Source organism: Taudactylus pleione, unplaced genomic scaffold, assembly GCF_031769625.1.
Source record: "Taudactylus pleione unplaced genomic scaffold, aTauple2 ptg000032l, whole genome shotgun sequence".
Classification (NCBI taxonomy): domain Eukaryota; kingdom Metazoa; phylum Chordata; class Amphibia; order Anura; family Myobatrachidae; genus Taudactylus; species Taudactylus pleione.
In genome coordinates this window covers 9390827-9918722 of record NW_028284434.1, presented here as the reverse complement: position 1 = coordinate 9918722, position 527896 = coordinate 9390827, and the positions used below count along the sequence as shown (strand labels likewise).

At 44.9% G+C, this 527896-nt stretch overlaps 6 protein-coding genes, 1 non-coding gene and 1 pseudogene across 13 annotated transcripts; 6 read left to right on the top strand and 2 right to left on the bottom strand.

Annotated features, from left to right (window-relative positions):
* Positions 1 to 50434: 50434 nt before the first annotated feature.
* RSPH10B (radial spoke head 10 homolog B) lies at positions 50435 to 112287 on the bottom strand. Of its 4 annotated transcripts, none has more exons than XM_088451958.1 (19): positions 93588 to 93674; positions 92989 to 93234; positions 84243 to 84318; positions 84098 to 84166; positions 81465 to 81638; positions 81262 to 81347; positions 79981 to 80101; positions 78075 to 78251; positions 76787 to 76928; positions 68026 to 68150; positions 66398 to 66587; positions 65382 to 65493; positions 64004 to 64083; positions 63765 to 63913; positions 63208 to 63315; positions 61297 to 61464; positions 60386 to 60479; positions 52818 to 53001; positions 50435 to 52679 (listed from the first exon to the last, which is right to left on the bottom strand). In XM_088451958.1, the coding sequence occupies exons 2-19, from the start codon at positions 93222 to 93224 to the stop codon at positions 52466 to 52468; spliced, it is 2505 nt and encodes an 834-aa protein (XP_088308084.1). In that variant the 5' UTR covers positions 93225 to 93234; positions 93588 to 93674; the 3' UTR covers positions 50435 to 52465. The 4 variants fall into 4 exon arrangements, with proteins under 4 accessions (XP_088308084.1, XP_088308085.1, XP_088308087.1 ...); XM_088451959.1 differs by having other exon boundaries at positions 65382 to 65490; XM_088451960.1 differs by lacking the exons at positions 92989 to 93234; positions 93588 to 93674 and adding an exon at positions 111542 to 112287 and having other exon boundaries at positions 50437 to 52679.
* On the top strand, positions 93942 to 316220 carry LOC148538954 (eukaryotic translation initiation factor 2-alpha kinase 1-like). Its single transcript, XM_088451962.1, has 17 exons — positions 93942 to 94119; positions 119622 to 119678; positions 120755 to 120811; positions 167224 to 167379; positions 168711 to 168847; positions 169149 to 169186; positions 169288 to 169387; positions 188157 to 188237; positions 198819 to 198918; positions 199941 to 199998; positions 200178 to 200442; positions 229972 to 230080; positions 294476 to 294582; positions 300374 to 300491; positions 301639 to 301718; positions 301919 to 302152; positions 316022 to 316220. The coding sequence occupies exons 1-17, from the start codon at positions 94014 to 94016 to the stop codon at positions 316145 to 316147; spliced, it is 1929 nt and encodes a 642-aa protein (XP_088308088.1). The 5' UTR covers positions 93942 to 94013; the 3' UTR covers positions 316148 to 316220.
* Positions 316221 to 330135: 13915 nt separating this feature from the next.
* On the top strand, positions 330136 to 361511 carry EIF2AK1 (eukaryotic translation initiation factor 2 alpha kinase 1). 2 transcript variants are annotated; one of them, XM_088451957.1, is made up of 15 exons: positions 330136 to 330522; positions 336903 to 337058; positions 339736 to 339872; positions 340156 to 340193; positions 340296 to 340395; positions 342442 to 342522; positions 344166 to 344265; positions 345640 to 345697; positions 346007 to 346352; positions 354765 to 354873; positions 357247 to 357353; positions 358003 to 358120; positions 359172 to 359251; positions 359456 to 359689; positions 361307 to 361511. In XM_088451957.1, exons 1-15 carry the CDS (start codon positions 330417 to 330419, stop codon positions 361418 to 361420), a joined length of 1884 nt encoding a protein of 627 aa, XP_088308083.1. In that variant the 5' UTR covers positions 330136 to 330416; the 3' UTR covers positions 361421 to 361511. The 2 variants fall into 2 exon arrangements, with proteins under 2 accessions (XP_088308083.1, XP_088308082.1); XM_088451956.1 differs by having other exon boundaries at positions 361304 to 361511.
* Positions 331432 to 331558, top strand: LOC148538953 (U2 spliceosomal RNA; annotated as a pseudogene).
* A 1275-nt stretch (positions 361512 to 362786) lies between the features above and the next one.
* Positions 362787 to 374135, bottom strand: AIMP2 (aminoacyl tRNA synthetase complex interacting multifunctional protein 2). Its single transcript, XM_088451859.1, has 4 exons — positions 373919 to 374135; positions 366474 to 366680; positions 365660 to 365891; positions 362787 to 363383 (listed from the first exon to the last, which is right to left on the bottom strand). Exons 1-4 carry the CDS (start codon positions 374030 to 374032, stop codon positions 362998 to 363000), a joined length of 939 nt encoding a protein of 312 aa, XP_088307985.1. The 5' UTR covers positions 374033 to 374135; the 3' UTR covers positions 362787 to 362997.
* A 371-nt stretch (positions 374136 to 374506) lies between these two features.
* On the top strand, positions 374507 to 420008 carry PMS2 (PMS1 homolog 2, mismatch repair system component). Its single transcript, XM_088451858.1, has 15 exons — positions 374507 to 374726; positions 376192 to 376331; positions 392155 to 392241; positions 393734 to 393836; positions 394075 to 394258; positions 395357 to 395527; positions 399312 to 399409; positions 401652 to 401751; positions 402430 to 402514; positions 404040 to 404192; positions 408677 to 409487; positions 410956 to 411123; positions 411920 to 412020; positions 413419 to 413588; positions 419560 to 420008. Exons 1-15 carry the CDS (start codon positions 374713 to 374715, stop codon positions 419701 to 419703), a joined length of 2529 nt encoding a protein of 842 aa, XP_088307984.1. The 5' UTR covers positions 374507 to 374712; the 3' UTR covers positions 419704 to 420008.
* A 14845-nt stretch (positions 420009 to 434853) lies between these two features.
* USP42 (ubiquitin specific peptidase 42) lies at positions 434854 to 518971 on the top strand. Of its 3 annotated transcripts, none has more exons than XM_088451855.1 (16): positions 434854 to 434993; positions 435847 to 435949; positions 439537 to 439746; positions 442218 to 442328; positions 444444 to 444546; positions 464366 to 464433; positions 471682 to 471752; positions 483165 to 483247; positions 500709 to 500820; positions 501501 to 501641; positions 501849 to 501949; positions 502038 to 502170; positions 510815 to 511285; positions 511764 to 511846; positions 511959 to 512957; positions 518086 to 518971. In XM_088451855.1, exons 2-16 carry the CDS (start codon positions 435856 to 435858, stop codon positions 518099 to 518101), a joined length of 2796 nt encoding a protein of 931 aa, XP_088307981.1. In that variant the 5' UTR covers positions 434854 to 434993; positions 435847 to 435855; the 3' UTR covers positions 518102 to 518971. The 3 variants fall into 3 exon arrangements, with proteins under 3 accessions (XP_088307981.1, XP_088307982.1, XP_088307983.1); XM_088451856.1 differs by lacking the exon at positions 518086 to 518971 and adding an exon at positions 513056 to 513575; XM_088451857.1 differs by lacking the exons at positions 434854 to 434993; positions 435847 to 435949 and adding an exon at positions 440218 to 440494 and having other exon boundaries at positions 439668 to 439746.
* LOC148538949 (U6 spliceosomal RNA) lies at positions 508702 to 508809 on the top strand. Its single transcript, XR_015871372.1, has one exon. It is a non-coding gene; the product is annotated as a U6 spliceosomal RNA (small nuclear RNA).
* Positions 518972 to 527896: the final 8925 nt, after the last annotated feature.

The window sequence follows — 527896 nt, the reverse complement described above, 5'->3', positions numbered from 1 at the left end:
TTTCATCTGTTTTCTGACATTTGGGATCATCATTTACTCCCATACGTTACCAGATTTTCATTCCAACCAATCAACTAGGTGGATGGTTGGACAGAAAATCTTTACGTGTGTACCCAGCTTAAGTGTAAACAGTGCCTCCTCCAGGCTCCTGCACCTGGAACCACTTGCTTCTGGGTGGTGCACTTAGAGTGTTGACTTGAGATGCTGGGTACAATAAAGTACATTCGGGAGATGGGTATGAGAGTAAAGATACGTACACACGCAGCAATTTTTTTGGACGATGGAACGATATCGTTATTGTTAAGTTTCAGCCCCAGAACGATGACGAAAAATGCGCGCTCCCGTTTGTAGTTGGTAGTTACCGTTCATCGTCCGAACCTCCCGTCCAACCTGACGATATTGTCATGTTGAACATGTTCGGGAATGAGGGAGGGAGCCCGGCACTGTACGATATCATTCATGATATCGTTCAGTGTTTGTGCTCAGTGTCGTTAACGACACTGAGCACACCCCTGCCGGGGACACACAGGACTATGTCGCTCATGGAGCGAATCGTCCTGTGTGTATGCAACTTAATTGTGCATACTCACGGTCAGATTTGTCAGTTCATCGACGACGATGAACGATTTTTACAACGATTTGAACGATTTCATCAACGATGAACGATTTCTGACAGTGTTAAAATGAAAAAAAAACACAGAAAAAAAGTATTAAAATGAATTAAATCGTCCAAATCTATCTGCAAACATAGTCTATGTCGGATATCATTATATGGCATGTGGGCATGCGCATCGTTGGTCGATGCATGCCCTACATGTCAAAGATAACTATTTTTACAATCGTTATCGTTCATATCTGATGAGAAATCTGACCATGTGTATGCACCATAAGAATTGTGGCTTAATGCTCAACGATAGCACATAAAAGCAGATTACATTGGTCATTACTGCCTGTATGTACAGTTTAACCAGCACAAGTTGGCAGGGAGTGATCAAGTCCCCTTGCCATTTAATTGTGTCATTTGATTGACTTATTGTGAATCAACCAAGGCCATGCTGTTAAATATATATATATATATCAATAGTTTTCATTGACATTTCTTATCAAGAGAATAACAGGAAATAAACAAATAGGGCTGGGGAGAAGGTTGGGAACAGAAATATAAAGGTGGAAAAATGAGGGAGGCGGAAAGGTATATAGTCCACATATGAAAATAAAGTACAATAACATTGCCTGACCTATAAAAGAACAATCTCCACATGCATCATAGGAAGCAGCACAAATCCTGTTACATTAGCCTGAGACGTATGAGAAAATAAGTCACGTGGAGGAGTCATTTCTCAGCAATAAATCAGCCTCTCTACTAGCGGTAGTAAATTTGTACCATTTCATCAATGACAAGGAAGTGGAGGTAGAATAAGGTACATTAAGGGTCTCCATCCAAAAGGCAAATTGAATCTTGTAATATAGCAAAATGTGTCCGAATATGTAACTGTCAGATCAAACCATGCAGGTTGGTGCGATATGACTGTAACATACTGGGCCAACAAAATTTGGATTGGTAGGCCAAATAGTATGTAATTTGGCTGGGTATTGTGCAATCTAGGGATGATATATGAGGTCTAGCTCACAGGTGGACGCTAAGCAACAGCTACGACTTCTCATGCAGCAACCACTGCAAAATGATGCTAATGCTGCAGCCGATGGTCTGTCTACTGAGACGCCCACTGACTGCAGCTCTAATCCGCTGTGATACACACAAAGGGGCACAATCTAGCAGACATCTGAACAGCCCTATGGTTGTCCAGAATGTCCAACGGTATTTGGTTGCCTGTGTCAGTAGATCTGCATCTTCCAACACAGTCCCTGACACCAACACGCCTGCCGACTCAAGCCGCCCCCATTACCACCAAGGAACGCCTATCTGAACTGCATGGATCTCCATGCAGGTCCGATCTGCGCACAACAGCGGTAACCATTGAGATGCATGTGCATAAGTAAAACATGGGGCGCTTGTGTCTGATGTTTTACATTCATCCACCTCTGAATCGGGCCCTTGGTCTGGTCAATATGACAATATGATTCCTCTGGAATTACCTAGAGCATGGGTTCCCAAATGAATCATGGTTGATCACAGGAGGTTAAATCAAATTGACTGAGGTACTACTTATGTCACCTGTGGTCAAGCATGGATATCCTTAAAACCTGGAATGTCAGGATGCCTTAAGGACCGCATTTGGGAACCTCTGACCTAGCGTGATCTTGGCTAAAAATTTTAGGGGTGGGCCACACAGCCTGACCGTGCTGGTCATCTAGACGGAGATGTTTCAAGCCTTGGAGAGAGAGAAACTACCAACCAATCAGCTCCTGCACTTTACGGGCTGTGTTTGAAAAATAATAGACAGGAGCTGATTGGCTGGTACATTATCTCTTATTAGATAAATGCTAGATAGAAGCTGATTGATTGCTACCGCAACTTCTCCAGACTTTAGAAGACTTGCTACATTTCCTCCATAATCTTTAATTCTCCTGCCAAACATACTTCCAGGTTTTGTGCCTGCTCCAGGGGAATAGAATATAGACTGTTTGCAGCCGGAGTGGGATTGCTGCACAGAAAAGTGCTTGGAGCTCAGCTATGGTGTATTACGGGCCCCCAGTCCTGCTGGCTCTGCTGTCGTGCTGCTCTCTGGTGCCCCCTATGGGATTATTTAGCAGCAATGATGTTATCAGCCAGGTACATGCCAAATTTACAGGACTTCCGTAACTATTAATTCACATCTAGCTGGTCACATCTAGTACATGGTCACATTTTCTCAAATAGTGAAATTTTTACGACATGACCTGTTGTAGGTACTTGAACAGGTTATTCCAGTACAAACTGGTTTTGTGTAATTTCGAAATGTATTAATAAAGTAAATATAAGTAAATGTTTTATTGATAGGAAATGACTGTGCACCAGGCTCCTGCTCACAATGGGGAGTTGTTATGCTACATTCTCATGACTGATGGTTCAGCCCACAAAATGTCTGACTGCACTGTGTGTATGTAACAGGTACAGTATCACATGTCTGACTGCACTGTGTGTGTATGTGACAGGTACAGTATCACATGTCTGACTGCACTGTGTGTGTATGTGACAGGTACAGTATCACATGTCTGACTGCACTGTGTGTGTATGTGACAGGTACAGTATCACATGTCTGACTGCACTGTGTGTGTATGTGACAGGTACAGTATCACATGTCTGACTGCACTGTGTGTGTATATGTGACAGGTACCATTTCATGTGTCTGACTGCACTGTGTGTGTATATATATGTGACAGGTACAGTATCACATGTCTGACTGCACTGTGTGTATGTGATAGGTACAGTATAACATGGCTTACTGCATGTCTAACTGCACTGTGTGTATGTGACAGGTACAGTCTCTCATGTCTGACTGCACTGTGTGTGTATATGTGATAGGTACCATTTCATGTGTCTGACTGCACTGTGTGTATGTGACAGGTACAGTATCACATGTCTGACTGCACTGTGTGTATGTGACAGGTACAGTATCACATGTCTGACTGCACTGTGTGTATGTGACAGGTACAGTATCACATGTCTGACTGCACTGTGTGTATGTGACAGGTACAGTATCACATGTTTGACTGCACTGTGTGTATGTGACAGGTACAGTCTCTCATGTCTGACTGCACTGTGTGTGTATATGTGACAGGTACCATTTCATGTGTCTGACTGCACTGTGTGTATGTAACAGGTACAGTATCACATGTCTGACTGCACTGTGTGTGTATGTGACAGGTACAGTATCACATGTCTGACTGCACTGTGTGTGTATGTGACAGGTACAGTATCACATGTCTAACTGCACTGTGTGTATGTGACAGGTACAGTATCACATGTCTGACTGCACTGTGTGTGTATGTGACAGGTACAGTATCACATGTCTGACTGCACTGTGTGTGTATATGTGACAGGTACCATTTCATGTGTCTGACTGCACTGTGTGTGTATATATATGTGACAGGTACAGTATCACATGTCTGACTGCACTGTGTGTATGTGATAGGTACAGTATAACATGGCTTACTGCATGTCTAACTGCACTGTGTGTATGTGACAGGTACAGTCTCTCATGTCTGACTGCACTGTGTGTGTATATGTGATAGGTACCATTTCATGTGTCTGACTGCACTGTGTGTATGTAACAGGTACAGTATCACATGTCTGACTGCACTGTGTGTGTATGTGACAGGTACAGTATCACATGTCTGACTGCACTGTGTGTGTATGTGACAGGTACAGTATCACATGTCTAACTGCACTGTGTGTATGTGACAGGTACAGTATCACATGTCTGACTGCACTGTGTGTGTATGTGACAGGTACAGTATCACATGTCTGACTGCACTGTGTGTGTATGTGACAGGTACAGTATCACATGTCTGACTGCACTGTGTGTATGTGACAGGTACAGTCTCTCATGTCTGACTGCACTGTGTGTGTATATGTGACAGGTACCATTTCATGTGTCTGACTGCACTGTGTGTGTATATATATGTGACAGGTACAGTATCACATGTCTGACTGCACTGTGTGTATGTGATAGGTACAGTATAACATGGCTTACTGCATGTCTAACTGCACTGTGTGTATGTGACAGGTACAGTCTCTCATGTCTGACTGCACTGTGTGTGTATATGTGATAGGTACCATTTCATGTGTCTGACTGCACTGTGTGTATGTGACAGGTACAGTATCACATGTCTGACTGCACTGTGTGTGTATGTGACAGGTACAGTATCACATGTATGACTGCACTGTGTGTGTATGGGACAGGTACAGGCTCACATGTCTGACCGCACTGTGGGCCAAATTCAGACCCGCTCGCAAGTTGGTCGATGTTGGCTAAGTGTGCACGCGCACGACGGCGGCTCTGTCGTGCGCATACGCGAGACCGAATAACGACGGCCAAGCAGTCGCTATGGGTCTCGCACCAAAGGGGGCATGCTGTCAATGGTGAGTGACAGCACGCCCCCTTTGGTGGGCGTGCCGGGGGCGTGGCTGCCCAGATGGAGGCGTTCCCATGGGAACGCCTACCATCTGGGGCCGGCCCCACTGACATCACAAGTGATGTCAGTGGGAGTGCTTTTGGCTCTGATAGAGCCAAAAGCACTCCAGGGCTTGCGGCAACGAGACCCTACCGCAAGGGTCTCGTCGCAAGCCCGATGGTCGCGATGGTCTTGACCATCGCGACCATCTTCCTGGCCGCTCACTATAGCTGTGGGTGGTTACCCACAGCTATACGAGCGGCCAGGAGGCCGCTCCAAAAAGCAAGAGGGACAGCCCTGATTCAGAGCGAGCGGCTCTGAATCAGGGCCTGTGTGTGTATGGGACAGGTACAGTCTCACACGTCTGACTGCACTGTGTGTATGTGACAGGTACAGTCTCACATGTCTGACTGCACTATGTGTGTATGGGACAGGTATAGTCTCACATGTCTAACTGCACTGTGTGTGTATGGGACAGGTACAGTCTCGCGTGTCTGACTGCACTGTGTATATGTGACAGGTACAGTCTCGCGTGTCTGACTGCACTGTGTATATGTGACAGGTACAGTATCACATGTCTGACTGCACAGTGTGTATGTGACAGGTACAGTATCACATGTCTGATTGCACTGTGTGTATGTGACAGGTACATTATCACATGTCTGACTGCACTGTGTGTGTATCATACTTGCCTACCCTCCCGATTTGGTCGGGAGCCTCCCGAAAATCGGGTGCCGCTCCCGGCCTCCGGCGATCTATCTGACCCCCCCCCCCCCCCCCCCCCTGCGAATACAGTATAATCCCCGGCAGCGGGGGGGGCGGTGACGCGATTCGCGCTGAATCGCGTCATCGTGGCCCCGCCCTCTGCTTCACTATGCCATTTATCTCGGCATTGTGAAGAGGGGGCGGGGCCGCGATGACGTGTTCGCGCTGCCACGCCCATGCCCCGCCCCCATTGCCGAGTCATTTTCTGGGCCACGCCCCCTTTTGATGTGGCAAGCCCCCCGCTGAGGACGCCCAACAGCTAACTCCCGGAAGGAGGGAGCTAGAAGTCGGCAAGTGTGGTGTGTATCTGATAGGTACAGTCTCACGTGTCTGACTGCACTGTGTGTATATGTGACAGGTACCGTCTCACGTGTCTGACTGCACTGTGTGTGTATATGATAGGTACAGTCTCACGTGTCTGACTGCACTGTGTGTGTATATATGTGACAGGTACAGTATCACACGTCTGACTGCACTGTGTGTGTATGGGACAGGTACAGGCTCACGTGTCTGACTTCACTGTGTGTGTATGTGACAGGTACAGGCTCACGTGTCTGATTGCACTGTGTGTATATGACAGGTAAAGTCTCACGTGTTTGGCTATGAGGCTCGTGCAGAATCCGTACATTATATACAGTATCCTGCATTTTAGGTAAATAGTCCCATTGATCATCAAGCACAACAGTTTATATAACATCTATAATACTATTATAAGAATGTTGTGTCTGTCTTTGTTCCTAATTGGCACAAAAAGTACTTTTTTTTTCATGAAAACTGCATCATTGTGTAGTGCAGGCATGTCAAACATGCTGCCTGAATAAACATTTTCTGCGGCCCCAGAGTGAGGGCTCACATCTATATAATATGCGGCCCACACCCCTGCCACGATCGGTCAGTGTTTACTTCAAAGGTTGGCAACAGTGGTCTCTGAAGCGATCAGAAGCCTCTGATCGCTTCAAAGGCCAGCGTTCCCAGTGATGCAGTGCCCGCGATGAGCGGAGCCTGCGCCTGCCGCTCTGGATAGAAATAGATCCAGTCAGCGGCAGCGCCTACGCTAGACGGCGTGGACTGGAGAGGTGCCCAGCGGCCGTCGTGAAGAAAGGTAAGTACTGCACAGACAGGTGAGTGGGGCCTGTTCTATACTGGGAGGGGGCTCTGCATAAGGGACATTACTGGAGGCTCTGCATAATGGGCCGTACTAAGGACATTACTGTGGGCACAACATAAGGAGCACTTCTAGGGGCATTACTGGGGCACTGCATAAGGGGCATTGCATAATGGGCACAAATCCAGGGAGCATTGCAAAAGGGGCTCTAATAAAGGGTGGAATTGCATAAGGGGCACTACTACAGGGGGCGCTGCATTGGCTCAATGGTTTTTTATTAATAATAAACCTTTCAAAATTGCATATGACTTTTTTTTTTTTTGCGGCCCACACACTCGTAGACCTTGAATATTCGGCCCGGTTGGTATTATGAGTTTGACATTCCTGGTGTAGTGGAAACTCCTAGAAATAATCTGCACTTTGTTTCATCTCGATCCATCAAGTAATAGCTTAGTAAAAACAAAAACAAAATGTACTGACCTCATCAATGCAGGAGGTGGGTGTAGCACCATGCACGCGGCCAGAAGGGGTGGTGGGTGGGAGGAGAGGTGCTTTGGTCCCACGTTCACTTGAATAGGATAGTCTACATAGCAGTCTGTGCACAGGGCACACAGTGACATTGGTATGAGTGGCGGGTGAATAGGATAGGTTACATAGCAGTCTGGGCACAGGGCACACAGTGACATTGGTGTGAGTGGTGGGTGAATAGGAGAGGTTACATAGCAGTCTGTGCACAGGACACACAGTGATATTGGTGTGTGAGGTGGGTGAATAGGATAGGCTACATAGCAGTCTGTGCACAGGGCACACAGTGACATTGGTGTGAGTGGTGGGTGAATAGGATAGGCTACACAGCAGTCTGGGCACAGGTCACATAGTGACATTGGTGTGAGTGGTGGGTGAATAGGACAGGTTACATAGCAGTCTGGGCACAGGGCACACAGTGACATTGGTGTGAGTGGTGGGTGAATAGAAGAGGCTACATAGCAGTCTGTGCACAGGGCATACAGTGACATTGGTGTGAGTGGTGGGTGAATAGGATAGGTTACATAGCAGTCTGGGCACAGGGCACACAGTGACATTGGTGTGAGTGGTGGGTGAATAGGATAGGTTACATAGCAGTCTGTGCACAGGACACACAGTGACATTGGTGTGAGTGGTGAGTGAATAGGATAGGTTACATAGCAGTCTGGGCACAGGGCACACAGTGACATTGGTGTGAGTGGTGGGTGAATAGGATAGGCTACATAGCAGTCTGTGCACAGGGCACACAGTGACATTGGTATGAGTGGCGGGTGAATAGGATAGGTTACATAGCAGTCTGGGCACAGGGCACACAGTGACATTGGTGTGAGTGGTGGGTGAATAGGATAGGTTACATAGCAGTCTGGGCACAGGGCACACAGTGACATTGGTGTGAGTGGTGGGTGAATAGGATAGGCTACATAGCAGTCTGTGCACAGGGCACACAGTGACATTGGTATGAGTGGCGGCTGAATAGTATAGGCTACATAGCAGTCTGTGCACAGGGCATACAGTGACATTGGTGTGAGTGGTGGGTGAATAGGAGGCTACATAGCAGTATGTGCACAGGGAACACAGTGACATTGGTGTGAGAGGTGGGTGAATAAGTGGCTACATAGCAGTCTGGGCACAGGGCACACAGTGACATTGGTGTGAGTGGTGGGTGAATAGGAGAGGTTACATAGCAGCCTGGGCACAGGGCACACAGTGACATTGGTGTGAGTGGTGGGTGAATAGGATAGGCTACACAGCAGTCTGTGCACAGGTCACATAGTGACATTGGTGTGAGTGGTGGGTGAATAGGACAGGTTACATAGCAGTCTGGGCACAGGGCACACAGTGACATTGGTGTGAGTGGTGGGTGAATAGGACAGGTTACATAGCAGTCTGGGCACAGGGCACACAGTGACATTGGTGTGAGTGGTGGGTGAATAGGAGAGGCTACATAGCAGTCTGTGCACAGGGCACACAGTGACATTGGTATGAGTGGCGGCTGAATAGTATAGGCTACATAGCAGTCTGTGCACAGGGCACACAGTGACATTGGTGTGAGTGGTGGGTGAATAGGAGGCTACATAGCAGTATGTGCACAGGGAACACAGTGACATTGGTGTGAGTGGTGGGTGAATAGGAGAGGTTACATAGCAGTCTGGGCACAGGGCACACAGTGACATTGGTATGAGTGGTGGGTGAATAGGATAGGCTGCATAGCAGTCTGGGCACAGGGCACACAGTGATATTAGTGTGAGTGGTGGGTGAATAGGATAGGCTACATAGCAGTCTGCACAGGGCACAAAGTGACATTGGTGTGAGTGGTGGGTGAATAGGATAGGTTACATAGCAGTCTATGCACAGGGCACACAGTGACATTGGTGTGAGTGGTGGGTGAATAGGATAGGCTACATAGCAGTATGTGCACAGGGCATAAAGTGACATTTTTGTGAGTGGTGGGTGAATAGGATAAGGCTACATAGCAGTCTGGGCACAGGGCACACAGTGACATTGGTGTGAGTGAATAAGATAGGCGCACAGTGACAATGGTGTGAGAGGTGGGTGAATAGAAGAGGTTACATAGCTGTCTGTGCACAGGGTACACAGTGATATTGGTGTGAGTGGTGGGTGAATAGGATAAGGCTACATAGCAGTCTGGGCACAGGGCACACAGTGACAATGGTGTGAGAGGTGGGTGAATAGAAGAGGTTACATAGCAGTCTGTGCACAGGGCACACAGTGACATTGGTGTGAGTGGTGGGTGAATAGGAGAACTTACATAGCAGTCTGTGCACAGGGCACACAGTGACATTGGTGTGAGTGTTGGGTGAATAGGATAGGCTACACAGCAGTCTGTGCACAGGTCACATCAGGGCCGGACTGGCCATCGGGCACTTCTGGCAAATGCCAGAAGGGCCGATGGCCAAATGGGCCGCTTTGGCTGAGCACAGGCTCACCCGGCAGCACAACCTCCTGGGCGGCGCCTTGCTCAGTAAACAGATTGCACGAATACGCGGCCGCGTGATGACGCAGTGACATCATCATGCTGCGTAATGACGCGGCTGTGCGTCCCTGAAATCTTCTTACTGAGCAAGGCGAGTACCTTGCCTTGCCGCGACCAGCGCAGCCGCGCTGAAGAGTCCGGACGCCGGCTGAGACTGGCCTCCGCATCCTGCTGCTGGCTACACTTGTCAGTCTGTCCTCTCTCTGGACGGTGGTACATAATGGACAACAGGAAAAAGGATACACTGGAAGCGACTCAAACCTGCATGGTGAAGCATAGGCGCAACATATATACAAGCACATTTGTGAGGTGACCAAATTGCAGCTGTGGCAGTGCACTGTCACATCTAACCTGCATGGCCCGCACCCCAGCTCCCACTGTGTGCACATTAGTTGTGACATGCACATGTGAGAGGAGGACCAGGAATAGGGGTGATAAGTGTAACGGGGTTGGGAGGAAGCAGGTACAGGAGTACAATAGTGTAAGGGCCTCCTTAGACTATTTGAGGGGGCGGCTGAGGTGTAGCATTTATATGCTAATAGTGCATAAGACCCAATAAGGGGCGACATGGACCAAGCAGAAGGTAATGGACGAAGATGTACAGATGGACAGGATGGAGTGGTGGTCAGGAAAGCCAGAGGATGGAAGGCTCTGCTTGTGAGCACTTACAATCTAAAGGCCAGGTGCTCTCTCTTTCCCAGTTCCCCTCTTTCTCCTATGTATGTCCCTCTCCTCCTCCCTCTCCCCCTCTCCTATCTCTGACTCCCTCTCCCCCTCTCCTATCTCTGTACCCCTCTCCTATCTGTCTCCCTCTTCCCCTCACTCTCCCCCTCTAGTATCTCTGTCTCCCTCTCCCCCTCCCTTCTCTGTCTCCCTCTCTCTTTTCCCTCTCCGCCTCTCCCCCCTTCAGTCTCTGTCTCCTCCTCTCCCCCTTCCTCTCCCCCCCTCTCCCATCTCTATCTCCCCCTTTCCCTCTCTCCCTCTTTCCCTCTTCCCCTCTCCCGTCTGTCTCCCTCTCCATCTCCCTCTCCCGTCCCCCTCTCCCCCTCCATCTCTCCCGTCTCCCCCTCTCCTATGTCTCCCCCCTATTCCTCTTCTCTCTCCCAGCTTCCCCTTTCTTCTATGTCTCTCTCATCTCCCCCTATTCCTCTTCTCTCTCTCGTCTTTCCCTATTCCTTCCTACTCTCACCCAGCTCCCTTCTCCTATGTCTTTCCCGACCTCCCCAATTCCTTCTCTCTCTGTGCTTCCCCAATTCCTTCTCTCTCTCCCAGCTTCCCCTATTCCTTCTCTCTCCCAGCTCACCCTATTTCTCCTATGTCTCTCTAGTTTCCCCAGTTCCTCCTCCCTTTCTCTCTACTCAGCCTGTTCCTTCACTCTCTCGCGGCTCTCCCTATTTCTTCTCTCTCTTCCTACTCCCCATATTTCTCCTATGTCTCTCCTGGCTCCCCATATTCTCTCTCTCTACCCCAGTTCCTCCTATTCCTCCTCTCTCTCTCCTGGCTTTCCCTAATTCTCCTATGTTGGGTCCCCTCTTTCCTTCTCTCTCCCCAGCTGCCCAAATTCCTCCTCTCTTTTTCTCCTGGCTCCCCCCTTTCCTCCTCTCTTTTTCCCCTGGCTCCCCCCTTTCCTCCTCTCTTTTTCTCCTGGCTCCCCCCTTTCCTCCTCTCTTTTTCCTGTCTCTCTATTCCTTTTAGTATGTTGCTATTTCAAACCTGCAGATTCATGTAGTATTAATATTGTATACAATATATTGTTTATTATATTTCTATTTTATAATATGTGCAAATATTCATATATGTGTATGGAATAAGGGACACTATTGTGTGACATAACGTGAAAAAGGGACACTACTGTGTGACGTAACGTGACTATGGGGCACTACCGTGTGGTGTAATGTGAAAAAGGGACACTACTGTGTGACGTAAAGTGAAATATTAGGTGGCTACGCCCCTTCCCAGCAAAACTACCCTTGAAATTTTTTTGCGCGTGTCTTCGGCACGCGCTCTCCCTGCTTCCCCTATAGTTAGCGGCACAAACGCTCTTTTGTTAAAATGTGTAGTTGTGGCTCTGCTTTGGTGTGCACAGAGGTATCCTCTGCATTCAGCACCCCTGCCCTAAAAAAGTCCTACAGTGAACACTATCTAATCTTCTACAACTGCTAAACTATCGCTTGGGAAAATGCTTTCCCCTTTCCTTGTGTATGACCTACACCAGTGAAGTGCCAGCTTTACCTATAGATATCTGTCCAATCTGTCTGGTGGGAAAGAAAATCTGGTCCATTTTCCAGCATCTGGGAGCAAATTTCTATTGTTATTTGCTCCCACACATTCCCAGATTTTCTGTCCCACCACACGAATTGGACAGATATATCTATAGGTGTCTGCACAACTTAACAGAACCAACACAATACCAAATGTTTGACTCCCATACAGGATGTGCTCTGTTGTATGTATTTTAATAGATAATAATGTGTACTTGTCTGTTGTTCTAATATTAATTACATTTGTAAGAGCATAAACTAAAGTGGGAGGGGTCAGGAATAGTTAGGGGAGGAGTCTATGCCAGGAGACAGATGCTGACGCGAGGTGGGCCTGTGTGCTCTTTAAATGCCAGGGCCTATTTTTAGTCCCAGTCCGGCCCTGGGTCACATAGTGACATTGGTGTGAGTGGTGGTTGAATAGGACAGGTTACATAGCAGTCTGGGCACAGGGCACACAGTGACATTGGTGTGAGTGGTGGGTGAATAGGAGAGGCTACATAGCAGTCTGGGCACAGGGCACACAGTGACATTGGTGTGAGTGGTGTGTGAATAGGATAGACTACATAGCAGTCTGTGCCCAGGGCACACAGTGACATTGGTATGAGTGGTGGGTGAATAGGATAGGCTACATAGCAGTCTGTGCACAGGGCACACAGTGACATTGGTGTGAGTGGTGGATGAATAGTATAGGCAACATAGCAGTCTGTGCACAGGGCACACAGTGACATTGCTGTGAGTGGTGGGTAAATAGGATAGGCTACAAAGCAGTCTGTGCAGAGGACACACAGTGACATTGGTGTGAGTGGTGTGTGAATAGGATAGGCTACACAGCAGTCTGTGCACAGGGCACACAGTGACATTGGTGTGAGTGGAGGGTGAATAGGAGAGGCTACATAGTCTGTGCACAGGGCACACAGTGACATTGGTGTGGGTGAATAGGATAGGCTACATAGCAGTCTGGGCACAGGACACACAGTGACATTGGTGTGAGTGGTGTGTGAATAGGATAGATTATATAGTCTGTGCAAAGGGCACACAGTGACATTAGTGGGAGTGGTGGGTGAATAGGATAGGCTACATAGCAGTCTGGGCACAGGGCACACAGTGACATTGGTGTGAGTGGTGGATGAATAGTATAGGCAACATAGCAGTCTGTGCACAGGGCACACAGTGACATTGCTGTGAGTGGTGGGTAAATAGGATAGGCTACAAAGCAGTCTGTGCAGAGGACACACAGTGACATTGGTGTGAGTGGTGTGTGAATAGGATAGGCTACACAACAGTCTGTGCACAGGGTACACAGTGACATTGGTGTGAGTGGAGGGTGAATAGGAGAGGCTACATAGTCTGTGCACAGGGCACACAGTGACATTGGTGTGGGTGAATAGTATAGGCTACATAGCAGTCTGGGCACAGGGCACACAGTGACATTGGTGTGAGTGGTGTGTGAATAGGATAGATTATATAGTCTGTGCACAGGGCACACAGTGACATTGGTGTGAGTGGTGGGTGAATAGGATAGGCTACATAGCAGTCTGGGCACAGGGCACACAGTGACATTGGTGTGAGTGGTGGGTGAATAGGATAAGCTACATAGCAGTCTGCACAGGGCACACAATGACATTGGTGTGAGTGGTGGGTGAATAGGATAGGTTACATAGCAGTCTATGCACAGGGTACACAGTGACATTGGTGTGAGTGGTGGGTGAATAGGATAGGCTACATAGCAATATGTGCACAGGGCATAAAGTGACATTTTTGTGAGAGGAGGGTGAATAGGAGAGGTTACATAGCAGTCTGTGCACAGGGCACACAGTGACATTGGTGTGAGTGGAGGGTGAATAGGATAAGGCTACATAGCAGTCTGTGCACAGGGCACACAGTGACATTGGTGTGAGTGGTGGGTGAATAGGATAGGCTACATAGCAGTCTGTGCACAGGGCACACAGTGACATTGGTGTGAGTGGTGGGTGAATAGGATAGGTTACATAGCAGTCTGTGCACAGGGCACACAGTGACATTGGTGTGAGTGGTGGGTGAATAGTAGAGGTTACATAGCAGTCTGTGCACAGGACACACAGTGACATTGGTGTGAGAGGTGGGTGAATATGAGAGATTACATAGCAGTCTGTGCACAGGGCACACAGTGACATTGGTGTGAGTGGTGGGTGAATAGGAGAACTTACATAGCAGTCTGTGCACAGGGCACACAGTGACATTGGTGTGAGTGGTGGGTGAATAGTGTAAGACTACATAGCGGTCTGTACACAGGGCACACAGTGACATTGGTGTGAGTGGTGGGTGAATAGGAGAGGTTACATAGCAGTCTGTGCACAGGGCACACAGTGACATTGGTGTGAGTGGAGGGTGAATAGGATAAGCCTACATAGCAGTCTGTGCACATAGCACACAGTGACATTGGTGTGAGTGGTGAGTGAATAGGATAGAGTACATAGCAGTCTGTGCACAGGGCACACAGTGACATTGGTGGGAGTGGTGAGTGAATAGGATAGGCACACAGTGACATTGGTGTGAGAGGTGGGTGAATAGAAGAGGTTACATAGCAATCTGTGCACAGGGCACACAGTGACATTGGTGTGAGTGGTGGGTGAATAGTAGAGTTTACATAGCAGTCTGTGCACAGGACACACAGTGACATTGGTGTGAGAGGTGGGTGAATATGAGAGATTACATAGCAGTCTGTGCACAGGGCACACAGTGACATTGGTGTGAGTGGTGGGTGAATAGGAGAACTTACATAGCAGTCTGTGCACAGGGCACACAGTGACATTGGTGTGAGTGGTGGGTGAATAGTGTAAGACTACATAGCGGTCTGTACACAGGGCACACAGTGACATTGGATGTGAGAGGTGGGTGAATAGGAGAGGTTACATAGCAGTCTGTGCACAGGGCACATAGTGACATTGGTGTGAGTGGAGGGTGAATAGGATAAGCCTACATAGCAGTCTGTGCACAGGGCACGCAGTGACATTGGTGTGAGTGGTGAGTGAATAGGATAGATTACATAGCAGTCTGTCTTCAGGGCACACAGTGACATTGGTGTGAGTGGTGTGTGAATAGGACAGGCTACATAGCAGTCTGTGCACAGGGCACACAGTGACATTGGATGTGAGTGGTGGATGAATAGGATAGACTACATAGCAGTCTGTGCACAGGGCACACAGTGACATTGTATGTGAGTGGTGGGTGAATAGGATAGGCTACATAGCAGTCTGTGCACAGGGCACACAGTGACATTGGTGTGAGTGGTGGGTGAATAGGATAGGCTACATAGCAGTCTGTGCACAGGGCACACAGTGACATTGGTGTGAGTGGTGGGTGAATAGGATAGGCTACATAGCAGTCTGTGCACAGGGCACACAGTGACATTGGTTTGAGTGGTGAGTGAATATGAGAGATTACATAGCAGTCTGTGCACAGGGCACACAGTGACATTGGTGTGAGTGGTGGGTGAATAGGAGAACTTACATAGCAGTCTGTGCACAGGGCACACAGTGACATTGGTGTGAGTGGTGGGTGAATAGTGTAAGACTACATAGCGGTCTGTACACAGGGCACACAGTGACATTGGTGTGAGAGGTGGGTGAATAGAAGAGGTTACATAGCAGTCTGTGCACAGGGCACACAGTGACATTGGTGTGAGTGGAGGGTGAATAGGATAAGCCTACATAGCAGTCTGTGCACAGGGCACACAGTGACATTGGTGTGAGTGGTGAGTGAATAGGATAGATTACATAGCAGTCTGTGCACAGGGCACACAGTGACATTGTATGTGAGTGGTGGGTGAATAGGATAGGCTACATAGCAGTCTGTACACAGGGCACACAGTGACATTGGTGTGAGTGGTGGGTGAATAGGATAGGCTACATAGCAGTCTGTGCACAAGGCACACAGTGACATTGGTTTGAGTGGTGAGTGAATATGAGAGATTACATAGCAGTCTGTGCACAGGGCACACAGTGACATTGGTGTAAGTGGTGGGTGAATAGGAGAACTTACATAGCAGTCTGTGCACAGGGCACACAGTGACATTGGTGTGAGTGGTGGGTGAGTAGTGTAAGACTACATAGCGGTCTGTACACAGGGCACACAGTGACATTGGTGTGAGAGGTGGGTGAATATGAGAGATTACATAGCAGTCTGTGCACAGGGCACACAGTGACATTGGTGTGAGTAGTGGGTGAATAGTGTAAGACTACATAGCGGTCTGTACACAGGGCACACAGTGACATTGGTGTGAGAGGTGGGTGAATAGAAGAGGTTACATAGCAGTCTGTGCACAGGGCACATAGTGACATTGGTGTGAGTGGAGGGTGAATAGGATAAGCCTACATAGCAGTCTGTTTACAGGGCACGCAGTGACATTGGTGTGAGTGGTGAGTGAATAGGATAGATTACATAGCAGTCTGTGCACAGGGCACACAGTGACATTGGTGTGAGTGGTGTGTGAATAGGACAGGCTACATAGCAGTCTGTGCACAGGGCACACAGTGACATTGGATGTGAGTGGTGGATGAATAGGATAGACTACATAGCAGTCTGTGCACAGGGCACACAGTGACATTGTATGTGAGTGGTGGGTGAATAGGATAGGCTACATAGCAGTCTGTGCACAGGGCACACAGTGACATTGGTGTGAGTGGTGGGTGAATAGGACAGGCTACATAGCAGTCTGTGCACAGGGCACACAGTGACATTGGATGTGAGTGGTGGATGAATAGGATAGACTACATAGCAGTCTGTGCACAGGGCACACAGTGACATTGGTGTGAGTGGTGGGTGAATAGGATAGGCTACATAGCAGTCTGTGCACAGGGCACACAGTGACATTGGTTTGAGTGGTGAGTGAATATGATAGGCTACATAGCAGTCTGTGCACAAGACGCTGCTACCACCAGTCTGTATAGCGCTGCTTGTCATGTGGGCCTCTCCTGCGACAGGGCCCCTATGCAAAGCAATACAACTAAAACACCTCAAATAACAAAATTTCGGCAGAAGTGGGTGAGGCTGTGGGCAACTGCTAGTTATCAATAAAACGCGAAAGGACCAAGGCTTGACAAGCTTGGAGAATGGTCTGTGTCCTTTAGCAGAGAAATGCTTAAAAAAAAAACACCACATACAGAATATACCTAGCAATAATCAACATCTGTAGAATACTATTACCCTGTTCATGCAAATAATCTCAATAGGCTTCTCCCCCACTAACTGAAAGCTCATAAGCGATTATTCCCTATCCCTACCCCATCACTCATAGTATTCAGGATTCCCCATCTTTATACTAGAGCTTTTATTTTGGACACCTAGGTGATGACCAATGACCCATCAACCACTACGCGAAACATAAAAAAATCTCTTCTGTTTATACACAGATCAGCATTAACATTAAAACCACCTGCCTAGTATAGTGTAGGTCCCCCTCATGCTGCCAAAACAGCTCTGACCATGTTACCAAGATTAATGTATCTTTATCAGATGGACTGGGTGGAAAGCTCGCTTGACATTGAAAGTAGTGCAAAAAATTTTTTTGAGATATGGCTTCCATACACCAGTATTCTATCTCCATCTGTTATAGAAAATATACGTAAAGTAGTAATTATGACCACATGGTATAATACAGAGATACGTGAGAAAGGCCATCCACCATTCTGAGGGTAATTCATATTGAAACTCATTTTGTAGTGCAGGAGGGGTTTTTGTACAACATAGCCACTTTATGGTTCATGTTGAGTTCTATATATTATTTTTCTGAGATGCTGACTAATAAGTGGAGAATCTATATTTTATTGTATGACATACGTTTTAGTTTTTCTATATTACTATGTCATGGATTTGTTATAATTGCAAATTATATTGAGAAATGTATTCTCTGTTTAAATTGTGTAATAATTAATAAAAATATTATTTAAAACAGCTCTGACCCATCAAGGCCTCTGAAGGTGTCCTGTGGTATTTGGTACCAAGACATTAGCAGCGGATCCTTTAAGTCCTGTAAGTTCCGGGGTGGGGCCTCCATGGCTCGAACTTGTTTTTATAGCACACGCCACAAATGCTCGATCAAATACAGATCAGTGTACTTTGTCTGAAGCAATGTTTAGGTAGGTGGTATGGTAGGTCAAAGTATCATCCACATGAATGGGCAGGACTCAAGGTTCCCCAGAGCATCACACTGCTCCGACAGCTTGCCTTTTACCCATAGTGCAACCTGGTGCCATCTCTTCTCCAGGCAAATGACGCACACGCAACCGGCCGTCCACATGATGTAAAAGAAAACGTGATCAGGCCACCGCCTTTTATTGCTCCAAGGACCAGTTCTGAAACACATGCCCATTGTAGGCGCTTTTAGCAGTGGACAGGGGTCAGCATGGGCACTCTGACCGGTCTGCAGTTACGCAGCCTCATATGTAGCAAGCCCCAATGCACTGTGCATTCTGACACCTTTCTATCATAGGCTGCATTAACTTTTTCAGCAGGTTGTGCTACAATAGCTCTGTGGGATCTGACAAGACGGGCTAGCCTCTGCTCCTCCCACACATGAATGAGCCTTGGGCTTCCAGGACCTTGACACCGGTTCACCCAACTTGGACAACAATTGGTAGGTACTAACCACTGCATGCCGGGAACATCCCACAAGACTTGCAGTTTTGGAGATGCTCTGACCCAGGAGCCTAGAACTCCAAAAATGTAAAGTTTTTGGAGTTTGCTTCCGAGAATAAGCGCCATCTTCAGACGGTGCTTCTTCTTGGATCCCTGCTGCTTCCTATGGGAAGGAGTTCTGGGGATGCAAAGAGGGACCCGAGCGGATCACTCCGCCGCCTCCTCACTGCCTCCCTGGCAGCTGTGTGCATGCGTGATACTTACCGTGGGGGCAGATGGTTTTTGGAGCAGCTGTCCCCGCACCAGTGCAATGATGAATTGCTCCTGTGTAATCTATCCCTCCTGCAAGTTGGATACTTAAGTATCCCTCACAGCGAGTTCAATACTTCCATACGGCCTCTGATGGTTAATAGGCCTCCCAGTCATCTAGCCATCAAAATTTGGCTCTTGTCAAAGTCGCTCAGATCCTTACACTTCCCCATTTTTCCTGCTTCCAATACCCTTTTACACAGAGCTAAAAATCCCGGGTTGATGCGCATCAACCTGGGATTTTAGTCTATGTAAATGGTTCCACCCGGGACCCGGAGAGCCAAATCGGGTATTTTGCAGGGTTGGCCATGGGTTGTTCCAGTGCCACCCTGCAGTGTAAATGGCATGATCCAGGTCACGACGACCCGGATTGCGCCGCAATCTGGCCGATCATCTCCAAGCGTCCACTTCAACGCCGGAAGAGCCGTGTCACTGCAGACCCCGCTCCGGTGTAAACGGCGCCGACTCGGTAATGTCCTGGGTCGGCACTGGGGAAGTGTGTCTGATCCAGATTGGAACCCTCTGTTCCAACCTCCGAGTCAGACCCGGAACTTTAGTATAAAAGCAGTATAACACATTAACTTCAACAACTGACTGGTCACTTGCTGTCTAATATATCCAGCCCCTTGACAGGTGCCATTGTAACGAGATAATCAATGTTATTCACTTCAGCTGTCAGTGTTTTTTATGTTGTGACTGATGTATATGCCCCTTTTTAATGCATTTTTATTAAAATGTTTTAAATAAAAATGAAGTTAATAAAATGCAACCCGCCTCAAATATCAAGTGTATAAAGACATGTGAAACTCTGTTCAAAGGAAATTGGAGTGGTGTGATATGGTGTAGAAGATTATCCATGTTGGTGACAGCTGTAAAGATAATTATGTTGTAGAGCCTTTGATTATACAAAACAGCATTGGCAACTTAAGCATTTGACGGAATTGTGCTACAGTGTTACTGTACATTCAAGTAAAGGAGAAAATGATAGTTAGTGTAGCTTTACTGCCATCTAGTGGAGAGGATAATCATATCTTCTGGAAAATAGGAATGGTTTGATAGCATAACAAATACTCCGGGAGATGTAAGAAAAGAAGATAAGTGTTCAATGCGATATATAACCAGCTCTATTTGACGCTTACAACAAACATCTGTGTGTATTAAAACAGATAACGTAGAGAAAATCACACGGGTTTGTCTTTAATAACATTGCCATTATAAATACATCTGGCAAAAATTCAACAAATCTGCAATTTCGAAAACAGACAGCTCAATACATTACTCCTTTGTCTGCGTATTGAGGGGGGTTTGTGTGGATTCCTTTGCTCAGCCAAAGAAGCCACAGTTCGGTTTAAATGGTTAATTTTGCTGAGTAGTGAGAGTGATGCAGAACACTTTTGCAGCTGAAGATGATTTATATTCTATACAGGTGCAAAGCATCCTAAATCATGGATGAATAGGAATCTACCTGTGCTTCCTTTGGTTCTTCTATTGATCCTGAATGTTCATCTAACAGTGAGTCAGGGGCTTTAAGCATAATGTTGTGGATGTCCTCCCTAGGGGTATATTTACTAAAGTGCCCATAGCAACCGATCAGATTCTACTTGTACCCCTTTTACACCAGAGCTGAAACCCAGGTAGCTCCTTGGTGTAAAAGGGGACAGGGATGAATTCCTGGGTCAAGTGACTCGGCAATCCAACCCAGGTAACGTGCAGGGTTTAACACAGGAATGACCCGTGAAACCCTTCAGTGTAAACGGCGTGATGCGGGTTACGATGACCTGGAGTGCGCCGCATGCTGGCCGATTGGGCGGCTTCAGTGGTGCTTGGGGATGATGTCATCTCCAAACGTCCACTTCCACGCCGGAATAGCCGGGTCACTGCAGTCCCGGCTCTGGTGTAAACTGCGCCGACTCTGGTATTTCCTGGGTCGGCGCCGGCTAATTTCCGGGTCTGATCCAGTTTGGAATCCTGTTCCAACCCCTGGGCCAGACCCGGAATTTAGGTATAAAAGCTGTATAATTTATCTAGCACCTTCTAGAAGATATTAGCTAGAATCTGATTGGTTACTATAGGGAACAACTTCACTTTTATAAACCCGCACTTTAGTAAATATACCCCTTAGTATCAACAAGGCCATAGGGATAGATAGTTCTCTAATCCTGCTAGGGATCGCCAAGGTGAAATTATTTTATTAATGGGAATATTGTCTGTCACCCTGACAAATAAATACAGTCACAGTTACAATGTCAGTATCATCTTGAAGGTGTCCATGTAACAAGTGGGATGCTGAGGGAAGTCAGAATTTGCTACTCTCCTGCCTAAACAGATGAAATGGAGGAAATGCTAAAAGTCACTGCTGCACAGCAAGCACAAGTGCTGCAAGTAGATAAGACCCAGGAGAAGACTACTAGGCTGCTGCAGGTCCAACTGGGCTCCCAAAAGTGGGAGATTTTGTCTCGTATTGGAGTCGCAGCCACTTGGAAAGCACAATCATTTTGTGGCTAGTACTGTGGAAGAGAGAAACCTGTAAGTTCATAGCTCTCTGACTTGTCTAAACCTATTAAGAGATGGCTTCAATCAGAAACAAATTCAGCAAAGTGTATCATTGAGATAGATCACTTCACCCGAGGTCTCAGCAGAGGCCTTCAGAGGACGTTATGGCAAAGTGATCCACAAATGATTTGAGGAACTCGGCAAATCCGTGGAGAGACTTGAGGCTATGCAGAAGGTGTTAAGTCACAACCATTTCTGCCCAAGGCTGTGCCACAAGAAAAACAGTGTTTGTTTTACACGTATGTAGTTACACGTGAGAGCTCAATGATGGAAAAGGTGCCAGCAAGTGAAATAAGCAAGCTTACATTGTTTGAGTGTGGAGGTATGTGTCATTTGTGGACTCAGGCCCTGATTCACTCGCTCTGAATCAGTGTGGCTTTTTTTTTGTGCCGGCCTCCTGGCCACTTGCTAAGCCGTGGGTGACCACCCACAGCTTTTGCGAGCAGCCAGGCGATGGTCGCGACCATTGGGCTTGCGACAAGACCCTTGTGGTAGGGTCTTGTCGTTCGCAAACCCCAGTGGACTTGCTGTTCTAATAGAGCAGGAAGTCCACCTACTAACATCACTAGTGATGTCAGTAGTGCCGCCCACAAATGGAAGGTGTTCCCTCGGGAACGCCTCCTTTTGTCCAGCCACCCCCCTTGCCCGCCTCCAAAACGAGGCGAGCTGTCAATCACAATCGACAGCCGCCTTGTTTTGGTGCGAGACTCATAGTGACGGAGCGCCCGTCGCTGGATGGGTCTCGCGCATGCGCACGCTGGAGGCGGCGCATGCACAGGGGGTAAACATCGACCCGCTTGTCTGAATCAGCCCCTCAATGTCCCTACCACAGGAGCCCATGTACTGAAGTCTGCCTCGTGTTAGTCAGGTTTACCCTGCCAATGTGCTAGGAAAAGTAACATGAAAAAAATGTGCAGGAAGGTGTTAGAAAGCAAAATGTGCAGTGTTGTCTTGCTGGAAGAGACAATGGGGGTGATTTTTGTGATCCTAAGTCAGATGCATCTGTGAAAATGGAGGCATTTCCTGATTTGAATCGGACTGCGCATGTGTCAATCACAAAATATGGTGTTGAGCATGCGTCACATGATGCATCTGAAGTCACAAGTGCAAATGAGGACTAACGTGAAGTAGGTATTTCTGGAGGGTGATTATCAACATGCACAGAGCTGCTGATTATGATGGGAGTGTCATGGGCTTATATCTACGGTTCTGAGCAATTCTGAGTTTGTGAGTACAGGGAAGGGATTCTGATGGATCTCTTGCACCCGGAATGAGCCTGGTACAAGCAGGGTCAGACTGGTCCACAGGGGTATAGGGAAATACCCTGGTGGTCCCCCCTCCTCTAGGGGTCAGTAACTTGGATCATGGTTGAACTTGAAGGCCTAGTTAATTTCTATGGAAACTAAACCAAGATTAGCCCTCCTGCCAATCAAAGTGGGTGGTCTTGACACAACCTGTCCCCTCCTTTATAAAGTGGCCACGTTCTTTGCAAGCTATTTCCTCTTTAATGGCTGGCCAAGTCCACATGTGGTTGCCACACCCCTAAGGATGGTCCCCTACCACTGCATTCCCCGGTGGGCTCTTGGTGCCCCAGTCTGACACTGGGTGCAAGTGCCTATATTATTATTAATTATGACAGTTGTGAATGCAAATGCTAGACCAGCGGGTGGCATAGACTGGCAATATCAGATGCATGGATTTGCTTCTTACCTTGGTGAATTATTGCATAAGCATAAGAAAGTTAGTACAATGTTGCGGCTGCAGAATGACCAACTCAGAACCAGGTCCCCTGGATGGAACACTGTCAGTCAGAGCCTGCTAGGGATGCGGTTTATTTTATAGCTAAATATGACATATTGTATGGAATTAGGACCTTCCAATGGGAGAGGATAGAACAGCAAGAGGTTCCACAAGTACATGTCCTGTTAGTACTGTGATTGGCACACTCACATATATGGGGGAGGAGGGGAATTCTTGTGGAGGACAAAACATGTAAGCAGGTATTGCATACTGTGTAGATTCTATGGAACTGGAGCGCATCAAGAGATATTGCCGGTCTTTTCTGGTCTGCAGGAAAACCTGGCCCAGACCTACATACAGGAACCCATTGATACTCAGTCATCTGGTGTGCATTTGATGTTTGAGTGTGTTGGTGGGGACCTTGTAGAAGCGCAAGGATCAAAGCATTAAAGATATAATGGAACAAGTAGTGCGATCTTTTCCATTATATCTAACTTTTGCGGTTAGTTCCCACAATAAAAGTGCTAGCCTTTTTGCTCAATGCAAAGGGCCTTATGAGGTAATAGAACTTGCACTCTAGGTTAAGTGATAAACTCCGTCATCCAGGGAAAAAGGAAAAGGATCAATTGTGTCATGTTAATCTCCGGGAGGCCTTATATAAAAGAAAGTCCAGTAGCTGTAATGATTGGAGGAGTGAGAGAAACTGAAATTCCCAATGGGGTTGGCGTGCCTCCAAGTCAAAGAGACCAAGTGGGAAGAATGGTACACTAGAGTGGAAGTGTGTTTTCTGTTTCTGGGTGCACCAATGTAGTGATACTGGTTTATTATATAAAAAGTCACCACTGGTAAACTCATCACTTGCCACAAGAGAGGATAGAAAGGTTTTTACCTTCCTCGTCTTCTCGTCAGAACTTCAAGAACATTGGCTAGGGAAGCAGCACTTTTGGCACTTTGGTGGTAGTGCTACCAAGCCAGTGGTGTAACTATAATGGGTGCAGGATGTGCAGTGTGCAGGCCCCTGTGCACACCTGCACCCATGTTCTTCAATACTTACCTCTCCGGAGTCCCACGTCGGTGGCGGCAGTGCTGTACAAATCACAGCCGATTTGCAATCTGCGCAACAGACATCAGATATGTCTTAAAAATCTGTTTGATCTTCTTTGATTTTTTTGTGCACCATATGCCTGTACCCCCTATGTCTTTTCCATTTCTTTTTTTCTGTATCCCCTTATTGTTTGAAAAAAATCTAATTAAAAAAAAAAATTGTTTAAAAAAAAAAGAAATCTGTTTTTATAATTGAAAAAATCATATTGAAGAGTCTATTCATATATATATAGAAACCGTTGTCACACCTAGAATCAACTCGAGACCTTTTACCTGCTTAATTGATAATGAAATAACGAGGGAATAGCCCACACCTGTCCATGAAATAGCTTTTGAGTTGATAGTCCCATTACTTTTGGCCCCTTAAAAAGTGGGAGGCACATATAGAAACCGTTATAACTCCTACACCGTTCACCTGATTTGGATGTACTTACCCTCAAATTAAATCTGAAAGTCTGCAGTTAAAGCACATCTTGTTTGTTTCATTTCAAAGCCATTGTGGTGGTGAATAGAGGCCAAAATATGAAAATTCTGTCAATGTCCCAATATTTATGCACCTGACTGTATATAGCGGTTTGGCCTAATTATTTTTATGTACAGTATGAATCATGCAAATTGCATATTGCACTAAAACACTGTAATGCACATGATTAAGTACATTTTATAGACATGATGATGAAGTCTACACCAATATAATGAGTTTTTGGCAGGCAAACCTGAGTCTCAGGAGCTAGTCCATTATTTGGGCATGTTTGAGGGGTGATTTTCATCGGTTTGCAAAGGCAACGCTTAGTAACTACAAGGTTTATATACATGTACTGTTAAAGACATCGATGTTCAACTGATGTTCTATTCCAGTGGTTCTCAAACTCGGTCCTCAGGACCCCACACAGGTCACGTTTTCCAGGTCACCCAGCAGGTGCACAGGTGTATTCATCACTCACTGACACATTTTAAAAGATCCACAGGTGGAGCTAATTATTTCACTGATTCTGTGAGGAGACCTGGAAAACATGCACTGTTTGGGGTCCTGAGGACCGAGTTTGAGAACCTGTGTTCTATTCTATTGTAAAGTGTGGGTTTCTGTCGGGTTCCCATCGGTTTTACCTTTAGTAAATCAGTGGATTGTAAAACCAACGTTTAGTAAATATACCCCAAAGTGGTCTTGTGAACTAATCCTACTTTCCTAACTGCAGCAGTTTCCTCTCTTCATATCAATCAGGAATTCATCAGATTGTTTGTCTCTATGCCAGCAACCAATAAACGATAAGGATAAATGATTACATACCGAGGACCTTATCAGGACAATTGCAGTTTACCCCTTCAGAACTAAAGTATTCTGAAGAATAGATCAACTTTTTGCTGGATGTCTTAAGGGCACATTCTACAAGGGCTGAGACAACCTCCTGGGCATGCAGGGCTCATGCCTCAGCATATTGTCTATACAAAGCAGCAGGCCGGACATCTTTTCATTCCTTTATCAGACATTATCTCCCGGATGTGATGCCATCTGCTGATGCCAAGTTTGGAAAGAAAATCCTTCAAGCAGTTATTCAATAAAAAAATATATATATTTTGTTGTGTTTTCTTCCTGTATAGCTTGGTTACATCCCATTTGTGATGACTGACAGAGCTACATGGCTACATACAGTATGTTTAACCTACAAACTTTGACTGTGGAAATGCTTTGAGTGCTATGCAGTAAACACTAATCTAGGGCTCCCAGAAGGGCTGGACTGGCTATCTGGCAAATGCCAAAAGGGCCAATGGCCTGGACCCCCCCTCCCCTCCTAGCACGGTCCCTCCGTGATCCTGCCAAAACATGGGTCATTATCAGGAACCCCCTGTAATCATCTTAACCTCAACAAACAGGAGACAGGTACATCTTATCAATAATAACTTTCAGTTAAATCCACGTTTTTAAAACACACACTACTCTGCATGCCATAAACAGGACTTAAACTCATAACCTCATGTACCGCAGTCAGTCACTTTACACATGAGCTATTTCTCCTGTATAAGCAGCTTAGTAATTGTATTGTAAATCTAACTATATGTAATTCTTACCTTAAAATACTGCAGCTAAGTGGATGTAGGTAGTGTGCAGCTGCAGGCTAGTGGGAGGAGCAGCAGGGATGACTCAGTACCTTCTACTAGCCTACAGCTACACACTACATAATTTGTTTAGCTGCAGCAGTCTAAGCTAAGAATTGCAGCAACTGGACAGCTGCTCAGGGCCCCATAGGGGGCAACTCTCTTTAACCGTTTAAATAAACTTTCTCCAGAGGGTACCTATTTTTGTCAACAACATTAAGCACGACACAGCATGGGGCATATTCAATTAGACGCGATAAGTTGGAAAGGTTTCACCTGCCGTACTTTTCGCAGACTTCGCGTGTTTTGGAGGCGAAAACCTTTTGTGCGCGGCCCCGCTATTCGCCCTATTCAATTCCAGAGGACTTGAAAACGGAACCCAGCGAAACTCAAACAGGTTAAAAGTGCTGTCAGATTTGGGGAAATCAGCCTGACACCCTCCTAAAGACACGCTAACATTTGGGATCACTATAGATGCCCCCGAATAGCCCTGCTGAAGCTATTTGGGGTACTTAAATGCTCTCAATATCTGCTAATTAGCGTCTTTGCACAAGTGGTGAAGAATAGACTTTAGCAGGTTTTTTAGGAGTAAATAAGTAGTCCCAGCAAATTTGGGATACATGAAAATGGGTGCCAGCATGGTTAACGCAAAACTGAAGTTTAAAAAAATAAATAAAAATGCACCTTCAGCAAGAACACGCAATCCAAAAAACACCTCCCCCATACTTGCAGACCCCCCAAAAGCTCATTTCGCTAGTTTTTAAGTTTGTACCCCAACATTGTTTTTTTTTTCGCCCTCTTTTTCAATGTCAGTTTTTGGGGTGTTCTTCAAAAATTTTTAGGATTTTTGTTACACAGGTAACCTTTGGGGACCTGTCCCAGGGATGCAGGGTGGTTTCCCCACAATTGCACCCCAAAACCCCAATTCTGCACTTTTTTCCGCCTGGTTTCATAGGCGAATCTTTTTCGCCTATGCCAGTGCATTGAGTTTCCACGTAGGCGAAAAGTCTTTGGAATTGAATATGGGGATGTTTTCGCCTGGCGAAATTGCTTCATCGGCGAAACTTTTTCGCCAAAACGGCTTATCGAATTGGCTCAGCTAATTGAATATGCCCCTATGTAGTGAAACTAATTAAAAGGACCTGGTGACAGGTTGTATTTAAGCGTAATGTACAGTATGTATTATACATAGATTTATCATTGTGGTGCTATTCACGTGGTAACTTCATGTTCACACTGTAGTACTTACAGATGGTCACAAATAAAGCTGACATGTCTCTTACACTAGAGTACAACAGTAATGCCTTGTGACACTTGAGCCTCCTGCCCTGGTAAATGGTGATAATGTGTAAAATAGCTCAGCAGTGCATTTTGTGTCAATTCTTGCTTGTCCGAATGGTTCCAGGACAGCTGAAGCTCTTCATTTGGCAGCTGTTCCGAGTGATGTTCCAAGTACTATGGTGAGAGTGTTTCTATGGTCAGAGCCCTCTGCCCTGTCTAATTTTCACAGGTTGTTTGTCTCAATTATTATCTGGTCTCCCACTGCTTTTATGCCCTTACGTTTGTTTCCAGGATATCAAAAAATTAAACACAAACTTAGACACGTGGCACACAGGGCCTTTGAGATCTTCAGCATTCCTGCCCCCTGGATCCTGCCAGAAGCATTCATATAGCATGTCAATGCTCTTGTACCAGGTACTGTGTATTTACCCTGCATATGTGCTGGCAAATACAGAGCTCCAGATTCCCAGAAGCGGGGATACTAACTTAACCCCTAACAGGATGTAGTTAATTTTCCAGCGGTCGGAATCCCAACACCAGTCAGAACCCTGGCGGTAAGTATTAGGGTTAGGGGGAGGGTAAGGTTTAGAGTTAGAGTTAGCCACTAGGGGGAGAGTTAGGGGTAAGGTTACTGTTTGGATACTTGTCGTTTTTTGTACCAAGATAGGTGTTAATTAGGCGCTGGGATGTTTTGTTGTTCCAAGCAGCTACAAGCAAAAGGGTAGTCCAGACCCTTACATGCACATGAAACAAGAAATAAAAATATATATAGTAGCACTATAATGGATGATATAGCACAACAATCAGTATTGAGTATCAAATGAATTTAATATAAAAACAAAATATATTATATAACAAGCAATTGTATAAAAACAATTAACGTATGAGCATATGCCTCACCCTCGTGATTGTTCAAACAAATTATGCCTGTTCCTATAAACACTTCCGGATGCAATGCCGAATGAGCAATGGTCAAGATGCAATAAACAACACTCTCATATTGGGAAAGAAAAAAGGGACTGTCCAATGGGTGTATAATGACCAAGGCCCTCATTCAGAGCCGTACACTCTGAGCAGAGCGCACGCTCTGAATGAGGGCCGGCCTCCATGAAAATGGAGCGTCCTCCTGGACGCTCGTATAGCTGTGGGTCACCACCCATAGGCTATACGAGCGTGCAGTTTGATGGCCGCGATGGTCTTGACCATCGCGACCATCGAAATTGCGAGCCGGAGCCTGCGGTTGAGGTTTTCAACCGCAAGCTCCGGAGTGATTTTGGCTCAATCAGAGCCAAAATCACTCCCACTGACATCACTAGTGATGTCAGTGGGCCGGCTTCTGACGGGAGGCGTTCCCGTGGGAACGCCCCCGTCAGGGAGGCACGCCCCCGGCACGCCTACCAAAGGGGGCGTGCTGTCAATCAACATCGACAGCACGCCCCCTTTGATCAGACACAACGAGCGAAGGACTTTCCTTCGCTCGTCGCGTCTGGCGCATGCGCACAATGGAGCTCCCTCCGTCGTGCGCATGCTCAGTCCAGAACATCGACCCACTTGCGAGCGGACAGCCGCTCGCGAGTGGGTCTGAATCAGGCCCCAAGTCCTTTCACCGATAGAGGAGTCTTCCCATGGGCATGAGTTCCATATGTAGCACTTGGAGTCCTAAAAGTATATGGTGTACACATCCAGTGTAGAAGCAAAAGTATATGGTGTACACATCCAGTGTAGAAGCAAAAGTATATGGTGTACACATCCAGTGTAGGAGCAAAAGTACACGGTGCACCACTGGCGGGCTGGGCCGGGGGGCAGGGTGCCATGTGCCTCCCGGGCCGCAGCGTCATGCGGGCTGAGGGCAGTCTGTGTCTCTGTGACACAGCTGCACCGCGTGTGTAGTGCTGACCGGACGGAGTTCGGTCAGCGCTACACAAGTGACAAACACACAGCCGCCGGCTCCGGCAGCTGTGTGTTTGTTTTGATCATCAGCCAATGAGAGTCTGTCAGACTCTCATTAGCTGCTGCTGCGCCCACTGCAGGAGCCGCTCCATCTTCAGGCTTCCGCAGTGGGCAATGGGAGAGGCGTCATGATGTCATGACTTCTCTCCCATAATGCAGAGCGGCCCAGCCGGGAAGGACAGACGGAGGAGCGGATGGCGACGGCGGGAGTTGGGGATTCAGGTAAGTGGGTTTTTTTGTTGTTTTTTTTTTAATTACGTGTGTCTACTGGGGGAGGGGCGGGCACAACAGGGTGGAGACCACTACTGGGGGCACTACAAGGGGGGGACTACTACTACTGGGGGCACTACAAGGGGGGAACCACTACTGGAGGCACTGCAAGGGGGGGACTACTACTACTGGGGGCAATACAAGGGGGGACTACTACTACTGGGGGCACTACAAGGGGGGGACTACTACTACTGGGGGCACTACAAGGGGGGAACCACTACTGGAGGCACTGCAAAGGGGGGACTACTACTACTGGGGGCAATACAAGGGGGGACTACTACTACTGGGGGTACTACAAAGGGGGGGACTACTACTACTGGGGGCACTACAAAGGGGGAACCACTACTGGGGGCACTACAAGAGGGAGGGACTACTACTGGGTGTACTACAAGAGGGAGACCACTACTGGGGACACTACAAGGGGGGGGGGGCACTACAAGGGGGGACCACTACTGGCGGCACTGGAAGGTGGAGACCACTACTGGGGATTGTTACTGGGGGCACTTCAAGGGGGGGACTACAACTGGGGGGACTACTACAGGGGTCACTACAAGGGGGGGACTACTACTACAAGGGGGGACTACTACTACTAGGGCTAGTACAAGGGGAGGGGACAACTACTAGGGGCACTGCATAGGGGGGAGGGGACTACCACTGGGGGCACTGCATTGAGGGACCACTGCTGGGGGCTCTATAAAAAGGGCAATACTGGGGGTACAGCATAGGGGGGAGACTACAACTGGGGCAACTATTTAAGGGGCACTGCATAAGGGTTATCACTATTGGGGGCACTGCATGGGGGGTGGACTGCTACTGGGGGAACTATATAAGGGGCACTGCATAGGGGGTACCACTACTGGGGGCACTATATAAGGGGCTTACTACTGGGGGCACAAGGGGCACTGCACAGAGGGGACCACTACTGGGGGCACTATATTAGGGGCTTACTACTGGGGGCACAAGGGGCACTGCATAGGGGAGACCACTACTGGGGGCACTGCATAAGGGGGATCACTACTGGGGCACTACTGGAGGCCTGCATAAGGGGGTCCTCTCCTGGGTCACAGGGGGGCACTGCATATGGGCACCACGACGGGGCTGCCCCTAATAGCCGCAGCTATTTAAAAACCCAACTTCCCTCCTGCATGCAAAACAGGGATACCCATAATGATCCCACATGTCTGGACATCTTTAGGGGGGTCCCAGGATGATTTCCCAAAATTTCCCTTTTTTTTTGCTGATCCAAGTTTCGCCGGGTCCCGTTTTCGCGTCCTTTTAAGTTGAATACGGGGAATAGCGGGCACTCGCGCGATACTTTTCCGTCTGGAAAACAGGCGAAGGAGGTGAAAAGTCCAGCAGGCGAAAAGTCTGGATTTTTCGCCTCAAATTGAATATGGGCCTTAGGTCCTGATTCAGAGCCGGACGCTATTTGCGCTCGCTCGTTCAGAAAAAAGGGGTGGCTATTCAAATGAACCGTTCGCTCTTTGTGGTCTGTTCACACCTCTAGGTCTGAACGAGCGAACCAAACATGCGGTCGTTTTTTGGAAAACTACGCCCCCTGGCCGCTCACATCCTACGTCATGTCCGCTATTTATTAGATTAATCGAGTACATCGACCAGCGTATGAACTGCTCGCTATTCTTGTGGTTGGTTTTTCCTACCGCAATCTTGCGAGCAGTTCTGACTATAAAATAACCCAGTGACGTGGTCAATGACGCTGCTGTTTTAATTATGCACACCCATAAAATGCCCGTTTTGACCTTTAAGCACGCCTGCGTTCTGATCTCCACTCCTGTCACTCAAAATAGCAGGCATTCGCTATTTAGCGAACAAACGATTTTCGGCCGCACTGACTGGTTCGCGCATGCCTATTACGATCCGTACGCATGTGCAGTTGTGCAAACATCGCTCGGAACGAACGAGCGGCCGCTTACGAGTGGCTCTGAATCAGGCCCTTAGTGTTTAGTGTTTGGATACTTACCTGTAGGTGTCGGCATTCTCACCTAGTCTGGAGTCCGGCGCTGGGATCCTGTACCCAACCCCTTTCAACAATTATAAAACTCTACAGCTGATGGCAGTCATTATTCTTCTCTTATCATCATCTACACCCTACAAAAAGGGCATTTTCTCAAAGGCCAAAAAAGTCCTTTTGTTGGTAAAAATTGGTGTTTTGTGATTGATAGATCTTTTATTAACTTACATTATACATTAGTGGAATCATTGCATGCGACAACCTCATCGGCACATTCATTGCCAGCTCTCTTCGTTGAAGGATTCCCTATTATTTTACATGAGAAAGCTTATTTATCAAGTACCACCAAAAATATATTTATTGATTTATTGATTCAGTAGGGATTTGTTTAAATTTAACAGGCCAATAACCAGGAGCCCCCAGAGAGGATTATTTTCCTGTAGCTTACTTTGGACTTTAACCGTGGCAGCTGAGTACTATTCATCTGCCATGGCCACAAAATAATGTCAGATTACTATAAAGTAGTAATTACACTTATCATCATGATAAGAGTAAATGTAATAAATAGGTCCTGCAAGGGCATATTAAGAGTGGAGGGGGCCAGTGTTCATTCCCCGGCCGAGGCCCCCTCCTTTCTCCCCGGCAGCAGACTGATGTGTCTGAACGCTGACCGCAGCATCAGTAGACTTTGGGCACTAGAGTGTGCCCAGAGTCTATTGTGCATGCGCAGGTCACCGGGGAAATGGGCGGCTGCCATTTTACCTCCGATTTCCTCACTGCGCATGCGCAAAACGCCATAAAAATGGCAGCGCCGGCCATTTTACAGCATTATGTTCAGGGCTGAAACACTGGACACGGAGCCTCGGAGAGGTAAGTATTAGATAATACGGGTGCAGAGTGTCCGTTGCGGTCCCCCCTGGACCTAGGGGCCCGTGTGTACCACACACCCTGCATCTATTATATATACGCCCCTGAGGTCCTGGTAATACAAAAAGTGTTCACCAAGTAAAGCCCTGAGATTGATATTTACCTTGATCCCTATTCTAATTTTGGTGTCTAAAAAATGCCTATTAACGTGAATGTCACCAATGTACTACACAAAAAAGTAAAATGACAGTCACAATTAAGTGATGAAACGCATCACATGGTGAAATCTGCAAGGGGAATCATCATATGACACACTTCTGAAACTCTGATTGGACTAGCTGACCAAGAGTTGCTTGATTTGGCAGGATCACATAGAACTCACAAATTTATGGTGAGAAAATAGGGTGGCAATTTAATATTGAAACCATTTAGGACATTAGAGCGCTATTTCATTGTGAACAGTGGGCCTGATTCAGACCCGCTCGCGAGCGCTGAGCGCTCGCAAGCGGGTCGATGGTGCCCTAGTGTGCATGCGCATGACGGAGGGAGCTCCGTCGTGTGCATGCGCGAGACCTGCAGGGGCGTATCTGCCCATTGGCCAGGATGGCACTCGCCAGGGGTGCCGTCCGAGGTAGAGGCGCCGCCCAGCGGTGCCACACATGGCCAAGGGGTAGAATCGCATAGTAGTTCGCCGATCCGCCATGTTTTTTAATGTAATCATTGCCCACCCAGTCAGGAATGTGTTACCTCTGCCTGACCGGGAGGACCTGCATCTTGTCCCCCAGCTCCGCCTCCCCTGCTATTCTACCAATAGGATCAGAGCGCAGCAGTGACGTCATGATCTCGGGCCGTGTATGATCATACAGTGTGGAGAGGAGCAGCTCCCCTGCCAGTGTGCCATCTAAATAGACGGTGCACGGCGCCCGCCATCTGAGACCACCGCGGCGGCGGAGTCATGATGGCCACTCACTCTCCCACCCACTGCCTCCCGAGCCCCAGAATGCTGGTGCGGCACTCTCCGCGACGTCGACACTGCCGCGCAATGCGCTGGGGGAAGAGAAGACCCGGGACATAGGGGAGCGGCCTGCACCTGGAGATACAGCAGCAGGTGAGTCACTGGAGGGGGCGAGAGGAAGGAGAAGGGAGTCACTGGAGGGGAGAGGCATTATAAATTGTGGCTATGTGTAAAGGAATTTCAATACTTGGCATTATGTGTAAAGGCATTACAATATGGGGCATTATGTGTAAAGGGCATTACTGCATGGCATAATGTGTAAGGGGAATTACTGCATGGCATAATGTGTTATAAGAGGCACTACTTGAATGGACTCTGTGTGGCATAACGTACATACTCTGGCAGCGCCATATTCATAAACTGCTGCAGTGTAATGCGTGTAGTGGGCAGTAATGTGTGGTGCAATTTTAATTGGAGGAGTTAATGCGTGACCACGTCCCTTCCACACAAGACCACACCCGTTTTGCAGAGCGCGCTGTCCATAATTACAATATGGGGGGCGCCAGTCCCTTACTTTGCCATGGGCGCTCGGACATCTAGATACACCCCTGGAGACCTGCATAGCGGGTCGTTATGGGTCTCGCACCAAAGGGGGCGTGCTGTCGATGGTGAGTGACAGCATGCTCCCTTTGGTGGGCGTGCCGGGGGCGTTGCTGCCCAGACGGAGGCGTTCCCATGGGAACGCCTACCGTCTGGGGCCGGCCCCACTGACATCACTAGTGATGTCAGTGGGAGTGCTTTTGGCTCTGATAGAGCCAAAAGCACTCCTGGGCTTGTGGCAGCAAGACCCTACCGCAGGGTCTCGTCGCAAGCCCGTTGGTCGCGATGGTCTTGACCATCGCGACCATCTTTTTGGCCGCTCGCATAAGCTGTGGGTGGTCACCCACAGCTATGCGAGTGGGCAGAAGGCCGCTCCAATTTTAGGTAGGAGGGCCCTGATTCAGAGCGAGCGCTCTGGTCAGAGCGTCCGGCTCTGAATCATGCCCTGTATCTCTTATTTCTCTATTTGCAATTTTGTGATTTGAGGAAAGTTAGGGCATTGCCGGATGTATCATCCAAAAGTATCTACTCATCATGCACCAGCTTCAGGCAAAGGGAAAGGTATATTCACAGCCGTAACTAGACTTTTTGGTGCCCTGCGCCAGAGAGAGCATTGGTGCCCAACCCTCCCCATTTTTTAAATAGGGACATAACATAGTGCACCTGAAACAGAGCCATGGCCTCATGGGGAAGGGCGAGGGAAGAGATAGGGGAGGCCAGGAGATGCTGCGGATAAAAGAAGAGGTAGCTACAAGTGAGGATGATAATAAACAGGAAAAGTGACAGGCCCGAACATTGCCCCCTGCCCTGCAGTGCCCTGTGCCATGGCATGTGTCGCACAACCCTAGTTACGGCCCTGGATATATTTCCTCTTCAGTTTCTGTACCTGGAAGTGACGTGGAGTGAGGGCGGAAGTGCGTTTCCATGCCCATACAGTCCACCAAAAAAACAAAGCTTGGCCCCTCGCGGGCTTGTTTGGATCGCCAGGCTTCGGGCTCAGTGGATCACTTCGCTCGCCACAAGATTATATTCCCCCTCTATACCCACGTGGATGGTAGGGAATGACGCTGGACAGTAGCTGATGACGTCAGGGTACAAAAACTGAAGGATATCTATCCACTTTCTCAGGCAAAGGGGGTAGGTGAAAGGATAGCAAGACCCACTACTTCATCAAGTCCTTCCAGCTCTCATCCTAACCCACTTCCAGCTCTTTCCTCCCTATCTACCATATCTATGTCACGCCTGTTTGTCTGCCCCTCCACTTTAGAATGTAAGCTCTCACGTGCAGGGCCCACTTCCCTCATGTGCTTCTCCTTATACTTTCTTCCGACTCTTTGAAAAAGCCCCCGTTGAAAGGGGTGAAACGCATCAGAGGATTCCCCCTTACTACACAGTATTTCCTACTTGTGGACGATCTCCAGTGGAACCGCCAGCTGGTTTGTTTGCAGCCGCTATTTGTTCTCCGCGGCGTCACTGCAGAGAGGCATCGGCATTGTTATTTTAGCTGGGCGGTACTGTCAAGTGAGCAGAGATGAGGGGAGATTGAGGGACTACTGATTCCAAATACCCCTGCTCCAACACCCGCTCACTTTAACTGGAGAAACCAGCTCCCATTAAATACAGCGGCGCTGCACCGCTTGATCTGTATTAAGGACAGCTGAGGATAACAAATCAGCGCAGCAGGAGCCAAGGGAGACGGTATGATTGTTTGTGCCTAGCCATACTTGCTATAGCATTAACCTATTTCACTGGAGAAATTGGCATCTTATTTTGCTCACCGCAACGCTATATTACCTGACCTGTACAATGGATAGGTATTACGTCAACACAGCGTTTTTTCAGTATTCGGCTGGCAAGTCAGTATATGACATTCAACTGTTGTATGGTGGACACATGATCAATATTCTAATTGGAATGCTCTGGGCATTTCACCTTCTGTATTGATTTCAAATATTCATGCCATATCATGCACAAGTAGCAAAGTGGTTTTTAGTGTAGATATATATGCTCAATAGAGGTTTATTGTTTTGTGTATTGTATATATCGACTAATGTGAGTTGTATTTCTCTGTAGATTATGTGTATTTTTAATTGTGAACAAATATCAGATTAAAAATTAATATATTAACAAATTAGTACAAATTCCCTATTTTGGAGCCATGACTGATTTATGAATGCATGTGAAGTCTGCTGTCTTGCAGTAGATTCCTTTATATTAGCGCAGTCTGATACAAATTGCATTCTTGGTTTTTTATGGGTGTTCACATATCCCATCATTTTAGACTTGCTGCTTTTAAGTAACTGGTTGTTGCACATCTATTTGGTAAAATGTGGACTTCCAGATTAGCGCCGGGATCATTGGTTTGGTGTATGCCTTCAGTTTCTGTACCTGGAAGTGACGACGTGGAGTGAGGGCGGAAGTGCGTTTCCATGCCCATACAGTCCACCAAAAAAACAAAGCTTGGCCCGTCGCGGGCTTGCTTCGATCGCTGGACAGTAGCTGATGACGTCAGGGTACAAAAACTGAAGGATATCTATCCACTTTTTCAGGCAAAGGGGGTAGGTGAAAGCATAGCAAGACCCACTACTTCATCAAGTCCTTCCAGCTCTCATCCTAACCCACTTCCAGCTCTTTCCTTCCTATCTACCATATCTATGTCATGCCTGTTTGTCTGCCCCTCCCCTTTAGAATGTAAGCTCTCACGTGCAGGGCCCTCTTCCCTCATGCGCTTCTCCTTATACTTTCTTCTACTCTTTTCTCCCCACAAGGGCACCTAACACTTGACTGCTAACCCCCTGCTGCTTATTTTGAGTGTTTTAATCGCAATGCAGCAATGTATATAAACCATGTCTGTGTCCTGCACAGTAATGTACTGTAAGTTACTTGTTTCTTGTTCACTTATTTGTTTATGTACTTTGCAAGGCGCTGCGGAACACTTGTGGCGCCAAATAAATAAAGTATAATAATAATAAGTAGTGTGTACTGCAAAACGGCCTATAGATAGTAGAGATGAGCGGGTCCATTTCTCCGAGAACCGGACCCACACGAACTTCGTGTTCCGAGGCGAGATCAGAGTCCGGCTCAAGTTTTCCCGTCTGACTCGGATCCGAAAACGAGGCAAATGCGTCATCCTCCCGCTGTCGGATTCTTGCGGGTTTTGGATTATATAAAGGTCCCCACGATCGGCGCCATTTTCCCTCCGGTTGTGGAGAGAGAAGCTACAGTAGCAGACATAGGCCCTCATTCAGAGCCGTACGCTCTGAGCAGAGCGCACGCTCTGAATGAGGGCCGGGCTCCATTTTCATGGAGCGTCCTCCTGGACGCTCGTATAGCTGTGGGTCACCACCCACAGGCTATACGAGCGTGCTTTTTGATGGCCGCGATGGTCGAGACCATCGCGACCATCGAAATTGCGAGCCGGAGCCTGCGGTTGAGGTTTTCAACCGCAAGCTCCGGAGTGATTTTGGCTCTATCAGAGCCAAAATCACTCCCACTGACATCACTAGTGATGTCAGTGGGCCGGCTTCTGACGGGAGGCGTTCCCGTGGGAACGCCCCCGTCAGGGAGGCACGCCCCCGGCACGCCCACCAAAGGGGGCATGCTGTCAATCAACATTGACAGCACGCCCCCTTTGATCGGACACAACGAGCGAAGGACTTTCCTTTGCTCGTCGCGTCTGGCGCATGCGCACGACGGAGCTCCCTCCGTCGTGCGCATGCTCAGTGCATAACATCGACCCACTTGCGAGCGGACAGCCGCTCGCGAGTGGGTCTGAATCAGGGCCATAGTCAGTAACTGTCAATCACTCAGTGTGTCTGTCTAGTCGGGGTCTTGGCCTGAAGGCTGCTGATGTGTTGTCCATAAAGGGGCTTAGGCTGCAGTATATAAAGGGGGGCTTCCTTCAGTGGGTGCTGCAGATGCTGTGTCACTTGTCCTGCCAATTAACTGTGGCTGCTGCTCTGTTGTTGTCCTGTCCATCAGACTAGGGTTGTAGTCCATAAAGGGGTGCCGTGTTGTCTGGGGGGGGTTCTCTGTCAATTAGGGATGCTCTTCCCCAGTTTAAAAGTACTTTTTGTGTGTGCATTAGCAACTTAGCTGCGCTATTATTGTTCGGTGACACTGAAGCAGTTTATCGTTCACGTATTTGTGACTCTGCAGGTGGCTGCCCGCACTCGACAAGGGTGCTTTGTTGTCCATAAAAAAGGGGTGCTGTCTGTGTTGTTCATCAAAGGGCTGCTGCCTCATTCAGGGGTGCTCTTCCCCAGTGTAAAAAAAATATTTTTTGGTGACACTGATGATCAGACTGCAGTGTAAGTTTGTTGATATGGAAGACGATCAAATGAGAGGAGAGCAGGAACCACATACCAGTCTTGCAGCTGCTACCAGCAGTCATGATGACAATGCAAGGCCATCAACGTCATCTACGAAAGCTGATGCCCAAGGGCTTAAGTAAAAATCAAACAAGCAATGTTTTACAGTGTTAAAGAAAACAAATTAAAAGCTAAGTTTGCTGCAGAGAAACAAAAAATGTCAAAATACCATTCACTACACAAAGTGGCAAGGTAAGGATAAGGCCTTGGCCTTTATTTATGACTGGTGGTTCTGCATCTTATGATGATGTAAGCCCTTTTGCCTGTAGAAGTGTCAAAAAAAATTAAATTGCTAAGGGACATGAACCAACTGTGTGCTCAGCAAAGTCACAGATCCCCGAGGAGAGTCAATGTGTGTCCACGGTTGCCATGTGTGAGCCTGACCTTTCTAATACTATACTTGAAGAGGATCCTCCTTCCACCATTTGTGTGCCCTCTGCAAATGTGGAGTCAACATGCTGATGTAGAAATCAAGGATGCTTCTGTGGAATTGCACCAGGAGGAGGATATGTCTGTAGTTGACTCTAACAAGGAAGTTGATGATGAGGATGTTGATGCCGAGGATGTTGTTTGTGTAAATCAGGCAACAGTTGTTGCCCATGGAATGAAAAAGCCCACTGTTGTCATGCTGGGGCAAAAGACAAAAAGATCCACTTCTCATGTGTGGGATTATTTCCACCCAAATCCGGACAACAGTTGTCAAGCCATCTGTAACGTTTGCCAAGCAAGAGTGAGTAGAGGTAAGGACCTTAACCATCTCTTCCCTGTTACGTCACTTGCAGTGCATTCATCAAATTCGAAAGTGTTTTACTAATTCAGAAACTTTGGCTAAAAATGTAACAATCAGTCCAGTGTCATCTAGCTGCTCCCTTCTGTTAGATCCAAGCACCTGCAATCTCCACCACCAACACCTGCATCATCATCAACATCCTCAATCGTGATCGGAAGTAGTCATGCATCCAACTTCATAAGAATGACTGACTCCTCTCCTATCTGTGATTCCTCAGAAGGATCCTTCAGTGTTACGCCTGTTGCTGCTGCTACTGCTGTGAGTGGATCTTCAGCCCAGAAGGGTACCAGGAAGAAGACTACTTTTAGTAGTTTAACAAAACAATTGACTGTCAAACAATCCTTTGCAATGGGAAACAAGTATGACAGCAGTCACCCAGTTGCACAGCGGATTACTGATGCCATAACAGCTATGCTGCTATTAGATGTGTGTCCCGTATCCGCTATTAATGCACTCGGATTTGGACAGTTAATTGAGGTCCAGTGTCCCCGCTACCATGTCCCTTCTAGATTCCACTTTCCCAATCTGTACAAAGACATTAAAAAAAACTTTATTAGTGTCCTCTGAAATGTCATTGTGCTCACTGTCCACTTAACCACAGATATGTGGACAAGTGGAACAGGGGAAACTAAAGATTACATGACTGTTACAGACCACTGGGTAGGTGTATTGCACCAACAGCAGCATCTAACAAATGCCAGCTCATTGAGAGGCAGGCTACTCACTGAAACCGGTGAAACACAAAGAGGCATATCACTGAGAACCTCTTAGAAAAACTCAGGGAAATCATTGCAAAATGGCTTACCCCGCTTGGACTCTCCTCAAGATTTGTGATTTCTGACAACGCCACAAATATTGTGCGACCATTACATCTGGGCAAATTTGAACACGTCCCATGTTTTGCTCACACAATTAATTTGGTGGTGTAACATCTTTAAAAAAATGACAGGGGCGTGCGGGAGATGCTCTCGGTGGCCCGAAAGATTTCTGGACAATTTCGACATTCAGCAACTGCATGTCGGAGATTGCAGAACCAGTAAGAACTGTTGAATTTGCCCTGCCATCAGCTGAAGCAAGAGGTAGTAACTAGGTGGAATTCTACCCTCTATATGCTTCAGCGGATGGAGGAGCAGAAAAAGGCCGTCCAAGGCTACACTACGGCCTATGACATAGGGAGAGGAGCGGGAATGCACCTTAGTCAAGCGCAGTGGAGAATAATTTCCATGTTGTGCAAGGTTCTCAAACCCTTTGAATTTGCCACATGTGAAGTTAAATCAGACACTGCCAACTTGAGTCAGGTAATTCCCCTAATCAGACTTTTGCAAAAGCAGCTGGCAAAACTGAAGGAGTTGAAGCGGAGTGATTCCACTAAGTATGTCGGACCCGTAGATCAAGCCCTTAATTCGCTTTGCCAGGATCCAAGGGTCGTCAATCTCTTGAAGTCAGATCACTATATTTTGGCAACCATACTTGATCCTAGGTTTAAGTCATACCTTGTGTCTTTATTTCCAACTGACATAAATCTGAAAAGAGGCAAAGAGCTGTTGGTGAAAAAATTGTCAGCTCAAACGGCATGTGACACGGCAGCATCTCCTCCTTCAGTTTCTGCGGCTGCCAGGAAAAAACTAAATTTTCCTAAGAGACCCACTGCTGGTGGTGATGCAGATCAGTCAGCAAAACCTAATGACATCTGGTTGGGTCTGAAAGATCTTCCTACAATTAGTGACATGTCTACCGTGACTTTGTCTGATACGGTTACCATTCAGAGAATGGTGGATGACTATTTTAAGGATAGCATCCAAATAGACAGTCAGTCAGTCCGTTTCACTACTGGCAGGAAAAAGAGGCAATTTGGAGTCCCTTACAAATTGCCCACTTAAGTGGGCAACCCTCCAGTGTGTACTGGAGGATTTGCTTTACTTAAGTTGCCCACCCTCCAGTGTGTACTCTGAAAGAGTTTTCAGCACAGTCGGGAACCTTGTCAGTGATCGGCGTAGGAGGGTACTTCCCCAAAATGTGGAAAAGATGATGTTCATCAAAATGAATTACAAATTCCACGAGGAAGACCTTTACCAGCAATTAAGTAAAAAAAAAATACTGTGGATTCCAGCGGGGACGAATTAATAATGTGTGAAGTAGAGGATGTACACACTGATGGGGATGATGATGACGACATCTGATATTACTTATGTTGTAAAGCCAGTTTGTGTATGGGATCAATGTCACCAATGTCCACTGCACATTGGCATCTTGTTTTGTGGGGGTCCAAACAAACCAATCATTTCAGCCACAAGTGGCAGTTCCTGTCCCTGAAGTGACTGGTTTGTTAAACTGTGAATGTCCTGTTTCATAAATACAACATAAGGGTGGATGGGAGGGCCCAAGGACAATTCCATCTTGCACCTCTTTTCTTTGCATTATGTGCTATTTGGAGCATTGCTGCCTGACATTTTTAATTTTATGGTTTATGAATGTCCAGAAATTGTAATGGCCACAGACAGCATCTCCTGTATGCCCCTTTCATTTTTTTTTTTAAATTCGGAACCACCAAGTTGATGGGGTGGGCAAATAAGAGCAGCAGCAGCAGCAGCACAGAGCATTTTCCTGCCACGATGTGTGCAATAAAGTGCAAATATGTTTAATACAAAAATGAGTTGTGTATATTGGTCACATACATACATATTTACATGGTACATACAGTACATAAAGCAGGCTGAGGTAACCTGAAGCACGCCACCTGTTGTTGACAAATAACTTCCAGTAGGCCCAGCAAACATCACAGATGCTGGGAGTTCTAGTTCAGACGGAGAACTACAGACTGCTTTCCTCTGATGTAGACAGCAAGTCTTGGTACCAGTATCCCTAACAGGGCCGGATTAAGGCTTGTGGGGGCCCCAGGGCAACTAGGTTGTGGGGGCCCCCTTCAAGCCACATAGAGCCGGGCCATGCACAGCCATGCCCCCAGTAGCAGTCCCCCCTCAACAGTAGTACCCCCTAGTAGTAATCCCCCTCTATCTTAGTAGTAGTCCGTTTCCCCCCCCAGCAGTGCCCCTAGTAGTAGTCCGTTCCCCCCCAGCAGTGCCCTTAGTAGTAGTCCGTCCCCCCCAGCAGTGCCCCTAGTAGTAGTCCGTTCCCCTTCCCCAGCAGTGCCCTTAGTAGTAGTCCATCCCCCCCCAGCAGTGCCCTTAGTGGTAGTCCATTCCCCCACCAGCAGTCCCCTTAGGAGTAGTCGTCACCCCCCCTCCCCCCGGCCAGACACACACACACAGGAAAAAATAAATCTCCACTTACCTTAATCCCCGCTCCGGCATCTGCTCCTCCATCTGGCGTCCTCCTGGGCCGGCCCGCTCTGCATGATGGTAGAGACTTCATCGTCTCTCCCATCAGGCACTGCGGGAGCCAGAAGACGGAGGCTCCGGCAGTGGGCCGCAGCCGATGAGAGTCTATGTGATTCTCATCGGCGGCTAAAACAAACACACAGTTGCCGGTGCCGGCGGCTGTGTTTGTGCTGTGTAGTGCAGACGGTACTTATGTGCCATCCACACTACCGCCCTGCCCCGAGCTGATGCAGCAGCACTGACTGTGCTGCTGCATGCAGTAGTGTGGGGGCCCTCAGTGTGTGGGGGCCCAGGGATGACCGCCCCTGTTGCCCCCCCCTTAATCTGGCCCTGATCTCTAACAAGTACAAAGTAAATCTCTGTTTACAGTATGTTCTATCTAGCAGCACCTCCACAAGCAAGGGCACCTCATTTTTTCTATTAGATGTATAAAAAATTAAAAAACCTCCTCCAGGTCAAAGATGTCTTTTAGGAACTGAAGAACTTGATCCTAGATTGATCTTCCCTCATAATTTTGTTTAAGAATCAAAACATTAAAACAAATAAATTAAAATCTAATCAATCCTTCCGTCCTTTCCCTGTCTTCAGTCCATACACATATTCCAACTCTGTCAGACATCTGACCTAGTTAGGGAAAAACATTCTTGGTTTTTAGAATTCCTAGGGGTCGTAGAGTTTATTAAACTGCCATCCTGTTTACCACTGCTATGCCACTCTATGCCATGTTGGAAGCTGAACTGCCACATGTTAGTGCCGCCCACTGCTGTCGCTTAGCTTAGTCAGCCAGCTAGCTGGATGCAACCTTTTGGCCCTAAACTAGATGAAAAAAAATCAATATTTTGAGCTGTGAGATGGTAATAAATGTTATTGAGGTCAATAATACTGTAGGAACATAAACAGGCCCAAATTCTGTGATTTTAGCTGTTTTTATGATTTTTTTAAGAAACAATACCAAAACACGCAAAGGGGCGGTTTTTGCAAAACGAAATCCAGAGCTACAGATCCAAAACCAAAACACGAGGGTAGGTGCACATCCCTAATAGATAGGCATTTTAGTATAACTCAATCCGTGGGCCCCACTAGTACACTCAGTAAATGACTACAGACTAGCAGCCAAAAATCATCAGTTACATTTATTTTTTTGACCTCTTGACCCATCTTAGATGCTGATTGGTATTGGGCACACTCGTGCAGCCTGTGCAGGCAACTTACATTTGCAATTAGAGGCTCAAATTACTTTTAGATTTTATGTGAGCTAAACTAGGGCTGTGTGTGACTTCTCAGCCCTGCATGACAGGTATATTTAAAGCTCTGTCCCCTCTTGTATTTGCCATCTGCTTATTTAACTCCTGTTAGGACAAAGCTTCCCCTGAACTGAAGGCCTGACATTTCAGAACTTGTATGATGTTTTACATGTTTGCTGTCTAGTTTATATTTCTTTTTTGTTGAAGCTTGTTGTTTTTGACAATATTGTTTATCCTGCCGTTAACAGGCCTGGCAAGAGCTTAGGGCAATGTGTGGGTGCCCTTTAAGTCAGCTACGTGTATATATGGGGGTGTACATAATTTAGAATGTACACACATTACCTCAATTTGTTTTGTATAAAAAAATTTGTATACTGCACTTAACAGGCCAGTCGTCTCCCATGTGTGGCCGCTGTATTACCAAATGTATACTGTATATGTGTCGTTTCTAAGGCTGGCCCTGACACACAGTTCTAATAGTTGGGGTGCCTCCCCTATTATATTTTTCAGTTCCATGACAGCACAACCTATTTTTCTATTGTCTTTATATATATTTATATATATTTAAATTGTTGAATGCATTAAGGCCATGTTGTTAATGGCTAATGCATATTTGTTGAAAAATAAAAGAAGCACTTTTAAAAATTTAATATAGAAGGTGTTACATGTGACATAACATGTACATAATATGATGCTTTCAAATAAAAAAATTTGATTGCAAAATAACACTTGTGTCCTCTATACTATGTCATTGTATGTAAGTTTCCAGTGCAATGCAGTGAGCAGTCACCACCCACTTTTCATGACCTCATCTCTGTGTGCCATAAAAGCAGTCCATTTATTATGACACACTATATTGCAGGGATAATCTGGGTTCTGTGTGAAAGGGGTCGACCCAGGAATTTCCCGGGAATTATATACTGTGTGAAAGGGGGTTAGTAGCAAATTCCTGGGTCCTTCCCGGGTTGAACGATACAGAAAAATCCCAGGTTTTTGGGATTTTTCTGTCTGAAAGTGGTATTATACCCCTTTCAGACAGAGAAAAGAACCCGGTAATTTTCCGGCTCTTGCCGGGTCGACCCAGGTTTTTTTCTGTCTGAAAGGGTCAACACAGGACGTAATTCCCGGTACTTCGACCCAGGTATTTACCAGGGTTTTTCCCGGGTCTTACACGGGTTGGCGGCTGTCTGAAAGGCGCCGACCCGGGTTTTTCAACTCTGGGCATAGTAAACAGCGCTTATTGGCTGAGATGGCGGTGCACAGGCTGACTGGCTGAGCGGCTCCGTCTCCCTGATTGGCTGAGCGGGTGGGGCAGTGGCGCTGGCGTCTGAGGTCATAATTTTGCTGCAGAAAAGGAGAGAGAGAGAGAAGCATGGCGCACTGGAAGGATGAGGGGAGGAGGAGATCCGCAAACAGATCAGTGGCACAGTGAAGGATGCGATAGTCTACATAAACATAGCTAAGGTCCTCACCTCAAGGGGCATTGTGCGGACCCAGCAGCAGGTAGTGAACAAACTGAAAGCTCTACGCAAATACTACAACAAAGTTCACGACCATAACAGGTGGAAAAGTGGTGCTGCCAGAATGGAATGGGTTTACTGCGATCAGTGTAATGAAGTCTTTGGCAATTCTGCGCTGGTTAATCCCATTGCCATATCATCGTCTAGTTGTGCATCTTCATGAAGTGTTACCCCGGAGAACAGCCAATCCTGCCCAATGACACCACCAATACTCTTTGATGACATCACAGAGATAAGTGACACAGATCCGATGGCTGCCACGGGGGTCCCAGACACCAATACACTTGAGGGTGTGGTTGAGGCGAGTGGAAGCAGTACAAGTGGGACGCCAACTCCTGCACAGACTGAGACTCCGACACTGCGCAGGAACAGTAAGTTACTATACACCCACTATTTTTGGGATGTTAACATTGTCCTGTATTGACTTGTCATTATAGTATGACTATGCAGATTTTACTATGCTGAAATCTAAACTGAATGTATCTGTTGCAATGTGAAGCTAGTGTGCAGTAGGCCGCAAGCACATATATGTTTACATTACGGATTTGAATTCATTTGTAAATGTATTTTTTCTTTTCTTCTATTCCTAGTCTTTGAAGTACCAGCGCGGAAGAAAAAAACTTCCAAGATGGAGCTAGCAACGCGCACAATGACCAGAATCCTGGTAAATCAGCTGCGAGACTCTGATGCTGAATTCCAGACACAGGAGGATGCCCGACTCCAGCGCTTCTCTGACAATGAGAGAGAGTTACAAAATTCATTTGTCAGTCAGCTTGTTGGTCTACACGAACAAATTTCACGTGAAAACAGAGGCACAGATGTCCTTCCTTAATGGTCTAGTGTCTAAGTTACACACTCCACAACCTTATGTAATGTATCCTCCTCAGTACTCTGACTCCACAACCTTATGTAATGTATCCTCCTCAGTACTCTGAGGGTCCTGTTAGAAATTACCAACAGCATAGCAGAGGGCTACCATTTCTGCAAAGTAACCCCTCCATTCCACCTCATGCTACTCCACATGGCACAGTGCATAGTTATCCAGATGGCACAGGGAATAGTAATCCACATGTCACTGTACAGACACAGTCCACATGCCAATACCAGTCCAGAGGGCACAGTGCCTAGCACTCCACATGTCACTGTGCATAATAGTCCTGACGGCACAGGAAATACTAATCAATATGGCACTGTGCATACTTATGCAGATGGCACGGGGATTAATACACAGGATGGCAGAGTGCATAGTTATTCAGATGGCACTCATCATAACACTCCACTTAGCACTATTGTCAGCACTGCCTACAGACAGTTGTAGACTTGTATGATGTTTTACATGTTTGCTGTCTACTTTATATTTCTTTTTTGTTGAAGCTTGTTGTTTTTGACAATATTGTTTATCCTGCCATTAACAAGCCTGGCAAGAGCTTAGGGCAATGTATGGGTGCCCTTTAAGTCAGCTACGTGTATATATGGGGGTGTACATAATTTAGAATGTACACACATGACCTCCATTTCTTTTGTATTTAAAAATTTGTATACTGCACTTAACAGGCCAGTCGTGAGCTTTCTCCCATGTGTGGCCGCTGTATTACCAAATGTATACTGTATATGTGTCATTTCTAAGGCTGGCCCTGACACACAGTTCTAATAGTTGGGGTGCCTCCCCTATTATATTTTTCAGTTCCATGACAGCACAACCTATTTATATTGTCTTTATATATATATTTATTAGGGATGTGCAGGCTCGGTTCTACTCGGTTCCGTTCGTTTTTTTTTACCGAATCTTATTGGCTATCCAAAACTCGTGACAGCTGAAACCCAATAAGATTCGGGAAAAAAAAACGAACGGAACCGAGTAGAACCGAGCCTGCACATCCCTAATATTTATATATATTTAAATTGTTGAATGCATTAAGGCCATGTTATTAATGGCTAATGCATATTTGTTGAAAAATAAAAGAACCACTTTTAAAAATTTAATACAGAAGGTATTACATGTGACATAACATGTACATAATATGAGGCTTTCAAATAAATTTTTTTTGATTGCAAAACAATACTTGTGTCGTCTATACTATGTCATTGTATGTATGCAGTAAGCAGACACCACCCACTTTTCATGACCTCATCTCTGTGTGTATTAAAAGCAGTCCATTTATTATGACACACAGTATATTGCAGGGATAATCTAGGTTCTGTGTGAAAGGGGTCTACCCAGGAATTTCCCGGGAATTATGTGCTGTGTGAAAGGGGGTTAGAAGCAAATTCCTGGGTCCTTCCCGGGTTGAACGATACGGGAAAAACCCAGGTTTTTGGGATTTTTCTGTCTGAAAGTGGTATTAGTTATATTATGGTGATTTTCCTCATGAATTCTCTTAACGTTACAAAGTATCCCTAGCGTCATGTTCTGTGCTCCTCAATTCCGGGAAAGCAAATTATTGTCATATTAAGTGTGTCACAGAGACAATGAAAAAAAACCCTACAGCATTGTGGCAGCTTCACAAGGGAAAGACCAGCTTTTTCTCATGGAGTGTCAGCTAAACATGAGATGTATTTTATTAGGACTGGTGTCTGAGGGGGTCATTCAGACCCGCTCGCGAGCGCAGGACGCTCGCAAGTGGGTCGATGTTACCCCACTGCGCATGCGCACAACGGAGGGAGCTCCGTCGTGCGCATGCGCAAGACCCGGCTAGCGACGGGGTATCCGTCGCTCCGGGTCTCGCACCAAAGGGGGCGTGCTGTCGATGTTGATTAACAGCACGCCCCCTTTGGTGGGCGTGCCGGGGGCGTGGCTGCCAGACGGAGGCGTTCCCATGGGAACGCCTACCGTCTGAAGCCGGCCCCACTGACATCAGTAGTGATGTCAGTGGGAGTGATTTTGGCTCTGATAGAGCCAAAATCACTCCAGGGCTTGCGGCAGCGAGACCCTACCGCAGGGTCTCCGTTGCAAGCCCGATGGTCGCGATGGTCTTGACCATCGCGACCATCATCACCCACAGCTATGCGAGCGTCCAGGAGGCAGCTCCATTTTCATGTAGGAGGACCCTGATTCAGAGCGAGCGCTCTGGTCAGAGGGTCCGGCTCTGAATCAGGCCCTGATTCAGAGATGCATGCAATGCCCGTCGTGAAAATATGCTAATGACTCGGCTGCCATCTTGTGTACAGAGACGCCCTCTGCTGGTGTCTCACATCCACCACTTACAGCGCCATGCAAAAGTATTCACCCCCTTTGCATATTTCATGTTTTGTTGCTTCACAACCTGGAATTAAAATGGATTGTTTGAAGGTGTGCATCATTTCATTCACAGAACATGCCTACAACTGTTAAGTTGTGTTTTTTTTCATATTGTGAATCAAACAACATTTAGGGCAACATAACAGAAAACTTCAGCGTGCATAGCTATTCACCCCCTTAAAGTCAGTACTTTGTCGAGCCACCTTTTGCGGTAATTACAGCTGGAAGTCGCTTTGGATAAGTCTCTATAAGCTTGCCACATCTTGCCCCTGGCATTTTTGCCCATTCCTCAAGGCAAAACTGCTCCTCCAGCTCCTACATGTTGGATGGTTTCCGCTTGTAAACAGAAATCTTCAAGTCTGACCACAGATTCTCAATTGGATTGAGATCTGAGCTTTGACTAGGCCATTCCAACACATTTAAATGTTTACCCTTAAACCACTCGAGTGTTGCTTTAGCAGTATGCTTCGGGTCATTGCCCTGCTGGAAGGTGAACCTCCATCCCTGTCTCAAATCACAGCCAGACTGAAACAGGTTTTGCTCAAGAATATCCCTGTATTTAGCACCATCCATCTTTCCCTCGACTCAAATTAGTTTCCCAGTCCATGCTGCTGAAAAACATCCCCACAGCATGATGCTGCCACCACCATGTTTCACTGTGGGGATGGTGTTCTTGGGGTGATGGGATGTGTTGGGTTTGCGCCAGACATAGCGTTTTCCTTGGTGACCAAAAAGTTAAATTTTAGTCTCATCTGTCCAGAGCACCTTCCTCCATACATTTGGGGAGTCGCCCACATGCCTTTTGGCAAACTCAAATCGTGTTTTCTTATTTTTATCATTAAGTAATGGCTTTTTTCTGGCCACTCTTCCATAAAGCCCAGCTCTATGGAGTGCATGGCTTATTGTGGTCACATGCACAGATACACCAGTCTCTGCTGTGGAACTCTGCAGCTCCTTCAGGGTTACATTTGGTCTTGTCACGGCTGCCGACCATTGAGACTCCTGGAGGGAGACAGGCCTACTAGGCACAATAAACTGGGGTGGTCTTAGGAATCACCTTTCCATGATACTCAGTAGCACAGGATAAAAGTAAAACAAAATTTATTCACAAAAGAAATATAATCAGCAAGGTCTCATATAAAGTCTCAAACAGCACATATGCAATAATATGTATAGGAGAGAATCCCCAAATATATATAAGCAGTCTTTAGCAAATAAGAACTAACGTGGTAGGGAACCCTGAGTCCAGAAAGAGGCAAACACCTCAGGATGACATTAAGGACCCTTGCCGGGATAGAAGCCTGTAGTAATGGAAATCCAGAGCAGATCGGACCCTGCAGAATATTATGGTTCCGGGACAGGGCCGTGCTTTGCGTGCAGTGAGAGATGAAGAAAAACTTGAGCCTTGTGGAGTAGTGAAGTCAGTACAGGGTTAAGCCCTGTAAGACGATGAGATTCCAGAACAGGGTTGAGCACTACGGCGTGGCTAGAGTTCGGAGCGGGGTTGAGCCCCGTGATGCAGAGAGGATTGTAAAGGGGTTGAGCCCCATGATGCGGAGAAGATTGTAGTGGAGTTGAGCCCCGTGACGCGGAGAAGATTGTAGCGGGGTTGAGCCCCAGGATGTGGAGAATATTGTAGCAGCGTTGAGCCCTGTGGTGTAGCTAGAGTACGGAGCGGGGTTGAGCCCTGTGATGCAGAGAAGATTGTAGCAGGGTTGAGCCCCGTGGTGTGGCTAGGGTTCGGAGCAGTTTGAGCCCTGTGATGCGGAGAAGATTGTAGCAGGGTTGAGCCCTGTGGTGTGGCTAGAGTACGGAGCGGGGTTGAGCCCCGTAATGCAGAGATGACACTGTAACGGTGCAGTTGACAACTGTAACAAGGATGAGATCAATATCCACAGGAACGAAAAGACAACAGGTAAAGTGCAGCAAAATGATGAAAGCACAATGATGGAGCAAAAAGCAATACTTAGACAATAGGAATGCTGGGCTCTGTAGTACAGCGGATAGCTGGCAACAGAAGTTCATCTGGAATATAACAAAGTCCACAGCAATCCACAGGCACAGCGGTGATCTGGCAGGAGTCCAAGAAAAGACCTGAAAGCAACGTTGCACAGACACTGAGACACAGTTAGTAACAGGCTTTATACTAGAGGTCTGTGATCCATAGGAAGTTTCAGAACATGTGACCCAAATGGAATCAGGTTTGAAATAATGAGCAATCTAGGAATCCCACAACCCTTACGACACCAGGGAAACAGATGATCACTTTAACACTGTATCCCCTGAATGAGAAGCATGCCAGCAAGCAGGATAGCTCCTCCAACAACCACAATGGAACTTTGGCAAAAGTAGTCTATCTTTATGTACTGAAATAGTCGCAGTCCTGCAGGTCTCTGTGCTGCCTCTCTGATTAATCCCCTCCTTGCCCGGTCTGTGAGTTTTGGTGGGTGGCCCTCTCTTGGTAGGTTTGTTGTGGTACCATGTTCTTTCCATTTGATGATGATGGATTTGATGGTGCTCCGGGGGATCATCAAAGATTTGGATATTTTTTTATAACCCAACCCAGAATTGTACTTCTCAACAACTTTGTCTCTGACTTGTTTGGAAGGCTCCTTGGTCTTCATGGTGTGATGCCTCTTGCTTAGTGGTGTTGCAGCCTCTGGGGCCTATCAGAAAAGGTGTGTTTATACTGACAGATCATGTGACACTTAGATTTCACACAGGTGGACTTAGTTTCACTAATTATGTGACTTCTGAAGGTAATTGGTTGCACCAGAACTTTTGAGAGGCTTCATAGCAAAGGGGGTGATTACATATGCACATGCCAATTTTCAGAATTGTATTTATAAGATTTTTTGTATATATATTTTACTCATTTAACTTCACCAAATTAGACTATTTTGTGCAGATCCATCACTTTAAATTCAGATAAAAAAAAAATAAAAAAAATTACAGGTTGTAATGTAACAAAAAAGGTAAAAAGCCAAGGGGGTGAATACTTTTGCAAGGCACTGTACATACAAAAGCAGAAACAGTGGCTGCCCATCAGTCTTCTGAGTAACCCTATGCTGTCTCAGAATGAGCGTCTTACCTAAAACGCCTGGGCCTCTCCAGCTGCGTACAAATTAGCAGAGGCTCACTAGGGTACGCCAGAAAATGATCCCCACACACCTGCATTTTTCTAGTCACCTCCCCCAAACACTGACTGCCTGTCACTCATTTTGCGAATAAATCCTCTCTGCGAGCGCTGTCGCTATATATCACTGCGTGTGGGCAGTTACACAAAATCGCTCCACTGCGTCCGACATCGACATTGTGTGCCTTGCTGAATCAGGCCATAAATCACAGGCTTAAATATACAGGGCTCATTTGTAGAATTACATTGTGCTTTATATTTATTACCAGAAAAATCTTGCACTACATTTCTATTATTTGTATTTCACAGTCTTATCTTTTCTTCTTCTTGCTGGTTGCTGGAGGTGTTTTCGTGCTTGCTGTTGATGGAGGCATAGAAGGCTCATATTTGGGAGATGCGGGTTGCTGCTCACTTTTGGTGTCATCAGCTGGGTCTACAGAGATGGACGCAGCCTCCATTATGGCTTTTTCTAACTCCATTTGTGCAATCTTTCTGGCTTCCTCTTCTGCTTTGAGTGCTTTTATTCTACATACATAAAGGAGTGACAAATAAATATAATAATTTAGTTTGTTACTAAGGGAACCTAAGATATTAAAGCAGCCATTTTGAAATCTACATCAGCCATTTTGATATCTACAGCAGCCATTTTGAGTTAGGTGTTACCTTGCTTCCTCCTCCTCCCTGATCTGCTGTAACCGAGCCTGCTCAGCCTGTTGCAATCTGTTTTGTGGTATTTCAGCCTTCAGCTGTTCTGCTTTCTCATAGGCCGGGAAAAATATTTTGAGAAAAAATATATTGATCTGATTGAACCATTTGTCTGTTGTTGTGACTTCCTTCTGTACTTTCTCTGCAACCAATACAGCAGTTATGGTGACAGTATTACAGCAAATTAAAGGTTTCTATTCATAGAAATAATCAATGAAATTACTTGCTATATATGAAAAGAAATATCAAAGAATGAATTCCATTAACTGTTAATAAATATCTAATATGTGTGATCTGGATGTATTATACAGACCCTGCAACATGACCCGTTCCATTAGGTACACAATGCTCTGCTCCTGGACCCCACTTCATTTATTATTGCAGACACCTGTGGTGAGACACCTTTCTCATCAATGAACTAGTTCAACACAGGTGACTGCAATCATACATTAGGATGGAAGTCCAGGACCAGAGCATTGTGTACCTGTAGAAGGGGTCATGTTGAAGGGTCTGTATTATATTATTTTCACTTTCTACAAAAAAAAAAAAAAAACATTTCCCAGTGATCCTTTCATAAGCCAGACCGATGCTATATGTAGAATTCCCTATGAAAAGCAATAACCGTTTTAAAATAAATAATGTACAATGTGTTTCTACTAAGTATTCAACTCCAATAAAATAAAAATGTAATTAAAATTAAAGGGCATTTAACCAATTAACTGGCATGGTTGCATGTGATGTGAACGGAGACAGAGGTGCTTTATCTGGCAAGGTCGCATCACATGCGACCATGACAGCCACTCTGTCCCCTGGCTTCTACCGAGGAAATCCGTTCTGCTCAAGTGCACAACGGATCTCCTCCTGCTCAGGCCCCCATGTAGTGATGCGGCGGTCTGCCAACATTACTGCCGGAATCGTGCCCCAGAATGCCGTGCGAATGACACTCTTGGGCGCACTCATGTGCAGAGATCAGCTGCAGCAAGGGGGACTGATGATCATGGCTAATTATGGGGTAGGGGGGTAACCACTTTTGACACTGGAGGGGGTTATGATAACTATTAAAATATTTTTTTTTGTAACAGGTACAGGGTTGGGTGTTGATATTGCTGGGGATTTTTTGACACTGGGAGGGGGGGGTCTATCTTTTGATGGGGAGTGGGAAGTGAAATTTCAATGGGGACCTATGAACACGTGGGATGGGGGGTGCAAAACACCCCCTTGGTATATATACTTTTTGAAAACTTAAATACATTTTTATTAAGTATATGCAAAAAATGATAGGGATACAGATAAAAGAAAAGGGGAATAACATGGGGGGTAGGATAAGGAGGCAAATAAGGGTAAGGTAACAGGACATCTATAGACATGCATCCGTGCATTATATATATTTTAAGCCTTATAAAACATTCTCCATCTGCGTATTTTGACTGATAAAATGTTTTAATGAATTATGTGCAATAAATTGTAATATTTCTCAAACCAGGAGCCGTGCACAAATGCTCCTATTTTTTATATTTGTTAAATATATTACATCTGTAAGTACATAAGAAATTAGTAAATTAAACATCCAAATCTCCCGAAGGAGGTTCAAAAACTTAATTAAATAAAAAATAAAAAGACAATTTCTGTGTGGTTTTGATGAAAAAAAATATAATTGGCAGTTAAGTGGTTAAATAAATATATTATAAATTCACATACCACATGCACCCCAGATCTTGGAGTGGCGAGTGCAGTGGAGTAATGCCTTTAGTTTATTTAATTAATTTTTTAATTAATCTAACTTGTGTCAGGTGCTTTTCTAGGTGCTTTATATCTGATACGCTTGGTGGACATCTTACCATTAAAGGCATATGTGCAGTTGAGCTTCAAACCAGGCAGCATGTCTTATACAGTATTTAACACTAATGTGATAGCATTTGCCAGGTTTACAGTTCTAAATGACAGAGTAGGACTGACCAGATGGGAAAGACATTGGCGCAGTTGGTCTGCTCAACAAATGTTGCAACACTATACAATGTGGGTACTCAGCGTCGGTGCGATGCAATGTAACAATACATTGTGCGCGCCATATGCACTGCGCGATCAAGCGATGTCTATATTACTGTATGAATTTGGCTGTGATTGGTTACAGCACCTTTCTGCACCATAACCTGTGTACCAGTTTTCATAGACAAAATAGTTTTACACAAAATATCTAGAATTACAATGTACTGTACTTATTATTTATTTCCACTTTCTGTTATAGAAATGCATTATCCAGAATAGTTTTCACCATAGATGCAGGACAAGAAATCTCTGAAAGAAATTATATTTTTAGGACTGAGGGCCTGATTTTGCTTTGGGAATAGAGTAAAGGCCCCCATACATTAGCAATTGATTGCAGCAGTCGTTCAATTTGCAATCGATTGTGTATAAAAATCTTTCCCTTTTTCAAATCGATTGCAGAATTGCCACAATCGATTGAAAAAAGGAAAGATCCATGCTGCACTGCAGGTGGGGCAGATTTACAATGTGCATAGAGATTTAGATTTGGGAGGGAGGTGTCCAAACTGACATCTAAATTGCAGTGTAACAATAAAGCTGTGCAGTATTTGTGGGCTACATGCAAAAGCAGCCAGTATTTACACTACATGCAAAAAAAATTATGTATTTGCACCCTTGCATTGCAACATGGTTTGTCCAGGTACACAGTTACTTGCTCCATCTTACTCTATTCCCAAAGCTGAATCAGGCCCTGAAAGCGCAAAACGTAATTTTTGTGTCTCACTGGTAAATCAGGCTTTTTCTTTTATGTCACTTTATACATCAAAAGCTTACTGCAAGCAACAACACTGCTATCACCCAGCCATCAGGAAGGTTAGCATCTTCTGCAAAAATTGCAGGGGTACTTGTACCACCTCAGTAACAGCTCTGTAATCGCCATCTCAGGAATAGTGATAACAGATTCAAATAATTCATAGTGCAGCTCCCCTTTTCTGCTACATTTTTTAGTTAACTATACTTGCTGACATTCTAGCTGCCCCCTCCAGGAGTGGGCAGCCAAATCGGCATAGCAGGGGGGAGTGCCGGGGACGTAGTGCTGAAGTGGGAGCGGATTAACTATAACGACAATATATATATATATATATATATATATATATATAATTATATATATCTGCATAAATATGATTTGCACTACATTATATTTAAAGTATGTAATTCATTATCAGCATCCACAGAGCTTGTCAAACTTATGTGTCAGAAACTTGGCATTTACACTGCCTGCTATGTGCATGCAAACATGGTGTGTAACCATCAAGCTAAACCACGCGTCCCCAGCATTACTGCAGCTAATAGGATTAGAGCAGATGAAGCAATGTTCTATTTTGAAATCTTTCACCATGAAGGAAAATAATGGTGAGGTTATAATGCCATCTAGTGATTACACTGGATACTTTTAGACAGCTGCGCAGTTCTTTTTCAGTAATACATAGATTGTGCCTTATTATTATTACCGTATATACTCGAGTATAAGCCGAGTTTTTCAGCACATTTTTTGTGCTGAAAAAGCACCCCCTCGGCTTATACTCGAGTCATGCCCGCATGGTACGCAGCTGAGCAGCGTACCATGCGGGCCGCGGTGCAGACTGTGTCTCTGTGACACAGCTGCACCGCATGTGTAGCGCTGACCAGACTCTCATCGGCTGCTGCTGCTCCCACTGCGGGAGCCATCTTCCGGCTCCCGCAGTGGGTAATGGGAGAGACGTCGTCATGACGACGTCTCTCCCATAATGCAAAGCGGCCGGAGGAGCCAGTAGCAGCGTCGGGACTAGGAGCGGGGGTTTCAGGTAAGTGTTTTTTTTTATTTTTATTAGGACTACTGGGGGCACTACCAGGGGGAATTGCTACTGGGGGAACTACCAGGGGGGATTACTACTGGGGGCACTACCAGGGGGGATTACTACTGGGGGCACTACCAGCTGCTGCATTTCCCACCCTAAGCTTATGCTTGAGTCAATAAGTTTTCCCAGTTTTTTGGGGTAAAATTAGGTACCTCGGCTTATATTCGGGTTGACTTATACTTGAGTATATACGGTAATATTGGGGCAAACCTATAGTAATGTTTATACTGAGCTGGTTGGCTAACTTCCCATTCAGCCTGTCCGGATTTGTAATAGTCTGGAAAATAATAAGTCCTGATGTTTTTCCTGGTGCCCAGCAATATTTTGTTCTGTAACATAGGGCCTGATTATGACCCGCTCGCAAGCGCTGAGTGCTCGCAAGCGGGTCGATTGTGCCCAAGTGCGCATGCGCACGAGGGAGCCGGCTCCGTCGTGCGCATGCGCGAGACCCGGATAACGACGGCCAAGACATCACTCCGGGTCTCGCTACAAAGGGGGCGTGTTGTCGATGGTGATTGACAGCACGCCCCCTTTGGTGGGCGTGCCGGGGGCATGGCTGCCCAGACGGAGGCATTCCCATGGGAACGACTACGTCTGGGTCCGGCCACACTGACATCACTAGTGATGTCAGTGGGAGTGCTTTTGGCTCTGATAGAGCCAAAAGCACTCCTGGGCTTGCGGCAGCGAGACCCTACCGCAGGGTCTCGTCGCAAGACCATCGCGACCATCATTTTGGCCGCTCGCTATAGCTGTGGGTGGTTACCCACAGCTATGCGAGCGGCCAGGAGGCCGCTCCAAAAAGGAGCAGGGACGGCCCTGATTCAGAGCGAGCGCTCTGTCAGAGCGTCCAGCTCTGAATCAGGGCCATATTCTGGCTAGTTAACAGGAGATGTTGTCAGGATCCCAACAGTCACAATATTGTCAGCGGCATTCTGACAGTCACAATCCCAACAGATTCTGATGGTGAGTATTAGGGTTAGGCACTAGGAGGAGGGTTAGGGATAGACTGCGGGAGAGGACGGTTAGGGATAGACTGCGGGAGGGTTAGGGTTGGGGTTAGAATACTTACTAAAATCAGTCAGGATTTTGACCTTTGGGATGCTGCTGTCAGTATTCTTACCATCGGGTTCCTGTGCCCAACTAGTAAACAGGCTTCACTGGTATTTGTAATACATAGTGCAGAGAGATAGCGCTATCGCAGGGGGAGAAGTGTGATCACAGGCGACCCTAGGTATTGTGGGGTGTAAAAAATTAAAACTCGCCCCATAAACATTGGGATCAAAAGTGTTCAAGTGCTTCTCCAACCACCTCACCAGGGGCGGCGCAACAGACTCAGAAAAGTATGCAAAGCAAGGAGGTGCCGGGCAGGAGAGGCGCTAACCCCATTCCGTTAGCCTCCCGAGTCCACTGTTGCTACCGGCTGCCACTGCGCTTGTCAAATTGTATGGCAGGCAGCGGCGCCGGCAGCAGGCCCCCTGAAGTGTGGCTCTTCAGTCTCAGTCCACCGCCGCTGTTGCTGATTCCCTGGGCCGGACTGAAGCAATGCACTACTGAGAAATAGTTCCCATCGAATGTGCTAAGGGATATGAAGAGCATGTGCTGAGCTCTGATTGGAGGAGCCCATCACATGCGCCTCTGACCCATGGAGATCAGCAACAGTAGCAGCAGTAGCCTCATGAGAGACATTCATTCTCTGCTCTGTAGGGTGTTTGATGTTGCTTCCTGTGAGTACACTGTGACATAATGTGAGTGCACTATAATTAGGTGTATATGGGGCACTACTATTGTGGGCATTATGTGTATAAGGGGCACTACTGTGGGCATTATGTATATAAGGGGCAGTACTACTGAGGCCATTATGTATATAAGGGGCACTACTGTGGTATTATGTGTATAAGGGGTACTACTATGTAGCGTAACGTGAATAAGGGACACTACTATGTGGTGTAATGTGAATCAGAGGTATGTGAATAAGATTGCACTACTGTGTGGCGTAATTTGAATTTAGGGTACTAATGTGGTGTCATACCCCTTCCTTGTGAGACTACACCCCTTTTTTTGCAGCACACGCCGAATTATCCTTTATAGAATATGGGAGGGAGGGTGCAAATGTATAGTTTGCAGTGTAGCACCATACACCTTAGCAGCAGTGGGGATTGTGGTGACAAGGATGAGATGCAGGGGGCAGGAGTGAGAAGCAGGGGGTTGTGGTGAGATGCAGGGGGCAGGAGTGAGAAGTAGGGGGCTGTGGTGAGATGCAGGGGGCAGGAGTGGGAAGCAGGGGGTTGTGGTGAGATGCAGGGGCAGGAGTGAGAATCAGGGGGTTGTGGTGAGATTCAGGGGGCAGGAGTGAGAAGCAGGGGGTTGTGGTGAGATGCAGGGGGCAGGAGTGAGAAGCAGGGGGTTGTGGTGAGATGCAGGGGGCAGGAGTGAGAAGTAGGGGGCTGTGGTGAGATGCAGGGGGCAGGAGTGGGAAGCAGGGGGTTGTGGTGAGATGCAGGGGCAGGAGTGAGAATCAGGGGGTTGTGGTGAGATTCAGGGGGCAGGAGTGAGAATCAGGGGGTTGTGGTGAGATGCAGGGGGCAGGAGTGAGAAGTAGGGGGTTGTGGTGAGATGCAGAAGGCAGGAGTGAGAAGCAGGGGGTTGTGGTGAGATGCAGGGGGCAGGAGTGAGAAGTAGGGGGTTGTGGTGAGATGCAGGGGGCAGGAGTGAGAAGCAGAGGGTTGTGGTGAGATGCAGGGGGCAGGAGTGAGAAGTAGGGGGTTGTGGTGAGATGCAGGGGGCAGGAGTGAGAAGTAGGGGGTTGTGGTGAGATGCAGGGTGCAGGAGTGAGAAGTAGGGGGTTGTGGTGAGATGCAGGAGGCAGGAGTGAGAAGTAGGGGGTTGTGGTGAGATGCAGGAGGCAGGAGTGAGAAGTAGGGGATTGTGGTGAGATGCAGGGGGTAGGAGTGAGAAGCAGGGGGTTGTGGTGAGATGCAGGAGGCAGGAGTGAGAAGTAGGGGGTTGTGGTGAGATGCAGGGGGCAGGAGTGAGAAGCAGAGGGTTGTGGTGAGATGCAGGGGGCAGGAGTGAGAAGTAGGGGGTTGTGGTGAGATGCAGGGGGCAGGAGTGAGAAGTAGGGGGTTGTGGTGAGATGCAGGGGGCAGGAGTGAGAAGTAGGTGGTTGTGGTGAGATGCAGGGCACCAGGAGTGAGAAGTAGGGGGTTGTGGTGAGATGCAGGGCACCAGGAGTGAGAAGTAGGGGGTTGTGGTGAGATGCAGGAGGCAGGAGTGAGAAGTAGGGGGTTGTGGTGAGATGCAGGAGGCAGGAGTGAGAAGTAGGGGATTGTGGTGAGATGCAGGGGGTAGGAGTGAGAAGCAGGGGGTTGTGGTGAGATGCAGGAGGCAGGAGTGAGAAGTAGGGGGTTGTGGTGAAATGCAGGGGGCAGGAGTGAGAAGCAGAGGGTTGTGGTGAGATGCAGGGCGCAGGAGTGAGAAGCAGAGGGTTGTGGTGAGATGCAGGGGGCAGGAGTGGGAAGCAGGGGGTTGTGGTGAGATGCAGGGGGCAGGAGTGAGAAGCAGGGGGTTGTGGTGATATGCAGGGGGCATTGGTGAGACAACATTGCTCCCGTGCGAATGCGGGTGAATTGATAAAACACTACTTACTTGGGGAATGTAATGGGACAGATGGGCTGCATTTTCCATTTGCCTTCAAGGTTCTTATTAGATCCTGTTCTTCTGTCTCACAATTAGACTTGTTCTACAATAAAAAAAAAAAAAATATATATATATATATATAAAAAAGTCTGTGTAGCTTACTTTCAATTATGTGAGCAAGAATCAATAAGTAACCCATATAATATATTATTCATTTTCTTAAATATTTAACCTGTAAACAAAGACATTAGGGCCTGATTCAGAGCCGCTCGTTCGCTCCGAGCGATGTTCGCACAACTGCGCATGCGTATGGGTTGTAATACGCATGCGCGAACCAGTAATTGCGGTCGGAAATTGTGTGCTCGCAAAATAGCGAATGCCTGCTAATTTGAGTGACAGAATGAGGCGTTTGTGGGTGGTAACAGGGGAAGGTGCTTGAAAACGGGGAGTGGAGATCCGAACCCAGGCGTGCCAAAAGGTCAAAACAGGCTTTTTAAGGGTGTGCATAATTAATAAAGCAGCGTCATCGACCACGTCACTTGGTTGTTTCTTAGCCTGAACTGTTCGCATGATTGCGGTAGGAAAATCCTACCACAAGCACTGCGAGCAGTTCAGACGCCTTTCGATCTACTCGATTAATCTAATAAATAGCGGAGATGACGTATGATGCGAGCGGCCAGGGGGCGTCTTTACAAAATAGCGAGCGCATGTTTTGTTCGCTCGCTCAGACATAGAGGCGTCAACAGACCGCAAAGAGCGAGCGCTCAATTTAAATAGCCGGCCCCTTTTTCTAAACGAGCGAGCACAAATAGCGTCCGGCTCTGAATCAGGCCCTTAATGCGCTATCAAGAATAGTAAAAAAAAATACAACAGCACTAAGTGGCCTGCAATGCACAGAATGCATAATGAATTGGTCTAACCAGTTGAGAAGAAGTTGGGCGTTGTTCAGCGGGATCTGCTGGGGAATCCATGACTAGCCTTTCGCTCTGCTCTCTTTGAATCCCATTGGCTGTCTCCTTTAATAGATCATCTGTGACATATACGGCGGCACAGCCAAAGAGAGCTTCAAGGAACTCCAGAAATGTGAGCTGGGGAAAAACAAGAAAATCAGGTTGGGAAAATGAAACGGAACAATTTGTTGTTTGAATTGCTACAGCAAAACAGTAATGGTGCGTACACACGGGACGATCTGTTAAGCGAACGATATCGCTGAACGATCTCCCTTGAATTTCCCGATGAATGACTTATGATCACAAACCCCTATGGAAAATGAACGATATTGCCCAAGTTTTTCTGCATGCATGGCCGACCAACGATATCATTGGTCGTTGGCTGCACTAAAATGAACGATAGGAACGATTTAACAATATCGTTATAGTTCATATCGTTCATTGAAATCGTACCGTGTGTACACAGCATAAGCGTCATAAGAATTCACAAATATGTTCTGTACAATTAGTAAGGTAGCACTTTGACATTTTTCTCATATAAAATATATATTTGAATTGTTTTTCATATAAAATAAATGCATAGTTTTGATGTTTTATATGGTTTATGACCTTACCCATACTTTTCAGGTAGGTTCTACCACTACCTAGAGGATATTTTGACACTACATACAAATGTAGACAGCACCATGTACAGATTATCAAGAGAAACAGCGCCTTTCTAGTGACTGCCACCAATGCAGTTGAGTTAATTAAAAAGCACCCGGTGCCAGCACACACTGTGGACAGCACAACTCACAATGCATCAGATAAACACTGAATTATCTAGTTCATCAAAGGTGACGGCAATCATAAATTAAAAGGGAAGACCAGGAACAGAGCATATTGTCCCTCCTGGAATGGGTCATGTTGGGAGGTTGCCTTAGGAGCGTACATGAAAAGGGGTGTGGGCACACATTGCACCCACATTTCATGTCAATGCAGCTGTAATTAAAGGTAGGTGGGGCACCTGTGACAGGGGGGCCTGGGGCACGTGCCCCCTCCTTAATCCATCTCTGGAGGCTGCTATGTAGTGGTCTGATATCATCATTAAAATGTAGTCTATCAAATCAATGGGAACCAATCACTTTCTGCCATGTTCACTCTTGTATCTGAGTAAGCTGGGCGTCTCTGCAATCTATTACTATGTGTGCACCCATGGTGTCCATATGTCCCTATCTGACCTTTGTGTGTCTGCTGGGTGTCTCATATGTCTGTTCCTATGTGCAAGCGATAGAATAGAGCACAGGTTCTCAAACTCGGTCCTCGGGACCCCAAACGGTGCATGTTTTGCAGGTCTCCTGACAGAATCACAAGTGAAATTAGCTTCACCTGTGGATCTTTTAAAATGTGTCAGTGAGTAATGAACACACCTGTGCACCTGCTGGGTGACCTGGAAAATGTGACCTGTGTGGGGTCCTGAAGACCGAGTTTGAGAACCACTGGAATAGAGAGACAGACCAGACATGTATCAGTGTGCGTGGGGTATCTCTTCTGACTGTTTGTCCCTTTCTGTGTATGCTTGCACAAATGCTCTTCCATTTGTGGAAGATGACCACAGGACCATGCATGCTATGATCTTGGGCTAATTGCTCTGTATCATTGTCGGTATTGCAATGTCTCTCAGACCAACACTAGAGAGTCCTTTTTTATATGGTTTTTATTTTTAACGGTGGATCTGTATGGGGGCTGGAGGATGATGTGAGGGTCTCTGTCTTGTCAATCACCCGGGACACATGAATGATCGTAATCCTTCTCATTGAATGGAACTGACCATAAGTTTTATATTGGGGCGTAGAAAAATGGCTTCATTCCATGCAAAACCCATGTAATAGAGTGACTCACCTCTAGCTCTAGATTGATTTCATTGCCATCGCGTACACATGGGTCGTCATCCGCTAAAATGTCCACCATCTTCGTGACATTGAGCTCATTACTTATGATTTTTAAATCCTATGCATGAAACACACACACACACATTGTTAACAGCAATGATAATTATCTTATCACACCACTTGGAATCTACTATGGAAATACTGTACAATTTATTGAACAAAGTTAACCTTATCACAAAGATAGATTGAGAGATATTAATGAATATTGTGGTACAGATAACAATGACACGTAATTATAACTATAAAACCTTTGTTTACTACTAATAGCACACAAAGGGACAAATCTGCATTAAAACCATAGCAACCAATCAGGCATCAACTTTCACGGCTTAATCTGCCCTAAATAGATAAAAGCTCATTTTTGATTGGTTGGTATTCTTTAAGTGTAGATTTGTACATGTGAGTAATGTTAGTAAATAACAACCTGTATACAGTTTAAAAATAACTCTAGGACACCCCCCTCTATTCCATACTGCCCTGATCACAGATAAATTTATTTCTAATCACTTTCATCATCCAGATAAAATGCCTCATTGTCATGGTAGGCTCATAAGGAGGGGAAGAGTTTGTGCGGCAGTAGATTTTGTAGATATCCCAGGACTTATCAATGTAGGACATTGCGTGTTCAGTCTTCTGTGCATCACAGAATAAAAACCCTATAAAAATAAGCAGAATAGAACCAGCTTGAATAATTTATAATAATATAATTAACAAATATAGAACAAGGACAGGGAGCACAGACAGACCTTTGATGTGACTTGCATGGGGAGATATATTCTGTGCCATGATGTTGGAAAAGCAGTCAACAATGGAAAACTTTTTCTCTCTGTAAAATATTGTATTCAGTAAAATGTAAAGTGTATATAAAAAAGAGGAATAATATCATTAGTGTGGTCATTTACTGTACTGTACTGATAACATTAATGTCATTGTCTACAAGGGTTGGGTATGGGATCTGACCGGTCAGGATGCCGATAGTTAGAATACAGACAGCTGCATCCCGACAGAGGCCCGTATTCAATTAAAAGCAAAAAGCAGAGATCCGTGAAAAAGTATCACCGATTGCGACTTCTCACCAGGCGGAAACTTATGCCCGTATTCAATTCCATCCACTTTTCACGTAAGCGGAAAGTCAATGCAATGTAATAGGTGGAAAAGATTTGTCTATGAATAGCAGGAGAACAGTGCAAAATTTTTATTTAGGGGTGTAAAGGGGAGGAAACCTCTCAGCACCCTTGGGACAGCCCCCCAAAGGATAACTACATCAAACTCCCCAAATAAGTACTTTGAATTTGGGGGCGAAAAAGCACAAAGTGGGGGAACAAGTTCGCAAACTAGTGAAATAAGGTTCTAGGTGTGGTCTAAGAAGGGGTCAAGTGTTTTTGCATTTGCAGGTGCTTTTCTGATGGTGAAATACGCAATTTTTAAAACTGTAATTTACAAACATTAAAATATGCTAGCACCCAGTTTCATGTACCCCAAATTTCACTGGACTACTTATTTTTTCCAAAAAATAATGCTTTATGCTATTCTTCACTACTTATGCAAAGATGCTAAATAGAGGCAATTGTACCAACTTACCCAACAGTTTCATTAGGGCTAATTGGGCTCTACTACTACATTGATCCCCAAAGTTTCTGCATTTTTTTGGGGGGTTCAACCTGATTTCCCCGATACTGACACCACTTTTCGCCTGTTCTGACTTTGCACGTCTTTTGGAATTGAATAGGACGAATCGCGCGTACGTACTAGATAAGTTTCCGCGGCTAAAATACGCGATGTAAGCGAAAAGTCCGGCATGCAAAACTTTATCGCGTACGCAAAACTAATTGAATACGGGCCAGAAATTTGTGTCAAAAGTGTCATAACCCTAAGCCCCCCTCCCCGGCAGCCTAGCCCTAATCTTCCCCTCCCGCACCCTAACCACCTGCCTAGTGCCTAATCCTAACCCTAATGTACATTTTCATATATCCGGTGGATCTATTCATATATCCTCGATGCCTGCAAGTCATGTTTTACATACATTCTTCTGTCTCAGTCTATGTAACATCTAAAGTGATCCAGGACTGGGTGTCCCAGAACAGGATGTGTTATATTTTTATGGGACAAAAAGAATGAACTTACGGATTCTCTGTGTGAGTGATATGATAAGCCAAATAGATGATATGTGTCAAAAATGTTCGAATCAACATTGTAGCAAATGGAGAGTGTACCTCCTCCGGATCGGCATTATCTGCTGAAAACATTATATACATGGAAACAACATTTATGTGATCAGTATACAGACAAAACCGTTCACTTTGAATGTGCATAAAAGGCTAATAGTGTAATAAGCGGGTTAAATCAAACGCATGGGGCTATAACTGAACCACAAATCTTTCTACACTACCACCTACTAAATGTATTACCAACGTACTCCTCTACCTAGTTGGTGCCCCAGAACTCCCCATATTCTTCTCTCAGTTGCAGCCAAAAACCAGAGGGTAAGAGAGGACTGAGCTTGTGGATCAAGAGTTCGTGAACTGTGATTGGTCACGCTGGTACCCCCCTTCCCCCCCCCCCCCCTTTTTCCACTGCCATATTACATGTGGGAGTGCTGACAAGTGCCAGCCAGGTAGAGTAAAACTAAAGCTTTCCAGGGATAGATGACACTCCCTCTCATTCTAAACCCGCTAATTATAGTGTGATTGTGATAACACATTTGGCATAATGCTCAAACTTCAGTGACGTCTGCAGGATGTTATCAGTGGCAACAAGTCCAACATCTTTTTTGTGATGTCCACAGATAGCCAACATTGGATAAGTTTAGAAGTCACCCCAACTAAACTTTTCAGTGATATCATTATCTCTCTGCGATCTCATCTGTAGGACCTGGGTAAATCTGTATTTTGTTCAGAAAGAAGCATTGTACAATACAGTAATTTGGGTACATGTGTAATATAGTGGTGAAAAGCAAGAGAGTGCTGTTGTCCATAGTAACCACTCGAAATCTAGTTTTTGTGAACTAAACATGGCCAATAATAAATCAATATCCCTCTTATTTTAAATATTAATATACTCTCTACTATACAGAGCGGAAGAAAGTGATGACTTATTAGGCTACAGAGAAAGCCGACAGACAAAACGGCTTCCGTACTGACCAATCAGGAAACGGTCCATTTCTGAAAGTGTAAGCTTGTAGTGATGGAACTTGCAGTCTTTTAGAAATCTCCAGAATTGTAGCTTTGTCATCAGGAAGGCATTATCAAAGCAATTTTCGTTCCCCAAGCTGCTGTAGAACTTGTACGTCCTCCGTAGCATTGTGAGATTCCGCAGGATGCCGTATTCCACCTAGATATCAGGAAGAACGGAATAATCCTTCTTTACCTCTTGTCTTGTATGCTGGTGTTATAGTGCGCACTGGGCCCGATTCAGTGATAGACTGAATTGCAGAGCCGCATGCAATTCCGTCCATCTAAAATGCAAATGCAGAAGGAGGTGTCAGACACTTCCATGCTGCATGTGCGTGATCCCTGCTGAAGCTTACCACAGCCTGATCGGGTCGTGGCAGCTTGCAAAGCCAGGAAGTCTGCATCCATGGACGCCGACTCTAGCCTTGTCCCACCCGGAAAATGGGGACAACACGACCCCGATTCCGGGAACGCTGCCTAGGAACTCCCCCGCTCTGCCTTCCAAATGCCGCAGCCTGCGGCTGGGAGACTCTGGGAGCGATCTCGCAGATGGAGGGCTGCACATGCGTAGTATACCTCCTGCACATGTGCAGTCCTACCACCATCGGATATGTGCGCTAACCATCGGGTAAGCGCACATCTCTGAATCAGACCCCATGTTCACAATTTCCCAATTGACAAAGGCACAAGGTTACTGTAATCTTGATTTAAGATTAATTTAAAATAGATCTGTTGCCTGTACTGTCCAACAGAGCAGTCAGTGAAAAAAAATTCAAATACAATTACAAGAGCCTTGTCCATGTGCTATGTCTGCTGGAATATGACTTAGGAACCAGAATGCACTAAATAAAATAAAAATGTCAGACATTTACTTTCAGTAGAGCAGAGATCAAGAAAGGTTTCAACCTTTTCACCGGAAATCTGCTACTACTGAGAAGGTACACCAACCAAAGCCATAGTTCAGTATCTCCCAACTCCAGGATAAACAGTGCATGTTTTACAGATCTCCTCAGTATCACCATTGGAATAATAAGCACCACCTGTGAATCTTTTAGAATGAGACAGCCAGCAATAAATACACCTATGCACCAGCTAGGACATCTGTAAAACATGCACTGTTATGGTTCTCTGCGGACTGGCATTGTAAACTCTGCTATAGATTACGATAAGCAGGAAATGATCTTGTGGACCAGAGTTTCACAAACTCCACCATTACAGTCCAGGTTTGATGGATATCCATGCTTGAGTACAGGTGACTTAATTAGTAACTCAGTCATTTTGATTTAACCAACTGGACCCAAGCATGGATATCCTTAAAACCTGGACTGTAATGGCGGAGTTTTGAAACCGTACTGTTAATGGACTTAATTGCCCAGTATGGTATAACATTTTAATTTTTTCCACAGGGAAAAGTCCCTTTAACATATCTACCAAATGAGAACTAATATATAAAAAACAAAACAAATGTAATAGGTCCTGATTTTATAACAATTTTGTTGCATGGTTTAAAGCAATCGCTTTACCACTGAACAATTGCAGAAAAATCAGCACATTTGCCAAACCATTACATTAGTCCATTATGTTTAGGATAAAGTTACCTGTTTCAGTTCTTCCAGTCGTTCATCCTCTGGAAATGTGTTCAGTAATGAAGTTAGATCAAGCTCGATATAAGACCCTGATAAACTTGGAATACCTGAATTAAATGTGGAGGCATTGAGGTTTTCTGCCAAATAAACAAATATAACATGATTATAAATCCAACAGTACCTAGATAGCAGTACATTGAGCCCTATACATTCATATTTATAAGTCTCTCCCTGATAAATAATTTAAGTAACTAAAATGTTCACAGAGTGTGATTGTGTCACTTTAAAGTCTTGTGTTTCCCAGCTTCAGTGTCATGTGTCTGCTTAGGACCGTAATGGGCCTATTTATCAATAGCACAGAAAAGCCCATATTAACCATTGGACCAGTTCATTGTGATCTGCGACTAGACTTTGCACACAGCTTAGCCCAACACCCTATTTTGATTGCCCCGCAGCCCTAGGTGGACAGCACATTGATGGCCATCCCTAGTCCATCCCAAGAAGCCTTCTTATTAATGAAGCATATCATATAACATTCAGGTCAGGGAGATTAAAAAATAAATAAATTATATATATATATATATATATATATATATACATACATACATACATACACACACACACACATACATACATACATACAACATGGGGTGACGGACGGCACTCTGGGGCTCAGCATCCAAAGGAAGTTTATATATATATATATATATATATAAAAGAAAAAGTGGTAACGGCGCTTAGTCTGTATTCAGTTAGATTAATGTCTTATTAATAGTTGACAGATGCACTCCCCAAATCTCAAGGGTGGCTGCTTCTTCTCCCAAAGACTGTTGTTCCGACAGCATACAATCCTATAAAATAAAGAGTGGAGAAGAGAGCGCCTCCTAGTGCAGTATTGTATAATGAATTTTAACCACCACCAGGTGCAATCATCTCTATGAGCCTAGTTTATGGTAGGTATCCTACCATAAACTAGGCTCCACTGACCAACATCCCCCACCCAGTTATGATATCGGGTTGTTCATAGGATCCTGAGATTGCGGACTAATAAGGTCATTCGTGTTGTTAAAAAGTGGTGTTTCCACTTTTCAAGGTAGGCCATAGCGGAAAACAGACAGGCCATAAAAGAGGTGGTACAACAGCTTGTAGTCCGGTCTGGAGATGCTTTCCCTGCTCTTCTAACTAACACTCACACCATACGGGCCAGTCACTTTCTGCAAAAGATGACCCAGAGTGATTATGTGGAGGCATACCTTACAGCCTTTGAAAGAACCGCCGAAAGAGAGAAGTGGCCTAAAGAGCAGTGGGCAAGTCTTATGGCACCCTTCCTGTCTGGAGAGCCACAAGAGGCCTACTATGATTTATACATGGATGATGCCAAGGACTATGTAAAGTTAAAACGGGAGATCCTAACCCGCATGGGAGACACCTCATTTGATCGGGCCCAATGAGTCCACCGCTGGGAGTTCCAAATGGAAAAACCTCCACGCTCACAGATGCATGACCTTGTCCATCTAACCACAAAATGGCTGCAGCCCGAGACGTTGACAGGACCACAGATTGTGGAAAGAGTCGTGATGGACCGGTATCTGCGATTGCTACCTGCGTCTCTGCGCAAGCGGGTGAGCCATGCAGACCCTAAGTCCGCAGACCAGCTAGTCGAGCTGGTGGAGAGGTACGTGGCGGCTGAGGAGCTGATGAGTGTGCCCCTTCGAGCCCCGATGGCGCATCGGTGAACTCCCATCGGCACTGGTAAGACTGTTCCAGGGGAGAAGGGTGCTGGGCGATGGAATGTACCTAAGACTGAGGGTGAGGAACCTGGAGATAGGCCAGGAAGGTTCCTTCCCCGTAAAAGACTAGATTATAATATGATTCAGTGTTTCTGATGTGGTGGCTTTGGCCAAATTGCAGCTAATTGTTCTCTTACCTCTGAACCTATGCAATGTGATACTGCTCATGTATACCGCAGGGGGTCTTTCTTTGCACAGCGAGTCTGTACTGCTGACTGGCGAGCTGAGATGGATAAGCACGTGTGTACTCCGTGTAGAGGCTCTGTTAGATTCTGGTAGCCTGGTGACACTTATGGAAGCTGAGCTGGTGAACCCCTTGAAGCGTAAGGGGAAAACTGTTGGTGTGATCTGCATACATGGGGACACTCGCTATTATATTACTGCAGAAGTAAACATCGAGACACCATGTGGTTCCGCAATAGTCTCTGTGGGTTTGGTAGGTGGCTTAATGTATGATGCAATATTGGGGAGAGACTTTGCTCACTTCTGGAAGTTGTGGGAAAGCCGATTTTGCGCAGAGGTAAATCACCCTGACTCATTTGAGAAGGTTACTGGCGTATTAGCAGAGGAAATTTCTTCAGAATGAGAGGTGTTCACTTTTTCTAATTTGATTGGCGAACTAGAGAATGCGGAGCGTGATGGTGGCTCGCCAAGTGATGTGCCAGTTAATCGTCTGCCTGATTTAGAGGTCAGAAGAGAGGTCTTTGCCATGGAGCAGTTAAATGACCCTACTCTGGTAAAAGCCAGGGAGAATGTCAAGGTGATCAATGGTAAACCCATAGACCCCGATAGTCCTTTGTCATATCCGCACATGGCGGTATGTCAGGATTTGTTGTATCAGGTGACTAAGAAGGGGGAAGATATTGTGGAACAATTAATAGTTCCCAAAGCTTAAAGAAGAACAGTGTTGGATCTAGCCCATGGTCATATATAATGGCAGGCCACCTAGGGGCAGAGAAAACCACTGAGCGAATTATGCAGAGGTTTTTTTGGCCCGGGGTCCATAAAGAGGTATCTGACTATTGTGCATCCTACCCTGAATGTCAGTATCATACTCCAAGGCCACATTTCAAAAGTCCCCTGGTTCTGTTACCCATTATTGAGGTTCCATTTGAAAGAATAGCTATGGATTTGGTTGGGCCATTAATGAAATCTGCCCGGGGCCATCAATATATTCTGGTGATAATGGATTATGCTACCAGGTACCCGGAAGCGATACCATTACGCAATAAGTCAACCAAGACCACTGCTAGAGAATTAGTCCATGTCTTTAGCAGGTTGGGAATACCTAAGGAGATCCTGACTGACCAAGGTACCCCATTTATGTCAAAAATCAAGAAGGAGTTATGCCGCCTGTTTAAAATTGACCAGTTAAGAACCTCTGTGTACCATCCCCAGACCGATGGGTTAGTGGAGAGGTTTAATACAACTTTAAAACACATGCTAAGGAAAGTAGTGGACAAAGATGGTAGAGATTGGGATTACTTGTTATCTTATTTGCTGTTGGCCATAAGAGAGGTTCCCCAATCCTCCACAGGGTTTTCCCCTTTTGATTTATTGTATGGGAGACATCCAAGGGGATTACTTGACATTGCCAAAGAGACATGGGAGGGGCAGTCCAGTCCGTATAAAACAGTTATTGAGCATGTTTCTCAAATGCAAGAAAGAATTGCTGCTGTGGTGCAGATAGTAAGAGAGCACTTGAAACAGGCACAGCAGAGGGTATACAACCACCATGCTTGCTTACGCAACTTTGCTCCTGGGGACAGAGTGTTGGTGTTAGTTCCCACAGTAGAAAGTAAACTTTTGGCTAAATGGCAAGGACCCTTTGAAATCTTAGAATAAGTGGGGCAGGACAATTATAAAGTTTACCAGCCGGGGAAAAGAAAGCCAGAACAGATATACCATGTAAATCTTATAAAACCCTGGAAGGATAGAGCAGCACTGTCAGCCGTCCGAGCCCCTCCAGTAAGCCCAGGGCCCATGGTACCTGAAGTGACAGTGGCAAAACCCTCTCAGCCAGTTTCTCCTCCTGTCCTCAGCTCTGGCTCATCTGGAGTTTTTTTTGTTGCTCTGGCTCCGAGCCCTGCCCCTTGACTATTCATATAGTTTTTACCATCAAATTCTTTTGATGCAATGGTTAGTTACCATTGCATCGAAAGATTCTATGGTGGAAGCACTGCCATCATTTGATGGTGGGCTTCCGATGTCCATCCCTAGGGGGGAGGTTTAGGCACTAAGGGGGGAGGGTTAGGTTTAGACACTTACCGGGAGGGTTAGGGTGCGGGGTGGGGAGGGTTAGTATCTGGTTGCAGTAAAGGAGGGTTAGGGGGTAAATAGGGCTGGGGAACAGTACTTACCATTCCCCTGTTGGGACTGTAAGCATTGGGATGCCACTGTCAGTATACTGACAGCCGGCATCCCAAGTGTCGGGGTATCATACCCAACCCATGTAAACCTTATTTTAGAGTGTCCGACATGAACACAGTAGCAGGACCACAGTTTTAGAAAGAAATTAAAAAAATATTTTGCGCCTCAGCATTGCAACACTCGGGGCCAAATAAACAATGGGACTACAGCCCCAAGCCTTCACATAAAAATAGGCCCAACATCATAACAGCATGATGATTACCAGGCCGGCACACCCAGGAAAGGATACATGACAGTGCCATTTCTGCACTCAGCTTTGGTAAAAAAGTTGCTGCTTGATATAAAACAGTCACTTATCAGTTGTATCTGCTGATATGACACCTCACAGTGTAAAGTAAGGTTATTCTACCCTAAATACTATATATAAGTAATGGTAGGTACAGTAAATAGATAAACAGTTGTTAAAGAGATATCAGAGGTGAAATGCAGTTAGGTTGTGGTTTTTCACTTCAGCAGACTGATCATGTGACTAACTAACATATACAACTTTTGTGATGTTAGTCAGCTTTGATATAAAAACCATGATTTGGTAAAAAAAAAAAAATCCCAGTTATCAGCTATATTTGCTGATGTGACTTTGCACTTGTAAAATAATCTTATTTTAGCCTAAATGTTATATAAAGCTAATGTTAGATAGATAGATAGATAGATAGCAGTGGTGAAATGCAGGCACGCTGTATCTGTTGACATGACATCACACTGTAAGAGTAAGCTTTATTTTAGCCTTAATATCTAAAAATAATGATACATAGATAGACAGACAGACAGATAGATGTCACACTCCAGACTATTAAAACCACTTTCTTACTGCTCCGATGCCTGACCAGGATAGCACAGAGGTCCGCTCATGCTGCACATCACTCCTGGCTGGTTCTGAAGTCTGACTGTGTTGCTCCTGCCCCGTCCACTCAGTGTCCTGTTACTAAGCATGGAGATGGCTCTCCGCAGCCTCTTGCTCACAGCGTGGCTTCCCAGCATGATGGTACACAGGCTGCATGCCAGAGTTCCCTCATAAACAACAGTATGGCGCAGCCATGTTGGACTCTGTCACTAGACGTTCTTCCTCCACTCAGAGTGCTGCTCCCAGACCAGCTGATCGCAGCATCCAATCCCTGGGGATCCTCCCCTATAAATTCCATTTCCAGACTGGCCTTTGTTGCCAGTACAACGTCGCTTCTTGCTAAAGTTATAGCTCAGTGCTGAACTCCCAGGTACTCTGTATCTGAACGGTCCCAGTCTGTTATATCCATTTCCTATATCTGGTAAACAAGTCTCCTATACCATCTTACACACCAGTCTGGTTTCTACCACTGAGACTGTTCTAGCCAATACCTCCAACCATCGGTCTTATCCGATGCTTCCAACATTGAACTCATATCAGTTAAGTTCCTCAATTCATCAACATCAGTATCAACTGATCAAGGTCATCAATTCTTCGACATTGGATTCAAATCCATCAAGTTCTTCAAATCACCAACATCGGTCTCTGGGCCTGATTCAGAGCCGGAGGCTATTTGCGCTCGCTCGTTTAGAAAAAGGGGATGGCTATTTAAATTGACCGTTCGCTCTTTGCGGTCTGTTGACGCCTCTATGTCTGAACGAGCGAACAAAACATGCGGACGTTATGTTGAAAAAAACGCCCCCTGGCCGCTCGCATCATACGTCATCTCCGCTATTTATTTGATTAATCGAGTACATCGAAAGGCGTATGAACTGCTCGCTATTCTTGTGGTTGCATTTTCCTACCGCAATCATGCGAGCAGTTCTGTCTAAAAGACACCCAACTGACGTGGTCGATGACACTACTTTGTTAATTATGCACTCCCATAAAACGCCCGTTTTGACCGTTTGGCACGCCTGTGTTCAGATCTCCACTCCCCGTTTTCAAGCACCTTCCCCTGTTACCACCCACAAACGCCTCATCCTGTCACTCAAATTAGCAGGCATTCGCTATTTTGCAAGCACACGATTTTCGACCGCACTGACTGGTTCGCGCATGCATACTAAAACCCGTACGCATGCGCAGTTGTGCGAACATCGCTCGGAGCGAACGAGCAGCCGCTTACGAGCGGCTCTGAATCAGGCCCTCAAACCGATCCAGTTTTCAATCCAGCATCATCTGTCCCAATTCCATTCTGCTCATTCAGTATTATCATCTCCAGTTCTCATTCCAACCTGCTGTTTAATAAAGACATTCCATTCTTGTTCTCGCTTTCGGGCCCATCACCCTCTGCAGCTCCTCTACCTCCTCACAGCATTACATGAGGAAGTCCTGGCTCAAGTCACACAGGTTTATTCACACCTCCTAAGTCTCCTCTTCAGCCTCCCATGCCTGTTCCAGCCCAAACCAACCCTCAGACGTGACAATAGAAAGATAAGTAGATAGGTATGTTGAGATTGATCATCTCAGTAGGCTGATCATTTTACTATCTAACATCATAAATAGCCTTTGTGAAGTCATTCAATTTTATTGCTTGGTATAAAACAGTTATCAGCTGTATTCGATTATCTGACTTGCAGGTTGAGATTTATCACCTAAGTAAAGCTGGCCACACATCTAAAGATTATCTGTCCAACCAGCCAACTAGTTGATTGGTTGGAATGAAAATCTGATAACGCATGGGAGTAAATGATGATCAGCAATTTGCTCCTAATTGCCAGGAAACAGATGAAAATGGTCGTTCAGACAAGTTTGTTAAATGTTTGATCTAAACAATTTGTTCAAACAACAGTATTTGTCCATTTTCCGGCGTTTGGGAGCAAATTGCTGATTGTCATTTGCTTTCATACCTTACCATATTTTCATTCCAACCAATTCAACTAGTTGGCTGGTTGGAGAGATAGTCTTTAGATGTGTGGCCATCTTTAGCTTATCAAGTGACTGCTTAACATCATAGAAAGCTTTTGTGATGTCACTCAGCTTTGCATATAACATTCACTGCTTATTAAAGAACTATTATTTATCAGCTCTATCTGGTTAAGCTGATTTTAACCTAAATTTTATATGAACATAATGTTAGATAGATAGCTGCAGTGAAATGGAGGCATGTTTACATTTATCACCTCAGTAGGCTGAACATGTGACTTGCTAACATCATAAACAGCCTTTGTGAAGTCACTTAGTTTTAGTATCAAAGTCACTGCTTGGTATAGATATGTTTGTTATCAGCTGTGTCTGCTGATATGTCTTACTAAAACTGAATTAAAAAATAGTCTTACATGAAAGAAATGGACTTGTACATATCTCAATTCAAATAAACATTTGAAACTCTGGTCTTTTGTTTCTGGTTATTTGATCCAATGGGTGGTTATTCATGCTGATAGAAAGTGATAAGTACAATGTAGTCATAAACTGATATTTCATCTCCATATTATTGTCTGTAAAACATCATTAATCTCATCCTAACCCGCTGCTACTTGCTCTGTGTCATGCCTGTTTGTCTGCCCCGCCCCTTTAGAATGTAAGCTCTCATGAGCCCTCTACTCTCTTGTGCTACTCCTTATACTGTCATCTACTCCTCACTCGGGAGCCTAACACTTGGTTGCTTGCAGCAATGTATATAAACCTTGTCCTTGTCCTGCATTATATTGTACTGTAAGTCACTTGTTGCTTGTTCACTTATCTGTGAAACACTTGTGGAGCCATATAAATAAATAATAATAATAATAGATCAACTCTTGTTTTTGATATTAGACAGAAAATGGAACGTCAGTAATTGCATGTCCTTCATGCCTATCCGCTGAAACCTGAATTCTCCACTTCAGATAATTTCTTACATACACAGCAAAACTTACACTCCATGTGCACTAGAATATCGTTGGTACGGCCAACGAACGATATTTTGTGAACTGCGTCGGCTCATGTGTACACACAATATATCTGTGAATGACGTTGTTCACAGATCTATCGTGTCGGCTGTGCAGCATGGCAGATGCAATATATCTTACAGATATATCGTGTACATCTTCCAGTGTGTACGGGTGACCCACTGCCTGATCCGCAACACTGGACGCACGAACCTACGATACTGATGCCACAAATGGGCGGGCAAATTTAAATGTCCGTCCAGTTGTAATGTCTGGTCAGCCATATCGAGCAGCCAATTGGTAAGTGCAGTGGCGTCACGGGCCACACAGGATGCCACTCGCCGAGGGGTGACACCAAAGTGCAGACTCCAACTCAGTGACAGGAGCCGGGTGCTGCACTGTAGCATTAAGTGCAGCACTCGGCTCCTGACACGGTAAGGAAGCCGTCCCTCACGGACTGCACACAATCCGCACCTCCTGCTCCCCCCCCCCCCTCTCGGTAAGAAACACAGGACCACGGGGGTTCGGGGCGTGTGGCCACGCCTCCTACCAGTGAGGCCATGCCCCCTTTCTCGTGCCCCTCACAGCATCCCTCCCCGCATCGGGTGACACCGCGGGGAGGGACGCCACTGGGTAAGTGTGTTTGCTTACCAGACCGGTTGATTGGTCTGCATGATGGCCGACCACTGGGTCGCACAGGTGTGTACCCTATAAAAGACTGCTGGAATTCCATTCCAGATACTCACCTCCACAAGCTGGACTCTGGGTCCGAATTCCACTCAGATCTGGGGTATTTACTCTGTCATATGTAAATTTTGGATATTCGGATATCTGATCTTCCACAAATTCACCAACATAGACCTTTCCATTTTTAAAAATAAACTTGCCCTGAAAATCACAAAAAATAAAATAAAAAATTGCATATATTTAGTTAACATTTTGCCCAGAGCCTCTCACTGATCTATTATGGTCAGGTAGGAAGGGGAGAAGTCTAATGAAGAACACAAACATGGGCCCATCGGTCGTGATGGTTGCTCCTTTAGCCAAGCTGCTATAGCTGAAGCTTACAGCAGCCTGACCGGGTCCTGGTCACTTGTGCGGTCAGGAAATCTGTGTCCGCCGATGCAGACCCTGCCATCGTCCCTCCTGGGAAATGGTGGCATCATGCCCCTGTTTTCTGGAACTGTGGCCAGCCACGCTCCTGCTCCACCTCCAAATGCCGCAGCATGTCAAGCCTGCTGTGTCTTGTGGTGGTCTGCAAGTGAGATCGCAGGACCCGTTATGCACATGCACAGAACGAGTCCTGTGCATGCGCAGACCCCAAAATATCGTAGATGTGCACTAACCATTGGGTTGGCCAAGCCTCTGTGGTGGCTGTCCATACCCCTTAAAGATGGGCCCCTAAAACTATATTTCCCCTGTCCGACACTGTATATTGTGTATTTCTCTAGTCTGGAATAGTTAGCGCCAGGCTTAACCATAATAACCACCAGCTACACCTCTTTAGGAATCAAGTAAGATCCAGTAACACGGATGAATAACCAATGAAAACAACTTTGTGTTATATGCTATAGCAACACAAATACACAACTCTGGCTGATGATAACAATACATGGCTAAAGAGCAGAGGAAATGATTACTTAGTAAAGCTTGCAGGAGGACATGTACAAGTAAATGAATTAAATAAAATGAGAAATCTGGCAAAAATCACTTCATCACCAGTTTCCAGCATGACTTATAGAGATCCCAGGGGCAAATGTAATAACCTCTTGGGAGAGAGATAAAGTACCAACCAATCAGCTCCTAACTGTCATTTCTAAAACAGAGCCTGTAACATGACAGTTAGGAGCTGATTGGTTGGTACTTTATCTCTCTCCACTTTCTCTCTTTCCAAGGCTTTGTACATTTCCCCCCCCCAGTACCTTGCTGACACAGCTGGTCAGGTGACTGAGGCTGTGGCTCCTTCTTCTTCTTATATTCGTAAGTTGGCAGTTACATGAACCATTCTAAACATGCTATGATGACATCACTCACCATGCCATGTTTTTTATTGTTTTTCCACTCTCCATCATACATTGCTCCATTAGCATAATAATACCGGCCTTGTCCGTGACGTACGCCATCTACAAAGTTCCCAACATATTCATTTCTTAGGGAGTATTGTGAGCCAGGCACTCTCTTTAGGAACCAAGTGTGAGTCCCAAGACCATTCTGTTTAAAATAGACCATTTTAGAATGCAATACACATTACATCCACTAACCAATTCTTCAAAGCATATTAGCTCTCCCAGTGAAACCCCATTTCCCTAGTCTGTAAGCCCTCACAGTTTAGTTCTCTTTCTGTCCCCCAGTGCTCTACAACTTATGGTCTGTGGGCCTGATTCAGAGGTGCTCGCTATTTGCGAGCGCTCGCTCTGAATCAGGGCGGATTTTTTTTTTTAAATCCACCTCCAGGCTGGTCACCCACAGCTTTTGTGAGCGGCCTGGCAAGCTTGCGACAAGACCCTTGTGGTAGGGTCTCGGTTCCCACAAGCCCGAGTGAACATCCTGCTAGAGCTAGAGCAGGAAGTTCACTACTGACATCACGAACGATGTCAGTAGTTCCTTCGGGAACGCCTCCGTTTGTCCAGCCACCCCCCGTCCCCGCCTACAAAACAGGACGAGCTGTCGATCAACATCGACAGCCGCCCCGTTTTGTAGCGAGCCCCGAAGCGAGTGAAGTTCTCACTCGCTCCGGGGCTCGCACATGCGAACTGGCCGACCATCGACCCGCTTGCAAGCGCTGTGCGCTCGCGAGCGGGTTTGAATCAGGCCCTGTGTCTGTGATCCATTCTGTCCGCTCTCCCCAGGGATTGGGGCATTGAGTGATTTTGTTTTCATGTCACTCACTTTGTCATCTCATTATTTCAGTTTAATTTATCAATTGTATGGTCTATTTGTACTTTTTTTATATAGAATTGATGGTGTTTCAATGTAATCGCTTCCTTGTATGTACACTTGGTGGCAATATTTAAATTAATATATAATAATTATAACCAGCTTTATTATTATCTGTCAATGTCCACTGGAAATGAATGACATTATTACTGTGCTCCGATCATCATGATGGCTCATACTGGCAGCTGTTAATAATATAGCTGTATGACAGGGGCTTATATGCCCAATGGACAAGCCTTCTGGTCTTATAAATCCATGAATCTACCCATCTGAAGTCCTGCCATTTGGGCGTCCAAACCACAGACTTTTTGCACATTTCTGCTCGCCTCCTCAGATGTTGGCGACTGTTCACGCCGAACGGAGCAATGATTGAATTGCTCTGTTGGGCACCCAGTACTGACAGCCACCGGCACGAACAACTGAATCGCCACCATGGCGTCACATAGCAGTATTTTGGGTAGTGACACAGGACTGGGCAATATCCTGGAGAGATGCACACTGGCAACAAGATAGATCATCAAACATTCAAGATAGATGGGCATGGCAATAGTAGACTTATCTGCGCATATGTAAGTAATACACTAAAGCTGGGTACACACTGAGCGATGTGTACCCAGCCAACATGTTGGCCCGACATATCGCATCCTGGGTACACATCAGAACGAGGTAATGAACGACAGAACGATACCTTGTTCCATCCTTCATAACCTGTAATGGGGCAGCACGGACGACCATCTGATGTCGCAAGTGGCCGCAGGAGCGCGCATATTGGCCATACACACTGAGCAATGCGGCTGATATGTCGTTCCAATTCGTCCGGAAACGACATATGGTGCCGACATCGTCTCAGTGTGTACCCAGCTTTAGTCCCAGAAATTCCGTCAGTACAGCTTAATCAAACAACATTCAGAAGCTGGTATTATCCCCAGTCAAACATGGTCTGGGTATTACTGAGATAGGGAGGATAGTACATAATACACTAATTGCACATGTGTCTAGTTACCTGTATGCCATGCACCCACTGACCCTTGTATTCTTCATTGGAAGACAGCCACTTCATCCTCCCCATGCCATGGAATTTATTATTTTTCCATTGGCCTTCATACATGTTGCCAGACTTAAAACTACCAAAAAAAACAATAATAAACAAAAAGAAAGCTAATAGTACACATATCAATGATAATTGTGAGAAATTAGTTATGTTCACACACTTATAGACTTTCAGATGTCAGTCATACTAAATGGCCAGCTGGATGGTTTTGCTTATTTTATGAGAGGCTGTACATTTCCCAAGAGTTTGCCCAATAGCAGTGATTATGGTGAGTGATAGCCATGGAGATCACCTGGAAACTAAGCAAATCAGTAACTGACTGATGGTGAGGAGGAAACACAGATATGGTTAGGGAGCAGCTGATATTTTTCCCTGTAAATATTCAGTGCAGATTCATGTCACCAATGCAAGTAGGGGTGCAGGGTTTCAAATGCAAGATATAGCCTTATAGAGAGTGAGGGAGGAGGAATCCATACTGGAGCAGCCATCATACCACAGGACACGGTGAGTGAATACCACCAACAGGCCTACTTACTAAGACACAGGGCTAGTTTTCTATTACACCTATCAAACCAAATACTGATTTATTAATAAAATGTCACCAGAGAAATACTGGCTGGGTCGACTTCACATACCACCTCTCTGGGTCAGTCACAGGCCCAAACTTAGACCTTCAGTTTTATTAAATGAAAAGTTTAAATTAGAGTTTTATATATATATATATATATATATATATATATATATATATATATTTCTTCTGAGTGCAGCACTGGATACAGATATATGTTGATAGTGTGAGTAGGGCTTGTGAGGGCACCGGGTTCAGGTAAAGTTGTCTGTTTAGTGGCTGTGCTGGATTTCCTACAAAAGTATATATATACTGTATATATCTATATCACACAAGAGTTTGATATAAACGAGATAATAATTGTTCTGTAGAATGGCTGTTTGTTCTCACATGCATTGCACTGGCCAAAGTAACCAAACACTCATGAGTTCTGCATTAGCAAATGGAGAGCATTTCCCCTTACAGCTCAACTACCCAGAAATACAAGCACATAATCAGTTACAGTAATTAAGGACATATTTCCAGTCTGAAAGAAGCATTTTAAATGTAATTTTTTAAAAATGTGATAAAAAACTAAAATGCTTAGAAAAGCAAGTCATGTGTACAACAGTCCCAGGAATATGTTATCAGAAAGAGGACATGACCGTACCACATGGAGTACTTACCACTGCACTCCCCATCCCTCCTTGGTCTTAAGTTTCCACTCCCCCTCATACCATGATGTTCCTTCCGCATTGTAGAAAATGGTACCCTGCAATGATACGTCAAGTGTTATATCCAAGAGTATCCACGTTGTGCCTGCCAACCTAACTAAGCCTTTTACTATTAGTAATATGATTATTTATTTATACATATATTTACAGTGTACCTTCCCATGTCTTATGCCCTTGTGCCATTCTCCTACATATGAAATAATCTGATCACTAGCCATGTAGATGCCAGTTCCGTGTCTGAGCCCCTTGTACACCTGTCCTTCATAGCGACTGCCATTTGGCCATGTATATACACCATATCCCATTGGACAGTTCATGGAAAATTCTCCCTGTAGCAAAAAGACGAGAATAAAATAGAAAGGTATATATCAGTATTGTCATTTAAGTTTACCAGGTATTTCTCAGTCACATGGGTAATCCTTATCCAAATAAGAGGTCAACATCATTTAAATCAACACATCTTAGCCAATGAAATTAATAACTAAATATTCAGTAGACAACAAGTCAACAGTGGAAAACAAATATTTTATAGAATAGACCTAGAAGTACTCCCAAACACCCTTCTGTTATACACCAGACCTCTACCAGGAGACCATTATTGTTAAAGCTGTTATTCCACCACCTCTTCTCAACAGCATCCTATGGCTCCTAATATAAGCCACTGATGGAGAGCTAGATTAGAGAATGAAAGTGAACATAGGGCCTGGTTCAGAGATGTATGCTATTGCCACCGTACATGCAAATCTGTACACCGCGCCTGTATGAATATATGCAAATGTCGCAGACGCCTAGATATTTATGGAGACTCCCACCGGAGTTATCACCTAGAAGTCAGGTCAGGCTTATGGAAAGGAAGCGCTCTCTGCTAATCGCAGTATGGGGTAGCAGTCCCAGTGAGAGAAAGCACCTGCCCTTGGACTGCCTGTCTGGTGGTTGATTAGTATACTGCACTTCCAATGGGAAGCCACTGCCACTGCCTGGGAAGACATCCAGAGCACCGGTTAACTTCACTGGGTGAGGCAGATTAAGTAAATCTGCTACTGCTAGGTACTATTTTTATAGCAAAGGAATAGGTATAAAGTCACAGATTAAGCATAACGATGCATGGCGCCGGTCATTCATATCAAACCTGTCTTTGCCTTTATTACTGTAGAACACAGCTTCCCAAACTCTGCCATTACAGTCCAGGTTTTAAGGTTCAGATGGTTAAATCAAATTGACTGAGGTACTAATTAAGTCACCTGCGCTCAAGCATGGATATCCTTAAAACGTAGACTGTAAATGGCAGAATTTGGGAACCTCTGCTGTAGAAGGTGTACTTTTTCCTCCATTTTGCTACTTTTTCCTCAATTTTGTGTCTTAGTTCACTTATAGTGTACTAGGGGCCTGATTCATTACGGATCACTATTGCAGCTGCGATTTCGCACGAAAATATGCTAATGAATGCTAGCGCAAAGACGTTGCACAGCCAGCATAGAGACGCCCATTACCGCTATCTCACATGCGTAATAACCTGCAGTCCTGCGTATACATCGGGAATATCAAGTAACATCGGCCCCTCACGCACAATTACAACAGGTCTGACCTTACTCAGAAATTGCTAGCCTCGTCGCACGCAGTGAGTACACAAGCTGCGTATGCTGTCGCAGTGGCTAATGTATGCACGCCCATGCAACGGCATTCAAACGGACAGGCACGACTACCCCGTCACCACCCCCAAACGCTCCCAGCCTGTCACTCACTCTGCGATGGATTTCTATCTGCGTACTGTAGGTGACAGTGCTATCGCAATGCTAACTCACGCGTGCGCAGTGAGGTGCATGTGCTGTACGCACCATCGTCCGATCTGCGTACGCTGTTGCAGTTGTGATCCATAATGAGTCAGGCCCGAGCTAGTTAGGATTAATGTTTTGGCATGGCTAAGTTGCAAGTCTGTGGTGATTTGAGGATAGGTGTATGTGGACACATCTGTATTCTTTTCTTCCTGTAATTTATGCTCTACGCTTATGCTATACTAGCCATATATAATGCAGGCTTGCCTACCCTCCCGATTTGGCTGGGAGCCTCCCGATTTTCGGGTGCCGCTCCCGGCCCCCCGGAAAGGCAGACTAGCCTCCCGGAAGTCTCTGACCCTCCCTACCTCCCCCCTGAAACATCTAGAAACCTCCGCAGCGGGGGGGGGGGGTGGTGACGCGATTCGCGCTGAATCGCGTCATCGTGGCCCCACCGCCTGCTTCACAACACCGAAAATAACGGCATTGTGAAGAGGGGGCGGAGCCATGATGACGCAATCGTGCGGCCCCGCCCCCGGCTCCACCCTCAATGAGAAACAACCTGCCCGGCCCCCGCCCCAGGCTCCGCCCCCAATGGCCGGCCGCGCCCCCCGCTGTTGGCCAACAATCAGCTCCCTCCCGGAAGGCTGGAGCTGATTGTCGGCAAGTATGATATAATGACTAAAACTGTTCATAATAATATTTTTCATTTTTTTGCAATAAAGTTGATTTCTTAAACAGTTGCATGCCTACAAATATCCAAATGGTCAAAAAATATTACACTTAAAATATACAGTGAACAGAATAATATAGGACAAAGCATGCATAAGAAAGCCACCGCTAGAACAAAGTATTCAAACTTTAAATAAAGGTACAATATATTTATTCTAAATTCAGGTAATTCTGTAGCTGAAGTGCTAAACCGATAGAGATCTCAATTACATACTTAAAAGTAATACAGTTGGAAAACATACAGATATATACACAATAGTTAAACAAAAAAAGCGCTATATTACCTCATACTTCAGCCCATCTGTCCAAGTGTATGTTCCTTTGCCATGCATAAAACCTTCAGAAAACATGCCCTGCAAATTAAGAATTGAATATGTAGGTTTTCTAGGCAAATACATGAAATAAATGATAATATGTAAATAAACTCACACTATAAATATTTCCATCTTTGTAATAAGCAACACCTTCCCCTTCATATAAGCCATTCACCAATTCCCCTTCATACCTACAAAATAAGACAGAAAACTATAACCATGGAAACATAATGCACATTACACACACAGAAATACAGACCATACCGCTGCTACCTGCACAAAGAGAAGGAATGGGGGAAGCGGATTCAGAGTTGCACGCTAATGCAGCTGCCGCTGCTGTGTATACTTGTACGCAGCTGTAATGTGAAAATATGCAAATGTCGCAACTGCTGGGAGATGTATTGAGACGCCCACCTGCGGCATTGCAAATCTAAGCATCTGCGTAATATGTTGCAGCATCTGCGTACAAAGACGCAGCATCGGTTGCAGATCATTAGATTGTTGCAGTCCTGAGTGAGCCTATGGTCCTGCAGGATGGCCGTGGGAATTGAGACGCAGAATAGTGGTGTTCCTACCTCGTTAGACATCTGGTGCGGAGAGTAGTGATGGCTGGGTATCATAGTTCGCGCTCCGTGGAGACGGGGCTTGGCCTCACGGAGGGGGTGTGGCCTAGCAGGAGGGGCGTGGCCTCGTGGTTAGAGTCCCATTTTTTTTATCACACCGGAGGTGCGGGTTACCCCCGGGCACCAGCCTGTCTGAAGTGCCGGCTCCCTCACTGTGTAAGGAGCCGAGTGCTGCACGTAATTCTACAGTGCAGTACCCAGCTCCTGTCACTGAGGGGGAGTCTGCACCTTGGTGTCACCCCTCAGCGAGTGACACCCGGGTGCAGCCTACACCCCCCCTTGTGACTCCACTGCGCCAGAGCCATAGTCCTTGCGTGCAGTGTGAGCCGCCTTCAAAATGGTTGCAACACGCCTGCATTCCTTGCTGCCACTCCCCTTTTACATCCCTCAAACGCTTCCTGACTGCCAATCACACTGCAAATAAATAGTCGCTGTGAGCAACTAAGATAATGGTCCTTGACGAATGCGCAGTGTGACGTAGACGCACACATGGTTTAATGATAATTGCTCAACTCCGTAAACATCGGAATAGTGTACAACTCTCAATCAGGCTCGGGGTGCGTTAGCCACTCTGCAGAAGCTGAGATGCAGGTCCGTTCCTGGACAAGTAGCCATAAGCATTTGAATATAAGTTGTGTACACTTTAAAGACAAATGTTCTAACTTTAAGTTGATTGGATCAGTCAATATGTTCAAAACTACTTTCTCAGGTAAAAAGATAAATAATAAAATTAAAAAATAAATAAAAAAAAACTAGATTCAGTAGCTTTAGACACCTGCCTTTAGTTGTCAAATTGCAGCCACAGCCCTTGGGACAGTTACAGTTTTGGACCTAATGCTGGGTACACACTACTACAGTTTGTTCGAACAACGAACGGTATTGGTAGCGGATCGGCGCGTGTATACACCCAGTATTTCTGTGAACGACATTGCACAGCTGATGGCAATATATCATGCAGATAATATATATCGGTGCATCTGGCTGTGTGTACAGGCGACACTCCGACCACTGTATACTGGCTGCAGGGACCACCAATAGTGACATTACAACTGGACAGGCAAATTTAAATGTCTGCCTAGTTGTTATGTCAGCCAAGACGCCCCACCGATGGCGTGATGGCTGGTCAGCCGCTATGTCTTTAAGTGTGTACCCAGTTTATCTCTCCCGTACCTCTATCCTTTAAATGTCAAAAATGTCTCTATACTTATGTTTAAAACAGGTCTGTATTGATTATTGACTTTTAATTATCTCTTATAATTGCATCCACTAGGTAAATATTTTGTAAATAACCAGTAAATTGTAATATTTACAGTTGTGTCTTATAAAGATGCATTGGGCCTAAAGGGGCACACACACCAGGTGACAGATTGTCCGATCCTCTGATCGGAAACGGCGATCCGCCATTTGGAAATGCAGACCGGCAGCCAATGTTCTTCGGTCAGTCGGTAGATTGGTGAAATTCTACATGTTAAATTTCACCGTTCTGCAAATGACGATCATAATTTGATTGTGATAGGCAAATCAGTGAAATTTCACCGATCCTCCAACCCCGGCATCTGGGGATCGCAGTATTGCGACGATCAGTCACTGGTGTATGGGGGACTTCATTCAGATTTGGGAATAGAGTATAGGCCCCCATACACCAGCAATCAGAAAACTACAATTGAATGATTTGACGCCCGGTTTCATTTCCCAATCTAGCAATCTTCACCCATGCATTACAGATCTTTTTTAGTGATTTGCAGATCATTTTCAGGAAAGGCAGATCTGTCATTCTTGAAAGGTTCATCATTTTACTAGCAACGGTTGGCAAATCAGCTGATCATTACAATACACTAGCAATCTACAGCCCTGATTGCTTGGTGAAATCCAACATGTTGGACAACATGATTTGGCGATTGCCATTAAAAAGTGATCCGGAAAGCACATACATCGCCAAATTGCCCCAATCCATTGCAGGTGTATGGGGGCCTTAAAGCTGGCCATACACGGGACGATTTTTAACACGATTTTGGCAGTTTCTACAGGTTGGACAGACCAATCGTTTGCAAATAGTTGTATTTTGAGTCTTCTGCGACCCTGATGCACGTCCCCGCCGTCGTCTAGTTGGATCGTAGATCAGATGGTTTTGCAGACAGATCTCAACTGATCGTGTATGATGTGATACACTTCTATGCATATTATCTTATGATCTTAATGATCAATCGTACACCATTTGACCACATCTTATGAAGAATTTCAAGGGAAATCGTACAACTGATCTTACCAACTTTGAATCTCACCGTGTATGGGGGCCCTAAGATAGAGCAAGTAATTTTGCACATGGACAAACCATGTTGAATTGCAAGGGGTGCAAATACATAAACTTTTTTTTTGCATGGTGGGTAAATACTGGATGCTTTTACATGTATCCCACAAATGCTAAACATCTTTATTTTTACACTGCAATTAAGATTTCAGTTTGGACAAACCTCCCAAATCTAAATCTATCTGCTGTTTCTTAAGGCCCTTATACATCAGCAATCAGAAAACCACAATTGAATGATTTGACGATTTGTGCCCCGATTTAACAATTTCCCAATCTAGCAATCTGCACCCATACATTACAGATAATTTTCAGTGACTTGCAGATCATTTTCAGGAAAAGACAGATCTCCCAATCTTGGAAGGCTCTTCATTTTACTAGGAACGGTCGGCAAATCGGTTGATTCTTGCCATACACTAGCAGTCTACAGTCCCGATTGGTCGGTGAAATCCAACATGTTGGACAACCTGATTTGGCGATTGTGATCACTTTTTGATCGCAATTGTCAATTGGGGGAGCACATACAGTCAGGTGCATAAATATTGGGACATTGACAGAATTTTCATATCTTGGCCTCTATTCACCACCACAATGGCTTTGAAATGAAACAAACAAGATGTGCTTTAACTGCAGACTTTCAGATTTAATTTGAGGGTAATTACATCCAAATCAGGTGAACGGTGTAGGAATTACAACGGTTTCTATATGTGCCTCCCACTTTTTAAGGGGCCAAAAGTAATGGGACTATCAACTCAAAAGCTATTTCATGGGCAGGTGTGGGCTATTCCCTCATTATTTCATTATCAATTAAGCAGGTAAAAGGTCTGGAGTTGATTCTAGGTGTGACATTTGCATTTGGAAGCAGTTGCTGTTGACTCTCAATATGAGATCCAAAGAGCTGTCACTATCGTGAAACAAGCCATCATTAGGCTGAAAAATCAAAACAAACCCATCAGAGAGAGAGCAAAAACATTAGGTGTGGCCAAATCAACTGTTTGGAACATTCTTAAAAAGAAAGAACGCACCGGAGAGCTCAGCAACACCAAAAGACCCAGAAGAACACGGAAAACAACTGTGGTAGATGACAGAAGAATTATTTCCCTGGTGAAGAAAAACCCCTTCACAACAGTTGGCCAAATCAAGAACACTCTCCTGGAGGTAGGTGTATATGTGTCAAAGTCAACAATCAAGAGAAGACTTCACAAGAGTGAAAATAGAGGGTTCACCACAAGATGTAAACCATTGGTGAGCCTCAAAAACAGGAAGACCAGATTAGAGTTTGCCAAACAACATCTAAAAAAGCCATTACAGTTCTGGAACAACATCCTATGAACAGATGAGACAAAGATCAACTTGTACCAGAGTGATGGGAAGAGAAGAGTATGGAAAAAGAAAGGAACTGCTCATGATCCAAAACATACCACCTCATCAGTGAAGCATGGTGGTGGTAGTGTCATGGCATGGGCATGTATGGCTGCCAATGGAACTGGTTCCCTTGTATTCATTGATGATGTGACTGCTGACAAAAGCAGCAGAATGAATTCTTAAGTGTTTCGGGCAATATTATATGCTCATATTCAGTCAAATGCTTCAGAACTCATTGGACGGCGCTTCACAGTGCAGATGGACAATGACCCGAAGCATACTGTAAAAGCAACCAAAGAGTTTTTTAAGGCTAAAAAGTGGAATGTTATGTAATGGCCAAGTCAATCCCCTGACCTGAATCCGACTGAGCATGCCCCAAGAACAAGCAGGGAAAATGCCCCAAGAACAAGCAGGAACTGAAGACCTTTGCAGTAGAGGCCTGGCAGAGCATCACCAGGGATGAAACCCAGCGTCTGGTGATGTCTATGCGTTCCAGACTTCAGGCTGTAATTGCCTGCAAAGGATTTGCAACAAAGTAATAAAAAGTGAAAGTCAGATATAGGATTGTTTAGTTTGTCCCATTACTTTTGGCCCCTTAAAAAGTGGGAGGCACATATAGAAACCGTTGTAATTCCTACACCGTTCACCTGATTTGGATGTAATTACCCTCAAATTAAATCTGAAAGTCTGCAGTTAAAGCACATCTTGTTTGTTTCATTTCAAAGCCATTGTGGTGGTGAATAGAGGCCAAAATATGAAAATTCTGTCAATGTCCCAATATTTATGCACCTGACTGTACATTTGCGATTTATCAGGACAATCATTGCCAAATTGTCCCATTTGTACGGGGGCCTTAACTCTATTCCCAAATCTGAATCAAACACATTATATGATAACTCCTGTCCAATTTACCAAGTTGCATGGGTGTGCTTATAAAAGCATGAAAAAAAGGGTCTCCTATGTAGGACGAATCTTAAGTATCCAGTTTCGGCCATTTGAAATGTTGAAAGTCATGCAAAGTGGCTGTATTTAGAAAACAATGGATGAATCTTCCACCATGAGTTTGAGGATGAAACATAAATGCAGAAAAATATAGATGCACTTTATCACACCTACCAAGATTAAATAAATATTTCATGTGCATATCTTCTGTTCATTTATCCATGCGATGTACAGCACATATAGCTGGACATGTGGATATTACAACCCTCAAGAGATAATGCAGATGCCTCTGGTACATGGACCAATGGAAATTGTACTGAATATATACTTCTCGTTCAACAAAGGGGCATTTAAAAAAAACAGACAGTACCTGAAAATCTGTATAAATTATAATGCTGTGATATATTTAGGTCTATACTGTAGGGCACAGGTTCTCAAACTCGGTCATGTGCATGTTTTCCAGGTCTCCTCACAGATCACATGTGAAATAATTATCTCCACCTGTGGATATTTTAAAATGTGTCAGTGAGTAATGAATACACCTGTGCACCTGCTGGGTGACCTGCAAAATGTGACCTGTGTGGGGTCCTGAGAACCGAGTTTGAGAACCACTGCTGTAGGGCATTACAGAATAAAACACCATTACCAGTTGTTATTCAATATGTCATTTATCCAAAAACAATATAAAACTAGGGGTGTGCACCGGCCACTTTTCGTGTTTTGTGTTTTGGTTTTGGATCTGGATCTTTCTTCGTGTTTTGGATCTGGATTGCTTTTGCCAAAACCACCCTTCCGTGTTTTGGGTTCTGGGTTTTGTGTTTTGGATCTGTATTTTTTTGAAAAAAAGCATAAAAACAGCTAAAATCACAGAATGTGTTGGTTTTTCTGCTCCTATGCTATTATTAACCTCAATAACCTTAATTTCCACTAATTTCCAGTCTATTCTGAACACCTCACACCTCACAATAGTGTTTTTATGTCCAAAAGGTTGCACCGAGGTAGCTGGATGACTATGCTAAGCAACACGAGTGGGCGGCACAAACACGTGGTCCATCTAGGAGTGACACTGCAGTGGCAGACAGGATGGCAGTTTGAAAAACTAGGCCCCAAACAGTACATAATACAAAGAAAAAAAAGAGGTGCAAGATGGAATTGTCCTTGGAACCTCCCACCCACCCTTATGTTGTATAAACAGGACATGCACACTTTAACAAACCAATCATTTCAGCACCAGGGTCTGCCACACGACTGTCGCTGAAATGATTGGTTAGTTTGGGCCCCCACAAAACAAGCTGGCAATTAATCTGGTCCTGCACAAACTGGCTCTACGGAGGCAAGGTGTCGTCCTCAATCTCCTCCTCATTCACCGATTCCTCACCCTCTTCAGTGTTGTGTACACCCTCATCCTCACAGAGTATTAATTCGTCCCCGCTGGAATCCACCACCACAGGTCCCTCTGTACGTTCTGGAGGCTGGTCTCCCTGGATGAGTTGATAATTCATTTTTATGAACATCATCTTCTCCACATTTTGTGGAAGCAATCTCCTAAGCCTTTCGCTGACAAGGTTCTCGGCTGCACTAAACACTCTTTCGGAGTACACACTGGAGGGGGGGCAACTCAGGTAAAATAGAGCCAGTTTGTACAGGGGCCTCCAAATTGCCTCTTTTTCCTGCCAGTACAGGTACGGACTGCCTGACATGCCTACTTGGATGCTGTCACCGATGTAATCCTTTAACAGACAGACGCACGCTTGTCGCTGCTGCTTTGAGGATGCAGGTGCGGCTACAGCCACACAATTCATAAAGACAAAAAAAAAAGAATTTTTTATTTTTTGTGGAGAGCACTTTGAGGGTTACACCACCCTTTAACAGACAGACGCACACAATTCACAAACACAGAAAAAAAAAATATTATTTGGAGTGCACTTTGGGGGTTACAGCACCCTTTAACGGACGAGCCAGCCGGCCCTTTACTTATGACACAGGCGCACGCTTGACGCTACTTTGTTGATGCACGTGCGGCTACTGCGCACACAATTCACAAACACAGAAAAAAAAATATTATTTGGAGTGCACTTTGGGGGTTACAGCACCCTTTAACGGATGAGCCAGCCGGCCCTTTACTTATGACACAGGCGCACGCTTGGCGCTAATTTGTTGATGCACGTGCGGCTACTGCGCACACAATTCACAAACACAAAAAAATATATATATTATTTGGAGTGCACTTTGGGGATTACAGCACCCTTTAACGGACGAGCCAGCCGGCCCTTTACTTATGACACAGGCACACGCTTGGCGCTACTTTGTTGATGCACGTGCAGCTACTGCGCACACAATTCACAAACACAAAAAAATATATATATTATTTGGAGTGCACTTTGGGGGTTACAGCACCCTTTAACGGACGAGCCAGCCGGCCCTTTACTTATGACACAGGCGCACGCTTGGCGCTACTTTGTTGATGCACGTGCGGCTACTGTGCACACAATTCACAAACACAAAAAAAGATATATATTATTTGGAGTGCACTTTGGGGGTTACAGCACCCTTTAACGGACGAGCCAGCCGGCCCTTTACTTATGACACAGGCGCACGCTTGGCGCTACTTTGTTGATGCACGTGCGGCTACTGCGCACACAATTCACAAACACAGAAAAAATATATATTATTTGGAGTGCACTTTGGGGGTTACAGCACCCTTAAACGGACGAGCCAGCCGGCCCTTTACTTATGACACAGGTGCACGCTTGGCACTACTTTGTTGATGCACGTGCAGCTACTGCGCACACAATTCACAAACACAGAAAAAAAAAATATTATTTGGAGTGCACTTTGGGGGTTACAGCACCCTTTAACGGACGAGCCAGCTGGCCCTTTACTTATGACACAGGCGCATGCTTGGTGCTACTTTGTTGATGCACGTGCGGCTACTGCGCACACAATTCACAAACACAAAAAAATATATATATTATTTGGAGTGCACTTTGGGGGTTACAGCACCCTTTAACGGACGAGCCAGCCGGCCCTTTACTTATGACACAGGCGCACGCTTGGCGCTACTTTGTTGATGCACGTGCGGCTACTGCGCACACAATTCACAAACACTAAAAAAAATATATATTTTTTTTTAACTTGGGGGGAGCACCCCTGATGGACAGAGCACCCCCTGGACAACACTACAGCACCCCTTTAGGACTGGGACACTGCACAGGACTTTGGAGTGGACACAGCCCCTATGGACAACTGACTGCACAACACAGCCCAGCCAGCCCCTATGGACTTTGGAGGAGTGTACAGAGCCGCTATGGACAACAGCAGCACAGCACAGCACAACACTGCACTACACTACACAGCCCAGCCAGCCCTAACTCCCACCCTCCCTCTTCACTGTTCACAGCCGAGTGAAAAAATGGCGCCGACGCGGGTACCTTATATAGAATCCAAAACCCGCGAGACCCGGAAGGCGGGATGATGACGTTTTGCCTCGATTTCAGATCCGAGTCAGGCGGGAAAAGTCGAGCATGACTCGGATCGGCCTCGGATCGAGGGGGCTCGGGGGGGTTCGGATTTCAGAAATCCGAACCCGCTCACCCCTATATAAAACTAATAAAAACTGCACTTACTTCTCAACAATAAGCTGATTTAATACTGGTTCCTCAAAGCACTCTGCAGCAGCAACTGTGACAAGAGGCTCTTCCTGCTTCACAGGCTCAATATTAGGAGTAGTGGTAATGGGTGGGGAAGCAGGTTCTTCAGTTGAGGTCACAGACACAGATGACAATTTGGAGCTGGTATCCTCAGAGGCTTCCACTGTCAACTTCTCTGGCTTTTTCACATCTTTTTTCTTAAGTTTCCCCATATCCAGAACGCTTATGTAACATAAATGTCATAAAAATTATTTAAGTCACTTAAATCACATTAATATTAACATAAATGGCAGATGTAATAGCAGCAATACAAAGGGGCACCACTACATGATGTCATTAGTCTCTACACAATTATATAATATAGAGATGTATCAAACCTTCTAAAAAGGACAGGTGGAAAAGGTGCCTGTAGCAACCAAATCAGATAGTAGCTATCATTTATCTAGTACAGTATATAAAAAATGACAGCTTGTAACTGATTGGCTGCTATGGGTATCTTCTCCGCTAGTTCTGTTTAGAAGGTTTGATACATCTCCCCCCATAGAGTGGGAATAAACAGAACTAACTTTGATTACCAATAATTCTAGTAGTAACCGTAGAAGTGTCCTGCTCAGCGTCCCGGAAATGCCGCCGTTTCCTAGGCAACGAAAGCCCACGTGATCCTTCTCAGCCTATAAGCGCTTGTTTTGCCATATTGTGGTTGGCAGATTGGTACACTTTAAAGGAGTTTGTGTCTTCTTTTGTTTTCCGGCTGGCGACCGTCATTTTCCTGTGGTGGTGGCTGCTCTGGGTAGCGCAGTGCGTTGTCTATGGTGCACTTTGGAAGTAGCTGTATGACCGTAGTTGGGTCGGGTTCCCGCTCTAGGCTAGTACTAGCATGTAGTAAATCCACTCCCACGTCATGCACTGGGTCTGGGCGCTGAGGGTGCGGAGAGGAGTCTAATGATGTGCGACAAGTAGTAGGAACTAGACTGAAACCGGCGCCATTAGGTGCACCATCCATGTATGCGAGCCAGGGACCCCCACCTCCTAGTAATGCGATCATGAAGAAGGGCGAGGGGATCCCTGTTTTTGACAACCCAGATGTGTCCGGGATGGAGTTAGATGGTGAGTCCTAGGAGGACCATAAGTCCTAGCCATGTGCCTTATTGTCGGTGTGCCTTATTGTCGGTGTAGAAGACTTGTGACTGCAGGACCCTCTCAGCCACCACAGGCAGGTGTATGGGTCATAGGACGGACCTGACTGGCAGCTGTTAGGGCAGTGGTACAGTCATATAATATTCCAATGTTGTTCATATGTTGGATATAAATCATTTATTCATATGTACTGTATGAATACTGTACATTCAGCACTGGTTTATAGGCCTTATGGTGTATAGGGACTATTACTCCCCCTGTATGCAGGGGGCGTTTTTATAATGGGTGTACACCCTGCACCCATAAAACTTACCTCGTTGGAGTCCCACATTGGCTGCAGTGTCTGCGCCTATAAAAAACACATCTGGTGGCTGCTGCTGCCATTTTCCCGTCGTATGCGCAGTACAGGGAAAACGGCTGCGGCCGTTTTCCCGGTGACCTGCGCATACGCTATAGACTGGGCACACTCTAGTCCTCAGAGTCTATAAGTGCGACACTGGCCGCATAGCGAGGAGGGGACCCATGACAGAATGCACACGGGCCCCTTCTCTAGAAACGATTTTGCCTGGAATAGGAATGCTTAAGTCACCCAAACTGTAATACCTGTATGCATGCGCTGAGCCTGTGCCTGGTATCTGTATATGGTCACAAAGAGTTTGCTGCTGAACTCCTTTATAATGGGTGGTGCTGCATACAGCCGCTATAGGTCCTTGTCAATAAAATCAGTATAAGTTGTGAATAATACTCTCAGTGGTTAAAGTCGGGGGTATGAAGATATACTGTGTGCATGCGCTGAAGGCGTGTACAAAAAAAATGGCCACACATTATGATGCTGTCTCATGAGGGTTGTGACCACTCAAAATGTGGGCGTCATGCACCCATCTCTCATTCAATCAGTAAATCCCAGCTGTGCCAGTGTCTTTCAAACCAACAGTGTCTCCCACTAGTGTCCGTAATCCCAAACCTGACTGTAAGCCTCCCTACTATGTGCTCCCCTACTACCACACAGACTACTGCTACAGCGTCTCTCCTGGAGCAAACTCAGCCCCGCCACCCTGTAAGCAAGGGCAGCATGCTGTACCCTGTAAAGGTGCACTCCTAGGCATATCATGGCATAAAGACCGACCCTATGTGAACCTGGCAGATATACACGGCCTCAAGTGACCTAAACTGTACTTGCCCAGGGGAATCGGTATGATTTACCCCGGACCCATGCCCGGCGGTTGGAATCCCGACAGTGGCATCCCGGCAGAGGAGGAAATCCAGATCGTCAAAGGTAAGTATATACTAACCTATTTCTAGCCCTTAACCCTCCCTTAGGGGTGCCTAACCTTCCCCCCCCCCCCAGTGCCTAATCCCCCCCCCTCTAAATGCCCAAACCTAAATCCCCCGTGGGGGTGCATAACCCCAAGTCGTCGTGACCCCCCCGGGGGGTGCCTAACTCTGACCCTCCCTTCCCCTAGCCTAAACCTAACCTCCCGGAGGGGTGCCTAACCCTATGTCCCCTCCCAGGAACCCTAAACCTAACTCCACCTGTGGCTATCGGCGCCCGGCGTCCCTTCGATCGGGATACCGGGCGTCGAGCACCCGGCGTATGTCTAACGTCAGGCGTCGGCATATCAACGCCTATCATTAGATCCTTGCCGGGATATGACAGTCGGGAAGCCGGCTGTCGGGGTTAGGTCCGCCGGCTTCCCGACTGCATACCGGCCCAGGAGGTAGATGCCAGCCGGCCCCTGCTGCCAGACTCTACAGCCAGGGCTAGTGCTAGGATATTCTGCTCCCCTCTGCAAACAATGAATTTGGACCCTCCTCCAAATACCAAATATGTCCTATAGACATATCTTTTCACTTTTTTTAAAAGTGCAAAGGTGACAATTAGGTGATGGCTGGGGAGACATGTTCAGGCTTTTATCCAGGAGCGTTTTAAGACAAGGTAGTCTGTGTGCAGCCTCGGTTTGAGCCCCTTCCTCTATGTCAGCACAGTAGACTCTGGTTTCATGCCAGAATCTACTGCGCATGCGTGGGTCTCCGGGAAAATGGTGCCCGTGCCCTTTTCCGAGGTACATCTTTTCTGCGCAAGTCACCGGGAATATGTCTGCTGCCATTTTCACGGTGATTTTTTTTGCTGCTCTGCAGCGCCGGTAAGTAGAACTAATATGGGTACAGGGTGTGCCGTGTGTGCCCAGCACACCCTGCAAGCATTATAAATATGCCCTCAAAACTTCTTTTAAGAAGATGGTTTACAATTGATGGGCGAAAACCAGATGGTTTCCCTACATTGATGGCACAGCATAACCAAATGTTTTTTTGTTTTTTTTTGTTTTACAAGGTGCAGGGACACGGAGCATAGCCCTGCCCCCGACACCCGTAAAGCCCTACCCCCAGGTTGTAATTGGTCCACGGACCAGTCGGTCAAAGAACAGGGATGACCATCTGGTTGGTGAAATCATTGACTGCTATCCATTGCATAGTTGATAACCATAGATGGCCATCCTTAGTTTCTTTAGCTCTCCACAAAAGAAGAAAGCCTCAGGAGACTTTGGGGAGGGGAGAACCCATAAAGGTCTAACCATAAGCCCCACTAAGGGGTAATCAAACAAAAATAAATTACTTCGGGCGTAGTTTAAATCGCACACCAGAAGCATTAGGGAGAGTAATATTTATTTTTCTTTCCAATATATATTTTTTTCTTTATAATACCTACTATATGCAAATTACTGTTTATTGTTTACTATATGTAAACTACACATAAAGTGAATTCTTATTTTGGATCAATTAAGAACGTGTATTGAGGGAAAAATAATTACAGATGTGCCCTGCTACATCTTTGCTTCCTATGCCATGTAGTGCGCCATGCTAGTCGTGCCCTGCCATGGAGATGTATCTCGCAGCATGCTGCAGGAAGGCGCAACGTAACGTACTGAAGCACTGGAAAATCCGGAGTGTGTAATACAACTTTCTGTCCACCAGATGTCACTTTTCCTAAACGGCACATGCGTGAAATAGCTAACGAAGATTTTGTAGCACTGTCTGCTGATTGGCTGACTGTACCTGTCTTCTTTACACTATACATTAGTACTGGACTGTTTTTCTTTTAAATCTTCACTACAGGATTAAAAATAAATCATTTGGTGTGTGAGTTCTGTCATTTATAAAAATACATATGTGTTGGCCAGATGACGCACAACCAGCATTAAATAAAGACAGCAATTCAAGTTTAATATTCTTAAGGAACACTACTGAGCTCAATAAATTGCTCTTAAGTTCCCATCACATGGCATTTCTATGTTACTGTATACCACCCAGCTGCATTTTACGCTGAACCGCTATTGACATTGCACACTTAGTGTGCTGTAAAGTGCCACACGTACCATCACATACATGACCGGTGTGAGTCTCGATACAGCTGGTATGTGTGGTTAAGGTGAGCACCTTACAGAGTGGGCGCCCTGGGTTAGAGACCTGGAAAGGGATAATGGAATTTTGGACATCAGTATTTTCTTTTTCTTCAGGGTCCATAGGGGATCCACAGGGATACCATGGGGTGTGTGTGGTTGGTGTGATTCGGGCACCAAACAGTTAAAGCTTTAGCTCCAAGGATGCCCTGGGCCTCTTCCACATATACCTCGCCCCCAGCCATAGGCAGACAGTTTTTTGTTCGGTACTGGACAGGAACGGTCACATCTTTAGAACAAGAAGTAGGCAGCCCCAAGCTTTATTTGTATGAGGATTTTTTTTATCTGAGCAAGCAGCAAGGCGTCCTAATGGGCACCTGTACGGCTTCTCCAGCTACCAGCGCCGCAACAATGTTGAGTGGGCCGGCGATTACGGTGGGCGCCAGCGGGGCTCTGCTAGCTGGGCAGACGGAGAGAAACAGGTAAGGTGATTCTCTGCTTGCTGGGAATCGCGTATTGTGCAGTCCTTACCTTCGGTGGTGGAGACCTGCTGGAGGATGCTGCAGTGGGGTGACTGGTTCATCCTCACCCTCACTAGACCACTGGGGCAATTAAATGCTGGTGTCGGGGACCATCTTAGAGGCCAGCGGCACCCGGCGGTTCATGCAGCAGCGAGGAGGTAAGCTCTCTACCCCGGAAGCCCAGAGTGCAATCCCTCACAAGAGGTTTCACGCCTCTGAGCTGCTCATCCTCCCTATATGAGACGCTCAGCAGCCATTAATCGGGTTTCCTGAAGCTATAGGTCTTAGGAGTTTCGAGTCCAGTCTCCCTGTAAACCTCTCCCTGTGGCCAGGTTATACAGCGCTCAAATCCTACCAGCCCTTTGAGGCTTGAGTAGTTGATTTAGTGCCCGTTATAAGTATATTTATATGCATTGTATGTGACTTGTGCAAGCTCTGCTCTTGTGATATACAGCCATGGCCAAAAGTTTTGAGATTTACACAAGCATTGGTTTTCACAAAGTCTGCTGCTTCAGTTTTTATGATGGCAATTTACATATACTCCAGAATGTCATGAAGAGTGATCAGATTAATTCTTTGCCATGACAATGAACTTTATCCGAAAAATTGCATTTCAGCTCTGCCACAAAAGGACCAGCTGACATCATGTCAGTGATTCTCTCATTAACACGGGTGAGAGTGTTGATGAGGACAAGGCTGTATATCACTCTTTCATGCTGATTGAGTTAGAATAACAGACTGGAAGCTCTAAAAGGAGGGTGGAGCTTTAAATTGTTCTTCCTCTGTTAACCATGGCTACCTGCAAGTAAACACTAGCAGTCATCATTGCTTTGCACAAAAAGGGCTTCACAGGCAAGTATATTGCTGCTAATAAGATTGCACCTAAATCAACCATTTATCGGATCATCAAGAACTTCAAGGAGAGAGGATCAATAGTTGTGAAGAAGGCTTCAGGGCGCCCGAAAACGTTCAGCAAGTGCCAGCACCATCTAATGTTGATTCAGCTGCGGGATTGGGGCACCACCAGTGCAGAGCTTGCTCAGGAATGGCAGCAGGCAGGTGTAAGTGCATTTTCACGCACAGTGAGGCGCAGACTTTTGGAGGATGGCCTGGGGTCATGAAGGGCAGCAAAGAAGCCACTTCTCTCCAGAAAAAACATCAGTGATAGACTGATATTCTGCAAAAGGTACATGGACTGCTGAGGACTGGGGTAAAGTTATTTTCTCTGATGAATCCCCTTTCAGATTGTTTGGGGCATTTGGAAAAACGCTTGTCTGGAGAAGGAAAGGTGAGCACTACCATCAGTCCTGTGTCATGCCAACAGTAAAGCATCCTGAGACCATTCATGTGTAGGGATGCTTCTCAGCCAAGGACTCACTCACAATTTTGCTTAATTACACGGCCGTGAATAAAGAATGGTACCAAAACATTCTCCAAGAACAACTTTTCCCAACCATCCAAGAACAGTTTGGTGACGAACAATGCCTTTTCCAGCATGATGGAGCACCTTGCCATAAGGCAAAAGTGATAATTAAGTGACTCTGGGAACAAAAGTTCCAAATTTTGGGTCCATGGCCTGGAAACTCCCCCGACCTTAATCCCATTGAGAACTTGTGGTCAATCCTCAAGAGGTGGGTGGACAAAGAAAAATCCTCAAATTCTGACAAACTCCAAGCATTGATTAGGCAAAAATGGGTGACCATCAGTCAGTATGTGGCTCAGAATTTGATTGATAGCATGCCAGGGCGAAATGCAGAGGTCTTGAAAAAGAAGGGTCAACACTGCAAATATTGGAGCTCATTCAGACCCGCTCGCTAAGATGCAAACACTCGCTGCTGCTGATAGTATGCATTGTGCGCATGCCTATGCATCGCATTGCGTGTGCGCATACCTTAGCGAAAGTTCACAATGCGTTCGCTTTCTGCGCATAGACAGCCCAGCAGAGTGAATGACAGGGGAAGCTGTTGGTAGGTGGTAACGGGCGGGCCATTAAAAATGGGGAAGTGGAGGTGCAAACACAGGCGTGCCTGAGCATCTCAACGGCGTTTTAGAGGTGTGCATAACTAAAAACATCATAGAACACGTCACCTGGCTTGTTTTTACACTGAAGTGTTTGCAGCAGGGTATGGTCAACCTCAAGCGCTGCAATCGCATCCGGTGTACTGATGGTTGCACACACTTCCAGGACATGACGAGCACAAGTGGGCGTATGTATACTTTGTGATCGCTTTTTAAGAAATCCTGGGCGTGCTAATGCATTGCTGTGTGATTGAAAGCCTTTGACACTTATAAAATGCTCGTAATTTTACTTCAGTATACCTATAGTAACATCTGACAAAAAGGTCTAAAAAGCAGCAAACTTTGTAAAAACCAATACTTGTGTCATTCTCAATTTTTGGCCATGGCTGTACTACCTGATTAAAATGAGCGATTGAGTGATAACGATATCATTATTGTTCACAAATCAGCCATAAAAATTTTGAAAACTACCAGTGATGTGTGCTACCGCTGGTCGTGTTTGACATCTATCATCGCCTGAACATGCTGGTCAAACTGCCAGGGATGAGGGAGGGTGCCTACACTGAACGACTGATCGTTCAGTATAGGCACAGCATAGACTGAAACGACTGCACGATTACAATGTTGTAATCGTGCAGTCTTTTTACAGTTTGCTAGTGGATGTGCCCCATTAAACTTTGACTGTCAGTTATATCTACCCCTGCTGCTCTTTCTAAAACCCTTAACTACCAGGGGGTATATTTACAAAGGTTTGATTTCTGTTCGATTTTGGTTAAAAAAAAATTTTCATGAAAGGATTTACTGAAGTCAAAATCGAATGTTAAATCGAACAGAAAAATTAATTTCAAATGAAATCGAATTTCTGAAAAACATTGATGTTTTCCCATAAAGGACTATAGGATCCCTTCATTGACTAACATTCGATTTGCAAATCGAATGAAAAAGTAACTCAAAATCGAATTGCAAATCTCCAAATAAATAGAAGAGCTTCATGCTTTCGTTTTCAGAATGAGCAGTTCTATTTGACACAGATACATGCATACATCAGTGAGATGCATGCATGTATTTTACTGTAAAAAGCTTGTTAAGTGTTAATGTTTAAAAAAAAATAAAAAAATGATGTGGGGTCCCCCCCTAAAAACACAACCAGCCCCGGACTTTACTTATCCAGTCCTGGTTGTGTAAGTACAGGGGAAAAATTGCGTAGGGTTACCTTGTACTTAGCGCAACCAGCACCAAGCTCTGATCCAGTCCTGGTCCTGGAATTACAGGTGGAAAAAAGCGTAGGGTTCCCCTGTAATTTCCACAACCAGCACAGGACCCTTTCTAGCGGGGGAGTAATGTCACGGCCAGGGAAACCCTATCACCGGGTTCCCCAGCCAAAACATTACTCCTGACTGCTAGTCAGCCCAGGCCTGGGGAGTTGGGGTTCCCTAGGCTGATAGCTCGGGGCAATCCCCTGCACCCCTGGAGTGGTGGGTGCCGGGTTGATAGTGTAAAAGTGTGTCAAAAGAGAAGTGTAAACATTGTCTTTACGAGTAGAACTGCAGGTCCCAGCAAGCCCCCCTGCATGCTGGTACTTGGAGATCCACAAGTACCAGCATGCGGGGCATTAAGGGTACCTGTAGTTCACCTGTAAAGAAATGTTTAAATAAAGACAATACACACACACCGTGATAGTATAGGTTTAATACATACACTCACACATACCTACATTACCTGGACCAGTCCTCTTCTCCCTGTAGGTAGCCTTGGTCTTCGTAAAATAAAAAAATTACCCACAAACTACGTATCATCCGTAATGGATGATACCTCAATGAATGGCTCAGACGCAGCTCTTCCCTTTTTAGTGCCGTGTCTGAGCATTCGTTGGCTGAGAGAGGTCAGCCCCTTCCTCTCTGAGCCATTGTAGTCAATGGTGAGAACCGCAGGATTACCTTTAGTAACCCTGTGGCTCTCACCATTGACTTCAAAGGTGTGAGCCGTTCATTGGCTTGGTCTTTGTAAAATAAAAAGACCCACATACTAGGTATCATCCGCGTTGTATGATACCTCCTGAATGAAAGGCTCTTACACGGCTTTTCCCTTTGTAGTGCCGTGTCTGAGAGTTCATTCGGGAGGTGTCATCCATCGCGGATGATACCTAGTTCGTTCGCGAACTGGTCCATGCGATTGGGAAATGTTTGCACCCTGTACATAGATGTCTCGCTAGAATGAGTGACAGGACGAGCCGTTTGTGGGTGGTAACGGGTTGGGTGATGGAAACGGGTGTGGTGTGAACGCAGGCGTGTCTGTGGGTCTTAACACCGTTTCAGAGGTGTGCATAATTAAGACGCAGCATCATGATACACGTGACATGGCTGAATTACACACTGAAGCACTTGCAGTGCTTGCGGTAGGGTATGGTCAGCCACAAGTGTGTATGGGTACAATGTTACTCAATGTTACCAATTGTTAAATACACTTCCTGATGATGACATGTATTACTAAGGGAAAGTGGGTGTTTTATGACAGGCTGGTGGTCTAAATACACAACGTGATCACATGCCAAGACATTGTGGGCATGCTAATGTCTTGCCGTGTGATCGCCGGATTTGCATACTTTGGCAGCTGATGGCTGCATATGAACGCATCTATCGAGTGGGTCTGAATCAGGCCCTCAATTTGATCTCAGGAGATTTCAGAGAGTCATAAAAATGAATCTATAATAGTGAATTTACCCCCAGGTGTGTAGGGGTTCATTATTACTTCACATTTACTTGTATTTGTGAAGGGTGTCACATTGCATTATTAGCTATACACTTATTGTGTGCTACTTGCTGGCTATTTCTATGTCTGCTAAAGGCAAGGATAAACAGGAGGCTAAGGCCACTGTGCTGGTTACATGCAAATCCTATTTTGCGGGCTTGTCCTCACAGGATTTCATACAGGATGGTCTGTGTGCTAATTGTTATAAATCTACACACCAGTCCACCTTACCAGCCGGTGTCCAGGAGCCAGCTTGGGTGTCCTCATTATCCTAAGTTATGACACAGCTAGTGGACCACTTATCAGCCCCCATGCTGCCTCCCAGTATGGGGTATCCACAGCTATTACAGTCTGCTATGTCGGTACCCCCTATGCATCCTCGGATGGATGTTTATGCCCACATTCAGAATATGGCTCAAACGTCTGCAGCCTATCAGCAAAGGTTACAGACGGACAGACCATTACAAAACCAAAGCACATAGATGGACTGTATCATCCTCTCAGTCTACCCAGCTTTCAGATTTTGATGCATCATCTGAGGAGGTAGATGATGCACAGGGTTCTCTCTGAGTCACACTGACGAGGAGCACTGTCATTCAACAGTCGATGTTCCTTTAGTGAGGGGGGTTAAATCGATCCTGAATATAGAGGATGATGATCCAGCCCCTAAGTCTAAAACCCCAATGTTTGGATGTCAAAAGGTGGTTAAGGCTGAATTAACTGAGTCAGAACAGCTCACTGAGCTCATGAGAGATAGGCAGAGGCACTGGAAGAGAGCCTGCCATAAGACGCTACCAGGGAACAACTGGCCTACATCTCCCATATTCAGGAAGCGGCCTCTTATTTGGGAGAAGCTGCGTTGTATACTGCCTCTAAGGCATGTAAGACCTCTGTAGTCACCCACCGGGTTCTTTGGCTATGGTCCTAGAAGGCGAACACAGGATCCAAGAATGCACTCAAATCCTTCTTCTCTGGAGACAGGCTTTTCGGCTCAGAGTTGGACAAGATTGTGGCTACAGTGGCAGCCTCAAAATCTGCTCTTCTGCCATTAGCAGTTGCCCCTAGTCCTTTCCCAGGTAGTCTAGTTTGCACAAGGCCGCCAAGTAGTCTTGGTCAGCCAGACGTCCGGCTTCCAAGTCGGGCGACAAACCCTCTGCCTGATGGAGCGGGCCTCCTGAGGTATCCCAGGGTGGGAAGCAGACTTTTTTTTGTACAGGTCCCCCAGCAGACCCTAAGGAAGGCCTTGGCCCTCCAGGAGGCCATTCACTCCCTGCTGAGTTCAGGTGTGATAATACCGGTTCCTTCGGCTCAGAGAGGAATTGGATTTTATTCCACTCTTTTTGCCGAATGGGTCTCTTTGGCCTAATCTGAATCCCAAACCCCTCAACAAATTTATCCGAGTGCCCAAGTTCCGCATGGAAACTCTACAATCAATTGTCCTGACATTAGAGCCTGGGGATTTCATGGTTTCCCTGGACATTCAGGATGCATACCTGCATATACCTATTACTCCAACCCTGCAAGGGTTCCTACGGTTACTGTTTTGCAGCAACATTACCAGTTTCGGGTGATACCCTTTGGTATATCAACAACTCCTCGGGTCTTTATCAAAATAATGGCAGTTATGGTGGCCCAACTCAGGTGCCAGGGAGTCAGAATCCTGCCATACCTAGATGACCTCTTAATCTTGGTACACCTACCGGTTGTGTTAAAACGCCGTCTCCAGCTGACCGTGGTCATCCTGCAAACACACGGCTGGATCATCAATTGGAAAAAGTCCTCCCTATCTCCGACACAGCGGATGGTACATCTGGGGGCACTCCTAGATTCTCAAATACTTTCAACACAAGCGGAAGATATCCATTCACTCAGCAAAGCAGGTCCTGGGGTCCATGGTTCCACTCCAGGCCCCTGCAACAACTGATTCTCCCGGTGGAACAGGCAGTATCATCTGATCCGGTCCCAGGCGATCCTCCTCTCCCTGGAGGTTCGGCTTTCCCTCTCATGGTGGCTACAGACGTCCCATCTGGACAAGGATCGCTCTTTCTGGATTCCAAATTGGGAGCTTCTCACTACTTCTGGAGCTTCGAGCAGTGTACAGAGCACTCTCAGGTGCAGGAACTCCTCCAGGGCAGGCCGGTCCAAAATCCAGTCCGACAACGCAACTGCAATAGCCTACCTCAACCATAAGGGAGGCATGTGAAGTCGATGCGGGAAGTGGCAAACATCCTGGTCTGGGCCGAATATCATTTCCTGGCAATCTCGGCAGTGTTTATCCCCGGAGTCCTCAACTGGGAAGCGGACTTTCTAAGCCGTCAGGGCATATACGCCGGAGAGTGGGCTCTCCGCTCGGATGTCTTTTAACTCCTGGTGGACAAATGGGGCCTGCCAGACATAGACCTCGTGGCCTCACGGCACACACAAGGTCCCCAGGAACAGGTCCAGGACCAAAGACCCCTCAGCCACCTTCGTGGATGCTCTGGCAGTGTGGTGGGACTTCAATCTTGCATATCTCTTTCCTCCGATCTCCCTGCTCCCGAGGGTTCTCCGAAAGTTCAAGCAGGAAGGCAGCACAGTCATACTAAGCCCCAGCCTGGCCCAGGCAACATTAGTTTACCGACCTATGGAGTCTCTCTATAGACACTCCTTTTCCACTTCCTCTATGGCAGGATCTACTAGCACAGGGTCCTTGCCTGCACCCGGACCTTGTCTGTCTTTGTGTTACTAGTCCAGTCCAGGACTTGCACATGGCTCAAGATTCTCCTGCTCTCCCCACTGGATCTGCTCCCAGGAGATCAGGACGGCTGAGACCTGGGCTGGGTTCCTCCCAGGTCATCAGATGAGTCCTCCCTCTATTTTTACACACTGGAGTCTAGCTTCCTTTCCGGCTATAGCGTTTATTTCACAGCGCTCGGCTCAGCTGCATGGTCAGCTATTTTCTTCCAGCTATTTCACCATGGACTGTTACCCGGCTCCTTAGCCACTCCAGCAGCCGTTCTCCCACAGCCTGCATACCCGGCTTCTTAGCTACTCTAGCAGCCATTCTCCCACAGCCTGCATACCCAGCTTCTTAGCCACCCCAGCAGCCGTTCTCCCACAACCCGCACTTCGGCCTCAAGCCATAACATCGGACTCAAGCTGCAACATCGGCCTCAGGCCACAACATCGGGCATTTGCCGCAACATTGGCCTCAGGCCATAACATCGGGCTCTAGTCACAACATCGGCCTCAAGCCGCAACATCGGCATCAGGCCATAACATCGGCCTCAAGCCGCAGCATCGGACTTGGTCACAACACCGGCCTCAAGCCGCTCCATCAGCCTCAAGCTGCAACATTGGCCTCAAACCGCAACATCGGCTTCAAGCCGCAATATTGGCACGAGCAGCAACACCGGCCTCAAGCCGCTCCATCAGCCTCAAGCCGCAACATCAGCCTAATCTGTTCCGTCTAGCCACTCAGCCAAATCCTCGGCACCAGCTTCATCTTCACCGGTTGGCCAACTGCTATAGCTATCTGGCGCAAATGCCTCCATTAGTGTCCGCTTACCATCGATAAGACTTTTCCTTCCACCTTGTCTGCACCGCTCTTCCACAAGGATTCTTGGGTATTGGATCCCTGACATCCGTAACACTTTGACGGCGTGGCTCTTGAATCATCCCTCTTAAGAGCCAAGGGTTTCTCTCGCTCTGTGGTCCAGATGATGCTCAAGGTGCATAAGCCTGCCTCAACCCACATCTATTACAGAGTTTGGCACTCTTACTTTCAGTGGTGCTCCCGCCGCCTGGCCTCCCTTCGAGTTCAGGTTTCTTCTCTGTTAGTCTGGTTCCAGCGAAGGATCGCTCCCCTGCCTAATGTTAGAACATTCTTGCAGGGTGTTCTCCGCATTCAACCTATTTTTGTTCCTTCGGTAGCATATTCTACTAGGTCTGTGGGACCTTCGTGGGCAGTTCAACGTGGCGCTTCTGCTGAACAGTTGTGCAAAGCGTCCGTGTGGTCTTCCGTCCACACCTTTCTTCGGTTTTACGCCTTTGATACCTTTGCCTCTCAGGATGCTTCCTTTGGGCATTGGATTCTTCTTTCTGCTCAGGAGCGTCCCCTCCCCTTAGGGGAAACTGCTATGGGACATCCCCATGTTATCCCTGTGGTTCCCCTATGGACCCTGAAGAAGAAATTAAGAATTATGGTAGACTTACCTTTGTTAACTCTATTTCCTTGAAGTTTATAGGATCCACAGGGCGCCCACCCTGACACACCTAGCCTCAACAGGTATTTTTCTTTTGGTCACGGATTCCCTCATCTTTTGTGCGAGTTTCTTGTGTACATTGGGCCTGATTCAGACCTGGACGCTATTTGTGGCCGCTCGCTGGCTAAAAGGGACCGGCTATTTAAATAATGTGCTCGCACTGCGTCACGTAAAGCCGCCCACTAAGAAATAGCGAGCGGCCGCGCTATGCGCTCGCACCTGTATAAAGACGCCCCTTTGCCACTCGCAACACACGTCATCTCCGGCAGTAGTAGGATTAATCAGGAACATCGAGAGCCATCGGAGCTGCTCGCAGCGCTTGTGGTAGCCTTTCCCCACCACAACATTGCGAGCAGTTCAGGCTAAAATACAACCCAGTCACGTGTGTAATGATGCTACTTTGCTAATTATGCACACCCATTAAACGCCGTTCTGATGGTCTGTACTGTAGCCGCGCTCATAGGTGTTGCTTTCACAATCCCCCTGAAATGCCTTTTCAAAAGTGTGTTGTACAATACTGTATTGTACAGTATACTGTATATGATTTGATTGTTTTGACTATAAAAATTATTACAATAGCACAAACATGAATAATGCAAATATGATATTTATACTTTAACTTACAAATACTGTACAGTGCTGTATCTTCTTTGTATTATTCTAATAATTTTTATACTTAGAACTCTGGACTATGACAGGCAAAGCTCTGCTTCCCCTGCCTACCCTGACCGCACTTCACTAGTAAATGAGCTCTGTGTCTGTGACATACTGTACTGTGTCACGTAACATAAATAAAGGGCAGTACTGTGACGTACACTGTGAGGTGAATAAGATGCACTACTGTGACATAACGTTCTGTAAGCTGCAGTACTGTGACATACTGTAATGTGAATAAATGGCCGTACTGTGTTGGAACGTGAATAAGCTGCACTACTGTGACACAGTAACGTGACATACTGTAACATGAATAAGCTGCACTACTGTGACACAGTAACGTGACATACTGTAACATGAATAAGCTGCACTACTGTGATGTAACGTGCAATACAAAAATGTCCCTTTGCTTGCCAGCTGCATCCAGGTAAGTGCTGCATCATCTGTCATAAAATCACACCTTAAGGTTCAGTATTGTTCATTCTGACACCCTTGGCCTAATCAGTTAGGTTGACATATTGTTTTTTTTTTAAAGGCAAAATTGTAGACGTGATGTATCGCTACAGTTACTGTATTTTTTTTAAATATCTTTTTACTGAAGCATGACATATTGCTACAAATATAAAATCATGTACATATCAAAAATTGGACAGAAATACAAAGAATGACGAGATAAAAAAAAAATAAAAAAATAATAATCTGTCCAGTAACCAAAGTGAGAAAAATGTAATACATATGTGAGTGATAGAAAAAACAACAACTATTATTTGTTTTACATATGTGTTTCACAATTATCAGACATAGTATTACCTAAAATGCAGCAAAATGCCTATGCCTCAACCACTTTTCTTATTTTCCTAATCCAAATAAACATAACTGTCTCTGGTTGAAGGACCAGAGAGAGTCAGGCACATCTTGAACAAACATTACAAATAAAATACAAAATTAACTGCATCCAACTTTAGTATCTGCTAATGAGATAGAGGGTAAAATAAAACAATTATGGAATCTCAATACGGGGAGAAAAATAAAAATAAATAAACTTACAGTGAATTTTTTTTTTTTTTTTTTTAAATATGTATAATGAAAATCTCTCAACATAAAAATTCTGTATTCCAATAGGCCATATAGGGACGATAGGCTATAACTGAAAATAATTAAGGGAAGAAAACAAACAGATGTGTATCAAAGCCAATAATATAATGGTAGTAGTCAATTGCCTTAGTCGTAAATTTAGGTCCAGTATGAAATAGGCAATGTAGCGTATGAAATATCAATCTATTTGTGACCGCACAAAGGGGAAAAGTTAAATGCTGTCCGTGTGTGAGAGAAATCAAAGAATATCAAGGTTTTATAAGAGTATACAATGAGGAACTGGTTTCCACGGGGGGCCTCTATATATCTGCAGTCAGCTAAACTCTCCAAGTAGCACACGATTAGAGGCCTAGGGCCCTCATTCAGAGCCGTATGCTCTGAGCAGAGCGCACGCTCTGAATGAGGGCCGGCCTCCATGAAAATGGAGCGTCCTCCTGGACGCTCGTATAGCTGTGGGTCACCACCCACAGGCTATACGAGCGTGCAGTTTGATGGCCGCGATGGTCTTGACCATCGCGACCATCGAAACTGCGAGCCGGAGTCTGCGGTTGAGGTTTTCAACCGCAAGCTCTGGAGTGATTTTGGCTCTATCAGAGCCAAAATCACTCCCACTGACATCACTAGTGATGTCAGTGGGCCGGCTTCTGACGGGAGGCGTTCCCGTGGGAATGCCCCCGTCAGGGAGGCATGCCCCCGGCACGCCTACCAAAGGGGGCGTGCTGTCAATCAACATCGACAGCACGCCCCCTTTGATCAGACACAACGAGCGAAGGACTTTCCTTCGCTCGTCGCGTCTGGTGCATGCGCACGACGGAGCTCCCTCCGTCGTGCGCATGCTCAGTCCAGAACATCGACCCACTTGCGAGCGGACAGCCGCTCGCGAGTGGGTCTGAATCAGGCCCTAGGTCCGCTGTGATTGCCTAAGCTGTCAAAGCTTAAATGATAAATGCTCTCCATTTGAGGAATATGCAGATCCTTTGCGTAAAAATAGCAGTACCAAAACAAATAAATAAATAATAATAAAAAATAAAAATTGGGGGGTGGTGGAGGGGAAAAGAGCAATTCACATAACAAAATATTAAGCGCCCGACAGGACCATCCTGCTTAAATGACAAATACAAATCGAAATAAGCTATGGAGCACAGAGCAATGTATTAGGATCATAGGATCGTTGGAGAAATGGTGCCGAGGTCGTTCACTGGTAGACCGATAAACAATTTGTTTACACAATTATTCATGTCACAAAGCCAACGGTGTTCAGAAACAATAATGAAATATACAGTGGGAGGCTTAGGAAGTCAAAAAGACTGAGCATCAAAACAGTGTGTTCTGCAATAATTAGGTACCATTGTTTGTGCAGAAGTATATTCGCGCTGTTAGCTGGTAATTTCAAGAATTGGGCTTGGACAAGGCCAATACTACCATATCCCCTCACATCCCCATTGAGCAACAAACGGGCTTTGTTCTCCTGCAATGTTTTAGACTCCCAATCAAGTGCTGAGATTTGGGTTAATGCTGAGAAGAGTGGGTTATACAAAATTTGCCCCAGCTCACAAGTGGATGCCTCCACAAGCACTGTAGTAACAAGGTGAGCAGTAAGCGATGACTGTAGATTATTGGGTTCAGTGCCTTTGTCAGTATCTTCATCTACAAAATTAGCAAATGCCAGTTCTGGGTCATGTTGATGAACAAACAAAATCTTGGAATCATCAACCTCCTGTTCCTGTATATCATAGCAGGTTAGATGGTCAGATGACGGGGTCAGAACCCGGTCAAAAGTGGACGTTAATCGATCAAATCGTTTATCTAGTTCAGGCAGTAATATCTTAAGCAATTCTGTCGCCAGTGCCTTAGCCATTAATGTAGTATCAAACAGTGACATATTGGTAAACAACAAATCAAGCTGGGCAGGTGAAGACTTATAAAAAAACACTATTAGGTGTAATACTTAGATATAGAATTCTCAGAGTAAATGCAAAATCTCCTGAAACAATGAGTAGAGTAAATGTATTCAGAAAAAGTACATATTAGAGCTCCATTACATTCTGTCTATATGCATAAAACAGTACAATGGATGTAATGAAAATAACCTGACAGTAACCCAGTTCCAACAAGAAAAGGCTACTGTATAGCAAGTGTCTGAATAATTGAATTTTCCTTTTTTCGCCACTAGATGGCAGCAGAATTACACTCAAAAAAAAAAAAAAAAGTCACTACATTACAATTCATGGATAGATTTACTATGGCCATACGGCTGCAAATAATAGGTGAAGTGACCACTAAATAGCACACTCTTTTACAGTAATCACACAAATCAGTGGTTATAGTCACATTGAGCAATACAAACAGTGCAGAACTGACAACAGGTTTTCTGAATCGAGGGTTAAAGAAAAACTTATTCTGAATAACACCTCAATAAGGGATGATGTGTCAATGGGCAATTAGGAAACCCCAAATATCAGTGAGCAGTCAATTAGAGTCTATGTTCACACCCCAAACATGCTGAATTCCTTTTTCACGGAGATCCAAGGGGGGCTTCCAGAAGAGCAAAAATCAGGTAAGGAGATAGATAAAAGAGAGAGACTATGACTAGGGACGGGAAGGTGGTCTGGGAGGGTAAAGATAACACATCGGGAGGGAAAGGAGCAGAGTAGAAATGTAAATCACAAAAGAGATTTTAGTAGAAGCAGGGTATGACAAACAAAGTTAATACCGGGGAAGAGATGGTCGGCAACTGCTGTAATGATCCTCGTGGAGTGGATCAATGCTATCAGCCACAACAGGTCAATCAATGTATGCAGGGATCTCAGCGGAGCCGGCTCCCCAGCCACAGCAGCCCCTCAGGGAATGTCAAGTAGACTATATCCAAGGGTCCAGTATGTGTAGCAGGAGGGTTGAATAATCTCCCCAGACGCGATCTTCAGAACAGATAGAGCTCAGGGCCACAGTCAAAGCCAAGGACCGGTGGCAGCCGCTGAGATGGAGTGTAGGGAAGAGGATAACCACCAAGCTCCCCTGCTGGATCAAGCTCTGGAAGGTCTGAAGCTGACTGTAGGAGCTATCCACCGGAGACTCCACAAATGTCACAGTAAAGGGAATTGCCGGACACAGACTTGTCACCGACGGGGAACACAACTCAGGATATGACTTCAGGGAGCTTCACAGCCGTCTGACAGCAGACCACAGCTCTGATTGCTGCACACAGGTGATGGTCCCAGCAGGTTTCCTGGGGAACTCCACGAAAGGTAAGTCCTCTCCACAGCCAAGTTAGTGACTCAGATGCAGGCACGGTCCATCACCTCGACTGGTGTAGGGAGGATAGGCGCAGACACCCTCGCCAGTTTTCGCGCCAAAAGTTAGGCGTTCATGTAGGCCACCAAAATTGATGACCGGACTCCGGTGATTAAGTTGATTCACCAATATAAGTAATATAACAAAAGACTCCTCGTCTCCAGAGCTATGCACCAATATGAAAAGTGTGCAGAAAAAAGCACACTTAAAGAACAATTGGGGATAGATATCGGGAGTCTCTTACAGGAGCTTGTCTAAAATGCGGCCATACTAGATGCCCCGCCCACCAGAAGTCAGTTACTGTATTTTTAATATAATGACATTTTTTATTACGGTACACTATGCCCTCAATGATTAGGTGCAGGATACTACAGTAGAATGAACACTACAGTATAAGGGCTCTACTCGTGCGTCTTGTGTCTAAGGACATTACAGTCATTTGTGGAATACTATACTGTAATGTGTATAAATGCACTGCTAATGCGTGGCATAATGTCTATAAGGGCACTAGTAAAGTGTGGGAAACGGAGGGAATCGCCGCCCCCTCCCCGCCCTCAAATGGAAACAGACTGTCAATCACTGACAGTCTGCGAACTAATTAGCAGGACCCATTCTGCACAATCGCAGAATGGGTCCTGCGCAGATTCCCAAACGTACCACTGCTGAATTAGGCCCTGAGTCTTTGGAGTTTTCACTCTTCTCCCTCCTGTACAGTGCCTTCTTAAAACCCTTTATACAGTATTTCTTCAGGGTCCATAGGGCTCCACAGGGTAGACAATGTGGTGTATGGGAGGGCCGGACACCAATAGCAAAGTTTTTCAATCACAGGATGCTCCGAGCCTTCAACCTATACCCCGCCCACAACCTGAGGGCAACTCAGTTTCGTTGGTGTCCGGCAGGAGCTGGATCACCATTTTAACAGTGGGGCTGCTAATAAGCAGCCCAAGCTTATTTTTATGATTTGCCTTTATTTTCATTTATTTTACAACTGAGCAGCAGCGGAAAACAGTCATTTGGACATCTGCACTGCTGCTCCATTACCCCTCTGCGGCGCCGTGACACCAGCCCTCAGCTAGGTACTGCCGGCGGGGCTCCAAGGGGGACCTAGCTACCAGGGCTCCCCGTACCCCAGACTGCAGCCGGGACTCAAGGGGACAGGTAAGGCGGATCCCAGCTTGCGGGGACCCGCGTCTATGCGCAGTCTTGCCTCCGGTCTCAGGAGACAGACCGGAGTCGCTGATGTGGACACCGGTTCATCCGGGACTCCACTAGACTACCAGGGCATTACAAACACTGGCGCAGGGCAATATTAAAGCCAGGGGACATGGTGGTTAAAGTCAGCATAGGGGAGAAGGCTCTCTCCCTCCGGTCCCTCCCCCAGCTCAGGGAGCCATTCCACTGCGGTCTTGTCGCTCCTCCCTCACCCTCCGCACCCTCTGAGACTCACAGCAGCCATTTTCTGCATTCAGGTCCCCGGGAACGCTGGGTCCAGTCTCCTTGTATACCTCTCCCTAGGGCCAGGTTTATATAGTGCTATGTCCTACCAGCCCCTCTGGTCTGTGTAGTTGATTTTAGTGCCCACTGCAGTTATATTGTGTATTCCGCTTTGTCTGTGACTTGTGCTAGCGCTGTTGTTCGTTACCTTTTTTCCTATTACTGTCAGTTTATATCATTCCCTTTATTCTACTATAACCCTGGCATACTATGGTATAGGGGCTTCATTGTACCTCACATCTCCCTATATTTGTGAGGGCTATCACATACTATATATCGCTGTTGCGCACTACACTGCAATATTACACATACATCTGGGTTGCTCACTACACTGTGTCAGATTGTGTGTTACAATATTCTTGCAGCTATGTCTGGCAGAGGCAAGAATAACAAGCAGCCTGCTGCTTGGCACTGCCAAGTGCACCGCGTCCCCTGTAGCCCGGTCACCCTTAATGTGTCCTTGTTGACACGGATGCCGGATGTGACGCCGAGCCCCGACATCACATGTTCTTCACATCGGAGGCTCCGTGTCCGCCGGCAATAAGGACACATTAGTGAAGGTTCCAGGACGCGGTGCATTAGGGCGGGGGAAGGTGCTGGGCAGGGGACGCGACATTGGGACGGGGGAAGGTGCCAGGCAGGGGATACGGCATTTGGGTGAGTGAGAGTTCCGGGCAATGGATGCTGCAATGGGGCGGAGGGACGTTGTCCATCACTTTGAAGGAGCGGTGGCAGACTGGAGGGCAAAGATCCCTCCCCCAGTGTAAAAGCACAGGTGCACTGTTAAGGTGGAAACAGTCGCCTGAGCTGATTAAAGAGAGTAGACCTGCATCCACTCTGTGTTGGAGCTGAAAAAAAAAAATCTGTGGGGACAGTATTTGGGAGCCTGCAAGTGGGGACATTATTTGGGAGTCTGAAAGTGGGTCCTGTATCTGTGGTGCTGTATAAAAAATATATTCTATGTAGCCTGCAAGTGGGGACAGTATCTGTGGAGCTGCTCTATAAAAAATATATTCTGTGTATCTTTCAATAGGGGCCAGCATCTGAGGGCTGTTCAAAAAATGGATTTAAAACATTTTATTATTGCGAAGGCCCCCACCCGGCTACTTCTTGATGCCACCCGGCTGGAAACATTTTCTGGGGAGAACACTGCTGGCAAAAATTGTGGACTATCCACCATGGGATGGATGGCCACAGCAGGTGCTCCCCCATGGGGTAGACACATTTACTACCTCAGTGCAAAGTCTGGTTAATACCTCCACAGCTTTTCCATAGTAGCCTGCAGTATTGTTTAGCTCCACTCTTGGAAGGCAGATTCAGACTCTAAACAGGCATTGGAGTCTCTGCCTTATTCTGGGGATATCCTGTTTGGCCCAGAATTGGTCAAAATTGTGACTACCTTGGCAGCTTCTAAGACGGCGTTCTTGCCCTCTGTATATAATGCGAAGCCTCGGATGTCATCCTTTCGGTCCTTTCGTCCTCAAAGAAAAGCTAAGGGTCAAGATGCATCAGGCATCAACTAAGGCTTCCAAGCCTAGGACCAAACAGACCTGGGCTACTAGACGTACATCTACCAAACCTGAGGACAAGCCTTCAGTCTGACTGGGTGGGCCTCTCCCTGGGGGCTCCCAGGGGTGGGAGGCAAACTTCTTCAATTCGCCCAGTTCTGGCATCAGACCACATCAGACCTGGGTAAAAGAAGTGGTCACCCACGGATATGACCTTCGATGGAGGTCCTGTGCAAAAGAACCCCCCCCCCCAGCAGTTCTTTTGCACAGGACCTCCATCAGACCCAAGCAAGGCCCTGCTGCTCCAACGTGCCATTCAGTTTTTACTGCTCTCAGAAGTAATAATTCTGGTCCCCTCCTCACAGCGAGGGAAGGACTATTCTGCCCTTTTCTTAGTTCAGAAGCCCAAAGGGTCTCATCTGCCTATCCTCAATCTCAATTGTCTGAACAGGTTTATCATGGTACCCAAGTTTCGTATGGAAACCCTCCGCTCTATTGTCCTGGTTATGGAGCCTGGGGACTTTATGGTGTCTCTGGACATTCAGGACGCTTACCTACCTGTACTTATAGCGCCTTCTTATCAACAATATCTCTGGTTTGCTATACGACAGCAACATTACCAATTTCAAGCTCTGCCTTTTGGCCTTTCAACGGCTCCTCGGGTCTTTACAAAGATCATGCCAGTTATGGCAGCCTATCTTCGTCGTCAAGGGAAGTATGGGATGCTCCCATACTTAGACGACCTCTTGCTGTTGGCCAGCTCCCCAGAAATTCTTCACCGCCATCTACAGGTAACCATTGCCTTTCTACAAACACACGGTTGGCTGATCAACTGGAAAAAAGTCTTCCTTGACACCTTTCTTAAAGAATGGTACATCTGGAAACCCTCCTGAACTCTCAGGTACAGAGAATCTTCCTAATAGTGGACAAAATCTCGGAATTACAGCACTGGGTGCGCAGACTACTAGACAGTCACCGAGTGTCAATTCACTTTGCAATGCAGACCCTGGGATCCATGGTGTCCACCTTCGACATGGTGGAGTTAGCTCAGTTCCACTCCAGGCCCCTACAACAGCTGATCCTCTCCAGGTGGAACGTGCTGCCCATTCTGCTCATATCCCAGACGATGGGCCTCTCCGGAGGTTCACCTGTCCCTAGCCTGGAGGCTACAGACGTCCCACTTAAACAAGGGTTGCCCCTTTTGGATCCCTGACTGGGCACTCATGTGGGGCGCAGTGACCGGCCAGCACTCCTTCCAAGGAGCATGGACTCCATCCAAGGTGGTCTTACTAATTGACGTCCTGGAAATCCAAGCCATCTACAGAGCTCTCACTCTAGCTCTGAATATTCTTCAGGGCAGGCCAGTACTAGTACAGTCCGACAATGCCACCGTAGTGGTCTACCTCAATCACCAAGGAGGTACTCAAAGTCGGACAGCAATGGCAGAAGTGTCCCGCATTCTCACATGTACTGAATGCCATCTCCCAGCCATCTCTGCAGTGTTCATCCCAGGAATTCTCAATTGGAAAGTGGATTTACTCAGCTGTCACGACATGCATGCAGAGGAGTGGTCTCTACATCCAGAAGTCTTTCAGCTCCTGATGGATTAATGGGGTCTACCGGATGTGTACCTCATGGCCTCACGACACAACCACAAATTTCCAGTGTATGGAGCCAGGATAAGGGACCCCAACGCTTCCTTCATGGACACATTATCCGTGAGGTGGACCTTCCATTTGGCATACCTCTTCCCTCCAATCTCCCTTCTTCCTCGGGTTCTTCGGAAGTTCAAACAGGTAGGGGGCACAGTCATGTTGGTAGTTCCGGCTTTGCCCAGAAGCCACTGGTACTCCGATCTTCAAAGTCTCTCCATAGACGTTCCTCTTCAACTTCCTCTACGACCAGACCTGTTGTCTCAGGGTCCTTGTCTACATCCGGACCTGGCCCACCTGTCTTTAACGGCTTGGCTCTTGAGACATTCTTCCTAAGGACTAAGGGATTTTCTAACTCTGTGGTCCAGACCATGCTCAGAGCACGTAAACCGGCCTCGGACATAATTTATCACCGGGTATAGCATACATATTTCCAGTGATGTGCTCCTAGAAACTATGACCCTCAAGTTTTTAAGGTTTCTAGAATACTTGCCTTTCTTTAGGCTGGATTGGATCTTGGACTCCAGCCTAGAATCTGCAAGTGCACGTCTCTGCTCTGTCCATCGGGTTCCAATGCAGAATTGCTCCACTACCGGATGTTCACACCTTCCTACAAGGTGTTCTACGTATACAACTTCCCTTTGCTCCTCCTGTGGCTCCATGGCATTTGTCAGTGGTTCTCCACGCACTTCATGAACCTCCATTCGAACCCATGGAATCAGTGGATGTCAAGTGGCTCACGGCAAAGACTCTTTCTTCTGGCTATAGCATCTGCCTGTAGGGTATCTGATTTAGGGGCGCTTTCATATCACTCCCCCTATTTAATCTTTCATCAGGACAGGGCTGTTCTTAGAACGCACAGGCTTCCTTCCCAAGGTAGTTTCTCGTTTCCACCTAAATGAGGAAATTGTGGTTCCGGCCTTTCAATCACCAGACCTCTCGGCTGGTGAGGCTTCTTTGGATGTAGTCCGTAATCTGAAGATCTATGTAGACCGTACTAGTTCCATCACGAAATCGGATTCCCTCTTCATCTTATATGGATTCCATAAGAAAGAATGGCCAGCTAAGAAACAGACTATGGCCAGATGACTTTGCATGACTATCTCACAGGCTTATACTCAGACGGGCCTTCCTGTGCCGGTTACAGTATCTGCTCATTCTACTCGCTCTGTTGGTCCCTCGTGGGCAGCCCGGCGTGGTGCCTCTGCTGAACACCTATGCAAGGCGGCCACGTGTTCTTCTGTCCACACCTTTCTTAGGTAATATGCCTTCGATACATTTGCCTCTCAGGATGCTTCCTTTGGGCGCCGGGTTCTCCTCTCAGCTCAGGAGGATCCCCGCCCTTGATCAACTGCTTTGGGACATACCCATTGTCTCCCCTGTGGACCCTATGGACTACGAAGAAAAAGAGTTAACAAGGGTAAGTTTTACCATAACTCTCATTTAAATTTTTCTATCATGTCCCCCATTACCATTCTCTGCTTTAAACTACAGTATACTGTACATGTAAAGATCTTCTCATCTTTCACTTGTAACAGTAAGTTTTGCGATGTATTATACAGTAGGGTACACACCATTTTAGTTCCTCTTCTTTGTACAGCACATTCTGTAATTTAATGCATAGTATTTATATCCTTCAAGAGACATGGTCTCCGGAACTGGACACAGTATTCCAGATGTGGCCGTACCAATGACCTGTACTGTACAGTACATACTGTACAGCATACAGGGGCATTATTACTGTTCTTTTGTTTTCCTGCTACTAATTCCTCTCCCTATGCAACCAAGCATCTTACAGTACTTGTCTTTCTCATTGCTTTGTTGCATTGCTTCCCTGCCTTTTAACTAATTTAAAGTTATTGTATTGTACTGTAGAAATGTGGCCACATCCCCCAGGTAGTAAGTACTCTCCAATGACTCCCTTGCTCACCTTGCTTCCCATCTTTATTGTGTACTGAGTGTTTTTTGGGGGGTTTTAAACAGTTCTTTTTTTTTCCCTAACAAGATAAGGATGACGCGCTTTCAAGAGAGCTGCTGGTAAATGGGGTAGTCAACCCCCAAAAAATAAGAAAAAACACATATAAATAGAACCAGCACTGCTAAATAAGTGATTAAACCATATGATGATGGACAAGTATCTCTGAGTTGAATCAATACATTTATTCAGACTAAAACACATATATATGCAAATATTAGAGATCTCTAATTAGAAGACATCAATAATACATAAAAAAATTGACACAGAAATAAAAACAATAAAAAAATCCACCAGAGAAAATGTTGGAAATGGGGCTCTCTCCTCAATGTTCCAAGACATTTTGATAATAAAGCAATGTACTGTTACCAATGGGCTATGCAAGCTAGGCATGGAATCCTCTAACATTTTGCAGTAGATGATAAGATTGAAGTATAATGACAAGGATATATCCCAAATACATGCAATAGTTACAGACTGATAAGTAATCCTCTGGCATCCAGCAACAAATCAAGTGGGCCGAAGCACAATCCTCAAGGATCCTCTCATATTAAAGAGATAATGATGTAATGATAAAGCAATTTGATAATAGGCAGTATAACGTTATTTTTTTTTCCCTAGCCTGGTAATAATAATTTGAATTGTACAGTCAGGGTTTATTTATTCATATTTTCTAAATTATTTTTAGACAATCTTACATTATTTATTATTTGTTTTCACACAACCAAAACCATGCCACCTTATACAGGAGGAGAAGGAGGATGATGACAAAATTTATAGCGATAATGATTACAACTGTTGTGGACACACTAGTGTACTGTTACTGCCTTTTTTATTTTTCTGTACAGTATAATATTTTTTTTTTATACACAGATACCCTGGTCGTTTACACTGAGGAGAAGGAGGAGCCTGTCAGCCCTGAAGCAGACAGTTAGTATTCTTGTACAGTACAGTACTGCTCTTGATTATAAGAATGCCCCATATCGGCATACTATAAACTAGAAAGCCCATTGTGTTCGTTTTTTTCCATGCGGGCCCAATGTGTTATTTTTTATCATAAATGCGGGAAATAGAAATATAGAATTTCACTGTATACTGTACTGTACAGTGAGAACAGTGCTGTTTGTAGGGACGGTTTCTAGGACCAGACGAACCATGCAATCACACGGGGCTCATGAGACCATGGCCACTGTCTGCGGCAAACAGTATTCAATGAGAGTGAGCCGTCCAATTACATGTGTGCCTGCAATCATGGCCATTGTCTTCTGCAGACACTATTCAATGTGGTCTGAGTGTCCGCGTTGAGAACTGTTAAAAAATGCCCCTCCCAAAATGTACACCGCCATAGAGGAGACAGTTGCCATTTTGGGAGGGACATATCCTAGAAGCTAGACATGAACAGCGGTTTCTGGAAAAGCCAGAACTGGTGACCCCCATGCGGAGATTACCGCACAGTGGGTACACAGTTATGTACAACACTATACATTGCATTCTCTTATGTACAGTATTTATATCCCTTAGGAGATATGGTCTCCAGAACTGGTCACAGTATTCCAGATTTAGCCGTACCAATGACCTCTACTGTACAGTACATACTGTACAGCATACAGGGGCATTATTACTGTTCTTCTGATTTCCTGCTACTGATTCCTCTCCCTATGCAACCAAGCATCTTACAGTACTTGTCTTTCTCATTGCTTTGTTGCATTGCTTCCCTGCCTTATAACTCACTTAAAGTCATCGTGTTGTACTGTAGAAATGTGGCCACATTGCTTACAAGTACTGCCCAGTAGCTACAGTACTGTTGTAGTTGCACAAGCCAAGATTTTTTTCTTGTACTGTATTGCTAATCAATTCTCCTGCAGTATGTTTCACTCTTTCAGTATACTGTGTTTGTTTGTGGTGTTATGAAGGGTTCTGGTAAAGAATTGTACTGTACAGTAGCGGTTTATTTGTTTCCTATCCACTTTAAGGGAAACTGACGGTTCAGTGTTATTTTTCCACAGTCCAGACACCACCTCCGCAGGACCAGCAGTTCAGCTCAAGTGGACCTTCACCAGTTAGTAAGTACTCTCTTGCTCACCTTGTTTCCCAGCTTTATCGTGTACTGATAGCCTGATTCAGAGCCGCTCGCAAGTGGCTCAATGTTTCTCCCCTGCGCATGTGCCTCGTCCAGCATGCGCGAGCCCAGCTGAGAGACTGAACTTCAGTCGCTGCGGGGCTCGCTACAAGATTGGTGGCTGTTGATGGTGAGTGACAGCTCGTCCTGTTTTGTAGGCGGGGAAGGGGGGTGGCTGCACAAACGCAGGCGTTCCCTTAGGAAAGCCTGGCGTTTGTGGGAGGCCCTACTGACATCATTAGGCCGGAGTCGGGTCACTGTTTGCGCAGGTGGGGCTGATTAGCAGCCCCTAAGCTGTTTATTTTTTGAGTTCATAGTTTTTATTTACTTTTCACTCTTCAGAGCGTGCAGCGGTGGACTGTCCATAGGACGTCCGCGCTACCGCTCCGTCACCCCGCCGGCGCTGCGACGCCAGTACAGATCTGGGGATCTCGGCGTGACCCCAGAGTCTGTGCTAGCCAGGCTCTGCCGGTATCCCGAGGGTTAATTGCCGGCCAGGGGAGCCAGCCTTACCTGTATAACGGCTCCTCCCCTCAGCTCAGTGCGCCTTTACGGTTAGGTCTGGCATAGCTGAGCTGCTCTCCTCCTACGGCCACACCCCCTCTGAGGTCACCAACGGCCATTTTCTTGGTGCATCGCAGATCTCTCTGGCAGCGTGCGGACCGGTCCCCCTGTATACCTCTCCCCTGGGGTCAGTGTATACAGCACTATAGCCTTCCCAGACACTGAATCTGATCGATTGATTGTAGTGCCAAGGTGCAGTAAGTAATCCTTCTGCATTGTATCTGACTTATGCTAGCGCTGGCTGTCTGTGTCTTGTTTCCGATTCTGTCAGTCTATACCTATCCCTTTCCTTTTCCTACAGCCCTGGTATGTGTGTGTAGGGAGGTTTCTTTGATCTCACATTTATAAACTCAAGTATTTGTGATGCCTGTCACATACGGTTGTGTGCTGCTCGGTGCCATATTGTTGGACCAGTGATTTGCATACTTGTGGTTACCCAGTTTTGCGCTTCCTGATTTCCCTATATATATAAAATATAGGGCCTCAAGCTGTTACACCCTACTCAGGGGGTTACCACTCTATATGCAATTCCCTCCGGTACCACAACAGTCTGTCACTCCCTTTAGGGACTTCCGCATGCTGTACAACCACTCTGGGTGGATGTTCTTTCTAGTTCAGTTCAGAGTTTTCAAACCATGTTGCGGAGTGAAAAACCTCAGAAGGCATCTAAACGCCCTGTAATGTCATCCCAGTCTACACAATTATCCTACACGGACGTGACATCGGGTGATGGGGAAATGCCTGAGGAGTCTGATTCAGATTCCCCTGTCCGGGAGGTGGAGCCTAAATCAGCTATTAATGTTCCAGCATTGGTTAGGGTGGTTCGCTCCATACTTGATATAGAATATGACGTTCCTGCCCCTAAATCCAAATATCCTCAATTTAAACAGGCAAAGGTGGCCTTGGCAGTTTTTCATCTCGCTGACCAACTGACAGACCACATGACGAAGGCCTGGCAAAAGGTATCAACCGCAAAAGCATTTGGCCTCAAGTTATCCGTTCCCTGTGGGTCATTTCAAAAAGTGGGTATTACCGCTTGCGGTAGATTCTCATGTTACTCGCCTAATTAATAGTGCTACACTGCCTATGCCTTCCATTTATTCACTGAAGGATTCTACGGACAGGAAGGTGGAGACGTGCCTGAAATCAATTTATTCTCTCTCAGGAGATGTGGCCCGTCCGTCCATGGCAATCTCGTGGGTGGCCAAGGCCATTGAGAGCTGGGCAAATGTACTGGAGGACGCCTGAGGTTTAAAGGTCTTTAGTGGGCCACATGAGAGATGCAGCCGTGGCTTTGGATGCCAGTCTACTGACCTCCAGGGTCTCGACCGCAGCCGTGTCTGCTCGCTGCTCTTTGTGGTTACGCTCCTGGAGGGCGGATGCTGATTTCAAAAAGGGTTTGGAGGACTTGCCCTTCAATGGGGAGATTTTGTTTGGCCCTGACTAGGACAAAATTGTGGACAGTCTGGCGAAATCTAAGTCCACTTTTCTGCCTTCCGCATCTGCACCTGCAAAGGCTAGAACCTCTTTCAGGCCTTTTATTCTAAAGGAAAGCCCAAAGGACAGTCTTTCCCTAGACAATCTGCGGCCAAGTCAACCTCTAAGCCTAAGAAACAGGCCTGGAGCGCCAGACGTCCTACTTCCAAGCCGGAGGATAAACCCTCAGCCTGATGGGATGGGCCACCCTCTTGGGGATCCCAGGGTGGGAGGTCGACTTTTTCAGTTAGCCCAGTACTGGTGTCACACCACCAAGGATGCTTGGTTAAAAGAAGTGGACTCTTGGGGGTACACCCTATCCTTTCGTCACAGACCTCCCCCACCAGTTCTTCTGCATGAGCCCTCCTCTGGACGAGACCAAGGCCTTGCAGATTCAGGAAGCCATAGAGTCCTTGCTGAAAGCAGGGGTAATTGTTCGATAGCTTAACAATTCTCAATACACAAAGGGTCAGACTGGCCCAAAGGGGTTGGTGTGCTCCACTGCCTGAGGGCCCACCCTCCCCTCTAGTGATCAGTTTTTAGATTGTGCACTTGAATTATACATTATACATATACATACAGTATGTTACACTATTACATCATTTGGATGTAGAGAAGTACAAAAGGAAGAAAAGTACAGTCACAATGCCTGCTATGGTGCTGGCACGTTTGGGATTGTGTCGTGTGTACAAAATAAATGCCAAAAATGTTTGATTAAAAAAGCCCTACTGTAGTACAGTCCTGTACATTACAAGCCTTTCTACAAACCTACAGTATATATGGTCATAGGCAAACAAAGGGGGGGGGGGGGGGTTCCGGTTGCCGAGAAACCCACCTCCACAGCCCTCACCGTCACCCCAATAGAAATAGTAATATAATGGAATGTTACTAGTGCTGCATGTTCTTCTCACTATCAAAAAATGAGAAATCCGCACCATCTTTTATTTTTTTTTAATTTAAGTTTATTTATAAGATTTTTTTTCTCTTTAACAAGTGAGAAAAACAATAAAACACAAGAAATAAAACAGACATAAAAATATATTACAGCCAATGCCAAATAAGAAAAGTAGTATCAAAAATATTTCCATAATAAAAATATATTCAACCATCTAGCACCTTAAAAAATTTCAAAATAAAACTAAGAATATCTCAATATATTGGGTGCATGCCTGTCAACATCCAAGGTCTCACCCTCTCCAGTAGCATAATAAGAAGAAGCAGTCCATGGGCCCCAAATACAGTCATATTTAAGAATACAGTTGCGCTTAGTGTATAAAAATCATTCATGTCCCACCACTTCATTCATCAGCCCACACCACTCAACAAAAGTAGGACCCCTAGACGCCATCCAAGTACGGGCAAAACAAACCTTGGCCAGAGTCAGTGCTATAACTATATATTGATCCATAATGCGATTCACCCTATCTGAGACCCCCAGGCCAAAAATACAAAAGGGGAATACCACCTCCCGTTCTGGTGATACAATTGGTGAGTGAACCAAAACGCTTGGACAAAAATGAGCACTGTGGGGTACAACATTTAGGACATCTGTCAGAAGCTCCAGTTCCACATCTACTCAGAAGTGAAGGGGCAAAATAAACCCTATGTAATATGAAGAACTGAATCTGTTCATATTGCACTGTGGAGATGGCAGACAGAGGACTGCTCAACATCAAACACCACTACTTGTCCTCCAGGGGGCCCAAATCCTCCATCCACTTAAGTCTAAGTGGTGTAAGGGCATCATCTGATTAAATAGTAAGGAGATAGGAATAATTTTTAGAGAGCAGTCTAGTTCCACCAGACGCTTGCAACATAGTTTTAATAGGATCAGGATCAATTTGTGGAGGACCAGAAGAAAACTGGGTGGAAAGGGCACGGCGAAGCAGTAAATAATGGAAAAACAGAGTTCGGGACCCCAAATTCAGATTTAACAGTGTCAAAGGATTTAAGAACCCCATCGCTATACAAATGTTCAAGGGAGAAACCCCCTCTCCTGGACCATAAGGAGTTACCATCAAATAGGGCCAATTTTCCAAGAGCTGAAGAATGCCACAAGGATAGATCAGGGTCAAAACAATCACACCCCATTAAAGCACGAGCCTGCTTCCACACTGTATGAGCCTGTGTGACCAGCAGAGCTCCCCCTCTAGGGCAACTATCGTCAAGTAGGAGTTGTAAAGGGAACGCCCTCTAGAAACAGTATGCACCAGTAATTTGGATAGATCCTTGCTCTCCTCACCCAAAACCCACCCCAGCAGATGAGCTAGCTGAGAGGCCAAATAATAAAAGCGGAAATTCGGGAGTGCCAGACCCACTAACATTCTCGCCCCAAATAGAGATTGAAGCTTAATCCGAGGTCGTCTATCTGCCCAAACTAAGGAAGAAAGGAAACTATCTATCAGACGAAAAAGACGAGGAGAGATATAAATAGGGGCTTGCAGAAAAACATACAAAACTTTTGGAAGAAGTATCATTTTAACCAGATTAACCCTATCTGAAACGGTCAAGGGAAGTTTGTTCAGTGCCCATCCGTGGAGGGGGAGTACACACCACGGGGGTGCAGCAGGAGAATAGATGCTGGGTACATCCGGATCGGTGGGGAACATACTTTTGTTTTGTTTTTTTGTATGTGTGTTTTTCTTTTCTTTTTTATTATTATTATTATTATTATTATTATTATTATCCTTTATTTATATGGTGCCACAAGTGTTCCGCAGCGCCTTACAAAGTACATAAACAAATAATTTGACAACTGACTTACAGTACAAAATAGGACAAGGACATGGATAATATACATTAATACATAAGTGACCATAACACCTAGATATGCAACAGAGCGTAAGCCACCAAGTGTTAGGTGTCCTGGTGGGGGGTAAGAAGTAGGTGAAAGTAAAGTAAGGAGAAGCACAAGAGGATAGAGGCCCTGCTCGTAAGAGCTTACATTCTAAAGGGGAGGGGCAGACAAAAAGGTGTGACACAGATGGGGTAAACGGAGGAAGGAGCATGATGCAGCAAGTTAGGATGGGAGCTGGAAGGCTTTGATGAAGTAGTGGGTCTTGAGAGCCCGTTTGAAGGATTGTAAAGAGAAGGAGAGTCTGATAGGGAGAGGGAGAGAGCTCCAAAGGTCGGGAGCAGCACGGGCAAAATCTTGGAGGCGGGAGTGGGAGGAAGTAATCAGTTGGCATGAGAGGCGGCGTGCATTAGTTGAGCGAAGGGGGCGGCCAGGAGAGTGAAGGGAGATGAGGTCAGAGATGTAAATGGGAGAGGAGTGGGTGAGGGCTTTGCAAGCAAGTGTGAGAACCTTGAATTGGGTTCTAAAAGGGAAGGGGAGCCAGTGGAGGGCTTGTAGGAGAGGGGAGGCAGATGTTGAGCGTTTGGAGAGGAAGATGAGTCGAGCAGCAGCATTGAGGACAGACTGGATAGGAGAGAGATGGGAGTTAGGGAGGCCAGATAGGAGAAGGTTACAGTAGTCCAATCTGGATATGACCAGTGAGTGTATGAGGGTTTTGGTGGCATCCTGGGTGAGAAAGGGTCTAATCTTGGAAATATTTTTGAGATGGAAACGACAGGACTGTGAGATTAGCTTCTCCCCTGATCCTTCCTTTCTCCTCCGTTCGTGGTGATAGGATGAACTAGACGCCTGTCACGTAGCACAGCACTTCCGATTGGGTGTAGGAACGCACATAGACCCTGGATACTGGGAACTAGACTGAGCTGCATCCCACGCGATCAAGCCCACGAGGCAAAATGCGCGTCGGCACAGATCAGGGTGGTCCCGGTACTGCGCAGGACGGGACACCCCAACACCAGGTCATGTATTCATGTACAATGTTCTTCGGAGGTCACCTCCTCATTTGGTTTGCATGGCATGTTAATAGCACACCGCGGCTATTTAGGATTTACCCTTTCATTGCCAATATGCCAATCTGATTAATTTATTTATTTGGCAGGATAATACCTATGGTGGCTATTTAGGATTCACCCTTTCATTGCCTAGCATTTTCCTGTTCATTCAATAAGAACAGGGTTTTTTACATCATATATACAGAGACTATTTTATATTGATACATAAGCTGAATTACACTGATTTTCAGCCAATTCGTATTGCTTTTTGATAGGAATGATGTATATTATTTTGGACCATCTATCACTGGTTATTATTTGATGTATAATATGTTCTTTTATGTATAGCAACTTTTGCTGATATTAATAGATATCCTAGATTAGAACATTATTTTACTTATGTTGATTACCTGTGCATTGGATTGATAATGACACATGTTGATTCAATAGCCATCAGCGACATATTACTGATGCCTGAATATATTGGGTTTTAGATACAACCTGACTGGATAATATTGCCGCATTCAATTGAGATATACCCTTGTGATGTATCCTTGCGACCAAAAATATCAATTTTGAGATCGCATTAACATGACCTTTTGTGTATACCAGTGATAATTATTATATTAACAGTTTGAGTGTGACATTACTGTCTTAGGCCCTCATTCAGAGCCGTACGCTCTGAGCAGAGCGCACGCTCTGAATGAGGGCCGGGCTCCATTTTCATGGAGCGTCCTCCTGGACGCTCGTATAGCTGTGGGTCACCACCCACAGGCTATACGAGCGTGCATTGTGATGGTCGCGATGGTCGAGACCATCGCGACCATCGAATTTGCGAGCCGGAGCCTGCGGTTGAGGTTTTCAACCGCAAGCTCCGGAGTGATTTTGGCTCTATCAGAGCCAAAATCACTCCCACTGACATCACTAGTGATGTCAGTGGGCCGGCTTCTGACGGGAGGCGTTCCCGTGGGAACGCCCCCGTCAGGGAGGCACGCCCCCAGCACGCCCACCAAAGGGGGCGTGCTGTCAATCAACATTGACAGCACGCCCCCTTTGATCGGACACAACGAGCGAAGGACTTTCCTTCGCTCGTCGCGTCTGGCGCATGCGCACGACGGAGCTCCCTCCATCGTGCGCATGCTCAGTCCATAACATCGACCCACTTGCGAGCGGACAGCCGCTCGCGAGTGAGTCTGAATCAGGCCCTTAATTCCAAGAGGCTCCCATACCAATCTGATAATTCACTCATTTGTTGTCCAATGCCGGCAGGTATGACAAACCAACAGCAGAAATTGGGGTTGATGAAGGGAACCTCTTCTTGACTTTTTTCTCTCGGGACTACTACACCAGCAGATCTCTCACGCCTACTCCTCTGCAATTTTGCATGAGACCGAGCAGCAGAGCCTGGTTGTGGAATCATTAGCCCCTACTTTTCTATCACACTGTTAACTGAGATTTAATATGCTTCAACATTATTTTTCACTTTAAAGTCTCTAAACCTATGATACTAGGTTGTGAAATAATCTACACGATTATTTATATCTAAGAAGCATAGTGGTTACCTGTCATATTGGAAACATTTTCACTATATCTTATACTTCCCAGTGGTCCCCATCTCTTATTATCTATTCACTCATTTGCTGTCCAATGTCATAGATATGACAGCAGATAGTAGTAATTGGGTTTGTTGACTAAGACCACTGTTGACTAATTATCCTTAGGGGTTACGATGCTGGCAGATCTCTCAGTCCTTTTCCTCTACTTACTGTAAGTGTGAAAGGAGCAGCAGAGCCCGGTATTGAAGTTGATGCCCCTAACTTTCTATTTTTCCTTATTGTTCTCTGTAATACACCTTTTGCTGGCAAGAAGAGATTAACACTGCTACTTTATTGGATCTTCTAACTAACATCCACTGACCTGGTGTTTTTTATATTTTATTACATGTTTCATGTTGTATTGTCCAATATATGTTTCTACTTCAGGGTCCATAGGGGGGTCCACAGGGTTGACCTTGGGGTATAGGTTGGGATCCAAATCCGGGCACCACGCAGTTAAAGCTTTTAGCTCCCAGGATGCACTGGGTCCACTCTCCCTATAACCCCACCCCCAAGCGAGAGGCACCTCAGTTTAAGTTGGTGCCCGGCCGGAGTCGGGTCACCGTTAGCGCAGGGGGAGCTGATTAGCAGCCCCTAAGCTTTATTTTATTTTTTTAGGGACAAAGTTTTTTTCTATGGACTTTGGACTCTTCAGAGCGGCAGCGTCGGACTGTCCATATGACGTCTAAGCTGCCGCTCCGTCACCCCGCTGGCGCTGAGACGCCAGTACAGATCTGGGGATCTCAGCAGGACCCCAGAGTCTGTACTAGCCGGACTCTGTGGGCGCCCAGGACTGCTGCTGGATCCACGGGGAGCAGGCAAGGTCGCAGATCACCGCTTGCAGTGATCCGCGCATTTCAAATGCAGTCCTGTGCCTCCGGTCTCTGGGGACAGACCGGAGGCGCCGGCAGTGGCGGCGGGCCCCCCATACCACGTGTGTCCATTAGACCACCAGGGACTTAACGATCGGCGCAGGGAGCCGGCGTCCCGGGGGTTAATAGCCAGCTAGGGAAGCAAGCCTTCACTGTTACAGCGGCTCCTCCCTTCAGCTCAGGGCGCCTTTCAGTACTATAGTCTGGCGTCGCTGAGCTGCTTCCTCCGCGGGCCACGCTTCTTCTGAGGTCTCCAGGCGGCCATTTTCTATGTGCAGCAGCAGAGCTCCGGAGATGGCAGTGAATCCAGTCCCCCTGCGTACCTTACCATCAGGTCAGTGTACACAGCGCTGTAGCCTTCCCAGGCACTGAATCTGGGCAGTTGAATGCAGTGACATAGTGCAGTATATTATATGAAATGTTTATGTATATATGTATATATCTGCATTGTATGTGACTTATGCTAGTGCTGACTGTCTGTACTTTATTCTCTCACCTGTCAGTGTATATCTATCCCTTTTCTTTATCTGCCTAATACAGCTGTGCTTAGGGTGGTTCTGAGACCTCACATTTATATAATTGTTAATATTTGTGAGGTTTGTCACATACTGTTGCTTGCTGCACGTTGCCATATTTTAGATGGAACTGTGTGTTGCATACGCTGAAAATGGGTCCCTGCAGCTAATTTTTGGCATCAGTCAGGATCCGTATAGCGCTGCTTGATATTTCCGCCAAGAGGGTTGGTCAGATATGTCTGACCAGGAGACAGAGCGTTATACTGCACCCATTTTTACTATCCTGCAAGTCATGTGCTGCAGGTGTTAGTGCGGAGGATTTGACTCATAAAGGGTTCTGTATGTGGCGTCATCTGGTGCCGGCCCTCTTTCACTACCCCCTTGGGCGGTTTGTTTTCTCGGGATCCTCTCAATTGCGGGCCTCATTGTTGTACCTCATTTGGGGTTACTTCACCATACTGCCCATTTTCATCTCAGGGTATCTCACAGTTTCTTGCACTCTTCCCCTGTGACACAGACTACCGCTCCCTGCAGGGGTTTTTCGCAGTATATGAAATCCCCCTGGTGCCACAATAGTCTGTCGTTCCCCTTGCAGGGATTACCACAACAGCCACCCTGGGTGGATGTCGTTTTCTACGAAATGCAAATTGGCGTGGTTGACGCCCTGTGGTTACTTCCCAGTTGGCTCTGCCGTGAACTGGATACTGTTTTGGGCTCTTTCCCTCATACACGGGGGGAAGCCTATTTCAGGTATTATTATCCCTGCTTTAGGGCTGGTAGCAGGTCCATTCTGGTTAGAGTGAATGTTGACCTGCACCTGTATCATACACCCTCAGTCTAACATGCCTTCGGGTTTCCTGTTGCTGACTAGCGGGTGGATCGCATAGCGGGACTCTGGCTGTTGCCAGATACGAGGTATTACAGCAGCGTTTGGCCTCCTGTCCCAAATTCCCTGAGGGTCATCACGAGCCCCTCTGGGGTGGATGGGCGTGTTACTCGTCTGATTACAGACGTTACTACGCCTCCCATTCCTGCGTGGTCGGATTCTTCGGATCCGTAGGTGGTAACTCTGCCTGAAATCAGTATACTCGCTTTCAGGGGTTGTTACCCATCCTACCATGGCTATAGCATGGTTGGTTAATACTATTGAATACTGGGCTGATGCATTTGTAACGTTTTTTCCCCTCCAACACGTCTGGGGTTCAAATGTATTTGGTCGCTCACATAATATATGCAGTTGTCATAGGTGGAAATGCCTGTATTGGATACCAGTCTCCTAACTTTCAGAGTTCCGGCTGCGACTGTATCCTCCGTAATATCCTATGGCTGCGCTCTGGGAATGCAGAGGTGCAGATACCATCTATAGGGTAGATCTTGTTTGGTCCTGACCTTGACAAGATTGTAGTAACATTGGCAGTATTACTAACGACAAGTTTACCACCTTCAGCTATGCCCACTACAAGGCCTCAGACTAAGTCTGTTAAGTCTTTTTATCCTCAGGGACAGCCTAAAGGTCTGTTTCTTCGTAGACTGTCGGCCTCTACAAGGGCCGACATATCCAGTACCGAGCAGGCCTGGACTGCCAGCCGATCCTACTTCTGAACCTACGGATATATCTTCAGCCTGACAGGACAGGCCTACAACTGGGAGATACAGATTTTCTCAGTTCGCCCGGTACTAGTGTCAAGTTGCCTCGGCTACGTGGGTAGGAGGGTACGCCCTCTCTTTGCTCAGGCGGCCTCTTTACATGTGATGGTACGTGTGCCCTTATTCAGACCCGAACAGGGCCTTACAAAGCCAGAAAGCTATACAGTTGTTGCGGTAAGCAGAGCTAATTAGGCCATCCCCACTATCTCAGCGAGGGACTAGTTCTGCTTTCTTTCTGGTGCGGTGGCTGAATGGTCCTCTGTGGCCTATTCTCTGTCTCAATTCCCTGAACCAGTCCCTAAAGCTACCTGGGCTACGGAGGAAATCCCTATGCTCCATCATACGATGTTTGGAACCTGGGGACTTTATGGTATCACTGGATATACTGGACGCGTGCCTACGGGTACTTACAGAGACCTTTCATCAGAATGGGCAGAGGTTTGCTGTATCACAGCAACACTTACAATTTTTCGGGCTCTGCCTGTTGGGACTGTCCTCAGCCCCACAGGAGTTTACCAGCGTTTTGGATTTTCTGACAGTTCTCCTGTTCAGTATATCCCAGTGCTCCTGTACCTGGACGGCCTCCTGCCCTTAGCGGGATCACCAGGGTACTTTACAGCCAGGTCAGGATGACCGTGGCTTCTTCAGAGTGCAGACGTTTAATCAACGGGGAAAAGGTCCTCCCTTCATCCCTCTCTGGGTATTCTTCAACTAGGAGCCCTGCTGGATTCTCAGAATCTGAGAATTCTTCTGGTGTAAGACAAAATCTCCACTCTTCCATTAGGAGTACATGGTTGTCTACGCAGTCGACATATGTCTTTACACTCTGGGATGCATGGTCAACTATTCAGTGTCTGCCTTTGGAAGGGTGGAATGGGCTCAGTTCCATTCCAGGCCTTTCTGTAATTGGCTCATCTCCAGATGGAACTAGTTTTTTCTGTCGGATCACTGTTCAAACGATGATGCTTTCTCCGGAGCAAGTCTGTCCCTGTCCGGGTGGCTATGGCCATCTCGTCCAGGGTATTCTTTGCTATGAACAGTGTCTGGTTCGCATCCATTTCAGTGCAGTTGGACGTCTGTCGATTCCACCCTGTCAATTAACTTGTTGGAACTTTAGCCTGTCTTGGGCCTTCACTCTGGCATAACTCTTGTTTCCCGGTGAACCTGAAAAGGTTCAGTCCGACAGGGTCAGGACAGTGGCTTTCTTTTTAGCAACACTGTTCGTTGGGTGGCAATGACAGGTATGTCACACATTCGGACATAGTCCGAGGGTCTCCTCCCGACCATCTCGGCAGCGTTCATTTCAGGAGCTCTCCATTGGGAAGCGGGAGTCCTCAGCTGTCACGACGTGCATCCCGGGGACTAGTCTCTTCCCCAAGAGAGGTTTCATCTCCTGGTGAGCAGGGGGGGCCCCCTGAGGTGACCCTCATGGCCTTCTGACTTTATCACACTATGGTGTTACAGTCCAGCTCTGGGGATTCTGAAGCAACCTTCAGTGACTCTTTGTCGGTGAAGTGGGCCTTCCACTTTGTGTACCTGTGTTCTCTGGTCTCCCTTCTTCCTCGAGGTCTTTGGAAGTGTTTCAATTGAGACGGAGATGCTTTCCTGCTGGTGACTCCTGTTTGCCCCAGATGTCAGGGGTACTTGGATTTTCGGAGTCTCTCCATCGATACTCCATTTTTGATGCTTCACTGCCCGGACCTGTTGTTTCAGGGTCCTTGGTTTTGCCTTGGACCTGGGTCGTTTGTCTTTGACTGCGTCCCTATAGTGGTCTTACGGCTTCCCTGGCTTTGTCATCGTTGGAATTTATTTATTTATTAACAGTTCCTTATATAGCGCAGCATATTTTGTTGCGCTGTACAATTGGAAACATTTATAGAACAAAACTGGGTAATAACAGACAGACATAGAGGTAAGAGGGCCCTGCTTGCAAGCTTACAATCTATAGGAATGATTGGAATGATTAGAGCACATAGATCAGCTTTTGCTGGGGCCTACCACAAACTGTGGCAGCCATAATTCTTATGGTATTGTACCTGTCGATACGATCCTCCGGTGTCCAGGATTTCCAGATATTCTGGCATTCCTTCCGGCTGGCTTGGGTTTCACCCTCGGCCTGGCCTTCCTGACAGTGCGGATCTCTACACTGTCAGTTTGGTTAAGATATGGAATTGCTTCCCTCTGGTATCCAGTTCATCCTTTGGAGTGTTTTTCTGGATTATACCTCCATTTGGCCTCCCTAGGGACTCCTTGGGAGTTAGTAGTGGTTCTTCGTTCCCTCCGGGCACAGTCAGTGGAACCGCTGATTGTGATAGCCATTACATGGTCTATTGCTTAGGCTCTCTCTTTCTCTCAGGGTGTTTATATCAACCAGGAGAGTGTCTGAATTGGGAGCATTCTCATGTGGCTCCCTCTTCTGGAGGACATCATGTCAGGGTGTGAGTTGCTCTCGTCCTGTGTTTCTTCTTAAAGTGGTTTTTAGGTTCCATATTATTCTGGAACTTATGGTACGGCCATTCAGTCCCCAGTCCTCTCGGCTGGTGTGGCCTCATTGACGGTGGTCCGGCCTCTTTGGATTTATGTGATCCATTCAAGTTCCTTTCGGAAATCGGACTCCTTATTGGTGGTCTGAGATTTCTGTTTTTCACAGGAAAGGATGGCCGGCCTATAACCAAATGTTGGCTGGATGGCCTCGTATGTCTTCCACAGGGGCCTACCCATGGGTAGGCCTTTCTGTTGTTGATGCTTGTTTTTTCTCGGGCCATGTAACCCTCGTGGGCGGCTCGCTGTGGCGCCTCGGCTGTTTTGCCTTACTAGGTGGCCACGTGGTCTTCTGTCCACACCTTTTTAAGGTTCTAGGCATTGGTTTCCTTTGCCTCTCAGGATGCTTCCTTTTTTGCGACGGATTCTCCTCTCAGCACAGGAGCGTCCCCACCCTTGGTTGAACTGCTTTGGGACATCCCCAAGGTCAACCCTGTGGACCCCCTATGGACCCTGAAGTAGAAAACAAGAGATATGGTAAGAACTTACCTTTGTTATCTCTGTTTCTACGAAGTCTGCCCTGACGCACCTGGCTTCATATGGGCTGTGTGGCTGGTCACCGGTTTTCCGTCTCCCATTTCTGTGAGTATGGTTATTAAGTGTTCCAGTTTTCTCTCTCTTTTTCTCTCCTCCTCCGGCCTTTGGCTACTTACAAACTGAGGTGCCTCTGGCTTGGGGGTGGGGTTATAGGGAGAATGGACCCAGTGCATCCTGGGAGCTAAAAGCTTTAACTGCATGGTGCCCGGATTTGGTTCCCAACCTATACCCCAAGGTCAACCCTGTGGACCTTATGGACTTCGTAGAAACAGAGATAACAAAGGTAAGTTCTTACCATATCTCTTGTTTTTTCCATATTTCGCCTATCTTCATACAGGTTTTAAAACCTAGATTCACTCTTTTCACAACTCTTTTTCAGAGTTCTTGATATCTGTGTAAGTCCTTTTATTCAATTGTTATATATATTAAAAGTTATGTTTTAAGTAACGCAATTTGAGCTTTGAACCAACACCTATTGCTTTTCATTATCCTATCATTAGGTAGCACCACCACCCCACCTTATTTGAGGCATTATTTATTTATTTATTTTATTTATTTTCATTACAATCAGGATATACCTTAACTTTGTTTACAAAGATCCATCTTGGATCAGTGCAGTGACATTTATCCCCCTCCCCTTTCCCCACATTTTCAGGACTATGAGAGGCTCTGGATATGTGGTTTGTAGTAGAGGGAGGAGTCCAGGATAACTCCAAGACAGCATACTTTGGGGCTAGAAGAGATAGTTGTGCTATCAATTGTTAAAGAAATAGTGGGAAGTGAGGTTATGTTGAAGGGTGGGAAAATGATGTGATGTGTTAGACATATTAAGTTTAAGAAATCACTCTGACATCCAGGAAGAAATAGCAGAGAGACAGTTGGAGATACGAGTGAGGGGAGAGGTCAGGGGAGGAAAGGTAGATCTGAGTATCATCAGCATAGAGATGATAATGGAGGTCGAAAGAGCTGATGAGTTCACCTAGAGAGGACGTATAGAGGGAGAATAGTATAGGTCCAAGAACGGAACCTTGGGCAACACCTACTGTAAGAGGCTGTGGTGGGGAAGAGGAGTCATGAGAAGAGACAGAGAAGGACCAGTCTGAGAGGTAGGACGACAGCCAGGAGAGAGCAGTGTCACGTAAACCAAGGGAGTGAAGGATTTGCAGCAGGAGAGGGTGGTCAACAGTGTTGAAGGCAACAGAGAGGTCAAGGAGAATAAGAAGAGAGTAGTGGCCCTTGGATTTGGCTGCAAGGAGGTCATTGCTGACTTTTGTGAGGGCAGTTTCAGTGGAGTGGAGAGAACGGAAGCCAGACTGAAAAGGATCAAGGAGGGAGTGGGAGGAAAGAAAGGTGGTAAGGCATTTGTAAACAACACACTCAAGGAGCTTGGAGGCAAAAGGGAGGAGAGAGATGGGACGGTAGTTGGAGAGAGTGTTGGGATCAAGGGTAGGTTTTTTAAGAATGGGGGAGACTATCGCATGTTTGAATGCAGAAGGGACAGTGCCAGATGAGAGGGAGAGATTGAGGAGGTGGGCAAGATGGGAACAGGCACAAGGAGAGAGGTAGCGAAGGAGACGTGAAGGGATATGGTCAAGTCGGGAGGTAGAAAGGGGGGAGGACCGAATGAGAGCCATGACTTCCTCTCCAGATACAGGGGAGAAGGATGTCAGAGTCGGTGAAATGGATGGAGATGGGTGATCAGGGAAAGAAGGAGGTTTAGAGCAGGGGGACTGGTAGGATGTGATGTCCTGACGTATGGAATCGATTTTGGATGTAAAGTAGGTAGCAAAGTGAATGGCAGTGAGTGAGGCGGGGAGGGGGTGGACAGAGGAGGGAGTTGAAGGTGGTGAAGAGACGCTGGGGATTTGAGGACTGGGAGGAAATTAGGTTCTTGAAATAGGACTGTTTAGAGAGGGAAATGGCAACACTGTAGAATGAGAGCATAAATTTGAATTGGGGAAAATCAGCCTTAGAGCGTGATCTTCTCCACTGTCGCTCGGCGGTTCTTGAACACTTTTGTAGATATCTGGTGCATTTGGAATGCCAGGGTTGTAGTGTGGATCTGTGAGGGTGAGTAGTGATTGCCGGCGCAACAGGGTCCAGAGCAGAAGTAAGGGAGGCATTGTATAGGGAAGCAGCTTGTTCAGGGCAGGAGAGATAGAGGATAGGGAAGAGAAGCGAGTCAAGCAGGGAAGATAAATAAATGGCTTTGATAGCCTCAATGTTACGCTTAGTGATGGAGGCCTTTGGAGGTAGAGGAGAGGAGGGAGAGAGAGAGAGGTTAAAAGAGAGAAGGTGATGATCAGAGAGGGGGATTGGGGAGTTGAATAATTAGAAATATTACGGCGGTGAGTGAAGAATAGATCAAGTGAGTGCCCACTCACATGTGAGGGTGAGGAGGTCCATTGGGAGAGACCAAATGAAGATGTGAGGGTAAGGAGTTTGGAGGCAGAGGATTCTGTGGGGATATCAATTGGAATATTGAAGTCACCAAGGATAATGGAGGGGAGCTCAGAGGAGAGAAAGTGAGGGAGCCAGGAAGCAAAGTTGTCTAGGAACATAGAGGGAGGGCCAGGGGGACAGTAAATGACAGCTACTCGCAGATGTACTGGTTGGAAGAGGCATATAGCATGAACCTCAAATGTAGAGAATGTAAGGGATGGTTCAGAGGGTAGGAATTGGTAGGAGTAACCTGGGGATAGAAGGACCCCCACACCACCACCATGGCGACCCCCAGGCAGAGGGGTGTTAGAGAAGGTGAGGCCCCCAGAAGAGAGAGCTGCAGGGGAAGTGGTGTCAGGGTGAAATCCAGGTTTCAGTAATGGCTAGGAGATGCAAGTTTTTGGAAATGAAAAGGTCATGGGTGGGAACCAGTTTATTACAGACTGATCTGGCATTCCAGAGGGCACAAGATAGAGGGACAGTGTTTATGGGAGAGAGGTGAATGAGATTATCAGGGTTGCTGTGACGAGAAGGTGAGATTAATTTGAGTGACCGAGATGAATGTAATGGAGAGATTGTGCGGGCACCAGTGTTTGGGAAGGGAACCTGAAGGTGGTGGGCAGGGAGGGAGTTTAATGAGATGTGGGTGGAGGTGGGGTGGCATGGCATGGAGAGGAGGCTTGGAGGAAGGATTAGCGGTGGGGTAGTAGGACCCAGGTGGGGAAGAAGAGAACAAATGTGGAGTAATGGGAGAGGAGGTGGAGGAGATAAGGGGGAAATGATAAAGGTTGAAGAAGGGGGCAAAGCAGTGGATCAGGTATACACTGAGTGGAGGAGGAATTGGATGACAACATGGATAGAGTTTGGGGAGGAAATCTAGATGTAGGAATAGAGCCGGACGCTATTTGCGCTCGCTCTTCCAGAAAAAGGGGCTGGCTATTTATATTGACCGTTCGCTCTTTGCGGTCTGTTGACACCTCTAGGTCTGAACGAGCGAACAAAACATGCCGACTTTTTTTGTAAAAAACGCCCCCTGGCTGCTCGCATCATACGTCATCTCCGCTATTTATTAGATTAATCGAGTACGTCGAAAGGCGAATGAACTGCTCGCTATTCTTGTGGTTGCATTTTCCTACTGCAATCATGCGAGCAGTTCTGTCTAAAAGACACCCAACTGACGTGGTCGATGACACTACTTTGTTAATTATGCAATCCCATAAAACGCCCGTTTTGACCGTTTGGCACGCCTGCGTTCAGATCTCCACTCCCCGTTTTCAAGCACCTTCCCCTGTTACCACCCACAAACGCCTCATCCTGTCACTCAAATTAGCAGGCATTCGCTATATTGCGAGCACACGATTTCTGACCGCACTGACTGGTTCGCACATGCGTACTAAAACCCATACGCATGCGCAGATGTGCGAACATTGCTCGGAACGAACGAGCGGCCGCTTACGAGCGGCTCTGAATCAGGCCCAGAGTATGAATGTAAGAGAGAGTGCAGGAGATTTGCAGAGAAGCAAGTAAAAGTACAGTGGAAGAAGGTGTATCTGTGTACAGTGGATAAGTGGTACTCCTCCACAGCTAAGAAGTTAAGGGCCTGATTCAGACCCACTCGCGAGCGGCTGTCCGCTCGCAAGTGGGTCGATGTTCTGGACTGAGCATGCGCACAACGAAGGAGGGAGCTCCGTCGTGCGCATGCGCCAGACGCGACGAGCGAAGGAAAGTCCTTCGCTCGTTGTGTCTGATCAAAGGGGGCATGCTGTCCGTCAGAAGCCGGCCCACTGACATCACTAGTGATGTCAGTGGGAGTGATTTTGGCTCTGATAGAGCCAAAATCACTCCGGAGCTTGCGGTTGAAAACCTCAACCGCAGGCTCCGGCTCGCAGTTTCGATGGTCGCGATGGTCACGACCATCGCGGCCATCAAACTGCACGCTCGTATAGCCTGTGGGTGGTCACCCACAGCTATACGAGCGTCCAGGAGGACGCTCCATTTTCATGGAGGCCGGCCCTCATTCAGAGCGTGCGCTCTGCTCAGAGCGTACGGCTCTGAATGAGGGCCAATATGGGTTATTCACTGCGCACACATGGGAGCTGCAACACTACTATGTTCACTGTATGTCACCTACCATACAATACAATCATTGAATGAAAAAAACAAGTTAAAACACAGTCACTAATTGCAATCACCATCTATAAAATATAAAATGGTATTAAAAATAAAGTCAACGGCTGCAGGAGATTCGTCTAGTGCTTAACCGTACTTATATATCTCCTGCTCAAAGGAAGCATTTTGTACCATTAGAGACCGGAAGATGTGTAAAGTGTAAATGCTCAAATGCCTCTCTCTCTTATAATCTGTGGTATTGCAGGAAGATTACCAAATTTTGGAATAAAGTTTTATATTATCCTAACTCCACATTGAAACTTAAACTATCTAAGAATGCTGCCGCCCTTCTCTTTGCTGATTTCTCGGTGTGGGAAACAGAATCTTCCCTAGATCTGTGGAAGCCCTCTCTGAGGGTTATGGTCACAATAGCCAAGCATTTAATTCTTAAATATTTTGGGAGATGTACGAAGCCCAGAAACGGTATCAGCGCACGTTATGTGCGCTGATACCGCTTCTCCCCGATGTATGATCTGGGGTCTGGGCAGTAAATGACAGGGGCTCTGTGCGCCCCTGTCATTATCGACGCTGCTATCTACAAGATAGCAGCGCCGACGGCAGGGCCATGTACGAACGGTCATAACGCATGACCGTTCGGCCGGCTGTAGCTGTCATTACCGACAGCTACAGCCTGGCGCTAGCCTATACCCACAGCAGGGACAGTGCTGTCCCTGCTGCGGCGGCTGCCGGCTCCAGGGCTCCACGCGGGGATCTCACGATGCTTGCAAGATCCCGCGCATGCTCAGTGGAGCCGGCTGGGACAGAGGCACAGCGCATCAGCACTAGGCTGATGCGCTGCTGCCTCTAACGGGTAGCGCCGGAGGGGGGAGTTAACGCTCCCCCTCTCCGGTAAAGAGGCGAAGCGGGAAGCGTTATAGCGGCACGTTAAGTGCCGCTATAATACATCTACCCCATTGGATCTTAAAATCAGCTCCCACGCTGAATGAATGGAAAACTGCCCTATTGGAGGTCCTTTATTGTGAACGTCGCATGGCTATTATTAATGTTGAAAAGGGGATTATAGCTTTCTCAAATAAATGGGAACCCTATATACAGTGTTTAAATATTCAAACTCAAACAATATTTGGAAAGTTTTCGAACATACAGAATGGTTCCTATTACGACAGATCACTTAGGATCATATTCTATATATCTCCATGTGCCCCTTTTTGATGTACTCTTCTCTATCTTGTATTACTCTCTTTTCTTAATAATCCCCCGTAGCGACTCAGGTTATATGATAATTATTGTGTAATGTGAACTGTTTGAGGTAATACCTTGCACACTGCGGATTTCATGTTTAGACATATTGCATTGATAATTCTGTGTAGTATATGTAATTTTTTGATATATTTAGTACATTTTCCGGCACTTATTCTTTGTATTGTTTGTGCATTTTGAATTATTTACAGTTTCTATTTGTTCTAATTTGAAAAAATGAAAAAACTTGAAACAGTGATTTTATATTTGTTAACTTCAAGAAATAACAGTTTCTTATTTGAATGTTTTAATGTATTCAATTCTTGAATTATACAAGGTACAATGTATAACAATTTTTTTTTTACTGTTCAATAAACAGATTTAAAAAAAAAAAATAAAGGGCCTGATTCAGACCCACTCGCGAGCGGCTGTCCGCTCGCAAGTGGGTCGATGTTATGGACTGAGCATGCGCATGCGCCAGACGCGACGAGCGAAGGAAAGTCCTTCGCTCGTTGTGTCCGATCAAAGGGGGCGTGCTGTCAATGTTGATTGACAGCACGCCCCCTTTGGTGGGCGTGCCGGGGGCGTGCCTCCCTGACGGGGGCGTTCCCACGGGAACGCCTCCCGTCAGAAGCCGGCCCACTGACATCACTAGTGATGTCAGTGGGAGTGATTTTGGCTCTGATAGAGCCAAAATCACTCCGGAGCTTGCGGTTGAAAACCTCAACCGCAAGCTCCGGCTCGCAAATTCGATGGTCGCGATGGTCTCGACCATCGCGACCATCACAATGCACGCTCGTATAGCCTGTGGGTGGTGACCCACAGCTATACGAGCGTCCAGGAGGACGCTCCATGAAAATGGAGCCCGGCCCTCATTCAGAGCGTGCGCTCTGCTCAGAGCGTACGGCTCTGAATGAGGGCCAAAGTCCACAAAATCTTATCATTAAATATACAGTTTGAAAAAAAAAAAACAATCTCATAGGTCACATACATAGATTTAGTCCATAAGTGGAGGTTCCTCTATTGTAAAGTTTCCGGATAGAGGTGTTTTTGATGTACATAAAACAAGAGGAAAAAAATAGCAAATAGTGTAGTACATTCAAACAGATCTCTTCTACACCTCAGATATGCATCTACTTGCGTAGGTCGTTAACCACTTGTGACTACAATTTTTTTATGGATAATAATGGTTTAGTCCTCAAGTAGACACATAACGAGGAGGATAACACCAGTGTATGTGTAGAGGTGCCTGAGTCAGGGTACAACACCAATGTGTTTCAATAATATTATGGCCACCTTGAATAAGCTGCCAGCAGGCAGTGAAACCTCTTTGCACCTTACACCTACTTGGAAGGATCCATCCATTTGGAACATTGGTTTTTACTGGAGTTGCTTATTATTCCCTATACGACTACAGCAAGTACGAGGAGATTCTTTTTGCGGTTAGGTTACTGACTATCAAGTCCATCGCTAATTAAGGATACATTGGACATCCTTTCAGCTGATCAAGTTGTTACTTTATGGGAGCATCTCCTTGGACATAGTGTGGTGCATATGAACAGTGACGGAGCCTGACAAGGGTATATGCATATTTATGTGAGCTTTTCCAATTTGACATGCATGTCAATTATTGATTGATTATTGTGCGTTATATATTTGTATATTTCAACTTCTGAAATTTTAAACAATATGTCATGACACTTTTTTTTTTTAATGTGAATTATGTAATTTAGTGTTTATTAAATTGTTTCCTTGATATAGCGCTGCTTTATTTTTATTTTACTGTTATATTGAAGAGAGTGACTATCTATTGTGCAGCAGCTGCTTGGAGAACCAACTTGTGTCAGCGCACGGTTTTTTAACTATAGTTATGCTCCAGACACTTAAAACCACCTTTTTACCTCTCCGGTGCCCGTCCAAGCTAGCGCTGAGGTCCGCTCGTGCTGTGCATCGCTCCTGGATAGCACAGAGGTCCGCTCACGCTGCACATCGCTCCCGGCTAGTGCTGAGGTCTGCTTGTGCTGCTCAGTGTCCTGTTACTGAGCTTGGAGATGGCTCTCCGCTGTCTCTTGCTCACAGCGTACCTCCCAAGCAAGATGGTATACAAACTGCACGCCAGAGTTCCCTTCAGAACAACAGTATGGGTGCAGCCATGTTGGACTCTGTCACCTTACTCTCCTCCACCACTCAGAGTGCTGCTCCCAGACCAGCTGATCGCAGCATCCAATCCCTGGGCATCCACCCCTATAAATTCCAGTCCCTGACAGGCACTCATTGCCAGTACAACGTTGCTTCTTGCTACAGTTACAGCGCAGTGCTGAGCTCTCAGGTACTCTGTATCTGAACTGTCCCAGTACGTTATATCCAGTTCCTGAATCTGTTAATCAAGTCTCCTATACCATCTTGCACAGCAGTCTGGTTTTAACACTGAGACTTGTTCTTACAGCCACCATCGGTTCCAGCCGATACCTCCCAACCGATCAAGTTAATCAAATCATCAACATCGGACTCTTATCAATTAAGATCTTCAATTCATCAACATCGGTCCCAACCAATTAAGTGAATCTATTCATCAACATGGGATTCAAATACATCAAGCTTTTTAATTCATCAACATCGGTCTCAAACCGATCCAGCTCTCAATTCAGCATCATCGTCCCCAATCCGATTCTGCCAATAACTTCAGTATTATATATCCAGTCCTATTCCAACCTGCTGTTGGAAGCAGCTAGAACTCGGGCTACGAGGTCTTCCGCCACTAACAACCGCCCATTGTTCCCTTAGAGTTGAATTGCTCACTGGTAATTAGGCGGCCACCTGGACTTACAGCTCGGAGTAGTAGCAGCTTACAGGAGTGTCGACTGGAATCCTGAGATGAAGGAAAGAGTCTAGTACAGAAAGAACAAATTATTCAATTGGAGAGATGCGGTTTGGGAGCCGATAGTGTGGCAAATGTGCCGATGGTGCGGCAATAGCCGGTGATTGTTTATAGTAATGCTGTAGCTTTGGAGGCCGATGGTGCGGCAATTGTGCTGATGGTGCGGCTTGAGTGCCGATGGTGCGGCAATAGCCGGTGATAGATTAATAGTAATGCTGTGGCTTTGGAAGCAGATGGTGCGATAAATGTGCGGATGTTGCGGCAAATGTGCCGATGGTGCTGCAATAGCCGGTGACAGACAATTGATAATAATGCTGTGGCTTTGGGAGCCGATGATGTGGCTTGTGTGCCAATGATGTGGCAATAGCCGTTGATAGTTGAAAGTAATGTTGTGGCTTTGGGAGCCGATGGTGTGGAAAATGTGCCGATGGAGGTCTTAGAAGAAGCTGGAGAGCCTGGGACAGCACGACAGCGGTTGGTGCGGCAAAAGTGCCGAAGGTGCGGCAAGATGGTAGAGGAGTAGGTAGTTGATGCTGCGGCTTGGAGAGCCGATGGCAACACAGTGGTATTGGTGCTACTTGGAAGCCGTAGAAGAAGCTGGAGAGCCGGGGACAGCACGGAAGCTACTTTGGGAAAGCCAAAATCTGCACCACGAGGAGAATGTTGAACATGCAGCAAAGCTGAGGGAACTCACAGATACGCTATAGTTGGCGAGGCGGCAAAAGTCCAGTGTGTACAAATAGGAGGAATCACCGATCACGCTGCACTGTGGATGACAAGTCACTTCCTGAGGCGAGCCGATCGCCTAGCAACAGGAGAAACTGGAGTAACCCCATCCTGACTGGGTAAACTGCTCGAGAGAAACAAGTCATGACCGCGACTTGTAACAACATTCTATTGCTGTCCTCGCCTTCGGTCCCATCATCTACTGCCATATCTCTTTCTCCTCACATCATTACATGAGGAAGTCCTGGCTCAAGCCACCCAAGTTCCTTCACTTATCTCTGATCTCCCCTTTAGCCTCCCACGCCTGTTCCTACCTAAATCCACCCTCAGGCGTGACACCCTGTTTTCACCCCAGCCATGCGGTTTTGTTATGACCCATAGCTTCTGTTTTTTGTTTTTTTTCCTTCTCACTTGGGGCCTCCAAGACGATCAAAAAGCAGATTCTTATATCTGTCACTTCTGTAGTCTGACCGACTCTGCATGAGGAGGCTGATTAAGAGTTAAGCAGATTTCTTGCTGGATCTACATGACATGTTGATGTCTGACGTAATGTTACTTAACCTGGTAACTATTAGGTCGTTGAAGGATTCTTTTAACCCACTTTCTTGGTTTCATACTCGGACAGGTGTAATGGAAATTTTTATTAGCTAAAATATGAGGGTTAGACTTCTGGAATTTACACCTAATGTTGTCTCCTTGTCACCTCTATTTCCTCATATCTTAAGTGGTTGCCTCTGGAGGTGGTGACCTGGCGTGCCAGCCATGTCCGGTCCTAGGTTTTTGTCTTGGGCAAGAATAGCTTTTCTAACCTTTTTTGTTGATGATCCTAGTTAGTGTATTCCAAATAGTCCAAAGCACACTTATATGTCCCATGGGCCTCTTTCTATTCTGACCTGTATGAATTGTCATCCTTTCCCTATCTATAGTGAGGAGTTGCATTGTTTTTCCCAGTCCTGCAGAAAATTATAAGATTTAACCAATATTACTAAACAGGCGCTTGTATGGGTTTAATTTTCCTGGCAGCTATATGAATGAGAATAGTCAATTCTCAAAAGGTATAACACAGAAAGCTTAAACAATATACAGCGCTTGATTGAGGGTAGATGACACAATGGGATGAAGTGAACTTTTATAAAAAATAGCATTTATTAATTGATAAAATGCATCAATTATAAAAAGTTTGCATATATATACACTATATATATATCGCCCCCCAAAAAATGCATATAATTAAAAACTTAGTACAGGCAACCAATGTCTTAATCTCATTAGTTTAATAACCCACCCAGCTCTGGATGCTTCATTTATATGTCTAATGAGAATTCTTACTACAATAGTGTTCCCGCTAGTCTGTTTTAGCGGGGCGCCGCGCCCTGCCCGATTTCTGAAGTGCAGAACGCGCCCTGCCCTCCAACGCGGCGGCCCCCTGAGACAGCCTACGGGTTCTGCCTCCACCTGTGGGTCACTTTGTCCCGCGGGTCATCAAAACGGCGGCGCAGCGGTCACAGCCGGTGAATGGATGCCGGGCGCATGCGCCCGGCATCCATTCACAGTGACCGCAGCACTTGGGGGCTGCCCGGCATGTCCGTTCGTGCCAGGCATGCCCCCAGGAGTAACGAACAGGGGACGCATCATACAGACACGCCCCCTTTTCTTTGGTCACGCCCCCTTTTTCAGGCGCGCAAAAGTGCCATAACTCTGGGTCCGGCGCCCTGCCTCCCGCCGAACCTAGAGTGAACACTACTACAATTGTTTAAAACACAATGATAATTAAAATAATAACTAAAATAAACAGATATAGCATTTAAATTTAGTATGTTTCATCAATATTTTAAAATTTTATACATGTTATACATTTATATATTATAACATGAAAAGAATCTCCTTTTAAATAAACTAATCACTTTCCCCCATTTTCACATAGATTGAGTGGATGACACCATTTGTGAAAAATTTATAACATTCACCCATAGTACCTTATACTATTTATAATCTATAAAGATACATTTCAGCCTGATGGCTGCAATCTATATGCATTTGTAAGACCACATATATATGCACATGTACATACATACACCCATATGTGCATTCATATACACGTACGTGTAGATGGGACAATCCCAGGATTAGATGGAAGGGAGAAGCCTTTATGGTATTCACTATAGTGTTTGGACACACTATGTGTTTGATTTTTATTAAGGATATTCCTGCGGTGTTCCATAAATCTGGTTTTTAATCTTGTGGGTGGTTCTACCTACATAGTGGAAATTACCCCGGCAGACGAGATATATTGAAAATTCAGAATTGCAATTAATAAAACTTTTATTGCTAATATGTTGTTCATCCCTCAGTACTGGAACCATTGTTGATCTTATAACGTGTCTGTCACAAATGGTGTCTGTGTGTTACCTGTCTCAGGTGATGAGTGGGATTCAACGGAGACCGGCATGACTGGAACCACAGATGACGTAGATAGCTCTATTGCAAGATTTATGTAGCAGTCAGAACTGCCTTTGATGATGAATGACAGGAACTTGGAGGAACCGGACTGGGACCGGCAGGAAGACTTGTTGAGTTGAACTGGTGAACTTGGAACTTGACTCTGGACTGGAATAACGTAGATTGAACTGATGAACTTGGAACTTGACTCTGGACTGGAATAACGTGGAGTGAACTGAAGAACTTGGAACTTGACTCTGGGCTGGAATAACGTGGATTGAACTGATGAACTTGGAACTTGACTCTGGACTGGAATAACGTGAATTGAACTGATGAACTTGGAACTTGACTCTGGACTGGAAAAAAGTGACAATGGCTGAAGAGAAATCAGGTAATACTGAGACAAGGGCTAAACAGGGTAATCCGGAAATGCTGTGACAAATGCTGGAACTCAGGTGCAGGCTGGATTGGGCAATTAGGAATAACAGTTCAGGAAGGAATGGGTAGGTTAGGGATTTTAGGTTCAGGGAGGGAGTTGGTAGGTAGAAGGAGCAGGAGTTGATCCACAGCAGGAAGCACGATGCAGGGTGCCAGGGACCAACCAGGAGTAGGGCTAGCAGAGCACAGGACTGAGGTCAGGAGCACAGGAACTCACTATTAGCTGATGCTAGCCGGACGTCTGGATTGACAGGTATTGCGCTAGCAGGTTTTCTGGATTGCACAAGTGGTTGCTGTAGCAGGTTTTCTGGATTGCACCAGGGGTTGCTGTAGCAGGTTTTCTGGATTGCACCAGGGGTTGCTGTTAGCAGGAGTCAGGGATACAGTAGTACACAGAACAGCACGAGCCATACACCACAGAAGTAACGAGATGTTCAAGCCCAGAATGCTATCAGGGGAGGATATATATACCCTGGGTCTGGCTGCAATTGATATGGACAGGTGGTCTGGCAGTAGCATTCTGAGTGGTGGAAGGCACAACATGCAGAGGGAGTAGTCATCTCAGCAGCACTGAGAATCAGAACCACACCTACGATTCCAATCAAGACTAGCAATGCTCACAGACAGGAGAGCCCACTAATCACTGTGGAAGGAATGCAGGGATAAGTGCTGCAGCCAGCATGATCAGAACAGGTCCTCCAGGCAAATTACACATACAGATTCATGGAGACAGCTGGCAGTGGTAAGTCAACAGGCAAAAGGTGAAAACTAGACAGGTTCATGACAGTGTTGGCACATAGTACATCTAGTGCCCCCACATTTACAGAAACCACACGTGGGTTTTTAATAGTGGTGTGCACCGGCCACTTTTCGTGTTTTGTGTTTTGGTTTTGGATCTGGATCTTTCTTCGTGTTTTGGATCTGGATTGGTTTTGCCAAAACCACCCTTCCGTGTTTTGGGTTCTGGGTTTTGTGTTTTGGATCTGTATTTTTTTTTAAAAAAGCATAAAAACAGCTAAAATCACAGAATTTGTAGGTTTTTCTGCTCCTATGCTATTATTAACCTCAATAACCTTAATTTCCACTCATTTCCAGTCTATTCTGAACACCTCACACCTCACAATAGTGTTTTTATGTCCAAAACGTTGCACCGAGGTAGCTGGATGACTATGCTAAGCGACACGAGTGGGCGGCACAAACACGTGACCCATCTAGGCGTGAAACTGCAGTGGCAGACAGGATGGCAGTTTGAAAAACTAGGCCCCAAACTGTACATAATGCAAAGAAAAAAAAGAGGTGCAAGATGGAATTGTCCTTGGGCCCTCCCACCCACCCTTATGTTGTATAAACAGGACATGCACACTTTAACAAACCAATCATTTCAGCGCCAGGGTCTGCCACACAACTGTGGCTGAAATGATTGGTTCGTTTGGGCCCCCACAAAACAAGCTGGCAATTAATGTGTCCCTGCACAAACTGGCTCTATGGAGGCAAGATGTCATCCTCATCCTCCTCATCCACCGATTCCTCACCCTCTTCAGTGTGTACATCCTCATCCTCACAAAGTATTAACTCGTCCCCACTTGAATCCACCACCACAGGTCCCTCTGTACCTTCTGGAGGCTGGTCTCCCTGGAAGAGCTGATAATTCATTTTGATGAACATCATCTTCTCCACATTCTGTGGAAGCAACCTCCTACGCCTTTCGCTGACAAGGTTCCCGGCTGCACTAAACACTCTTTCGGAGTACACACTGGAGGGGGGGCAACTCAGGTAAAATAGAGCCAGTTTGTACAGGGGCCTCCAAATTGCCTCTTTTTCCTGCCAGTACAGGTATGGACTGTCTGCCATGCCTACTTGGATGCTGTCACCGATGTAATCCTCCACCATTCTGTCAATGGTGACAGTATCATATGCAGTGACAGTAGACATGTCAGAAATTGTTGCCAGGTCCTTCAGTCCGGACCAGATGTCCAAACTTGGTCCTGCCTGCCCTGCATCACCGCCAGCGGGTTGCTTAGGATACCTAAGTTTTTTCCTGGCAGCCCCAGTTGCAGGAGAAAATGAAGAAGGAGCCGTTGACGTGTCACGTTCCGCTTCAGCTGACAGTGTGTTCACCAGCAGGTCTTTGCACCTCTGCAGGCTTGTGTCGGCCGGAAAGAGAGACACCACATAGGCTTTAAACCTAGGATCGAGCACGGTGGCCAAAACGTAGTGGTCTGATTTCAACAGATTGACCACCCTGGAATCCTGGCAAAGCGAATGAAGGGCTTCATCCACAAGTCCCACATGCCGAGCGGAATCGCTCCGTCTTAGCTCCTCCTTCACTTTCTCCAGCTGCTTCTGCAAAAGCCTGATGAGGGGAATGACCTGACTCAAGCTGGCAGTGTCTGAACTGACTTCACGTGTGGCAAGTTCGAAGGGCTGGAGAACCTTGCACAACACGGAAATCATTCTCCACTGCGCTTGAGTCAGGTGCATACCCCCTCCTTTGCCTATGTCATAGGTGGATGTATAGGCTTGTATGGCCTTTTGCTGCTCCTCCATCCTCTGAAGCATATAGAGGGTTGAGTTCCACCGCGTCACAACCTCTTGCTTCAGGTGATGGCGGGGCAGGTTCAAGAGTGTTTGCTGGCGCTCCAGTCTTCGGCACGCAGTCGCTGAATGGCGAAAGTGGCCAGAAATTTTTCGGGCCACCCAAAGCGTCTCCTGCACGCCCCTGTCGCTTTTCAGAAATTTCTGCACCACCAAGTTTATTGTGTGAGCAAAACATGGGACGTGCTGGAATTTGCCCAGATGTAATGCCCGCACAATATTGGTGGCGTTGTCAGATATCACAAATCCCCAGGAGAGCCTAAGTGGGGTAAGCCACTGGGCGATGATTTCCCTCAGTTTCTCTAAGAGGTTGTCGGCGGTGTGCCTCTTACTGAAACCGGTGATACACAGCGTAGCCTGCCTTGTAACGAGCTGGCATTTCTGAGATGCTGCTACTGGTGACGCTGCTGCTGTTGCTGCGTAAGGTGATACATCTACCCAGTGGGCTGTCACAGTCATATAGTCCTTAGTCTGCCCTGTTCCACTTGTCCACATGTCCGTGGTTAAGTGGACATTGTGTACAACGGCATTTTTCAGGACACTGAGGACACTTTTTCTGACGTTTCTGTACAGTCTCGGTATCGCCTGCCTAGTGAAGTGGAATCTAGACGGGATTTGGAACCGGGGACACACTACCTCCATCAATTGTCTAAATCCCACTGCACTAATGGCGGATACCGGACGCACGTCTAACACCAACATAGCAGTCAAGGCCTCAGTTATACGTTTTGCTTCAGGATGACTGCTGTCGTACTTCATCCTCCTCGCTAAGGACTGTTGGAGGGTCAATTGTTTAGTAAAAGTAGTGGTGTTCCTACTTCCTCTCTGGGATGATGAACGACTCCCAGCAGCAGCAACAGCAGCAGCGGCAGCAGTAGGCGTAGCAATGCAGGATCCTCCAGAGGAATCCCGGATAGGAGAGTCAGTCATGCCAGTGACATGGCCTGCAGGACTACTTCCGATCCTGACTAAGGAGGAAATTGACGAGGAGGGAGTTGACGGTGTGGTTTGCAGGCGCTTGGATACAACAGGACAACGGGATTTAGGTGTCCCTGGACTGCTTACGGTCTTAGCCAAAGTTTCTGAACTTGACAGTAACTTTTTATGAACGCGCTGCAGGTGCCGTATAAGGGAGGATGTTCCTAGGTGGTTGACGTCCCTACCCCTACTTATTTCACCTTTACATATGGTACATATGGCAAGACAGTTGTTGTCCGGATTTGGATAGAAATATTGCCAGACCAAAGAGGTGGAATGTTTGGTCTTCTGCCCAGGCATGACCGTGATGGGCTTTTTCATCCCACGGACAACAACTGTCTCCCCCGGAGCCTGATTTAAACAAACCACATCACCATCAGAATCCTCCTCGCCAACTTCCTCCTCAGTGCCAGCTACACCAGTATCCTCATCCTGTTGTACTTCAACAGTGACATCTTCAATTTGCATATCAGCAAGTGGACTGTGGGTGCTCCTTTCAGCACTTGCAGGGGGCGTGCAAATGGTGGAAAGAGCCACCTCTTCCCGTCCAGTGCTGGGAAGGTCAGGCATCGCAACCACCACCACACTTGGACTCTCCTTGGGGATTTGTGATATCTTCTTAGAAAGCACAGTTCTTCGCTGTGCTTTTGCCAGCTTAACTCTTTTAATTTTTTTAGTGGGAGGAGGGCTTCCATCGTCATGTGAAGCTGAACCACTAGTCATGAACATACTAGGGATCGACCTTAGCCGTTCCTTGCCACTCCGTGTCGTAAATGGCATATTGGCAAGTTTACGTTTCTCTTCAGCTGATTTAAATGTCTTTTTCAAGGTCATTTTCCTGAACTTTGCCATTTGGGATTGTATGTGCCCTCTACTATGACATTGGGCATCGGCCTTGGCAGACGACGTTGATGGCATGTTATCGTCTATGTCATGACTAGTGGCAGCAGCTTCAGCACTAGGAGGAAGTGGTTCTTGATCTTTCTCTATTTTATTTTTATCGGAGAAAGTTTGGTCCTCCATTTATGTTATATCGATTTGATATATACGTGCGGCTAAACACAGAAAATAATTTTTTTTTTGGTTTGGACTGGAGTGTACTTTGTGGGTTACAGCACCCTTTAACGGTCAAGCCAGCCGGCCCTTTACTTATGACACAGGCGCACGCTTGGCACTACTTTGTTGATGCACGTGCGGCTACTGCGCACACAATTCACAAACACAGAAAATAATTTTTTTTTGGTTTGGACTGGAGTGTACTTTCGGGGGTTACAGCACCCTTTAACGGTCAAGCCAGCCGGCCCTTTACTTATGACACAGGCGCACGCTTGGCACTACTTTGTTGATGCACGTGCGGCTACTGCGCACACAATTCACAAACACAGAAAATAATTTTTTTTTGGTTTGGACTGGAGTGTACTTTCGGGGGTTACAGCACCCTTTAACGGTCAAGCCAGCCGGCCCTTTACTTATGACACAGGCGCACGCTTGGCACTACTTTGTTGATGCACGTGCGGCTACTGCGCACACAATTCACAAACACAGAAAATAATTTTTTTTTGGTTTGGACTGGAGTGTACTTTCGGGGGTTACAGCACCCTTAACGGTCAAGCCAGCCGGCCCTTTACTTATGACACAGGCGCACGCTTGGCACTACTTTGTTGATGCACGTGCGGCTACTGCGCACACAATTCACAAACACAGAAAATAATTTTTTTTTGGTTTGGACTGGAGTGTACTTTCGGGGGTTACAGCACCCTTTAACGGTCAAGCCAGCCGGCCCTTTACTTATGACACAGGCGCACGCTTGGCACTACTTTGTTGATGCACGTGCGGCTACTGCGCACACAATTCACAAACACAGAAAATAATTTTTTTTTGGTTTGGACTGGAGTGTACTTTCGGGGGTTACAGCACCCTTTAACGGTCAAGCCAGCCGGCCCTTTACTTATGACACAGGCGCACGCTTGGCACTACTTTGTTGATGCAAGTGCGGCTACTGCGCACACAATTCACAAACACAGAAAATAATTTTTTTTTGGTTTGGACTGGAGTGTACTTTCGGGGGTTACAGCACCCTTTAACGGTCAAGCCAGCCGGGCCTTTACTTATGACACAGGCGCACGCTTGGCACTACTTTGTTGATGCACGTGCGGCTACTGCGCACACAATTCACAAACACAGAAAATAATTTTTTTTTGGTTTGGACTGGAGTGTACTTTCGGGGGTTACAGCACCCTTTAACGGTCAAGCCAGCCGGCCCTTTACTTATGACACAGGCGCACGCTTGGCACTACTTTGTTGATGCACGTGCGGCTACTGCGCACACAATTCACAAACACAGAAAATAATTTTTTTTTTGGTTTGGACTGGAGTGTACTTTGGGGGTTACAGCACCCTTTAACGGTCAAGCCAGCCGGCCCTTTACTTATGACACAGGCGCACGCTTGGCACTACTTTGTTGATGCACGTGCGGCTACTGCGCACACAATTCACAAACACAGAAAATATATTATTTTTTTAGCACTTGGGGGGAGCACCCCTGATGGACAGAGCACCCCCTGGACAACACTACAGCACTCCTTTAGGACTGGGACACTGCACAGGACTTTGGAGTGGACACAGCCCCTATGGAGAACTGACTGCACAACACAGTCCAGCCAGCCCCTATGGACTTTGAAGTAGTGGACACAGCCCCTATTAACAACAGCAGCACAGCACAACACAGCCAGCCCCTATGGACTTTGAAGTAGTGGACAACAGCAGCACTACACTACACTACACTACACAGCCCTAACTCCCACCCTCCCTCTTCACTGTCCACAGCCGAGTGAGAAAATGGCGCCGACGCGGGTACCTTATATAGGATCCAAAACCCGCGAGACTCGGAAGGCGGGATGATGACGTTTTGCCTCGATTTCAGATCCGAGTCAGGCGGGAAAAGTCGAGCCTGACTCGGATCGGACTCGGATCGGGGGGCTCGGGGGGGTTCGGATTTCAGAAATCCGAACCCGCTCACCCCTAGTTTTTAACTAGGATAGTTCTTGTTTAAAATTTTTTGAGGGAATCCACGGTTTTAGTTAGCTAGGTGCTAAAATATTTTTCAGGGACCTATTCTTTCTGAAAATAAATGTTGGTCTGATTGGAATATTTTCCCCTAAAACATTGTCTTGTTTCAGGATGTTATAATTTTTAAGTATTATTTGTTTGATCTTTGAATGTTGATTATTGAATGTTGTTACAAATGCTAGATGGTTTTCATATTTTGTATTTCTATAAGTTTTTTTCATTTTACTGTAGAAGGCTATCTCTGGAAATAGATCTAGTTTCTTCCAGGGCTTTCTGAACTAAAGTATAAGGATATCCTCTGAATAGAAAAGATCGTGCCATATCCACTGCCTGTCTTTCAAAAGTTTTACTATCCGTACAGTTGCTCCTTAGACGGAGCAGTTGGCCCTTTGGTATATTCTTTTTCCATGTAGAATGATGTTCAATGTTGAAGTGTAAATAGGCATTTGATCCAACCTCTTTGACATAATTTGATGTCCAGATGTGTCCACCTTTTGCTTCTACGGTTATATCCAGGAAGTTCATCTGAGTAGGGTGGTATGAGTGAATGAAGGATACATTATATGTGTTAGAATTAAGATTGGAAACAAAGGACAGTGCTGATTCTAAATCCCCATCCCAAATAAAGAATAAATCGTCAATGTATACATAGACATGGTGTTCCTCGAAGTGTCCCATGTATAGGTTTGCGTAGCTTAGCGCAAATCTGGTCCCCATGGCTGTTCCCATCACCTGTAAATAGTGTGTGTCCAAAAACAAAAAGTGATTGTGATGTAATATAAAGGAATTAGAATCCAATATGAAAGTGATGTGTCTCTCTGTTAAGCCACCATCCGACTTCAATCTAGTTTTGATGGTCATAAGGCCATTTTCATGTGGTATATTAGAATACAAATTTTGGACATCTAGAGTGAGAAAAGCGTATGATTCTTTCCACTTTATATCATGGATCAATTGCTAAAAGTGTGTTGTGTCTTTAATATGTGACAGATTGGATGAAAGGGACCCTATACCAGAAATAATTGGACGACCCGGGGGTGATGTGAAGAATTTGTGTATCTTGGGGAGGTGATAATAAATGGGAATAGTGGGGTGCTCCATGAATAGAAATTAAAATTTTTCCCTGGATATAACCCATGAAGGAGGTTCTTTAGATCAAGAAGGAAGAGTCGGGTGGGATCTGAGGTAATTTAGAATAATTATTTTTATTTTCCAGCTGTCTGTTTCTTGGGTTTTGGCTAGCAGGGAACCCGGAAGATCCCTAGACTACGGCTGGACACTACGGGGCAGCAGATAAGCGACACTCACCTCGGTGGTGTGCGCCGAATCGCAGTCTTTTTCCTCCAGGGCTGGGGACTCCCTGGGATTGACAGCGTGTGAATGAGCTTCCACAAAGCCACCTGGGACAGTGGGCTGGTGTTTTGCGGGAACGCTCCAGCGTCCTAGGGGTTAATCGCTGGCCAGGGGAGGCAGCCTTCCCTGTTTACAGCCGACTCCTCCCCGCTGCACAGTGCGCCTTTCCACTGCGGTCTGGCTCGGCTGTGACAGCTTCCTTCTTCCGGCTCTACCCCCCCTGAGTTCTTCAGCAGCCATTTCTCCTGGCTGCATGTCGCAGATCTCGGCGTGCGGTGTGGAGATCGGGTCCCCCTACATGCCTCTCCTCCTGGTGGTGGTCAGTGTATGTAGCACTTTTGTCCTACTAAACCAGCGTTTTTCAACCGCTGTGCTGCGGCACACTAGTGTGCCGTGGGCAGTTGTGAGGTGTGCCGCAGCGCCATCAGGAATGGTGGTCAGGGTCACCGCTCACATTGCAGATCTGTGAACTGGGTAGCGCTGCCGCTGAGCTCCTCTCGGAGACTCAGGCGCGCCCGGGTTGTGACCTGCATGGATGCGGTGGCGTGACATCACAGGTCACGCACGCCACATTTTCAGCCCGCCCGCCATACTTGATCCGCAAGCCAGCCCAGCCACTGACTCACCTGCCCACCATGCCCGCTCCGCAGGACAGACAGTCTGCTCTCCTGCCCGCCTGCATGCTTGCACACTCTCACGCTGCTGACCTCTCTGCACTAACAGGTATGTTGATTATATTTTCTGCGAGGTCAGACAATGTTTTCATTTATTTGTTCGAATGTGTTTTAGATTTATTCTGTGGGGCCTATCGATGTGATTGTTTTTTCCTGAGAGGAGCAATGTGTTTTTTTTTTTTTTTGTTTCTGTTGGAGCCAATGTATGCATTTTATTCCTGACGGGGCCAATGTTATTTTTTTCTGTGGGGGCCAATGTTATTTTTTCTTTGGGGGCCAAGGTATGTGCCTTTTATTCCTGTGGGTGCCAATGTTGTGTGTTTTATTCCTGTGGAGATCAATGTAGTGTGTTTCTTCATGGGTCACGCACACCGCATCGCCGGATGGTGTGCCTTGGCAATTTTGAAATCTTGCGTAGTGTGCCTCGCGTTGAAAAAGGTTGAAAATCACTGTACTAGAAGCTAAGTTTGTGTAGTTGACTAGTAAGTGCCACTAATTGCAGGTATTGTTATTATTCTGCATTGTCTGTGACTGTATGCTGTCTGTCTGAGTTTCTCTCTGTACTGTCAGATATTTTTTGCTATCCCTGTACTTATTCTTCTATTGTAAGCCATAGCACTGGTGTTTTGCGGGTGCAACTAAAGTCGCAGTCTGTGACCTTTCACCACAGGGTGTGCTACGCAGTCACATCTATAGAGTGGTATCCTCCTCACTATGTCTGGCAGTGAGAGCGACATGCCTAACAGTGTTCTCCCCAGGCTGTTTTTTGCGGGCGCATCGCCCGGCAGAAACAGCCTACTGCAGGCACTTTCTCCCGCCGACCCCTGCTATGGAACGCTAAAGAAGCCTCCGATCACTACAGAGGCAAGCGTTCCCAGTGATGTAGTGAGCGGGTGATGTCATGACGTCACCTGCGACGTGAGGAGCCTGCCCCGTGTGCCTGCTGGATCTAGTTAGATCCAGTCAGAGCGAGGGAGTGGGAGTGTGAGCGGCGAGCAAGTTAAAGTAAGTTCTGGGCTGGGACCGGGACCAGTCTGGGGGCACTGCCTAAGGGGCACTATTTAAGCCTGGGGGCACTGCATAAGGAACCAGCCTGGGGGCACTGCATAAGGGACACTATTTAAGCCTGGGGGCACTGCATAAGGAACACTATTTAAGCCTGGGGGAACTGCATAAGGGCCCAGCCTGGGGGCACTGCATAAGTGACACTATTTAAGCCTGGGGGGTACTGCATAAGAGGCCAGTCTGGGGGCACTATTTAAGCCTGGGGCACTACATAAGGGACCAGTCTGGGGGCACTAGATAGGGTCACTACTTCAGCCTGGGGGCACTGAATAAGGGCAAAGCAACACTACACGGGGCAATGCATAAAGGGGAAAACTACAGGGGGCATTGTATAAAGGGGAAAACTACAGGGGGTACTGTATAAAGGGTACAAATACAGGAAGGCACTGCTTATCGGGATAACTACAGGGGGCACTGCATAATGGGCACTTTTGACTGAAAGTCAGTGGGGGGAGCAGCCTGAGACCTGTCGGGCTGGAATGGTAAGGGAGATACCCCTTTTCCCAGCGCGCGCATAATTGCGAAGGCCCCCACCCGGCTACTTCTTGATGCCACCCGGCTGGAAAAATTTCTGGGGAGAACACTGCCTAATGTGGCTCCTACTAAGCTGTTCTGTAAAAAATGTACAGTGGTGTTAGGGGCAGGGGACATAGCCTCTGAGGAGTTATGTTTACGTTGTTTCACCCCTCCAGGTCCCTCTGCGGCTTCTGCCGCTCAGCAGGAGCTGCCATGGGCATTTGGCATGCCCTCCTGTCTTTCCGCAGTTTAGTTTTCAACAGCAGCACCTTTTGCCAGCACAGAACCTGCTTGTCGCAACTCTCGGATGGCAAATGGACGCAACCCATATTTGGGGATTGGCGTGACCTATTTCTGAGGCGTGGAGTCTAATGTGCCGGCTGTGTTCACCAGGGACCCTCGCAAGAGGGTATGGGCTTGGCTACGTCCAACACACAGGTTGCGTCCCTCAGAATAGGTTCCCCTGTACAGGTGCTGGGTAACTCTGGATGAAGCGGAGAAGACTTTCAGCGTAGTGAACAGGCCGGGTCAGAACCAAACGGACAACAAGGTACCAGGGAGCAGACGTGTGCAGGTCGCAGAGGATAGCCAAGGTCAGAACCAGATTACCAAACGCAGTACCAGGGATTAGACTGAAGCAGGTCACTCACCATCGACAGCAAGCCCCCTTTGGTGCGAGACCCATAACGACGGCTTGGCCGTCGTTATTCGGGTCTCGCGCATGCGCACGATGGAGCCGCCTCCATCGTGCGCATGCGCACTTGGCCAACATCGACCCGCTTGCGAGCGCTCAGCGCTCGCAAGCGGGTTATGAATTAGGCCCTGAGCTGGATAATAGACTGCAACTGAAGTTTGCTGAGTAAATTCACTGGAACAGCTTGTGATTCCTAAACTGGAATACAGCAGCACACAGATCAGGACACAGGAACTGTAGATAATGAGCCAGATAGCAGTGATGGTTTTCTGCGCAAAGGAGCCACAGGTTAGAACTGAACTCTAGGAAGCAACTCTTTGCTCTGACACCAGTGGGAAGTCTCACAGGGGATATGAATCTGCTGCCAGTCCCTGATAGGCTGCTGAGGTCAGCTGAGGCAGGAGCACTCCCACTGGTAGAATGCCAGCAGCTGACATAGTGCATGATGGTGATGTCAGTGCATGGTTCTCGAACAAGGTCAGGCAGAAATCCTGACCTGCAGCAAATGGCAAGGCAAGTCACACAATTTGAGCAGAGTGTGACATTACCCCCCTCCTAACGGGTGGCCTCCGGACACCCCTATGACTTGAGAAAAAAAAAAAAATAGAAAAAAGATCTCTGAAGATCAACAATACTCTTCATTGGAGAAGCAGAAACCATGGTAGCAATTAATGCTTTTGACTAATCTTCTTGCCCTTTCGGGAACGTCTTGATCCACTTGGAAGAGACGAAATCTCTGGTTCATGGAAAACTTCCTTTCTAAACATAGGACCTCCAGGGAAAGGTGCTTCGTCCGCTATAGGATCAGAATCCAAGTCTAGAGTCAAATTTTTTCCTTTGAAATAGCACCAGAAGTGGATGATGGATCCAAAGGACCAGGATACCCAGAGGAGCCTTCATGGAGAGGGACCAAGGAAGTGATGACCCCATGTCTCAATACCACAGGCTGTGGACCTTTTGCTGATCTTGAGGCTTTTGGAGTAAACTTTTGCAGTACCGCAGGCTGTGAACCTTGTGCTGATCTCGATGCTTTTAGAGCAAACCCTTGCAGTACGGCTTCAGTGAAAGCTGAGAGATCTTCTAAAAATGGGATCCTTGGTCTCTATGAGTGGATTAGCGCAAATCCAAAGCTTTGCCCCTAAAGGATAAAAGGAAATATTTGACCACATTGGCAGGAGTAAGTGAAGGCAGCAATCCCGAATCCATAGCGGTAAGATATTGATGTGCCAAAGCGTAAAACTGATCTAATTCTCCATCGAAATAAACAGATGGTCGATCATCCACTGAACTTCTTAGCAGAGAATCAGGTGAAGGGCTCACTGCAGTAGGTATTAAATTGGTCTGTGAGAACTCAGTCTTTTTTGGAACCAGGAGAAGGAGGGCTCTCACTTGGCTGAATAGATAGAACCAGATTGGGATTGGAGACACTTAAACTGGCAGGAATTGTAGAGGTCAAAACCGGATTAACACCGGACACACTGGAACTGGATGGAACAGGAAGTTTAGATGACCCTTTCCGAGTCTGGACCGTACTAGTAGTCCACATGGTGACGCTCTCAGGAAGTGGCAAACCGGAATCCATGTCTGTATCCATGGCTATGTGAATCCCTGCTGGGATCTTGGCACTGGAAATCTCCCCTGGGGCTGAGGCACTGGAGACCCCTCCTGGGGCTGATGCACTGGAGACCCCTCCTGGGGCTGAGGCACTGGAGACCCCTCCTGGGGCTGAGGTACTGGAGACCCCTCCTGGGGCTGAGGCACTGGAGACCCCTCCTGGGGCTGAGGCACTGGAGACCCCTCCTGGGGCTGAGGCACTGGAGACCCCTCCTGGGGCAGAGGCACTGGAGACCCCTCCTGGGGCAGAGGCACTGGAGACCCCTCCTGGGGCAGAGGCACTGGAGACCCCTCCTGGGGCAGAGGCACTGGAGACCCCTCCTGGGGCAGAGGCACTGGAGACCCCTCCTGTGGCAGAGGCACTGGAGACCCCTCCTGTGGCAGAGGCACTGGAGACCCCTCCTGGGGCAGGCAACTCAGGCACCTTCTCTGGGGTTGACAACTCAGACACCTTCTCTGGGGTTGCAAAGTCAGATGCCCTTCCTAGGGCTACAGAATCAGATGCCCTTTCTGGGGCTATGAAGTCAGATGCCCTGACTAGGGCTACAGAAATCAGGTACCCCCTCTGGGGCTACGAAGTCAGATACCCCCTCTGGGGCTACGAAGTCAGATACCCTTACTAGGGCTGCAGAATCAGATGCCCCCTCTAGGGCTACAAAGTCAGATGCCCCCTCTAGGGCTAGAGAATTGGATGCCCCCTCTGGGGCTGGAAAGTCTGATGTCCCCACTGGGGCTAGGAAGTCAGATCCCCTTCCGAGGCTGGCACATTGATCACTGCTTTTGAGGCTGAAACATCGGCTGCCCCTACTGGGGTTAGAACATCGGATACCCTTCCTGGGGTTGAACAGTCGAACACATCTCTTGAGAGTGAAACATCGGATCTATCTCTTGAGGCTGAAACAAAGGATTCCCTTGCTGGAACCGAACCATTGGATACCCCTGCTTGTACTGGAACATCGGATACCCTTGTTGGAGGAGAAACATCTGATACCCCTGCTGGGGCTTGAACATCGAATCCCTCTCTTGCAGCTGGAACATTGGATACCCCCATTGGGGTTGGAATATTGGACACCCTGCTTACAGGTAGAACATCGGATACCCTTGCTGAGTTCTGGACATCGGATATTCCTGCTGGAGTTTGAATATCGGATACTCCTCCTGAGACTGCAGGCACAGACTTCTCACTCACTTTGGGAGATTTTAACACTCTCTTTTGATTTCCAGAGCTGGAATTGGGTGCTCTTGTCACAGGACCCCAATCTTGAACTGAACTTCCTTTTTGGGCAACTTCCTCAGCACTCCTATTTGGAGTAGTGGAAACTGGAACTGAAGGTGACCATCTAGATAGTTCGTTGGCATTAACGCTGTGACACTAAGACTTGTCACCGTTCCTTGATTTACAGAAAGAACAGTCTTTTCTAAAATGATCAGGACCCCCACAGTAAAGACACAGTTGAAATTCCTTGCGCCGCTGACGTTCAGCTTCTGATAGCTTGGGCCGAGGGAAACTCTGATATTTCTCCCTTTTAGGAACAGAGGGGGAGGCCGCAGTCTTTAAGGCTCTCAAATGAACAAACTCCTTGGCTTTATTATGCTGATTGGGGTTTTGTCAGAATCAGAAGAAATTAATTCTGGTAGAATCAGCATAATGTTGGTTAAAAGCTTTTGCAGCTGCTCTAGCATTTGCTGAAATATTCCAAGTTGTGCAGGATTCAATTTACTTGATGACTGGGAGGTCTGTGAGCAATTGTGATAAGTTGTCCCTTTAACTGAATTATGTAGTTGCAAGTTACCAGCAAAATCTTCAGCAGTGAGTGGAGGTATGCAGGGGTTAACTGTGTCTGAAAAAAAACTGTGTCTGTGCCTTAAATCTGTTTATTCCCTTTCAGGGGCTGCGTGCAAACCAGCTATGGCCATTTGCTAGGTGGCTATGGAATGTTGGGCTAACAACCTGGAAACATCCTTAGCCTCAAATGCTACTAGAGAGCAGCTGAATCTTGTGGGAAACCTCCAAGATTCTGCTACCTATATAAATGAGGCAGCATTGGATATGGGCTTACTAAATGCCAGATTTCTTTGGCGGCCATTGCGGCTCACCACTCTCTGTGGCTCCGTTCTTGGAGGGCTGATGCAGAATCCAAGAAGGGGTTGGAATTTTTGCCTTTTTGACGGTAAAGTCTTGTTTGGCCCTGATTTTGGACAAGATTGTGAATACCTTAGCAGCAGCTAAGTCGGCTTGTCTGCCTTCGGGTCCATCCTCTTCGGGGGTTCGGACTCTTCGGGGGCTCGGACTCTGTCCTTTTGGACCTATCGGGCCCCAGGTAAGGCTAGAACACAGGGGGTCATTCAGACCCGGTCGTTAGCGCCAATGCGCTCGGACCGGGTCGATAGCCCCCCACAGAGCATGCGCACGACGGCGCCGTCGTGCGCATGGGTGAGACCCGCTACGACCAACAGCGCCGGTCGTAGCGGGTCTCAATCCAAAGGGGGCGAGCTGTCGATGTTGATTGACAGCTCACCCCATTTGGAAGGCGGGCCGGGGGGGTGGCAGCCCAAACGGAGGCGTTCCTATGGGAACGCCTGCCGTTTGGGGGAGGCCCCACTGACATCACTAGTGATGTCAGTGGAGAGCTTCCGGCTCAGACAGAGCCAGAAGCTCTTCGGGGCTTACGACAAGTGAGACCCTACCCTAGGGTCTCATCGTAAGCCCCGTTGATCTCTGACCATCGCGACCATCACCTGAGCGGTCATTAGAGCTGTGGGTGTAAACCCACAGCCTAACGACCGCAACAGAGGCGGGCGGTCAGGATGCAAGTGGCCGCCCAGTTTCTGAGCGACCGCTTGCATCCTCCGTCCGCCTCTGAATGAGGTCCACAGTCGTTTCCCATGCCATCCACCACCATGAAAAATCAGCCTTGGAGTACCAGACGTCCGGCTGCCAATCCTGATGACAAGCACTCCGCTTGACGGGACGGGCCTCCTCCTGGTGGACCCCAGGGTTGGAGGCCATCTTCTTCAGTTCGCCCAGTACTGGTATCAGACTGCCACGGATTCTTGGGTGAGGAAAGTGGCCTCTCTATGGTACGCCCTCTCCTTCCGCAGAAGGCCTCACCATCCATTATTTTGCACAGGACTGCCGAAAAACAAGGCGGTACAATCCATGCTGCAGGCAGGAGTCATTGTACCGGTCCCGATGTCCCAAAGGGGAACGGGGTATTATTCCAGCCTTTTTCTAGTCAAGAAACCAAGCAGTTCTTACCGTCCTATTCTCAATCTCAGGTCCCTGAACAAATTCCTCAGGGTACCCAGGTTCAGGATGGAAACCCTACGCTCAGTTATACTGGTCATGGAACCTGGGGATTTTATGGTGTCTCTGGATATCCAGGATGCGTACCTGCATATTCCGATTACTTCAACTCACCAATGCTTTCTCAGATTTCCTGTGTCACAACAACATTTCCAGTTTCAGGTTCTATCGTTTGGCCTTGCAACTGCACCTCGGGTGTTTACAAAGGTCATGGCGGTAATGGCAGCCCATCTGCGGGTGCAGGGGATCCGCCTGTTATCATACCTGGACAACCTCTTACTGTTAGCAGGGTCCCCAGAGGTCCTTCACCACCACCTGCAGCTAACGATATTTGTGCTCCAGGTACACGGGTGGTTGGTCAATTGGCAGAAGTCCTCATTGATTCCATCTCAAAGGATGCTACATCTGGGAGCTCTGTTGGATTCACAACAGCAAAGGATTTTTCTGACAGCAGAAAAGATCTCCACTTTGCAGACGCGGGTACGCAGATGCCTCCACAGTTGCCGAGTGTCAGTCTACTCAGCGATGCAGTTACTGGAATCTATGGTGTCGATGTTCGACATGGTGGAGTATGCCCAGTTTCATTCCAGGCCTCTCCAAATGGGACGGATTACCCCATTATATACCGACTCAAATGATGGTGCTCTCTCCGGAGGTGCGCCTGTTTCTAGCTTGGTGGCAACAGACCTCACCTGGATCTCGGACTGGGTCCTTCTGACGACGGATGCCAGTCTTCGGGGTTGGGGCGCAGTGACTGGTCCATACTCCTTTCGGGGAATGTGGACCGCAGAGGAATCTGCGCTACCAATAAACATATTGGAACTGCGGGCAATTTTCAGGGCCCTGCAACAAGCAAGGTAGAGGTGTCACGCATTCTGACATGGGCCATCGACCAGCCATATCGGCGGTGTTCATTCCAGCAGTGCTGAATTGGAAAGCAGACTTCCTCAGCCGTCACGACATGCATCCCGGGGATGGTCTCTTCACCGGAATTTGATGAATAGCCCTGACACTTATTTTTTACAAAAGTATGTGAAATATTCCCCTAGGTGAGCACAAAATCACGTGATTTGTTGTTTACGTCACATGATCGGCCAAACGGATGAGCATCCATCGATAAGAATAAGATATAAATGAAATTGCACTATTTTTTTATATATTTATACATAAAGGGCCTGATTCAGAGGCACTCGCTATTTGCGAGCGCACGCTCTGAATCAGGGCGGGGAGGAATTTTCTTTCCTGTCCGCTTGCAAAGCTATGGGTGCCCACCCACAGATAGTGCGAGCGGGCAGGAGATGGTAGCGATTATCGCGACCATCGGGCTTGTGAGGAGACCCTGTGGTAGGGTCTCAAGTCTCGCAAGCCCAAGTGGGCTTCCTGCTCTAATAGAGCAGGAAGTCCACTACTGACATCACTCGTGATGTCGGTAGGGCCGCCCACAAACGACAAGGAACGCCTCCGTTTGGTCAGCCACCCCGCCTACAAAACAGGGCGAGCTGTCGATCAACATCGACAGCCGCCCCGTTTTGTTGAGAGCCCCGGAGCGAGTGATTTCTCATTCGCTACGGAGCTTGCGCACTGGCCCACCATCAACCCGCTTGCGAGCGCTATGCGCTCGTGAACGGGTCTGAATCAGGCACAAAGTCTGCCTCCATAATATATGTTTGATGTTATTTATTATATGTCTTTTTATTGAAAATATTGAATATATACATAGATGAAGTGATATGATTCAGGTGAACTAATTGGCAGCCATATTGCTTAGAGTATAAATTTCCAGTCCTGATAAAGCTAGGAGTTACCCAGCGAAACATGTCAGGTGTTGGCACCCCAATTCTCTGGATCACTCTGTACTGTGCAGCGAACTTCATTTGTGACCTGAACCAGACTTTCTATTTTTTACTGTACTCAAGTGGACGGAGAAAAAGAATGTAAGCCTTCGATGATTTGCTTACCACTCCAAGGGACCCAAATATCAGAGCATGAGTGCTAGCTCCGCCAATTAGAGGACCCCAAACATCGTGAGTTGGTACCTCATATTAAAAGGACCATACCACTAAAATTGACATTAGTTTGTTAAGAAAGCCAAATAGGAACAGGACGCTATGGACCTCATTCAGAGGCGGTCGTTAGATGCAAGTGGTCGCTCTGAATGAGGGCGGCCGCTCGCATCTTGTAGTGCCGCCTCTTGGTCGATTGCTAAGCTGTGGGTTACCACCCACAGCTCTAGCGACCGACCAGGGTGATGGTCGCGATGGTCAAGACCATCGCGACTATCGGGGCTTGCGACGAGACCCTAAGGTTGTGTCTGGGCACTCGCAAGCCCCAGGGAGCTTCCTGCTCTGATCGAGCAGGAAGCTCCCCACTGACATCACTGATGATGTCAGTGCGGCCACCCACAAAATGGTAGGCGTTCCTTAAGAAACGCCTCCGTTTTGGAAACCACCCCCCAGCCCGCCTACAAAACGGAGCGAGCTGTCGATCAACATCGACAGCCGCCCCTTTTGTAGCGAGCTCTGGAGCGAGACAGTTTCTCTCTTGCTCCGGGGCTTGCTCACGCGCAGTGTGGCCGCTGCACGTTCGCAGGGCTACCCATCGACCCGGTTGCGAGCACATCGGTGCTTGTGACCGGATCTGAATGACCCCCTATATGCTTTGCACTTATCCTAATGGACTAATGATTATCCAGAAAAAGGTGATTACATTATGCATTTTTAATTATATGCATTCTTTTTTGTTGTTGTTGTTGCAATATGTAAGGTACTTTTAGAATTGATGCATTTTAGCAATTAATAAATGTTGCTATTTTTATAAAATTTCACTTCATCCCATTAATTATGTCATCTACCCTCAATCGAGCGCTGTATATTAAAAAAAAATGGGTATATTTCCAGGCGCCAATAATGATATCACAAGCAGCACTCCTATCCTCAAATGAAGTTATACCCTAAAATAACTCAAGCAATATAGACATAAACAAAGAATGTACTTGTGACTAGAGTGCGCTGATATCAGCTTCAAAGAAGGAAGAAAAAGAAGATGCACATATAATAAAAGACCAATACTTTCCTCCTATATGCAATCTGGATGGTTCCCATTTCTCTGGGTTCTGCTTTTTCCCTTATGTGTCCAATGTCATAAAAAACACAATAAATGGCAAAGGAACCATAGTGTAATCAAATCTTAACAGAGTAGTTTATTTACACATAAAGAAAATGAAGATGAAATAAAAAAATTCATATAAATAGCGTTCTTATGGATAAAATAAGGTATAATCCATACACATCATATGGAGTGTTATGGTCTACAAGATGTGTAATTACCAGACATCCCCTTGCATAAAAGCTTGTAGAAAACCACAATGTGGAAGCCTCCGGATGCTCCACCTAGATTCCTTTGTGCCAGGGGATAGTGCCAGGAACGTCCACACCAGGAACCTTCAGTCTGCACCACGGGTGCTGTATATTGTTTATGCTTTCTGTGTTCTTCCCAGTCCTGTTCCATGATCATTTTCTCGCTTTTTCTTGTATATAGATGTGTCGCCCAGACCTAGACAGAGTAGGGTCTACTGATCACAAGTTGATACAGTTATGTCCCTGGACTTGAGAACCTCCTGTTCCTTCTTCCATGTATGGTAATGGTTCGATTCCAACTCTCTCTTTATTGCCTCTAACGGCCTCTGCTATTGACTGGGTGTAAACATGGGTCTTCCGGGTGGCAGCCTTAGGGCAAGGAAGATTGGTTGTGTTCTGCAGTATGGTTTTGTCTTGTGTGGTGACTTCCAGAACAACCAATTGTTTTCCCGGGTCCCATGTGTATCTGGTTGGACTGATTTCCATGTCTGAATGATTCTAAAGATGTTCCCTGTTGTTTCATCTTTTTTATGTTACTTGTTTTCTCAAAAGACTCTAGTGGTCCTAGGTTTTCTGGAGAGAGTGGTTGCAAGTCTGGCCGTCAAGTATGCCAGGTTCCTACTTATTATTCTTATGGAGAGGCAGGTTGTTGGCTTATGACAAGATTTTTGTTCTCCTGTTGCCGCTACTTTTTGGTCCTATGGCTTTAGTCCTTCTAATTAAGGAATCGTGGTGTGCGGCCCTCCCTTTTGTTCCTCTGGGGTTTTTCTAGGCCAGTGGTTCTTAAACTTGTTCTTCAGGACTCCACGCAGATCATGGTTTCCAGGTCACCTAGTAGGTGCAAAGGTGTAGCCATTCGATTTAGGTAAGAATACACACTTACCGAATAGACACTGTACATATCGTTCTGATGTCGCAGCTGAGCAGGCATTTCAATTTGCCTGCCCAGCTGTGACGCCAATGACTGCATGTGTACGGGTGGTCGGCGGACTGCCCGTACACAGATATATCTGCAGATATCTCGGCCATTTGCTGTGCTGCACAACCAACGCGTTCTGTATGTCTGTGAACGACTTCATTCACAGATATATTGGGGGTACACACCCGCCGACGCGCTCACGATATATTGGCTGTTCGATTGAACGGCCGGTATATCGCCAAGTGTGTATCCAGCTTTAGGCACCCATGGTTGAATTTTTTGCTATGAGACAGTTTTTTAATATGTTCACATTATTACTTTTCCCCTGCAGAATCTGATTCCCCATCTGATCTTCAAGTGATAAGTGGCATACGGCGGTTTCCAAATGTGACCACAGTCCCCATGCAGCTCCTGCTTGTGTCTCTGGTAGAACATCTCTGTTATGTTCATGAAGAAAACCCTCACCGCTCCAAGCATCTGTTTAGATGTAAGTGTCTATAATATGATTATACATTGCCAATGGTTATTATATAATTACTTATCCATGTACATGGTAGTAATGTGTAGTGTGCTACTGTTCATAGCATTGCAGCACTGAGCAATATTGCAACACATAGACAACTTCATTGTCTCATTACCCAACCTGGAAAACCCCACAGTGGCCACCTAGAAAAACAAAATAACAATAAGAATGTAGCTGTTGTCTGCTATAGTAAAAATATTGTTCCATTTTGAAAAGGCCCATTTTATAGTCCCACATTACACTCCGCTCTCCCTTCAGGTTTAAAATCAGCTGAGTGGTATTCCTTCTCCTCACCTGCAAATTTCCCATTCACCTGAAATACTTAACTAAAGTGTAATCATTATCTAAAATGTCCTTAGTAATTGGTCAGTGATCATATTTTTTATTTACTGTACATATCGCTACATATATAAGTATCTTAGTATAACATAATGCTATGTACGTTTCAAGAATTGGTCTTTGAAATGGCACGAGAGGGAGCTCTTCTTATGTCAGGGAAACTGAGCTCTGCTTCTTGTGTCAGGGTTACTGATCTCTGCTTCTTGTGTCAGGGTTACTGAGCTCTGCTTCTTGTGTCAGGGTTACTGATCTCTGCTTCTTGTGTTGGGGTTACTGAGCTCTGCTTCTTGTGTCAGGGTTACTGATCTCTGCTTCTTGTGTTGGGGTTACTGAGCTCTGCTTCTTGTGTCAGGGTTACTGAGCTCTGCTTCTTGTGTCAGGGTTACTGAGCTCTGCTTCTTGTGTCAGGGTTACTGAGCTCTGCTTCTTGTGTTGGGGTTACTGAGCTCTGCTTCTTGTGTCAGGGTTACTGATCTCTGCTTCTTGTGTTGGGGTTACTGAGCTATGCTTTTTGTGTCAGGGTTACTGATCTCTGCTTCTTGAGTCTGAGTTACCAAACTTTGCGTCTTGTGTTGGGTTTACTGAGCTCTGCTTCTTGTGTTAGGGTTACCGATCTCTGCCTCTTGTGTCGAGGTTACCGAGCTCTGTGTCTTGTGTTTTGGTTACCGAGCTATGCTTCTTGTGTCGGTTTTGCCGAGCTCTGCGTCTTGTGTCTGGGTTACCGAGCTCTGCTTCTTGTGTTGGGGTTCCTGGGCTCTGCATCTTGCGTTAGGGTTACCGAGCTCTGCTTCTTGTGTCAGGGTTACTGAGCTCTTCTTCATGTGTTGGGTTATTGATCTCTGCCTCTTGTGTTGGGGTTACCGAGCTCTGCTGCTCAGCGCTCCAATGGCCTATGATGAAAAAACTCTTCTGAAAGCTCTGCCATTGATCCATCCATGTGCATTGTCTCTTCCCAGTGCTCTGCCAGACTTTTACTAAAATGGGCCTCCTGTCTTCATTTGCCTTCAATGTTGAGTTCAGCTCAGTGAGACACCAGCACAGAACGGTTATCATAGAACTTATGAAAGTTGCCCGGCAGCACATGTACAAAAAGGTATGTGACCACCTAGTTCTATACCGTTGAGAAAAGGGGACATTTATCCTCCATGCGCTATGATCCCTTATTGTTACTGAATATGAGCATCTGATTCCTTTTGTATGATGGGTGCTAGTAATATACAGTATGTAATAACTGGACTCCCTTTGGCATAGTTTAAACCTTTGTGTTTACTTTAATATACTGTAGGATAACTGGTAAGCCAAATATATTCTTAACGAGAATTGTCCAGGATTTTTTTTTTGTGTGGAATTTCATTTAGGGGTGTTTAACGCCTGTGTTTTGGACATTTCTGCAGGAAATAACCAGTGGTGATTTAAACTTACATTTGAACAGGTAAGTGCTGTTGGTAGGAAATATCTGTCTGTAAATTATATTATGAAAATGCAGCATTGCAGAATTCTTCAACGCCCTTAAAGCAGATCTCTATCCCTTAGGGCAAAGGATATGCTTGCTGAGGCCCAGACTTCCCGATACCTAAATGAATTTGAAGAAATTGCCCAGCTTGGAAAAGGAGGATATGGGAAAGTCTACAAGGTAAAGTTCACTGTTGTATAATAGCACAGCAGCATTTGGCTTTATAGACCTGGTAAGATGGAGAAAAATAATCAGTTAAATTGGTGACTGTTATGGAATTATTCTTTCTTAACTTGGTCTTTCCTCTTAACTTGCATAGAACGCACACAGGTCATTTTTAATGTTAGCCAGCCTTGCTGTTCTGACAGAGGGCCTGATTCAGACCCGCTCGCGAGCGCTATGCGCTCGCAAGCGGGTCGATGTTGGCCCAGTGTGCATGTGCACGACGGAGCCGGCTCCGTCGTGCGCATGCGCGAGACCCGGATAGCGACGGGCAAGCCATCGCTCCAGGTCTCGCTACAAAGGGGGCGTGCTGTCGATGTTGAGTGACAGCACGCCCCCTTTGGTGGGCGGGCCGGGGGCGTGGCTGCCCAGACGGAGGCGTTCCCATGGGAACGCCTACCGTCTAGGGCCGGCCCCACTGACATCACAAGTGATATCAGTGGGAGTGCTTTCGGCTCTGTTAGAGCCGAAAGCACTCTTGGGCTTGCGGCAACGACACCCTACCACAAGGGTCTCATCGCAAGCCCGATGGCCGCTCTAAAAAAAGAGAAGGACGGCCCTGATTCAGAGCGAGCGCTCTGTCAGAGCGTCCGGCTCTGAATCAGGGCCAGAATTCCATGCAATATAACACTTCTTTTGGACTAATCCAATAGTTCCTCTTTCAGTCATAGGGGACACTGGAGAATACTGGGGTATAGCTGGTGCTGGAGGAGTCTGGGCACTAAGAAGTTAATTTCTGAGAGCACAAGCTCCTCCTCTCCTATACACAGCCCCTGGTTTTTTGTGTGTGTTTATTTAGTGTCCAGAGGTGCTGATCACGTTTTTCTCAACCCATCAGTGTACTACTATAGGACCCATTAGGTTCGTATTTTTTCTGTCACTCTATACTGGGATCAGTATGAAGTATTAACATGTTACACATACAGATGATTGTCATACATCTAGCTTCAATGCGCCACGCAGTGCGACTTGCCTGACCCGAGTGAGCCGCCAGGTCCCGTGCTACTCTGCTAGCGCCGGGCGTCTTTTTTTTTTTGCCGAAAATGTGTCTAAATCCAATCCATGGTGAAACTGGTTCTAAAAATGAGGTTGATATCCATCCACTTCTGTATGCTCATCTTGGGCAAGATGTCACCCCTCCGATGAGGCAATTCAGTTTGGCAGATTCCATGCCAGGGAGAATCAGTTGAATCCTCTATCTAAATGGAACATGTCTCCTTTTCACCTGTCCAAGGTCATCCAACTCTCTCCTTGTCCCTCCCTCCTTTGGTGGCTTCAAATATCTCAGCACTAGTCACCCGTTTGTGATCTGGGATTTGATTGGTGACCACGAACGCCAGCCCTGGAGACTGGTGTGCAGTGGTTCTACAAAATCAATTCCATGGCCTGTGGTCCCCACAAGAGTCTCAGTTACCGGTCAGTGTCTTAGATTTTCAATGCTATGATAGTGGCTTGGCCACTTCTTCAGGGGAATCTGGTAAAGGAACAGTCGGAAAATGCCACGGCGGTGGCATACATTAATCGCCAAAAAGGAAGCCATTTAGCGTTGATGGAGACGGCCTGAATTTTCAAGTGTCAGAAAAGCATGTACCAGCCATATTGGTCGTATTCATTCGAAGGGTCAACAATTAGGAGTCATATTATTTCAGTCATCAAGCCCTATACCCTGGCAATTGGGCCCTTCACCCGGAAGTCCTTCAGGACAGTAACATGTCGGGGAGACCAGACATCGACCTCGTGGCATCTCTGCTGAACCACAAGGCTCCCTTTTGTTACTCCAGGACAAGAGACCCAGGTGCGTTGGGTGCAGACGCTCCCTCAGTCCCGTGGAAGTTTTGTGAAGTCTACATCTTCTGATCTTCCTTTTTTTCCCAGAGTCTTGAAATGCATCAAACGGGAATGACCAACGGTGATCCTAGTGGCTTCAAATTGGCCAAGTCGGTCCTGGTACTACAGCTTCTGAAGGAAGACACTTCACCTCTTCCTTTTGGCAAGATCTACTACAACAAGGTTCCTTCGTACACCCAGCCTTGACTATGCTTTGTTTAACGGCGTAGCTGTTGAAGCCTCCATCTTAAAGAGAAAAGGTATCCTGGAAGAGGTAATCCTAACTATGGGCCGTATTCAATTTGAAGCGAAAAGCCGTTTTTGTGTGTTTTTGGCGAAAACTTTTCACCGATGACGTCATTTTCGCCTGTTTTGATTCCACTCCGTATTCAATTTATAAGACTTTCCGCCTAGGCGGAAAGTCAATGCAATGTAAAAGGTGAAAAAGTTTCGCCTATGAATAGCAGGCGGAAAAAAGTGCAGAATTGGGGTTTTGGGGTGCAATGTTACGGGAACTCCCGTACAGCCTTCAGACAGTCCCCCAAAGGTAAACTGTGTCAAAATAAAAAAAAACAAACACTTAAGGACACCCCAAAAAATCACTTTAAATTTGGGGGTGAAAAAAAATGTTGGGTGACAAAGTTAAAAACTAGCGAACTTGACTCTGGGGGGTCCCCAAGTATGCCCCAAGTGTTTTTTTGATTACAGGGGCTTGCAGCAGGTGGATTTTTCATGATTTTTTCAACTTAACTTTAGCAACTTTTAAATATGCTGGCCCCCATTTACAAGTACCCCAAATTTGCTGGGATAATTTATTTTCTGGAAAATATACTCCTGAATACTATTCTGCACCACGTATAGAAAAACGCTATTTAGCAGCTATAGAGCCCGTTTAAAAACACCAAATACCTTCAGCAAGCCAAATCGGGGGGTAACATAGCTAACCCCCATGTCAGAGCAACTTTTGGGGGGTGTCAGGCTGATTTACCCAAAACTGACAGTACTATCCGCCTGTTCAAGTTTCACCGTGTCCGGTTTTCGCGTACTTCCATATTGAATACGGGGTAAAACGGGGACGGCCGCGATACTTTTCCACCTACAGAAGACGCAATGTAGGTGAAAAGTCCGGGAGGCGAAAAAGTATCGCGGATCCGCTCTAATTGAATGCGGCTCTATGTTGAGGGTTAGAAAACCAGTGTAAGCTGCACATTATTATCGCATTTGGCGAGCTTATGTGGCTTGGTGTGAGCAGAATGAATTCCTATCTTTAGATACAGGTTTGCATCTGGGCTCTTTTGAAGGTGCTGGTTTCAGTCTTATCAGTCTTTTTTCAGCATCAGGTAACCATGATTCCTTAGCTTCAGACATTCCTGCAAGGAGTTCTACATCTCCAGTGTCTGTTTATCCCTGCCATAGCTCAGTGAGACCTAAACCTGTGTCAGGATCCGGCCTGGGATCGGCCTTTACTCACTGCTGAACTGGTGTCTTTAGGCTCTAAGGCGTTCAGACACCAGTAATAGTGGTGGGTTATGCCTGAGGACTTTCCCCAGGGTCCGTTTGGACTTCCATGCGGGCGTCCTGACTCCTGTATTAGCAGGCATGGGTGCAGCCATGTTGGTTCATCTCACCTGATCAGTCTCCTCCAATGGCAGCCCTGCTAGTCTACCAGCTGATCTCATGATCCAATGACCAGCTGCCTAGGGGTTTTTAGGTCCGACATTGCTGTATGACTGCACGTAGTCTTTCCCTGTGACAACCGTCTCATGTTCCAGAGGTCGTATTACTTTCCTCAGTTCCCTGGTTTCCTTTGTGTCTTCAATCACAACTCTGTGTATTCCGTTTCCTGTGTTCCGTGCAAGTTCCTGGCTTCCTGTGTGTCTCCAGTCACAACTCTGTATTCAGTCCCCGTGTTCCATACAAGTTCCTGGCTTCCTGTGTGTCTCCAGTCACAACTCTGTGTATTCAGTCCCCGTGTTCAGTACAAGTTCCTGGCTTCCTGTGTGTCTCCAGTCACAACTCTGTGTATTCAGTCCCCGTGTTCTGTACAAGTTCCTGGCTTCCTGTGTGTCTCCAGTTGCACCTCTGTATATTCAGTCCCCGCGTTCTGTACAAGTTATCCTGTGTGTCTCAAGTCGCACCACTGTGTACACTTTCAAGTCATCTGTTGGTGCGTCCGGAGTCGCACCTTTGTGTACAAAATACACACCATAGTGTACAAAGGGCCTGATTCAGAGCCGGACGCTCTTGAAGAGTGCTCGTTCTGAATCAGGGCGTTTTTTTATGTTGTTGCGGCGGCCTCCTGGCCGCTCGCTACGCTGTGGGTGACCACCCACAGCTTTTGCGAGAGGCCAGGTGATGGTCGCGACCATAGGGGCTTGCGACGAGACCCTTGTGGTAGGATCTCGTCCGTCGCAAGCCCCAGAGAGCTTCCTGCTCTAACAGAGCAGGAAGCTCTCCACTGACATCACTGGTGATGTCAGTGGTGCCTCCCACAAACGGTAGGCGTTCCTTCGGGAACGCCTCCGATTGTGTAGCCACCCCCCCTCCCCGCCTACAAAACGGGGCGAGCTGTCGATCAACATCGACAGCCGCCCCTTTTGTAGTGAGCCCTGGAGCGAGAGAAATTCTCTCTCGCTCCGGGGCTTGTGCGTGCGCAGTACCCCACCATCCACCCACTTGCGAGCACTATGCCAAGTGGCATCCTTGTGTACTTTGTCCCTGTGTTCGGTACAAGTTCCGTCTACACCTCCAGTACGCCCCCAAGTGGCATCCTTGTGTACTTTGTCCCTGTATTCAGTACAAGTTCCGTCTACACCTCCAGTGCGCCCCCATGTGGCATTTTTGTGTACCTTGTTTCTGTCTCAGTATAATTTCATCCCTGCACATTCGGTACGTCTCCGGAATATCTTAGAGTATTCAGTCCCAGTGTGCCAGTACTACCTATTCCTCTGTGTTACTGTATTCTTAGTGTTCCCTGTGTTATATATATATATATATATATATATATAACTATGTGTGTATACATATATATATATATATATATATTTCAGTCTTCTGTCACTCCCAGGTACCTGTCCAGAGGGCCGCGACCTGCTCACTTGGTGCAGCGTAAAACCAAATCCCAATTGGAGGGGTCACTGGGGAAAACACACCAAGTGAGTTAGACTCCGCGCCTCTGGGCAGGAGGTCTAGTCAAACCTGAGTTTGGCCGCAATTAGGAGACTTAGTCTGTCACTCCAGTCTTTCCCACAACTTTCCTAAACCCCCCCGGTTCTTAACCTCATCAGAGGTTTTCCTAGAGCCCTGGTCTTATCCTTTTTATAGTCAGATCTTTTTGAACTGTTTTCTGAATAGCCTCTGCTTGGAGGGTCTCAGAACTTCAAGCATTATCTTGCCACTCTCCCTATCTTGTGTTTCACAATAACAGAGCGGAGCTCCGGACAAAGGCCCTCATTCAGAGCCACTCGCTATTTGCGGTCGTTCGTTCTAAAACAAGGGGTGGCTATTCAAATGAACCGTTCGCTGTTTGCGGGCTGTTCACGCCTCTAGGTCTGAACGAGCGAACAAAACTTGCGTTCGTTTTTTGGAAAAATACGCCCCCTGGCCGCTCGCATCCTACGTCATGTCCGCTATTTATTAGATTAATCGAGTACATCGAACAGGGTATGAGCTGCTCGCTATTCTTGTGGTTGGTTTTTGCTACCACAATTTTGCGAGCAGTTCTGGCTTTAAATTAACCCAGTGACGTGGTCAATGACGCTGCTGTGTTAAATATGCACACCCATAAAACGCCCATTTTGACCTTTAAGCACGCCTGCGATCGGATCTCCACTCCCCGTTTTCAAGCACCTTCCCCTGTTACCACCCACATACGCCTCATTCTGTCACTCAAAATAGCAGGCATTCGCTATTTTGCGAGCACACGATTTTCGGCCGCACTGAGTGGTTCGCGCATGCGTATTTCGATCCGTACGCATGCGCAGTTGGGCAAACATCGCTCGGAGCGAACGAGCAGCCACTTGCGTCCGGCTCTGAATCATGGCCAAAGTCCTCCTTTTTGCCTGAAGGCTGTTTCCAAGTTTCACATCAACCTACCTATTGTGGTTCTGTGCTTCTTAATGGAGACTCCTCGAACCACTGATTGGATGGGGTGCAAGCTCTTAGAGTATATGTTACTCGTACCTCCTCTTTGTGGAAAACGGACGATTAGTTAATCATTTACGACTGTCATAAAATGGGGTGGCCGCTTCTAAGCCACCTATTTCCTGGTTGCTTTGCATGGTCATCCGTAAGGCCTATTTTATCCGGAGGGCTGGTCTGTGCCGGCCTTGATTTCTGTTCATTCCACTAGGTCAGTGGGGCACCCTCTTGGGCTACACGGCGAGGGGCCTCTGCTAATCAAATGTGTCGCGCTGCCACCTGTTCCTCCATGCACACCTTTGTAAAATGTTATAGATTTGATACGTTTGTGTCCAGGGAGGCCAGTTTTGGTGCAGGGTGCTGCAGGTTCCCACAACGCCTTACTGCCTATGAGGACCGCTTTTGGATTTCACCAATGTAACTCCAGTTTCTCCAGTGGATGAAGGAAAAAACAGGATTTTGGTACTTACCTATAAATCCCTTTATCCGATTCCATGGGGGACACTGGAGTTACAATTTCTAAGTAAGGTCAGGGTTACTGTAATTCTGCGTGAGGGACAGATGGTACTCGATGTTACCGATGTTTATGAAGGTTTGCAAAGTATTACGATGTGAGATAGCGGTAGTAGGAGGCAGTGGGCGTCTCTATGCTGGCAGTGCGACGGCATTGCGAACGCAATCATTAGCATATTTTCGCAGCAGACCTGCATGCGATTACAGAGCTGTGGTCACAATAGCGATCCATGATGAATCAGGCCCTTAGTGTGCATTAATGCACCAGATTGCAGTTAAGAGGTTCTTTGCTGCCACCTAGAGGACCAGTTAATTTACTACAACCAACACAACTGTCTAAGCTTACCTGTGGTCACATCAATCATTGACTGTAGTGCAAACCACTTATTAATTAAGAAAGGTTGTGACTCTACAACATTCTTTGTAACTAACTCTCCTCTATTCACTCGGAGTCTTCACTGCGTTACCTGTTCAGCTATTCCCCCTTTATACAATCGCATCATGCAAAGGAACATAACGGGAAGAAAAATACCCGGCAGGGAATCTTGCAACACCTCTCGCTGAATTAAACAGAACTCTCACAGCCAATTTTCAGTAATTACCTGCCGATCTTTGCAAGGAAATTGCATCCCTTGCGCCAGCCGTACTGCCGCTGAGGTAGACTCTAATTCAAGGGGACTCCAAGAGGTATCTCAGGACATTGGCTTCATATATTGAGTGCTTGAATTCCTCAATGAGAAAAATTAATACTTCGAAAACAGGGAGAATAACGTGAACGTTCCAGAATCCGTAAGCCCACAAAGTTTGGAACCCTATCTGAAACGTTTGTTCCAAATGTTAGTTCCCACTCTTTCTGAGCAATCCCTGCTCATTGAATGTGCTCACAGGGTTCTTCATCTGAAAACTAAAGATGGGGATCCTCCACGGGACGTTGTCTTGAAATTCTTTTAATTTAAAACTATGGATCAAACATCCACTGCGAGTAGAAATACACGTTGCATCCTCTTTGAAGGTACCCAATCACAGCTCTTTCAGGACTTGGCTCTATCAGGAACCTTTGAAAAACAACCAAGATTTCTGTGTGACCACGGCTACAAATACAAATGGAGTTTCCGCATTTGTCTGATCTCCAGGTGTCTGTGAGAGATCCAAAAGAAGGCATGGAACTGATCCACAGGCTTAATCTAGCCAGTGTTCCAGTCAGGTCCCCTACTTGAGCATCTGCCCTGTGCCTTTTTGGTTATAGAAAATAGTTTTTCTCAAGTTTGATTGATTACCCAACTTGGCACACGTTACCCTTGGCTTTCTCGCTGCTGCTCTGACTTCGAGCACTGTCTTGGTTTCCAAAGAAAGTTCATCTGGAACCTATGTTTACAGTTACATTGGTTGTGACGTGCCGGCCGAGCAGAGTGGTTGTGATGCTCGGGTCTTCATATTTGTCTATTACATAGATTTTGTTTTTCTCTAGGTAGCCATATACTGTGCTTGTTTGAACAGGTGGTTTGTTACTTTTCCTCATGCAGGTACAGCACCATTTTTTCTTAGTAATTTCAAGGTGCTAAATTGTTTTCTGGGAGCGCGCATCGTCAGCGGGTACACACTGCTCGATGTGGGGCCTCAGTCTTATTTCAGCTTCTCGTTACTAAATGCGACTATGAGGGGAGATGAACTAATACTTAGCTGCTAACACTGAACTATGGTTCCTTGTTGATTGATTAATATTAGTTCTGTCTAGATGTGTGGTTGATATCGCTGTTTTTCTTGAGTCTGTTTTTATTATTAGTCTCCCATCTGTGTAGTGAATTTTTTAAATTTTTTTTATTTATGTTCCTAGGGGACATATAACTTGTTTTGTTCTGTTGTCTTATTGAGTGGTGCGGTACGTGCAGATATCGTTAGGTTGGTTGGGTGGTTCAGGGGACAGGTAGTTATTGGCTGTTGATCTAATGACATATAATTGATTTGATGGCATTGTCTATGGTCAAGCCTTGTGGGTGTAAAGTTTCCATGGTGATCATGTGTTTTAGTTCTTCCCTGTTTATTTGAAGGATATAGGCCCTCATTCAGAGGCGCTCGCACAATGCGAGCGGTCGCTCTGAATGTGTGTGGCCGCTTGTCTTTTGAAGTGCGGCCTCCTGGTCACTAGCTAAGCTGTGGGTTACCACCCACAGCTTTAGCGACCGACCAGGTTGATTGTCGCGATGGTCAAGACCATCACGACCATCGGGGCTTGTTACAAGACCCTTGAGGTTGGGTCTCGGCAACCGCAAGCCCCAGGGAGCTTCCTGCTCTGATCGAGCAGGAAGCTCCCACACTGACATCACTGCTGATGTCAGTGCGGCCGCCAACAAAACGGCATGCGTTCCTTAAGGAATGCCTCCGTTTGTGAAACCACCACCCCTCCCCGCCTACTAAACGGGGCGAGCTGTCGATCAACATCGACAGCCGCCCTGTTGGTAGCGAGTCCCGGAGCGAGAGAATTTCTCTCTCGCTCCGGGGCTTGCGCGTGCGCAGGGTCTAAACATCGACCCGCTTGCAAGCGCTCAGCACTTGCGAGCGGGTCTGAATGAGGTCCATAGTCCCCCCCCTTGCCTCCAGTTTTTGGGTATTTCTTTTAAGCCTGCAAACATCAATGCTCTTGGATCACAGTTATGTTTGTCCTTATAGTGTTTTGAGAGTGGATGTTCCTCGCAGCCTTTGGTGATGTTTCTTATGTGCTCGCTTAATCTCTGTTTAAGGTGTCGTATTGTTCTTCCAATGTATTGTTTGGGGCATTGGCATTGTAGGATGTACACTATACCTTTTGTGTGGCATGACAGTGATTCCTGTATTTTAAGTTATTTTCCATTGCTGGTGGATGTTATTGTGTGTATGGGTGTTGTGCTTCTTTGTTTAGTTGTTTTGCATGCTGTGCATGTCCCACAGTAATAGAAACCCCCTGTATTTGGTTTCGGTCTTAGTGTTGTTTGGATTGTTTTGGTCGGGGGAATATGATTTTTGATTAATTTACTTCTCACGTCTGGTGCTTTACGAAACACTATCTTTGGTATAGGTGGTAGGATGTCTTCCAAGGTCTCGTCCCTGAGTAATATGTGCCAGTGCTTGTTCAGTGCGTATTTAATTTGTCTCGCTTGCCTATTGTACTGTGTGATGAATAGGACTTCATTTTGTTTATTAGGTTCTGTCTTGGGTTTGTATTCTATAAGTGGTTCTCTGTTTACTCTCACTTCTTTGTATGCTTTTTGTACAAGGTCTTTGTTGTAGTTCTTTTCCAGAAATTGTGTTTTTAGTGTTGTGCTCTGTTTGTCATAGTCTGTTAGTTTTGAACAGTTACGTCTTAGCCTCTTGAACTGCCCAACTGGTATGTTGTTTAGCCTGTTGGGGTGGTGTTCACTTGAGGCTAAGATCATACTGTTCACATCAACTGTTTTGCCGAATGTGTTTGTCTGGATTTCGTTGTTCTCTATAAAGATGTTCAAGTCTAGGAACTCTATTATGGATTTGCTATATTTGGTGGTGAATATCAGGTTGTTTTCGTTGTCGTTAATGTATTCTATGCAGTGTGTGAGTGAAGTGGTATTCCCTTTAAAAATAAAGAACACGTCGTCTATGAATCTCGTCCATGTAACGAGGTTCACGTCGAGCTGGATGGGACCAGATGTTTTTGTCCTCCCAGTAACTCATAAAGAGATTCGAGAAGCTCAGTGTGAACCTCATTCCCATAGCGGTTACCTTGGTCTGTATGTAGAATTCGTCACTGAACCAAAGGTAGTTGTGTGTAAGGATGAATCGTATGCTTTCGATGATGAAGTCTATTTGTTTTTCTTCCATTTCTGGGTCCAAAGTGAGGTAGTGTCTGGTGCTCTCTAAACCCTGTTCATGATCTACGATGGAATACAGAGAAGTCACGTCGCAAGTGACTAACCAGTAGTCTTCTTTCCATTCTATATGTTTTAGTCTGTTGAGTATATCTGTTGTGTCTCTGAGGTATGCTCTTTGCGTCTATACATATGGTTGCAAGTACGTGTCAATATATTTTGAGAGGTTGGAGGTGAGTGAGTTAATGCCGGATATGATTGGACTGCCTGGTGGTTTTGTCTGGTCTTTATGAATTTTGGGTAAGTGGTAAAATACAGGGATTACCGGATTTTTGATCTTGATGAATTCATGTTCTTGTTTCGTGAGTATTCCTTCATGTAGTCCCTTTTTAAGTAGTCTCTGTAATTCTAACTGAAAATTTGTGGTGGGGTCCTGTTTTAGTTTACTATATGTGTTTTCATTGCTAAGTATTCTTGTCGCTTCTTAACGTAGTCAGCTTTGTCTAGTAGGACTATTCCGCCCCCTTTGTCCGCCGGTTTTATGATAACATTTTTGTAGGTCTTTTAGTGCTATTCTTTCTATTGTGCGAGGTTCATTGTCGTTTTTTTTTTTACATTTTGTTTGTCATAGATCTTGGTGATCTCTTTCTCGAGAATGTTGGTGAACGTGTGTATATGGTTCCCCATGATGTAACTGGGGTAGAATTGAGAGGTGGGTTTGTGGTTAGTGTATCTGTATATGTCGCTACTTGTTGGTTTGTGTTGGGGCATGGGTGTCTTGGAAAATAATTTTTTGAGGGTTAATTTCCACGTGAATTTGTGTAGGTCCATGTAAGTGTCAAATTTGGCCATCTTGGCTGTTGGTGCGAATTTTAGTCCTTTGTCGAGTGATGTGGTTGTGCTATAATGTTTTGCTACTTAAGTTGAATATTCCTTGTCATCTTTTGGTGTTGGTGACTGGTTTTGTCTTTTGCATTTCGTGCCTCCTCTACAACCTCTTCTTGTTTTTCTAGTTTCCTTTTCAGTGTTCTGTTTGGGGTGGAGACAGATCTCTGGCATGATTCGAGACTTGTCTTCAATTCAAAAAAATTGATTCCCCAGGTGTCTTGTTCGTTTGTGTTGTTTGGTTGTTCGTGTGTTGTTGCTATGGTCGCCTGTATATTGTTACAAATCCCAGTTTCTGTGGTTTGTTCTGATTTGTTGTGGTTATCTGTATTGCTTGTCCCTTTCCTTACAGTGATGTTTTGCCAGCCTAACTCCAATGATAATCTTGTTAAGTTGTCTTGTGTGGGGTTGTCCTCTATCTCGTATATCGAGAATGATGAATCATAGTCAGTATCTGACGTGGATGTGTAGCTGTCGGTTGTTATGTTTCACGGTGTGTTGTTTGTCGTGTGTTGTTTGTTCGTTTTGTGTATTTTCGATATGTTAACTGAAGTCTTGTATATTGGGGTTCTATTGTGTGTTAGAGTGTTATTGGAATACTTTTTTCCTTGTGTCTTTCTTATGGGGGTGAGGGTGGAGTGTGGTCTCCCTTTCACCTTTCTTAGTAGTCCCTTTGGGTCTCTGTCTTGTGCTGTGTTCTTACTTGCATGCAGGAAGAGACATTGACACCTCACTGACCATTTGCTTTACACTGTATAAGAATTAAGCTCATTGCATAGGACCCACTGGTGTTCTATAAATACTACATTTATGTTGTTGATGTAAATCGATATTACATTAAAGTCTTTCCAGCTAATAATAAGTCTAATATCAATGTCTGATTAACGCTGGTATAAAGACATCCAGCATCTCACACATTAGTTTCCTGAATTTGTATTTGGTTCAACTGATTGACGTTGACCAGTCCAGATCCGTCCCCACGAGACAGGCCCTAAATTACACTAGGCGTACAGTGAATCTCATCTCATACATCAACAAACTTAAATTGCCGGCATCGTTGTTATCGCTAAACACAGAGAAGGCCTTCGACCGCCTGGCTTTTTATGTTCAAGACCCTGCAGTCTTTTGGCTTCCCAGGTGGCACATTGTTTGCAATGTGTGTTTTGTATTATGGCCCTACGACTTCTATTTCCACTAATGGGCTCGCATCACCAGTGTTCGGACTAGGCATGGGACCCAGCAGGCGTGCCCATTCTCACCCTTGCATTACAGCCAAAATTAGGAGTAATCCAGGAATTAAAGATGTCTCGGTCCAGGAAAAACGGTATAAAACATCCCTATTTGCTGATGATGTGCTATTAACACCATCGTCCCAACTGACCTTGCTGCCTAACTTGCAGGCAGAATTGTCTGCCTATGGTGGACTCTCATAAGGTCATAAGATTAATCATTCTAAATCGGAAGCTTTGGCATTTCACCCCCCCACGCTGAAACTCCTAGCATTTAACTTATATTCGGTGCAATCCATTAAACACTTAGGGATCCAAATCACAAAAATGGAATGTAGTTATTAGACCGGCGGCCGGGATGCCGCCGGTCTAAATCCCTACGGCTAAAGCCCGACACTGGACTTAAGATAGGCGTCAAAATACTGACGCGTAACTTAATCCCAACGCCAGAATGCAGAAGGATACCGTCCCGAACGTCTTAAATCCAGGGCGTCTTTGCAGTTAGCTGCGGCGGGGGGAGGTTAGATTTAGGCACCCCCGGGAGGACTTAGGGTTAGGCACCCCCCAGGGAGGGTTAGGGCTAAGCTAGGGGAAGGGAGGGTTATTGTTAGGCGCCACTAGGGAGAGGTTAGGGTTAGGCACCTGCCCAGGAGGGTTAGGTTTAGGGTGTGGGATGGGGGGGTTAGGTTTATGCACTTAGGGTTAGGCACCACCCCGGTAGTTTTAGGGTTAGGCACCACCAAGGGAGGATTAGGGGGGGAGAGTAGAGGGTTAGTATACTTACCAGCCCAAGTTGGGATCTCCTCCTGTCCCGTATTTTGATCCCATTCCACAAAAACATATGACCAATTATAAATGGCTAATTACATTCCCCATTAACAATGCATTATGGGAGATCTGGCATGTTGGGCTCCAATCTGATATCTTGGACTGCCACAATTAAATCAGTTAAAATTAATATATTTCCCAGGTAGCTCTACCTGTTCCAAACTGTCCCTAAAGTTGTCCCGGCTTCTTTTCTTTTGAATGGTATAATCCCTATGTGACAGGTTTATTTGGTCAGATAAAAAGCCTAGGCAAGGTAGAGAGTGTTTGGCTAAATCATTTATCAATGGAGGTCTAGGCCTTCCCATCTTTGAATGCTACTTTAATGTCACCCAGCTAAGCCACATTATGTCCTGGCACACAGAGGAGGGAAGCAAGAAATTGGTGTCCATTGAGAACGACTTGGTTGGTATGCAGTCAGTGGGTTTTCTCCCCTTGCTCTCCCTGCGTCTAAGACCGGCCTCGGTACACGAGGTCCTATGTGTTAGGTTAGGTTTGGGATAGAGTAAATAGAAGATTAGATCTAGCGCCTACCCCTCTTTTCTAACTCCTATTTGGAGACATCCGCACTTCTCATTGGGTTGTATGTCGTCCTACATGTGCCCCTGGGCCTCGGTCGGGACAACTAGGTTTCTACACATTACAGGAGACTTTGCTCCTCCCTACTTTGAGGGAGTGTGTAAAAAGTACGGTCTGCAAATTACGCACAATTTTGCGTACTTACAAGTCACCGACTTCATTCAGACTGGGAGTAAGTCAAGCAATCTCAGGAAACACAACCCGTTTGAACATTTATGCATATCAGACCAGAGCTCTAGGGGTGCTATTTCAATTTTATATTCTCTTATGGCTACCCCATCCACCACTTTTAAGGAACCTTTCGAACATGCATGGGAACAGGATTTGGGGTTGACCTTGGAAGACTCAGATTGGTCAGATATTAGGCAATGGGTTTCCAAAACTTCCAGTACTTCTAACACAAGTAAAATTCTCACAAAATGTACTCACATTGGTAGTTGATTCCTGAAAAATTGCATCACCTATACTCGACATCTTCAGCTCTATGTTGGAGACAGTGCGAGCATACAGGGACGTATAAACATATTTAGTGGGATTGTCCACTGATATTGGTAATCTGGAAGGATGTTTTCTCCCTGATTAGCAGGAATCTGTGTTTTGTTTGCGAGCACAGGAACTGGGACCTACTGAGCTGTATGGATGAGACTGATGTGATTAATGAATGTATAAGTGGTGCTTAACTGTAAACAGTATTGAAGTTCTTTATTAGCATTACTGCTACTGAGACCGAACTGGAACAGGGAGATGATTGGACTAGAATTGGTATACTGGATGCCGGGCTTGGCTAGGAAAAAGACTGGAACTGGTAGGCTCAATTGATGCTGGACTAGGATCGGCTAACGCACACTATAGCCCTCTGCAGGTGTAGGTGGGAACTGGAGCCTGTGTGCAGTGTTGGGGACACTACTGAAGCCAGGTAATAGCGTAGGACCACACTGTAGATGGATCTTGCAATTTGCACTCTTAGCAGGCGATGATAGTTTGCAGGAATATGAAATGTAAAGAGCGCACAGGAACTAAAGACCGCAGATAGATTGGTGCAGAAAGTTCCGGACTGATGAATGGGATACATGCAGACAAAGTAACTGGCTATCTCTAAATAGTATACTGATGAGGCACAATGGTATATGAGTAACAATAATCATGGGGTGAATGCAGATTACAGTGTCAGACAGATGAAGATAAAGCTGGAAGGATGAGCCAAGTATTGCTGGAAGCTGTAGTGCTGTAGAGCAGGTCCGAGCTGGAATACGGTTTACCTGGTATCCTGGGGTCTGTAATGCTGCAAAGTAGTTCAGAACTGAAGCAGGATTAACCAGTTTTAACTGGTATCCTGGGATCTGTAGTGCTGTGGAGTAGGTTAGAACTGAAGCAGGATTAACCAGGTTGAAGGCCCCCATACATCAGCAATTTATTGCAGCAATTGTGCAATTTGCAATTGATTGTGTATAAAAATCTTTCCCTTTTTCAATCGATTGTGGCAATTCTGCAATCTGCAATAGATTGAAAAAGGGAAAGATTTTTGAACACAATCGATTGCAAAGTGCACGATTGCTTCAATCAATTGCTGATGTATGGGGGCCTTTAACTGCTATGGAATCTGTAGTGCTGCAAAGTAGTTTAGAACTGAAGCAGGATTAACCAGGTTTAAATGGTATGCTGGAATCTGTAGTGCTGCAAAGTAGTTTAGAACTGAAAGCAGGATTACTGCAGCGCAGGTAAATGCTATGAGTACTCTGAAGATCTAGAAGGCAACTGGGTGAATGATTAGCTGGAGCTTCGCAGGTGGACAACATAATAAGCAGATTCACTGAAGTTCTATAATTCAGAGACCAGCGCAGATCTGTGGAATTAAATCCTAACTAAATAGGAACACAAGAGCAACTAGGAAGAATAGCAACTTGGAGAGCTAAAGGTAACATCAGAGCTGACACATAGGAACTAAATAGCTGTAGCTTGCAAACTCGTCTTACATGGACAAACATCATAATTCCTGGACAGAAGTCCAGGAATGATGATGTTTATCCATGCAAGATGGCGTTTTGCCTCTTTCTGAGTCCCGTTTTTTTGGAGGGAAAAATCCGAACTTGGCGTGCAAACTCGAACCTATCCGAGCCTGCACATCCCTAGTTTGGAGACTCCCTTTATTGGTTTACAAAGTAGGATGTGTAAAGGTTCTTTGGGAGGAGACTATCCAACTTACTTACTTAAAAATCCGAACTCGGCGTGCAAACTCGAACCTATCCGAGCCTGCACATCCCTACTCCAAACCTACGAACAAATTTAGGACCTGATTTAGACCCGCTCGCTCGATGCGTATGCAAATTCGGAAAGGCAGGCGATTGCACGGCAACTATGTCTTGGCGTGCGATTGCTTTGTGAATGCAGATACCCACCAGCCTGTCTTAAGATGCCCACTTGCGCACGTCATCTCCAGGTAGTGTATGCAACCATCGGGTACCATCGAACCCATACGTGGCTGACCATACCCTACCGCAAGCACTGCGAGCACTTCAGTGTAATATTCAACCAAGTGATGTGTACTATGACGCTGGCTCTTAATTATGCACGCCTTTGAAACGGCGTTGAGACGCTCAGGTACGCCTGCGTTCGCACCTCCACTCCCCCGTTTTTAATGGCCACCCACAAACGGCTTCTCCTGTCACTCATTCAGCCGGGCTGTCTATGTGCGGTGAGCGAACGATTCCCGATCGCTAGGACTGGTTTGCGCACGCGCACTGCGAAGCATACGCATGTGCAGAATACAAAAATCTGGCTGCGTGTGAACGCTTCCTAACGAGTGGGTCTAAATCAGGTCCTTAGTTACCAAATATTTAACACGGCTAAACTTCTAGTTGCTGTGAATTGGAAACTCTCTCTATAAAGGCCTTAGGGCCTGATTCAGAGCCGCTCGTAAGCGGCAGTACGCTTGTTCCGAGCGATGTTCGCCCATCTGCGCATGCGTACGGTTTTTAATACGCATGCGCGAACCAGTCAGTGCGGCCGAAAATCGTTTGTTTGCTATATAGCGAATGCCTGCTATTTTGAGTGACAGAATGAGGCGTATGTGGGTGGTAACAAGGGAAGGTGCTTGAAAACGGAGAGTGGAGATCAGAACGCAGGCGTGCTTAAAGGTCAAAGCGGGCGTTTTATGGGTCTGCATAATTAATACAGCAGCGTCATTGACCACGTCAGTTGGGTGTCTTTTAGCCAAAACTGCTCGCAAGATTGTGGTAGGAAAAACCAACCACAAGAATAGCGAGCAGTTCATACGCTGTTCGATGTACTTGATTAATCTAATAAATAGCGGACATGTCGTATGATGCGAACGGCCAGGGGGCGTTTTTATCAAATAAACGTCCGCATGTTTTGTTCGCACCTTCAGACATGGAGGTGGCAACAGACCGCAAAGAGCGAACGGTTCATTTGAATAGCCATCCCCTTTTTCTGAATGAGCGAGCGCTAATTGCGATCAGCTCTGAATCAGGCCCTTAATTCATAAAATCTGTTATACTGCCTTTATGGAATGTCACCGCCCTTCTCCATGCTAAAGTAGACAAGTTTCACGATATCTGTGGTCCCTGCTACTCTCACTTTCACAGACAGATCCCTGGAAACGTTTAGGTAGAGGTATGGTAGTAAAAGCGGGCATTAGGTTCCTTGTGTTTTGGCCATCTTTTCTGGAATTAATGGTTATAGGGCCTGATTCAGAGCCGTTCGCTATTTGCGGTCGTTCGTTCAAAAACAAGGGGTGGCTATTCAAATGATCCGTTCGCAAATTGCAGTCTGTTCACACCTCTAAGTCTGAACGAGCGAGCAAAACATACGCTCGTTTATTTGTTAAAAACGCCCCCTGGCCGCTCGCACCATACGTCTTGTCCGCTATTTATTAGATTAATCGAGTACATCGACCAGCGTATGAACTGCTCGCTATTCTTGTGGTTGGTTTTTGCTACCACAATCTTGCAAGCAGTTCTGGCTATAAAATAACCCAGTGACGTGGTCAATGACGCTGCTGTATTAATTATGCACACCCATAAAACGCCCGTTTTGACCTTTAAGCACGCCTGCGTTCGGATCTCCACTCCCCGTTTTCAAGCACCTTCCCCTGTTACCACCCACATACGCCTCATTCTGTCACTCAAAATAGCAGGCATTCGCTATATTGCGAGCACATGAATTTCGGCCGCACTGACTGGTTCGCGCATGCGTATAACGATCCGTACGCATGCGCAGATGTGCGAACATCGCTCGGAACGAGCGTACTGCCGCTAGCGAGTGGCTCTGAATGAGGGCCATAGTCCTTTTATAGTGACTGTCTATATCCCTGGTTCCTCTTCCCTTACCCTATTGTTGTTACTTGTGATGTTTTTATCCACTATTTAACAAGACTTTAAACCAGAGGTCCCGAAACGTGGTCCTCAAGGCTCCCCAACAGCTCAGGTTTTAGAAATATCCATGGTTGAGCACAGGGGGTTAAATCAAATTGACTGAGGTACTAATTAAGTCACCTGTGGTCAAGCATGGGTATCCTTAAAACCTGGAGTGTTAAGGTGCCTTGGGGACCAAGTTTGGGAACCTCTGCTTTATACAAAAAGGTGATTTGGCATTCTTTTTTTAATCATACAATATACTGTACAGTATTGTGTACCTTTCTGCTTTTTTTTATTCTACTTATTGCGAATATTTCTGATACTGTTCTATGTGTGTCAACCACAACTATAAATATAAAGATTTTTTAAAAAATGTGTTACTTGATTTACTGCACATCTATGCTCTTTTGTTAAAGTGTGCTGTATGATAAGATTTGGAGTGTGTTGTCGAGCGGCCTGCATACTTTTTCTGGTGTTACTTTTACTAGCTTAAACTAGTGGTATTCCATGATTACAGTATTTTATACTTCTTTTGTAGGTCAGAAACAAACTTGATGGGCAATACTACGCTGTTAAAAAAATCGTTATTAAAAAAGTTTCCAGGAAAGATTGCAAGAAGGTATGTTTCTACACGATGCTGCCGATAGTGCGTGTAGATCTTCAGGACAACTGTACAGCGCTCTGTCTGTACTAAGCTAGTTAAGCTGGCCATACATCAGACCAACTTTTCTCCAACCATCCAACTTGTCTTTCCAACATAGGGCCATATTCAATTTGGGAGCGAAAAAAAGTCCTTGCTGGACTTTTCGCTCCACATCGGAGCTTTTCTGGGGATAAAGTATCTGGCGCGCGCCCGCTTTATCCCCGTATTCAAATTAAAAGGAGCGAAAACGGGACCCGGCGAATTTGGATCTACGAAAAAAAACGGGAATTTTCGGGAAATGTGCCTGGGACCCCCCTAAAGATGTCCAGACATGGGGGATCACTATGGGTACCCCCATTTTTGCCTGCTGAAGGAAGTCGGAGTTTGTAATAGCCGCAGCAGGTGCATATTTGCGGCTATGAAGAAGAGGTGAAGAATAGCACTTAGATTTTTTGGGGGGGAAAAATAACTATTCCTATCAAATTTGGGGTACATGAAAATGGGGGTAAGCATTTTTCTACTGGAGACCTTCGGGTATAGGTTGATGACGACAGTCGTCGAGCAACTCAATAGTTAGATTTGTGCTCCCAGGATGCACCGGGCTCCTTTCCTATACCCCGCCCCCAGGCCAAGGCACCTCAGTTTCGTAGGGGCTCAGCACGGAATCGGGTCACTTCAAGAGTGGCTGTGTTGACAGCCCAGAAAATAGTTGTTTTTTACTGCAGAGTGGTCAGCATGGGCTATCCAGCGGACGCCCATGCTGCCACTCCGACACCCCACCGGCGCCGAGATGCTGGCACTGCGTTAGGGATTGCGGCGGGTGTCTGGGGGTTTTGGCTAGCAAAAGCCCCCAGACGCCCAGGACTGTGGCTGCATGTCACGGGGGACATTCAGGTAAGCAGCGGGCGTCTGATAACACAGTTCATATACTTCCCAGGGCTGGGGGTTCCCTGAGAAGAGGCTGCGTGTGGCACCAGGCATGGTGCCTGCGCTGTCACTAGACCACCGGGGATAGGGGGCCACAACGTGCGGACATCATGGCATCCCAGGGGTTAATAGCACGCCAGGGGAGCGGGCCTTCCCTGTATGGCACAGCCGGCCCTTCCCTGCACTGTGCGCTCTATAGCAGTTTGGCGGTTGCAGGCAGCTCTCCTCCCTCAGGCACGCCCCCTGTGAGTCCTCCGGCGGCAATTTTAATGTGCATAAAACGCTAGTCTCACAGGGAGCTGCGGAGCCTGGATCCCTCTACATACCCCTCCTCCAAGCAGGTCGGTACATGTAGCACTATTCCTACTAGACACAAGGTCTAGTTAGTTAATAATAGTGCAGGTTTTCCTGGCATTGTATGTGTCTGTTGCTAGCGCTGTCTGACTGCAAAACTTTTTCTCTGTCAGCCATTTTAGCTATCCCTGTACTTTCTCTTTCACTAGCCCTTGCAGTGACAGTGCTGCTGATGGATCAAATTACTTCACAGTTCAGTGGTGAAGGCGGAGCCTAAGCTGAGCTGAGGAGTTTGACACATACATTCATTATGTCTGGCAGTGATTCTGCTCAGGCTGATATCCCCCTTACACAGTCCTGCAACAGGTGTTTTGCTGGAAAAAAGGAGGGAGAGATTATTGTGGGAGGATTGTGGCCCTCATTCAGAGGCGCTCGCAAGAAGTGAGCGCTCGTTCTGAATGAGGGCGGCCGCTTCTATTTTTTAGTGCGGCCTCCTGGTCGCTAGCTTAGCTGTGGGTTACTACCCACAGCTTTAGCGACCGACCAGGTTGATGGTCGCGATGGTCAAGACCATCGCGACCATCGGGGCTTGCGACAAGACCCTAAGGTTGGGTCTCGGCAACCGCAAGCCCCAGGGAGCTTCCTGCTCTGATCGAGCAGGAAACTCCCCACTGACATCACTGCTGATGTCAGTGCGGCCGCTCACAAAACGGCAGGCGTTCGCTCGGGAACACCTCTGTTTGTGTAGCCACCCCCCTGCCCTGCCTACAAAACGGGCCGAGCTGTCGATCAACATCGACAGCCGGCCTTTTTGTAGCGAACTCCGGAACTCCGAAACTCTCTCGCTTAGGGGCTTGCGCATGCGCAGTGCGGCCGCTGCGCGTGCGCAGGACCAAAACATCGACCCGGTTGCGAGCGCGCAGCGCTTGCGACCGGGTCTGAATGAGTCCTGTGTACCCTGTGTACCAGAAATGCAGGATTACCTGTTGGGCCCAGCTCTTCTCAAGAGCCGCCCTGGGCTTGTTTTGCACAAGCACTAACTACCCTGATGGGTCGGCTTGCTGCACCTCCAGTGACCCCACAATTGGGATACGCTCCGCAGGTTGCTATGCCATCTACGTCACAGGGGATTCCCCGACAGTTGGTTGTGGCTCATAATATGCCCTTACAGCCTTCTCCCTACCAGACTGAACCTGTTTGGGTTAATACTCTCTCCAATACGGTGCAAAACCTGACGGAGGTTTTACAGGGGGAGTCTTTCCAGCGCTCTGCTAGGAAGGAGGCACTATCTTCCCAGTCCACGTACTATCAAGAAGATGTGTCGACTGATGTTGGGGAAATTCAGGACTTATCTGATACAGAGCTCCCTCAAAAGGAGGCGGAGCCTAAGTCCAAAATTTATGTACACTGCCTCATTCGTGCAGTCCATGTGGCTATGGATATTGGGGATGAGGCTACCCCAGCAGCCAAATCCAAACATGCTTTCTTTAAGGAAGTGAAAAGTTCAGCGATGGCTTTTCCCCTGTCGGATCAGCTAGTTGAGCATCTGGAAGAAGCCTGGAAAACTCCAGGCAGGAGGTTTCAACCGCAGAAATGGTTGGAAGCCACTTATCCATTCGAGGAGAAGTATTTCTCTAAATGGGAAACTCCTCCTCAGGTGGATTCTCATATTATACGCCTTGTCAAAAGTGCAACACTTCCTATGCCATCCATGTCATCATTAAAGGATGTTACGGACAGAAAAGTGTAGGTGCGCCTAAAGTCCATTTATTCCTTCTCGGGGTAGGGGGTCGCTAGGCCAGCTATGGCTATATGCTGGGTTGCCAGGGCCATGGAATGTTGGGCAAGTGCCTTGGAAGAGCCTTGCCTGTAGAGTCTACCAGTGAACAAATTGAACTGGTAGTTTACCTCAGAGACTCGGGTACATATGTGAAAGAGGCTGCTTTGGATGTTAGTCTCCTAACATCTCGCATTTCATCAGCTGCAGTGTCAGCTAGACACTCTCTTTGGTTGCGATTTTGGAGAGCGGATGCTGATTCCAAGAAAGGGTTAGATGGTTTACCCTTTAATGGCCAGGTCTAATTTGGGCCAGATTTGGACAAAATCGTGGACACTTTGGCTGCTGCCAAGTCTGCCTGTTTACCTTCGGCCCCAATGCCATCAGGATCTGGAACTCAGGACCTCATTCAGACCCGCTCACAAGCGCTGAGCGCTCAAAAGCGAGCTGATGTTTAGGCCCTGTGCACGCACAGCGGCCGCACTGCGCGTGCGCAAGCCCCGGAGCGAGAGAGAAAATCTTTAGCTCCGGGGCTCACTACAAAAGGGTCGGCTGAATTAGGCCTCAGGGCCTAATTCAGACCTGCTCGCGAGCGCTGAGCGCTCGCAAGCGGTTCGATGTTGGGCAAGTGCGTCGTGCAAGTGCGTCGTGTGCATGAGCGAGGCCCGAATAACGACGGCCAAGCCGTCGTTATGGGTCTCGCACCAAAGGGAGCGTGCTGTCGATGGTGAGTGACAGCACGCCCCCTTTGGTGGGCGTGCCGGGGGCGTGGCTGCCCAGACGGAGGCGTTCCTATGTTAGTGGGAGTGCTTTTGGCTCTGATAGAGCCAAAACCACTCCAGGGCTTGCAGCAACGAGACATTACCGAAAGGGTCTCGTCACAAGCCCGATGGTCGTGATGGTCTTGACCATCGCTACCATCATCATGGACGCTCGCATAAGCTGTGGGTGGTAACTCACAGCTATGCGAGCGTCCAAGAGGCCGCTACCAAAAAAAAACGCCCTGATTCAGAGCGGGCGCTCGTTCAGAGCGTCCGGCTCTGAATCAGGCCCTCAGTCCTTTCGGACTTTCATGCCTCAGGGTAAGGCCAAGGTTCAGTCCTTTCCCAGACCGTCAGGAGCTAAGAAGGTCACAAAGCCCAAGAAGCAGGCTTGGAGTACCAAACATCCAGTTGCCAAGCCCGACACTAAACCCTCAGCCTGACGGGGCAGGCCTCTCCTTGCGGGACCCCAAGGTGGGAGGCCGACTTCTTCAGTTCGCCCAGTGTTGGTGGCATACGACAACAGACACTTGGGTAAGGGAAGTGGTCTCCCTTTCCTTCCAATACATACCTCCTCATCAATTCTTCCCTACAGGACTTCAGATGGATCAGGAAAAGGCATTGGAACTGCAGAAAGTTATACGATCTAGTACCTACTCCCCAGAGGGGAACGGGCTATTATTCCACTCTCTTTTTGGTTCCAAAACCGAATGGTGCACTCTACAGACATTGATCCTTTCCAGATGGGACATATCTCCACGCCGGATACGAACCCAGACTGTCTCCGGAGGTACGTCTGTCTCTGACATACTTCACGGAAAACCCGTGCAAGTCCAGTCAGACAACGCCACCACAGTGGCCTACAAGGAGGCACTCGAATTCAGGCGGCAGTAATGGAAGTGTCCCGCATCCTGACTTGGGTGGAGGAAAATGTCCCAGCCATATCGGCAGTGTTTATCCCGGGAGTCCTGAACTGGGAAGCGGACTTCCTAAGCCGTCACAATGTACACCCAGGGGAATGGTCACTTCACCAGGAAGTATTTCAGCTTCTGGTGAACAAGTGGGGACTTCCCGAAGTAGATCTAATGGCATCTCGGCACAACCACAAGTTGCCAAGGTACGGCTCAAGAACAAGTGTCGTGGGGGCTCTGCTGGTAGACTCAAATGGACCTTCCAGTTCGCGTACCTGTTTCCTCCATTCTCCCTTCTGCCTCGGGTGATATGGAAGTTCAAGCAAGAAGGAGGTATGCTACTGCTGGTAGCTCCAGCATGGCCCAGATGTCACTGGTACGCAGATCTTCGGAGTCTATCCATAGACACGCCGATGCTGTTGCCTCAACGTCCGTACCTGTTGTCCCAAAGTACATGCCTCTACCCGTACCTGAGTCGTCTGTCTTTGATGGCGTGGCTCTTGAGACTGTCCTCTTGAGACTGCTTTGGGTTTTTCCAACTCGGTGGTGAACTCCATGCTCAGAGCTCGCAAGCCTGCTTCTGCGAGAATTTATCACAGAGTGTGGCACACCTTCTTTGAATGGTGTCACCCCAAAGGTTATAATCCTCAAACATTTGGATTATCCAGGATTTTGGCATACCTACAGGCGGGCTTAGATCACGGTCTTCGCCTTGCTTCTCTGAAGGTGCAGATTTCTGCCCTGTCAGTACTGTTTCACCGTAGGATTGCTACTCTTCCGGATGTACACACCTTTATGCAAGGTGTGCTTCGCATCCAACCTCCCTTTATCCCACCGGTGGCTCCTTGGGATTTGACTGTGGTCCATAGGGCTCTACAAGGACCGCCATTTGAACCACTGGGCTCAGTGGATTTAAAATGTCTCACAATTAAAACTGTATCTTCTAGCCATTGCTTCGGCCAGAAGGTTGTCAGATTTGGGGGCTCTTTCATGTCGCCCTCCCTTTCTGATTTTTCATAGGGATAGGGCGGGTCTTCGTACTCGCCCTGGTTTCCTACCTAAGGTGGTATCCAGCTTCCACATTAATGAGGAAATTGTAGTACCAGCTTTTAACTCCCCAGACCTTTCAGCTGGTGAGGCCTCTTTGAATGTGGTACGTGCGCTACAAACTTATGTGGACCGTACCAACTCTTTTCGGAAGTCTGACTCATTGTTTGTCCTTTTTGGTTTCCGAAAGAAAGGATGGCTGCCACTAAGCAGACTTTGGCAGGCTGGATTCGCCTGGCAATTTCAGAGGCTTACCTTCATGAGGGCCTTCCTGTACCGTCCTCTGTTAAGGCTTATTCTACTCGGTCTGTGGGTCCTTCGTGGGCAGCTCGTTGTGGCGCCTCTGCTGTTCAGCTGTGCAAGGCGGCCACGTGGTCTATTGTCCATACATTCTTAAGGTATTATGCATTTGATACCTTTGCCTCTCAGGATGCTTCCTTTGGGCGGTGGATTCTCCTTTCTGCACAGGAGCGTCCCCACCCTTAAGGAGACTTCTTTGGAACATCCCCAAGGTCTCCTGTGGAGCCCTATGGACCCTGCAGTAGAAAATAAGAGATATGGTAAGACCTTACCTTTGTTATCCCTATTTCTTCGAAGTCCATAGGGATCCACAGGACTCCCGCCCTGTCGCACCTGTGCTGCAGATGGGCTGTGTTCTGGTCACCGGTTTTCCGTCTCCTTCTGTATGTGAGAATTTGAGACTTGAATGTTCCAGAATTTCTTCCTTCTCTCTTCTCCTCCTCCGGCCATTGGCTTGTTACGAAACTGAGGTGCCTTGGCTTGGGGGCGGGGTATAGGAGAGGAGCCCGGTACATCCTGGGAGCACAAATTTAACTATTGAGGTGCTCGACGACTGACGTCATCAACCTATACCTCAATGTCTCCTGTGGATCCCTATGGACTTCGTAGAAATAGAGATAACAAAGGTAAGGTCTTACCATATCTCTTATTTTTTAAGTCCCAAAAGTGTTATTCTAAAATTCAACAAAAATGCACCTGACGCTACTCCCGCAATGTAGAAAACACCTGCCGCATACTTGGGAACCCCTCTGAATTTAATTTGGCTATTTTAGAAGTGTGTTCCCTATTTTTAATTTTTTTTTTTTTTACTTTTTTTGCCTGCACCCCTAAACCCCAATTCCGCACTTTTTTTCGCCACCTATTTCAGTGGTGAAAAGTTATCCCCATTTTTTTTCAAAGACTTTTTGAACCTGCTAAAAGCCTTTGATAATTGAATTAGGTGAAAATGACATCATCGGCGATAAAGTATCGCCGATTCCGACATTTCGCTCCAAATTGAATATGGCCCTAAAGCTGCATACACACGTAAAGATTTTCTGTCCAACCATCCAACTAGTTGATTGGTTGGAATGAAAATCTGGTAAAGTATGAAAGCAAATGACAATCAGCAATTTGGTCCCAAATGCCGGAAAATGGACAAAAACTGTTGTTTGAACAAATTGTTTAGATCAAACATTTAACAAACTTGTCTAACGACCATTTTCATCTGTTTTCTGGCATTTAGGAGCAAATTGCTGATCATCCTTTACTCCCATACGTTACCAGATTTTCAGTCTTCCCTGACACCTTCTCAAAGAATGGTACATCTGGGAGCCCTACTGGACCCTCAAGTGCAGAGAATATTCCTAACAGCAGACAAAATCTTGGTATTACAGCACCGGGTGCACAGACTACTCCACAGTCACCGAGTGTCAATTCACTCTGCAATGCAGACCCTGGGATCCATGGTGTCCACCTTTGACATGGTGGAGTTCGCTCAGTTCACTCCAGGCCCCTACAACACCTGATCCTCACCAGATGGAATGGGCTACCCCATCTGCTCAAATCCCAGAAGATGGGCCTCTCCCCGGACATTCGCCTGTCCCTAGCCTGTTTCCTACAGATGTCCCACTTGAACAAGGGCGCCCCTTTTGGATTCCGGTCTGGGCACTCCTCACCAAGGACGCAAGCCTCCACGGGTGGGACGCAGTGGCCGTGCAGCACTCCTTCCAAGGACGCTGGACTCCAGACGAGGCCATCTTACCAATCAATGTAATGGAACTCTGTGCCATCTACAGAGCCCTCACTCTGGCTCAGGGTATTCTTAAGGGCAGACCAGTACAAGTACAGTCTGATAACGCCACGGCAGTGGCCTACCTCAATCACCAAGGTGGAACTCGAAATCGGGCAGCAATGGCAGAAGTGGTCCCGCATTCTCTCATGGGCCGAACACCATCTCCGCAGTGTTCATCTCCAGGGATTCTCAATTGGGAAGCGGATTTCCTCAGCCATCACGACGTGCATGCAGGGGAGTGGTCTCTACATTCAGAAGTCTTTCAGCTCCTGGTGGACAAATGGGGTCTACCAGATGTGGACCTCATGGCCTCACGACACAACCACAAACTTCCAGTATATGGAACCATGACAAGGGACTGCAACGCGGCCTTTGTGGACACATTATCTGTGAGGTGGACCTTCCATTTGGCGTACCTCTTCCCTCCAGTCTCCCTTCTTCTTCTGGTTTCTCGGAAGTTCAAACAGGAAGGGGGCACAGTCCTGTTGGTAGCTCCAGCTTGGCCCAGACGCCACTGGTACTCTGATCTTGAAAGTCTCTCCATAGACGTTCCTCTTCCACTGCCTTTACCAGACCTGTTGTCTCAGGGTCCCTGTCTACATTTGGACCTGGCCCGTCTAACGACTTGGCTCTTGACATCCATCCTAAGGTCTAAAGGGTTTTCTAGCTCTGTGGTCCAGACCATTCTCAAAGCGCAGAGACCGGCCTCTTCCAGGATATATCACCGGATATGGCATACATATTTCCAATGGTGTGCCCCTAGAAACTATGACCCTCAGGTTTTTAGTTTCTAGAATCCTTGCCTTTCTTTAAGCTGGATTGGATCTTGGACTCCGCCTAGCCTCTCTGAAAGTGCACATCTCTGCTCTGTCCATCTGGTTCCAATGTAGAATTGCTCCTCTACCGAATGTTCACACCTTCCTGCAATGTGTTCTACATATACAACCTCCCTTTGTTCCTCCTGTGGCTCTGTGGGATTTGTCAGTGGTTCTCCACGCTCTTCAGGAACCTCCATTCGACCCCTGGATTCAGTAGATGTCAAATGGCTCCCTGCGAAGATCTGTTTCGTCTAGCTATAGCATCTGCCCGTAGGGTATTGGATTTAGGGGCGCTTTCATGTCGCTCTCCCTTTCTAAACTTTCATACCGACAGGGCTGTTCTTAGAACGTGCCCTGGCTTCCTTCCCAAAGTGGTCTCTTGTTTCCACCTTAATGAGGAAATTGTGGTTCCAGCCTTCCAATCACCAGACCTCTTGGCAGATGAGGCTCATTTGGATGTGTTCCGTGCTGTGAAGATCTATGTGGACCGTACTTATTCCATCAGGAAATCGGACTCACTCTTCATCCTATATGGATTCCATACGAAGGGATGGCCAGCTAACAAACATACTCTGGCCAGATGGCTTCGTATGACTATCTCACAGGCTTACACGCAGACTAGACTTCCTGTGCAGGCTACTGTATCTGCTCATTCTACTCGCTCTGTGGGTCCCTCGTTGGCAGCCCGCCATGGTGCCTCTGCTGAACAACTATGCATCCACACCTTTCTTAGGTTCTATGCCTTTGATACATTTGCCTCTCAGGATGCTTCCTTCGGGCGCAGGGTTCTCTTCTCAGCTCAGGAGTGAACAACTGCTTTGCGACATCCCCATTGTCTCCCTGTGGAGCCCTATGGACCCTGAAGAAGAAAAGGAGATTTATGGTAAAACTTACCCTTGTTAACTCTTTCTTCGAAGTCCATAGGGTCCACAGGGCACCCGCCCTGACACAAATGGCTTCAATGGGTTTCTTATCTTGGTCACTTGTTTCCTTCTCTATATGTGTGAGTGTGATTCTTCTGTGTACCAGTCTTCCTTCTCTCCTATCCTGCTCCTGCTTGGGCTTGTTAACAAAACTGAGTTGCCCTCAGGCTGTGGGCGGGATATAGGGGGGAAGGACCTGAACATCCTGGGATAAAAAAAAGCTTTGCTGTTGGTGTCCGGTCCCCCAAGTCCCACCTACACCCCATTGTTTCCCTGTGGACCCTATGGACTTCAAAGAAAGAGAGTTAACAAGGGGAAATTTTAACTCTCCTTTTTGTTTGGTTATCTTTTCCTTTCAAAAAACAAAATAAAGAGAAGGTTTTCATGGTGATTTTAAACAATCCTTTATATTACATTTTAAACAATCCATTGCATTACAGCCATGATAAGCTTATATAAGACACACTCTCTGTTGCTATTCAAACATCTGGTAGAGTAGTTTAAAACCGCTTTCAACATTCAAATGGTTTGTACATAATAATGTTCTTAAACACGTGCTAGGTGCATTTCTTTATCTTTCCGACTGCTATTTCCAGCAGGACAGTGATTAGATGAAGCTGTACCAGTGAGGACAGGGAGAGGGAACAGTGGTCTTCTCGTATGGGTCAGGAACCAAAAAGGACCATTATCATGATTGAGCTTTGGGTGCAGCCTACAAGCTTCTGTCCTCATCATTTGTTAGCTAAATCTGCAGCAAAGAATACATGATTTCTTACATTAATTGCCCTGATATAAACACTGCAATACTGAGACTTGGGGCGTATCCAATTAGCAGCGCTAAAGTAGCACTGCTCATTGATCCTATGGGAATTGTTCCTATATTAGTTTTAAATTGTTTGATAGAAGTAAGAATAGTGACAAACAATATCAGACTGTTCGGGATTACAGCATATTGGGGCTATTGGCAATGTGTAGCTTTAATATGGATAATGCTGTCATCGCTCTTATCACAACTCTTTTAACAGGTACTTCGTGAAGTTAAGGTTTTGGCCGGGTTACATCACTCTAATATTGTTGGGTACAATACAGCTTGGATGGAACATGTTCAGCCTCCTAATTCTACATGTATGTAATATTATCACACTCACAGTCACACAGTAATACCTTGCAATTGAGCACAGAAAAGTTGATTTTGTTTCTTTTTTCAGCCACAAGTTTACACCATACATGTCGTTGTCCTGCAGTGTGGCTTATTCAGTCACAAACACAAATGTTTCAATATTTTCTAGATTATGAATAGGGTTTCCTTCTGTCTGCTTTTACATGGCCTGGTAAAATGAATGTTCTAGTTCTGATACTTGCTCTTAGTTCACAATTGGTTTATGACCTGATTCTGAGCTGTAGCTGCCTTTAGCTTATTTTAGCCAGATGCACATGCACTGTAGTGAACTTGTGTGTCGTTGTGCATCTCCCATAGATTCTGGGGTATATTTGCTAAAGTGGGGGTTGTTAGAAGTGGAGATGTTGTCTATAGCAACCAATCAGATTCTACTTATCATTTATATAGCACCGTGTAGAGAATAATGGCTAGAATCAGATTGGTTGCTATGGGCAACATCTCCACTTCTAAAGACCTGCACTTTAGTAAATATACCCCTCTAAGTCGAATGGGTTTCATCTGTTTACGCTTGTGAAATGGGTCTTTCTGGGCAGCCAGAAGAGAACTGTCTTGTGGGATTGTAGTGGGCAAGGAGCCAGGACTGCGCCTGTTCTGAGTTGTGCTTATGGCTACAAGACACCTTTTTCAGACTGGTTTCTTGCACCCAGCATGGGGTAGGTGTAAGTGCTGATACTAGTGATGACAGCTGCAAATAGGAAACAGCAGGGCGATGCTTACGCATTAGAATTCTGATAGCAAAATGTCCATGTTCCAAATGCAGCTGCATACAGATCTGCGTGTGACTGAAACAGGCCCTTAATCTATAATAGGTAGAGTAAATTATCTCTTGTTCTATTTTATTGATTTTCCAGGTTTTTGTTTATGGATAAATGTCTATTTGGCATTTGCGAATTACAAACCATCCTTACCATTATCTGTACACCACTCAGTGCACTTCCATAACATGCCTCGTTTCTGATTTTGCTAGGTAAGCCTATTCTCTCATTACAAGCTAGTGAATCTTCTTCCAGCAACAAGACTGAGGAGTAAGTATTGCGCCACAATGTTTTTCTGATTATTTTTGTATCTTCCCTGGTTCATTACAGTTTTCCATCTATTACACTTTTTCTTCATAAACCCTTTTGTATCAAACGTCTTCTATGTTTTTTTGCCTGGTACGCTATTGTTTTTCATACGTTTTTGAACATTTTTTTTTCTTTTTTAGAAATATTAAGGATATAAAAGGTGTGGAGAGCAGCGGTGGCTCCATTGTGTTTGCTGACTCTGCAGAGGGCAATCATCAGAGTATTGATCTTTCTTCCATTGGAAAAGAACATGAACGCAAAATGAATATCTCTAGTGCACGCAGTAGACAGGACGCAGAGACAGAATTCTGTCTGAGGGACAGATGTCCGTTAAGTTCTGAAGACGACAATGGCAGTGATGAGGAGTGCTCTGAGACGGAACTCTGTTTACATCCACATTTTGAGGTGAGGTGTGAGGAAACATTTGTCCAATTAGTAACTGTTATAACAGATTACATCACTACTTTCAAAGTACAACAATACGTTTCTTTAACAATCACTGATGTCTTTTAAGCACACAGAATATGTTCTGTACTTGATAGTCACCCAGTTCATATTGCCTGCTTGTTGCTCAGCGGAGTAACCACATAATTAATGGTCTAGTTATGTAATGTCCCTATTAGCTTCCATAAAGTTTTGATAGTCTCTTTAAACCTCATCCACACACAAGCCCGATGGTTTGCGTACTATTGGCGCATCCGTAGGATCTGTACTGCGCATATGCCGATCAGTGTCTGTGAGATCTCTTGCAGTGCCCCTAAGCCATTTGGGGGTGAGAAAGCGGCGGCGATGACCAGCATCCCAGAAAATGGGGGCGTGTCGGCCCCGTTTTCTGAGCCTGCCTAGACCAGTGTCTGCGTCTTCCATCGTAACTTCACTGGCCCCGGCTGCGTGAAAACACCGGCAGTCCTGCGCAATCTGAGGGTACTGAGATGGCCGATGTTCAAGTGATCAGATAACTGCATCCTCCGACTCAGCAGCGGATCACAGAAGCTGGCAGGAGGCGTCTATTTACACAAGACACCTCCTGCATCATTAGCATATTTTAGAATTGCTGCTGTGTTCCAAGGGCCTGGTTCAGCAAATAACACAGTTGCTAATACGCACACCATAGGCTGATTGTTGCATATGCATCGCAGTGTGCATGCGCGACCCAGCCACTGCGATCAGGACTGCGATCGCAGTGACTACGCAGACCCATCGCAGAGTGATTGACAGGAAGTGCCGTTTGTGGGTGGTAACGGGGGGTGGTCGGGGAAACGCAGGCATGCCAATGTGTTTGAACGCCGTTGCATTGGCGTGCATAAATTATCCACTGCAATGCTCTACGCCTGATAGATGTGCAAGAGTGCATGAGACAGCAATGGTATTCGACTGTACCGATGTTTTAGCAGTCTTGCTAAACATTACAGATGTGTGTAAAGTGGGCGTCCTTATGTAGTGCAGCGGCGGCTTTGTGATTGCAATGAATTAGCATACTGTCGCAGTTGACCTGCGTTCGTAATTGCTATTGTATTCGCAGCTGCGTACCGTAGTGAATCAGGCCCAAAGTCGCAGCTGCAATGCTAAAAGCGTACAACTCTGAATCAGGCCCTTAGTAGGCTCCTGGTACTTGGTGTAATTGGTGGCCTCTGCTGGGCAGCTTTTGTAATGGCGTGTCAGGGCTGCAGGAGGGATGAATTTGTTGCTTGGTTCATAATAACAGCAGAAATCTTATTTCCCTAGGTGGAAAATTCCTTACTAAGCTGGCAGAGCTTGAGCCTCAGTGCTTTTCTAGCTGGAAAAACCCAGCATTTGCAAGAGTTAGATTTCTGCCATAGTGACATTAAAGAAAAGGGGACGATGCTTGATACCTGTATTATGGGAGGCAGTTCAGATCTGAAGACCGTTCACGCACAGTTTTTGGAGTTGAAAATAATTTGCTTGAGAGCAGTGTTTCCCCCTTACTCTAATATTGACATTATGGGGCTGATTCAGAGGTGGATGCAGAAGTGCCCTTAGTTGCGTCTATTGGCAGTCACCCGTCTGCGACTTTATGCAAATGCTGCTTTCTTTCCTTGTGTGCTTCAGAATTTATAGGAAAGATTCCTGGACTGCACACCCTGAATATATATAATGGGAGGTGCTACCTGTTGAGACTTATTGCAGGCACAGAAACAGACAAATCACAAGTGCACAACTCCAAATTACTGATTATATATAAATACATTATGCAATAAAATTTTGCAATCAATAGAGGAGCATAATCATGGCCAAGGTTATGGGCCTACCCACCATATCCAGGTAACCTCTGTAGGGTAGGTCCCTAACATACTAGAGTTCAAAACCAGAGAGCAGGACACCCCTAAATCGGCGCAGCCGAGCCACCCCAGGGCATCGTTATAATGAGAAAAGTGAAGTGTGAAGTAAGAAAGGCAAGAGCAGCTATGGCTGCATAGAAAGGTGAAAATACAAATATAATAAAAACAAACAGTAAAGTGTTAAAAATTTGCAAAAAAGAAAGTGTCACGGTATGGCGTGGGCTTGGACCCGGAGTGGAGTCGGATGCGGAATGGAGGCTTGTTTGTTGATACTGGAAGGCAGCTGGTCTTAACGGAGTGAAGGTGAATGGGTGCACGGAGGGCGAGGTGCCGCTGAAGGAATGCGGGCTATACTCATTGACCGGGGTTGGTTGGTCCGCAGCGGGTAGCGGGTACAGGTGGCTAGCTGGTACGCAGAACAGGCAAGGTAGAGAGCTGAGAGGTGGTAACACTGAGACACTCTGGAACTGCAGCAAGTACGGAGCAAGGGAGCACAGGAACTAGCTCACAGCTATGCTGTGATAAACGTTGCACTGGCAACTAAAGGACTTCTTGACAGCCCTTTAGTACCCTCAGGTAGTGCAGGATTGGCTGCAAAACACTCCCAGGACAGCTGTGCCCTGATTGGCTCCCACCAGACACCTGACCAAAATCCAACATGGCCGCGCCCAGTAGTCTCCAGCGCGATAGCGCTGTCAGTTTCACCTGCTCACACTTCCCTCCACATGAGCCCCCTTTGTCTGTGCCCAGGGACTCCCTTTGCCCAGCGCTGCTCCCCAGGACCCCGCTCCACCGCCGGAGGGACCGCGCCAGAGCGCCCGGTGAGGTAAGAGTCGCGATCCTGGCAGCCTGACAGCCCGAATCGTGACAGTACCCCCCCTTTATGAGTGGCCTCTGGACACTTCTTGGGTTTTTCAGGATTCCTCGTATGGAACTGACATACTAATCAAGGAGCATGGACATCTTCTGCTTTTACCCAGCATCGTTCTTCTGGCCCATAACCTCTCCAATCCAACAGGTACTGAAGTTGACCATAGCGAAAACTAGAGTCCAAGATCTGCTTGGCTTCAAACTCTACGCCTCGCTCAGTGCAGACTTTAGGGGAGCGTGGAAGACTTTTCCGGAAGCGGTTTAGGACAAGAGGTTTCAACAAGGAAATGTGGAAGGAATTTGGTACTCTGAGGTAGGGTGGAAGCTATAGTTTGTAGGCCACTGGGTTAATCACTTCAGTGATAGGGAACGGACCAATGAAACTAGGGGCAAACTTCATGGACGGAACCTTGAGGCGAAGAATACGGGTAGAAATCCAGACAAGTTCGCCCTCCTTTAAGCTGGGCACCGCTCTTCTCTTCCTATCGGCTCCAACTTTGTAACGGTCTGAGGTTTTTCGTAGAGCGGAATGCACTTGAGACCATATTTGCGAAAAATTCTGTAGTGTAGAGGTCACTGCTGGCACATCAAACACTGGCAGTTCTTTAAATTCTGGTACTCTTGGATGCAGGCCAAAAACTGAAGAATGGAGTACGACCTGTGGTGTCCGCCCAGTTATCCTGAGATGAGGACATATGGATTCGTACAAAAGTCTCCAGATCCTGATTGACCCTCTCCGTGGAACCATTGGACTGGGGGTGATAGGCCGCGGAAAATTTTAATTTAACTTGAAAGATGGAACAGAGGGCCCTCCAGAATTTTGCTACGAACTGTACCCCGCGATCAGAGACAATCTCGGTCGGAAGACCATGTAGACGGAAGATGTTGATGACAAATAATTGAGCTAGCTCTGGAGCGGAAGGCAGTTTCTTCAGAGGAGTATAGTGTACCATTTTCGAGAACCGATCCACTACTACGCAGATGGTGGTGAACCAGTTGGATATAGGTAAGTCGGTTACAAAGTCCATGGATAGGTGTGTCCAGGGGCGAAGCGGTACAGAGAGAGGCAGTAGGGTACTGGCTGGAGCCTGCATGGATATTTTATGTTGAGCACACTGTGGGCATGAGGAAACATACTCTGTTTCTTCGGATTCATGGCGGGCCACCAATATGACCGTTGTAGGAATTCCAGGGTTTTACAGATACCTGTGTGCCCGGAAAAGCGAGAGGCATGAGCCCAATTCAATAGTTGTTTGCGTAGGTCCGGGGTCACAAAGGTTCTCCCAGGAGGGGATTGGATGCAGGTAGTGGCAAATACTTTGGATTCCAGAACTAGAGTTTCTTTAATATGCTCAGTAGATGTTTCAGAGGAGAAGGAACGGGAGAGAGCATCCGCCTTTTGGTTGAGTGAACCAGGACGATAAGTCAAAGTAGAATTGAAACGGGAAAAGAAAATTGCCCAACGAGCCAGACGAGGACTAAGGCACTGGATATTTTTTATATACAGTAGGTTTCGATGATCCGTATAAAAGGTGATGGGGAACGTGGCCCCTTCGAGGAGATGCCACCATTCTTCAAAGGCCAATTTAATTGCCAACAATTCCTGCTCCCCAATGGGGTAATTTCTTTCGGCTAGAGAAAATTTCTTTGAAAAAAATCCACAAGGATAGAATTTGTTATCCTCGAATTTCTGAGAGAGTACTGCACCCTCGGGTTCGGAGGACATGTCTAATTATAGAAAGAACGGGCTGTTAACGTCCAGTTGTCTCAGCACCGGAGCCGAAATAAAGGCTTGCTTCAGGATTTGAAAGGCGGTTTCAGCCTCCGGAGGCCATCGTGATGGGGTCGCCCCTTTTCGAATTAATGAGGAAATGGGTGCCGTAAGGGTGGAAAATCCCTTGATGAATTTCCGGTAGTAATTCGCGAACCCCAGGAATCTTTGTACCGCCTTCAGCGAATTGGGGCGAGACCAGTCCAGAATAGCCTGTACTTTTGTAGGATCCATTTCAAGGCCAGAACCCGAGAGAATGTAGCCAAGGAATGGAACGGTCGGTACCTCAAACAAGCATTTCTTTGCCTTACAGTACAGATGATTCTTACGTAGACGAGTCAGGACCTCCTTGACTTGAGCCCGGTGTTTATCAATACTAGAGGAGAATATTAGGATGTCATCTAAATATACTACCACGGAGACATAAAGTAAGTCCCGAAAAATCTCATTCACGAAGTTTTGGAAAACAGCAGGGGCGTTGCAGACACCGAAGGGCATCACCAAATATTCTAAATGACCGTCTCGGGTATTAAATGCGGTTTTCCATTCGTCTCCGGCCCGGATCCTGATGAAGTTATAGGCCCCTCGTAGATCTAATTTGGTGAATATCGTGGCACCCTTTACACGATCTAACAATTCCGAGATGAGGGGTATTGGATAACGATTTTTGATGGTTATATTGTTTAGGCCCCGGTAATCGATGCAGGGACGCAGACCTCCATCTTTTTTGGCCACGAAGAAGAACCCTGCACCGGCTGGCGAGGAGGATGGTCGAATGAATCCTTTCTGAAGATTTTCCTGAATGTAGGCCGACATGGCCTCAGACTCAGGTAAGGACAGCGGATATGTACGACCACGAGGAGGATCCTTGCCGGGAACCAGATCGATAGGACAGTCCCACTCCCGATGCGGAGGCAGAGTATCGGCACCTGTTTTAGAAAAGACGTCACTGAAAGAGAGGTACTGGGTGGGTATCTGCGTAGTTGCCGCCATACAGAGCTTATTGACTGGTTTAATCTGAGGGAGGCAGGATACATGACACACTTCTCCCCAGGAGAGGATTTGCATGGTATCCCAGTCTATGTTGGGAGAATGCTTGCTCAGCCAGGGATATCCGAGAATGACTCCGTGAGAGGCTTTAGGTATAACTAAAAACTGGATTGCTTCCGTGTGGAGCGCACCCACACGGACCTGCACAGGTTGAGTATGAAGGGATACAGTCCCATTGGTAATCCACGGCAGATAGGGTAAGTGCATGTTCGAGGGTAGAAGACTGGAATTTGGAGAACAATTTTAGGAGCGTGCATTAACTCCAAGGTAATGGACAAGGCAGACTCAGCTTTAAGTGGAGACGAAGACATAACGCCCAACCTGGTGTCTCCGGAGCCGGTTAAGAGCGGAAGTTTCCCGGACGGGTAGGACAGGTAGCGCCCAGATGACCGGTCTCTCCGCAGTACATACACAAATTTTCTCGTCGTCGCCGCTGTCGCTCCTCAACAGAGAGACGAGCTCAATTAATCTGCATCGGTTCATCGCTAGTTGGTTCAGGCGGAAGGGCGACGGGAGTAGTAGTGGGCCGGAACTTGAAACGATCTCCCATATTTCTTCGCTCTGACGCTCCCGATAGCGTAAGTCCACCTTATTGCAGAGAGAACTGAGGTCATTTAAGGTAGTAGGAAGGTCCCGAGTGGCAAGGTCATCCTTAATGCGATCCGACAGCCCGCTCCAGAAGGCGGAAATTAGGGCCTCCTCGTTCCATTTTAGCTCAGATGCCAACGTCTGGAACTGGATGATGTACTGGCTAACTGGGCGATTCCCTTGACGAAGGCGCAGGATCTCGGCTGCGGCTGACTTAGTTCTTCCTGGCTCGTCAAAAATCCTTTGAAAAGCTGAAAGGAATTCGGAATAATTATCCAACAGAGGATCGGACCTTTCCCAAATGGGTGAAACCCAGTCTAGAGCCGAGCCGGACAATAGGGACACAATATAGGCCACCTTGGATTTTGGAGACGGGAAGTTCATAGGCTGTAGCGTGATATGCACATCGCATTGGTTCAGGAACCCACGGCAAAATTTAGGAGTCCCATCGAGTTTATAAGGCGTCGGGAGGTGCAGATGGGGTGGTGCGGGAATGGCAGGGACCACCGGCTGGTTTGTGGCGACAGGCATATTCACTGTGACCAGAGAAGCCTGCAAGGTATCCTGACTAGCAGACATCTCCTGTAGAAATTGGGCCATTTGCCGCTGTGAAGCCTCTAGACCCTCCAAGCGGCTGGCGATGCTTTGGAGCAGGTCAGCCCTCGGATCCTGTCCACTAGCCGAATCCATTGGGCCAGTGCAAACTGTCATGGTATGACGTGGGCTTGGACCCGCAGTGGAGTCGGATGTGGAATGGAGGCTTGTTTGTTGATACTGGAAGGCAGCTGGCAGGAGGAGTATGGACCTCATTCAGAGTCGGTTGTTGCGGCCGCTCGGTCGTAAGGTAAAAGGGGCCGGATATGCAAATGAAGCGCTCGCAAGTTGCGTCGTTAAGATGGGATCGTTAGCTGGACGAGCGAGGTGAGGATGCGGCCGTAAGACTAAAAATACGCCCCCTTCTCATTTGCATTACACGTCATCTCCGGGCATATAAGGATTAATCGAGGCCATCGGGAACCATCGGAGCTGTTCGTAGAGCTTAAGGTTGACCATACCATCTCTTAAGCACTACGATCAAGTCAGTGTAAAAACCTCCGATGTCACATGTGCCATGACACTACTTAGTTAATTATGCACTCCCATAAAACGCCGTTTGCATAGTCAGGCATGCCTGCGTTCGGATCTCCACTCCCCCGTTCACAAGCACCTTCCCCTGTTACCACCCACAAACGCCTCATCCTGTCACTCAAACTAACGACCTGGCTGTGTTCAAGGAGAGAGCAATTTCTGATTGTAATAGTTAGTTTGCGCATGCGCATTGCGAATTTTACGCATGCGCAGTTTAGCGAACATCGGTGGCGTACGACCGTGCGGCCGCAATGACTGACTCATGAGGTGAATGGGTGCACGGAGGCCGAGGTGCTGCTGAAGGAATGCGGGCTATGCTCAGTGACCGGGGTCGGTTGGTCCGCAGCAGGTAGTGGGTACAGGTGGCTAGCTGGTACGCAGAACAGGCGAGGTACAGAGCTGAGAGGTGGTAACACTGAGACACTCTGGAACTGCAGCAAGTACGGAGCAAGGGAGCACAGGAACTAGCTCACAGCTATGCTGTGATAAACGTTGCACTGGCAACTAAAGGACTTCTTGACAGCCCTTTAGTACCCTCAGGTAGGGCAGGATTGGCTGCAAAACACTCAAAGGACAGCTGTCCCCTGATTGGCTCCCACCAGACACCTGACCAAAATCCAACATGGCCGCGCCCAGTAGTCTCCAGCGCGATAGCGCTGTCAGTTTCACCTGCTCACACTTTCCTCCAGATGAGCCCCCTTTGTCTGTGGGGACCCCCTGTGCCCAGCGCTGCTGTCCAGGACCCCGCTCCACCGCCGTAGGGACCGCGCCAGAGCACCCGGTGAGGTAAAATTCGCGATCCTGGCAGCCTGACAGCCCGAAATGTGACAGAAGAATGTGTTATAATGCGTATGAGACCCTGGATGATACGGAGAGCAGCGCCAGGATCTAGGTGAGTATAGATTCTTTTCTGCAGGGCCAGGCACACGGATTCTACTTGAAAAGGGGACAGACACATCTGGAAGCAGGTAAGTATGTGTGAATGGGTAGGTGTATGAAATAAAGTTTTACTAGGCACAGTGTGTGTGTTTTGTCTTTATTTAACTATTTATTTTACAGTGGGGGTACGGGTACCGGCCGCCTGCTGGCACTTGTAGTTCCACAAGTGCCAAAGGGCAGGCATGCTGGCACCTGTAGTCCCACGGTAACGATACTGAAATGAACCTCTATATACCCCCTGCCTGTACCTTCCAAGATCCTACCTATAAACCTCTAAGGATGACGCTAATTTGCGTACGCAGTCATACAGTAAATAGAGACTCCAGACTCAGAACATGTGGTTCCGAAGCACAAAGTATTATTCAAGCAAAAGTACAGTCAGTTACACGCTATTGATCCAGACACAATTAGACGCAAAGGAATTATACAGACCCCAAGTACAGTATACATATGCAGCGCTTCCGGACCGGATGATAGGCATCAGCAAGAAACCCCGTCGTCATTCAGCATTCAGCACGAAGACTAAAGACTCAGTGTTTGAGCACACATATTTATACCCCCCCAGAATAGACAGGACAATAGAGAAGTTTCTTGCTTATGCCAATGGTTCCCAGGGGGGAAGCATCTGTTACAGAGCGTTTAACAGGCTGGTTCAAATAGACTCATCCCAGCCTCTAACAACTGGGGGTCTCTGCCCTCCCGCCCCCATGCAACATCCTAACAGTTGTTCATAATATTCATTTTGTTGCTTGAAGTCTCTGCGGTCCATAAGTTGAGAATGCATGACGCCATCTCCACACCGATAGTACCGGAATTCTGTTGAAAGAGTACGCATCAATACGAAACCAAACACGGCTTTCTTAGCATGTATAAAACCTTAGTTATCAAATATCTTTATTTCACAGCATTTATACTAACTGAACCAACTTAAATCTTATACCTTAAAGCTTATTAAACCTTTTATGTGGATATGTAATGTGTGAGTATGCAGGGTTTGATATAAAGATACTAGTTAATTTGGGGCAGATGCGTGCGCATGAAGCTAATAAAACAGTGTTTTCATACAAGGTCTTATGCATTCGCTAATATGCAACTAGTTAACAGCACAATTGTGCGTATTAATGTGTGTATGAGGAATTGTGCACTTAAATCTCACTTACTAAGTGAACACCTAGCAGTGTGGAATGCTGAGCCTGATAGTTCCACATGCCCCCTCAGCAGCCCCCACCTTTCCAAAGCTCAAAAGAAAAGCCCTTTATTCTCCCAGACTCTTGTGTGAATGCAGATTAGCCCAGCTACAAGACCCAAACCTAAGCTTTGAAGTTATTTCATTGCAGGAAGCCTGCTAATGTAAGGTGTGTATTCTAGCCGGGCCACCTGGAGTGAGAGCAGACGTTATCCAGGAAGCTTATCTACACAAGCTAGTTGTCACGTGGCCATTTGCTCTGTTCAGCTAATGCAATCCAATTTTGACATACTGTAAAGCCATTTCTGAAATATATCCTTTATAATACATAAAGTCATGAAATGGGCTTTTGGTGAATCGCCGTAGCTTATGTCGATGGTCACAGATGCATTCGCATGATGCTAATAGTATTATCGCCACATGTACTAAAGTGTGAGTTTATCTAAAATGGCGCTTAGGCGGCCATTTCGCACAATGGCGTCTTGCGGCCAGTCGCAAGATGGTGTCGCTGCGATTCAATTTTAAACTGATCTTGTCTCAGCCAATAATCCAGTTTCGACAGTCCACCCTTTGATAGCGAACAACATGCTATCACAATCTGCTATTAGAATTTAATTTAGGCTTACAGTTACATATTATTTAGTGTTATTATGGGATGGCACAAGGTGGTTCTTAATCCATCAATAATGTGTCTCTGAGTGGGGACATAAAACTACTATTATACGCACACTGCGGATCTTGGAAGATCATGTGAAAGGTGTGGGAATGCAGTCTTATAAAAGCAGTCTTGAAGGGGAATTGAGATTTTACATTATCTGAGGTGTTTTAAAAATAACATTTCAATAATACATTTTTATGCATGGCTAAATATAATACATTAAATGATGGTATTTCCTAGCTCAGGGTTGTAATGCAGTTCTGTATTTACCTCGGTATTCATACTGGCCACCATCATAATTTCGTCCTTTCGTTTTACTCTATTTTTCCATTTTCCACACTTCAACACAATAGGAACACACCGGACACATATGCCAATTATTATGGTGACAATCAGTATAAGGATTAAGAATTTGCCTATGCTGGCGATCACTTCCTGGACCCATTCCCCTAGACCTGAGAACCATTTCACTGGGTTCAGCCATGAAACCCATCCTTCTATCTTTTCCCCTACTTCAGCCACTGAAGCATTATGGTTCTTATGAAACTCCCATTTTAGCTGCAGAATTTCATCCATCTTCTGGTCTATCATCTCCTTAGGGTCGCTGGTATCATTGGTGACATAGGTGCAACATTTTACTCCAAATTGGGTGGCTAACATTACGCAATACCCTCCAGTAACAGCAGTTAAATAATTTAGCACTAGTCTGTGTTGCACCAGTTCTTTCTTGTACGCTTGCAATTCTCTCCCTGTATACCTGAATGTGTTATCGTACATCTCGGTGATATTATCTATCATTTTAGCAAGTTCCTGAATATATCTAAAATTTAGTGTTCCCCGAGCGATCCTGGTGGGATCCAGTGCCACTAAAACTTGAAAGCCAGTTGTCTCACTAATTAACTGAGTGGCTTTATGCACATCACCAGGTATCATGTTTCTTTTGCCTCTGTGTTCATATTGCGTGTGAAGATATGGTGATGGTGTGTTTATATGTATACCAAGTATTTCAACATGTGTGAGGGTCATAACTTCTGGAAGTATTCTTCCCAAATAACATAACAATTACAATACTAAGATTGGTCAGACACTCCCCTGATTGGCATTGCACTCCTCCTGACTCCACTCCATCAGCACTGCCATCAGCTCCCATTTCCTCAATCGGTCCTCCATCACAGACACTGAGTATCCCCAAAGAGATCATCACGACAAAAACTCTGGGAAAAAAAAAAACTAGGATGACCACAGCAGACCACTCCATTGCTGGAAGCACTGATCTACACATTTCTTTAGCTCAGATATTTCACCGTCACCTTTTTAATCCTTCCGGCACAAGCTCGCAATCGACAGGTCCACGTTATCGGCCTTGTCTCCGCCTTGTATCTCCACCGGTTGGTTAACCTCCCTATAGTGAGTGGAATGGACCCACATATCTTCCTCGGCCACCCTTTGAGGATGTTGTATCGTCAGATACGGACCTTTCCACCGATCAGTCAAACAACCTGAGCTAAAAAAAATTTGGATCATAACAAATTCTCCAGATTTGACATCATGACAGTTTGCATTAGACATGTTAGTTAATAACACTTTCAATTTCGGTTATTCTCATTCATCTTCGTGAGACCCTGCACAGTAATCTCATTATCATATTTTCACATGACGCTGCCTGTTTGAACAGTATCTCAAAGGGGGGCAAATAAAGGAAAAGACAGTCTGGGATAATCTTAGTGTTGTAACCGATCACCTTACACATGTTCTTGGAAACGTCACCTGTAAAATAAGTCCCCCCATCATTTTTAATAATTCTAGGGATATAGTATCTGCATACAGGTTCCTGCAATTAAATCTTGTTATTAATAGCTACTGCTCTAAATAATGCCTGGGCCACTGGGTTGGATAGTATTCCGAGTAGTCGACCTTAGCCTGGCATGGCTGCCGTTTATCCTTAGCAACCTTGTGTCCTATGAGTGGGAGATAAAGCGCAACAGTTTATTATCATTTAAACATAACCTAAAATACAACAATAAATCGTCCACATTTTACATTAGAACAGATCCATTGATAGGTTGAAAAGATTGTAAGTCATATAAGGCCTGGGAGAAGATACTGGGGTTACCTATGAACCCATGGGAAACTCGTGTTCCTATGTGGTGTTCTCCACTTTGCAGTTCTTACTTATGTGTCCCACTTGGTGACAGTTAAAACATATTTTTGAACGGGTTGGATGAAAGGATTGTTGTGGGAGTTGAGCAAGAGGAAAAGACGGTGGGTATGGGTAAGGATGTGAAGGATAAGGGTATAGTGGGAGGTATGAAGTTTGTGGGTAGTATGAGGCTTGTGGTTGTGTATGATATGTGGGGTAAGGATGTGTTTGCTGTGGTGTGGGATTGGTGAGGACGTGTAATTGTTCAGGTGCAGGTGTGTGTGTGGGTGCAGGTGTGTCGGTTGGCTGTGATGTTATTGTCATTCCTTCCAGAGCTTGGATACTGACAGCCATTAGTTTTTCGCTCTGGGTCTCTCTCTTCTTTGTGATATTTTTATCATGTTCTATGGCAGATTCTATGAGTGTATCTATTGTGACTCCCCTCCAGCCAGGTTGTGAGGTCTGAACCCGAGTCTTTAAGTCGTCTTTCAGACCGTCCATGAGTACCGTGACTATCATTCCCCTGTGGTGAGTGCTATCTTTAATATCTTCTAACCCAGTGTACTGGGTGATAGCCTGCAGAGCCCGGTCACAATAACCTTCTGCAGATTCACTCTCCTTTTGCTTAATGGTGAAAATTTTGTTCCAGTTAACTACTACTGGAAAATATATACCCAATTGAGTTACAATGCGGGAAATGTTACCTTGGTTTACTTGGTCTGTTAAGGGAACGTCACCATCCAATACACAATCCGTGATAAATTTTGTCACGTCGGTATTGCGTGGCAGACAGGCCATTAACACCACTCGCCAATCTTTATTAGTTGGTTCATGAGAACTACCCAAATTTCTCAAAAATCTTTGACATTTGGCTAGTTCCTTTTTGGGATCGGGGAAATTATTTACGATGGAATTTAGTTCTGCTCTTGTCCAGGGAAAATGCATTACTACTTCCCTCGTGGGCACTACACTGTTTGCATCTGCATTTCCATTCGGAACAGTTATCGTGCGAATGGGATGCAGACCGGTAGCGCTGCTACCTTTGACCTGGTTACCTGGCTGGGGGTTCAATCTGCTGCTGCTACGTATGGTATGAACAACTTCCTCTACGGGTGCAGAGGGTGTTAACACTTCCCTTGCTGTTACCGATGGAGATGGCGGCACCACCCGTGATTGTGGTGATGCAGCATCTATCATTTGCACAGCATGGGAAATGGCAGATATTACAGTAGGCTCATCATCCACATCATAAACATTTTCTTTATGGTTGCTTAAGAGAGGGTACAAATTGCTTGTTACATTTTTATGGGTAATTTTGGTAACTGTACTTGCACCTCCATCCACATAAGGTGGGGGAGGTGAGCGTGAACTGCTGACAATACTCTCCACAACGCAACCTCGCCGCACATGCGCGCCATTTTGCGGCTCGCCCGTATTGCAATTTAGCGTCGCGGATGTATTTTCTGGCAATGCGCTCGCGACGCTAGTTTGCGTCGCTTGCACGTTTTTAAGCCACGCATCCCCTTCATGCTGCCACAATTTTAAACATTCACAATATTTGACCTTTTCCTCTCGGGAGCGCATCAGACTGATGTGATCCCGGACATTATCTAATACATCCTTATCAAAACTACCAATTCTGGGAAACGGTCTAACACTCTTCATCGTCATTTTAAACCATACATCACAATACCTTATTGCATAAGTACCGTACTTAGTATGCATAATACGACGGGCCGATCCGATCGGCACCTCCATTAGCAGCACATCATTGTCTAACATCTCTACTGTTTGCATGGCTCCCATTCTGAGACAAAATCCTACGCTTTTCAATAAAGATTTAATCTGGTGAAAGACAATCAAGATACATTCACTTACCTGTGGACGATTTAAGTCGGCGGCGCCCACACACCTGGATAAGATTTGAAAAAGGCAACTTCCACACCCGGATAAGATTTAGTAAGGCAACTTCCACACCTATGGAAGTTTATATGTCGGCCACTTCCACGCACCTCTCTACAACAAAGACAACATGTACACCTGCTACTGTGTATAGAACGGTAAAGCTACTTACCGAGCGGCTAGACTAACCCTTGCACCTAGCCCTTAAGGATCATACGATACCCTTAACTGTCCAACAAATACTCACTGTTACACACTTTTTCCTGCTCAGAAAAATAAACGTTAACCCAGATATTGATAACAATTGAAAAATGTAAACCTCAACGGCTTTGTTTAAACACCGTGGCAGCACAACCGGAAGTACGTATACGCTATTGTGCGACCAGTCACTTACAAAATAATGCGACTACCACACAACTGTATGACAACTTTTTAGCTGCGTACGCAAAAGTGCGTCTTTACTGTGCGCAAAACTGCGACTCAGCCACGTACTCAATACTGCGGCACCCTTTTAAACGTTAGGTTCTATCAACAAAGGAAAACAAACTTTTTCCTCTCTTGTCCCTGGATTCTAGTCAGCTTCCTTTGCTCACAACGAAAACGGATAGCGATTTTTCAGCACAAAGCGGTTGCAGGAAAACCCTACATGTGGCCACTCCACCCTTTGCTGAGATATCGATAGCCGTATGTGCCGTGTGAGTAGGTAAGTGACTTTACTCGATGAGCCCCCATCTAACGATACTGAAATGAACCTCTATATACCCCTGCCTGTACCTTCTAAAATCCTACCTATAAACCTCTAAGGATGACGCTAATTTGCGTATGCAGTCATACAGTAAATAGAGACTCCAGACTCAGAACATGTAGTTCCGAAGCACAAAGTATTATTCAAGTAAAAGTACAGTCAGTTACACGCTATTGATCCAGACACACTTTGACGCAAAGGAATTATACAGACCACAAGTACAGAATACTTACGCAGCGCTTCCGGACCTGATGATAGGCATCAGCAAGAAACCCCGTCGTCATTCAGCATTCAGCACGAAGACTAAAGGCCCAGTGTTTGAGCACACATATTTATAACCCCCCAGAATAGACAGGACAATAGAAAAGTTTCTTGCTTATGCCATTGGTTCCCAGGGGGGAAGCATCTGTTACAGAGCGTTTAACATGCTGGTTCAAATAGACTCATCCCAGCCTCTAACAACTGGGGGTCTCTGCCCTCCCGCCCCCATGCAACATCCTAACAGTTGTTCATAATATTCATTTTGTTGCTTGAAGTCTCTGCGGTCCATAAGTTGAGAATGCATGACGCGATCTCCACACCGATAGTACCGGAATTCTGTTGAAAGAGTACACATCAATACGAAACCAAACACGGCTTTCTTAGCATGTATAAAACCTTAGTTATCAAATATCTTTATTTCACAGCATTTATACTAACTGAACCAACTTAAATCTTATACCTTAAAGCTTATTAAACCTTTTATGTGGATATGTAATGTGTGAGTATGCAGGGTTTGATATAAAGATACTAGTTCACTTGGGGCAGATGCGTGCGCATGAAGCTAATAAAACAGTGTTTTCATACAAGGTCTTATGCATTCGCTAATATGCGACTAGTTAACAGCGCAATTGTGCGTATTAATGTGTTTATGAGGAATGGTGCACTTAAATCTCACTTACTAAGTGAACACCTAGCAGTGTGGAATGCTGAACCTGATAGTTCCACATGCCCCCTCAGCAGCCCCCACCTTTCCCAAGCTCAAAAGAAAAGCCCTTTATTCTCCCAGACTCTTGTGTGAATGCAAATTAGCCCAGCTACAAGACCCAAACCTAAGCTTTGAAGTTATTTCATTGCAGGAAGCCTGCTAATGTAAGTCGTGTATTCTAGCCGGGCCACCTGGAGTGAGAGCAGACGCTATCCAGGAAGCTTATCTACACAAGCTAGTTGTCACGTGGCCATTTGCTCTGTTCAGCTAATGCAATCCAATTTTCACATACTGTAAAGCCATTTCTGAAATATATCCTTTATAATACATAAAGTCATGAAATGGGCTTTTGGTGAATCGCCGTAGCTTATGGCGATGGTCACAGATGCATTCGCATGATGCTAATAGTATTATCGCCACATGTACTAAAGTGTGAGCTTATCTAAAATGGCCCTTAGGGGGGGTGGGGGGGCCCTACATAATTTTTTTTAAATAAAAACACTATACAATAAGTACACATGCAGAAACATACACAAATCATAATGATCTGTGTATGTTTCTGGCAAACTCGCAGCTCAGGAGGGTGAGTGTTTGAAACTTTAATTTCTCTGCGAGTTTGCTGTAATCTCACCCGAGATTGAAATCTTGAATCTTAGTAAATTTGCAAACTGCATCTTTTTCATGAAAAGTACTTCCGAGTTTGGCCGATGGTGAGAAGATTAGAGTTTGCGATCTCACCCGAGTTTTAAGAGTGAGAATAATGAACTCTCTCCCAAACTCACCCGATTTTGCCTTTAATAAATTTGCGAGATGACAAGATTGTCATCTCGACCAAACTCGAATATTAGTAAATTTACCCCTAAGACTCTATTTTATTTGTGGTGACTGGTTCACTCTGGACAGATATATGCTACCCATATTAGCGCTATCGTGATACACTTTCTTTATATGCATATTTACTGGAATAACGGTGAAGGTTCCCTGTATTCACAAGCAGCTTTGTAAGGGTGACTTGTCAATTATATAGATCAATTTTTATTTTTTTGTAACATTCTGTCATTATCAACATTGTGAATGACGACATTCTGGAGTCAACATTCTGAATGTTGACATGATGAAAGCATACCACTAGGACCGTATTAAAATTTACATTTATGATGCAAAGTTTACAAAAGAAACCATGTAATGCATTGTGTGGGGCATAGATATGTACCAATGTAAATTCAATATTGTTTTGCCTATAAGAATTATCCCTTATAGCAGTGGTTCCCAAACTTTCTCAGTTCGAGGTACTGTTAGGGTCCATCATTTTTTCTAATTAACCCTAAGCTTACAGAGCAGTCACGTTTTTTAAGTAGTCAAAGTAACGTAATAAATGTTTAACAAAGACAGAGAAAAACTTTGCTATTCTTACCCATTGTCCCCTATGTCTCTGTCCTATTACCTCCTCTGTCTATCTCTTTGCCCCCTCCATGTCTCTCCCATTGTCCCCCCACCATGTCTCTCCCTTTGCCCCCCTCCATGTCTCTCCCTTTGCCCCCACCATGTCTCTCCCTTTGCCCCTCTCCATGTCTCTCCCTTTGCCCCTCTTCATGTCTCTCCCTTTGCTCCCCTCCATGTCTCTCCTTTTGCCCCTTCCATGTCTCTCCATTTGACCCTCTCCAATGGAGTCTCCATGGCCCTCACCCTATTCACCTTTAGTTGTGATCACCAGTGCCATTCTGCAACATCGCTCATCAGATCAGGCTCTTCCTGTCTGATCTCCCACTATGCACTATGTTGTAGGACTCCATTTAGCAACAGACAGCCCCAGGATTCACTCCCTGTTGCTTTACTGTGCCAGCTCTCCCCCTGCTCATCGCAACTCCCCGCCTGCTGCTCTTCTCTGTGCCGCCAACCCCTCTTCCACCCATGCAAAAAAATACACTTTCCGGCCTCTTTAGGCCACTGGCTGCAGCGGCACCCCAATGAAAGCGCCACGACACCCCAGGGAGCCGCTGCACACAGTTTACGAACCACTGCCTTATAGTCACTTATGAGGACCACACTCCCCCATTCGAAATCATCTTCTGACTTTGAGATCAAACTGATTAGGTCCTAGTCGCCCCTATAGGGACAGCATGATTTCTCGCAAACAGCTTTAAAATTGTTCTCGGTGGAACGAGATAAGATTCTTTGGATACAAAGACGTTAATCAAGCCACACAAACAAATATCAGTTAAAAAGACATTTATTACAAAGTGAAAGGAAGAGAGTAAAGTGTAATAAACACTTAACTTGCTTGTCAGATCATCTACTCAGAACATAAATGGTTTCATTCCCAGGATCCCCTCCAACACCTTGGATCTGGATCTCATCCATCGAGCAATAGGCTGATTATATACTGACAAATGACAGCTTATATAGGGAAAAAACTCATACATAAGCATGTTAACAAGTATAAAGGTCATGTTTGGAAATATACATAAATATTGACAGTAGGGGGCACTGTTGCCTCAATTATGAATGTTGGCAATCTCAGCAACAACTATGGGCCTGATTCAGACCCACTCGCGAGCGGCTGTCCGCTCGCAAGTGGGTCGATGTTATGCACTGAGCATGCGCACGACGGAGGGAGCTCCGTCGTGCGCATGCGCCAGACGCGACGAGCGAAGGAAAGTCCTTCGCTCGTTGTGTCCGATCAAAGGGGGCGTGCTGTCAATGTTGATTGACAGCACGCCCCCTTTGGTGGGCGTGCCGGGGGCGTGCCTCCCTGACGGGGGCGTTCCCACGGGAACGCCTCCCGTCAGAAGCCGGCCCACTGACATCACTAGTGATGTCAGTGGGAGTGATTTTGGCTCTGATCACTCCGGAGCTTGCGGTTGAAAACCTCAACCGCAGGCTTCGGCTCGCAATTTCGATGGTCGCGATGGTCTCGACCATCGCGGCCATCAAAAAGCACGCTCGTATAGCCTGTGGGTGGTGACCCACAGCTATACGAGCGTCCAGGAGGACGCTCCATGAAAATGGAGCCCGGCCCTCATTCAGAGCGTGCGCTCTGCTCAGAGCGTACGGCTCTGAATGAGGGCCTATGTTTATAGTGTATGTACTCAGATAAGATGAAGGTAAGACTATGTTTACTCAGGTTTAAGTATGTCTGGCCACAGAGAACTTTGGAGCTTATTCAGACCCGCTCGCTAGGATGTGATTGCTCGTAGCTGGCCGACATTTGCAATCTGCACCTGCATATACGTCGCAATGCGTGTGCGCGAACTACTGCGAAAGATCGGGAAGTGCTCGCTCGCTGCACATAGACAGCCCAGTTGAATGAGTGACAGGAGAGGCCGTTTGTGGGTGTAACGTGCATAATTAACAGGCAGCGTCATAGTACACATCCACTGTTTGTATTTCACACTGAAGTGATCGTAGTGCTTGCGACAAGGTATAGTCAACCTCAAGCGCTGCGAGCACATCTGATGGTGCTCGATGTACCAATGTTTTCATGCACTTCCTGGAGATAAAGGCCCTCATTCAGAGCCGCTCGTTAGCGGCAGTACGCTCGTTCCGAGCGATGTTTGCACATCTGCGCATGCGTACGGTTTTTAGTACGCATGCGCGAACCAGTCAGTGCGGCCGAAAATCGTTGGTACGCAATATAGCGAGTGCCTGCTATTTTGAGTGACAGAATGAGGCGTATGTGGGTGGTAACAGGGGAAGGTGCTTGAAAATGGGGAGTGGAGATCCGAACGCAGGCGTGCTTAAAGGTCAAAACGGGCGTTTTATGGGTGTGCATATTTAAAACAGCAGCGTCAGTGACCACGTCACTGGGTTATTTTGTAGCCAGAACTGCTCGCAAATTTGTGGTAGCAAACACCAACCACAAGAATAGCGAGCAGTTCATACGCTGGTCGATGTACTCGATTAATCTAATAAATAGCGGACATGACGTAGGATGCGAGCGGCCAGGGGGCGTTTTTAACAAATAAACGAGCGTATGTTTTGCTCGCTCGTTCAGACTTAGAGGTGTGAACAGACTGCAATGTGCGTACGGATCATTTGAATAGCCACCCCTTGTTTTTAAACGAGCGACCACAAATAGCGAACGGCTCTGAATGAGGGCCAAAATGCGCAAGGGGGCGTCTTATGAATGGCTGGTGGGCGTTTGCATACACAAAGTGATCATACACAAAGACATAGTGGGTGTGCTAATGTCTTGCCGTATGATCGCTTGCCTTGCTGGGCTTACGCTAGATTTGAATACTCTGGGAGCGAGCGAAAGCATCTAGTGAGCGGGTCTGAATGAGCTCCTTTGTCCTTTTCTTAGGTTCTTTCTGTCAAAAACACCTTATGCAATGTCTGACCATTATCTATTGCCTGATACATTTATAAAATCACTACACACAATATAGCTTTCAGCAACCATTTTCTGACCTTCCATTACAAAAATAGATCTACACAAGCTGGTTTAAGAAAGGTGCATAGGAGACCTTGGACTTGGACCTGGGGGAGTGGGCTGATCCACACAAGCTGGTTTAAGAAAGGTACATAGAAGGAGACCTTGGACTTGAACCTGGGGAGTGGGCTGATCCACACAAGCTGGTTTAAGAAAGGTACATAGAAGGAGACTTTGGACTTGGACCTGGGGGAGTGGGCTTTGTCTGAATTAAGGAAAATACCTATAGATAATTATTCAGATGGTACTTGTGCCCACTCCTCTCCAAACTATCTTTCTCTTCGTATGTGATCGCTGATAGAAAGCTGCGGGTGGGAAGACACCCTTGCTGATATACGGAAGTCTTATCTGAAAATCAGACCTTATTATTTGTGCACACTTCTAAATAAATACTTCACATATTTTCCCTGAAAAGATGGAGGTTTTTTTGTGATACTTTTAGTTGACATTAAATGCATGTATAGCGTGAATGCATAATGAGTGTTTTACTTTGATAGATAAATAAGAAAAATCAAAGTTTTCATATGCTATGTAAAATATATTGAGCGGAACACTGATTATGATGGAATGGTGTTTGTTGCACTGTCCTGGGACATGAGACTGTGGGTTATGATGACAATACCTTTTTTGGGAATTTGCAAGAGCAATGAAGAAAATTCCTTTTTTGGGGCACTCTTATTATTGAAATTGTAAAGATAATGATAATTACAACTTAACTTTTATTACCTACTATTATTATAAAATATTGTTAGATAAAAGGCGAAAATGTGTACTATATATTCCTGTATAATCTATATATCTAGGAATTCACCTCCATTCGTGATAGTTCAGAAATTACTATTAATTACGTTAATAAATACATATATCCCTTATCATCACATCAAACGGGTGATGAATAAGTGTGCAAATTAATCTATTACCTGTTATTGTATAATCTCCTATGAATAACTATATGATTGAAAATGCCAGAAATGACACAAAACCATCAAGACATTGCCATTAGTTCAGCAATTCATTCAGTATAACGATTTCTTATGGGTTCACTAAATATTGGTATACTATACTTGACCCTTGGAAAAAGCAGTTTAGTATAATTATTGCAGCAGTGAACAATATAGAGGACTGTCTGCGTATTGATATCAGCATAAGATCTGATCTTTGCTAGATCACTCTGGTATCAAAAATGACTCAGAAGAAAATAATATCAATAATTGCACATATTCCTGTAGGTTATCAAGATGTTATAACCATTACAATATTGTACATAATTAATGAAATAACAGATTGCACATATTCTTTAGTATTGTCATATGTCCCAGTTGTAATCAGACATTACAATATTGCACATTTCCCTATAGGTTATAATGTTGACACAATTGTCACACGATTTGCATTTAAAGAATTGCACATGCCCTCAATATTGCCATATGTCCTAAATGTAACTAATCAACATCTTAATTATTGCACATGTCTCTGTGAATCATGATAGCATCCACTTATAATGCACATATATTTCTTGCAACGGTGAGCATCACCGTATTGCACAATTCCCCAGAAGTTAGGACGATATAGTAAGCGTCACACAATTAGCACTTACCGTATATACTCGAGTATAAGTCGACCCGAATATAAGCCGAGGTACCTAATTTTACCACAAAAAACTGGGAAAACTTATTGACTCGAGTATAAACCTAGGGTGGGAAATGCAGCAGCTACTGGTAGTAATCCCTCCCCTGGTACTTTCCCCCAGTAGTAATATTCCCCCTCTGGTAGTGCCCCCAGTAGTAATACCCCCCCTGGTAGTGCCCCCAGTAGCAATATCCCCCCCTGGTAGTGCCCCCAGTATTAATCCCCCCCGTACTGCCCCAGCAGTAATCCCCCCCCCTGGTACTGCCCCCAGTAGTAATATTCCCCCTCTGGTAGTGCCCCCAGTAGTAATACCCCCCCTGGTAGTGCACCCAGTAGTAATACCCCCCTGGTAGTGCCCCCCAGTAGTAATCCCCCCCTAGTACTGGCCCAGTAGTGCCCCCAGTAGAGAGAGATGTAATAAAAAAATAAAAAAAACACTTGCCTGAAACCCCGCTTCTGGTCCCGACGCTGCTACTGGCTCATCCAGCCGTTTTGCATTATGGGAGAGACGTCGTCATGACGACGTCTCTCCCATTACCCACTGCGGGAGCCGGAAGATGGCTCCTGCAGTGGGAGCAGCAGCAGCAGATGAGAGTCTGACAGACTCTCATCGGCTGCTGATTACAACAAACACACAGCTGCCGGCTCCGGCGGCTGTGTGTTTGGCAGTGTGTAGTGCTGACCGAACTCTGTCCGGTCAGCGCTACACACGCGGTGCAGCTGTGTCACAGAGACACAGTCTGCACCGCGGCCCGCATGGTACGCTACTCAGCTGCGTACCCTGCGGGCATGACTCGAGTATAAGCCGAGGGGGTGCTTTTTCAGCACGAAAAATGTGCTGAAAAACTCGGCTTATACTCGAGTATATACGGTAATTGCACTTATCCTAAGTATTGCCATATACCCTAAATGTAAACAGTTATTTAACTCAAATATTGCACATATCCCTGTGGAAAAAGTGTAATGCATCCAATTATATTGTACATATATTTCTTTCAATAGATTTGTATCTTTAGGTTAAAAAACACAATTTATAGGGTTTTCAATCTAGTATTTAATAACAATTAGCAGCAATGGACTCAATGGTAATATCAATCATGTTGTTATTGACATGATCCGATGATTAGGTTTCAGAACGCAAAAATGTAAATAAATTGCACAATTATTAATTATAACAACAGTCTAAATAAATGATGAGGGGGACCACGGTAATTAAAGACAAGACAGTCCGCATAGATCTAGCTATCCTAATAATATTATCGTGTGGTTTTAATGAAACATCATCCCCTTAGATAGACAAATTGAAGACAGGTTACTTATAATAGATATACAACAGTAAGACACTTCAAGTGTTCCTCACTTCTGCTTTCACCGGTTATTCGATTCTTACGTATTTAACTGGCAATGAGAGAGTGAGGAATCTAGTGTCTATAGAAAGTATAGTATAGTGGTATTCTGTTAAGGGTCTTTATAATGGGTGTTAGGTAATCCCTGGTGCCAATTTGGTATTGCAAGGGTTAAATTCGCCCAGACCAGTCAGAAATGCCACCAGAAATGACAGAGTAATACTTAATGTAACCTGTAGACAGTGTTGTTATAAAAAAACACAATTACTGAATTCTCATATTAATTTCTTTCTATAAACATTCACATCCCCCATATGTGCAATGAAATTAAATGATACAGAGCACTGCTCCTGTTTACCACATCTATGTAAGACACTCGTATGTGACCATCAGCATCGGGATAGACGTCAGCGTGCACCAGAGGGATCCGTCAGCCTGTCTGCCTATTAGCCCATATGTGTAAGGCTAAATGGCCGCGCACTACTGAGCACCGACCCGGGAACACTAGTCCGCATGCAGGAGGGAGTCTGACAGCGTGCTGCCGGTATAAGGTTGTAAAGCCGCACACAGCTGAGCACCGGCCCCGGAACACACGTCCACTGCAGGAAGGAGTCTGTCAGCGTGCTGCCGATCAGGCCGACGTCAGGAGGAGAAGAATAGTATGAAATGGAGTTGACGCGCGTTTCACCATCTAGGCTTGTTCACAACAAGTCACCTAACCCCCTGCTTCCATCATTTGGAATAAAAACTATTAGTGGCCAATCAAATTTGTCCATAGTTTGATTGACATAGATATGGACCACTTAGCATCCCTTTAGGTTTCAACTAACGGAGGACATTATTCATTGGTCAACATGTAATACAGCAGTTCTCAAACTGTGGGTCGTGACCCCAAAGTGGGTCGCGGCCATCTCAGCTTGGGGGTCGTGACTCACATGGGGTGGGATTGATGACCCTTCTGAGGAGAGTGAAACCAGTTGAACTGTCTGTTATTTCAGACTCCTCAGATCACTGGCTGAGAGATCTGAGGAGTCATCAGGCAGCCCCATCCCACCCCAGTACTCAGCTTCTCTTGTCCTCCTGCCCAGCAGCAGAAACTGATACACAGGCAGCAAGCCTCAGTAGCAGACAGATTCAGAGGAGCCAGTTGCCAGACTCTCTCTGCAGTCTGTGCAGATGTTAAGTAAGTGCAGCCTGGGGGACTGCTGCTGCCAGGGTGGGAGGACACAGAATGTGTGTTGATTGCTGTGTAGGGAGAAGAAACTTCACCAAGAGGAGGAATGAGGGGAGTGCCGAGCACAGACCCTATGGGGGAACAGGGGAGCACGCAGTATGGGAACTGGAGGGGGGGGGGGAACAGAAAAAAACTAATTTATTAAAAACCCATTGCCTCCCCCCTGTCATCCACTGCCTCCCCCTTGAAACGCACTGCACCCTCTGTCTTTCTCATCTACTACATCCCCCTGTCACCCACTGGTTCTCCCTGTTACCCACTATGTCACCCTTAGCCTCCCACTACCTCCCCAGTCATTCACTGATTCCATGCCACCCTTTGCTGCTCCTTGCCACCCACTGCCATCCTCTGCTTCTCCCTGCCTCTCTGTCACCCACCGACACCCTCTGCCTCCCCCTGTCAACCAATGCTTCTCCCTATTACTCACTGCCTCCTATGTCACCTATTACCTCCCCAGTCACTCTCTGCCTTTCCATGCCATGATCTGCCTACCCCCATCAACATCTGTCTCTCCCTGTCATCCAGTCACCCCTGCCACCCTCTGTCTCTCTCTGTCATCCTCTGCCTCCCCATGTGAGCCACTCGTTCTCCATTACCCACTGCCTCCTATGTCACCCTTTGCCTCCCCAGTCACCCACTGTCTTCCCTGACACCCTTTGCTGCTCCTTGCCACCCACTGCCTCTCTATTTCACCCACTTCCTCCCCCTGTCACCGACTGATTCTCACTGCCACCCACTGCCTCCCCCTCACCCACTGCCATCCTTTGCTTCTCCCTGCCACCCACTGCCTCTCCGTCACTCGACACCCTCTGCCTCCCCGTCACCCAGTGCTTCTTAAGTGGGGTGACTATATTGTGGGCAATAGAGGAGGCACCTCCATTGTCTCCCATAGTTCTGCCCCTGCATTAGCAGATACCTCACTTCAGTTTTGCATCTCCATAGTGCTACTGTGCATGAGCGGTCTGCTGACCACGCATGTGTGGCAGTCATTCTGCAGTAACTTGCTGGGGTCCTGTAATCATTTTTATTGTTAGACGGGGGTCCCAGAGCAAAAAGGTTTGAGAACCCCTGATGTAATAGATACTTAGTAAATGTACAGGTGAGAACTCAAATTATATAATAAATTAAAATAAAATTTAATTAAATTAAATTAAACAAAACTTACATTCCATCCATTATGCAATTTATGTTTACTCTGATTATTGAATATACTAAAATAACCAAAATTGTATTCATTCTTACAAATGGCTAATAATAACAAAAATGAATAATTATAACATCATAAATTGTTATATGGAGAATCGTTCCAATAAATACTAAAAAAAAATCTAAAAAAATAGTAACTTTATATATTTATTCAAGGGACTATTATATAAGAAAAAGAGAGAGGAGGACCTTATATCTAGGCCTCTCTAACTGGAATTCTAATTATATTTACGCTATAAAATTAAATTGTAATGATTAGATTCAGATCAACCAATTATTGATTATGAGAATTATATCATTTATATTGGTGATAATGAATAAATAATTGAATAAATAGTGAATTAATTGTGTGTAGATGTGATGCATTAAAATTAGTATGAATATAAAACCATTATATTAAATTAAAACCACTAAAGTGATAATAGAAGAAAGGACAAGAGGAAATAGGTGATCTTAAGTGTATATTGTGAAAATTATACATATAATTAATTAAATAGTGACAGTGAAATAATTATATGAGCCTAATAAAAAGTGTTTGGGTGATAGAATCAATCAAAATGTTAATAAAAGTGTAAAAATAAAGGATGATCTAAAGAATCAATGTATAAATTATATCCGACTTGTAAAAAGCTTCAAGTCCTGTTGGACCTACAGAAATACACTAAAATTAATGTTTTCATTCATTCCATTTGGAGCAATGTCCAAGTCTGAAGGTCCAATAGCTTTCCATCCTCAAGAGTTCTTTCATAGTATCACCTCTTCTGATTCCAAGATTAACTGTCTCCACATATTTTTAGATCTTTGATGGATCCTCCATGTTTAAAATGAAAGTCGGGCTACAGTCATTAATTGTTTAATTTTAATTAAATCTGATCCAGCATTCCTGATAGTGCCCATGTGTTCAAGTGCCCTCTGTTTAAGCATGCGAGTTGTCATGCCAATGTACTTTAAACCACAGGGACACATTATGCAATAGATGACATTTTGGCTTCTGCAGTTAATACAAACTTCATTTGTTTGATGTTAATAATATGGTCACAGATTTTGCAGGAGCCACATGGATAGGTCCCTAGAACTATGGGATTTTTTGGAAGATATTTAGTATAATGACTTCTCGTGAGATGATCTTTTACATTTTTTGACCTTATCCAACTCATGGCAACCGTTTTATAAAGTTTAGATGCCAAATCAGTGTTAGAGAGAAGGATAGGCCAATGTTTTTGTATTGCATTCTACACTTATCTCCAATTTCCACAGAAGTTTCCAACGAATCTAATATTGTCTGACTTTATCTTCTCCTTTGATTTGCTTCCGCCATAGATCAATTCGTCTCTCTTAGTTTGAGAGGCAAAATGGCGGGCTTTCTTGATAATTTTACCGCTATATCCCCTTTCCTTTAGACGGTTACTCAAATCAATACTTTTACTTTGAAATGTTACCTCTTCAGAGAAATTTCTCCGGAGTCTTAGGAATTCTCCTTTTGGTATGTCATCCAAGATAGGAGGAAAATGCGAACTAGAGTGATGAAGTAGACTATTTGTTGCTGTATGTTTCCTGTAAAGCTCCGTATATATCATGTTGTCTTGGTTTTTGTATATCTTTAGATCCAAAAAAGATATACTAATGGGACTTACTTCATAAGTGAATTTAAGATTGATGTTATTACTATTCAGTATATTGATAATTGAACCAGTTGTTCTGAACTTCCTTCCCAAAAAACAGTATGTCATCTATGTAACGGAGCCATGTGATCGCATATTTAGTGAGATGGTCATTGTCTTCTTTGAAAACAACCTCCCGCTCCCACCACCCCAGAAATATATTGGCATATGTGGGGGCACATGCTTCCCCCATTGCCGTGCCTCTGGTCTGTAAAAAGAATTGGTAATTAAAGGTAAAGTAGTTTTTATATAGTATAAAATTAAGGAGCTTTAGAAGAAATTGTGAAAGTTATCCAGACCCTCTATCATCAGAAAATACTTCACCGCTGCTATACCATCATCATGTCCTATACTGGTGTATAGTGATTCATCATCTATACTTACCAGTAGGTAATTTTCATGCAGGTGTATGTCGTTGATCTTTTTAAGTACATCTCTGGTGTCTTGGACATATGAAGGTAGCCCTGTAGCATGTTGTCTTAAATGGGTATCGATGAAAATACTAGCCTTCTCTGTTATACTCCCTATGCCAGATACTATTGGCCGACCTGGAGGTTCTGTTAGATTCTTATGAACCTTTGGAAGCATGTAAAATGTCGGAATGTTTGGAGTATCAATTGACAGAAATTCTTTCTCCTGTTTCGTAATAATACCTTCATGAGCAGCCTTATTGATGATGTTCATTTAAAGGTCTTTGAAATTATCTGTTGGATTCAGCATCAGTTTTGTATAACAGTTGGTATTTTCCAATTGTTTTTTTGCCTTTTTCATATACATGTTGGTTGGCCATAACACGATATTGCCACCCTTGTCAGATTGCTTAATGACAATATCAGGAATGGATTTAATATCTTCTATAGCCTTTCTTTCTTCTTTATTAAGGTTATAATGTTGTTTTTGATATTTATGTTTTCTATGAATATTGTCAAACTCTTTAGATACTAGATTCATAAAAACCCTCACTTCTGGGCACACATAGTCTTGTGGCCAGAATGTGGATTTTTTCTTACACTGAGGTCTAGTTGTACTCGTATTAGAGGATTGAGTATTAGGATTTTCTTCCCTTAGATCTTCTAAGATCTGAAGAATATCTTGTTCCTGTGGTGACCAATTTATAATACTATCATTTACCTCTGTTTCCTGTTTGTTTGCATAGAATTTAGTCAAAAGAAGTTTGCGACAGAAAATCCTGAGACTGGTCTCCCATTGGAATCTGACAAATTGGCTCGTGGGTGAAAAGGACATGCTTTTTTCTAACACTGATATTTGTATATCTGTAAGAATAAGTTGTAATTAATAGTAATTTCTGAACTATCACGAATGGAGATGAATTCCTAGATATATAGATTATACATGAATATATAGTACACATTTTCGCCTTTTATCTAACAATATTTTATAATAATAGTAGGTAATTAAAGTTAAGTTGTAATTATCATTATCTTTACAATTTCAATAATAAGAGTGCCCCAAAAAAGGAATTTTCTTCTTTGCTCTCGCAAATTCCCAAAATTGATACTTACCTATTTATTCCAGGGAGCACCACCAACACACATTGTTATTTATACGAATATTTATTTGGAACAATAACGCGTTACAGTGGGTTTTTTTGTTAATACATACTCATATAATTATCCTACCTGTGCAGGGCCCCATTCCCTTTCCCCCCTTCCCCCTATTATTTAACTGATGACAATACCTTGTCATTATGGAGAAATGAGGCACAGTGGTTAGCATTGCTGCCTCACAGCACTGGGATCATGGGTTCCATTCTTACAAATGTGTGTGACATTTGTACGTTCTACCAGTGTTTGGGTATATTTCCTCATGGTACTTCGTTTTCCTCCCACAATCCAAAGACATACTGGTAGGTCAAATGGCTTCTGACAGAAAGTTAACCCTAGTGTATGCCATGTGTGTCAGTGTGATAGGGAATATAGATTATACATGGCACTGGGACAGGGGCTGATGTATGAAGAAATACTCTCTGTAAAGTGCTGTGTAATATGTAAGCACAATATAAAAATAAATAAATTGTGTCTCCTAAATATACTGTCCTTACCTCGCAAACATTTTCTGTTTTCAGACAGTTGACAAAACTTTATCTAAAAATACATAATTGCTGGAAATACTATGCAGTTAGAGATAGGTTACAATGACGTGTAATTTTGTTTTCCCACAGATTCAGTATCATCTAATGCTGTACATACAGATGAAACTTTGTGAAAAGTCTTTATGGGACTGGATTGAAGAGCGAAATGAACGTTACAGAAAAGGGACAGATTCTTCAAGTATGTAACTGACATTCTGTATTAAATTGTACTCTTTGGGAAAGCTCCTTATATTTAAGTACAGGCAGCACCTGCACCTGTTTCAGGAATCCGACTTTATACTATCTATTAATTCGGACTCTACTGTTCGATTGGAGGATCCTCCTGTTATTTCTCCATCTTGTCCTAAGGGATTAGTACCTGCATTAAGGGTAGTGGAGGGGGATGTGGAAAAGCTGTTCAGAAGCCTGAGGTGTAGGAAAGCTCCTGGCCCGGATGGTGTATCGCCATCAAGTTTGAAGATCTGTGCAGAGCAGTTGGCACCTGTTTTTACTGGGATTTTTAATTGATCACTGGAATCGTGTAGTTTCATCCTGTTCGAAGTCTTCCATGATTATTCCAGTACCTAAGAAATCCTTTGTTAAGGGGTTAAATGATTACAGACCAGTGGCACTGACATCTGTGATCATGAAAACATTTGAGCGTTTAGTGTTGACCCACCTGAAGGACACCATTGGGCCCTTTTGGGCACTTTGAAGTTTGCCTATAGGGCAAGTAGGTTTGTAGACGATGCAGTTAATATTGGGTTGCATTATGTTCTTTAGCACTTGGACTTGCCAGGAACATATGCAAGCGTCCTGTTTGTGGACTTCAGCTCTGTGTTCAACACTGTCGTTCCACGCTTATTGTATCCCAAACTTTGGGGGTCCCAGTGGCTACTTGCTGCTGGATTGTTAATTTTTGGAGGATAGGAAGCAGCAGGTTAGGTTGGGTAGGTTTCCATCGAGTATTCGGGCGATCAGTACGGGGGCTCCCCAAGGATGTGTTCTATCTCCCTTGCTTTTCTCCTTATACAAGAACGACTTCACCTCGAGTGACCCATCCGTGAAGCACTTAAAATTTGCAGATTATACTACGGTTATTGGTTTCATCAAAGACGTTGAGGAGTCCGCTTATAGAAGAGAGATTGAGCGGTTGGTTCATTAGTGTAGTCGTAATAATATAGAGCTAAATCCACTTAAGACGATGGAAATGGTAGTGTATTTTAGGAGGCATTCTCCTGTGGTGTCCCTGATCACTATTGTGGACAGTGTGGTGTCTGTGGAGGAAAACTTTAGGTTTCTGTGATATCCAGGGACAGACGCCATGGTAAAGAAACCACAACAAAAAATGTATTTCTTGAGGCAGCTCATGAATTATAACTTGCTGAAGCAATTGTTAGTTCTTTTCTATACTGCAATAATCCAGTCTGTCCTTTGTACAACGATCACTGTGTGGTTTGGAGCGATAACAGAACAGGAGAAGAACAGACAGAGAGAGTAATTAGGGCCACAGAAAGGATTATTGGTGTTGATCTTCCACCTATTAAAGAATTATGTTTAATTAGGACTTGTAGGCTAGCAAAAAATTCTGTGGAGGATAAAATGTACCCTGGTAATGACTTATTTGATCGCCTTCCGTCAGGTAGGCGTTATAGATCGCGCCGGGCTAAAACTGCTAGGCACTTAAATAACTTTTTTCCACAGGCAGTTATCCTGTTGAGTAATCAAGGGCTAGTTTAGGGAATAGGAGGTCCTAGGAGTCTGTGATGTATTTAATTATTAGGACTATATGACTGCTGTTTTGTGTGTGTATGTCATGGTTGTTTTTATTTGTTTTTTTATGAAAAGTAGTGGGCTGTGAGGGAATCTAGCTAGCAGGGCTCCTCAGACCCCAGAGTGCCGCCGGGACTCAAGGGGACAGGTGAGGCGGGTCCCCGCTTGCGTCTATGCGCAGTCTTACCTCCGGTCTCGGGAGATAGACCAGAGGAACTGATGTGGACACCGGTTTGTCTGGGATTCCAGTAGACCACCTGGGAATAACCTATACTGGCGCAGGGGACAGCTAAGGCCAGGGACCTGGTGGTTGATGTCAGCATAGGGGAGAAGGTCCTCTCCCTGTTGCCCCTTCCCCAGCTCAGGGCGCCATACCAATGCAGTCTTGCCGCCACTGAGCTGCTCCTCCCTCACTCTCCGCCCCTTCAGAGACTCACGGCAGCCATTTTCTGCAGTAGCCTCAGGTCTCCGGGAACGCTGGGACCTGTCTCCCTGTATACCTCTCCCAGGAGCAAGGTTATACCGCACTATTTCCTACCAGCCACTGCGAGCTGTGTAGCTGAATTTAGTGCCCACTGCAGTTAACTTGTTTGCTCTGCATTGACTTGTGCTAGCGCTGCTGTCTGTTTACTTTTCTCAACTGTCAGCTTAAACCTTTCCCTCTTTCAATATAACCCTGGAATACTAAGGTATAAGGGGCAGTGTTCTCCCCAGAAAATGTTTCCAGCCGTGTGGCAATTAGAAGTAACCGGGTGCACCCGCGCACGCAGGGAGGGTACCTAGAAACCCCCCTTGCCCGCCACTCCATCGCAGCCCAGCTTAACAATAATTTTTTTTTTTGTTTAAAACATGTGAGCCCTGCAACTGTCCCTGGCTGAGCTGCCTCTAGGGGGAGCTGCAGCGCTTGCGCATAGCTCTTCCCGGGCAGTTCAAATAGGGCACAGCACACCAGCATTGTTGGAGGCTGAGACATCGGAGCTTGCTGCGTGACAGTGACCAGCGCTCTCTCCCAGAGCCGCACCACAGGTGGGTGTAATGTTTTACATGTGGGGGGAGGGTGATCTTTGTCAGTGTGCCAGTCTGTGTGTGTATAGGCTTTGTCAGTGTGTGTGTGTCAGTCTCTGTGTGTGTGTACATGCTTTGTCAGTGTGTGTGTGTGTCAGTCTCTGTGTGTGTGTGTGTGTGTGTATAGACTTTGTCAGTGTGTGTGTGTGTGTATAGGCTTTGTCAGTATGTGTCAGTCTCTGTGTGTGTATAGGCTTTGTCAGTGTGTGTGTGTATAGGCTTTGTCAGTCTCTGTGTGTGTGTGTGTGTGTGTGTGTGTGTGTGTGTGTGTGTGTGTGTGTGTGTATAGGCTTTGTCAATTCAATTTAAGGCAAAATCATTATTCATTTCTGCAGATCACTGTTGCTTGTTTCTTTGTAGTGTGTGTATAGGCTTTGTTAGTGCAGTGTCTGTCAGTGTGTGTATAGGCTTTGTCAGTGCAGTGTCTGTCATTGTGTCAGTCTCTGTGTGTGTGTATAGGCTTTGTTAGTGCAGTGTCTGTCAGTGTGTGTGTATAGGCTTTGTCAGTGCAGTGTCTGTCAGTGTGTCAGTCTCTGTGTGTGTGTATAGGCTTTGTTAGTGCAGTGTCTGTCTGTGTGTGTGTCAGTCTCTGTGTGTGTGTATAGGCTTTGTCAGTGCAGTGTCTGTCAGTGTGTGTGTCAGTCTCTGTGTGTGTGTGTATAGGCTTTGTCAGTGCAGTGTCTGTCAGTGTGTGTGTATAGGCTCTGTGTATATGTGTGTGTGTATATGCTTTGTCAGTGCAGTGTGTGTATAGGCTTTGTCAGTGCAGTGTGTGTGTTAGTGTGTCTGTGTCAGTGCAGTCTGTGTCAGTGTGTGCGTCTGTGTGCGTGTATATGTCACTGTGTATGTTTGCGGTGCCGCCTTTTTATTTCTTCAAGGAGCTGAAAAGCTCCATATAAATATAGTCAAGTAGACTCCAAATAAAAAAGTTCAACACCCGGGGTGCAGATCCTAAGAACTAAGCAGACCGCTCAGTCTTGAACATACAATCACATACAGGCAGCGCTCCTCAGGTACTCAATAATCCAAGCTTGTTAATTCATTACTGTGCAACGTTTCAGATGCAATTATTAAGTATTTCGTCAAGGCATTGATGAAATATGTAATAAATTCATCTGAAACGTTGCACAGTAATGGATTAACAACTTGGATTATTGAGTATTGATTATTGAGTACCCGAGGAGTGCTGCCTGTATGTGGTTAGATTTTTTGCCATTGGTTTTGTAACCAAGTATTGGAAACCCCCCTTTCAAAATCCTGTGTTTGCCACTGGGGTGGGGGCTGTCGCAATATGTTTTAAACCCTGACCTTATAATGATTTAAACTTAAAATAACATTTCATATATTAATTCTCCTCTTATTATTAGAGGCCCAGTTGTCTGATTATGAAAAAGCTGCAAAGTTTGTAGGATCTGGTCTTTTTTTATACAGCTCCCAGATACTGTCCTCACTTGCAGGCTCCAAAGTGCCGGGTGGTAGGCTGTTTCTTGCCGGGTGGTGCGCCCGCAAAAAACAGCCTGGGAAGAACACTGAGGGGGTTCACTGTATCTCACATCTACCTATATTTGTGAGGTCTTTCACATACTGTATATCTGTGTTGCGCACTACACTGTGCCACATTGTACATATTTCTGGGTTGCTCACAGCACTGTGGCAGATTGTGTTTTATATTATCCTTGCAGCTATGTCTAGCAAAGGCAAGAATAACATGCAGCCTGCTGCTCCCACTCTGGTGTCTTGCAAATCCTGTTTAGCAGGCTTAGCTTTAGATGATCTCATTCAAGATGGTCTATGCGCATCTTGTTATATGGCTCCTAGCCCATCAGCCCCTGCATCCTCTCCTCAGGACCCCCCCATGGCTTCTTTTTCACCGGTGTTGGCAAAAATTGCGGACCACCTAGTGGTCCGTGTGGTAGCACCCCCTATGGGATGGCCACAGCAGGTACTCCCTGCAAATCCTTTGCCTCCCCCATGGGTAGATGTACTTTCCACCTCAGTGTAGAGTCTGGCAGCTACCTCTGCAGCCTTTCACAAATGCTGCACAAGGAGAGACCCTTACCTAGTAAACCTACTAAGCGTGCTGTGTTATCTTCCCAGTCCACCCAGCTATCAGATTCTGAATTATCATCTGGGGAGGCAGAAGATGCAGACCTCTCTCACTCTGAGTCCCCCTCGGGAGAGGAGGAGCCCCCCTCTAAATTCAATGTACCTGCACTTGTGAGAGCTGTCAAATAGAAGAGGTAGAACCCACTCCTAAAGCAAAAGAGCTGCTATTTAAGAAATGAAAGGTAGTTTTGCCAGCGTTTCCTCACTCTGATCAGCTATCTAATCTTATGAGTTAAGCATGGAATATACAAAGTAAAAGGTTTCAGCTGCCTAAACGCTTTTCTTTTTACCCTCTTCCAGCTACTGATTGCGCTAAATGGGAAGTTCCCCCAATAGTGGATTTCCACGTGACACGCCTAGTTAAGAACACTACCTTACCTATCCATACTGCAACATCCTTAAAGGAGATTACAGGTAGAAGGATTGAAGCTTGCCTGAATTCTATATACTCTCTTACAGGAGCTATTACTCGTTCTGCCAGGGCTATGGCCTGGGATGCAAAAGCCATTGAGAGTCGGGCAGAGGCCCTAGAAGATACATTTCTTTCTGATGCTTCGAGGGAACAGCTGTCCTACACCTCACATTAGAGATGCAGCCTCCTTTTTAGGAGAAGCGGCTTTGGATACTGGTCTCCTAGCTTCCACGGCATCTGCTACTTCCGTGGTAGCCCGCTGTATTGTTTGGCTTCACTCATGGAATGCAGATTCGGACTCTAAAAAGGTTTTGGAGTCTCTGCCTTATTCTGGGGAGATCCTGTTTGGCCCAGAATTGGACAAGATTGTGACTACCTTGGCATCTTCCAAGATGGCGTTCTTGCCCTCTGTATAAACAGCAAAGCCTCAGATGTTATCCTTTTGGTCCTTTTGTCCCCAAGGAAAAGCTAAAGTTCAGTCCTTTCCATGGCAGTCGACATCCACTAAGGCCTCCAAGCCTAGGACTGAAGAGGCCTGGGCTACTAGACGTCCTCCTACCAAATATGAGGACAAGCCTTTAGCCTGACATGGGTAAAAGAAGTGGTCTCCCACGGATATGCCCTCTCATTTCTGAGGCGGCCCCCCCAGCAGTTCTTTTGCATATGACCTCCATCGAACCCAAGCAAAGCCCTGCTCTTCCAGAAGGCCATTCAGTCCTTGCTGCTCTCGGGGATAATAATTCTGGTTCCCTCGTCACAGCGAGGGAAGGGCTATTATTCTACCCTTTTCTTGGTTCAGAAACCCAACGGCTCTCAATGTCCTATCCTCAACCTCAAGTCTCTGAACAAGTTTATCAGGGTACCCAGGTTTCATATGGAAACCCTACGCTCTATTGTCCTTGTTTGGAGCCTGGGGACTTTACAGTGTCTCTGGACATTCAGGTTGCTTTCCTACATGTACCTATAGCACCCTCTCAGCAGCAGCATCTCTGGTTTGCTGTCCTACAGCAACATTACCAATTTCAAGCACTGCATTTTGGGCTTTCTACAGCTCCTCGGGTCTTTACCAAGATCAAGGCAGTTATGGCGGCCTATCTTCATCGTTAGGGGATCAGACTACTCCCATACTTGGATGATCTCTTGCTTTTAGCAAGCTCCCCAGAGATTCTTCACCGCCATCTACAAGTAACCATTGCCTTTCTACAAATGCACGGTTGGCTGATCAACTGGAAAAAGTCTTCCCTGACCCCTTCTCAAGAATGGTACATCTGGGAGCCTTCCTGAACTCACAGGCTCAGAGAATCTTCCTGACAGCAGACTCTTGTCTGCACTACAGCACCGAGTGCACAGGTTACTCCACAGTCGCCGAGTGTCAATTCACTCTGCAATGCAGACCTTGAGATCCATGGTATCCACCTTTGACATGGTGGAGTTCGCTCAGTTTCACTCCAGGCCCCTACAACACCTGATCCTCTCCAGGTGGAATAGGCTGCCCCATCTGCTCAGATTCCAGAAGATGGGCCTCTCTCCGGAGGTTCGCCTGTCCCTATCCTGGTGGCTAAAGATGTCCCACTTAAAAAAGGGTTGCACCTTTTGGCTTCCAGACTGGGCACTCCTCACCACGGACGCACGCCTCTGCGGGTGGGGCGCAGTGACCGGCCAGCACTCCTTCCAAGGATAATGGACTCCAGCCGAGGTGATCTTACCAATCAACGTCCTGGAACTCCAAGCCATCTACTAGCCCTCATTCTGGCTCAGGATATTCTTCAGGGCAGGCCAGAACAAGTACAGTCTGACAACACCATGGCAGTGGCCTACCTCAATCACCAAGGAGTCACTCGAAGTCGGTCAGCAATCGCAGAAGTGTCCCCCATTCTCGCATGGACCAAACACCATCTCCCAGTCATCTCCACAGTGTTCATTCCCGGGGATTCTCAATTGGGAAGCGGATTTCCTCAGCCGTCACGACGTGCATGCAGGGGATCTCTACATCCAGAAGTCTTATAGCTCCTGGTGGACAAATGGGGTCTACCGGACGTGGACCTCATAGCCTCACAACACAAACACAAGCTTCCAGTGTATGGGGCCAGGACAAGAGACCCCGACACTGACTTCGTGGATGCATTATCTGTGAGGTGGACCTTCCATTAGGCGTACCTCTTTCCTCCAGTCTCCCTTCTTCCTTGGGGTCTTTGGAAGTTCAAGCAAGAAGGGGGCACGGTTGGTAGCTCCATCTTGGACCAGATGCCATTGGTACTCTGATCTTCACAGTCCATCCATAGACGCTCCTCTCCAACTTCCTCTACGACCAGACCTGTTGTCTCAGGGTCCCTGTCTGCATCCGGACCTGGCCAATCTGTCTTTAATGGCTTGGCTCTTGAGACATCCCTCCTAAGGTCTAAAGAGTTTTCTAGCTCTGTGGTCCAGACCATGCTCAGAGCACGTAAACCGGCCTTAATGAAGAAATTGTGGTTCCAGCCTTTCAATCACCAGACCTTTCGGCAGGTGAAGCCTCTTTGGATGTGGTCCGTGCTCTGAAGATCTACGTGGACCGTACTAGTTCCATTAGGAAATCGGACTTCCTATATGGATTCCACAAGAAGGGATGGCCAGCTAACAAAAAGACTCTGGCCAGATGGCTTTGCATAACTATCTCACAGGATTACACGCAGACTGGCCTTCCTGTGCCGGCTACAGTATCTGCTGATTCTACTTGCTCTGTTGGTCTCTCGTGGGCAGCCCGCCGTGGCACCTCTGCCAAACAACTATGCAAGGCAACCACGTGATCTTCTGTCCACACCTTTCTTAGGTTCTATGCCTTTTATACATTTGCCTCTCAGGATGCTTCCTTCAGGCGCTGGGTTCTCTTCTCAGTTCAGGAGCATCCCCGCCCTTGAACAACTGCTTTGGTACATCCCCATTGTCTCCCTGTGGAACCCTATGGACCCTGAAGAAGAAAAGGAGAGTTATGATAAAACTTACCCTTGTTAACTCTTTCTTCGAAGTGTGATTCTTGAGTGTACCAGTCTTCCTTCTCTCCTATCCTGTTCCTGCCTTGGGCTTGTTAACAAAACTGAGTTGCCTTCAGGCTGTGGGCGGTGTATAGTGGGAAGGACCAGAGCATCCCTGGATAGAAAAAAAGCTTTGCTGTTGGTGTCCGGTCCTCTAAGTCCCACCTACACTCTATTGTCTCCCTGTGGGCCCTATGGACTTAGAAGAAAGAGAGTTAACAAGGGTAAGTTTTACCGTAACTATCCTTATTCAAATGCTTACATAGGGGCCGATTTAATTCAATGCGCTGTTGATGGCGCTGGGAGGGAGCTCCCAGAGCTATTCAATTCAGCGCCCTGTTAGGGTGACTGAATGTGATTTCTTATCTCACCTTCCTGAGGATGTAAGGAGAAATCTGACTAATATACCGGCATCTATTTTACATTGTTTTTTTTTTTTCTGTCGGCAACGCTTACGTTTTCTGTATTTTCAGTATATTTTCTTTCCAATTATGCTTTTATTTTGTTACAAAACAAAAATCTGAATAAACATTTACATGATTTAGAAAAAAAAAATGCGGAACCTCTAGGCAGTGTTTGGACTTAGCACGGGCTAACAGCCTCGCTGCCGGCACTTTAGTCGATGAATGCCGGGTATCGCGACTAAACACCCAGCTTAAGTCGCAAGAACCTACATAACTTGTAAGAGTAAGACTAAACAGCGTGCTGAATTGAATAGTTCCGTTACCAACTTCCCGGAGCTATTCAACTCCCGCTGAATTGATTCGCCCCCATAAGAGTCATGGGGAAATCAAATGACTTCCAGTTCACATGTTAAGTTGGATAATCACAGTCACCAATAGGGGATGATTCCATCTCCTATAAGTGACTATGGGTCTGATAAGCGCTCGCGAGCGGGTCAATGGCCAGGCAGTGCGCACGCGCGGCGTGCGCAAGCCCCGTAGCAAGTGAATTTTCACTCGCTGTGGGACTCACTACAAGACGGAGCGGCTGTCGATTGTGATTGACAGCTCGCCCCGTTTTGTAGGCGTGCAGGGGGGGTGGCTGGACAAACGGATTATCCAACTTACCATGTCAGCTGGCAGTTATTTGATTCCCCCTTGACTTTTTATGTTTACAATAAATATGTGCTTCTGATATAGTGCACATCAAGTTTTATTTCCACCTATGGTCCTGTTATATATATATACGGAAAGAGGGACGTTTAAGATGTGGAATTCTAAAGATACCTTTATGTGCATTTACATGTACATTACAGGCTTACATGTAAGAATTATGTAAGCATTTGAATCATAGGAGTAAATTTACTAATAATCGTGTCTGATCGAGTTTTGTTTTTTCCAAACTCGATTTGCATCGCTGAAACTGGTGATTTGTGGCTTCTGAAACTCTCAAATTTACCAAGAATCGTGTTTAGCTGATATCGAGTTTTCTGATGGTTTATCAGATCGAGATTTCTCACACGAGTTGCAAGTGTCTGACCGCAGCCAAACACTCCCGATAAAAGCAGCCTGCACATATCTGTGAGATATGTGAATTCTTCTTGTGTGTTTTTACTGTAAAAAATGGGTTAAATGTTTAAAAACTATAACGTAGGGTTCCCCCCCCCCCAAAAGCAGAACCAGCCCCGGGCTGCTCAGCCAGTCCTGGTTCCTAAACATACAAGGGAGAAAAAGAGTAGGGTTGCCCCGTTTTTTAGGAACCAGCACCAGGCTGTTGAGCCTGTCCTGGTTTTAAAAATAGGGGGAAGGGGTCATTGCGTAAGGGTCCACCTATTTTTAAAACCAGCACTGGGCTCAAATCCGGCTGGGGTGTAATGACACAGCCAGGGGACCCTTTCACCGGGTCACCCCGGGCAAAGCATTATCAACCCAAGCCGGGGATATCAGGGGAGGCGGGGACCCCCCTCTGCCGAGCACCCAAGGCTTATGCTGAAGCTCGGGGCTCTTCCCCGCACCCCTGGGCTGTGGGTACGGAGGTAATAGTGGTTAAAATAGATATAAAATATTGTTTGTTACCGAGGAACAACAGGTGCCAGCATACCTGCCCTTTGGCATTTGTGGAACTACAAGTGCCAGCAGGTGGCCGGCACCCGTTCCACCGCTGTAAAAAAAAAAACATAAGAAACACTGTCGAATGTACAATTTTATTGCACATACCTACCACACTCATACATACTTACCTACTGCCAGCTGTTCGGTCCCCTTGTAAAAGTAGTATTCCAATGGGTTACCTGTAAAAAAAATCCAATACTCACCTCTGTCCTGGCGCAGGTTGGTCCCTTTCTCCATGTAGCATCCAATGGGTCTTGGCAAATCAAAAAAACGTCTGTCGCGTTCCAACTCGGACAAGTGTAGGTATATGTGTTATCACATATACCTATACTACGCGGAATGACAGAAGACGCTACTCTTCTGAAATTCTCACGACCTGCCAGCCATTTAGAGGCTGCCCTACATGTAGCGGCCGCGGATTGGCTGTGACCCACCTGCCTGTCACTCCACAGCACATGGGTCACAATGTGTGGACGATTTAAGGGCAATGTAGGGTGCTGTTACTGGCATGCAAATGCCGACACATCACTGTCACCAACAGTGCTTCGCTCGTAATTAATCAAATACATGGTATTTTGTTATGATATTTCCTCCTCTTTGACACATGATGTCCGGTCAGCGTTTGATCACAGGTTAAATAGCTGTAACTATAGTAGCATCTGCAGGTTTGTACTTGTATGTGTTTATCTGGTGTTGATTCATTTTTATTTTTGTTACTTGTGCATGGTGAAAAGGTTTTATATTTTGTGTAAGTCACAATGATGGCAGAAAGTGGAGCAGCAGCTGTCTGGGCACCATATGCCAATACAAAAATTGCTCGATAAAAAAAACAGGAAGTAAATATACTAAAGATCATTTTTGTTTTTTGGTCATCTTTCTACCGGTTTTGCAAACTGACCACTTACTAAAGTAAAGATTGACGGCAAAATTACCAAAAACTTTACTTTAGAATAGGGATGGGCAATAAGCGGCCCCCCAGATGTTGTAAAACTACACATCCCAGCATGCCCTGCCACAGTTTTGCTATTTGGTCATGCTAAAAATGTTGCAATGCATGCTGGGATTTGTATTTCAACAACAGCTGGAGGGCTGCTTATTGCCCACCCCTGCTTTAGAACATCGGACCAAAAATCTAATTTTCGACATAGAGAAGAATAGGATCTGGAGACTTACTAATGGTCAGTTTTACAACCGACCAAAATCCGACTACAAAACAACGGGAAAGCCGCCCAAACAATATACGTGCCTGAGGCAGGCTAGTTTGGCAGAAGCACTGCACAGATCACTATGACCTGCGCAGGCTTCATTAGCTTAAGAAAGAGTTGCAATATAAAAAAAAAATGTATGGCCTCTCCCAAATCCATACTCAGCCCTGGATCTCTCTGCCTGGGTGGGTACTGAAAAATAGAGGGCGGGGTGTAGGGTTCCCCCTATTTTGCAATAACCAGCACCAGTCTGAACCATCTGATGAAATAATGCCATAGCAGGGGGAGACACATTATGGGGCCTCCCTGCCATCACATTAGCCAGCCCCAAACTGGTCAGCCCAGAGCTGGAATTCCTCAAAAAGTGGGAACCCCAAAAATAAAATAGGGACCCCCCTCCCATGGAACTACGAGAGGGCTATTCCCCGCACCCCTGGTGGCGGTGGGTGTGGGGTTAATGGGTAAAAAAAATAGTAAATAATATTTTTTGTTAGAGGTGGACCACAAGTCTCAGGAGGCAGCCCCGGCATGCCCGCACTTCTGGAGCAAGAAGTGACAGCATGCCCGAATACCGAGGGCCTGCTGGCACCTGTAGTCCAGCTGTAAAAAAATTATTTCTACTTCAGGGTCCATAGGGTTCCACAGGATACCTTGGGGTATAGGTGTGACGTCAGTCGCAGGGCACCAAAGAGTTAAGCTTTCAGCCTCCCAGGATGCACTAGGTCCCCCTCCTATACCCCGCCCCCGGGCCAAGGCACCTCAGTTTAGTTTGGTGCCCGGCCGGAGTCGGGTGCACCTGTTGGAGTGGGGGCTAGAAGAGCCCCTGAAGCTTATTCTTCATGCAGCTGTGGCTGCACATCTGGATGAACAGCATGGACAGTCAGTCCTGACGTCCATGCTGTCTTCCCTACACCCCGCCGGTACCAGAACGCCGGTACTGATCCGGGGATGCTGGTGGGCGTCTGGGGTCACAGCTAGCGGTGACCCCAGATGCTCCGGACCATGGCCGGATTCAAGGGGGACAGAGGTAAGCAGCGGGGTCCCGCGGTGGGTCCCCGCTGATCACATGGTCCTAAGTCCCCAGGCAGGGGGCTCCCTGGGGACTGGCTGCAGCGTGGAGCCAGGCGACCAACCTGCGCTTCCACTACCCCCTGGGACAGCGGACCGCAGCAGAGCGGTAGCGCTGCGGCGTCCCAGGGGTTAAATGCATGCCAGGGGAGCGCGCCTTCCCTGTCTCACAGCCGGCGCCTCCCCCGCTGCACACAGCCCTCTCTGCATGCTGCCGACTGGTCCTGTGGCAGCGCTCCTCCCCCAGGCCAGCCTCCTCTCTGCTCCTCGGCGGCCATCTTCTCCAGAACGCATGGTGAACGCTGCTGGAAGCGCTGGACGGAAGCATCGTGGTCTGGGTCCCCCCGCATACCTCTCCTCCGCTGTGGTCAGGTCTGTGTATGCAGCGCTGTGTCCTACCAGGCCCTGTGTCTGTGTAGTTGAGTGATCAGCGCTGTTAGTGCAGGAATTGTTATTTTTCTGCATTGTATGTGACTGTGCTAGCGCTGCTGCCTGTAATCTTTTCTTCTCTAAACTGTCAGCTTTATTACTGTCCCTGTTCTTTCTGCTAAAGCCCTTGCGGTGCGGTGCTGCAGGGTGGTCTCTCGCCTATTTAATACTTAATTGGTGAGAGAGGTCACATACGTGGTGCCATCATGTCTGAAAGTGATTTTCCCCTCCGGCTACAGTGTACCACGTGCAAAGTACCGTTAGCGGAGGGGGAGGGTAGCGCGGAGGGCCTTTGCCGGCAGTGTTTGTCCATGGCGCGGCCTATTACGGTTACAGCACCGGTACAGGAGCCGCCCTGGGCTTGTTTCGCTCAGGCGTTAACAGCTTTAGTGGGCCAGTTAGCTCCGCAGCCCGCGTTTACTCCGATGGGTTTGTCCCAGCAGTCTGTGGTGTCGTCACCCATGCAGGGGTTCCCACGACAATTGGTGGTACCCCACAGTCTCCCTATTTCCCCGCTCCCGGGTTCTCAGGAGCCAGCGTGGGTTAACTCCCTGACAAGTTCTGTACAGCACTTGTCGGATGTGTTGCAAGGGGAGTCTGTGATGCGGTCTCATAAAAGGCCGGTGGCGTCTCTGTCCGCTCCTTATGAGGATGACGAAGGGACGTCTGATGATGGGGAGATTCTAGATCCTTACGATCAGGAACCTCTCCATACTAAGGACGCTGATGCTAAGTCCAAAGTATATATTCCTGGACTTATTCGGGCGGTCCGCACAGCCTTGGTGATTGAGGACGAAGTTCCCCCAGCGGCTAAATCTAAGTATGCCTTTTTCAAAGATGTGAAGGGCGATGCCACAGTCTTTCCTCTTTCGGGTCAGTTGGTGGACCATTTAGAGGAGGCGTGGAAACAACCTGGCAAAAGATACCAGCCGCAGAGACGCCTGGCGGTGGCTTATCCGTTCGCGGATAATTATTTTGCTAAGTGGGAATCCCCTCCACAGGTGGATTCTCACGTGACCCGTCTTGTCCGTAGTGCCACATTGCCGATGCCATCCATGTCCTCCCTTAAGGATGCTACGGACCGCAAGGTAGAAATCTGCCTGAAGTCCGCTTATTCCCTTGCAGGGGGGGCAGCACGGCCGGCTATGGCCATTTGCTGGGTTGCCAGAGCGATGGAGCGCTGGGCGGATTCATTAGAGGCTTCTTTTGAATCCGACTGTCCGGCCGATCAGGCGGAGTTGATTGGCAATCTCCGTGATTCGGCCACCTACATCAACGAGGCGGCTCTAGACATTAGTACTCTGGTGTCTAGAATTTCTTCAGCAGCGGTAGCTGCTCGTCGCACCTTGTGGCTGCGATCCTGGAAGGCGGACGCAGATTCCAAGAAAGGTCTGGAAGCGTTGCCGTTTACCGGAGAAGTTCTCTTCGGTCCGGATCTGGATAAGATTGTGGCCACGCTGGCGGCAGCCAAATCTGCCTGTCTCCCGTCGGCCGCTGCTCCTTCTGGTTCGGGACCATCGTCCTTTCGGTCATCTAGGGCCCAGGGCAGGCCCAAACCACAGTCGTTTCCTCGACAGGCTGGCCCTAAGAAATCGGTCAAGCCCCGGAAGCAGGCATGGAGTACCAGACGTCCGGCCCCCAAGCCAGATGACAAGCCTGCGGCCTGACGGTCCGGGCCTCCCTTTGGGGGATCCCAGGGTGGGAGGCCGCCTGCTACAGTTCGCCCAGTGTTGGTCGACCACTACGACAGACACTTGGGTTCTGGAGGTGGTTTCCCACGGATACGCCCTCTCCTTCCGGCACAGACCCCCGGCTCGCTTCTTCACCACGGGTCTCCCATCAGACCGGAACAAGGCTACGGAGCTGCGGAAGGTATTGCACACTATGCTCCAGGCTGGAGTTATAGTGGAGGTTCCATTCTCCCAGAGGGGCCAGGGTTTCTATTCAAATCTATTTTTGGTACAGAAACCCAATGGGTCATATCGTCCGATACTCAACCTCAAAGCACTCAACAAGTCTTTGCGGGTCCCGAAGTTTCGGATGGAGACCCTACGGTCCATCATTCTGGCGCTGGAACCTGGGGACTACTTGGTGTCATTGGACATACAGGACGCTTACCTGCATGTCCCTATTCTTTGGCGCCATCAACAGTTCCTCAGGTTTGCAATCAGCAGCGACCACTTCCAGTTTCGGGCGTTACCTTTTGGCCTGGCAACAGCACCACGTGTTTTCACCAAGGTGATGGCGGTCATGGCGGCTTCTCTGCGGCTGCAGGGAGTCCGCATGTTGCCGTATTTGGACGACCTGTTATTGGTGGCAGGATCTCCAGAGCTCCTGTTACGCCACTTGGACCTGACCATTGCACTGCTGCAACGGCACGGCTGGCTAATCAACTGGCAGAAGTCCACTCTAATCCCGTCTCGGAGGATTCTGCATCTTGGAGCCTTATTGGACTCGGGACAGCAAAGGATCTTCGTGACGGAGGACAAGATCTCTGCTTTACAGTCAAGGGTGCGCAGTTGTCTGCACAGCCGCCGGGTGTCCTTACACTCGGCGATGAGGTTACTGGGCTCCATGGTGTCGGTGTTCGACATGGTGGAATACGCCCAGTTTCACTCCAGACCTCTGCAGCACCTGATCCTGTCCAAGTGGAAGGGGCTGACTCAGTCTCTGAAGTCCCAGACGATTGTGCTCACCCAGGAGGTTCGCCTGTCCCTTACGTGGTGGTTACAGACGACCCACCTCAACAAGGGACGTCCGTTCTGGGTTCCAAATTGGGTCCTGTTGACAACGGACGCCAGTCTTCGGGGCTGGGGAGCAGTTTCGGGTCCACACTTGTTCCAGGGCAGGTGGACGCCGACAGAAGCGGAGCTTCCAATAAATATCTTGGAACTCCGTGCGGTCTTCAATGCTCTCCAGCAGGCACAGCGGTTTCTCCAGGGTCGCCCGGTGCAGGTCCAGTCGGACAACGCTACCACCGTGGCCTACATAAACAGGCAAGGAGGAACTCGCAGTCGGGCGGCTCTCGTAGAGGTCTCTCGGATCCTGGTTTGGGCGGAGCGCAATCTTCCGGCCATATCAGCGGTCTTCATCCCGGGAGTGCTCAATTGGGAGGCGGACTTTCTAAGTCGCCAGGACGTTCATCCGGGGGAATGGTCCCTGCACCCGGACGTTTTTCAACTACTGGTGGACAGGTGGGGTCTTCCAGAAATCGACCTCATGGCGTCCCGGCACAACAACAAGTTGCCGGTGTACGGGTCTCGCACAAGAGACGAAGGGGCGTCTCTGGTGGATGCTCTGTCCGTCCGGTGGACGTTCCGGTTCGCATACCTGTTCCCTCCGGTCTCCCTTCTTCCACGGGTAATCCGGAAATTCAAACAGGAAGGAGGGACGCTCCTGTTGATAGCTCCCGCGTGGCCCAGACGGCACTGGTTCTCAGACCTTCAGGGTCTGTCCGTGGACATTCCTCTGCGGTTGCCGCTACGACCGGACCTTCTGTCTCAGGGTCCTTGCCTTCACCCGGACCTGACTCGGCTGTCTTTGACGGCGTGGCTGTTGAGACGGCCATGCTGAGGTCCCGGGGGTTTTCCAGCTCTGTGGTGCGTACCATGTTACGAGCTCGGAAACCGTCTTCCGCGAGGATATACCTTCGCGTGTGGCATACGTTCTTCCAGTGGTGTCGACCGAGAGGTTATGCACCGCGGGAGTTTCGTCTGTCTCGGATTCTCGCCTTCCTGCAAGCGGGACTAGATCATGGGCTTCGCCTTGCTTCTTTGAAGGTACAGGTTTCGGCCCTATCTGTCTGGTTTCACCGTAGGATTGCTACAATCCCGGATGTGCGCACCTTTATGCAGGGTGTTCTCCGCATTCAGCCGCCCTTTGTTCCACCTGTGGCGCCTTGGGATTTGGCTGTGGTCCTGAGGGCTCTCCAAGGACCGCCGTTTGAACCACTGGGCTCAGTGGATCTTAAATGGCTAACAGCTAAGACTGTTTTCCTTCTGGCCATTGCTTCGGCCAGACGTGTTTCTGAGTTAGGGGCTCTTTCTTGTAGACCCCCTTTCTTGGTTTTTTATGGGAACAGGGCAGTGCTCCGCACTCGGCCCGAGTTTCTTCCCAAAGTTATTTCCCAGTTTCATATTAACGAGGAAATAGTTGTTCCGGCCTTTAACTCACCGGGTCTTTCCGTGGGTGAGGCCTCTTTGGATGTTGTGCGGGCCTTAAGGACTTATGTTGACCGCACTTTTTCGTTTAGGAAGTCGGACGCTTTGTTTGTCCTCTTTGGCTTCCGTAAAAAGGGTTGGCCTGCTTCAAAGCAAACTTTGGCAGCCTGGATCCGTATGGCTATTTCTGAAGCTTATCTTCATGAAGGCCTACCGGTCCCTCCTTCTCTGAAGGCTCATTCCACTAGGTCTGTGGGTCCTTCGTGGGCAGCTCGACGTGGTGCCTCGGCAGTTCAGATCTGCAAGGCTGCTACGTGGTCTTCTGTCCATACCTTCATGAGGTATTACAGGTTTGACACCTTCGCCTCTCAGGATGCTTCCTTCGGGCGGCGGATTCTCCTTTCTGCACAGGAGCGTCCCCACCCTTAAAGGATACTGCTTTGGGACATCCCCAAGGTATCCTGTGGATACCCTATGGACCCTGAAGTAGAAAATATGAGATATGGTAAGAACTTACCCTTGTTATCTCTATTTCTACGAAGTCCATAGGGTTCCACAGGACTCCCACCCTGTCGCACCTGTGCTGCAGATGGGCTTTGCTCTGGTCACCGGTTTTCCGTCTCCCTCTGGTGAGAATGTGATTCTTGTATGTGTCCAGATCTTTGTTCTCTCTCTTCCTTCTCCTCCTCCGGCCTATGGCTTGGTAACTAACTGAGGTGCCTTGGCCCGGGGGCGGGGTATAGGAGGGGGACCTAGTGCATCCTGGGAGGCTGAAAGCTTAACTCTTTGGTGCCCTGCGACTGACGTCACACCTATACCCCAAGGTATCCTGTGGAACCCTATGGACTTCGTAGAAATAGAGATAACAAGGGTAAGTTCTTACCATATCTCATATTTTAAATAACCACAGTGCACACACACCGACTGTGGTATTCCTTTATAGAAATAAATAAAATAAAACTAATTTCACTACTGCCAAATCCTGGGATGGGTCCTCTTCAGTCCATGTAGGAATCCATAGGTTTTCCAAAATTAAAAAATAATCAACGATCCCCATTTTCACACACTGTGCACATTGTTTACAGTGCTACCGAGCAATGACAGGTCATTCGAGGACACTGTTATAAGATTGAATGGGGATGCACTGATTGGCTGAGAGCGGATGGTTGCTGTGGCAGTGCCAATCAGCTCATCCCCTTATATTCCTATGATAGTGATCTGCCATTAGTCGGTAACACTGTAAACAATGGGCCTAATTCACAGTTGCACGCTAATAGCATCACTGCTGCATCTTTGGATGCAGCAGTGATGCTCAATATGCTAATGCCGCAAGAGGCGTCTGAAGAAAAAAGGCTCCTTCTGTCTGCATCGCAGCTCAGAGTGCCACAGTTATTGTCCATCTGAGGGCTCGATTCAATTCAGCGTGATGCTGAATAGCCCCGGGAGAGGTCCCAGAGCTATTCAATTCAGCACGCTGTTTGGTCCGACTAAAGGATTTCTTCTTGCACCCCCCTGAGGGTGCGAGGAAAAATCTGACAAAAGTGCCAGACGTGAGGCTGTTTTCCATAGCGCAGCGAAAACAGCTCTTGGCTGGCACGTTAGAAGGAGAATGCCAGTTATCACAACTAAATTCCCAGGTTAAGTCGCAAGAACCAGCATTCTCCGACGTAACTGGCAACTGTCAGACCAAACAGCGCGCGAATTGAACATCTCCGAGAGCTCCCTCCCGGGGCTTTACAGCATCGCGCGGAATTGAATCGAGCCCTGAGTAAGTCTAAGCTTACTCAGAATGGGCGACGGACCTCGTCTGCCAGGGCGGGTAAATCTGTCGCAGTGGCATCTTAGCAGCGCAGTCCACCCGCCATCAGACTAGTATGCAAACCATATGGTAAGTATGAAATTGGTTTTATATTTTCTTTTTTTTTTTTAGAAATTCAATAAAGGAATACCATAGTCAGGTGTGTGTGTGCTTTGGTTATTCCTCTTACATCCAATCTGGGGGACACTCAGTCTTGACTATGGGTAGAGGCTGTTACAGGAGTATAGGCACTAATAGAGTAAAGCCAGAGGCAGAACTATGGGAGACAATGGAGGCGCCTGCCGCCGGGCTCCAGTCCTGAAGGGGAGCACCTCCTCCATTGCCCACAATATATTCACCCCACTTAGGGCTGTAACTATGTACCCTGAGTGTACCGTCATGGCTGCCCAATACATAGCACCCCTTCCAAGCACCTGAGAAGCCGCCATACACTAGTGGAGAGCTCCATGTCAGACCATCAGCTGCTGCCTTCATCTAGCTATAGCCTGCCTTCATGCGAATGGCTACATTACAGTATCAGCCTCTGTGACGAGGGGGGCACCAAATTATAACTTACCTCCGGGTGTCTGGAATGAACTTACGCCACTGTGTAAAGCTCCATCCCTCTAACCCCTCCCACACCCATCAGACCTCAGTTTGTTTTTTTTAGGAGTAAGGCACATTTTTAGTAGCTAGATAGGTTTCTTTATTTTATTTAGTATTTTCCTGTCCCTCAGTCCCTTTTTACAGGACTCAGATCGCCAGCTAGAACAGGGTTTAGTTAGAGAGTGAGCGGGGTGTGAGGGTCATCGTTTCACTGGCTCAGTGTCCAGGGCTCTACCTAAGAGGGATTTCCACACACCTGTCTGGAGGAGCTTCTGATTCTGGTAAGCCAGCCACTGCATACCGCTGTGGTAGCGCTGTGCTGCGACTCTCATGCACACACTCCCTTGTACACTGCACCACATCAAGGTGATTCTGTGAGTGGGTGATGCTGCCGCTCTGAAGGTAAAGCTTATTTGTTAAATAGCCACTACAGGAGAGGGTTTTTCTTCGTTTGGGCACCATAACCCTCTCCCAGTGATGAATTGCAGTTTGCTCCTCCCCCACCCTTCTGTGCGGGCTTCAACTGAATGGAATGCTCCAGCACCATTTTCCTCTGAGGAGCATGCAAGCAGGCTGCAAGAATCCGTAGCAGCTGGAGGACCTATTTAGGAATTTTTGGCTTCTTAGACTTGGTGTGTTGTGATTGTGTATTATATGTGGGAATGAAAACCTGGGCTTCTTAGTTAATCCTTCTGCTATTAATATATATTAACATACTGTATATGCTTGTTTAGTTGTACTGCACTATGAGTGGCCTGTTTCTATATTTTTGAGGTACACCATCTAGAAGGACTCAATGGAACTGTCATACCTGTAATACTGTACAAAAGGTTATCCAAGCTGGACAATCTTGGATTTAGTAGCGCCTTCTGGACTCATTGGTGATATTCTTATTTAGGCATATATAAACATATTATGTTCAGACCACCAGCATATCTAATATTTAGTATTGATACACACTGGAAGTATCGAAACGTGTTGGAAAGGCGGTATTTTTCTGCTTGCGGTACACAGTGAAGATCTACCTGGAGGATGGATGGTGATTTCCAGGGACGCCTGGGTAACATCTTTATCAAATGTGATATTTGTCCAGTTTTATACCTAGTAGACCATTACACTGGGTGAGAGTCCATTGCTACCTTTGTTTATTTGTTCTGAAATAGGTTTACACTATTGGAGGCTTTTTGCTCTTTCCATTTTATATGTATTCTGTAGAAAACCCATAAGGCTAAGACAACGATCCTTGATTAGGAGTATCAATTGCTGATTGGGCTTTTATCTTTCATCATCGAATGTGCATTTGTCTACTTAGAATTTGTTGACCACCTTATGCGGTAATAAAGCCTGGATTTACCTATTAACATATATGCTTGTTTTAGTTGTAATGCACTATGTGAGGTCTGTTTCTATATTTTTGAGGTACACCATCTACAAGGACTAAATGGAACTGTCATACCTGTAATACTGTACAAAAGGTTATCCAGGCTGGAACGATCTTGGATATTGTAGTGCCTTCTGGACTCATTGGCGATATTCTTAATTAGGCATATTCACATATTATGTTCAGACCACCAACATATCTAATATTGAGTAGTAACAATTAGTTCATATATTGCAGTGATTTTCAAAAGAAACTTTTTATATGGTTGATAGGAATAAGCAAAAGTGAGACACATAAGTTCTACTCAGCTTCTGCTTTCATCCATAGTACCTGGTTTTGGATGCGTGATGAGAGGGCAGGGAAGGCGGTGTCCATAGAAATACAATAAAGTGGTTGTCTGTTAAAGGTCTTTTAGGGGGGAGTTAGGTGATCCCTGGTGCCTAGCGGTATTGCAGGGATCAGATGCACCCAGACCAGTCACGCAATCCCCAGAAAGAAGAAAATCTTATACCTGCTGAGAGACCTGTCAGTGTGCTCAATGCTGTGCATTTTTAGCCATCTGCTGTGCGTGGGGGTAATCCTGCTGACAGCGGTAATCGGTATCAGGCCAGAGTCAGGTGACCTGTTGTGAACCACCCTCACTGCAAAATACACGTAATGTCTGGTTCCTGTCAGCTGACCGTGGGAGACACGGTCCCGGCACCACGCTGAATGACTCTTTTTACAATCCCGTATCTCCGCCTTGGCAGTGTCCACCAGATGATCTTTTTGGCTCAGATCATGGGATGCTGACCCAGAGTCAAAGCTTACTTAAGAGGCGATACTCTTAAAAAGGGGATTTCTTTTTGGTCCTAAGTTTACTAAGATAATAACTCTACTACAGGCTACTACAGTGTGGAGCCCTTATCTTCCGGTCTCAGCTCCTATGGTGAAAACTTTTCAATTTAATTACTTTCACATCCCTAGCAGGGGCAGATCTCTGTCTTCAGAGGCATGTCCAGTTACTCTCGCAGGGGAACTGTCACAAATCGGCACAAGAGAACCCGTTTATGCACTAAGAGCTGCCTTTTTGTGGTGGTTCATCACTCACCAGTCACTGCAGGACAGTTTTCTAGACATCTTTAATATTGGATATGGCCACCACCATCTTGTGTCAGGTGATAGTCAAGCTAATCTGGGTCCAGTCTGGCTGCATATTGCTTCTGCAGCCAATCCACATCCAGGGCACCCTATATAAATACCTCCAGATGTGTCAAGCCAGTGCAACTACTGTGATTCCTGTATGTCTATCTGGACTGCACCTCTCAGAATATTGGCTAGAATGTATCCTCTACTGCTACTGTGATAACTCCATTCTTCAAGTCCAATTGATTGTGGATCGGAGGGGGATGCCTAACTTCGATATCATAACCCTCTGGTTGAACAAAAAGCTTCCTGTGTACAGAACTCACTCAAGGGATCCAAAGGCAGTCTTTGTGGACGGCATGACTGTGCCTTTGTTCTTCCAGTTGGGGTATCTGTTTCCACCACTATCCATGCCTGCCAGGGTACTTCAGAGGGTTTAATGGGATGGGCTGCCAGTAAATCTTGTAGCTCCATACAGGCCTTGTCAGCAGTGGTACGTTCTCCTTCAGGGCATGCTGCCTAAGGTTCCTTACCGGTTTCCTCTCTGATAGGACCTGCTGTGTCAGGGCCCCTGTCTACACCCAGATTTTTTTTATTTTTTTTTTCAACAATAAATTTTTATTGAATTTAAAGAAAATTTTAAATAAAGTAGGATACAGAAAATAAAGAGGAAGGGATACAAAAGAAAAAACACAGGCATACGGTACTCATTATCGGGGCATATATAGAATGTATTATTACAAAATGTGCACATAGCAAGGCATATAATACATTGTACAATACAGTATCTAGCATATACATAACATTGCATCAAAGGATCACAAGATTACAGGGGAACACAGTAATTAAACCCTAGATTTTGCTTTCCAAAATTCGGACCATCTAAGCCATCTAATAGGAGGACTGGAAACAGAGGTTGGAGTGAAATACTCCCGCTGTCTCAAACTCGCAATGTGATTGCACATCTTTCTCAATAGCATCCAAACTGGGAATATAAGGTGAACGCCAGTGTCGTGCCAACATTAGTTTAGTGGCTAGAAGAACATGACCCATAATATAACGGTCATCTTTGGTCAAGCCACCATGATATAGATGGAATAATACTATTAATGGATGAGGTAGGATAGAAACATTCAGTATTTTAGAGATTAGGTCAAACACTGATGACCATAAGACCTTGATACGAGGGCACAACCAAAATATATGGACCAAAGAGCCCACATTTCCACAGTTACGCCAACACAGGTTGGATTGGGAGGGCCAAAGAGTATGCATTAGTACCGGTGTGAAATATAAACGATGAAGCAGTTTATAAAACTGTTCGGAGTGGGAAATGCACTTAGAGAGATTAAAACAAGTTAGAAATATGATATGCCAATCTTCCTCAGATATTATACATGAGAGGTCTGTTACCCTTTTCAATAGAGATTTAAATTGGATAACTCGTGAGGGTTAGTTAAATATAAATACCACCAAGTAATATCTCCTCTACCTCCAATCCTACACAATCGATCAATGAGAAATTTGGGTAATCTCTGCACTTTATGTGGAGAGGGAATAATCCTACCAAGCCAATGTCTTAATTGTAGGTACTTATAAAAGTCTCTGGAAGGGAGAGAAAATAGTGATTGAAGCTGAGTATATGATAACAAAGAGTCAGGAGCCGTTACATCATCAAGGTAACGATTCCTCGGGCCCACAACAAGTGTCAAAAGATAGATTCGGGATCAAGGTAGCTAGTCCCTCAAGGGAAAAGTTAGCAGAGGGAAGGATAATGTCCAATGTTATCGAGGCTAGTTCAAGCCATGCTTTACGGTAGTTGGAAACAGACACTGACCTTCTCAAAGCCCTCACCGATACCGAAGATGGAAGCCAAGGGCAGTCTGTAAGAGGGAATGGGAAAACCATACTGTGCTCCAAAAGAACCCACGATTTTGGATTCACCTGAGTAAACCATGCGTTATGTTGGGAAATCATTGTAGCTAGGTGATAACATCGTAAATCTGGGTAAAATAATCCCCCCTCCGATTTCGGATAAGACAAAGTCTTCCTAGCTAATCTAGGTTTCTTGCCCTTCCATATATACTTAATAAATACTGTGTGAAACCTATTAAGAATTGTTTTGGGAACTAATATAGGGACTGTCCGAAATAAATATAGAATTTTCAGTAGAATCACCATTTTAATGGCCGATATGCGGCCTAACCAGGAAATATTTTGCATCATCCAGTCAGTCGTCAATGAAGTAACACCTCGCAACAGGGGTAAATAATTAGCCGATATTAAATTATTAGTAGTGGGAGTTAGATGAATTCCAAGGTACTTGATACTATTCTCTTGCCAGGAATATGAATATTCAGATTTTAGGGATTGTAGTATTGCTGGAGAGAAATTATAGGCAGAGCTTCTGTACTGAATGTAAGTATGGTAGAGATATAGCAGAGTACGTATGGGTCAGAAGGACATCATCTGCAAACAAACTGATTTTATATGTCTGATTACATAAAACTGGACCTTGAATAGATTGCTGACATCGAATAGTCTCCGCTAAAGGTTCAATTGCTAAAGCGAACATCAGTGGGGATAAAGGACATCCCTGCCGCGTACCGTTAGTGATTGGAAATACTGATGACAAGATACCGTTTACAAAAATTCTGGCTGAAGGGTTGGAGTATAATGCTGCAATCGATGAAAGTGCTAGACCCTTGAAATCAAATTTGTGAAGAACAGCATGAAGATACCCCCAGTGTAACCTGTCAAATGCCTTCTCGGAGTCTAATGCTAACAACAAAAGGGGCTGGTCTATTTCGGAGAAGGCATCCACTATATCAATCACTCGTCTCGTGTTGTCAGGAGACTGACGGCCCTGAACAAATCCAACCTGGTCCTGATGGATAAGTGTAGGAAGTAAAGGATTAGTCCGATTTGCAATTAATTTAGCATAGATTTTGACATCTGTATTGAGGTGCGCAATTGGACGATAATTAGGTTGTAAAGCCGGATTTTTCCCCGGTTTAGGAAATGCAACGATTCTTGCCTCTAGCATTTCCTTTGGGAAAGACCCCACCCTGGAAGCCTCATTAAACAGCTGAACTGGAAGTGGAGATAAAGTATCTGTGAAATTTTTGTAAAATGAATTAGTGTATCCATCAGGACCAGAAACTTTCTCCAATGGGATGGATTTAATAACAAATTCAATTTCCTCTCTGGACCATGGTCGCTCAAGTGAGCGAAGCGTGTCGGGATCTAGCGAAGGTAGGTTAATTTTTTTCCAAGAAGTTTGCTATGTCAACCTTTGTTGGTTGGTGGACCTCAGAATCTGCATGTAAATTGTACAGGGTGATCTAGTACTCAGCAAAAGCATCAGCTATAGAGAAAGGATCCGATATTTTTCTGCCTTCTAAAGTAGATATCAAGCTAATATGGTCCCTCGGTCGTTTACCTCTTAATTTCCTTGCAAGCATACACCCTGCCCTGTCCCCCTGAACATAACTTTTTTGCTTTAATCTGAATAGGGATTTGTTAACCTCTTTCAGTGCTAATGCATTCCAATCCTCCCGGACTTTAAGGAGTTCACGATAAATTTTAACATTGGAAGGGTCTGTCTTATGTTTAGATTCTAAGTCAGTAAGTCAAGATTCTATATCAGCCTGATGAGACGCTGCAATCTTGCGTATACGCGCTGTGGCTTGAATGGCCAATCCCCTTACCACTGCTTTTAAAGCGCACCAGAATGTAAATATGGACGTATCTTCTGGTGCATTAGTCTCCAAAAATAACAAAAGGGAGCTGGCTATAGTTTGTTAAGCGTCTAAATTTAGAAGAAGATGTTTACTCAACTGCCAGGGACCGGGAGGGGTTTTGGAACGAGTAATGTGACTGCCAATATAGAGGTTCGAGTGATATATTGAAGTGTCCATTTATCCGAGTGGGCCAAGTCAATACGCGAATAAGATTTATGGACGTGGGAATAGAAGGTGTAATCTTTTTCACCCGGGTGTTTGGCCCTCCATACATCGTACAAATCGTATTCATATAAGACACGTTTAAATAGGTGGGAGTGATCCTGAGTGGGACAGGAGTGGGCTTTAATTTTAACAGACTATTTATCAAGAAAGGGATCGAGAACCATATTCAAATCTCCCAGGATCAAAATTGACCTTTTAGTACCAGATTGGAGAGACATACAGAATTTCATAATAAAATTGGGTTGTTTGGTATTTGGGGAATATATTGAAGCAATTGTCACTTGTTTATCATCTAAAAGACCTATGAGTATTAAATATCTGCCTTCCTGGTCTGTTATTTGGTCCTGCATAATAAAGTTACTAGAATTGGAGAAAAGTATTGCGAGCCCTGCTTTCTTAGAGGGTCCATTAGACATATAGCATTTAGGAAATTTGGAATCAGAGAATTGGGGAGGGGAAGAGTGGAGGAAATGAGTCTCCTGTAATGCAACGATATGAGCCTTAGCTTTGGCAAAATATTTGAGGGTCACTCTCCTCTTATTAGGGGAATTAAGACGCTTAGTATTCAGTGAAAGAACCTTAATCATTGGGCAAAAATATGAACATGCTGAGGACCATTGCACATGTAAACATAAAAAAAGATATTGATCAGTGTACCGGGAAAAAAAAGAATAAGAAAAACAAAAAAAGGGGGATTAATGAAAATAATAGATAATGAATACATACATAATAAAGGGAAAAATAGTACCTAAAAGGAACTACAAAAGACCGTCACCAGTGGCAGCACATTGGGGGTATGTGGCAGAGGATATGAACCTCCATCATTCAATATTAACTATACCTAAGAAAAAGGAAGTAGTACAAATTACAACATAAGATAGTAAACAAACGCTGTTCCTATATTTCCTGGTCCCAGGAAAACTAAAGAGCTGTTGCAAATCTGCATATTAACATTAATAGGGGGTTTTACACCACAAAGGAACTAACCTGAAGATAGTGGTATGCTAGATAATACATTAAACCAGTATAGGAAACCGTAAAATAATTAACTATCTTCTGTAGTATAAATTAACTAATAACAATTTTATACCACGTAGAATCAAGATTAGGGCACAAAGCAATTCACATTTCCACAACTGCTGCTGAAGAAAAACAATTAAATTCTTATAACAGTGGTTGAAGACAGTGGAAACAGTACGTTAGAGGTTAGTATCAATAACAATGATCGCAACTTACTACAGTGCATGCACACTCAAGTGGATAGTAACAGTGGCGGAACTCCCGGAGACAATGGAGTCAGTTGCCGCCGGGCGCCAGCCCTAAAGGGGGCACCTGGCTCCATTGTCACCCGAGTCCCAGCCATTCCACCTACCAGCTTCAGTCAGTTCTAACTAGCGGAGCCGCTGAGCTGAGCGCCAATCAGCATCAGCGGCGCTCCTCCTCTGGCTCCATCATGTCTGCACTCTCTGTGGTCTCTCTGGTACCAGCAGGCACAGCTCCCGAGCAATACTGTGGGGGCTGTCTTCTTCTGCCTGAGCTGCCCTGCGACCATCTTCTCGGCCAGGTTTTCTTGTCCCGGCAGCAATCTCCTCAGCAGCAGCACAGTCTTCTCCTAGTGCGCCACATGTCCCGGTGGCGACTTTCCCGGACTGTCACCACTGCCGTTCTCCGTGGTCACCAGGCATTCATTCCCAGGGGTCCTGTGGCACTACACTGGTCTGTGGGACGTCCGTCCCTGCTAGCGCAGCAGGTGGGAGCCATCTTGTTGGGGCAGCTCACTGTGAGGTCCTTCTGGGGTTTTCCTCACCCTGATCGCAGGTACAGCTCCAACAGCTGCTGGTTCACTGGTCATCGGCAGGGGTTCAGTGAAGGCCGTGTTCAGCTCTGGCTCACCAGCACTCCACTTTCCCCGCCGGGTCACAGGTACTCCTGACGCTACATAACAAAACTGGTCCACAGGCCTGCTTCCATCTGTGTATTCCCCTCACTCCCTGGCTGCTCATTTTCTCCACAGGCTCTGCTGTAGGCCCGCCTCACTCTCCTGATAGTCAAGTGCAAGCCCTATGAGGGTGGGGTAGGGTCGTCGCTGGGCGTAGGACTCGGGGGGGGCTGAGGGGGATTATATATTTAAAAAGCACATATTTTGTCAGTCACGTGGGGGGGGTATATTTAAAGATCATGTATTTTACCACTTTGCCAGCGCCATGTTAAATTATTTAACATGACAGAATGATAAAACATATGCTCTTTAAATACATCACCCCCCCTTACATGACAGAGTATTAATATATATATATATTTATATATAAATGTAACACCCTCTAAGGGTTGGTATTTGTAAATACACCCCTCTCAGTGTTAGAGCTTGCTTCCTGTTGTAGATACTACATGCCTGAGACCCGGATCAGTTTTCAGGTAAAGGAGGGGCTGGAGAGATAGACACGCAGGGGTGGGAAGACTGGGTGTGTAGCTGGCAGAGCAGAGGGAGGAGGGGGAGAGAACAAAGGGAGTTGAGAAGAAGAATTTGGGAGAGAGCAGACATCTTTGGGAAGCTTCAGGGCTGGAAGCAGAAATGTAGCCCTTGTGCTCCCCTGGCAGGGGGAGATTGGCGGGGCCGTGGTGACTGCCACGATGCCCATCTAACGCCAAAGGAGAAATAGGTCTAGAGTGAGACCACTGAGATAAAGTCTGTGAGAGACCACAGAGAAAGAGCTGGAAGGTTGCAGTGTGAGCAGCCCAGTGAAGTGTTCAGCACCCATGAGAGGGGTAAGAGACGCAAGTATATGTGTTGAAGAGATGGGGAAGAGGAATTTCCCAGGAGCTTTTACTGTTAAGGTACCAGAGGAGTCCCTTATGCATAAAAGCCACCCAGCAGCCATTAAAGGGGGGGTCACTGTGGTAGCAGTGTGGCTATAGGAGCCATTCCTGTAGGATAGGGATGGACGGCAGCTGAGAGTCTGATAGCTGCAATAGCAAAGTCTGTATATTGCTGTCCCATGTGATAGAGAAGGGGAGCAGAGAGAGGCAGACTGTGTATGAGACACTCTGTATATTGTCTTAGAAGAGACAAAGGAGAGGCAGAGTGCAAAAGAAGTTATGTGAGATGTGTGTGAAGCTGTGGAACTACAGGCACCAGCCAGCATAGGGCCAGGTGGACCTGCATGTATGAAGTGGAGAACTACAGGCACCAGCCAGCAAAGGGCTAGGTGGACCTGCACGTATGAAGTGGAGAACTACAGGCACCAGCCAGCAAAGGGCTAGGTGGACCTGCACGTATGAAGTGGAGAACTACAGGCACCAGCCAGCGAAGGGCTAGGTGGACCTGCACATATGAAGTGGAGAACTACAGGCACCAGCCAGCAAAGGGCTAGGTGGACCTGCACATATGAAGTGGAGAACTACAGGCACCAGCCAGCAAAGGGCTAGGTGGACCTGCACGTATGAAGTGGAGAACTACAGGCACCAGCCAGCGAAGGGCTAGGTGGACCTGCACATATGAAGTGGAGAACTACAGGCACCAGCCAGCAAAGGGCCAGGTGGACCTGTGTGGGTAAAATGCAAAGCATTCATTGTGACTATGCTTAAAGACTGTGCTGGTGAAGAAGAGGGTGATGTAATGTAACCATATCCATAAGATTGTCATATACCATCTGACATGCCAAGTATATGAACTGGAGGGAGAGGAGAAGCTGCTGTAACCATATTCTTGTCCTGTAAAGTAATGTGCAGGAGGAGAGAAATAAATTGGTTTATTTTTATAAGAGAAGGTCTGGCGCCCAAGTTATTCAATAGAACTGTTGCTGCATGTGTCTATCTATACCTGTATCTATATGTGTGACTGTTATAAAGCCTGCATGGGCAGGGACCCCCTTCTCAGGTATTGCCCACACCCTGGAGAGCTAGCCTGAGGCAATAGGAGGTATATCACTCCAAATGCACCTATGTACCACACCGCACACTGAAGGGGGGTTACATATATATTAATACTCTTTAAATATGTCACCCCCCCAGCACCTACCCCACTCCCATAGCTCACCCCCCCAAATTCATGTGCTGAGGCGAGACGGGAATGATATATTTAAAAAGCACATATTTTATCACTCAGTCATGTTAGGGGGGTATATTTAAAGATATTTTTCGCTCTGCCATTTTAAATTATTTAACATGACAGAATAATAAAACATATGCTCTTTAAATACATCACCCAACCCCCCCCCCTTACAATACAGGGTGCAGGGACAGAACTATGGGAGACAATGGAGGTGCCTAACGCCGGGCGCCAGCACTACAGGGGCATCTCCTCCATTGCCCACAATATATTCACCCCACTTAAGGCTATGTCATATAAGTGTTTTTGTGCATATGTGATAGACAGACAGACATATAGGTAGATAGATATGCACCTTATATATTTTCCCTTTCTTTTTAGGGGGGGCAGCAAATTATAACTTGCCTCTGGGCATTTGGGATGAATTTACGCCACTGGATAGTAAGTTACATAGAAATCCCTCCCCTTGAAAATATAATATGAATCTGGGACAACAGAATTGTAATAAAGGTGAACAGAGGTGAAAATGAAAGGATATCATGGAGATGAGGGTGCCTGGAATCTTCAACGAAATGTCCTATAAAATTCCAGGATACTAACAGCTGTTTACCATCTTCCGGGGAAGAAATAACGTTAATGGAGCCATTTCTTCTTATCAGCAACTTGATGGGAAATTCCCATCGATAAGGAATATCCGCTTTCTGGAGGGCTCTAGTGACCGGTAGAAAGGATCTTCGGGGAGCCAAAGTAGCCGCAGAAAGGTCCCCGAATATTTGGAGGTCACCAAGAATTTGGAGTGGAGAATTCCGATGGTCTAGCTGCACGGAGTATTGATTCTTTGACATGGAAATAATGGAGACGCATTAAGGTGTCTCTAGAGGCTCCAGTTGGTGCAGTTCACGCCTTGGGTAAGCGATGTATGTGATCCAGGAGGAAATCATTAATCGAGGTGGTCGGAAGCAGCTTCATAAATAACACTGTTGCATACTCCTTCAGATCCGCATTGGAGACTGATTCCGGGATACCACGGATTTTGATATTATTGCGTCTGGACCTGTCTTTGAGGTCCCCCACTTTGCTCTTGAGTGAGATTACTTCTGCCTGAAGTTCCGCATGTTGGGTGATCAATTCGTTGTTGGATTTAACCACTTACTCTAATTTATTTTCGAGGTGATCAGTGCGAGTTCCCAAATCAACAACCGATCGTTGGCAAGTTTGGAGAGCAGCTTTAAAGTCGGCAGAGATTTCTGCTTTAAAAGATGCTAACAGCAGCTTCATAGATCCCATTGTAAGGGGGGCATCATCCACCATATTGCTCTGTTGTGTCGATAGAGGGGGAGAGAAGTCAAAAGGTGCACTGTGAGCAGATAGCTGTTTAGAACTCCTATCTTGTGCTGGACCTGCTTTAGACGGTGGAGACGGCTTAAAAAAGGCTGGGGGAGATTTCTGACGGTAGTAATCCGATGGAAGAATAAAGAGAGCCAGTAATAATCAGCAATATATATATCAGAATCAATGCAGGTTGCGATGCAATTTGTACTTCAATAAAGCATCATATAATGGGAACGATGGAGGTCATCAGTGTGTTTAACGCAGAAACATTTTCCAGATAGCTAGATCCGGAGAGGTATTAATATTGGTAACAAAATGGAGGGCTTGTAGGCTGCTAATAAATAAGACTTCAAATTGCACAGCACTTTATGTTTGGTCAGAGTAGCCACTGTAGTTATACCAGCAGAGTATTCCTGTAATAGCCCCTGTAACACAATAAAGGAAGTCCAGTTCCTACAAGAGCATATGAGATGGGAAGCTGCCCCTAATAGGGTAGACAATATAGTGGGAGAGAACCTGTGATGGCAGGAGACTGGATTCTTCAGTATGTGCCCTACGTGCAGTGAGGGCAGAAGGAAGATGGCCGCCCCCCTCTGAGAGGACCGAGTAATGGGCCCAGCTGGGGGTAGCATAATAGGCAGTGGGAGATCCGGGCAGGTGACGCCGGGCAACTCGTCGGACAGCAAGGGTCCGGTACCCAGACCGCAGCAGCCACTGACTCCTATTGGGTGCACCGCACTGAGCCGCCGGTCACATGCGGCGCTGCTGACTAGGGATGAATATGCTCCAGCGGCCCCCAGACACTCTCAGGTCGCGTTGTGTGCAGGAAGACCAGCCACCTCACTCGTCCAAGTATGCAACCCGGCAGCAGTGCTGAAATCCCGCCGGCAGTACAGCAGTGGAGGAGGTCCCGGGCAGGCGGTGAGTAATGGCCAGGAAAGGCCTCAGGGTCCAGCCGTCCTCTCGCTGGGTCAGTCTCGCACTGGAAGTTCCCCTGACTCAGTCAGGATAGTAGTCGGGCACTTCAAATAAGGTGGATGTGGATATAGATCGCTTTTCTAGCGATTGCTGTGGAGCTCGGAATAAAGCGTCCACCATCTTAGGCTACCAAGCCACACCCCCACCCAGATTTTTTTAATCTGGCTTTGACGGCATGGTTCTTGAGACCCAGATTTTGAGAGCTCGCGTTTTTCCAGGCATGTTTTTCAGACCATGATTCTGCTCGCAAGCCGATCACTTCCAGAATTTACCATCAAATCTGGAAGCTTTACATCTCCTTTTCAAGCGTCAGGGTCTCTCAGCGGCTGTTTTTAGACTACCTTGTCTTTTAGCCTTCCTTCAGGATACATTGACTCTGGGCCTTCACCTTTCTTTCCTCAAGGATCAGGTTTCGGCTCTGTCAGTTGCAAATGTACAGCCATGGCCAAAATTTTTGAGAATGACACAAGTATTGGTTTTCACAAAGTTTGCTGCTTCAGTGTTTTTAGACCTTTTTGTCAGATGTTACTATGGTATACTGAAGTAAAATTACAAGCATTTCATAAGTGTCAAAGGCTTTTATTGACAGTAACATTAAGTTTATGCAAAGAGTCAATATTTGCAGTGTTGACCCTTCTTATTCAAGACCTTTGCAATTCGCCCTGGCATGCTGTCAATCAACTTCTGGACCACATACTGACTGATGGCCGCCCATTCTTGCCTAATCAATGCTTGGAATTTGTCAGAATTTGTGGGTTTTTGTTTGTCCACCCACCTCTTGAGGGCTGACCACAAGTTCTCAATGGGATTAAGGTCTGGGGAGTTTCCTGGCCATGGACTCAAATATTCAATGTTTTGTTCCCCGAGCCACTTAGTTATCACTTTTGCCTTATGGCAAAGTGCTCCATCATGCTGGAAAAGGCATTGTTAGTCACCAAACTGTTCTTTGATGGTTGGGAGAAGTTGCTCTTGGGGGATGTTTAGGTACCATTCTTTATCCATTGCTGCGTTCTTAGGCAAAATTGTGAGTGAGCCCACTCCCTTGGCTGAGAAGCAACCCCACATATGAATGGTCTCAGGTTGCTTTACTGTTGGCTGGTCATCATCGCTAGTCAGCGTTTTACATCAAGTGCTGATTACCATTGCTACTCAGCTCCTCACACTGGTTATCATCGGTACTCATTATTCTTATCAAGTGTAGCCTACCATCACTATTCAGCATCTCATATCAAGTACTGGCTATCATTGTAATTCAGTGTTTCATATCAAGTGCAGCTTATCATCTTTACTCAGTGTTTCATATCAAGTGCAGCTTGCCATCGCTATTCAGCATCCCATATCAAGTACAGCTTATCATCGCTATTCAGTGTCTCATATAAAGTGCAGGTTATTCTCACAACTAGCATATCAAATTCCAAAGTACCTTTCTCCGCTCATCAGTTTCTGGATATACTATACTCCAACCTCGTCAATGCTTATGTGGTTATGGATTGAAAGAGCTACAGTAAAAAGATAGACAATGTCTAGATAGAGTGATGGTTGGGTAGGACTGCGCTCTGCTGTGTGGGCAGATGTGATATGTTAGTGGGCTGAAAGGTGTGCTATATGAGTGAGTGGGGTGCTGCACTTCCTGATAGCAGGCGTACCGGGTCCTGCGTAAAATTGGATAGAGACGGAGAAAATTAGAAGAACGAGACGAGGATGCAGAGGCGGACATTCTACCAGTTCCAAAACACCAACCAACCCCACCACACACGAAAACAAAGGCATCTTCAACCTCAGCTCCCGCACCCTCACACCCAACGACACCTCCCTCCTCAACAAAGGCCTCAAGTTCGCACCCAACAACAAACTAAACAAATTTGAAACCTACCTTGACATCAACAGATTCATCCGGAAACTCACCCTTAAAAAATACTTTCTGTCCAACAAATCCAACACAGAGCCACCCCCTGACAAGTACAAACACACGTCACTCAAACCACCTTCCCCAGCCATCTAAAAGGACATCTCATACACATCTTTGAACACTTAGTAACAGAGGACATGAACAAACTCGACACCCGGACCAAACAGCACCCCAATTTAACAAATGGTGAACGCAACGCACTCCAAGAACTCAGATACGACAATAACTTAATCATCAAACCGGCAGACAAGGGAGGAGGGATAGTACTCCTTGACAAGACAGACTACATTGCGGAATCTGCACGTATACTACAAGACAAAAACACATACGCAATCCTCAACACAGACCCCACACAGAAATTCAATAAGGAACTCAAACGCATACTACTGAACGGACTAGACATAGGTATCCTGAACAAACGCGAATACAGTTTCATATACAACACAAACCCCATCACCCCAGTCTTCTACTACCTCCCAAAAATACACAAAGACATTACCAACCCACCAGGCAGACCAATCATCGGCGTACATAAATATATATAGGATCTCAGTCCAGCGCTGTCAAAGATGGTATAAAGGAAAGACTCTTACATCAAAAGCTCTGATGGGGTGTTCAAAATGAAGTAATCCCAAATATAGTTCAATCTTTTTTTTCCTCGCATCACTTGAAAATATCCTTAAACCAGATTCTCAAAGAAAAAGAGAACAAAAAATAGTGCAATATGTTCCACATATAAAACACAATTTTAATTCCAAAATAATGCACTCACATTTAAAAAATATAATAAAATCATATAGCATCACCAATAGGATGCAATCTGAAGGTAGGCTGTATGGGGAATACTGGTGGATCCTGGATGGAATAGAACGCAGTGTTGAAGGTTCCGGATACTAAGCACCGCTGTACAGGATACACCACTCTCACTATGCCAAAGTCCCTGTAATCACTGTCCCACTTGCTTATTCGCCTGCTCACGAGCTTTATTTGAATATATATATATATATATATATATATATACAGGTTGAGTCTCCCATATCCAAAATGCTTGGGACCAGGGGTATTTTGGATAATGGAATATTCCGTATTTTGGAATATTTGCATAAAATAATGAAATATTTTGGGAATGGGACCCACATCTAAACACAGAATGCATTTATGTGTTATATACATCTTATACACATAGCCTGAAGGTCATTTTATACTATATTTTTTATAATTTTGTGCATCAAAAAAAGTGTGCATAAATACATGAAATTCATTTATGTTTCATATACACCTTATAAACACAGCCTGAAAGTTATGCTATACACTATTTTTAATAATTTGTGCTTTAAACAAAGTTTGTCTACATTAAACCATCAGAAAACAAAGGTTTCACTTTCTCAGTCATGCTAAAAATATTCCGTATTTCGGAATATTTGGATATGGGAGACTCAACCTGTATATATATATATATATATATATATATATAAAAGATGGCACTATACAAACTAAAACACATAGAAAACAGACAGACTCAAACAGTTTTATTATGAGAGACAGCCAACATCATGTAAACTGGTTGGATAGTGTCCCTTTTAGTCAGTTTTTAAGATTAAAACAGAATTGTTCAGAGAAAGAAGTATGTGAGACACAGATGGAAGAAATGTCTGATCGTTTCATTAATAAAGGTTATTGTGAAGATAACATTAAAAAAGCTCGTGAGCAAGCGAATGACAGGGATCGTTCCGAACTTTTAAGAAGTAAACAACCCTTGAAGGACTCCGTTAAACAGAACAAATTTGAATGGTCATTTTTAAGTAATTTTAATTCTCAACATAAAGAAATTGAAGCCGTTATTAAAAAGAATTGGAGAATTCTAAAACAAGACCCAATTATTGAGGACAAGATTCCCAATATTCCATCTTTCATCTATAGGAAAGCCCCCTCATTAAAGGATAAACTTGTTAGAAGTTCTATTGAAGTTAATAAGAGGACAAGTATAAGAAGTGTGGGTTTCCATAGGTGTGGTCTGTGTGTTATGTGTAAAACCGTTAATCTAGAAAATCCAGAATTTTGTGGTTAAGGGTGTTACTTACCCAACAAGAGAATTCCTGACGTGTAACTCCAAAAATGTTATTTATGCATTAGAATGCCAATGTGGTTTGCACTACATTGGCAAAACAACTCGAAATCTTAAATTGAGATTGGCAGAACATGTGTATAATATCCGAAAAGGATTAGAGACACATACTGTTTCGGCACATTTTAAAATGGTTCATGGTTCAAATCCCTGTCAATTAAAATCCTTTTGGGCAGTACAACAAATTAATTTAAGCTGGAGATCAAAAGATGTAGAACTAAGACTAGCAAAAAACAAAATGAAATGGATTTATAAACTTCAAACATTGGTACCAAAAGGATTAAATGGGGATTTCGAGTTAAAATGGTTTTTATAATTCTTGTATCTTGGAGAGCCCGTATGTTTTATTGTTCTTAATTCTTTTTAATGTTCTATTAATGTAAGGTACCCCTTTTTAGGTATGATTTTAATGTCTACTTTTCTTATTATTTTTATGGATTGTGAGCACTGCACTTTATGGACACTCATTTGGAGAGAAGAATATTTCCGGTGATATACCCAAGATTTGGATTGTATTTTATGGACATTTTTCCTTTTATAATGGCATAAAGAGGACCTTTGTCATTCATTATTGTTATTTTATGGACATTGCCCTTTTCCATAATGGCGGAGGGAACGTTTCCGCTTGTGTATGTGGTGGAGCGCGGGAGGAGATCGAGAGTGTACGCGTCCCTTCCGGCTCCAGAAACAATCTCAGTTTGCCTCCAGCGGAAGTCACGAGTCGCGCTGACACGTGACTTCCGGTGTTAGCGATTCCGGAAGTAGTAGGATCCAGCAAACGTGGAGCGACTTTTGTGATCAATTAGGAAAGGTATTTAAGACAGAATAGGTAAGCATCCCACTATGCTTCTGACGAAGGACGATTACATCTGAAATGCGTTAAGCAAGTGGGACAGTGTTTACAGGGACTTTGGCATAGGGAGAGCGGTGTATCCTGTACAGCGGTGCTTGGTATCCGAAACCTTCAACACTGCATTCTATTCCATCCAGGATCCACCCGTATTCCCCATACAGCCTACCTTGAGATTGCATCCTATTGGTGATGCTATATGATTTTATTATATTTTTTAAATGTTAGACGCATTATTTTGGAATTAAGATTGTGTTTTATATGTGGAACATATTGCACTATTTTTTGTTCTCTTTTTCTTTGAGAATCTGGTTTAAGGATATTTTCAAGTGATGCGAGGAAAAAAAGATTGAACTATATTTGGGATTACTTCATTTTGAACACCCCATCAGAGCTTTTGATGTAAGAGTCTTTCCTTTATACCATCTTTGACAGCGCTGGACTGAGATCCTATATATATTTATGTACTGTTTGTTATTAAGAGACGTGTAGGGAGTCTCTATAGGTATCAGTGACTGCAGTGTCATTTGCGCATATTTCAGAACCATTTTTCATAGACCAATCATCTCCGGCATCAACTCCATATCAAGCAATCTGTCACAATACATCGACCACTACCTACAACCATACGTTAGATGCCAACGCTCACATCTCCAAGACACCACACACGTCCTCAAAATCCTCAACAACATCACATGGGGTGATGACCACTGGCTGGTAACTAGCGACATCACTTCACTATACACCATCATTGACCACAAACAAGGACTCAATAGCATCAAAGAACACCTCAATCAAGATGACACACTGGAGAAAGACCAATTGACTTTCCTCCTACAAGGTATCGAATACATCCTCACACACAACTATTTCTGGTTCATTGGGGACTTCTTCCTGCAGAGGACTGGCACCGCAATGGGGACCAAGTTCGCGCCAGTTATGCCAACCTGTTCATGAGTAGCTGGGAGGACTCCCACATATGGACGGGGTATGACTGGGTCAAGAACTTGGTCCTCTGGACAAGATACATTGACGACGTCCTCTGCATTTGGAAAGGTCCCCTCGACACACTGCTCGACTTCATCAAATACATCAATAACAATGATAGAAATCTCCTTTTCACCACACAATACAGCCAAACCTCAATAAACTTCCTCGACCTGGAAATTTTAATTGACAACCAACAGATACACATCAGAAACCCGTAGATGTCAATAGCTACATTCTATCTACCAGTGGTCATCACCCCACATGGCTCAACAACATTCCGACAGGACAACTCAGACGCAACTGCACAAGACTCACGGATTACAAGGAACAAGCTGACATCATTAAACAGCAATTCATTGACAAAGCATACAAACCGGACAAGTTAGAACTCACCCTCGCCCAGATAGGAAAAGACGAAAGACAGCCACTACTAGACTACAAGCCACAAACACTAGACACACACAACAGCATCCCTTTCATCACGCAATACAACACCCACGCAAACAGCATCAAACACATCTTCAACAAACACTGGCACGTGCTACTACAGGACGAATAACTCGCAGACATCCTTCCCACCAGACCAAAAGTCATCTACAAAAAAGCACCCAACATACACAGAAAACTGGTACAGAACCACATCCCACCCCGCAACAAACACAGAGCACCATTGACAAAACCAAACTCACAGCGGGTTTCTTCCATTGCGGAACCTGCACGAACTGCACAACCCAAAGATACCGAAGCACCACTCCCACCACGTCATTCACCTCATCACAAACAGGAGAGACCTACAAAATAAAGGAACACATCACATGCAACACTCCCAATGTAATTTATCTGATACAATGCCCCTGTAACCAACAGTACTTAGGAAGAACCACAAGGCCACTCAAAATAAGGATAGCGGAACACCTCAGAAACATCACCAAAAAATCAGACACCCATAGCATACCCATGCACTTCCAAGAACACCACCAAAGCAACACCCTAGGCATCCGTTTCACAGGCATCAAACACATCACAAGACACTGGAGAGGTGGCGACCACATCAAAATCCTCAACAAAGAGGAACTCCGGTGGATCTTTACACTAAGGACACTGACACCCATAGGACTCAATATCGACAACGAGGTCAAATCAGTTATCAGCAAATAGACCCACCCCACGTTACCAACACGCAGATGGACACCACCTACCCCTGCCATGCTACAAACCCCATATCCCTGCCCATGAGGCACACACTGTACTCACCCCACCACACAAACAGGAGCACCAACCCATTACTTAGGCTGCCCACCCCCCACAACCCCCCCCACCATTACATTCCAGGACCCCACCACGGCACACACTCTGCCTAAACACCAACACCACACCAGTACCCCCACCCCACCGTACTTAACACCCCCACATCCACACCACAATCCCATGTTCAGCCTATGTACATGTCCCATCCTCTGCAACCTACACCTTATCCTCCCAGCCCACCTAGGTCCCGTTACACACCGCCTCCCCCTAGGAATCCCCCACAACCCCATCCACATATTAGTCCCCCTCACCCCACCAAGAAACCCCCCCACACACAGACTTTATATCCCACCACCCACATCCAGCCCGCTTGTATATGAATATCACTTAACGGTTATTCCACGTCAAACCAGCCAACAGCCCAGAAGCCCACACCACAATAATCCCCCCCTTTGTCGCTGAGAATGAGGGACACATACAACATGCAGCCCCACCACACAGCGACATCCCCCACACAACATACCACGTATCCATCGCCCCATACCCCAACCATTTCCACGGACTTATGACGTCAGCACTACTCACCACTCCACCCACTTCACCCCCCCTCCTCAAATATACACATTACTGTATGTTCACATTACCTCTCCGCCCCACGCCCACACACAGTACCGTGAGTCGCCACACACACCCGTCCTTTAAGCACCCCAGTCAGCGTTACACTGCATGCCCTCACGGTTGCCATGACAACCGCCACCCTCACCTGCAGGAGCCATCGCATCACACTCCCCACCTCCGCTACCCAATCAGATCCACCCCACAGCTCACACCCACTCAGCCTGGCCCCTCAGCGACCGCTCGCACCACGTGACATTCTACGCGGAACGTATGTACACCAAGGTTGTCATAAACCCACAACCAAATAGGAGCCTCCACGTCACCCGCTCTCCACGCCCCCTGCAGCCTATCTCACCAGATCCCCAAACACACACCCACATCACCCTGACTATGCCCCAGCCGTCTGCACCACGTGACGGCCGTGCCGCACATGCGGCCACGGACCTCCAACACACAGGACTAATTACAGTAATCACAGACATCTGTGTAACCACAGCCCCTAATTACAGCAATCACATACAGCTGTGTAACCACAGCCCTAATTACAGTAATCACAGACATCTGTGTAACCACGGCCCCTAATTACAGCAATCACAGACAGCTGTGTAACCACATCCCCTAATTACAGTAATCACAGACATCTGTGTAACCATGGCCCCTAATTACAGCAATCACAGACAGCTGTGTAAACACGGCCCCTCCCAAATGTCCCCGCCTATCAACAGATCCGCAGCACACATCACCAGAGGCAGCCCAACCCCCCCCCCATGCCTCACCACACAGCGAGTTCAGCAACCTATCCCCACCTCCCTGTGCACCATTGGCCACCCACATCACATGACCACCATACCTGCAACACCATTCTCCTTACTTCCTTGAAGAAGGCAGAACCCCTGCCGAAATGCGTTGGAGACCCCATACGCCCACATTCCAGACCCACGGCCTACTCCCACCGAAGCTCCTCATCCCCACGGGGTCCTCCAGTGGGTCTCGGCCGTCCCGTTTGCATCGCCCCCACTCTTGCTGCTGCAGGCACCTCCGCCCTAACCATACAGACCACAGATCATCACACATCAAGCCCGTCCCGGGCAGTCCATCTACCTGCCAGAAGGGTGACCCACACCGCACCCCCGGCTCTCACAGGGGGACCCACCCCAGTGACCCGGCACCAGTTAGAGTTCCCACAAGCAACTTGGCCCCACTGCTGCATTCACAACCACCAGCACCACCAGGTCGCTGACCGCTGCAAAATAGAAGATCCTCTTGAACAACAGCTACTCATCTTTACCACCGCAGCAGCTTCAATCAGTCAACAAGAAACTGCAGCAATGCAACACCCCTACGGCCTATCGGTAGGTATAAGACATCAAGACTTTTCAATCATACGCGGGATGCCGCAAGGTGTACTACACCCACCCACCACACCATACCCCTCTCGTTCTACCCCCCTCACCCACCGAGACTCCCAAGACTGTCGACCATAGTGTCCAGCAGGGGTAACGTGCCGGTCTATTGAACCACATGGAAAGGAGCCCCCTGAAAGGGTCGACCCAACTCCCCAGTCTCTCCCCCCCACCTCTCTCACCCACCACCACATCCACCTTGTTGCCCGGGACTATATAGGAGAAGCACTGTGACTACGCCAATAAAACCATTTACTCCCACCTTGTGTCCGCCTCTGTCATTCCATTGGTCCACTCATTCACACCACACACACTAGCAACCACATACACAGTCCAACACTCACCCATCACCAGGGCGAGCGCACCTTCCGTACCCCACCGTCTCTATCCAATGTCTAGATAGACACTAGATCAGTGGTTTCCAAACTTTTTTGAATCACGGCACCCTAGAGTATCAGCGTTTTTTCCATGGTACCCCTGGACCAAAGATTTCTTAATGAGAAATTCAGTAAAAATTAAATGAAGTAAATTGTGCTTCTATGTCACCCTTAGGTTCAGTTATGTGGTGGCTGACAGGGCTGTGCTTCTTTTTGTCCACATATTTTTTAATTGGCAGTTGGTTTTGCCTATCACACTGAGTAAAAATAATTTTATTTGGTACTGGACCACCAACCAGAGGCACCCCTGCAAGTACCCGGAGGCGCCCCAGTTTGGGAACCACTGCACTAAATGTTAGACAGGAAATAGGTCGACAGGGACAAAATGCCAACGCACTAAAGGTCGACAGGTACAAAAGGTCGACATGAAAATGGTGGACACATTTTTTTTTCTAATCCTAATCTTCACCCTAACCCTCCCCTTGGTGCCTAACCCTCCCTCCTGGTGCCTAACCCTAACTGTCGAGGTAGCTGCCTGACCCTAAATGTCCCGTCTAGTGCCTAACCCTCTGGTAAGTGCCTAAACCTAACCCTAAAAAAACTAAAAAATCATGTGGTGACCATTTTCACTTCGACCATTTGCATGGTGACAATTTGACCATGTTGACCATTTGTACCTGTCGACCTTCTTACATGTCGACATTTAGTGTGTCAACCTTTTGTCCCTGTCGACCTTTGTCCCTGTTGAGCTATTGCCTGTCTAACATCTGGTGTCTATCAAGACATTGTCTACCTTTTTACTGTAGATCTTTAGACCAGATACCGCTTATATTGTCCTCCCATATCTATCTCTGTATTTTCTCCAGGTACTTACCCCAGCAGCTGCGACCTGTGCACCTGGTGCAGCAAAACCCCCGATTGGAGGGGTCATTGGTGAAGACCATCAGGAGTATTAGACTCCGAGCCTTGGGGTAGGTCTCGCCAACACCTGGGAGAGACTTATGAAGAGGACTTATATATCACCTTCCCATTTCTTAGTATCCACTGCCCTTGGCCCCCCGGTCTGTGTTTCTACTACAGAAGTCCTTAAAACACTAGGGCTTGACAAGGCCTTCCTACACAGACAGAAAAGATAGAGGCTTTCGAGCCATCTATTTGTTCTCTCATGGCCTCTGGGTCATCAATCGATTCCCCCATCACAAAGAAGGTTAGGCTTTTATGCCAGTCCATTTCTGCTTCAGAAGCCGGATGGCTCTTTTCGATCCATTCTCAATTTGAAACACCTGAACAAATTTCTGTGGATTGCCAAGTTCTACATAGAGTCCCTTCAATCCATCATTATAGCATTGGAACCTGGGGACTTTAAGGCATCGTTGGATATCCCGGAGGCCTATTTACAATACGCTACAGTTACCATCGCTTTTTTAGGTTTGCAATACAATCCAGCCATTGTCTGTTTCGGGTGTTACTCTTTGGTCTGTCCACGACCCCTCGTATAGTCACGAAGGTCATTGCGGTAGTGGCAGCATGTATTCGACGCAAGGGCATCAGAATCTTACCTTACCTGGACAACTTGCTTCTCCTAGGTCAGTCTCTGACAATTCTCACAGATCATATCCGTCTGACAGTAGAGCTCCTACAGTCAGGGCCATCTCTTCCATTGGGCTTGTTGGGCAGTTGCCCAAGGGCCTGAAGCTTATAGGGGCCCACCAACCCGCCCCCCTGCAGCTCCGACCAGTTGGTAAATATGAGATATTTTTATAAGCCGGCCACCGGTGCACTGTATTCCGATCTAGCTTCCCCTCCATCTCCCCCCCCCCCCTGGTGACGAGTACTCACCTCAGTCCCAGTTTCACTTCAACCACCGGCTTCAGACCAGTCAGACAGAGTCTCTCTGCATGTGTGGGAGGTCTGATGGGCATGCAGGAGGGTTTAATTTTATTGACCATTTAAATTTTTTTCCCGGGATTGGGTGGGTAGGGGTCCCAGTGCATTGCTTTGCCCAGGGCCCACACTGCTGTTAAGACAACCCTGCCTACAGTCCCATGGCTGGGTAATCAATTGGAGGAAATCCACGCTATCTCTGTCCCAGAAGATGCTCCACCTGGAAGCCTTCTTGGATTCTAGAGCTCAGAGAGTCTTCCTCCCTCCTGACAAGATTTTGATCTTACAAGCCAGAATACGCACCTTTCTCAAAGTCGGTGTTGAGTATCCATACACTCGTGCATGCACATTCTGGGGTCATTGGTCTCAGGGTTCGACATAGTGGAGTACGGTCAGTTCCACTCCCGATCTCTCCAAACAGTCATTCTGAAGCGATTGATTAAGTCTCACCCAAATCTCGAGGCTCAGAATGTTATTTTTCCCCAGGAGGTATTGTTCATCTCTCCCTGTTGTTGTGGCTCCAGCGCACACATATGAACAAGGGACGCCCCTTTTTGGATCCAGGAGTGGATCCTGGATCCAAGCCATCGGGGGTGGGGGGCAGTAACTTGTTATGTAATCTTCAGAGTTGGACGTGTCAGGAGAGACTGCTTTCCTTCAACATCCTGGAACTTTGTACCATGTACAGGGCTCTGTGTCATGCACAGCACCTCCTTCAGAGATGTCCGTTGACAGTACTGTCCGACAGTGCAACCACGGTGGCCTACATAAACCACCAAGGCAGCATGCGCAGTCAGAGAGCCATTTAACAAGTCAGCTGAATTTTTTGCTGGGCAGAACGTCATCTTCCAGCACTGTCCACGGTTTTCATCCTAGGCATTCAAGATTGGGAAACAGATTTCCTAGATGGTCAAGACGTCCATACAGACGAGTGGGCGCTGCATCCAGACATCTTCCAGCTATTAGTCTGACGTAGGGTCTACTGCACATCAACATGATGGTGTCTTGCTATGATCATCAGCTTCCAAGTTATTGCTTCCGCACCAAGGATCTGGGAGCTCTCCTGGTAGAGGCACTGCCGGTTCATTGGACCTTCCCTTTGATTTATGACTTTCCTCTGATCTCGATGGTTCCTCAGGTCCTTCGCAAGTTCAAGCTGGAAGGAGGCAATCTTATCTTGGTCTCAGGTCCTTCGCAAGTTCAAGTTGGAAGGAGGCAATCTTATCTTGGTGGCTCCAGATTGACCACGATGGTTGTGGTGTGCAGATCTGCTGGGCCTCTCCATAGATACCCCTCTGCATCTTCTCCTGCAGCCAGATCTGTTGTCTCAGGGCCCCGGCATCCATCCGGATCTAGCCCGTCTCGCTTTGATGGGGTGGCTCTTGAGACGACCATCCTAAGAGCTAAAGGATTCTCCAGGAGTGTTGTTCTGACCATGCTGCAGGCTAGGAAGCCTTCACTGGCATGTATTTATAATAGGGTTTGGCATACCCCTTTTTCTTGGTGTTCGACTAGGAGTTTACACCCCAGGTCTTTCCACCTTTCTTGTATCCTTTCCTTTCTGCATTCAAGTCTGGTTTTGGGCCTTCGGCTCTCATCCTTAAAAGTCCAGGTTTCGGCTTGTCTGTCCTTTTTTCAGAGCCAGATAGCTCTACTACCGTAAGTGCAAATTTTTTCTGGGAAGTTCTACATGTTCAGTCACCATTCATTTCGCCTGTGGCTCCTGTGGGATCTTTTTTATTTCTCTGAGCTCCATTTGCACCATTACAGACAGTGGTATTGTGTTGGCTTACATGGAACACTGTGTTTCTATTAGCCATTGCGTAAGCCCGGAGGGTGTCTTATCTGAGCGCCCTATCGTGTCGCTCCCTATTTCTTGTTTTCCCCAATACAGCCCGTATTGAGGACTCGCTTGGACTCAATTCCCAGGGTGGTATCCACATTCCATATTAATCAAGACATAGTCGTTCCTGCATTTCAGACTATGAGTCCATCTCTGCCAGAAGCTTCGTTGGATGTGGTGAGGGCTCTCCGGCTTTCTGTCAGGAGAACCGAAGAGATCGGCAAGTTGGTCTTTGTTGTCTAGTACGAGGTTCATATGAGTGTCTGTCTAGCTACTAAGCAAACCTTGGCCCACTGGGTTCGCTTTGCCATTCAGCAAACTTCCTCCTTGGTGAACCTTTCTATCCCTGCCTTGGTGACGGCCCATTCCATCCAGTCAATGGGTACTTTGTGGGCAACATGCTGTGGGGCTTCTGCTGAACAGCTCTGTATGGCTGCCACATGGTCCTCTGCTCATACCTTCATCAGGTTTTATACATTAATACTTTTGCATCTTTGGACGCCGCCTTCGAGCATTCTATGCTCACTGCAGCTCAAGAGCGTCCCCGCCAATAGGGGACAGCTTTAGGACATCCCATAATTGTCCCTATGCCCCCTAGTAAAGGAAGATGAAAAGGAGACTTATGTCTTACCTGTTAAGTCTCTTTCTTCGACTCCAAAGGGGGCACAGGGTGCCCACCCAGATGCACCTGTCTGCCAGGGGGTGTTTCCTTGGTGACCAGTCCAGCTGTACTTTTCATGGCATGGATGGTTCTGTATGTATGCCTGACTTCCTTCTCTGCCTCACTCCTGCCATGGTCTTGCAAACTAAACTGAGGCCCCAGTGGCTGGGGACGGGGTAAAGAGGAGAGGAGAGTGGGCTTGTGGGTAAAAACATTTAACCGTTTGATGCCCAGTCTCTGCTCTCCAAGCTATACCCAGAGTTGTCCCTGTGCCCCCACTGGAGTCGGAAAAAGAGACTTAACAGGTAAGACATAAGTCTCCTTTTTCCACAAATATCCGTGGGTGGTATATTTAGAATATGATTGCCAATTTCCGACTTGTAGGAATTGACGTGGACAGAAATGGAATTCATGGCAAAATTAGTTTATTTTAACAAAGGACTCTAGATATCTTTGCAACCATCAATGCACAGGAAGTGACTGACTTAGCATACACACCAGTGGTGTGCAGCATAATATGTATTTTGCCACACTAGCTAACCACACGGGATGTAGTCAGCATCCCGGCATGTGGGATGCCAAAAGTATAAATACTGATGCCGGAATCCCGACCACCGACATCACAAAGGTAAGTATCGGGGATTAAGGGAGGGTTAGGGGATAGGTATAGGCACTTGGGGGAGGGTTAGGCACTAAAGAGGAAGGATTAGGTGGGGGAAGGGGGAGGATAGGTATAGGCATTAGGGGGAGGTTAAGTTTTAGGCATCGGGGAGGGAAGGTTAGGATTAGTGGTATATATATATATATATATATATTATGTGATGGGGCACTGGAGAAGTTGGGGATGGCATGTATGTGTGTCCCAGATTCCTGTCATATGTATTTTAAACCCCCAGGAAAAGTCTGTTTTACCAAGCAGATTTGAGTGTCGGCTTTTGGTAAAAGCCGGATAATGGGTCCTGGGGGTGTGGGTGTGAGAGAGAAGGGAGGGCTGCAATCACAGGGCCACTTCAGGTGTTGGGCTTTTCAGCCTGAGACCAGGCTAATTAATGATTACACCTGGAAGTGGCTCTTAAGAGCTGTGTAGAGTTTTGATGCAATGTCTCACACACCCTGGGGAGAACAGACATTGAGGTTTTGTTCTGAGACACTGTGACATTGGTATGTACTATGTTTGTGGTAAGGCAGTAGGCCCTGCCACATGTAGAGAGGGAGTTACCTGTCTAGTTAGAGCCCAGACGGGCTAGGGTTTATTTTTATGTTTTGTTTGTTTGATTATTGGTGTCACACAATAAAAACTGGTGCCGACCAGCTTGCACGAAACCCATGACTACTGCTGTTTCCTGGCTGCTGTGTGTAAGGAGGCGTCTGTCTACCCCAGGAGAGGGACCCCTACCCCGATCATATTACAATTGGTGGAGAATGCGGGCAAATGCACACTGGAAATTTCAGCAAGAGGAATAGTTCTACATTTAACATTTAAAGTGACAGTCACCAATTTGTTGTGTTGGATATCAACTCGTGCTCTGTGAAGTCCGTGAAGGTGGCATCGACAGATGCTTAGAGATGCCAGGTTTTGCTACAAACCTACACCTAAAGACAACATGGAGGACATTGTTACGGCCTTGCTCCAAGCTAACAAAACTCAGCAGGAAACCAACAAAGCTCAGCAAGAAGCTACCAGAGCTCAGCAGGAAACTAACAGAGCTCAGCAGGAATCTACCAATGTGCAACTAATGGCCTAGAGGCAACAACAAGTCACCATGGAGGAAGCCCTGAGGCAACAACAAGTTGCCAAAGAAGAAACCTGCCAGGCCTTAAAAGACGTGGTACAACAGTTAGTAGTCCGGTCTGGAGATGCTTCCACTGGACTTCCAAACAACTCTCGCGCCATACGGGCCAGTCACTTTCTGCAAAAGATGACCGAGAGTGATGATGTGGAAGCATATCTTACGGCCTTTGAGAGAACTGCAGAAAGGGAGAGTTGGCCCAAGGAACAGTGGGCAAGTCTTGTGGCACCCTTCCTGTCTGGAGAACCACAAAAGGCCTATTATGATTTGTGCCTGGCTGATGCAAAGGACTATAAAAAGCTAAAATGGGAGATCCTTACCCGCTTGGGGGTCACCTCGTTTGTTCGTGCCCAACGAGTCCACCGCTTGGAATTTGAAATGGAAAAGCTCACAGATGCATGACTTCGTCCATCTAACCACAAAATGGCTACATCCCGAGACGCTGACAGGACCACAGATCGTCGAAAGAGTCATGATGGACCCGTATCTGTGATCGCTAAATGCTTCTCCGTGCAAGTGGGTGAGCCATGCAGACCCTAAGTCCGCAGACTAGTTAGTTGAACTGGTGGAGAGGTATGTGGCGGCTGAGCAACTGTTGAGTGTGTCCCACCGAGCCCCGATTCCGCAACGGCGATCTCCCGTGACTACTGGTAAGACTGTTCCAGGGGAGAAGGGTGCTGGGCGATGGAATAAACTTAAGACTGTGGGTTTGGAACCTGGGCATAGGCCAGCCAGGCCAGGAAGGTTCTTACCCCATAAGAGACTTGATAATAATATGATACAATGTTTTCGATGTAGTGAATTGGGCCATATTGCTGCTAATTGTCCTCTCACTGCTGAACCTATGCAATGTGATACTGCTTATGTCCGTCGCAGAATGTCTTTCTTTGCACAGCCCGCCTGTACTGCCGACCACTAGGCTGAGACAGATAAGCAAATGTGTAAGGTTATTGTAGGCAATCACGTAGCGGGTCTGTTAGATTCTGGCAGCCTGGTTACACTTATGAACGCTGAACTGGTGAACCCCTTAAAGCGCAAGGGAAGAGCTGTTGCTGTGACCTGCATACATGGGGATACTCGGTATTATGGTACTGCGGAAGTGAACATAGAAACACAGTGTGGTTCTGCTATAGTCTCTGTGGGTTTGGTGCATGGCTTGAGGTATGATATAATGTTGGGGAGAGACTTTGCTCACTTCTGGAAGTTGTGGGAAAGCCGATTTGTTACCGAAGTAAATAACCCTGACCCATTTGAGAAGGTTGCTGATGCAGTAGCAGGGGAAGTTTCTTCCGAGTCTGAGAAGTTCCCTTTTTCTAGCATGGTTGATGAACCAGAGAATACTGAGATGGGAAGTGTTGTTAAGCCATCTGATCGTCTGTCTGATCTTGAGGTCAGATAAGAGATCTTTGCAATGGAGCAGTTCAATGACCCTACTCTGGTAAAAGCCAGGGAAAATGTAAATCTTATCAAACCTTGGAAGGATAGAGCAGCTCTGTCGGCCGTCCCGGCCCCTCCAGTAAACCCAGGGCCTTTGGTTCCTGAAGTGACAATAGCTAAAACCCTGTTGACCGTTCAACAGCAAGAAGTTAAGGAATTTCTTATCAGAAATAGGGTTTTGTTCTCAGATGTACCGGGCATTAAACATGTATCGATTCCTACCTATCTATACCTTCTAACAATCGATTCCTGCCTATACCTTCTAAAATTGTCGCTATTCAGCGTAATGAGTCGCACAAGAAATACCTTCAGACTTTGAATGTGGTTCCAAAGCACAAAAAGATATTATTCAATAAAAACAGATGGTTGCATGCTGTGATCTAAATACAATTAGCGCAAATCAATCATACAGACCCAAGGTACAGTTGTTACATATGCACGCGCTCTGGGCCCAGATACCGGCATCAGCATTAGAAACTTCCATCAACAGCACAGCAGGAAGACTCAAGACTGGGATCAGAGAGCGCACATATATACTCTTGCAGGAATAGGCAATACAATAGACAAGTTTGACATGATTCCATTGGTTCTTCTCAAAGGTGCTTTTCTTACAGGATAGTTCATAGGTCAATTCAAATAGACACATGCTAATCTAAGCTGCTAACATTACAGAGTACATTTTAATGTTTTAACTCTCTATAGTCCATAGTTTGCAGACGCATGTTCTGATCTTCTCACTGATGATACCGGAAATCTGTTGAGACACAGTGGATCAGTACAACAAAAACACGGTCTGCTTACCATGTACTAAACCTTAGATTTCAAATAATCTTTATTTCACAACATTAATAATTACTGAATAAACCTTGAATATTACACTTTAATACTAGGGAACCTTTTATGTAAGTGTGCAGTGTGTAAGTATTGGGGAATTGGGAAAAGACGCTAGTTAGCGCTGTGCGACTATGTGTTTTGTGGTACGTGTTTTGCAGGGATAATCATTCAATATGTTTTAGTGACTGTCTGTATTTACATGGTGAGGACCTTTGACTTCTTTCTATTGCATGAGAATCGCACAATGCTAAATAATAGCATCGCCGTATGTACTTATAATGGCGTGTTTCACTAAAATGGCGCTGGGGGGCCAGTCACAAAATGGTGTCTCATTGCCATTCGCAAAATGGCGTCGCCCCAATCTAATTTTAAACCGATCTTGTCTCAGCCTATTATCCGGCTTCGACAGTCCATCCTTTGATAGCAAACAACATGCTATCACACTCTGATTTTAAAATTAATTTAGTCTTACATTATGACATATTATTCAATGTTATATTATGGGATGGCACAAGGTGGTTCTTAATCCATCAATAATGAGTCTCTAGGAGAGGTTATAAAACTACAATTATACGCACACTGCGGATCTTGGGAGATCATGGGAAGGGTGTGGAGATGCACCAATCCTATAAAGGAAGTCTTAAGGGGGAATAGGGACTTACATTTTTTAAAATAACATTTTAATAACACATTTTATGCATGTCTAAATATAATACATTATATGATGGTATATCCTAGTTCATGGTTGTAATGCAGTTCTACATTTACCTCAGTATTCACATTGTTACTACTGACCACCATCATAATTTAATTCTTCCGGTTTACCTTATCTTTACATTTTCCACATTTCAACACAGTAGGAACACACCTGACACATAAGCCAATTACTATGATGACAACCAGTATGAGGATCAAGAGTTTACCTATGCTCGCAATCATTTCCTGGACCCATTCTCCTAGACCTGAGAACCATTTCACTGGGTTCAACCATGAAACCCATTCCTCTACCTTCTCCTCTACTTCAGCCACTGAAGCATTATGGTTCTTCCATTTCATCCATCTTCTGGTCTATCACCTCCTTGGGGTCGCTGGTATCATTTGTAATGTAAGTGCAACACTTTACTCCAAACTGGATGGCCAAAGTTACGCAATACCGTCCAGTGACAGCTGTTAAGTAATTTAGTACTAATCTGTGTTGCACCAGTTCTTTCTTGTATGCTTGCAATTCCCTACCTGTATACATGAGTGTATCATCATACATCTCGGTGATATTATCTATCAATTTAGCAAGGTCTTGGATATATCTGAAATTTAGTGTACCCCGAACGATCCTGGTGGGATCCAGTGCTACCAAAACTTGAAAGCCAGTTGTCTCACTAATTAACTGAGTGGCTTTATGCACATCACCAGGTATCATATTTCTTTTGTCTCTGTGTTCATACTGTGTGTGAAGATATTTTTAATAGTACCGTTCATCCTCTCCACCTTGGCACTGGCTTGCGGTCAGTAGGGGGTATGAAGTCGACTATTAATACCCATCAGTTTACACATATTTTGAAAAACATCACCTGTGAAATGAGTAGCCCTGTCACTCTCGACAATTTTAGGGATACTGTACCTGCACACAAACTCCTGAACAATTTTCTTGGCAGTGAACGCAGCAGTATTAGTGGCCGCTTGGTATGCCTCAACCCAATTGGAAAACACATCAATGCACACTAATACATACTTGAGATTCCTGCAGGGTGGTAATTGGATGAAATCAATTTGTATTACCTGGAAAGACCCGTCAGTCGGAGGAATGTGAGATGGTTCGGTAGGGATCGTTTTCCCAATGTTTTTCCTCAAGCAGGTCAGACAGGACATTGCTCTCTTTTCCGCTTGAGAAAAAAAACCTGGTGCGCACCAGTATGCTCTCACCAATTTGCACATACCTTGCTTTCCCAAATGAGTCAGACCGTACGCTGCCTCAGCCAGGCTGGGGTAGTATGCCTTGGGAGCCACTGGCTTACCTTGTCCGTCCCTCCAGAGGACTCTTGCCCACATCCCTTGGACCTCCAGACTGACTTTTCCTGGATAGAACACAAATTTTGCATCTCAATTAATTTCGGCATATGAGTTGTTTGAAAAGTCATGATTTGTTCCATTGGTACATTCATTTTTAATCCTGCTGCCCATTTTGCAGCTTCGTCTGCCCTGTTGTTGCCCAGTGACACCGGATCATCCTCACATGTATGGGCTTTACACTTAATTACTGCCACTGCCTTTGGCAATTGGATTGCTGTTAATAGTCCTTTTATATGTTTGGAATGTGCAATTGGTGTGCCTGCTGCTGTCATAAATTTTCTCAGACGCCATAAGGCACAGAAATCGTGTACTACTGTGAAGGCGTACCTAGAGTCAGTGTAGATATTAGCAGATTTACCTTTCGCTAATTCACACGCTCTCTTTAGTGCCACCAGTTCCGCCACTTGGGCCGAGTGTGGTGGTCCTAAAGGTTCGGCTTCTATAACGTCCTCGTCATTTACCACAGCATAACCTGTACATAGCTCTCCAGTGTCAGTTTATCTATGACAACTCCCATCCGTGTAAAATGTCACATCTACATTTTCTAAAGGTATGTCAGGTCTTGCAGTAAAGGTTTGATTCAGATATTCCATACGATCATGTGCATCAATATACCTGCAGAACTCACCTGTTGCCAGCGGCTCACCTCTCTCCACCCTTTGTGCATCATGTTGCACATATGGTAAATACGTAGCTGGATTTAATGTACTGCACCTATTGATGGTGATGTTTGCAGGTGCTATTAAGGCTAGTTCACATTTTGTGAACTTAGCTGAGGAGACATGTCTGGTTTGGGCAGAGTTTAGCAAAGCAGATACAGCATGGCGAGTATAGACAATCATATCATGGCCTAGTACCACATCCTCACTCTTACTGACCAATACAGCAGTTGCTGCTACACTTCTTAAACACGTTGGGAGTGATCTTGCCACAGTGTCCAATTGTGCACTGTGGTATGCTATGGACCTACTGGCATCACCATGTTTTTGTCTGAGGACACCTGCTGCACAACCATCAGCTTCCGTACAATACAAATCAAAAGGTTTTTCATAATCAGGTATTCCCAATGTAGGTGCTCTTGTCAGACTATCCTTAAGACTAAGGAAATCCTGCTCTGATTCCTCTGTGTGTATGACACGATCGGGCTTTGAGTAAGAGACTAAGGACCTCATTCAGAGGCGGTCGTACGGAGCGATTGGTCGTAGTGAGCAATGTTTTTTTCAACTGCGCATGCGTGTACATGGCAGTGTGCGTCCGCAAGCCTGTCTTTCCGACCGCAATCCTCTTGCTCACTAGTCACTATGAGGTCGTAGCTGTGATTGACATTTTGTGCCGTTTGTGGGTGGTTACATGGGAAGGTGCTTGTGAATGGGGGTGTGGTGGTGCGCACGCAGGCGTGGTTGACCTTAAAAAGGGCATTTTAAGGGCGTGCATATATTACTGAGCGAGTCATCACACACGTCATCTCGTTGCAATAACGATGCTACTGCTCGCAGAGCTAAGGGTAGCCCAGGGTCTATCTTAAGCATTGCGAGTGCAGGCGATGGTTTCTGCCTCAACCGATGTTTGTAGGCAATTAACAATGTAACAGGTGTTAATCGTGCTGACGTAGGTTGCTGACTGCGACCGACTCTGAATTAGGCCGTAGAGATAGGAGGTGTGCTTTCATTGTTGTGGGTGTTTCCGCGCTTACGATGTGCGTTGCGACTGAGCACTTGTTTTGCATATTCTTGATCACTTTGGGTGCGACCGATCGCTCCCGAGCGACCGCCTCTGAATGAGGTCCTAAGTCCTGTAATGGCAAGGCCAAAATAGAAAAACCTGGGATCCACATTCTGCAGTATCCACACATTCCCAAGAAGGTACGAATTTGCTGTTGATTCTGCGGCAGTGTCATCTTCTGTATGGCCTGGATTCTGTCGTTTGTGAGATGTCATAACCCCTGAGTTAGGCAGTGTTCCAAATATTTAACCCTGGACTGGCATGGCTGTAGTTTGTCCTTAGCAACCTTGTGTCCTGTTTGCGAGAGATGAAGCAACAATAGTTTAGTATCATTTAAACATGACATAAACGAATCAGAACATAACAATAAATCGTCCACATATTGTATTAGAACAGATCCATTGGCAGGTTGAAAAGATTGTAAACAGTCGTGTAAGACCTGGGAGAAGATACTGGGGCTGTCTATGAAACCCTGGGGGGCAATCGTGTCCATGTGCATTGTACACCCCTGTATGTAATGGCGAATAGGTACTGACAGTCAGGATGAAGAGGTACAGAGAAGAAAGCAGAACAGAGGTCAATGACAGTGAAATGGGTTGCATTGGGTGGGATCTGCATAAGAATGACAGCTGAATTTGGCACTACGGGAAATTGGCTCTCTACCACCTTATTAACCCCTCTAAGGTCTTGTACCAGCCTACAACCCCTCCCACCACTCTTCTTTACAGGAAAGATGGGACTGTTGGCTACACTTGCTGTACGAACTAAAATTCCCTGCTGTAACAATCGCTCAATTATGGGATAAACCCCTAATTCTACCTCCTGTTTTAATGGGTACTGGGGAATTTTAGGAGCTTGCCTACCACTTTTTAGATTTACCATATCCCTCACCTCGTGCTCAACTCTCTCAGGGATATCTAGAAATACACCATCAGGGGTACAATATATGACACATCCCATCTTACATAACAAAACCCTGCCCAGTAGGTTAGTAGGAGCCGCTGCTGCCAGGAGGAAAAAATGCCTGATATGCAATGGCCCGATAGTGACCTCTGTGGATTTTGTTAAAGGATAATGTTGCACTTTACCAGTTACACCCATTGTTGGTACTGTCTCGCTGGTTACCTGAAAGTTAGCGGGAGATTTTATCACTGACCTGGTCGCCCCTGTGTCTACAAGAAAAGAATATTTAGTACCAGGTACATCAACCATCATTACCGGAGCCTCCCTAGTACTTCCCGTTAACCTGACTATCTGTAGACTACAGGTATGACCTGACCCCTAGCGTTGACTCACACTCTCCAATACAGCATTTATAGCCACAATTGGAGCTGGTGACTGTTGTGGGTTTCCTGTACTCTGTGTATATCCCATATGGGGATATACAGGTATTCCCTGGTTAGGAGGTCCTACCCTCTTCACCTTACAGTTCCTACTTACATGTCCCACTTGGTTGCAGTTAAAGCACTTTCATGAGTGGGGTGGGTGAAAGGATTGCTGTGTGGGTTGAGCGGAAGGGAAAGATGGTGGGTGTGGGTAAGGATATTGAGGGAAATATGGTGGTTGTGGATAGTATGGGTTTTGTGGTTGTGTGTGATAAGTGGGGTAGGTCTGTGTTTGTGGTGGTGCAGAATTGGTGAGTACGTGTAGCTGTGCAGGTGCAGGTGTGTCTGCCGGTTGTGATGTTACAGTCATTCCTTCTAGAGCTAGAATACTAACAGCCATTAGCTTCTCGCTCTGGGTCTCTCTCTTTTTAAGGATGTTCTTATCATGTTCAATAGCGGATTCTATGAGGGTGTCTACAGTGACTCCCCTCCAGCCAGGTTGTGAGGTCTGAACTCGGGGATTTATTGTCTTTTAGACCATCCATAAGTACAGTGACGATAATTCCCCTGTGATGAGTGCTATCTTTAATATCCTCTAACCCGGTGTACTGGGTGATAGCCTGCAGAGCTCGATTACAATTCACTCTCTTTTTGTTTTATGGTGAAAATTTTGCTCCAGTTAACTACTACTGGAAAATATACACCCAATTGAGTTATAATGCGGGAAATGTTACCTTGGTTGATTTCGTCTGTTAAGGGAACATCTCCATCCAATACACAATCCGTGATAAACTTTGTCACGCCGGTATTGCGTGGAAGACAAGTCCTTAACACCACTCGCCAATCTTATTGGTTGCCTCGTGAGCACTACCCAAATTTTTCAAAAATCTTTGGCATTTGGCTAATTCCTTTTTAGGGTCAGGGAAATCATTCATTATGGAGTTTAGCTCCGCTCTTGTCCAAGGACAGTGCATTGCTACCTCCCTTGTGGGCATCTGCATTCCCATTTCGGAATAGTTATGGTCCGGATGGGATGCAGACCGGCCGCACTGCTACTTTTGACCTTGTTACCTGGCTGGGGATGTAGTCTATTACTGCTACGTATGTGGTTAACAACTTCCTCTACGGGTGCAGTGGATGTTAGCACTTCCTGTACTATCAATGATGAAGATGGCGGCACCACTTGTGCTTGTTGTGGTGGAGCATCTAACATGTGTACAGCATGGGAAATGGCAGACATAACAATAGGCTCATCATCCGCATCATAAACATTTTCCTTATGATTACTTAAGAGAGGGTACAAGTTACTTGTTAAATTTTTATGGGTTTTTTCAACAACTGTACCTGCACCCCCATCCGCATAGGGCGGCGGTGGTGCGTGTGGACCACTGGCGATACCTTCCGCAACACTACCTTGCTGCACATGCGCGCTATCTTGCGGCGCGAACGCACCGCTGTTTAGCGCTGCGTGTGTATTCTCCGGTAACGTGCTCGCGACGCTAGTTTGCATCGTGTGCACACCTTTAAGCCACGCATCCCCCTCACGCTGCCATAATTTCAAACACTCGTTATATTTTACCTTTTTAATTCGAGAACGCACCATACAGATGCTATCTCGGACATTGTTCAATACCTCCTTATCAAAGCTGCCAATTCTGGGAAAAGGTCTAACACTCCTCATCATTATTTTAAACCATATATCACAGTACCTAATTGCATAAGCACCGTACTTAGTATGCATAATATGGCGTGCCGATCCAAGCGGCGCTTCCAACAGCAGCACATCATCTAACATCTCTACCGTTTGCTTGGCCCCCATCTGGGAGAACCCTAAGCATTTCAATGGAGATTTAAACTGGTGAAAGACAGTCAAGTTACTTTCACTTACCTGCGGACGATATTAACAGGATGCGCCCAAACACCTATGGAAGGATAGTTGAGATGCCTCCAGTCACCTATGGAAGAAAGTCTAGATGCCTCCACTCACCTATTTCCTTTTTGACTACCTTTCAACTGCTAGCATGTAGGTATTCCAATAACACCTACCCTTTTCAGTGATTTCGTCCACCCTCTACCCAGTTCACAATCACAATTTAGCCAAAACTCTGCGGTTCAACTACAATGCTCAAATAACCCTAACTGATCACTGAATACTGTAATCAAACTGGGAGCCGAATCTACAACAAAGACAACAGATACACCTGCTTATGTGTTAGAACGGTATCTACTACAGAGCTACTAGGCCAACCCTTGCGCCTAGCACTTAAGGGTCCTACTATACCCTTAACTAGGGAACATGTTACCCCTACCAACAAATACTGTTACACACCCTTTTCCTGCGCAGAAAAATACACGTTTTCCCAGACTATGGCAACACTGATCAATGTATTTACAACAATGCTATCTATCAATATCACCGTGCACTCTCAACGGCTTTGTGTAAAACGTGGCAGCAATACCGGAAATACGTATACGCTATTGTGCGACTAGTCGCATACACAATAATGCGAGTACTACACAACACGTATTATGACTTTTACGCTATATTGCGACTGGTCACATACACAATAATGCGACTTCCCCTTTTTAACACAAAAAACTATCGATGAAGGAAAACAAACTTTTTCCTCCCTCGTCCCTGGATTCTCAATCAGCGCTCCTAAAGCCACAATAACAGGTAGCGGACTCTCAGCAACAAAGTAATTGCAGATTTCGAAGGCACAATGCGTCCTCCTGCTAGGCGCCTCCATCCTTTTGCTGAGAGATCGCCACCGAGTGTTACCTAGTGACCGGTAGCATGATAAACACTGCAAGCCCCCAACTATCGATTCCTACCTATATATACCTTCTAACCGATTCCTGCCTATACCTTCTAAAATTGTCGCTATTCAGCGTAATGAGTTGCACAAGAAATAAATGCCTTCAGACTTTGAATTTGGTTCCAAAGCACAAAAAGATATTATTCAATAAAAACAGATGGTTACACGCTGTGATCTAAATACAATTAGTGCAAATAAATCATACAGACCCAAGGTACAGTTGTTACATATGCATGCGCTCTGGGCCCAGATACCGGCATCAGCATTAGAAACCTCCGTCAACAGCACAGCAAGAAGACTCAAGACTGGGGTCAGAGAGCACACATATATACTCTTGCAGGTATAGGCAATACAATAGACAAGTTTGACATGATTCCATTTGTTCTTTTTAAAGGTGCTTTTGTTACAGGATAGTACATAGGTCAATTCAGATAGACGCAAGCAGCCTCCAACTGCCCTTTGTGTCCTTTTTCCCGCTGCATGCTAATCTAAGCTGCTAACATCACAGTGTACATTTTAATGTTTTAACTCTCTATAGTCCATAGTTTGCAGACGCATGTTCCGATCTTCTCACTGATGATACCGGAAATCTGTTGAGACACAGTGGATCAGTACAACACCAAACATGGTCTGCTTACCATGTACTAAACCTTAGATATCAAATAATCTTTGTTTCACAACATTAATAATTACTGAATAAACCTTGAATATTACACTTTAATACTAGGGAACTTTTTATGTAAGTGTGCAGTGTGTAAGTATTGGGGAATTGGGAAAAGACGCTAGTTAGCGCTGTGCGACTATGTGTTTTGTGGAGTACTCTATGGTACGTGTTTTGCAGGGATAATCATTCAATATGTTTTAGTGACTGTCCATATTTACATGGTGAGGACTTTTAACTTCTTTCTATTGCGTGGGAATTGCACGACGCTAAATAATAGCATCGCCGTATGTACTTATAATGGCGTGTTTCACTAAAATGGCGCTGGGCGGCCAGTCGCAAAATGGCATCTCATTGCCATTCGCAAAATGGCATCACCCGATCTAATTTTAAACCGATCTTGTTTCAGCCAATTATCTGGCTTTGACACATGACATAATCACTGATCCAGGGGTTTAAGATTAACCTAAAGCCCTGTAGGTTGCCAGAAGCCCAAAGAGAATCAGTGTCTAAAGAAATTTAAAAAATGTTGGAACTGGGTGTAATCAACGTTGAAGAGTGTGTCAAAGTTCGATGCCTACCCAATGCCAAGGGTGGATGAACTGATTGAAGGGATAGGAACAGCCAGGTATTTAACCACTCTAGACTTAACCAAAGACTATTGGCAAGTGCCGTTTACTGAGAGTGCCAAAGAAAAGACAGCTTTTTCTACACCAGAAGGGTTGTTCCAATACAAGATGTTGCCCTTTGGGTTACGTGGAGCACCGGCTACCTTCCAAAGGATGATGGACAGCATTCTAAGACCCCATAAACGGTATGCTGCTGCTTGTCTAGGTGATGTAGTCAATCATAGACCTGATTGGCAGTTTCATTTGCCCAGAGTACAAGCAGTGTTGGACTCTATCTATAGGGCAGGGTTGATAGCCAACCCAAAGAAATGTTGCCTAGGGATGGAAGAAGTAAAGTATCTTGGTTACACCATTGGCAGTGGTTTAATAAAGCCACAGCTTAATAACAAGGTGGTTCTTGGCATTACAAAGTTTCAAGTTCACAGTAGAACACAGGCCAGGAAGCCAGCTGGCCAATGCAGAAGCTTTGTCACATGTCCATTGTTTGGGAGCTGCAGTTATTCCGCCCATAGGTCAAAACAGAGGGGGGGATATGTGATAGAGGCACGGGAGAAGTTGTGGATGGCATGTATGTGTGTCCCAAATTCCTGTCATATGTATTTTAAACCCCCAGGAAAAGTCTGTTTTACCAAGCAGATTTGAGTGTCGGCTTTTGGCAAAAGCCGGATAATGGGTCCTGGGGGTGTGGGTGTGAGAGAGAAGGGAGGGCTCCATCCACAGGGCCGCTTCAGGTGTTGGGCTTTTCAGCCTGAGACCAGGCTAATTAATGATTACACCTGGAAGTTGCTCATAAGAGCTGTGTAGAGTTTTGATGCAGTGCCTCACACCCTGGGGAGAACAGACATTGAGGTTTTGTTCTGAGACACTGTGACATTGGAATGTACTATGTTTGTGGTAAGGCAGTAGGCCCTGCCACATGTAGAGAGGGAGTTACCTGTCTAGTTAGAGCCCAGACAGGCTAGGGTTTATTTTTATGTTTTGTTTGTTTGATTATTGGTGTCACACAATAAAAACTGGTGCCGACCAGTTTGCACGAAACCCACGACTACTGCTGTTTCCTGGCTGCTGTGTGTAAGGAGGCGTCCGTCTACCCCAGGAGAGGGACCCCCTACCCCGATCATATTACAATATATATACTTACCTACGGGTGTCGGGATTCTACTGTCAGCATGCCACTGTGGAACCGATACCCAACCCAACTACACTATGGGCCTGATTCTGAGGGGTCTATGTATCAAACATTGAAAAGAGTGGAGATGTTTCCCATTGTAACCAATCAGGTCCTACCTATTATTTTATAGACTGTACTTGATAAATGCTACTTTAAAGCTGATTGGTTGCTATGGGTAACTTTCTCCACTGGTCCACTTCTCCACGCTTTTCACTTTTTGATACATAAACCCGAGTTGGGCACTATGCTTATATTCACGCAAATGCTCAATGTTTTTCACCTGCGCATGCGTCTATGTTGCTAAAAGTCACATAGCACATGTGTCTCACAGTGTTAGTGTACAAAGTCGCAGGGCTGATTGAGACGCATGGTCTCAGAAATGTATTGGGCGTTCCTGGCCTGTGACTGGGTAGTGGCTATTCAGACGCATGGAGATGTATCGTCTTTATAGGCGTATTATGGGAGCGTCGCGAGCGTGTCGCTGAAGTTGTTACTCTCTCAGACAGTCAATAGCTCATATTGGAGGCCATACTCTGACGGAGGATCGGTACTTAGCATGGGGCTGGTGCAAGTTACGATGGTGCGATCGATAATTGCGTATAAAGACGCAGCCAGTGGTATCTTAGGGGTAAATTTACCAACCTGCCAATTTCTGTCCGATGTTATCCGAGATCAATCTCAAATGACATTGGGCCTGATTCAGACCCACTCGCGAGCGGCTGTCCGCTCGCAAGTGGGTCGATGGTCTGCACTGAGCATGCACCAGACACGACGAGCGAAGGACTTTCCTTCGCTCGTTGTGTCCGATCAAAGGGGGCGTGCTGTCAATGTTGATTGACAGCACGCCCCCTTTGGTGGGCGTGCCGGGGGCGTGCCTCCCGTCAGAAGCCGGCCCACTGACATCACTAGTGATGTCAGTGGGAGTGATTTTGGCTCTGATAGAGCCAAAATCACTCCGGAGCTTGCGGTTGAAAACCTCAACCGCAGGCTCCGGCTCGCAATTTCGATGGTCGCGATGGTCACGACCATCGCGGCCATCAAAATGCACGCTCGTATAGCCTGTGGGTGGTGACCCACAGCTATACGAGCGTCCAGGAGGACGCTCCATGAAAATGGAGCCCGGCCCTCATTCAGAGCGTGCGCTCTGCTCAGAGCGTACGGCTCTGAATGAGGGCCATTGTCCGTATTCATGTGTTTCATGTTTCAAACAGGTTACAGAATTTACTAAGCTGCCGAGTTGCGGTCATTCGTGTTGTTCGATGGTGTATTCATTCGATATCATTCGTATTATTCATTTCTATTTAGTATTCGGTTTTGGCTAACTGGAACGGACAGATGCCTGCACAGATCAAGGATATCTGTGATACATGCATCTGTGTGTAAAAAAAAATAAACATAGATGCACGGACGGGATCAGTGATTTTTCCGTGTTTAAAAAAATGAATAATCTGTGTAAAATATAAAGAAAAAAATGGCATCTCCCCTGCCCCCTCAAAAGAACAACCAGCACCGGTCTTTGGAGATCCAGTACTGGTTGTGCTAAATACAGGGGACAAACAACGTAGGTGTCCCCTGTATTAAGCACAATCAGCACCAGGGTATTCAGAACCAGCCTTGGTTGCCAAAATACAGGGGACAAAAGACGTAGGGGTCCCCTGTATTGGTTCTTGAAATACATGAGAAAAAAATTAGTAGGGCTCCCCTGTAAATTCCAGAACCAGCACCAAACTTTTTCTAGCAAGGGGGTAATGCCACAGCCAGGGGAACCCTTTCACCGGGTCCCTCAGCCAAAGCATTACCCCTGACGGCTAATCAGCCAGGCCGGCGATCCCTGGGGAGCTGGAGACCCCCTCTCCAGGGCACCCCAGGCCTAGGCTGATAGCCCGGGGCTATCACCGGAGCCATGGTTAGTGGGTGCTGGGTTGATTATGTAGTGTGGTGCAATTGATAGTAGTAAAAATATTGGGCCTGATTCAGAGGCGCACGCTATTTGCGCTCGCTCTGAATCAGGGCGTCCCTATTCTTTTTAATTCCTGCCTCCAGGCCACCTCGCACAGCTGTGGATGACCACCCACAGCTTGTGCGAGCGGCCTGGCGATGGTCACGATTATCGCGACCATCTGTATTGCGAGGAGACCCTTGTGGTAGGGTCTCAGCACTCGCAATGCCAAGTGGACTTCCAGCTCTAATAGAGCCGGAAGTCCACTACTGACATCACGTGTGATGTCAGTAGGGCCGTCCACAAATGACCATACTGACCGTTTGTTCAGCCACCCCCCCCCCACCCACCTACAAAACGGGGCGAGCTGTCGATCAACATCGACAGCCGCCCCGTTTTGCTGCGAGCTCCGGAGCGAGGGAAGGTCTCGTTTGCTACGGGGCACGCGCACTGCGCACTCGGCCACCATCGACCTACTTGCAAATCAGGCACATTGTCTTTTGCTGTGGAACTACAGGTCCCAGAAAGCCTCCCCCGAGTGCTGGACTTGGAGAACCACAAGTGCCAGCATGCTGGGCATTACGAGCCCACTGGTACTTGTAGTTCCACAGCAAAAGAAATCATTAAAAAAACACAGAACACACACCGTGACAGTACAATTTAATGAAACATATAAGCGCACACACATTCACACTCACTATCTCACATACTCAACTATGTATCCATGAGGTCTACTTGTACAGTAGGAATCCATAGGGTACCTGAAAAAAAATCCATACTCACTTCCTCCTATGCGTGGTTCAAGTCCTCTCCTGTCCATGTAGGCATCCAGGCTCTTGGCAAAAAATCAAACCGAAAATCCCGGACCAGCGGACATTAGTACCATCCTCTAAGGACGGTACTACCCGAATGATGGCTCAGCAGCGGGATTTCACTGTAGAAATCCCAGTGCTGAGCGTTAATTAGCTGAGAGAGGCGAGCCTTTCGCCTGTCAGACAATGAACGGTTCCCTCCATTAAAGTCAATGGTGAGAACCCTGAGGTTACTCACTGATCCGTGCATGCATCTGTGTAGGTTGAGATGTGAAACTCGAATGGAAAAAGGTGTTCTATTTGAGATTTCTATTTGGGTTCTTTTGCGGTCGATTTGAACTATATTTAGGTCGTTAAAGCAAATACGGATCCTTAGTAAATTTCCAGGTCCTTTTGATGTCTATGGCAAAGTGCAGCTGAATTGGACCGATGGTCTATGTGTCCAAAAACATGTTACCATCTGAGTTACAGGTATTGTCAACAGAGTTTTATACATTGAATGGAGCAAAGTCGGCAGAGTTTAGCCTTTAGTAAATTCCGAATATGCATTTAACGGACGAATTTGCCTCTTTCGATGTCAGTCGAGCTTAGTAAATTTACCCCTTAGTGTCTAAATACACTCAAAGTGGTTGTCTCTGTCCTTGCACATTCAGGCACACTGCTGTACACCATGAAAGGGCTTGTAGTGGCTGCGGCAAAAGACGCACACATGGACATCTCTGACTCAGAATCTGGCCCTTTACCTTTGTGGAGAATCTGTGACTACACAGCACTGACTCTGACATCAGAATAACTAGGATAGGAGTGGAAGTTACATTGGTCAGGTGGGCTGCTTTGGTATAATGTGCACTAGGTTACAGTCTTTTCTAGCTAGATTTCCTGCTGGACCCGTCATAAGAAATTTGGAATTGCTGGTGAGCATTTCTCTGTGTGCCATTAACTGCTCCTGTCCTGTTCACAGGGTGCTTTGAGTTTGTTGATGCCCGATGTGCACTGGGCATATTCTATCAGCTCTTGGAAGGAGTACAATGCATCCATTCAATGAGTGTCCTTCATAGAGATCTAAAGGTAAACTTTATAATTAAACAGAAACCACGTTTTCCACGAACTTCACACATTGGGGCAATTCAGAGTTGAACACAAGTCAGCCATAATTAGATCCTCATTGCGTAAGTCTGCATGGACTACAGTTCCGTTTACATGCCCTCTCTAAACCTAAGCCTACGTCCGAACTCTCCATTACCATCTAGTTATGCCCCTTCAACCACAAATGAAGATGCGACTAATGCGGGCCATACATCTGAGCAGCAATTCCCCGTTGGAGATCCGATCTGCCGATCTGCGATTTCTCAGAAGATCGGCAAAATACCAGTCATCAGCAGAACATGGAATTGTCCCAATTGATTGCTGATGTATGGGCCCCATTAGTCGCTTACGACTCTGAATCCCCTGCAGATGAGTGCTCTCTGCTACGGAGACCTCACAGAGCAGAAACACGCAGGATATACCCACAAAACTGACTTGTGCTCAACTCTGCAACAGCCCCACTACCTTCTACATAATACAGCATTCATACATTAATGTTTAGTGTGCAATTTACCACTTACTGTAACTGGCTAATATTTTTCTTCTTCCTACACTGGGGACACAGGGATTACTCTGGGTATAGCCTGGAGAGGGAGAATCTGGGTACCAAATAGTTAACTGATTTCTTCCCCAGGAGCCACCACTATACCCCACCCCCAGCCACCGGCCAGCAGTTTTAGTTTGATGCAGAGCAGAAGCGGGCAACTATTTGTGGGGGCTGCTTTAAAAGTGGACCTGGTTACTGTTATATTATTTATTTTTAAAATATTTTATATTCTATACTGAGCGAGCAGTGAAGGGCGTCCTATAGGACGCTGTCACCGTCACTCCAACGACCCCGGCGCCTTTGGCGGCAGCACTGGCGACTGGGTCCGTGACTTCCGCTGCGGGTCACAGGGGCTCAACACAGACCTCTCCTGGAGCCCACAGTCGCAGCCAGACGCTCACGAGGACAGGTAAGAGCGACTTCCTGTTTGCAGGGAGCCGCATGCTCGCAGCTATTCACCGCCGGTGAGGAGACCACCGGCAGTGTTGGTAGTGTCTGGGTGTCCCTGCTCCATACACTAGACCACCAGGGTATGAGGGAACAGGACACTGCTTACTAGTGGCAATGACCAGGTCCCTGGGGTCCAGACCATAGCGGGTGACAGGCTCTTCCTTTTAGCCCCACCCCCACCCCTGGGCGCGCTCTCTCTCTCAGCAGCAGCCTGTGTCAGGATGCTTCCATCTCACTCTCACCTTCTACGGATTTATGCTGGGCAGCCATTTTATAAAATGCATGCTTCAGCAGGTTCCAGAGAGTACGGGCTTCTGTCACCATGTATACCTCGCTATAACTAGTCTAGTATACATTTAACTCCTTCCTGCTCTATACAAGCTGGTTTGTTGAGCACTGTTATTGCTCATTGCTTTTGTTCCTTGAATGTCATGTGTGCAAGCTGAGGTACTTTATATTTGAACATATTTATATGTATGTATTTATTTTGCAGTACATCAACAAAGACATCAGGCAGGAGCAGAATGCTCCATGTGTAAGGTGTGTGTACCGGGTTTGTGTCCCAGGTATATCCATACAAAGAAATGTTTGTGACGCTGCTTTACATGACCTGCATTTTTCCCTAGCCCCACTTTCTTCTCTATTTGTGGTGCTTTCTCATTCACGGCACAACCCGTATACACATCACTTTTTTTTATAACTTTTGTGTGGGGCGATATACCATTGGATTGCTTTAAACTGCTTCCAAGGTTGAAGCACCCAGTGAGGTGGGTGCTCATGTTTTAAGCAGCTGTTGAACCCTTTTTTTCTAGAGCTGTGTAATAATATACTTTCTCCACAGATCTGTGTGTTCTGAAACCACAATGGCAGAGGAATCCCTATCACCGGTCTAGGGGCCCAGTGTTTCAATGCAACGCTGCGTGAGGGTTCCTTCGACTAGGAATACCAGTCAAGGAAGCCATAAAAGACTACCAATTACGGTAATGTGGATGTTACTTACCAGATTGCAGCTCCCAACCAGTGAGAACATGGCCTTGCGGACTAAAACGCAGGTCTCCTTCCTACAAGGAGGATCACACCTGCTGTCAAGTCTATTAGATGCAACACTGCTTCACTTACTCCATATAGGAGTTGCTGACAGCCTGTATATATCCTGTGGTGTGAGGTGTCTCAGCTCCCCTCGGACCTCCACTGTTATTATCCAGGTCCTTGTGTCTACAGATGCGAGTTACTTACTAGTCTTTTACTGGTCATATGTCTGACTGCTTGTTCCAGTCCATACACATTCTCTGTGCATTAGCGGGCATTCTCTGGCCCACATGGGGTCGTTCCGCTCTATCATTTGCTCAGATGAGAGGTTTTCAGAGCATCCTTTTACACATACATGCCTACCATCCCAGTTTTCGGGGGAGGCTCACGATTTTTCGGGTAACCACCCGCACCCCAGGAAGGGTAGGCACTTCTCCCACATTCTGCACACTTCCTAGTGAAGTGGGCAGAATGGGAAGAATTTCCGCGGCAATCGCGGGTCCCCGTGTAGGGGGGTGGGGCTTAATGGTGCAATTGTTCATTATTTACGTCATTTAGCCCCGCCCCTATGTAAATGTGCGTAAATCAGGCGGGGCTTAATGATGTGACCCATCAGGCCCCACCCCTGTTGCAACTCACTTGCTTCTCCTCCCTGGACATATCTCCCGTGGAGAAGAAATTAAAGGTAGGCAACTATGCTTTTACATATAGGAGGCTTATTTACATATTGCCATGTGAATCAGTCACCAGCAATTCCTAGGGATGCTGTGCAGTACAATTGCTTCCAGTTTCCGGTGTCACTATTACGGAAGGTCCTTAGCCCCTCGTGTTTTACATGAGGATCAGGACAGTCATGGCAGTTCTTCAGGGCTCAGTCACTGGATATCCATCTACAGTATCTCAAGGACATCTTTGGTGGTCCTATGGATGGTTAATTACTTGGAAGCTTTTCCCCTTGGAGGGAGAGCTTTGCTGCATTCCAGGGTTCAGTAGTCATCAAGCTAAGGGTCTTCTGGTTACCGTCCCTTCCTTTCTGGCATCCCTACCGAGTGTTCTTATACCTTCGCAGGCAGATCTAGGGCTCTCTACTCCTTCCCTTTGTCGGGGTGCAATTACTACACTGTTTCATTCCCTTCCTCTTCACAGAAAAATTTCGGCCCTATGTCATACGTCCAGTCTGCTTCTTAGGATACAAGCTGTCGCCCCTTTTTTTTTTGTGGTGGCTCAAAGCGCTAGTGCACAGATTTTCACAGCATCAGCATGTGTCAGTCGCAGGTTCTATTCCAATGCTCCATTGCCTTTGGGATCCAGGACAGGAATCCTTCTCATCACCAATGCACATCTTCATGGCTGAAAGGCAGTAATCTGTCATTAGATATTCCAGATCGGTAGGCGGCTCATGGGAGCATGTTACAAACCTTCGTTCTACTGTTCTAGATGTTTTTCAGAACTCTGTATGGTTCTACCTTTCCTCCAGCATCGTCCGGTCCTGGCCAGGCCCGATGGTGTGACTCTGTTGCCCACATAAGCCATCAGGTGGCGCTCTCAGTTTCAGTTCCTGTAAAATGGTCAGCTGCTCTCCCTGTTGGGTGAAGGCTGCCAGGTCATACTCTAGGGTACATAGGCTCCACATTCTAATACTTTTCAGCGCCTAATGATCGCTGGGGCCTGATGAACATTAAGTTTATGGTGTCTCGCATTACCACGACTCTTTGTGATATTGTTTCGGCTCCAGAGTTCTCAAAGCTCCCCTTTTGGTCGCTCCCAAGGTACAGTGGCAGTTTCCACTCTTATTTATCATTCCTCTACTGTTCAGAATGGATTACAGTTAGAAGGGAGCATGGTGATCTTCGTGGCTTATCTTAGCCATGGCAACCGTAGGACACAACTCCTACCGCCTCTCAGTCGGTGCTTCAATGAGACTTCCTCTACAGTCGGTTATTGGTCTCCAAGCCTGTACTTCTATAAGATTCTGGCCCGCCTCGCTTGCCAGAGTGGCTCTTGTCATCCGTCCACAACACAGGGGGTTTTATTTTAGTGATTTTTTTTGTACCCGGCTATATGCCGGTCGGCTCCAGAGTTCTTGAAGCTCCCCTATTGGTCGCTCCGGAGGTACAGTGGCAGCTTCCACTCTTATTTATCGTTCCTCAACTATTCAGATTGGATCACAGTTGGAAGGGAGCACAGTGATCTTCGTGGCTTAGCTTGGCCACAGCAACCGTAGGACACAACTCCTACAGCCTCTCAGTCGGCGCTTCAATGCATCTTCCTCTACAGTTGGTTCTTGGTCTCCGAGCCTGTACTTCTATCAGATTCTGGCACGCCTCGCTTGCCAGAGTGGCTCTTGTCACCCGTCCACAGCACAGTGGGGTTTATTTTAGTGATTTTTTTGTACCCGGCTACATGCAGGTCGGCCCAATTTGGTCAGGAGTTCTTACCGAATTAGAGGACCTCTTCAGGAGTTTAGCTGGGGGCTTCCTCCCCAGTTCATTTTAGCTCTGTTGAATCCTCTCTTTGGCATTGGGGCCCTTGGCCCTCTTCCAGGGGATACTGGCATCCGACCTGTTTTGTTTCAACATCTGCTACGCACCTAACTGAAGTTAGGATGCTTTTTCCAGAGTGTCTTCTGTGTGCTGTCACCATTTGTTCTTACCAGATGGCTCCTTTGCATCTTTCTGTGGTTCTTGGGACTCCTTGGTAGGCTCGCTTAGGAGTCCTTGATTCCTAGTTTGCAGTGCAAATTGCTCATTCATTGGTTTACTGAGACAGCTGTAATACTCCTGGCCTTTGTTTGGCGTGGGGGGTAGCCAGTTTGAGCGCCTTGTTTTGTTGCTTCCCTTTTCTGATCTTTTCCTTTGATCGTGTAGTTCGGTGGTCTCGCTTGGGTTCCTACCCAGTTGTCTCGGTTCCTCTCCTACCTGCTGTTGTGTTGATCTGGTTTTCTGCTTTCTGGACTCCTCCCCGCCGGACGCATCTACGGATGTAGGATGATTTTCTCTGTGGTCCTGTATGATTTTCACAAGCAGGACTGGCTCTTTCCGAACTAATTATCCCGGGGGCCCTGCTTACTATTCGCCACACTCTGTGGCGGATCCCTTGCCGTGGTGACTGCTTATTACACTAGGTCAGCGAGACCTTCGTGGCGGACTCACCGTGGAGTTGCTACGGTACAACTTAGCCAGCTGCCACGTGGTTATCTGCCCACACTTTTTTTATTCATTTCTATGCAGTGTTCACCTTCGAGTCTAAAGGTGCCCACACACATAGCGATATTTTACACGATTTGGCTGATTTCGACATAAATCGTGTAAAATATGCCCAAATCGTGAGTAAATCGTTAGTCCGCACTCACGATCCCGATGCGATGCGCGTCCCCGCTGGTCGCACATCGCATTGTCAGATCTGCCGTGCTGTAGGGCAGTTCTGACCATCTAGGACGCGATGAACTGTAAAAAGTCTGACTACAGGAGAGATCATATGAAGATTGGGCACCAAATCGTGTGCAGGGCTACCGGGGAGAGTTTCAAGGGAAATCGTATCATCGGCTGATCATGAGCTTACAGAAATGCACCACACTGAGAGGTGAATCTGCAAATTAAATGTTGACAAAAGGGCAAAAGCTGTCAAGCCAACATAGCTGCAGTCGGCACTTTCGACCGACTCATAATTAGGCCCACGGTCCTTTATAACATTTTCTGACTGGTCACCCTCCACTCCCCTTAATTGTCATATTTCTATGTTCTATAGCCAAGAAATATTTTCTTACAAGGACCAGACCTGCACGTACTCATTGGGGATTTTGGACTTGCATGTCCAGATATTATACAGAATTCAGACTGCTGGTTAAAAGAGGATGGGACCAATGGTGAGTTTTGTATATGGCTCATATGAAGCTAAAACAATGTTCCAAACTATATCATATCCTTATTTATTTTTATAAAGGGTGTAATATTTAAGAGTATGGGGGGTATCCAATTAGCTGCGATCGGTGAAAAACAGGGATTTTTCGCTGATTATCCCCGTATTCCGCCGATGTTGTTTTTTTTTTTTTCCCCCTATCCTATTATTTCGGACTAAATAATAGGATAATTCTCCTGAAAACACATGGGGACCTATGTGTTTTCGCCATTTCAGGGGTGAAAAAAAACTGCAGTTTTTGTGGATTTTTTCTCGGGACACGTTGGGTACCAGAAAAAAAGCCCCGATAAGTGTCATCGTCGGGTGGACTTCGGAGCTAATTGAATAGCCCCTGGGATTCCATTAGCACCCGAACAATGTTCGGGGCTAATTGTCTACCGTCCTATGTATGTGAATATGTAGTAAGTGGTGTGTATATGGGTGCCCATGACATTGTTCCCAAATTATGCATTTATCAAAGTAAACTAGATTGGCTGTAAAGGGAGTAATTATCAATAAATGTGGAGTTAGGGGCAGCAGAAAGTTTAGTTCATGGTGCTCCTAATAAATTGGGTTTGGTGATTAAGGGCCTGATTTAGTAAGGATTGCAATTGCGATAGCAGCATTTCTGAGTGTCCATGTTTCCATGACAGCTTCAGTCTTGCTTATGACCAGATCACTCAATACAGTGCCTTTTAATGAAATTAAACATATGTTTACTGACTGACTAATGTTTTACTTTTAGGTACTTTTTATTTTGCCATTTTAAGGCTTCTGAAAATGTTGCTGGAGACTTAAGGCCCCCATACACGGTGCAATAAAGCAGACGATTTGGCTGCTATAGCGCACCGTGTATGGCCATGATATCGGACAGAGCGCGCTCATGTGGGGTCGTACGTCGCATCCCCAGATCTTCCTGCATGTTCAGTTGATCTGGGGATGCGATGTGCGATCCCATGCAGTGCTATGCGGGTGGGGGAAGGGTGTCGGATCCCCCGTCGCGTCGCACTGTGCATAACCATGTATGGGGGCTATTATTTTTATTGTAATATAATGGTAGCATATGCATGTCTCTAATGTTGTTCATAACACAAATGTATCCTTTTTATATGTAGATTCAACACACACTGCTGGAGTGGGAACTTGTTTGTATGCTGCACAAGAACGGTTACAAGGATCACACTATGATTTTAAGGTATCTGTTAGTTGCAAATTATTTTACCTAAACAAAAACTACTGGTAACACTTTTAAATCTGTATATACAAAGTAATCTGTGACATCTTCCCTGAAATGTCTTAACATACAGTAGGTTTTATTATTAAATTCCAGTATTTTTAACCTGAATTTGAAAACACATTTTTACGTAATAATAAATACAAATGTTTGTTTTGCAGTCTGACATGTACAGTGTTGGTGTAATATTACTGGAACTCTTTCACCCATTCTGGACTGAGATGGAAAGGAGTAAGGTTTTATTGTCTCTAAGAAGTGGGATTATCCCAGAAATCTGTCAAACTCAGTGGCCGGTGCAAAGTAAATACATTAAGTTACTGGTCAGTGCGGACTGTGCAATGCGGCCATCTGCCGATCAAGTGCTGAAAGGAGAACTCTTTCATCAGAGGGAAAATGTAAGTATTCTGGGTTTATATGGGACAGACTCCAGGGGGCTGTATTCTTCCCTTTTCCTGACAAGATGGATAAGCATATTAGATGCGAATTGTAATGTTGGTTGACCCACATCGTTTATTGCCATTGATTTTAGATCCATAGGAAGCTGCTGCTGGTTCATTTAACTTTTGAAATGCCAAGATATATCCAGTTGCTTTGTGTTGCATATTTGGAGCGATTATTAGAAATCATTCTGACACCTGTACATAAATATTTCACTTCTCTAGTAACAAAGATTGTATCCAAGTAGATGGATTAAGGAGGTTCAGGTACATGGCTGCCAGTCTCTCTCATAGGAGCCTAGGTATCAATCTGTTTGTTACATAAAATTATGCAGAAACTGCAATTTCTGCATAATTTTATGTGGAAGCAATCGGGAAGCCAACTGCCTAAATACCGGCAGCCGGCTTCCCGACTGTCTTATCCCGGCAAGGGTGAAATGCTGGGCGTCTAGATGTAGACGCCCGCATTTCCCCGACGCCGGGAGACCTGCGCCCGTCATCACGATCGTAGTGATGCCGGGCGCCGCGAGCGGACAGCCGCGGGGGGGGGGAGGGTTAGGTTTAGGGCTCCCGGGGGGGACTTAGGGTTAGGCACCCCCCCGGGAGGGTTAGGGTTAGGCTAGGGGGAGGGAGGGTTAGGGTTAGGCACCCCCGGGGGGGACTTAGGGTTAGGCACCCCCGGGGGGGACTTAGGGTTAGGCACCCCCGGGGGGGACTTAGGGTTAGGCACCCCCGGGGGGGACTTAGGGTTAGGCACCCCCGGGGGGGACTTAGGGTTAGGCACCCCCGGGGGGGACTTAGGGTTAGGCACCCCCGCGGGGGACTTAGGTTTAGGCAGCGGGGAAGGGGGTGGTTAGGGTTAGGCACTTAGAGGGGGGATTAGGGTTAGGCACTTGGGGGGGAAGTTAGGGTTAGGCACCCCTAAGGAGGGTTAGGGGGGTTAGGTTAGTGGATACTCACCTATCCACGATCAGGATTTCCAGCGCTGTCGGGCTTCCGCTGCTTCTCACTCTGCTCCTGTCGGGCTGCCGGCGGTATTTCATACCCATTCCATTTTATGTATTGTTCCTATGTACTAAAAGCACAATTCAGGAGCTTTCACAGAAATCTCAGGCAAAGTGCTAGTTAGCGCTGCAGATCGCAGTCTCCATTGTTATCAATGGGGACTACGATCTGGCCCCTATGTACTAAACTCAAAAAAACTAAGCACCAGTAGTTTACACCATCTTCAGATGGTGTAAACTACTATAAGCCTATGGAGGCACCAGGTGCAGGAGAGAGATCTTTCGATCGCACTCTCGCAGCCCCCGGAAGCTGACATTGTGCGCATGTGCAGTGTCAGCTTCCCCCAGAGAAGTCTTTCACTTCTGTGAAAGACTTCTCCAATTTGCCGGGGATATAACTCGCAGGGACAGCGGTTACCACAACTGCTGTCCCTGCAAGTTCCCATTTGTACATAGCGGGGATATTTTCATTCAAAATGTAAATATCCCTGTCGATATGGATAGCTAATAATCGCGGCTGGTCCGCAATTATTAGTACATACTGTAGACCCAATAGTCCTTATTAAATCTTCTGACCGGACATCTCTCCCAGGTCCCATGCTGGGCAGTGTAAATGTCTGGGCAAGCTCTCGCACACTATCAATTCCCCTATGTTGTCTGGCTTATAATGATGAAGGAGTCACTCTTTTTCTGCTCAGTCACAGTAAATGAGCAATTTATTATTTACCAACTTCTCTGAAAGAATATACTGGGTATAAAATATACAGGTTTGTTTCATCCATTTACTTAAACAAGCTAAGTGAATTTTCAGTTTTATCACACACTTATACGAATTAGGGGATCGGCACTCCGTGTACTGGTCCGACCACCAGGGTGCACTAAATCCTCAAAGAGCCTGGCACAGGGGCAAGACACTAAACATACGATACCAATGTAGGCAGCACTCCACGGATAAAAAAAATCTAGAATTTGCTAGTTGGGCGACGTTTCAGATGTTTATTACATCTTTCTTCAAGGCATACATACATGTGGCAGTTTCACCAGAGATGGCGCTGGTGAGCAGCAAGTCCTGTGTAGGGTTGGAAAGATTCTCAGGGTAGAAATACTGAATTGTGACACACCTTTGTGTTGCCTTGTGGAGAGAGCTCAGGTGTGGGCTGTTGAGAAGGCAGACCAGTCAGGCTGCCGTTGGAGACAGTCTAAGTGGGACTGTGGCAGCCAGAGAGCCCAGTAGCTAAGCCAAGCCATTTGGAGCCAGGGGGCCTGAGTCTGGACCTGCAGGGGGGACCACAAACCTCTCAGACTGTGTGACGCAAAAGCAGCTAAGCTGCAGGCTAAGGAAGCCAAAGCCTATACTTGGAGGAGACAGGGAAGGCCACCAAGACTGACTGTGTTTTGTATAGCTGTGGCAGCCAAGCTAGGCTGGAGCCGGCAATAGATCTGCAAAGAAGCAGGCAGAGACTTTATTTGCAGACTAGCTGCACCACTACAGCCAGGGGTCAAGAAGTGAGTTAGATGCCCCAAATAGGGGCTAAGCGTTTATTATTTTGTGTTCATTATGTGTTGTACCTGAGTTATGCTGGAAAGTAAGGCACCATTTAGTGTATTGTGTAGGAAAGAGGGACTGCGCTAAAATACAGATCTAATGACCTAAATAATAAGGGTAGAAGGGGATATAGGTAGGTGTGAGGGGAGGGGGCTGCTGGAAAAATAGGTGGGCTACCTAACCCACTAGTGGCAACTTGTAAATATAGAGAGAAAACCAGCGCTCACCCAGGGAAAAAGGGTAGGATAGGGTGGGGGGTGGGGTAAAGAAATACAAATGGTGAATACAGCTAAAAAATTATATTTATTTAGGATATATTCAAATACTGGTCAAAGGTAATGTAATTGATGCATGTGTGTATCAATACAATGATCTAATAATAAAAGGACCTAATACCGGTATACAGCATATAAGATAAAGACAAAGACAGACAAAACAAAATATATATATCAAAGTTGAGTGGACTCATCCAATGTAAAAAGTACTGATTTAATGGACAGTTCCACAAAAACTCCTTGCTCCAACAACTTTGCACAGTGAGGAACTGAGCTGGTTAATCTCCTTTGCAGGCTAGCGGTGTTTCCAATCAAAAACAGAACCACCGCAAAACAAGAATGGCAGTGGTCCGTTTAGCACAGACAGGTAATCAGTCTATAAACGGAATATCCTCCTTTGTATCTCACAATATATATAACATTTCCCACATATAGGAAGTCTTATGAGAGATGACAGTTCTCCATTTAGTAAGCAGGTATGTGGTTTAAATAAGCAAATGGTAGCATCCGTATGATGGAAGGGTGACACGCAAGAGATATCCAGAGCGCCCAAACATACATTTATAAAGTTGGTCATAACATAGGAGTTTAGAAGTACTTATAAAAAAGGGGGGAGGAAAGGGAAAAGAGAGGAGGTAGCACTAATTAAATATGTATAATATATTAAGAACATTATAATAAGTATCTTCAAGAATAAATAATACAAATAAACATAAAGCAAAAATGCTCTCCAAGAATAGAAGATCAAAAAGTATATCATTAAAATGTGTATCCTCAGTGTCCCATCAAATAGTCAAAAATCATTAAGTTAGGAACTTGGTAGTGGTAAGAGTAATAATATATTAGAGGGACCATTGCAAAAAAGGTATCAAGGTGGGGGGAGGGGGTGCGAAGAAAAAGATAATTTCATAGAATTGGTTAATTTATTTTATTTTAGAAAAGGTGCCACCTCAAAGTCAATATTTAGCCCTTCAGGGGAAAGGGCTCCTAACTCATAAATAGTTTTGGTTTCTTCCTTTAATAACAAATCATTAAAATTTCATCCTCTCCATGGTGTCTTCATTGTTTTCAAACCTATGAAAACGAGACAGGAGGGGTTACTCTCATGCTTTTCTTTAAAATGAGTTGGAATGCTATGATTTTCTTTTTGATTTTTTATATTACACAGATGTTCATTGATCCTTATTGATAATTTCTGGATTGTTTTCCCAATATATTGTAAGCCGCATGGGCATTGTATCATATATATTAGACCTTTTGAGTGGCAGGTAATGATCTCCTTTATTGTGTATTCTGTTCCATTACTTTTGGAGGTTATTTTTGTGATTCGTTTAGTGTTTATTTTTGTTTTTCTACATGCTATATACATTCCACATTTCTTAAAACCGGGGGTCTTCTCCGGTAACCAGGAGGAGGTCTTTTCTTCCTGGTAATGGCTTCGCACTAAATGAGAGCCAATGGTAGGTGCTCTTCTATAGACCATTTTCAGTTTTGTGGGTAGAATTGTTTTCAATTCCTTATCTGTCAATAGAATGTGCCAATGGGCTCTTATGCTTTTTTCCAATAGAACGCTTTGTCCTGAAAAATCTGAAATGAACAAGATATAATCTTGTTGTTTCTCCTCAGCCTTTACTTTATATGTAAGGAGATCTTCTCTATTCAATTGTTCCACTTTTTCTCGGTCCATCTTGAGCTTTTCTTTGTCATAGCTTTTCTCTTAAAATTTTCTTAGGCGGGTGCTTGATTGATTTTTGTAGTCCTCTTTTTTCGACCAGTTGCGTAAAATCCTTCTGAATTGTCCCTGAGGTATATTGGCAATCCAATGCTTATGATGGTTACTGGTGGCATTCAAATAGTTATTACAATCTACAGCTTTAATATAGGTTTTTGTTTCAATTTTATTGTTCTCTATGAAAATGGTCAAATCTGAAAAATGGATTTCTTCGTTTCTCATCTCACTTGTAAATTGTAAATTCAAATTGTTTTGGTTAAGACCTAGTATGAAAGTTTCCAAATCTTTTTTTGTTCCGTCCCATATAATTATGATGTCCTCTATATAGCGGGCCCATAATCTTAAATTGACGGAATGCTTATTGTTTGTCCAAATATTTTAATTTTTCCAGTGGGCTAAAAAGAGGTTTGCTTAGGAATGTGCAAATTTAGTCCCCATTGCAGTTCCCCTTTTTTGCAGATAAAACTTGTCTTTAAACCAGAAAAAATTATGGTTTTAAAATAAAGTTGACTCCCTCCATAATAAAATCAATTTGAGCAGCATCTAAAAACGAGCTGTCCTCCATTATTCTCTTCACGTTATAACATCCTTTTTCATGTTCTATACATGTGTAAAGAGATTTGATGTCACAAGTTGCTAACAAATAGGACTCTTTCCATTCTGTTTTGGCCAATTCATGTAGTACTTGTGTAGTGTCCTTTAAGTAACTCCGTTGTTTGGTCACCAGGGGCTGTAAAAAGCTATCTATGTAGCCTGAAAGATTGGTTGTCAGGGAGCCTATTCCAGCCACAATCGGCCTCCCTGGTGGACGTTCCAAATTTTTATGTATTTTGGGCAGATGATACAGTACTGGTAAGATTGGGTGTTCCTGCCAAATATATTCATGCTCCGATTTATTCAGAATCCCACTATGTAGACCAGTTCTAAGTATAGATGAGAGTTCTTTCTTATCTTCTGTGGGGTTTTTTGGTAATATATTTCATATGTGGTTTCATCACTAAGAAGGTTTAGGGTTTCTTCTTCATAGAAAGTCCGATCCATGATGACCAATTTTCCCCCCTTGACTGCGGGTTTAATAATAATATCTTTATTTTCTTTTAAAGATTGAATCGCTTCTTTTTCCTCCCGAGTCATATTCCACTTATTCTTCTAGTTTTGCTTAAATCTATTTGGATATCCTTCAAATCTTGTTCCACTAGATCCTGAAAAGTGTTGATAGCATGTTCCTTTAGAAATTGTGGAAAAAAAGTTGATTTCTTTTTCAATATAGTATGTTTATAGGGGTCCTCCTCTTTTCGCACGTCGGTGCTTGGTTGTTGCAATTCAGCCCTTTTTCTCCTTAAAAAAAATTTCAGAGTAATTTTCCTAATGAATTTCTGAAGATCTATGTATGTATTAAATTTGTGTAATTTGTTAGTCGGGGCAAATTTTAGACCTTTATAAAGTACTTCTATTTCTATGTCCTTCAATGTATAGTTGCTTATGTTGTGTATCCCCTCCATTTTTGTTTCTTTGTTATCTTCCTTCTGTTTCTTCTTATTCCTTGCTTTGGATCCCCCTCGCTTTCCCCGCTTGTGCTTGAACTTCTTTTTCTCTTTTTGTTTTGTTTCCCTTGGGATAGCTTTTTGGGTATTGTTCCCGTATTTTGAGTTGGGGCGTTTAGATGTACTAATTCTAAAAAAATATCCAAATAATCCTCTGCCTCATCTACGGATTCTTGATTGGCTTGAGGGTCTATTGTCTCTCTTTCTGTTCTCTCATTCAATCGTTCCATTAAGGCACGAGCAGAGAGATCTAGAATGGCCTGTTGGTCATTTCTACCACAATTGAAACTATCTATAAGGTGACTATTTGTATAGTCTTTATGTTCGTTAGTTTGCTCAGCTTTCTGAATTTTTGCTTTGGAAATTCTTTTGTTGTAACCCTCTTGATTTCCAAAATATTGTTGTTGTGATTTGTTTTTGGGAGAGTTATGGAGTCTCTGAGGGGAGTATTTTTTTGGGGGGAAAACCCTTCTCTGCTCATAATTCATGTACGTTCCAGCTTTATTCCTGTTCCTATGGGTGGAGTCATAGTTATAAATTTGTCTATTACTGATAACTTGTTGTTGTTCCAGCCATCTATTATTGTCTTTCGTGTATCTATGTATGTCTTCCCCTGATCGTCTTTCATTCTTGTTTCTATAATACTTTCCATTGTATCTTATATTTTTCGAATTCCAATTTCTATAGTCTTTACTATAGTTTTCCAAATCTCTGGTAAATTTCCTCTTTTTTTTGTGTTATGACCTCTTCCTCTAATTTTCTTAATTTATTGTTAGTCAGTGCTTCCAAATTTCTGAAATCCTCAAAATCCTTGAGTGGGTCCAATTTTTTTCGGATTTCTTCTATCTCTTTTTCTGCATTTTTGATTGCAATTTCTCTATCCTCTATGATCAGTCTCATCAGGTTGAAAGAACAGTTGTCGAGGGTTTCATTCCATCTTTGTAAAAATTGTTCATTCCTGGAATTGTGGTGGGTTTTTCGAGAATTCTCAAACCTCTTGGTATCATTTTATGTTTTATAGATCGTGAGAGAGTGGTACTCTCCCACCACTGTTTCATCTGAGATATTTCAAATTTTTCTAGTTTAAGATAGAGGCTACAGAAATTGTTTTCTGATATTGTTGTTTGTTGTATTTCCCTTGATGGTAAGAAAGTCTCCAATAAGTTTAGTCTTTCTTCTTTATTGAAAATCATTTTGAATAATTTTAAATTAATTTATGACTGTTTTTTATTTAATTAGTTAATTTATCATAAAAAATTCCTTAATAAAAGTAAAGTATAAATATATTAATAATACAGCTTAAAGCGTAATTGTTGCACAGAGATAATCACAAGTGTGAAAGGAAAAAAAAGAGATCCATTAGAAAGCAGCTGTCCCAATGAAAGGTAGAATGGAAGATTGTGTAGGAAAGAGGGACTGCGCTAAAATACAGATCTAATGACCTAAATAATAAAGGTAGAAGGGGATATAGGTAGGTGTGGGCTGCTGGAAAAATAGGTGGGCTACCTAACCCACTAGTGGCAACTTGTAAATAAAGAGAGAAAACCAGTGCTCACCCAGGGAAAAAGGGTAGGAAAGGGTGGGGGGTGGGGTAAAGAAATACAAATGGTGAATACAGCTACAAAATTGTCTGTGAGATTATATCAGAGATGTGCGATTGAATTTTGTGTTAAACTTGGAAAAAGCGGAAATGAAACTCGTGAATTGTTACAGCAAGCATACGGTGGAGAAACGCTTAGCCATGCTGCAGTATTTCGGAGGTGGATGCACTTCAAAGAGGGTAATACGCGAGTGACTGACGCGGCGCGTTCTGGGAGACAATCCACCGCAGTTACAGATGTTAACATTGCCAAAGCTGTGGAGATGGTGCAAAATGACAGAAGGTTAATTTTACCCAAACTTTGTTTCACCTGGCATCTCATTCAAACGGGTTCAGCTTACTGTGACAAAGGAACTGAAAATGCATTGTGAGTGTGCCAGGTGGGTACCCAGGAATCTCACAGAAGAGCAGATACCGAAGATGAGTTGAATTGTGCAAGAACACCGTTCAAATGTCGGAGAGGAAACCCGATTTCCTGACATCGATTGTGATGTGTGACGAATCGTGGATTCGTCATTTAAATCCGGAGTCCAAACAACAGAGCAGTGTATGGAAACACACAAATTCTCCTCCGTCCAAAAAATTCCATGTGATTCCTTCGGTGTGTAAAGTCATGCTTCTACTCTTCTTTCATGTGCACGGTATGATCCTATAGCACTGGGTTCCCCGTGGACAGAATTAATGGTGACTACTATGCAAACATCCTGAAAACCCATTTGCGTGGAGCCATGAGGAAGAAAATACCACATTTGCTGCAATAGTTTTTGCTCCAAGACAATGCCTGACCACATGTTGCTGCTGTTGCATTGGCAGCACTGACTGAAATTAATGGGACAGCACTGGAACACCCTCGACATAGCCAGGACTTAGCGCCTTGTGATTTCTGGGCATTCCCGACCCTGAAAAAGTAACTGTGGAAAGAAGTTCTCAACAGATGATGAAGTGAAAAATACCACAGCTGCAACACATGCTGGCCACACACATAGCGATATTTTACCCGATCTGGCCGATTCCGACACATTGGAATGACAGATCGTGTAAAATATTGCCAAATCCTGAGTAAATCGTGAGTCCCCACTCACGATCACGATGCGATGCGCGTCCCCGCTGGTCGCACATCGCATCTTCAGATCTGCCGTGCAGTAGGGCAGATCTGACAATCTAGGAGGCGATGCACTGTGAAAGTCTGGATGCAGGAGAGATCATTTGAAGATTGGACACCAAATTGTGTGCAGACCGTGTGGAGATCGTGTGCAGAGCTGCCGGGGAGAGTTTCAAAGGAAATCGTACACAAATCGTACACATCGGCTGATCGTGTGCAGATCGCCATGTGTGTGGCCACCTTAAAAGTGATGTCATAAAACAGTCTACTGCACGTCATTGAATCGTTGTTGAAACGCTGCAAAAAATTTATTGAATGTGAAGGACGCTACTTTCAAAAATAAAAATGTTCAGATCCTGTGGAGTCATCTGAATCTGAATAAAAAATTCAGGCTCATTACTTTTCAATCAGCCCTTGTGTGTGTGTGTGTGTGTGTGTGTGTGTGTGTGTGTGTATGTATATGTATATGTATATATATATATATATATATATATATATATATATATATATATACATACACACACAACACAATACCTACAATGCGCTAAAAATAGTAGTAAAATTTGACTAAAAATATTCAATAAAATTCAATACTACTCTTTAGTATAGGCTCCGACCACAATTTAAGTCCTTTGCCAGGTCAGGACCGAAAAATTCTTAAGGTGCGCCAACACAGTTTATTTATAATAGTTCAATAACTCCTTAGTTGTCCTGTTAAGTCTTTCAGTGGTCTTTTAGTTGTTGAATTTGGAGGATATGGTTTTTCATATTGTTTCTACAATGAGACCCTCACATACTGTCACAAACCGTGGCAGCGACTTGTCTCCTTCCGGCTCTGGACTTCCTCTCACTGGCAATACACTGGATTCTGCTCCATTGGTTGCTAGGTGCTCTGGACGCCACAGGGAATGACTTATGGTCTTAGATGCGGCTGATTGGCTCCCTCACCTATTTGTATCGTCTGGACTTTTGCCGCTTTGCCGGTTATAGCGTTTCACGTGTTCCGGTAGTGTTTAGTCTCCTGTTGTTCTTCCAGTGATCCTGTCAGCCAATTTCCTGCCTGCCGTTTGTACCATTGAGGTGGCACGGTTCGCATATCTGCCACCTGCCGCATGTGTCATACAGGCGGCATAGACTGCACTCAGTTTCCAGAGTGCGCAACTCGGCGTACTGTGTACACAATCCTGTGTACTGCCGCTAGTGTCATCCCAGCGACACTAAGCGCACCTCAGTGTCCTGTGTACGCAATCCTGTGTACTGCTGCTAGTGTCATCCAGGCGGCACTTAGCGCACCTCAGCGTCCTGTGTACGCAATCTTGTGTACTACCGCTAGTGTCATCCCGGCAGCATTAAGCGCACCTCAGCGCCCTGTGTATGCAATCTTGTGTACTACCGCTAGTGTCATCCCTGCGGCACCAAGCGCATCTCAGCGTCATCTTGCCAAGTCTTTCAGCCCTCAAGGCTGCTACACAGCCCAGAGGCTGCTACTCTACCCAGAGACTGATATTCCAGCCCAAAGGTCGCATCAAGCCAAGGTTTTCCAGCCCTCAAGGCTGCTACTCAGCCCAGAGGTTGCTACCGGCCCAAAGGCCGCATCTCATCTTACTTGTCCACAGGCCACAGCCAGCCAGGGCTGCTACCAGCCCAAAGGCCACATCTCATCTTACTGGCCCACAGGCCACAGCCAGCCAGGGCTGCTACTGGCCCAAAGGCCGCATCTCATCTTACTGGCCCACTGGCCACAGCCAGCCAGGGCTGCTACCAGCCCAAAGGATGCATCTCATCTTACTGGCCGACTGGCCACAGCCAGCCAGGGCTGCTACCGGCCCAAAGGCCGCATCTTATCTTACTGGGCCACAGCCAGCCAAGTCACTTCCAGCCCCCAGGCTGCTGCACGGCCGCATCTAGCCAAGGTATACCAGCCCTCAAGGCTGTTGCGGGACTAATTCCTTATTGTCATGCCCGTGCCTAAACACACACGAGTTCACCCAAAATGCAATTATTAGTTTCTGTATACTTAATTCATAATTGTTTATTATAAAAAGTTACAAATCTTACATTGCACATGCAGAGTGGCCTATAAGGGCTAGATGTTAATAACTTGATGTACCTCCCCTTCAGTAGTATGAACTCTTTAACAGCAAGTTAGCTCCCTTTCGGTCACTTTTGCATTATCACCCAACGCGTTTTGTCAAACATCGACTTTTTCAGGGGTGTTTAATAGCCAAACATATATTCCCAATAGATATTTAAATTATTTATCTGGCCCCCGCTGGTTTAGATAAGTCAATCCTTTTGGATATTCTTAATTTCCAATGAGTGTGTCATGCTTTCCTGAGGCAATGGTTTTGAATTGATATTCCTCAGATGTACTCAGTCCAGTGAGGATGACTATTCTCAGCATGTGTGCTCAGTCAGGCAGTGAATCTATATATATATAGATGACTATTCTCAGCATGTGTGCTCAGTCAGGCAGTCAATCTATATATATATATATATATATATATATATATATATATATATATATATATAAATTTAGAATATATATACATAAACCAAACAAACAATAAACCCTCAATGCGCTAGATATTCAATACAATATAATAACAATGTAAAATATGTGTAAAAAAAAAAAGTTGTTCCTCCTGTAGGATCCTTGCCAGAAATGGATCTAGAAAACAAACATAAAACAGCAAAACAGGAAGGCGCTCAATGTGTAGTATATAAGAAATCCAACTTCTTGGATAATAAAATAAATATTCTGCGTACTTATTGCATAATAAAGTTGTGTTTGTCTGGTCATGTAACAACTTGGGGGATGGTAAAGAAAAGTCCTCTCTTAGGGCACTTTAACGTCCACTTTCTCTGGTCTTCAAATCTGCCATACAGCCCAGCACCAAACAGACAAAAAAAAGACTCTTATTGTGGTAATTTCAGAATGTATATAAATGTAAGTAAAAGCATGTACAGTATAAAATCTTGGTAAACAGCATGAGGATCACATATAAATCACTCAACTTGCACAAAAGGAATGTTCTCAATCTGCAACTGTTTCTGGAACAATGGGAGCGCCCAGTAAGCAAAAGTCCTTCCTATGGAGTGGTGACAATGGTGAGTAAACAGGAACCTCCAATGCTATTTGTTTGAACCAAACTTCCTCAGGTTTGGTTCAAATTAAATTCGTTAGAGGTTCCTGTTTACCGCTATCCATGCTTGCCAGGGTACTTAAACATGTTTGACGGGATTGTCTCCAGATCATTCTTGTCGGATTGGCCTCGTTGACAGTGGTACGCTCTTCAGGACATGTTAGCTGTGATGCCTTTCCGACTTCCTCTAAGCCAGGACATGCTGCCACGGGCCCTGTCACCACCCAGATTTGCCTCTTCTGGCTTTTGCTGGCCTGGCTCTTGAGACCCAGATCCTAAAGGGTTTGTGGGTGTTCCATGCCAGTGGTCCAGAGCATGTACAGGCTTGCAAGCAGGTGACTTCTTGAATTTACCATCCTGTCTGGAAATTTCAAATTACCTGGTGTGAGTGTCGCAGTCTCTCTGCTGATGTCTTTAGGGTACCCCATCTCTTGGCTTTCCTTCAAGCTGGTTTGTATCAGGGCCTTTGCCTGTTCTCCCTCAAGGGTCAGATTTCTGCCCTGTCCATCCTTTTTCAGAAACGGTTAGCAATCATTCCGGTAGTCCAGACCTTACTGCAGGGTCTACTTCAAATTCAACCTCCGTATGTCCCTCCTATTCCCCTGTGGGACTTGAATTTCATGTTGGAGGCTCTTCAGCGGCTCCTCTTCAAGCGTCTTGAGAGTTGTGGTACCTTACCTTGAAGGTGGTCTTTCTACTGGCTATTGCATCTGCTCGCCGTGTTTCAGAGTTGGTGGCCTTATCCTGTAAGTCTCCTTTAGTCATCCTCACAGGGTGGTTTTTCGAACTAAGCCTTCTTTACTTCCAAAGGTGGTTTTAAAGTTGATATTGTTCTCCTGTCCTTTCCAGGGCCCGACTTCTAGCTCATCTTCTTTGGGGCTCTTGGATGTGGTCCGGGCTGTGCGGACCTATATTGACCGTACGGCTCCTCTTCGACATACTGATTTCCTTTTGGTCTTTATTGATGCCCCTAAGCAGAGTTGGCTGACCTCCAAGGCTTCTATTACCTGGTGGATTACCGCTGCCATCCGCCATGGCTTATCTTTCTGCAAATAAGTCTGTTCCACCTTCTCATTGGGCTCATTCTACTTGTGCAGCCGCGGCCTTTTGGGAGGTTCACCACAGAGCCTCCATTGAACAGCTGTGCAGATCTGCAACCTGGTCCTCTGTGCACACGTTTACCAGGTTTTACCGGTTCCATACCTTTGCTTCGTGTTATGCTAGCTTTGGGCGCAAAGATTTAAATGTGGCTTTGCCGGACGTCCCGTCCCCCCCCCCCCATTTGGCGTGCCAGTGTCTCCCAGCATAGATGCCAGTGGAAATTTGGGATTTTGGTACTCACCGTAAAATCTCTTCCTTTTAATCCAGCTGGAGGACACTCCCTCCCTATTGTTGTACTTGGTTTCTTCTTGTTACATAGTTCCTATTGGTTCAGGGTTTTAGTATTTCTTCCTCCTTTGGCTTTGTTAGACAGTAAAACTGAGGTGGGGGGGCAGAGCCTAACACTTAACCTTTTAGTGCCTGAACTCCTTAGTTGGATTACGAGCAAGAAATTTTATGGTGAGTACCAAAATCTAATTTTAATATAGATTGTACTGCGTTGTATATGGGGAGTGCTAAGTGAACTCTTTAAACAAATGGTTTGCGCTGATTGTTTTAAGCTTGGGAAATGCATTGTAAAGTAATCTGTAATACTGTATATGTTCAACTAAAAAAATAAACAATCTGTTCATTTATATATCAAAGGTTAGTGATTGGGGACAGGACTCTGGAAATTTGATGAGACATGAGCACCCCTCTTATATTGTACAATTTTTGACAAAAGAAATTGTTTCATCATTGACTAAGCATTCTAATCTAAGATTTATATTTTACTAGCAGGTCATACAGGAGCTCCAGCAAAAAGTTATCAATTTAGAAGAGGAAAATGAGAGACTGAAGAAGAGCTTGCAATTATTACAAGAACATATATCAAGCAAAGAGGGGCCAGACCTTCCATCATAAATGCAGCAGCAACAGATGCCCAAATCTTCAATGACTACATTGCACCTTGTAAAATAAAAATTTTTAAACTATCTATCTATCTATCTATATATATATATATATATATATACTGTTTCTGATTTCATTACAAAACTGTCACTTAAATGTAATGCTGCATATATTTTCATTTCTTAAAGTCCAGGATCATTGATCCCTAACAAAATAATACATTACCTTTTCACCAGAGCTCTTCATAACTTTTACAAATTATATAGGTAAACATCCACATACCTTGACAGAACATTTACTATGCATGCTATTCTGTGGTACTGTTGCCATATAGGTAATTGTTTAAATAAACTTAAATATAATTTAGTAAGTAATAGGATTAAAAGGAAATTATTTGAATTAAAATATCATTAATTATTTAAACCACAGTAACTACAGGTTGAGTCTCCCATATCCAAATATTCTGAAATACGTAATATTCCGAAATACGGATTTTTTTTGGCATGACTGAGATAATGAAACCTTTGATTTTTGATGGTTCAATGTACACAAACTTTGTCTAAGGGACAAATTATTAAAGATATTGTATAAAATTACCTTCAGGCTGTGTATATAGGGTGTATATGAAACATAACTGAATTTTATGTATGTGCACAAATTTTGTTTGAGCCACAAAATTATTTAAAATATTGTATAAAATTACCTGCAGGCAGTGTGTATAAGGTGTATATAACACATAAATGCATTCTGTGTGTATATTTGGGACTCATTCCAAATCTATTTCATTATGATATGCAAATATTCCAAAATACGGAATATTCCGTTATCCAAAATACCCCTGGCATTTTGGATATCGGAGACTCAACCTGTAATACATATATTTTATTGTAAAGAATAAATGAAATAGTTTTTAATTGTAGAAGTTAAATGTTTAGATAATTGATACCACTTTCACACATACGACCCGGGAATTTCCCTGCTCAGACCCGGGTTTTTGCTCAAGACCCCCTTTCACACTACACCTGAGACCCAGGAAATTCCTGGGTTGAACCCATCAGACATACTGTAAGCCTATCTGCCCTGGCATTCTAACAGTCAGTCCTGCCAGGCTGCTCTCATGTCACGCTCTTAATCATCACATACATGTTATACACACATGTCACACTCACGCAATCACACACAACTTTTCCAGCCACCAGACCTCACAACAACGGGTAGTGTCTTTGTAGCTAGTGTGCGCTGGCTGCCTCTACACACTGCAGCATGGACTGGACACTTCTTTAGAAGCCATCGGGTACTTGGTCTTCATCTCTTGTTATAAGGACGGTCAAAACATTAACTTCTCTCCCCAGATCCAGCACTGACAGTTTTCTTTCCTATTGTAGGAGGATGCCGCATCCCCTCCAGGCAGCTCTGTTCCCTACAGGCAGCCCCAAACGGCCAATCAGAGGCCTTTAGGTGCGAACATGGAGTAAAATCCCAGGTCGCACTAATCAGACTTAACCCGAGTATTGAGTCCCAGGAAAAACCCTTGTCAAAAGCAGGGACGCTGACCCGGGAACATGTTCCCAGGTTGGTGCCTTTCAGACATAAGCAAGACCCGGGTAGTTTGTCCGATCCCCGGCAAAACCCCAGGAATCTCGCTATGTCTGATAGAGGTATAAGTAAACTAGGTTTGTATATGTGTGCATACAACTGTGTGTTTTAAGTCTAAAATCTTGTGTATCTGTGGAGAACCAGGTTGTCTCCAAACAGATTAGATATTGAGATTAAGAACTCAAGTCAGAATGGGTATGTTAATTAGAACTGGGTTTCCTTTGATCTACATTGGGGCAAATATATATATATGTATATGTGTGTGTATGTATGTATATATATATATATATATATATATATATATATATATAAAATAACAAACCTCTGCAGCTGTTTAGAATAATCCTCTTTGGGGGTGCGTCGTGGCCTGACAGCCATCTTGAATGGATGCACACCCAAACAGCTCTGACTCTCACTGTCTTAAGATGACTGTTTTCCCCAGGTAACCCTGCCTATTGGTGACCAGGCAGGTCCGTTTGCCATGAGGCTGCACCCGGTGGTTTCCTGTCCTGCCTGGACGTAATACGACCATTGCCCTGCCACACCACCTGGACCAGCACCTGGAGTTTGGAGGATCCCTCCTGTTACAGGCACCGTGGCCTCTGGCCACTCCTTCACCTCTGCACCTCCAGTCGAGCTAGCACTTACCATCAGTGGCTATCAGTGGTCTTAGGTCACGTGGACTTCCACAGCATCGTCACCTCTCGGCAACTCCGGACACTGGTGCAGGGGATCCCCATAATAGACTGCAACTCTCTGGTGCTGATTCCACACACTGCATTCCGACTGGTGGCTTTCTCAGGGACGAAAATGAAGATTTAGAAGTTAGGGAGCGGAGGAATAATCTCAGGATTTGCAACATTTCTGAATCTATAGTCCAACAGGACCTGGAACCCTATTTAAAACGTCTTTTCCAGGTGCTGGTTCCCACCCTCACAAACCAATCTGTGCTCTTTGAAAGGGCTCACAGTGCTCTGCATCTAAAACCTAAGGATGACGAACTGCCTAGAAATGTTATCTTGAACCTCCTGTCATTCAACACCAATAATTTGATAGTTAATGCTAGCCAAGGAACCCCTCGCATCTTCTTTGAAGGCACCCACCTACAGATCTTTCAGCACTTGGCCTCTTCTACTATTCTCAAACTTAGGGATTTTGAAGGCTTTAAAGGTTAATGGCTATAAATACAATTGGGAATTCCCCTTTCATCTAATTTTTGATTTTGGAGGGCACCCAGTGTTTGTGAGGGACCCTAAGGAAGGTAAAGACCTTCTCCACAGACTAACTTGCTGATATTGGAGCAGGAGCTCCTTCTTGGGACAGATCTCCTACCTGAACTTTAGGCATGTTTATTAAAGATTTACAATTTTAATTGATTATGTTGCCCGACATGGTGTCCTTCACCGGCGGACTCAGGGTTATGGATCGCTTGACTCTTACCTTGGTTTACGCTCCACTTGGATGCTAGAATACAGCTCCCTTTGTTATATTACACCAGAGGTGTTGGCTTGAGGCAAGGGTTCTGTCCCTATACATAATTCTGCCATTTTTCATGTTTCTTATGTTTTCTCTATAATTTGTTTTACCATTTTGATATTTCTGTATGCTTATTAGATTAGGTATTGTGACTAGTTAGCAATGCTGTTTTTCTTTCGCTATATCCAGGTGGATGGTGTTTAGTCCACTCTATCTCAAACCCCCCTCCTCCTCTCTGTAAGACTAGTGAGAGGTATTCCCTAGCCTCCTGCTCTCACTACTAATTTCAGTAACACTTTCTGATTTGCTCGCCCAAAGTTAAGGGCCCATTAAATCTCTCTCCCTTTGAAACAGGTCTTTACCCACCTTCCCTTGAGGGCCCAACTGTTGTAAACCCCAATCTCCCTATAGTCGAGTAAATTGTTAACACCTCCTTATTCACTTTTGCTAAATATAAAGGGACTCAACACCCTGCGTAAATGGTCGCTATTCTATGAAACGATCAAAACCCACCATTGGGACCTTGTTTTCCTACAAGAAACTCATTTTAAAAAGGATTCTCACCCTTCTTTAGTATCTCGCATATTACCTACTGTAGTGTACTCCTCTCACTCTTCAAAAAGAAAAAAATGGGGTGCATGACCTTGGTGAACTTATATATGCCCCTAACGTAGGTCAAATTGGATTCTTTTGCACACTTTTCAACATCTTACAAAAGTTACGCAAGAGTATGGTACTACTAGCGGGAGACTTTAATACAATCCTGTCCCCTGACCTTGATAGATCTGGTACCCAACATACTCTCCTTCATCGCCATCCTTCTGGAGCCCTGCGAAGGTGCATGACCGAGGCTGGTCTCTTCAGCTCATCACATGACTTTAAATGAGTACACCCTTTATTTGCATCCTCATGGGTCGTACTCTCAAACTGATATGATTTTGGGATGTAGTGGAGCGCTGAACATTTTGAAGAACATAGATATTATCCCTAATGTTTGGTCGGATCACTCCATTGTAGTTGCCTCATTTAACCCACTGCATACCACTCGTGGCCGTCCATCCTGGAGGCTAAATTAAGCTCTTCTTCACATTCCCCAATTCAAGGAAAGTTTGGGAAGCCCACAAACCTGTAGTATGGGGATGCAGTAATTAAATATGTCACTGATGGAAAAAAACTGTGTACAGAGACGACTGCTGAACTTGCTGATCAGTTGGAGCAGTTTGAGCGACTTCATAAAACCAATCACGGATGAAAAATTAGAGGTAGTGCTGAAATCTCAACCCATCTAAGGCCCTGGGCCCAGCTGGCCTTCCTGTGTATTATTATAAGACTTTTTCAAACATATTGACACCTCATTTGGTTACCATCTTCAATAAGATTATGCAAGGGGAACAATTTCATACTGACTCTTTGAAATCAGTCATTATTGTGATACCTAAGCCTCAGAAAGACCCTACTTGCTGTTCCAATTATGGGCCGATATCCTTGCTCAATACATACATTCAACTATTTGCAAAAATCTTGGCCAATAGATTGAATATATATCTGCTGCGGCTGATTGATGAGTCGCAAGTTGGCTTTGTACCTTCAAGAGAGGCTTTACATAACACCCGGTGTACAATCAACCTGGTTTCCTATGTCAATAAAGTCAAATTACTGGTAGTGTTACTTCATTGGACGCAGAGATGGCCTTTGACCGGCTGTACTGGCCCTTTATGTTCCAAACCTTGCAAACCTATGGCTTTTGCTGTGGCTTCATGTCAGCAATATACAAGCTTTATATTCTATTCTTTTATTATACACTTCTGCTAATTGCACACCCTGTCAGATATAACCTAAGCAGTGATCTCAAAATGACTGCCTCAGTTGGTTCTTTCTTGTACAGGATAATAAACACATGGATGTATTCATTGAGTGCTTATCATACTACACACGTTTCAGTCACCCGTATATGTCTTAGTTTCTTGTATGGCTTATCTCACACATTGTAACCTTAGTAGTGCGCCCAAGATGGCTGCCTCGACTGGTACGCCTGTGGGTGGGATGAATAATACTTGGAACTGTTGGTTTTGTAAGGACTCTGCTTATACCTTTAGAATGCTACAACTTCCATTTGGTGTCATCCCTTCTAGACATTTCTTATTACCCCCAGGGTAACCTATGTAGCATGCCCAAAATGGATGCCTCACCTGGTCCCTTTCATGGGTGGGTTATGCCACCTGTGCAATTATCCAAAATGGCTGCACCAACCCTGCATTAAGTTCATTGTCCCCTTTATGTTCACTATGTTAATAGTTTTTCGGTTTGTTTTCTTGCTGTAATACTAAAAATCTGTGCTATGCTTTTGATGCTTGTAAAGTGACTGAGTCTTGCTGGAGAAAAGTGCTATATTAATAAAATTATTATTAACTACTAATGGGCTTTCCTCATCAGTTTTCAGTTTAAGCAAAGGGACTAGGCAAGGTTGTCCCTTCTCACCCTTACTCTATGTCCTCAGCATTAAACCTTTGGCGGCTATGATACAGAATATCCCTGACTTTAAAAGGTATTTCAGTGAAGGGCACACAGTATAAGTTGTCACTGTTTGCAGATGACATGTTCCTAACTGACATGTTGCTAACTGACTTCCCTCCAATTTAGAGACTGAACCTGCCTTGTATGGCCAATTTTCTGAATACAAGGTCAACAGTGTGAAATCGGAAGCGTTAGCTCTACCCTCCCCCCCTTCCTTCCACTCTGAAACTTTTGGAACTTAAATTTGAATATATATGGTGCCCGAAGTCCATTAAATACCTCAGTATTAAAATTATGAAAACATACGACCAACTATATGAGGCCAACTATATCCCTCATTTGCAAGCCTTTAAAGAAGATCTGGCTGGGTGGAACCCCCTGTTAAGAGTCTGTGGCCCTGATTCAGAGCCGGACGCTCTGACAGAGCGCTCGCTCTGAATCAGGGTCGTCCTTCTCTTTTTTTAGAGCGGCCTCCTGAAAAATAAGGAGCGCTAATGAAAACCAAATTAATATCAAACTAAAGATGCAATTATATAAATAAAATTTGAGATCTTTAATGAAATAGGTATAAATGAATGACCAAAATAGGTCTGATATTGCACTACACACTATAATTAAACATAAAAGTTCTTGACATGTGACAGAGACAAACAATAAAAAAATTGTTGTAACATATATACCAGGTGCAATAATCAGCTAGTAAAATGAGGAATAAATAAATGAATAAAAAACACAAGAATCTTTTGCTGATCCTGTTGGTGTACACAGTCCAAAAAAGTGCCGTATTTAGGACCTGATTCAGAGCCGCTCGCAAGCGCTGTGCACTCGCAAGTGGCTCAATGGTATGCGTATGCTTCGTTCTGCGCGTGCGCAAACTACTCTGCGATCGCAGTCCGCTCGCTCGCCCAGCAAAGACAGCCCAGTGAAATGAGTGACAGGAGAGGCCGTTTGTGGTTGGTAACAGGGCCAGGACACTAATAACGGGGTAGTGGAGGTGCGAACGCAGGCGTGCCTAGGTGTTTCAACGCCGTTTTTAAGGTGTGCATAATTAACAGGCAGCGTCATAGTACACGTCACATGCCTGGTTTTTACACTGAAGTCCTCACAGTACTTGCGGTAGGGTAAGGCAACCACAAGAGCTGCGATCACATCCGATGGTGCTTGATGTACCAATGTTTTAAAACACTTCCTGGAGATGACGTGCGCTAGTGGGCGTCTCTACATACGCTAGTGGGTGTCTGCATACACAGAGCAATCGCTCGCACAGCCAAAGTGGGTGTGTTTATGCCTTGGTGAGTGAGCGCTTCCCATGGCGTCACTTTGACAAATTTGCATACTCTGGATGCTAGCGGCTCTGAATCGGGTCCTTAGTTTGAATAGTTTCTCTTATCAATTGACATCCAGTTGGGATCTTTAGGCTAAATAGCACAAATTATAAAGGTTCTTACCCACTGGATAATGTGACTAAATGGTTATGGTAGTCACTTGGAATCTGCTCACTGCCCAATTTCAGCTGGTCCCGGCTGGGAGAAAAAGAGGAGTTGTATGATTGCTGTGGCAGGGATTGTGGATGTCCAAAGCCGCTGGGTTAAAACGGCTCGGTCCGGCTGTGCATCTGTTGTGTCCAGAATGGGTGCACTCACAGCTGTTTGTTGAAGTGCTTTAAGAGTGCTGGTCAAGCCTTGTTAGTGTGTTACATGGAAATGGGACCACATGGTTCTCGGATAATTACCGCTATCACAGCAAAGTGGAGTCGGTCTTGGTGAGAGTCCTAACGCGTTTCTCGGCATCCACGCCGTAAAACCCGGATCGTGACACCCCCTCTGTATCTCCTGTACTGGACGCATTAATTGTGTTAAAATGAATATCTTGTCCAGGCTGCTCTGTTTCAGATGATTCCAATTGTTATACTGACTTCCTACCTATTTTTTAAAACACGGTTTTGGTTCTTACCTGTTAAATCTCTTTTTCTGACTCCATCTGGGCGACACTTCCTTACACATGATGGGGTTGGTGAGGCATCAACACTTAATGAGCTAATTATTAGCGCTATAAAAGCTTCTTCCTTCCAACCCCTCCTCAGTTTGAACTTTAAAAAGCCTGAAGAATAGGTTGAAGCACAACTATATATATCTTATTTATAATTTCACCAAATAAGGGAGGATTCAAAGTGTCCCCCAGATGGAGTCAGAGAAAGAGATTAACAGGTAAGAACCAAAAATCTTGTTTTCTCTTCCTACATCTGGGGGACACTTCCTTACACATGGGGATGTACCAGCGCATGCTCTCGGGGAGATATCTTCCAGACTTCTCTAAACTTAATACCCTGTGACCGAACTCAGAGTCACTGGACACAAAGTCTTGAAAACTGTAAAATTTGGTGAATGTATGTATTGAAGACCACTTAGCTGCTTCGCATAGCTCGAAAATAAGTAAAGTTGTAACCTGCGCCTCGGACTGCAGCTCAGTCCTATCCTTAGGCACACCACTCCTATATCACTACTCAATACAACTTTTTAGGATAGTCCACAAGCGCTGTCCGATAATAGAATATCACAGTTCCACCTCTTTATACTCTTCTTTCCCGTCAGTGCTCCTCCCTCCTGGTTATCACCATCAGGTTATATAATGGTTCGCACTCATCATGAGCTAGAAATGAAGGTTCATTAAAAGGTATATTTTTAACTTTACACTCCCACTGGTTCCTTTATCTCAATATGGACGATTTTTCTTAGCACTTTTCCATGAATAAATGGACATGTACTCACCAATACACCCCTTGGTTCTTTCACATAACATTTTCTTTACACTCAGATACGTCCTCAATTCTCAAGCAGGGACAATGTTTGTTTTATACAAACAATTTATTCACAAAGTTTTTTACAAAAAGAAAAAAGATATTCATCCAGTATATCAGCCCAAGGGATGCAGCTACACACCCGGGAAATGAGGCTGCTCCCCACATCCAAACATACCAAGGACAACGGCTGGATAAAATCACTGGAAGATCACATAAAAATATCAAAGTCCACCACTATCTATGCTTTTCAGACTAATTAGTCCTTCCTCAGGATGTGGTTTGGACCCAACAGGAAGCAAAATATATACCCTTACCTATAATCCTCAATTAATGAAGAAAAAAAATCTAAAATCAATTAAAACCGACAGAAAAATCTTCCTCCTAAACACACCCTGTACAAACATTCACATAAATAACATCATACATCGATATATGTTCATTTTCTTAAGTTAAATCAAAAAACAATAAAAATGTCATAATTGCAGACTGAGTTCCGATTATGACCCGGAAAACACGGATTTTAAGTTCCGGTTTTATCTCTCCAATGGGATCCAAAGCCCAGGTGAATCCACATCTTTCTTTTACTCCAAGGTGTTCACCTCTTTCCCAATGGTTAGGTCTAGACTATACAGCGCTGATGGACCTGTGATGTCACACCCACGTGACCCGAGCTGAAAGGGGGAGGGGCGGGGATGCTAACGGGGGACCAAAAGTGTCAGCTCGCCACGCTTCGGGCACGGTGGCTCGCTGCGCTCGCCACAAATATTTATTCCCCCTCTACGCCCTAGTGGATGGTAACGCAGGAGCGGTCCAGCCTCCTGCAGCGGTCACGTGGTGGATACATCACAGAGGTCCTTTAGCCACATAGGAAGTAGCAGCAACCCTTTCCCAATGGTACCCGGCACTGCCTTATATGATGTCTTAAAAATCCCCATGATCACCGCTGCTGATTTGCGGCTCTCTTCCTGGTGCTGGCCGCTTAGCTTCCGGTTGCTGAAACGCACACAGCCGGAAGTTGTAGTTATTGGAACGCAAACACCAGAAGTAGTCACCCAGGGGTCCGTATTTCACTGGGAGTGTGCAACTTCGCAATGATTTCCTCCACCACCATATGTTCCTTGCATAAAAAGATAAATAACACTTATTAGAATAAAATCATATTCACTCAGCAAATAAATAGATTAATATGTTTCAACTTTAAAATCATGAGTTTACTATACTATTTTAAAAAACATTTGGTCTCAAAGTCCACATTTAACCCTCTAGGGCAGGGTTTCCCAACCACGGTCCTCAAGGCACACTAACAGTCCAGGTTTTAGGGATAGCCATACTTGAGCACAAGTGACTTCATTAGTACCTCAGTTATTTTGATTTAACCATCTGTGCACAATCATGGATATCACTAAAACCAGTACCGTTAGTGTGCCTTGAGGACCGAGGTTGGGACTCACAACTCTAGGGGAAAGAGTCCTCAACATGCATATATTTTTCATTGCTAGCCTATCCTCTCTATCATCTACCCTCCAATTGGGATCAATTACCTGTATACCACAAAACGAGGATAGATGCGAGATGTCACAATTGTGTACTTGTTTAAAATGCATAGATACATTATGAGATATCAGTACTTTTTTAATATTAAGAGCGTGTTCCGCTAGTCTAATTTTTTACATACAGATGGTTTTCCCAACATATTGGGATCCACATGCACACTCCAATATATATATACACAATATTTACTATGACAAGAGATAAATTCCTTAATCTCATATCTTTTATTCGTTTGTGTGGATCCGTAATGTGTACTATAAGTCTCTTTACTCTTACATTATCTACACATTATGCACGTCCCGCATCGGTAAAAACCCTTTGATTTATTTATCAATAGCCTCTGTGGGGCTTCACATAGTTGTTCTATAGAAGCCCTGTTCCTTGCTGCCCATGAGGAACCTACTAAATGAGTGAAATGAGCTGATATACTAATATACAATAAGGCTCCTAATTCTGATATTATGATACTCTTCTAGCTGAAGTGATAGCCAGAGGAAACACTAGTTTCCAAGTAATCCATTTTAAATCTATTCCACTGGTTCAAAAGGAGGAACCTGAATTGCTGACAACCAAAATTTAAATCCCAAGGCTCTATAGGAAGCCTATATGGTGGTTGAATGTGTAACTAAAACCCCCTGCAGAAAAGTCTTAACTTCTGGAATAACTGCCAATCTCTTTTGAAAGTAAACAGACAGACCTAAAAAAAAACTCCTGTAAGAAGGAAAGAATTCTAGGTAAAGAAAAAGCAGAATCTGAGACCTTTTCATTTTGGTACCAATTGTTATACTTTTTCCAAACTCTATGATAATTATCTGCCAAAACTTTTTTCTTGGCATTCATCATAGTCTGTATAACTGAAAACCCCTTCTTTTTTTAGAATAATTGGCCCTAATGTAATAGGGTGAGAGTTTAGCAGTAAAACTCTCACCCTACTACATTGATCGAGTTGTATTTTCAAAACAGGAAACATCTGGTTGAGAGTTTAAATCTTAAGAGTTTTTTGAGTCTGAAAAACATGCACGTTTGCATGTTTCTATACTTTCACCCTATTACATTTGGCCCATGGTTTCAAGAGCCATGCCGTCAAATTTAATTTCTGAATTGACTGGCATAACAATGGTTCCTGTGACAACAGATCCCTACGTAGAGGGAGTCTGATTCCTGGACCCACTGCCATCTTTATTATGTCTGTAAACCAAACTGTTTTTGGCCAGTTTGGTGCTACCAAAATGACTGGAATGCCTTCCTTTCTTATCTTTCTTAGAACCCTTGGGAGCATTGGAAATGGTGGGAATATATCTGTGAGTTAATTAATTTGTTTATATACATAGAAAAATACTTGATTTATAACAGATCGTACCATTCTAGGGTCCCCATGTACTAACGAGTTTTATCACCAAAACGAGTGATACATTTCACTGTGTATGATAAATAAAAAAAATATACAGGAGAGAGCGCTAAATATAATCAATATTTATTACAACACATAATAATATCAATAGCAATTATGATCAATAAAATTCAATAGCAATGATAAAAAATGCTCAAAATATAAATCATATACCAACTATAAAGCACAACAAATTTGTTAAAAAATTGTTATATGTAATCCAAAGATCACCAGCAATATAGTTCAATGGGTAGACATAGATCATAGACTTTTTGCACACCAGTGCTTAGTTGTTTATGCCAAGTATGCAGTCAATGAAGGAAAAATTGGGAAATCCAGTGTCCGCAAGCAATAAATATGTAACTTTATAAAGTTGATTGATGGTCACCAACTCGATTAGAGATCTTAATGGCAGATATCAACTTAATGCCGCTTGCACTCTGTTTTTAAGCATATGACACAAGCCAGGTATTTATCACGGTGACAATGTATGCAGGAGTGAATCTAGCCCCGCTAGTGACGCGGTCTCTATATATTTTTGTATTCCATTTTTGCTGTATGAGGTGTCCCCAAACACCTCTTTTGAGAGCTGCTACTATAGCTGTTTAACCATATTTTTTATATATAGAGCGTGCCTGATATATATGCTCTTTGGAGCATATTTATCTTTTGGCTGTGTATGATAAATGGTGCTCCAGCCAATCAGCTCCCAACTGTCATTTTTCTAATAGTTGAAGTTGGGAGCTGATTGGCTGGAGCACCATTTATCATTCACAGTGAAATGTATCACTCCTTTTGGTGATAAAACTCGTTAGTAAATGAGGGCCTTAATTTTTTACATCAGCGCAAGGGTGTTTTCTTAATGTTTCTCTGTGGGACATCTATTTTCTAGGTGTACTTATATATGTGCAACCACAAGCACTTTGACTCTTTGCTGCTGGAGTGATCATTTCTAGACATTATTTCTAATGTGATTTAATATACTATTAGCACCAGGTTATTTGCTACAGTTGGGAGAACACACAGCTGTAGGGATTGGGGAAGTTATAGCAGCATGGAGGCGAAGATAGTGTACATGCATAGACAGAGCATGATAGTTTTAGCAATTAGGGAGCTGAATGTGTATAATGAATGAGATGAATGTATTGAGTGAGAAGGATGTTGGAACTCAGTGGGATTATTGCGGTGACTGGGAAGATTGTGGGCACTGAATGAGATGTGTGTGCCATATAATTGCTCAGACCTCAGTTGCATAGACTGCATGTGTGTATTCAAATGAACACACAATTCTGTGAATTAGCAGCTCCACCATTTTGTGAGTGACAACAATCTCGCTCTGTGAGAGTGCTGAATATGCAGTTAACCACATGGTGTCATGTCATACCATATCTGTATTACACAAAGAACACGTCCATTAAGGCTTCAGCATTAATGATCAGAATTTCATTGCTTTTTGAAGTTTGAGTGGCAAAAATTCAGTAGGTTTTGTGAAATTTTTGATCATATCTAAGAAGCCTTAATGGGACATGTAAAACCGTAAGGTATACAAGATATATATATATCTATCTGCTAGGGCGCACCAGCCTAAATCTTGCCTAGAACACCAAGGCCATATTCAATTTGAGGCGAAAAGTCCAGACTTTTCGCCTGCTGGACTTTTCACCTCCTTCGCCTGTTTTCCAGGCGGAAAAGTACCGCACGCGTGCCCGATATTCCCCGTATTCAATTTAAAAGGATGCGAAAACGGGAACTGGCGAAACTTGGATCGGTGAAAAAAATTGGGAATTTTCGGGAAATCATCCTTGGACTCCCCTAAAGATGTCCAGAGATCACTATTGGTACCCCTGTTTTTGCATGCAGAAGGGAAGTCGGGTTTTTAAATAGCCGCGGCAGGTGCATAAATATGGCTTTGAAGAAGGTGATGCAGAAGAGCATTTAGCAATTTTTTTGGGAAAAAATAACTATGGCCATCAAATTTGGGGTACATGAAAATGGGTGCAAGCATATTTTTATTTTTAATTTTTTTAAAAATTCTTAAAAAATGCACCTGCCGCTAATACCCGCAATGAAGAAAACACCTGCCGCATACTTCCGAACCCCTCTGGAATCTATTTCAGTACTTTAGGATGTGTTCCCACTTTTTTTTTTCACCCCAAAATTTAAAATATTTTTTTGGGGGTGTCCCGATTTTTTTTTTTTTCTACACAGATTATTTTTAGGGGACCATTTCCAAGGGTGCAGCCTATTTTTTATTTTAAGCCTGCACCCCTAAACCCCAATTCTGCTCTTTTTTTCGCCATCTAAAGGCTGGCAAAAAATTATCCCCGTTTTTTTACATTGACTTTTCACTCCGGCTAAAAGTCAATGTAATTGAATATGGGGATAATTGAAATAGGTGAAAATGACGCCTTTACGCCTCAAATTAAATACTGCCCTAAATTGGCTAGGATCAGCGCTGTATAAACTGATGAAGCTAATTGGCTGCTATAGGTAACTTCTCCACTTGTCCTGTTTAGAATGTTTGATACATCTGACCCATAGTGTGGGAATAAACAGAACTTTGATTAACAACAATTCTAGTAACAGTGCCCTGTTCAGCGTCCCGGAAATGCCGCCGTTTCCTAGGAAACTACGTCCACGTGATCCCTCCTAGCCATATTGTGGTTGGCCCCTTAGTCCTATTCTATTTTTCCGGCTGGCGTACGTCATCTTACTGTAGTGGTAGTGGCCACTCTTGGCAGGTCTGTGTGTTGTCTATGGTGCGCTGTGGAAGTTGCTGGATGACCGTAGCGGGTTCGGGCTGCCGCTTTTGGATTAGTAGTAGTGGGCACAGTCCCCCGTCCTGCCCTGGGTTGGGGCGATGAGAGTTTACGGAGGAGTCTGAGGATGATGATGTGCGTCTTGTAGTGGGACCTGTCCTGGATTGAAGCCGGTGGCCCTTGGGTGCACTCTCCATGTCTGCGAGCCAGGGACGCCCACCTCCCAGTCGGGCGATCATGAAGAAGGGCGAGGGGAACCCTATTTTTGACTACCCTGATGAGTCCGAGATGGAGTTAGATGGTGAGTCCTAGGAGGACCATAAGTCCTAGCCATGTGCCTTATGGTCGGTGCAGAGGACTAGTGACTGCAGGTGCAGGACCCTCTCAGCCAGCACAGGCAGGTGTATGGGTGATAGGACTGACCTGGCTGGCAGCTGTTAGGGCAGTGGTACAGTCATATAATATTACAATGTTGGATATAAATGATGTATACATATGAATAATGTACATTCAGCACTGCTTTATAACCCTTATGGTGTATAGGGATTATTACACCCCCTGTACTGTACTTTATAGGAATGCTCCAGTTACACTGTAATACCTGTATGCATGCACTGAGCCTGTGCCTGGTGTCTGTATATGGTCACAGAGCTTGCTGCTGCTGCACTCCCTTATTACAATGAGCGGTGCATATTGTGGGTAAGTCATAAAATAAGGGTAAGTTTATGGCAGACCTATATCATTGTTGTATATTACGATGGACGTACATATTGTTTTATTCTGCCTGTTGGTCCTTTGTATAGTACTCTATTTACCCACTGTGTGGCTCTGTGGAATTTAGTGGCACCATATAAATAAATTATGATAACCTTAGAGATTATTTCCTAATTATACCAGCATTTTCAGCAGTATTACATGTGAAGGGAAAACAATAAAGTGATGAAATAAGTGGCATAACTTTACCTTTTAACATTTCATTTTAGTTAAAGTGTTAGAACAAGCTTCATACTTTGGTAGTGGATCTTTAACTAAAAATAAATTGAAATACTAATGTAAACATTTGTATTTTGTAGCTTCAAACTAGTTTCAAATCCTCATAGTAGTGGGATATAAATTACATTGGTTTTATTGTACACAGTCTATGGGGTTGATTCAGTTATTTGTGTTGTGCTGACAGATCACTGCAACTTTGCTAATTGTACCTCACAACCTCGCTTCTCGGCCTTTTGGCTAAGATCAAGTGTAGTATCTGTTCTTGGGAAACATGGCGTGGAGTACCTGTTCTGCCTCCAGAGGTTTAGATGTCGCCTCTGGGGGAGAATGGGGAAAAACCCTGTGGAGTACTGTGCTGGGGGAGGACTGACTCCTGGTAGAGAGTGGGGAAACACACTGCGCTAGTATCCGCTGTCCTAAATGGGGGTGAAGCAGGCCTCTGCGTTGGAGCGGAGAACGGCTGGGGCGTAGTACCCACTCTCTTAAGGGTGGTTGGTCCAGTACCCTGGCAGGGAACGGAGAAACACTTGGTCTTGCCAGGGCCGGGAGCAGCCTGAAGCCCGAGGTGCCTGTGCCCCTGGTATGGCAGAGCCAGGGGTGCCTGAAAATGCACGGGTACTGGTCACGCCCATTGCACTAGTACGGCACTTTGCACTTGCACTTCACCTACTTCTGTCTGCACCTTTCCTTTGCCCCGGCCTTCTGGCTAGGGCAAGGATAATTTTTATTTTTCCCGCAGCCTGTAAGGCTGGGGTCTTATTTATTTATTTATTTTACACGTGTGTTTGCACTTTTTTGCACTTTCACCACACATTTTTATATTATTTGTGTGTTGTGTCACGTGATTGATGGGGTTTAGGTGAGACCCTTATGGGCCACCCTCTCCCCTTGTAGCCATGGCCCTCTCCTTTTGGGGAGGGCTGAAGGTTTTTGTTCGTTCCCCAGGGGGAAGCTTCGGCCAACCCTGGGGAGAAGGGACAACCCCGAGCCCTGAGGCGGAGGGAAGTCTGAAGACCCTTGCCCCCAAGGGGCCTTTTGGCTCCGGGGGTCGGGGACTCAAGGGATCTCCCCAAGCTTCGGTGATGGGATATCCGAAGACCCTTTTTCTCCTCAGTTGACCTTTTGGCTCTGAGGAGATGGGGAGTAATGGGGCCCTTCTCCTTTTGGAGAGGGTCCAAAGTCCTATGCCCCAGCACAGTTTTGCACTTTTTCACTGGGTGTTTGAAGCCATTGCACCTCGAAAAAAAAATTAAAAAAAATTGTACCTCACAGGTGCGCAGTAATATGAGTGACATTGGGCTACCCTAAGTATTGTGATTTGTGCGCCCCAACATCAGGGATAATTTAATGTGCCCCATTAGTCTATATTTCAAACCCTATTTGAGCAATTTAAACGACTTGATATGTGTAGCGGCTGCGCACATCACGGATCATTTCAGCTTGGTTCTTTTACTGCGCACCCCTATTTCAATTGAGGGTGCTTCCATCTTTCTATCTTATATGTTGGTGGAAATTGAGGGTCTTAAAGGCCCTCCTCACACCTTTTTCATTCATTCCTTTTTTCTTTCTTACATTGCAGTGCACCAATGGCACTTCCACTGACTCATCGTAGCTGCTGATCTATCCCCACCGGACATCAGGGTGGTGGGGAACATACGTTTTTTAGTGTTGCATTTTTTATTTTTTTTTAACCCCATCACAGCAGATAATGAGTGGGTCTCCTCCACAGTAAAAGGGTTAAGTCTTCTAAACCTAAAGTAAAGGCTGGCTCTATAAAGACCTGGGGGCAGAATAACTACCTGCCACCTCCAAATGGCAGGCAAATTGTACTAATTTCCAGGGCAGTGATTAGTCACCTGATAACAAACTATCAGATGCGGGTTTGGTATGAAATACCGCAAATCTCGTCAGTGGCATCCCAATAACCGATAATTACGACAGGGGCGGTAAGTACCCTAACCCTCCCTTAGTGGTGCCTAACCCCCCCCTGGTGATGCCTAACCCCTCCTTACCGCACCCTAAACCTAACCCTCCTGGAGGGGTGCCTACCCCTAACATCCCGCCGGGGGTGCCTAACCCAACCCGGGGGATGCCTAACCCTAATATCCCCCCAGGGGTGCCTAAACCCTAACCCCGTTATCCCCGGGGACAGTGATACTTACCCAGCGTCTGGACGTTCTGGAGTCTGGCGGTCAGGATGCCAAAGTCTCTATCCTAATCTCATTCGGAATAGCGGCGTCGGCATTTTGCTGTCGGTATACCAGCGGCCTGGATCCCGTTCGTGGGTTTTTAACTCATTTCCAATTTTATGCATATACTACAAGTAATAACTGATATGACACCAAAGGCAGAGTGGAACTGGGGGCCACAAGTGAAGGCTTGGAAGGTCTCGTGTCTGACCTAAGGTGTACTGACACCATAAATACGGCAATAGCTGAGTGCACAGCTGTAGTTTTATCAGCAACAACACTTAGGCGTGCCACCCCCCTCCTCCATTAGCTGCACAGAAAACTGTGCATGTGTTACCGTGAATCTGGTTTAGGAATTCAAAAAAAGAGGTGTGTAACTAAAGTACTACAGTTAGCAGTAATGCTAAACATACATTAATCTTCCAAATGGTAAAAGAAAATGACAAAGCTAACTGCTTGTACATGAAAGTGGCTTATATGGGCTTTGGTAAGCCGGTTGTTTGTCTTTTTGCTGTTCTGTTTCGGATGTTATGTCTGCATTTGGTGTCACGAGTCTTGCCACTTGAACAAATGCAGTGCTATTGCAATGCATAATATAAATATATTCTTGCATCTGTTAAGACTATTCTAAAATGGCAAAATACAAGTAGAAATATTGCCACTGTAAATCTCATGATTAAGGGATCTATTTACTAAGCAGTGTTAGAAGTGAAAAGTGATAAGGTACCAGCCAATCAGCTCCCAACTGTCATTTTTCAAACACAGCATGTGAGATGGCAGTTAGGAGCTGATTGGCTGGCACATTATCACTCTTCACTTCTTCTAACACTGCTTCGTAAATAGACCCCTAAGTCTCTGAAACATTAGCACTTTTTGCAACCCCTGGGTTACTACATTTGGCCCCAGATATGTTCATTAGGCAGCATGATGGTCATAACTTCGGCAATAGAGCACTAGCATGTGATAATGTTCTCTCTTCTTCACTGAATATAAGGTATAACAACCTTGGGGTTTTATAATGAAGTGAAATGCACACTGTGTTGTTAAAGGAGAGTCACACAGTTGGGAACAGCTGTCAGCTGATGTAATAACCTTTGGAATATGTAATCCAGACTGGAGATCAGCTAAAGAGGAGAGCGCAGTAATATACCATAGACATATGCAGTGTGCTGATAACCTTTATCTGCAGGACTTAGCCCAGAGATTGATCTACAACTATCCAGTTGTAGGCTGATCCCTTTGGGTGTAAACACATATAACACTTTTAAACTAAAATGGATAATTCTAACTTTTGAAGTTACGCTAAGATGAATATATTATTAAGCTGTTGTAAGAATCAGGGAAGGAACCAAAGAAAACAGCTGGGGACACCAAGCATATTGAAAGCAGGGGCTTCTACACTGGTGTGTACAAATAACATCCCATCATGGTCAGGGTCATGTATTACGATGGTGGACTGCTGTGGTTGCATATAATTAGGGCTAACATGGCTGCCATTGGAGACCTGATTGACTTTGACTAGTGGTGATTTATAGTGCTTTAGTGACCAAGACACATCAACTTGCTAGCGTTTCATGAGCACCTGTGTCTAAGGAGATGCCAAAATGGGAGATCGCGGTAGCTCTAAAGCAGTTTGGGGTGCCAGGTAAAACAGGCAACCTCCTGCAGATGTCTTGTCTGCAGATTTTAGCCTATGGTTTAAACCGCAGCGTTCAGTGAGAACTTCAAAGCACCAGGATATCATAGTCAGGTTGCAGTGCATAAACCAGGCTTATCATGTTTGGCAACAAACCATGAACGCAGAGATCACAGGCAATGGAGGACGGTAATATGATCAGATGAGCCATGCTTCACCATGTCTGAAAGGACTCTATAGCTGAGTGCCGAAATAGTGAGGTGTTCTGCTTGTGTAATTCTGTTGGTGCAGTTTCCTGACATGGTTTGAGGCAAATCCAATTCTAGCCAATACTTGTAATGGTAGTAAGTGATCTACACCGCATTTAGCATTTCTCTCCTGACAGACGGGAGTCTTCTCATGTGGCAGTATTCTCATCCAGTATCTGTGGTTGCCCAGTTGTTTTAATGAGCATGACAATGCTATCTCTAGGCTTTGGCGTTTTCAGCCACCAAATTTAAACCCAGCCGATATTCTAAAACATTAGATGTGATGGTGCTTTACACCACCGTTAGCCAAGTGTCAGAGTGGCTTTCTTAAGAACAGTGCTACATCCCTCCTGAAATTCCAGTTATCGGTAGACTTGTACTTCATGGCCCCAGTGCCCCATCAAGTGACTTATATAGTCTAGCAAGTTGTTGTACTCTAATTTACTGTAGCATGAGCTACAAGTTATGTATCTTTGACCCAATAGTTGTCATGTCATGCAGTCTGTAGTATGTAATCTGCATTATTTGTGATTTATATACCTTTCTCATTTACTACATAGCAGCTGTGTTTCTCAGGCAGTCTCCCTTACTCTCCCACACCAAACTTCTTACTTTCTCTTCATTATTGGGCACCACAAGGGTTCTACAGACAAATTACGTGCTATATGGGTGGTCAAATGAGACAGTTACAGACAAGATCACAGCTTTACATATTTACACATTACAACCTGTATATTGCATAACCCTGTAGAGGCTACAAATGGAGAGTGGTCTTTGCAGGAATTTACACTCTAAAGGACTTCACGAACCTCTCCGTTCTCAACTTTAACATTTTCTATGCTGCTTCACCATCAAAGCAACTTAGCTGATATGAGAAATGTGACACATCCTCCATAGTTTTGATGTTGAGTCCAACTTGTTGTCCGCAGTAAAGAGGTAAAGGTACTCTGTCCCTACCATGCCAGCCCTTGTTCCATACTAGCACTTCTCAATAGTGTATTCCACTGATGTATAGCGGTTTTGGCCAAGATCGGCAGGCAGACTACATTGTGTAGCATGCTAGCCAGGTTGATTATCATGCACAGAAACTCTCTTAGATGAGGTGTTTTTTTTTTTTGTTTTTTTTGGTGGGCAAGTTGTTTTTGTTACAGGCTATTCTTATTACTTGTGGCCTCATTTATCAATGAGTTTTATCATGCGCAATGAATGATAACTCCTATGATATGATATATGGGGCCCCAGCCAATCATCTCCTAACTGTCATTTTTCAAATAGATGACAGGAGCTGATTGGCTGGAGCACCATTATCATATGGTAAAACTCGTAGATAAATGAGGCCCTTAATCGTAGACAACCTATCAAAGATGTGCCAGGCAAATGGTAATTGCAAAAGTTATTGTAATGTTAGATGTTAAGAGGTTTTATATGGAGAATAGAAGTCTTTTTTTAAACTACAAATATCTGTCTGATACCCAGTGTATACTGGTTTAACTGTATTATACAGTTTGGAATGTTCTAATTCTGAAATCCCAATATTAGAGAACCCTGTTCTGTTTGTATTTTTTGTTATGAGACAGTTGCTTAATATATTCACATTATTACTTTTCCCCTGCAGAATCTGATTCCCCATCTGATCTTCAAGTGATAAATGGCATACGGCGGTTCCCAAATGTGACCACAGTCCCCAACCAGCTCCTGCTTGTGTCTCTGGTAGAACATCTCTGTTATGTTCATGAAGAAAACCCTCACCGCTCCAAGCATCTCTTCAGATGTAAGTGTCTATAATATGATTATACGGAATGGGTATCTAGTGCCGGCTGTCGGGATGCCTCCTGTCAGAATACCGACAGCGGCATCCCGATGGTTGGAATCCCGACAGAGGAATCCCCCCTTCTCCCCATAACCCTAACAATCCCTTATTGTAGCCTAACCCTCCCCATTAGTTTCTAAACCTAACCCTCTCCCCTTTGTGACTAAAGGGGCCTATCCATTTAACGACATGAAAGTCTGAACGTCCAGCGTTCAGACTTATATGTCGCTGAGGTGCGGGCACTGCACTGAAAGACGTTAACTGAACGTCTTCAGTGCAGGAGCCCAACCTCCCTATCTATCAACATGCCGAACCTGACGACCGTCGTCAGGTTGACTGGCATGTTCAATAGATAATAGGGGTCGGCAAGGACCCAGCGTGCACACACATCGCTGGTCCTTGCCGGCTATCCACTTGCAGACTTTCTGTACGTTCTTACCAGAACCTCCTGGTCGCATCGTGCAGAAAGTCGGCAAATGGATAGGCCCCTTAAACCTAACCTTCCACACTTAGTGCCTAACCCCCCCCCCTCCCCCCAAAGAAAAAAACCCCTAAACCTAACCCTCCCCCCGCGGTTAACTCTAAGGGCACCCCAGACTTTACTCGTTCGGCTCAGCGTCCTTCGGCGTTCCGATGTCAGGCTTAAGATAGGTGTCAGTATTTCGACCCCTATCTTAAGACGGTTGTCGGGATTTCCCCATCGGTATTTACATCCCGACTATACATTGAAAATGGTTATATAATTCCTTAGCCACATCCGTGGTATAATGTGTAGAGTGCTACTGTTCATCATAGCATTGCAGCACTAAGCATTATTGCAGGAGATGGACGACTTCATTGTCTCAGTATCCCTTCCTGAAAACCCCACAGCGGCCACCTTGAAAATAACAAGAAGATTGTAGCTGTTGTCTGCTATAGTAAAAGTTTAGTTACATTACGAAAAGGCCCATTTTATGGTCCCACATTGCACTCCTCTGTCCCTTCAGGTTTAAGTCAAGCAGAGTGGGTATTCCTTCCCCTCGCCTGTAAATATCCAATTTACCTGAAATGCTTCACTAAAATGTAATCATAATCTAAAATATCCTTAATAATTGTTCAGTGATCAAGGTGTATTTATTTGCATATCGATATATCCATGTAATTTAGTATAACATAATGCTATGTATGTTTGAGGAATGTTTCTTTGAAATGACACAAGAGTGCGCGCTCTGCTTCTTATGTCTGGGTTACTGCGCTCTGCTTCTTGTGCCTGGGTTTCTGCGCTCTGCTTCTTATGCCTGGGTTACTGCGCCCTGCTTCTTGTGCCTGGGTTACTGCGCTCTGCTTCTTGTGCCTGGGTTTCTGCACCCTGCTTCTTGTGCCTGGGTTACTGCGCCCTGCTTCTTGTGCCTGGGTTACTGCGCTCTGCTTCTTGTTCCTGGGTTCCTGCGCTCTGCTTCTTGTGCCTGGGTTTCTGCGCCCTGCTTCTTGTGCCTGGGTTTCTGCGCCCTGCTTCTTGTGCCTGGGTTTCTGCGCCCTGCTTCTTGTGCCTGGGTTTCTGCGCCCTGCTTCTTGTGCCTGGGTTTCTGCGCCCTGCTTCTTGTGCCTGGGTTTCTGCGCCCTGCTTCTTGTGCCTGGGTTACTGCGCTCTGCTTCTTGTGCCTGGGTTCCTGCGCTCTGCTTCTTGTGCCTGGGTTCCTGCGCTCTGCTTCTTGTGCCTGGGTTCCTGCGCCCTGCTTCTTGTGCCTGGGTTTCTGCGCCCTGCTTCTTGTGCCTGGGTTTCTGCGCCCTGCTTCTTGTGCCTGGGTTTCTGCGCCCTGCTTCTTGTGCCTGGGTTTCTGCGCCCTGCTTCTTGTGCCTGGGTTTCTGCGCCCTGCTTCTTGTGCCTGGGTTTCTGCGCCCTGCTTCTTGTGCCTGGGTTTCTGCGCCCTGCTTCTTGTGCCTGGGTTACTGCGCTCTGCTTCTTGTGCCTGGGTTCCTGCGCTCTGCTTCTTGTGCCTGGGTTACTGCGCCCTGCTTCTTGTGCCTGGGTTACTGCGCCCTGCTTCTTGTGCCTGGGTTTCTGCGCCCTGCTTCTTGTGCCTGGGTTTCTGCGCCCTGCTTCTTGTGCCTGGGTTCCTGCGCCCTGCTTCTTGTGCCTGGGTTTCTGCGCCCTGCTTCTTGTGCCTGGGTTACTGCGCCCTGCTTCTTGTGCCTGGGTTTCTGCGCCCTGCTTCTTGTGCCTGGGTTACTGCGCTCTGCTTCTTGTGCCTGGGTTACTGCGCTCTGCTTCTTGTGCCTGGGTTACTGCGCCCTGCTTCTTGTGCCTGGGTTTCTGCGCCCTGCTTCTTGTGCCTGGGTTTCTGCGCCCTGCTTCTTGTGCCTGGGTTTCTGCGCCCTGCTTCTTGTGCCTGGGTTTCTGCGCCCTGCTTCTTGTGCCTGGGTTTCTGCGCTCTGCTTCTTGTGCCTGGGTTCCTGCGCCCTGCTTCTTGTGCCTGGGTTTCTGCGCCCTGCTTCTTGTGCCTGGGTTCCTGCGCCCTGCTTCTTGTGCCTGGGTTTCTGCGCCCTGCTTCTTGTGCCTGGGTTTCTGCGCCCTGCTTCTTATATCAATGGCCTATGATGGAAAAACTCTTCTGGAAGCTCTGCCATTGATCCGTCAATATGCATGGTCTCTTCCCAGTGCTTTGCCAGACTTTTACTAGAATGGGCCTCCTGTCTTCATTTGCCTTCAATGATGAGTTCAGCACAGTGAGACTGCAGCACAGAACGGCTATCATAGAACTGATGAAGGCTGCTCAACGGCACATGTACAAAAAGGTATGTGACAACCCTGTTCTATACAATAGGGGCATGGATACCAAGTGCTATGATCCCTTACTATGACTAAATAAGAGCATCTGATTCGTTCTATATGATAAGTGCTGGTAATCATATACAGTAAGTAATAACTGGGCTCCCTTCGGCATAGTTTAAACCTTTGTGTTTACTTTAGTATAGGCTAAATTACAAGACCATAGACTTAATGGGACTCGCCCGGGATTTTTGTTGGGGAAATTTGATTTAGGGGTGTTTAATGCCTGTGTTTTGGACATTTCTGCAGGAAATAACCAGTGGTGATTTAAACTTACATTTGAACAGGTAAGTGCTGTTGGTAGGAAATATATGTGTCTGTAAATTATATTGTGAATATGCAGCATTGCAGAATTCTTCAACTCCCTAAAGCAGATCTCTATCCCTTAGGGCAAAGGATATGCTTGCTGAGGCCCAGACTTCCCGATACCTAAATGAATTTGAAGAACTTGCCCAGCTTGGAAAAGGAGGATATGGGAAAGTCTACAAGGTAACGTTCACTGTTGTATAATAACACCGCAGCATTTGGCTTTATACTAGACCTGGTAAGATGGAGAATAATAATCACATAAATTGGTGACTGTTATGGAATTATTCTTTCTTAGCTTGTTCTTTCCTCTTAACTTGCATAGAAAACACACAGGTCATTTTTAAGTGAAGATGTTATCCGGCCTTGCTGTTATGACAGAATTGCATGCATTATAGCACTTATTTTGGGCTAAACAAATAGATTGTCAACCAAATAACGGGCCAGTAGTATTCACCTTATGCCATAACAGATTGCTCATGTATATCAAGATAATATTATTACTAGGGAGCAGTATGTGATATGAGCCCTAAGAAAGGTGATCCATTATCGAGACAAAAAACCTGTTTAAATATTAATTTAGGGCTTTGGATACTTTTAAGCAACTACTGTTCCACACAGCTCAGTGCTACAAGTCCCTGCTGCTTCAGTGTTCAATGCCAATACATACTTCTTTCCTTAGCAGTGTGTCTCCTGTTTTACCAAACAGTCCATACCGTCATCAACAGTGTCTTTTGCTTTCTTCCCACACTTGCCATAGTCTCTCCCACACTAATCACATAGGGTCTCCCTATCTTCTCCCCCTACACACACACACACGCGTGCGCGCGCACATTCTATTGTCTCTCTACTTTTTGCTCCACAATTTTACAGCGTTTCCGCACATACCCTATACTCCTCAGCCACAGACACCATACAGCTGATGCCACGTGCCTTTACGCCTCACAAGAAGGCCACTAGCACATCTAGATGGTGCTTTCGGGCTGCTGTGGTGGTCACGGTGTGTGTATTTTCTGGCTGCTTTGTTTTTTTGTTTTTTTTTTCAGGTTGCCCAGGGGAGGATTGTGTTTTTGGGCTGCTGGGGGGAATTTGCTACTGACCTTCAGAGAGGATTTTATTTTCGTGAAGCCGGAGCTCCTGGTGGACTTAGACAACATGATGTAGAGTAGAAGAAGCCGGGTATTAGAGTTTGGAGACTGCCAGGGACGCAGAACGAGGCAATATACTGCACATTGAAGGCGGTCCCCTGAAATTGAGGGGTCAGTTGAGAGAAGGGGATCTGCTGAGAGTTTGGTCCAGGGCTCTGCCGACCCAGATGGCTTTTGCCCTGGTCACAAACTGCTTCCGATTCGCTGTGAATCAGAAGCAGTCCGTGGCCAAGATCATCGTTGCCTGGGGCCCCCCTGTAATGAGTTCCCAGTTACAGCCAAGAGCCTCAGGTTATAGGATTATGCTTATATACAGTGGCGACAATGGGATATATAATAATTTTAGTAGCGGTGTAATTTGGGCTCGGTGCGGGAGTACTGGATGCCTCAAACTCTTAGAACCCTTTTTTTTTTTTTTTAACATTTATTCTTCTTGTCTGTGTTTATTTTATTTCTGCCAGTCTTCTATGTTCTACTCTTCCAGCATGGAATTAAGCACAGAATGTATTTGTATATTTAATTGTGCCCTCATGTTACAAGAGTGCTTTCTTTTGAAAGTAATGGGTGATTTCTATAATTCCTTTATAATCTTAGTCACAACTGACTGTAAGATATTATGTTGATAAGTTAGTGTAGGAGCTGTTGTCATCTATACGTAGAGCAAATATAATGCCATGTGAATGCTGAAGCTGACAGTGCCCATCAGTGACTGGCATTTCTGGGTTTCTCTCCCCTATTATATTTTTGTGTACTCATTAAGGTATTTCTTGAATTATATTGTTTTTCTTGATTTAATGCACATACATCTTTTGTTAAAGCATTTATGTATGATGTAGACCTATGGGTAGTTGGTAGGTGAAGGGCTAATCCTGGAACAGAGTATTGCCATATAGTTTGATGCTTATGATGGATTTGTCGCAGAATTTAGCAGATTTTTAGATACAAATTGATTTAAAATAAAAAAACAGCGTTATTGCGGATGTAACGTGTGCTGTATGATGTGTTCTTTTTCTTGTGTTACTTTTACTAGCTTGATCTAATGGCACCCTCAGGATTACAGTATTTTATACTTATCTTATAGGTCAGAAACAAACTTGATGGGCAGTTCTATGCTATTAAAAAAATTCTCATCAAAAAAGTTTCCAGGAAAGATTGCAAGAAGGTATGTTTCTGTACGATGCTGCTGACGTGCGTTTCTTCAGGACAGCTGTACACCGCTCTGTCTGTACTAAGCTACTTATGTAAAGACCTTACATGATATATTTTACCTGTTCAGAGGGAGAGTTATGGACAGTTTCAGTGGGGGCGATTCAATGGTTTAGCCGGTGGCTATTTAAAAAAAAATTGCCTGATGGAGCAATTCAATTGTTGATCCGTCTGAGTGTGATAGCCGCTGGCATTTCTGCTCGCACCTTCAGGAGAGTGCAAGGAATCCATTGTTAGGTCGCCCTAACCGCAGTTGGGGTGTTCTAACCAGGACTCTATGCGGGTTTAGCCGTTTTACACGGCTAAACCCGGTCTAATAGGATGTTAAAAGGGTGATAATAAGCGCCCAGAACAATTAAATTGCAAAACTGGGTGCACATTAATTATATCCTCCCACACAACAATAGAATCGCCCCCTGTAAATCTGTTACCATATAGTAAATCTATGAAGATTATTTGATATTGGTCAGATGGACTTTCTTAGATATGAGATATAGGGCCTGATTCTGCGTTGGGAGCAAGTCAGAAAAGATGCAAACAAGGGGCAATTTGCTCCTGGAACAAATCATGTTGGAATGCTAAGGGGACTAAAACATTTATTTTTTCCATGCAGAGAGAAAGGATATGGGATGGGGTTGATTTAGCCTCTGACGGAGATGCTATCACAGCTGCTAACCTGGTAGCAGCTGTGATAGCTCTATTATGGTAATGCAGCAAGAGGTATCGCGCCTCCTGCATGCATTACTGATCCGAACTGCGTCCATGGACACAGCATCGGATCTTCTGCGAGATCCCCGGCCGGCTGAGTGACCATGGGGTTACTCTATCCAACCTCCACAGATGCACAAAAGCGGCCAGGAAATCTTCAGCGGCGGCAACACACTTCTGTTTGGGGACCAGAAATGGCAGCATACTGTCAGTGACGGGATCATGCGCCTGCACACAGCACTGGCCATCGGATTTGTGCGTTAACCATCGGGTTAGTGTGCATCTCTGAATCAGCCCTATAGTCCAACGGTCGACAACCATAATGTCTACACCACAATGTTGGCAGTTATGATGTGGATATTGTGAAAATGTTCACTGTCAACGTTGTCGGGGTACTGGTGGGGGTAGGGATAGGGGAGAATTACTTACCGGAACACAGCTCTGAGCCGGAAACTGGCACATGATGGCTAGGACCAGGAAGCTGTGCTTGAGCCGCTGCAGCTGGCAGGAGAATTCACCATTGGGCCACGAGGGATGGTATAACATTCTAACATGTCGACATTTTATCACAGATTACATGATGAATGACTACATTGACTGTTGACATATCATACCACACCCCACAGAGAATGCTGACTGTTTTTTGCATGTAGTGAACAAATACTGGGGAGCTTAGTAATTACACTGAAACTTACATCTAGACTAGAACATACCTCGTATGGATCAGGAACCAAACAGGACCATAATCATGACTCCAAGCTTTGGGTGCAGGCTACAAGCTTCTGCCCTCATCATTTGTTGGTTAGATCTGCAGCAGAAAAATAGGTGATAACTTGTGTAGCTTTAATATGGATAATGCTGTCATCGCTCTTATCACAACTCTTTTAACAGGTACTTCGTGAAGTTAAGGTTTTGGCCGGGTTACAACACCCTAATATTGTTGGGTACAATACAGCTTGGATGGAACATGTTCAGCCTCCTAATTCTACATGTATGTAATATTATCACACTCACAGACACACAGTAACAGAGCACAGAAAAGTAAATTTTGTTTTTTATTTTTCAGCCGCAAGCTGACACCATACATGTAATGTACTTGGTGCTATAACCATATACACATGTCATTATCCTGCAGTGTGGATAAATCTGTCACAAATAGAAATGGTTGAATATCTTCTAGATCCTGAATAGGGCTTCTTTCTGTCTGCTTATACATGGCCTAGTAAAATAGATGTTGTAGGGCTGTTACTTGCTCTTAGGGCCTGATTCATCATCATACGCAATTGCAATTACGTGCGCAAATTGAGCGATTGTTAACCACTGCGCGTTCGCACTGCAATTACGGACGCACTGAGGAATCCATCGCAGAGTGAGTGACAGGCTGCGAGCGTTTGGGGGTGGTGACGGGGGAGTGGATGGTAAAATGCAGGCGTGTTTGTCCGTTTGACTGCTGTTGCATGGGCGTGCATAAATTAGCCACTGCGATTGCATACACAGCTTGAGTGCTCACTGCGTGCGACAAGACTTGCAGTTTCTGCGGCTGGTCAGACCTGGTGTGAATGCAGCGTGACTGGCCGAAGTGCATCGATGGTACCGATGTATACGCAGGAGTGCGAGGTTGAACGGACGTGAGAAAGCAGCAGTGGGCGTCTGGCTGAGCTGTGGCAGGCATTGGCATACTTTCACAGCTGTGTTCCATTGCCGTACGCAATAGCGATCCTTACTGATTCAGGCCCTCAGTTCACAATTAAGGTTTAGGGCCTGACTCTGCATATAGCAAATTGTAACAAGCTGCTTATACACCGAAGCAAACTTGTGTATCTTTGCGCATCCCCTGGAGATATTGAGTCTAATGGATCTCCTCCATTCCTCTCCATGCGTGAAATGGGTCTTTCTGGGCGGACGGAAGAGAATGGTCTCCTCCGGAGCCAGATTTCCGATGGCAAAATGTCCATGTTCTGAGTGTGGCTGTATACTGCTCTGCTTGAGACTCAGAAACCGGCCCTTAGGGCTATATTCACGAAGCGACTGCTTCTCTGTGGGTTGGAGCTAAAAATTTACAACGGCACTCCCATTCAGTGTAAAGCACGCTGGGATTTACACTAAATGTGAGTGCCGTTTTAAAATTTTCAACTCATAGCCTATGCTTCGTAAATATAGCCCTCAATCTCTAAAATATACAATAAAGCGTCTCTTGTTCTGTTTTGTCGCTTATCCAGGTATTTATCTATGGATAAACGACTACTTGGCATTTGCGATTACAAACCATGCTTACCATTATCTGCACAACACTTAGTGCCCTGAATTTATTTTAAAGAACTCTTCATTTTACTAACTGATGCCACATTTCTGCTTTATTTGCTAGGTAAACCTGTTCTCTCATTACAAGCTATTAAAGGTTCTTCCAGCAACAAGACTGAGGAGTAAGTATTGTGCCACAATGTTATGTTTCTTCATATACCCTTTATGGTCTATGTTTTGTGCCTTTCCATAAAGAACTTTATTAAAGAAGGTCTCCGCTTATTAGCTCCTATTCATGGATTTTCACCTAAATAATTTTACTGTGTATAGCCTTCTATATTGGTGATTGAACCTCCTTACGTCTGTTACTAAAGGGCTTCACATGTTTGTCTGAATGCCTATTGAAATAAAACGTCTCCGAATTGCTCATTTCATTTTTTGCCCCGTTGGACTATTTTGTTCCAAAATTTATTTAACGTTTTTCTTTACAGCAATATTAAGGCTATAAAAGGTGCGGAGAGCAGCGGTGGCTCCATTGTGTTTGCTGACTCTGCAGAGGGCAATCATCAGAGTATTGATCTGTCTTCCATTGGAAAAGAACATGAACGCAAAATGAAGACCGTTAGCATGTCTGACATTAACCTCCATGGTAACAAGGACTCCAATGCCAACATCCGATCCAGCTCTAGTGTTCGCAGTAGACGGGACGCAGACACAGAATTCTGCCCGAGGGACAGGTGTCCGTTCAGTTCTGAAGACAACATGGACGATGGCAGTGATTCATCGTGTGATGAGGAGTGCCCGGAGAAGGAACTCTGTTTACATCGCCATTTTGAGGTGAGAGGAAATATTTGTCCAGTTATTACAGATTACATTACTTTCAAATCATATGTTTCTTTATCAATCACTGGTGTCTTTTAAGCACACAGACTGTTCTGTACCTGATAGTCATCAGGTTTGTTGTCTGCTTGTTGTCCAGCAGGATAACAACATAATTCATTGTCCTAGTTATGTAATGTCCCTATTAGCTTCCGTAGGGAGGAATTTAATTGAATTGTATTGCACTGTCCGAAGCGCCCTTCTAAAGAGATGGGAGCTATTCAGTTGTTTAAGCTAATGGGCATGAGTGCCATGGGCACCCATAATTTCTGCTTGCACCCTCCTGAGGTGGCAAGCAGAAATACAAAGTCTGGTTTTTTGTGCCCAAATACAGTGCGCCCGGTACTTTGCACGGGTTTGGCCAAAAGGCGCGGCACGTGAAAAGTAATGGGTGCCCAGTTACACGCGCCCGCCGGCACAAACCACTGAATATCGCTCTGTCACTTTAGCGCGGAGATCAGTGCGAGAGGGTGTGAAAAAGCATTTGAATTCTCCCTGCACACCCCCACACCCCCTAAAGTTTTGTTTGTCTCTTTAAACCTTAAACCATCCACACATATAGTATAATATTGTGGCGCCTTGGACCTGCCGTGGTATCCATAACTTAGTAGGCTCCTGGTACTTGGTATAATCGGTGACCTCTACTGAGCAGCTTCTGTAAGACCGTGTCAGGGCTGCAGGAGGGATGTTGCTTGGTCCAAAATTGCAGCAGACCTCTTATTTCCTCCAGGTGGAAAATTCCTTGTTAGGCTGGCAGAGCTTGAGCCTCAGTGCTTTTCTAGCTGGAAAAGCTCAGCATTTGTAAGAGTTGGATTTCTGCCATAATGACACTAAAGAACGGGGAAAGATGCTTTGTCCTTGTATTATAGGAGGCAGTTCAGCTCAGAATACCATTCATGGAGTTGAATATCATTTGATAAAGAGCAGTGTTTCCCCCTCACTCTAATATTGACATTATAGGGCTAATTCGGAGGTGGACGTAGCCGCATCTATTGGCGGTCACCCGTCGGCGACTTTATGCAAATGCTGATACAGAGTCCTTCCCTTGTGTGGATCCAAATATGCAAAGACTGAGATGTCCACTTTCGGCTTCTGTACACGCCACCATCGGTCGCTCCATTGATATTTTCACCAGCCCTATGACAGGTGCCGTTTCTCTGTCCGAATATGGCCTATGTGAGCGGTCAAGCATCTGTGTTTGCAAGCACTTTCACTGACGCGCCTGTGACCCTCCCATAACACGGCCAGACAGACCATCTCCGTGCGTGCGCTAAGCCACAACCCTGTCTCTGCCCGGGAACAGCTATACTACATTTTCTATACACTTATCTCTGCGTGCATGAAATTAGCACTTGCGGCTCTGCACAGACACAAGCGGATCTCATGCATGGTGCGACGGAGACTCATGCACAGTAGCAAAAAATCGCTACACTATGCCAACATCGTCGGTGCCTACACCTCTCAATAAGGCCCTGTGGCCGTAATTCAGGTCTTATCCATGCTATGTGTTTACTAGGTGGGGAAACAGTGTTCAAGAAGTCCTGGGTGAAGCCACCATATATTTGGTATGGTTGGTCAGTAAAGAGGGTAAAAGTGAAGGAGGAAGCTTGGTTCATTAGTGTCAGAAGTCATGGCATTTGGGGGACTTAATGTAATATGAAAATTTGTAGAGTAATAGTGTTTTGAAAATCCTTTTTAGGACATGGTATTCATAAATTTGGGATTTGTTACCAGTTTATATAGTAGTTAGCTGTTCGGAAGTCTGTTGCAGAGAACATTTGATCAGTCAGTGCCTGCCCCCAGTGGAGCTTGCAGTCTATGGGGCTTATTCAGAGATGTGCGTTAATATTGAACATATCCGATGTGCAGATGCGATGTCGCTCGCAGTGCCCCTAAATGATTGACATGCTGCTGGTGTTTTTGGGCGGTGACACCAGAGTTCCAGAAAACTGAGGCATGTGGGCTTGATGAAGCCAGTGTCTGAGTCTTTGGCTGCAGCTTCACTGGCTCCAGCAGCGTGATTTCAGCGGGCAGTCTAAGTAACCTGAGGGTTACTTGGATGTTCGATGATCATGCAGTTGATCCGACGGCTGCGTATATTCTGAGATACAGGTATTATGATGCTTACCATACTACCCCTTTAAACTGGGGACACTCATGACTTACACAGGTTCTGTGACTGATTAAAACTAGGTGAAATGCCGGCCTGAAGTCAGCCAGCCACAGAATCAGAATAATTCATGTCCTAATTCATGTGTGTTCTGGTTTAAAGGGATAGTATGGTAAGCCCAACGATTTCTGCAACTTGCACACGTTTATAGCACTCTTTTGATTCTTCTTTTATTGTTTGATTGTTGTATCATTCCGTGTCACCGTGTCGATGATTCTTACTTGAGTGTCTCCATTAGAAACATTTAAGAAAAAAGTTTTACATTTTTTAATTACGGCCTGAATAAACTACACTTAAGTGTAATAAATCTAACAAATAAGTTAAAGGTGTTTTTTTTTTTTATTTCTAACTCTTTAGAGGACTGATTCTAAGTTGGGAACAAAACAAAAAAGGGTAAGTAACTTTGCCCCTTGGTGAAGCCATGTTGCACTGCAGGTGGGGGAAGATTAAAATGTGCAGAAAGATTTAGATTTGGGAGGAGTGTGTCCAAACTTATCAAAAGGCCCCCCCATACATCTAACGACAGGTCTCGCGATCCTGTGATCGGATCGGAAAAACTGATCCGCCGAATGGCGACCGGCGGTCATCGATGTTCCGCGATCCGTCGAAGGATTGTTGAACTATACATGTTTAAATTTCGCAGGTTTGGAAAGCACGATCATATTTTGATAGTGATCGACAAATCTGTGAAACCCAACATGTTGGATTTCACTGATCCTCCAACCCGGCATCGCAGGAACGCCGCGATCTGTCACAGATGCATGGAGGCCTTTAATTGCAATGTACAAAAATTAAAGCTGTCCAGCATTGTGGGCTACATGCAACAGCAGCTAGTATTTACCTGCATGCAAAAATAATGTATTTGACACCCTTGCAGTGCAACATGGTTCAATTCAGTTACTTTGCTCCCAACTCAGAATTGGGTGTGGATTGAAATATTACACTTACAAGTGTAGGTTATTTAGACAGTAATTAAAACATTTTAAACTCTTTGAAAGAAAAATTGTTGCAATTATTTATGATCTATTAAGCTGGGTGCACACTGGGCCGACCCGCCAACCTATCTGACGATTGGTAAGTGCATGCACACTTAACAATCATCTGCCCAATGTACTGGGCTTGACTTCACAACTGGGCGGGCATTTAAATTTGCCCGCTCAGTTGAACTGTCACTCATCGGCGGGTCCCTGCAGGACGTGTACGGTCGATCGGTGGGTCGCCCGTACACGCCAGCACCCTGTGCTGCAGGGTCGATCCGATTTGTCTGTGATCAACCTCGTTCAGACGTATCTGTTGTACTCACCCGCTGATGTATGTACCCAGTTTTAGAGATGGGAACTGGTGGAACAGTTTATTTGATCCTTTTTATTTTCCTTTTGGTGCTATTTAGCTTCAAGTTTTTCCTTGGGAGTGGTCCCTGAGGCAAGAGGCTATTTTGGGGGAGAAGGGTTTATATTAAACTGCTGTGAAACCATCTGTGTGGGTGCTCTTCCTGCTGTTCGGAATATTTAATCCCAGGGGGATGTAGTCAGGAAGCAGACGGTGAAAGCCCGGCATGGGACTAATGAGAGGCGTCTACATACCAACTCCTATTATTAGCCCCACGCCAAACTCCCAACGCTTGAGCGTCGGGAGCTCATAGCCGCGGGGGGGGGGGGGGGGGAATTGGGGGAGTGTTAGGTTTAGGGACTCCTGGGAGGGTTAGGCTAGGGAAAGGGTGGGTTAGGGTTAGGGGAGGGCAGGGTTAGGGTAAAAACTTACCTTAGTCGGGATCTTCATCTGCCGGCCTTCCGGCGTCGGGATTTCAGCCGTCGGGCTTAGGTTCGACGGTAATACATACCGATTCCTTCCCAGGTTGTGTTTGTCAGACTCGGGGTATATTTACAGGTTTATAGAAGTGGAGATATTGCCCATGGCAACCAATTGGATTCTAGCTATTCTCTTCTAGAATGTATTAGATAAATCATGAGTAGAATCTGTATATATAAAAGGGGGTGGATACCTGCGCACTGAGATTGACTATGAGTTATGGCGAGCTGCAGTATATAAATGAATAGCTGACTCTATTATAAATAGTTAGAAGAGAAGGAATATACTGCGCTCAGCTCTATTAACCATGTCTAATTAGATTGTAAACTTATGGTATAATGCACAATAATGAAAGGTGTAGTTGCGGACTATTTGATGCACTCAATAATCTAAATGTCCTCCTATATGTCAGGACGAGATATATGGAAATAAATTGATCAATATAAAAGAAAAATCACTTTACTAATATGAAATCAAAAAGACATATATATGAAACAATACTTGAAAAACATTAAAGCATGCATAAGGTGGATGCAATATCAAAATAGCATATTATCAGTGGACTGCCAGGAGAACTCCCAACCGCAGGAAAATTGCTAACAAACAATACAATGTTGCACAGACTCCTAATATGTTAAAATGAGTCTGAAATATGAAGAAATGACTGTATTATGTTGACGATGAATAACGGCGTCCCACTGTGGATACAAAGTACATATACAAAGTACATATGCTGGCCCAGGGTGATCTTCCCGAGGAAGGTAGTACGGGTAAACTGCAATAGAAGGGTGAAACTCCACACAAGCTGCTATTCCTGGTGGCTGTGCCGGCAGCACACCTGTGAGCAGACGTCTGCCCGTAGTACACACTGAAGAAGCTGCTGTGTATGGGGAGGAGATGTCAACGGCTCGGGCTCGCTGACACCGTATCCTGTGCACCCCCTCCTCAACTGGAGACTTGCCTTCCTGCGCCTTGCCCATAACCGCTCCTTCCTATAGCCGGCTGTGCTGTCTTGCGGCACGGGTTCTTCCTCCCTCTCCGGGATCTCCTGCGTCTGGTCTCCTGGTAACGCTGTCCTGTATGCCTCTGATCCGTCTGCTACTTCCGGGTTGTATCACGTGAGGGTAGTGCGATCACAAGATTGGTGGGTGCTAGCAATAAATCCCTGTGGGGAAATGTTCTTTCCTTTCCGTGTCTGGGTATTAATGGGTCTATTATATTGATCAATTTATTTCCATATATCTCGTCCTGTCACATAGCAGGACATTTAAATGATTGAGTGCATCAAATAGTCCTCAACTACACCTTTCATTATTGCGCACTATACCATAAGTTTACAATCTAATTAGACACGGTTTATAGAGCTGAGTGCAGTATATTCCTTCTCTCATAAGAAGAATCTGATTGGTTGCTATGGCCAATACCTGCACTTTAGTAAATATACCCCCTAGACTAGAGCTTACAGAGGTCACATTGCATTGTATTTACTTTGTGAACAATTTTAATGCTTTTTCTGTGTGGTATGACATAAGGAGGTTTAGTTCTCCTCTGATTTTTTTCAAGACCATTATATAGATAAGGTTCTTGGGTGGTATATAGTTTGGAGTTGTTGACTGAGTAGTAGAGTCGTCTTTTCTTTTTTTGCATGAGATGTAATATAAGAAGGACTGTTCTATTTATTTAAAATACATAAATAGTCAGAGAACCTGGGTGACTTTAAAATGTTTGCCATGAAGTATGGATCCATTAAATCGCAAGGAATTAGGAATTGTAATATTAGTCCTGAGACATGATAGCTGAGCAGGATTATATCTGAATGTGTGTGGTGGACCTGTTGGTTGGAGTAGTTACCGGCGATGTGCCACTGAGCTTCACCGCGATGTTAAGCTGTGCACATACAGTACCAGCACTTACAGTACCCACAATATCGTACATTTTCCAGCCCACCTCTATGGGGTGCGATGCAATCTTTGTGTTCTGGATGGATGCGATATGGCATTCAGGAACGGCACATAGCGCTGAACTGAATGAAGAGTCTATTGGACATTTGTCCATAAACTATGATTTAAGCTATAATCTCGCTGAATTCTCACCGTTTCCATGAAGTCGGAACCTATTACAATAAACCCCTTAGGCCCGTATTCAATTTGAGGTGAAAAGCCGGAATCGGCGAAAAAGTTTCGCCGATGACGTAATTTCGTCAGGCGGAAAAGTATCGCCGCATTCAATTTGAAAGACTTTCCGCCTAGGCGGAAAAGTTTCGCCTATGAATAGCAGGCGTAAAAAAGTGCAGAATTGGGGTTTTGGGGTACAACATTTCGAGAACCCCCGTGCAACCTTAAGACAGTCCCCTAAAGGTAAACTGCATCAAATTTTTGTAAAAAAAGACTTAAAAACACCACAAAAATTCACTTTGAATTTGGGGGCGAAAAAATAAAATATTGGGGGACAAAGTTCAAAACTAGCGAACTAGACTCGGGGGGGGGGGGGGGGGGGGGTTTCATTGCAGGGGCTTGCGGAAGGTGGATTTTTCACGATTTTTTTAAACTCAACTTTAAAATATGCTGGCCCCCATTTTCAAGTACCCCAAATTTACTGGGATAAGTTATTTTCTGCAAAAATACCTCCTGAATACTATTCTGCACCACTTAAACAAAAACGCTATTTAGCAGCTATTGAGCCCGTTTAAAAACAACAAATTCCTTCAGCAAGCCAAATCGGGGGGTACCATAGCTAACCCCCATGTCAGAGCATCTTTTGGGGGGTGTCAGGCTGATTTGTCCAAATCTGACAAGACTTTCCGCTTGCTCAAGTTTCGCCGGGTCCCATTTTCGCCTACTTTCAAATTGAACACAGGGATACGTGGGCACGCGCTCGATACTTTTCCTCCTGCAAAACACGTGATGTAGGCAAAGTCCGGGAGGCGGAAAAGTATTGCGGGTCTCCTCAAATTAAATATGGCTCTTAGTCTTTATAGTCTCCTCTTGTGATTACTACACTCCCCCCTCCTTGAAGATCTTTTGTCTTTATGAAATCTAAATCATTAGAAGGGAGATCTCATATGTTTTCCAAAGAGTGGCGAAGTTTCACATACTGTAGCAACCAATCAGCTTCTAGCTAGCATTTATCAAGTACTTTCTACAAATGTATAGATTAATTTCTAGGCAACTTCTCCACTCTGTAGAAGGCTTTATACATCTCCCCCATAGGTCTTATATGGTCCCTATAAAGTCTACTAATTGACCACAACCAGCTTTGAAAAGGAACGGGCTCAGATTAAACTCGGAAATCTTCCATCTTTGTCCGAATTAAGGAAAGTACTTATAATTATTCAGATGGTACCTTGTACCCCCTCCTCTCCTCTCCAAGCTATCTTTCTGTCTGTAGCTGGGGGGGAAAACACCCTGGCTGATATAATCTGACCTTATTTTTTGCGCACATTTAAAAAATATAAAAAACTAAAGTAGCTTACTGCATAGATTTACATATTTTGCCAAATGTCTGGTTATTACACTGACAAAAGTGTAATTTTTGCTTCTTTTATTTGACGTTAAATGCATGTATAGCTTGAAATGCATAATGCCAACTCCAGTCCTCAGGGACCCCTGACAGTGCATGTTTTACAGATCCCCTCAGTATCACAAGTGAAATGATTAACACCACCTGTGGATCTTTTAAAATGTGTCAGCCAGCAATGAGTACACCTGTGCTCCTGCTAGGAGATCTGTAAAACATGCACTGTTAGTGGACCACGATGACTGGTGTTGGGAAACGCTGGAATGTTTGTGACATTTGTATGTTCTACCAGTGTCTGTGTGTCTTTCCTCCCGATGCTCCATTTTCCTGCCACATGCTGGTAGATCAATTGGCTTTTGATAGAAAGTTGCAGTGGTTCTCAAACTCGGTCCTCAGGACCCCACACAGGTCACGTTTTCCAGGTCACCCAGCAGGGGCACATATGTAGTCATTACTCACACATTTTAAAAGATCCACAGGTGGAGCTAATTATTTCACTGATTCTGCGAGGAGACCTGCAAAACATGCACTGTTTGGGATCCTAAGGACCGAGTTTGAAAACCTTGTGCCCTTGTGTGTCAGTGTTACAGAGAATATAGAGTATATATGCTCCAATACAACAGTGATTGATGAATGCAAAGATATATTTTCTGCAAAGTGCTGCGTAATATGTAAGTGCTATATAAGTGTTAATAAATAAAATATAGAACTTGTGTCTCCTGCATATACTCTCCTTAATGCGCAAATGTTTCAGGTCAGTTTTTAGACCGTTGTGATAGAACATTTATCTAAAAATACATAATTGCTAGAAATACTAGGCCGATAGTGCTCAGCTAGAGACAGGTTACAATGACGTGTATTTTGTTTTCCCACAGATTCAGTATCATTTAATGCTGTACATACAGATGAAACTTTGTGAAAAGTCTTTATGGGACTGGATTGAAGAGCGAAATGAACGTTACAGAAAGGGGACAGATTCTTCAAGTATGTAACTGACATTCTGTATTAAAATGTACTCTTTAGGAAAGCTCCTTATATTTGGTACAGGCAGCACCATCTTTGTAGAAAGGCTCTTTCTGCAGTATGTTGCCAGTTATAGACCATGGGCGATTTGCCCGAGGTGTGTGTGTGTGTGTGTGTGTGTGTGTTTTCGAGGTGTGTGTGTGTGTTACATACTGAAGTGCCAAAAGTCATGGGATAGCAATATGTAATAGTAGATGGTGTCACCATACTGTGATGTCTTGGAAATGCCCAGACCTGCATCAGTTGTAATCTGACATCTAGTGAGTCAGTTTGATCACCGGCTAGGATTCCCATGGCAAAAAGACATGAATTATTGTAGCTCGAATGGGGCATGATAGTGGGTGCCCAACGGATGGGACATTCCATTTCTGAGGTTGTGTGGACATTCAACACTCAGCAATCTACGGTGGAACGTGTGTACCCAGGAATACCTTATGGAAAGCATTACCACCCATTGTGGACAGCGCAGTGGCCGACCACGCTCAATGATTGTGACTAGCAACGTCTGGCCAGAATTGTCCATGGTAACCGCGATACTGGCTCAAATCACAACCACATTAAATGCAGAAGGTACCAGACGCATATCCAGCAGGTCAGTGCAGTGTTCTTTAGCATCCATGGGATATAGGACCAAAATACTCACCATAACGCCCCTGTTAGCACTGACACTGGACACAACTCCTCACCTGGGCTCGTGATGTCACTCATTGGACCCTGGAGGACTGGCAACTAGTGACGTGGTTCAATGAGCTACGGTTCCAGTTGTTTCGGGCTGATGGTAGGGTTCAGGTGTGGCGCAGACCCCATGAAACCATGGACCCAGTTGACAACAAGGCACTGTGCAGGCTGGTGGTGGATCCATAATAGTGTGGGGTGTGTTCACATGGCATGGGATGGGTTCGCTGGTCTGCCTGAACATGTCATTGACCTGTAACCGCTAGGTTCCATTTCTTGATAACCATTTGCAGCTCTTCATGGACTTAAAAGTTCCACCACAACTATGGAATATTCCAGCAGGATATTGCACCGTGTCATCGGTCCCAAGTTGTCCAGAATTGTTTGGAGGAGCATTCTGGAGAGTTCCGACAAATGGTGTGGCCACCACGTTGGCCTGACATGAACCCATTTGAGCATTTATGGGACGTGGTGGAAAGGTCCATTCATATCAAAGATACTGCACCTACAAATATCATGGAGCTGTGGAAAGCCATCTAGATGCCATGGGTCAACATCTCTCCAGTGGTCTTCCGTCCACTTGTGGAATCAATGCCATGTCAAGTTACTGCTCTTCGCAGGGCTAGAGGGGGTCCTACACGATACTAGGCATTTATCCCATGACTTTTGGCTTTTCAGTATATATGCAGGATAGGAAAACTTTAAATCTTACAAACTAAAGACCTAAATCTAAGAATGCTGCATTGTAAAATATTATGGAGCATACAAATGTCAAACAGAGAAAGGAAGAGAGCTAATAGAAATAGAAATCCTGCCTACACCAATACCAAACCTAAAAGGTGAGCAGAATATACTATAACTTGGCCCCAGCTAGGTATATCAGGAGAGGAGACCCGGCACTCTCAGCAGGCAGATTGACCCTGAGCAAGATGGTCGCTCAGCATCCTAGTGGGATAAGAGCGGGGAAGTTTGTTGGTGAGCTGCCAAAGTAGGTATCAAGAAGGGGAGATTGGGAAGATGGCCCCTCCCCCTTGGGTAACCATAGCTGGCACTCCTGGTCATCAAACAGCACCCCGTTAGGTTAAATGTCCCCAGTGGTACTAGTGAGGGAGCTAATATAAAAATAGAAAAAAAGTTAAATGCAGCTGCAGAGTAGCCGACAAAAATTGTGCTCAGGGCACTTAGAAAAAAAAACCCTACTTGTCCTGTGCAGGGTTCGGGGTATAGGGGAGGAGGAGTCTGAGCTGTCCTAAAAACGTTCATTTCTTAGTACACAGACTCCTCCAATACCAACTATACCCCATGGTCTCTCCAGTGTCCCCCTTGGACGTTGCAGGGCAGTAGCTATTCAGATGCACAGAGCTGTATCGTCTTATTGGCATGTTATTGGCAGATGTGTTGCTCAAGTGGTTGAACGCTCACATTGGAGGCCATACTTTGACCATCTGAGGATCTGTGTATAGCATGGGGCAAGTTTTAATAACTAGGATAGGAGTGGAAGTTACATTGGTCTGATGGGCTGCTCTGGTATAATGTACACTAGATTGTCTTTTGTAGCTAGATTTCTTGCTGGACCCACCATAAAAAATTCAAGACCAATTTGGAATTGCTGGTGAGCGTTTCTCTGTGTACCATTAACGGCTCCTATCCTGTTCATAGGGTGCTTTGAGTTTGTTGATGCCCGATGTGCACTGGGCATATTCTACCAGCTCTTGGAAGGAGTTCGATACATCCATTCAATGGGTGTCCTTCATAGAGATCTAAAGGTAAACTTTTCAATTAAACTGAGACTGATTCACACATACTTTACACATTATGGCAGCTGCAATAAGACTCACATTGCATGTATGGAGGAAAATGCAGATATTGCCCATACGCCTATGTACGAATGACCCATTACCAGGCAGTTACATCCCTTCAAACACAAATGAAGATGTGACCAGGTCAGATAGGACTGAATCCTCTGCAGATGAGTGCACTCTGCTACTGAGACCGCACAGAGCGGAAACATGCAGGATACGTGCACAAAACTGACTTGTGTTCAAATCCGCATTGGCCTCACTACCTTCTACGTAATACAGCGTTCATACACTGTTTACTAAGCACTGATTAGAGAATATGTTAAGTGATTAGATACTGAGGCCTGTATGAACTTACAGAAATGTACATTGAGAGGTGGATCTGCAACTTGAATGTTGACAAGAGGACAAAAGCTGATGAGCTAACAGACTTTTTTTATTGAAATGCAAGGGCAAGTTACTATATTTAAGTAACCAGTAATCACATTGATTTATTTTGCTTTTGTTTCACCTACTGTAGCTGGCACTTTCGTCTGACTCAGAATCCTTCTATAATGTTCTGACTGGTCCCCCTCCACTCTGCTCACCTGAATTAACATATTTCTATTTCCTATAGCCAAGAAATATTTTCTTACAAGGACCAGACCTGCACGTACGCATTGGGGATTTTGGACTTGCATGTCAAGATATTATACAGAATTCAAACTCCTGGTTAAAAGAGGGAGGGTCCAATGGTGAGTTTGTATACGAATGTGTGTGAATATGTAGTAGGTGGCCTGATTTTTGTATATCGGAGCCTATGAGATGTTCCCACATGATGTGCTAATCAATAAAAACTAAATTGGGCACAAAGGGTGTAATTATCAAAAAATGCGGAGTTAGAGGCAGCAGTAAGTTTTGTTTGTGCTCTCCCAAATGAGCAATTGATTCCTACCCCCACCACACACACTCGAAGCCAAGGCTGGACTTGGAGAGTGCCCTCACTACTGACTTTCCTTTGCTAGACCTTCTATGGTCTCCCAGTTGGTTCCCCTAGCAGCACTCATTGCTTCCAGCAGCTCTCTCTGATACTTTGAAGGTATGGGATGCTAAGCTCCTGTTGCACTTTGAATTTGCCCTTCAACCAGAAATGTCTCTTAAAGAACTTTAATATGATGCTTCCACACCTCCATGTTTCCTATTGGCTTCATTTTGGTATCTCAACTCTGGCAGGTCTGTGCTCCCCGTCCTCCTTTCACCCTATCCTAAACCTTTGTGCCAAATTTTGGTTGGGGCTCTCAGCCTGGTTTTATTATCTCCAGCATTGGCACTGGGTACTTACGTCATTAATACCCCTGCTGCTTTTTCCACACCTCCACCCCCAGATTGTCTGCTACATCTACTCGTGGAGCCATATCCTACTGGTATAGCTTTATCCTTCCTTCCTGACCTTTTAGTTAAATCTCCTATCCAGTTACAATGGGAAACAGATCTCCAAAGTACTTTTACCCCCAAACCAGTGGGAATACAGCCATCTTTCCTCCTCTTCCTCATCAAAGTGCACTAACCCCACTGAAAAGCACATTAAGCCCCCCTCCCATAGGATGTGGCCCACGTGTTCTAAACTCTGTTGGCACCTCTGCCACATGGGTACAATTATGCAAGTTTTCTGGGACTAATTTAATATTGGTTAAAAAAAAAAAAAAAAAGGTGATTTTGTTTGTGGTTCTAATTAATTGGGTTTGGCAATCAAGGCTGAAATAAGGTTTTGTGCTCTAATTACAAATGTATCCTTTCCATATGTAGATTCAACACACACTTCTGGAGTGGGAACTTGTTTGTATGCTGCACAAGAACAGTTACAAGGATCACACTATGATTTTAAGGTATCTTTGTTGCTAACTATATTTTATCTAAATAAAAACTACTGGTGTTACCTTTTAAATCTGTATATACAAAGTAATCTCTGACATCCTCCCGAACTCTCTTGAAACCGTTTTTATTCAAATCCAGTATTTTATACCTGAACTTGGAAACTGTGATTTTTTTTTTTTTTCATGTAATAATAAATACAAATGTTTGTTTTGCAGTCTGACATGTACAGTGTTGGTGTAATATTACTGGAACTCTTTCACCCATTCTGGACTGAGATGGAAAGGAATGAGGTTTTAACATCTCTAAGCAGTGGGATTATCCCAGAAATCTTTCAAACCCAGTGGCCGGTGCAAAGTAAATACATTAAGTTACTGGTCAGTGCGGACTGTGCAATGCGGCCATCTGCCGATCAAGTGCTGAAAGGAGAACTCTTTCATCAGAGGGAAAATGTAAGTATTCTGGGTTTATATGGGACAGACTCCAGGGGGCCTTAGAAGGAAGATGGTAGACACAGCTAAAATATAAATCTGAATTGTAATGTTAGTTTGCCTACATAGTTTGTTCCCATTGACTTCAGATCAGGAGGAAGCTGCTGCTGGTTCATTTAACTTTTAAATACCTCCCTTAATTTGGTATGAGATTGAGTTGGATGCTTTGTGTTGGACATTTGGAGCGACTATTAAAAATCATTCTGACACCTATCCATAAATATTTGCACTTCTCTAGTAACAGACTGTATCCGACTAGATGGGTTGAAGTCTCTCCCATAGGGGGAGATTTATCAAAGCTTGGAGAGAAAGTACCAACCAATCAGCTCTTGTAATTTTTTTTTTTTTTTTAAACACTGCCTGTAAAATGACCGAAGCTGATTGGTTGGTACTTCCTCTCTTTCCAAGCTTTGATAAACCTCCGCTTATGATAGTACTTATTAAATCTTCGGACATGCCACTTGCTGGTCATTGCAGAGGCCTGGACAAGCTCACACTATCAATTGCCATATAGCTGGGTACACACTTGGTGATATCACTTGTTCTATTGGCAACGCAATATATCGCAAGTGTGTACACCCAATGTTTGTGAACATCATTCACACACGTCGGCCCTGCAGCAAACCCGATGCCGATATCTGAAGATATATATGAGTATCTGTATGGGTGAGCCACAGATACTGACAACTCAACTGGGCATGCAAATTTAAATGCCCCCAAAGTTGAGATGTCAGCCTAGACACATCGAGCGGCCGAATGGAAAGCTATACACGCTTACCAATTGTCTGCTGCTAATCAATCATTCCTACTGTGTACCCAGCATATGTTGTCTGGCTCATAATGAAGTCACTATTTTTCTGCTTAGTCACAATATAAAATGAACAACTTATATTCACCAACTTCTCTGAAAGAATATACTGGATATAAAATATACAGGTTTGGTTCGTCCATGTACTTAGACAAGCCAAGTTAGAGGTTCCCAATCACAGTCCTCAAGACTCCAACAGTTCAGGTTTTAGAGATAGCCATGGTTGAGCACAGGCGATAAATTAGTACCTCAGTCAATTTGATTTAATTACCTGTGCTCAACCATGGATATCTCTGAAACATGAACTGTTGGGGAGCCTTTGGGAACCTCTGCGCTAAGTGAATCTTCAGGTATATCACACACAATTCAGGATCTGTTATTGTGTTTTGCATAAAGTGGAACTAAACAATGTTGCCGAAAACAGATGCTTATTATAGAGATACTTTTCACATGGCAAAACTGATTTAAACAAATAGGCGCTTTGATGATTTGTTTATAAAGTAGACTGTACTGCATTGTATATGGGGAGAGCTAAGTGAACTCTTTAAACAAATGGTTTGATGATTGTTTGAAGTTTGGTAAATGAATAGTAGTGTTCTGTAGAATATGTTCAACATCTGTTTAATAATGTCATTGGTTAGTGATTGGGGACTGGTCTACGGAAATTTGGTGACACATGAGCACCTCTTATATAGTACAATTTGCCACAACAGAAATTATTTTCATCATTGACCAAACATTGTAATCAATAATCTATATTTTACTAGCAGGTCATACAGGAGCTGCAGCAAAAAGTTATCAATTTAGAAGAGGAAAATGAGAGACTGAAAAAGAGCTTGCAATTATTACGACAAAATTCAAGCAGAGAGGGGCCAGACCTTTAATTTTAAATGCAGCATCAACAGACGCCTAAATCTCCAATGACCATGTTGTACCTTGTAAAATAACATATTAAACTATATATATATCACTATACACGGTTTGATTTTTATTACAAAACTAATCACTTAAATGAGAATGGTATCGAAATACCTGCGCCTGTTCAAACCCCGACCACGGAAGCCCCACAGGAGGAGATCTGACGAGGGAAGGTAAGTACTTTAACCCTGCCCTCCATTCCCCTCCTTTGTGGAACCTAACCCTAAGGTCCCCTCCCAGCACCCTTGACCTAAGTCTCCTGGGGAATGCCTAAACCAGGCAACCTGTGCCATTGATCCCTAAACAAAATTCTCACAAGAGCTCTTTATATCCTTCACAAATTATATAGGTAAACTTCTACATACCTTGACAGAACTTAAGATATTTAACATGTGCTATGCACCAGAATGCATGCTATTCTGTGGTATCAGCTAATTTTCTGGGTAAAAATCTGATTACGGAGAGGAAATGTCAGATGTATTATATACAGATGTAATACAGGTAAGAATTGTGCATTCAGAACTATGTGGAACCAAGCATCCTTTGACAAATACAAGATGGTTCTTAAAATAGCTGTAGGACAGGACTGTACTCTAGATCGATGCGCTGCTTAAAGTGTGTTATGAGAGATTAGCCATAAATAGTTACTACTATTAAACAACTGTCTGGCTTTGCCTATCACAATGAACCTCTTAATATGGCATTCCCCCAATTTTCAGAGTAGGAAGGGGTCTGTTGTGGGTCATCTGTTTTTCAGATGAGGATGTTGCAAAAAAATATTTGCAGCGCAGAAATCCTATACTCAGTTTTACATAAGTTTAATTTTGACATTTTCAAATAGCTTTTGTGCAAATTCCATGCAGCCCCTCTGACCAGTTTAAGGTAAAGCCTATTTTATTGACCACTGTATAATAGAGTTCATCCTAGTAACCACTATACAATGTAACCCACCCAATCTCTGGCCCTGACACAATATAGACCCAAATGGATTACTTACCCCTCTCCTGCAGCTCTACACAGTCTTATTACTGGGGAGTGGTTATACCCAGTTACGCTACTAAATATCACTAGCCATTCACTCTTATACTAGAAGCAGCCATATCCAATCCAGCTGTAGAAATCTCACTGAATTGACAGACCGGTCTGGATATAAACTGCTACCTATTACCCAGACTTTTTGGGGCATCTTCCAAACGGATGGGTGGTGGGGGTGAAATGAGTGGACATCTTCCAACATTGGTGCACCCAGTAAATGTTTGATATGCTTCACAAAGAATAGTCACATTTTAGTTGACTACTGTATTAGACATTGTTAGAAACTCGGACAAGAAAGAGTTGTAAAATTGTCTTTATTGTATTTCTGAAGTACCCTTACAAATAAACCACTTTATAAAATGGCAATTGCCACAATACTCCCATATAGGATACATTAGATCTGTGCGTACACCCTGTAAGAATACCCTTGTGCTGGTCAGCACAAATCCCCACTGGTGTAAGTTACACACAGCTCCAATACCCCATAGAACTTGTGTACTCTATTTTATTACTTTAATAATTTCAGCACTGCATTGAAGGAGGTGAGATTTTCACAAGACTTCATCCATTTCTGGACATTTGCTGGGATGGCGCTGGTGTTTCCAGATTGCTGAATGGCACACCAGCTGACTATATCTGCAATGGTTAGTTCAGAACCCACTAGCCAGAGCGACTTTCCCAGCGCAGAGTTCATGGCCCGCAGAACAGCAGCTCTCTCCTTACTGCTCCCTTCCCTGAACTGAAAGATGGCGGTATCCACCCAGCTGTCAATCAGTGTAGCGGTGACTGCATTATATACATTTCCCAATAGCGAGAACAGGAACCGGGCTATGCTGCCCTCTCCTTCTATTGGACACATGTTCTGAATGCTGAATTTCATCTGCGGTTTGGGTACTAAAATATAAAGGAAAAAAAAAACCTTTAACATGCATGTGCTTATAACAAAAAAAAACATTTTTTGTGTGTATTTTTTTTTGAAAATCTAGAACAGTCAACAAAAGCTGTACTGGCGGTGTTGGCGTAAGTAATTCCCTGGAATAACTGGGCACTGCTGTTTTCTGTACCACTTTCCCTCACTGCAAATGCTGGTAAAGATTCAACTAGGGTAACAGCAGAAGAGAATACACAAGGATAAATATAAAAATTACACACCATTAAAATCTATATAATTGCTAAAGTCTGTCCCGTCTCAGACATGCATGTGCAGTGGGAGACGCGTACCCCCTCCGATTGCAGCAAGTGATGCACAGACCTTAGCTGGAGAGGATGAAGGGCCCACCAGAAACGGGGTAAGTGTACAGCTGCAAGAATCTGATATACTGCTATAGAATAACTTCTGGATTTAAGATTCTCCCCACCCCTTAAAGTGGTATGAATGCAACCAAATCTTCATGCAAATAGATATGAGAGAAATGAGAGACCGCTGATTGGCTCGCGGCCCGGGACTAATGACAGCTCAAACCCATGTACTGTCATTAGCGTACTGTATCAACATGCTGTAGTGTGTTGATACAGTGTGTCTGGGGCCCTATTTGGATTACTGAGAGAACATCGTGGGACAAAAGGGGAGTATTGGATTTTTTTTAATTAACCCTATTTTAACCATTTAGAGAAAAACAAACACAAATCACAATGATTTGTGTATGTTTCTGACCGTCTCGCAGCTCACGGGGTTGAGAGATTGAAAAGTGATTTTGGCAGAGCGTTTGCTGTCATCTCACCCGAGCTTGTCATCCCGATTCTTGGTAAATTTGAGAGATGTTTGTATTAGGTGAAAAGTACTTCCGATTTGGCCCGATGGTGATTTGATTCGAGATTGCTATCTCACCTGAGTTTTACAAGTGAGATGAGAGAAATCTCTCTCTAACTCACCCGACTTTTGCCTTTAGTAAATTTGCAAGCAGGAAAAAAAAAAAAGAATAAATCACCAGAGATGGTCATCTTGACCTATCTCGATTCTTAGTAAGTTTACCCCTTAGAGTGCCTACACTTAGTGCCCGATTCTGACGCATCGTGACGACAAATCGTGTAAAATATGCCCAATCGTGAGTGTCCACTCACGATCATGATGCGCGTCCCCGCAGGTCGTACTTCGCATCTTCAGATCTGCCGTGCTGTAGGGCAGATCTGACAATCGGTTACGATGCATTGGAATAGTTAGGAGGCACGATAGATCGTTTGTCACATTGGACAGTTTTTAACACCAAATCGTGCCCACGACTGCCAGGGAGCTGCTGGGGAGAGTTCAAGGGGAAATCGGACACAATGTCGGATCGTGAGCACATCGCCAAGTGTGTAGGCACCTTTAGACTACACTGAGGTCATGGGGTTGCAGAGGGGAGGAGCGTAGAGTTAATTAAGTGCCAGCTCCTTGCAGCCCCAACTACAAGCCCATGGTTCAGTGTCCCCCAGCATTGATGAAGAAGAAAGGGGATTTTCCTGCTTCCCATGGCTAATGCTTGATGGTGCAGATGTTCACTCACTATGAAACATTTTGTAATAAGTAGTAATTGCCGTATTGATGTCAAAAAACAAACTTCTATGACATCCTACAATAGTGCAGTAGGAGATTATGGGAAATGCAGAACTAATGTCAGCAAATAAACTTTGCTTTATACATAATCTGATATTTTACAACACAACAGTTTATATTTATAGAGAATCTACACTGCAGTTTACATTAACGGACATCTGCTATTTATCCAACAAGCCAATGCTGATGGACTAGTGTACAGAACCTAAACACGGCGACAGATTTGCAAAGTCTCCTGCCACCATGTGGTTGTATAGGCACTATGTAGGGATTTAACATCACTCACACCCCTTAGAGGTGCACAGGAGAATGGGCAGAGGTTCCTTAATGCAATACGTACCATATGGGCTACTGAACATGGACCTTTTACATCTTACCATACTGGTTGCACCATCTAGTTGAATGGCATACCGTGTATCTACTGTATATATTACCAGATGGGCAACTAAAAATGTTAGAATACACTATGGGAGGATTATGGAGGATTATTCATTTTACTGTAGAAGCCCCTTATATCTCCTCTCTGCAAATACTAACATTCACATGTTTTACTGAAGACTGCAATACTCATATACCTCAACATAATGTAAGCGTTTATAAGTCTCACTCATGCTTCTAGGAACTCCATGCCACTTACAGTCTTTCCAGATAAGAGTAAATCCAAGCTGATAGTCCTGCCGGGACTTCTTATTGACCTGATCCCCAAAGCACTTCAGCAGAGGCTCTGGAATGTGGGTGACAGAGGAATGTGTGTGGACCGCGGACAGCACCTGGTACTGCTCACACAGCAGATTGTGGAGGACCAGCAGAGAAAGTGGCGGCACAGATGGATTCGCATTGATAACAATATCTCTCAGCGCACCATAGTCCTGAATGTGAGAAACAATTAAAACTGTTACAATTACAGATAAACTTTACTATAACTGCTGTCTTTACCGCTCTGCTTTTTATCAAACTGAGAAAAATAATCTTCACAAAAGCAAAAAGACCATTTGCCCCCGGCCAGTCGCAACAACCAAATAATAAATATAACAAGTCATAAACCTTGAGAGATTAGCCAGAAACCAGTTTATGTAAATAGAATATAAATCATATTCTAAACATGTTAATATCAGAGCACACCTGCAAGATTCTCTGAAATGGTGAGAAAATTGTGAGTGCAAAAGACTAATTAATGGTCAGCACCAGTCCAAGCTATCCGTATATATTAGCAGAGAAGACCATGGGACTAGGGCACTGGCACAGAATCCTACATGCAGATATCAGCAATTTGGCCAATTATCTCCATGCTTAGGGTTGCAAATTGGTTTTCTTACCCAAGAGTGATTTCATCAAAATTGGTCAACTCCTTTCATCATGTCTGACCACACATAAATATCCTATTTTAATGGAACTTGTGGGTTTCCACCTCCAGCACTAGAGAATGTAAATTGGTGACAGTAATAACATACCTTTCCAAGTATAGAGTCCAGGTCTGCCTTACAGGAGGCTGGAGCAGCCCTCTCATCTGCCTGAATGATGTCTGTCACATCAAGATCTGCATCTGGAGTCTGGATCATCTTGGAGAGTCCATCAACAGCAGCCTTGAGTTCATAGAGTCGTTTTAAAATGTCTTCTTGTCTGGACTCAAACGCCTGAAGGGTTGGGTCAGCTTCCCCCTGCGATATATAAACAGCTTCATTGTTACCAGTCCATCTTTCTTATAATACAGAGAAAAGGGGTGTATTCACAAAATACTGTTGTAGGTTTAGATACCTATTAAGAATACTACATTCATCTGCAAAGCGATTGTGAAATTTCCCTCATTACATCTCGTTCTCAGGCTACTGTAACACTTTATGAAAATTAATAAAACTATACATAGGTTAAGTTCCCTATGCCAACCAAAGGTAATTTGTATGGCCAGGGTAAAATAAACCACCAAATCAGGTTTTCTTAAAATGCACCGGTTGGCTACACACTCTGCAGGCGGCCATGTTGTGGATATTCAATATTCACAGTAATGTAGTAGTGTTCACTCTAGGTCAGGCACTGGGCAGGGCGCCGGACCTAGAGAAAGGGCACATCTGTGCACGCCGAAAGCTGTCGCTCTGAAAAGGGGTGTGTCTTTAAGGCGCGTCCCCTTTTCATCACTCTTGGGGGCGTGCCCGGCACTAACGGACTTGCCGGGCTACCCCCAAGCACTGCTGTCAGTGTGAATGGATGCTGGGCGCATGCGCCTGGCCTACATTCATTGGCGGTGACCGCTACACCGCAGTTTTCAACATCAGCGGGACACTTCGACGGCTGTTTCAGCGGGGGGGGCGTGCCGGAAAGTAGGGTGCTTTTTGCCCTTTAGAAATAGGGCAGGCGGCCCCACTGAAACAGCCTAGCGGGAACGCTAATGTAGCATACCTACTTCACAGGTTGCAGTCATGTATATTAGCTACATTCCAAAAGATGGCTGCCTCCACTGTCAAAAGAAGACCGGTCTCATGAAGAGGTGTATTATATAAATATACAGTTATTCTATTCATCATAAGATCTTTCTGAATACATTTGTCCACACAATTAAAGATCTTTCCAACCAGCCAACTTGTTGGAACAAAAATCTAGTAATGTATGTGAGGAAGCGACAATCGGCTATTTGCTCCTAAATGCTGGAAAATGGCCAAAAAATGTTTGTTCAGACATATAGGTTAAATCAAACATTTTCTGTCAGTTAGGAGCAACCGGACAATTGTTGTTTCCTCATATACATTGCCAGATTTTTGTTTCAAGCAGCCAACTGGCTGGTTGGAAAGAATGTTCTAGATGCATGGCCAGCATAAGATGGGAGTGACCTCTGCACAAAACACTTTTAAGTGGTCTTAATAATAAAATAAAGTCATACAACTAAATACGTTGGACATTAACCACTTAACTGACAAATTATTTTTCCAAAAACCGCTCCAAAATTGTCGGTTTCATTTATGATTGAATTAGGTCAAGAACATAATTTTAAACTTATCCATCACTATTTTATTTGAAAAAAATATATTTTTTTAAATCACAGTATACCATAAAAATAGCAATTTTTATGTTATACTGTAGTGATGGCCATTGGCAGCTGTACCATCAATGGTTCAATCACCGTTAGAAGCCATCAATTGTTTATCGATCGGTCGAGGAGATCTATGTAGACCACAAGTGCCGATGTTTCCTAAACATCGATTGATGGTTGCCATCGATGGTGCAACATTGATGCCCACCAGCAATGGCAAACCACTTGTTATCAGTCAGATAACACACACACACACACACACACACACACACACATATATATATATATATACACATACATACACACAGAGTCAGGTGCATAAATATTGGGACATTGACTGAATTTTCATATTTTGACCTCTATTCACCACCACACCTAATGTTCTTGCTATCTCTCCGATGGGTTTGTTTTGATTTTTCAGCCTAATGATGGCTTGCTTCAATGATAGTGACAGCTCTTTGGATCTCATATTGAGAGTCGACAGCAAGTGATTCCAAATGCAAATGTCACACCTAGAATCAACTCCAGACCTTTTACCTGCTTAATTGATAATGAAATGACGAGGGAATAGCCCACACCTGTCCATGAAATAGCTTTTGAGTTGATAGTTACTTCTGGCCCCTTAAAAAGTGGGAGGCACATATAGAAACCGTTGTAATTCCTACACCGTTCACCTGATTTATAGAGGCCAAAATATGAAAATTCAGTCAATATCCCAATATTTATGCACCTGACTGTACATACATAAAACTGCTCTTGCTTACACACACACACATTATATATATATATATATATACATACATATATATATATAATTTGTTTATTCTGGAGTTTCGCCGTGTGGATTACACACACATTATATATATATATATATATATATATATATATATATATATATATAAATTTTTTTTTTTTTTTTTTGCCTGGCACTTATAAAAATGGGCATCATGGAGGAGGAGCTGAGGCAAGAGGGAGTGGCCCGGATACCTAGAACAGCGGCGGCTACCAGAGCCGCCGCTGCTGTCTCTATAGATTCAGTGATCACTAGGTGATCACTGCCGGAGCCGCAGTGGGAGGGTGTCCCGCTGGCGGCCCGGACACATAGCACAGCGGCGGCTACCAGAGCTGCCGCTGCTGCTTCTACTCAGCTAGTGATCACAGATACATAGCAGCGGTGGCTACAAAAGCCGCTGCTGCTTCTCACTGAAGGGGGTGGGGCCGGCCGGGCTGCCCGATTACTGCTGGCCACAGTGATCGGTTCACAGCAGCAGCCGGGGCTACGTGAGCCCTGGCTGCTTCCTCTATTGAAGTGGAGCCAAATCACTGTGGCCAGCAGTGATCGGGATACACAGGAGGGGGAGCCGCGGGTGTAGAGGGACCAGAAGGTCCCTCTGATATAGGCGGCAGTGGGAGGATTAACTTCCCATAGCCGCCTAGTGGCCATTTCTGACTGGTCGTATCAGATACGACCATGTCAGGGAAAGCCCAGTCTGGTATGGTCGTATCTGATACGACCGTGCCAGGCAAGTGGTTAAAACATAAGAGGTATGAAAAAGCTATTCCATACTAGAATCTCACAAGGGAATTAAATTCCCTGCAATGTCCGGCTGCTCACATCATGCTAGAAAACAACACCTTAATATCGCCAGTTTTCCTGTACAGCTAAGGGGTCTATTTACTAAGCAGTGTTAGGAGACAGAGTGAAAAGTGATAAGGTACCAGCCAATCAGCTCCTAACTGCCATCTCACAGGCTGCGTTTGAAAAATGACAGTTGGGAGCTGAATGGCTGGCACCTTATCACTTTTCACTCTGTCTCGTAACACTGCTTAGTAAATAGACCCCTTAATGAGGTGCGAGGGAACAATTGTTGGTAGTCAGAGAGTGCCACCGTTCCTACAGCACTTCACAGACATCAACTGAATACTCCTGTTCAAGTATAATGCACTTCACAGATGCTCAGTCTTTCATAGCCCAGATACTACTATTTATTGTCTCTAAGCTTTATAAATACTTCATTTAGCTAGCGGATGCAGATAGGAATTGCCATAGGAAATACTGCACCCATATTATAGCCTCAAATTCATCCAAGATAATTATCGAATTATAATTGTGTGTGTTGTTATCAGGTATGCATGGAGATCTAGTGGGAACATGAAAATAATTAGCCTGTGGCTCCCAACTCCCACCCACTCTTAAAAGGCGGATACTGAAAAATAATTTAGTTTGCACTCAGCTAAACTAAGAAGTGTAAATACCGGTGTATGTTATTAATAGCGGCTTTATTTTGGGTAACGTGTTTTAGGTTTAATGGCCCTGGCAGCTATATTTCTCATGTGTAGCAGAGGATATGGGTACAGTACATGCTGGCTGCAAAATAGAGAAACATGATTGTAGACTTTTGGAATGGTGAATAATGAGCCAATGGTAGTAGCATTATGATAAATGAGACTGATGTAGTCAGCATCCCGGTGATCGGGATGTCGGAGGTCAGAACACCGACAGTAAGTTTTATGGTGCATACACACGGTACGATCTGTACCACCAACGACTTGAAAGATATCGTTCAGTGAGCCATACTGCAACATCTCTGCACAGGCAAAGTTGACTATATCGTCCAAGTTGGCCTGCATGTACGGACGACCATAGATATAGTTATCGTCCATGCGAGAGCTTGCATCGTTGGTCGTTGTCAGGTTGGTGACTGCAAAAAAGTGACCGATATGAACAATATCATTAATGAAAGTCGTACCATGTGCTGCAGGAAAGGTGGTTTGGGTGGTGGTTAGGACACTTGCCTGCAGGTGTCGGGATTCTGACTGCCGGCATCAAGACCGTCAGGATCCTGTACCCAATTCAATTGATAAAAATATTCCTCTACAACAGGGATGGGGAACCTCAGGCCCGGGCGCCATATAAGGCCCGTGGAATCATTTGTTCCGGCCGTTGGAGCTTTTTCTCTGCTAGTTTCATCTGGCTAGCAGGGTGTCTAGAATGGCATAGTGTATGCAGCAGTGCTGCCTGGGGCATCCTTAGGACGCTTCAGACGGTCACACCGCTACCCTTACAGCTCGCGAAGCATCCTCAGGATTGCTGTAATCACTGGCGATTGTGACCCCACCTCTATATGACATCACATGGAGGGGCGTGGCCTGCACCCAGCCGTGAATAATGTTATATATATCAAAATGGCTCTCAGGAGAAAAAAAGGTTCCCCACCCCTGTTCTACAACATGGATATGGTTTTTCTTTTAACTTAAGATAAACCCCTTTTAAAATCAATGTATTGCTTATTGGACCATGCTTGTAATGTATTCAGCTTTAATATACTGGTAGGTTAATAGTCTCCAATAAATAAATAAAAAAAAAGTTAACCCTAGTGTGTGTGTACATTGGTTGGAAATATAGAGTGGTCGCTCCCCTGTGACAGGGACTGATGTGAATGACCAAATATTTTCTGTAAAGTGCTACGGAATAAGTATGCGCTATATAAATAATTTAATAAATAATGTCTTTTAAAATGGATATCACTAATTCCTATAAATTGCACAGCATATACATTAAATGCAAAACTGCCCATGAGCACCGCTTTTTGTCTTGCTGATGTGGTCAGTTATAGTATTCACTAAGATTGACATGTATACTGCTACATAGGGGTTATTTGACCCCATAATAAATTATGTGCATGTGATGGTAATATATATTGTAAGATTCACTGAAGCAGGGACTGACGTGAATGGGTAATTATCTTCCTGTAAAGTAAGAGAATGTGTCCGCAATATAGGCGAGGCTGGATAGTCCATGGATACAGCCTAATGAAGTGCATTACTGACCCATAGTCATTTATACCCCTTTTATACCAAAAAAACGGGTCCAACCTGGGTTTTCGGACATGGTTCCAACTCAGGTCAGACCCCGTTTACACTGTACACTGTTTACATAAAAAATGGGAGGTGACTGCTCCACAACTACCAATCAGCTCATTTTAGGTATAACCCAGGTCGGATAACCCGGGTCACGCAGTTTACACTGCACCATTACCCGGGTCCATCCTGGGTCCGACCCTGGTAGCTACCTGGGTTGAATCCCAAGGTCACTTAACCCGGGTTTTTTTTTAGGGACCCTTTTCCACTGAGCTGCAACCCAGGTGGACTCGGCAATAACCCAGGTTATTGCAGCAGTGGAAAAGCGGTATTACATAGCAGTATGTTTGGTTGGGGGGGGAGGTTCGGTATGAAACACCGCCGGACGCATGAGAAGACCAGCAAGAGAAGATCCCGACAGGTAAGGGTTTTTTTACTATTACTAACCCTCTCTCCCCTAACCCTCCCTTAGGGGTGCCTAACCCTAATCCCCCTTCCCTGAAGCCTAAACCCAAGTCTCCAAGGGGGGTGCCTAACCCTAACCTCCCCCGGGGTTCCTAGCCCCCCCTTCCCCCAACCTAACCCTCCCCCCCCCCCCCGCGGCTGTCCGCACCCGGCTTACCTTCATTTGGTATGCGTAGGGATAATGATAGGCATCGGGATTTCGACGTCTATCATTATTCCTCTGTCGGGATTGCACAATCAGGAAACCGGCGGTCGGCATTTCGATCGTCGGCTTCCTGACTGCAGCCCGGTTGGGGAACCAGGCAGCTATGCAGTAATTGGAAGCGTGCAAAGCATCTAAGAGGTCTCATTTTTGCATCAAATTCAACTAAATTCAACTAAAGCAATTGCAAATATTTCAGTTATCTAGGACAAATCCACCGGGCTCCCGACGCCGGAAGACCGGCAACAGAAGATCCCGACAACTAAGTATTTTAACTATTACTAACCTAACCCTCCCTTACGGGTGCCTAACCCTAAACCCCCCTGTAAGTGCCTAACCTAACTGCCCCCTTCCCCGCAGCCTAAACCTAAGTCTACCGGAGGGGTGCTTAACCCTAACCTCCCCTTCCCTAAACCTCCCAGTGGGGTGCCTAGCCCTAAGACCCCCCCCCCCCCCCGGGAGCCCCTAACCTAACCCTGTCAGTGCCCACTGCCCGGCTTATCTACGTTTGGTCGGGGAGCCGGCGGTCGAAATTTCAACCTTCGGCTTCCTGACTGCATCCCAAATCCACCTTCACTGAGTCACTCTATAGTTACAGTTTCTATGATGTTACATAACCTGCTGGGTTTCTGAACAGCTTAGCACGTGAAACCTATTTTGTTACATCATCTCAACAAAAATATTTTAACATTACATGCCCTAAATAAGATTATTCCCCTTTTTTCTAGGGCTGGCCAGTTGGCGGTCCCATATTGATTTTTCGGATCGATGCGGGATCACCATGTCTGCATTTGATGCAGACGATGATTGGTTAAATAATATTGATCTTCTCTAAGATCTATGATATTTTCACACATGCGTTTGTTAGGGGTTAGATTGAGATTGCGAATGCGCAGTTAAAAAAAAAAGGAAAGAATTAAAAGTTGACGGTTGCGTAGTGGAGCATGAGACGCTGGGGACAAGGTAAGTACGTCACAGCTGCCACATCAGAATTTTTGGATCCAAAAATCACGATGCATCCAACATGAACATTGATCTTTTGACTGGAGATAGCTGCCCATCCCTACTTTCTCCATGCTCAGAACACCCATAAATACAACACAATTTCAAAACAATTCTGAATTTGTTTCCTCTAAGGGGATATTAAATAAAATGATCCTGATATATAAATATGGGAGTATCTTTAGGAGCAGACCAGCTAGTTCTTCAGCATGAGGCTGCTAAATCGAACCCACATTCAGATCTGTGGGAAATACATGCAGCAGTAACTAGTATGGAGAGGTAACATAAATAGCATGGAGGAAAGGCTGCGCCAGGCCCCAAAGCTGATGACAGCGCGCTGTTACCTGGTCATGGTGCTCGGAGGGAGGCTGGTGTAGGTTGGGCACCCTGTACATGCAGCTGGGTAAATCTACCTGCATATCCCCGCTGCTATACGGCTGCACCTTGTACATCAGCATGCCGGCGGCGACACCACTGCAGCATACACACCACACGCACACACTAACTAGACCGGTGGGTGCTACTGGAGAGCTGACGTCATCCCATGCGGAGGAATCCAAGCCTCTCTGTGGGCAGCTCACTTGCGTTCCAACCATTGGGCAACTATGCGACGGCCATATTTGTTTTGGGCTATGCTGCCCTTTCCCGTAACCAAGCTGGTAAATATCTCGTGCCAATACTTATAATAAGCTCAACATGAAATAAGCTACAGTGTAAAAACAGATGTGCCCATTTGTGATTGCTGCCAGTTTTATTTGTTTTTGCAATAAAGTTGTAAATTATTATTATTTTTTGTTGAATGTGCGCGGTCCCCTCTCTGATGTAGCTACAAGGCTAGAGTATGCTGGGGGTGTAGCTCTTCCATAGCTAGAATCACACATATTGCCTAAACCTGTACTAAAAAGAAGGCTGCCCTTATCAAATATGGCGGCTCCGGTTACCCTCCTCCATTGGGCTGGAAGCTGAATGTGCTGTGTGTGTGTCACTCACTGTCTGACCTGTCATGAAGTACAGTGAGAGCATGGGCAATGAAAGAGTGGCGCGGGAGTCTGTGCGGAATAACATGACCAGGTTGCATTACAATTAAATATACATCTTGTCTCCTTATGCAGCACAGGCTTCTTGCCAGCAATGTACTATGGAGCCAGCTTGGTGAGTAACGCATCTTACACTAGCTGGCAAACACCCGGCTGTTGGAAAGTTGATATTTGCTAATCTAACTAAGGTGATTAATTAGCACATCATATAATTCCACAGCTAGGTAACCTGGGACACATAGGGCAGCCCTCTAACCTTCAAAAGTGCCGCACATTACTCTATGTCTCAGTATAAAGTTATACTCATCAGTCAGTGAGGGACACCTCTCTGTAATAACATAGCAGCAGGTCTTTTAAACTGTCTTTAAAAGTTATAACAAACATATATGACAACAAAGTAGGAAGGAGCTGGGGGCCACCAATTAGGACTTGAAGGGCTGCCTGTTGCCCATTGCTGACAGAATTGGTTCAATTTTTCTGCTGCAGATTGTACCACAATCAAAGCCTGAAGCAGGGGGCAGGAAGGTGGGGATTTATTGCTCATAAAGTGTCTAGGTCTAGTCATAATATTAAATCGGTACATTGTTGTGTTTTTTCCTCCCACGTAGTGGTGGTCGTTTCTGGGAACACAAAATATATTTATCCAGAAATTCCAAGGTTACCATTTGTTTTGGGGATTGACCAGTTGTATTTCCATTTCTGCCATAGCCTTACTATTAAATCCACTTTTTCCAGTCAGTCACTTACTTAGTGGCCATTGGGCTATAAGGGAACTACACTTTTTGTAAATAATTTAATAGTTTTACATTATGGAAACATTCTCTGTTTAGATCAGTGGTCGCCAACCTGTAGCTCGCAGTCATAATTTCGGTAGCTCGGAGTGAACTATGAGAAAGTGGTGAGGAAATTACCTCTGTGGCGTCGACGCCATGGGTAGCAAGTCAGCTTATTGCCATAGCTGCTACGGCAATTGCCTGACACGCTTCCCTGTGGCTCCACCCATAGCATTGACTCCACGGCAGAGTGGCATCAATACACGACTGACACCGTTAGTGACTCCCGCCCAGCACCGCCTGGATTAAAATAACTTGATAACGCACCTAATTTCTCCAGAATAAGAGCTTGCAGTATTACAAAGAAAGTTGATGCGCCCGCTGGTCGTTATTGACATGTATCATCGCCTGAACATGCCGGTCAATCTGCCGATAACAACAGACTGGCCATGTTCAGGGGTGAGGGAGGGTGCCTACATTGAACGACATCTGCAGGGGAAGAAAACGACTGTACGATTACAATGTTGTAATTGTACTGTCGTTCCACTATCTGCTAGTGGATACACACCTTTACCAAGATTGCATTGAGTGATCTATGGAGCAGACTGTCTTTGGGACAAATAGTATAGTAACGTTTCCCCCCCCCCCCCACACATAATTTATTATTATATGTTGTTATATAATGCATTCTTGATGTACAAGTAAAACTTTTTTTCTTTGATACATCTCATATAGTTTTGGCTTCCAATGCTCTGGTAAAGAAACATGTTTCACATATTGTAACAAATTTATTTTGCTCACTTTCAGCACTGAACTGGCTAAAGCAATAAAACCCATTGATCGCAAGTCTGTTCATCAGATCTGCTCTGGTCAGGTGGTGTTGAGTCTTGCTACCGCAGTGAAAGAGCTACTGGAGAACAGCATCGATGCTGGAGCCACAAGTATTGGTGAGGGTTTTCAAGATGGCATTTTCTCATCAATTTGGTTGCAGAAGTTTACCTTTAACGCAGGTTTAAAAAAGCTTGACGTTTAAGGATTTCTTAACCCTGGATAAATGTATCATTCAAAGTTTATTCCAAACATGTTTTCATTAAAACCTGGGACTGAATATGTTAGGTGTCATTGAAAGTGGGTGACGCTTGGGTTATATGCTGAGAGTGCTCTACTCTGATTGCCTGCTTAAAACATACAGTCAGGTGCATAAATATTGGGACATTGACAGAATTTTCATATTTTGGCCTCTATTCACCACCACAATGGCTTTGAAATGAAACAAACAAGATGTGCTTTAACTGCAGACTTTCAGATTTAATTTGAGGGTAATTACATCCAAATCAGGTGAACGGTGTAGGAATTACAATGGTTTCTATATGTGCCTCCCACTTTTTAAGGGACCAAAAGTAATGGGACACACTAAACAATCCTAAATCTAACTTTCACTTTTTAATACTTTGTTGCAAATCCTTTGCAGGCAATTACAGCCTGAAGTCTGGAACGCATAGACATCACCAGACGCTGGGTTTCATCCCTGGTGATACTCTGCCAGGCCTCTACTGCAAATGTCTTCAGTTCCTGCTTGTTCTTGGGGAATTTTCCCTTCAGTTTTGTCTTCGTCAAGTGAAATGCATGCTCAAACGGATTCAGGTCAGGGGATTGACTTGGCCATTGCATAACATTCCACTTTTTAGCCTTAAAATCTCATTGGTTGCTTTTGCAGTATGCTTCGGGTCATTGTCCATCTGCAATGTGAAGCGCCATCCAATGAGTTCTGAAGCATTTGACTGAATATGAGCATATAATATTGTCCGAAACACTTCAGAATTCATTCTGCTGTTTTTGTCAGCAGTCACATCATCAATAAATACAAGGGAACCAGTTCCATTGGCAGCCATACATGCCCACGCCATGACACTACCACCACCATGCTTCACTGATGAGGTGGTATGTTTTGGATCATGAGCAGTTCCTTTCCTTCTCCATACTCTTCTCTTCCCATCACTCTGGTACAAGTTGATCTTTGTCTCATCTGTCCATAGGATGTTGTTCCAGAACTGTAATGGCTTTTTTAGATGTTGTTTGGCAAACTCTAATCTGGTCTTCCTGTTTTTGTGGCTCACCAATGGTTTACATCTTGTGGTGAACCCTCTATATTTACTCTTGTGAAGTCTTCTCTTGATTGTAGACTTTGACACATATACACCTACCTCCTGGAGAGTGTTCTTGATTTGGCCAACTGTTGTGAAGGGGTTTTTCTTCACCAGGGAAATAATTCTTCTGTCATCCACCACAGTTGTTTTCCGTGGTCTTCCGGGTCTTTTGGTGTTGCTGAGCTCTCCGGTGCGTTCTTTCTTTTTAAGAATGTTCCAAACAGTTGATTTGGCCACACCTAATGTTTTTGCTATCTCTCTGATGGGTTTGTTTTGATTTTTCAGCCTAATGATGGCTTGCTTCACTGATAGTGACAGCTCTTTGGATCTCATATTGAGAGTCGACAGCAACTGATTCCAAATGCAAATGTCACACTTATGCTGGGCATACACGGCCAGATAAAATGCCTGTCAGACCGACAGACATTTTATCTGGCCGGCTGCCAGCCGCAGATGTCGCCGGCATACACTGTGAGACATCTGCGCTCCGCCCCCGGGGAGGAGACATTTCCCTGTTCTTCCGTAGGGAAATATCGCATCGGACAGGCATGCTGGACAAATCGGCATGCCCGACCAAGCAATATTTAACCCTCGGTCGCCCCCCCACACTCTACAATTATCGGGGCGATCCGCCGATATCAGGCAGATCGCCCCGATAATTGTAGCGTGTATGGCCAGCATTAGAGTCAACTCCAGACCTTTTACCTGCTTAATTGATAATGAAATAAAGAGGGAATAGCCCACACCTGTCCATGAAATAGCTTTTGAGTTGATAGTCCCATTACTTTTGGCCCCTTAAAAGTGGGAGGCACATATAGAAACCGTTGTAATTCCTACACTGTTCACCTGATTTGGATGTAATAACCCTCAAATTAAATCTGAAAGTCTGCAGTTAAAGCACATCTTGGTTGTTTCATTTCAAAGCCATTGTGGTGGTGAATAGAGGCCAAAATATGAAGATTCTGTCAATGTCCCAATATTTATGCACCTGACTGTACATACATATAAAACTGCTCTTACTTACACACACGTGTATATGTATATACACACACACATATATATATATATATATATATACTAGGGATGTGCAGGCTCGGATAGGTTCGAGTTTGCACGTGGAGTTCGGATTTTTCCCTCCAAAAAAACGGAACTCAGAACGAGGCAAAACGTCATCTTACATGGACGAACATCATCATTCCTGGACAAAAGACCAGGAATGATGATGTTCGTCCATGTAAGATGACGTTTTGCCTCGTTCTGAGTTCCGTTTTTTTGGAGGGAAAAATCCGAACTCCACGTGCAAACTCGAACCTATCCGAGCCTGCACATCCCTAATATATACGCACACACTTATATATACACATATGCGCCTAATTGGCAGCTGGCGGCCCGGACACATAGCACAGCGGCGGCTACCAGAGCTGCCGCTGCTGCTTCTACTCAGCTAGTGATCACTATGTCACCAAAATATGAAAATTCTGTCAATGTCCCAATATTTATGCACCTGACTGTATATAAAAACCTGTTGCAAGTTTATTTTTGTATTAAACCCAAGTTTGTGCATACTGTGTGACAATGCCACAATCATTATATATATATATATACATATATATATATATATATGCACCGAATTTGCAATTAGTCAGTAAAATGTTCTGTTTTAAAAACATGGGAACAATAAGCTAATTCATATTCCCTACAGCTGTACTTAAGCTTGATCACACTTTAATTTGTTACAACTATGTTTCTTTTTCTCTCAAAATACCACTAAACCTCAAATTTGAAAATGTAATATATAAACACTATTTCTCCTTCATCCACTAGGGACACTGGAATTACAACACTGGGGTATAGATGTGGGTTGAGAGAGCTTGGCACTTTAAAAAAATTCTAAAGATTTGACTGGCTCCTCCCCCTCTATGCCCCATTAGCCCCAGTTTTAAAAATGTACCCGAGACAAGCCGTAGCACTGTGGGCACTGGGCCTGATTCAGACCCGCTCGCGAGCGCTATGCGCTCGCAAGCGGGTCGATGGTGGCCCAGTGCGCATGACGGAGCCAGCTCCATCGTGCGCATGCGCGAGACCCGGATAGCGACGGGTCTCGTACCAAAGGGGGCGTGCTGTCGATGTTGAGTGACAGCACGCCCCCTTTGGTGGGCAGGCCGGGGGTATGGCTGCCCAGACGGAGGCGTTCCCATGGGAACGCCTACCGTCTGGGGCTGGCCCCACTGACATCAGTCAGTGATGGTCACCCACAGCTATGCGAGCGGCCAGGAGGCCGCTCTAAAAAAATAGAAGGCCGGCCCTGATTCAGAGCGAGCGCTCTGACAGAGCGTCCAGCTCTGAATCAGGCCCACTGTCTCCAGCGATATTGACCTATTTTTAAAAAAAATTATTCTAAGTCTTGATTTGGTGAGAACAGGCAGGGTGCTTTCTGCAACACTCTGCCTGCCTCGTGGGAGCTGCTGGGGAGGGCACGACTACTACTGCCAGGGTCCGGTGCCCTGTTAAGGAATTAACTGAGACCTCAGTCTCTGTGAGCCCGCCATGGTAGAAGCTTTGAGCTGGTGCCGGTCCTAACTCTCCTTCAGCCCAGCACCCCAGCCGCAGCAGACTCCGTGAGTATTCACACCGCTCCTGATTCGCAGGAGCAGTGTTAAGTCTGGGCTGTCAGTGCGGCTTCATGCCTGCACAGATAGGAAGTGACAGTTTTCCTCCCGCTAGCAGGGCAGGAGAGCGGGCGGCTTTTAGAGCGCGGTTCTCCGCGTTTGTCACACCCCCTGCTGCTTTCCACGGTCAAGTACTGTTGCCGATGGGGAGCGTGTTAGCGGCGATAGCCCTGTAACGGGCAGCTCTCGCAGCGCGGTAATCCCGCGGCCGGGTCTCCATCAGTGGGATCTCTCTGCTTCTCCCCACGGTACAGGAAAGAGGCCGGTGGAGAGAAATATAGCGCGGCATGGCCCCCATTCATTCCGGCCGGGCACACGTGTCGTAGGGGGCAGAGCTTAGGCGGGCATAACTTATAGTAGCGCCGCCTTCTCCCTCTCACTTGGCACGCTCTGCGCTGTACGGCGCCATTTTACAGAGGAGGGGACGCTGGTGCTGCAGACTCTGCTGGGTTGCTGCGGTCGCGGGGGAGCTAATCCAAAAGTTACTTTTGTTAGACCCCATAAGGTGGGAGCTTATCTGTGGCCTGCTCCTCTCCTTTTATCCCTGTCTCCCTTCGATTCTGTCCTCTACTTCAGACTGGTGCATGTGCAGTGTGTGTATGTGATGTGAATATGACAGCAAGAGAGAAAACATCACAAAAGATATTTGCTTGCTCTAAATGCAAGAAGAAATTCACACATGCACATTCACTGGGTAATTTCCAATGTGGTGCGTGTGATACAGATATGTGCATATGTTCCATCCTGGATGCAATCTTTTACTGGAGCTATGGCGTATCTAACTTCTGAACTAGCCGCCTCCAGAAGGGAAAGGGAAGCTGCTCGGGCAGGTTCCAGTACTTCCCAACCCCCTTTTGCAACCAGTGAATGGGCACAAGGTTTAATACATATGATGAGTTCTTCTTCCAGACCATCAAAAAATGTCTGTGTCAACCGGCAGCCCAGAAAACAAACTTTACCGGCGGTTCTCCAATCGGAGGAAGAATCTAATGGAAATGATTCTTCACAGGTAGAGGAGGAAGGTGAGACACTGGAGGACTCTGAGTTGGAAGTCTTCTCTTACAGACCAGAACCATCGTTGCAAGGGGTGGAGGCTTTGATTCTTGCAGTTTGTGAGGTACTTCAGGTGTTGGATACAGATGTTCAGGAATCAGTGGATGCCCACCTGTTCGGTAAGAAAACTAAATCCACTGTTACCTTTCCAATTTTCCTGATATTGGACAAACAGATGGCGGCTGCCTGGAAAGATCCAGATCAGAGCTTATCACCCTAGCGCAGCATATACAGGAATCTGCTGTATACCTGGGAGAAGCTTGGCGTGATATTGGACAGGTACAATCTCGGCCTCTGCTGTGGCGTCTCGTCGAGCCCTGTGGATGCAGTTGAAGGGCTTCCATTTACTGGTGATACTCTATTTGGTCTCGAATGAGACAAATGGATCTCTCTTGCCACAGGTGGTAAAAGCACCTTTTTGCCTTCTTCAACTCCCTCCCCACGCCGACCCTTTTTTGGGACTTCTTTTCGTTCCTCCGCTAAATTCCAGGGTAGACCCAGGGGTGATTTGTCTGTTACCAGAGGAGGTCATGCTAGAGGATGCCAGTCTGCCAGCTCTCATAATCCTGAACCCAAACCTGCCGATAAGCCTGTTGCATGACGGGCTCCTGTCCCACCTTCGGGGACTCCAAGGTGGGTACTCGGCTTCTGATGTTTGCAGAGGTCTGGGCCAAGACGTCTTCGAGTTCCTGGGTTTGCAGTTTGGTCAGTCACGGCTACAAGATCGACTTTGCTTTTCCTCCTCCGGTTCAGTTATTTACCACAGGTCTTCCTGTTGAAACGGAGAAACGTTTGGCCCTTCAGCAGGCAATCGACAGACTTTTGGCTTCAGAGGTCCTGGTTCCAGTTTCAATTTCTCAAAGGAACTAGGGGTTCTACTCAAATCTTTTCGTAGATCCCAAGCCAGATGGTTTGGTCCATCCCATCTTAAACCTAAAATTCTTAAACTTTTATCTGTATTATCACAGATTCAAGATGGAATCCCTCCAGTCAGTGATAGTGGGATTGGAAGAGGCAGAATATCTGGTCTCATTGGACATCAATAATGCGTTTCTTTACATCCCCATTTGGAAGCCCCTTCAAGCATTTCTTTGCTTTGCAATTCTGGATTCCCATTACCAGTTTCAGGCCCTGCTGTTTGGCCTATTATCGGCTCCCAGGGACTTCACCAAGGTGATGGCGGTGATGATTGCCAATCTTCGCTCACAGGGAGTCAACATTGTCACATATTTGGATGACCTTCTCATCAAAGCCTTAACACAGGTTCCTAATGCAACACGGTTGGATCATCAATTTACAGAAATCCCAGTTGATACCATCTCAATGGCTTCAGTTTCTGGGGATGATCCTGGACACAGTGTTATTGCAAATTTTCCTTCCTCCGGACAAGGCACAGGCTATCCAGGACTTGGTACGGTTAGTCTCAAACCCAAACGTGTTTCTGTCAACCTTTGCATCAGACTCCTGGGGAAGATGGTGGCGTCATTTGAGTCCATCCAGTTCGGAAGGTTCCACTCCAGGACGTTCCAGTTGGATCTTTTGTCCCAATGGTCTGGATCTGATCTGCATATGCATCATCTGTTTTACCTTATCTCTGCAATCTCGGATCTCCCTACTTTGGTGGCTCCAGACAGATAACCTACTGGCAGGACGTCGATTTGGCATTTGGAACTGGGTCCTGATGACCACGGATGCCAGTCCCTGCAGTTGGAGGGCAGTGACCTTGAACAACCAGTTCCAGGGCCGCTGGACATGCCAGGAGACAATCAACGTCCTGGAACTTCGAGCAGTCTATTACGCTCTCATTGCAGCGGCTTCTCTGTTACTGGGGACACCGGTTCGTATCCAGTTGGACAACACCATGGCATACATCAATCACCAGGGAGGAACTCTAAGCCGCAGGGCCATGCGAGAGGCAAGACACATTCTCAGGAGGGCAGAAAGACACATCCTGGCCATCTCCTCAATCTTCATTCTGGCAGTAGACAATTGGGAAGCAGATTAACTCAGTTGGCAGGATCTTCATCTGGGGAATGGGCTCTCCATCCCGTAGTCTTTCGGCGTCTGGTCTTCTGTTGAAGCGTTCCTCAGATAGATCTCATGGCCTCCAGAAACAATCACCAATTACCTCTGTATTGCTCCAGAACAAGGGATCCTAAGGCAGTAGGAGCGGACGCTCTGTCACTACCCATGCCATACGATCTGCTGTATCTGTTTCCGCTTTTCCCTTTAATTCTACGGGTGCGCAAGCACATCAAATGCAAATCAGTGACGGACATTTTGGTGGCTCTGGATTGGCCTCGCCGAGCTTGGTACTCGGATCTTCTCTCCCTCCTGGCGGACGATCCTTGGCCTCTTCCCCTTCGCTCAGATCTTCGGCAGCAGGGCCCTTTCATTCACCTCGATATACGTCATCTTCATTTGACGGTGTGGTTGTTGAAACCACCATTTTAAGAAGTCGGGGCTTTCCGAGGAAGGTGATTCCGACAGAGCTCGGAAGGCAGTCACCTCAGTGCAATACCATAGGATTGGAAAGTCTTATGTGTCCTGGTGTGAGTTGCGTGGTCCTCCACTTCCTCTTTCCATTTACCTCGTCTCCTTCTTTTTCTCCAACGAGGCATGGATGTGGGGCTTCAGTTGGGTTCCCTCAAGGTTCAGGTTTCTGCATTATCTGTTTTCTTTCAGCGTCAGCTGGCGCTGCTTCCCGAAGTTCAGACTTTTCTCCAGGGAGTTCTTCGTGTACAACCTCCCTTTGTTCCACCTACATCCCCATGGGATCTTAACCTTGTTCTTTCTTTTCTTCAGTCCATGCTCTTTGAACCTTTGGCTGACATTGAATTGAAATACCTTACCTGGAAACTGATTTTGGAATTGGGCGCCCCTTCTTGCAGGTCTCCCTACTTGGTTTTTCATGAAGACTGAGTGGTTCTACGTACCTACCCATCCTTCTTACCTAAAGTGGTGTCGGCTTTTCATATAAATCAACTTATTGTGGTTCCGGCATAGAAGGATTTGTCGGGAGCCTCGGACCCTCTGGATGTGGCGCAGGTTCTACGAATCTCACACTGAGGGGATCCGTAAGACTGATGCTCTTTTTGTCCTTTTATGATGCAGGGTTGGCCGGCATCCAAGCAGACTTTAGCTAGATGGATCCGACTCACTATCCGTCAGGCTTATTTGGCTAATTCTTTGCCCCGGCCCATTTCCATTTCTGTGCATTTTACATGCTCAGTAAGTACTTCTTTCGCGGCGCGTCGGGGGGGCCTCCTCCTTCTCAACTTTGTAGAGCGGCTACTTGGTCCTCTCTTCATACCTTTGCCAGCTTTTACAGGTTTGATACCTTTGCGGCCTCGGATGCTAGTTTTGGCCGTAGGGTGTTACAAGTCTCACAGCGCTCTCCCTCCCATGAGGGGGGGCTTTGGGACGGGACGTAACTCCAGTGTCCACTAGTGGATGAAGGAGAAAACAGGATTTTGGTACTTACCGGTAAATCTGTTTCTCCGATTTCACAGGGGACACTGGACGCCCTCCCAGCACTGTTTTCCTGTTGTGTTAAGTTTCCTTTTGTGGTTGTTTTCTACTGCATTCCTTGCTACAGTGTGTTGTGGTTTCTGGTGTGACTGCTGTATACCGCGCAGTGTGGTTGGTTCGCGGTTGTGCTCATTTCCTTTTTAGCTATTCCTTCTCCTTTTATGTGTATTCTCCATCTCCTCTCGGGCTCAGTTTTTTTTTTAACTGGGACTGATGGAGCATAGAGGGGGAGGAGCTAGTCACATCTTTTAGAATTTTTTAAAGTGCCAGGCTCTCTCGACCCACGTCTATACCCCAGTGTTGTAACTCCAGTGTCCCCTGTAGAATCGGAGAAACAGATTTACTGGTAATTACAAAAATCCTGTTGTTTTTTTTAACCGATAAAATAGGAAGATAAAATACACGATTAAGCGTTAACCTAACATTCCAATGCAAGTCTGCTAAAGAAAAAAATAAATTTTGCATCTCCCCTCACTTACACACAGCTGCAACCATATCTTTAGAGCAGTGCCCTGTTGGAAGCTAAGAATGCAGTAATTTGAGTTGCTGTAACATAATTAGCATTATCCCTATTTTTGAATCCGCAAAGTGCTTTTCTGCAAAGTAAGGCCCTCATTCAGAGCCGTTCGCTATTTGCGGTCGTTCGTTCAAAAACAAGGGGTGGCTATTCAAATGATCCGTTCGCACATTGCAGTCTGTTCACACCTCTAAGTCTGAACGAGCGAGCAAAACATACGCTCGTTTATTTGATAAAAACGCCCCCTCGCCGCTTGCACCATACGTCATGTCCGCTATTTATTAGATTAATCGAGTACATCGTACAGCGTATGAACTGCTCGCTATTCTTGTGGTTGGTTTTTTCAACCGCTATTTTGCGAGCAGTTCTGAGTTAAAAAAAACCAAGTGACGTGGTCAATGATGCTGCTGTATTAATTATGCACTCCATTAAAACGCCCGTTTTGACCTTTAAGCACGCCTGCGTTCGAATTCCACTCCCCCGTTTTCAAGCACCTTCCCCTGTTACCACCCACATACGCCTCATTCTGTCACTCAAAATAGCAGGCACTCGCTATATAGCGTACAAACGAATTTCGGCCGCACTGACTGGTTCGCGCATGCGTACTAAAAACCGCACGCATGCGCAGATGTGCGAACATCGCTCGGAACGAGCGTATTGCCGCTAGCGAGCGGCTCTGAATGAGGGCCTAAGTCTGCCAAGATACCAGTCACTCTGTGTTTTGTCAGAGCCTCCATCTTTATCATGGTAGCATGTTGCACATAAGTGAAAGAGAACATTGCTATATTATTTTATTCAGCTTAATAATACACAGCTGTTCATATAAAGTAATGGCTAATAATGGATTTATTTGCTCTTTAAAGTAGATTTGTCAACAAACATGTTTATCTCCCAAAGAGCAAAAGACAGCTTGAAATATATTTATACTTTTGCAAAGGAACAAACAAGCAAATTTGTGGCTCTAATAATACTGACAACCAAAATCCCAAAACTAATAAAAATTTCTTGAATCTGAGACAAGTTGGCTTAAGCTGGGTACATACTGTGAAATTATTGGCCTGGCATGGTTACATGTAGGGGCAATAATTGTGTAGTGTGTACACTGCACCAGGGCGCGATGGTTGGTCTAAAACCCGTCAGATCGGCTCCCCATATATAGTGAGTGCTGCACACGCTATGTCAGACCCGTTGTTTTTGTGTCGTTCAGGAAGTGCAGGGTGTATGGACCTCTGCCTGATGTCTGCTAATTAATTAGCAAGTCTGTGAAAGCACAGTTTTCTTCTTCAGGTTCCATAGGGTGCACAGGAACTACTGTACCTTGGAGCCTCTGGTTCTCCTCCACATATACCCCGCCTCTGGCCACAGGCATTCAGTTGTTCGTTTAATGAGGCATGATTCAGGCGCACTGTTGTAACCGGGGACTGCTCAGGCAGTCCTAAGCTTTTATTTTATGTTTTATTCTCTATGTTTTTGAGTTAGCAGTGCTGAGCGAATTAAGACGTATGCACTGCGACTCCGTCTACCTCCACCGGGCCGCAACACCGGTAACCTCTCTGGTGATTTCTGCGGGTCATGGCAGAGCTTACTAGCAGCGATGCTTGGGCCCGGAGTACAATCGGACGCACGGAGAGGTCAGGTAAGGCAATTCCTCGCTTACTGGGAATCGAGCGTGGCAGTCTTTGCTTCCGGTGTCGGAGCCGCACCACAGGCCACTGCATTGAGGGCCCGGAACGTCTACGTCCTCACTAGATCACCGGGGCCCTATCGTCTGACGCCGGGGTTCGGCAGCAGCCACTTCTGCTGCCATGAGGCCAGCGTACCCAGCTGGTTGATGCAACTTAGGGGGAGGTAGGCTCTCCCCCGGCAGCTCCTCCCAGACGCAGTTCCTCTAAAAGGTTTTTCCATCTGGGTCGCTCCTCCTACCCGCCTCGTGTATATGAGACGCTCACAATGATCTATCGGTGCGTTGCTGTAGCTGTTGGTCTCAGGAATTTTTGGGTCAGTCTCCCTGTATACCTCTCCCATGGGTCAGGTATATAGTGCTCTATATCCTACCAAGCATCATGTTTTGAGTAGTTAATTCAGAGCCCATTGCAACTAAATTGCATATGCATTGTATGTGACTGTTTTGCTAGCTGCTGTGTTGATACTGCCTTTTATTTCTGACTGTCAGTTATAACTATCACTGTTTTTCTCCTCATCCCTCTGTTGCAGGTGTATGTTTTTTGTTTTTTTTTTCTTTATACTTCACATTTACTTGTTATTTGTGAAGGCTGTCACATTACATTACTTTGCATTGTTACCTTTATAATTGATATGCCAAATGTAAAGGGATTCAGGAAGGGAAGGCCCCTGTGCTGGTTTCATATAAATCCTGTTTGGCGGGCTTGTCCTCTCAGGACTTTATAAATGATGGTTTGTGTGCTGTTTGTTATAAAGAGCCACCTCACTAGTCCAGTATATCAGTCCCTGTACAGGAGCCATTTTTTGGATGTCGTCCTTGTTTCAGTTAATGAAGCAGTTTGTGGATCGTATGGCTACTCCCACGCTGCCTCCTTGTATGGGTTACCCAGAGCATGCTATGTTTGCACCTCCTATACATCCTTCCTGGATGGATGCTTATGCCCACTCAAGTCAGTCAACTGTTGCAAGCAGACTGGTAGTCACTAAGGCACCTAAACGGAAGTTATCTTTTTATCGGTCTGTTCAGCATATGGATTCAGATGCATCATCCTTAGGAATCAGATGATGTGTAGGGTTCTTCTTCTGGGTCTAGCTCTGCAGAGGAGGGCCATCCTTCTACAGTGGATGTTCCTTCTTTGGTGAGGGCAGTCATATCAATCCTAGATATACAGGATGATGAATCAGCTCCTAGTAAGGAGGCTCCAGTGTTTAAACACCAGAAGTTGGTAAAATCTGAGTTTCCTAGATCCGAGCAGCTCACTGAACTTATGGAAGAGGCATGGAGTAAACCGGATAAACGGTTCTATATTACTAAAAGATTAGCATTGTTGTATCCTTTCCCAGCTTCTTAATGTACTAAGTGGGAAATCCCTCCTACTGTGGATGCTCATGTGACACACTTAGTCAGGAATGCTACGTTGCCTGTTCCGTCAGCATCTTCTCTTAAGGATCCTACAGATCGGAAAATTACAGCATGTCTTAAGGCAATATATTAATCATCTGAAGCGGTTATTTGTCCAGCTATGGCTGGGGCTTGGGTAGCCAAAGCGGTTGAAGAATGGACGGGGGCATTGGAAGATTCTCTACCAGAAAACAGCTGTGGTAGGGTTTCGTCCACCGCAAGCCCCAGTGAACTTCCTGCTCTAATAGAGCAGGAAGTTCACTACTGACATCACTGATGATGCCAGTAGGGCCGCCCACAAACTGCAGGCGTTCCTTCAGGAATGCCTCCGTTTGTCCAGCCACCCCCCCCCCTGCACGCCTACAAAACGGGGCGAGCTGTCAATCACAATCAACAGCCGCCCTGTCTTGTAGTGAGTCCCGCAACGAGTGATAATTCACTTGATCCGGGGCTCACGCACGCCGCGCGTGCGCACTGCTCAGCCATCGACCAGCTTGCAAACGCTATGCGCTCGCGAGCGGGTCTGAATCAGGCCCATAGACCTCATGGCCTCGCGTCACAACCACAAGGTTCCCCAGTACAGGTCAAGGACCAGAGATCGCTTAGCCGCCTTCGTGGAAGCTCTGGCAGTAAGGTGGGACTTCAGGGTAGCATGCCTTTTTCCTCCAATCTCCCTTTTTCCAAGGATCCTCAGGAAATTCAAGCAAGAAGGCGGCAGGGTGAAACTAATAGCTCCTGCTTGTCCCAGGTGCTATTGGTTCACCGATCTAACGTGCCTCTCCATAGGCACTCCTCTTCCACTTCCTCTATGGCCGGACCTGTTAGTGCAGGGTCCCTGCCTACATCCAGACCTACCTCCGCTGTCTTTGACGGCATGGCTCTTGAGTCTTACATCTTAAGAGTCAAAGGTTTCACTAGTTCTGTAATTCAGAAGATGCTTAAGGCAAGAAAGCCTTCTTCTGCCCGCATTTATTACACAATTTGGCATTCCTTTTTTCAATGGAGTTCCCGCAGAGAGTATGATACTAAAGTTTTTAGGGTCTCCCGAGTTCTTGCTTTTCTCCAGGCTGGATTAGACCTTGGTCTCCGCCTGGCCACCTTGTCAGTTCAGGTACAGATGGGTCCACATACTGTACATCTAGCCTCCTGGCGCGTTAAACAGCCCTTCTAGCTGCGCCATGCCGTGGCGTGACTCGGTAGCGCTGAGCGTCTTTTTGTGCATCTTTTTACCTTCAAATGCGTCTTATTAGCGCAACGATGCGAATAGATAGCACAAGCAGCTTCTCCTGATTACAATGAGTATTTAGTATGCCTATGTTCCCTGAGCAAGTGCGGGTGTATCTGCATGCGAAATGCCATGTTAAGGTGTCAGCGGCTGTAACACTTTAATGTAGTGTTTAGCATGCAGATACACACGCTGCACATACAGAATATAGGCATGATGCATATAATTTTAATCAGCAGAAGCTGATTGTGCTGTCTTTTCGCATCGCTGTGTGAATAAGACGCATTTGAAGGTAAAAAGACACTCTGTGCTATGAAGTCACACAGCTCCCGCATTGTGTGGCGCGACTTGTAGCACATGGAGGATAGATGTATGTGTGCACATCTGTATCTGCGCTGTCAGTTTGGTTTCAGCGTAGAATCGCTCCACTGCCTGATATTAGAAAGTTTTTTCACCATCAATCACCTTTTGTCTCTCTCCGGTGGCACCGTTGGATTTATCCTTGGTTCTCAGGGCTCTACAAGCTCCTCCCTTTGATCCTTGGACACAGTGGACCTCAAGTGGTTGACAGCGAAGACACTTTTTCTCCTCTCTATCTCAGCTCACAGAGTCTTTGATTTGTCGCTCCCCATTTTTGATTTTTCACCAGAATAGAGCTGTTCTTCATACACAGGTGGGTTACCTTCCAAAAGTAGTATCCTGTTTTCATTTGAATGAGGAAATTGTAGTTCCAGCCTTCCAGTCTTCAGACCTCCCGTAGGTGAAGCTTCGCTGGATGTGGTTCCAGTCCTCCGTATATACGTGGACCGTACCAACTCCATCAGAAATCAGATGCGTTGTTTGTGTTATATGGTTTTCACAAGCAAGGCTGGCCAGCTAACAAGACTCTGGCTCGGTGGCTGCGTATGACTATATTTCAGATTTAAACACAGGTTGTTCGTACCATGGTGACAGCACCTTCGACTCTGTGGGACCACCGTGGGCGTTTGGACATGGCGTCTCTGCTGAACAATTGTGCAAGGCAACCACTTGGTCTTCTGTCCACACTTTCATAAAATTTTATGCAGTTGATACTTTTGCCTCTCAGGATGCTTCCTTTGGGAGGTGGATTCTCCTCTCTGCTCAGGAGCATCCCCACCCTTAAGGGAAATGCTTTAGGACATCCCCAAGGTAGTTCCTGTGGATTCTATGGAACCTGAAGAAGAAAATAAGAGTTATGGTAGACTTAACTTTGACTCTTTTTCTTCAGGGCACCCACCCTACGCACCTGGCCTCAGTTAGGATCTGTGCCTTCTTGTCACTGATTCCCTCATCTTTGTGAGAGTGTTTCTAGTGTAAATTCTCCTGCCTTGGGCTTGTTTACAAACTGAATGCCTGTGGCTGGGGGTGGGGTATATGTGGAGGTGGACCAGGGCATTCTGAGAGCTGAAAGCTTTTTGACTGTTTGGTGCCTGGATCACTCCAACCACATACCCCAAGGTATCCTGTGGACCCTATGGAACTCGAAGAAAAAGAGTTAACAAAGGTAAGTTTACCATAACACTTATTATCTGACCATGTGTACGGAGGCGAGACGATTTGGAATAAAAAGGATTGTTTGGAACTTAACGATCATTTGGTAGAGTGTACGATGTATATCTGGCATTTTTGGAATCATTTTGGTTGATCTGAATCGGGTCTAGTCGTTAGCATTGTTGGGCAAACTCTTATAGTGTATACTCAGCTCTACAGTATTCACTTACTCTTCTATAGAGTTGCAATTGTTTCCTCAATCTTCCTGTACCAGTGTGACAGGTGTGGCACATCACTAGTCTGTGCTTTTATAACATTTTGATGGGGTACCTCTTGGTGTAGTTTTTCTATTTCAAACTTACAGGGGCATGCAGGAGAAGGTTGAACAGAAATACTCTGTGCTGCTGATTATAACCTAGCTATGACTTCTAGGGGTATATTTATGTAATGTGTGGGTTTATGTAATTGGAGCTGTTGCCCATTGCAACCAATCAGATTCTAGCTATCATCTAGAACAGTGGTGGGGAACCTTTTTTCTGCTGAGGGCCATTTTGATATATATAACATTATTTGTGGGCCTGGTGCAGATCACACCCCCTCCATGTGACATAGCACGGGGCGGGGCCACAATTGCCGGTGATTACAGCTGTAAGGGCAGCGGTGTGACCATCTGAAGCATCCAAGGATGCTCCAAGCGACACTGCTGCATAGATACTGGCTGCAGGGTGCCATTCTAGGCACCCTGCTAGCCAGATGAGGCTAGCAGAAAAAAGCCCAGAGGGTCAGACCAAATTATTCCGCGGGCCTTATATGGCCCCCGAGCCTGAGGTTCCCCATCCCTGATCTAGAAGGTGCTAGATAAAGAACTAGAATCTGATTGGTTGCTATGGGCAACAACTCCACTTCTATAAACCCGCACTTCAGTAAATATGCCCCCTAGTCTCTACTTGTCATGTGTTCCTAGCTTTACAGTAGGAACAGCTCAACTTGCAGAATTATGATGTTTAATTATTCTAATTTTTGCGTTTTAGATATAAAGCTGAAGGAGTTTGGAGCAGAACTCATAGAAGTCGCTGACAATGGATGTGGGGTAGAGGAACATAATTTTGAAGGCTTAAGTAAGTAAAATGTTCTTAATTATATGCAGCACAGGGACTACTGGACTCCAGTGCATTGGGCGTTTGTCCTCTACCTCCTGTCCATCTGTATCGGAATTATGATCTGCAGTGATCTGATGTATTGGTGAAACCGGGATCAAGATCCTCCTTTATGACCCTCATATCTGTCTCTTTGGCCTTTCAGATTCTTTGAACTCCTACGTACAACTCTTTGTCACTGTTCTCCTAACGTTAGCTAAGGTGCTTATTGCTAAGGGTTGGATGGCTCAACCGGCCCGGTCCCTTGCTGCCTGGATTGGGCTGGTAAATTCTACAGCATCTTATGAACGCTTTATATATACTAAGCACAAATGCCCCGCTAAATTTCATAAAGTGTGGTTTATCTCAAAATCATCCCACTTTGCCTTGGACCTGGAACATTCTGCTCTTTTTAGATCCCTCCCCCCCTCCCCAAGTGTCCTGTGGGTGTCCTTGCCTTCCCAGTTGTTTTTTATGTGATCTGTTATTCTTATTCTTCAATATTGCTTCTATCTGCTCAGTTTATACTGTTTATTATGTTGTACTGTATGTACTATACTGTCATCACTTATACATTTTAATTGCCTTTTTTTTACTTGTCATCTACCTAATGCTGTGTTGTGCTTGTGACATATTATGTTGTCCTTTTTCTTTTTGTAATGTTTGTTATTTTGTTGTACTTTTAAGTACAAAACTGTAATAAAATACTTAATACACCTTTTTTTCAGAACATTTTAAATTTAGTGCACAATGCAGGTTTTGTATAGGAATCCATTCTGTGATAATTAGTAACGGGTAAGAAAGACAGGTTTGGTTACGGGATCCTGGCGGTCAGGATGCCGGTGGTCAGAATACAGACAGTGGCATCCCGACAGTGATTCCAATACCCAAAGATAAGTAGCCTAACCCTAACCCACCTTTTCCGCAGCCTAACCCAACCCCTACCCCCCTGAAGCCTAACCCCCTCCCTGCAACCTAACCCTTCCCTGCAGCCTAACTCTACCCCTAACCCCCCCCCCCCCCCCCCCCAGCCTAACACTAACCATCCCCTCTAGTGTCTACCCCCAAACCCTCCCACTAACCCTAATACTTACTGTTGGCTGTCCGGATTCCGAGCGCCAGCATCCCGACCGCTGGCATCCCAGAGAGACTGGGCTACAGTATATTTACTAAGCAGCAGGCTTTCAAAGCCGCCAGTTTTGCCTACTGGATTTAAAATGGCAATGATACGGAATTTGAAACCATTGCACTTACAGTAATATTGTCGTTTTACATCCTGTTGCCAAAACCAGCGAAAATTGGTGGCTTTAAAAGCCTTTTGCTTAATAAATACAGCCAGTTATGTTACACAAGTAAAGTGGATACATAGTTTTATTAAAAGTATTTCTGTATTGTATACATTGTAACTAATACAGTACTTTTGTGTTGCATATTGTATTTTGCTGCAGTTTGATACTTGCTGTTTGTCTTTTAGCCCTAAAACATTATACATCCAAGTTGCAAGATTTCTCTGACCTGGTTAGTGTAGAAACATTTGGTTTTCGAGGAGAAGCTTTAAGTTCACTGTGTGCTTTAAGGTAAGGTTACATAGATTTCTACTGTTTGTTGCTGTATTCTCACTCTTATATTGACTGTGTGGTGATGAGAATAATTATGCCATTCTTTATATCTTATATTATATACTATATTCTCTGCACGTATATTGTAGTAGTGAAGAAATGCAGTGCTGTTTGTGCCATGTTTGATGCGTTTTTATAAAACAAGTAGCGGACTATACATAGTGACATTTTAGTTATATATTTTTTTATTCTATAGCGATTTGTCAGTTTTCACCTGCCATAAATCAGCTAAAGTGGGCACCCGATTGGTTTTTGATCATAATGGAAGAATCGTTCAGAAATTGCCACTCCCTCGCCAGCAGGGAACAACAGTGAGTGTCCAGCAGCTCTTCTATACACTGCCGGTGCGGTACAAAGAGTTCCAGCGGAACACCAAGAAGGTATGTGGCTGGGAATCAGCGCAGAACAAGGGCCAAATGTAATAGTAAGCGATTTGCGGGAGCCTGAACATGGTTTTGTCATTTAACTGATTTCTGCTTTAAATCTAATAACGATCTCGCCAGAATTGCTCGCCGGCTCCCGAAAATTGATGCTATTACATTTGGCCCCAATTCAGGAAAGAGCTCAGATTATTGGGCTGGCGTCCACTTAGAAATTCAGCCCATTCATTCCCAGGAAATGAAATATGAAGCAGATAATGGGGCATATTTACTAACAAATTGCAAGTGTGCATTAACTCATAGCAAGCAATTGGCTTTAACGATCTAGAGCAGGGTAGACCATAAAAGAAAGTAGTGTTTTTCTTTATGGATTAATGCAGTCTTTCAGTCCTGCAAAAAGTCACTGTGGGTCAAGCTGCCGCCTGCCACCATATTTTTATTACAAGTATATGTGGTCACTGTTGGTTGTTCTTCAGGCTCTGGAACGCTGTGCAGCTACAATATCTGACAAACTACATCTGAATTATAACTCATACCCATGAATTGATAAGTGGAGGCCTGATTCAGTTAGTCACGAATTGGCCGAAAATTGCTTACGTTTTTGATGCTTTTTGCTATTTAATTAGAAATCTGCTTTAAGTTAACACGGGTCACAATGGGCGTTATCATGGATTTAAGCTTGCAGCTACAAACTAGGTGAAAAGTAGGAAAAAATTATTTACGGCAAACCTGTTAGGACACAGTGTAGTACCTCTGGGACTCCCCCACCAATGAATAATCATGTATGTAGAAGTTTTTATATAGGATAATATGGCAAATAAAGAAATTAAATTTTTAAGGTGACTTTTTGAAAAAAAAACAAAAACCCGCAGATAGTAAGATAAATGATGTGCGGACATGCATGTGCACACTACAGAATTGGCGCGCAATATCTGCGACTTGCCATTTGTAATGGAATTGCATGGGAGTCTGAAGCCCGCTTTGTGAAAATAGCCTGTGAAATGGGCATAATGTTAATTCGAGAGCACAGGCCACAGAGCCTGCAGCTAATAAAACCGACTCCATCGTGTGTACAATAAGCTGCTTTTTTTTTTTTAGGAATTTGCAAAAATGGTGCAAGTTTTACAAGCGTACTGTATCATTTCAACGGGGGTTCGTATTAACTGTACCAATCAGGTGGGTCAGGGGAAGAGAACGCCTGTGGTATGCTCCAGTGGCACTTCCAGCAGCATGAAGGAGAACATAGGAGCTGTGTTTGGACCAAAACAGGTACTTTTCTCTATTGTAAATTTTAGCTACATGAAGTGGAACCAACAAGACTTAGGTCCCGCACATCTTGAAGTACTGCATTTATAATGATCTGCCCCATCATATCTGATCATGGTGTCAATAGCAGTGTATGTTTCATTACAGACAGTACAGGGGACAAATCCTGAATTCAGAATGGATTAGGCCCATTCGTGATCCAAACCTAAACTGCGTTATTAATGACCGTGGCTGACTTCATAGCTGAGAGTTGCATTTACTTTAGTCCCTCACCTCCCCTTCTATTTATGTGCCCAACTGGGTTTTGTGTTTTCTGCAGTTTTTTTTGGTCTGAGAAGAAAAACAAATAATACTGATATTTGGAATGTCAGATTTTTCCCCCATCAGAGCTTTCCCTGCAATTACAGATGGGTAGGGGTGTACAATTCTGTGCTAGGATAGCAGATTCCTCTTCTGTGGGGGCTTTTCAATTATTGGGGATGTGCAGCTGCTATGTACGGTTGGGCATGTCCCCAATAATTACGGTAGGCCAACATCACATCTTCCTGCGCTCCTCTATGGTGTGGAAGGGAAAAACGTGTAATGCTGATGGTAACACGGTGCCGACATTCTGACTGTTTCTCAGCTCTGATTGAATTGCCCCTATGACTCCAATTTACTTAGTGGTCAGTCCCTCTGCTTTTGTGCTTGGATAACCTTAAAGTGAATATAATTGAAATGAGTACAGTTCCCATACTATAATAGACTAAGATTGCCTGCTATTATCCTTCTCACTGTTATTTTCCATATAAATGTCACATAGTACAAACTGCAGTACCATTTCAGTACACAGCGTTCTGCGCATATGCAACTGGTGACCATCGATGGTTTTCCCCTATAGTTTAATACTATGGATGGTTATGTCATCATTGGCCATCCCTAGTATAGTCCACCCTGAAGTAAGCATTATAAGAGCAACATATCGGGTACAGTATCTAACGTGATGATATGCAAGCTTCCATGGGTCGATAGCGATATCCACTGGCGGCCCTACTGCAGGGCAGATGAGAGATGTCGCTACCGATGCCATGCTGCATGGCGCGTCCCTCTCCCCATCGCACCCGACTTTGGAAAGTTTGTATGCACTTGCCGCATGCCTGATCCCATCGCCCGCGACGTCGGGCTGCGTACATATCGTCTGATGTGTACCCAGGTTCAGAAGCAAGGGCTTCCACACAAATATGGCACATACATTAATTAAGCTTCCCACCATGGTCAGGGTCCTGTATTAAGATGCTGTTCGACCCTCTACTATTTCTCCCTTAACCCTCTTTCCCTTGATGTGTTGTCCTAAATCCCCTGTACTCCCTTTTCCCCCCTCTTGATTTTTTATTTTCTTTTTGATATTACTTTTGTAAAATGTATTCACAATGTGATTGACTTTATATTATCCTTTATATAAGTTATTTAACTGTCTTTGTGATTGTAAATAAACATTGAATATACAAAAAAGATGTTTTTCGACCCTGGTTACCTTTTACTTATGGCTAATATGAATGCAAGATGAGACCTCAGGAACTAAGGGGGATTGTTGGAATATGTTTGGTAGAAGGTACAGTGACTAAGGGGGAGATTTATCAAGCAGTGATTAGCTTTGGGGTTGCTTTTAACAGTACATTCTATAAATTCATAGGTAGGAGCTGATTGGTTGCTAATAGCAACTTCTATACTATTTACACTGCTTGATACATCTCCCCCTAAAACTGCTCAACTCCCTAATACTTCATGAGGGCTACGCCGGGCAGAGGCACACGCTCCAGGGTTTTGATATCTGTGCTTTAATTTCATGTGCAAAGCAAGACAGGCAAGTAAATGTAGATGAGCTGAATGCAAATCTTAACCTGTGGTGCAAGCAGTCATTTTAATGAAGAAACTACAAGAGCAGAAGTTCATTGTTTGGTTGCAGTGTATAAACCGCTTGTAACACCTGGCATTACACATGTGCGAGTTCAGTGGTGGACAGATAAACTAATACTGTAGGTGACTGATCACTGGAGGAAAGTAATATGTTCGGATGAATCTTACTTTATCATTTTCTCAACCAATGTATTCGTGCACCTGTGACAACAAGATAAGGACCTCTGCTACACTTGGTGGTTGTTTCTAATAATGAAGAGTTCTCGTGGTTCTGGCGCGGATTTTCACTCCACGGTTTGGATGCTCTCATTTGTATAAACCAGGTCATTGTTAATCTCTACTTGACCTTCACCCTATGCCTCAGCATTTGTTACCTGATGGGAGGGGTGTCCTTCAGGATGACAATGTGCCCATCCACAAAGCACTTGTAGCCGAGGGGTATTATGAGCGGGTTGGGTACAGGATACTGGCGCTCGGGATCCCGGCGGTCAGAATCCTTAAAGTGTTAGTATAACGATAACCGTCGGTGAGTATCCTAACCCGAACTCTCTCTCCTCCCCCCCCCCGCACCCTAAACTGTAACTCCGCCCTAGTGCCTAACCCTCTCTCCCTAGTGCCTAACACTAACCCTCTCCCCCTAGTGCCTCACCCTCTCTCCTTAGTGCCTTACGCTAACCCTCTCCCCCTAGTGCATAACCCTCTCTCCTTAGTGCCTAACACTAACCCTCTCCCCCTAGTGCCTAACCCTCTCTCCTTAGTGCCTAACGCTAACCCTCTCCCCCTAGTGCATAACCCTCTCTCCTTAGTGCCTAACACTAACCCTCTCCCCCTAGTGCCTAACCCTCTCTCCTTAGTGCCTAACGCTAACCCTCTCCCCCTAGTGCATAACCCTCCCTCCCCCTAGTGCCTAACACTAACCCTCTCCCCCTAGTGCCTAACACTAACCCTCTCCCCCTAGTGCCTCACCCTCTCTCCTTAGTGCCTAACGCTAACCCTCTCCCCCTAGTGCATAACCCTCTCTCCTTAGTGCCTAACACTAACCCTCTCCTCCTAGTGCCTAACCCTCTCTCCTTAGTGCCTAACGCTAACCCTCCCTCCCCCTAGTGCCTAACACTAACCCTCTCCTCCTAGTGCCTAACCCTCCTCCTAACCCCACTTCTTACCGTCCGGATGCTAGTGCAGGTATTCTGATTGGTGTGGGGATTCCAGCACCAACATTCTGAGCGCCGGAATCCTGACAGCCGGTATTTCAACTACATCCCGTTATGAGCATGTCACCGATGTTATACATCCGTCATGGCGTCCTAAGTAACCAAATATGAACCTAATCAGGCATTTGTGGGATATTCTAGAATTATTCTGGACAAAGTATTTTCTACCACCACCATTAACCAAGTGTCAGTCGTGAGTCGTAAGATCGTTGCTGAAATTCTCCTGCACATCTGAAGTCAATGCTACAGCACATACAGAACATACAGGGGGAAATGTACTAAGCTCTGCAAACTGATAAATTGGATAGTAATAAAGTACCAGCCACTCAGCTCCTAACTGTTATGTTACAGGATGTGTTTGAAAAATGACAGAAGCTGATTGGTTGGTAGTGTATCACTCTCCAATTTATCACTTTCCAGAGCTTAGTAAATCTGCCCCTAAGACTGGACATAGAACCCTAACGCCCTACTATGGGACTTGATTTTGGGGTTCTAATTTTTTTGACCACTACCTGCTTTTATTGAAGTGCCTACCACATTCCATTTTTTAAAATATAGCCGAAAACATGTTGCTAATTCTGTTTCTTATGTTATCAAGCAGATTGTTGATGTAGAACTTGGAAATCCAGCTACTAATAAATGTAAATCTCAGTATTCTGATTTATCCCTCTCCCTTCCAGTTGCAGAGTTTGGTTCCTTTCGTTCAGGTATCTCCTAGTGACAGTGTCTGTGAAGAGTATGGACTGAGCCATACAGACTTACCAGATGGTTTCTATACGTGAGTATTGCTGCTTCCACTTTTAAGATGCAAGTGAAGTTTGTAAATGATTTATGTACAAGGAGCATGTGTGACCAGATCTATACAATCTTGTTACATGGATAATGGTTCTTCAACTGTTATAAATTAGTGGGAATTACCCCAGTAATTAGTATAGATACCTACTTAAATATGATATGCAATAAATATAATGCATAAAGATTGTATATGTTGCATATTATCAGCAGTGCAGTTAACATTTAATTCTTGAGATCATTATTTCATAATTATCATATAAAAGTCCGAAAGGGATGCAGATACAGTAGTTAATTTAATAATTCTCTCTTGCTAGTATTATAGCATATGGTATAAGAATATATTTAATGTAGTAAGTTTAATACACATAAATTGTGGATTATAGGATGCATATAAATTAATTTTCCACAGCGCATATCTCTTTTGTGGAGCTGCAATTAACAGAGCATCCAATATGGTATAACAGTGTGAGAAACAATTTTCTGACCTATATGAATTCCTGAGTTTTGTCACAATGTTCAGATATTTTCACTATACATTATGCTCTTAGCGCAAACTAAATAAGTATTTAAAAAATTCTTAAATCCAAAAAATAATCTGAGATAAATCTCATTGATCTGGGTTAATTTCTCACGCGTCAGAAATTTATCTCAAATACATGAGAATTATTTCAGAAGATTTTTGGGGGGATTTAAGAATTCTTTTAAATACGTATTTGGTTTATGGTTCCTATTTTGCAAATGTAATAGACGTTCTATTTTAACTACTTTGTAAAAATCTAAGAGCTTTATTTTTTTGGCTCACTTCTGTGAATCAACTTACTGAGTATATGGTTATGACATAATTAAGGTGGCCTCATGCAAAATGTCAACATTGTCATAATATCAACATGTCCAGGAGATTTAGAAATACAATAACGGTGAAAACCGTACTGGTGCTCCTAGTAATTCCCAGTCATACCCCAATACAACAACCATATCAGAGTAATAAAGTAAAAAGGAATATCTCAGGGCGCTACTATGTTACCACCTTAATAAACTAATTTCTTAAAATACAATAAAAGTCTCACAAAGAAGACCCTTTTTTAGGTAAATATGAAAGTCCTTTCAATAATATAAAAGTCCTCTTCTATCCGAAGGGATGCTTATATGGAATATCCACAGATCAAGTCACCATTCAAATAGAAGTCTTTCCAAAGTTGCATGAAGTCTGCTCTCTTCTCAAATCATATGTACTCAAAATAAACAATAGAGAGAAGAGGACATAGTGCAGATCAAAAATTATTTCATTGTCACAAACACACTACATGGAATAAGTAGTAAAACAAAAATACACAAGAATGACCATACCAATAGAATCTAAAATTATGGAATGAGCAATGTGGACTAAAGGGATTAGAACTGTACCATGATGGCTCCATCAGAGGGAGCTTGGAAATGGTAATTAATCAGTGGGAGGCTCCGGAAACTTCCCTCCTCACTTCCAGACTCTGTTCCAGGAGGTTAGACCAGGTAGGGGCAGCCCTGAGGAAGAGTCCTGGCAACTTGAAACGCACTAGAAGTTTATTGTACTTACCTGTGTACATCTCTTAGGACGTTGGGACATTTCAACTAGTGAGGAGACATGGTGGATGCTTAGGCCTAAGAAAACATTAAGTGATTTAATGTCTAAGATTGGTCTCTCTGAAATAGTATTAAACCAGCCCAAATTTGCATTTTCTACCTTAATTGCCTGAAAACAAATTGTATGAATGAGGGATTAATCGCTGATCACATTGAAGTCCTAGATCACCCTATAGGAAACAAGCAGCTGCACAATCAGTGGGGGAATTCCGTTCTATATGAAGTGAAGGATGCAATGTTCTGTTCTGGAATAGCACATTGCATCCACTGGCATCACAAGTTTTCCCTCACACACAATATGTTGTTTATCTCTTAGTTCCATTTAAAGCCAGAGTCACACATTTCTATTTTTTATAGTTGCACCATTTCCAAGCCAGAAAGTTAGGTTTTGAAGTCTTAATAGTAAGTAGTGTGAGTGAAGGAAAGCCTTTGCTCCTTATTCATAGAGAGAGCACAGCAGAGTGCCAGGGCTGGCAGAAAGCTGCATTCATTGTATACATTTGTATATCTGTGTCTCCCTAGCACACAGCCAGGAATGGGAGTGCCTGATCATTGATGTATACTGGTCGCCCAACTTTTCTTAACTGCAATGATTTTCATTTCAGCATTACAGGATATGTATCCCGATCTGACCATGGTGTGGGAAGATGTGCGACAGACAGACAGTTTTACTTCATCAACAAGCGTCCTTGTGATCCCGCTAAGGTAACCTGCTTTTATTTCACTCCGGTCTCTGTTTCTTAACCATGTCCTCTAAAAGCTTCATGTCTTTATTTGTTTAGCTGGGCTTAGTGGAAGAAACCTTGCCTTCTTTAATAATGTGTAGTGTATTTTTTTGGGTTGCTGCTAGTTCCTAGTTGGAGAAGGGACCTCTCTGACATCGCAACCACGTGACTGCTGCAGAAGGGCCGGACCGCTCCAGTGTTACCATTCACGTGGGCATAGAGGAGGACTACATTTTTTTAGGCGAGCGTAGCAAACCGCCGTACCCGAAGCGTGGCGAGCCACAGTGCCCGAAGTGCGGCGAGCGACCACTTTTGGCCCCCCGTTCTGATCCTTACCACTCCCCCTTTGGTTGCGGGTCACGTGGGTGTGACATCAGAGGTTCTTTGCAGCACCCAATTCTAGACATGACCATTTTTTTTTCCTACTTACACACAAATAAACATTTTTTTTATAATTATTTTTCATTAAATTCAGTTCTATATAAATCTCTTGATGTATTTAGTTTTACAAATGATATGTTTTACTGCAGTATTAAAATGGTTTATAGGATAAATACTTTTTACGTCTCCATAATAATTGGACTTTTTGTATAATTTAGTTCTGTTATATTGTGAGCAGCATACTATAATATTAACAGGTCAGTATGCTTTCTGCCAGGTTTCTAAGGTTGTGAATGAGGTGTATCATACGTTCAACAGACATCAGTACCCGTTTGTGGTTCTCAGCATTTGCGTCCATTCCGGTAAGTTGGGATTTCATGGAAGTGGCAATTCTCAATTGTTTTCCCAACCCAAGCAGTGGAGTATGTAATTCAGCTTAATATGCAGTTATGAATTGATCAAAGATCATTTTGATGCAAAAAAATAATAATTCTGTTATCTACTTTCATATATGTATGTATTTTTGTTATGAGACAGTAGGGGGAATTCAATTGAAAGCGAAGATGAATAGCCCTTCAATTCTATTTAATTCAGTGCGATGGTTGGTCGGGCTAAAGGATTTCTTCTCGGACCCCCCTGGTGATGCGAGGAGAAATCCGACAAAAGTACCGGCTGCGCAGCTGTTTGCCGGCTCAGCGCAGTGCTAACAGGTTGAAGAAAAGAGTCAGCGGCTGGCGCCCAATGGACATAAGCTCTTATGTCTGCAGCCAGGAATGAGATAGGGGCTTCCCAAAATATCCCACAAAGAACATGCACACAATTTACATATACATTCATGTACTATAGCAGAATCTGGTGGCCACACTAGCAAGCTACTGCTATAAAGGCAGCCAGCTCTGTGGTTTAGTGGGGATGCTGACAGCCTGCCCTTGCTCGGCCAGCATTATAAGGGAGATGTATCAAGCTTGGAGGGAGATAAAGTGGATCAATCAGCATCTAACTGTCATGTCATAGACTGTGCTAGATAAATGACAGTTATGCTGGATACACATTAGCCGATGTGTACCCAGCACAATATCGTAGGCGGCTGGTCCTGGCATCGGCAAGTGCGTACACACTTGCCGATGCCGGGAGCGACAGCAGGGGCCATGTTATAGCAGCATGGCCCCCGCTGATGATATCGCCAACGACGCTCGGTAGCACGAATCGTAGGCGACATAGTGGGTACACACTGCTTGATGTGGACGATATTGCCTAGTGTGTACCCGGCTTTAGAATCCGACTGGTTGCTTTTGGCAACTTCTCAACTTTCTTTCTATCCAAGGCTTGATACATTTCCCCCAATGTGATTTTTAATGTAATGTGTGTACTATGGCCCTGATTCAGAGCCGTACGCTCTGACAGAGCGCTCGCTGTGTATCAGGGCCGGTCTTTTTTTTTTTTTTTTTAGAACAGCCTCCTGGCCGCTCGCATAGCTGTGGGTGACCACCCACAGCTATAGCGAGCGGCCAGGAAGATGGTCGCGATGGTCAAGACGAGACCCTTGTGGTAGGGTCTCGTGGCCGCAAGCCCCAGAGAGATTTCGGCTCAACAACGACATCTCGCCCCCTTTTTTGCGAGACCCGGAGCGATGGAGTGCCCGTCGCTATCCGGGTCTCGCGCATGCGCACTGGCCCACCATCAACCCGGTTGCGAGCGTACAGCGCTTGCGACCGGATCTGAATCGGGCCCTATATCTTTACATTTCCTTCAGATTCCCTGTAGAATGTTATCTTCATGTTTTATTTTATTGTAAACAGTCTGTTAATACTGCAAGTAGTGTACATCATTTGCATATAGAAAGCTGGGCTTATTGTATTTTTAAAATAATTGCGTTTTTGTCTGCAGAATGTGTAGATATCAATGTGACACCAGACAAGAGACAGATATTACTACAGGAAGAGAAGCTGCTATTGGCGATATTAAAGACCTCCCTTACTGCCGTGTTCAGCACAAGTGTAAACAAGTTAAGCGTAAATCAAGTGCTGGCGGATCTCACAGGTATGGAAGTGCTGTTATCCCTCGCTTGTGAGTCCTGCATATATGCTCGTACAGAAAAGTTTGCACATATGAAATACTTAAGTGTTGTAGAGACAAAGGGCCTGATACAGACTTTAACGTAACTCTGCCATAGATGCCACCACATTGCTTACACGGACATAAATGCGTTTATGTACAGTTGTACGCATCTCCGTGAGCGTATCGGCCCTATCCGTATGCTTGGTTTGATAGCCATCATCATTATTAGTGTGCAGTCCCGATATGAAGTGTAATTTATACTTTCGTCCGACTCTGTGCAGCACGCAATCCTGTCGAAACGCCCTCTCTCTACCTTACCTGTGTGAGCGCGCCCCAGTACAGCCTAGTTACACCACTTCTGTCCACAGTGGAGATGTGTCTGACGTGTACAATTCTGCCCTCCAAAAATGGGCATATGTTCACCTCTTCATCAGCCCCAAATTTCATTGGTGTTTTTTTCTGCCCTGGGCATAGTCTAAGGAACAAGTAAACCAACAATTGGACATTTAACGCCATATGCAGAGGTTCCCAAACTTGATCCTCAAGGTACCTTTACAGTGCAGATTTTAAGGATATTCATTCTTGACCACAGGTGGATTAATTAGTAGTTCAGGCAATTTGATTTAACCACCTGTGCTCAACCATGGATATCTTTAAAACCTAAACTGTTGGGGAGCCTTGAGGACCGTGTTTGGGAACCTCTGTCTATATCAATGAATGTATATTATTGAGTGTAACTTCAAACTCCCAATGCAGTGACCCATTGATGTCGGCAGCATGGTGTTTCCCAGAAAAGCCTGACTCTTTAAAACCATGTTGGAGGAGTCTGGTTAATTGGTTGCAAGGGACAAAAAATATATTAGAGGAGACTACTGTACATGCAGCAAGACTTTTCAAAGGGCACATGCATGGCACCTCATGCACAAGGTTCCTCTATCATGGGCAAAACTGCTACATTATTTCAACTTTATTTGCATTTTAAACCTGCTTCTGCGTGCTTGGGCAAGCGGGGGCATTTGGTTAGATACATTATTAGCTAGACGCATTCTCTGCACTAAGGGCAGCGCAAAAGCACTAAATCTAAAAAGAGGGCATGGCAAGCCTGGCACCTACATAGGTAATGTGTGTGTGTGTGTGTGTGTGCCAGGATGGCCACTCTAGTTTACGTGGCCTGTCAGTATCACTTACCTATCTGTAACTATTTATCTAATTGTAAGTTGCTGATTTATTCTATCTTGTTTATGCTTTGAATGTAGAATCCACCTACTTTCCTCTATTTTATTTTTTGCCAGGCAACGTGAATAATAATTTCTTGTACTCTGGCATTGTACTTGGCAGTCCTTTAAGGTACAAACATAGGAACTCTTAATCACACAACAGAAGTCTAATGCGATCTATGAATATTCATGAAAATGATTGTCCTCTCAGCCTCGTCAACATGTAGATACCTCCCACGGAATTCATACTATGTATCTGACTTACGTTAATTAGTTATATTCTTTGCAGAAATCCTGATTGCATCTATGTCATCCATGGTCAGTCTGGTTTATAAACAGCCTCTCTAATTTGCAGTTATAGAATTCTTTATGGCATTTTTGTCACTCACAGGTGCTGCGGGGTTTTCTTGTACTTTTGCCTGTAATCACTGAGGAATAGTGTCCTCTATATACTTAGTACTAGAACTTAAAGACATTGCTACATTCACCACATATACTTCATAAAGACATGCCCAAACTTACTTGGCAATGATATATTTTAATTTATACATTCATACTGGCCATATAGAGAAACAGCTTTGCCTAATATTGCTATTTATTGTATCGCCTTTCATTTGGACAAGTACAATGTACTTTGTGTTTCTCCTTTTATCTTCTAATAGAAATAATGTTCCCCCTACTATAACATATTGAAATAGTTGAAGTCAACTCACTAAGTTATTATGACCCTATAAAGCAAGGATGGGGAACCTCAGGCCCGGGGGCCCTATAAGGCCCCCGGAATCATTTGGTCTGGCCCTCAGCTTTTTTCTGTTAGCCTCATCTGGGTAGCAGGGTACCTAGAATAGCACCCTGCAGCCAGAATCTATGCAGCAGTGCTGCTTCAGACGGTCACACCGCTGCCCTTACAGCTCTGGGATCATCCTCAGGATGCTCTGGGCATTGCTGTAATCACCGGTGATTGTGGCTCCACCCCTGTGTGACTCACACGGAGGGGGCGTGGCCTGCACCAGGCCCGCAAATAATGTTATATATATCAAAATGGCCCTCGGCAGAAAAAAGGTTCCCCACCCCTGCTATAAAGGAACATACTCCTTTTTTATTTTTCACGTGGATTCCCATTTTTTCTTATGACACACAAGTTTAATTTTGTGACAAAATAAGGTATTTTACCTTTTAAGTATTCAGTATTGCGTCATAGATTAGTTTTAAAATGAGTTTTGTGATTGAAGTGACATCACTACTAGACAAATATAAGGCTATATTCTTTTTACATGTATTGCTATCATTTGAGTATTATAAGTCAATATTTTTTGATGACTAAAACAAACAAAAAACAATGGTAGCTTTGGTAACTGGTGTTTAAAATATTGAATAGTTACCACATATATTAAAAATGGTAGTTATGTATGCATGTGTGTGTGTGTATGTGTATATATATATATATATATATATATATATATACACAATGTGTGTGTCAAACATGTATAACTACAGAGCCCAAATCTGCTACATTATTATATGGAAATTATTAAATACTTTATAATCCATCTCTTTGTACTGTTACAGACCAACCATAATAAATGTTGTGTTTAGAACGGCGATAATAATGTCTGCTAGTAAAGAATCACACTGAAAGTCATTATCAGACATATGAGGTTATGCTATTTTACCTTTTAGTTCTTTATGTTTACCCATATTTACAGTTCAGTTACTTTACTAATTTTATTCAAATACATAATAAAATCTATTAAATCCTAGGGGGTAAAGAACCTGTCAAAAATTATTTTGGGAACAGTAGAAACTATTGATTGCTACAAAAAAAAAAAGATATAACCAACAATATTTGTTGCATGTAATTCATGTTACAATATAACATTAAAACTAAGCAAAGTAAAAACAAAAGCATGCTGCTTACAGAAGTTTAGTTTAATCAGCACTTTTTAGGCTGGCTAAACATACATAGACTTATTGGCTTCGGGTGGAGGAGGAAGCTAAAAGGAAAAATTTTTTTTTAATTAAACCGATCTTAATTATGCAATGCCTCACGTCTTGGCAAGAGAATGTCGCACTAAATGTTCATAGTTATTCTTTCTTTCCTCTGAATTACAGGCATAGAACAGTAATGTGTTACATTCAGATACTTTTTTACTGGCAGATATGATGTGAAAATGACCTCAAGGCTAGCATGCACACCTTCCCTGGGAGAGCCGTGGTCCGTAAAAGGCCAAAATGGTTACATAAATTTCTTAAATATTCAAAAATAAAACAAAATATGCAAAATATTGCCATGTCATGCACACTGAGTATGCCAATATCAGCTTGGTTTGACCTGAAATAGATCTGCCCAAGCCGATTTTGAAAGACGACCTTCCTAAAATAAAAAACCAAAACATGCATTGCATATACTTCCTATGGCAATCTACCACCCTGTTTAACATGATCTTAATTTATTTACCGTATTATATGATATTGCTGGCTAGGTTTTATATGGTATTAATGTTTTATTAAATGAATAATATTATTATTGTGGACAACATTCTGATTGCAGCACTTGCGGTCACATCTGCTGAAAGAGAACTAAGCAATGAATGAGTATATAACATGCACCATTTGCAGGATATGAGACCCATAATGTATAAAGTGGACTTTAGTATCTGGTTGTTCAATTGCATTCTGTTACGGGGAATTGTGCCCGTGAGTAAGTCATTTAGTGTTTTATAGGAGTTGCCACACAATTACAAATTGTCACTTTATAGTTAATAGGAAGAGATTATAGTTAAGAACATCCCAGGAATTGTTAGGAAAATGCAAATCCCTGATCCTTTCTTCAGCAAGCTGCTCTCCATAAATGTTCAGGAGTTTATACACATGGGGCAGCAACATGTGCAGTAACTTCACATCAATTGTATATAATAACACAAATCTGCTGTAACAACCAGACATGTCCAGGTGTTATATAGTTGAGGGGTTCTCAAATACCACCAACCGGTCATGTTTTGTGGATGTCTTTAATCATGCAAAGATGAGTTCATCTATTTTGCTGGGTCAGTCATTATCCCACCTCCTTCCAAAAAACAGAAATCCTCAAAATAGGACCCGTTGGGAAAACTGGAGGGTGGAGGTTGAGAACCACTGATCTAGGTATTGCTATGAATGACTGCAGTTTTGGTTGAGTTGTACCTTGTTATTATGGAATAACTGCATTTATACTTATCTGAAGCATCCTATTATTTTTCTTTGTTGTAGGTAATTTCAGGAAAGTAAGTGCAGAAGCATTAGATGGTCCTAATGTAGGTCAACCAAATGTATTGGACAGAGGGGCACTTTCTGTATCTAGACTGCGAGAGGCCTACTCTATAAGCCAGAGAATTGCAGGCAGCTCACCACACACACAGGCCGACAAAGTGCAGAGCTCTTCCCCCAATCAGAGGAAACTCCAGTCATATTTTAACCTTTCACCAACAGTACAACACTCTATCTCTAAAACTGTATTAAATATTAGTGGTAAAGAGGAAGAGCCTGGAACACCGGACTCTTATGGTGAAGATATTCATGCGGAAAAAGACTGTGATTCAGGCAAGGGTACCGTTACCACCTCGGACATTACCGCCTCAGACTGTTGTGACACCCCAGACTTCTCCAGCCGCATTAGTAGTGAAAGTGTCACAAGCTCTCCAGAGACATTAGTGAAAACTGACGAGGTGGAATCCTTTACCGCTTTGGATCCTCCTTGCTTAGAAACTGAGTTTGAATCTGTACATCCTGGCATAAAAGAAATACTAGACGCTGATCCTACTCCAAGTTGTAAGCGTGTGAAAACAGAGGAGGAAAAGCTGACAGATGGAACGTTGCAACCCGGTACGGTGGATACACCGGTCAACATTGATAAGAAAACAGTGCCATTACATTTCTCAATGTGTCGCCTGGCTAAACAGATGGAAAGACTAAAGCAGCAAAGGCAGAAAAAGGAGGAACTGGAGAAGTTCCGGAGATTCCGAGCAAAGATCAGTCCGGGGGAAAATCAGGCAGCGGAAGCTGAGCTCAGGAAAGAGATTAGGTACCTATAGAGTGAACAATTTGCTCTCTCTACATTACACTGAACTTGGCACCAGCACCTTCATTTTTTTTTTATTTCTAAATAAAAATGGTTTGTATGTCAATAAATGTACTTTGCAATTATGCAATAACTTGGGCTGTAATATTATATTATTATGCCCTACAAGTGCAGTTTTAATGAAACATCCATGTTTGTGTCAATAGTACCCCCCCTCCCCAATTTATTTATTTCAGGTGAGACTCCTGGAATAACAACTGTTTGCAGCTCCTTATACTGTATGTCTACAGCTGCAATTAGGTAATGACTTGTGTTCAGGATATTGGAGAACCCCCACTGTAATACTACTAAGGGGGTGCACTATTTAAAGAAAACCCTTTTAAAGTGGATCTAAATAAACAAATGCAGCTCACATAACTTTCTATATAATAATGATATTAGCACAGATTTGTTTTATTCTTTAATGTGACCTGTAAGACCTGTAAAATATAGGAGTATATTTACTAATGTGCAGGTTTTCAGTAGTGGAGATGTTGCCCATAGCAACCAATCAGATTCTACTTAACATTTATCTAGCACCTTCTAAAACATGGATTGGGAAACTCAGGCCCGGGGGCCGTATAAGGCCCCCGGAGTAATTTGGTCTGGCCCTCGGAGCCTCATCTGGCTAGCAGGGTGCCTAGAATAGCACCATGTAGCCAGAATCTATGCAGCAGTGCCACCTGCAGCGTCCTTAGGACACTTCAGACAGTCACACCGCTGCCCTTACAGCTCCCCGAAGCATCCTCAGGATGCCGCAGGCATTGCTGTTTCAATGGCGATTGTGGCCCGGTCCCCGTGTGATATCACACGGAGGGGGCGTGGCCTGCATCGGGCCCGCGAATAATGTTGTATATATCAAAACGGCTCTTGGCAGAAAAAAGGTTCCCCACCCCTGTTCTAAAAGATAATAGCTAGATTCTAATTGGTTGCTATAGGCAACATCTCCACTTCTAAAACATAAATATACCCCATAGTATCTGCTGCAACTACATTGCTACAAGTAGGGTAGATCATTTATTGATCAAGGTCAGTGCTAGGAGTATGTGGGAGTACTACAGAAATATAGATGTGTATGGCAGGAAAAACTCCAGGAAGGTGTTGTGACTTGAGTTGCCAGTTAAAATGTTTCTTTGGGGTATATTTACTAAAGTGTGGGTTTTTAAAAGTGGAGATGTTGCCCATAGCAACCAATAATATTCTAGCTATTACCTTCTAGAAGGTGCTAGATAAATGTTAAGTAGAATCTGATTGGTTGCTATGGGCAACATCTCCAGTTCTAAAAAAAAAAAAACACACATCAGTAAATATACCCCTTTGAGTGTAGCTGTGACTAAATTACAGCAGTGAATCTGCACTGCACCAACTAAACCCAATGCAATATATAATTGTAGTGTGTATAAATCATTGTTTTCTCTTCCATGACTTACAGCAAAGATATGTTCGCAGAAATGGAAATTATTGGTCAGTTTAATCTGGGTTTCATAATAACCAAACTGGATTCTGACCTCTTCATTATTGACCAACATGCAACTGATGAGAAGTATAACTTTGAGATGTTACAGCAGAACACTGTTCTACAAGGGCAGAGGCTCATCATGTAAGTGTCACACACAGTCTCTCCTACATGCTTTGCCAATAAGCAAAAGCCTCTTATTGTATATATTCACACACTAAAAAAACAGTTTCAAAGCAATAGTGGGCCTAGGGTGTTCTGCCGCAATGGGGCGAGGTTAGGGGGACCTAATGCCCGATAACAGTAAATAGCTGCTAATGCTGGGCCTGATTCAGAGATGGACGCTAATGCAATTATCACGTAGATAGAGCGATAGTTTGCCAATGCGTATGCATCTCAGTGTGCAAAGGCAGCATTGCGATAGCACTGCGATCACGCAGGCCACTGAGACCCATCGCAGAATGATTGACAGGAAGTGAGCGTTTGGGGGTATTGATGGGGGGGGGTCGGCGAAACGCAGGTGTTCCTGGACGTTTCAACGCCGTTACATGGGCTAGCATAAAATTGCTATGTATGCAGTGGATAGAGCGTCTCCTGCATGTCAGTACTGCTGACAAGTCTGTGGCTGGTCAGACCAGCCGCAAGGGCAAGATGGTCGCTAGATGTCCGTCAATGTTACTGATGTTTACACTGGTAAGCGATGGCGTACGCAGGCAAGAATGCAGCACAGAGCATCCCTATGCACGGGTGATCTTTTGAACCATTAACATATTTTCGCAGCTGCGTTCCGTATATTGTGCTAGGACTAACCTTTCATGTATATCAATAATATGAAACCATTTTATTTCTTTTGAAAGTGAAAGTAAACTGCTTTAACTGTTAAATATATATATATATATATATATATATATATATATTTTCTTTTCCACTGTAATCCAAGACCACAGAAATTGAACTTAACTGCTGTGAATGAGATTGTACTGATGGATAACTTAGAAATATTCAAGAAAAACGGCTTTGATTTTACCACTGATGAAAACGGTACGTGTGGTGATACTAAAGACTGGCATTGGTTTTGCTTCTGATCTTTCTTTTTTGCTGTCAGTTTGAGAGTATTCCAGTTAATTATTTGTAGATGCAGGAAATTATTTTATTTACCCCTCCTTTAGTCCTGGGACTTTGTTTTCTCATTTAGGTGTTTGCAAAAAGTGATCTTTAATTAAACTGGGGACATAAATGAAGTTTGAGTTACTTTGTGGTTCAGCCCACAAACTGGCTGCCATTAGTAGCTTACTATGTATCAGTGATGTGCAGTGCGGTCAATGGCTGCAGTCCCAGGGAGCTGCACAAAGCTGATGAGTGTTAAGTATAAAAATGATTACAATAAACAAAGAAGATGTTTATAAGTTATAAATATCTTCTTTGTATTATTCTAATAATTTTTATATCAAATCTCAGGAGTATGGAAGGAGCCTGCCTTCCCTGGCTGTACATCCCTGCTATGTATAATCAATGGCATTAGTTTAACCTATGCATACAATTTAGCAATTTGGAGACAGTCGTGAAAGGAAGAATTTAAAAGGCAGCAGAGCCTGGTCTGTTTTATTGGGATCGGTATGAATGACCGCTGGACCTATGCCCTAAACCTAACCCCGTCCCGTCCCCGCAGCCTAAACCTAACCCTCCCCGGGGGCTGCCTAACACTAACCTCCCCATGGGGGCGCCTAACCCTAACTCCCCCCTTCCCCTAGCCTAACCCTTCTGGGGGGGTGCCTAACTCTCCAAACCCCCCCCCCCCCACGCCCACCCCCGCCGCGGCTGTCCGCGCCCAGCTTACCTTCGTTCGGTGTGCCAGGTGTCAGGCTTCCGGCATAGAGATAATCCCGACACCTATCATTAGTCCCCTGTCGGGATTACACAGTCGGGAAGCCGGCGGTCAGCATTTCGACAGTCTGCTTCCTGACTGCATCCCGTTTTATTGTATGAACCGCTGCCCAATAGATTGTTGCATTTTAAACTGCAACATTAAAAATCTGAAACCCTTATTTAAAAAAATAAAATAAAATGTACTTCATTCCGTAACATTTTTGAAGCTTTGAAACTACAGTTTTTTTTAATTGTACTCTCTGAGGAACACAATTCATAGCTTTTCTTCAGCAAAAGGAATCGGACTGGCCACTTGGCCGGCCAATGGGTTCACAAGCCACCTGAAGCTGTGCAGGATGTACAGATGAGACATTAACCATGTCAAATTGGTAAAAATCTTAGACATTGGAGCAGCATAGTAATTCCTCCCCAGCATGATGGTTAATATAACTTAAATTGTTTAACGTACAGGACAGTCTGACAACTTTATATGGTAGGAAAGGAACACTGTGTAAGTACAAGGGCTGTGTGAACTACTGTATGAGACTATAACTTTCTATTTCTGTTTTTCAGCTCCCATCATGGAAAGAGTTAAGTTAGTCTCTTTACCAACAAGCAAGAATTGGACATTTGGTCAGCAAGACATTGAGGAACTAATCTTTATGCTCAGTGACTCCCCGGGAGTTATGTGCAGGCCCTCCCGAGTAAGACAGATGTTCGCGTCAAGAGCTTGCAGGAAGTCTGTAAGTACTGCAAGTAGACTGTTCAACCTGGAGTGGTCTACGTAATCTATATGATTATAACCTGCTTACAGAATTTGTTATTAATCCATAAGGAGCTATTAGTTTTTAACAATGCATCCATTTTGTCTATCATTCATATAGCATAATGATCAAAACATTTTAAAGGCTAATTCCTGTTACATGGTGATACCAAGTTATCAATTAGAAAAAGCTTCCAAAAAACAGAAATCCTGCACCCCTCTCCATTTGGTCCTCATTGGGTATTTCACTTCTAGGTCACTTAGTGGTTTCGGGGGGAATATAATCCTTTACAGATCTTAAGCACACATTTGGTCTTCCGTCCCACTCATTTTGGGTTTACCTTCAACTCAGACATTCTATCTCCTCACTGCCCACCCGTATCATTGGGTGGCCCCAAGCCCTGTTTGAGTCTCTATCTATTGCAGACTCCACCCAAGCATTTAAGATTCCACTTTATATCAGTTCTGTTTCACTGGCTTCACAGAATTTTTGCCTGCTTATGTGTCAGCATGGCACAAGGAACTGACCAAGAGTTGACTGAGGATCAATGGTCCCAGATATTTAGCTATACTTTTACCAGCTCCTCGTCGATAAAGGTGCTGGAGGCACAATATAAGATTCTGTCTCAGTGGTATCTGTTCCCTGTTCATCTCCACCACGTTTCCAAGTCTCTCTGCTGAAGGTGTGGTCAAGTGCCAGGCACTCCGCTCCACATTTGATGGCACTGTCTGGCTGGCTTCTGGGGGACGGTTAGGAGGGTTTTCGGAGACAATCACTGGATTCACGCTTTTTGACACACCCAAATATTGGTGGATATGTCCCTCTGCCAATTTAAGAATTCACTGCTCCGATATCTATTAAATGCGGCGAGAGCAACTATTCCATGCATTCGGAGGTCCCCCGTTCAGCCCCCTATCTCTCAGTGGTTTCAGAGGGTTGATCTCTGTATGGCCATGGAAGATCTTACGTCCTCCTCTAAACTGACATACTCTGACATCACTGCCACTTGGTTTGACATTGAAGACCCTGGCCTACACTGCCCACCTCAAGTCCCCTCTTCCAGTTATGTCTTGACAACCCCCCCCCTGTCTTTCCTTACTATTTTTACCTACTGTTTGCTCTTTACATTTACTTATTGTTTTCTCTCACTAGTCTAATGCTAGTCTCTTCTTAATGAATAGTATTTACTTATTGGTTGAACCAACTCTCTCTGTATTTGCTGCTGATGTTGGTTTTAATAAAAACAAATTGAACACAAAAAAGACATCCCTTCAAAATATATACACTCAGATTTGACTGAACACTAGTCTTTGCGCCCAATGCTAGTATCTTTAGATATGACAAATAAAACTTGGTAAATGAGGACAGAGAAGCAAGGAGCTGTTTGACACCGTGCCATGTGCACTTACAGGTCTGGTAGAATGAGAAGCAATTCTGTATGGAACTGGACATCCTGAGCCCGAATAAGCCTGTTGAATCGTTTACCTGAGCCATTTGGCTGTTGTCTGCTTAATTACTTACCAGCCTCTGTTTTGGGGATCATAGAGAATCAGCAGATTGTCTGTCTATTTTGCGAAGACTGGAAAGTCAACCAAGGCCAGCACAGACTCAAGAAAACGTGAGTCTGTAGGGGCTTAAACTCTATAAAAGTTACCTGTATATTCCAGTTTACTAGTTTTTAACATAATCTGCACCTGCTACTACCAAATTTATTTCTTGATGATTTTGACATGCCACCTTTTGTGGTGTTGTTTGACTGGACATTGATTAGTTCACCCTATACCAGATACTGAACTCCTCTCTGTGGAATTGGTACCGATCTGAGCTTCAGCACATTGATGGGAACTCGGGCGTCCTCTGGAACAACTTCCCAGTTCTAACCATTCCCGAAGACTTCTCTGTCGTCACAACCGTCCAGTCTGTAAACACCCCCTGAGAGACCAGCGCATCTCTGATGAAAATTTTATAATTTGAGCAGCCAATTATTGCTTTGATCTCAACCAGTTTCTGAAGATGTTGCACTGAAACATTGGAGTCTGCTGTATTAAATTGCCTCAATTAAAAAACATCACTAATAATCTCATAAAGAGGAGAACAGAGGGGCACTGAAAGCTCAGCACTATGTTCACCAACTCATGTAGGGTTCATATCTTGCCTTCTGGGAACCTTCTGCAGTTTGGTATCAAAGATTAATGCCAACATTCTCTGACTGGGAAACAGATTGGATTTGCTGCAATTTTGAATCCAGCCGTGGCTTTCGAGGTCTTTAAAATAGGGCAAAAGGTCTTATCTGTCTTTTGCACTAGAGATAGGTTTGATTTAGAAACCCTGATTACTTTGTTAGACAAGAAAAAAAAAAAGGAAAAATTACTTTTGAAGAAAGAATAGAAGAAAGTATTATTGAGGGTCTACTCTTCCTTGGAAAGGCTTTTGGAAAAAAAAAAATGTGGAAGAGGCCGAGATTGGGGCTGTAATCTTTTATGAATCCTGTCAGCAAATGGTCCAAAGAAGATTCTCTCTATTTGTCCCTGAACATCAGGAGCCATCTTCACACCAAAGCTGTAGTGGGTGACAACCTTGTCATGCTATTTGTCAGCCAGCTAGCTTGGGTGCCTTTTGCCGGTCAGACTTGGTGTAAATGCTGCATACCTTTGTGATGTGCGTCGATGGTACCGATGTTTACGCAGAAGGGCAACATTGGTGGTAAAGCAGTCGTGGGCGTCTTTATGCCGGCTGAGCTTTGGCAAGCATTTGCATATTTTAGCCGCTGCGTTCCGTGCAAATTCATAGCTGCGATCGCATTGAATCAGGCCCACTGCTCTCTATTTGACATCTCAACATCTGGTAAAGGTAATCTATTAAAAAATTATGGGTGTAAGAGTTTTTTATTTTTATTATCTGGTCTAATCCAAAGTTCCCTCACCAAATTAGACATCTGAGCTGATGAAGAAAATGAAATAATGTATTTTCTTCATCTTCCTTTCTTACCGGAGAAAGCCTATGGAGGATTGTGGAACTTCTCTAATGGCAAGCAATAAATACGATAAAAACTAATCCCAATCATTCCCATCTTTATCCACTACTGCATATTTGTTAAACCTCTACACTAAACCATTAGCGTTAGGGTGATAAAAGCAGGAGGTACAACTCTTTCATGATTCTTGACATAAATGGGGAACCCTGATCAGTTAGAATTTCCTTAGTTATTATCACTCTTACTGGTATACCGCTTCCCAGTATCTGGTAGCATAATCCATTATCACTAAAATATATTGATGACCCCGGGCAGACTTTATTAGATTAGGTCCAACCAAATTCCATAGTCATTCTCTTAAACAAAACCTTAATAATTCGACAAGTGAGATTCTATAATGCAGCCTGGGTGCATGGTACAGGATGCCCAGTATTCAGATACACCTTTATGGAACCCTGGCCAGTATTCAGATACACCTTTATGGAACCCTGGCCAGAAAAAAATGGTGCAAAATTCTCTAAGAGATTCTTCTTCTTACTTCATGGTAGCCATTACTCTGGGATTACATCCCATTCTCCTAGTACTAGACAGGAAGTTTTTTTCCCCACTTAGTGGTATATAGGTTCCCTCCCCCCTATACTTCTCTAGTCTTTTTCCTGTCTCCTAGTTAGAAGGATTGTGTAGAACTTACCTCATATCATTCCCAGTAAATGCACCTCTGGTACCTGCGATCTGGAGGGGGTGGCACCCTGGGGAGAGACCGGTTAAAAAATCTTCGTTTGACAGTGTGGAAATTGAACGGGAACTATTAAGGCAGAAAGGATTGTCTGAACAAGTGGTACGATTGCGGTACGCGCTGTGCGGTGCGCACACAGCGCTTCTTGGGGGACCCGGTCAGTTTTAAAAAACGAGTCCCTCACTTCCTGTATCACGTAAAAACGCACTATAGAGCGTATGTCGCGATCACTGTAAATCAAGAAATGCTTTTGCCTTTATTTTTTATGCAACCAAAAAATTAGAAAGAGGAGAGACTGCATATGCTAGATGAGTTGCAGGTGATTTCTGTCTATTTAGAGTTAAGGAATTCCAGAAAACAAGGCATTTGTTTGTCCTGCATACAGGTGCAAGGAAAGGTGCCCACAAAACAGACGATCGCAAGGTGGATCAAACAATTTATTTACGTTTGTATATGAGGAAAGCAGGTGCAAAGCTCCAGAGAATCTGAAGGCACACTCGACCAGGGCAACGGCGACTTCATGGCCAAAAAAGGCTCAAGTATCTGTAAAAGACATTTGTGCAACAGCTATCTGTTCATACTTACTCAAGGCATTATGCTTTGAATATTTGAGATGCCCACTTTGTAAGCCATGTTATCACAGGGGCAGTGGCTTGAATAAATGACTATTTATTCCCCTCCCATATACTGTATATTATGCTTTGGCATATCCTAAAGTAAAGGCTGTCATGAAGTAAGAAGAAGAAAACAGCAAATTATAACTTACCGATAATTTTCTTTCTTCGAGATACTTTATGGCAGCCTATAATATACCTCCCTAAGTGTGTTTTTTTTCCCCTGGAAGGAGAGGAGGCACTCAAAAGACTTGGGAGGTATAGGAGGAGGGAACCTATACACACTAAGTGGGGGAAAGAACTTCTGTCTAGTACTAGGGGCAGGGGCATTTCTAGAGAGGAGGGGGTCCGTGTGCAGTCTCCGACACGGGCCCCCTCCTCGCTGTCCGGCGGCCAGCAGCGCACTGAGCTGTACGTGGCCAGCGCCGGAGTTATAGACTCTGGGCACTAGAGTGCGCCCAGAGTCTATAGAGTATGCACAAGTCACCGGGAAAATGGCCACAGCGGCCATTTGCCCTGCACTGCGCATGCGCAAACCACGTGAAAATGGCCGCGGCAGCCATTTTCCAGTAGTTTTTAGAGCGCCGGACCCCCTCTCCGACGTGGGACTCCGGAGAGGTAAGTATGCTGTAGGTGCAGGGTGTGCGGTGCAGGGCCCCCCTTGACCCAGGGGCCCATGTGCCCCGCACACCCTGCACCCATTATAGATACGCCCCTGACTAAGGGAATGGGATGTAATTCCAGAAATATTTAGAAGAAACAAAATTATCGGTAAGTTATAATTTTGCTGTTTTTCTACTCCTAGATATTCTGCAGTTATGTGACCATGAGCCAAGTCTAACCTCATTCTTCTATAGGCCTTGTTCCACAATATCTTCTTTATTGGACCCTTGGTACAACAAATCTTAACATACTGCAATGTGAGGGTATGACCACATACAATCAGGCTCTACTGGGTTTCCATCAACCACGTTTACATTCTGTCTAGCCTTTCAACTGTTCCGAGGCAAAGATCTATTTTCTTACTTCTAGATTAGGCATTTAGGCAACTGGTTGAACAACATTTCCTACTTCAGTAGGAGGTACATCATTCCGCACCCCACTGCTGCTCTCATCACTTTTTGACTCCCCATTCATGCTTGAAAAAGGGATCACTTCCACTCCCTCTGTATCAGTAACCTTATCAAACGGGTCTGAGTTATATACTTCTGTAACATATTGGGTTTCTGGCAGCTTCCAGAAGTGGGAAAAAATTCTCTCCCCAATATAGTATCAGACCTCAAATTAAGGAACTAATCCCACAGTGACTATCGTGAGACCAAATTGTGTTTTTATGTTCACTTCAGCAGTATCATAATGCAGAGTATCCCCATATATACAGGTTACACTAAACGTTTTCCCCCGATGTTTTGAGGGGGTCACCAACTCTGCTTTTACAAGAGAACCTGGCTTCCAGAATCTAACAGAGCCTCTACCGGTTTGACTTCTATAGTAATTATACACATTTGTTTATCTGGCCCAGCCTGTCGGTCTGCAGTGTAAATCTATGCATGTCTCCCCCTATTTTGTTATACTCTTAAACACCCCAGAAAAAAAAAATCATTATGATCTCCTTTCCATGAACAGGTGATGATTGGAACAGCATTAAACGCTCATGAAATGAAGAAATTGGTGTCTCATATGGGAGAAATTGAACAGCCGTGGAATTGCCCCCATGGGCGGCCGACAATGAGGCATATTGCCAGTCTGGATATGATCTCTGGAGAATGACTTTTCATTGTTATTTTGAAAGTTTGATCATAATGGGAAAAAAATGCACATCCTGTCTTGACGCTTTAAAAAAATAAGTATTAAAAGTTTTAGAATGTTTTTTATAGTTTGTTACACTGGCCAATCCAATCCATTTTAATTTTGGAAATAACAACAAGTATTTGTAAATGTTAATGTTTTTCTATGGTAAAGTAAACATCCATTTTGCAGTGCCAAAATAGCCATATTGTTGTTTTATTTTTGTATCTGCCAATATCTTGAAATAAAAGTTTTTATATGTAACAACAATTATGTGAAAAATGAAACCGGGAATTTCTTACTTATGTTTGTTCATTTTTTTGTTCATTTATTTTGTTGAATGGAATTTTTAAGATTATTGGGCCACTTCTGCAGAGGTCAAAATGTTCAACTTTCTCTTTCAAAGTAAAAAAAATAAAAAAAAAAGCACAATGATCATTAATTGGTCAATGTATTAGGGATCCCTATGCTCTTGTGAGTAGATAATAAACACAATGGGACTGATGCACAGTGTAGTGTGTGTTTTCACTCTACACATGCACTTATACAAGAAGTGGGCACACGTATGTGCAGTTGGTACGCAAACCGAACAGATCTCGATCTGCGAATGAAGGTGCATAAAGGCATTCTCACATAGGCAATAATCATGGAGGATGTACTGAAGCAATCACACACTGTATAGAGTTGTACTTACACTTAATAGCTATTCTTTTATCATCCATCTGGGAGATGTCATTACCTCTGGGTTATGTATAGTAAGCTAATTAAGATGGCTCCTACACCCTATATAACTCTTCCCCTTCTACTAAAACCTCAGTCTTGTTTTTAGTGCCTTGGAGTAATGCACTAGATAGGTCCTAGCTTTTTAGTTAGGTTTGTTTTCCTGTTTTGGTTTGGGAGCTTAGTTCCTGGCAAACAGGCGACAAGCACTAGCAGACTAGTTAGGTAGAAATAGAGGTTTGTGTGAACCCCGTATCCCACTCTAAAGACAGCCTCTGGGAGAGTCACCAAACTACATAGTCCTTGAGACTCTCTCCATAACAGACACACATCTGTGGGGGCCACTGGCAAAAAGGTAAGCTTGATAAAAAAAAAAAAAAGTAAACTGTAAACCTTGTTTGCTGTATTACTGCTTCCCGGCACGCCGCTTTAGCAGAGCGGCCGGGCATGTTACTACTCGCGTGGCAGCAGCTGTAGGTGCTACAGAACAGAGCATGCTGCCAACTTTTTGGAGAGGGCGGCTCGTTGGCCTCGCTCCCATGACGCAGCATGTGCAGGTATGCCATCTATTACATCATCTCTAAGAGCCGCTGTACATCGGGCAAGCCCTGTGGATCTACGGAGGGAGGCGGCGGCTAGGGAACGCGTATGATGATGTCTGGCGTCTTGAATAAAATGACGGATGGTGTGCCCTGTCACGCCCCCATGCATTTGAGTGACAGCAGACTCACTGGGCTTCATAGGCCACGCCCTAAACACTGTTTTGGCAGGTGTTTGAGCGCTACTGGTATCCTGCTTGGATGAGACTCCCTGCAAATTATAGGGGGATGGCTGTCATCAGGTAAGCAGTTAAACTAGGATTATTAGTTTTGGTATTAACCTGGTGATATATGGTGGTCTTATAACATTGTTATGTATATATAAGCAAATTTACTGCACTATTTCTTTAGGAATTTAGGAAGTAACATACATTGTTTTGTACTGAATATTTTTTGTTTGCCTTTGGGCTTTTTTGCAAGTGACTGTGGACTTCAGGAGTCCGGGTTTTTTTTTGCATTTAAAAAGGTGATAATAGGGGTCAATCCTATTAGGTGCGAATTGTGAGTAGCGAGTTTGTTTCTTGAAACTCTTACACTTCGCAGCGAAACGTGCTCCCGAGAATTCTACAATCCAATTAATAATGCCTATTCGCAGCGGAGGGGTGCTAATTGACTGCCAAATGAATTTGCCAGAAATGCATGAAAATGTGAGGAGACCCAAAATGGATACTTTTGTTAGCAGGACCGTAAAGAAGGCTGTTTGTGGGCATTAGGAAGGTACGGTAGGTTTTTAAATGGTGTCAAATGGCTCATTTGTGGTGTTGTTTTTTAAATGCAAGAAAATTATAAAAAAAACAGACTTTTTTTTCGTTTAAACTCCAACGAATTAAACGAAAAATGCAAAAGAAAAGAAGGAAAAAAAAAGTGATTTTGGGATATTTTGAGGGGCACCTTGAAAAATTTAAACATTTTTTTTCATAAAAACATTTATTTTTCAACTAAAAAATTAATTTGATTAAATTTGGGGTGCCTAAACTAACGAAAAAGTTGATTTTGGGATAATTTGAGGACATTTTATTTTTTTTACTCCAAAAAATGACATGTAATTATTGGACACATTAAGCTAATTTGAAACTTCCAAATGCCTAATTAAGTCATTAGGTGGGGGTGTCCAAGGGGTTAAGCACAGTATCTCAACATTTTAACCTTTTTAAAATAAAGATTTTCCTTTCCATCTCTCACCCTCAGCGACGTGTGAGTGGAAAGTTGCGAATTCAGTCTGACTGATTCAGTGGGAGTTGCTAATTGGATTCCAAAAATTAATTTGCTATGCGAATTCGAAGTGAAAATAGCGACTTTTTTTTTTTTTTACAGGAGATGCACTTTAAACAGGCGGGCCATCCCTCGTTATCTACTCGACATTTCCCTTCAACCTACTATTCGAACCATAGTTCAAAACGCTGTGGGGTAGCGATATTAATTCGTAACTCTGTCCCCTTCACGTTGCTTGATCTATTCCATGATGTAGAAGGCCGCTTCCTCATACTAAAATGTCAACTTAGTGGGAGTAACATCACACTCGCAACAATGTATGCCCCAAACTCAGGTCAGTCTTTTATTTCGGAAATTCTTTTTGGAATTACATAATTTCCAACATGGAGAGGTCATACTAGGCGGCGACTTCAATACAATTCTCACACTCCCTAGACTATTCAGGGAATTCCCCTCACTTATCCAGCACCGCTACCTCCAAAACATTGAATAGACCATTGACCGAGGCGAGTTTGGTCGATTGCTGGAGAGCGCTATACCCCACAGCCAGGGATTATACCTTTTACTCCTGCCCACATGACTCTTACTCTAGGATTGATTTGCTCCTCTGCAGTGCCTCGTTGACTGACTCACTTGTAGCCTCGACCATTTTTGCTAACCCATGAACTGACTACTCTGCGTTATTGGTTCAACTAGATTGGTTGTCCTCATGCTCAGGGATGCGTTTTTGGAGGCTTAATGAGACGCTCCTGAAAATCCCAGACTTCCAGGCACTAATAACCACTAAAATGAGAGAATTTTTTGAGGCCAACTCTACCCCAGATGTCTCAGCAGGGATGGCTTCCCAATGTCTTATTACAAATCCTTTGGGACTGTTTTAATCCCTCATCTAACAAAAGTATTCAACAATATTTTGGATGGTTCCCTATTTCATTCAGGATCCACCAAATACAAAATTATAGTCATCCCTAAACCAGACAAGGACCACAACTTATGCTCCAATTTATCCAAACATATGAGAAATGGTGGCTTAGGTCTCCCTTTACTGCAAAATTATTATTCCGCCACCCAACTGAGTCATATTATTACCTGGCACTCTTACCCGGGCACAAAAAAATGGGTAGATATAGAAAATGCTTCCTCCCCGGATTTAGGTATAGCCTTTATTCGCTGGCTGCCATGGATTCACAGACCAGCCTCGGCCTACACTCACCCTTCCATCCATTTTACTTTGACGATCTGGGACACAATTAATAGACTTTTCTCACTCACTTCATTCCCATCCCCTTTAACCCCTAGCTGGAAACACCCCCTATTTCCTTCAGGCTTCTCTACAAGCTGGGCTGCGCCTTGGCTCTTGTCAGCTATAACACGATTTTTACATCTTTCTGAAAAGTTCGCCCCTCCCACATTTACTGACCTTCAGGAAAGATATAACATCCCCTCCAATCTTCACTATCCTTACCTCCAGATTACTCATTTTATACAGTCTCAATGTCAGTCTAGGACTCTCCGCCAACCCACTCAATTTGTACGCCTTTGCCTACACTCTGTGGGGCGTAAAGGTACGATTTCACTGTTATACCAATCGGCCTCTGAACAACCCCCCAAGGAAAACTTCGAAGTAGCATGGGAACACGATCTTGGACTACGATTGGATGACGAGGGATGGGCCCGCATACCACTGCAAATCTCTAAAGCCTCTATTAGTGTTAGTATTCGAGAAACAGCTTTCAAAGTTTACACCCGCTGGTACTTAACACCCGACAAAATACATCACATGTACCCACACTCCTCCGATCGATGTTGGCGTAACTGCAGTATGGAAAGCTCTTTTCTCCATATTTGGTGGGATTGCCCCATGATTCAGAAGTTTTGGTCTATGGCGGTAACTTTAATGTCAGAAATAATCTCCAATATACCCTTGGATCCGCTAATACTGTTGCTTCAGATACCCCTGCACTCGGCATCGAAGTCTGAGAATAAACTGATCGGCCATATTTGCAATGACTCCAAACTTTTAATAACCAAGAACAGGAAGTCCCCTCATTCTCCTACCAAAACAGCTCTTATTAACAGGCTATTGTATATTTCTTCAATGGAATATATTACCTCCCTGCTACACAATACAATATCTACATACCAGCAGGTATGGAGCTCTTGGTTCATCTACCACAACTCCTCACTGCCAGGAGTACCTCAATGATATTTATTTATTTATTTATGTCATATAAGGTACCAGTACTACATCATTTTTCTCCTTTTTTTTTTTTTCTTTTCTCCTCTCTCTTTTTCCCCTATATCCTCTCTTAAAAATTTAATATTTCTTTCTAATTTACTGTTTTATATTTAGAATTTTTGAAGATTTGTAAAAAAAAATTTTTTTTCAAATTATACTACCTGTAATATTGTGGACGAACAGAATATTATTTTTTGTTTCATGCTGTTTACTTTTGTTCCCCATATTTTGATATCCTTTATGGATTATTTGTAATTTGCCTGCGTAGTGTATTTAAAATAAAAGATAAAAAGAAAATAGCAACTCGCAATTCACACCTAATAGGATTGACTCCTTAAGGGGGGTATCCACTAGACGATAAAGTTGAACGATTGAACGATAATGACAAAATCGTTTGATAATCGTTCAAACATCGTTTGAACATCGTTTGCAAATCGTGCAGTAATTGTTTCTAACGATGCACGATGCGCGCTCCCGCTGGTCGTTTGATCGTCTCCTCCATCGACTGAACATGCAGGTCAATTTCACTTGATTGCTTACAAATCGTTTACACATCGTTTACACATCGTTTACACATCGTTCATGCTGAACGATCAAACGATGAACCACTGTCTGCCCACTATAGCTGAAAGCTCTCAATTACAGATTAAAACAACATAGTTTATTGTTAGATCTTTTGCAAATCGTTTGCAGATCTTTTGCAAATCCTTTGCAAATCTTTTGCAATCCTTTGCAAATTGTTCAGAGTGGAAGATCATATTTCAAGGGAAACTTCAAGGGAAAATCGTTAAGAGGTTGGACAGGGATAAAATCGTCTAGTGGATGCCCCCCATAAGTCTTATTAAGCCTCCCCTCTTTTGCTGTAATTTCAGAAGCAGTGCTTGTTATTCTTGATAAAAAAAAAAACCTGCTTTGTTTTTTTTTCTATTCAAACAGTTCCACACTTTTTTCAGAGGAATTTAGGTAGCTATCTGTATTGGTTAGAGTTGTTTTGCTCTCTCAGTATGGAGAAGCCAGATTAGGGTTTCAAAAAAAACAGGGATCAGTCACTTTTTTATACTTATACAAAATGTGTTAAAAAGTTGCTAAAAGGTTGTACGGACCCAGGGTTGTTCTGTGCTGGTTGTTCACAGGGAGATTCATTACCGGGAAGTTCGGCTGAACAGTCGGTGATGCCTGATTGGGCTAGGTCTATGGTTGATGCCATAGGTGAATTACTTCACTCTCTAGCAAATTATGTTACCCTGTGCTCAAACTCCTAGTTTGTCTAATCCCTCGGTAGAGCCCAGATGGGCCCAGGATATGGGACGATGTCTCGCTGAGATAGCAACATCCCTAAATAAAATGGTAACGTCAGCAGGGGCCACAGCCACTAAGAGACGTTCAGGCCAGTCCTCAGGGTATTTTCCTGGAGATGAGGCTTCAGCCGCCTCTTCCCAGGAAGGGGAATTGGATAATGACTGGGAAGACACCTCAAACTGGGAGGATGACTCCCATTCTTATTCTGGGGTGTCTATGCTTGTAGATACAGCCCGGGAGATTTTACATCTACAAGAAACAGCTATTCCAGTGACTAGTTCAGTTTCTTTAAACGTAAGAAGAAACATCTGTTTTCCCAGAATTTTTGCATTTCGGAGAAATATTAAAAGAAGCCTGGTTAAAACCTGATTCCACATTTCATATTCCAAAGAAAATTAAGTATCTTTATCCTTTTTCGGAAGAGGATACCAAGCTTTGGGAAATTCCACCCACGGTGGCTTCTCTTATTGCTAGGCTGGTCGGGAATACGGTTATCCTCACAACACAGTCTGTAACACTTAAGGATCCTATGGATAGGAAGAATGAGGCTGTACTTAAGTCTATATTCACTTTGTCAGAAGTCTCGCTGCGGCCTGTTCTGGCCAGCGCCTAGGTGATAAAGACTATTCATTCCTGGATGACTCAGATGATTGCAGGGTTTCAATCAGAGGATTTATCTGAAGCTGATCAAATTTTGGAGGCTCTGACCTATATAGGTGATGCTTTAATAGATACTATTCACGTACAGTCTCATATTTCTGCTTTGGCCTTTTTCTGCCAGATGTTCTCTATGGCTTAAAACATGGAAGGAAGACAGAGTCCAAGCATATATAACAGATGGAGTAACTTGCACCCTGTAGTTGCAGCTCAGTCCCCACTCACAAGAGCACCAATAATTGAACAGCATATATATCTAACAACAAGAGTAGTCCACAAGTTCTGCTAGATTTGATGTAGATGTCTTGACAAAGGTGTCCTGTATACTTCAAAGAAAATTGAAGAACAACAATGGTATTATATTCTCCAACAGTGTACACCACTTCTTCACTATAGTGAAAGGAACCTTCGGACTCGCCTCAACAATGTGAGATGCATCCCCAAAAAGGTTTCTTTCATTCCCCTTATTCTTCCTTCACAGGTGCTAAGGCTTTCACACTTAGAAATAACACTCACCTGGGGTATATACCCCTATATGCATAAAAGGTTTATTTGTCCTGCAGTCACACCTCTTTGATTATTACTTATTTGAACCATCCAAGAATGAAGGTAAAATTCTGGAGTCTCCAAAAGGCTCATAAAAATTTATTTTCACATAGAAAAACTTCCATAGATATCTGTAGTCCACTTAAAACTATATAATATAAAAATACAAAATGATACAAAATAGTAGCCCCTGTGGACCTATTTTGGTTTGTTCCACTCTTATTCATGAAGGCTCAAAAGATGGAAAAAAATGAAAAAATATCCCTCCTCTCACCGTACTGTTCCCGGGAATTCAGTAAGGGCGGAAGGCATTCAAGATGGTAGGCCACCCTGAGGAGGGAAAGCATACCAAAACCCGTTGGTGTTGTGAGGACACCTGTGGGTTTAACATCACTTCTATTGATGATCACTTAGGCTCCATTTTTTCTTTTACCATCTTGAATGCCTTCCACCCTGACTGAATTCCCAGGAACAGTACGGTGAGAGGAGGGATTTTTTTTTTTTTTCCCATCTTTTGAGCCTTAAGGAATAGAGTGGAACAAACCATAATAGGTCCACACGGGCTACTATTTTGTATTTTTATATATATAGCTGGTTTTCAGTGGACTACAGATATCTGTGGAAGTTTTTCTTTGTGAAAATAAAATTTTATGAACTTTTTGGAGTCTCCGGAATTTTACCTTTCAATCTAGGTTTGTTCAAAGAAGTAATAATCAAAGAGGTGTGACTGTCTGCAGGACAAATAAACCTTTTGATGCATGTAGGGGTATATACCCCAAGAGAGTGTTATTTCTAAGAGTGTGAAAGCCTTATCACCTGTGAAAGAAGAATAAGGGGAATGAAAGAAACCTTTTTGGGAATGCATCTCACTTTGTTGAGGTGAGTCCGGAGGTTCCTTTCACTATAGTGAAGAAGAGGTGTACACTGTTAATATAAGAATATAATACCCTTGTTGTTGTTCAATTTTCTTTGAAGTATACAGGGCACCTTTGTCAAGACATATACATCAAATCTCGCAGCGCTTGTGGACTACTCTTATTGTTAGATATAGAGTCCAAGCATGCTTTAGAGGCACTGCCTTTTGAAAGAGGTTTTTTTTTTGGGTCCAGAATTAATTACAATTATTTCTCAGGTCACGGGAGGTAAAAGTCCGTACCTTCCCGTATCAGCACCAAAACCTCCTAGGTTTCGGTCACAAGGCAGGCCTTCTGGGGTATGTCTAGGGGTTCCTGTAGAGGTGTCTTCAGGGGGTGTGGTGTCCCCGGCACCCGTCGCACTGCTGCTAAGTCAGCAGGTCAATACACATGACTATCACGGGACTGGGACCTGACGTCTGGTGGGAGGCCGCTTACTCAGATTCTGGGAAACTTGGATTCAATCCAGCCAGAATTTTTAGATAAGTGGAGGTTACATTTTAGATTTGGAGGGTCCTGTTCCAGAAATATTTTTTTCCACTCCTCTCCCTGTGGATGGATGCAGAAAGGTGGCTCTCATACAGGCAATTTCTGCGCTATCCAATTCCCGAGTAATTAGTCCAGTTCCAGTACTACAGCAAGGCCTGGGCTTTTACTCCAGTATTTTCTGGTAGTGTTGTAAAAATTCAAGATGGAGTCGGTAAAGTCAGTCATTTGTTCCATGGTGGAAGGGGAAGTTCTGGCCTCCATAGATATCAAGGATGCCTACCTCCATATTCCTATATGGAGGGGTTATCAACTTCTGCGTTTTGCAGTGGGGCACCTGCATTCTCAGTTCCAGGCTCTGCCATTCAGTTTGTCCACCGCTCCCAGAGTCTTTACAAAGGTTATGTCACACAAGATCTCCCTACTCAGAAGTGTGTGGTGCAATGTGTTGGCTTATCTGGACGATTTGTTGCTAAGGGCGCCTTTAATAGCTCTATTGCAACAACATCTTCAGATTACCATAGGCATGCTCTAGAGATTCGGCTGGATCATGAATTTTCCCAAATCAAATTTAATTCCATCTCAGAGGATGGTATTTTTGAGTCTTCTCTTCGACACCCAGTGTCACAGAGTGTTTCTTCCACAGGCAAAGATTTTGGATCTTCAATCCAAAATTAGGATCATTTTACAGATGCCTCATATCTCAGTCGTCAGGGCTATGCAGTTACTGGGAAAAATTGTGGCTTTGTTCAAAGCCATTCCTTTCACCAGATTCTGTGCCCAACCACTGCAAAACCAATTGCTTCATCAACGGGTAAAGTCAGACCCTCAATTAAGCAGGCAGATGTTCAGATTATCTCTGCAGACCAGTCAGTCACTCCTACGGTGGCTGCAGGATGCAATTCTGAACAGGGGTTGCCACTTGTCAGTAATGAATTGGATCATTGTCACCACAGATGCCAGCCTAACAGGCTGGGGGGCTGTGGTTCTAGACATGCACCAACAGGGTCTTTGGTCTGTGTCGGAAGCTTCGCTTTCCAGCAATATACTGGAATTAAGGGCGATTCGGTGTGCATTGGTTCAGGCTCAATCCCATCTAAGAAGCCTACCAGCGCGAATCCAATCAGACAATGCCACAGCAGTTGCCTATATAAACATGCAGGGTGGCACACGCAACTGGCAAGCAATGAGGGAGGTTTTTCACATCCTTCATTGAGCAGAAAGTTGGGTTTCAGCAGTTTACATTCCAGGGGTGGATAACTGGCAGGCGGACTACTTAAATCGCCACAGTGTGCATCCAGGGGAATTGGAATTGCACCAGGAAATAGTTGCCAGATGGGGGTCTCCAGACATAGATCTAATGGCTTCCCGTCTCAACAGGAAACTTCCAAGGTACAGATCTTGGTCCCTGGATCCTCTGGCATCCATGGTGGATGCCATGAACAGCACCTTTTGGTTTTCCGGCTGGGATACATCTTTCCTCCACTGGTAATGTTACCAAGGGTACTTCAGCAGATTTGATCAGTGGCACGGCCGGTCATTCTGGTGGCTCCATGGAGAGGGTGGATGTATGGACTCTGTTGTTTACAGGTTGTGGTCATTTTTGTGTGTGTAAATACATTTTTAGTGTAATTTTACACGCGTCCATCTCCCTCATATTTTTATGAACATTATGCTTGGGGAGTTATGAATGGATGGATGGAAAGACCCTCTATTAAGAGAAATTTAAAGAAACCCTTACAAGTTGAGGAATGCCATTTGATACGTGAGTGACAGTACTCAGGGCCGGCTCTAGGAGTGTTCGACCTGAGCGGTCACCACCCATAGAGGACACAACCCTCACCAACATCCTGATTTCAGTGGGACATTACTGTCCCGCTGTTCCACCCGTGGGCCGAAGTGGCCCACTGGTAGTTAAATCGGGAGTTTGGGGACCCCCCACTGCCGCAGCCATGTGGCGGTGCCGGACCCCGGAGACTCTGAATGGATGCTGCGCGCATGCGCGTGGCATCCATTCAGTGATGGGAGAGGGCTGGGGGAACCCTGCTAGTGAGGCTCCCCCAGCTCACGTTATTTGGAGGCGGACACTCCTCCTAATGTCATGTAGGGGGTGTGGTCTATGGTAATTAGGTGACACCCCCATTTTCGCCCGCGCGTGAAGATAGGGCACACTGGAGGGGGCCAACACAGGGTGCTCCGACCCCTGGAGCCGGCCCTGACGGTACTCATCTGTGTTTTGAGCACTCAAATTTACCATCAGGAATACACAGTGACCAGTGGGTCTAATTTACATGTGGGAAGAAATAAGGGTATTTTTAAGTGTATGCGCGGCCGGCTGGTAAAAAACACAATAAAACAATGTTAATATGAAAAATATGTTGTTGTCATTTTCCCTCAATAAGGCTTCATTGCTGTAACAACAAAAAAATAAACTGATAGGTCCAACTATTCAAGATGTTGTTATATTGATTTGTATCCAATAATGTAGTTGGTTTTAAATTAAGATGTAGCAAGTTTCCTTATAAGGTGATACCACTTGTAGTTATCGTATATATTTTTAGCAGCTTCTATCATAAAGTCCGCCACTTAGCTATTTCTCCCACTTGGCATGAGACAAAGCCGTCAATACAACTCAATGTTTAGTTGTTAGTCCTTTTATCCATAAGCGTAGCCTTGCAGGTGTAGGAGACAATGCAGTAACAGGGGACTCAGCAAAGTGTAGCTATGCGCCGTCTCTTACCTGGGTGATCTCCTGCTTAGAGGTGTGATCTCCAATAGGGATTGTAGTGGCTACTGCACCCGGACGTCCCGTCTCTCAGAGATGCAAGAGCTGAGGTCTCTCCCGACTAAGTCTCCAGAGTCAGCGGCTGCGCTGTATGCTGGTGGGCTGATCGGCTACACAGGTGATCGCTGCGGCGGTCACGAACAATGCGGAGGTTAGCAGAGCTGCTGGTGGTTCACCGGAGCAATGAGCATAAATGAGGTGGAAGAATTAGCAGTCCCTAACGCGTTTCTTCCATTAGGATTTCTTCAGAGGGGTGTGGGTGAGGGGTGTGCACTTTATTAAACTAAGAAACTTTTTGCTATTTTATAATTGTTCATGAGTTCACATGCGCTTTAAATGAGAAATTTCTCTACTGTCAAATGTGATATTGTGTTGCATCTGTATGTAATTAATATGATATATACTATTTTTCATTAAAACATTTCTGTTTTTTAATTTATTATTTTTTTATTATACTAAACTGGCACTTACTTTTGATGTTTAGTTGATTATCATTGTAATTGGGTAATTTTTAAGCGCAGTAAAACCTCTTTATTTTTCTGTTTGAAATTGGTTAGCATCCATTAAATACTGCAGCTAAAGGAAATATTACCAACTAGAGTTAGCAATATTTTTTATATCATTATTTATTACTAATTAATCTATATATTTTGTATTATTTGTATCTTATTTTAAAGCGCCGAGGCTATATATTCTTTTTTTTGTGGGATATTTTTAAGTGTATCCTTACTTACGATTATGTAAGTTGGGGTACGTAATTTTTTACAGACTAACAAAACGTCACTAGAGTATAGACAAAAAGTTTTTCTTGATTTCACACAGCCGCTAAGATTGTTTTTTTTTTTTTTTTTTTCTTGTTGTTTTTCCTGTATACTTAACCTGGAGAATGTTGGTGTGATCCAAGGGCATATACTGATCGCTGCACCTTAGGAGATATCCACAGACAGAGTATAAGTATTATATTTTTTATAATATGAATATTTGTTTGTTCATGAACTCAATATGTGATATCCAGCGCCATTTTCATATCCAGTAATTTTTTCTTTCATATTCTGGTGGCTCCAGGCTGGCTGCACCGTCATTGGTACGCAATTCTTTGGAACATGTTGACGGACATCCCGTATCGTCTGCCCCTGCATCCAGATCTGTTGCTTCTGGGTCCATGCCGTCACCCCGATTTGCCTCGCTTGGCTTTGACAGCATGGTTCTTGAATCCAACATCTTGAGGACCAAAGGATTTTAAGAATCTGTTGTAAAAACCATGATACAAGTTTGCAAACCAGTTACTTCCCAGATTTATCATCAGATATGGAAGATATATATTTCTTGGTGTGAACGACACAAGTTTAAACCTGAAAGGTTCCAAGTGTCTCGTCTTTTCTGCAAGATGGGTTGGTTAAAGCTGGGCATCCACTATACAATTTTCTGTCAGATATCTGTCCAATCTGGCTGGTTGGAATGAAAACCTGGTAATGTATGGGAGCAAATGACAATCGTCCATTTGCTCACAAACACTGGAAAATAGCCAAAAATGGTTGTTCAGACAAATTGGTTAAAACACACAAATGTAACCAATTTGAACAATTTTTTTTGTATGTAAGTGTTTAAAACCATATGATCGATTGTCATTTGCTCCCATACATTACCAGGCTTTCATTCCAACCAGCCAGATTGGACAGATATCTGACAGATAATTGTATAGTGGATGCCCAGCTTTAGATTGTCCTCTCTTAAGGGACAAATTTTGGCCCTGTCGATCTTCTTTCAAACGAAATTGACCACCATTCCTGAAGTTATTGCAGGGGGTTCTTTGATTTCAGCCTCCTTATGTCCCGCTGGTTCCTCCTTGGGACTTGTATTTAGTTTTGGAGGCACTTCAAAAGGCACATTTTGAGCCTTAGAAATCTGTAGAATTGCGATACCTCACTTTGAAGGTTATTTTTCTTTTGGCCATTGCCTCGGCCAGAAGAGTATCTGTGTTAGCGGCTCCTTCTTGTAAATCTCCGCTTTGCATTTTTCATGAGGACAGAGTGGTGTTACGAACTAAACCTTCCTCTTTCCCGAAAGAAAGATTAGTGAAGCGTCTCCCTTAGCACTGTTGGATGTGGTACATGCGCAATACATTTACTTGGAGTACACTGCATCTTTGAGGCGTACGGATTCTTTCTTGGTGTTGATTGCACCAAAAAGAGTCTGGGCAGCCTCGAAAGCATTCATCACTTGATGGGTCTCTTCTGCCATCCGGCAGGCATATTTGTCTTCAAATGTGATGATTCTGGCTTCAATTTGGGACCACTTGACTTATGCTGTCGGGACTTCTTGGGCTGTGCGGTATGGTGCCGCGGTAGAGCAGCTGTGCAGAACAGCCACCTGGTCATCCGTACAAACTTTTCACAAAATGTTACCACTGCCATACATTTGGAGCGAGGAACACCAGTGTCGGACGAAAAATTATTTGAGTGGCTGGTTCAGACGCTCCCCCACTTATATTGGCTTGATTTGGTAGATCCCAGAGGTAATGGAATCCCCCAAATGGATGATAAAGGAAATACGATTTTTACTCACCTTAAAATCTCTTCCTTGGAGTCCATATGGGGGATGCTGGGATTCCTCCCTTGTTTGGTTTCATACTAGTTACCTGTTGGTTTTCTCAGTTCTTCCGTGAGTCCTTCTCCGACTTTGTTAAACATAGACTGAGGTTCTAGTAGAAGGGAGAGGCTACATAGGGGGTGAGAGCCAGTCTTAATTAGTTAGTGCCAAACTCGACAGCTCACTATACATAACCCAGAGATAATGGCATCCCCCAGATGGACTCTAAGGAAGAGGTTTTACGGTAAGACTCGTATTATATTCAGATGGATCTATTAGTGCAGGGATAGGGCTGGTGCCAGTGCTGCCTGATGAGGACAGATAGTGTAAAATTTGGGTGGTCCAGCCGCAGACACATGTACAACTCCATAGAAGCAAATATACACATTTAATTCAATGCTAGGCAGTTATGGCCGCCTTGCGTTCAACTCTGCACCAGCCCCATTATTTGGAAAGAGATGGGATGGCTGTTAATATGATTACATCTACAGGTATGTGTATGATGGCTATGGCTGATAATAACATTGTTGCTTCACCTGTAGACTAGGAGGAGTTAGTGATGACGGATACAGTAACACAGGATACTCTAAGTGCCACCTGTACACTAGGAGTGACGGTGACTGGTACGTAACACTACATTTATACACAGAATTCCCCCTGTGCACTAGGAGGATCTAGGGACGGTCACTAATACAGTATCACTGCGTTATACATAACATTCGTCCTGTGCGCACTAGGAGGACTCAGTGATGGTGACTGATGTTACCACATATGTTATACACAGTGCTCCCCTTACGCTGATGACGTCACCAGTGACGGTGAGCCGGTGATTACTGAAAGCGCTGAACTGAGTGACTAGAATGCCGTGCGCATGCGCAGCGTAGCTTAACAGTGCGGGAAGGAGTCGGAGAGCGTGGGGGCAGCTGAGCGCATCCCCAAAGTGATGAAAAAGGGGGTTGTGCCGCAAGGCCACGCCCCTACAGCGCCCTCTGTACACTGGGAGGACTCCGTGACGGTGCCTGATGCTACACTAATTTTACGTTCTACGTGTGCGCTCAGGCCCCGCCCACTTGCGATTGTCCGCCCCGTTTCCGTGGTTACTCGGATGTAGGTGGTGGTCTAAGGACGTCGTTGTTCTGCCGCCTTCCCCGGCAATGAAATGAGAGGATGGGCTGCAGAGCCGGCCGGGGGGTTCTGGCGAATTTAATCCTATTCAACGAGATAAGGTAGCGGGGGGCAGAGGTTGTTAGGGGGGCTGGGCTGCCGGGGATGGGAGTGATGGGCTGGATCACTGAAGGAGGCTGCCCTCATGTTCGGGTCTGTGCCGGTTACTTAGGCCCTGCTGCTTTTATTGGTTCCCTGGCACCCATGCTGCCCTGACTGCTTTCCCGGCATGACAGGCTGCCTGTGTTTGTGTTCCGGAGAGCAGCATGGGGGGGCTGGGGCCTGTCTCTGTGTGTGTATGTGTATATATATATATATATATATATATATATATATATATTATATTTTAAAGCAGTGAAGGGAGCACATTCATGTTATCTGAGTCACATCTTTGTTTTTCTTTGAGCAATTGTTAATTGGCTCGTCTGCTTCTGTGGTGTAAACATGCCTGTAAATGTCCTGTTCACTAAGCACATTTGAATTAATGATTCTGTGCATTTAATTGTTTGCAATTGAGGGCTGACTGACCCCTTATTGTCCATAACATTGTAACTCTCTATTATGGGTTTTAAGATGCATGACAAAGTACCAATATCTTCATGACTTCCACGGCCTCCCATCTGTGGACTCTGTGTGCCAAACTCCATGTTGTTAGCCAGTCTTCATGTCCCATAACATTGCCGGTGATTTCTGTGGGCTGTTATAATCCACAAGCCAATGTGCCACAGACGAGGGATCCCCTAAATGAGCAACAGTCTAAATTAAATTAATAATTTTCCCAATTATGCAGTAATATAGCGAATGATACGGACATTTAAAATATTTTGAAATGTTATTTGTTATGCAATTTGAACTTTGTTCTTATGTCTGTATTATTGATGTTAATTTGTATTTTCTTTTGTGTTATTTCTGCAGTGTCACGCCATGACCATAATTCATGAAGTATCTCCAGGGACCTCTGCGTGTCCAAACCAATTGTGCAAGCCGATGGCACCTTCTTCTGGAAACCTAGACACAGGTTCGGCACATAGGAAAGTAATAGAAGACTTAGCTAGATTTTCTTGGACTGGAAGCTATTCTTGCCGTAGCTAGACTTGTTTCTTGGACCAGAGGCTAGTGTTGCCCAATTTAGAATGTTGCTTGGATGAGAGGCTAGCATCCCCCTAGCTAGACTGTCTCTTGGACGAGAGGTAGCGTCCCCCTAGCTAGACTGTCTCTTGGACGAGAAGCTAGTATCACCCCGGCTAGGATGTCTCTTGGACGAGAAGCTAGTGTCGCCCCGGCTAGGATGTCTCTTGGACGAGAAGCTAGTGTCGCCCCGGCTAGGATGTCCCTTGGACGAGAAGCTAGTGTCTCCCCAGCTAGACTGTCTCTTGGACGAGAAGCTAGTGTCTCCCCGGCTAGACTGTCTCTTGGACGAGAAGCTGGTGTCGCCCCGGCTAGACTGTCTCTTGGACGAGATGCTGGTGTCGCCCTGGCTAGACTGTCTCTTGGACGAGAAGCTAGTGTTGCCCCGGCTAGACTGTAAGCTTGCATGTAGAAGTTAGAATTAATCAGTGGTCACCATTCCTTTGACCTTTTATTACACCGAGTGCTGCAATTATTTAGGACAAAAATAACAATTCAGTGTAATTCCCATTTTATGTTTACTATGTAAAATTGAGCCTTGATACCTGTTTGCCAAATCTTGCTACTGCTTTGCTAAGATTTGTTATAGACTCACCAGTCAATTTGAAGGATTGGTTTACAGCAGCCCAACACTGAGTTATGAGCGCACAAATAGTTTATGGAGAATTTGTCATGCTTTTACAAAATGTAGGGATTTGTTTTCATAATAAAAACTAAAGTTCTGAGAATTGTATAGATTATCCCAAATCCAGCAATTTGCAGGATCCCAAACAGCATAGATTTACTGGGTGGAGATCATGTCAAACAAATCTTATTGACTTTTTTTGACTGGTTGACTAAAGCTGGGCATACACGACCAGATAAAATGTCTATCAGACCGACAGACATTTCATCTGGCAGCTTGCCAGCCGCAGATGTCCGTGGCATACACTGTGAGATTTCTCTCAGTGTATTAGCCTACATCTGCGCTCCGCCCCCGGGGGTAGGAGATATTTCCCTGTTTTTTCCATGGGAAGGAACACAGGAAATGTCGGCCGCGGCTGGGCATACACTGCCCGATGCGGCCAACAGTTTACCGGTAAATATCGCACCGGACGGGCATGCTGGACAATCCGGCATGCCCGACCGAGCAATATTTAACCCTCGGTCGTCCCCCTCCACACGCTACAATTATCGGGGCGATCCGCGGATATCTGGTGGATCGCCCCGATAATTGTAGCGTGTATGGCCAGCTTAAGGAAATAGATAAAGGGGGGGCCTTAGATATAGCTTATCTAGACCTTAGTAAGGCTTTTGACACTGTTCCACATTGCAGACTGTTAAATAAACTGGAAAGCATGGGATTGGATACAAAGCTAGTTGAATGGATAAGATCATGGCTGCAGGATAGGAAACAGAGAGTTGTAGTAAACGGAGTGCAGTCTCAAGAGGGAAATGTTACCAGTGGAGTACCTCAGGGATCTGTACTTGGACCAGTGCTTTTTAATATCTTTATTTCTGACATTGCAAATGGTATTGAAGGGAAACTATGCCTTTTTGCAGATGACACAAAGGTATGCAACAGGGTAGACACACCAGGAGGGGTAAAACAAATGATTGATGATCTAGGTAGACTAGAGGAATGGTCAAGAACGTGGCAACTACAGTTTAATGCCAAAAATGGAAGATCATTCACTTGGGTCTCAAAAATCCAAAGGCTAAATATAGTATTAATGGCACCATACTGGAAACTACTGAAGAGGAAAGGGATCTAGGAGTCACTATTTCAGGTGACTTAAAGGCAAGCAAACCTTGTAACAAAGCAATGAGGAAGGCAAGTCAGATGCTTGGTTGCATAGGGAAAGGAATCAGTAGCAGAAAGAAAGAAGTGATAATACCACTGTATAGGTCATTGGTATGTCCTCATCTCGAATACTGTGTTCAGTTCTGGAGGCCATATCTCCAGAAGGATATTAATACATTAGAGAGTGTACAAAGAAGGGCAACTAAAATGGTGCAAGGTCTACACCACAAAACGTAGAAGGAAAGACAAAAAGATCTTAATATGTATAGTTTGGAGCAGAGAAGGGAAAGGGGGACATGATAGAAACGTTCAAATATATAAATGGTTTTAACAAGGTAAAGGAAGGAGACATTCTTCAAAGAAAGAGAAGTATTAGAACAAGAGGACATGTTCTGAAATTGGGGGGTGGTAGGTTCAGGGGAAATATGAGGAAAAATTACTTCACAGAAAGGGTATGGACAAGTGGAATAGCCTCCCATCAGAGGTGATAGAGGCTAAGACAGTAGAGCAATTTAAAAATGCATGGGATAGACATAAGGATACCCTTCAGAAGAAGTAAGGATCAATAAGGGTTGAGGTAACAATATGTTTAAAAATGGGGCAGACTAGATGAGCCAAGTGGTTCTTATCTGCCGTCAAATTCTGTGTTTCTATGTTGTACCCAATAAGTAGACCTTCTTTCACGTAGAAATCGGTTCTTAATAGGAGAAACATACATAATGGAGATGTCATGGCATTTTATTATTACAATCGATCTGCTGAAAATTGTTTATAATTGATGTTCCACTTTAATAGTGAATGTAACTGCCACATTTTACGTATAACTTTTGTCTTATAGAATCCTTTATGCATTTGCCTTTTGACTTAGTTGCTCGTGTGGCCTCATGTAAGTGTGAAGCAGCCAAAACTTTGTGTGTCCATAAACAAACCCCAGCTCCTTATGGGACTTTATAACTTCATTACAGACCTCCTCCTAATACTGCTTAACAGACTATTGTTTATCAAGTTCAAATTGTGAAAAACAAGTCACCTGCAGTGGTGTAAAATGATTGTGATTTAAAATAAAATAAAAGTCTAATAACGTGGCTACATGCTATTTGTCTGTTTTTTGGTTTTGATGCATGCCCATGCTGTTTAATGGATGGCATAACATCACCAAAAATGAAATGGGTACTGCATGTTAGTGAAATTTCACAAAGTTGTGCTTTCATATTTTTGTGCCTTAGTAAAGGAAACCTGATTTAGTTTCAAAATTAAAAAGATAAGTGTTTTTAGATAGTATAAAAACAATATACAGTAAGCAAAAGCTCTATAGACTGGTGAGGCACATATTTAACAGGCTAAAGCATTCTTGATAATGTAGCTTGTTTTTCTACGTACCAGTGACCTCACACAGCTATATAATATGCCTTTGTCACCTAAATTTGCAGTCGTTTTGATGCACTCCTCTCTCCCTCCCTGGTGTATGTATGAATATATAAGTAAATATTCTATATTAGAGATCCTTAGGTCTGCTTTTGTTGGCTCACCTAACAACCTAATAGCACTTTTTTTTTTTTAAATGAAATTTTTAAGTGCTTTTGCAAATCAGGAACATGGATCTGTATTCTTATGTGATAGGTAAGGAAAACTCAATTTGCCTTGTATGTCATAGTATTTATTTGCATTAATCTTTCCACTTCTATATATTTCAGCATTGGCAGAATCTGAGGATGGAGTAAATGCACAGCAGAATGACCTTTTTCCACTGGAGGAACTTAGGTTGAAATGGCAACGAGTTCAAAAAGTTGGAGCTGGTCTCCAAAACCTTGGCAATACTTGCTTTGTGAATTCTGTTCTGCAGTGTTTAACATACACTGCACCTCTCGCTAACTACATGCTCACACGCGAGCACTCCAAGACTTGTGAGTATGGCTTTTTATACAGTTTTTTTTTTTTTTTTCCCTAAGTGGTTGAGCAAGTGTAGTTCAGGGGTGGACAACCTGCTCCCCGGCTGCTGTTGCTGCAAGTCCTCTCTGCTTGTTGTTCAGTGTAATAACACAATGAGAGTTAAAGTGCAATGACAGCAGGTGATCAGTCCGTTGCCTGCTCCTGTTTTTAGTTTTTAATATCCGTATAAAGAAATAAGTTCTTCAGTAATGCATCTTTGCATATGGCGCCCTACAGGGGCATCTCATACCAGAAATTGAGACTTTTTTTTTTACCCCATTCACTAGCCCTATATAAATACATAAACATTGTTTAAATAGACCTCAGTGGGAAGCAGGATACTTCTACCTGACTGAAAGCCTGCAGCGAGGGAAATTGGAGGAAAGTGATTTTCTTTTTTCAATTCAATTTCTACTCTGATCTCCCGTTTCCTTTAATGTTTCCAGCTGTAAGTTCTTGATGCTAAGCAGCACTGGCTTCAAGCAAGATTGCAACCTATTGCTAAACTTGTCCACTCTAATCCTTGCCAGTGTCAGCAAACTTGCCCTGCTCTGCTGCGACACTTAAGTCCTTCCTTAAATGGGGAGTGTGAGCAAAGGCTCGGGAGAGCAAACACTCACGTTATCTTGCTCTTCAACACCTACAAGCTATTATTGGAGTTTTTTGGTCCTGGACTCACGGAGCAGCCCAGGATTTGGATGATACAGCCACCATTTTGGGCAGGTATATATTTTCTCCACATGAATGTCCAGCAACAACTGCCACAAATAATAATTCTTTATAAGTCTATTTCCATATTGAGCATTCTTCTGGTGGGGCACTCCAAATTGTTAAAAATGCTCCACACCCAATCCATCAGCACCCAAACAAGAGCAATGTCTCTGATTATAAAATAAAGTTCTCAGATTTAATAATTATTTGAATGAACAGTCAACTAAAATATCAGTCTATTATTGTGCTTATTTACCAACAAAATCCCTTTCTTAAAACAAGTATATATTCATGATTAGCTTAAAAAATGGCCACATTGTACCACTGTAATCATTGCAGTGACTGTTTTTGAGGTTAGATCACTTGATCCCTTTAAACTGTCCATTTGTGCTTGAATTCTGGTCTTTTACCTTAAGAATGAACTTGTACAGATAGAAATACAGGTTGAGTCTCCCGTATCCAAAATGTTTGGTACCAGGGGTATTTTGGATAATGGAATATTCTGTATTTTGGAATAATTGCATATCATAATGAAATATCTTGGGAATGGGACCCTAATATACATACAGAATACATTTATGTGTTATATACACCTTATACACACAGCCTGCAGGTAATTTTATACAATATTTTTAATAATTTTGTGGCTCAAGTAAAGTTTGTGTACAGAAATGAAATTAATTTATGTTTCATATACATCTTATACACAGAGCCTGAAGGTGATTTTATACAATAGTTTTAATAATTTGTGCCTTAGACAAAGTTTGTCAAAAACCAAGGTTTCATTATCTCAGTCATGCCAAAAATATTCCGTATTTCGGAATATTTGGATATGGGAGACTCAACCTGTATTTAATAAGAGCTATTAATTTTATGTTTTTATTATTATTTTATCAAAGACTTAACCCTCCATATACTCTGTGGCCAAATGACTGCTGTTTGGTAAAACAACAGCAAGATAGTAATTGATCATTTCCCATAAAGCATTCTTTATAAAATCTTATTTATACATTTCAAATAAACGTTGATCAATTATTTTGTAGCTGCTAACCCCCCAAAAAAGGAAATTGAGAATTGTATTTATTTTTTTTTGCGAGCATACATAGCCAAAATTAATTGTTTGAAGAGCTTCTAAACATATATGGCTTAGTTTAGCATTTTGTGTACATAAAGGCTCCACAATTGCATAACATGCCCTGCTTTTATTACTCAGGGTATACGTTGCTCATGCACTTGGCTTTTGTGAGTGTGGATAAGCTGCACCTAATGGTTTTTATTTCCTGACCTTTTTAAACCAGGTCTTATCGCTGTAGGCTTGTAACATCCAGTCACATAAACACAAAAGGTATTCTACCGAAAGCGCTCCCACTCAAACCTTAGATGGTTGCAAAAATATTTTTTTCCTGTTTTGTTCTATTATTATGTAGTTGTCAGTCATTGTGCCTTTTTTAGTGACTTCTCCCATTATACGTTGCCAGCTAGGGAGAACAGCCAAGGCAGCGTGGCTCTCCAGCTGTTATGGTAATCCCAAGTCCCCAGCATGCCCTGCCTGCCACAACAGCTGGAGGGACTCACAGGATGCATACACCTATTAGGTATTTATAGTTGAAATATTTATTTTTGTTAATGTTTGAAGAATTTGGTAAACCAAAGGACTATTTATATGTAAGGCAGTTATTTTGTTCATTATGTTATAAATTTGAATTTTTTTTATTTCTATTTTATTTCCTTTTAGGTCGTGAACAAGATTTCTGCATGATGTGTGTAATGCAATCTCACATATCACAGGTTCTAGCTAACTCTGGCAATGTCATCAAGCCTACTAGTGTTATCAATGACTTGAGACGTAAGTGGCTTTCCTTCTTCATCACTAAAAAGTGCTCACAGCTTGACTGTTACTGTCGTTTCTTTGCACGAAAGATTTAATTTGTGATGAACTAGTTGAAGCCATAATAATTGGCTAATGCAATGACCAGGGCTATTCAATTGTAGCCTGCTGCCTGCACTGAATGCAGATTTCTGTTCGAGCCTGAGGGCTGCTCGAACAGAAACAATAAAGTGCCTTTATTGACAATGCCGCAAACGCCTTAACCCATAGCTCTGGGTATTTATCTCAGAATCTGTGGGTTAATGTGCGTTAGCTGCAGATTTACCACGCAAAGAAAAGGGCTTCTAATTGAATAGCTATGGGTGTAAAAGTCTGAGGTTACTGGCACTTTTCCTTGTACAGTTATTTACCGAGATTAATTGAATCCAGCCCTAAAGCTGCATACACACACAACGATTTTGTTACCAAAGATTTTATGAACAATTTTCTATCAGATTATCTGTCAGATTTTTTAAAGTGTAATGAACGTTTTTTTTGAACTACAAACGATTTTTGCATATTCCCTTAATGAAAATCGTTGAGTTGACAAGTCTGACTGAACTACAAACGTGAACGCGCATGAATGATAATCGTTCATCGTTTGACTCAGAAAGTGAATGATTTTTTCAAACGATATCGTTTAACGATAATCGTTCAAAAAATCGTGTGTGTATGCAGCTTAAGTATTAAATTTCTCAGTTTAATCGAACAGATGGGCTGAAATAAAGTTAATTGTTTGCTGTAAAATAGCCATAGGCAAGTATTCTTGAGTTTCCTGCGTACCATGGATGTCTGTCTGGCAGATAGAGGTAGGGTGCTTCACCCTCTCTAGGTTTTCTTATTTTGTATAGGAATTTTATTTTTTTTATATTCAAGCTACAAACTGGAGGCGATCAGACATGGATTTTTCCATGGGGGGAAAAAAACATCCCAGTACAGCACGTCTTAACTTGATAGCACAATGAATGCACAGCATAGTGATGAGAATGACCCGCATCACGAGCAAAACTGCTTCCTGCAGTAGTTTGTAAAATTGTGAATATTAATAAATGTCCGCTATGGTTTGAATCTAATAGTGGCAGTAGTCCAGCCCCAATTTTTTTTAGTTTTTAGCCTTTCTTTTGCACCACAATGGAATAATAATTTTGTACCTTATATGGGGAAAGACAGGTAAAAGTAAGAGGACTAATAAACATTGGGGGAGCTGTATCAAGCCTTGGAGTGAGACAAGTGCCAACCAATCCAGCTTCTGTCGCTTTACAGGCTGGTTTGAAAAATGACAGAAGTTGATTGGTTGGTACGTTATCCCTCTCTTTCACCCCCATTCTACCAAAAGTTATGTTCATGAAATTAGGCTTATTAATTTACTCCAATTTGCAATTAAATTATAATTTTACCATTTGCTAGGTTACTTTTTATGTCAAATATGAAATGTGTACTTCAAAAATGTGTGTTATATTTAGATCAGAGAAACCCAATAGGAATTTCTGTATTTCTTTAACCAGGCGTGTCCTGCAGGAGCCCCACGAGAGTCCATTTGGTCTCCCCTACGCTCATTCTCTCTAGATCCAATGTAAATTGTGCCATCTAATCATAATTTGCAAGCCAGCTGCTATTAGATCCAGTTGGCAACAGTAAGGTAGAGGAGACCTGATCTGATGTCCCCACCGGCCTTCGCTTATATGTATAACATTATGTAGATGTCCTAGATGGGATGCCTCCGCATTTCCCTATTTAATGTAGTAGTGCTTTGAGCTCCATGTTAGGAGCATACAAAGTAAATTACACTGATGATGGTACACTTGAGAAAACATCAGTCCTATTTACTGTCCATTTATAAATGACTCTTCATAAATGCACAGTAAAGATGAGGATTACGCTTCCCTGAATCTCTAGGCTCTGACTATCAAGATTTACTCTGTATTGGGGGAAATCCTTATTTGAAATGTAATTTTTGTAAACCTGCAGGGATTCTCTGTATATTGGATAAATATAAAATTCAGTGCAGCTTGCTTAGCTGTGCGATAGTATAGTAAAATGACAGTCATTTGTGCTAATGGAGGAAGACTAGCTGGTTTTACCTGTACTTTTTAGGCATTGCAAAACATTTCCGCCATGGAAGTCAAGAAGATGCTCATGAATTCCTTCGGTATACAGTAGACGAGATGCAAAAATGCTGTCTTAAAGCTTTCCCAAGGTGAGTCTTATTTTCTTTTGACCCCAGTGTATGTTTGGTTTTATCTGTTATATCGCTAATGTAATTCTTCTAACTAGTAAAATTACGTAATTGCATCCTTGATCCAGTGACGTCACTAGTTTCAAGAGCAGCATACTTTGGGTAACTTTTTTTCTTTTTCCCTTTACTCCTCCATTGCAGCTGTTACAGTGGATAGTTTACTCTCTAACTTGCGTAGAGACAGGTATACAAAAAATTCCCCCGATGGTACATATTGCAGCTCCTCTTTTTCCCTGTCTCTAAGCACAGGTAGATCTAGTAGTGTTCTATATTTCTGTAGCACAGGCTTACTTCCTCCTTGGTCCTGGCAATGCATCATATAAGGCAGCAGGCAGAGGACAGGACAGGACTGGCTAACCAGGGAACACCAGTCTGCTACCTACAGTTATATTCCAGTGCTTTAGCCCGGTGGGTTCATCTCCTGACAAACATGCGGTTACTGCTGGGATTCCCTAGTATGGTCATGAAAAGAGAAGAAACTTTACATAAATGTACTGGAAATGAAAACCATATGGAAAATAGTTCAACAGTTTCATCAAGTGTTACTGGGGAAGCAACATGAGTATTCTCAGATAACAGAACAGTGCTGGGCACCACAAGCAAAGCTATGTGATGGAAGTAACAAAACTGCTGTCTTTTTGGCTAAAAGAAACGTAAAATCCCTATCAGCGTCCCATGGTGCATGGGAGGGGAATGCAGTGGCTGAATAGCTCTGAGCTGAAGGCAGGTTGTTCCAGGGAAATGGCGTCTACATCAGGATGTTCTTCATTTTCTGAGTGAAAAAAATTGTTTAAATATATTGTCCACTTGTAGAAGATCAAACAAGAAGTGCTCAGATTAGTCTATCGACCTAATGTCCCAGTGACAGAAGGAGTGAATGGATTTTTTTTTAAAGTAGCGATTGTAGCAATCCTTCCACTTTGGCCGGGCTTTCTTGGTTCCCATTTATCTGAGAGCGACTTCAGGAGGAGCCACAGCCTCTATCTCTCCTTCCAGGTTTATTGCTCCAGCCTTTCACCATACATTTATTGGCATGGAAATAGAACTGTAACTACTTAGGAATAAAGGAGTATCAGCCAATAATCAACACACTCTTGCAGACAGGCTCTTTAGTAGTATGTTATGCAGTTTGGAAGAAATTTATTACAGTGTGTGAATGTAACACAACTCCATCTAAAGCTGGATTTCAACACTCATAGTACAAGTATCATTAGCAGTGAGTGTTTTGTTGGAGACCAAATTGGCCTCAGAAGAATTGATCATTCAATTTTTTTTTTTCTTTTTCAAATCGGTGAAGACAATTTGTCAGTGAGACCTCAGATAGACGTCCTGTTTGAACCAATACAAGAAGCTTCACGTGAAATGGATGACACTGAGGGTAATGTCACTGGTCGCAATTTCTTCTGCCAGGCCAGTAGGGTTGGAGAGTTACAATCACTATGGTGCAATGAACCTTTTGCTCAAAGAGCCAATACAAAGGACTTTGAAGGCCTTGACACCTGGTTCAGAAATCTGATTTGTTTTTGTGTCCAATTCAAAAGTTCCTATACTTTAATTTACACCTGTGTGTGTCTACACGTTCTGGATGGAGTCCACCACGCTGATCAATGCTATCGAGCAAGACAAAGTTCTTGTATCCATGGACATCAGGGATGCTTATTTACTTGTCCCTCTATATGGAATGGGCACCCCTGCTTACTCTGATTTGTGGTTGACTGCTTTATCCCTGTCAATGGATACAATTAACTTGTCTTGCACAAAGGGGCCAGTTCTCCAGTGCATGCAGTTGCTGGTTAGGACAGTATCTTGCCTTGAGGCGGTTCCATTAACAGGCATTCATTTGCGGAAATTTTAGACTCTTCTAGCCCTTTGGTTATATTATATATATATATATATATATATATATATATATATATATATATATATATATATATATATATATTTTTTTTTTTCTCATCCACAATCTCCGTATCCCAAGCTACTGGTTTTTGTTTACACTATCCGTTTCCACCACTTCTCCTTGCCTCACAAGCCACCGTTCCCATAGCAACATACAGTACTGGTTGCCCAAACAAATACTGATTGATATTTGGATAGACCAATAGGGGAAAGCAAACTCAACCCTACAAACTAGACAATTGAGTGACCTGATACTGGGAACTCGTCTAGCATTTTAGTGAGGAATATTCTGGACTCCAGTAACCCTGAAATAGGCAGTCAAGACATTGGACAACGCACTCTCAGCACTGTCATTTCCAGCTCTAGAGGTAATTCGGACAAGTACGTCTGCGCCCCAGACTTGCGAGCGGTGACTAGACACGTAAGGTGACGCAGTTATGATCAAGCGGCAGCAGATGCATCATTACCATGGCTGCATTCGCGCACAGCAGGGCCTCCTTTGGCTACTGCAGCGCCAGGTGGGTGCCACCTCTACAACCAATCTACAGATATTCCTCCAGACAAGAAGAAAGCAAAAAAGGGAGAAAAAAAAGCTTATAGATGTTGTGCACTCTGCAGATAATGTTCACGAATTTATACACACAAATCTTTATTTGGGTATGGATTAAAAATTATTTATAGTTCAAAGATACTAATTTAGAAGAAATATTTATTATAATTATCCTTTTATATGGCGCAGGTGGTTCTGCAGCACCTTACAAAGTACATAAACAAAAGAGCTCATAAGAAAAAGCTGTTAACACTACAAAACAATGAAGGAGATGGTTTCTAAACATTGTTGCATAACACAAGCAGCAGGATGTCAGCAACCAGGTGTTAGCTGCCGTTGTGGGAAGTTAGGAGTAAACGATCGTATAGGTAAGGGAAGAGGGCCCTGCTCATAAGATTAGTGGAGAGTCTGATGGAGAGGGGTAGTGGATTCCAAAGGTGGGGAGATGAGGTCAGAGATGTAAATGGGAATGTATTGGGTCAGGTTTTTCTAAGTGAGTTTGAGAAGTTTGAATTGGGTTTTGAATGGGAACCAGTGTAGGGCTTGTAGGAGAGGGGATACAGATGTAGCGAGTTTGGAGAGGAAGATGAGTCAACCAGCAGCATTGAGGACAGATTGGAGTGGAGAGCTGTGGGAGGGAGGGAGGGAGGCAAGAAAGTAGGAGGTTACAGTAGTCCTATCTGTAGATAACCAGTGAGTGGATGTGAGTCTTAGTTGCCTCCTGGGTCAGAGCGGATCTGATCTTGGAGAGGTTTCTGATATTGAGATGGCAGAACTGTGAGAGATACTGGATGTGTGGTCTGGGAGAGTAAGGAGTCATGGATAACTCCATGACAGCGCACTTGTGGCTAGGGGAGATTGTTGTGCTGTCAATAGATAATGAAATTGTGGGAAGTGAGGTTATTTGTAAGGGTAGGAATATAATCAGCTCAGACTTAGACATGTTAATGGGACATCCAGGAAGAAATAGCAGAGACAGTTGGAGATACAAGAGAGAGGAGGAGAGATAGATCTGAGTGTCGTCAGCATAGAAATTATAATAGAGACCAAAATAGCTGATGAGCTCACCTAAGGAGGACCGTATAGAGGGAGAATAGGAGAGGGCCAAGAACAGAACCTTGAGTCACCGACCAGTAGTGGAAGTTGGGGGGTGGAGTACAGCCCTGAGAGGTGATGGAATGGTCAGAGGTAGGACAGCCAGGAGATGGCAGTATCATGCAGACCGAGGGAGTGAAGGATTTGCAGGAGTCGTCCGCACAGTGTCCAAACCAGCTGAGAGGTTGAGATGAATAAACAGATAGTAGTGGCCCTTGAATTTGGCAACAAGGAGTTATTGCTGAATTTCGTGAGGGCAGGTCTGTGGGCTGGAGAAAACGGAAGCTACACTGAACCGGGTCAAGTGAGTGGGAGGAAAGTAAGGCGGTAGTAGACAATATGCTCAGTTTGAAAGCAAAAGGGAGGAGAGAAATGGGGCTGTAGTTGGAGAAAGTGTTAGGATCAAGGGTGTTTTTTTTTTTTTTTTCTTTTTAAGAATGGGGGAGACAAGGGCATGCTTGATTGCAGAGGGTACAGTGCCTAATGAGTGAGAGATTGAGGAGGTGGGCAAGATGGAAACAAGCAACAGGTGAGAGGTTGGGGAGGAAGCGGGAGATAATATGGTCTAGAGGGGAGGTGGAAGGGCAGGAGGACCTGATTAGTGCCTTAACTTCATCTCCAGATTCTGGGGGGAGAGAGGTCAGAGTTGAAGGAGAGGGGTAGGCTGGAAAAGGATCGGATGAGGTGCTGGGAGTCTGGCTCGATGTAATGTCCTGGTGTATGAAGTCAATATTAGATGTGAAGTGAGAGGCAATGTCATGGGGAAGTCAAAAGGGTGGGAGGGGCAGAGAACTGAGTCAAAAGTGGCGAAGAGGGTATATTCAGCCATGTTGCGTGCGCATCATAGTACGGATCTACCGCCTATTAAGCAAAAGTGGGAACTAGACCACGGAATACTGAAATGAAGCTTTGGGTAGCCCATGTGTGTGTCTAGTACAACAATTGGATATCAACCAATCCAATTGTTTCTAATTCACAGGTAACGCCAGACCGTTTGTTCGAAATTGGTTGTAGAACTGATTCAAGGTGTCCTAAGTGTAATCTGAACGCAGGGAATTTTTGGCATCTACTATGGGATTGCCCAATTATTAGTACCTTTTGGGAGGAAGTAATTTGTATACTGGTATCCACAATACCAACCCTCATAGTATATATCCTGGTATCCGCAATGTGCTAACCCCCATAGTGTATACATTGTCTGTAATTGAAGAGGATAAACTAGATAAATATTCCAAACAGTATGTTATTAATTTGTGCATGCTTGGAAAAGTCTGCAAAGCCAGAGCATGGATGGCCCCTGAGGGTCCAACAATAGGAGCATGGTTATTAGTGAACAAATGAGAAATTTGTTTATCTAGCTAGAAAAAAATTAATCTTATTTGGGGTAGATGGCTGGACTCATCATATGTGCGGGACGGAGGGAGGATGAGAGTCCCTGGGATACATGGGGATGGTGCCATGTGAGTCTGTCTGCGCATTTGTGTACCCTGTAAATCCTGGTTAATCTATATGTCAAGATACATGTGGTAATATCTATATGTTTAGGGCCGAATGTACATTCGCGTGCCTATGATTAAATAGCTTGTCTGCTAAAGCTGCCAGAGAGCATCTGATCGATCCATACATATATTCTGACTGTTGGTACCTCTTATTTATATTTGTGCTGTGCAGATACCTATCTATGTTAAGTCCATATAATTTCCTTTGATGTGTATCTACTGTACATTGTACCTAAAACTGTATGCTTAAACTGTACTTTGCAAATTTATTTTTTTAGCTGTTTTTCAGACAAAACCTAATAAGGAGACCGTACATGTATATGCTAGTTTGTAATGTAGTTTTATTTATTTTTCTGTAAAATAAACTATTGGATTAAAAAAAAAGTGGCGAAGAGATGACTGGGAGTAGATAAGGGTCTTGAAGTACGAGGGCAGCACTGTAGGTTGAGAGCATACATTTGAAATAGAGGAAGTGTGCATTGAAGCGTGATTTCCTCCACTGTTGCTCTGCAATTCGTGGACACTTTTGCAGATATCTAGTGTGTTTGGCATGCCAAAGTTGAGGTGTGGATCTGGGAGGTTGAGTAGTGACCACCAGAGTCGAGTAAAAGTAAGGGAGACAATTGTATAGGGAAACAGCTTGTTAAGGGCAGGAGAGAGAGACAATGAGGGTGGGAGAAGTGAGTCTAGCAGAGCGGATAAGGATACGATGTCAGTAGCCTCAAGGTTACGCTTAGTGATAGTGGCCTTGGGAGACAGTGGTGGAGAAGGAGTGAGAGGTTAAAAGAGAAGATGATGGTCAAAGTGGGAATGGGTGAAATCTGATACATCACAATGGGGAGTGAAGACTAGATCAAGTAGGTGTCCACTCAAATGGGAGTGTGAGCAGGTCCATTGGGAGAGATCAAGTGATGATGTTGAGGGTAAGGAGTTTAGAGGCAGAGGATTCTGTGGGGACATCTATAGGGATATTGAAGTCACTTAAGATGAGGGAGGATTACAGGAAGTGGGGGAGCCAGGAAGCAAAGTTATCAAGAAATTTGAAGATGGGGCCAGGAGGACAATAAATTACTGCTACTCGAAGGTGAAAAGGTTGCACGAGGCAAATAGCATGAACCTTGAATGCAGAGAATGACAGGGAGTGCTCTGAGGGTATGAGTTGGTAGGAGCGACTGGAGAATAGAAGGACCCTAACAACACCAGCATGGCCACCCCCGGGCCTGAGGGTGTAAGAGAATATGAGAGCTGCAGGAGAAGTGGAGAATGTTTGTTAAAAATATATAAGTAAAGATGTGTGCAGACCTTTAAACATGATTTAAAAATTTAAATTGTGCCACCTATATTTAACTGGTTCCTCCTCTCTCCTCTCTAATCAGTCATAGTTTGTTTGGAAAATGGTTTATATTCGTGAATCATATGTATAAACCATCTTGTTTTAGCGGGGCGCCGCCAAAAGGACAGGGCGCATTCCGCACTTTTGAAATTGGGCAGAATTAAGAACTAGTAGGAACACTACTGTTGTTTTGACTGATGAGCTCTCCTGAAGGTAATGGTCTATATGACTGTTAATATCAATTCATTAATATTTATAGTAGTATAATCAGAGTGCAGCGAATGGTTAGGGTATTACATTTGTGTCCAACATATCAGCAGTAATATATTGCTCAGGGAAGCTCCGTCCTCGGATTTCCGTATATTCAATTAGTGCTTTTCAGTTCAGGCAAACAAACATTTATATTTCAATATTAGCAGGCATAGTGTATGCGGTGGCTGGTTAAGAAAATGGCGAAGCACATTTTGCCAGACTTGAGTTTTCATGGCAAATCTGGCAAAATGCGTTTGTGTCACGAACTTTAACTGATGAGACGGGAGGAAACATAGCGATATAAGCTATTTTTCTCCTTCATCCACTGGGGGACACTGGAGATATACACTGGGGTATAGATGGTGGTGACCAGAGCCTGGCACTTTAAATCTTCTACAATTTGATGTGGCTCATTCACCTCTATACCTCTCCTTACCCTCAGTTTATATTAAGTGCCTGTTGGAGCTGGGCACCTCCTGGCCGCTCGGCGGCTGCACTGGGAAACTTCGTTTTAGTGGAGGTCTCTCATTGGTTTCCGGCGGAAATCTTCCTCCCTAAGCGTGCGCTTCTACATGCAGCAGCCGCCATCTTCACACTGCAGGGCCAGCCATTTCCCAGTAGCAGATACTGGTCACCCGCACCAGCAGCTTCCTCAGAGACGATTGCCCTTCACAGCAACAGACCACAGCAGAACAGTAGCAGGAAGGCCACTTCCAGGAGTTACAGCAGGCTTCTACACTTCAGAGAGATGCTGCATCACTTCTCTCCTGCGTCCTGTGGCTGATACTGGCTCCTCCTCCTCTCATACCTGGAGGTTCTGTGAGTTTGTAGGGCAGTCTAGGGCTGGTTAGGCTTTTGCTGTGTGCTTGTCTGTTTATCTGGTTAGCCTGCACAGCGGGGCATTTTTCTCCTTCATCCACTAGGGGACACTGGAGTCTCTGTACAGTGGGGTACAGATGTGGGATCCGGGAGCTGGCACTTTAATAAATCTGAATAGTAGCTAGCTCCTCCCCCTCTATACCCCCTACAGGCTAGTCTTAATTTTGTGCCAAGGGAGCTGGTCACATACAAAGAGCTCTCTGCTAAAAATCAAGGATCAGGCAGGCAGCTCACTTCCACCTGCCTGTCTGCTTCGTTGGAGCTGCCGGGGAGACCTCACCGCCGCTGCTTGCGGCGTCCGCTGGGGTCTTCAACTATAGAGACCATTGTCTCTGGGGGGGTACCGAGACGTGCTGCATGCGGCAGTCGCTGCGGTCCCCCATTAGCTTAGCCCACCGCTGGCAGCATTTGGCAGCAAGAAGTTTAGTGACTCCTGGCAGCCTAAGTAGCTGGGTGGCCAGGAGAAAATGACAGGTGGGCATTAAAAAGCAGCAACTGATACAGCGCTGAAAGGTGCCAGAACGAGGGGACGGAGCCTAACACACAGTTCTGCTCCTGCCTTCCAGCTGCCCCAGTGCTCCCAGAAGGAGGCTGTGGCCATTTTAGAAGACATACAGGCTGCTGACAGACGCAGAAGAGAGACGTGACTGCACAGTGGGGTTAGACTTGTGAAGAGCAGGTTAGACTGTGTTTACACAGCGATTACATCACATTATATTTTGTTACACAGCGCTGGTCTCTGAATAAACGCTGGTTGGGCTGGGTTAATAGCATAATCTCCCTCTATGCCCTTAATCTCTTCTTTCTAAACAGTCTGTGTGTGTGTGTGTTTGTGTGTATCACTACCTTTTCTGTGTGTGTGTGTGTGTGAACAGTGAATTGGTAACCTGCCTTCAAAGGGGTCTAAGGCTGCACAAAAAGCTTTCTCCTGTAAGAATTGTGCAGAGAAGTTTACACAGGGACCATCATCCAGTTCCCTGTTGTGTGAAAAGTGTGTTTCTTAAACAGACTGCAGCGTCCCCACAACACCCTATTTGGGCTGATCAAATTAAATCAGTCATGTCTCAAATGTCTGCAGAGCTTGAAGCTTCTCGCAGGGAGAGAGAGGTTGAAAGATCTCAGAGGTCTGCCTTCTCTGAACTAGACTGGGCGCGGTCTTTAGCCAGGTCTGTAGAAGGGCTCACAAGGGTTATGTCAGCTAAGGTTCCTCCCGTGGTATCGTCCTCTAGTGTCCTTGCTAGGAGAATACCGAATCCCCTTATGTGGGATGATCCGGAAGAGGATTACATGCCTGATACAGAGGAAGGGGAGGTACAGGACCCTATAGGGAACAGACGCCAGAGGAAGCGGAGCCTGTATCTCAGGGTGTAGAGGCGCTGATTGCAGCTATACGCCAGGTGTTATAAGTTGAGGGCATGGACCCTGTGGAAGTTAGGCCGTCTATCTTTAATAAGAAACAAAGACTAGCAGCCTCCTTTCCATTGTCTGAGGAATTGGATGAGATCCTTACCTCAGCGTGGAAACACCCAGATAAAGTTTCAGATCTCATGTGAACTTTTATCCTACTATCCCTTTCCTGCAGAGAACAGGAAATTATGCAAAACACCTCCTTCAGTGGACCCTTCAGTGTCACGTCTGTCTAAAAAGACTGTGCTCCCTGTTCCAGGAGCAGTTTCTTTAAAGGAGTCTTCTGACAGGAAGGTAGAAACTACCTTAAAGTCTATGTACACTATAGCGGGGGTGTCCCTTCGACCCGCATTAGCTGTTGGGTCAACAAGGCGGTGGAAGCATCGGTTGCGCAGCTTGCTGAGGGCCTTAAGACTGGTGCTCCGGCGGAGGATCTGGTTCCTCTAGCGGAACAGGTTGCAGAGTCTGCTTCTTTTTGGCGGGGCTTCAAAAGATATTTGTAGTCTTTCCTCTAGATCCTCGGCTTTGGCTGTCTCAGCCCGCAGAGCCCTGTGGCTGAGACAATGGCAGGCGGATGCGGAATCTAAGAGAGCCGTGGAAGCGCTTCCATTCACAAGGGAAGCTTTGTTTGGCACGCAACTGGATAAGCCACAGGTGGCCACTTATCTCCCATCTGCTGCTCCTCCTCCTAGTAAACCATTTGCTGAACCGTCCTTTCATATCCCAGGGAGATTCAGGGGTCATGGCAGAGGAGCTCCCGCTATCTCCCATGGTTCCAGAGGCAGGGGTAGAGCCACTGGGAGCTCGCCTTCGCAATTTCAAAGAAGTTTGGATAAAGTCTTGCCAGGACGCGTAGGTCCGGGACATCATTATTCAGGGGTCGAAGTTGAATTTTCAGATCCAACCACCTCCTCGTTTTTTCGCAACCGGTTTGTTGGCATCAGCGGACAAACGGGTTGTAATACAGGAAGCAATAGAAAAGCTACTGTCTTCTCGAGTAATAGTGCATGTCCCTATCCATCAGCAGGGTTAATGCTTTTTTCCAGCTTGTTTGTAGTTCCCAAGCCAGACGGCTCAATGAGACCCATTCTGAACTTGAAACATCTCAATCCTTATTTGCGGACTTTCAAGTTCAAAATGGAGTCCCTGCAGTCTGTCATTGCAGGGCTCAAGAGGGACGAGTTTCTCGTATCCTTGGGCATAAAGGATGCCTATCTCCACATACCCATTTGGCTTCCTCATAAGGCATTCCTTTGGTTCACAGTGCGGGCCTCTCCTTTTCAATTTCAGGCCTTACCTTTCTGTCTTTCATCAGCACCAAGAGTGTTCACGAAGGTCATGGCAGTAATGATGGCCCTTCTTCGGATTCAAGGGGTTGCTATCGTCCCATACTTGGACGACCTGCTTCTCAAGGCTCAGTCAGTCACTCAACTACTGCAGAACATCCGGGTAACAGTCTTCTGTAACAACACGGATGGATCCTGAATTACCAAAAATCTCATCTACAGCCTGCTCAGCATCTGCCTTTCCTAGGGATGATTTTGGACACCGAGCAGAGGGTATTTCTTCCGCAGGAAAAGGTCACCTCCATCCAACACATGGTGCGATTGATACCGCGTCATCGCAGAGTGTCAGTACACCTGTGTATTCGCCTTCTGGGGAAGATGGTTGCGACCTTCGAGTTCATCCAATACGGGAGGTTCCATGCCCGTCCATTCCAACTGGACCTTCTCTCTCGGTGGTCAGGGTCCTACTTTTTTCTTCACCAGCGAGTTCACTGTCACCCAGGACTCTAACATCTCTCCTTTGGAGGCTGAATTCCTCTCACCTATTGGCGGTTTGCAATGTGGGAATGGATTCTCCTCACCACAGACGCCATTCTGAGAGGATGGGGGGCAGTGACTCAGGGAAGACACTTTCAGGGCTGCTGGACTCGACTGGAGGCGGTACTGCCCATAAACATTCTGGAGCTAAGCGGCGTGTTCTATGCTCTTCAGGTAGCACATCCTCTGTTGAAGGGCCGTGCCATCAGAGTGCAGTCCGACAACGCCACGGCTGTGGCGTACATCAACAGACAAGTTAGCATCAAGAGTCGGTCCGCCATGCAGGAGGTAAGCCGCATTCTGCTCTGGACAGAGGAATTTGCTGTAGTGATAACAGCAATTTTCATTCCAGGGATAGAAAATTGGGAGGCCGACTACCTCAGTCGACAAGACATTCATCCGGGAGAATGGATGCTCAAACCAGAGGTCTTTCAACAACTGATTCAGCGTTGGGGTCTCCCTCAGGTAGATGTCGAGGTTGAACCATCAACTGCCACTTTACTGCTCATGGTCAACAGATCCACAGGCGGTGGCAATGGATGCTCTAACAACTCCTTGGCGGTTTCAGTTTGTTTACCTGTTTCCACCACTCCCACTTCTTCCTCGTCTGCTTCAAAAAATCAAACGAGAAAGGGTAAAGGTTGTGTTGGTGGCTCCAGACTGGCCCAGACGGGCGTGGTATTCCTACCTACGTCTTCTACTGATAGACGACCTGTGGCCTCTTCCTCTGCAAGAAGATCTACTGCAACAGGGTCCGTTTATCTATCAGGACTTAAAGCTGCTTCTTTTGACGGCGTGGCTGTTGAAAGGGCTATCTTAGTAGGAACCACCCTGGAAGGGATACCCTTTCTTATTGTGTTAAGGGTTAGAAAGTAAGTTACCTCAAAGCATTATCTTCGTATATGGAAGGCGTATGTCTCTTGGTGTGAACGCAAGGGTGCGCCACCATCAGAATTTAACTTAGCCAGGCTGCTTCTTTTTCTACAGGCTGGTTTATCAGCAGGTCTTCTTCTGGGATCTCTTGAAGGTTCAAATATCGGCTCTGTCGATTTTCTTTCAGAAGAAACTAGCATTATTGCCGGATGTCCAAACATTTCTGCAAGGGGTTGTCAGGTTACAACCGCCGTTTGTACCTCCAACGGCCCCATGGGATTTGGTCTTCCCTATTTGAACCTTTACAGACTGTGGAATTACATTTTTTATCATGGAAAGTGGTTCTCCTTTTGGCGCTCGCCTCTGCTAGGCGTGTGTCGGAGCTAGGGGCGCTTTCTTGTTGTCCACCTTACCTCAATTTTCATGAGGATGGGGCGGAGCTACGTACACAGTTATCTTTTTTGCCTAAGGTAGTGCGTTTCACATCAACCAACCGATTGTGGTTCCGGTGTTTAAAGACTATTCTTCGGCTTCCAGATCCCTAGACGTTGTTCGGGCTCTTCGGATTTATGTTGATAGGACTGCATCCCTCCGGAAGTCTGATAACGCTGTTTGCTCGATTATGATATGGCGCGTCCAGGCTGGCCAGCTTCTAAGGCAACTATTTCTAGATGGATTTGCCTATCTGGCTGCATGAAAACAACCTCCTACTTCAATCACCGCGCATTCTACGTGCTCGGTGGGTCCTTTGTGGGCGGCTGCCCGCGGTGTTTCCCTGACCTAGCTTTGTTGGGCGGCCACTTGGTCAGGCCGGCATACTTTTGCAAAGTTTTACCGTTTTGACACGTTTATGGCATCTGCTTCACAGTATGGCCATGCGGTTTTGCAGGGTTCTCAGCACTCCCGCCCGGGATGTGAGCTCTGGGATGTCCCCACTGTACTGAGACTCTAGTGTCCCCTAGTGGTTGAAGGAGAAAACAGGATTTTGGTACTTACCGATAAATCCCTTTCTCCTATTCCACAGGGAGCACTGGACGCCGACCCGGCGCTGTTCCACCTGCATTATTTGTTGTTCTTCTTGGTTTGGACAGTCGTTTCTCTTCAAGGTCTGCTTGATTTATTTGCTTATTTGTTCATGTATGTTCTAGCTTCTCTTCTCCTCTATTCTATTTTCCAGCTCTCCTCGGGCAGTTTCTTAAGACTGACCTGTAGGGGGGTACAGAGGGGGAGGAGCTAGCTACTATTCAGATTTATTAAAATGCCAGCTCCCAGTTATCCCACATCTATACCCCACTGTACTGAGACTCCAGGGTCCCCTGTGGAATCTGAGAAAGGGATTTATCGGTAAGTACCAAAATCTTGTTTTAGCTAACCAGTATAGCAAGCTATACAGGGAGAAGGTCTTCCGTAAGGAAGAGGTGTTAACCAAAATATATTTTCACACTTCTGTTTGCTCTCTGCCTCTGCTCTCCTTCCTTGTATCTAAATGTCTGGGTAGGATAACTCTGTGGCACCCACCTCTGATGAGGGCTGCATTGTTCAAAAGGTTTTTGCATGTGCTAAATGTAATAAAAGATTTTCCCATGCAAGGTTGGAACGGGGGACAGTCTGAGACACCTGCCAGGTGGTCTCTACCGTCCAGGCGCCGACTAGTGTGCCCTCTCCGGTTAATAAGCCACCGCGGGTGGCTACCTTAGCAGGTGCGGTGTAGGATTTATCCCAGCGATTATCAGCCTCTAGACATCCGAGTTCTACTGGAGTTCTACTCATCCGTCGGTGTTCCAGGAGGATCCTACTTCGATGTTTCCTTCGTTGGCCCCAGTTATTGGTCAAGCACCGACCCAGGTTTTCGCACTTGGTGGAGGCCCTTTCGGGCATAAGGCCTTTGTTCGGTTTAGGGTCTGGCGCTGAACTAGTCCACTAGATGGACGGACAGGTCGGCTGGCTCTTCAAAAACAAGAAGAAACAGTTGTTGACTTTCCCTTCTTCCCCCGCAGTTGGAAGATCTTGTATCAGCCGCTTGGAAGCAGCATAATCTGAGGTTCCAGCTGTCTGAGGTTTTTCTCTTTTATTCCTTCTTCCCTTTGGGAAAAGGGCTAAGTGGGATTCTGCTTCTGTTGTACATTTTTCAATTCTCAGGTTATCGGAGAAGCGCTTATTCTCTTTGTGATAGCTAAGACCGGAAGTTGTAAGCTATGCTGAGGTCTATGTACATTGTGGCTGAGTTCTACCTTTGCCCAATTCTAGTGTCAGCTTGGGTTAACAAAGCGGTTCAAAAGTGGGCTGAGCAGTTATTAGAAGGTCTCTTCCCCAGGGGTGTATCTTATCCCTTTAGTGGAGCAATTTAAGGAATCTGCTACATATATTGGAGAGGCGGTCTTGGTTGCATCCCAGGTTGTTTCAAAGGTATCTGCTTCTGTGGTAGCAGCCTATCTGGCTCTATGGCTACGGTCCTGGCAAGTGGACACAGAATAAGAATCCTGTTTTGGAAGCTCTTCCATTCCCCGTGGGAAGCCCTTTTTGGGCCAGACCTGCACAAAATTATTGCCTTGGAAGGAAGAAAAATTTATTTTCTTCCTCCTTGATCCTCTGCCTCGAAGCGTTCACATTCAGGCCCATCCTTTCGAACCTCCCCTAGGTTTTGTTCAAAACTCGGGATACAGTCTGCCCCTTCCAGGGGAAGAAAGTCTCTGGGTTGCCTTTCCTGCATGCCGTCCGGACCTCAAGCAACAGGAAAAGCCTTCAGCATAGACTCACCACATTGGAGAGCCTATGGTGGGAGCCCATATACTTAGGTTCAGCAGAGTTTGGTTTCAGACTTGTTTAAATGTTTCGGTCCGCAATTTTTTTACTGGTACGCTAAAAGATTGCATTTCAGTCCCTTCCTTCATAGAGATTTTTTTTTTTTTTTCAGCATCGTCCCAAAAAAGGCAGGCTCTGGAGCAGGCGATTGTACCACTTGCTTGGTTCAGAGGTGATTGTTCCGGTACCGGCACACCAATGGGCTCATAGGCCACTCCAATCTCTTTCTGGTTCCGAAGCCGGGCGAATGAGTCCGACCAATTTTGAATCTAAAATCCATGTATCTGCATTTGAGGGCCTTCCACTTCAAGATGGAGTCTTTGAGATCTGCGATTGCAAACATGGAGGCAAGGGAATTTCTCGTGTCCTTGGACATTCGAGATACCTATCTACACATCCAAATTTGGGAACCTCACCAGGTGTTTTTGATTCTGTAATTTTTCAATTCAGAACCTTGCTGTTCGACCTTTCCTCAGCCCCACGTGACTTCACCATGGTGATGGCAGTGATGATAGCACATCTCCAAACCCTGGGGGTCAAGTTCATTCCCTATCTGAATGGCCTCATCAAGGCTCCATCGGTGGAACTGCTCAGATGTCATGTCTTCCTGACTCCCAAGACACTCTTATATCAGGGGTGGATCATCATCTTTAACTAATACACCATCTAAGAGGCTTCTGTTCCTAGGGATGTTGTTCAATATGACTCTTCAGCTGATCATCTTGCCTCAGGAAACAAATGTGGCGATTCAATCCATGGTGCGGCTGGTGTTTAGAAAATGGTTTGTTTCTATCCACCTTTGCATTTGCCTCTTGAGAAGGATGGTCACGTGCTTCGAGGCAGTTCCCTTCAGCATGTTCCACTCCAGCGTGGGTGCTGCAGTGGAACATTCTCTCCAAGTAGGGGCTGTTCTTCTCTCCACATGTCCAAGATTAATCAGCTCTCCCATAGGACTCGCGGTTCCCTTCTCTGAAGGCTGATTCCCAGGCATTTGCAGGTGTGTTGGCCATTTGTGGTTTGGGACTGGACCTTGGTAACAGACTCCAGTCTGCGAGGCTGGGATGCGGTGGTCCTTCCACATCAATTCTAGGAGAGATGGTCTCAGTGGGAAGCCAGGTTTTCCCATCAACGTAATGGAACGCCGGGCAATTTTCCATTCTCTGACTGCAACAGGTCCTCTCCTCCACGGGCAACAAGTCAGGGTTCTGTCAGATGACTCAACGGCAGTCGCCCACGTGATTCGCCAGGGGGGTACCAAGAGAAGCTTGGCAATGAAGGAGATGGCCTGCATTCTTTGTTGGGCGGAGCGTCACGTTCCCGCACTTTCGGCAGGGTTCCTTCCCGAGATCAAGAATAGGAGAGGCAGGACCCACACCTGGGCGAATGGTCTCTTCATCTAAACATTTTTCAGGAGCTATGGTGGGGGAGCCTCGATGTCGACCTTATGGCGTCCAGACTCAATCACCAGGTTTCCCTTTTACTGCTCTGGCCGTATATGCATTGCCCATTCCATGGTGGTTTCGCCTTGTGTTCCTCTTTCCACTTCTTCCCAGGGTTCTGAAGCGTATCAAGAAGGAAGGGACGCGGTCATTCTTTAACTCCGAATTGGCCGCCTCACTCTTGGTACTCCAATCTCCTACACTTCAGGCAACATAGCCATTGCCCCTTCCACTTCGCCCGGATCTACTACATCGGGGGCCCCAGCGCCGGTCCTCTTCATTTTTTTTTATTTTTTTTTTCTTTCTTTCATGAGCACTAATAGTGCATACTTCCTAGCAAGGAAGTAGTCTGCTATTGCAGATCTAGGTCTGCTCTTTGCACAAGGGTGGTGCCCAGCTGGACTTGGCATCTCCGACCGTGCTGGAAGGTGAAGAAACCCTGTTTGACAAGTGGAGTAGGTATTCTTCCTCCTTGCTCCTGCTGCTAAATCTTAGCAAAATAGACTCGCAGCTAGCAGTGGTGTCAGCTAACACATTTACTCTTGCAGCCGCTTTCAAAGATGTGGAACTTTCCTTGGATCCTGTGCTTCTTTTAAACCTGGTGTGATGGAGAATTCTGATTGGAGACAGTGGGCAGGAGAGAAGGGTGTGTGTGCTGTGATTGGTAGTGAGTGAATGGCCTGTGGGTTGATCTGAGACGCGGGGAGGGTTTGTGGCTGTGGTGGGAGCAGACGTTAGTGCACATTGCTGTAGCCTAGTCATTGGTAATGTGATGCGTGTGTTGGTGGTGATGCCCCATTTTATGATTGTGACTGGGATGGGGGTGTAGATGGCCCTCTACTCTCCATGGGTGTCTCTGTCCCAAAGATGGATTCAGAAACTGATTTAATGCAGAGTGCAAAAATTCCTTTGAACGTAGCAGGCACTTAGAGCGAACCATCTCCATTCCTGGTGTCTTGTCTTGCGCCTCCCATAGAATAGATTCCACGGTATTGGGTGGTGGTGGCTGATATGGTCACCGTAGGTAGTGACTGGCTGCCAGGGCTTCTTCCGGCACAACAACAGCAGCGCATGACCGTGTACAAGTACCAACTCTGCTACATAATGTTCGTATATGGGTTTACAGTAGTGAAATTAATTCTGGACACTTTTAATAAAAAAATGTTTTATTTGATATTTATGCAGAAAATTCATATTCTGCTATACCAAATCAATACTTTAATGTTATTATTTTAATCTATGATGTTTCTACTTTATATTTTAACATGATTTGTCAGAGAGAGTGGAAACAGAGAGAAGGGGTGGAGAGAGAGAGTGGGAGAAAGCAAAGAGAGAGAGAAATTTTTGTTTTATACTTGCCAGCCACTGCCAGTGGTAAAGATGCAGGCTGTCGCCAGTCATAGCAGGCAGCATGCTGACAGGATCCGGGAGCAGGTCCCACACAGCATCCATGCAGGTTCATGTGCTTTGTTCAGCACTCAATTCATCCAGACTGGCAGCCTTTACAATCAATCCTCAAAGCTAGTTGCTGCTCTGGTCAAAGTGTGAATAACCACTAAAATGGCTCTGAATACCTTGAAATGTTTTGACTGGTCGCCTGAGAAGAGAGGCAAAGCCATGACGCTTCGTGAGGAACGGTATACAAAGAAATTGCGAAGAGGTTGGGGAGTGGGGCAATCAAGTCAGGTGTAAGAAAACTCTGCATAAGGGTTGCGAGCAGTGGATTGACTAAATCAGCCCCAAGAACTGGGAGAAAGCCCATGCTTACAAAACAAGATGAGCACAGAATCTGTCGCCTTGTCCTGCAGAACTGTCGAAGGTCTGCAAAAGCCATCAACAACATAATGAAAATATCTGGTGTCCAAGTTTGTGACTGAACCATACGAAAAAAACTTTGTGACAATGGTTTGCGAGCTAGGACCCCGAGAAAGAAGCCGTATCTAAACCGGAAACAGAGGCCGAAACTTAAAGATTGGGCTCTGGCACACAATGAGTGGACAGAAGAAGACTGGGACAAGATTATCTGGAGCGATGAGAACAAAATCAGCATCTTCGGGAGTAATGGAGTGAAATTTGTTCGCCGTTTGCCTGGGGAAGATCTTTTGCGCGAGGGAACTATGGCAACTATGATGCACCCAGTGAGTGTGATGGTGTGGGGCAGCATGGCCAGCCATGGTGTGGGACGTTTGGCTGTCGATGGCAAGATCAATGCCAAAAAGTATCAAGAAGCAATGCTGGAGGCTATAATGTTGCCCACAATCAAGGATTTGTTCGAAATTGACCCATGGAAGTGTATCTTTCAGCAGGATGGAGCGCCATGCCACACCGCCAACAGTTCCATGGAGTGGTTCGGTGATCAGCAAATCACTGTCTTGCCTTGACCAGGAAATAGTCCGGATTTAAATCCGATAGAAAATCTTTGGTAAAGGCTTAAAGTGATGGTGTCACAAGAGAGAGCTGATCGAAGCCGTAATCCAGGCCTGGTACCACGTGATTTCACCTGAAGATCTGGGACGTCTGGTTCACTCGATGCCTCGACGAATCGTAGCTGTTCTTAAAAACAGAGGATATCCAATTAAATAATTTTGTGTATTCTGAAATTGCATATTTTTTTACCATAATAAAAGCATACCTGTAAAACTGTACTTTTACTGAATTTTTCACTGGAAATTTGACAAATGACAATTTAAAAATAAATAGTAATGATTATACTCGCACATACTTCGATTGAAATATAAATTATAAGTGATTATAATGTCAAAATAATGACTAAACGTAAAATTTCCTAAGTGTCCAGAATTAATTCCACTAGTGCATTTATGTACATTTTATAGATTGTTAGCAGAACACAGGCTAAGGGATTACATACACACAAAAAGATAGTGTTAAGAAGTTGTTGTGCTTGAGGTAAGCAGGTCAGATTATGTACAATAGAGTTTTGCTTAGATAAGACAATGATTTGTGATCCACCTGTACCCATGACAAATTGGGGCTAAAGATTAATTGGTGTTGTAGACCTGCAAGACAAACACAGCCTTTCAGACAAGTCTCTAAAGGAGAAAACTATTATCAAATAGTTAAAAGGCCATTGCAAAATAAGTATGGTGCTTTGTGGGGGCGAGCTAAATAGCCATTTGGGCATAATGTGGCAGCACAGATGGTGTAATGGTTAGGATTACTGCCTCACAGTACTGAGGTTGTGGGTTAATTTCCCACTTTGGCCCTAACTATATGGAGTTTGCATATTCTCACTCTGCTTTCGTGGGTTTCCTCTTGGTACTCCGGTTTCCTCCCACATTCCCCAAAATATGCAGGTAGGTTAATTGGCTCCCAAAAAAATTAACCCGTGTGTGTGCATGTGGTAGGGAATATAGATTGTAAGCTCCACTGGGGCAGGGACTGATGTGTGTGGCCATATATTCTCTGTGTGTGCGCTATATAAATAACTGGTAATAAATTGAAAGATTAGGCATCACATGCTTGCAACCCATAGAAAGCGAACCAATTGGTGTGTAGTCCATGTAGGGTACCGTTCAAGCCCCATCGGTACCACACATTGACCTAAAGGTCTAGAAGAGAGCAGACCAGATTTTGAGCTGCTACACTTTAGAGAGCTGTAATAAGTTCTTCCAATTTTCTAAGGGAGTGTCTTGTTTGCTCTGCATGATATAGCTTCATAACTGTGCACAGGCAACAGCCTGAGGACATACTGTTTATTGATTGCACATGGGGATCATTGTTTGGCAGACACAGCTGCAGTTGCCTTTGTCTCTGTATAACATAAAGTATTACGTGAGTCACACGCTGCAGTTGCAAACTGGGTATGCTGTATCTGTTGCTTTTTTCTGAGAAGTTTTTAATAAGGTATTTATGAATTGTTATAAAGTGTGAAGCAGATAGTCTTACAGATAAGTGTTCCTTTGTTTCAGCTCAGACAGACGTGCTCAAACAACAACTTTTATACATCAAATATTTGGAGGCTGTCTGCGTTCTCGAGGTAAGTACAAAGATTGTGTATGTAATGTCCGGGGCTCTCAATAATCTAAAGATACTGACTTGTTACTTTTAGATTGCAATTTAAACTTTTTTTTTTTTTTAAACGACGCCCCCCCCCCCCCCTAATATCCCCCCACCCCCCAATTCCAGTGACAGGCAAATTGATCCACTTCAGGGTCCATCTATCCTTCAAAAGGGCCACACATTGCTCTTAATCTTAATAAGAACCTAAATTAATACATTTAATCAATGAAAGAGACCCCCATCGGCAAACATTTATAAAACAAAAGAATTCCTTGTCTTATAAAGGGTTAAGTGTTACGATCTGAATGTTTTAAATAAATACAATTTATTTTGAATAAGATACAATAAAATATTTATGCATGAATTGGTAAATTGCAGGATAGTTTTGAGTACTATATCCTCGTATTCATAAAATAATGCCACATTAAACAAAAAAACACACATACAAAGTAACAATCTATAACCTCAATGGTTATAAAGTAAATAATACAAGACTGTCTGGTATGTTGCATCCGGGTTACTGCTGCCTATTGTCTGTTTTTTTGCTAGCTTGATTGCTATTTGGGAATGTCAGTATTAGGCTTATTGTGGTGTAGCGCTTTACGCTGGTATAATTCAGACAGCTTGCCTTTAGTGAAGTGCGTTTGTGTACTTTTTGTAAACCGAAAGCTCATTGCTGTTCTTCCCCGTTGTCCGCTCTTTCCAGTCTGGCCTGTCGCTCAGCTAGTGGGGTCCATCTATGGGAGCCGCTCCATACTGCAAGTGTGCAGTGAGCTGGGCGAGGTCTTCCCTTCCGGGTTTCACATCTTCTGCTGGGTGGGTTTGTGGGCATGTCACCAATGTGCTTCTCCTATACTTTTTTTATTTTTTCAATGCCAATGAATTTTAGAACTTATAGATCTTCATTGTGAAGTGTTTTGAAATATGCTGGTACACTAAGGGGTTCCAATCCATTTTTTTTTTTTTTTTGCTGAAATATAAAAAAAATGTATTGGAACCACATAGTGTACCAGCACATTTCAGAAACAATGCCCATCTGTTCTAAAATTCATTGTCAATGAAAATCTAAAAACCTCATGAAGAGGAGTAGATAAAACTGCATAAATATCCAGAGAAGAAGTTAATTGGATATATAATCTGAACACTCGAACACCAGTGGGCCTCAACATACTTTTATCTAGGCACCTTTTTCATAAATATACATCTTGATTGAGACATATTTTCACATTATCTCACTTTACCTAAGGATCAGGCAAAACACCACTATATATAATAAATATATATAATATTTATATAATTTAAGAATCAGAATCCAAATGCCAATATACTGTGCTCTATATAACAAGCAAGCTATATATACTGTAATAAATGTATACTCCTTGCATGGTCACTAGCTACTTAGCAAGTGGAGAAATTAAAGAAGTGGTTACTATAGATGTTGGACAAAACACATTGCTATGACTACCGGTTGATTACCTATAAAAAGGGATCTCACAGAGCATAACCACATCCTGAATCCTAATTGGGAGACACTCATTGGTTATACAGTTATACACGCCCACCCATCAGAGGACCAGTCGTACACTGAAAGGGAAGGTTCAGCTCACTGCACGCTTGCAGTATGCAGTGACTCCGATAGACTAACCCCACAAGGCTGAGTGATAGACCAGAATTGGTAATTGGGCAACGGGAAAGAATAGCAACAAGCTTAATTCTCACAAAGTAAGTGAACCTTGCCAAAGGCAAGATGCGTGAATTATACCACGTAAAACGCTACACCACAATAAGCCGTCTAATACTGACATTCATAAATACAAAATAACTAAATTTGAAAAAAATCCTCTTTTTTAAATTAAGATTTTATGATTATTTTGGAAATTGGTATCCTTAAATCCTAACCGCAAGTTTAATGATTTTTAATGTTTAAATTTGAACACTATATGTATGGTGATCATGTTGAGAACGTGTGTTAATTCAATAGAACCATTTGTACGGGTATATATACTGATGAAGAATGATTCCCAGCATACACTCATTTCCTTTGAAAAAATCTGCTGGACGGAAGAAAGGCATCAGGAGTAGTGCCAAGCTCTTCTCGCCACTGGTTTGCTGCTTGGATTGGTACAAGGAAGTTTTACTTTGTATCGAGAATTATTGACCACAAAGTATTGAGTTACAGACACTCTATCTGCTGCACGGAGGAATCCTCCTTATTGCTGTTAGCATCTTACACTGCTAGCGCTGCCGTACTGGGAGACCCGCGGTTGAAGCATCCTATTACCGCTGCATAAGTGACGGAGCTCCGACGGCTGCACTGAATTCATCAGACCCGCCTGTGACCTCTGCACTGGTAATGCCATCGGCAGCTTCCAGCCCAATACAGCGGGTGCTAGTTTGTCTCACGGAGGAGAAAAGGTCCCAAGCTTCAGGGGCGCAGACAAATGGTGAAGCAGATGTAACTTGCTTAATGGGGCCATTACGGCAACTCTTATCTATATTAACCACATTACTGCCTTTTCATGTGAGAGTATCAGCCACGAGGCTGATACTTTAACAGCAGCAGGCATTCTGCAACATTAAAAACTTGGAGTACAGCATTACAAGCTTTTTATTTACATTTCATATACAGTGGTGAGAGGTGTTTAACAGCATCGTTGTGAGCTATACCCAATATTACTGTGGCCACAATTTTTTAGTATTTTATGTTTGGTTTTAAATGGCTATAATTTATGGTTATTATGTGTTATTACGTGACGTTCAATAAATTGTCATCTATATATAGTTACATACTATGTTTTATCAATTATCACCATATCGGAGTGCTGGTGTTTTTTTCGAAGTTGTTTCTTGTGTTGGCTACCTTCGCACAGCTACCGCATATTGGTGATTGAACCAATCTCCCTCACAGCGCCTGTTATTTCTTTTCATAAATACCAAACAAGCTGGCAAAAGACAATATTACCTACAGTAGCCAGCCAGACACCCGACTGCACCTTACCAGACAAGCTTATTATTTACTTTATAACCATTAAGGTACTAAATTGTTACTTTTTATATTTGTGTTTTCAATGTATTTTCTTATATAGGCTATAGTACTCAAGTATCCTGCAATATACCAATTCATGCAATGAATATTTTAGTATCTTATTCATAATTGTTTTTGTTTAAAACATTTTATTTTGATCTTCGTTCGTACACATTTGGTTTAATATTTAACTCTTTATGCACCAAGGAATTCTTTTATTTTATATTTTGATTTTAAGCAGGTATTGTGGAGCTCTGCTAACTTTCTTTTAGGCAGCACAGGGGTTATTCACTTTTCATAAACCGGAGCAGCACCAGTGTATATGCCATTGACACAAACATAATATATGATACAATTGAGAGAGGAACGAGCAGGCAGCTGCAAGTGAAGGCTTGAATGACCGCCTGTTGCCCGTCACATCTCAATATGCTCTACCCCCTCCTTACACAGTCATTTTACACCTTTTATCATGTCCTATAATCAAACCAATTAGCCATTGTGGATGCAATGTTTAAAATGTAATTCTTCAAAAAGGCAAAAAAAAATAATTCCCATAGTGGAAACTGGCATAGATCATGGGGTATAGCCTGGAGTAGAGGAGTCCGGGCACCAACTATTTAAGCTTTTTTTTTTTTCTTTTTTTTTCCCCTGGAGTCCCAGCTCCCCCGCCCCAGGCAGGCCAGTTTTGGTTTGGTGCCCTGCAGGAGCAGGCACTGTTTGAGACTGCTGTGAGCACCACCGACCCCCTACGTCGGTGGCCTAGTCAAGAACACTACCCTTCCTATTCCAAATACAGCATCCTCTTGGGATTCGATGGATAGGAAGTTGGAATCTTCCCTCAAGGGATCTATACTCATGCAGGCGCTATCACACGTCCTTCCCTGGCTTCCGCTTGGGTCGCTAAAGCCATCGACTGTAAGAAAGGTGCCCTTCAGGAGGGCCTCAGTTTGGTTACCCACGGGAATGAGCTATTGGTTTTAGCAGAGCACATTAGAAGGCGGGCTCTTATTTAGGAGAGGCCGCAATAGATACTGGTGTCTTAACCTCCTCTGTAGCTGCTAGGCGAGCACTCTGGCTTTGTTCCTGGTGTGCTGATTCAGTTATTAAGAAGGCCCTAGAGCAGGGGTGGGCAATAAGCGGCCATCCATCTGTTATTTAACTACACATTCCAGCATGCTTTTGTCAAATTGCAAAACTGCTGGGATGTGTAGTTCTACAACAGCTGGGGGGCCGCTTATTACCCATCCCTACCCTAAATGGCTCTTCCCTATTCAGGAGGCATTCTCTGGAGTCCTGATTTGGACAAGATTTTAGTTGCGGTGGCGGCATCCAAGACTGCCTTCCTCTCTTCTGTGGCAGCCCCTAGATTGCAAACTTCTAATTTTCACCGCAGGGAAAGACCAATGGCCAGACTTTCTTGAGGTCTCAGGTTTACTCTTCCAAGGGTGTCAAGCCCCGATCTAAACAGCCCTGGTGTACCACTTGTCCTACCACCAAGCCTACTTATACACCTGCCGCTTGACGGGATGGGCCTCCACCTGCTGTTCTCCGTCGCTCGGATGCCTGGGTGCAAGATGCTGTCTACCTGGACTACATCTTAGCCTTTGAGATGCGACCTCCAAACCAATTTTTTTTCACCGTCTTTGTGTTGGATTCAGACAAAGCAGAAGAACTGAGGGAGTCTATTCTCTCCCTCCTGGCCTCCAGAGTACGTGCTCCAGTCCCCCATGTTCCGGGGAATTTCAGGGCTTCCTTGAAAACAGGATGCTTATTTGCATGTTCCTCTCCGGCTCAGTCACCAGAGCTTTCTCTAGGATTGCGCTCCGGGAGGAGCATTCCAATTTCGGGCATTGCCGCTTGGTCTTTCCACAGCTCCTCGGGTCTTCACGAAACTCATAGCTCACGTTGCAGGTGTTTCAGGATTCTACCTTATCTAGACGAACTTATGATCCTTGCCAGGTCTTTGGACATTTTCCGGGAACACATCCTTCTCAAATCTCCAGTCCCACGGAGGGATCATCAATTGGAATAAATCCTCCTTGACTGTCGCAGGAGATGTACCATCTAGGGGTCTTGCTGGATTTGAGAGTTTAGGGTTTTTGAGGCTTCTTCCCACCAGAAAAGCTTTGGGACCTACATGCCAAAATTTGCAAGTCATCGCTGAGTGTCAATACATTCTTTCAAGCAGATCCTGGGCTCGCTTGTCTCCACCTTCGACATGGCGGAATATGCCCAGTTTCACTCCCGGCCTTTTCAGATGGAGGTTCTGTCCCGGTGGAACAGGTTTCATTGGCAGCTCACAACACAAGCAATCATCCTCTCCCAGGTGGTTCAGCTCTCCCTCTTGTGGTCCAGGTGTCCCACTGAGACGAGGGCCATCCCCTTTGGGGATTCAGTACTGGGTCCTCCACCACCACGCTAGACTTCATGGTTGGGGGCTAGTAATCTGTCAACAGACCTGCCAGGGTCGGTGGGTGGTTTCCGAGAGCCAGCTGCCTATCAACATTCTTGAACTTCGAGCAGCCTTCAGAGCTCTCTTCCTGGCTAGACCGCTACTCCAACATCATTCGGTCCAGGTAGAATCCGACAACGCAGCTGCCATCGCCTCCATAAACAATCAGAACGGCACTCTGTCACTGCGCCATGAAGGAGGTGAGTCGCATTCTCTTCTGGGCACAGTGCTATCTACCGGCTCTGTCTGCAGTCTTCATCCCTGGAGTCCAGAAATGGGAAGTGGACTTCCTCAGCCACCAGGACATCCACTTAAGTGAATGGGCGCTTTATCCAGATTCCTTTTCGGCTCCCAGTTCTTTGCGGGCGGTTGCCGGGTAGAGACTTGATGGCATCTCTGCACAACCACATGCTACCAAAGTTCTGCTCCTGCACCAGAGATCCAGGAGCCTTTCTGGTAGACGCCTTGGTGGTCTGGTGGGAGTTCAATCTCTTGTACTTCTTCCCTCCGATCTAGTGGACTCCGCAGGTCTTCCGTACAGTGCAGTGGGAGGGTGGCACAGTAATTCTGGTTGTCCCCAATTGGCCACTCTCTCACATTCTGGCTTCTCTTCTTTGAAAGTGCAGGTTTTCACGCTTTCAGTTCTCTTTCAGAGCCAGATTGCTCCGATGCCTGGCGTACGGACTCTCCTTCACGTAAGTACATTCTTTGTTCCACTGGCTCCTTGGAACTTGTCTTTGGTGTTTCGGGCTCTTCAGTAATCGCCCTTTGAGCCTTTTGGCTCTGTAGATATTCATTGGCTTCGTTGAAGACAGTCTTCCTACTGGCTTTTGCGTCGGCCCAGCGAGTATCATATTTGGGCGTGTTGTCCTATCACTTCCCGTTTCTGGTCTTTCACTCGGACCACGGTAGTTTCTCGGTTTCGCATTAACCAGGAAATCATGGTCCCTGCTTTTCATGCACCTGCTTGTTAACCAGTGCAGGTCTCTTTTGGATGTTGTTAGGGCTCTCCGGATATATGTGGGATCTCCGTAAGATGGACTCCTCTTAGTCCACTATGAATTCCACAACCAGGGCTGCCGGCTACAAAACTGACTTTGGCCAGATGGCTCTGTTTGACTTTCTGTCTCGCTTCAGCTGTGGCCGACCTTCCTGTCCCGTCTGTGGTGACTGCTCTTTCCTCCAGATGGGTGGGTACTTCTTGGCCAACTCGCCGGATTTTCTCTGCTGAGCGGCTTGGTCGGGTGGTGCCGTGGTCCTCCACACATACGTTTCTCAAGTTCTATTCATTTGACACTTTCGCTAGTGTAGACACTGGTTTTTGGCCAAAGGGTTCTCAGTGCAACTCCGGCACGTTTCTCCCTTAGGGGGATAGTTTTAGGACATCCTATGCTCTATGCCTGTGTCCCTTTTATAGCATGTAGAAGAAAAGATTCATGTTCTTAATTATTAAATCCATAGGGGACACAGGCTGACCACCCTGACACACCTGGCTTGCAGGGTTTTTACTCTGCTTCCAGTCCTCCTTTTAATGTTTTTTTGGTGTTTGGACCTGTGACCTCTACTCCATCCTATACCCCATGATCTATGCCTGTGTCCCCTATTGATTCCGAAGAAAAGGATTTAACTAGGTAAGAACATAAATCTCCTTTTTATAATTCATAGAGAGCTCTTTGAATTTATATTCATCTAGTAACTGTTGTGGCATTTGAAATGCATATAATGTTGTTTTTTCTTTTTTTCTGCAGTGAAATGTCTAAACTGTAAAGCTGTTTCAGACACTTATGATGAATATCTTGATATCCCACTTGAGATAAAGGTAAAATGTAACTACACAGATAATCAAACTGCTATGCTATTAAATCACTATACTGTGCAGTGACTTTGATTTCGAATTTAATACGGCTATTTCTTAATTGCATTAAAATAGATGTTTATTTTAAGAGTAGCATGAATACAAATTTGCCTGAGGTCATAGGTAGTTGACTAAAGCTGGCTACATACTATACGATGTAACAAAGTATGCAACCCAGAACACACACAATATAGAGCTCACATACTATGCAAACTTCCAAATGGCGGCACAATATATTGGCTCCAGGGAATTTATCCAATTAATTGCTGCTCCTGTACACTATGCAATCATCATGTAGAACCTCAGAGGTACGCTTGTCCAATATATTGTGTGTGCACCATATCATTCATAGCATTGTCCCATATGACGTGCAGCACAGCAAATGGGATGATGCAACAAACGACGGCCGGTAACTACAGATTGGGCATACACACTATACGATGTGTATAATTTATCGTTCTGATTCGCATTGGAACGATATATTGGACAATAGATCTTATGGTACCCAGCTTATGCCTCCAATCGTTGATTGTGTGTGAGAGAGAGGCACTAGGAGGCGCCCTTTCTCCACCTTTTGTTTTACAGATAGATAGATAAATATATATATATATATATATATATATATAATACACACACACACACACTATGTATATTTATAATATAATTTTATATATATTTTTTTTTAAAGCCATGTGCTGTTTGGTTACTATAATCGATTGTGGTTGTAATGAAAGGGGATGACTACGTTTGTGTAATATTTTTATTCTCTTACTACAGTGGTTCTCAAACTCTGTCCTCGGGACCCCACACAGTTCACGTTTTCCATGTCACCTAGCAGGTGCAAAGGTGTATTTGTTACTCACTGACACATTTTAAAAGATCCACAGGTGGGGCTCATTATTTCACTTGTGATTCTGTGAGGAGACCTGGAAAACATGCACTGTTTGGGGTCCTGAGGACCGAATTTGAGAACCTGTGTCTTTAAAGCATTTACTGTAAAGAAGCTTGTAATTTTTTATAGCTCAAATGACCCTAACAAAGAAAAAAAAAAAAAAATTAAATTTGTGCAAGAGGTTCAAAACCATTTCCACCTGGCGTGAGGCCTGTGGGAATCCAAATATATATGCTAAGACTACAAAACCTTTTTCTGGGACAAATTGCAGGAATCTTGAGACCGCAAGATGAGAGTTCTTTAAAATATTGTCCTCTCTTCATTGGTGGTTAGGAAAAAAAAATAGATTTAAAGAAAAGGCAGACTGTAATAATCATCTAACAAATACTTCTATTCCAGGTCATAAATATACATCAATGGATTTTCTTCACAGAAAAAACATCAATAATAATGAATGGCAATTTGATAACGTCACCTAATGCACCAGATGTATTTAATAAACCAAATAGACTTCATGGCAACATCACACAATACCCTGGACCAGGGTTTGCCAAACTTGGTCCTCAAGGCACCCTAAGTTTTAAAGCTATCCATGTTTGTGCAAAGATGGTGTAATCAAACTGGCTGAGGTATTAAGTCACCTGTGTTTAAGCATGGATATCCTTAAAATCTTGACTGATTGGGTGCCTTAAGGACCGGCTTTGGGAACCTCTGCCATAGACCATGTGGTTATAGAGCTGCCTTCAGGACTTTGGCACTTTAAATATTGTCTTATGCGTTGATCTCTTCCATGTACTATTCCTCCCCACCTTTCAGGAAACTTTTTCAAAAGGAAAAAAATCCAAAAAACTTTATTTTCTGGATAGCACAGACAGTGGTGCTGAGAGTGGGGAGTAGTGGGTACTAAGTGCCCAGGATTGTTGCAGAGGAACTGGGTCAGTTGCTGAGGAGTTCATGCCCCTCTTTGCAACTCGCGGCACCCCTCTTTGCAGTGCATAGTATTTTTATGAAAAAATTGAGAGAGGGGATGGGGGTCATGGCTTTCCTGATTTTGGAGCCACACACTTCAGTACCTGGGCCCATGTCTGCTATTGATGGTCCTGAATACAGCTGTGAGTGTGATGGATTATGCAAATTTACTGTGTCATACAAACTGCTCAAGAACCTGCACTATAGTGCCAAATAGAAATATAGTAATATTTAATTTTAATAACAATCGAGCATTAAATTAGCTTGTCCCATTGCAGTCAGAGTATACAAAGACCAATCAATGTAATGAGCCTTAAGGTTTTAATGGCCCTTAATTTCGCTTCAGTAACATGGTGGTAGGAACGTTCAGCAGATGTTATGATTTTGGGCTTGCTCCACACACTTGTAATATTGACCATGTTTCCAAGCCTGGGACAATGATCCTATGAGCCTGTTAAACTTTACAGCCAATTTTATAATTTTATTATTAGCCACATCGATTCCAATATGGAAATAATGTATATACATTTTTAGAGTCTTTCTTACGGACCTCCTTATGACCATGATTGCAGGTGGAATCACACCGCTAGTTACTTTGAGAAATGTTGATGGACACCGACGTGCTTCAACAGAGGAGAGATGCTTTTATATTACTAGAGGGCCTGGCAGATAGTATAGGCCTACATGTGAGGAGCGGTCATGTAGGGGAAGTCTTTGAGAAGTCTATAAGCGTCTGCCCCAATATAAGCTTAGGTCAACCAGAAGGGTCTACCCATGGCTGTGGCTGATTGCATGCAGGGCCATGGGGGTGTGAAGTGCACACCTCCATTAATAGCATTTCTTCCCTGGCGGCCTTAGGCATGCCCACTGAAGCACTCTCTAGTAAGTAACTTTGTAGAGAGCTTCCAGCTGCACAGACTTATCTGGAAAATGGGATCACGTATTGGGACAATGTGTTTTTATATGGGCACTCCATGCTATATCATCACAAAAAAAGTAACTTTTCAACCCAACAGTCTCACATTTTCATGAAATTTGGTTGGATGGTAGACAACATAGAGTAACTCTCATATTTTTAGCCCTCAGTGATACTGTGTTCATGCAACAGGGTTGCAAACATGAAAAAAAATTTATGCCTGCAAGGTCAACTCAAACGAATCATAAAATTGCTTCTAATTGAGGTAGAACTTTCATGTTGGTCTTGTTTTGAAGCTAAGGGACCATAGTTTTCATTAAAAAAGAAAAGTTTTATTATTTAAATATGGACTTCTACATTTCATGGTCACATGATGTGACCTTTGACATCGAGTATCTAAGGCTTAATTTATTTTGTACATAAAGTATGTTATACAGTCAAATACAATCTCTTTGGTACAGTATAAATTTCATTTTGTGAAGCCTTTTTTAACAACCTTTAATTTAACATATTAATGGGCGATAACACAGAATCATGGACCTATGCGTTAACAGGGTCGCGGCACACGTTAACATGCTCTTTAATGGGGATTTCTTTTCGGGTCTAATCCCAAAGAAATCCCTGTTAAGTGTGGGCTGCCTTCGGGGCTCATTGAATAGCTCCGGGGGATCCATTAGCCCGCGGTAAATTACCACGGCTAATTAAATTCCCCCTTAGTGTTCACTTCTCAGATTGTTTAACCTATAGTAGTCTCTGGTGGAGAATGGGAATACTTCCAGGTCTAAGCCCACTGATGCGTAATCTGCAACTATTTGTATCTTATGTTCAAAATATGATTCTAATGCTGGGTACACACTAGATGATGTGTGTACCCAGAGACTGTGCTCGATCTGGTGTACCTATATATCGTTCCCCCGCCACATCCAGAGGTATGCTGTTGGCCGCCAGATCGTCTGATCTGCCATGCAGGCACAGCAGATCAAAAGATGTGACCAACGGCGCTCGTGAACGCTCGATAGAGAGTACACACTGAGCGATGTGGCCGGTATATCGTCCCAATCCGTGTTGGAATGCTATATTGTCAGTGTGTACCCATTTTAAGTAATTCAGTAGATAGTCAGGCCTGAATGCTTTATGTGCAATCTGTGGGATTAACCACTGCTGTGGCAGTCTATATCAGTGTTGGCTAACCTTAACACTCCAGCTGTTGTGGAACTATATATCCCAGCATGCCCTGCCACAGTTTTAGCATGCCCTAATAGCAAAACTGTAGCAGTGCATGCTGGGTTATGTAGTTCCATAACAGCTGGAGTGTCAAGGTTAGCCAACACTGGTCTATATCTTAGCTCTCGCAGCTAGTTTTGCTTCCTCTAGTTGTAAGTCAATTTGTCTTCTGCTTCTTTTGCTGATCTTTTAGTGAATTTCTCCATTAGAGAAGATTCTAAAAATACTCTTCCAAGGTCTTAGAAGAGCTAGATTTCTACATTAGCCCTAACTAAGTGAAGCTCCTGATTTGGAGCATTCTACTCAAGAAGGGAGTGAATTAGCTGAGGAATCGGACAATGAGAAAGGCTGCTAGATGCCATTGTGTAGATTTAGTGTAGGCAGTACGCCAGGCATCGCACATCAAGGATTGCAAGGAATCTGCAGAAGCATTTCAAAACCCTAACCAGAAGTGAATACATATATAATTACATATACAATAAGTTCAGGTTTTAAGGCATAATATAGATAGAAATATATGTATTTAGCAGTTGGTGCTTCTTTCAGACCTGTTTATACCTCAGCATAGGGAAACAAGGCTGTGGAAAACGGGCCAGAGCAACTATTGGAAGCTTTAGTTATGGTCTTTTTAGGCCCGAATTACAGACTTTGAACACATACAAGAAAGAACTGCATTTGTTAGGGCTGTGTCGCTGGATTCTGGTGTCCATTTCAGCTTCAGTGGTCTCTGCGATCTGAACACTCTAGCCTAATAGCCTAAGGGAGATTGATGCAGAGTCTATGAAGACACTGGTGGCATTACCTTTTATATGGCTCATATCTTATTTTTTCTGCAGCTGCACATGATCATTTCCCAGGCCACAGATTGTGAAAGATTACCTTCCTAGCAATAAAGGCAGCTAGCAGGATCATGTGTACGGCAGAATAAAATGTTCTGGCTAGATCAGCAGTTTTCCGTAGTGGTGGAGAACTGGGAGGCAGATTACAACAGCATATCCTGTAGAGTGGTCTCTCAACCATTCCAGCAAATAGTGATAAATCAGTGGTAAATCCAGCTACCGGCGCAGCAATAGAGAGGTAAAATAGACAAACAATAAAAAGGTGTACTTATTATACTTTCCTTTCAATGTGGGTGGCTTTATATGACTCCAGTTGGTAGTTCATATGAAAAATAAGAAATAGGTACACATAGTATAAAACCGTAAAAATGTGCAATTTTAATAGAATTCACAAGGATAAAAAACGGTTACATACAGTCAGGTCCATAAATATTGGGACATTGACAGAATTTTCAGATATTGGCCTCTATTCACCACCACAATGGTTTTGAAATGAAACAAACAAGATGTGTTTTAACTGCAGACTTTCAGATTTAATTTGAGGGTAATTACATCCAAATCGGGTGAACGGTGTAGGAATTACAACAGTTTCAATATGTGCCTCCTACTTTTTAAGGGGCCAAAAGTAATGGGACTATCAACTCAAAAGCTATTTCATGGACAGGTGTGAGCTATTCCCTCGTTATTTCATTATCAATTAAGCAGGTAAAAGGTCTGGAGTTGATTCTAGGTATGACATTTGCATTTGGAATCAGTTGCTGTCAACTCTCAATATGAGATCCAAAGAGCTGTCACTATCAGTGAAGCAAGCCATCATTAGGCTGAATAATGAAAACAAACCCATCAGAGAGAGAGCAAAAACATTAGGTGTGGCCAAGTCAACTGTTTGGAACATTCTTAAAACGAAAGAACGCATCGGAGAGCTCAGCAACACCAAAAGACCCGGAAGACCACGGAAAACAACTGTGGTGGATGACAAAAGAATTATTTCCCTGGTGAAGAAAAACCCCTTCACAACAGTTGGCCAAATCAAGAACACTCTCCAGGAGGTAGATGTATATGTATCAAAGTCAACGATCAAGAGAAGACTTCACAAGAGTGAATATAGAGGGTTCACCACAAGATGCAAACCATTGGTGAGCCACAAAAACAGGAAGACCAGATTAGAGTTTCCCAAACAACATCTAAAAAAGCAATTACAGTTCTGGAACAACATCCTATTGACAGATGAGACAAAGATCAACTTGTACCAGAGTGATGGGAAGAGAAGAGAAGGAAAGGAACTGCTCATGATCCAAAACATACTACCTCATCAGTGAAGCATGGTGGTGGTAGTGTCATGGCGTGGGCATGTATGGCTGCCAATGGAACTGGTTCCCTTGTATTTATTGATGATTTGACTGCTGACAAAAGCAGCAGAATGAATTCTGAAGTGTTTCGGGCAATATTATATGCTCATATTCAGTCAAATGCTTTAGAACTCATTGGACGGCGCTTCACAGTGCAGATGGACAATGACCCGAAGCATACTGCAAAAGCAACCAAAGAGTTTTTTAAGGCTAAAAAGTGGAATGTTATGCAATGGCCAAGTCAATCCCCTGACCTGAATCCGATTGAGCATGCATTTCACTTGATGGAGACAAAACTGAAGGGAAAATGCCCCTAGAACAATCAGGAACTGAATACATTTGCAGTAGAGGCCTGGCAGAGCATCACCAGGGATGAAACCCAGGGTCTGGTGATGTCTATGCGTTCCAGACTTCAGGCTGTAATTGCCTGCAAAGGATTTGCAACAAAGTATTAAAAAGTGAAAATTAGATTTAGGATTGTTTAGTTTGCCCCATTACTTTTGGCCCCTTAAAAAGTGGGAGGCACATATAGAAACCATTGTAATTCCTACACCGTTCATCTGATTTGGATGTAATTACCCTCAAATTAAATCTGAAAGTCTGCAGTTAAAGCACATCTTGTTTGTTTCATTTCAAAGCCATTGTGGTGGTGAATAGAGGCCAAAATATGAAAATTCTGTCAATGTCCCAATATTTATGGACCTGACTGTATGAACCATATCATAAATAACACACTGTAAACAAAATCACCGTTGGCAAAACAAACATAGATAAAAGAATAAAAACTGTACAAATTATAGCACCAATGTATAATAGTGTAATGCTGCCCATCCACTAGAAGATGTGAAAAAGACTGCACGATTACAACATTGTAATCTTGCAGTCGTTTGTCAGTCTGTGATTTGTCTACAATGAACAAGCAGTAGTACAGTGTAAGCACATTAATCATCTGCAAACATGCTGAACCTGACGTTATCATCAGATTGTCCAGCATGTTTGCCCGATGATAGATGTCTAAACGACCAGCGGGAGCGTGCATCGCTGATCGTTTGACATTTTTACAAACGATTGAACGATATAGTTATCGTTCAATCACTCAATTTAATCTTCTAGTGGGTGGGCAGCATTATAGTGCCTTCCAGCAAATGGCCAAGACACACTCTGGATGTTGATGGAGTCATGGTGATTTCCTCTAGAGAAGGGACCTGTTAACTCTGGGACAGTGTTACCATCGGGGTTTATTAGTGTGGCTGACTTTAACTACAGTATGCAGCACTGGAAGCCATGATACTTTGGTTTTCTTAGTGTTAAGACCTGCTTTCTAGCATGTGGATGATTTTATATTATCCACCCATTTACGCTCTCGAGAAGTTTAATAAGGTCAATTTGTGGTGTGCTATTTATCTATTAGAGGTGTTTTGTTTCTCATGGTTTTGTTTTTGTTCTGCCCCTTTAGACTTGGTGAGAATAATTACTGGGTCTGGGATGTAGAGGAGGGGGCGGGCAAAGTTATTTTACTACTTTTCTTTTTGACGTGCCAAAAGTCCTAAAGGAGACTCTACTAAATTCATCATTTGTTAATACGTAACCAAATTCATCATAAAATCTAATTAATCTTGGAAAATGTCATTTACTACCTGTATTGTCATGAACAGGGAATATAAACGCCAACGCTCTGTCCAAAATCATTGGTGCTTGATATATTACAAATACATATCACCGCATCCTTTTGGGTTTGAAGAATACATTTGGGGAGATTTATCGAACCTTCAAAAAAGAAGTGGAGGAAACGCCCACAGCAACCAATCAAGTTGTAGTTACCACTTACTAGAATGTACAAGTACAGTGACAGCGAGAATCTGATTGGCTGCTGTGAGAACAACTAATTTTCCTTTTCAGAAAGTTTGACTCTCAGCCCGCCCCCCCGCTCTCCCCCCAAACAGGCATATTTATGCTTCCATCCTAATCTTCATAGCCCACAGGTCTGTCTCACACTTATGGATGCTCGCTTAGTGTCAGTGGTTGAAACACAATTTAAAATAGTCTCCAGATGGTCAGATGGCCAAGAATTAGAAGTGAAATATTTCCAGATATCTCGGACCAATGTTGGCGATAGTCATGCTTCTGGCACTGTTTTTGCATTGGATATAGCTCACACCTAGGAATCTTTGGCCCTGATTCAGACCCACTCGCAAGCGGCTGTCCGCTCGCAAGTGGGTCAATGGTCTGCACTGAGCATGCGCACGACGGAGGGAGCTCCGTCGTGCGCATGCACCAGACGCGATGAGCGAAGGACTTTCCTTCGCTCGTTGTGTCTGATCAAAGGGGGCGTGCTGTCGATGTTGATTGACAGCACGCCCCCTTTGGTGGGCGTGCCGGGGGCGTGCCTCCCTGATGGGGGCATTCCCAAGGGAACGCCTCCCGTCAGAAGCCGGCCCACTGACATCACTAGTGATGTCAGTGGGAGTGATTTTGGCTCTGATAGAGCCAAAATCACTCCGGGCCTTGCGGTTGAAAACCTCAACCGCAGGCTCCGGCTCGCAGTTGCGATGGTCACGACCATCGCGGCCATCAAACTGCACGCTCGTATAGGCTGTGGGTGGTGACCCACAGCTATACGAGCGTCCAGGAGAACGCTCCATTTTTATGGAGGGCGGCCCTCATTCAGAACGTGCGCTCTGCTCAGAGCGTACGGCTCTGAATGAGGGCCTTTGATCCATAGGAACAGAAAGTGTGAGCCAGTAATACATGATCAGTCGGCCACACTTCTGAAGTGAAGTTCAGTTGGACAGGAGTTGTGTTCTGGAGCTTTTATTGGCCTTGTCGCATTGATGTATTGGGTTTTTTCCCAGGATATCTCAGAAAGAAGAAGAAAAAAAAAGACATATAGGGCCTGATTCAAACCCACTCGCGAGCGGCTGTCTGCTCGCAAGTGGGTCAATGTTATGCACTGAGCATGCGCACGACGGAGGGAGCTCCGTCGTGCGCACGCGCCAGACGCGACGAGCGAAGGAAAGTCCTTCGCTCGTTGTCTGATCAAAGGGGGCGTGCTGTCGATGTTGATTGACAGCACGCCCCCTTTGGTGGGCGTGCCTCACTGACGGGGGTGTTCCTACGGGAACGCCTCCCGTCAGAAGCCGGCCCACTGACATCACTAGTGATGTCAGTGGGAGTGATTTTGGCTCTGATAGAGCCAAAATCACTCCAGAGCTTGCGGTTGAAAACCTCAACCGCAGGCTCCGGCTCGCAGTTTCGATGGTCATGACCATCGCGGCCATCACAATGCACGCTCGTATAGGCTGTGGGTGGTGACCCACAGCTATACGAGCGTCCAGGAGGACGCTCCATTTTCATGGAGGGCGGCCCTCATTCAGAGCGTGCGCTTTGCTCAGAGCGTACGGCTCTGAATGAGGGCCATATAGTGCACACTGTTTTTGTAAAATTATATATTTTTTGGTGGATGTAAGTATTACCCAATGGATGGTGAAAGTTCACCTTGGACAATATGACACCATTGTCAGCCAGTGTATATATACATGCACGAACACAATACGAATTCGGGGGCAGGGTTTAGAAAAGTAATGTCATTATAAAAAGGTAATGCACAATGTTTGTTTTCCTTCAAACTGCATACATTATACTCGCCTCCTATTACTAGTAAATGCACATTGGGCATTTGTTTTTCCTATGTCCCTCGGTGATGCTTAGGTGGAATCAATATTTGATCCCCAGATATAATCAGAGCAGTTCTTGGTGTATAGGATTCTGTGTGGCCAATTTGCAGATTCATTGCTGCATAAATCAGGTCTGTAGATGATGTATGAAGAAAATTATTTATTATAGTACAGTTGTTTTAACAATCCAATTTTGGAGCCCAATAAGAACTCCTTTAAACATTGTAAATTACCAAAAGAACCGCCGGAACACCACCTTCAATCCAATAACTTTTTTAGTTGTTGTTGTTTTTTTTTTTCTTTCTTTCTTCAAACCAAAGTTTTGTTATTTTTTTTAATTTATAAAATACTTTATTTCAATATATGGACTACATTAAAAAATATACTTTTTTTTTTTTTCGTTTTTAATGACGTCTGATCTTACATAAAGGTTTATATGGAAAGGGTAGCTGTGGACACTAAGCGCATACACTAACCTGAAACCTGTATATAAATAACTTAACCACTCCTGTGGTAAAGTAACTAACTGCAGAGCAGATTATACTATTGTACTGTCAAAGGTATACAGTGAAAATTTATAATCATATAGACAGATAAAAATACATATACCATGAGTGTCTAGTACAAATCAATTTATTATATCGGTCAGAATAAGTATGGATTAAACATTCAAGGATAATAAGTCTATGGTATAGACTGCATAAATATCTATAAAATTGTAAAGAAGGGTCTGTACAGATGGACAAATAGGATGCACAATAACTGCACAATCAATCAATAGTGGGACTAATACCGGTATACAACACAACATAAACACTAGTGAGAAAGCACAATATAGGTTGTGCACAGGGTGATACACTGAAAAGCGTTTTACTCACTCTGTATAAGGGGTATTAACATTGAACGGTCAAAGTTCCTATTGCATCCTGAACGGACTAATGTCGTGTGACTAATGTCACCTTACCTGGTGATCCCCACTTCACATCATGGTATCTATCCTATATGTGCGGTCCGCGGTCCTCAGGAAGGCAGATCTGCCACACGACATTAGTCCATTCAGGATGCAATAGGAACTTTGACTGTTCAATGTTAATACACCTTATACAGAGTGAGTAAAACGCTTTTCAGCGTATCACCCTGTGCACAACCTATATTGTGCTTTCTCACTAGTGTTTGTTTTATGTTCTATTTCATATCTATAGTGAGGTACGTAGTGCCTTCACTACACTCAGCAGCTACCAATATAACCTGGCCACCGTGGAATAGCGCATTCCCTTCCCATCTGTTTTTATAAAGGTTTATATGCAAATAAAACTACCATTAAGTGCTGCCGCTGACATTTAGTTTTTCTTTTAAGCCATTGCATTGTGTGTTCAGTGTATGCTATTAAGAATAGACTGTGTTGACTTAGTTGTTGAACCATAGCAGATTTCAGCTAATTAAGCTTTATGTTGAATACTATTATAATATGGTAATCCATATATATTTATTTATTTTCTATCTCCATTTTCAGACCTCGCACAGTGTAAATCAAGCTCTGGAGCAGTTTGTTAAAGCGGAACAACTAGATGGAGACAATGCATATAACTGCAGCAAGTAAGACTTAAGAAGGTCATCTTTGATTGTATAAAATGAATACTGATGAAAACATAAATTACATTGTGATCTACTGTAGGTCCATCTGTCATGTATTTTTAATGTTCATACTTTAATTTCCATATAGTTTGACAGTTTATGCAAATGTAGTTTTTACTTGGAGACCCAGTACTGCGTGGAGTGGAACTCTGCTCTGTTGTCAGAAGGATTAGAGTTTGATTATGAAAATCTGTTCTGTTAAGCAACAATTAAGAAAAATGTACTTTCCACCTGTGGCTCTATGGACCGTGCGATATAGAGCCTCCATTTAGACTAGTACTTTAAATAATTAAATATTTTATTTATTATTTTGCATGATGAGTTGGCATAGTGCTTTTCTGTTGTTGGTATACCTATGCCGATTTTTCTGTATGTTATTATTTTGCACTGTATCATCGTTGCAGTAGTAAAACTACTCACAGTGCCAGTAGTTCTGAGAGTATTGGGGTTTTTTTTCCAAAAACTAAACTGCTCCTTTCGGTTCATTTTGAACCTACAGATCCTCAACATGTATGTTCGAGTGGACAGGTTCAAGGTGGTATCATTGAGATCTGTCATCAATGGCATGGAGCAAGATTAGGTCATGGTTTCCATAGACTTCAGACGCTTGCATGTTCCAGTCTGAAAAGCGTCACCAATGGTTACTCATATTTGTAATTTAATGACACCATTTTCAGATTCTGGTTCTTTCCTTTGGTTTGGTGACTATTCCTGAGGTGTTCATGATTATAGCTGTCATGGCAATTCTGATATCTGAGGGAAATGTTATGGTTATCCTTATATGTGGACAATCTTTTCATCCAAGTCCCTGCTTCGCTTCAGGCACAGGAACATTTCTGTGAGGCAGTTTGGCCCACTGGAAATAACCTGTGAGTTACAGGAACCAATGCAGTTCGGGGGATTTAGCCCATAGATTTGAAGTTGCAATAATTTGAAATGCAAAACCCACCTGGGTTGGCATTTTTATGTAATTTATAGTATGAGGTTAGCGCTGTTATGTGTACAAAATCATCTTTTCAGTGTAGGGTGGTTTCTTTAATCCTTTTTAAATCTGGATTCCGTGTCTGGCATTGGGTCAGAATTTGTTTTCAGGGAACGATTGGTTCTCTCCATTCATTGAATGTTAAGGCAATAAAAATATTTACAAAAAAGACATTACAGTTTAGGAAAGCGGGTGACCTTCTGGTCTTCTATAATTCTTACAAAAGACTTGGCATGTATTGAAACAAGTGATAGCTGGATGGACCACTTCTGTAGTTAGACATGTGTACATTAGGGCAGGTAAGCCAGTTCCTTGCAATATGAAGGTACATTTTACCAGATCAATGAGCTCTTTGGGGGACCTTTTGAGTATCTATGGGGGAGATTCAATTAACCATGGTCACAGAGTGTTATAAAGGGGCTTGGGTAAAAAAGTGTTTCTAATTGAATATCCTCAGGCGATAAAGCCCGAGGCTGATTTCTCCACTCAGGGCCAATGGTTGTCCTTATCAGAACTTCAACTACAATGCCCATCCCAAATACTGAACCCCTTTGAATTTTTTCAAATTAGCCATTTTTTGCTATCTTTACCTTCTACATCGGTACTTAGGGAACTTACACCCTTTGAACACCTCTGTAAATATCGTCCCCTAACCAAAGCCTTGATTTCGCAACTTTATTCTATCTTCCTTGATGTAACCCTTCCCCCTACAAGATCTCATGAGATTGAATGGGAGAGAGATCTAGGCCCTCTTCCGGAGGAGGAAACATGGGAGGAAGTCCGACTCGGTATCGCTAAATGCTCCATCTCCACTAAAATTAAAGAAACCTCATATAAAATCTACTATCGATGGTACTATACTCCTGTGCGACTCCATAAGATGTTTCCCTCCTCGTCACCTGACTGTTGGCGAGGTTGCGGCCATAGAGGCACTATGCTACATATCTGGTGGACATGTCCAAATATTATCCCCTTCTGGGATTTGGTTCATGACCTTTTGAACTCTCTTGGAATCCCCGGTAACAAAGGACCCCTGGGTATTTTTGTTATGCTGCTCACCCCCAAATCTTCATACATTTTCAAAGAAATTATTTATGCATATTCTCTCGGCGGCCAAGTCCCTGATAGCCCTTAATTGGAAGAAACTTCCCCACCGTCTCTTCCTGCGCTTAAACAACAGATTTGGCATATAGCTGCTATGGAGGAGATAACCTATTACTTCCATGATAGAGGACACATATTTACCCAAGTATGGGCTTTCTGCTGAACATAGACCTCTGCCCCCATCTTTTTCTGAGGGATGAACACTTGCGGGGACCCATGGGTGGTAGCTGCAGACTCCTTCGCCTCACTATTTTTTTTTTTTTTTTATTTTTTTTTTTTCTTTCCATCGCTATTACATATTTACTTTTTATTTATTTCTCTGTTTAACCTGACACTTTTTATTCCATTTATTTATGTGGTCATTTTCCCCTATCACTTTCCCTTCCCAACTCCTTCCTCTCCCTCCACTTATCCCCCCATTACTTCTGTTTTGCGATCAATATCTTTTATTCAAGTACTTATTTGTATTAACAATTTGGTCATCAATTTATATCTGATGTCACTACTCACAGACTGTCTTATATCTTGTTTTTTTTTTTCTCTAATTGATTTTGCAGAGATATTTGACATTTGTATTGTATTATTATTCTACTGTCAATGACACAGTTCTGATGTTTATTTTTCTGTTATGACTGATCATCCAAAATAAAGAATTTGAAAAAAAAAACCAAAGATGTACATTTTAGTTTTAGTAGCTTGACACTAGATAAATAAAGAATTTTGTAAAGTAAAGCCAGAGGCTATCACCCCCAATAACTTTACGGGGCTAATTGAATCTCCCCCTATGTCTGGTATCCACCTTTTTCTTGGTGCATAATTTTCCCAAATTTTACAAGTTCAATACTTTTCTGCCAAAAATAACAAATTTTGTTGTAAAGTAGTGTGCACCTCTGATCATATACACCCATGCAGCAGTGTCTCACATTAGAGTGAGAACAGAGTTTCTCTTTCATCCATAGATACTCTGGAAACATTGGTGTGTAGAGATGCAGTCCCTCCAGAAGTCCATAGGGCTCCACAGGGAGACAATGGGGTGTGTAGGTGGGACCTGGAGAACCAGACACCAACAGCAAAGCTTTTCAATCCCAGGATGCTCCGTTCCTTCCCCCTATACCCCTCCCACAGCCTGAGTGCTAATCCGTTGAGTTGGTGTGCGGCAGGAGCTGGATCACCATTTTTAACAGTGGGGCTGCTTCAAGCAGCCCAAACTTATTTTAATTATTTATTTTTATTTCTAGTGTTTTGACTACTGAGCAGCAGCAAAAGACTGTCTGCGCTGCTGCGCCATCACTCCTCTGCGGTACCGTGACACCAAGCACAGGCGGGGCTCTGAGGGGGACTAGCTAGCAGGCTCCCCGGACCCCAAACTGCAGCCCGGAATCCAGGGGACAAGTAAGGCAGACCCCGCATCTTTACGCAGTCTAGCCTCCGGTCTCAGGAGACAGACCGGAGGTGCTGATGTGGACACTGGTGCGCCCATGACTCCACTAGACCACCGGGGCATTAATTTACTGGCGCAGGGCATATTTAGGGGCCAGGAGACCCGGTTATTAACGTCAGCACTTGGGGAAGGCGCTCTCCCTGCAGCCTTTCCCCCAGCTCAGGGCTCCATTCCACTGCGGTCAAGCTGTTCCCTGAGCTGCTCCTCCCTCACCCTCCACCCCCTCAGAGACGTGCGGCAGCCATTTTCTGCTTCACAGGTCTCCGGGAACGCTGGGTCCAGTCTCCCTGTATCTCTCCCACGGGCTAGGTTATACAGCGCTATATCCTACCAGCCACTGCGGTCTGTGTAGTGAGATTGTAGTGCCAATTACAGAAATATAGTGGGTTTTTTTCTGTGTTTGTATGTAACTTGTGCTAGTGCTGATTTCTACTTTCTATACTGTCCAGCTTTTACCTTTGCCTTTATTCTAATATACCATGAGATACTAAAGTGTAGGGGGTTCATTGTACCTCACATCTCCTCTATATTTGTGAGGGCTATAACATAATATATAGCGTGGTTGCACACTACACTGCGCCATATTACACATACTGCAGGGTGTTCACTGCACTGTGTATCATATTGTGTATTTTACTATTCTTGTGGCTATGTCTGGCAGAGAAAAGAATAACAAGCAGGCTGATACTGCTGCTCCTACTCAATTTGTCTCTGGTTTCTTGTAAGTCCTACTCAGCGGGCTTAGCCCCAGAGGACCTAATTTGGTATGGTATTTGTACTAATTGTACCACAGCCTCAGCCCCTGTGTCTCCTCCTCATGGCCCACCCTGGGCTGCCTTTTCTCAGGTGCTGGCAATGATTGCGCACCACTTAGCAGTCCCCGTGGTACCCCCCCCCCCCCCTCAATAGATTGGCCACAGCAGGTACTCTCTGCAAATCCTTTGACTCCCCCATGGGTAGACGTACCGTCTACCTCAGTACAGAGTTTGGCTAATACCTCTACAGTTTTTCAGCCAATGCTGCAAAAGGAAAAGCCTTTACTTACTTAACATACTAAACGTGCTGTGTTATCTTCCCAGTCCCCCCAGTTAGCTGATTCTGATATTCTGGGGAGGCAGAAGACGCAGACCTCTCTCACTCTGACTCCGTCTCTGGAGCTACCCACTAAATTCAATATACATGCTCTTGTGAGAGCTGTAAAATCTATTTACAAATAGAAGAGGAAGAACCCGCTCCTAAGGAAAAAAACATTTTTAAACGACAACAGGTAGTTTTAACAGAGTTCCCCCACTCTGACCAGCTATCTGATCACATGAGCGAAGCATGGAATGTGCCCGGTAAAAAGTTTCAAATTCCCAAACGTTTAAGTTCCTTTTACCCTCTTCCAGCTACCGATCGCACTAAATGGGATTCTCATGTAACACATCTGATTTAAGAATGCCACCTTACTCATCCATACTGCAACCTCCTTGAAGGAGATTTATAGAAACTTATCACAAATCCATATACTCTTACAGGAGCTTTTACTCGTCTTGCTAGGGCTAAGGCCTGTGTGGCAAAAGCACTGAGAGTTAGGCAGAGGCCCTAGGAGAGACATTTCTCCCTGGTGCTTCAAGGGAACAACGATCCTACATATCTCACATTAGAGATGCATCCTCCTACTTGGGAGAAGCAGCTATGGATACGGCTCTCCTGGCCTCCAAGATATCTGCCACTTCGGTAGTGGCCCATCGTATTGTTTGGCTCTGTTCCTGGAAAGCTGATTCAGACTCAAAAATGGCTCTGGAGTCTCTTCCTTATTCTGGGGATATCCTATTTGGCCCAGAATTATAAAATTGTGACTACTTTGGCAGCTTCCAAGACGGCGTTCCTGCTCTCTGCTTATAATACAAAGCCTTGGACGTCATCCTTTCGGTCCTTTCGCCCTCAAGGAAAAGCTAAGGGTCAGTCCTCTATCAGCCAAGGCCTCCAAGCCTAGGGCTAAAGAAGCCTGGCTACTAAATGTCCACCTGCCAAGTTTGAGGCCAAGCCTACAGCCTAATGGGGCGGGCCTCTCCTTGGGGGCTGCCTATCCTTCCTAAGCTGACCCCACCCCACATGACCTCCATCGGACCCAAGCAAGGCCCTGCTGCTCCAAAAAGCCATTCAGTCCTTACTGAATTCAGCAGTAATAATTCCAGTCCCCTCCTTGCAAAGAGGCAAGGGCTATTATTCTACCTTTTTCCTGGTTCAGAAGCCTGGTTTAGAAGGGTTTCATTGGGGAACCTCAAATACCTGAACAAGTTTATCGGGGTGCCCAGGTTTTGTATGGAAACACTACGCTCTATTATCCTAGCTATGGAGCCTGGGGATTTTATTTTGTCTCTGGACATTCAGGATGCTTACCTACATGTACCTATAGTGCCTTTTCATCAACAATATCTCCGGTTTGATATCCTGCAGCAGCATTACCAATTTCAGACTCTACCGTTTGGCCTCTCAACGGACCCTTGGGTCTTTACCAAAATCATGGCAGTTATGGCGGTCTACCTTTATCGTCAAGGGATCAGACTACGCCCGTACTTAAACGACCTCTTGCTGTTGGCCAGCTCCCCAGAGACTCTTCACCACCATCTGCAGGTAACAGTTGCCTTCCTACCAATGCACGGTTGCCTGATTAACTGGTAAGTCTTCCCTGACACCTTCTCAAAGAATGGTACATTTAGGAGCACTCTTGGGCTCTCAGGTTCAAATAATCTTCCTAACAGACAAGATCTTATTAACACAACACTGAGTGCGCAGACTGCTCTGCAGTCGCCGAGTGTCAATTCACGCTGCAATGCAGATATTGTGATCAATGGTGTCCACCTTCATTCATGGAGGAGTTCGTTCAGTTTCACTCCAGGCCTTTACAACACCTGATCCTCTCCAGGTGGAACGGGCTACCCCATCTACTTCGATCCCAGACGATGGGCCTTCCCCCGGAGGTTCACTTGTCCCTAATCTGATGGCTACAGACATTCGATTTAGACAAGGGTCGACCCTTTTGGATCCCGGACTGGGCTCCCCTCACCACGGACGCAAGCCTCCAAGGGTGGGGCGCAGTAACCGGCCAGCATTTCTTCCAGGGCCACTGGACCCCAGTCGAGGTAGGGTTAATCAATGTCTTGGAACTTTGATCCGTCTACAGAGCTCTCACTCTGGCTCAGGATTTTCTTCAGTGCAGGCCAGTACAAGTACAGTCTGACAACGCCATGGCAGTGGCCTACCTCAATTACCAAGGAGGCACTCTAACTCAGGCAACAATGGCAGAAGTGTCCCACATTCTCACATGGACCAAACGCCATCTCCGCAGTATTCATCCCGGGAGTTCTCAATTAGGAAGCAAATTTCCTCACCGTCACAATGTGCATGCAGGAGAGTGGTCTCTACATCCAGAAGTCTTTCAGCTTCTGGTGGACAAATGGGGTCTGCCGGAAGTGGATCTCATGGCCTCAAGACACAACAAACTTCCAGTATATGGAACCAGGACAAGGGACCCCGACGCAGCCTTCGTGGATGCATTAGCAGTGAAATGGACCTTCCATTTGACATGTCTTTCCCTCAATATCCCTGCTTCCTCGAGTTCGTCTAAAGTTCAAGCAGGAAGGGGGCACAGTCCTGTTGATAGCCCCTGCTTGGCCCAGATGCCATTGGTACTCCGATCTTCAAAGTCTTTCCATAGAAGTTCCTCTTCAACTAGCCAGTTTGTCTTTAACGGCTTGGCTCTTGAGACATCCCTCCAGACAGCTAAGGGATTTTCCAGCTCTGTTGTCCAGACCATGCTCAGAGCCCGTAAATCGGCCTCAGCCAGGATTTATTACAGAATATGGCATACATATTTCCAATGGTGTGCTCTGAGAAACTATGACCCTCAAGTTTTTAAGGTGTCTAGAATTTCTTGCCTTTCTTCAGGCTGGATTGGATCTAGGCCTCCGCCTAGCATCTCTGAAAGTGCAGTTCTCTGCTTTGTCCATCCGGTTCTAGCGCAGACTTGCTCCTATACTGGATGTTCACACCTTCCTGCGAGTGTTCTACGTATACAGCCTACCTTTGTCCCTCCTGTGGCTTCATGGGATTTGGCAGTGGTGCTCCAAGCACTTCAGGAACCTCCATTCGAACCCCTGAAATCGGTGGATGTCAAGTCGCTCACTGCGAAGACTGTTTCCTCTGGCTTTAGCATCTGCCCGTCGGGTATCGGATTTAGGGGCGCTTTCATGTCACTCCCTCTTTTTAATATTTCATCAGGACAGGGCTGTTCTTAGAACATGCCTGGGCTTCCTTCCCAAGGTTTTTTCTCATTTCCACCTAAATTAGGAAATTATGGTTCCGGCCTTTTAATCACCAGACCTCTCGGTGGAAGAGGCCTCTCTGGATGTCGTCCATGCTCTGAAGGATCTACGTGGAGCGTACTACCTCCATCAGAAAATCGCACTCCCTCTTCGTCCTATATGGGTTTCACAACAAAGGATGGCCAGCTAACAACTCTGGCCAGATGGATTCGCTTGACTATCTCACAGGCTTACACACAGACTAGCCTTCCTGTGCCAGCCACAGTATTTGCTCATTCTACTCGCTCTGTGGGTCACTCGTGGGAAGCCCAGTGTGGCGACTCAGCTGAACAGCTATGCAAGGCGGTCACCTGGTCTTCTGGCCACAGCTTTCTTAGGTTTTATGCCTTTGATACATTTGCCTCTCAGGATGCTTCCTTCGGGCGCGGGTTCTCTTCTCAATTCAGGAGCATCCCCCGCCCTTGAACAACTGCTTTGGGACATCCCCATTGTCTCCATGTGGAGCCTTATGGACCCCGAGAAAGAAAAGGAAAGTTATGGTAAAACATACCTTTTTATTAACTTTCTTCGAAGTCAATTGTTCCACAGGGCACCCGCCCTGACACACCTGGCTTCTATGGGTTTCTTTTCTTGGTCACTTGTTTGCTTCTCTGTGTGAGAGTGTGATTCTTTAGTGTACCAGTCTTCCTTCTCTCCTCTCCTGCCTTGGGCTTGTTAACAAAACGGAGGCTGTAGACTGGGTATAGGGGGAAGGACCGGAGCATCCTGGGATTGAAAAGCTTTGCCGTTGCTGTCCGGTCCTCCAGGTCCCACCTACACCCCATTGTCTCCCTGTGGACCCTATGGACCCTATGGACTTCGAAGAAAGAGAGTTAACAAAGGTAAGTTTTACAATAACACTCCTTTTTTTTCTAAAGTGTCCGCCAGCCAGGTGCTGATATTTATGGCTGGCTGTTACTTGATTTTTATTTTTATTTGCTACTTTTTACATAACCAACCACCCCAGTTCGTGAGCAGGTACTGTGCTCTGTACCTCCACCTACTTGCTCCCAACCTGTTATCCTCTCTGGGAGGGACCTTTTTAACTACCTGTGCCAACACTCACCGGAGGCACAACTTTACAGGTAAGTGGCTGCGCATTTATTCAGGAAGAAAGGAGCATGGAGCCTCTTAGTCACAGGCAAGCTCCAGGATCTGCCAGAGATGAGGGGAACAGTGTCCCCCATGCCAGGGGTTGGGGCTCATGGGACTGGAAGTCATTCTCACTAGAGCCACAGGGTACAGCATAGGTTTCCAAACAGGACCTCTCCCATGCAGCACCTGGCAAGTCGGCTTGGGCTCAAGGCTTGGCAAGAGCTTTGCAAGGTTTTGTTCATGTTTCCACTTCCTTGAAAAGGATTATGGTATCTGAAACCACATCTAAACCATGGAGGTGTCCGCTTCAGTCTTTTTTTAATGTGTCAAACTATGTTTTCCTCGCAGGAGGAAGGCGAGGTGGCTGATGCCTTTTGATCATACGTTTCCTCATATACTGACAAAGTTCAACAGAAAGCACAGAGAGTCTGATACCCAACAGTTCACAGTTTTAAGTGAAAAAAGAAAGACTATTTCTCCTCTTTCCTCTAAGTTTGAAGAGTCAACATGAACTAAGCATGATACATATAAGGAATCCCATGGTTTACAGACTGTTGACCTATTTTTTGTAGTGAGAATGCATGAGGTTGGAAACTAGATGCTTCCATCTCTCCCCTACCTAAGACTACAACCTTCCTGATGACTAACGCTTTTACTTTGACTGCAGAGATGGCAAATATTATTATCCATACTGAAGTCTGTTTTCATTGTAGCAGGATACTCTTAGACCCATCTTGAGTATTGGCTGAGGATTTGAAATCTGGAAGACCGAGATTTGAATTCACTACCACTGTTGGAGCATCTTTGTAAGGCCGGCTATCGGGGGATGTTTCCTTTTTCATGCTGAGCTCATTGGGGTTAGGATGTCAGGGAGAGCGTCCTTGATGCAAAAGTGCTGTGGATTTCCTATTCTTTGCTAGGGAAGTCTTGTTCTGACCTGAACTGGACAAGCATTTTTTTTTTTTGTCTGTTAATGTCCCCAGTCTGAAGGGCCCTAGGTTTCACTCTTCGATGTTTTAATGTAGGTGAAGTCAGGTCTGCTGAGGATTAGCCACTGCTCCTTTGTGGTCAGTAAGGGGGGGAAACCAGCATGGGATACCAAGCTTCTAGATCACAAGATCTCAGGCAGATAGCCAGTATAACAAGCAGGTCTCCCAGCCTTGAATTCTTAGTTAGGAGATCCTTACTGCTTCTTTTCCAGGTACTTTACTTATATTCCACCAGTCACCTGGTTGAGTATAATCGTTTCTTGGGGATACATTGCAGGTTCCTATATTCCCCACTCAGAATATTTTCATCACCAGCCTTCCTGGAGACCAAATAAACGGTTTACTGTATGGTAAGCCACTCAGTACTTCTAGAGTAGTTGTTCAAGTCCCAGAATAGCAGAAGGAATTGGGGTTTACTCACATTTCTTCATGATTCAAAACACAGGCTGGTCCTTTTTTTTTTTTTTTTTTTTTTTTACCAATTTTAAACCTGAAATTTCATCCGGATTCGTGTGGACAAGTTCAAAATGGAGTCCGGGAAGTTGCTAATCAACAAGCTCTAACTTATGGCTTATTGACAGTACCAAGGGTGTTAACGGAGATCAAGGCAGTGATTATTGCCCTTTTGAGATCCAGTTGGATGGCTAGTATTTCTCATATGCTAGTCAATGCAGACTCCTTACTGCAAGAGCATATTTTTGAAACTGCCCAGACCTTAGAATTTTAAGGTCTGATACTTAACTACAAGATATCCAACCAGACTTCTTCCCTGGGACTTACCTGAAAAAAATAAAATACTCTTCTTACAGTGACGTGAAAGTCCCTGTTCTCTTTTAGACTAGTGCCTGTTCACTTTTGTATGAAAGTCCTAGTCCCCAACTTTGAGGTGGTTCAGTTTGCCTTGGGGCCGGGAGACCGTCACTTTTCTGTATTGGTTTCCAGGGTCTTTGGACTCCAGATGAGTCAAATCAGCCGATGAACACTCAATGATCCGATGTTGCGCTATACAATGCAACTCAAACTCCTCCTGCTGCATTACCATATTACATCAGAATCGGGCCCGCTGTACATAGTGGCAACAGGGCCTTTGTCCAAAAGACCATGTAGTGCGTAGGATAGGTGATCTGGTCTTCCATAATGCCCAGAAGAAGTTGGCTAACTTTCAAACAGGACATAGCTAGGTAACTTAGTTTTGTAATTTGCCACATTGGTCCTTTGTGACAACAACAGTGGGTAAGCTGAGTACTTGGATTTGTAAACTGAAGACCAACATTTTTGCACCCAAAGACACCTGTTTTGTACAAGGTGCTGCACTCTGCTGCTTCTGGATATACCTACCCATAGAGACAGCTATGGGTCATGCCCAGTGTTTAGTGTCCCCCATGGATTAAAGGGAAAATACAGCGCTGAAATCCTTTTCAGTTGAATGAAGGTTACTGGTTGCCCACCCTTTTACACTGTTTTGTTTGTTCGTCATTATTCAAATTGCTGCGGTTCTCATTCCTGTTGGAGAATCCTTCTCTCACACACTTCATCTGGCTTCCCTAGAAGAGGCCGCAGCAACCCCTGGTGGCATAGAACCTTTGGAGGGAGATTTAATGTGCCCAAGCTCTGCCACTATATCAGAGTGTTTCCACACATTGGACTCTGAGCAAAGGATTCAACATCATGTCTCTCTTTTTGGTTTAGTTTGTCCTTCATTGTTCTCTGAGACTTGGTTAGAACTAGGGGTGTGCACCGGCCACTTTTCGTGTTTTGTGTTTTGGTTTTGGATCTGGATCTTTCTTCGTGTTTTGGATCTGGATTGGTTTTGCCAAAACCACCCTTCCGTGTTTTGGGTTCTGGGTTTTGTGTTTTGGATCTGTATTTTTTTGAAAAAAAGCATAAAAACAGCTAAAATCACAGAATTTGTAGGTTTTTCTGCTCCTATGCTATTATTAACCTCAATAACCTTAATTTCCACTCATTTCCAGTCTATTCTGAACACCTCACACCTCACAATAGTGTTTTTATGTCCAAAAGGTTGCACCGAGGTAGCTGGATGACTATGCTAAGCGACACGAGTGGGCGGCACAAACACGTGACCCATCTAGGAGTGACACTGCAGTGGCAGGCAGGATGGCAGTTAGAAAAACTAGGCCCCAAACTGTACATAATGCAAAGAAAAAAAGAGGTGCAAGATGGAATTGTCCTTGGGCCCTCCCACCCACCCTTATGTTGTATAAACAGGACATGCACACTTTAACAAATCAATCATTTCAGCGCCAGGGTCTGCCACACAACTGTGGCTGAAATGATTGGTTCGTTTGGGCCCCCACAAAACAAGCTGGCAATTAATGTGTCCCTGCACAAACTGGCTCTACGGAGGCAAGATGTCATCCTCATCCTCCTCATCCACCGATTCCTCACCCTCTTCAGTGTGTACATCCTCATCCTCACAAAGTATTAACTCGTCCCCACTTGAATCCACCACCACAGGTCCCTCTGTACCTTCTGGAGGCTGGTCTCCCTGGAAGAGCTGATAATTCATTTTGATGAACATCATCTTCTCCACATTCTGTGGAAGCAACCTCCTACGCCTTTCGCTGACAAGGTTCCCGGCTGCACTAAACACTCTTTCGGAGTACACACTGGAGGGGGGGCAACTCAGGTAAAATAGAGCCAGTTTGTACAGGGGCCTCCAAATTGCCTCTTTTTCCTGCCAGTACAGGTATGGACTGTCTGACATGCCTACTTGGATGCTGTCACCGATGTAATCCTCCACCATTCTGTCAATGGTGACAGTATCATATGCAGTGACAGTAGACATGTCAGAAATTGTTGCCAGGTCCTTCAGTCCGGACCAGATGTCCAAACTTGGTCCTGCCTGCCCTGCATCACCGCCAGCGGGTTGCTTAGGATACCTAAGTTTTTTCCTGGCAGCCCCAGTTGCGGGAGAAAATGAAGAAGGAGCCGTTGACGTGTCACGTTCCGCTTCAGCTGACAGTGTGTTCACCAGCAGGTCTTTGCACCTCTGCAGGCTTGTGTCGGCCGGAAAGAGAGACACCACATAGGCTTTAAACCTAGGATCGAGCACGGTGGCCAAAATGTAGTGGTCTGATTTCAACAGATTGACCACCCTGGAATCCTGGCAAAGCGAATGAAGGGCTTCATCCACAAGTCCCACATGCCGAGCGGAATCGCTCCGTCTTAGCTCCTCCTTCACTTTCTCCAGCTGCTTCTGCAAAAGCCTGATGAGGGGAATGACCTGACTCAAGCTGGCAGTGTCTGAACTGACTTCACGTGTGGCAAGTTCGAAGGGCTGAAGAACCTTGCACAACACGGAAATCATTCTCCACTGCGCTTGAGTCAGGTGCATACCCCCTCCTTTGCCTATGTCATAGGTGGATGTATAGGCTTGTATGGCCTTTTGCTGCTCCTCCATCCTCTGAAGCATATAGAGGGTTGAGTTCCACCGCGTCACAACCTCTTGCTTCAGGTGATGGCGGGGCAGGTTCAAGAGTGTTTGCTGGCGCTCCAGTCTTCGGCACGCAGTCGCTGAATGGCGAAAGTGGCCAGAAATTTTTCGGGCCACCCAAAGCGTCTCCTGCACGCCCCTGTCGCTTTTCAGAAAATTCTGCACCACCAAGTTTATTGTGTGAGCAAAACATGGGACGTGCTGGAATTTGCCCAGATGTAATGCCCGCACAATATTGGTGGCGTTGTCAGATATCACAAATCCCCAGGAGAGTCTAAGTGGGGTAAGCCACTGGGCGATGATTTCCCTCAGTTTCTCTAAGAGGTTGTCGGCGGTGTGCCTCTTACTGAAACCGGTGATACACAGCGTAGCCTGCCTTGTAACGAGCTGGCGTTTCTGAGATGCTGCTACTGGTGACGCTGCTGCTGTTGCTGCGTAAGGTGATACATCTACCCAGTGGGCTGTCACAGTCATATAGTCCTTAGTCTGCCCTGTTCCACTTGTCCACATGTCCGTGGTTAAGTGGACATTGTGTACAACGGCATTTTTCAGGACACTGAGGACACTTTTTCTGACGTTTCTGTACAGTCTCGGTATCGCCTGCCTAGTGAAGTGGAATCTAGACGGGATTTGGAACCGGGGACACACTACCTCCATCAATTGTCTAAATCCCACTGCACTAATGGCGGATACCGGACGCACGTCTAACACCAACATAGCAGTCAAGGCCTCAGTTATACGTTTTGCTTCAGGATGACTGCTGTCGTACTTCATCCTCCTCGCTAAGGACTGTTGGAGGGTCAATTGTTTAGTAAAAGTAGTGGTGTTCCTACTTCCTCTCTGGGATGATGAACGACTCCCAGCAGCAGCAGCAACAGCAGCAGCGGCAGCAGTAGGCGTAGCAATGCAGGATCCTCCGGAGGAATCCCGGATAGGAGAGTCAGTCATGCCAGTGATATGGCCTGCAGGACTACTTCCGATCCTGACTAAGGAGGAAATTGACGAGGAGGGAGTTGACGGTGTGGTTTGCAGGCGCTTGGATACAACAGGACAACGGGATTTAGGTGTCCCTGGACTGCTTACGGTCTGAGCCAAAGTTTCTGAACTTGACAGTAACTTTTTATGAACGCGCTGCAGGTGCCGTATAAGGGAGGATGTTCCTAGGTGGTTGACGTCCCTACCCCTACTTATTTCACCTTTACATATGGTACATATGGCAAGACAGTTGTCCGGATTTGGATAGAAATATTGCCAGACCAAAGAGGTGGAATGTTTGGTCTTCTGCCCAGGCATGACCGTGATGGGCTTTTTCATCCCACGGACAACAACTGTCTCCCCCGGAGCCTGATTTAAACAAACCACATCACCATCAGAATCCTCCTCGCCAACTTCCTCCTCAGCGCCAGCTACACCAGTATCCTCATCCTGTTGTACTTCAACAGTGACATCTTCAATTTGCATATCAGCAAGTGGACTGTGGGTGCTCCTTTCAGCACTTGCAGGGGGCGTGCAAATGGTGGAAAGAGCCACCTCTTCCCGTCCAGTGCTGGGAAGGTCAGGCATCGCAACCACCACCACACTTGGACTCTCTTTGGGGATTTGTGATATCTTCTTAGAAAGCACAGTTCTTCGCTGTGCTTTTGCCAGCTTAACTCTTTTGATTTTTTTAGTGGGAGGAGGGCTTCCATCGTCATGTGAAGCTGAACCACTAGTCATGAACATACTAGGGATCGACCTTAGCCGTTCCTTGCCACTCCGTGTCGTAAATGGCATATTGGCAAGTTTACGTTTCTCTTCAGCTGATTTAAATGTCTTTTTCAAGGTCATTTTCCTGAACTTTGCCATTTGGGATTGTATGTGCCCTCTACTATGACATTGGGCATCGGCCTTGGCAGACGACGTTGATGGCATGTTATCGTCTATGTCATGACTAGTGGCAGCAGCTTCAGCACTAGGAGGAAGTGGTTCTTGATCTTTCTCTATTTTATTTTTATCGGAGAAAGTTTGGTCCTCCATTTATGTTATATCGATTTGATATATACGTGCGGCTAAACACAGAAAATAAATTTTTTTTTGGTTCGGACTGGAGTGTACTTTGTGGGTTACAGCACCCTTTAACGGTCAAGCCAGCCGGCCCTTTACTTATGACACAGGCGCACTCTTGGCACTACTTTGTTGATGCACGTGCGGCTACTGCGCACACAATTCACAAACACAGAAAATAATTTTTTTTTGGTTTGGCTTTGGACTGGAGTGTACTTTCGGGGGTTACAGCACCCTTTAACGGTCAAGCCAGCCGGCCCTTTACTTATGACACAGGCGCACTCTTGGCACTACTTTGTTGATGCACGTGCGGCTACTGCGCACACAATTCACAAACACAGAAAATAATTTTTTTTTAGGTTTGGACTGGAGTGTACTTTCGGGGGTTACAGCACCCTTAACGGTCAAGCCAGCCGGCCCTTTACTTATGACACAGGCGCACGCTTGGCACTACTTTGTTGATGCACGTGCGGCTACTGCGCACACAATTCACAAACACAGAAAATAATTTTTTTTTGGTTTGGACTGGAGTGTACTTTCGGGGGTTACAGCACCCTTTAACGGTCAAGCCAGCCGGCCCTTTACTTATGACACAGGCGCACGCTTGGCACTACTTTGTTGATGCACGTGCGGCTACTGCGCACACAATTCACAAACACAGAAAATAATATTTTTTTTGGTTTGGACTGGAGTGTACTTTCGGGGGTTACAGCACCCTTAACGGTCAAGCCAGCCGGCCCTTTACTTATGACACAGGCGCACGCTTGGCACTACTTTGTTGATGCACGTGCGGCTACTGCGCACACAATTCACAAACACAGAAAATAATTTTTTTTTTGGTTTGGACTGGAGTGTACTTTCGGGGGTTACAGCACCCTTAACGGTCAAGCCAGCCGGCCCTTTACTTATGACACAGGCGCACGCTTGGCACTACTTTGTTGATGCACGTGCGGCTACTGCGCACACAATTCACAAACACAGAAAATAATTTTTTTTTGGTTTGGACTGGAGTGTACTTTCGGGGGTTACAGCACCCTTAACGGTCAAGCCAGCCGGCCCTTTACTTATGACACAGGCGCACGCTTGGCACTACTTTGTTGATGCACGTGCGGCTACTGCGCACACAATTCACAAACACAGAAAATATATTATTTTTTTAGCACTTGGGGGGAGCACCCCTGATGGACAGAGCACCCCCTGGACAACACTACAGCACTCCTTTAGGACTGGGACACTGCACAGGACTTTGGAGTGGACACAGCCCCTATGGAGAACTGACTGCACAACACAGTCCAGCCAGCCCCTATGGACTTTGAAGTAGTGGACACAGCCCCTATTAACAACAGCAGCACAGCACAACACAGCCAGCCCCTATGGACTTTGAAGTAGTGGACAACAGCAGCACTACACTACACTACACTACACAGCCCTAACTCCCACCCTCCCTCTTCACTGTCCACAGCCGAGTGAGAAAATGGCGCCGACGCGGGTACCTTATATAGGATCCAAAACCCGCGAGACTCGGAAGGCGGGAAGATGACGTTTTGCCTCGATTTCAGATCCGAGTCAGGCGGGAAAAGTCGAGCCTGACTCGGATCGGACTCGGATCGGGGGGGCTCGGGGGGGTTCGGATTTCAGAAATCCGAACCCGCTCACCCCTAGTTAGAACATATTACTGAATTTCCTGCAGGATGGTTAAAACAGTTTGCAATTATGAAGGCTCTATATTCCCATTGTCCAGTGCCTCCATTAGTTCTGAGAACAGGTTTAAAGTGAGTATAAAAATGCAGTTTCCAGCAGTAAAACATGGAGTCTAAAAGGAACTTTGGAATGATGACAAGATACTAAATATTGCAAAACACTAATTATTTGATGCCATAATTATTTAAATCAAAAGTGGTATTCTGTTTAATGTCACTGATTTTTCTCTTAAATATGTTCTATATTTTTTTATATTCTTAGGTGTAAACACTTAGTGACTGCAACAAAGAGATTTACAATACAACGTGTATCTAATGTGCTAACGCTGTCCCTCAAAAGGTTTGCAAGTTTCAGTGGTGGAAAACTAACTAAGGTAAATGTAGAACTGCTTATGTATGTCTTTATAGTTCTGTTATTCCTTTGCGCCTCTGGTATATAACATTAAATTGAGTTTTGCAGTCCTGTGGTTCTTCAGCTGTTGAGTTCAGGCGCCTATGTTATTCAGATAGCTGGTAAATTGAGAGCAAGGAAGGGGCTTGGTCTGCACCTCCTAATTTTAAACCTAGTAAGCGGTGATACCATGCTGAGACTTGTAGTACCATGCAGGAAAAAACACAGGGGCGCCCTCCGTGCGCCGAGAACACGGGCGCCCTCCGAGTGCCGAGAACACAGGGGCGCCCTCCAATCGCCGAGAACAAAGGGGCGGAAAAGATGTCCATAGTAACCAATCTGCTTCTACCGATCATTTTTATGGAATGTACTTGATAAATGCTACCTCAATTCTGATTGGTTGCTATGATTAACTTGTCCACTGTTTAGAAGGCTGGATACATCTTACCCCAATTGTCTTTTTAACCTAATAAGTACGCTTATTCCCATGGACCTCCAGAATTTGCTCACTATGATACAAACACTAGAGCTGAAGTCATAACTTAGGGCCTATATTTTGTTTTTGTGTTTTAACTACAAAATGTTTCCTAAAACTGTTTGCTAACTACTCCTATTTCTTTTTTTTCTTTTTTTTTTTTTGTTACTTTTTTTACTTCTGTGTAGGAAATAAAATATCCAGAATATATTGATATTCGTCCTTACACATCTCAACCTAATGGAGAACCACTTATATTCAAGTTATATTCTGTCCTTGTACATACTGGGATTAGTTGTCATACAGGACATTATTATTGCTATATAAAGGTAAGGAAAGTATGAAGCGTATAACAGCATGTACTATAAAACAAATGTGTCCCACTGCCATACATTCATTATGAATCTAGTAATTAACTTTGTATGTTTATGGTGTGTAATTTTTATTTAACTGTACTTATTAGTAATCTCTATTGCAATGACTATATCGGGGGCCCTTGCTTCCTTCTCAGCCACCTATACCTTCTTGTTTTGTAGGCCAGCAATGACTGTTGGTACCTCATGAATGATTCTGTAGTGTCCCGTGCAGACATCCGGACAGTGCTCAACCAGCAGGCATACCTTCTTTTCTACATCAGGTAATTGGTTCTCCACAGAACTTTGTGACACTTTTACCTTTTATATATTTCATGTTACAATATTACTGTCTCTATTTCATTCTACAAGATCCCAGAATGTGCCGAATGGCGACTCTCATTACTCTCTCCAATCAACTAGCCTAAATTCGCCAATACCCAGTAGCAGCCAGCAAGCTGGAGCCACAAAGCCCCCATTTATAGGACCCCAACAAATAATCAAGGTGAGTTCCGAGCTTATTAAGTATTGGTTTGCTAGGTCTCTTTTTATAAAAACGTTGTGCTCTGTGTGGGGTTTGGATTGAAGAACCTCTAGGCCTGTCCTCTTCCTCTTTGAAAATATGACATTGAATGAAGCATTACTTTAAAAAAAAAAAAAAAAAGACTATACTTTGTAACAAAATAATTAAACAATATTAAATAATCCATGTATGAGAGACTTTGTGTAACTGTGTAAATTATGTAATTTAATTATGTGATTTATTCCTCCGTTTTATGACAACATGGCCACTGTTAGCTGTTGAATTTTATCTAGACAATTTTATGCAGGGACTTATCCAAGGCCACACTGATCATGGAATTTCAGCATGTGTATACAGTAGGTATTGGTGAGGTGTTTCTCCCCTTGTACTCTGAAGATTTCCTTTTAAGTAATAGTTTACTTTAGTAGACGTAAGCTTTCATTTTTTTTGTAGGTTGGAAGGAGAGAAAGGTACCCTATGGACGAGCTTGGGTGCTTATCGAATGGCCTATAAAAGCTCAAGCTCTTCCTCCTCAACACCAGGGAAGTCTGTAGGTAATCCTAGGTTTTTCAAAGTGCCCGACAGAGCTGGGCGCTGATTTCTTTTCATACGAATTTCGGAAACTATTTTTCACTGTTCCTATTTCTACTATCCACTCCATCCTGGAAACAGTGTTGGCTGTGGGATGCCCAGTATGGGCAGCGGAAAGTACTGCACACAGTATCAGCAGCCTTCCCACTCCATACTTGGGATGGTTTAGTTGAGTCCGGTCACTGCTGCTGCAGTTAGTGATCGTATCTCATAGAGAGTGGAGTACACTCTTATTTACTGCGGGTGTATATAGGGGAGCATGGAGCAGTGGATTTAATGCAAGTTTTCTGGCAAGTACTAAACCTTCAGGATAGCAAGGAATTGTTTGTGTCAGATTAATTATTGGTTCAAGGGGAGGGATAGACTGTAAGTTTACTTTATTTGTGTGATGCGGAACATAGATAATACCTGGCAGATGATTCTGGGTCTTGCATATTCTGTCAACCCGCTGTACTCTCCAGTGAGAGGATAGGAGTATTGGTAGTCGACCTCTTGGGGGATGCTTCCACACCGTGACTATCTTGGCCCTCCACCGTTCAGATATTGAGTGCTTGATCCTGAGGGACAGCACTGATCTGAAGCTTAGAGATCACCCTTAAGTCCTTTAGACCTATCTTGATTTCCATTTAGTCAAGGTGGCAGTTGTCAGTCAGTCAGAGCAATGGCGTGTAGGGTTTTATTAGGTAGCCCCAGTGGAGGCTTTGGCTGAAACATCCGTGAGACGTCTAGGTATCTGAGAGACACGAATCTGAATGCTAGGCTAACTTCTGCCTCTGTAGTCAAGGCGCCCCTTGTTTTCTGGTTTATAGTCTGGATGTTCCACATGGAGTTGAAGTGGACTCTAGAATTCTTTCTTTTTTCTGGGGTTGTCTTATTCTGGCCAAAGTCAAATTGATTATTCACCTGGTCCCAGGATAGAGAGTTACTTTCTACCTGTCGAGGCTCAGGACTAATATTCTCAGGCCTTAGCTGTTTTTTCTCCTGTAGATTAAGCAAGAAGTCGAGCCACCAGGGGACAGTTTTCCACTCCTTGTGGAGGTTAGCAGAAAAAAAAAAAAAGGGTTTGGACCGTTAAGCGACAAGCCCACAAGTATTCAGACAAGAAGAAGCCTGTCTAGTTGTCTTCCTGGATTGGTGATTCATTTCCACATCAAGCGTTTAAAAAGTTAACTAATAGTTTAGATACAGGTGTACAGGTTCAAGATGGAGTCTGCGAGTTTAAAATGTTCAATAGATATCCAAAGCGTACTTGCAAATTTTAGTCAGCAAGACACCGTTGTCTTCAAATTTGCTATTGAGTCCTATAGTTTTCTGTTTCTGTGACCATAGTCCGGTCTGTTACCAAAGATCATGGAAGAGAAGGATATCCTTCTCTGATCAAGAAAGATGCTGGTCATCCCTTGCCAGGACAATCTGCTGATTAAGGCGTGCTCCTTGTCCTTGACTCCTTCCCAATGGATGATCTTCCAGTAGTTTCAGCAGAGGTTGATCTTGCCAGAGGATACATTTCTCTTTTCCACTATTGAATTCCATGTATGCATACGGTCAGGTGTCTGTTCACCTTGCATGAATGCCCTAAGTAAGATGGATTCTTCCTTCTAGGCCATACACACTTTACTTTCACATTCCTATTGTAGATTGAACACATTCCCTAATGAAACATCAATTGACAAACCACCTATTTAGACTATCCAGAGGTGTATATTTTGTTCAGTTGGTGGCTAAGACGAGCTCAACAGGGTTTGTCCATTCTTCATCTGGGAATAGATAATCGTGACCATGTATAAAGTCTAGAGTCCATTGCTTTTCGGTACTTGTTACATGGAGTCAAAGCTCCTGATAATTGTGCTAGGGCTCGAACAAGGTTTTTTCAAACTCTAGTTGGAGAACGCTAGTTCAATATCCAGAAACTGTGCCACAGCAATGGCTTTCCTATTTCACAATGAAAGCACCAAGGCTGCCCTTACCTTGAGAGAGCAAGAGAGTCCATCAGGTTGTTGTGTTGGGCAGGCAGTGCTGCTATTTTCATTCTGGATTTAGATAGGAAGCAGATTTCCTCAGGTGCCAGACCATTCCCCCTGGGGTTTGGTCCCTTCACAATGAAGTCTTCAGTAGATGAGGCTTGGAAATTGGATGCTCACCTTTCTCCTTCATCCACTAGGGGACACTGGAGTTCAAGACAGTGGGGTATAGACAGTGGTAGAGCAGAGCCTGGCACTTTAAATAATTCAGAAGTGTGACTGGCTCCTCCCTCTCTATGCCCCATCAGCCCCAGAGGCCCGCCACTGCTGACACCGGCATGTGTCAGGGTTCCTCGCCGCCCCCTCAGCCCAGCATCCCGCCCAGCATCCCGGCCGCAGCAGTCCGTAAGTATATCCCACCACTCCTGACTAGCTGGAGTGGTGAGCCAAAAACGCTGGGCTCAGGAACAGCGCAGCGGCTGTTGCAGCCTCCTTCCCCCTGTCGGTGAACTGGCGGTGTCGGAGCTGCTTGCGTGACCCGCCGCTGCAGTCGGCGGCCGGGTCTCTGCTGGCCATTGGTTCCCCCCTCCTGTTTGGTGATTGGAGGACCGTCTGGCACTGTGAGTGCCTCTGCGTGGAGTGGTTGTGGCTGCGCCGGGGCTTGTGCCGTGGAGGCTCCGGCGACGGCATTGACGGGAGCGATTGGACGCCGCTTCGGCACGGCTGTCTGTGGTCTGGCGGCCGCTCGGCAGCTGTCGGTTGTCGCGGCACCAGTGCTTGCAGGAGGCGCCGGGTTGGTCTCCCGCGTGGCTGTTGTGTGCGCGCTTGGACAGAGCCATTTTCTCTCTCTTGTGGAGGAGGAGACGCTGCACCGCTGATCATGAAGCGCTGACAGGCCGTCGGGCGCGCAGTAGTCCTCTCAAAATGAAGATGGGAGGTGTAGCGCCAAATGCCCGCCATTAGCGGGAACTGTAACGTAGTTAGCGCTATTACCGGCGGTGCGGAGGCGTGGCTTAGGTCCGGCGGCCATTACTACTCCCGGGGAGCAGGTGCCGCAATTGCTTCTAAGCCGCTCGCTTAGTTGGCGCGCACTATAGCGCAGGTTTACGCTCTTGGCAGTGCAGTGAGAGGTCTGGGCCCCTGTAGAGGCTACACCCACTGTAACCTTAAATACCAATTCCGCTGCTGCAGCTGGTACACACACCCTGTGATCTCCGTACTGGTACCTCCTCTAAATCTCAGCTGTCTCTCCTAAGGTAGCCTAATGTAATATGACATGCCTACATGGGGAAGTATGTGTTTATACATGTATGTATATGTGGGGCCTTCCTGCATGTGTATGTATTTGTGTGTGTGTATATATAGTCTGTTATTGCCAGTATTGTCTACTGGGCTGTGTAGAATCTGTTAAAAGAATAACAAAATGTATATATGTATAACTCCCCTGTCCATAGCAGTAGCATATATGGGCAGCGGCAGAATCTAGATGGAACCTAGTTTGGTCTCTATAATAGTATACTGCTGGAATAGATTATGCTGATGCATACTGAGCGAATTATAAACCTCCGCACGCAGTGTAGCAGTCTTCCTGCTTACTGAGTTACGCAGCGGCAAGGTCCATATAGAATTTGAATGGTGGTCAGATTCTACAATGATTTGTTAGAAGAGAGAGCACTGCAAAACAGTCGGCCCCATAACTTCCTAACTGCTGCCCTACGTCATTGTGATGTTACTGTGTAGAGGATAGTTGTAACCATTTTGCGATTCTCTATCTCAAAATGGCTGCAGGAGTCTGTTTGATTAAGTTTTAATCAGTAGTCATATTAAAGAGCAGCACCTCTACATATCATGGAACCCTCTGCCACTATTATAGAGTGAGTGTCTGGGCCCCTGACACTAGCTCAGGGAGGAACATGCCGCAGCCTAATACAGAGGCTGTGTCCGTGTCACTTGCCCTCCGCATGATCTGCCGATTGATCTATATCTGTGTCAAATAGGCCTGTATATATCAGTATACTGCACTGAGGTCGTCTCTTTGATTCCCACTTTGAAAAAGCGGGTTCAACTGGAGCTCAAATGGCTCACCCGAGACAGAAGTGTCCCAGGATCGAAACCAGTCTGGGACATCACGCTGTTAAATTATCCAGGCCCCTACGCCGTAGCAGAATTACTGCCACACGCGGCACATGAGCAGTCTCCCTGCGTGGAGGTAGGCCACATGTATGTATAGATTTGTATTTTATACATAAGCCCTACTTTAGAACATATACATATGTCTGGAGTGAAGTTTGTCCTGGGCTCAACCAAGGTCTTGGCTCAGTTCATTCCATGGCTCTACCTGTTGCTCATGTTAAATATTATTGTCACCTATTGATCTTGATGTAGGTACGCGTATAGTATCGCTTCTTATCCTTACCGTAAAGGCAGAGGAGGATCTTACCAGTTTTGTCTGATACCTAGCATATTTTAAAAGAAGGATCCTGCGATTGGAGACTGGACTCTCCTGATGCGGTAGTTTGGTACAATAACTACATCTATATACCGTATATATAATATGGTGGCTCTATAGACTAGAGTCATGTTCTGCAGCTTACATTGTGATAGTCACAATTCCCTCAGGCATTGCTTCTAGTATGGACCCTATGTATGTCCTGGGGCCTTCTTGTATGTCCACACATGTATATGGTGGAGCAAACTATAGGACTCTAAGAATGCAAGATATGTGTATGTGTAAATGTGTGTGTATATGTATATATATATATATGTATATATATATATATATATATATTAGCATGATAATCTCCTAGTGCAGGAGTCTGACAAGTAAGTGTCCTGTATTGGTACTAACTCTTCCTTTCAAAGAGATTGCCTTCTCATGCAACTATGTTCTCTGGGTGTACGTGTGTGTATATATACTGATATATTCACATTCTTTGTATGAATATTTACTAATAATTGGGAAAACCTGTTTTTTAACCCTAAATGGGATTATCGCTACAGATATATCCTTCTTACTTCGGATAATTAAGGCACTCTGTCTATGTACAGGTGCGTTTCTCAGCATAGGTTCTAGTACTCAAGATTATTGTTTGTCAATTTCTCAATTAAATGAGGCTATAAAGTGGCCCCTAGATACACTTCCTATCAGTACATGGGAAATCCAGGTTCTACACCATCCTCAGGACCTAACTGTTTAAATGACAACAGACTGCAGTTACTGCTCCTGTGCCTGAAGGCCTAGGACCACCCGCCGAATAGGCGGGGTCATGCCTGGCTTGATTAGATGGGTGAGTATCAATTAAATCCTTGGACCTGCGGTTCAATTTTGAATCCTTCACGTTGTGATCACTATAACTTTCAAGGGTCACTGGTGGGGATCCATCATCAAATATGTAAAATTTCTGTGTGTATCTTTACCGGTACAAGGTCTTATTTAAATCCGCCTTTTAACTAATATGCACTTCACCATTATAAGTATGAATGTACTGATAGACTAACAGACCGTATTTGGGGTATATGTATTATCCTCTATATGTATACACATCCCTAATGTAACAAGCTCAGGTTTAGAGACCTGTTGTACAACCTTCTTGTCTCCACTAACAATTGGCTAGTTTTCTACAGTATTTCCTAAGACAACATCGCCAGACTGAAGTCCGTGCTGTAGAGCATTGGTTTTTAGCCCACTGAACTACTCTCTATACCTGACGTGACGGGTTGCTGTGAGAGGGAAAGGGTCAGTGACATTCTACATAGCGTCTAGAGGGATTCTGGTTACTCACAGGTAAGCGGTACCTCACTAATTCCTCGGAAGAGGCTACTATTTCATGCAACCTGGCATTACAAGTCTCCCTTCTGCACCCTAGCTGCAGTCCTAGCAGCCATCCGCTCTCGTAATCAGTTGGCTCTACTACACTTTAGAGCTTTCCCGGCGTGTGGGTGCATAGTTCCAACATTGAGAGTGCTCGCTTCCGCAGCACATTTTCTAAAGATTGGAACGATACAGAGAAGATTTGCATGGCCCCTGCGCAAGAATGACACGCATTTTCGTGAAGCATTCCATACTTAATTGTAACTTTATTCTACTAGAAATTGTTGGAGTATAAAGGACTGTAGCACTTCTATGGGCTAAGGCACTTCTTTACATTAAAGTGTGCGGTTATTATGTTCTGCATTGGGACCTGATTCCTGTTCAGTATCTTTGGATATTTTCATCACACTGACAGGTATCTGATGGGTACCTTTATGGTTGTCCTAGTAGCCTTGCTGTATGGGATGCTTCCATATATATTGGTAGCTCTCCCTGGGTGGCTGTTACATCCGTGCTTTTTAACTGCCAGGGTGTCCGGGTTATTTTTCATACTATGTTCGGGCCAGCAGTTTGTACTGACTACGCACTTCCATCATGAGGGACGTTGTCTGTTTGGGGTCGTTGCTGTGGTTTTCTTTTTAGGCCGGCACAGGGCGTGTGCCATATAGTCCCGGCCTGAAGCGCCCCATACACGAGTTTGAGACCCGCCCCAAGCGTTAGTGACGTCTCTATAGGCAGGCAACTGATGAGCTGCCAGACACTCTGTCAGTGGTCTGGTATGGGGATTTATAACTGCAGGGTTTCCGTTGCTGTTTGATCCCTCTGTTTCAGAGTGGTGGTACTGCTGTCTGACCCTCTGAAAGAATTGAGACCACACTTCCTTTAAAAGCCGCCTCTGTCTCATACCCAGTGGGATCTCTATTTGTTGGAGACTTCCTTCTGCTGGTTGACAACCTTGTAGTAGTCGGGCCTCGAGAATGGTCCAGGGCGACTGTTCGGTCTTGACTTTTTCCTACCTGTATACTCTTGTTAGGAGTCTGTGGACAGGATCAGCTCTTTATCTGTAGATTGGTATTATTCTACGTATATCTATATGTATTCTGTCCAGGACTGCTGGAGGTCTGCTGTCGGAGACTGTTACAGCTTCCTATGTTCGACTATGGTTCGGACTTGGTCTGTTTTCAGCTGGGCTTACGCTGTTTTTGATGTTTTCATCTACGGGTGTTCTTTCGCTAGCCGTTGTTCCATTCGCATTACGCTGTAAGTTGTGGAATTTCTGTGGCTGTTTAGCAAGGAGTTTTGATTGTCTCCTCTGCTCTGCAACACTTGATCCTCAGCTCTTGCCTTTCCATTGGGCCTACGGTTCTTGGCGATCCTGGTTTTCGGTTTTGCCAAAGGGTCTGCAAGTTCTCCGCGCTTCCCACCCGGGAGGTTGGCTTTGGGACGTCCCCACTGTCTTGAACTCCAGTGTCCCCTAGTGGATGAAGGAGAAAACAGGATTTTGGTACTTACCGATTAATCCCTTTCTCCGATTCCACAGGGGACACAGGACGCCCACCCTGCGCTGCGTACCTGCCGTGTTGTTTTGTTCTTATATGGTTGTGTGACTGCTGGTGTTCCCTGCAGTGGGTTCCTCGGTTCTCCTTCAGTCGGTATTGTTCCGTTCTGTGTTCATCTCCTTCTCATTTTCCTATTGTCCTCCGTCTCCTCTCGGGCTCAGTTCTTAAACTGGGGCTGATGGGGCATAGAGTGGGAGGAGCCAGTCACACTTCTGAATTATTTAAAGTGCCAGGCTCTGCTCTACCACCGTCTATACCCCACTGTCTTGAACTCCAGTGTCCCCTGTGGAATCGAAGAAAGGGATTTATCGGTAAGTACCAAAATCCTGTTTTTTCACTCTTGTTCTTTGGTCTCTTCGTATTGGCCTATTTATTTCTGCTCTGGTTCAAGAACATTGTTCTGCTCCTGGTTCTGTCCTAAAAAAAACAAACCAAAAACACTTCTGGGCTACAGAGGGGGAGGATTTTGAGCTTCTGGAGGTAATTTTAAAAGTTCCCAGGGCTTCTGTCCCTGCACTCTATTGCAGCATGTACAGTGTCTCTCCTAGAACTCTGAGAAAGATTTAGGTTTAATGCAAATATAAAAAATCCCTCTGTGTGTGCCTATTTGTGTGCCCTTACAAACCTCACAAACCTTCCCACTCCTAGTGAAGTTGTTTGAAATTTCCTTGACACTTTTTTTGTATTTTTTTTTTTCTTGGCAGAATGTAAAATACATGAATGGGAATCGGTCACCTAAAACATCGTTGAATGGATCTGTACTAAATAACAACTGTACAAATGTGAAAAGGTCAGTTAGTGCCGTGACCGAAAACCTGCAAACCGATGTTGATGAAAAAGAAAATAAGAGCAACCATGAACTGCTAGTCAACGGCAGGTCTAAGCTTGCTTCCAGCTTGCTGGATCCCTTTGGTGCAGAATTTACTGAAGAGACTGAAGAGATACGATGGTGTGGAATGAAATGGAATAGGAAGCAAGTAAATGGGTTTGTGACTACAAATGCTCTTAGCACCTCTAAAAATCTTCTTCCCACATCGTCTGAATCTAGTACAGCGGCTCCAAATGATCATCTCACTAACAGATACAGTCATGATGCAGTAACCTATAATTCCAATGAAGAGAATCATACAGGACTGACTTCATCCATCAAGATCAGTCCCTTGGCTGATCAATCTGTAAGTGGTTTTATACATCTTATTAAGTATGTGGATGGTTTGTTAGGTGTCAAGTGAAACCTGAAAATTTTCAGTTTGTTATACATGAAGAGACTATACTGTAGTATCAGAACAGTGGATTATTCAGAAGCTGTATACAGCTGCCATAATTCTATAAAAGACCATCCCACATCCATAGTTGTGGAGTATAAAGGGACACCAATCTGTCATTTTAATTTGTTTAAACTTAATCTTGAGAAGTATGTTGTCCCCCACCGTTCCATAACACCACATGCCGTATGCAGTGGGAGAGAACTTGAAGTGGACGCAAGTGAATAGAGCTTTGAGGTCCCTAAATTAAGAATGTAAAGTGAGTTATTGGTTTATTGCATATTTTACATAATTCAAAAATACTTTGAGAACCGCATTACCATGTAATATTTCTTTCTGACTAAAGTGCCCACTTGTTTATATAGCGATACATTTCTTTGCATTTTAGGCTGGCCCTGCAACTTTAGCCCAAGAAGCCTTGCCTGCAACAATGAACAAGCTTCAATCTATGAGCACGGCAGAAGAGACCATGTAAGTAAATCTCACCTTTTTACTTCTTCCATGTACTGACTTGGTGTAGCTTGTTTGTTTATAATAATCCGGTCACTAAAGATAGTATATATTTTTTTATTTTTTTCGTTAGCTTGCAAAATACAGAAAACAAAGGAGGCCTAATGGACTTGAAGCATAATGTTACAGCACCATCCTCTTCTGGCCCCGTCGAAGGCCACCAAAGGGACACTTGGACTCCTTGCAACACCGACACTACATCACAAATGGTTAAAAGGAATGGAAGTGCACTTGTCAGCTTGACCTCCCGCAGTAGGCAGACTGATGAGTCATCCGTTGCGTGTCCACCCTGTAATTCCGACAACTACTTACCTACAGCAGCACCTGCCCCTCATATCAAAGAGAACAATTCTTTCCCGGTTGTTGGTGGCCATGACCATAACACACTGATGGAGAGTCAGAGACGGTTTGTTGATAAGAGGGAACATCTTCAGAATAAAAGATGTCGCTCTCATAGCAGTGACAGAGAAAGGTACTCCTATAGGCCAAGCAGCACTAATGGTGAAAAACATTTAAACAACTTTGAAAGGTCTACACACAATAGTTACAAACCATCCCATAGCCCCAGGGATTACTCTGTAAGAAATCATTTCAGTTACAGGGACCAGGGCAGACAGTGGTCACGGAGTAGAGGGAAAATGGGAGACCCGTATCAGTTAAACCAGTACCGAAGAGATCGTTCTCGTAGCCAAGAAAGAAACCACCACGACGAGCACAGGCGACGGAATAATTATAGACCATATAACAATTCTTATTCGTCCTGTGGTTATAAAGCTAATCGGGACAGCAGAGACTACTATGACAGCAGAGACTACAACAACAGGCCTTCCAGGGATCACAGGACAGGATGGTCGCATCATTCTAGAGAGCAAGGGCGACGGCACTCTGAAGCCTATTACCACGCAAAGTCCAACGGTTACTCAAACCAGCACCAACACGATGATTCAAAGAAAAGCAAAATTAATACTATTAATGCAAAGGGAGACAATTATGAGCCTTATTCCAAGCGCAAAAGCAACTATATTGATCTTGTTGTGGAAAAACACATCTCCCACATGGGAGAAAGGAAAATGTAAGTCTTAATGAATTTTCTTTTCGTTTTTTCGTGTGTGTGTGTGTGTACACAAATGTCGTAGTTTATCTTGGGGGACAAATATGTCATCCATACAGTGCGCACAGCTGCTGATGAAGCTTTGCTCATCCCCTGCCTCCACCTGTATGAAACATGGGCAGGATATAAGAGGTTATGAGAGGACAGATTTGTACAGCATCAGCTTGAGAGAGCCAGCGGGGAAGAGAATACAGAGAGCAAGAATACAGCGGGTGAGGAGAGCGGAGAAAACTAATTACATATTTTTCTTGCAGCAAGGCTGGGGAACACTGGACAATGGGATTGTAGGTTGGGGCAGGAGCTGGCACTTAATAAAACTGAAGCTTTAAATCCTAAGCTCCTCCCCCCTGCAATTCCACAATTCCAGTCTTCATTAAGTGCCTGAGGAGTAGGGCACGTTTTAGGGGGCAGCTCTTTGTGGTAGCTTTAGGTTTTTACATTTTATTTGTAATTTTTCCTACTTTTTAGTTAGGCGTCCGTGAGCTGCTTATGGTAGCAGTGCACAGTGTGAGTGCGGCTGCACTGTTTGGTGAGCTGACCGGGCGGTTGGGTGAGGATGGGGTTGGCAGGGACCCCTCGGCAGAATTCTGGCCTCCAGTGAGACCGCCGGGGGCCGGCATCCGCAGTCACCCTTTTAGAGGGTACTGGCGGGTAGCTCGGTCTCGGATGGCGCCCGCCATTTTAAACAACGGGTTTTTGCGGCGGCTCTCCTCACATGCCAGAGGAGGATCGCTCATACGATCCTTTTCCCTCACAATGTGAAGAACTGAGTTAGAGGAGAGTGGAGAATGGCGGGGCTTCCAGCGCTGCGCACCTCCTCTTGCAGCGGTACAGTGATTCGTGGGTCCTGCCTAGTGCCTACAGCAGTGATTCCCAACCTCAGTCCTGGTTTTAGTGATAGCCATGGTTGAGTACAGATGAGTTAAATCAAAATAACAGAGGTACTAATTAAGTCACCTGTGCTCAAGTATGGCTATCCTTAAGACCTGGACTGTTAGTGTGCCTTGAGGACTGTGGTTGGGAACCCCTGGCCTACAGCAAGACACCGTTCCTGGGCAGGGACTGTTCCATGGTCCTGTGCTTCTATGGATTACACCACGCCTCTCCCCTGCAGCGATGGTGTTGGCTTCCAGAAGCTAGGTATTGTATTTGCTGCCTGTGTCACAGATGTTTAATTTCTTCCTGCTAGTGGATTTTAAGATGTGTGTATTCTGTATAATCAGGCATAACCAGATATTATTTTGAAGAGACCGGATCTCTAGTACTCAGCTGGTCCCAGCACCTGGGAAGGCAGCTGCGCGTGGATCACGCTAGCCTTTTCATCTGTTGTTACCACACGGCAGGGATTTTGCAGTATTAGGAGTCAATAGCAATTGAGCGATGGTTTTATTTGTGCAAGTGCAGTTGCCCTTGGGCCCCTGGGGTATATGGAGCCCAGTGCCGTGCAGGTCTTAGGCCATAGTGCGCCACTCTCTAGGTGGTTTAAATATGGGTCCATTTGAGCGTTGGCGTCAGACTCTCCAGTCTCTTCAGAAGGCCTAGGATAGGCGGATGTAGAGGTCTCTGTCGCCCAACATTTTCACTTCCAACGGATTATGGATCCAGTTGGAACCGCATTTTGGGGTTGTCGTTGTAGTAGCCCATTTAGCTCAATGCATGGTCCTTCCTGTTCGGGGCTCAGCGTACTTTCGGGACATGTCGGCTAACTCTTGGTGGCTTGTCTCAAGGCTGTTTTCATAGGTTAGGGGGTCATTATCCGACCTTTGCGAGCCTTAGCATGGGTGGCTTGAGCTGTAGAAACTTCAGTCGACGACTTCGTTGTGGGGCTTCATGGTGATTCGTTGTTCATGGTGATTGACCTGCGCAATGTTCCCACATTGTTCCTTGCAACGAACTGGCTTTGGTTATTCCGCACCTGTCGAGACAGCACTTTTTCTACCGGTGGTTGTCCGACTGGGTCCACATTTCGAAGTTTCTGCTCCACAGGGTGGGTTGTCCACTGTAGGTTAGTCGGCTTCCAGCTGATTCTTCCCTGCTGGAGTTTGTTGTCTAGGGGCATTTTTTTATTATTCTAGGACCTTCTAGAGTTCAGGGGCATTGGTTCCAGAGTTGCCAAGCGCCTGACGTGCTCGCTCTCTCTCTCTACCCAGTTCAGTTGCAAGTTGTGGGGATATGGCTTCTGTTGCGTGTCTATTGACTAGAGTCTTCGGGCACCTAGGTGCTGGGTATCATTTGCAATTGTTACATCTTTGACCTAGGAGGTTCGCCAACATGGCATTTGTCCGTGCTCTCATTCTGCTCCTCTTAGCTAATGTTATTGCTCCACTTCCAGGACTAGTCTGGAGACAGAGTAGAAACCCAATCTGGCCACTTGTTTGGATGTCGTAGGCTCATTCTGGCCGATCTTGATTCTTTGTGCCTTGAGCACCAAGCAGTGGGTGCTTAGTTCGAACGGATTCTCTCTGCTCGGCTACGAGCTCTGACACCGTTCCCATCTCGCGCTTACCTCAGAGTTTGGAGGTAAGCGCGAAATGGAAAAGCTTGTAGCCTAGTACGGACCACAGAGCGAAAAACCTGAAGGTTTGTCACGCTCAGTCACACAAGTCAGGTCATGAAAACTAACAGTTGAAGATCCCCTCGTAGAAATCGGGCCCTGTTGCAGGGCTGGACAAAGTGGAAGATGCCAACCTGGTTAAACCTCTTGTGGTGTAACCATTACAAGTTTTCACCTCTCAGGTTTCTTGGCCTTCCTTCTAGAGGGTTTGGAGGCCGGTTGACAACTTAATTTTGTGACTATACAGACTTTGGCCCTGTGAGTTTCTTTCCATCGGCTTTTGGCTTTCTTCCGAGGGGCAAACCATTTTTGCAGGGTGTGCAGCATATTCGGCCACTGTTTCGTCCGCCGGCGGTGCAGTGGACTCGTGATCTAGTCCTCTTGACTCTCACACTGGCTCCATGAGAGTCGTTGCGTTCAGTGACTCGTCAGTTTCTTGCTTGGAAGATGGTCTTCCTTCTGGCTATTGCCTTCCCTTGGCATGTTTCCGTGTTTAGGGTTTGCAAGCCGCCTTTTCTAGGCTTCCATTACAATTGTGCGGTTCTCCTGACAGGTTTTACGTTCCAGCCGACACTTGTTTTGGCCTTGTACTTACACCAGGATATTGTATTTCCGGTTCTTCCTCGCTCTGCAAATTCCCAGGACTGTGATGATCTAGCTCTGCTAGTTGTGCGAAGCTCTGCAGGTTTCCTTGGACATGTCTTCTTTAGTACACCGCACTGTTCGCTGTGGGGTCCTTATGACGCGCATGCCCATGGTTGGCCAGCATCTCAGCATGACCATTGCCTATTTGATCCGCCGGTGCGGGGCGACCGCCACCGGACTGGGTGTCAGCGCCTTCCACGAGGGCGGCAGCGATCTTAGGGGCAGCAGGACTTCAGCAACACACGTCTGACCGCTATCTGGTCCCCTGTCCGTACGTTTGCTCAATTTTATGTTTCAGGCTTTTTTTTGCCTCCGGTGGCACCCACTTTGAGCGTACAGTTCTCCGGTCAGGCAGCCTGAGCGTTCCCTCCCCTAAGGGTGGCTTATGAACTTCCCATTGTCCAGTGTTCCCCAGCTTTGCTGCAAGAGAAAATGATTTTTGGTCAACTTACCGTTGAATCCTTTTCTCTGAAGCAGGCTGGGGAACACTGCAATCCTTCCCTCACGCTCAGTCATGCGAGGTGTTTGGTTCTTGACCGGTCATTTCCCTTCTGGTTTGTTTGGTTGATCTACCAGTTTCATAGGGTTCCTGCTACTCCTCTCCGACATGAACTTGGTCCCTTGATCTACTAGGATCTCGCACCAGTTAGGTTGACTACCACTCTTAACAGTGGAGATCACTTTTAAACTACACAGAGTAGTGGAAATGGAAACTAGCTCCCCAGATTATCCAACATTGTACACTTTGGGCCTGTTTCCGAGTCTGACGCAGTGGCGAGATGGTTTTTGTCTGTGCTTATGTCTGAGTTGCACCTTTGTTTGTACAAAGTCGCAGAACAAATTTAGATTCACAGTAGTAGAAGGTGACTGGGAAGTAACGGGGGTTGGCTGAATGACGCATGTAGATGCTGCATCTATTGGGAGTGTTGGGGGCGTGTCTGGGAAATCCATTCTGTACAAAGACGCACTGCCGCTCACAAGGGAGCCCATACTCTGACAGGTAAACTGCGCAATGGTGCGTTTAAAGATGATGCAATTGGTATTTCAGCGCCTTCGGGCGCTGACGGAATCTGTATGCGGCCGGCGGCTCAAATCCCTACAGCACTAACCCGGCAGGGGTGGAAATCCAGACTGCTTCTAAAGGTAAGTAACACTAATCTAACTCATCTAATCTAACCATTTCAGTCTTTCAGCACAGGTGAATATGTACATTTTATCTCCATAGCAGTGTACTGTAAACTGGCTGGGACGTTTATCTGATGCATTTACACATTTGTCTTCTACAAGATGACTTTGGTTTGGTTCCCGTGCTGCGTACTTTTCCCTACACTTTGCCTCTTCTCCCCTGAATTTTGCGGCTTAGTCCGCATATAGTGTACTCGGTACTTTTTTTTTTTTATTCTGTTTTTTGAGGCAAAGGATTTGGTTTAAAGTCGCAGATGATGCATGGCGCAGGACCCGCATGTCGGACCTGTATTTTCCCTGTGTAACCTGGATTGTGAACTTTCTCCTGAATTTTGTGTCTTCGTTCTCTTAAAATGTACTAGGTGCTTACTGTAGAATCAGGGTTTTGCGCGGTTTAGTAGCAAAGTCCATGTTGTACTAAACGGGGCTATTTGGCATGATTTGAGCATAGGCATGTGTTAGCACATCTGTACATGAATGTCATTATAATTTTTTGCGCAATTGACCATTCGTTTAACTGCATAACACATTAAAGTTAAACATGGAAAGAAGATAACTGGAAAGTTTGGGGGATTTTTAATAAGCTAATACAATTGAAGTATGTTTTCCAACTTTTAATTGTCTGATTTTATATGTAGTTGTCGTTCTTAAGTTTCCTGTTTGTTACCTTCTAAAAGTAACCATTTTATTTTCCTTCTATTTTAGATATTTGAAAAGGTAACATTTTCTATGGGCTCCCTGAAGCGCAGCATTTAAGCTAATATAATGTGGTCATTCTCACAAAGACCAAATCATGTTCCAAGCCTTACAATTGGCTTATTGAATGAGCATTTTGCAAACTAATATTACAAGTTTAGCTGGCCATACACCAGCCCAGATTTTTTTGGTTTAAACAACCTGTCTGACCAACCGTTTTTGTCAATTTTCTGGGCTTCTGGAGCATTACATTACCAGATTCTCATTCCATCCAGCCAATTAGTTGGATGAAAGTTGGTCTAGAGTATGACCAGCTTTAGTCAACATAGATTCAACTGCCCTCTGTCAGAACTACAGCTGAGTTTGTGTCTGGTGGGGAACAGAGTGAACGGGCCTATGGTAGGATTGACTAACACTGCAATGTGGTGCCTGCATTATATTTAGATGCTACATAACATTTTAATATCACTTTTATGCTAGTTTAAATGCTGTGTTTCTATTTTTGGGAGTTATTTTACTTTGCCAAAATAGTCATCCTGGCCAAATGGATGAAGACCAACTATATTCCCATTCCAACTGGTGGTTATAAGCAAGTAATAAGAAAATGGATTTGGTGCTGACTGACAAAATTCTGTTACTTTGCCACAAGTATTTTTGAAGTGATTTGTGCGATTTACTTTTCGTCCTTCTAAACTCCTCCACTGATGAACACTGCATAGAATCCGATCCCTCAAGCAGACATGGGAAATACCCTGGAACGTGTGCTCTCAAATGCTGCTTTCTTACAGACTCAGGATTATATTTGTATCTCACAGCATGTTTAATTTTCATTTTTACCACCTGTGACATCTAAACAGAAACTTGAGGAATCAAGGAATTTTTTTTTATTTTTTTTTTATTTTTTTTTTTAAATTATACAGTTTGAAGAGGGGGGGAAAAAATAGTTTATTACATTCTTCTTTTTTTTTTTTAATTCACATAATGATGTCCCTATTGCTTGAGACTTTGTCTTCTCCTGACCACCATTTTGTGTATTTAAGAAAAGAAAGAGTACCATTTTAGTTACTACAAAACATCATGAATGTTGACGTCCTATAACACAAACGTACTTTCTTTTTAGATTTCTTCCATGGACCTGGATTAACCCTTTTCTGCTGCAAATATTTTACATGGGTTACAGGTTATTTTAATGCCTAGCAAGTTAGTTGTTCATACTGTGATTTTATTTAAAGATATGAAATTTGAAGAAGAAAAAATAAGCCAGGTGTATAATTGTACCGCTCCTGCATCAGGAGATGGAGAAATGGATACAGTGCTAGTAATAACTGTATAACCTATTGTTTGTGTGTTCCAGAAGTGTCATATTCTAAACTTCATTTGAAAAGAAAAACAAAAACTTTTTTATATTGTTTCTTTAAAAAAAAAAAAAAAAAAAAGACTAACATACAATGTACATAATAGGGCAGCTTATTGATCCAATATGTGGGACAGACTTTCACATAAATAAGTCCACTGAGCAATGTTTCATTGATTTGTGTGTAAATATTTGTTCGAACATTAAGAAATGGAGTAAACACAGTACAGTTTACAATTATATATAATATACGCCTACAATTTGGGTTTGGTTTAACTTTAACATCTTGCACCATCAATGGTTGAAGGTAAAGAATGCCTTATTATCCTGACCTCACTATATTGTCTGTGATCAGTGCTGCTAAAGTCATGGTGGCTTTTTCAATGATAGTTATGGGGAAATTTACAAATCTCCAGGTCTGCTTGGAGATGTGTGAAACCAATGGTTATTGCTGGGTGTTTGGCTTGGGGGAGAGCAAACCCCCCAGTATTTATCATACATAGGTTTTCATGGTGTTTTAGAAACCAGTGTTGATCATCAAATTCAAAACCTTGATCTCACTACGTGATCAAAGGATTTTAGAAGTGCTGTTTGGATCACTAGGATCTGTGCAGGCTTCTCTATATTGTTTTGTTTAAACAAAAAAAAAATCCTAGTGATCTGTGTAATGGAGCATACACACGGTCAGACTTGTCAGACTTGTCAGACTTGTCAGACTTGTCAGACTTGTCAGACTTGTCAGACTTGTCAGACTTGTCAGACTTGTCAGACTTGTCAGATGAACGACTGAACGATTTTTGACTGCATTAAAATGAATGGAATCGTCCAAGTCTGACTGCAAACCCATCAGATGTCAGATATCGTTATCTGACAAACGGGAACGCGCATCGTTGATCGTCCATCGTTCAGGCATGTCAGATATGAACGATTTTCCTTCAGATATGAACGACTGAACGATTTTTAAATCGTTATCGTTCATATCTGAAGGAAAAATCTGATCGTGTGTATGCACCATAACACTTCTAAACTGTGACAGGATTAGGGTATAGAAAGCAATGGCAGGTTAAGTTTAGAACAGCAGGTCTAAACTTCAGTCCTCAACTACCACCAACAGGTCATGTATTGAGAATTTCTTTAATGCATAGGGGAGTTAATCTATTTTGCAGGGTCAGTAATAATTCCACTTTTTTCCAGACAGAATTCCCAAAACATGACTTGTTGGGAAAACTTGAGGGTTGAGGTTGAGAACCACTGGTTTAGAAGGTCAAAACAACTGTTGGTAAATTGAGTGATTTGACCATCTACCAGCTGTTGCTCAATGGTGGTGGCCATTGGTTTCTAAATGCGGCTGAACCCACTGCTTAGTAAATTGTGCCATTAGAGTGAGACCCCTTGCAGGCTTAGCTACAGTAAAATCAGGTAGTATATAGATGCTACTCACAGCTGAATGTTCTCATACATCTCTTGTTGGTCATGTTTAAGGGATTCCGTTGAATTACACACTTTGACACACGTGATCTGAAGTTTTACAGGAAATCTGTACATTTTATAACGCCTATGATGGGTTATAGTACTGTTTATCTCGTTACCCCCACAAAATTGTACTGTCTAATTCATTTAAATAAGTGTATTTGCATTTAATCAGTCTATAAACTCCAGGTTCTCCTTCTGACCATGGTGGGAAGGTCGGTGAATCTTGGGAAGGGCATACACACTGTAGGAAATAATTTTATGTTCTGATACTTTTAGACACTTCTTTCTGCGGTGATGATCAGACTCTTCATGCCAAGCAATTGTGTTATAAAATGTGTGTGTGTGGCAGTCAGAGGTTTACTATGCATTTTTTTATATTAACCTAAAATCACACACTTTTACATTCGGGTATTCAATATGTTCATGTTGGGTGTGGATTATTAGGTCTACATTGTCTAGGTAGACAATGGAAGATAGACAGGCAATAGATAGACAGGGACTGAAGGTCGACGCACTAAAGGTCGACTAGTAACAAGGTCGACAGGTACTGAAGGTCGACAGTAAATAGGTCGACTAGGACTGAAGGTCGACAGGCAATAGGTCGATGTGCAAATGGTCTACGCATTTTTTTTTTAATTTTTTTTGTTTGTTAGGGTTAGGCACCAGGAGGGAGGGTTAGGATTAGGGTAAAGATTAGGGCTAAAAAAAACAACCATGCGTCGACAATTTGTATGTCGACCATGAGTGTCACCCTAATGACCATGTCGACCTTCAGTACCTGTCGGCCTTGTTACTAGTCGACCTTTAGTGTGTCGACCTACTGCCTGTCGATCTTTAGTCCCTGTCGACCTACTGCCTATCTACCTTCAGTACCTGTCAACCGTGTTACTAGTCGACCTTTAGTGTGTCCACAGTCAGACCCTAATGACCGGATACCGTTCATGTTCTTGTACATCACATAGTTGTTTCTCCACTGGTCAAATTTATTTGTGACAATATTCCTTTCATTAACATAGATTCTTTTTAAACAGGGTTTGTCCCTCCAGATTTCTGAGTTTTTCTAAAGCAGGGCATCCACTATACAATTATCTGTCTAATCTGACTAGTTGGAATGAAAACATTGTAATGTATGGGAGCAAATAACAGTCGATCATATGGTTTTAAACACTGAAAAATTACAAAAAAATTGTTCAAATTGGTTAAATTCATTGGTTTTATCCAATTTGTCTGAACAATCATTTTTGGCTATTTTCCAGTGTTTGTGAGCAAAAGGATGATTGTCATTTGCTCCCATACATTACCTACCAGGTTTTCATTCCAACCAGCCAGATTGGACAGATATATGACAGAAAATTGTATAGTGGATGCCTAGCTTTAGTCCTCCCTGGTACCACCAATTATTGTGTACATGGAACTGGTAATACTTCTCAACTAAATTCCAGTGAATAGGTAGAATGAATAGAAAGAATTAAAGAGTTAACACTTTTACTTTACACCTGGGTAATTAGGAGCACGAGTTGGGCGCTCCAACATCACTTTTGTGAAGAAGGAAAAAAAAAGTATTGGGGAAGGGGCTGTAAGTTTTTCAATCTCCCCAACCATGGCACTTGAAAGAGGAGTCATCCATCTTTCTAAGTGAGGTGCCCCAATAAAAGATCTTGTCTGGTGATCAGTATGGTTACCTGCTATAAACATGCACTATAGAATATAGATCTTCCCCAATCCAATAATGAAGGGGCACCTCCCACTTATATATGCCCATTATTGCACCTGTACACATGGGAACTCCTACATTTCAAAGAGGGCAGACTTTTACATTGATGTGGCCCCTTTAATTATTCTCTGGCGATCACCAGACAATATCACCCAACACCACAGGAAAATTTTATTTTCCAAAGATGGGGATTGCTCATTACTGGCCAGCACATATATGGGGGCACCCTTGTTTGAAAGAGGGGAATCTCCTATTTGAAACCATGTGCCCCCTTATTTATTGGCTGGTGATCAGGACTCTCAAAAAAAAATCCACATGGGTTGGGGTCTAAACCCCCAGCTCTTATTAATTATTTATTACCAGTTCTTTATATAGCGCACACATATTCCGCAGCGCTTTACAGAGAGAATTTGGCCATTCACATCAGTCCCTGCCCCAGTGGAGCTTACAATCTATATTCCCTACCACATACACACTAGGGGTAATTTTATTTGGGGCCAATTAACCTACCAGTATATTTTTTGGAGTGTGGGAGGAAACCCATGCAAGCACAGGGAGAATATACAAACTCCACACAGTTAGGGCCATGATGGGAATTGAACCCACGACTTCAGTGCTGTGAGGCAGTAATGCTAACCATTACACCATCTGTGCTGCTCTTGTACATATTGTTTCCAATAAAAAAGGTGTTCCCTCATTTAATGCAGTAGGTTTCTTAGTTTAGTAGGTCTTGTTTGGCTGTGCTATTAAATGAATACCAGTTAAAATTTGCCAAAATAATATATTTTAATTTCAAGTATAGATTTATTTAATTTTTTTAAAGCCTTCACCTAGAATCCTGCTGGTTGAAATTTTTAAATTGCAAATTAATGCCAAAGCAAGAAGCACAAAGTATTTCTAAAAATAAATAAAAAGGATGTTGGGTTTTTTTTTCCATCTGAATGACAGTTTTTGAGCTTTCTAAGGCTTGGGAGCAAATTACTGATTGTCATGTGCTCACATTACCAGATTTTCATACCAACCAACCAGTTGGGTGAAAGTTGGTCACATACATTCAACTGCTCTCTGTCAGAACTATAGCTGAGTTTGTGTCTGAAGGGGAGCAGAGCGAACGGGCCTATGTTAGAAGCACACAGCCTCTGATTGACTAATGCTGTAATGTGGGGCCTACTATGTAGATGCTACATAACATTTTAATATTACATTTATGCTAGTTTAAATGCTGTGTTTCTATTTTGGGAGCAAGTTTACTTTGCCAAAATAGTCATACTGGCTATATGGATGAAGACCAAACAGTACTATAATATTGTATGTTTTATTACATGTTCGGAATGGGAATATAGTTGATCAGTCTCTATATTCAATACCCTTTCATGTCTGTAGATGGAGGGGTGAGTTTTAAAGTGTAGTCCTCCATCACCATCTGTGTTCCCCACTCAGTCATGAAGCATCCACCACGTGGCAATAGATAGAGCTCCAAAAGATGCTTACATGTGAGCATATAATGTAGATGCATATAAAGGTTTCTTTTTCCCGTTATACGTCCCAACTCAGCTGGACAGAATAGTGCAGATACATATGGGACATCCACTCATCGGGTAAAAAAACCAAAGTCATTTATTTATGTAAAAGGACTAAAAAGTAGCAAGGTAATACACTGTTTAGTCACAGCACAATTGGTCAGATGATGTAATAAATTCACCCGTCTAGGAGGCTAAAACCCTGGGTAGTCTCATGGTGGGACCAGACCTGCGCTGGCCAAACCCAAAAAATATGTATCCCTAGTCACTGACGCGTTTCAACGCTCCTGCGTCTATCAAAGATGAGTGACATAACAGCGTGTGCGGCATAAGTACCCTGCTCCTGGAAGTTTGGCACCAGAAATCCACGCAACTGGTGTGTACCTATGTCCAACATACTTAGACATTAACCAGGAAAAAGTATATGTACCATTCTGGTATACAGTACCTCTAATCCAAATATTAAAAAAAAAACAAAAAATTGAATATACATACATATGTGATGTCATCTCGTAGTCTGGAAATACTTCAGGAAAAAACTCAGCCTACAGGCATGGTGTAATTGTATGTCCGTGCTCAAAGTTAATGAGAACCTGCAGCTTTCACCCACCAACATTACATATATATATATATATATACATATATATATAATGTGTATAGTAGAATACAAAACCTAATTCACATACTAATACAATTATCTATAAGGACTTGTGTATATCAAGGTCACAAACTGCGTATGCAAAATCGCAGGTTAGAGAAACCACTTAACCTCAATCACAGTTCAAGCCCAATGGTTTTTAAATCCTAGATCATACGCATTTAATTTCTAGCTAACCATTTATCTCTATCATTGGTCCTCCAATTATTATTACAGATCCCACTGAAGCGTTTGATCCCTCTTTTATGGATTTATTATGATGATCCGTAAAATGTAAAGAGTGGATGGTTCTCTTTCCCTTTTAAAATATTGCGGATGTCTTCTGACCAACGCATTTTAACTGCTCTGTTCGTTTTGCCTATATATAGTAAATTGTAATTGCATTCAATCATATAGACAGCATAATTTGTATGGCATGTGATGAAATCTCTAACTTTGATTTTATTTGGGGTATCAATTTCCGTTATTTTATTTGCTTTACTTGGACATGATTTACACATCCTACAGTCTCCACAGTGGTAAAAACCTTGTTCTATCCATCGGAAGGGCACTGGATACCACAGCATCTTTAATAGTGGGTGCCTTTTTATAGATAAATTTAGGTTTATCTGGCAATATCCTTTTAAGGACAGGATCTTTTAATAGTATCTTCCAGTTATTTTTAATCACCCTTTCCACTTTTTTATATTGTAAATTAAATTGTGTAATAAAGGCCAAATCAAAATCCTCTTTCTGTCTCATTTCCTTTGGACTATTTACTAACAATATTTTTCAATCCATCCTGCTTATTTCTGCTATAGTGGATTCTACAGTTTTCCTATCATACCCCTTTTCTACAACTTTGCTTGTCATTCAAAAGTCACTGCATTGGAACAATTTCTTCTTAATCAGACCATCTGCCCCTTGGGGATATTTTGTAGCCATTGGGGTAAGTGACTACTATCTATACCTATATAGGCAATAGAGTCTGAGTTCACAGATGGAGCTATAACAACTAGTAATTTCTGTAGTGTCTCTCTTTAAATCCAAGAAGTTAACTACATAGTGGCTAATGTGAAATTGATATTTAAATCCTTAACATTCAGGTACTGACAGAAATGTACCATGTTTCCGCCACCTTTTCAAATAAAAAGGACATAGTGCAGTGGAGGCGGTACATTGACGAAGTTCACGCTCCAGCCATGCCCCGTTCAAACTGCTACATTTTCCCAATTGGACATGAACAAATTGGCATAACTGGGCGCGAACTTGGTGCCCATGGCGGTACCGACTTCCTGCCTATAAAACTCCATCAAAATTAAAATTATTATAAGTATAAATGAAATCGCTTCCAATTGAAACTTAATCCGGGGTCAAACTTCTCTCATTAAAACATTATTGATAACTTTTATACCATCTTTGTGTGAGAACATCGTATATAATGATGACACATCTGCCGTCACCAGACAGTTATCGGCCTCCCAATCAACGGTCTCAAGCTTAATCAAAATATCTTTGAGGTGTGATTGTTCTTTACTTACAAGGGGTTGCAAATGGTAATCAATTAGAGCAGATTGGCTGAAAGAGTTGGTTCCAGCCACAATAGGGCACCCTGGAGGATTGCTAGCATCTTTATGTAATTTAGGTAATAAATATAATACTGGAATAGTATACTCTTTATTAAGGAGAAATTCTCCAACCTTTCTATCTGTTACTCCCAGGCCAACATACCTGTCTACCATATTCTTTAGATTTAGTAAAATCTTAGTAGATGAATAAATTTAAATTTTGAATATGTTTTACCATCATTCAGCTGTTTAATCCCTTCTGCTATATATTTATCTTTGTCTAAAACCACAATCCCGCCCCCCTTATCAATGGGTTTGATTATAATTTTGTAGTTTTTTCATAGCCATTCTTTCCTTGTATGTTAGATTATTATGGTACTTCTTAGGTCAATGGTTATTTTTTTTCTATATCTTCCATGACACATTTTTAAGGTTTCTACAAAGCATCCTTTCATATATGTCGGGTTAAGAGGATTTCTTTTTGAATGTATTACCTTCATATTCCTCTCCTTTATTATCCTTATCAATTTTATCTTCTAAATACTTTTTTTTATTGCAAGCTTCTGTACATATTTTTGGATATCTATAAATATGCTGAATTGATTAATTGTGTTAGGGGCATATTTAAGGCCTTTAGACAAAAAAGCTATTTCTGCTTTTTTCCAATTCATATTCACTTAGATTAAAAATCTTTGTTGTCTCTATTTTTTGATTATCCACCTTATTAGAAATTATAGAATTCAAAACAGTATTTGTCCTTGAAGATTTTTTTGGAACCATTTTCCTTTTCTTATGAGTTACCTTTCTCGCCACATCCTTTCCTGATTTATTTTCCAGAAGAACTCCCTACATTACTTAGGGTATCAAATCTATTTTGAGTTGGTAATGTCCATCTCACATTCTCATCCTCATCTCTTTTCCTCGAGGGAAACCGTTCCCTATACGGTACAAATCTCCAATTATTTTTCTGTGCATATGTGTGTTGAAATGTATCATGGGGTATCGGTCGTTGAGCGTTATATTCCTTCTGGGTTCTATAGCCTCTATTTCTCCACCCACTGTCCTCCTTTGGTGTTCTCATAGGTTTGTCCCTGTTATCAAATCTTTTCTTATTATATACTTTTGGTATTCTACCCCTTTCTAAAAAAAAACAATATTTTCTTCTTTACTCATTTCTATATCCTTATCCATATTGCTAGAGATTACTTTATCCCTTTTTCAATTTTTTTTTCTTTTTCTTAAAGATAATAGCCTTTTTCCTTTTTTTGCTTTTTTTTTCACAATTCTCTCTTCATACATTTTAAAATCTTCAATTTCTTTAAATGAACTAATCAAAATCTCCAACTGTAATATTTGTTCCTCTAAACCTTTTAAGTTCCTGCTTTCTTTCATGGACTATCAGGTCCATGAAGGTTAATGAACAATTGGATATAATTTGATCCCATTTCAAATTAAATGTATCTGATGAGTAATTAAATGAAGCTTTTTCTCAATCTGTAACCCTTTAGGAATAATATTAACACTCATATTCTAAAAAAAAAAAAAAAAAAAAAC

What these genes read in the sequence shown, in the direction of transcription:
- RSPH10B (XM_088451958.1), bottom strand. Translation starts at nt 93,224, where the DNA reads ATGGGGAAACTTAAGAAAAAAGATGTGAAAAAGCCAGAGAAGTTGACA. An exon ending in AATCAGCTTATTGTTGAGAA is followed by an intron (nt 84,319 to 92,988) that starts GTAAGTGCAGTT and finishes CTTATTTTGTAG; the next exon opens with GTATGAAGGGGAATTGGTGA. An exon ending in CCAGAGTCCAGCTTGTGGAG is followed by an intron (nt 68,151 to 76,786) that starts GTGAGTATCTGG and finishes TTTATTTGGCAG; the next exon opens with AAAACCTCAATGCCTCCACA.
- LOC148538954 (XM_088451962.1), top strand. Translation starts at nt 94,014, where the DNA reads ATGTATGCGAGCCAGGGACCCCCACCTCCTAGTAATGCGATCATGAAG. An exon ending in GTCCGGGATGGAGTTAGATG is followed by an intron (nt 94,120 to 119,621) that starts GTGAGTCCTAGG and finishes TTTTATACACAG; the next exon opens with ATACCCTGGTCGTTTACACT. An exon ending in CTCCAAGCATCTGTTTAGAT is followed by an intron (nt 167,380 to 168,710) that starts GTAAGTGTCTAT and finishes GTCTCTTCCCAG; the next exon opens with TGCTCTGCCAGACTTTTACT.
- EIF2AK1 (XM_088451956.1), top strand. Translation starts at nt 330,417, where the DNA reads ATGTCTGCGAGCCAGGGACGCCCACCTCCCAGTCGGGCGATCATGAAG. An exon ending in GATATGGGAAAGTCTACAAG is followed by an intron (nt 340,396 to 342,441) that starts GTAACGTTCACT and finishes CTTATCTTATAG; the next exon opens with GTCAGAAACAAACTTGATGG. An exon ending in GATCACACTATGATTTTAAG is followed by an intron (nt 359,252 to 359,455) that starts GTATCTTTGTTG and finishes TTTGTTTTGCAG; the next exon opens with TCTGACATGTACAGTGTTGG.
- AIMP2 (XM_088451859.1), bottom strand. Translation starts at nt 374,032, where the DNA reads ATGCTGATGTACAAGGTGCAGCCGTATAGCAGCGGGGATATGCAGGTA. An exon ending in TGGACTCTATACTTGGAAAG is followed by an intron (nt 365,892 to 366,473) that starts GTATGTTATTAC and finishes TCTCACATTCAG; the next exon opens with GACTATGGTGCGCTGAGAGA. An exon ending in TACTCTTATCTGGAAAGACT is followed by an intron (nt 363,384 to 365,659) that starts GTAAGTGGCATG and finishes TTTATATTTTAG; the next exon opens with TACCCAAACCGCAGATGAAA.
- PMS2 (XM_088451858.1), top strand. An exon ending in ACATAATTTTGAAGGCTTAA is followed by an intron (nt 392,242 to 393,733) that starts GTAAGTAAAATG and finishes TTTGTCTTTTAG; the next exon opens with CCCTAAAACATTATACATCC. An exon ending in CAGCATTTGCGTCCATTCCG is followed by an intron (nt 402,515 to 404,039) that starts GTAAGTTGGGAT and finishes TTTTGTCTGCAG; the next exon opens with AATGTGTAGATATCAATGTG.
- USP42 (XM_088451855.1), top strand. Translation starts at nt 435,856, where the DNA reads ATGACCATAATTCATGAAGTATCTCCAGGGACCTCTGCGTGTCCAAAC. An exon ending in GTGGTGGAAAACTAACTAAG is followed by an intron (nt 500,821 to 501,500) that starts GTAAATGTAGAA and finishes ACTTCTGTGTAG; the next exon opens with GAAATAAAATATCCAGAATA. An exon ending in GTCCCTTGGCTGATCAATCT is followed by an intron (nt 511,286 to 511,763) that starts GTAAGTGGTTTT and finishes TTTGCATTTTAG; the next exon opens with GCTGGCCCTGCAACTTTAGC.